Genomic DNA, 500,000 nt, shown 5'->3' with positions numbered 1-500,000 from the left:
GTGGAGAAAGATCTTGCGCACCCAGGGTGCCATGGCGTCGTGCGTCGAGGAGGAACGGTGGTGGATGTTGATGGCGAAGACGGTTACCATGATGGACAGAGTCACGAAAATCATGGTGAACACCAGGTACTCTCCGATCAGGGGGATCACTTTGGACGACGAGGGTATGATCTCCTCGATCACCAGCAGGAAGACAGTCAGAGAGACCAGGACTGACGTGCAGAGGCAGATCTTCTCGCCCTCGTTGGAGGGGAGGTAGAAGACGAGCACCGTTAAAAACGAGAGCCCGATGCAGGGTATGATGAGGAACAAGGTGTAGAAGAGAGGCAGACGCTTGATCACAAACGAGTACGTGACGTACGGGTACCAGCAGGCGCTGTCCGTCCTGTTCCCTCTGCTCCCGGTGGCGCTGACAATCTCCCATTCTCCGTTGTCGAAAAAGTCTCTCTTGTCCACGTCTTGGTCCTCCAAGATGATATCGACCTGTGATCCGTCGTAAGTCCAGGAACCAAACTTCATGGAGCAGTTTTGGACGTCAAATGGGAAAAACGTGACATCTATGGTACAGGAGCTCTTGTAGTTCGCGGGGGGCGTCCAGGTGACCTTGCCGTCGTACCTGACCACCGCTTTCGTGCTGGTCCCTTCAAAACGGCCGTCGGCACTGAAATAAACACACGCACGTGACAGCACAGAGACTGGGGAACCCTGGCAGGCCCGTCACCGGCTGGGGGGCGGGGAGCCCGGCCAATGAGATGCTCTGTAAGTTGTGATGCAGGAGATACACCCGCTGCACGTAGGGGACCCTGTCCCACGGCCGTCTTCCCTAAATAGACAACCCTCCTAGACCTGGACTCCTTCCACATGGACCCCACGACTGATGATCACATTTGTACTTCACAGGACCATGAGATTTTAGAGCCCGAAAGATTTCCCTTTACTCACAAAACATAATTCGGCTATTTGAACAATAGGATAGCAGCCAGCTGCTGAGTCCACGTGCCTCGATGCCCCACACGGCGCTATTCCCCTCCAGCAAATACTGGGTGCTTGCTGCCTGGGCAGGGAAGAGCATCAGTGCTCAGCCGTGCCTCTAAGCCCCGTTGCCCTGCGAACTCATGTTCTGGAGAAGTCTACCCACACAAGATTTCTTTGAAATATTGTTTATCCTAAAACTCATGTGGCTTTTGCTAGACTCACGTTCATGTAAAAATGTCTTCAGGGGCCTGGAATAAGGTGATGCTCTGGGAAACTATGTCCTGCTACCTTACAGCCTCTTGCCTCTTACCATACGAAGAAGCGTGCAGGGAAACGGTATTTAGAGATGAATATTTCTACACAGCATTTGCTCTGTCTTCATGCCAAGTGCGTTCTTGCAAATACTCCAAAGTGCTTTAGGGTAAGCACAAATTCCCAGATTTGCTCTGGGGTGATCCTAGAAAAACTGAAACTTGATCCCAGAATTATCTGTTCCCCAAGTTAAAAACCATCCTGAAAATAGACATGGGTAGGACACCTATAAAGATGAGTGCACACCCCCCGTCACGGGATAATTACAATACGGTATTTAAGCAAAATTAGAAGCACATTTAAACATAAGTGTGACCTCAACTATTTTTTTAAATATCCCCAAATCTGGAGGGTAATCTGCCCAATATTTGGTCTGTTAAGTAGGAGGCTGAACAGAGATGCCAGGCTGCCCGTGTAAACCCCACCCCGCCACATGCAACTGTGTGATCTTGGACAAGGGCACAACACCCTCCCTCTCCTGTTCCTCGTCTGTCAAAAACATTATTTTCACAATAGCAATGGGAATCCAATAAAGCACACGGCCAGGAACTGGGATGGGGTGACAACCCCAAGGGCTGGGATAACGGGACTGATTAGGGGTGACACCCCCCAACTTCCAGACACTGTTCTGCACTTTCCAGATGGTTCACATGTTTTAAAAATCAAAGGACAAAAGAACACCTCAAAAGGGGGGTGAGGATCCACAGACCCTATTTGCAGTTTCGCAAAACACATAAGATCAAGTCATTTGATCTTACAGTTGGACGGTTTTCGAAAGGAAGAATCACTAGTGCCTAATAAAAATACAGTTTTCTTCTAAAAGCATAAAGCGGAATTTGGAATATGACTTACTTATCAAACAAAACGATGTCTGGGGTCCAGAGGGAGTCGGAAGGGACGCGTATCACTTTTATTCCTCCATAGTCACCAGGGCGCCATCTCAGTTTCACGTCCGTCCACTCCTTCAGAACAAACATGACAGCCTCAGTCGCCAATTGCGATGACATCGACTGTGAAGCATAGTAGAAACTATGCTTTTTGCCAAATACAGAAATTCCAGACATAAAAGCATCTCTACTCGCCCTAGAGAAAACTCAGCTCTGTGTCTTTGTTGAGTGTGGGAGCACAGCCCCCCACCAGTGTCTGCAGCCTTGGTGCCGGGAGACACAGATGAGGACCGTTGGGGGGGTGGTTGGGGGGTGCTCACAGCCGTGTCACCTGCTCCCCTCCCCCCGAGGACACACCCGGGGCTCCGGCCTGGCCACAGAAGAGCTGGCTGCACTGTCCTTGGCTGGACGGGTCCATGCCAGGGGAACAGGACTCATCACACCCTCCACAGAGGTGAACACCTGTGCAGCCTCCACACAGGGACATTCTGTGATCATGCGAAGACGCAGCCCCACAAAAGGGGGTGTGCCTTTTGGGAGTTAGGGTCAGGGAACCAGTAGTGGGTATTAAATTAGGGCTGATAAAGGAAGAGCAAAGGGAAGGACACAGCAGCACCTGAGTACAGAGGTCCAATGGCCCAGAGGAAAAAGGAGCCCTTCCTACAAAAGGGGCTACGTGCGTAAGAATAATTGATCGCCTGTTTCCGTCTCACTCCAAGTAAGCGTCACAATCCTGGCAGCGGCCCAGGTGCTTGCTAAACCAGGGCCCTCCCCCTGCTTCTCTGACCTCCCCACGGTTCACTCACCTCTCCCCACACTGGCCTGCTTGCTCCTCCTTCGACACACCAGGCACACGGCAGCCGCAGGGCCTTTGCACTTGCTGGCCCCTCTCTGCCTGGATTGCTTCTCCCTGAGATACTCGCATGGCTCATTCTTCTCCTTGCTCAGACATTACCTTCCGAGTGATGCTCTCCCCAACTGTGCTGGTTAAAAGTACATCCCTGACACTACGTCGCCCTCGCTCCCAGTGAGCTTTCCTCCAAGCTTGTCAGCGTTAAGGTACAACACAGCCTCCTAGCTCCTTTCCCCCAAGAGACAGACATTCCCGGGGGCCAGGACTTCTGCCTGGGAAACAGCGCCTGCAGGACAGCAGCCACCCCAGGACTCCCTGGTCGGATACGAGAGCCTCTGGCGTCCTGTCCATCCACCAGACCACCTGCTCGTGTTTCTGAAAACCCTACAGTCGCAGCACCAATGACCTTTTGAATTTTATACACACCTGCTTCAACCAGACGTTCGTTGTCATTAACTGATTTTTCTCATCCTGTAAAACAAAAATTTAAATAAGGCTGATTTCAAGTACAGAATTTTCAGTTTCCTGCACATACCTCCGTCCATACCGTACCTACATCCTGCTCATCAATGCAGGTCTCTGGAAAAGCAGCATCACTTTTCCAGCCTAATTTCACATTATTCCTTTCAACATGCTCCGTATTTCAGATAAACTGCCCTGCAGGACACTGCTGGCATCTTGGATGGAACGTTCAGGGACTCAGCTACTCTACGTCCTCAAACCCGAGACACGGTCTAAGGAACAAGCACAGTGTCACCGTGCACTTGGCACTCGAAGGAAGAAGCGGACAGCGAGCTGTGAATCGCCGTGAACCAAGACACACGCAGTGATTGCAGAAGAGCCGAAACGGGGGGAAGGGGCCGGAGTCACACCCATTCCCACATGTCCTCAAGCTGGAACCCGGTGGTGTTCTGTGCCCCGCCGAGCACAGGGCCGCATTGCTGACCTCGGCTGAGCTGAGGTCACTGCCCTGCACTTGCACGGCCACTTTCCTGGCGAGCTGGGGTCTCGGCCACTTGCTGCTCACACCTCCCGGATGGAGCTTTGCTGAGACCGGCTTGTCACTGAGCTTTCGAGGCCTAATTAAAGTGACATCACTTCCATCATTTTCCCTGAAATACCACGGAGCCAGCGGGACCAGTACAAGACCAGATGATTGCCGGGTGCCAACCACAGACACCCACTGGCAGGACGGAATGCCGGGTGGGGACACGCACAGCAGTGGGCACAACCCATAGGCTGGGAGGGAGGTCAGGGCTTCAGACGGCCCAGGGCCTGGCGGGCCACCTTCCACAGCAGGTGGGCGGCCCAGGAGAGGAGCGGGCAGAGGACAGAGGCCCTGAAGTCCGACTCAGGAACAATCTGGGGAATACAGCGTGGGCGTCACTCTTTCACCTGGGTTCCAAAGGTCACCTGTCCTTGGAGAGGACCTGGGGGGACCCCTGGGGTGGCTCAGCGGTGGAACATCTGCGTCCGGCTCAGGGCGTGACCCCGGGGTCCCAGGATCAAGTCCGCATTGGGCTCCTGGAGGGGAGCCTGCGTCTCCCTCTGCCCGTGTCTCTGCCTCTCTGTGTGTGTCTCTCATGAATGGATAAATAAAATCTTGAAGAAAAATTGTTTTAATTAAAAATAAAAGGAAACGACCTGGAGATTTTATCTAGTGCAGTTCCTTCATCCCGCAGATAGAGGAACCAGCCCAGCGGGGGAATGTGCGGAACCGCCCCGGCTGGCGGGAACCGTTTAGAATGGCAAGCTCCTGAGCTTAAGCCCGACAGCGGCCCTACTGTCCGCTCCAAAGTCACACAGCATCAGAGTGAGTGCCGACTGCGCAGCGTACCCCTGGGGCTAAAGCCCTAAATGCAGCCATGAATGACGGGGAAAGTTCTGGTAAACCTCTTACCCGTGATGCCACAAGGCAGCAGGTCAGCTTTGAGAATCTAATGAAAACGATAGACCTTTTCCCCAGAAAAATGTGAACACACACGAATTGTGCACCAAAGGCTAGGACCCAGTTGGCACCCGCGTCCTCCACGGGAACACAGATAAAGGAGCGACACCTAAGTTCACAACTGGCCCCAAATGTGGGGCACAGCCCGACGCGAGGAGACCTCAGGTCCCAAGCATCTGTTACGTGTCAGCACCATGTACGATGGGACACAACCCAGAAGGACAAACGCAGGGCTGTCCCCAGGACACGGCGCCGTCGGCAGAGAAGCCACTGACTGGGTGAAGGGGGGAGTGGGGGGGCGCAGGGCAATGGTTTTGTGACCTGACGGTAAAGTCAGCAGCCACCAAATTCAGGCATTTGTCATTAATAATACAAATACAGTCGTCATTTATAAAAGGAAATAATGGGAACTAACTTCTGCCAACAATAGAATATTTAAATAAGTCATAAACGGAACGTCGGATAGACATTAAAATTATATTTATGTATGAAGATTATGGAACGAGGCAGGCAATGCTCTTAATGTGACGAGAGGAGAGAAATGGGTGCTGGGTGGTGCAAGGAGGTGTCGGCCACTAGACCGGGCACCTGAGGCCAATAGGACACCGCGTGCCCACAGTGGAATTAAGACTGTTTTTAAAATTGTAAGGGAACAAAAAACAAGAGGGGAAAAAAGGCTTCATTGTGTCAAAATTAATATCCCAATTTGAAAAGTTACACACAAACAACTGGCAAGAAATACAGCAAAATGTCACCACGGGTCACCTCCAGGGGGTGGAAACACAGTCTTTTTTCCCTTATTTGTAGTCGTTTGTACTTTCTGAGCTCTCTACAAGCATCCTCACTGCTTCTCTAATTAGGAAATAAAGGCTCGTCTCTAACCGTCGCTGTCACCGTGGGCTCTGGGGACGCAGCAGGGAAAGGGCTAGTGACTGCCGTGATCAGAACAAGGAGAAACTAATGTCGACGTTGGCACGAGCTCTGGGTTCGAGGAGAAGGGTATCAAGACGGCGAGAACTCGTCGCGAGGGAACCCACGCTCCCTGGTGGGCGCCACGCGGCAGAGCCTCAGACATGTCTGAGGCGTGAGACTGAAACGCTGACGGGCTGAGACGCTTTTTGGTCCTAACAATATACAACTCTACTCTTGGACTCTTTCCTCTTTAAAATGTTGACTTTTGGGGATCCCTGGGTGGCGCAGTGGTTTGGCGCCTGCCTTTGGCCCAGGGTGCGATCCTGGGGACCCGGGATCGAATCCCACTCGGGCTCCCAGTGCATGGAGCCTGCTTCTCCCTCTGCCTGTGTCTCTGCCTCTCTCTCTCTCTGTCTGTGACTATAATAAATAAATAAATAAATAAATAAATAATATAATAATAATAATAATAATAAAATAAAATGTTGACTTTTTAAAATCATATTTTTTAAAAAATGTAATGAGAAGCTTCCATATAAAATGTTTCCTATCTTTGACCTTATTCAAAATAAACCTACAATAATTACCAGATCAGTGATTTATTTGTAAACTCCTCAATGTCATGCAAACAGTGCATCCCGGTGCCCACAGCAACCACTCCTCCCTGCCCGGGCCCCCTGGAAACCCTCGCTGCCCCCCACCCCCGGGCCCATGGCGCCCCCGGAACCTCTGAAATGCAGCATGTGATGTCTGGCACACTTACCACATCCACTAGCTGAGATAGTGCAAGGCCAAACTTTATTTTTATTTTGTCATTCAGGTGTTCCACGGGACGAACCCATCTTTCGTAGTCTTGAAACAAATCCTTAAACAAACTGTCTTCATGTTTTGCCACCAAGGATGGTTCAGCCAATCCTGCATAAAGATTTTTCAAAGTTAGTGTATTAGGTTCTCGCCCACTAAATACCTATGCTTTAGAAAATGTTCGGCTTTATAGGAACCAACCTATTACTTAGGCTATTTTTTTAAGATTTTATTTTTATTTATTTATCCATGAGAGACACAGAGAGATGCACAAAGAGAGGCAGAGACCCAGGCAGAGGGAGAAGCAGGCTCCATGCAGGGAGCCCGACGCGGGACTCGATCCCGGGACCCCAGGATCACACCCTGGGCCGAAGGTGGCACTAAACCACTGAGCCACCCAGGCTGCCCATATTTAGGCTATTAATAGAGCCTTTACAATAAAATATTGATACAAATGTTTATGATCAATAAGGGACACTGTGGCTTGGATATATCTCTTAGTAAAATCCGATTACTCATATGGAAATACTCTATGTTCCTTAGGAAACAGTACTTTATACAGAATATTCTAACAAAAGCTTTTAAGCTTTTAAATAAGTTGCCAGGGCTCGAGGGGTTGCTTGGGGAAAAATTCCAAACCTAGAAAACAGAGACTTTGAGGTGCATTTACATCAACTGTAAATGTAAAATTAACAAACTTTCATTTACATGACTGTGCTATACAAACATATAAGCACTGGATGAATTATCCAGATGTCATACCTTTGTTGGCTATATGTTTGCAGACAGTTACCTTAGGGCCTGACACTTAAGAGAGAGAGAGAAACAGGATTTTTTATATTCTAGATGCCATAGCCGCGGAGTGGTTAGATTCCCAGGTCACTGTTATGTTTGTTCTTCTGCCAAGTTGGATTAAGCCTCTGAACAAACGAGAGTTTTCAGTGTTACGTGCTCCGAGTCCCTGTCAAGGGTCTGAAATGAGTGAAAGTCAAGCCTGACGTTTACCAGGACTCCCGATTTTACAAAGAAAAAGCATCCACTTGAACCAAAACATCGCTGGCTTATTTATGATGAGGGACGCACGCAGGACTCTGCAGGCACGAGGGGCCTTCTCCAACGTGACAGAAAACCAGCGCTTTCCCAAGACCTCGTGTCCTTATTAGACCGTGTTCCAGTGGGAGGAAGCCCGCCCCGGCGCCCCTGCCCCGTCCACCCGTCAGGAGTGCAGCACACTCCTCTCTGGCTCCCCCGGCGAGTTAGGAAACTCGATTTAATCAGTAAATACCATAGACCTTGCACCTGCTTCCCATAAAAGACTCCTTATGTGAAAATGCACAGCGTTGGAGAGATTCCAATTCAACTGGAATGTTATGCACTGGAGAGTCATTCGTTTTATTTATTTATTTTTTTGAGTCATTTGTTTTAATGTTTAAGAGCCGTTAATTCAATAGCATTACTCTCTCCTCTCCTAATCCTGCTTAAAATTTTTATAGCCTCTGAAACACCAAAAGTTTGAGGTTGTTTGAAAGATAAAAATGACAAATAAAATGCATTTTAATAGCATCTAAGAACCTTTTGCCTTAGGGAAAAAGATGATAGCTTGATTCGCCACCTCGAATCCTGTTTGAAAGAAAGTAGGTGGGGTATAAATACATTGACAAATTAATTCTAACATTCCCTCTAACGACAATCCTTAAGATGCAGCCTTAAAAATATCTTCCTAGTATATCCAATATTAGAAATACTATTTCCCCAACACAATTTTATGGAAACAGTGGGTGCTAATGTCAGTGATGTTTTAGCACAAAACCTTAATCATGCAAATTCTAGGTAGAGGATTTTTAGCCGGTTCTAAATCTTTTTAAGTTTATGCTGCTCATAAGCCTCAGAATGCTTAAAGGAGAGGAGGATACGTGATGGGAGATGCCATACTACAGGGCTGGTTAGTGGCAGAGCTCTGAAGGGCCCCCAGGGCTCCGCTCCACCTCTTACACCTCTCATGTGAACATTTTCCATCCTGAGTCTTTATCAAAGTGCTTAATTAGTGTCACACTCCCTGACAGCTCCAGCCCATACTAATTTTTGCTCACTCATTCAACAAATGTTTCTTGGACAAGTGCCTCGTACTAGGCACTGCGCCCAGTACCGGGCACACAGGGATAAACACAGTCCAGCAGGAAAGATCGACACAGTGCACGTGGTGCTACTAAGTTCGATAGAAACTGAATTCAAACTTGAATATCCTTTTCAAAAAGTTGTTCTGCACAGTTAACATTTGCTCATTTATTTCCACTCAAAATAAATAATTTAAATCAATTACTTTCAACCTCAGTTCCTTGAAATCCCAGGGCATTTATTTTTCATACTATTTTTCACCAAGATCGTATATTATTTGACATATACTGCTCTGTGTTCTTTTCCAGTTATGTCACGTAAGTCTTGGGTCTCCAAAGAAATCAATGCCCTAAAAGGTAGAAATCATTTCTATACTTTGGCACCTCTACAGTCCTAAGTATAATGCTGATCACAACAGTCACTTTAATACATTTTAGTTTTCTGTCCTGACTTAAAAAGAGGGACCTGGGAGAAAATATTTGTAGATCATTTATCTGATAAGGGGTGTGTACCTAGACTACATAAAAAACTATTACAAATCAATGATAAAAAGATACAACAACCCAATTTTCAAATATGTTACTGATCTGAACAGACCTTTCTCCAAAGAACAGCCAGTAAGTGTCTGAAAAGATATTCAACCCCTTTACCCATTCAGAAAAATGCCGATCAAAGCTATAATGAGGGGTGCCTGGCCGGCTCAGTCGATGGAGCGGTGACTCTTGATCTCGGGGTCATGAGTTCAAGCCCCGCACTGGGTGTAGAAACAGTAAATAAATAAATTAATTAATTTTAAAAAAAGCCCTACAATGAGTTATCGTTTCACACCCAATACAATGGTTATTGAAAACAGAGATAACAAGTGTTGAGAAGGATGTGGAGAAATTGGGACCCTTGTACACTCCTGGTAGGAGTGTAACATGGTGTGATTGCTTTGGAAAACATTTAATAGTCCCTTAAAAAGTTAACTATAGGGTTACGATAGACCTAGCAATTCTACTCTCGGTACATACCCAAGAGAAATGAAAACAGCTGTCCACCCAAAACTTGCACATGAACATTTCCAGTGGTATTTTTCATAATAGCTAAAAGGTGGAAACAACCCAGATGCCTATTAAATGATAAATGGATAGATGAAATGTGGAATACCCAATGGAATATTATTTTGTCATTAAAATGAATTAATGAGGGGATCCCTGGGTGGCTCAGCGGTTTAGCGCCTGCCTTTAGCCCAGGGCCTGATCCTGGGGTCCCGGGATCGAGTCCCATGTCAGGCTCCCTGCATGGGGTCCTTCTCCCTCTGCCTGTGTCTCTGCCTCTCTCTCTCTCTCTATGTCTCTCATGAATAAATAAATAAAATCTTAAAAAATAAATAAAATAAAATGAATTAATGACGCATGCTAGGACATGGATGTACCTTTTAAATATTATGCTAAGTAAAAGAAGCCAGTCACAAAGACTGTAAATTATGATTCCACCTACATGAACTATCCAGAAGAGGCAAATCTAGAGATGCAGAAAAGTAGTTTGGTGGTTGCCTGGTAGGGGTTGGGGGGGCATTGCAGATAATGTTCAAACATCAATTTTGGTGACAGTCACAGTAGCCCAAATATACTAAAAATCACTGGATCATGTACTTTAAATAGGTGAGTTGTCTGGTGCATAAATGACATCTTGATAATCTGTGACCAAAAGGAGGACGTCTTCACAACTGAGCTAAGGCGAGCAGGTACATTGGACAACACAGCGCTGATCAGAGCTGAGAAAACGTGACAAACATGTGGATATGACCTTCAGAAAAATTATATCTGAATAGTCACACCACAACTTTTCCTTGGAAAATAACAAAGATAAAAAACTATGTGTGCAATGCCAGTGCATTTATTTTCCTTATTTCTTTGTAATGTTTTATACCTTTCCTAGTAATGGTCCATTTTTTAAATTAAGACCTCATTCCTCTCGTGGGTGCCTGGGTGGCTCAGTCACTGAAGTGCCTGCCTTCTGCTCAGGCCGTGATCTCGAGGTCCTGGGATTGGGTACAGCATTGGGCTCCCTGCTCAGCAGTGAGTCTGCTTCTCCCTCTGTCTCAAGTAAATAAATAAAATCTTAAAAAAAAGAAAAAAAAAAGACTTAATTCCTTTCCAAAAAAAGAAAAATACTGATGAATTCTATCAAACATTCAAAGAAGAATTAATATCAATCCTTCTCAATTCTTCCAAAATATAGAGGAGGAAAAAACACGTTCAAACTCATTCTACGAGGCCGGCATTACCCTGAAACCAAAACCACACAAGGATGCCACAGAAAAGAGAATTACGGGCCACTATCCCTGATCAACACAGATGCAATAATCCTCAACTATATACTAGCAAACCAAATCAACACACCAAAAGGGTCATTCAACGCGATCGAGGGGGATTTCTCCCAGGGACACAAGGATGCTTTAAAATCCACAAACCAGGGGATCCCTGGGTGGCGCAGCGGTTTGGCGCCTGCCTTTGGCCCAGGGCGCGATCCTGGAGACCCGGGATCGAATCCCACATCGGGCTCCCGGTGCATGGAGCCTGCTTCTCCCTCCGCCTGTGTCTCTGCCTCTCTCTCTCTCTCTGTGACTATCATAAATAAATAAAAAATTAAAAAAAAAATAATAAAATCCACAAACCAGTCTGTGTGATACACCAATTAACAAAATGAAGGATAAAAATCATAGGATCCTCGCAATAGATGCAGAAAAGCACTTGACCAACTTCAATATCCACTGATGATAAAGCCTTGTAACAAAGTGGACACCGAGGAAATCTGCCTCAGCGTAGTAAAGGCCGTACGGCCCACGGCTAAGAGCACAATCAGCGGTGAGAAGCTGAGAGCCGTTCCTCAGGCCAGGGACAGACAGGGATGCCCACTCTCACCACTTTTATCCAACACAGACCGGAGTCGTGGCCAGAGCAGTGAAGCAAGAATAAGAAATAAGAGGTATCTGGGTGGCTCAGTCGGTTAAGCGTCTGACTCTCGGTTTTGGCTCAAGTCATAATCTCAGGGACCTGCAAGCAAGCCCCAGTCACCAGGACCCCGAGGGAATTGTACCAAAGGAAATAAGTCAAAGATGGATGGCGTACAATGTCACTTAAATGGAATATCTATTTTAAAAAGCTCACAAATGCCGAGAACAGATTGGTGGTTGACAGAGGCAAGGGGGTGATGGGTGGACAAAGTGGGTAAAGGGGATCAAGAGGTACAAAGTTTAGTCATAAAATGAATGTCACAGTGACGTAATACACAGCCTGGTGACAATACCGTGTTGCATATTTGAAGGTTGCTAAGAAAGTGGACCTCGAGGGCAGCCCGGGTGGCTCAGCCCAGGCCAAAACCCCGGGGTCCTGGGATCGAGTCCCACGTCGGGCTCCCTGCACGGGGTCTGCTCCTCCCTCTGCCTGAGTCTCTGCCCCCCTCTCTCTCTCTCATGAATGAATAAAATCTTAAAAAAAAAAAAAAAAAAGGAAGTTGACCCTGAAAGTTCTCATCGGAAGGAAAAAAATGTTTTTAAAAGAAGAAAAACTGAGCATGTATGGTAAAGGATGTTAACGAGACCTATTGTGATCATAAAAAATAATTTAAAAACTGCTTCTCAGAGATTATCTTCCAGAGCAGTTCAAGGTTCATGGCAAGTTTGGGGGGAAGGTAAAGAGATTTCCGTGTCTGCCCTGCACGTGAGGACATCCCCCAGCAGAGTGGGGGACACCTGGGGCAGCTGATGAGCCTACACCGTCGCATCGTTGCTACCCGAAGCCCAGAGCCTGCACTCCCCCTGCGTCACCCCTGGCGTCACAGGCTCCCCGGGTGTGTGGGAGCGTGTGTCACACGCCCGGCCCATTCATCCCTCCACGCCCAGCACACCCCTGGCAGCTGCTCACCCCCTTCCCCTCCCCCTAGTTTTGCATTAGGCAGCCTGCTTTCGAGAACTATTGTAATAAATAGAAAATGACACGTGTCATAGTGTGGATGTCTGTGTCCCCCTAGAGTTCAAGTTGAAGCCCAAGCCCCCAAGGCCTGGAGTGGTGCCCGAGGCACGGGGCAGAGCGGGGCGAGGGCCAGTGGTGCGGGGGGGGGGGCAGCGTCCATGCGGGGGCGGGGGGGGGCCCTTGCCAGTGACCGTAGCCTCCTCCCTGGGTCACAGCCGCAGGGCCACCTGTCTGCTGCATTTTGCTACATCAGCCCGAAGGGCCGGGGCAGCACAGGAGGGCTAAAGGTCACGGCACATTTTTGCGACCTCGACAGCAAACATGCGGATGTCTTTCATAAGGGAAGAGGCTACAGTCTGAAAGGCTGTCATCTGACCACCGGGGGCTGACCTGTCATCAGGTCTGAAGACAGAAGAGTCGTCAAACCTGTGTTTTTCTGCATCAACTGATTCCGCCTTTTGGGGGAAGTACCAGTTAGCAGAACCTGCCATCCAGGCCAGTCCTCTCTCCTCTCACTCAGGAGGTCTGAGGTCCTAGCGAGTGAAAGGAGACGACTCTGCAGGTGCTTAAATCCTGACTTGTCCAGGCGCTCAGCAGTTTAGCGCCGCCTTCGGCCCAGGGCGTGACCCCGGGTCCTGGGATCGAGTCCCGCATTGGGCTCCCTGCATGGAGCCTGCTTCTCCCTCTGCCTGGGTCTCTGCCTCTCTCTCTCTCTATCATGAATAAATCAATAAATAAATCTTAAAAAAATAAAATAAATAAAATGGCCAACAAGCATGTGAGAAGATCATCGTCACTGATCATGAGACAAATGCAAATCAAAATCACAAAGTGTCACCCACACCCGTTAGGACAGCTACTGTCACTTAACAAAACAAAACAAAACAAATGTGTTGGAGAGAATGGGGAGGCTGGACCCCTCGCGCCCTGTTTGTGGGAAGGTGAAATGACGCAGGATTGTGGAAAACAGTGTGGAGGTTTCTCAAAACATTAAAGACAGAGTTACGGGATCGTCCGCAAATTCCCCTTCCGGGCATATCTTCCAAAGAACTGAAAGCAGGGTGCTGAGGAGCCGTATTTGCACAGCCGTGTGCGCAGCAGCATCATGCACAAGAGCCAAGGGACAGAAGCAACCCAATGTCCACCTGCAGGTGGAGGGGCCAGTGTGGGCCACACACCCCCTGACCGTCACTCGGCACCCTCTACAGAGTCTGGAGGCTGTGGTCACGCTCCGTGAAACGCGTGAGTCAACGAAGGGCAAACACTGCTTGATTCTGCGAACACGAGGCGTCTAAAGTCACAGACGCGGAAAGCAGCGTGTGGCGACGGGGACAGGGACAGGGAGGGCAGACGTGGGACAGTTTGTTTATCTGAGGGAGTGAGCGAGCGTGAGCAGGGGGAGGGCACAGGCCGGGGGAGAGGCAGGCTCCACGCAGGGAGCCCGACGTGGGGCTCGATCCCGGGACCTCGGAGTCACGGCCTGGGCCGAAGGCGGCGCTGAATCGCTGGGTCACCCGGGCTGCCCAAGTTTTCTCTTTATTCAAGAAAATAACCGCTTCACCAGGAGGCCAACTGTCTTCGGAAAACAAGTGCTTTCGGGGCTGCCGTCCCTGGGTGGAGTCTCACGGTGGAATAAGCCCGGGCCACGGGGAGCAGATCACGGGCCGGGTGAAATCCAATTGCCAGAGACCCATGGTTTCGCCATCCTTCCTGGGCGTAGGTGTGACATCCCCATATCTGGAGACGGATTTACCCGCCACGTGCAGACCTCAATCCGTACGCGCACCACACTTAGAGCAAAATTCTGAGTTGGACTTCGCTGTTTATTTTCACTATCTCAGCCACAGATCTTTTCTGTAAAGTGGGGTGTAAGCAACACAACAGTAACCAAAAAAGTAAAATAAGCCAATGTCGGTAATAACCCTCAAGTTCCGTGAAGGCTGGCTGCATGCCACACCGTTAACGCGTTAGCTAAGACGGCGAGTTCGTTACACACACTTCCCTTCGGAAGACAAATGTTAGGAACCCAATGGGGAAAAACCTAACTGATCTTACATTTCAAGTTTGCAAATAGTCACAAAACACTATGACTCCAGTGCTGGCCACCTGGCAGGCCTCAGAGACCCCAATCTCACAGATCAGCTTTCGGCATCCGCTGCACGCACACTGCCAACCCCTGCTTCCCCATCGGAAGGGGACATTTTCCATCGGAAGGGACCCAACAATGCTTCTGGAAAAGCTGCAGGAGGCCTGTAGGACTGCGCTCCGTGGCAGAGATCCTAGAACCCGGCTCTGGTTCTCCATGTCTCGAGCAGAGACCCCCCAGGGTCCCTCCCAAGGGCCCTGAGCCGGGGTAGGCCACAGACCCCGCTGCTGGGAGCCGAGTGTGCAACACGGAGCCTTCGGCCCACGGGGGCCCCATCCCGTCTCCTGGGGCTGGGTGGTGAGACCACACGGGGGTCAAAGAGCCGTGGCCTGGCTCCTGGGTGTTAGGAGGGTGAAGCTGAAGGCTCACCTGAGCCCGCAAGCTCTGGGGGCCACAGTCCTCTGACCTCGGACACAGGCCTCGCCAGGGGCCACAGCTCACAGGAAAACCCAACCACGACCCCCATTGTGGCCCCGAAGTGCCCGGGGGTGAGGGGGTGCGGCCGGCGACGCGTGGGCTACCCAGGATCACCCCTCACCTGCCGGGCCCTCACCTGCCGGCCCACCAGCGTCCAGGGAGCTCCCGCGTCCGTGCAGCCCCGGCGCCCGCACCTGCTCCGCGATTCCGCAGGGTTAGCAGCCCCCGCCCCGGCCCTCCCCGCCCCGGCTCCCTGCGGCCCCGGGTCACCTCTCCCGCCACGGTCTCCTGGGGCCCCCGTGGACACCTTCCGCCCACAGCCCGGCTTCGGCGGGCCCACCCTGCCAGCTCCATGGTGCCCGCCCCATCCAGCCGCTTCGTCTGGGTGGCCCTCCCTCCATCCTCTGCCCTCGGCGCCAGCCCTGCTCACAGGACAGCTTCTCGAACCCATGGCGGTCCCTGGCACGGGGGCTCCCCCTCGCTGCCCCCCCCGCCCAGCCTGGGATCCCGGCCAGGCTCAGGTGCTCAGGGCTCCCACTGCCCCAGGTGTGCCCTGGGTGCTCCCGCCTGCTGAGCCGGCACAGCCTGGGGGGTGAGGCCCATGTCCGTCTCCCCAGCACCCAGCACCACCCCCCAGCACCACCACCCAGCAGACTCGGGCAGCGGCCTATGAGGCTCGGAGCGCAGCGCCTGGCAGCAGGGCGGCCGTGAGTGCCCAGCCAGCACCCGCCCGCCCCACTCACCCTGGCAGTGAAGCAGCTGCCACAGAGCTACACAAACCTGCTCAGAGGGACTAAAGTCACTAGAAACAGCTCCTCAAATCACCGCCCGCGGAGCCACCGACTTCTCCCCACGGCCTCCGCGATCTCCCGGGGGGTCCCTCTCCCTGCATGTGGCCGTGGCCGTGGGCGCTTGCCAGGGCTGCCGCTCAGCACAAGGCCTGCAGGTAGACGCCCCCCTCAGCACCGCGCCCCCGGAGCTGATACTAATAATCAGGGGATCAGCCTGGCTAGCTCGGGCCTGCGAGGGACCAAGGGAGCCGCGCGGCTCTAGCAACAGGGCAGACCACCACCAACGGGCGACCCTTCCGAAGCAAAGATACAATTAATTAGCGAGGGGAAAACAAAACCCAACACCCACAAGGTACGAATAGAGGTAATGCCATTAACATTTGGAAGGATTTAGGGGATCCCGGGGTGGCTCAGCAGTTTGGCGCCTGCCTTTGGCCCAGGGCACCGTCTTGGAGTCTCGGGATCGAGTCCCGTGTCGGGCTCCCTGCGTGGAGCCTGTTTCTCCCTCTGCCTGTGTCTCTGCCTCTCTCTCTATCATAAATAAATAAATAAATCTTAAAAAAAAAAAACCCATACACTATTTTACTACGTCAGGCGGTGCCAACGGCTGTTGGAGATGCCTTTTAAGGGGCACTTGGCTGGCTCAGGCCATTGGGCATGTAAGTCTAGATCATGGGACTGTGAGTTCAAGCCCCATGCTGGACGTGGGATTGTTTAAAGATAAATAAAAATTCTAAGAAATTTAAAAAATAGATGAAACGTTTTTAAAAGTCTTCTCTGCTAAAGTCAGTACATAGCCAAAAAGATAGCTAAGGATTTTGAAGACCAATTCTAGGAAAAATAAGACACAGGAGTGTCCTTTCTTGGCATTCTTTCATGAAGAATCATGATTTCCTTTCCAAAAAGCATTGGAAAAAGTGAACCACGATGTTCTAAAGCTAAATATGAGTATTAGCAGTCTTGTAGTCAATCCTCAGCTAAAGACAAATTAACAGACAACATCTGCTATGATTTTAAGTGTCTTCCAGAAAAATTTTTTTTAAGATTTTATTTATTTATTTGAAAGAGAGAGCATGAGAGGGAGATCATGAGCAGGAGCAGAGGGAGAGCGAGAAGCAGAGGGAGGAGCTGACTCCCCACAGAGCTCGGTCCCAGGACCTGGATCCTGACCTCGCTGACCCCCAGGCACCCTCCTTGTAAGTTCTTAGGTTTTGGGCATCTGCCCCAACCTGGGACCGTCAGAGCCCCGTGGGGCCTACGCAGTCCTTCACTCGCTCAACAACGTGAGTGGCCGTTGCTTGCGCCGGCCTCTGCGCTAACAGTGGCGCCTGCTTCCTGGGGACACGTCGCATACTTCTTCCTCATTAGACCCTAATCGTTCAGTGTCCCGGTCGGTGTGCAGAGGAGACCTTGCACTGTGCTCAGCGGCGCCGGATGCTGCGAGATGCATATCCGAGCCTGGCAGCAGCCCCGCAGTCGGACCGGGGAGTTCCTGGCAGCACCGCCGACATTTGGGGTAAGTCACTGCTGTGGGGGCGCCGATGGGGTCGGCGGCCTCCCTGGCCTCTACCCGCTACACACTCCCTCCCCACAGTGTAACACCCGGAAATGCCTCCAGCTGTTGCAAAGGTCCTGGGGCCTGGGAGCTGAGAGGGGGCTGAGTGGGGAAGGGTGTTGCAAAACTACCCGGGTTGAGAACCACTGGTCCAACCTAAGTAGCACAGGTAGAGCTAGGACCCAGGTTCACTTCTGCTTTTTCTCAAAATAAAACTTTAATTACAAAGTAACTAAGTACTACATGAGCATTGCCAAGATTCAATCCGGAAGCACATATCGAGTAGCATCTGTCCTCCTCCTGCCTCCCTTCCTGCAAGGGTAACCACTGTGAGGTGTCACGTGCAGACACTTTTACACACACACGCACAAGGAGCAAACGTTTTGCTCTTCTCAAGCTCTGGGGCCTCTGTTTTCATCCCAGAGTACACGTCAGTCTGAGCCTCTCCGTCCCCACTCCTCCTCCACGATCTGCAGAACAGGCTGCGTTCTGAGTCTATCGTGATTTAAGCTTTTCCCCATCGATGGGCATTCACACAGTCTTCAATTCTGGGTTATTTCTAACCGTGCTACAATGAGGAAAATGCCGTGTTAGCATCCTTATACATCTACTTTCCCACACTTATATAAGGATTCCCGTGGCACTGACTTCTTAGAACTGCTGAGTCAAAGGTATACACGTTTTAAATTTTGCTGGGTACTGCCAATAGCCCCCCTCCTCCTTCACTGGCTGCCACAAGAAGGAAATAAGGGAATGCCCGCCCCTAAAGAGGCTAGTACAAGTACATACAATGTATTACATGCCCCAGTGCACGGTTTAAGGCATTACTGGGGCAGTTAATTCACTTTTCTAAGTCTCCTTGTTTTATTTTACAAAAAAAAAAAAAAAAAAAAAATGACTTCTATTCCTTTTTTTAAAAAAAAAAACAATCTTCTTTGCAGGAATTCTAGGTTGGTTAGTTTAAGCAATAGCAAGATCAAGCACTGAACATAATCAATTCTTTTGCAAATGAGGAGAAATGTGTTCTGTATCCAACTGCCGCAACACGACAGATAAGTAGCTTACCAGTCATTATTTTAAGAATTAAGGATGAAATGCAGAGGATTTTTTTTCACTTCGGGATTTTCATCATACCTTCTATTGATTCTTACAACAGCATTATGGGATAAAGCTTCTCTGTAACTGATACGCTTTAATAAACCTGACTTAACGTATTTCCCGGACTCTCGGAACACCTGCAGTAAGCCAATGACCTTAGACAGTGTTAAATTTAGGTCCGGTCAATAGTTCTCAAGGAGAGGAGACATCAGACACGGAGGAGACAGGGTGAGCATCAGCCCAGGTTCGCCCAGGGCCCGCCGTCTGAGTAGGCCGCACAGCCCACGGCAGCTGGTACGTCGATAGCACCCTAGGTCAGGACGCCCGGTGGCACGTGCCGTTGCCACCCTTCGCTATGGTCTGGGTGACCGTGGTGAGGCTGTTGCACACCCCCCCTTGGAGTTGTCCAAGTGAGCACGGAGGGCTGGAAGGACGGCAGCGGACACAAGAAGCTGCGACATGTGAGGAGGGAGGACAGAGCTCATTTTCTTAGTTTCCACTGGTCTTACATCGATGGGCTACAGTTCACTCAAATTCACTATTTCCATAATCATTGCCATTGGATTCTCCCAAAAATCTGCCCAGTTGATATGAATGGGAAGACGTCTACAGGTGTGCTGGTCATGTGGAGCTCTGGCCAGCAGCACCCGCGTCCCCTGAGCACCTTAGGGGTGCTCGGCCCTGCCTCCAGCCCGTGGAACCAGCGTCTGGGGCCTCGCCACCCCCTGCAGGTTGCAGCCCACGCCGCCTGGAAGCCGTAGTCTGCAAGACTTACCGCAGTGACTCTCCAGGGGCAGGGGTGAGACCAATTCTGTCCCTTAAGGCCCATCAGACTGTATCTGGAGACATTTTTTTGGTGGGTGCCACGGGCATCGTGGCTAGAGGCCAGACATGCTGCCAAACAATTTACAACATGCAGGAAGCTTCACGTAACAAGAATTTTCCAGCTCCAATATCAGGGATTGAGAGACCCTGACTTAGAGGAAAAAAAGCTTTGCCTGATTCTATATATATGCTGTTGATCATAAAGTAAAAAAAAAAAAAAATCCAAAGTCCATACCGTGAGGTTCAGGTTCAAGACAGTGATGTACGTAGGAGCTCCTGACTCACCTCCTCCCGCAGAAACACCGGGTCTATAACCACACACGGGACAAGCTCCTCCTAAGTAACCCGGACGGCTGCTGAGTGTGAGTACACATCAGACACTGGGGAGACCACCACCTCAAAGCAGGCAGGATGGCCATAAGCCGCACCCTGCAGGGCAACCCGTAACCAAGAGAAAACTCAAAACCCAGGCCCGCCCCCCAAGGAGCAAGGGATTCAAAACCCACACCGCTGGGCACCTTAACGTTTAAGACCTGCAAGTGAGAAATGAGCCCTAACATCCAACTTTGAGGACCAAGAGGGCTCACGTCCCGGGCCCGAGAGGCCATGAGAAACTGGAAGATGGCTCTCAGGCCCGCAACTCACCAGCCGGCCAAAGTGAAGGGGTGTCTCCAGATGTAGGCTTTGGCCTGAGTCCCCCACACATGGAGGCCACGGCCACAGCCCCGGGACGGGCACCGCTCAGGTTACCTCTGTGGCCATCAGAGCACCAGTACTCGCACCTGCATGTGGATCTGGTCCCCTGACTTCCATGGTGCCTGGCAGGGGATGCTCCTTGACGGCCTGACTCCTGGTCCCATGGGACTGCAACAATTGGTGCCACCCAAAAAGGGGCTCGCACCCCCGTCTGTCGCCCTGACATCCACAGCCGCTGACAAGGGACATCTCTTCACCACCGGGCACTGGCGGCCAGTGGGGCCTGTGCTGGTGGGTCCCACAGGACCGTGTGCGCTGGAGAAAGAGCTTGCAAACAGCCTCCATCCCCAGGGCACGGCAAGGGGCAAGGCACCAGGAGCTCGGTCTCTGTGGAGGAGGCCTACTAGCTAACCATCGTGGCTCCGGCCTGATGGGCACATTTCTTTTTTTTTTTTTTTTTAGAAATACCCTACATTACTCTTTCTCAAAGTTGTGTGGGTTTTGTTTTGTTTTGTTTTGTTTTTATTTATGATAGTCATACAGAGAGAGAGAGAGAGGCAGAGACATAGGCAGAGGGAGAAACAGGCTCCATGCACCGGGAGCCTGACGTGGGATTCGATCCCGGGCCTCCAGGATCATGCCCTGGGCCAAAGGCAGGCACCAAACCACTGCACCACCCAGGGATCCCCTGATGGGCACATTTCTAATTAAACTCTCATCCAGGGGCTGACTGTGAACTTTTCCAGACCCTCAGAGAGCAGGCACTGCTTGCTCTCTGCCTGTCACGCTCTGGAGGACCAGGGTCTCCTGGAAGGAGGCTTTACAAGTGACTAGTGCCCTGTGTTTTACATCTGGTGTCCGTGTCTGCAGCTGCTGCCCAAAGGATGCCCCTTGACCGTATGGCTCAGGAGGTGGCTGGGGGAGGGGTAGAGGGTGCTGCTCTCCTGGGTCCCCTGGGACTGGCAATTGAAGAGCCAGTTCCTGGAGGGCACCACCCCCAGGCATGGCCCAGACAGATGCACACCCCCAGCTGGTCTTTCTGTGAAGGCGGCTCTCTAACTCCCCTGGATCTTTGCCCTCAAGGGCAGGCTTCAGGGTTAGAATAAATCCAGTGGACTCTGGGGGGTCCCAGGCAACACAAGCTGTGGACACCACCTTGGTGCTCTCCTCCTGCCTTGCTCCAACTGCCAGCATCGCTCAGGAAAGGCCTCATATACTTGTCCGGAGCTTAGGCTTTACAGCTGTCCCCCAGTGGATAACTGCCAGGTCACCTGGCCACTAGGGCTTGCTCTTGCGGTCCCACGCGACTCTACATATTAGCATGCTTTTATTCTTTTTTTTTTTTTTTTAAGATTTATTTATTTTAGAGAGTGAGCAGGAGCGAGAGAGGGACAGAGGAAGAGGAAGAGAGACTCTCAAGCAGATTCCCTGCCAAGCCTAGAGCCCAATGCAGGGCCCAATCTCATGATGCCAAGATCACGACCTGAGTTGAAAGCAAGAGTCAGATAGATGCTCAACGGACTACACCACCCAGGGGCCCCTATGTTAGCAGGCTTTTAAAAGCTGCCACCTGGGGGCACCTGGCTGGCTCAATCAGTAGACTGTGTGACTCTTGACCTGTGGTTGTGAGTTCCAGCCCCATGCTGGGCATAGAGCTGACTTTAAATGAATGAGTGAATGAATAAAGCTGCTACCTGAGGGTCTAGCTACCAAACACCCTGAATCCAGGTACTAATATCCTCCCTTAGGTAGACTGACAGGTCTTGGAACATCTTCACCTACTGGAAGCTATTAAAAATATAACAGGCTGCTTGGACATGCACAAAGGTTTGAAAGCCAACAAAGAACTGGGCATGGTTGAATGACAAGGTTCACCTTCTACACAGGTCCCTCCTTCAAGACTAGGACAGGTGTTTGTTCAACTACAGACACCATCACGGAGAGTCAAGCTAGGGCTCCCTGCATGGAGCCTGCTTCTCCCTCTGCCTGTGTTTCTACCCCTGTCTCTGTGCCTCGAATGAATGAATGAATGAATGATCTATAAAAAAGAGAGTCAAGCTAAATGAAGAAAGAGAGAAATGTGTTCCAACTGAAAGAACAAGATAAAAACCTCAGGAACAACCTTCATGACATGAAGATAATTTACCTGATAAAGAGTTCAAAGTCATGGTTGTAAAGATGCTCACTAGACTGGGGAGAAGAATGAATGAACACGGCAAGAACTTCAACAAAGATTTAGAAAATACATGAAGGTACCAAACAGAAGTCACAGAGTGAAGAATACAACAACTGAACTGAAAGATACAGTTAGGAGTTCAACACTGATTAGAGGAAGGAGAAGGGAGGATCAGTTAACTTGAAGACAAGACAATGGAACTCACCCAAACAGAGCAGCAAAAAGAAAAAAGAATTTTTAAAAGTGAAGATACGTAAGAGGCCTACGGGACAACATCAAATGGACTAACACTCACATCACAGGGATCCCAGGAAAAGCAGAGAAAGAGAGAGAGTCAGAGGGGTGCCTGGGTGGCTCAGTCAGCTAAGCATCTGACTTCAGTTCAAGTCACGATCTTGGGTCCTAGGATCTCTCTCTCGAATAAATAAAAAGATCTTTAAATAAATAAATAAGGTGGAAAATTTCCCTAACCTGGGGAAGGAAGCAGATATCCTGACCCAGGAATCCCAGAGAGTCCCAAATAGGACTCAAAGAGATCCACACCAAGATACATTATAATTCAAATGTCAGAAGTTAAAAATAAGGAGAAAATATTGAAAGCAGCAAGAGAAAACAACCTATATACAAGTGAACCCCATAAGGCTATCAGCAGATTTTTCAGCAGAAATTTTTACAGGTCAGAAGGCAGTGGTAGGATATATCCAAAGTGCTGAAAGGGAAAAATTTCCAACCAAGAATACTCCACCCAGGAGAGTTATCATTCAGAACTGAAAGAGAAATAAATGGTTTTCCTGAGAAGCAAAAGAGTTCATGACCACAATACTAGCCTTACAAAAAAATACTAAAGGGATTTCTTTAAGCTGAAAAGAAAGAGCACTAATTAATAACAAGAAAATATATGAAAGAATAAATCTCATTGGAAAGGAAAATATATATAATTCCTTACAAAGCTAGTATGAAAGCTAAAAGACCAAAGTAGTAAAAAAATAACTATGTTTATAGTAATTAGTTAAGGAATACCAAAGATTTTTAAAATGCAGAATGTGACATCAAAAACATAAAACATGGGCCAGAGAAAGAGTAAAACTGTTGAATTTTTGAATGGGATCAAACTTAAGTTGTTATCAATTTAAAATAGACTGTTAAAGACATAAATTGCTATATGTAAGCCTCATGGTAACCACAAAGCAAAAACCTTTTATAAATACAAAAAAGATAAAGAGAAAGGAATATAAATATACCACTAAAGAAAATCACCAAACCACAAAGGAGGAGAACAAGAAAAGAGAGGAAGGACAAAAACAATTAGTAAGCAACTAACAACATGGCAATTAGCACATACCTATCAATGACTACTTTAAATATAAATGGATTAAATTCTCTAATCAAAAGACTGAGTGGGGGATCCCTGGGTGGCTCAGTGGTTTAACGCCTGCCTTTGGCCCAGGGCGCGATCCTGGAGTCCCCGGATCGAGTCCCACGTCGGGCTCCCTGCATGGAGCCTGCTTCTCCCTCCTCCTGTGTCTCTGCCTCTCTCTTTCTCTCTCTGTCTATCATAAATAAATAAATAAATCTTAAAAAAAAAAAAAGACTGAGTGGCTGAATGGATTATAAAAAAAAAGACCCATCTATATGTTGCTTATGAGAGACTCACTTTAGATGTAAGGACCTACAGACTGAAAGTAAAGGGATGGAAAAGACACCATGGAAATGGAAGCCAAGAAAACTTGGAGCAGGGCAGCCCTGGTGGCTCAGTGGTTTAGCACCACCTTTGGTCCAGGACGTGATCCCGGAGACCCGGAATCGAGTCCCGCATTGGGCTCCCTGCATGGAGCCTGCTTCTCCCTCTGCCTGTGTCTCTGCCTCTCTCTGTGTGTCTCTCATGAATGAATAAAATCTCAAAAAAAAGAAACCCACCTTGGAGCACCTATATTTTTATCAGCCCGAAACAAAGACTGTAGGGGTGCCTGGCTGGCTCTGTGGGTGGAGCACGCAGCTATTGATCTTGGGGTTTTGAGTTTGAGCCCCAGATTGGGCATACAATATACTTTAAAAAGTAAATGAAATTTTTAATAAAGACAAATATGGCTGTTACATAATGATAAACGGGACAATCTAAAAAAGGGATGCAATATTTGTTAATATTTATTCATTATTAAACTTGGGAGGACCTACATATATAAAGCAAATATTAACAGATCTAAAAAGAGAAATAGATAGCAATGCAATGAGAGTAAGGGATTTTAACACCTCATTTACATAAATGGATAGATCATCTAGACAGAAAATCAACAAGGAAATGTCAGTATTAAAGGACACGTTAGAAAAAAAAAATTAAAAAAAAAAATAAAGGACACGTTAGGGGATCCCTGGGTGGCTCAGCAGTTTGGCGCCTGCCTATGGCCCAGGGCGCGATCCTGGAGTCCCTGGATCGAGTCCCGCGTCGGGCTCCCTGCATGAAGCCTGCTTCTCCCTCTGCCTGTGTCTCTGCTTCTCTCTCTCTCTCTTTCATGAATAAATAAATAAAATCTTTAAAAAAAAATAAAGGACACATTAAACCAGATAGACCTACGTATGTATAGAACATGCCATCTAAAGCAACAGAATATGTATTTTTTTCAAATGCACATGGAACAGTTTCCAGGATAGATCACATGGTAGGCCACAAATGAAGTTTTAATAAATTTAAGAGGATTAAAATCATGTCAAGTATATTTTCTGATCACAACAGCATGAAACTCGAAATTAACCAATGAGTAAAACTGAAAAATTCACAAATATGTGGAGTTTAAACAGCATACTACCAAACAGCTAATGGGTTGAAGAAGCAATCAAAAGAGAAATTTTTAAAATGCCCCAAGAGAAATGAAAATGGAAATATAAATACTAAAATTTGTGGGATGCAGCAAAAACAGAGGGAAGTTCATAGCTATAAATGCCCACCTCAAGAAACAAGTCTCAAATAAACAATCTCAAGGAACCAGGAAAAGATGAACAAAGCCTAAAGTTAGAGGGTAGGAGATAATGAAGATTAAAGAAATAAATGAAATAGAGACTAAAAAATGAAATAAAGATCAATGAAACTAAGAGCTGATTTTCTAAAAGATAAATAAAATTGACACTCTTTAGCTAGAGTCATCAAAAAAAAAAAGAGAGAGAGAGAGAGAGAGAGAGAGGACCCAAAGAAAATCAGAAATGAAACAGGAAATGTTACAAATGATACCACAGAAATAGAAAGGACCATAAACGACTCCTGCAAATAGTTATATGCCAACAAACTGGACAACCTAGAACACTCTACCGAGACTGAATCATGGTGAAACAGAAAAGCTGAACAGACTGATAACTAGTAAGGAGATTGAATCAGAAATTAAAAATTTCACAGAAAAGAAAAATCCAGATGGCTTCACTGGTGAATTCTACTGAACATTCAAAGAATTAATATCAATTCATCTCAAACTCTCAAGTTCTGACAAAAAAATAGAAGAGGAAGAAACACGTTCAAACTCATTCTACGAGGCCGGCATTACCCTGAAACCAAAACCACACAAGGATGCCACAGAAAAGAGAATTACGGGCCACTATCCCTGATCAACACAGATGCAATAATCCTCAACTATATACTAGCAAACCAAATCAACACACCAAAAGGGTCATTCAACGCGATCGAGGGGGATTTCTCCCAGGGACACAAGGATGCTTTAAAATCCACAAACCAGTCTGTGTAATACACCAATTAACAAAATGAAGGATAAAAATCATAGGATCCTCGCAATAGATGCAGAAAAGCACTTGACCAACTTCAATATCCACTGACGATAAAGCCTTGTAACAAAGTGGACACCGAGGAAATCTGCCTCAGCGTAGTAAAGGCCGTACGGCCCACGGCTAAGAGCACAATCAGCGGTGAGAAGCTGAGAGCCGTTCCTCAGGCCAGGGACAGACAGGGATGCCCACTCTCACCACTTTTATCCAACACAGACCGGAGTCGTGGCCAGAGCAGTGAAGCAAGAATAAGAAATAAGAGGTATCTACATTGGTAAAGAAGTAAAAATGTCACTACTTCCAGATGACATGATGCTACATATAGAAACTTGAAACACTCCACCAAAAAAATTGTAAGAATAAACAAAATCAGTAAAGCCGCAGGATACCAAATCAACACACAAAAAACTTCCTGCATTTCTATATACTAATAGTAAACCATCGGGAAGAGAAGGTTTTTAAAAAGCCCCATTTACAATTGCATTGAAATAAATACCTAAGAATGAATTTGACCAAGGGGATGAAACACCTGTATATCGAGAACTCCAAGACATTAAAGAAATTGGGACGCCCGGGGGGCTCAGTGGTTGAGCATCTCCCTTCGGCCCAGGGTGTGATCCTGGGGTCCCGGGATCGAGTCCCGCATCGGGCTCCCTGCATGGAGCCTGCTTCTCCCTCTGCCTGTGTCTCTGCCTCTCTCTCTCTCATGAATACATTTTTTTTAAAAAGTTAAAAAAAAAAAGAAATTGAAAATAAGAGATATAAATAGAAAGATGCTCAGGATTGAAAGAATATCGTTAAAAAGTCCATACTACCCCCAAATATTCTGCAGATTCAATGCAATCCCTATCAATATCCCAATGTTATTTTTCAAGAAAACAGAACAAATAATCCTAAACTTTGTTCAGAACCATAAAAACTCAGAAGAGCCAACACAACCTTGAGAAAGAAGAACTAAGCTGGAGGTTATCCTGCTCCCTGGTTCCAAACCGTGTCGCAAATCTATAGTCACTAAAACAGTACAGTCCTGGCACGAAACCAGCCCCATGGATCCCGGACCAGAGTAAAGAGCTTAGAAATAAACCCATGCTTCTACAGTCAGCGAATTGATGACAAAGGAGCCAAGAATACCCAAGGAGGAAAGGACAGGCTCTTTAATAAATGGTGTCAGGAAAACGGACAGCCACAGGCAGAAGAATGAAACCACGCCACTTTCTCATGCCACGCACAAAAATAAACTCAAAATGGTTTAAAGACTTGAACATAAGATCCAAAACCATGTAACTCGTGGAAGAAACATTGGTGGTAAGCTCCCTGACACGGGTCTTGGCCATAATTTTCTGAATTTGACACTACTAGAAAGCCTGTACGTAGCAAAGGAGCAGACACGCAGACAGAAAACTCTGGACGCAGTAACATCCCATGGTTAGCGTGGCAGCCGGCACTCACACGTACTGCTGTAGGAGTGTGCGTGTTCCTCTTTCTTCCTTTTTTTTTTGCATTAAACACCCGCTAGCAGAAGAATATCCTTTTCAAAAGGGAAAAACGAGAGGTAATAGTATGGAAGTAGCAATGCAGAGCGTGCGTACCCACACTCCAGGCTCCACGGTCCGTGAAAGTGGGCACATAAGCAGCCCCGGCAGGACTACAGGGCACCGCGTCTCCATGAGCGAGAACCACGGCTCTCAGGCCCACAGGTGGAGGGAATGTTTGGTAGAAAACTGAGCACACTTTCCTCTGTGACTGTTATGCCTGGCAGTTTTCTAATTAAAGCCCCTATCACACTTCGGTGCAGATATTTATGTGATTGTCAAAGCATATTACATTACACGCCTCAAAAAAAAAAAGTTTCATGCTGTCCTTTTTGTCAGATTCAAATATTCATATTTAATTGCTCTTTTTACTAGTAAAAGGCTTTACTTCATAAATCTACTTAAGAAGAAAGCATAAAGTTTCTGAATTAAACTCAGTTAGTAGAAACAATATCCTGCTTCCCCAAAATGGAAACAGACCATTTAGATTAAATTTTGGCAGAAAGGGATCATTGAAATAATCTCTTCTATCCTCCTGTCATTATAAAACTATACCTCTGGTGTTCTGGAGAGTCTGTTTAGACTTCTAAACAAACAAGTCATAAACTTTTATCAAAAACTATCCCAATATTTGCTAACTCATACTGTCAAGACATGCTTATTTAATATTAAACTTAAAATTACATCTGAAAAAATTAATTCCAATTCTTAAGGGAGAAGAATAATAGTATTAGAAGAAAAATGTTCTGTACTGAAATTACTGTACTAAAAATTCATATCCTAATTACAAAAAATTACTTGCTAGATCTAATTTGTAGATTATAGGTTGAAAAAAAAAACCCTATTCTGACAAATAAATGACTGGGAACCTTTCGAAGTGCCATTGATAGTCTACATTAAGTCAGGTGCATCAGGAAATGCACCCAAGAACCCTACCTGCCAGGTGCTCACAGCCTAGCTCATAGAGCATATTTAGTATTTGCAAGGAAACCAAAATAATGTTCCATTTCAAATAATGTGAGAGGTTTGCCTGAGGAACTGAGGCACCTAGAGACTCTTCTCAATGTCATCACAAAAGCAGAGATGACAGCCACCATGAGGGTATTCCTGTTAGCTTCTACAAATGTGAATGAAAATGAAAATAATTAAAGGTGAAGAGAAAAAAATCTTTCACAGCTCTCACTTTCCATAAATAGCTATTTTAGTTCCCTTTTAATGATAGATCTATTACTATAAATACTAAAAATAAAGTTTCAACCACTTAAAATGTCACATAGCTAAGAAATATAACTGAGTGATGACTGATTTCCATAAATCACTGTCCCAGTCATGGTCAGGTTGGTTAAAAAGGCTTGTATTATCTTAATGTACTAATTATTCTTTTTTTTTTTTTTTTAGTTCTTACTTAATTTTTAGTAATCTCTACACCCCAACTGTGGGGCTCGAACTCATGACCCTGAGATCAATAATCACATGCTCTCCTGGCTGAGCCAGCCCAGTGCCCCACTAATTCAATACAGACAAAATTGCCTCTTGAGCCACTTTTCAAATTCTGCAATTTTCCTTCAAATTCTTCAATTTTCCATCACCCATGAACGTACGGCTGTTGGCAGACTAGACTTTTGGTTTCCTGAGGATTGGTTCACAGAAAATCGTAAGAAACAGTGATTATGGGGCAGCCCGGGTGGCTCAGTGGTTTGGTGCCGCCTTCAGTCCAGGGTGTGGTCCTGGGGACCTGGGATCGAGTCCCACCTCAGGTTCCCTGGAGGTCCCCTCTGCCTGGGTCTCTGCCTCTCTGTGTGTGTGTGTCTCTCATGAATGAATAAATAAAATATTTTTAAAAATTAAAAAAAAAGAAACAGTGATTATTGAAATTCTAAGGTAAATATGAAAATAGCAAAATGTAGATTTTGGCTGATGGGACCTAAGCATCTACTGTCACCCTCTCATTTTAAAGAAGGAGAAATAAAAAAAAAAAAAAAAAAAAAAAAGAAGGAGAAATAAAGCGAGGTCAAGCTAATGCCCAAGGAAATGGCAAGTTAGTGGCAGGTCTCCAGACAGTAAGCCACCCCACAAATCCCATGACCATTTAGGAGCAAGTGTGCAATTCCATCATCCATTTAACATCACTTTGTTCTCCAAACAATCACTAAGAGCACACAGACTCTTGGAAGTTTTAGAGCTGGGGTGGGGAGCCATTAACGAACCCTCATTTTACAGATGAGCAAAGTAATGTACAGAGAGAGCTATTGCCCAGTCCATCCCTCCGCAACATCTACGGGGCTCCTCGCTATACTGAAAATAAAATTGAAAAAAAAAAATCCCAGTTCTTAAGGAGCTCGCCTGGGACAAAGAGAAAACATAAACGTAATAGAACGTGATGTTTTTGAGAGGTACTTGCTAAGTAGGGTGGGTCAGAAAGGAGATGGAGGGATCCCTGGGTGGCTCAGTGGTTTGGCTCCTGCCTTTGGCCCAGGGCATGATCCTGGAGACCCGGGATCGAATCCCATGTGGGGCTCCCGGTGCATGGAGCCTGCTTCTCCCTCTGCCTGTGTCTCTGCCTCTCTCTCTCTCTGACTATCATAAATAAAAATTTAAAAAAAAAAAAGAAAGAAAGGAGATGGATCGGCCCTGCCTGGACAGTGCCCAGCACCACGCGGGGACGTAGGCTGCGGACCCCATTCACAGCTTGAGTACAGTGTTCTGTATTAAAACAGGAGAAAAGCTCCACTTTCAGCAAAAGGTGCAGGAAACGATGGCTCTCTAGACTGTCCGGCTGGGCACCTGGCATTTCACTACCTAATTCTGGAGAGGACTCAGGTAACCCCAGTGCTGCAAAGGAAGCCGACCAACACACTTGTCCAGGTGAAGATGACGCCCCGGAGTCCCCCGGGGGGCCCGAGCATCAGTCCTTTCCTCTGGTTATGACCAGGACATGCTCAGCACAGGACTTTCTCTAAATGTCCAAGTCACCTCTCTGTGATTTCCCTCGGGGCTCCTTCCGCAGTGCGCCCCGCAATAAAGAACTCTAGTGTCAAGATCATCGCTTCTGGAGTCAGAAATCATTGTTGACAAAGCTTACGGGGAGGTGGGGGAGATTATTCCCACACCTGAACAGTCTCCTCTCTAGGAAACTTCACCCACGGAGGCTGAACTTCTGCTGGGAACTCCGGCTCTCACCTTCACCTGTCACAGCTGCTCCAGAAATGGTAGCATTTCTCCCCAAGACGCTGAGGGGAGCGACTCTGACATTTCCTAAAGCCCTGGGAAGTGAGGCCCACTGAGCATTTTCTTCTGTTCCTTCTATTCCTGCGCCCGCCTGGAGGCTGAAAGGCCAGCGGCGTCCTGCGGAGGGGGGAGCTGGGGATGCAGGGCGCTCCCCACGCGGCCCGAGGCTCCCCAAGGTCCCCACGCGCAGCCTCAGCCCCGCAGGTCCTGCGCCCGCACGGGGCCGCCCCGCTGGGTGCCTGCGCCCGGGACCCCGGAGCTGCGGCGGCGTCCACGCGGCCTCCCCGCGGGTCCCAGGGCGGCGGGGCCGCAGCAGTGACCCCCGTGGCCACGAACTCACGGCCGCAACCTCGCTCCGCCCCGACCGCGGACTGAACCGCTGCCTCTGCGCCCCGCGTTCCCTGCCTCCGCGCCCCCTGACCTGTCCGCCCCCGCCCCCGTGATCCCGCTCCCTGACCCGCCCACGACCCCGGCCGACCGCGGCCGCCCCGCGCCCCCTGACCTGTCTGCACCCGCCCTCGCCCCCCTGATCCCGCTCCCCGACCCGCCCGCGACCCCGCCCGCCCCGCACCCCCTGACCTCTCTGCGCCCCCTGCGCCCCTCCCCCGCCCCGCTCCCCGCCCCGCCTGCGCCCCCCCCCCCGCCACTCCGCGCCCCCTGATCTCTCTGCGCCCCCTGCGCCCCACCCCCACCCGCTCCCGGCAGCCCGCACCCCCTGACCTCTTTGCGGCCACCCCACCCGCCTGCGACCCGGCCGCCCTGCACTCCCCGATCTGTCTGCACCGCCCCCAGCTCCCTGACCCGTCTGCGTCCCCCGCGCCCCCACCCAGTACTCCGAGGGCGAACGCAGGGGCTGCCTCCCCCCGCCCAGCCTCACCTCCAGGCGCGCCCCCCGCTCCGGCCGGACCCCAGCGCCCCGCGACCAGCCGGAGGAGGAGGAGGAGGCGCAGCGGGCGGGGCCCGAGGCCGAGGACCCCCGGCCGGGACCCCCGCGCCGACATCGCCCGGCCCCGCGCGGGAAGGCAGGCGGCTCCACACGGACGGGGCCGGGACGGGGGAGCCCACGCGGGACGGACGCTGCTGCGGGCTGCTGGGGGTGCTGCGGGCTGCGGGGTGCTGCGGGGTGCTGCGGGCGCTACCACCTCGGCCCACACGGCTCCCACGGCTCTGGGCGCGAGGGGAGGCTCGCGCCGGGCCCCGCCCCCGCCCAGGCCCCGCCCCGCCGGCGCGTAGCCCCGCCTCCGCCTTCCCGCCCGCCTCGGGCCTCGCCGTTTAGAAGCGACCTTAGCGCTCGAGCCCCTTTACCCCGCCCCCGAGCGGCCCCGCCCCCGGCCCCAGCCCCGACGGCCAATCCCCGCAGCACGAGGCCCGGCGGCCTTGCTGGCCTCCCGCTGCCTGGGCGGGTCCCCGTCCGCCCTGACCGCCGTCCCTGTGAACATCCGCGCCGCGCCCAGCGCCGGGGGCGCGGACGGACGGGAGGAGGTTATTCCGCGTCCGCACGAGAACCGCCCCCCAAGAACGTGGCAGGGGGCTCGCCTCCCGCCCGCTCCCCGTCCCTGAAGCCGCGCGGGGGAGCTGGGGGTGCAGCCCGGACCCCCTTCCGGAGCCCGACGGAGGACGTGCAGCGGCCTCGGCACCGACCCACAGCCGCCCCGCCGTGTGCCCCCCGTGTGCCCCGTGACCTCCGTAAGGAGCGGCCCCCCGCCCCGGGCCGACCGCGTCACGGCCTCTGTTCCTCGTTAGGAGGAAGTTCCGTGGCCCCAGGAGCACAGCGGGTCAGCTGGGAGCGCGGGCAGAGCGGCAGGCTCGTCCGCAGCCCCCCTGCAGGGCGCGCAGCCCCGCCTCCCCGCCCCGAAGCCGCTGCGGACTCGAGGCGCGGCCGTCCGCGGGCAGCGGGGCAGGGACGGGGCTGCAGGGGCGCGGGCTGGCGGCTGCTTGACGTGCGCGGCTCCCGGGCCTCGGGGCTGCGTCCCCCCCTCCCCGTCCCCTCCGCCCCCACCAGCAGGACGGTGGCTCCTGCACCCGCGCCCCGGGCGCCCCCGAGGACAGCGGCGCAGCGGGGGCAGGGCCGCCGGGGCCGCTTGCGGGGGCACCTACAATCCAGGCCAACACCCCAGGGACCTCAGTGCGGCCCGTGGGCGGTGGACACTCGCGGGGCCCGCGGCGGCACCGCCAGCAGGTGCCCCGAAGCGCAGGGCGGCCGCGCCCCCCGGGCCCCAGCCGTGGCCACCCCGCGCCCTCGGGCACTCCGGGGGCTCGTGGCCTCCCTGCCCCTCAGCGGCCTCCCGGGCTTCCCGACACCTCCGGGCCCGCCCCCTGCCCGGGGTCCTGCAGGTGACGCGCGGCCCCGCCCCTCCCGTCACTGCTTCCAGGGACCGAGCAGCCCGTGTCCGCAGCCCGGGTCCGCGCGGGCACCTGGCCCTGCCCCCAGCAAGGCGCGTCTGTAACCACCCCTGCGGCCCACAGCCTCCCCCCCAGCGCGGGCTCCCGGCTCCCGGCTCCCGGCTCCCGGCTCCCGGCTCCCGAGGGGGCGGCCGCGCCTGCGCTCCTCACCTGGGCGCGCTGCGCGGTCACGGCAGATGCTCGGAGGGCTCCCGGGAGGAGGAAGCGAGCGCCGGGCAGGCGCGGGCCGCCGACGTCCCGAGCTGGCGAGCGGGCAGGGGTCCGGGCCCACCACTCATCTTGTCCTTTCCTAATTTAAAATCATATAATTAACATCTAGTGCATTGTTAGTTGAGTGGTCAGCTGCACAGGACGCCCCGCGCCCCTCCCATCACGGCCCTCCTCCATGCCCACCCCACTCGCCGTCCCACCCCCCTGCGGCAGCCTGTTCCTTCCCCAGAGTTAAGAGTCTCCTCCTCTGATTTCGTCTTATTTAAGTGCGGCCTTAAAACCCGGAGGCAGAGGAGGAAGGCCGCGTAGCGTAGGCTCGGCCACAGGGCGGGTGGTAGGTGGCAGCCTTCCCCTTTAGGGGGCGATTGTTCTCCCACCTGCTCCCCGCGGGACCCTCCAGCGAGGGCAGCTGGTGCCTGTCCTCCGCGCCGACTGGCCGAATGAATCGAATGAATCGTTGTTCACTTCCTTTCTCATAATGGGGTCAACTGAGCTAAATGCAGAGCCAGGCGGATTCTCGAATCTCCCATTCAGCATTTCCATTGTAGTTTGGTGATAAATTCTGCTGTGAGCCTTTAAGAGGAAAGCCAAACTGAAAAGTTAATTAAAGATAAAAATGGATGCTGTCAATTTTCACTGCTGAAATTAAATGCATTTTCACAGATTAAAGCAAAAAAAAAAAAAGCAAGTATTGATAGGGTATTAAAATTCAGTCCTTCAAAAGAAATAGTATAAGAATAAAAGGTCCCTTTTAAGGGGCTATTTCAATGACTGTAATCAAAATGTAAAAGGGCAGACATATTTTAATGTACAGAGCTTTAAGAAAGAAAATTAATTGGCCATATTTTACTAGATTGTAATAGCTAAGTAGTAGTGCATAAAATCACATATCACAAAAATATAAACCATATGTATAAGTGAGCTGTCTCACTGGACTTTAATAATAGCATATATATACCACAAGGTCACAGACCCAATTACCAAGAGAAAAAACACAAGTGAACAAGGAAATGGCAATTTGCTACAGAGCAAGTTATCACGTATCCTGGACAAATATCAGCTCTGGTTACAAATAAAGATACCGTTTTTCCACTTAAAAGTGCAGTGCAATGACCCATGCCCCTAAATGTCCAAAGATTTTACACCTGGGAGTGATGAATCCTTGTGAAAGAGTTTTTCTGTTAAAACAAATAATTCAAAAGGAGAGATCTTATTTAAATCTTAATGCACACAGTGGTAGTTACATAGAGGTTCTATGTATGTTAATTAGCTTGACTGTAGTGATGTCACAACGTGCACATGTATTAAACATCAAGTTGTGCATCTTAGACACTATTTTTATATGTCAGTGCTATCTCAGTAAAGCTGCTAAAACGGGAATTTCTACAGTAAAAAAAAGACATATGGATTTTTTCAGATTTGCAATTACTTAATATGTAAAAGCTCAACATTTGTACTAAGTGAACACAACAATATTTATATATAAATATTTATTGCATTAAGTGACCTCTTCTTCATAGATGGTGCACTAGTATAAATTCACAAAAGAAATTTATGCCTGTGTTTTAATATCTGCAAGGCATTAAATTGTAAATGTTCTGTGCAAAAGGTATAATTTAAGTATTCTTATCAAACATAAAACCAGCACGTCACTTACTTTCTATTCTGGAACTGAGAGATATTTATAGATACTGCTGCATACATCAAAAGTAAGTTCAAAGGACAGATTATCCTGCAGGTACAGACCACAGATGCTCCAGAAATATGTGGCTGCACACCAAGCAGAACTGCCATCTTAGAATTTGATTAAATGATTGCCAATTTAATTGTTCCACATTATTCCCACTACAATCAAAGGATATGATGAAATTCTTAAACTCAAAAGCATACAAAAAATTCAAAATTAAGTATATTTCACTTCCATTTGTAATTTGTACACTGGCATATAAAGCTTCTAAGGAAGGGAGGGCTAAATGGAACCAAACTGGGGCTGTTTCTTTCAAACGTTTGGGAATCTGCTCTAATTATCCAGTCTAATTGATTTAGCAAGGGTTCTCATCCAGCTTCAGTTCCTGTGCAGTACTAATTGATGTCGAGTGTTTTATATGGACAAGGAGCAAGACCAGATGAGATCTTCCAGCAATACAAAAAAGCTCCCTCTGAGGGTTAGAGTAATATATGGCATTGATTGTCCAGAAAATTGATTATCTTAAACCTAATCTAGGCCACCTGATCCAAGTCTCTGAAAATCGGAAATCATTTGGTAACGTCCAGTTCCACATCTGTCTCACCTGAGATGCACTCTTTCCTTGCTCTTCTAGAACGCGCCTGAAGAATTGCAGGTGTTTTCAGGTTTTTGAAAGCTAAAGAATGCACGAGGCCACCTGCGTGCCAAAGGAGATCTTGGTCCTTGATTCCATGTGACCTTCTTGCCATCGGTGAACCAGAGCTGAACTTGCCTGCTGGCGTGGGATGCACAGCTGAGCCCCCTGCCCCCCCAGCATCCCCCTCCCGTGCTCTGGGGGGTAACAGCGATGGCGGCACAGAGGGAAGCTCCTAGCCTTTGGTCTTGGATGTCAAGTAAACATGAGTTCGATTCTCGCTGTCCCTTCCGGCCACAGGCCCAGTTCTCGGAGGGGGAAGGTGACAAGACAGAAATGTCCCTGCTTTCAGGGAACTCACTGCGAGGGAGGAAGGTACAAAATAAACAAGGTAGTTTCAGAATTTGCTAGGAATTCTTGGGGAGGGAAGTCGGAAGTGATGGGGGGCTGAGCTAGGAGGCGGAGAGAGCTTGGTGAGGAAGGCAGAGGGGCCGCAACCCACACTCTGTAAGGTCGCCGCGAGAGGCCGCAAGCGGAGAAGCCCACGCCGTCTGCTCCACAGGCGATGGTTTCCACTCTGTCCTGGGGACAGAGGGCTTTCTATGGCTTCAGGATATTTTTGGAAAACGAGGAGAAAATGTAACATTAGTTTCTTCTTTAAAACTTTTTAAACAGATGGCTTGTGACGCACCCAATCCGCGCAGAGCCCTCCTCGGCATGGGGGGGGGGGGGTCCCCGGCGGCAGACTCGGGGCAAGATCGCGAGCGATGTTTATTTACCCTGTTGTGTATTTTCCAAAGTAAGCACACGCTGCTTCATCATCAGAAAAAGGAAGTTACTGGATTGCTCAGGACTCAGGAGACAATTTCCCCTGGAGTCTCCCACTCTGTAGGATTCAGAGTTTTCAGAGAATGTTCTTACATAAGACTCTGGATGCAGAATCAAAGGCGTGGCCTGGCCTCCCAGGGTTAGCAGCAAGGCGCCATGAAGGGAATCAAAAGTCCCGTCCAACCAGGAGACCTGCTTCAGCGGTAACGCCCAAGTCCACGTGCCCTCAGGAGTCAGTCCCGGTTCCACTTATGCTGGGCTCTTAGGAGAACACGGGAGAGTAGAGTCTGATACGGACGTCTGGCACAAAGGTGGATTAGAAATAAACCAAGTTAGGACCCAGCGATTCCACGGGCACACACCCAAGGGAAGTGAGAGCCTGAGTCCACGCAGTACGGGACACATAGCAGCGCCGCTCACAACAGCCCCCAACGGAAACCACCCTTGTGCCACCAACCCGTGAGCGACCGGTGCTCTCTGAACACAACGCGGCGTTACTCAGCAACCAAAGGCTTCCTGGCGCTTTCTGATCCAGGAGGCCGTGGGCTGCCAGCACGCACTAGGGTGACGGGTGACGCCAGGCTGCGGGCGCAGGCACTGCAGCGCCCCACGTGTCCTCAGGGGCAAACCCGCAGGACAGGGAGCCCTCGAGGCTGGGAGGCTTGGGGCGGGCGAAGGGGCGCAGTGTTGGTTTGGGTGATGGCAATGCTCTGAAGCCAGGGTGTTGGCTGCGCAGCCGCGTGAGCAAACCACAACCGCCGAACCTTGTGCTCTGAACGGGCGCACTGCATGGTACATAATCATGTATTGGCAAAGCGGTCACTAAAATAAGGAAGTAACGACTTCATTTTATCTAATTCTGAATTCATTCAAGAAAACTAGTCTGAAAAACAGAATTAAAGTCCCATTAATTTAAATACTTTAAAAAATACATGCCAAGCATATTATTTTTATATTTTTTCCAGTGGCATTACATTCAGTGTGATTCACGTCCCTACGCCACCCGGTGCTTGGCAGGGCAGGTGCCCTCCTTCCTCCCCGTCACCTGCTCCGTCACCTGTTCCCCCCACGTCACCTCCTCCCTGGTGACCAGGACGGTGTTCTCTGCGTTCAGTCTGTTTCTCGGGTTCTCAGTTTTGCTTATTTTGTATCTTGAATTCCACATACGAGTGAAACCATGTGGCATCTGTCTTTTTCCGACTTACCTCACTCGGCATAATACTCCCCAGCTCCCTCCCTGCCATTTCAAGGGAAAGATGTCCTTATTTTTGACGGCTGAGTAACACCCCATCGTGTATACAAATCACAGCTTTATTGGGCTGCTTCCAGTTTGGCTATTGTTGAAAATGCTGCTATAAATATCACAGTGCGCAGATCCTTTCAAGCTAGGGTCTTTGTATAGGAAGTTTATGTACTTCGGTGTGGGGAGTATCTCGGTATGTGTGATGCTGACACGAAGAGGCTTGGACACGGGTGCCAAGGACTCCTACGTGGCTGCTCTAAGTGCGGTCGCAGGAAGCTGGGCAAGGAGATGGGCAGACAGAGAACGGATGCAGATGAAGACCATCTGGAAGGAAAAGGGGAACACACGGTCTGACGTGGGTCCCCTCCCGGGGGGCGCACACTCTACGGGGCTCTTCCCACCAGCACAGAACGGAGGGTAGCAGACGTCATGCCGACCTGGGTGGAGGCCCTCGTCCTGCTCTCCTGCTCCTTCCTCCTTCCTCCCATCGCTGCAGCCCCCACCTGGCTCGTCCCACCTGCTCCAGCTCCTGGACTTGTTTCTCTCATTCACTCAGACCTGGGGCGCCTGGGGGTCTCTAGATCTTGGCTCAGGTCATGGCCTCAGGGCCATGGGATCGAGTCTCGCGTGGGGCTCCACACTCAGCAGGGAGTCTGCTTCTCCCTCCATCCCTTCCCCTGCTCGTGCTTGCTATCAAAATCTTTAAAAGAAAAAAAAAAAAAAACCCTCCATGTCTTCTGCACTGCACAGGGCAGAGACCACAGACCTGCGAAGTGGCCGGGCCACCCCGTGTATACTCCCCCGCTCACAGCACTGGCCCTCGGCCCTGCCAAGCTGTGCCCCGACCCAGGCTCAGGCGGCCGGCCATGGCCACAGCCATGGCCACGGCGGGCACAGCGCATGCACGTCAGCAAGGAGCTGACGACAGTCCTCCCACCTGCACAGCTGCACGTTAACCTGAAGACAGGTCTTACACCTAAAATTACCAGGAACGTGGTAAAAAGGAACAGAAATCAATCTACTTTGATATTTTTTCAGAACGTGGAATATTTTTGCAGTTAGCACAAGTGCTTCCACTGACCTTTCAAAGTGCTAGACTGGAGAAATTCGAGTCTTGCTTATTTTCTGATGAAGAAAGTCTGGAGTAAATCATACACCGGAACACAGGATTTGTCCCCCACGGTTCAGTTTTTAAAACTCCCCCCAAATGACATCAACTCAAGGTTTAAAGCCGTGCGCCCTCCATCCCCATGCTCTTGCCACGCCCGGCGCTGGAGGAAGGGCCGTGTCCTACATCCAGGCCACCGAGCAGGTGAGCAGGTGGCCTGGGGCGGAGATCGAGGCCGTCGGTCAGAGCTCACCTGGGCCCTCGCCGCCAGGAGGAACCAGGTAGAGGGGCCCCCACCCCTCACTTTTCCCATAGCGTGAAGTCATTTCAGTAAAAGGGTGAGCAGGACCCACTGGCTTAGTGGACTGCATGATGCTTATCTGGGGCGGTGGGGGGGGAGTTCAAGGCCCCCGTGGGGTGGAGAGCTGACTTAAAAATAATGTCTTAGGGCATCTGGGCAGCTCAGGGGGTTAAGTGTCTGCCTTCAGCTCAGGCCACAATCTCGGGGTCCCGGGATCCAGTCCCGTGTCGGGCTCCCTGCTCGGCAGTGAGTCTGCTTCTCCCTCCCCCTCTGAGGCTCCCCCCGTGTGCTCTCTCTTAAATAAATACATTAAAAATCTTTTTAAAAAATGAATAAATCTTTCAGAAAAAGATATGTTGAGATTTTTCCATCATTAGGGGGAATCTGAATACTTGCTCCAGAGGTGCTTAAAATGCACGAGGCTCTCATCCCCCCACAGCCCCTACGGTTGTTGTAACTTCAGGAAAATGCTGACGGGGCGGCAGGGGGGGGGCGGGGGGGGGTCGGAATATAGGAAACCCACTGACCTGGGAGGAAAGGGGGTACCTGAGGTCGTGGCTCCAGCAGACCAGGGCCATTCACTCGCTCCTCAGTACGTGAAGCCTGGGGCAGGCCTGTTTCCGTTGCATCAGTCCCCAGATCGGGGCTCCAGTCCCTGCCCTGGAAGCCTGTGCCCAGTGGTGTAGACGGAGGGTAAGCGTGCATGCGGTGGGGAGGGCGGCTTGGAGGAGGAGCCACAGGGTAGAGACCAGGAAAGGGCTGTCAAGGCAGGGGGATGGGAGGCGGGCTGTGAGAAGGAACAAGCCATCCTCCCTCCCTCGGCGTGCAGGCGGCCAGGGCCGGGCCTAGGAGGCCAGTATGGGGGGAGTGGCATCCACAGAACAGGGCGCCGGCAGGGCCGGCCCCCCTGGGGTCCTCCCTCTGGCTGCTGTGCTGCGGGTGGACTGAGGGGAGACCCGGCGTGAGACCGCGCTGGCCTATGGCGGGGCCAGCAAGGCCTATTGATGTACCAGCTCCCTTCTCCGTCTCCCTCCTGCACCTGCAGGCTGGCTGGTCACCCACATCCACGCCCGCGGACGGCGCCCTCGTGGTCACGGTGGACGCGCAGACGCAGCCGTGACACCCGAGCCGCCTGGGGAGCTGCCTGCTTCAGCTCCTTTTCTCGGCCTGTTTGTGCCAGTTTGTCACATCTCTGTGCTTTGCTGACCCTGCTGCCACGGTCCACGAGGGCAAGGCCGTGCTACCCGATGGGGGGGGAGGGGGGGACACCGAGTGCTGGACAAGCTGGTGCATCCAGGGTCGGCCATGAGATTAATGGATCAACATCCATCACACAAGACACAGAACACAGAACAGGTCACGTACGGACTGGGCGATCCGAGCCCGCTCACAGGCACTACCGAGGCCGACCTGGTCCCCCTGCCGAGAGCTGTGCAGCACCTGCCCGTTCCTGGGGATGACACAGTCCCCGGGGCCGCCACGGCCAGCTGCCCACAGTGACGGGGTCCTCGGATTTAGAAAGCGTACGTCAGAGGGACTGGAGAACACCGAGGCAGGACCGGCAGCCGCGGGGGAGCCGCCCCGGATGTCTCAAGAGCTCCGCGTGGTCCTCGTGTGTCCGCAGGGCTGACAAGCACCCGGGGGGCTGCACAGCACCCATGACCAGGCTGCGGGGCGCAGGGGCCTCCCCGGCACGGGTCAGGGCACCCGGTGGTGGACGGCATGCGAGCAGTGAGTGCCCTCTCGTCACAGCTCCTCTGCTGTCCTCCCTGGTTCTGGTTCCACTCTTCCTCCGGCCTGGCCCTTGCCCCCCCCAACCAGTCTCTGCAGATAGAGCCGCCCGGGGCCCCCACAGCCTGAGGAGGGGCCCCTGAGCACGGAGCGGGGGTCTCGGCCTGACCACCCCATGAGCTCACCTGAGCGGAGGGGTGGAACCCAGGGGACAGGCCGTGCACACAGATGTGACAGGGACGCATGGGGTCAGGGCGCGGCCTTGGATGCTGGCTGGTGGGCACACGGGGTTTCCCGTAGTCGCCTTGCACTCTGCCAACGACTCACAGACGTGCTCACGTCCGGTACGAACCCCGTGGCTGCCACCGGCCGGCAGCACCAGGACAGGGAGGATCCTGCGTCCCTGGACTTGACCCAGTGGGGCCCCCCGTGAGCAGGGCCCCCTCACGACAGTCACGGCTCCTGCCCCAGACGCCCCCCTTCACCACGGCCGTTCTTTCCAAGTTTTATTACCGACACAGGGAGGGACGAGCACGTCCACAACGACCGAGCGTCACTACAAGACTCAACCGGACAGAGATGGCAGGCCCGCGCTGGTGCCTGCCCCAGTCTGCCCACCGGGCGAGGGCGGCCGGGCAGCGGGCACACGGCCCCGGAGCCGCCAGAGCCCAGGATTCTATTTCTCCTTCTCTTTCTGCTCTTTTTCTTTCTTCTCCCGCTCCGCTTTCGCTTCTTCCTCCTCATGGTTCTTGATCAGCTGCTCCACTTCCTTCTGCTTCAGGACCCTGATGACCGTCTTCCCGTTCTCTCTCGTCAGGGTGGCGATCTCCACTGCAAGTGAGCGTGCGCCTGCATTATGGGCGGGCACCTCGCCAACGGCTCCCCAGCCCAGGCGCCCACTGCCAGCTGTGCTGCTGCTCCCGGGGACACGTTTGGGGCGGGGGGGGAGGCTCGCACACGTACGCTCAGGCATACTCTTGCACAGGTACTCCTGTCAGCTCTCACGCGTCCTGACAGCGACAGAGCACCTTCCATCCTGGGACGTTCCTGTCAACTCTCCTAAGTGTCCTCCTCACCCCCCGCAACCTTCCCACTCGCCCTCTGCCACTGTCACCAACCACTGGCTCTAGCTGGCCGGCCATTAGCTGTGATGACCAGAAGGCACCTCCACGTCCCTGTTGGAGCCCCTGGAGGTGCAGTCAGAGTCGCTAACCCGTAATCACATTCATTGTTCACGGACCATTGAAAACTCTTCAAAACATAGGTATAAAAAGGTCTTTCCAGGACCAAAGGCAAGAAAAGTAAACTGATACCAAAGGAGGGATTTTTGAGCAGGAGAAACCACAGAGGGCAGTCTGCAAGTAAACTGCATTTTCTAAGGACACCAGGAGCTTAATTATGCTAAACTGAATCAATCTATTAATTTACCACAATTTTTGAAAAATCCTTATTTAGAAATACTGTTTTATATGATCACATGACTTACGCTAAATAAAGTATTTAAAACTGCAAATATGGGATAACATAAGAGACCAGTGGATTCAAAAGAACAGAGGACATCACGACTCCTGCAAAGTCGTCCCTGGATGAAGTACACCATCACCACCGTATGCAAACACACACACCCACCAGGCAGCCGAGGAGCTGGTCAGTTAGATACGAAAAGTATCTGCCTCAAACAGGTCTGTGAGCACCGAGAAGACTCAGGCCTAAGTCCTTGCGCTCAGAGGGTAGTGTGGGCTTACGGTCAGGCCCAGGACCCCACAAGCCCGCGCATCCTCCCTCAGGAACAGGTTAAGGCCACTCAATCGCTCTCTCACTCAAGTGAGCCAAAGGGAAGAGTGGACACCAATTACCTTTTTCAGCCGAGAGTTTACTCACATCCATGGTCTTGTTTAGGACTTTGATAGCTAAAGCAAGTGCGGACTTCAGAGTCATTTCTCCTTCTTTGTAGTCTTGTTTTAACATCGACACCGCTGCCTATGAAACATAAAGGAGAATCAAAAAAAGAGTTTCCTTTAAATTTCTGGAACATGGATGGGTCAGAATAATAATGGCTGAACCACCGTGGGCACTGTAACCAATACCCACACTTCTAAGGGCAGGGAGGGCAGATGGGGTGACAAGGCGGTTGTCGCTCTATGAATGGGGTCTGTAACCTGACCTCCCCAGGCCTGCAAGGGGCCCATCACATAAGTCAAGGGGTCTGAGAACTAGGATGTAAAAAATAATTACATCCCATTTCCAAAACTTCCCACTGAAAATCAGCACTTCCTTTAATTATAAATGTAGGCAGTAAGTCCCAGTAGTATTAGCAGTGCCTGTGACTTCGTTACCAACAGAAATCCAATGTTTTCGCATCACAGTAAGGGTGCGGCAGCTATTCTAGAACAGTTTATACTCATGGCTACTTCAAAATTATGGGGGTTACTAGATCTTTTGGCAGATTTTATAGCAACCCCCAAAATACTCACAGCACTATTGTTTCCGATGCACGTGGCTTTCCATCCTCCATAATTCCCACTAGGGTCACTCTGATAGAGCTGAAAGCCATAGTGCTTGTCCCAGCCGATGTAAAGCAACGAAACACCAAAGGGACGTTTTCCTTTAACAGCAATGACAAACAACGTATCAGCCATCTGAATCTCGTATCACTATGGTTACCTGACCCCACGAGCAGGACCAAAGCGTCCTCTGTGAAGTTAAGCATTCATAAACTGCTTTGTTTTCTGAACACCACAGCTAAGCTCCAGCCAAAATTCCACTTTTGTCTCTAGGATTTGGACACAGCCAAGAAAAAGAATAGAGACACAGAGGACCAGTGCTGAATTTCATTATTATGTAAAATGCAATTTGTTTCCAGATTTGAAAATGGCATTATGGCCTTCCAGCATCTATTAATAAAACATAGGACAATCTACATAGTGGAAGCCAGTAAATTGGTGAAGCAGGGATTTATGCAAAGTATTTTCTCATTTCGTTTTCAATTTCTTTTTATTATCTCAAAAAGGTTATGATTCATAAAATGGTTTAACTTTTTGGAATACAATGTTCAAAAAATTCAGTACCTCCAAACTGTGTATAGGCTTGTTTGATATCACACAGTGCTGTGACCAACTGCTCACAAGGGATTGGTTCCTGATACTGTAATAAATACCTACAATAAAGAAATTGGCATTTTAATAGACTTTTCTCTAAAACATAGACACGCCCTAAGCAAAATACCCTCTGAAAGAGATCTGTGCCACAGGGACAACCCCACCGTCATCTGTAATTTGAAGAGGTGGGGAGAGCGTAGCCACAGCCTAATACCCTTAAGGTTTTACAGCTTTGGTTTAAAAAAACTTTAATTTTCAATGAACAGACTTTTTAAATGATTTAGCTCTTCACAGGAGTTCTCCTCAGAAACATGGAAACTCATTCATTTATGTATGTTGCTATTTACGACCATACCTTTGAGCAATGAGCCTCAGTTCATTCGTGAGAACGTTAGCATCAGAAGTTATGCCCGCCACGCTGCAAGCCATGTCCCTGGAGGAGAGGACAGACGTTATCGGTAAGCAGGGAGAGGTCTGCCACAGGCGTTCAGCACTAAGGTACAAGTTGTCACAAATGCACCACGATGCTCCACAGGAGCTGCACGATGAAAGACTTTCAACTTGATGTCATTCCACATGAAAAATAAAGGCTCCCATAAATTCTTCAACAGATGTATTTCTCATTACCACCCTGGGCACAGGCAACAGACAAGCACTAAAGCAGCTAAAGTGAGCCCAAGACTTGTTGACAGACGGAAAAACAGGCTGCTCCACGTCCTCCGGTATCTGAGCCCGGCGTGATGGGGGTGAAGGGGAGGGACCTGCAGGAAGGGTGTTCTATGAGTCTGCCCAGCAGCCAGGACGAGGCCGGGACTGGGGATCCCAAGGGGTCACCCCAGCGAGCCAGCAGACAGTGGTGCTATGCACAGACAGCATCCCTTGGGATGAGCCTCCCAGGAATGCCCCATGCCAGCTGCAAGGTCCTGCACTGCCGACTGTTAACAAACGTCCCCGGGTGTACGGGGCTGGCTACACTGTTCCCCGACCTTGGGGAGGCCTGGCGTTTGGGAAGAGTCAGCAGAACTCCACAGAATTCCTGAGTACCCATTCTGAACAAGGCTCTGAGGGCCTGCTACAGGCCACTGGTGAGTTTATATTCATTATGGTTCACTGAACTACCATGACTACTCTAGCTGAGACCCAGAGAAGTTAAACAAGCAGCGTAGGGTCACACAGCTTCTAAATCAACCCAGATCTGAGTGACGACCAGCCTGGGCTTCTGTCACTTCACGATGTGGGGCCTCCACTGAGTGCTTCGTTCTATACTTAAAAAGAGAAACATGTGGTTCCTGGGCCCCAAAGAGGTTTTAACAATAAATTAAAAGCAAAATCCCGGGATCCCTGGGTGGCGCAGCGGTTTGGCGCCTGCCTTTGGCCCAGGGCGCGATCCTGGAGACCCAGGATCGAATCCCACGTCGGGCTCCCGGTGCATGGAGCCTGTTTCTCCCTCTGCCTGTGTCTCTGCCTCTCTCTCTCTCTGACTATCATAAATAAATAAAAAAACAAAACAAAAAAACCTTTAAAAAAAAAAAGCAAAATCCCCAGAGATAAACACAAACTGTTCAATTGTACCATGTCAAGGGATAGCCCTCCCGAAATACGTATAACGGCACTTATGTGAGAAAGTGAGACATTTTACACTCCCTTCCCTCAGATCTCACTTACTCATTCAGTTTATAAATTTTTTCAGAAAAAAAGACTTCATCAAGAAGCTTGTGGATGTTGCGTCTTTCTGCTGCAAGCAGAACACCATCGTTTGCTAGGATTCCCAAGCAGGTGCCTGCATGTCCAATGGCTTCCATGGCATACTCAACTTGGTACAAGCGACCTACAAGACACAAGCAGTGAGTCACCAAGCAGCAGCGCTCCTAAGGGAAGCAGTGCCAACACCGGCAGGCCACGGACAGGAGTCCCGCTTTCACCCTTCTAGGAAGCATGTGACCAACCTGGTGACCGCAATTAGTCCAAAGTACAAGAAGAACGAACAACTTAGCAAGGATTTAAAAGGAAAGTTTGTAGGCAGGGGCGCTTGGCTGGCTCAGTGAAGCACATGATTCCTGATCTCAGGGTCACGGCCTTATGCGGACTGTAGAGATTACTTAATAAAATTTTTGATAAAGTCTATAGATTACCCGCCCACCCCGGTCAAATTCTAAAGAAATCTTTTTATTTGAAATATCTTAAACAACTTCCATTTTACCTTCTGGAGAAAATATGGTGGTCCTGGAGTCATATCTTCGAGACTGCAAAGGAAAAATATGGAAGTGATTCCTATCCACCAGAAGTAGGCTCCCGCAAGTCCACTAACCACCTCATAAAACAACCTGGCAGGCAAAGCTCAGTGTGTGGGAGGAAACGCTTAAGCAAGAGGACACCATCCCAGCCCCTTTCCCTTCCATTCCAATTTTCTCATGCACATCTACAGGTACAAACAATAGGATTTATCAGGCAACAGCTTACTGGCATGTGCATCACTCACCATGTTTTCTGAGCTTTACAGGATTCCTGTAAAAAGAGAGTAAGATCATTATTAAAATGAAATTTACAATTAAGGAGCATTTTCTGACTTAAAAAAACAAACAAACCCATTTTGTTCACTGCCTTCACTCTAACATTTATGCTGCAGCAGACGCTAGGATACCAACACAGGGAATCCGGATCCCCTTCCCGCAGAGCTTCCTGCTGAACACCCTCTGGTATTCAGGTGAGGGAGCCAGACAGACAATTATACAGCAATGTGGAAACAGAGGTGCTAGGGGTACAGTGGAAGAGGGATGGGGAAAAATCAAGAAGGCGGAGGCGCCTGGGCAGCATAGTGGGTTGGGCGTCTGACTTGGATTCAGGTCATGATCGCAGGGTCCTGGGATCCAGCCCCTCAGTCAGGCTCCAACTAGGCGTGGAGTCTGCTTGGAACTCTCTCTCTTCCTCTGCCCCTCCTCCACACTCGTGCATGCATGCTCTCCCTAATAAATAAATAAATCTTAAAAAAAAAAAAAAAAAAAAAAAAACAAAACTAAGGGGTGCCTGGGTGGCTCTGTGGTTGAGTGTCTGCCTTTGGCTCAGGTTGTGATCCTGGGGTCCTGGGATCGAGTCCTGTGTTGGGCTCTCCATAGGGAGCCTGCTTCTCCCTCTCACTGTGTCTCTCATGAATAAGAGAAATAAGTAAAGTAAAATCTTTAAAAAAAAAAAAAAAAAAAGAGTCAAGAAAGTATATTTTGAGAAATACAAAAAAAATGAGCTCAAATTAGAGATGGGCGAGGCTGAGAACCATTAGGCCTTAAGAAGAAGAGCAGGGAAGGGAGAAGCAGGGTGCAGCCCGGGCAGGGGAGAAAGCCTGCTCACAGGGTACCGAGACAGGACAGCTCAGCAGGCCAGAGACAAAATGCTAAAAAAGGCCAAAGAAGCTGGGGAGCTAGGCAAGGGTACAGATGCCCCCAGAGCCCTGAATGCCACGTAAATGGGCTGAGGCTTTCCTGGAGTGATGGGGTCCCAACCTAGAGGTAAGGGCGGCTGTGTTAGGGTCATTACTGCTCCTGCTAAAGAAACGCTGCGGCTGGGGATCCCTGGGTGGCACAGCGGTTTGCGCCTGCCTTTGGCCCAGGGCGCGATCCTGGAGACCCGGGATCAAATCCCACGTCAGGCTCCCGGTGCATGGAGCCTGCTTCTCCCTCTGCCTGTGTCTCTGCCTCTCTCTCTCTCTCTCTCTGTGACTATCATAAATAAAAATTAAAAAAAAAAAATTTAAAAAAAGAAACGCTGCGGCTGGGCTCAGCGTGATTTAGCAGAGATGCCAACTGCGGACTGCAAAGCTCATTTTCCTAAAAATCCCACAATGTCAGAAATGAAGACTGGAGACATCAGCTGGCGATCCAAGCCCAGACCCCAACCCCGGGGGGCCGGCGGGCGCAGGTCAGACCGCGAATCTTCTGTCTCGAGCACCGGGGCCCCACAGGAAGACCGTGGGCCCGAGAGCCACAGGGGCCGGTGGGCACTGACATCACCTGCAGCCGCAGAGACTGCAGGTGAGCGGTCAGGGAGCAGCTGCAACAGGCAGGGGGAAGGTCGGCGCGCCGGGGCACCTGCTGGGTGCGGGTCCCCCCACGTGAGCCCCAGCCCACCTGCCGACCACCACCCGGCCCCGGCCCGGCCCCGCCCCCTGACCCCGGCACCAAGCCCCGCCCCATGACCCCGGCCCCGCCCCCTCCCCGACCCCAGGGCGGCCCGCCTGCCGCTGCAGAGTCACGCACCCCGGGCGCCCTGGCGGCGTCTGCAGGCCGAGCCGGCTCTGCCGCGACGCTCATGACCTGCCCGGAGGGAGGGTGGCCAAGCTCCCGCGGGCGCCCAGGGGCAGGGGCTCACCTGCGGGACACACGGAAGAGGACAGACCGACGCCGACACGCTCCTCGCGGAAGAAACCTCGCCGGCGCTCCCGAGGCCGAGCGGCCGCTGCCAATATGGCGCCCGCGCGTGCGCAGAACACGGGGCGGGGGCGGGGCCGGCGCGGACCCGGAAGTCGGGCGGCGGGGGCGGGGCCGGGGCGGGGCGGGGCTCCCCAGCGCGCGGACCCCCGGCCTCCGCCTGTGCCGCAGTCGCGGGGCTGGGCAACCGTCCACGTGCCGTGCCCCGCCGCCCACGCCGCCCCCTCCGCGAGCCGCCCGCCGCTCCTGCCTCGCGGGTCCCTGGGCGGCAGCGCGGCCTGTGGTCCTGGGCGGCGAGGCTGGGGCCCGGCGCGGGCGCTGAACGTCCTCCCTCCTGGGGGACCTCGGAGGCGGTGCGGACGCCCTGCCTGCCCCCCGCCCTCGGCCCCCGCCCCCCGCGCGCTCGGGGTGAGCCCGGAACACGGCCCAGGACCCGCCCCGGGTCACGGCGTGAGGGCCCCCACCCCCGCGGGTCACACCCCCAGGCTCCACCCCCGCGGGTCACACCCCCAGGCTCCACCCCCGCGGGTCACCCCTCGAGGCCCCCATCCCCCGCGGTCACACCCCCGAGCCCCCACCCCCACGGGTCACACCCCCAGGGCCCCATCCCCGCGGGTCACCCCTCGAGGCCCCCATCCCCCGCTGGTCACACCCCCGAGCCCCCACCCCCGCGGGTCACCCCTCGAGGCCCCCATCCCCCGCGGGTCACACCCCCGAGCCCCCACCCCCGCGGGTCACCCCTCGAGGCCCCCATTCCCCGCGGTCACACCCCCGAGCCCCCACCCCCACGGGTCACACCCCCAGGGCCCCATCCCCGCGGGTCACCCCTCGAGGCCCCCATCCCCCGCGGGTCACACCCCCGAGCCCCCACCCCCGCGGGTCACCCCTCGAGGCCCCCATCCCCCGCGGTCACACCCCCGAGCCCCCACCCCCACGGGTCACACCCCCAGGGCCCCATCCCCACGGGTCACCCCTCGAGGCCCCCATCCCCCGCGGTCACACCCCCGAGCCCCCACCCCCGCGGGTCACCCCTCGAGGCCCCATCCCCCGCGGTCACACCCCCGAGCCCCCACCCCCGCGGGTCACCCCTCGAGGCCCTCATCCCCCGCGGTCACACCCCGAGCCCCCACCCCCGCGGGTCACCCCTGAGGCCCCCATCCCCGCGGTCACACCCCCGAGCCCCCACCCCAGTGGGTCACACCCCCAGGGCCCCACCCCCGCGGGTCACCCCTCAGGCCCCCATCCCCCGCGGGTCACACCCCGAGGTCCCCACCCCACGGGTCACCCCTCGGCCCCCCCCGCGCGTCACACCCGGGGTCACACCCCCAGGGCCCCCATCCCCCAGGTCACACCCCCAAGCCCCCCACCCCGCGCCCCCCCACCCCCGCGGGTCACCCCTCGAGGCCCTCATCCCCCGCGGTCACACCCCCGAGCCCCCACCCCCGCGGGTCACCCCTCGAGGCCCTCATCCCCCGCGGTCACACCCCCCGAGCCCCCACCCCCGCGGGTCACCCCTTGAGGCCCCCATCCCCCGCGGGTCACCCCCCCCCCCCCCCGAGCCCCCACCCCCGTGGGTCACACCCCCGAGCCCCCACCCCCGCGGGTCACACCCCTCCAGGCCCCCCATCCCCCGCGGGTCACACCCCGCAGGTCCCCACCGCCACGGGTCACCCCCCCCCCCCCGCGGGTCACACACCGTGGGTCACACCCCCCAGGCCCCCATCCCCCGCAGGTCACCACCCCCAAGCCCCCACCCCCGAGGGCGTTCTCAGGCCCAAGGGTGACTTCCGAGTCTCCGGGAATCCCGCACCCTGAGTCCCTGTGCAAGCTGAGGGAGCCGAGCAGGAGGGGACAGGAGGGTCACGGAGGGACACGGGGAGGGCCAGGGGAGCAGCAGCCAGCGCCGGGGAGAGTGAAGGGCGGGAAGGAAGGATGGAGGGAAGCATTTGGGGGCCCCTCTACCAAGTGTTCCTTTTCCTGCAGGTTCCAGGGTGTGAAGGCACCCGAGGCTGATCCTCTCCCATCCCAGGGTCCCCCTCCTGGCGGGAGGCCCCGCCCCAAGTCGGGCTGCACCTATGACCGCAGAAGTGACCTCCTAAGGCTTCCAGCGGTCAGTCAGAGAGAACACATTTCTGTCTTGTGCCCTTGGGACGGCGGTTCCTAGAACAGGGGCAGGTGTCCTGCCACCTGCCCAACGAGGCCCCAGCATCACCTGCCAGGCCCGGGTGTGACCATGGTGCCGGGCAGTCCAGTCGCAGTCAGCGCATCTCCCAGCCACCCACTGTCCACTGTCCCTTCATGTGTCTTCCCAGCAGAGGCCCGGGCCCTCGTGCCCTCGTGGGGGGAGACCAGCGGGCCCAGTGCTGCCTGCCAACCTGCAGGATCCCGGAGACCGTAATGATTGAGGCTTCGGCCACCAAGGTTCAGGTTATCCCCCCCCCCCCCCCCCCCCCCCGCGATCCCCGTAGCTCGAGCTCAAGTGTGTACCTGCTCCTAAGAGGACGAGGTAAGAGCAGCAGGAAGGGAGGCTCTGTAGTGTGGAGGGAGGGGCGCCTGCACAGAAAGGGACCCTTGCAAGAGCAGAGGCCGCTGGGCGCTCGGTACCGATCCCCAAATCTGGAAGTGGGTTTTCTCCTCTATGGTGGGAAGGACATTGCTGGGCACTTGTGCAAACGCATTCAATCCAGCAGTGTCCTGAGGGTGTGCAAGCGGCCGGCGTGGAAACAGGTCCTGAAGACAGCGGGAGGTACGTAGTATTCAATTTATGACACCAAAGAGGTATTTTTTTCTAATTTGTTTTTAGTAGTTTCTACACCCAACGTGGGGCTCCAGCTCACAACCCCAAGATCAGGAATCCCAGGCCCTACCACTAAGATGGCCAGGTGCCCCTGTGCCCCCAGAGTCTAAAACTACGTGGAACCAACAGCCTGGAGATAAGGACAAACACGGGGTTAAATATCAATGCAAGGCCGTGGGTGTTTAAACATCAAGATAGTGGCCCCCCAATGTCTGCGTTAGGAATTCAGGGAGGGAGAACCCATGATAGCGGGAGCAAGTGAGAAGGGAATCTGTCAAGTTTCACGGTGTAAGAGAAAGAATGATAGTCTAGGAGTGGAATCCAAGATTCGGGTCATTTTTCTGGTCCCCAATTTCCTGAATGGTCAAACTAGATAAAAAAAAAAACAGTGTGGGGTGCCCAGCTGGCTCAGTCAGTTTGATCTTGGGGTAAAGAGTTTAAGCCTCATGTTTAAGAGATTACTTTTCAAAAAATGATAAAATAAAATCTTTAAAATATATACCACACCTTAAATTTCAGAAGCATAAGTCATCTCATTTGATCCTAACAGAGATGTGCTCACACCTGCATGCGTGGTGTGTGGGAAGGAGAGGATTGGACCCTGGCTCTCTTTAAGCAAATTCCTCATCTGAAAATGGGGATTAATCACAGCGCTACTTTTCTCATGGGTTTGTTGTGGAGGCTAAATGACGTAACGCATGTAAAAGGGGATCCCTGGGGGGCTCAGCAGTTTGGCGCCTGCCTTCGGCCCAGGGCGCCGTCCTGGAGTCCTGGGATCGAGTCCCACGTTGGGCTCCCTGCATGGAGCCTGCTTCTCCCTCTGCCTGTCTCTGCCTCTCCCTCTCTCTCTCTCTCTATGTCTATCGTGAATGAATGAATGAATGAATGAATGAATAAATAAATTTTAAAAAAATAAAAAAGTAATGCATGTAAAATACTGTAAATACATAAGATACTATTCTTTAGTAAGATACTATAATATAATAAGAAATACAGATTTGGTCTTCATCCTGGTTCTGGCACAAAGCCTCTAAAACTCCTGTAATCTCCCAAATGGTGGGGGAGAGAGGAGTGTCTTTTGTTTTTCACAATAAACCCCTATCAACTACACCTGAATTTCTTCTGAGGCGACTCCAGAGACAGAGAAGCAGTGGCTATTCATAAATAGCGAAAGCGAGGGGATCCCTGCTTTCAGGGAGGGCTCAGCGGTTGAGCGCCTGTCTTTGGCCCAGGGCGTGACCCTGGGGTCCCGGGATCGAGTCAGGCTCCCCGCAGGGAGCCTGCTTCTTCCTCTGCCTAGGTCTCTGTGTCTCTCATGAACAAATAAAATCTTTTTCTTTAAATATTTTATTTATTTATTCATGAGAGAGAGAGAGAGGGGTAGAGACACAGGCAGAGGGAGAAGCAGGCTCCATGCAGGGAGCCCGATGTGGGACTCGATCCCGGGTCTCCAGGATCACGCCCTGGGCCAAAGGCAGGCACCAAACTACGGAGCCACCCAGGGATTCCCCAACAAATAAAATCTTTTTTTTTTTTTTTTTTTTTATTTATGATAGTCACACACAGAGAGAGAGAGAGAGAGGCAGACACAGGCAGAAAGAGAAGCAGGCTCCATGCACCGGGAGCCCGACGTGGGACTCGATCCCGGGTCTCCAGGATCGCGCCCTGGACCAAAGGCAGGTGCTAAACCGCTGCGCCACCCAGGGATCCCTACAAATAAAATCTTAAAAAAAAAATTGGGAAAGAGACAATGGCCAGGGTTGTAGACCTGAGACGTCTTAGGGAACAGATAAACCCACACAAGTGAGTAAACAGCCCTTTAATAAATCACAGTAAGGAGGCATGACGAGAACTCCGTGAAGGAAACCGTGGTATGATTCACGTCTGGTATACGGTGAGCTATAGGTCATCACATATTCATATGAAAAGAGCCATAAATGAGAGCAAATTTTAAGTGATCTGCTTAGACACTTTCTTAGTATCACTATGAAAACCTCAGGAGCTGGTGGCCTTGCCAGATGTCTTCCATGGCTCCCTAGCAGGCCCAGAATCTTCCAGCCTCCATCCCTAGCGTTCCAGCCTCAACTGCCCACTCAAGCAAGTTAGAACTTTTTCTTAGCAGCAGTGTGTCTGCTTCCTCCTAAGACATCTTAGTCTGTGCCTTGTCTTCACATGCCTTTCTTTTAGCGTACATTAATTTGCAATTATGCGTGCAAAATATCTTTTTGAGGCCATGAGGAAAGCGGTAAATCGGGTGTTAAAAAACAAAAAAGAGACAGAACTAGTCTCTGCCCTCAGATAGCCTTAGGCTACAGTCATAATCCATGAAGATGGAGTACTGTGGGGTCCTAGAAAAACGGAGCAATGGGAGAAGGCTCCACGAGAGTGGAGATGTGTTAATGGGTGTGTGTGTTACGCCCAATTATTTAAAATATGCGAATTTATCTAAACATATGTATTCCTTTCAGAGCTTAAAACAGTCATTGATCCCAGGGCTGGAATAGACCTTGAGAGCTTATCTGAGTGCAAGCCTCACTCTGCGTATTTTGTCCACAAGGCCAGCAGGACCCCCAGAAAGACAGGCTTGCTCAGGCGGTCCTTTCTTAAATCTGAAGAGTGGTCATGAGAGTGCTTGATGTCCTTGGTGGTTTCCTGTGCACCGGTCACCTCCATCAGGTCGTCTTTACGTGCAGGGAAGTGCTTCGTAGGACCAGATGTGGTCCCTGCTGTGCAATTCCAGTCACATGGAGAGCCCGGAGGTGTAGGACCTGGCAGTTTCAAACCAGATTTCCTCTACAGCTCTCTGGCCCAGGTCAAACAACTGCTGCAAGTGCTTCCACCCAGTTTTTGCAGTAATCATGAGATACTCTTCGTTCTCTGGGTGTAGCTGGCAAGAGTACGCTGCCATGACCAGGGACTGGCAAAAGCGACTGCACACGAGTAGAAACAAAGCTCCCCTCTCCACAGGCGTCAGCGGGATGACACTCTCAAACCCCGCCAGGACGTGACCTCCCACGTGCATGGGACTCTTGCTCTCAATCATCATGTACATGATGGTAATGGCCGCTTCAAACACGTAGTAGCCGTAGCTCATGTCATCGAAGTCTAAAATCCCAGACACTTGATACGCAGCATCTCCACAGGCTGACTTACTGGCCTCCACTAGGATGTTATGGTCATTAAGATCCCCATGATTGAGACCTAAAAGGAGAAAAACCAAGCCATGTGAAAGCATTGAATTCCCCACTTCCTTGTCTTCCCATTTCCTGTTTCTTGGGCCCAGCCACTCCGTTGTGATGAGCAGTCAGAGGTAGAACCAAACCCTATTTGTCCTGCAATAAAATAATTTTCTCCGAAAGGGAAAAAAGAAGTTAATTTCAGTGGTTGTGTTTGCTTTTGTTTCTAATCAGTACAAGGCCATTCAACTGAGGTTGTAGTTGTTGCAAACACCTGGTTCTGACCGCTAACAGAGTGAAGGGCAAGGCGGAACTGCCCCGATCCAGAAATGTTTAAAAAGAATATACATATGTTCATATTGTTATAAGAAACAAAGAGTCCTAAGGGGCACCCGTCTGGCTCAGTCAGTGAAGCATGCGACTCTTGATCTTGGGGTTGTGAGTTCGAGCCCTGTGCTGGATGTAGAGATTACATAAAATAAAATAAAAAAATCTTTAAAAAGAAAAAAAAAAAAAAAAAGAGCCAAGAGTCCTAGAAGGAGCCAGATATGTCTTTATTTTAATCTGGATTTCCAAAAAAAAAAAAAAAATCTGATGATAAAGTAATTCTGATTTTTATCAGTCTCTTGATTGCTAGAATAGATGCTGGAATCTCAAGTGAGTACTACACAAAGTGGGGGTCTGTGGTCAGTGCTGTTCCATAAATGCTTACTAGTCTGTATGAGATAAAAACAGAAATTGAGGGTTTTAGAAAATTTTACAGCAAGTTGTCATCTAAGAGTGTGATCAGTGGACACATCTCATTAACAGAGTACAGGCCAGTTTGGTGTTACCGAATTCACACAGGAAGTCGTGAACTGGTCATGAACAGTAGACTCATGCAGCAGACTGTCGTGGGTTGGGGAAAAAACCATACTTGTCCTCCATCGGGTACAGTCTGATACATTCTGATTTAAAACCCTAATTAAGGATTAGGAAGAGACAAGGGTGTCCGAGAGCATGGAGCATGCACTTTATGATAAGTGTGTGATAGGGAGTGCAAAACACTCACCTGAGCGTAATGCCGATTTCTTCTGTGTGACTTGGGATTGCGTAAAGCGTGCTTACGTGATTTAGCACATGTAGAAACGAACATTATTGTAAACCACAGATCCTAAACTACACATTTGTGAAATTGGGATGCATTATACGACGGATGCCGTGTCACCATTTTCCTGGCAATGTTTTTCCTTCCTTAGAGATAAAGTAATGGTCCATCTTGTGCAATCGCTTGGGATTTTAGAATCCATGAAATACGTTACTTCGTGAATGTAATCTGTATGTATGCAAGCATCTTATCGCTTCTATTCTCACGCCCAGTGGCCCATCAAGAAATGACAGTGTGATTTAAGGCCTGGGAAAAACATGACAAACGTTGGATTTGAGAAAGAAAGCGAAGGCATTCGGATCAAGAGGGCTGAGTGAATTCATTCTTTGATAACCCTTCTGTGTACAACATAGTAGAGATGGAAAGAAAAAGCGAAAGTAAAGGTACAGCCAGCCTCAAAAGCCAGATCCATATACTAAGAAACAATAAAAAAGCCAAGCAGTGAGCAAGAATGCAGCCTCGGGCCTGCCTCCTGCGCTCCAGAGCCACGGTGCTTCACCTCCCCCTGGGAGGATGGGTGCTGGACGTGCTACCTGCCGCTGGGTGCTGGGTGCAGGAGAGGCCTCACCACCTGAATCGGAGCGGCAGTGGGCAGACCTTCCAAACTCGTTAAAGGATGACCAGTCTACTACCAACCCACAGAGGCAGAAGGACCAAAGCAGAGCCTTGAACCTAACTGCAACCCCAGGCAGCTGTGCGATATGTTTATGTCAAGTCACTGTAGTTACCAAAGTCTTTGATTCAGTTTTGAGTTAGTTTTTTTTTTTTTAAGAAAAATTTTTTAAAGTAATCTCTACGCCCAACATGGGGCTTGAACTGACAACCCCAAGACCAAGAGTCACAGGCTCTACCAACTGAGCCAGCCTGGAGCCCCACAAGTTAGTTTCTTTTGGCTCTTGCTCATGGTACCTGATTATACGGTAAGTTCTCTGGACACAGGGCAATGACTCCGGAAGAATTACCGGAAGAACTATGCATCAGGTGACAGGGACTAAAGGGTGCATTTATGGAGATGAGCACAGAGTACTACATGGAAGGGCGGGTCCCTAGAGTGTGGACCTGAAGCACTGCATGTTAACTATACTGAAGTTAAAACAAAAAAATAATTTAAAATTTCTTTAATTAGAAAAGTACTTCTAGGGCAGCCCCGGTGGCGCAGCGGTTTGGCGCCGCCTGCAACCTGGGGTGTGATCCTGGGGACCCGGGATCGAGTCCCACATTGGGCTCCCTGCATGGAGCCTGCTTCTCCCTCTGCCTGTGTCTCTGCCTCTCTCTCTCTCTGTGTCTATGAATAAATAAATAAAATCTTAAAAAAAAAAAAGTACTTCTAAAGCTGGAAAATATAATGAAAGAAATTAAGAATGCAGTGAATGGGTATAACAGATTAGACATAAAAAAATAATAAACTAGAGGTCGCATTAGAGAATTACCTAAAATGGAGCATGGGCACAGAATAAAATCTGCACACACAGATGGGAAGACCCAGAAGATTCAGTGAGAAGACCAAACATGAGCTTAACTGGAGCCCAAAAGAAGAAAAGAGAATGGGGCTAGGCAAGAATTTCCCATAACTGATGAAAGACAATTCCTCACACAGACTTGAGAAAGCATATTAAGAAAAAAAAATCAAGAAGAAGAGAACATCCTATGCGAGAACCGCAAAGGGAAAAATGCAGGTGGTCTGGAGAGGAGCCGCAGACCTCAGCTGACCTCTTAGCAGGGATGGAGAAGCTAGGAGACAGTCTGAAAACCCGGAAACCCGAAGTCCTATTGGGTGTGAAAATACCCTTCTAGAATGAGGGGAAAAGTAAAAACTTTTTCAGACAAAATCAGAGAGCGTTCACCATCAGAGAACTGCGTTACGGAGATTCTAAGAATGTATTTCAGGCAGGAAAAAAATGATGCTGGGCTGAAAGTCCGAGGTGCCGGAAGATATGAAACCGATATACGAGTAAATCTAAACGTGGCTGTGAAACAAAAATAATAATGTCTTTTGGAGAATAAAAATACAGATTTAAAGTTTACTAAAACAACAGCTTCTAAGCCAGAACAGCGATAAATGTACTTAAAGTATCTTTAGGTCCTTGTGTTGTCTTGGGTAACATTACACTTTGATAAGTTAGGGCCACACATGAGAATCTCTAGGGTAACCACCCTCAGAGTAGAAATACAGCATATAGTTTCCAAACTTCTGGACAGAAAAAAAATACAATCATGGAAAAAGTCACCTCGAAAACAAGGCAAAAGAAGAGGGGAAAAAGAAAAGAAAGAATTGTAACAGACAAAAAAAAATGAAGAGTACAAAATAAGATGGTGTAGCTATATAGCATCAGATGGAGTAGATATTTAAGGCAAAAAAAATAGAAGAAATACAGAGCAATACTGTATCAACAGAGCTTCAGTGTGCTAGTAAGGTAACCCGTCTAATGTTAGTGCACATTGCCTGAAAGTGTACAAAGCCCAATTTGACACAAATACACGTATAAACAATCCACAATGATAGTGAGAGATTTAAAATACACTTTCCTCAATAATTGTTAGAATAAGCAGGCAAAAAAATAGTGGTTTACGGAATTTAAGCAACATGATAACAAACCCCACCTACTTACCTATAAATAACTTGGCACCCAACGATACCAGGGTAAACTTTCTTTTTCATCAAACACGGACCACTTTTTAAATTTACCAAATGCTGCATTATCAAGTAAATCTCAACAAATTTGGAGGTACTGAAATCATATAAAGCAGCTCAGGGGACACCTGCAGGGCTCAGTGGTTGGGCGTTGGCCTACAGCTCAGGCCGTGACCCCAGGGTCCCGGGATCCAGTCCCGCCTCAGGCTCCCTGCAGGGAGCCCGCTTCTCCCTCTGCCTGTCTCTCTGCCTCTCTGTCTCTTATGAATAAACAAATAAATAAAATCTTAAAAAAAAAAAAAGCGGCTTGGTCCGATATCGTAACCACTAACCATATGTTGCCACTTAAATTCATTAAGATTAAATAAGATTGAAAATCCAGATCCTTCATTGCACTAGTCGCACTTTAAGTGCTCAGTAGTCCCAGAGAAGCCCCTACTGGACCATTCTGCGAGGCAGCACTGACACGACGTCTCTCCCAGTCTCTCCCATTACCGCAGAGATCAACAATAAAAAGGCAACTAGGGCAGCCCCCCGGGGGGAGGGGAGGCAGCGGTTTAGCGCCGCCTTCAGCCCAAGGCGTGATCCTGGAGTCCCGGATCGAATCCCACGTCGGGCTCCCTGCATGGAGCCTGCTTCTCCCTCTGCCTGCCTCTCTCTCCCTCTCTCTCTCCCTCTCTCTCTCTCTTTCTGTGTCTTTCATGGATAAATAAATATTAAAAAAAAAAGACTTAAAAAGAAAAGGTGACTAAAAATGCCATCACCAGCATCTACAGATCTGTATAACTAGACGAATGTTCGTGGATTAGAGTACTAAATCTTTGAAGTATAACATAAATATACTACACTACCCATGTTCCAAATTTATATATAGATTGAATCCAAATCTAATCAAAATCTCAACAAAATTCTTTAAAAATGTGACATGCTGACTCCAAAATTGACATGTAATCAAAATGTAAAGGACAAAAACCAGTCAAGACCCTCTTAGAAGAGAATAAAAAGGTGGGAGGACATATTCTATCAGCTATGAAACCGTAAAAGTCAAAAAATTAAGACAGCACGGTAATCTTTGGAGGTGACCACAAACATTCCGGATGTGCTCCTTCCAGGAACATGCTGGGTTGCACTTCCCTGTTCCTGAAAAAGCTGCATATGGCCATGTTTTTTGGCCCTCGACGTATGAACAGAAGTGACATCACTTTAGGGCAGAGATTTAAGAGCCAGCGTACAGTGCCGCACGTTCTCTTTCTCCATACGACAGCAATACTCTAGTTGGTGAAAGTTCCATCCGTGTGGATCCCACAGTGAGAGAATGCACAGAACAGAACCCTGGCCAGTCCACGGTAGACGCGCAGCTTGAGCTGGAACTAAGTCTCTGCCACTGCAGTCCCGGGAGCTACTTGTTACCGCAGCATTACCTGGCCGAGGGGATCCGCAGGGCGGTACGGGAGCAGAGAGAGGCAAACAGAACAGGGGGATGGAATAGAGAGCCCCAGGGCATTTGATTGATAGCAGAGGTGGTTCTGCAAAGCAAAGGGAGAAAAGAGAGCCTTTTAAATTTTTTTTAATTTTTTATTTATTTATGATAGTCACAGAGAGATAGAGAGAGGCAGAGACACAGGCAGAGGGAGAAGCAGGCTCCATGCACCGGGAGCCCGATGTGGGATTCGATCCCGGGTCTCCAGGATCGCGCCCTGGGCCAAAGGCAGGCACCAAACCGCTGCACCACCCAGGGATCCCAAGAGAGCCTTTTAATACGCGTTGGGGAAAAAGTTACTGGCCACTGGAAAAATTCCCACCGTACGTAAATTCCAGATGGTTTATAGACCTATAATGAAAGGCAGAAACGATAACGCTGTAGTGAGATAACACAGGAGAATGTCTTCGTGACCCCGAGGTAGGGAAAATTTCCTACACAAGCCATGAAACACGAACCATGGAACAGAAAATTGATATATTTGAAGCCAAGAAATGGAGGCTTGTTTGTCAAAATGCATCATAAAGAGAGCGAGAAGGCAAGCCACAGAATGGGGGAAAGTATCTGCAACGCACCGAACCAAAGAAGGATTTGTATACGGAAAATACTCTGAACTTCTAAAATCAATGAGAAAAAAAATCCCAGTAGAAAAACTGACTCGAGTGGCCCCTTCGCCTAAGCCTATGCAAGCGGCATTTCCCGGATAGGGACATCATGGTAGAGCCGCCGCAAGAGATCGCTCGGTCTGTCAGGTTGGCGGGAGTCCCCACACCCTCTGGGGCGAAGCCTGAGGCTCCCCGCATTCTGGGAGCTGCCCGACGTCCTCGGGTCGAGCTGCGTGCGGCGTGTCCTGGGCCCCGCGGTCCTGCTGCAGGCCTCACGCCATCCAGGGCCAGCAGCCCAGAGGGGGCACCGGGTGGTAACGGTGCGGGTCACAAGTTAAAGGCAGGGCGCACCTGCAAGGAGAGCTGGAAGCATCTGAGCCCCTGAAGACCCCGGGGCCGCGACCTCCCAGGCTGGCCGGGTCCATGCACAGGCGGCCGACAGCACGGGGTCGGAGTGCTCGCGGGCGGGGTGCTGTGGCCTTGCAGCATGCTTACACCCCGGGGCGCTGTGCACCGACCCCCGCCCCAAGCCCCCGCATTGGGAGCTGGGCCTACCGGAGGGAACGGGTCGGGGTGAGCCCGAGCGTGGGGCCCAAGAAGAGACTCCGGAGGGACGAGGTGGCTGCAGCCAGGGAAGGAAGGCCGTCCCCGGCACCTCGACCTCCCGTGTGCAGCGTCCAGAAGCGTGAGACGGACGCGTGCTGCGTGAGCCCCGCGGGCCGTGTGCAGCCGAGGAGCATGCAGCCCATGTGGCCTGCCGGGTACCGGCCCTCGTGTCCTTGGACAGGCCTGCTGCCCGCGGAAGGCTGCCTACACCCCGAGAGTGCCGGCTGGGTCCCTAGGGAGCCAGGCGCTCCCTGGAACACCGGGAAGCGAGGACCAACCTAAATTCTATTTACATAAGTGACCAAAAAGGTCCAGTACGTTCAAGTCAGGTGTGGTGCACACGCGCTCTGCAGTAGTTAGTATTCGGCAGTTACGGGCGTCTGCCGGGGTCCTGGGATCGAGGCCACATCAGGCTCCCTGCTTGACGGGGAGTCTCCCTCCCCCTCTGCCCCTCCCCCTGCTCTCTCAAATAGATTCTTAAAATCTTAAAAAAAAAAAATAAGCTAAGCGAACTGGAACTACCATATATTAAATGGATCAATCTGGAAAACATGCACGCACATAACCTATGAACATAAATCACAGTGATATTAGAACATGTGCAAATTCAGTAGGGAGGGAGGAGGTGACCGAGTAAAGGTCAGAGAGGACCTCGAGTGCAGCAATTGTAAGGGAAGCACAAATACTGTTCTTTAAAAAGCAGCAGGAGCAACATGACAAAATCTTAAGATGTGGTAAAGCTACGTTGTCCTTCCACACTTTTCTGATGCTCTGACAGTTGACAATTTAAATTGTCAAGAAAAACACTCGATCAGGAGAAGACTCACATTCTCGAAAATGCTTCAGTTTGGTCAGGACTTCATCCTTGAAGAGCTGAATGACCCGGACGACAAGCTCGCGGTTTCGGCCCTGGCCCAAGGCGTCCACATGTTTCTCCAGAAGAGGAACATTTCTCAGATTCCAGATAAAGTTCTCCCGACGAAGGCAACTTAACTTTGGGTGATGGAATTTCTAAATCAAAGACAAGGAACGCTTAGCCTCTGCCGGTTGGAGCGACCACGCAGAGAGCCCGTGGAGTCCGTGGGCACGGCCCCATGTCACCTGGCCCCCAAGGCAGGGGCTGGCCGGTCAGCAAGAGCTGCGTTCTCCCCACGTGACCCACGCGGGCCCTCGGCCCCTCTCCGACTCAGCCTCCCCTACTCCTGCTTCGTCACCTCCAGCCACCCGGGCCTCCCCGCAGAAGGAGCACGTGCCAGCGCACCCCCACCTCTCCGTCCCTGCACCTGCTGCTCACCCCCCACCTCATGGCCCCTGCACCTGCTGCCCCCCCGCACCTCACAGCCCCTGCACCTGCCACTCCTCCGCCCCCACCTCTCCATCCCTGCACCTGCTGCTCCCCCACCCACCCACCTCACGGCCCCTGCACCTGCTACTGCCCCCCAACCTCATGGTGTCTGCACTTGCCGCCCCCCCCATCTCGTGGCCCCTGCACCTGCTGCTCCCCGTCCTGGGATGCTCCTGCCCACGCCGCAGGCCAGGCCTTGGTTTCTGCCAGCTGTGCTGTGGGTGGGCTCCCGGAGGTCCAGGGGAGCCCTCTGTCCCACACAGTACACCCCCAGAGCTCACCCTCCCGTCTACCACTAGCAGCAAGGTTCGCGAGGCTGGGGCGTGTCCGCTGTCCGTGCCCTACCGTGTCCCCGCGCCCCCGCCAGTGCCCGGTACACAAAACATGCTGCTCAAGCAATATTTGCTGAATAAATGAGAGTTCTGGGAAAAGCCTAGAACGTCGAGGGCCTGGAGACTTTGACCGCTCGCTGTTTGTGGAGGCCGAAATGGCTCGAAAGGGAGATGAGGTCAGGGCAGGACGGGTGCAGACACGGAGGCACTGGGCGGCCCCGGGAGGAGGCTCCAGCGCGGCGGGCGCCCAGTGAGCTCGGGGGAGAAGGGCCCGCTTGGTGGCAACGCGGGGCTCGTGGGCGGCCGCGCATGACGGATTCCGGAGCTTTGTATTTTGTTCCCTTTCCTTAAACGTGTTCCTCTCGTTGACTTTGACATCAGTGCACAGCCCTGGAGTCTGACCCTCCCCCCACGGCCTTGCTCCGAGGACCTCGGCAGGGGGCTCACGGCCCAAGCGGGGACCTGGGGGGCCTGGGCAGCAGCAGGGCGTCCCCCCCAGCAGCACGCCGGCCCCCGCATCCCCCTGCAGAGGCGCCTCCTGGCCAGGCCTCCACATCTGTCACAGCCCTCCGTGGCCGCTCGGGTTGAGGCTGGGGAGGCCGCGAGAGCAGTGCGCATGCCGGACGCCGGCCCTCAGAATAGGACGGGCAAGAAGTGGTCACTGGGCCCTGGCGGGGCCTCCGAAGGCTTTGCCACGCGTGTCTCTTACTTCCGTTTGGCGAGAAAGTAGAATCTAACACCTGCGTCCGGCTCCCGACGGAGCTGCGGCCCCCAGGGAGGTTCTGGGCCCGCGCCCGCAGCAGGGGGCTGGGCTTGGGGCGGAGAGCAGGCCCGGGCTCTCAGCGCTACCGGGGCAGCTCGCTCGGCTTCCCCAGCGGCCGCACACGGGGCCGCAGCAGCCCCCAGGCCCGCCATGAACTAGGACGCGGGAACAGCAGAGGCCTGCGGCCCCGGGGAGCCCGGGGAGGGCGCAGGACGGAAGGCCCGGCCCCCTGCCCTCAGCCCTGCAGCTTCCTCGATGCTCCCGGGACAGACGTCCCCAACGAGGGGCACAGCCCGTCACCCGCAGGAACCCGCAGAGCACCCAGAAGTAGCAAGAGGAGCACGGGATGGTCCACGGACAGCGGGGGAGAGAAGGGGTCGGGGCGGGTCACAGGCCGGGCGACGCCGGAGCCACGGGCCACACAGTGAACGCGGAGGGTACCGGGGCCTTGGGCAGCAGCAGGTGTGCGGACGCCGGAGACAGGGCGGCCCATCAGGGCAGGGATGGGAATGGGCAGGGTAAGGGCCGGTGGGCAGCCAGGAGCACCGGCAGGTTCCGCGGTCGTCTGTGGACCCCATGAGGAGCGGACGCGGGGCGTGGGGGTGCAGTGGACGTGGGACAGTCGAGGCGGGCCGTCGGCAGCCGCCCAGTGGCCCGGGAACCCCAGGACCGCGCAGACACCGGGTCAGCTGAGACAGGTGGGGCCCCAGCGGCACCGGCCTGAGCCCCTTCCCGACACCCCACGGGAGGGCCTGGTCTGAGCCCGGGTTTACCGGTCACGGGGGACGGATGCACCCCAAGCACAGCCACGCCCTAGTACAGGAGCCGAGACCCCGTCCTACCTCCAGCGTCTCATCCAGGTTGGCGGCCAGCCTTCCAATCTCGTACAGGAGCGGGGGGCCGACGGGGACCTCAGCCACCGGGCTCCCCGGGAGGTAGGTCAGCAGCCTCACCACGTAGCTGGTGACGCGGGAGCTGCCATCTGGGTGGTGCAAGGACATGCTGTCAACCGCGGTCGGGATGGCGACGGGCCACTCGGCCTTAGTCCTTGTGCCCGCCGAGCGCAGCAGGGGCCGCAGACCGGGGGTGCCCCCGCGGGAAGGTGGCAGGGCTGAGTGGGGCGGGGGCTGGCCGCACGCACAGGCACACCCAGCGCCCGCACACCTGCACACCTGCACGCCCGACACCCACAGCCGCATGCCCACCGCCTGCCCTGGGAGGGGGCACGACCGCCCCCCCCCCCCCCCCCCCCCCCCCCCCCCCGTCAGCTCAGCCTCAAGGACTGTGAGGCGAGGGCCGCGGGCCTGGAGGCTCCCCCGGGGCCCCGGGGAGGCGCCCACACAGCACGAGACCCTCAGCCGCTGGCAGGGAGCATGGACCCCGGGACAGCGAGGCCTTGAGCTGCTCCAGGACGCCCCGCACTGCTCCCCGGCCGCCAAATTCATCTCGGAGCCTCAGCACTTACATGAAAGGCCCATGTCGGTCGCGCAGACGAGGACTCGCAGCGGCAGGGACGTCAGGTGCTGTGCCCCACGTCCCCTGCGCAGGAAGGACAGAGCCTCGTCCGACCCCCTGCTTCTTGACTCTGGCTTTCTTCTACCCCACGGCCCCAAATACACAGCCGGCCCCGCGAAGAAAAGGACTTAATTTTATATTTGAAAACGAGTTTCCCTAAGCCCAGGTGCTTTTAGTGATTATTCAAGTCCTTTCTTTTTCTTTTGACGTTGATTTACTAGAGAGAGGAAGCAACAGAGCCCAGAAGCTGGAGGGGCAGAGGGGGAGGCGCAGACGCCCTGCCAGGCGTGCAGCCCACTTGCGGCTCCATCTCAGGACCCGGGACCCCGGCCTGGGTCAAAGGCGACCCCCCAAGGCCGTCCTCAGGGAAGCGACACGAGATCGGGCTCCAGGCACTTGGGGATGGGAGCCCGCTGTCCGGGTTGGTGGCCTGGCTGCCCTCGCCAGGGGAGCAGGGCCCAGGCCGCACCTGCGGTTCCCTACCTGTTCCAGGTGCTTTTCTCAGGGGAGCCCGAATGCGGCGGGGAGCAAGGCCAGCGGCACAAGGCGGGGTGTCTTACCTGCGGACACGAGGGAGGTGAGGCCACCCCCCTTCGAGCGGCACACGGAGGCTGTGGGAAGGCCCGCGGCTCTCAGGAACAGCAGGGCGTGCGTCTGCACCTGCAGCAGCTCTGGCGTCCGGCTGGCTTCCGCGTTGCTGATCTTGAGGACGTACTCGCTGGGGCCGCCCGGGCCGCCTTTGGCTCCCACCACGCACACGTGGAAGTTCTGGTCGTCGTAGCTAGGGAGCGGCCGGATCTGGAAAACCTTGAGGCCAAACACCGACTCCACGAGCGCGGAGGCTTGCAGGTCGCTGAAGGCGGGCTTGGCGAGGGCCCGGGCTGGCTGAGCGGAGTCCCCGCGCGACATGCTGTCTCTGCGGAACAGACCCGAAGGGGCGCGGATGTCACCATTTCCCTAGATGTGCGCTTCCTTAAGACCAACAATGTTGCTCCACACGGACCCCTTGCTTCTTACTGATTTTCACTCATAAAGTTGAACAAGTCGAATCAGCAAAGGAGATAAAGAAGTGGGGGTCTGGGCAGGTGAGCCCCTCGTAGCAGGAGCCATCTCTACGCTCGCCTCGAGGCCGAAGGGCTGATTCCAGGGCCCCCCCCCCGCCGCCCCGCACAGACAACCGGTCGGAGCACTGGGCACCGCCTCGCCCCTGCTCCACCCCCCCGCCCCCAGGACGCGTCACAGGAGAGGAGCCGCAGGGACACACCAAGTTACAGGAAGGACGGGCTCTCGAGGTCCAAACGGGAGGTCACGGGAGGCTCCCCTTGGACCGCGCAACCCTCGGTTTGGGGCTAAAATAGAAATTCACATGCGTTGGCCGTCCTCCCCCAGCCACGAGTCCTGCTGAAAACCTCACCAGCCAGCTCATGGGGCGCGCTTCCAGGGTTAAAGTGTGGCTGGCACGCAGACGGCGGGTTGCACTTAGGGCACGACGCAGACAGCTGCTCAAGGGACGCAGCGGGACACAGAATCTCAACAACGGTCAGCTCCTCCACAAGCAGGGCCGCCACTGCTTCGGGCAGGGAGGGGGCAGGATGGAACTTCCCGGAGGAAAACGTCTGTATCTTGACTACACTTTGCTTACACGGACCTATACATGGGTCAGAACTTAAAACCTGGGGCACCTGGGTGGCTTGGCCCTTTGGGTGCCTGCCTGCCTTTGGCTCAGGCCATGATCGCAGGGTCCTGGGCTCCTGCTCAGCAAGGAGGTCCGCTTCTCCCTCTCCTGCTCCCCCTGCTGCTGCTCTCTCTCGCTGTCACATAAATACATAAAATCTTAAAAAAAAAAAACAACTTAAAACTTAAGCATAGGATCTGTGAATCTCACTGCACGTAAATTTTACCTTAAAAAAAAAAAAAAAGTCCGCTGTGAGACACTGGCAAGGACAAGGAGTTGCGGGTGGGGTCTTAGGGCCGTCTCGGAGCTCCCCTAATCACCTGTGCCCATTAATGCCTCATCACCTCGGATCTCGCCTCCCTCCAGTGAGGAGAGGGGGATACAGTTCAGGGGGGTGCACTGGGGCTCCCCCAAAGGACGCCCTTCCCACCCCAGCCCCAAGACCATGGCCTGGGGCCTCCAGACCGGAGAAGAAACTCAGCCTAAAATGCCCCTCCCCTCCCCCACTTGCCCCCCAGCCTGCCTGCAGCCCGCCCCCCACCCCGTGGCTCCAGCACCCGTGGCAGGTGCTGCCTTCCTGCCACTCACGTCTCACGTTCACTTGCTGTGCAGAGTATTTGCTTTCCTGTTTTATTCACTAAGGACATGACAAAGCTGAATGGGGTCACCCCTGCACCTGACACTTCTGGGAACCAGAGTATCCTATCACACTGTACTCGGCCTCAAGACTTGGCACGAAAATTTAACATTCCTTCTGGAGATTTACAAGCTGATGTGAGGCCAGGATTCAGAATGCTTTAAATTCAAAATACTTGAGAGCTTTAAATCCAAGATGAAGTGTACTCGCAGTTTTTCGAATCCTAACGTGTTAAGGATGTCAGGATAATTGTGAGTCTGGTATCAGTTATAAATCCTTAAAGAAAAACAAAGATAAATCCTTAAAGACAGAGGGAACCTCAGGCCAGTGTGAAGCCAGTCTTCCTTCCAGGCTAGACAACGCTCCCAGGCCCTCCTTGAACGGGGCTTGCGGAGGCCTCGGAAGAAGTGGTGGCTCGAGCCGTTGAGACAGGCTCGTACGATAAAAACTAGTGGTGCTGGTTAAGCGGATTTTACTGCAATAAGGAAAAAAAAATCGGAAGGCCAAAAAGTAGCTGTGCTGGCAGAACGGAAGCACCTTTCAGTCCCGACTCCCCTACATGGTGGGAACCCGGGCGGCCTGCGCTCGGACTAGATCAGCCCCGAAACTTTCTGGGCTTCCACAGTTTCTCTTTCTGAGCTTAAAATTGCTTTTTTTCTTTGACTACAAGGCCTCAAATCATGAAACAATGGCACAGATCAAGTCAGCTCCTGAAGGTAAATGAAAGATGCGTTTGTCTGCGAGGTTCCCGTCAGCCAAACGCCTGGTGCGTGAGCAGGGACAGCAGGAGGATTCAAATCCTGCCGTAGCTGGTCTACACTTGCGGCCAACAGCGCCTTCCTGAGCTGCTCTGAGACCCCCAGGGAGCAGTGGGTTCCGCCCACAGCCGGGCCTGAATCCCACAACCTTTGTCCCAACCCGGGGGGCTGGACCTTACACTTTGTGCTCTGTGCCAGGTGTCCCGGGCGGACTCGGGCCGTCCCCTGGCTTCCCCTCCCTGCCAGATGTGCCAGGGGCTGGGCGGCCTCCGCCTCGGGGCGTCCTGCTCAAGGCCCCCTGCCCTGGGCCATACTCTGGGCCCCACAGGGCACGGGGGGAGGGGGGGCTCAGAGTCCTCCCGCTGGGGCAAGGGGCTGGTGGGGTGCACAGGGCTGCGGAGGGGCTGGAGACCCAGGAGGCAGGAAAAGGAGGAGGGTGCAGGGGGGAGGGGGTGCTGCAGACCGGGACCCCTCCCCACCCCAGGGTCCCCAGGGAAAGTGGGAGGCGGGTGCACGGGGGGGTGGGGGGAGCTGCAGCCCGGGACCCTTCCCTCCCCCTCGGGGTCGCCAGGGAGAGTGGGAGGCGGGTGCACGGGGGGGGGTGCTGCGGCCCGGGACCCCTCCCTACCCCGGGGTCCCCAGGAAGTGGGAGGCGGGGTGCAGGGGGGCTGCAGCCCGGGACCCCCCCGGCACCCCCAGCGCTGTCGCGCGCCCCGCTCCCCGCCCGCTCACCCGCAGGGAGTCGCGCCCTCCGAGGACACGGCTGTCAGCCGCCCGCGATCCTGCCGCGGCCCCGCAGCCCGACCCCGCGAGCCCCGACTCCTGATTGGCCGCTCGCGGTCCCCCGCCGCCAATCAGCGCTCAGTGCTGAGGGGCGAGGCTGGCCCGCGGACGCCCCGCCCCTGCCGGGGGGCTCCGGCCTCTGATTGGCCTTCCGCAGCCCGGCCCCGCCTCCCCACTCGGAATCCGGGTACCTCGCACGTAATCGGACCTCTTGCTTCTGATTGGCTCCCCGAGGCCCCGCCCCCCTACGGGCAGCCACTCGGCAGGCGCCCCGCTCTGAGTGGCACCTGCGGCGGGTCGGTCCCTCCCCCACCCCGACCCCGGCCGCCCGGTGTCCCGGGAATGCGCGGGGCTTGCGGCTCCCGGAGCGGCCCTCCCAGCGCCGCGGGCCCACGCGCTCCTCCGACCCGCGGGCACAGCGCACGGGGGCGGGCGGGCGGGAGGCGGGGCCGGAGCCCGAGCCCCTCCCCCTGGAAGCCGCGGCGCCCCCGCCCCGCCCCCCGAGGGTACCCCCCCAGCAGGTGCAGCACACACCTGCAGGTACCCCCCCCCCGCCCCCGCAGGTGCCACCCCCCTGCAGGTGCAGCATCCCTGCTCAGTGGGTACCACCCCCCAGGGTACCGCATCCACCCCCCCTGCAGGTACAGCACCCTGCCCTCGGGTACCCCCCCCCGCAGGTGCCACCCCCCTGCAGGTGCAGCATCCCTCCTCAGTGGGTACCACCCCCCAGGGTACCGCATCCACCCCCCCTGCAGGTACAGCACCCTGCCCTCGGGTACCCCCCCCCACAGGTATCGCACCCACCCCTGCAGGTGCAGCACCCGTCCCCCGGGGGGTCACTACGCCCGCCCTGGCCCCCGGGAGGTTCCCGAGCCTCTGCCTTCCCACCTGCTTCCCCATTAGTGCCTCCTCTCTGCTCTCACCTCCAAGGAGCAGGGCCGTGTTTTGGCGGCCGCGGTAGACCCTCTTCTCTGGAAATCCCTTCAGGGTGTCAGGCGGGCCTTGACCAGCGCGGTTCAGGGGACCCACAACCCAAATCTGACTCCCGGCCCAGGGCGCTCAGCTTGCTGGTCCCCGCCCAGCTCCTCACCGCGGCCTGACCTCAGTGGCGGGTCTGCTTCTCCACTTTCTGCTCTTCTGGGGTCAGGACATGGGGACAGAGGCCCCTTTCCACCCACGCCACCGCTTTTAGAAAGACTATTTGGTAACCTGCCCTTTCATGTTCTTTTTAAATCATCTCTACACCCAACGGGGGGTGTAAACTCAGGACCCCGAGATCAAGAGCACCAGGCCCCACCCCCTGAGGGCCCCCCACCCCTACATCTACCAAATTTTAATAAACTCTCATTGCTTATTTTGGGTGCCATGAAAGTGGTACAAAGGGCAGGTATTTTTAGATTACACACTGCTCCAGGGTGGAGGCCCGGGCCCTGGCAGCTGTGCTTCGGGGAGGGAGTCCCTGCGAGCCCGCGGAGCCGGGGCGCAGATGTGAAAACCCCGCATCTCCAGCCTGCCTCCTCAGGAAAGAGCCACCCCCGTGTAACACAGCCGAGTGCGCCAGACCAGTTCCGTCCGAGCTGTCATCCGGATCACAAACCCTCCACGATGGGGTCCGCAGCAGGTCACGCAGCTGGTCCGGCTCCTCCTGAATCTGCAAGGTGTGCCAGCGCGCCAGGTGCTTGAGGACGCCGGGGAGACCGGAACCGGGGCTGTTGCAGGGAGGCGACTGTAGTTAGTATTTCCAGCGTGGTGTGAAGTCTGTCAGACCATCAGACCTCAGCTGAGGGGAGGGGGCTGCTCAGACCGCAGACACCGCCCACCTCACCGCTGCTCACGGAACGCTGCCCGCTGGCTCTGCCCCGTGCAAGGGGTCCCGCCCTGGGGACAGGACAGTCTTTTCAACTGTCGCAATGGGATTCCACGGACCCGAGAACCCCCTGGAACAACGCTTGCATGGAGCGGACTCCCCTGTTCCCACAAGGCCACCCCACATGGGGTGAGCGCTCGGGCCTCAGCCTGGGCCAGCAAGAGGGACACGGCTCGCGTCCCGGCGGTGAGGTCGGGAATCAGGTGGGGAATCAGTGCCGAGCATGTTCCCTCCGAACATCGCCAAAGAGGAATTTCTGGAGGCCGTCCTAGTTCTCTTTAAGTTCTGGGGTCTTATTTTCAATCACCACAAAATATCTTCTAGCAAGAGATGTGTGATAATACAATTTTCTTTATTAAAAATAATTTACAGCATCAATAACATATACACAATTGTCATCAACTGAACTCTGCCTCCGATATATTTTTATACAATACTTGACATTATTGAACTTAAAACTGTTACACTGTTTTGTTGGCTTTAAATAATAGACAATGATTTATAGTTACTTGAGATACATGGTTTCATAGTCATATATTATATGTAAAATTGATAGAAACATCGGCACTATCACACAGGAGGGGAGGAAGCCTAACAGAGCCTCCCTGTTCCCCCTCCATCACCCCAAGTCAAACTAAGGTCAACACCCAGTGTCTGAGCACCTTCCCCTACACCCACAGGCAGAGACTGTGGTCTTCATACAACCACAGAGAAACGTCAGGCCGGCGGGCTGTCCTCCTGCCAGCCCCCCAGGAGGCACCGACGGCGGCGGCGCGGCTCCCTCATCCCGGGGTCAGTGGGAGCAGCAACACTGAGGCAGGAAACGTGGCAACGGCAGGTGGCTTCGTTTTCTTGGGATGAAAAGCTGCTGCTGTGCTAACGCCTCTGACGTCAGCCTCCAGGTCACACCCTCGTGTGCTTCTCACGTGCCTAGTATGCTCCCTTCCTACAATACTGTGCATTTTTTGAAACACCAAATTACCCAGATGTAGCCAACAAAGGAGGTAAATAAAACAGTAAAAGCAAGAGATGACCCCTCTCTGCCAACAGAGCGTGTGGCCGGGGCAGGGCTGTGGGGCTGCGGGCACAGCGGGTGGGCACACGAGACAGTGACATGCACCTGCGCATCCGCCCGCAGCCACGCAACACAGGGCAGCCTGAGATGGCACGACGCGTCCCCATGAGGCGCCCGGAGCCACCTCCTCCTGTCCGGGGACACTTGGGACTCGTCCACTCACCCCACCCAATTCATGTTTTCATGTAAATTAAACACACGCACGGACAGATACACGCTGTAACAACGTATCAAGAACACAACAGAAGGTACCACAGAAGTTGTTACAGAAAATTTAAATAAAGAAGGGAAATCGTGTCCTCAGACCGCAGTCCCCGTGATTGTCTAAACACACACGCGCAGACTATGCCCAACGGGCACGTGGGAGTGCGAGCGTGCCAAGCTCTCAGTGGTCTGCAGCCACTGCTCTGCTAGTTGCAGCTGAAATTCAGCGAACAGTCCTTCTGGGCCACGCGGGCGACTGGGTCAGAGGAAGATCTCCAAGTGAAAACAAAACAAAACAAAACAAAACAACTCTACAATTTACCTTTTGGCTGCTAAGTTTAAGTTCTTAATTAAAAAAAAAAAAAGGTATAGGACTTTCTGGAATTAATTATCCAACCTTTTTCTTAAAAGTCACCAAACGTCTTATAGACTGAACACTTGCTGCGGTGAAGGGACATGCAGATGGAGAAAGCGGAGTCTCCAGGCGGCAACAATTTAAGTGTTTTATCCTGATAGTCAGCTTTGGTTAAAACAAAAACATAACTAATAGAATCATGCATCCCAGGTAAAATATGGATTCAGAATGACAAGAAATCAATTTTAAATAATTAAGAAATAATGTTTAAAAAATGCTTAGAGTTGAGCATCAAGCATATAATTTAGGGTGGATAATTTAAGAGCCTAGAGGAAATCATTTTAGCATTTACTGATCGAGCTCTCTTTAGCAACTATAAGGGAGTGTGGAATTTTGGTTAATGACACCTAAAATAATAGGTCGTAGGAAGTAACAGTGTCACATAACGTGAGCAACATGATCTGACCCAACTGATGTCCTGATGTCACACCATCTGAGGCTGGCGAGCACGTCACAGCAGCAAATCATGTAACAACATGAGCACGGGGCACCACCCGGGCCGCTCCACGTCCACACGAGGGGGCCGTGGCCAGACGGCACAGGGTGTCGGGCCGCGTCGTGCCCCCGTCAGACCGACTCTAGGGTAAGCCTGGCTGGATCACAAACAATGGACGCCAACCATGTCCCGCTCAAGTCTGACAGAGGATGAAAGTATCGGAAAGTTCACGTGCGAATCAGAGTCCAGCGTCCACAGTCTGGGGTCTCACCTGGCTTCTGACTTCCCAACTGCTGGTCTGAACCAACAAACAGTAGCGCACAGTTTTACAGGCGCGGACCTAAACGACCTCAGGAAGGTTATTCGTGTAAGAATCTTCAACACGAGTTCAAATTCTGCCTTTATTTACAAAATGGCCCGATAAAATACCCCGGGACTTAACGCCTCTCCCACAGCACACCTCACACGTTGATTTTAGCAATGTTAATAGCACCATTCGTTTATTATTTAAAATCAGGAAGATTTCATTTCAGTCACTATGATGATTCATTATCATTTACACCCACGGTGAGACCGCCGAGCGCGCGGGACGTCTGCAGCTCCAGAGCAAAGATCCCTGGTCCAGCCTGAAAGGCTTCCCTGCGGTTAGCAGTTCTGACAGGTATCCGCGTGGAGTAGATACTATGAAAATTTTCGTGCCACAAAGTTTAATAATCCTCCGTGTCTGTACAACGTCACTTCCACGTCATTTTCGAAAGCAGCAATCACGCTGAATACTTTGCCAGTGCTTGTCTTCAAACAAACAGAAACAGCCCCCATGAGTGGTGAAATCCTCCCAGCGTCCCCAGCGTGCACACCACCGGTCTTCAATTTCCACGACCACACCTGCCACACGCTCGGAAACCCTCGTCCTGCCTGGAAGTCCTGCCACAGCTAAGTACACAACGGGGGTTCTCATCCCCGTGTCTCAGACTCAAGCTCACGACCCCAAGATCAAGACCCAAGTGGACGTCGGGGGTCGCCGCTGGACCGCCTGCCCGGCCCGGGCGCCCCTCTGTCCCCCTTTCTCAATGACAAGTCCCACATCACGTAGAAGAGCAACTCACACGACGGAGACCTTGGCCTCCAAGTGAGGGGAGTCGCACCGCTCCTGCTCCTCTCGGTCCCTTATCTAACGCCCGCCACTCCGCCCTGTCCCGCAGCGAAGTCTGCGTCCCTGCAGCCAGCACCTTCCTGTGTTCTGGACTAAGGACCTGTGCTCCCTATGTTCCCTCAGAGGCCAGCTACGTCAGCATGGGTTCACCGCGTTACGCTACGACTGACGTCAGCGTGCAATTCACGACCATCCCTTCTATTCCATCTGCAACCCTCTCGCTGATGTGCACGACGCCGTCACAGACTTAGTCTCACAGATACCTTTATACTTAACGTTAGTCCAGGAGACAGCTCTTCAGGAAACGTTAAGGAAAATGTTTCTCTGCCGGAGAGGCCCAAGGACTCTGCGTTTTCTCCCGGAAGGAACTGAAGTGGAACTATGCCGATTCCAATCAAATGATCTTTGTGAATCTTTTCATAACTTTCAGCCAAAACAGCTTTCACGCCCTGTAACAAATGTGCATTTTACTTCTTCCAACCATTTCTTGAAAGTGGCTTTTTTGGGCCATTTTTAAGGGAAAAAATTCTACTTGTGGCCTTTCGATAAAGCTTCTTAACCTCACAGCACACGCTAGAGGTCAGTGCTGCATCAGAGCATGCACAGATCACTCTTCTGTATTTGCAGGTGGCTTCCTGACTTCTGCCCACCCCAGGCTCGGGGCGGGGGGGGCGGGGGGGGTGCCCCGGTGCTCGCTCACTCTCTCTCGCTCTCAGACTACCACTAAATACAGAAATAAAGGAGGACGCCCCACGGCAGCAGAGGAAATAGGAGGTATGGATTCTACAAATACTTAGAGGATGAGGGACCTTAAGCAGACAACGTCCAACTACAGAAACCACAGACTCCATCTACAGCCCGACACGAGTGAGGCTTGGGTCAGTTTGTGACGATAAGATCCTATTCTCTGCAGAAAACCAGCCAGAGGCTCTGGGCCCAGCTTCTCCACTTTCCTACCATTCTCCTAAGGAGCTCTTGGACCTTCTCCAGCCACATCTTCCTCCTTGCTGCCACCCTAAAATTTCAATGCCACAAACACGTACTGTGTGTCTATTTCAGTATTACGTGTACACCTGTCCTTTATCCATAAAAACAGTATGATTCTTTTAATGCCCAGGAATCAGTTCTCACCCCAGTGAGCACCATCACCTGACGCGAATGGATGCCCTAGACCGCCGGGCCCCGGGCCCCATGTGGGCAGGGAATCGGGCAAGACGTGAGAGTGTACACCTGCACATACTGACCCACGGGGCTCGCCCAGTGAAGCAGGCAGGTGGTCGTCCAGCCATCCACGGTAAGGCCCATCACCCGACAAAACCCAGGCAACACCCCCGGCTTATGAGCAGCGCTCAATGTCTAACCAAACAGACAGCCTAGGGTCAAATACAGGCAAAGCCTCCAACATTAAAAACAGAAAAAACATCAGAAAAAAACGGAACCTGAATCTGTAACTAATGTTCACAATAGTGATAATATCTCAGCAAGATGAGAGAAACTGGCTTATTGCTACAACTCCTTCGAGTATTTACATCTTTAGGGGGGGAGACAAAAGATTCAAGAATGACGCGCAGGGATCCCCGGGTAGTTCAGCTGTTTAGCACCACCTTCAGCTCAGGGCGTGATCCTAGGGTCCCAGGATAGAGTCCCGCATCGAGCTCCCTGCATGGAGCCTGCTTCTCCCTCTGCCTGTGTCTCTCTCTGTCTCTCTCATGAATAAATAAAATCTTAAAAAAAAAAAAAAAAAAAAAAAAGAATGACGTGTGCACAATTACGTGATCTGACTGCCTGGCGTGGCTGCCTCTTTCCAGCCACGGCTGCTCTGAGGGGCGTGAGTGAGCCTGGGAGGAGAGCAGGAGAGCCCTAGTCCTGAGGATGTCTCCAGGCCCACCCCCCCGCCCCCTGCACTTCAGCAAAGGCACGGGTGCACGAGAAATGCCCTCCCTGCAGGCGGCCAGGCTCTGTCATCTCCTGGGGAAGCCTGGCCCCTCAGCCCACCTGGGACTCTGTGAACCCCCGACTGGGGAGCAAGTACAACTCTCAGTGGACCTGAATGATCAGCATTACAGAGCGTCAGTTCCAGACTGGCCTCCTTTCCCTGCACCGTGCTGACATCCTCAAGAAAGACTGATGTAGAGTCAACCTGACTCACCAATCGAGTTCCAAATAAGCATAAAAAAATCCAAATGAGCAAAACAAACTCTGAAAAGATGTTACTCACAAAAGAGAACATTTAAACTCAAGTTTAAGAAGATAAAAGCGAACCATCAGTACCAGCAGATATGGTCCTTTGGCAGCCCAGTCTCTGGAGTTCCCGGAACCGTATTTTTTTCCTGCTAAAATGATCAGCGGGACACCATCCTTCTGGTACAGCTCCGCAGCCTCAAACACATCTAGCTGTGGATGGAAGACAAACACAAGCACCTTCAGTTTGCTCTGGGGTCCAGGTGGCCACTGCCTAAATGCTCGTGTGCAAACTTACCGTCTGTCCTGATGGGAAATGAATTGTTTTGGGAGCTGGTTTCCCAAGGAACTTATTAAACAGCTTGATGTTCGCAAACGTGCCTCTGGTCATCACGGCATCGTTGCCTCTGCGGGCCCCATAGGAGTTGAACTCACGAGGAGTAAGGCTGCAAGGAAGTCGTGAAGCCAGTTTCATTTCAGATGGAAAAACCATCACGCATTATTGGATCATAAAACTTACTCAGAAACACTTTTTATTGCAGAAAATTTCAAGCATATACAAACGTGGAGAAAACACAACAGCCAACACCTGGCTGCCTGTCATCATTGAGCTGTGGCCGTGGAATCCTGTTTCTTTTATAATTATACCCTAGCAGGTGATTTTGAAGCAAACTCAGATAACATATTTTAACCGTACAAATCTCTATTTCTCTAAAATATATGAAGTCTTAAAAATACTATCTTGATACCACTCCCCCGCCCCCAAAAAAACCCACAATTTCTTCCTATCACGTGGCCAGTCAATATTTCAAATGCCTCCCAATCTGAAATCAGTCATTTCTCCACCTCTGGTTGCTCAAGCAGCTTTCCTGCTGCCTGAGAACAGACACTCCCAGGAAACACCTCCCAAGTCAAAATGCCATAAAGGCAATATTATCCACCCCTTTCCAGAAATTCACCTTGTGCTATTTGGCTTTTACTAAAAACCCACACACTAGGATGGTAATAGCTTTTCTTTGGAAAAGTAAGACTCTCTTTAGATCGTTCAGTCAGTGCAAACAGTACGAATGCAGGTCTTTCTTTTTAAAAATGCCATGTAAGGGCCCCCCAGGGGCTCAGGGGTTGAGCGCCTGCCTTCAGCTCAGGGCGTGATCCTGGAGTCCTGGGATCGAATCCCGTGTTGGGCTCCCTGCAGGGACCCTGCTTCTACTTCTCCCTCTGCCTGTGTCTCTCGTGAATAAATAAAATCTTTTTAAAAAGTTTTAAAAAAACAAAAACAAAAAAGAACCCATCCAGTAGTCACATATTTGAGAAAAGCAGGGACTTTTTTTGGTGGATGTTATGTCATAATTATGACCAAGATAGAAATCATAACCAAAAAATATTTAAAAACCTATTTCTCAATACTACAAATAAAAGCCATGCATGTAACAGATTCATTTTTATCAAGTTCTATCAAATGGAATTGCTATTTGCAACTTCTACCAAAAAGTGTTTAATTCATACCAAGCTACAGTTAACCAGAGGAAAAAATTCAAACACAAACTTCACAATAGCACTGACGAGACTGTAAGCAGAGCCACAGGCACGAGGATGTGTGCGACCACGTTACGGGGTACAGATTTTTTACACGATATTTTGATGAAAAGTCATCACTCGAACAGCTCTAGCATCTAAGGCAGCAGTGCAGAAAATTCTGCTCTTTGCAAAAAACTTTGTCTTGATAACAGAGCAACTCCACATCGTCAATCGTGTAGAAATGAGATAAAATCTTCCTAGGTTTACACTTCCATCTCCCACTACAATGTCGTTTACGTCCTCTTCTATTATTCTTGTAAAACTTTAAGCTCAATGGGCAGAAACTCATGGTCTTCTGATTTGATACAGATGAAGCCCAGGCTCATGTACACGTATTACAGTCCACAAAACACACATTTAAATTTTGGACTCCAAGGATGGGGGAGCCGTTAGGCTTCATCTGGGGTCAAACAAAGCTGACTGTTCAATAAAGTAGTATTAAAAAAAAAAAATCTCACTTCCAATCAATTGTTCAGTCTGCTGCAAGGGCTCAATCTAAAGGAGCAAATTCAATTTCTAAAGTTATAAGGAAATGCAGCTACGACGGGAACCCCAGTTAGCGTTCAGGTCAAAGAGTGGTAATCAGACACCCGTGACGGTGGCCTACGCAGCAGAACCCCAAACTACACGGGCGCGCGGGCGCCAACCCCACACACAGTCGAACATCTGCATGTGAGTTTCCACTCCCAAACACTTACTACCCTCCTGTTGACCAGACTACCCTTACCTATGACACCTCTTCCGGGTCACACGTTTTGACCTCTGTTCCTACAAGTCAGCAGAGAATGAAAATGCACAAGGAACAAACAGACTTACAGTCCTGGACTACGTGTATCAAAACCGACCTGAGTCTGCGCGGGTCCACACGGTTCCGACTCACACGGGCCCGGAGCTGCACACCTACCCTCTGTTTGTCAAGTACTTGGCAGCAGCACTGCTCCTGGCGATGCTCCCTGCAGGCGATATGTGGTCGGTGGTGACCGAGTCTCCCAGGTACAGCAGGACGTGGGCATTCTCAATAGGCTGCAGGGCAACTGGCTCTTTGGTCTAAAAGGTAAAAACAGTTAAAGGCATTTACTCCTGAGGGTTTTTTAGTTCATAACAACCTTGAAAAGATCAACGCGTAAAACTATACTTACAAGCTTATCAAAAAACGAAGGACATCTGATATAAGTGGACTTTAAGTCCCATGGAAACAAAACTGAATCCGGTGCTTCTAAGGAATTCCACCGCTTATTTCCCATCTGTGAATTTGATTTTGGTTGGTGAACAAAACGAAAAGATAAAATGGAGTCAGAAAACAGAGGCTCACAAAAATGTTGCAGGGAATTAAAAAGGCCTTACTCACTGGGAAAGGAAGCTAAGATCTAGATGTAATGTTCTAGAACATTACAGCATTTTGGGCAGAATGAATGAAGATTTACTCATCAAATTCCAACACAGTGGATTTTCACAAATACCCCAAGATTAAGTTTTAATATAAAACTTTAAAGAATCCAAAACAAGGGTCAAGGGTTTAAAAAGAGCTACCCATGCAGCTAAGAACAGACTGCGTGGTCGCACGTGCGGTGATCTTTAGGAACACGGCTAAGGGATAACCCTCTGCTTCTTTCAACACGCGTGTCCCCCACACGGCATCGGTCCTGCCTGCAAACCACACGGGGTCTCACCACTGCCCCGCACCGCCACCACGACCAGCAGCCTCCCCGCACGCTGGGCAACCCACCTGCCCAGCTCTGGGTCTGTCCTCCTGTTTATTTAAGTTAAAGTAGGCTCCGCACCCGAGGTGGGGCTTGAACTCACCACCCTGAGAAAACGAGTCCCACGCACCCCTGCTTCTGTCCAGCCCCCTCCCGCCACATCCTCCACAGGACCGAGCAGTCCTGACGCACGCTCCTCTGTCCGCAACTCGCAGAGGCTTCCGTCACTTCCTCAAGGACTCCATGTAACCAACGGCCCAACGCCTGGTCTGTAACCTCGTCCTCAGCACCTCCTGCCAGGCCCCTAATTTCCTGTGCGCTTGCCGCCCCGGCGCTCTCATCAGGGCTCCCTGAGGCCTTTCCCGGTGGCTCTGCACTTGGCCCAGGCACACGGAAACGCCTCCTCCAAAGTCCTGCTCAAGACACGTCCTGCTGCCGACCACCTACGACCACCTGCGATCTACGGCTCAGATTTTGGTCAATCTGCACGTTTCCACAGCACCTCTCACTTCTTAACATATTGGGAAATTTTCCTAATAATCTGTTTACAGTTCACTGCCTGCCTCTCTGGGTGAGAATTCTGTGCCGTGCTCCTGGATATATTCAAAACATCCAGAAGGGTGCCTGGCATATAGTAGGGGCCCAATAGTGTCTGCTCGGTGAATACCTCTTCTACTCTCAGGGCTCTGTCAGTGTGAACACATGCATTTGCGTGTAGGTGCACACAACCTCTCTGGGACGATGTGTGAGCAAGTGACGCCTGCCTGCCTCTGAGGGGCGGGAGGGACACTCCACTGCTTCCTCTCGCATCTTTTGAACCTGAACCATCTGAATGGCAAGAGAGACGGGCAGCTCCTGTGAATCCCGCCCGTATCCACTTCTAAAAAGCAAAGATCAGTGCTAACACTCTAAGCTGTTCTCCCAGATACTAGGTTCCAAATACAAAATGATTATCACTTATTAAAAACCATGTTCAAAATAATGTGATTTCAATTTTTATTAAATTCAAAAAGACACAAGAAAGAAACACCTCCGTTTATTAAACTACTTAAGAAACAAGTGAGCTGGGGATCCCTGGGTGGCTCAGTGGTTTAGCGCCTGCCTTTGGCCCGGGGCGCGATCCTGGGGTCCCGGGATCGAGTCCCACGTCTGGCTCCCGGCATGGAGCCTGCTTCTCCCTCCTCCTGTGTCTCTGACTCTCTCTCTCTATCATAAATAAATAAATCTTAAAAAAAAAAAAATTAAAAAAAAAAAAAGAAACAAGTGAGCCTCTAACCTCCATCTTCTCTTTCAGAGCTTTAAACATGGACAGTACAACCCGCTCTTCCTCCATCTGATGGACCTCCTCTCGGCTGGGCCAGATGTCCTGCAGGTAAATGCTCCTGCCAGTAGGGTCTGTGCCTGGAGAGAACACGGGAACATCAACGTTAGTATAAAAAATAATTCTCTGGGGGCGCCTGGCTAGCTCAGTCGGTTGAGTGTCTGCCTTTGGCCCAGGGCATGATCTCGCAGTTGGGGGATCAAGCTCGACGTCGGGCTACCAGCTCAGCAGGGGGTCTGCTCTCTAAAATAAATAAATCTTAAAAACAAAAAATAGTAATTCCTTCAAGCTGTTCAGATATTTTCAGAGACCTATCCCAGAAACCAAGTAAATCACTCAACACAGGAGTGCTTCAGACATAAGCAGCTAAAAAAACTAAGTAGTTGTGCATTTTATACTCTTCCTCTGAATACAGAGATGAGTGACTGCATGATAGGATTTCCTGAAATACTTAACAGAGTACATGGTCTTGGAAGTGTCCCAGTTTGCAAAAAGTGTGTGCAGTTATGTCTGTATACGTGCAAAGGAAGAGATACCTAGAGGCTCCGTCTGGAAGTCTATATTCACCGTGCCCGCTATGGCGTACGCTACCACCAAGGGTGGAGAGGCAAGATAATTGGCACGAACACAATCACAAAGCCGGCCTTCAAAATTTTTGTTTCCAGATAAAACTCCACAAGTAACCAAATCGCCCTGAAAAATATACACAAATATATATATTCAATTCAAGAGATGGTGCAAATTCAGGTAATCATACACGTGCAATCTCAAATATTACATGTCTGAGACCAAGATAACTGAAAAAGCACATAACCAATTATTAGGCAGAGAACTATCAAAGCCTCTAAATACTAATTTGCTACCTCATTAAAGGGTTATTTCAAGGATCTAAAAATGATTCTTTCAATTATTTTAAGATCCAGTCTTCCCAACAGGTGCAAGGACTACAGGACTATAAATAACATCAGTACATACTTTCTATAATGTAACAACAGAACATGGTGAAGGAAACCCCTTCAGATGCATCACTGATCCACACATTTTTACCTGTTTTACTGCACTTAAAACGGCTTCTGGCAAGGGTGCTGTATTCCCCACACATGTTGAGCATCCATAGCCGACAATTTCGAATCTGTATTTGAAAAAACAAACCTGAGTGAACGGAAGGCCGTAACAGCTGTAAAGGAAGGGCATCCTCCCGTCCCGGTCATGAGACTACCGGACACGCAGATTAACCCTTGTCAGTAGGTCTGGCTATCAGGCTGGCTGTCTCTCCTGGGCGCAAGAATGCAGACACTTAGAGCATCCCCAAGGTAGATGTGCTTGTCTAACCACGACACGAAACCCACACGACGCACAGGGCACTGGCCAAACATGACTCGCGGGGGCTCTAAGACGCCCACTGGAACACCAATACCGCTGCTTGCAGGGGGCGTAAGCTGGCTGGACAGTGCAGCGAGGCCTCGGCAGGGACCCTGTAGCCAGGAACGCCGAAGCGAGGAAATCTCTTAATTCTTGACCAACCAAAACACAAAAATACCTGCTAAAAAATGCCAGGCGTAACCGTCAAAAAAAGCTGCTCTTCTAAAAGCAAAAAAAATGTTTTAATTTGCCAATCTTGCAAAAGAACTGATGATTTGTGTAAAGTAAAACAGTTTTCAAAACACACAGCCAACATCAATTATTTTTTCTGAGTCTGTGAGAAACAGGAAAGTTATTTTCTACAAAGTTCAGGGATAACTTAACTCAAGCTTGACAGACCCGGTAACCTCCCAAAACATCAATTAAGACAATTCTCTCCATTAATGACGCTGCCTGGAACATGTCACTCTTTCTGAAAACTGGCCTCCACAAACCCAAGATAACGTACTCCCTGTGCCGCCCCGCGGCCGCGTCTGTCTTTACATCCGGGTCCTAGAGACCAGCCCTGCGGCGCCTCCTCGAATCTGCCCCCCCCACCTGCCCCGTCTGCTGAGGGAGGGGCCTCGGACTGCGTGGTAAGCGCAAGGTACCAAAGCCTATTTTTCCCGACTTCTCTTTGCCCATGAAAGGCTCTGACAGCGGCTTCGATCACTGCGGGATCTGCAGGTCCACATGCACAGCAGCGACCCAGCAGTGACTGCCACTCACCCGAGCTTACTGAGATACGGTAACACTCCGCTGGAACTGAGGTAATGTGTAACCATCCCGCTGCCTGGAGATAGACTTGTTCTTATGTACGGTTTCACATGCAGCCCAGCATCCACGGCTTTTTTAGCCAGAAGACCTGCAGGGTAAACAATGATGCGTTAGGGCAGTGCCCGGCAGGTCAGTCTGCAACTCATTAAGGGTCGAAGTCCAAACGCATGAATTTGCTGTTGTTACTGTGTCCATTTTACTCTATAAATTGGTTTCATTTAAAATAAAAAACTATACTGATATACCAGCCTTTACACTGTGAATTCAAGTACAGCCCGAAGCCACAGCATCATGAACACATGGGAAAAAAAAGATATATAATAATATTACGCACACACAACACGTATCACTAACTGAGCCACCAGGCCATCATAATAAACAGCACTCGCTACACAAGACTATATACAATTATCGACTGTGCTATGTACATACAACACACTGTGTTCTTTTACAACCCTTGTCAACAATCTTTTACTTCCTTCTGTTCTCAGTGGACTGTCCCGCACGGCTGTGATCACCCAACAAGACACCTGCTAATTAACTCTGCTCTAGCTTAACAGAAACAGCAATAATGACCTAAAACTAACAGACATGTAAATTATAATAAAAAGAACTTACCTTCTGTGTGATAAAAACACAAGAACATAAAATCAAACCTCAAGCTCCGTTAGACCCGATTAGAACCTCAGGAAATCTCCGATATCAAACACGATCCCAATACCCATGGGTAATCTAGGAAGGGGACTTTGGAAAGGGACAGCCTACCTGCGGCGAGCATGACAGACGGGTTACAGTTATTGGTACAGCTGGTGACCGCGGCCAGGACCACAGACCCGTGAGACAGCGTGTACTCGCTTCCTTCGTAACGAATAGAGACGTAATCCTTCTGCTTCTCAGCGGCAATCTGGAACCCTTTAAATCCCACCTACGCAAACGTACACAGAAACACAAATAGTCTGGGTACGAATAGAAAAACACACCAGCAGAAAGTACAGCAGACCCAACAGGTGGTTTCACACTTGGAGCGCGGACTCAGATGATGGGGAAGGCGTGAGACACCTGCAGCCAGACCTCCGCTGGAGCCGGACTCCGGGCCGTCGCAACAGGAGCCTGTGGCGGGCCTAACTACCGGGATCCGTCTCACGCTCTGCAGCTCCCCGTGCCTTCCTACTACCCATTCTCGGTACTCGGCACGGACACGGCCCTGACGGCTGTATTTACAGGATGCTCGGGCGGAGTGCGTGCAGAACACGTGACAGAGACCGGCCGGGAGCCGGGAACTGCGACGCCCACCATCCTACGTCACACTGCACAGCTGTGATATGCTCCACACTAGCACAGCAGCGGCACCAACAAAAATTAAGAAATTATAAAAAGGTAGGCTCCAGAAAGAGCACCAGATACAAGTTCTCAGAACAGGCAGTGTCAGCAATTCTCAGAAGTACAGACGCTGAAAGTCAGATGCCACATGCTATCCAGGTACAGTCACCAGACCTCATGGGAGCGAGAACCCAGTGTAGTGCGTTTCACCCAAGGGGCCACGGACTCCAAGAACAGTGCTTCGCGTGACGATGCACACCGCACTGTGCAGGCCATCCCCCACAGGAGCGCCACTGCCATACACACCACTGAGCACCAACATCAGGACTGTGCGATGGACACGTGTCACATCTGACCCTCACCGTGGGTGCGGGCACAAGTTCACCAATGACTGACCAACTGCAGACAGGAAGGCACCGGCAGCTGCTGGTGTGCGCTCACACGTGTGAATACAGCAGCAGCCTGAGTGCAGGCCCCCCTGCGGGTCTCCACCACTCGGCAAAGAAGCACCTGGGCCCTCGCCACTCCGCACAAGAAGCACCTGGGCCCTGGCCACTTGGCACGAGGAATACTGACAAAGGTGGCGGCGCAGCAACCTGCCTTTTCATTCAAGCAAGCTTGGAAGTCACGCTTCATGTCCGTCACAGCAACTCTATCCTGAGGTCTCTTTGGACCACTGACAGATGGAACTATTGAATTCAGATGAATCCGGATCACCTAGGAAACAAGAAGAAAGAGACAAAGAATCAGAATTTGTCAGGTAGAGACAGCAATTTAGCGCTACTTCCTGAAGCCGAGTACAGCCACATTTGTTGTAATGGGGATATACACACACCCCCAGAAATAAAGATTTTAAAACAATCTTGATTAATTTATGAAACAGAACATACAAACATTTGCTAAAAGGGCAGATCAGTGTGCGCACCGCCCCACACCAACCACACTGCCCACACAGAATACTCTGTTGCTCCGATTTCTCTTCCCTGTCGTCACAGATGCCCGACAACACAGCAGATGCCTGTGCCAGCTATCAGCCTTCTGCCCCTGGGCTCCAAATTCACCCTTCCCTGCTTTGTGACAACGGAGGGGGCCTGCATGGCGCGTAGTCTGGTCAACACAGGGTGCTGGAAGGACAGAGGACTTTTCTCTTCCTGGTTCCAGAGTGTCTAGTTGGCCAGGCTCCAGCAAGACCTTACTTTCATTCCTTGGCTAAAAAAATGTTATGTTCTTAAAACCCAACCTCCCAACTAGGTTTCTGTGCATTCCTTCTGACATTTCTACCATTTTCCTGTGTCCGTTTTATGTATAATCAGTTCAAATCAAGTTTCTATCCACTGTGGCCTTCACCAATATTTAACAGCGCCATCCACCCTGACCGATTGTAACTGCCACACCTGCTGTGCATGTGCTTTCACTTCATGGATCCAGGTGATCCCTGTCTTTACGTATTTAAAATGAGACTGTCTTGAAATCAATATCCTAATGGGTTTTAGTTTTCTTAAATCTTGTCAGATCCTTAAGAAACAAGTTTCTTTCTTTTTATTATACAATGCAAGATTTTTCCTTTTTCTTATTCTTTCCCTTTATGTCTTTTAAAAAAAAAAAATGGACAAAGCACTAAAATAAACAGAGCTGAAAGGGATCAGAAAACAATGAGTAAAGCTAGGAGATCTGCCCAGAGTTCACACAAATTCAGTTCCAGTGGGTGCTACACTGGCCTTCACTACGCCTAGGTGGACCCGTTGATCCACCTAACACATCTGCAACGTGCCGGCCACTGCTCTCGGGGCTGGAGGTGCAGAACTAAACACAGGGACAAAGCTCCTCTCCTGTGCACCTTGCTTGCATTCTGATGGGGGGAAGAGGCAAACACGTATAGAAATTAACAGATTTCAGGCAGGGACACATGCTATGAAGAAAAATAAAGCTGGGTGAAAAAATGGATTTCTACCCAAGAAAATAGCTTAACAGTTAACCAGACCTACAACACCACCAAATGTGTTTTAGATGCTTATCATAACTCTTAGAAGAAAAGGAATGTCATTAAAATTCAAACTTCCCTGAAAATGAATTTTACTTCAGTATAAATACCCAACAGATGGGAAACACTGGCCAGGTTATAAAATACCTTTAATATTTAAGGTCACAAAACTGTAAATCCCTTTCATAATGATTTTTTTTTTTTAAGATTTCATTTATTCATTCATGAGACACACAAAGAGAGAGAGAAAGAGAGAGAGAGAAAGAGAGAGAGAGAGAGAGGCAGAGACCCAGGCAGAGTTCTCAGAGAAGCAGGCTCCATGCAGGGAGCCCGACGCGGGACTCGATCCCGGGTCTCCAGGCTCACACCCCAGGCTGCAGGCGGCGCTAAACTGCTGTGCCACCGGGGCTGCCCTTTCATAATGATTTTGACAGCATGCAGACGCTAACCAGAGGCAGACGTTACCAGAATGGACAGGTACAGAGCACATCATGGTGTTCTTATCATAAAGCAGAAAAAGATTAGAGTGAGAGACTAAAAGTCAAGTTTGTATTTTAAATATTAAAAATTTAGATTAATAAAATTTTGTAAAATTCACTAACAGAAATCTATGTAAACTTAATGAGTAAAATCTAAGCAGAGTCACAAATAATATTAATTGGCTAAATACTAACGACGGTGGAGATTTATTGAGCAGTTTCTGGGTGCCTGAAACCATTCTAACACATCTATCTAACGTATTTAACCCATTCAGAACAGCCTCTCGTTTCAGAGCCGAGCAAATGGAGGCAGAGAGGCTCAAGTGGCCACGGCTGCACAGCTGCCGGCATCCAGACCCAGGTGGTTGGGTGACCAGGGGGCTGCTCCTCACGTACCTGGGAGTACGCGGGTTCTCCTGAATTATCCTGGTCATGTCGAAACAATTTCACAGCTTTAAGGTATGTTTCCACTGACTTGAGTTTGGCTTTGTCAAAACCTAAAAAGAAGATTAATAACAAAAACACAGTAAGAAATTTTGAACTCCTGGGGGTGAGGGTGCTGAATTCCAATGAGCAAGACACAGACACTGCACATTACTAAGTACTCAGAATAGCTTTATAAATTACTACTTGATATTGCTCAAGAGTAGTAAGTTTTACCCTTCATGACACCTGATCAAATACATACTAGCCCCCCCCCTTAGAAGTTACGCAATGACAAGATGAAGAATGCTGAGCCAGTTCTATAAAACTCACAAAACTCACTTATCTTCTGCTAGTTTGCAGAAGATAAATCAATAAGCTCGCATACGATAAATTATCACCCATCGTAAAGGACATTCATTACTTTTTAATATCAATATAATAACCAAAATGAAACTTAGGGGTAGTTTCATGAGCAGAAAGGGGTGGACGAGATCTTCCAGAAGGTAAAAGAACCTACGTGTTAACTACGGGTAGTTCTCTGCAAGCCTCAAGGAAGCACGTGGTGGCGGCTGACTGTATTTCCCAGGCACTGACCCTGAGCTGCGTGTTCTTCTGACAACGTGACAATGCCATCCCTCAGTCAAGAGGCACAATCAACCCCTCGGACCCGAGCAATGTAATTCCTGGCTGGCTGGCGCTCTGTCTCCCAGGTCACCCGCCCTGAAAGTCCACGTGGGAGTTGGGATGGACAGTCCCAGCGAGGCACCTGCTGAGGGGTGAGCGACCCTCGGGACCCGGGCTTCACGGAGCAGAGACCAGCTGTGCTAGCTGTGCCACCTCCACTACTGCCCGTGGAAACCATGTCATAATGATCATTGCTGTTTTAAGTTTTAGGGTAATTTGTTACAGAGCAATAGATCATCAAGACACAAGTCATATTAACACGTAAGGGAGAAGGCACCTCCGCCACTTCTCTCAGATGTCCTACCGGCCCAATCCCCTTTATAAAAAGCTCTGCGTTCAAGGAGAACCATTCCCTCCAATGTTCCGAAAGACCATTGTCCATTTTGCCATTTGACCTATTAACTTATAAAAGCTGCTGCCCCAGTGAAGAGTATAGAACACACCCCCTGAATGTACTTATGATCAGAGATTAGCTCAGCAATGGTCTCTTACAAAAGGCAAGTGGGTCGCATGAGGAGGAGGCAGGGACACATTGTGGTCTTACAGGTACTGGCTACATTAAGTCGTCCATACAAGGGGGTCAAACCTCCTGTGAATCAGGCCACAAAAAAGATCTGGAACCTGTAATCCTACGCTGCTCTTTGGAAAATTATGTTACTCTCTAGACAGAGCACCGGTCCCCAGCCTCTCGTGTCAGATGGCTCCTCTACTCCTGTTACGGGGACAGCCGTGAGGACACGCGAGCCCACCTCCCATGAAACTGCAGCCCCAATCGCTACGGTGTGGCAGTCATCCATCCTGGAAGAAGTGAGGCCAAGCCCAGCAGCTGCACTAATTCCTTCAAATCACTATAAATGGGTCACACGGGAGGGATGAGGTTTAAAGGGCACAACACTCTAAAGACACCTGAGGCAGTTCATGTGAGAGCCACTGTTTCAAAATAAGATAACTTCCTGAACATTGAATACCATGCACGAGGTAGTTGTTTATTCAGACAGACACACTGGACGTGTAACACAGTTACCCTAATGATCTTTCGTCTTCTTACCTGTATGTTCTAAATGTTTTAAAGTCACATTGTCAACAGGGAAAAAGCTGAGGATAGCACCATATTCTGGACACATGTTTGCTATTGTGGTCCGATCCACTATAGATAACTGTGAAACTCCACTTCCAAAAAACTCAACAAACTTTCCAGCCACTCCTACTTGCCTGAGGTGCTATAATAAAGGGATACACAGAAACGCACACAAAATTAGTAAGATTGGCATGGAATCTCTGAAAAGAACAAACTCTAATTTTTAACCCCTAACAGTGACAACGGATGAAAGAGGTTCCCTGTGGTTCTTATCACACACATCAACTCACTCTGGGTTTGCAGGTATTTTAAGACAAACAGTCCACAGAAGACTGGCCCCATGTCACCGTCAGGCAGGGCGGAGACGGCTTACGAGTGAAAATGGCTAGATCCACACGTGAACGTCTCTGACGTCGAGGTGGACCTCAGACTGGACACTGCGTGTTAGCTGGCAGCCTTTCTTCTTTCTTAGCAGACATGAACCAGGGCTGCTTCTAACCACTGAGGGCATCTTAAGATTTAATGAAATACTAACATACTCATGAAACTGTGCATTTAATTTAAAAAAGATGTACTGGCTATAAAAACTCTTCAAATTCCAACCCCAGTCCACATATTTACAGCATCACTCCCTCTTGGTTAATGTCATTTAGACAAGATTTCACGTGTCCTTGGAAAGTCACATTTCTGAGTTATTACCAGGTAACCACAACGGCGGCTCGGCAAACCAGAGCTACCCACCCCCCCCCCCCCCAGCACGGCCTCCGCCTGGGGCAAGAGAAGCCTAGGGAGGTCACTGTACAAGACTACCCTGAACCCGCAAGGAACACCCAGCCCCAACAGTGCAGAGGCGCTACCGGCCATTTGATCCATTCTTTTGTAAAAGGCTAAGTTGCTTCTTTATACCCAGTTACAGTTCCGAGGATCAGAACAACATTTTTAGACTAAAGTTAAGGCTGTTTCAACAAATCCATGAGGTGCCACAATATACGTTTTGAAAACTGATACAGGATTAATCCGTAAAGATCATGAATAGGACAGAACCCCAGGAGGAAAAACATTTATTAAATGTAAACTTCATGATAGATTTAATGTTTGTACCAATATGCCACATTTTTTAAATAGACCTGTGATCTTGTTATAAAAAATTATAGCCGGGGGCCTAAAAAGTTGCACTAATTTTCAGGTCATCCAAAGGAAGCACAGAGTTCTCTGAAAACATACTTCTTTCCTTTAGAACAACCCTGCAATTCTCAATTTAACTTCTGAATCTTCCAGCACCATACACGGGATCAGTCACTTCTGCAAGGCGTCAGTATGTTCTCAATTAGGGAAGAGGGTCCGTGGGTCCGTACTAAATGCTGACCGGGCGGCTGGACCATTTCTTTCTCTGCAGAGAATCTGGAGAGTCTTTGGATCAATAATCTAACCAAGGTAGAGACTCCAGAATCCAAGCTGGAGGTGCAGGTGGGATATTTCCCACTCTCGTTTATTTAACAAAATGGACTTACTCCTATTCAAAGAGTTCGTGAAAACCAGAAATTTAGGAGAGTTACAAATTACTGTTCACTAGGAAACTCTAGCATACGTGTATTAAATGTATACAACCAATGTTTTAAAAATTCAGAAAAGTTTTTATATAATCCGTTAAAGTGTTAAAACAGCGAAACAGAAAATCTTGACACTTCCACATTTCTAACAGTCCATTATTCTCCAGTGAATGGCTTTTAGAGGGCAAACGATTAAAGGAGACGCACTTTTCCTAAACATGATTCTCTAATCACACGGTCAACAGGCGTAAGGGCCGGGAGCCCAGGCTCGTCCTGGTGCACCCCCAGTGCTCAGCCAGGTGACCCTCAGCCAAGGCATAGAGCCTGACGGTGCCTGTTTTCTTGGAACTGAAATGGGGGTGGTCACAGGAGCACTCTTCCAGGCTTGTACTGAGGACTGAACGAGTTAACAGGTCAAGGGACCACCACCCACAGGCGTGTCTGTACTTACGCTAGTAAGTAACCCCCAGGGAGGGTTCTGCGTGTGCGGCCGCTCCTGTGATGGTCACTACGAGGCCACGGCCAAGAAGGCGAGAGCACAGAGCACGCAGCGCGGACCCGAACCTCGCCCTCGAGGGGCCCTGTACGATTGGCACAATTACCTTTGTAATGCCAAGCACGACATCTATGGATGTGACAAAAGGGTTTGACGAGCCGCTCAACTCACATCCAACCACCTCCGGGAGTGTGAGAGAAACTGGCAGACCAAGCATTACTGCTTCGGTTTCAATGCCGCCAACCCCTGGAGGGACAAAGACAGACGGTGAGCACAGCACATTTAAAGGTAACGTAGGTTCTCTTGAAACATCAAAATCCCCAAACGCTCCATGAGCCTGTCTTACTGACAAAGACCCCACAGAGCCGCCACACTGCCGCTGTTACTGTGGACAGGGACCCAAGGCTCCTCAGAAGAAGGGCTCCACTCACGGGGTTGAGAAAAACCTGGCGTTTACCTTTCCATTATTTTATTTTATTTTTTTTATCTTTTTATTTTTTAAATTTTATTTATTTATGATAGGCACACAGTGAGAGAGAGAGAGAGAGGCAGAGACACAGGCAGAGGGAGAAGCAGGCTCCATGCACCGGGAGCCCAACGTGGGACTCGATCCCAGGTCTCCAGGATCGCGCCCTGGGCCAAAGGCAGGCGCCAAACTGCTGTGCCACCCAGGGATCCCCTACCTTTCCATTAAATTCAATGAACGTTTAGTATTTATTACACCGAGTACTGTACTGTGCTCAACACACAGATGTGAACAGACCCCAGAACCTGTGAACCTCAAGCAGTTGAGTCTAACAATGAAGACAAGACGGTCAACAACCCGTAAAGAGTATGCGTGTTCCGCTGGAGGGAACAGCCTGGACCAAGCCAGGGGACCTAACAACACAGCCCACTGGGGAAGCCCCGGACTCTGAGACAAGTGTGCGTGAACAGCCAGAGGCCGTGGGCCGTCAAGGGCCTTGGCCTGGAATGCAAGGGGTGTGGAGTCCTGACGAATGTGGACTCGAGCACGGGAGGAACCACGTCAACTACAGTCACTCTGTGAACACCCGGGGCATCTTGTTGCTGCTTTTCTAGAGGAAGAAACCGCTACGAAGACCTGCTACTTATGTTCCTTTAGAACGTTCCTGATGCCAGGTCCCCCCAAAGGGAAGTACATTTAGTGGTTTACTTACCCCACCCCAGAATCCCCAAACCATTCACCATGGTTATATGAGAATCTGTGCCAACCACACTGTCTGGGAAGAGGAGGTCGTCTTCTTCAAAAACCATTCTCGACAAATACTCCAAGTTTACTTGATGAGCCATTCCAGTTCCAGGAGGGATTACAGCCACGTTCTTAAAAACTCTTGAACTCCACTATATTATGTTTAAATTCAAGAAATCCAAGCATTACTATATCAATGTGGGCTCACAATAAAAATACAAATATTGACACTAAAAATATTTTACTGATGTTCCAAATGATCAAACTTGACAGTATACACAGAGACAAGCATTGAGACTAACTCTAAACATACTCATTTTGCAGATTATTAAGGCAAAATTAAGTCAGAGAGAATTGTTCCAATAGTCCAGATAAGTGGTAGTTTTCAACTGTGCCCTAAGGCCTGGTGGACAGGAAGGGGGACCCAGGCACAGGCCTTCCCAGCAACCTTGAATGGCAGCCACTGAGTCTCATTCTGTTTTATATACTGGGGTTTCCAACAAGACTTTATTTTATAATTTTTTTTTCCAACAAGATTTTATTTTTTTTTTATTTTTTATTTTTAAACATTTTATTTATTTATTCATGAGAAACACACACACCCACAGAGGGGCAGAGACACAGGCAGAGGGAGAAGCAGACTCCATGCAGGGAGCCCCATGTGGGACTCGATCCCGGGTCTCCAGGATCACGCCCTGGGCTGAAGGCGGCGCTAAACCGCTAAGCCACCCAGGCTGCCCTCCAACAAGATTTTATCTGAAGGAAGAAAACGTTCTACTACCACAAAGCATTTAAAAACTACTAATTTAAAGGGTATAAAAAGTATACTTATCAATATTGTGTGAATTTCAGTGTAAAAATTTCCTCCAGATCATTTGTACCTTGAAAAATTGAAGCCTCTCTCGATTTCTGCCAAATTCTACTTCTTGGTTTTTTAACACTGTTTCAGGTCTAAAAGGAAGAAGGGCCGGCATTAAACGTACGCATCACAGAAAAGACTTATTTCTAAGTATTCATTCTGACGCACACACAAGCACATTGTAAAAATTCCCGGAATGGCAGTTTACTAGACAGACTTCTCAGAATCCTGTTTTCTTCCCACAAGGAAGTTCTGCTTTCAACAGCATGGTAGGCAGCTCTCTCCAGAGCTCCTCCATCCCCAGGCCCCACACTGCACTAACACACGGCGCAAGCGAGCCGACTGAAGCTATCAGGAACACTGCAACCCCCATCAAGGTACCCCCATCAACGTCCCCCGCCAGAAGAGGGCAGAGTGTGCACGTCAACATGCACATGCGCTGCCTCCCGCCTGCGCCGGTGCCAGTTCAGCGGGGCGCCGGGCACGGACAGAGCACGGGGCCAATGGTGCAACGTCACTTCATGTCTAGAAAGCTTTGGGCAAAATGCTTGTAGTGGAAAGCACTATTTTACGTATAAGGAGTTTACTTCGTATAGATTATAGGCACATTTTATGTGCATTACCTAGACTAAGGTAAAAACAATCCACCTCAAAACAGTCAGCACTTGTGCCACTTTTAGGAAGATCTAATGGACATTTAAAAAATGGTTTTAGGCTGTTTATTTCACCTGCCAGCTGGTAATCAAGTGCTGACTAGGATGTCAGTATGACTAAAATTATACTGTGTCCTCCAGGGTCCAGTTACAGCTGTTTACATGTCAACTTAAAAAAAAAAAAAAAACCCACAAAGATTACTAGACTAATTCATTGCTGAGTGATCCCCTGAAGCCACAGCGTTATCTCGAGGAGATTTTCCTCAGGACTCTGGGAGCACGGCTATCCGGAGCCAGCGCGATTACTGTGCCTCTCCACGGCGAGGACCGTAGAGTGCCCCTCATTTGCTAGCTCAGAACCCCACTTCCAATTGGGCATCAATTTCAAGGGCCAAACGTATACTCTCAACCTCCCACCTTGCCATTTCCTGTTGGGTCCGTAATGGATACGGACGCGCCAAAGCACACAGGAGAGGGCCACTATTTTCCTATAGGCGGGGACCACAGTCCAACTCATCCAAATTCTGTGTGATTTGGAGTCAAAACTGAGGGGAAATGTTGCATCAGATTGCATTTTTAATTAAAAATAAATCCACGGTATCTGAATCAGTAAGTCTTCCTTTTCGGGAAATTGATTTGTGTGTAAGAAGAGATGTCCATCTTGAACGTGAACAGGTACCCTAACAACTGGCACAAGTAGCTGTACCAACTCCTCAGAACAGAATTCTTTCTTGAGCAGATTCACTGCTTCCCAGAGCAGCATCTAGGCAATTGCTTACCTAAGAGGGCTTTTTAGATTATAATATTCTTAACACCAAGCTCCTCATGAAATTGGAAAAAACAAGAAACCTAGTAAGAGAAAAGCTAAAGCTATAAATAAATAGAGAATTCACAAAAGAAATGTGAATGAATAAAGAGCATGTGAAAGGTACAGATTCACTAAAATAAAAAATTCAGAGTTTAAGATAAAATCCCATCTTTCTGTATTAGTCCAAAAATTAAATATACTTCTAGAAAAATCTTAAGGTTTTCTTCCTAAGGAAATGAAACAGCGGGATTCAGACTTTGTTTAGGATGAAGTCTTAACTGACTTCGTTCAGGAAAGTAGGACACACACGTCTGCAGGTGTGAAGAAGCTACGTCCATCATACGGAGCAGGAGCGGACAGAGGACAAATGGGGTTTTTCTAACTGAAAAATAACCTGGCAATGATAAGTATTTTTTAAAAATCCCATACTCAGGCACTGGTTGCAAATGAAAAGGACAGAGAATGGGCGTGTTCTCAATCTGTGAAGACAATTTCCCTGAGTTTCGGCCCGGCTCTCCAGAGTCGCAGGATCCACGGCAGGTAGTCTGGCCTCTGCAGGGAAGCTTCTTAGGCTGCACTCTGAGTGGAGAGAGTTTTCCTGCTTTCTGCAGGTCACCACCTCCAGGATTCGGAGCATTCTGTATTGCACTAGCACGCCAAAAAAGGAAACAGAATAAAGCCATTTAAAAATGACAGAAATTTAGCTTTTCAAAAAGCACACACTTGGCAATGTTATCTGGAACTAGCTAAATGTTGCTCACACGATAATACAGCATTTAACTCAGGTTTCAAAAGCAAAACTCAGATTACAAAAGAACAAATAGGTAATTTAAACTTATGGAGATGAAAACACAATTCTACGTGCCCAAGGAAATCATTTTCATATACTTCTATGACAATTTAAATAACTTATCAAGCACCTAAATGTTTTTTTTTCCCCAGGTAGTAACTTAAAAGCTGCACAGAACCACAGTGCTAATCTAGAGGGTGAAAGCACCCGTGTGCTGGCACAACTGTGTCTAGGTCCATGCGAAAGAGCACAAGAGAATTTAGGTCTTATCTAGTTTAACCCCAGTCACAGGGACCTTTTAAACAGAAGAAATGTATTTCAACATAAGGAAAAATAGAATTTTTTTAAAGTAAGCATTATGATTTTTTTTTAAAGACCGTATCTATTTATCCATGAGCGACAGAGAGAGAAACAGAGACACAGGCAGAGGGAAAAGCAGGCTCCATGCGGGGAGCCCGACACGGGACTTGATCCCGGGACCCTGGGGTCACACCCTGGGCTGCAGGCAGATGCTCAAACGCGACGCCTCCAAGGCGCCCGAGAAAGCACTATGATTTTAATCCCCAATTAAAGACATTCATCGCTCCCGTCTTTAGATTCTCTCTCGAAGGCAAGTAGGTTAAAAAATAAAAGATACTGAAGATGAACTTGCTCCACGGAACAGGTTCTAGGCTCATACATTTCTATCCAAAATGGCAGCAGAGATTAACAAACATGAATACCATTTTAAATTCAGACTCTGTTAAAAAAATTCATCAATACGTGAATTCCACCAGGTCTTTTTATAGATCAGTGGATCCTAAATGTGGCAGCCTTCACCCAGGCAGGAACTGTCTCTACTCCCTTTGCCCCACCCAGTTGTTGCTGGCTCCTCGCTGCTGCCTTCACAAATATCTCTATCCTATTAATGTACCATTTACTGAAGTCAATCTGTAAAGAATGGTCAACTGTGAGATCTGTCGGACGGGCAGGGTGGACTCTCCTAGGGTCACCTCCAAGAATCTTCACTGCCTCCCTCATAGCAGCAAAATCCACCATTGCTGGTATTCCACTAAAAAGTAAAAAATGATGAAATTATGGTTTGAATTGTTCCTTACACTCAAGTAATTAATATACTTATTCACTCTCATATCTAAAAATATCCCTTTCTAGTTTGCACTCATGTTAGATTATGCACCTGTTTTCCAGAGTTCGATGTCTCCTGGTTTAATGAGAATTAGCCTTGTTACCTGAGAACCTGTGTGCTCAGGGACAGATGTGCCACAAACACCACAACAGACAACTTTTAGAGGCATGAGAAAACTTCAAGAACTATCTACAGAATTCTCTCCCTGTCTTAAATTTTATGATACCCGCTCCCTCCCAGTGCGTTCAACGACCCCAAGCTCTCGACTAGACGAACATGCCTCCAGACACCATGGGACAGGCTGGTAAGAGACAGGAGTTTGCAGGGAAGACGTAGTCGCGACCACAGAACAGCATCCTACGTACTGCAGCAGCAGCGTGCACAGGGCATAAGCAACAGTGGCATACAAACCAGATTTTGGTGGGTGGGTGAGGGGGATGCTCTATTTATCTAGCTAACTCTCCTACAGCCCCTTCAAAACTCAGTTAAAGGTTAACTCTCCCCACGGTCCATTCCTAGACATTCAGATCAGGCTACGTGGTTCAGGCTATGGTTTGGATTTTATTCTAAGTGTGATGGATGCTCCCCTGGCGTACAGGGGAACGGCAAGGCTCTGGCTGACAGTCTGAATTAAGTCACGTGATCTGCTGTGAAAAGACAACTACAGATGGTCAGTGTGCAAGCAGGGGAACCAGCTAGAGACTCTAACAGCGGCAGTCGAGCGGGGAGAGCACAGGACCAGCACCAGGGTGGCGGTGCAGATGGTAAGAGGTGCCTGGGCTCAGGACACGTGTCAAGGTCAAGTCCTCAGAGCTTGCCGACAGACTGGATGAGGTGGGAAGGAAAGAAGGGAGTCACGAGTCACGACTAATCCTCACGTTCCCGCCGTACGCTGGAGGCTACGGGGCATGTCCTGTGACGGCACAGATGAGGACAGGGACGGCAGTGGGGCAGTTAGGCTTTGCACGAGCTACGTCTGAGAGGCCCGCTCACGGAGACGGCAAGCAGGCCGACTCCAACAACAGCGGGTTTTCAGTAGAGAGGGTAAGAAACGAGTGCCTAATTTTTAATGAACTGCTTTAAGTTTAGAAAGGACAATTCTTTACACTTACAAACTCATCTTCAGAATTAAAAAGAGCCAAGTATCAGGCAGTCTGAATTTTCAGAAGGAAATACTCTATTACTCACGTAAAATCTTGAAGTAGGACACGGGCAGGGAAAAAGGGCACTTCGACACTGCTTTGTTTGGTCTTCCAGTCTAAAATGTTCATGACGTCCTCCTTTTTCATCAGGAAGCCATCACAGTTCCGCACAGCAGCTTCCAACAGGACCCGTATCGAGTAAGGCAGAGCACCTGAGCCAGAGAGTATCACGGTTAGTGACGTACGAGTCTCAGGGACACACTGAAGATCCGCAACAGCAAGAAGTTAGACACTGATGCACTTTTCTCAGTAGAAAAAAAACGTTCACCCTCCATGAACACGGAGGAAAACCCAGCTTACGGTTAACACGGGCCTGCTATCGCTTTGGCTTTCCCATACTGTAAGCTGAGGCTCCGAGAAAGCAGAGTAAACCTTCGTTAAAGAGCTGCCTGGCACCGAACATTCAGGGAAGACACAGGAAAATCAGAATTAAACACAGTAACAAAAACATCCCTAGATTGTGCAGTAATTTTAAAGACTTTCAAGATTTCCATCAAGAGCGGTTGGTTTAGGGTGCTTATGAGCCAAATTCGTTTCATGCACACGGCTCCTGAGCCTCGAGTCCCCAGGTAAGCACACTGCAGAGGGAACTTCAGCACCTCGAGGTCTCAGGCACACGCCAGTCCCACAGCAGGTGTTCCCACGTGAAAGTGTGTCCTCAGAGCTTAAAGGGAAGATGAGCGTGTGGGGCTGGCTGAGCAGGCCAGCAGCCCACCCCACAGAGTGCCACGCAGCTGTCCACAGGAATGATGATGCCTACGGTAAGGAGTGACCTCCAGAACGTGAGATTCCAAGAAAAAGCAGTGCAAGACCATGTTTACAGCACCCTGCCATTTCAGTAAGAAAAGCCATTAAAAAAGGTGTAAGGATTCATGTTTCCAGATGTCAAATATAAAAATTTAAAGTCATACATTAAATATATTTAAATATATTAAGTATTTTAAAAAAATAATAAAACTATATTACATAAAAAACAGCATGTACTTTTTTCCCCCAGAAAGAACGAAAGGACAAACAGGAAAGTTAGCATCTATTCCCACAGTATTTTGGCTGTATCTCCCTAGCGGGTCACGTAATACAGACCAAAAAATCCACAAAGAAAGCCAACTGCGTTCAGGTATTACTACCGACAGGCAACCTGAGGTCGTCGTGTATGTAACGAGAGGAAAACTAAAAGCAGTTTTGTTACACGGCTGGAAACCAAGAGAAAAGTAATGATAAAGAAATATAAAATCAGAGTGGCTAACTTAAAAAAAATTCCAATTTGAATCATAGGTACAAACTCATTATTTTTCTCTTTCCAAAAAATATGTTTCCAGCTGTGTTCCGTGAAAATGGCCCAAACATGACAGTGCACACGCAGTGTCCCCGGCCCCTGGCCTGCGGCTACGTTAATGACCATCCTCCTGGGAGGAAGGAACCACCAGCAGGACATGGGCCGCGACACCCTCTGGGGTCAGAAAGCATCATGTCACTGCTGATGGGGCAGTGAGAGCGTCGAAATGAAAAATGACAGAAACTCACTGAAATGTATTTAACACAAAGATGGCCCTTAGTTCCCAATGACTCTTTGAAAAGACCTTCATTGACGGCCAATGCGAGCTCTTGGAGCAGCTCAGGACCCTGAAAACTCACAAAGGGGGGAAAAAATCAGTCAAATAATCTGGTCCTAATTTCAAGGAACAAATGGTGCAGAGCAAGCTCCTATTCACAGAACTGAAGCCGATGCGAAGAGAAGGGGAACGAGGTCATTGGAAACATGTCCCATGTGCAGGCACCTGACGAGAGGATGCGGACATCACTAGACTATCCGGTGGGAGCAAACGTGGACTCAGAACAGGTGCGGCCTCGCGGAATCGGGGCAGGAGAGATACCGTGTGCCTCCCGCAGAGACGGCAGGCCAGCCCCCGCCAGAGCAGCCCCAGCCGCGGGGTCCTTGCGAACACAGCACGTCCACGCAGCAGCCCCCACGGGCACGGGAGGACGCCACGGAGCCACCAGCCAAACCTGCACAGCGCGACACACACGGCTTCCTCAACATCAAGACGGCGGAAGAGGGAAGAGGACGAAGGTCACAGACGGACGGGGACTCGGGAGATGGGATGAGCCAATGCTGCGTGGCCCTCTTGGGATGCTGGGTTCTAGATCATTATGGAATCACCGTTAATTTTCTCAGGTAAACAAAGGCAGTGAGACTTACTTTTTAAGGGCCCTTCACACATCAGAGATGTATGCTCAAGTGTATTTATAGGTCATGGAAACCGTGAAATATTTTAAACAAAAGGTCGGCAAATGTTGATAACTGGCTGACAAATGTACAGTGGGTTATGATTGTGTCCCTAATCTTATGATTGAAATTTTAACTCACACCAGTTAAAGATGAGGGAGTGTTAAGTGAAGAGACACAGCACTGCACACCCAGAATCACCAGCTGGAGCCCGGACCTGCGCTGGCGCCAAGTCTGACCCCACGAGGGCTACGGGAGGGCCACAGGGCGCACGGGAGCGCCCGACCCGTAAACCCTCCAGCCATGACAGCAGGTGCCTCCTGAGTACCAGCTTTCATCCTACCTCCATCAAAACACAAGGAAGTCCGCCAAACCTCGAGGAACTGCAGGGGAGACATTTTTTTTTTAAAGATTTTATTTATTTATTCATAGACACAGAGAGAGAGGCAGAGACACAGGCAAGGAAGAGAAGCAGGCTCCATGCAGGGAGCCCGATGCAGGACTCGATTCTGGGACTCCAGGATCACACCCCAGGCTGCAGGTGACGCCAAACTGCTGCACCACCAGGGCTGCCCAGGAGACATTTTTTTATAAACACTTGGAAATACTGAGGGAAACATGATCACAGAACCAAGTATGCAGACCAGTTTTCTATATGGTTAATTGTTCTGGAAAACCGGCGTCAGGAATATTTTTTGTTTAAAGATCTTCACAGAGGTGCCCCGGGGGGCTCAGGGGTTGAGCATCTGCCTCCGGCCCAGAGCATGACCCCGAGGACCCAGATGAGCCCCACATCCGGCTCCCTGCATGGAGCCTGCTTCTCCCTCTGCCTGTGCCTCTGCCTCTGCCTCTTTCTGTGTCTCTCATGAATAAATAAATAGAATCATTAAAAAAAAAATAAAGAGATTTCAGGTGAAATCTGTTTCCAGCCTAGAGACCTCCATGCACAGGCCACCGTCCATCGCACAAGGCCACAAACCCCGTACTTCCCGGAAGCTACGGGAGGAGGCGCCCGACGACCCCAGGTCAGTGGAGAACAGGAAAGCACGCGGGCCAGGATGCTGTCCGTCTCCGTGGGGCGCACTGGGACGTCCGGGGGGACGCTGCCAAGAGAAGGGCGAGGCCGTAACTAACAGACTACCTGATTCTACCAGGAGCTCAGTTTTTCTGGAGAGTTTGGGGAGGAATTACTGATAAAGATACCGAAACTTAGCAGACAAAAAGAGACAAGGATTACTCCCAGGAAAAAAAACAAAGCTGTATGAGGAACGAGACGCAGCCGTTTACCCCACAGCCATAATAACATCAACACGGGATACTGACGACCCAAACCCACGGCCGCGATGTCTAAGAGATCGGGAGACGGAGCAGGGAGGGGCCACCTGCTGGCTCTGCACAGTGGAGGGGCCGCGACGCTGAACATGGAAAACCACTAATGGGGATGCCAGTGACGCTCCTCAGTAACCTGCAGAGCTGCGTGAACATGGGGAACTACCTGCAGGGAGGTGCAGAGGCGCATCTGCCACCCCTCGGGCCTCCTGGCAGTTCTGCGCTCCTCCCCGCCCTGCATCCGCCCACAGCCCAGGGATGGCGGGGCGACAGGGCCTCTGAGCCCAGGTGCAAGGCCCAGCATCAGCCTTCCCCTCCTGGACTGCTCCCTCTGGGCTGAGCCAACAGCGCAGCGCGCTGGGGGCCCAGGCGCCAGCTGTGGGTGGGCAGGGCGGCCTGACAGCACATGCTCCAGCCCCAGCCATGCCTTCGGGTGGCCGCGCGTCCGGCCAGCACCTGGCCACCCTCCTGGGAACCCCTGCCAGGACGGCTGCAGCCACTCTCCAGACCCAAGGAAGCTGGGAGACATACACGTTTACTGTTGCCTTAGGGCACAAAGCTTTTCCTCAGTTACGCAGTAATGACTCACACGATATTCTTTCTCAACTATCTTTTTCTTTTAAGATTTTATTTCTTTATGAGAGAGCGAGCACACACACAAGCAGAGGGAGGAGCAGAGGGCAAGGGGAGGCAGAAGCAGGCTCCTTACTGGGCAGGGAGCCCAATGCGGGACTCGATCCCAGGACCCCGGGGTCACGCCCCGAGCCCAAGGCAGACGCTGAGCCCCCAGACGCCCCATCTGCCCCCAGACACCCCATCTGCCTCAACTACTCTAACAGCGACACCTGCAGGTACTGGTTCAGGCCCGGCGAGGAGAGGCTGAGGCGCTCACCTACATAGGGCACCTGACCCCTGACGGTGACCCAGAGACAGGTATCCCCGAGCCGTAACCAGAGGGTGCAGGGAGCAACAGGCGTCCCACACGGATGCGCACTCACGGGGCGCCGCTCCCTCACTGGCCCTCTGCTCTTCCATCCCTGGCCTGTCTCAGTCTGAGCCCCACAGCACGTTCCTAACAGCTCCCTGCTGGGAGCCGGACGCTAGCAAGGTGTTGCCTCCCAGGAGTCTGCCTCCTGCCCCACCGCCCTTTCCTCTCCGCTGCACGGAACACCCCCCCACCCCCCACCCCCGGCTGCCGGTATCTCTACAGCTCCGCCGCCTCCGGCGAGTTCCGTTCCCAGGAAGCACACAGGGGGTCCCTCAGCCGTGTCTGGTGCTTGCCCAGGCACGCTCCTCAGTGCGTCCGCGCTGCCCGCACATCGGGCCCGAGCCCTGCTCCCGCTGAACAGAACCCACTGTGTGGACCTGCGCACCCAGCGAAGGGCATGGACACAGTCTCCAGCTATGGTGATAATGCTGCTCGGCTCTCGTGCGCAGACCTCTGTGGGGATCGGTGTTACTTCTCTTGGGCGGATTCCTAAGGGGGAATTCCTGGGGCACATGGTGAACGTACGTTTAGCATTTAAGAAACTGTCCGACGGTCTTCTAAAGTGGCTGCATCATCTTACATTCCCACCAGCAACGTAGCAGGTTCTCTGTGCATTTTTCATGTAATACCTGTTCTAGCAGGTGTGAAATAGCCCACTCTGGTTTAACGCCAGTGTCGCAGAGGAGGGACAGCCCTGCAGCACCCAGAGGGCTGGGCGCCAGCTGAGCACGTGACTGCAAGGTCCTCTGTGCTCCTGGCGTCCCCCCAACGAGGCCGGGCCACTCCCACCTCCAGCACCTCCCGCCTGAGCCCAGCTGCCCCTGGGGCTCCTCGTCTGTGCGGGAGATAGTGTGGGGCGGCCCAGGAGGCGCTCTCCCCTCTGGGGGTTCCTGTGGGCACACGGCAGGCCCCCGAGTCACCCATCCCCCTCTCCCGCGTTGGCCACTCAGGCCCCTGGACTCGCCCACCCCGTGGCTGTGAGCCCCTGGCCCACACACAGCAGCCATGTGCTCTCCTTCCAACCTCCACGAGGTTTGCCCAAGGCCCACTTTTCTAAGCCTCGTTCTCTGTTCTGCCCACACCGATGTGATCTCCAGCCTAACCCTCGCCAACGTCCAGCAGGGCCAACCAGGGCGCCCGTCGGGACCTTCCCGCCCGCAGAGCCTGCACAGGCTGCGGGAAGGCCGCATTCTGGTCTCCTGCCTCGCAGCTCAGCACGCCTCGCACAGACAGCAGCTGCCCTTGCCCCGGGATGTTTTTTAAACAGTGTTAACACAGCAAGTAGACTTGGAAGATCAGGGCAGCGGCTCCTGGGGCAGAAGGCAGGCGTGCCCCTGTCCTGTCTGGGCTCCTTCCTGTGGCACACCCGCCACTGCGATCTGCCCCTCTTCGAGATCACCCGCTGAGACAGAAGCCTGGGAAGCCGAGAGAAATGCTGGCACCTGTGCCGTGGGTACTGACCCGCCCACGGCCTCTGCCTGCACCTGAGACCACGTCGGGTAACTCGTCCACTGGCAGGAGAGTAAGAGCCTCGATCCTCTACGAACCTTAACACGCCTGGCAGCCCTGCCTCGGTTTCCTGGCCAGCCTCTACATCTGTGCCTATTCTTTATTTTTTACTACTTTTTAAAGAAGCTCTACGCCCAGCGTGGGGCCTGAGCTCACAACCCTCAGATCCAGGGTCACAGGTCGGCCCACGGAGCCCCCAGGCCTCTGCCCCGCCCCCCGTGCTCACCCCGATCTTCAGACGTTGGCATCGCTCAGCGTTCACGTCTAACTCCCCTCTCGCCCCGTTCTCTCTTCCCTCAAGAGCTTTCATCGCTCCTATGGCTTCACCAGACTCTGCACCCAGTCTCAGAATGTGCCTCTGCAGCCAGAGGCCTGGTCACCTCGTGAACACCTCTCCCTGAATGCTGCGATGTTCCCAATCTCCGCAGCACCTGGACCAAACCCTGCGCCACCACCCGCCCACCCACACCACCACGTCCTCGTGTCCCCTTGTGCAGCAGCCTCAGCAGCAGCACCCACCCGGAGCACACGCCCGAGCTAGCCATCATCCTGGACGCCTCTCACACATCCTTCGAACCTGTCTCCTCCTATCACCACCTCCAGATCCAGCCCAAGGCACCACCACATCACGTGTCACCCAGACCCCCTAGCTTGCCTTCCACCTCCACGCTCACCCTGTGCCAGTGGTCCCTGGACTCCTGAAGGCCCCTAAGATTCTCTCAGGAATCTGCAAGGTCAGCTCAGACATGACTTGCTTTGTCACCGCTTAGACACAGGCGCCGATGGTGTGAAAACAATGGTGCGCAAACCACTGGTGTCACAGCAGAGCTCAAGGCGGAGGTAGCACACAGTGCTCATGCTCATCCCACTGTTCGTTCTCACACAAAATACCAGCTTCACTGACGAATGTCCTTGATGAAGCAGAAAAGTGTTACTTTTATTAAATCTCAACTGCTGAGATGACAAGACTGACAGTGTGTAGACAGCACTTCTGCTCAACACCAAAGTGTGACTGCTCGGGGGAACTCTCGCGTCATCGTTTGAACTGCAAGCTAAACCAGATACTTCTTGCAAAGAACACCATTTTCACCAGAAAGAACAGATGGACGACGGTTATTCAAACGTAGGTACCTGACAGATATTTTCTTAAGAATGAAGGAAGCCCGTCCATTCATGACCGAGGTCCCCCCACTGTCTAGACGCTCCGCACATCACACGGAGACAGAAAGGTTCCCGAAGTTACACACATCTTCCAGCGTGGACACACTTTATGATGTGCCGTGTAAGAGGTACCCACACACGCACGCCAGCCCGCCCGCTCCGCAGCCAGAGCATCTGCGAGGCCAGCTGCACACTCCCAAGGGCGTCTGCCTGTGCCGCTACGTGGACCAAGTCACTCCAGTCCTGCCAGCTTCTGGGCCTCCTCCGCAAGCCCCCGCGTGGCCCAGGCACCTGCCACCTCCGTCTCAATGCCCGTTCTCAGTGTGCATCCCTGTGCCGCAGCCGCCAGCCACCTAAGTGGCTGCCCCAGGCGGTGCCTGCCACCTGCCCAGCAACCCCAGGCCAGCTCCAGCACCGCCACACCAGTGATCCTGCTGCTACCTGGGGGCTGAGCCACACCTAGTCCAAGGGGATCTGCACCCCGTTCGCGTGGGCCCCTCCCTGAGTGCTCTCGAGCAGCCCTACGGGACCCTAAGGTCTCCTGTATCTTACAACTACTCTGCCATCACAGATCAAGAGGATTTATGTTACGCTCCTCCGTCCTACCTGAGTGGACCCAGGCTGCTGGGACTGACCAAAGACTGTGCTTAAGGGCTTTGCACTTAGTCTTTGTTACTAAACCGTGTGCTTTCTCTCTCCAGCACAAAGATGCTCTCCCAGCCGTCTTACACTCACCAGAGACAGGTGAGTATCCAACAGATGTCATCCGAATGAATTAAACAGTGTTGACGCATCTGTGCACAAAGTAGAAGAGCAGACTAGGTTGATTCTTCCTCTTCTAACCAGAAATTTCTAGAATTCCATGAACCCAGAAAGCTAATCCTCTAAGGATAGGTTATCAAAAAGACATGTGGGAACCAGGACAAACTGGTAACTGAAACTGGGAAAGTATGATAATTCGTGTTATCACGCTTCTGAAATGAGCTGATAACAACTGATATCCTTTTGATCAATTACTTAGTGGAAGATCCAACAGGTGGCTCAGGCTCTGAAAGAGGATGCTGAGGGCTACTCTGAGGCCAGCGGGCAGCTGAGGGAAGGCACAGCCTGGCCTCCGGGACTGCAGAGCCTCCTGCTCAAGGCTGAATGGCTGCTGCCACCTCCTAGCGTGGGGGCCAGACTGCTGGCCTGCAGACCCACTGTGCGTGTTCCACAGAGCCCAACACCTTACATTTAAATTTCCAACACGGAAAAAACAGAATTTTTTCACATGTGAATCCAAAGTTCTGGCTTCTTAAAAATAAAACATAAATCAGAAAATGTTACGATAGCAACCTCACCTTTCTGCTGGCAACGAGCAGCACCTGCCCCTGTACACCGGGCACCTGCTCTTCTCTCAGCCCCCCACCCCCCGGGCCACCCACTTGCTGAGGTGGCCTCTGTGGTCCTTGTACGCATGAGCACACAACAGTTTTACAAGTACAGGCTTCAAAATCAAGGCTGTGAGTTCAAAATGGTCCTCCACCACCAATACAGTAACGGTATCAGGAGCGGGACCTTGGTCAAGTGGTGACAACACGACTTACAGGACAGAATGGCAAGGGCAAACAATCCCTGCTGGTGCTTCCGTCACTACTGTGATTGAGCTGGGAAACAGAACAGTATGAAACCGGGAAATCAGAAGATACGAGACCACATCTCTTCCCTTACAAGATAACGTGACCTCAGGCAAATCACCTAGACTTTTAGCCTCATTTCTCTCATGTGTATAAAGTGGAAACAGAACTATGTTTCCTGCCCACCACAAAGCAATGTAGTGAAGACGTGCAGACCACACAACAGGGTTCTGTTAATGTCTCACAAGCGACAACTCCAGGTTTAAACAGCAGGTGCAGACATCACCCACAGGCAATTCCAGTACAACTGGCTAACAAGCAGGCCTTAGAGAAACTAAACAGGATGGACAATAACACAGGCGGAAGGGGGGAGAGTGAAAAACACTCCAGGCTTGCCTAAAGCCCCGAAGAAGGGAGTTTGGAGTCTAGACTACGACCGGGCCAGGCAGTGGGCAAGAACCTGCGGAGCAGCTACAGGGCGAGCCTAAAACCCTGGTCAAGGCCGGGGGCTCGAGAAAAGATGAAGAAACTGTTCCAGGTCTCGTAACCCCTCAGATCTGGCAACAGGATTAACTCAGGCCTGTGTCTGATCAGAGTCCAGGTTTCATTTCTGTGTCCAACTAGTAGCAGGTCAGATAGGATAGATTTCCAGTAAAGACCTGACCTGTTTTAAAAAAATATATACTGCCACGAAAAGAGTCTGAGAAAGCAGAAAAAGAAAAGATTCCTGCTTCTTTTTAGTTTTTCCCCCACTCACTGACAAAGGTGGAGAAAATAAGAAAAGTAGCACCAATTATTGACGAAGTGAAGCACCCAGTGTGCCCATTGTCCCGAGCACGTCACCTGGCGCTAGCCGCTAACACAACAGATGCACCTGTGGCACCTGCTCACACTGCCTCCGGGGAACCGACAGGCCTGCGTCCTGCTACCTCCCTGGCTATGGCACCGAGGCAGGAGCCAATCCTCGGCAGGTCGATGACCAACAGTCTCGTGAGAAAAAAACACACAGAACAATTAGATTTCTCTCCCAAGAATCTGCAACGAGGACACAGACTGAGCGAACTGGAAGGGTGTTCAGAGCCGCCACGTGGGGGCAGAGGCTGGGCTGCAGTGAGCAGGGGGCGCAGAAATCTGAAGCCCTGAGAGAACACACACGAGCTTCCTCCAGTGTGGCCCAGGCCCATCTTCCTGAGGTAGGGCCACGCTTCCCCAGCCCGGGAGCTCAGTACTTTGACAATCTTTCTTCACCTGTGGTGGGGGGTGTCTATCTCGGCACCCAAAGGGCCAAAATCTAGAAGAGAAAACGTCAACAAAAGCAGAGTTAACATCAACAGAGCCGGGGACAACATGTGGAGGGTGGGTGGGTCCATGGTCGTCGCTGGAATAGCAGAGTCATGTTAGGTCAAAGGGATCCTTGGAGGTACACACTGCATGTCCACTCCGCAAGCACGTCATGTCATCGCTAACCCCTCACAGCCCTGCCCAGAGTCCAGTGCAGAGACACGATTAGCAAACACGGACTTGTGTCCCTTCCAACAAGGTAACTGCCCCAGTGACAGACATGTGTCAGCCCAGCCAAACTAGGTTAAAGCGACAGGCAATAGATAAGGTCAGCTACGGGTACAACCGGTCTTAACTAGCCGGTAGGACAATGGCAACATCGTGGCCAGCAGTGGCTACACTGGGCATTGCACAAGAGGAGTACGTGGGCCGCAGAGACAGGCGATGGAGGGTGGCTACTCAAACAGAAAAGGGGATAAAGAAACCGCGCAGCCTTCACGTGACAAAAAGAACAGCCTCTGGTTTAGAAATCCTCGTCCCCACGAGCACGGACTGTGCTTCCTCCCTGCACCTTGGAGGTCTGGAAATTGTAACACCTTTCCACGAATTCCTGCTCCTTACGTCAAGTCTGAAGCCTGAACACGAAGTATACAGTAAGAGTAGGAAAGAAAAACGCCGACGAGGCTTCCGATCCACTAACACCGTAAAATGACAAGCTCACATCAGAACCGAAACATAACACATACAGAGCAGCTGCGTGTGAACGTCGAAGAGCTGGCGACAGCCTCCGCAGCCCACAGCTGCTCACCAGCCCGCGGCGCGCATGCCGGCCTGCGCAGCCATCCCAGGCTGTCGAAGAGCACAGGTAACCCCTGCGACCTTGACTTCACTCCCGGACTGAGAAACCAAACCCAATCAGATAGCACGGGACGCTCGTCTTCCAGGACGTGGAAAGATGTTCACGATACAGCAAGTAAACAAATAAACAAAGGTCACACTACAACGTTCACCACATTTCTGTTAAAAGTGGCCCGTTTAGGGATCCCTGGGTGGCGCAGCGGTTTAGCGCCTGCCTTTGGCCCAGAGCGCGATCCTGGAGACCCGGGATCGAATCCCACATCGGGGTCCCGGTGCATGGATCCTGCTTCTCCCTCTGCCTGTGTCTCTGCCTCTCTCTCTCTCTCTCTGTGACTATCATAAATAAATTTTAAAAATTTAAAAAATTAAAAAAAAAAAGTAGCCCTATATTTACATTTACACGACGCGCCTGCTACTGCACCACCTGTAATGCTTTTTGTGATTCTCAACCACAATCTAATTTCTTATCAAAAAAAACTCTCCTAAAAACTTAAACAGACTTTTTCGGAGGGGAGGCTGCAGGTCAGGATTTAGCGAACCATGCCTTGGCTCTACTGCAGGCCAGTGGTTAGAGACCCATGGGGTCAGGGAGGTCACAGACAGGGTGGTGGGCGGAAGGACAGGAGGGCCCACTGCTGGGGAACAGCTACCCTCCCCCAGCCTTCCCGCAGCCCGCCCCTCCACACACACACCTTCCCCTCCGCTTGGCCTAAGGCCTGCCCTGGGCCCAACTCCCCGAGGACGGACTGTCCTCTATGACCGCTCTGTTCAACATCATCTCAAGTCCTCATTCCTTCAGGAAGCAGCCTCTGACTATTCTGGAGAACCACGGCAACAGTGCCTCGACATCTCCAAGGCTGTAGTTGGGGCGCCGGAGGGCCACACAGGCAGCTCTGTGTCGCTAAAAAGGTGATTTGCCAGAAGTGAAATTACAGAAGACCCAAATGGAATCCAAACGCACAATGTGTCCAGTTCCACAGATACCAGGAGTATACACCTGGGGAGCAGAAAGATCCAACAGCAGTCAAAGAGCAGAAACCAAATGATTTGTGTCGTGCCCTATGGGAAGACAGACGGAGGGAGGGAAGATACAGCCGTGAGGAGGAATCCAGGCTGGTTTGTGCCCCCACCACTCCAGCACTTCCACCCCGCACGTCCCCGTAAAAGCTGGGATGCTATCGCCTCTGCCCACCAGCTTCCTGGAAGGGGAGGGCAGCAGTGACGGGCCAAGGCAGGGGCTTCCCTCCCTTCCAGCCACCTAGAACACAAGCACTGCCCAGAGGTGCAGCAACTATTTATCTGCCACCAAAAGAACGAAAGCAAAACAGAAAAAAAGCCTGGGTCCTGGGTCCTGGAGGACAGCTCCCCCCCAGGGTCCCCCCCCCCAGGTGCGCTACAGTCCCCGTCTGCCAAATCCGGATTCTTGCTTCGTGAGAAAGATAAACCTCCATTTGTTAAAGTCACTGTACAGGCTGCAGGCCTTCCCGAGCTCCTGAGGCCTGCCGTCCCTCCTCCCCTGGCCAGCAGCGAGCTCTCCCCGCCGGCTCGCTCCAGGCCCCGGGCCCCGCCGACTGTCCACGCAGGTCCCTGAGCACAGCGAGCACGGCCACTCAACCTGCTCTCCAAAGGGCAACACAAGCTTCCTGCTCTGACGATAAACAAGCAAAACAACCTTCTACTCCAGTTACTTCTGTCTCTCCAAGTCCATTCTTCTTTCAAATTTTATTCCCTCAAGTAATTACTAAGAAATTGCTTTAGTAATTATTAATAAGCTTTTCATAATAACCACTCTATGAATAAAACAAGGATTTAATCCCATGTAATTAAAGTCAAATTTCTGTTTTGAAGGCATTTATATTTACAGATGTCATTATTGTCTTTATCACGGTTATAAAAACCCTGAGTACTCTGAAACTCACTTACCTCCAGATGCCCATAAAAACTTATTTTACAGACAAAATTTAGCTTTTACATCATTAAGCATTCTCTTTCAACGCATCTTATTTTTGATAGTTTCCTACAGATTTTCCGCATTTTGCAAATACAGGCCATCTTCAAGTGGGCACATTTCCACAAATTATCACAGGAAGAACTTATGCCCAACTTTTAAAATATCCTCACGTGTGTTCTTTTATTTATTAAACTATAAAATACGGGTTAAGAAACTTGCAGGCCTCAATCACTAAATATTAGAAAAAAATAAAAGTAAATAAAAGATCTTTTTTACATTAAGCAATTTAGGTGCTCCCTTCTCAAAACTAATACAAACTCATCATTGGTGAAAGTGTAAGATAGATGCGAATTAAAGACACGTGGCACCTACCAAACTACATACTTCTCTTAATATAAACCACTGTACTCAACCATAAAAGGTAAAGGATTCTGTTCTCATTCTGGAGAACCTTTTATTTTTTAAGGCAACCTAATTCTAAGACAGGTTTCTTCTCCAAAATATTAAAATCTTCTCATGATGTAAAAAAAAAAAAACCCTGCTATTGGCAGTCTAGGATATTTAAATACATCAAAATCTACAGATTGACTAACGTCAAGACTTCCATCCAATACCCTAGGGTTGTGCCGAGCTCACTCTTCTGAGATGTCAGTGAGAGGTCTGGCCCTGATCGGGCACCTGCGAGGGTCCGCCAAGAGCGCTGGCGCATAGGCCAAGGCAAAGCACGGCCTGTACTGGAGCACAAGTCGCAGCAGTGGGGCCTGGCCACGGCCGCTCTCCAGGTAGGACAGGTGAAGGACTGTGGACACTGTTCACTTGAGAAAGTAAAGCGTGCACGTTACACGCGGAGATTATCATCAGACTTTTTTGCTGTTTTTAAATTGCATTAGTTTCCCTGCAGGAGAAAAAAAAAATTCCTAAATGTACTTACGTTTTTAAATGAGAAGTAAAGGTATACGCTTACACCCTCCTCGAAACAATTTGCCCCAAAGAGGAGCCTTTAAAATGTTAGAGGTATGTGTAGGTTTACCTGCTACAACATGGTGGGAGTACATTTAAAATTCCTTCAGCTCGACTTAACAAATGTATTTTTATTATTACAAACTAAACACCCTCCCCCCCCAAATTCCAGCGACATTACCATACTTGGTGCCTCCAAGTCTAGGTACATTGTAGAACTTCTTACATGAACTGTCATTCAATGTTTCAATAAGGTACTCAAAGGGGTGTCCTGGAAAAAAAAATTTACAGTTTTATTAAAATACAGCTATGGAATACCTTAATCTGAAATGAAAATATTAGAAACTCCCTTTGTCCAACAGAATTTTCTGCAGCAACGCAAATGTTCTCTGTTTGTACTGTCCAGTGAGCAGCCACTCGTGGCTACAGCCACAGAGGAACTGAATCTTAAAATTCAATTTTTGTTAACTTAAAGTCAAACGATCCCGCATGGCCAGGGTCTGCGGTATTGGTCAAATAAAAACAGGTAAAAAAATTAACTCCTGAAAGGTGGTAACACAGAACATGGGGAAGGGAGGAACAAGAATGATTTGAGTTTGCACAGGCGTCTGGGGAAGACACAACAATCTGAGGACGCAGCAATCACGCTGGGGAGCTGCCTTTTAAAAAAAATAATGGGACAGATTCTCACGGAGCATTCAGGACAGAATGCAGACCCCAGCCAAACACCACATAGCACCCAAGGCATGCTGGGTGGTGAGGCTGAACATAGAAACAAATGATGGAACATCTGGTAAATCAGCAGATTCCTTGTGATGGAACATGAACTGGGGGCCCAGGTCAGGGACCTGGGGTCTCATCACTGGGGCGCCCCCCGGCTTGAAGCGTCCAGGCAGCGGGCCCTTGGGTATTTTGTGCAAACTCATCCTGGGGGCAGGCCCCTGGGCCCCGTGGACAAGGCAGGGGCGCAGCCCCCTGGAGGGAGAGCCTGAGCTTCTCTCTGGCTGTTGTGCAGGGCAGTGGGGGATAGTTGGGAGGGGGGTGGGGGAGGGTAGGGAGGAGGGAAGGGGGTAGGGGAGGGAGAGGAGGGAAGAGGGTGGGGGAGGGTAGGGAGGAGGGAAGGGGGTAGGGGAGGGAGAGGAGGGAAGAGGGTGGGGGAGGGAAGGCCTGGGGGAGGGGTGGGGGAGGGTAGGGAGGAGGGAAGGGGGTAGGGGAGAGAGAGGAGAGAAGAGGGTGGGGGAGGGAAGGGGTGGGGGAGTGGTGGGGGAGGGAAGGGGTGGGGGAGGGGAGGGAGGAGGGAAGGGGTGGGGGAAGGGAGGGAGGAGGGAAGACAGGGGGTAAGGGAGAGTAGGGGGAGGGGAGGGGGAGAATAGGGAGGAGTGGGGGAAGGAGGATGGGGGAGGAGGAGGGCGGGGAGGGGGGAGGCGTAGGGGGAGTGGAGGGAGGGCGGGGGTCCGGGAGAGGAGGGGCGGGGGGGAGGGGAGCCGGGGACCCAGGGCAGGAGGCTTGGGGAGCGCCGGCGCCGCAGCGTCCGCCCCCGCCCCCCCACCCCCGCCTCGAGCGCCGCCGCCCTCCCCGCCCCGCCGCGCCCCTGCCCCCCGCCCCGCCCCGCCCCCGCCGCGGCCAGGACGCCGCCGCCCCCCGCCCCAGGGCCGCCGGCCGACGGGGGCAGCGCAGGCCGGGCGCGGGCGGCGGGCCCGGGGGGCGCGGGGGAGCGGGGGGCGGCGGGGGGCGCGGCCACGCACCTGCACCTGCACCTGCACCTGGGGCGTCCATGGCCGGCGACCATAGTACCCCGGGGGGCGGCGGGGAGGGCGGCCGCAGGCGGGAGGCGGGCGCGGGCCGGCGGGGAGCGGCGGGGGCAGAGTCTCGCGCAAACACCGCGAGAGCCGCAGCGCCGGCGCCCGTGCTCGCGGGACTTGGCGCCCGGCTGTCGCGAGATCTCCGGACGCGAAACAAAGGGAGGCGCGGGGCGGCGCTCCCGGGGGCGGGGGGGGGGCGGGGCGGGGCGGCCGTGACCGAGTCCCGGGCGGCTGCTTCTCTTCCTGCCCTGACGTCGGGCTGCGGCAGAGCCCAGGTCCGCGCCCCCGCGGCTCCCGCGCTGGCCCGTCTCGCAGGTTCCTTTGGCTGCAGTTAGTTCCCTGCGGATGCTTCCTGGTCCACCTGCACCCCCGCAGCTCCCCCAGGTCCACCTGCACCCCCGCAGCTCCCCCCCAGGTCCACCTGCACCCCCGCAGCTCCCCCCCAGGTCCACCTGCACCCCCGCAGCTCCCCCCAGGTCCACCTGCACCCCCGCAGCTCCCCCCCAGGTCCACCTGCTCCCCAGAGCTCCCCCACCAGGGTCCACCTGCAGCCCCCGCAGCTCACCCCCAGGTCCACCCGCACCCCAGAGCTCCCCCACCAGGGTCCACCTGCACCCCCAGCAGCTCCCCCCCAGGGTCCACATGCACCCCCACCAGCTCCCCGCCAGGGTCTACCTGCACCCCAGAGCTCGCCACCAGGGTCCACCTGCACCCCCAGCAGCTCCCCCACCAGGGTCCACCTGCACCCCAGCAGCTCCCCGCCAGGGTCCACCCGCACCGCAGAGCTCCCCCACCAGGGTCCACCTGCACCCCCGCAGCTCCCCCCCAGGGTCCATCTGCACCCCAGAGCTCATTTCCCTACCCTATATTCCAGGTAATGTGCTTGTTACTTGACTGTACTTGCTCATTTCCCGTACGTCCCGTGTTTCAGTGAGGTTCTTTCAGCCGCACGCAAGTACCCGGTGGCGGGGGCCTAAGGGACCCAGACCCGGAATCATTGACAGTCGTGTCCCCGAGTCCGCAGCAGGCAGTTCCCCGGCTGGGCAGCACATCAGTCGCACTGCCAAAGCCTCTTCCGTATTTAGGCCTCACACTCCAGCATTTTGGTTTTGCTCACACCTGTCACCTCATGGTGGTGAGATGACCGCATCCTACACAAACATGCCGTCCTGGAACTCGCCGACCCAGGAGGGGAGATGGTGCAGATCATCTCTCTCTCTCTCTTTTTTTAAGATTTTTAATTATTCACGAGAGACACAGAGACAGAGAGAGGCAGAGACACAGGCAGAGGGAGAAGCAGGCTCCACACAGGGAGCCCGACGCGGGACTCGATCGTGGGACCCCGGGGTCACGACCTGGGCTGAAGGCAGGTGCTAAACCGCAGACTCCCTGGGCTGCCCCCCCCCCCACGCCCTATTACCAGTTTGTATGTAGGCGCCTCGGCCAAGTGGGGCGTGAGCTCAGGACCTCCAGACCAAGAGTGCAAGCCCCAGGCCTGGGCCAGCGGAGCGCCCCAGGGCGTGCATGTGTCTCTATCAAAGGGCGCACTTTCCTGAAGATCCTCGGGGGACCTCTGACCAGATGGCGGCTCTCCACCCACTCAGACCCAACACTCCCTTTCAAGGCACGTGACTTTGTAGTGTCCCCCTTTACCATCCTGGCGTGAAATCCACAGATAATAGAACTTACACAAAACAATAAAATAATCTACATGGTGCCTAACTGTAACAGAAGGGGAAAGGAAAGGAAAAAGTAAGTAACTTATCAGAAAATATTATTGCAATACAGACACACAGCATGTCCCTGCTACATTACATAGTGATGTGATCGGATGCTTGCATCGAATTATAATAGTTTCACAGAATTTAAACGTTTTTTCATCTACATTTGATGTTCCAGAATAAGGAATAAATATATTGTGCATATATATGAAGATACGTGTATGATAAGCGCACATACGTTACATGTATGTCGTGACCAGAGACTAACAAAAATGTGTTGATGACTCAAATATTGGAAGCATTTTCACTGTTGATGTTTTGAAATAGTGAACAGTTCTCGGTAAAGTGCCAAAGTAAAACAGTCTTTCCTCTTTTTGTGCAATATTTGCACACCTGGGAAATTCAGTGTACATTAAAACCATACCCGGATTACTCATATTTTGTAAATGGGGCTACGTTTTGGGTTCAAATAATCATAAACAAATCTGTTGTTACTGTTTTCCTGTTTGTGTGTGACCGACCTGAACATCTGGCAGAGCGTTCGCGTTCGGTGGGGGAGGTTGTGTGACTCTTGTGCAATTGTGCGCTGTGCAGTGCGGGCAATCTCACACCCATCAACCGCCAGAAGTGCTCCCCCACCACGGTCACAACCCAAACCACCCTCCCGTTCTCTGAATGTCTTGTTTCCACTGAGAAGCACTAACTTAGATCAATCACCGAGTGTCCTGTGGCTGGACTCGTTGCCTTTAAAAACAACAACAACACAAGTTTATTAATATTTAACTCATCTGTTTTAAGACCTTTCTATTTTATGATAATTGCAGATTTAAATGCAGGGGTAGGGGATCCCTGGGTGGCTCAGCGGTTTAGCGCCTGCCTTTGGCCCAGGGCGTGATCCTGGAATCCCGGGATCAAGTCCCACATCGGGCTCCCTGCATGGAGCCTGCTTCTCTCTCCTCCTGTGTCTCTGCCTCTCTCTCTCTCTATCATATATAAGTAAATAATCTTTAAAAAATAAAAAAATAATAAAAATAAATAAAAATAAATAAATAAATGCAGGGGTAAGAGGTAATAAAGAGTCTGCGTACACTTCACCTAGACTTCCCTGGCGTGACAGCACGGTGGCACAGTAAGGACACTGAGCTGGGTACAGTCCTTGACTCCATTCAGATTCGAGCAGTTTTACACCTGCTCCTTTGCCAGGGTGTGTGTGTGTGTGTGTGTGTGTGTGTGTGTGTAATTCTATGTGATTTTATCACTCACATGACTGTAGCCACGTAAGATACTGACCGTTTCCAAGGCTCCCTTTTGTTGCTCTTTCATAATCACACCCGCCTCCCTTGTACACTGACCCCTGGTCAACCACCAATCTGTTCTCCATTTCTGTAATTTCTTTTTCTTTTTTAAAATTCATTTATTTATTTATTAGAGAGAGACAGAGAGAGAGAGGCAGAGACAGGCAGAGGGAGAAGCAGGCTCCATGCAGGGAGCCCAATGTGGGACTCGATCTCAGGACCCCGGGATTATGACCTCAGCTGAAGGCAGACGCTCAACTGCTGAGCCCCCCAGGCGCCCCTCCATTTCTGTAATTTCAACATTTCAACGGTGTTATACGAATGGAACCACGCTCTGTCTAACCTTTGGAGACCGGGTGTTTTTCAGTCAATGTCATTCCCAAGAGGTCATCAAGATTGTTATCATTACTTGGTTCCTTTTTATTGCTAAGTAGCACCCGTCATGTGGATGCACCACGATTTGTCAACCATCCCTCACTGAGAAACATTTGGGCTATCTCCCATTTGGGGCTCCTAAGGATAAGGTCGCTAAGGGCACTCATGTACAGGTGTTTGTGTAAACATAAATTTCCATCTCCCTGTAATAAATGCCCAAGAGCACGGCTGTTGAGTTGTATAGTAATTACATATTTAGTGTTAAAGAAACTACCAAACTGGGTGGCTCAGTGGTTCAGCACCTGCCTTTGGCCCAGGGTGTGATCCTGGAGTCTCAGGATCAAGTCCAGTGTCGGGCTCCGGGTGTGGAGCCTGCTTCTCCCTCTGCCGGTCTCTCTCTCTCTCTCTCTCTCTATCTATCTATCTTGAATAGATAAATAAAATCTTAAAAAAAAAAGAAAAGAAACTACCAAACTGTTTCCTGAAGGGACTGTATTGCTTACATTCGTACCAACGACGTGAGTGATCCAGCTCTACACCCTTGCCAGCACTCGGGGACGTCACTATTTTCTACTTTAGCATTCTGAGAGGTGTGAAGTGATACCTCATGCAGCTTTACTTAGCGTTTCCCTAAAGGCTGATGAATCTGAACACCTTTCCATGTGCCGATTTGCCATCTCTATATGCTCTTTGGTTAAATGCCTGTTCATGTCTTTTGCCCATCTTCTAGGTGGAGTGCTGTTTTTTTTTTTTTTTTTTTTTTTTTTTTTTTTTTTTCCCCTACTGAGTTTTGAGAATTCTTTACACATTCTAGATGTAAAGTCAAAATGTGGTCTCCTTGTCAGAGATGCAGTTTGAAAATATTTTCTCTCAATCTGTAGCGCAAGTTACTTTTTCTCCCTCACAAAATGCTTTTTGGACAAAATCAGAGCTTTTATTAGCAAGGAAGAAGAGAAAACTACCGTAAGGCTGGAAACCCCCAGTGTCTGCCACGTTTCACCCTCTGCGAGGGCCTGTGGTGCCATGTCCAGCACCTAAGACAGTGCCTGGTACTGACGAGGCACAACGCAAATGTCCGTCCAATGAATGGAATGACTTGCTTGAGGTTGTATAGCTGTTAAGGCCAAATTAAAAAGAAAGGCTAACACTTTGGTTCTCCTTTGAACATTTAGAAAATATGTCCTGAGTTTTTATTTAGAAGAGAGAGGAAGAACTTCGCCGGGGCAGAGCAGAGGAGGCGGACCTTCCGTGCGGGGCGACACACTGACCGTAACTGTCCGCAGTTCACCCCTGGGAGCTTTGTCTCCCTACAGGAGCCCCAGCGTTTCTTCCAACCACATCAGTATTCTTCAATGAGAAGTTTTCCTGATACATTTTTTTCAAGGTACCGTCCTGCGGAGACTTTGAGCTACTTCAGTTCCCCTTACACCTGTGTCCTGCCGAGGCCCATCTCTTTTTCTTTAATTAAATTTTTTATTTTGGAAAAAAAAATTCAAGGATACAGAAATGGTGAGAAGATTATGATAAACTTTCTCACACACATCACCTAGATTTATCACCACCTCTCTTCCTGGGCCGCTGGCTGCTGTACAGGCCTCACCTCCTGGGACACTCGCAGATGTAGAGGCCTCACCTCCTGGGACACTCGCAGATGTAGAGGCCTCACCTCCTGGGACACTGGCCGCCGCCCCAAGGCCACCAGGTAAGGTGCTGCCAGCTGCAGGACACATGCGGCCCAGCTGGGCTACAAATGCGAGCTGGCCCGCATGTCCCCTGAAGTCCTGTGTTGTCTCAGAATCGGCTCCCCCGCGGCCCCCCTGCAGCGTCCAAGGCAGCGGGAGCCGGGGTGGCTTCTCGAGGGCCCGGACACCAGGAGCAAGGCCGGAGCCGGACTTCTGTTACTCCGGCAGGACACAGGCTGCCCGGTGCGCGTGCAAGGAGCCGGAGGGCCGAGTGACTGGAGGCAGCGCTGCATGCACGCAGAAACTCTGTGCTCGGGATATTTCCCAGCAGCGTGTGCGCGCCTGGTTCCCGTTTTCCAAAGGACCATGGTTGCCCCTCGGGCGACACGCCCCGTCCCCCTCTGCAGGTGCAGGTGCCGCTGGACTCCGGACGCGGCTCAGGAGCCGGAGCTTAATGTAGTCGGAGGCGACGAAACACCAGGACTTCTGCTGAGGAAAGGAAGCTTCCAGGCTCCTCCAGAAGTCGGGGAGTGAGGTGGTGACATCTGGAGCCACTGCAGCCATTTCACCACCACGGCGGGGAGTCCAGCACTGTGGGTTTGCCTGTGGGGACTCTGAGGGTGAATCCAAGAGGGGAAAAGATGATGCAGAGGAAGCCTGGGTCCCCGGTGCCAGCCCTTAGCCTGCGGGGCAGCCTCTTGATCTCCACAGGAACTTCCCCTAAAGCTGTTTTCTGTTCTGGGATCCCATAAACCCCTTTGTAGGGTGAGCCGACCTGTGCTTCTGTTTGTGGTAACTGCTGACTTGCATCAAAACATCTGACTGTGGGGAGGGGGGAGGGCGGGGCGGGGGGGCTGTGGGGAAGGCGGGGGGGGGGGGGGGGGGGGGAGGCGGGGGGGGGCGGGGGGGAGGCGGGGGGGGGCTGTGGGGAGGGCTGCCACCTGGGGGGCAGTGCCAGGTGTCCACACCCCCGAGAATGCCGGCCGCCCCTGGTCTCCGAGCCCGCAGACGTTTGGGGGGACGTTTGGGGCCACCGGGGGGAGGGCGGGGGGCATGGCCCGCAGCGGGGGTTGGGGGGGGTGTCAGGGAATCAGGGGTAGGGCCACAGGGTGCACTTCGGGTGCAGCCAGGAGCTGCAGGCAAACTGGGCTGTATCCTGTGAAGACAGCACCTGGCCCCGAGCAGCGACCCTTCTCTCAGGCCCCAGGACTGGCTCAGCTCAGGGCCTGTGCCCACCGTGGACGCTGCTCCCGAGGTTGACAGGGGCGCGCCCAGGGCCCAGCCCTGCTCCCATGGACTCGCGCTCTCAGCTCCTCCTGCATCAAGGGCACCCCTGGCCCCCTGCACCCCGTGCACCCCCTGTGCCCTGCACACCCTCCCCGCAGGGCGTCTCTGTCTCCCTCCCCCCCATCTCTTTCTCTCTCTCTAATGAGTAACTGAAAGCTTCAACTTGAGCATCTCAGCTGGAGAGGACCTTCCCGGCTGCGCTTGGCAGCTGTGGCATGGGGAGCCCGGGTCACAGCCCCCCGCTATGGGCCACACCTCTGCTGGGAGAACGGGTGCGGGTGCGGGCGACCAGCAGGGTCAGGGACAAGGGACACGCGGCCCCCAGCTGCGTCCGGTCCCCCCTCCCCCCCCCCCCCCCCCCCCCCCGCCCTCGCTGCTCCGTGCCCAATCTCCCCCAGCCAGGGCTCCCCACTGCCTCCTGAGTGAGGGTGGGGCGAGTTGGCTTCCACTGCGGGGCTGTGAGCGCTTAGGGCTGACTCCACGGGCAACTGCACTTGGGTCCCAAAATGGCCATTAAAAAAAAAAAAAAAGATTTGATTTATTCATTTGAGAGAGAGCGAGAGAACGAGCAGGGGGAGGGGCAGAGGGAGAAGCAGGCTCCCCGCTGGGCAGGGAGCCCCACGCGGGGGACTCATCCCTGCCCAGCAACCAGAGCCCCCAGGCCCTTCTGCGGTGCCGGCAGTGAGGGGGAGGGCGGGCAGGCCAGAGAGGAGGCGGGGAGGGGCCGCGGCACAGGGAGGCCACAGGGGAGGAGCAGTCCCACGGTCTGCATGGGGTGCGGGCGGGGGCTCCCGCGGGGGAGCTGCAGGCCTCTGCAGGGCCACTGGAGGTGGGGGTTTGGGTAAAGGATGGGCACCGGGGAGCAGGAGCGTGGGCTGGGGACTCTGCGAGCTGCTCCCGACGCCCCCACCCTGGCCAGGGGACAAGGGCAGTGGCTGCCGGGCGGGGCGGGGGGTGGGGGTGGGGAACGGCGGGCCCGGGGCACGGGGCGGGGGGGGGGGGGCGGGGGGGGGGCACTCAGTCCTTCGAGCGTGGACTCTGGGTTCCGGCTCGGGTCCTGATCCCGGGTCCTGGACCCAGCCCTGCTTGGGGCTCCGTGCTCTGAGGGGAGCCTGCCCTTCCCTCCCCTCCCCTCCACCCCACTCCATGCTCTGTCTCTGTCTCTAAAATAGAAAAATTACGAAATAAGAGAAAGAGCCTGGCGCTGTGTCCGTCAGCAAGTCAGGGGGAACCAGGGCAACAGGGCCTCGGACAAGCAGCATGTGGGAGGGCCCGGGCAGCAGCCAGCGAAGGGGAGAAGGGGGATGAGTGTCAGGTGCGGGGTTAAGGGGACGCAGGGATGGGGGCCGAGCTGAGGCCAGCAGCGTCCCCGGGGTGAGGAGTGAGGATAAGGACCCGGGGTTGCTCCTGCCCCGGGGCCGCAGGAGGCCGAGGGGCCCGTCCCGGGCACATGGGCACCACGGTGCCCCCCTCCCCTCCCGCCAGGCGCCCGCTGTACTGGCTCCACACTCAGGACAGACACGTCCCGGCGCCTCCCGGAGCAGCTCCCGCGGTGCCGCTGCATCACCCCAGGGTGCTCGCAGGGCTGAGGGGCGCCTGGCAGGTGCCAGGCGTGGACTGCCCCCCCCCCCCGCCTCGGTCTCCCCCAGCAGGTGGAGGGGCGGCCCCTCTGCGGGTGCCGTGAACACAGAGCTCCAGCCCCACAAACTCCTGTCTTAGAGGCCCGGGGACACAGGGCAGGACCTGGCCGCACCCCGGCTCTGCTGTCCCGGCCCCATGACATGTCGCAAGCCTGACCCATGTGTGTGTGACACGGCGGGGGGGGTGCGGAACGTGGGGCCTGCGTGTGCGCCTGATGCCCTCATGCGCACCACATGCCAGCCCACAGCTGGCTCCGAAGCCCGTTTTGGGGGCGCCCCTGCCCCAGGCATGAGCTCAGCCCCTCCCGAGCCTGTGCCCCGCCTCTCCGCCAGCAGGACCCAGCAGGACAGCTCCGGGGCCGCGGGGCCAAGGCCCTATCACGCTCATGGTTCCTTGGAAGCCGGAGCACCGTGCGGGGTGTCCCTGGCGCCCTCCCCGCCTGGCCCCTGGCCCCCAAGCCTGGGCCGCCCGTGGCGCCCCGAGTGACCCTCGTCCCCCGGCCTGTCCGCCTGTGATCCTGCCCTCGCTGTCACAGCGCAGCGCCCCCGTCCTCCCGCAGCCTCCTGCCCCCATCCCAGGGCTGCAGAGCCTCCCCCTCCCGTCTGCAGCCAGGAGGCCCCCCCGGGGAACCTGGGGCACGGACACCCGACCACGTGGCCCCCCTGGGGGTGGGCCCCGGGCCTGACGCACAGACGGCGGGGTCAGGGCCTCTGCCCAGCATCACGGCGCGGTAAATATTTGCTCGTGGGTGGCGAGGACAGTACTCAGGGCTCCTCAGTGACGCTGGACAAAGCCTGTTGTACGCGTCAGCCCAGCTTATCTGGATGCGCAGCCGAGGATCGGATCCTGTGAAGCGGCCTGGAGGCGGGCCTGCACCCTGGGGTCCTGGGGCAGGGCTGTGGGGACGCGCCCGGCTCATGGACGCAGGCCCACTCGGCTCAGCCCCAACCTAAACACCGTTATTCTGTAAAGTGGTTTTTTTCCTTGACATTTCATTTATTAGAGAGGGGGAGGAGGAGGGATGGGGAGGGAGGAAGGGGAAGGGAGGGGGCAGGGGGAGAGATGGAGGGGGGAGGGACAGGGAGAGGGGGAGGGAGGGGGAGATGGGGAGGAAAGGGGAGAGTGGGAGAGGAAGGGGGAGTGAGGGAGGAGGGAGAGAGGGGGAGAAGGGTTGGAAGGGGGAGAGAAGGAGGGGGGAGGGAGGGAGAGGGAGGGGGGAGGGAAGGGAGCGCTGAGTGCGGAGCCCACCTCAGGCCTGGATCCCAGGACCCCAGACGACTGAGCCGCCCTGGTGCCCCAGGGTCACGTTCTTAAAAAGCCAGAGGGGACCCCACAGGTTGCGTGGTGAGGCCTCGAGGGAGAGGCGGGGGACGCTTGGGCCTGCCGGAGCCCAGTGCGCAGGGGCAGGCGCAGGCCGGGGCTCGCAGCAGGTCGTGGGGACCCACCTGAGTTGACGCCAACACCCATCGCTCTGTGCATTGCAGCTTCGTGGCACATGCAGGGGGGCAAAGAATTCCCTGTAAGTTCTGGGCACCGGGCCCCACCCAGACGGCCTGCTCTGCAGTTGGGGATGGGTCAGGGATGAGACAGGGATGGGATGGGGATGGGATGGGGATGGGGACGGGGACAGGATGGGGACTGGATAGGGATGGGGACGGGACAGGACAAAGATGGGATGGGGACAGGACTGGATAGAGATGGGACGGGATGGGGTCGGGCCCATCGGCTGCCGGTTGTGCGGGGCTTTGACAGAGGTGGTGAAGCTGGGGTCCAACCCCCCGCCTGGGCCCGGAGAGCACACAAGAGGCACTCCACTGGGGGGCCGGGGGTGGCCCAGGGGACAGACTCTGTGACCCCGGTCCCGCAGCTGGTGCACCCTGTGACCCCGCTCTGCACCTGTCCTGTCTGTGCGTCGGGGTCGCGACCCCTCCCAACTGAGGGAGTGCAAGGATCAGATGAGGTCACCAAGCACCCCCACCCCCCACCCCCCCCCACCCCGTCCCGGAGCCACAGACTCACAAGGGGGGGGGCTGCTGACCTGCTGCGCAGGCGAGGAGCCCGGGAGCAGGTGCGGGGGATGTGCAGCTAGTGCAGGGGCACAGCTGCCGGCACCGAGTCCACATGGGCCGGGTCCATGGAGCCCAGAGGCAGCCACCAGGAGCTGAGCACAGACAGAGCAGGGAGGCCCCTGGGTCCCCGACCTCCAAGTCAGGGAAGAAACAGGAGGGATGCAGACGCAGCGCCCACCCGAGAGGCACGGCCTCGTGCTCTGAGGCCCGAGGTGGCTCCATCGCGGTGCAGCAACGAGCACAGGCCACGGCCTCACCGACTGTTGCCAGCGCGAGTCTGCTCCCGACCATGGGGCGCAGGCGAGCGCCGTCTCAGGAGGGCTGAGCCCCTCAGGTCCCCGGGACCGTGTGTGCCCCCCACCCTGCAGGCCCCGAGTGCGGCGGGCCCTCGGCTGCACCCTGGCCGGGGCTGGGTGTGGGTCGCCCGCCACCGGGAGTGTCAGCCCCGCTCCTGGCGACTGCGGCAGTGAGGTCAGCGCGGCCGAGCCACCTGCTCTCCGCAACGTACAGGAAAACCGTGTTTTTATTTTTTTAATTTTATTTATTTATTTTTTTTTTAAATTTTTTTTTAATTTATTTATGATAGAGAGAGAGGCAGAGACACAGGCAGAGGGAGAAGCAGGCTCCATGCACCGGGAGCCTGACGTGGGATTCGATCCCGGGTCTCCAGGATCGCGCCCTGGGCCAAAGGCAGGCGCCAAACCGCTGCGCCACCCAGGGATCCCCTTTATTTTATTTTTTAATAAATTAATTTTTATTGGAGTTCAATTTACCAACATACAGAATAACACCCAGTGCTCATCCCGTCAAGTGCCCCCCTCAGTGCCCGTCACCCAGTCACCCCCACCCCCCACCCTCCTCCCCTTCCACCACCCCTAGTTCGTTTCCCAGAGTTAGGAGTCTTTATGTTCTGTCTCCCTCCCTGATAAAGGAAGGGAGAAGAAATGCGTGGGAAATATCAGAAAACTGTGTTTTTAAATGAGTAAAAGACCAGCAGTGGGGTTCGTGAAGTGTTTTTATTTCGGCTGCATCTGGACCTTGACGTTCTGTGTCCGGCATGGAGCAGGGCCACGCTCTTCTGAGCGCCGGGCGGGGACGGCGCAGGAGGGGACGGCGCGGGTGCTCCCACGTCCCCGTCCCCATCCTGGGTGCATCGGCCCCTCGTCTGCACGCTGACTCGCGAGCCCGAGCGCCTGGGGCTGACCCCCCCCCCCCGCCCCCGCCTGCCCCAGCCCCGCTCCAGCAGACAGCTGTCCAGGCTTAGCAGTGACCCAATAAATAAGAGACGCCGCGGTGCAGGACAGTGAAGGGGCAGGCCGGGCCTCCCCTGGACGGTGTTCTCCCTGCCAGCTCTCGGCCACGTCGGCTCCCGACGCCGCAGGCAGTTCCCGTGGTGCCGGTGCCCGGGACGGGCGGTGACTGGAGGTGTCCGCAGGCCGGTGGGCACAGGCGCGCGCTCAGCCGGGCTGCCCGGGGGAGGCAGGCAGGGACGGGCTCACACGGCCGACAGGAACGGGAAGAAGAAGAAGTCGAAGGCGAACTTGACGGCGCCGTGCACGGTGCTGCGCCAGTCATGCTCGATCTTCACGTGGCGCCGGGCGGGGGACAGCTGCGCCATGCAGTTGAGGCAGCGGATGGCCTTGAGCTCGAAGACGGGCCACTTGCTGCCCAGGCGGCCCTCGAGGACGGTGCTGAACTCGATGAGGCTGCCGTGGCGCAGGCCGAGCAGCACGTCCTTGAACTCGCCGCTGGCCCGCAGCACGATGTCCTTGGTGACGTCGTCCTCCTCTGGGCCACGGGAGCCGTTGGCGCCGCTGTAGGGCATGCCCACCGTGATCTCGAACTTGTAGCGGTCGAACTTGCGGATGTGGCAGGGGTGCTTGGCCAGGAGCTTCAGGCGGCACAGCTCCTCCGCGGCCGTGGAGGCGTTGCCGGGGCTGCAGGACGGGTAGGCCTCGCCGTACAGGCAGCGCATCCAGTCGCCCACGAAGAGCGGGAGCATGTTGATGGCCGCCTCGGCGCTGTTGTCGATCTCCGTCACCCGCACGTACTTGAAGCGGCCCGTCCACGTGACCCTGTGGCCCTCCAGGTGGCTGCACAGGATCTGGGTGCGGGCCATGTTGGTCTCCTTCCAGGCCCGGGGCCCGCACAGGAAGCCGTACTGCTGCCAGGTGAGCGTGGAGTTGTAGACCTTCATGCCCTCCGAGCGGTACACGTACAGCCAGCAGAAGAGCACGATGGCCGTGATCCACACCAGGATGAGCTTGACGACGGAGCTCCGCGTCAGGGACTTGACCATGGCCACCGGCGAGAAGCTGGCCTTGCTCCACCAGCGGAACAGCAGGGGGACGCTGCACAGCAGCGCGGTGACGGCCACCTTGGTGAGCTCCAGCGACAGGAACCAGCGGGCAAGCTGCAGCACGCCCACGAGCACCAGGCCGGCCACCAGGACGGGGAGCGCGAACAGGAAGAGGAAGTAGCCCACGGTGGCTCGGGCGAGCCCCAGGCCGGTGGACTCGAGCAGGATGACCACGGACAGCTCACACCACATGAAGCAGACCAGGTAGGGCACCAGGTAGCAGTAGGTGCCCTTGAAGCCCCGCAGCTGCGCCATGCGGAAGAAGAGGTACAGGAGGTACATGTACAGCAGGCAGGGGACGCTGACGTTCAGGACGACCAAGTGGCCCAGGGGCACGGTGACGAAGGTCTGGCCCAGGAGCTTCAGGTGCTGCCAGCCGCAGGGCAGGGTGGGCAGGAGGGACAGCAGGCCGGCGGCCACCTCGGTCACCAGGGCCCTCCGGGTGTAGGGCTCGGCGGACGAGCTCAGGCTCACATAGCTGGTGGCAGTGAAGAAGATGGACACGACAGCCAGCTCGGAGCAGGGGATGCAGTCCTTGCTGGCGATGGGGAAGGAGAAGATGACGAAGAAGACGGATAGCAGGAAGTGCACGTAGGGCTCCAGGTGGTTCCAGCCGAAGTTGACCTCGGCCTGCTCCACGTCCAGGTTGGGCTCGAAGCGCAGGAGCAGGCCCGTGAGGGTGCGGAAGCTCTCCCACGCCCTGCTGTCCTGGAACACCTTGAGGGTGCAGATCACCATGGAGACGAACGACAGGTAGAAGACGACCAGCGGGATGAAGAAGGCGAAGAAGTCAATGGTCAGGTTGCTGATGATGAAGAAGAAGATGAGGGCGTTGATGTGCTGGGTGGGCACGATGCTGGACAGCCAGTGCATGCCCGCCCGCGAGGCCACGTCGATCAGGTACTCCTTGATCTCCATGACAGCGTGCAATGGGTACTTGACCATCTGCAGGCGTGGACATGGACACCAGCTGTGACCCACACCGACTGGAGCCCCGCCGCCCTCCACACTCCGCCGACCGTGGGAGCCCGCCGCCCCCGGGCCCCTGGTCCCCTGGTCCCGGCGGGTCCCTGCGCTCTGGTCCACTCGGCCCGTCCCCCAGCTGCACCAGGGCCGCAGGTCCTGCCGCCCATCCTTGGCCCCCCTCCCGTCCCAACCTGCCAGGTGTGCAGACTCCTGAGAGCCAGCGTCCCCTGGAGACCTCAGCACCCGCAGGCACGTCGGGCAGGCCCCCCGCAGCAAGGGTGCCCCAAGCCTTGGCCCCCGGCCCCCCTGTCGGCTAAAGGCAGAGGAGCCCATGGAGGGCTCTGCGCCGTCCCCGGGCAGGCAGCGGGTGTGGGGAGCCAGGATGGGGAGCCAGGAGGAGGGCTCAGCCAGCGTGACCTGCGGGGGACGGGGTTCATCCCTGAGGGCAGGGGAGTCACGCAGGCTAGTGGGCTAGCGGGCTAGTGGCCGGGACCCTGAGGACCCGTGGCCTGGCCGCCACCCACCCCAGAACCCAGAGGACCCGCGGCCTGGCCGCCACCTGCACGCAGCCATGCTGCCCCACGCTCAGCCCTGACAGCCACTGCCACAACCTGCACCCGGTGCGAAAGGCAGGGGTGACCCTCAGACCTCTGCGCAGCACAGAACGAAGGGGGATGGGGGGTGGCGAGGGGGGCCGTCCAGGGCAGGGGGCAGGGACGTTCCGACACCCGGGCCGGGCTCCAGCACTGTGCACAATTCTGAGGGGTGTCGCCCTGCTGGGCTCGGGGAAGCGAGTCAGGGGCACAGGTGCTGGCCCTCCATGGGGTCTGCAGGGGCGGCAGCGGGTCCCCAAGGGCACAGCACCACCCATGGGGGGCAGGGGAGCCTGGACGGTGCCCAGAGCCTCCTCAGGGGCCACGTGATGGCTCCTGCCACAGCCTGGAGAACCTGGGGGGTCCTGGGTGGGCACGACCACATGACTGTACCAGCGCAGGGTGTCACGTGTCAGCCTGAGAGGACGACACCTGGGAGGAACCGGAGTGCGCTCTGCAGAGGCAGGGAGCCGGGCGCACACGGGGGCCTGACACACTAGAGAACATGTGCACCCACCCCACCGCCACCCCTGGCCGATGACCCCGCACGACCCAGCTGACGACCACACCCCCCCGCCCGCCCGGAGCAGCCTCCACCTCACAGGTGACCAGTGCGCACCTGTGCCGCCTGCCAGACCAGACGGAGGCATGGCCAGGCAGGCGGCCGGCGGGGGTCCCTGAGCGCCAGCCGCGCAGACTGCAGCTCCTGGGCCGCCGTGGCCCCCGGGCCCTCTGTGCAGGCGCCCGGACGCCCGGACACGCGTGCAGCCCTGCACAGGAACCGGGGCTCCCTGTCAGCGTGTCAACCACCCGCGCTGCTCTGCGGGGAGCCTGCTGCCCCTGCCGCTCCCCGCCACTCCCCCTGCTTCTGCAAGCGCGGTCTGTCAAACAGAGGAGTGAGACGTCTAAAAAATGACCGTGAGGCTTGTGCAACGCCGTGTCCTGCCTGCGTCTGCGCAGCGAGGTGCCGGGGCCACTGGGCCCAACTCTGTCCCGGGAGCTTCCGTCCAAGCCCTACTCTTGGGGCCCCAACTGGGAAACTGAGAACCGTCCTGTGGACGAGGTCCAGCAAGTTACAACGGCTGTTCCCTGAGCACGAAAGATGTTTTTAAAAGGAGCAGGAGCCAGCCGCAGGGCAGGACGGCGCCCCGGCCTCGGAGCCCAGGCTCACGGGGCCCGTCCAGGAGAGCACGGCCCGTCCTCCCGCAGAGGCGCGGGGAAGCGTCTGAGGGACAATGTGGGGACGGTCCTTACAAGCCGAGGGCCCCAGAGGAGGGCGGGCCCAGGCGCGGGGGGAGGCCGGGTGGGTGGGTGCTGACAGCCCCTGGCCCCACTCACCTTCAGACGCAGGGGCAGGTCCTCGGGGCCCTTGCCCGCCAGCTCGTCATCGTCGTCGTCCTGCAGGAACAGGTTGGCGGGGATGATGCCCTTGGCATACTTCTTGGTGATCTCCACGAAGTCGTCCGGCGCTATGTGGCTCTTGGCTGGGCACAAGACAGAGGGCACAGGGTCTGCCCACCCTGCGAGCGCCTGGCCACCCCACGCGGGCGGGTGGCCAACCAGGGAGCGCAGGCTGGGGCCCTGCGGAGGACGAAGCCCGGCAAGCTCTGTCCTGGCAGACAGATGGTGGGCGAGGACGGGCGGACGGGAGGAGAGGGGCAGCCGAGACGGCCTCCAGCCACGCCCTCCGCCTGCTGCCACGCTGACCCCACGCCCCTGCCCCGGCCCTCAAGTCCAGGGTCTGCCCCGGGCCCTGCGCCACCCTCACCACCAGCACCTCCTGCCGCCTCGTCCCAGCCCCGGCCTCACGGCCCTGCTGACCCTCCACTCAGCACGCGCCCGACAGCCTACTGCACGCCAGAAGCTGGGAAGTGTGAGCCCAGCCTGTGCCCGTCCAGGCTCCTGGCCTAGTTGACCGCCAGACCCCCAGACCCCACACAGGGCGCAGGGGCAGGTGGACGGTAAGGCTTGAGATGCCTCGAGGTGACCAGTGGGAGGACGGGATCCAGGGGCCCGTCCGGGCTGCGCATCTGGTGTCTGGTGGCCGCCGAGACACGGGGCCCGAGGACGAGTCAGCAGAGCCTGGGACAGAGCCATGCTGGTGGGATGGCGAGGGCAGGGCCCAGACAGGAGAGGAGCCGGGGGCGAGGGGAGTGGCCAAGGGGAGTGCAGGACCGGGTGGGTTGCTATGGGAATGGGGGGGGCGGTCTCCTCCTTGTGGTTCTGGGAGGAGAGGTGTAAGCACACGGCTGGGCCGCTGGGAGGGCAGACACCTGCACCAGAGGGGAGCTGGCCTGCTGGCGGCACGGAGCACCCCGCCGCAGACACCTGCAGGGGCCACACGGCCTCCGACCCTGACCGTCTGGCTCCAGGGGCTGGGGGAAGTGGAGGGGTGGCCGAGAGGGCGGAGCTGGGCTCCTTTGGGGGCACCACCCCATGGGCTTGTGGGCAAGGGCTTCCGCCCCGAGAGCAGCTGGGCTCCTGGCACCCCGGCCTGACGACCGCCCAGAATGGTCCGGTGCGCTGGCTTCCGTCGCTGTCCGGCATCCCACAGCGCTTTGCCTCCCCGAACAGAGCAGGGAGGCGAGTCCGTGCTGCCCACGGCCCAACGCCCCGGGGAGGCCACATGACATGGGATGGGCACCCTGCTGAGCAGCCAGGTGGGGGGGGGGGGGCCCTCTGCGCGGCCCGTGCGCCCCAGGAGCTCTCGGGGCTGCGGCTTGGCTCCCTACTCCCACCATCACCATGGGCTCAGCACCAGAAGGAAGCCAGGCCTGCCTGAGCGCATGGGCAGGAGCCGGGCAGCCCCACGTCCCTCCTGTCTGGTCCCCTCCGGGACAGGTGCCGGACTCCGAGAGCTGTGCGCCCACACGGCTGGGCCGCTGCTCCTGGGGCACGTGAGGTCGTCTCCGGCCTGGACGCCCCCCGCCCCTGCGGGTGCCCCCACGCCCTCCCCGACCCTCCGGGGCCGACTGGCTCCTTATCCTTGCTGACCTGCTCAGCGCCCCTGGCGCCCACATTCCGCCCTGTCCCGCTGTCCTGCACGGACTGTCCTGCGGCCCTGCTGGGACCGGGTGCCTCCGCTGGGCAGGGGCCAGGTCCCACCGCCCAGAACACCCACGGCCCCCACCGGGCCGGACCCGTCAGGCCTCCCAGACCCCAGGTCTGGACCCTGCAGCGGGAGTGGACGTGGTGCCCGGGGGCACGGGCCTAGGTGCCTGGCCAGAGGGGTCACGGGTGCGGGCCCGGAGGCCGTACTCACATTCGCTGCTGACCAAGCGCTCCAGCACCCGCCTCTGCTTCTGGAGGGACTTGGGGACGGGGCCCGGCTGTGCCGCTCCCTCTGCAAGTGACGCACATATGGACGACCTAAGCAGGTAAGTCCTCTCAGGGCAGCTGTGGGTCTGGGGACCCCGGGGCCTCTGTGAGTCCTCCATGGGCCGGTCGGGGCCACCTCCCTGGCAGCCAGCTCCGACCCTGCAGCCCCAACATGCAGGGGTGCCCTGGTCAGCATGACTCATCCCCAGACACCTCTGCTGGCCGCGTCCCCTGGCACGCTTGTCCCCTGGAGTACAGTGGGCTCCCACCAGGCCTGTCCCTGTCCCCCCAGCCCTGGCGCCCGCATTGGGCAGCTGAGTGCTGAGCCCGGACCAGAGGATCCTCTCCTCGCGTCGCAGCCGCCACCTGCCACAGCCCGGGCCTGGCAAGCCCTGGTTCTCCTGATGCTGGGCACCACGGGGCCTTTGAGGCCTGGCTCGGGCGGGAGGCGCGTGAGCGAGAGAGGCCAAGGACCACGGAAACGGTCTGGCGCGCGGGCAGCAGGGGCCCAAGCTGGCACCGCAGGCTCCAGGACCCCACAGTGGCAGCCCCAACCTCGCCCCATCAGGCACGCCTCTGCAGGGTGCTGCCCCCCAAGCCCCGGCCTCCAGGGCCCCTGCGCTCGCCCCAGCAGTGTCCCCGACCCTGGCCCGGGAGCAGGACAGTCCTCGGCGGGTCTAGCTGGGCGGGGTCCTGCCTGGAGACCCCGGGGTGGGGGGCAAAGGCTTCCCCAGCAGCCACCCCTGTTGCTGTGCTGTTGGCAGGGGGCAGCCCTGGGGGGCCAGAGAGGGCTGCGCGGGGCCCTGGGCACAAATCCCTCCTCAACGGCTGCAGGCGGATGCTCCCCCAAGGACGCAGAGGCAGTCGGGTCAGACCCCGGGAAACGGGGTGGCCACTCCCGGCCGGGCGCCCGCTGCCCTGCGCTCCTGGCCTCCTGTCCTCCTGCCTGGCTGCTGGTGTGGAGTCTGGGGGAGGCCTGCCTCAGGGAGGCCATCAAGCCACAGTGGGCTCAGCGCCCCACAAGCCCAGGCATCCGGGGACCCGCTCCCCACCACACCTCTTACTGCGCCCCGTCCCCACCGGAGGAGCAGGACACCCCGAGAAGGACCAGCTTCATGGCTCTGCCCGTGGACTGCACCGGAGCTCAAGCAGGGCTCGGGAAGGCCACTCCCAGGACAGGACGACACCCAGAGGGGCTTGCCTGGGCCTTAGAGGGGACTCGGGGGTCTCTGCCCAGGACCCCACATAGGCTCCCAGGGGAGCCCCCCGTGTCCAGCAGAGAAGCCCAGAGGTCCCCGCAGGAGGCCCGGCCCCGTAAGGCTCACGTACCCTGCTCGTTGACCTGACCCACGTTCTCCAGCAGCTCGGACACGGCCACCTGCTTCTTCTTCTTGGGATTGAGCTTCCAGTACATGACCAAGGCCGCCTTGCGCACCGCCCGCTCCAGGTCGGTCTCGGAGGAGAGCTGCTTCACCTCCTGCTCGTTCTCAAAAGTGATGCCTATGACACAGGAGGCATCACAGGCCTCGTCCCGGTGCTTTCCAGGCTCTGTCCCCCCAGGGCGGCTGGGAAATCCGGGTCCCGCACAGCCGGCCCTTCCCGAGGAGACCGCTTGCCGCGGAGGGAGATGGGCCCGGGTCCCGCGGGCGCTGGAGCTGCCTCTCCCCCCCCCACTGTCAGGGCCGTTGGCGCTCCCCCCCCCCAAGGGCAGTGAGGCCGGAGATGGGGACAGGGCTTTCCGTCCTTCCAAACATCTTCCAAGTTGTCCCCTCGAGCGCACATTTCTTTCCAGGCCGGGAAGCACATGGTATGACAAAGGGGGGGTGTGAGGGGCACGTGGGGCCCCGGCTGGCCCCCTGCAGGACGTGCGCTCCGCCGGGCCTCACGGGCTCCCTCCTGGCCTCGGGGAACCGCCAGCTGCAGCCGCGGGGGCCGCACGGACTGGCTCGGGCCAGCGGCAGCGCGAAGCCCCTGCTCCTGCCCAGGACAGGAGCCCACGGAGACCCGCCATCCCGCGCTCTCAAAGGCATCCGCCCCACTTCCAAAGAGCGGAGATTCTGCATGATAACGTGGCTCTTAAACACACGATACAAACCAGGAGAAAATATTGCAAACTCAGAGCATTTCTGTCTGCGTTTCAAGATCACGGCTCATTTGTGTCCTGTTTTCTTTATATTCCAAGTTTTATACAAAAAACACAAAGCAGTTTCCTGGCCTGGGAAAAAGTCGTTTAAAAAAACCCTTCGTGACACAAGCTCTCGTCTCCCCGAGGCTGAAGCTCCCGGAGCAGAAGGGCCCCCGTGCCTCAGGCCCCCGCCCGCTCCCGAGGAGCTGGTGGTCCAGGGGCTCTGCTGCGGCGCCTCCTCGGGGGGCTGAGGACACCAACACGCGCCAGGGGACAGCCCACAGCGCGCACCGCCAACCGCGGCGAAATGGGATCCGCACCTCTTGCCCAGCAGCGGCATCAGCACGGACTTCCCCAGGACTTCCCCGCCGTCACCTGACGGGCAAGCCCCGCCCCCGGGGCCAGGCACCTGAGCCACTTCCCGCGAACCCACCTTTCCTGTCGGTCAGGCACCGGCGCAAGAGCTTTACAGCCTCCCGCCGGCCCTGCTTGGCGGCGAGGATGAGCCAGTCGACGGCTGTGCAGTTGTTCAGCTCCTCGTCCCCGGCGCCCGCCAGGAGCAGGTAGTGCTTCCCCACCTGCGGCGAGAACCCGCTGAAGCCTTGCCCCGAGGCGCCCCGCGTGTGCCCAGGCCAGGGAGCCCTGTGGCATCTGTGCCTACTGGCCCGTGAGGGACCCCAGGGATGGTGTGGACCCCATCCTGGCGGCAGGAGGGGCATGGAGGGCTTCCTGGAGGAGGAGGGGGAGCCCCAGGCGGGCTGGGAGGAACCCCCAGAGGGGCCCCCGGCTCCCAGGGCTGGACCCTGGCACGCTGGCTCACCTCCGTCTGCGCCTTGGCGTCCCCCGCCTTGGCCCTCTCCAGCACGTCTCCAAAGGGCGCCTCCACATCTGCCTTCACAGGCCCTTGAGTAACACAAGACAAGAGCACATCAGCCGCGGGCCACGGCCGACCCGGGCCATCACTGATGTCAGGCGGATGTGGACGGAATATGCTGGAACGCGGCCTTCGGGCGACACAGGCACCCTGGAGCGCAGTAGCCAAACCTCGGTGGCAGCTCCGAGCGGCAGGAAGGGCCCACGCTTACCCCGGGCGCAGGCCTGCTCGCGTGGGGCTCCAGAAAGATCCCGGCTCCGGGGTGGAAGCCCGGACCTACGGGGCACCTGAGCCCCGGTGAACACTGGCGCGTGCCCCCCGGACAGCGCCGGCGTCCCGTGGCTCTGGGAGGTCAGCGTCGGTGCTCGCACTCAGACGCACGCTCACACGGGCCCCACGCTGGACGGTAACCGGGGCGCCCGCAGCACCCCCAGGGCTCAGGAGGCCGGTCACCCCCCACGCCCCCCAGTCTCCTCCCACGGTGCCACCAACCCTTGCGCGTTTTCCTTGGGGCTGTTCTCCCGCAGGTCCGGCTGCGCTCCCCGAAGGGTCCCGGCACGCAGGGCACGCTGCAGTCTGCCTCCCAAGGCGGCCTCTGACTTGCAGGGCCCCAGGAGCCTGGCCCCACAGCCTTAGGGGCCATGGCAGCCTCGGGCAGGAAACGCAACGGCTGTGTCCCGTCCAAGTCCGGACCCACGGCCCTCCTCAGCGGGTGGCAGGTCCAGGGCGCCCCAGGTACCCATGGGACGCACAGGCTCACCTCACTGCGGGGCTCCCGCTCAGGAGGGACGCACCCCTCACCCCCGGGAGTCTGTGCTGCCCCCCAAGGGCCGGCTTCCTGTGGGCTCCCCCGGGCCTCTCACCAGGGCCCCCAGCCCCGCGTCTGGGGCCTGCGTCTCCCTGGGGCCTGCAGGGGCGCAGCCAGAACACAGCGGGCGCCCTGTGCCCTGGGACTGCGTGCTGCCTGCCCTGCCCAGCGTGGCCTAGGCGCGTCGCCCTTCCCTCGTGCCCGGGGCCTCGGGGCTTGGTTGGCGGTCAGCACCCATAGACCGGGGGTGGGGGGGGCAGGACGGGCGCCGGGCCCTCGGTCCCCGTGCAACCGTGAGGCAGTGTGTGGCTCAGAGAGGGGAGCACACCTGACCCGTGGGCACGACCTGCTGAATTCAGACAGCAGTGCCAGCTCAGCTTCGGCCCCCCCTGCACCTCACCACCCCCCTGCACTTGCCTGCACCCGCCCTGACCCTGGCCCCGCCCAGGACAGCCTCCATGGGGAGAGGGAGGCTGTAGAAAGGCTTGGGGGGCGGGGATGGTGCTGTAGGAAAGGGCCGGGTGGAACCCAGCCAGGTAACATCGTGTGTGCTCATCCTGGTGGGTCCCTGCACCAGGGGGTCCCTCAGGGGGGTGGGGGGTCCTGTCCACAGAGAGCTGGGTCCCTGCACCTCGAGGTCCACACAGGGGTAGGGGGTCCTGTCCACAGAGAACCGGGTCCCTGCATCAGGGGGTCTACACGGGGAGTGGGGGGTCCTGTCCACAGAGAGCTAGGTCCCTGCACCTCGTGGGTTTCACCCCCTTTGTGGTTTTGGACTCTGGTTTTCATGAACAACGGGGTGACTATTTGCAGCCCCCAGCCCCCCCCCCACCCGTCCAGGGCCAGCTGAGCTCAGGCCGGGGGTCTCAGCAGGTCATCACTCCCCTGACTCCCTGGGGAAGGGGGTTTGGCCCCAGCTCCTCGTCACACACCCAACCAGACGGATGGACGTGCCCGGAGGGGGCCAGTCCCCCAGGTACCAGGAGCGGGAAGGCCTGTGACATCTCTCAGTGCTGGCTGGGGGCGGAGTCATCAATGTTGCTAGGTTGGGGGGGGGCGGGCGGCTTCCTGGAGGAAGCGATGACTGAGGCTGGGAACGCAAGGACAGGGTTCAAGGTAAGCGAGGAGGGCGCGCCGCCAAGTCTCTCAAGGTCTCAGGAAAGCACCGCACCCAAAAGAGCCTCGTCTGAGCTGCCATCTGTGCTGTGACAGGACATCCTCCAGCGAGGGGGCCACGGCCCGGCACAGGAACCAGGGGAGCAGGGCTCGCACCAGCGTCGTAGGAAGTCCCTCGGGTGCCCCTGGCCTGCGTGACCAGAGCGGAGAACCAAGCCGCGACTTGTCCGCTGCCAGCAGGTGCCGTCAGCAGGTGCCTGACCCGGGGCCTCCACGCTCTGCGCCTTAGGACCCCACAGCGGCAGGGCGCTGGCCGCCCAGCGCTGAGCCCCCCACCCCGGCCCCCACCTGTGGCTCCCGCCGGACACCTGGAGGCCCGCCTGGCTTCCTGCGGCCCCTCTCCACCGGCCCCAGCCACGGGCCAGCACAGCCACAGGGCCCTCGTGTGGAATTTCTAAGGCTCCCCAACACCCTCTCCGTATCATGAGCCCTGAAGCACGGCCGCCCTGACCGGCACCCTGACCCCTGCCCTGGGGCCTCCCTCTTGGAGCCCCTGGCGCCCAGAGCACATGCAGGGGCCCCCGGAGTGCAGGGCCCACCTGCCATACCGTCTCCGCCCCCGCTGCGCTGGTCCCCAGCAGCACTGGGGGGAGCATCCTGGCAGCTCAGCATCCCTGCCCTGGGCCTGCACCGGGGTCCCTGGGGAGAGGCCCCGCAGCCCTCTGACGAGCACCATCCCGGCGTGTGCGCCCATCTCGAGCTCCCGGCTCCCCGGCCAGGGCCTTGGGCACCCAGCTCTCGCCGTCCCCCGGGTTTGTCTGACTGAGTTAGAGAAGTGGGGGGCTAACGCAGGGGGCCCAGCTGGGCGGCAGTGCTGCCTCACTCCCGCTCCCCGGGACCTGGAGGTGCCTACCTGGGTCTCCCTGCCCGTGCAGACATGCAGGTGAGGAAGGAGCGGGGGCATGTGCTCTCGGGCTGTGCAGGGCTGGCAGAGACACAGAGGACGCGGAGTGGGACCCCACCCCGCAGGACCGCCGGGCCAGCGTCTCTCCCGCTCCTGGGGGCAGGGGGCCAACAGGCCACCGCTGTTTCCTCTTACGTGAAACCTGCAGTCCTGACTGCCGTCCCGGGACGCTTGCACATTCAGATCGAAACCAAGTGTGTTTCCAGCCCTGGCTTTTGTGCTCGGCAGCCGCGAGGCGTGTGTGGCCGAGAGCCCGGGGTCAGAACCCCTCAGCGGCCCGGAGGCCTCGGAAACAGCGGAGAACACGGTGACCTTTCAAGGAGATGCAGGGATCAGGAGCGCCCGAGGACAGGCCGCGTTTCTGGAATAAACCAGGCCGTGGCCCCGCGTGACCTGCGCAGGGGAGCTCCAGGCCCGCGGCAACCGGGCTCCATCTCCGCCGGCTCGGCCACCCTTAACCTGGAGCCTCGGGTCACTCAGCGTTGGCCACTGGGGCACGTCTGTGCCTCCGCGTCCTCGTCTCTACGTGGGGCCACACAGAGCTTCCTGCACCGGCCGCCATGAGGGGGTGTGACGGGGCCCAGGGACAGGGCCGGCCACGGGGTACACACAGACGCCCACAGCAGGTGCTCGTCGGGGGCTTGGGCTGCAAGGGCCGCACTGCTGAGCTGGCGGCGGTCGTTTTGAGCAGTGGCCTCTAGAGGAAGGAGAAAGGGCAGCGCAGGTGTGGCCTGGGGCAGTGGGCGCTGGACTGTGTCAACCGTGCGGGCCATCTGGGGGAGCAAGGCCTCCTGCCAAGCCCGGGGATACGGGGGTCCCCGCGTCCTGGGCGCCCGCGGGGACAGAGCACGTGGCAAAAGCAGCCGCACCCGGCTCCTGAACACGTGCTCACAGCTGGGCTGTAGCCAACAAGGCTCTCCCGGGAGACGTGTGCACACACGGGCGCTGGACACACACGGCCCCAAGCTCACAGGAACACCAGTCACCGAACAGGAGTTCAGGAAGGGGGGCCCCAGGAGGTCTGAACCGGGGCCAGGCGGCCTGGGGACGTTCAGGAAGCATATCAGCGCCCGCGGGGTGGGGGCCCGACTCAGCACCCGCCTGCACGCGTGGGGGCCTGAGGAATGTCACCCGATGCGCACGGTCCTGGCACTGGCACGACCCCCGCACGACTCCTCACGGCTGCGGTGCTCTCGCCCTTCACAGATGCACACGCGGGCATCTGCAGCCTCCTGACTCCCCAAGGGCACGCGCGGCCCAAGGGTCCCACCACGGCTGTCGCCGGCCCTTCCCGGCCCATCCCAGGGCCCGACGACCTGTGAGTCGCGGTGCATGGGGACAGACACGAGCTCCGGGGGGGCCCGGCTGGGAGAGGCTCAGGGAGAGCTGGCCCTGGAGCCAGATGGCGGGCAGCGCCGCACGCAGCATGGGCTCTACACCCTGAGGTGCCCACACCGCAGACCACAGCCCACTTCCCTGCCTGCATAAGGCACGGGCCCCTGCACAGAAGGGCCCGACGCCCGGTCGGCTGGCAGCATGCACGGCAAGGAGAGCGGAGCTCGGGACATTTCTGCTCCCACCGAGAGTCTGCATGTGTGGGTGCCGGGCCCTAGCACCCCAGGAGTGGCAGCAGGACCAGAGCTCCGGGTGGGCCAGCAAGAGCCCCACGTGGGAACTGGAGCCTGCGGGCACCTGGCGGGCGGGGCGACAAGAAGACGCAGGGAAATCGTGGGGTGAGGCACCCCAAGGCGTGTGGTACCAGCCCGTCTCCCCACGAGCCTCAGGCCTGGAGTGCCCAGTGAGGCCCAAGCGCTGCCTCCTGCGGCCCCTAGAGCAGGAGCAGTGTCAGCGGCGGCCAGGCAACGGCTCCTCCCAGCGGCTGTCTCCATCACAGGCCTGACGCAGCCCCATTATCCCCCTGAGCCCCCCCACCTGGACTGGGGGCCCAGGGCTCATGGGCCCCGCCATACCCCACCCTGGACCGGGGGGCGCCCCTTCCTGCCAGCCCCCCCCACTCACTCACTCGGGCCTCCCCTGTTCCCACACAGCGGGGTCCCGCCACCCAGCCCCGGGGCCCAGAGCACAAGCCCTCCCAGCCCTAGGCTTCCCTCTGCGGCAACCCCGACTGTGCCCGGCTGGGGTCGGGGCACACCTGACTCACCTGTGCCGCCCGTGGCCACTGAGGGCTGCGCTGGGGAGCAGGAGGTGGATGGAGGCCTGACCAAGCTCTGGTGCCCTGCCCAGATTCAGGGAGGGGCCCCATGACCCAGCCCTAGCACCCTGCCCAGATTCACCAAGGGGCCCCATGACCCAGCCCTAGCACCCTGCCCAGATTCACCAAGGGGCCCCATGACCCAGCCCTAGCCCCTGCCCAGATTCACCAAGGGGCCCCATGACCCAGCCCTAGCACCCTGCCCAGATTCACCAAGGGGCCCCATGACCCAGCCCTAGCACCCTGCCCAGATTCACCAAGGGGCCCCATGACCCAGCCCTAGCACCCTGCCCAGATTCACCAAGGGGCCCCATGACCCAGCCCTAGCACCCTGCCCAGATTCGTCGAGGGGCCCCATGACCAAGCCCTAGCACCCTGCCCAGATTCACCAAGGGGCCCCATGACCCAGCCCTAGCACCCTGCCCAGATTCACCGAGGGGCCCCATGACCCAGCCCTAGCACCCTGCCCAGATTCACCGAGGGGCCCCATGACCAAGCCCTAGCACCCTGCCCAGATTCGTCAAGGGGCCCCATGACCCAGCCCTAGCACCCTGCCCAGATTCACCGAGGGGCCCCATGACCCAGCCCTAGCACCCTGCCCAGATTCGTCGAGGGGCCCCATGACCAAGCCCTCGCACCCTGCCCAGATTCACCGAGGGGCCCCATGACCCAGCCCTAGCACCCTGCCCAGATTCGTCGAGGGGCCCCATGACCCAGCCCTAGCACCCTGCCCAGATTCGTCGAGGGGTCCCGTGAACCCTCTGTCCCACTCCGGTCCTCACACCACCTCACCCCTGCCCCTGGAAGGTCCCTAAGGGAGCAGAGACCTGGGTTGGGGTTGCTCCAAGCAACCCGGCCTGAGGATGGAGACAGTGATCCACAGGGCACTGGGGACCTGGGCCCAGGCGACTCCAGGTGGCAGCTGGTCCCAGAGGGAAGTGTCTCTGCCGCTCCCGGACCAAGGGGACTGCCTGGCCCAACGGCCCTGAGAGGCGGCCACAATGGGCAGGGGGACATGGGCTTCCCCGTGCTGGGTGGGACCCGCATGGAGGGGCTGCCCTCCTGCCCCCCCGTGGTCCTGGTGGGGACCGCCCGCTGGCCCAGGGCGTGCGCAGGTCGGCGCTGAGCCGTCACGTCATAGATAAGACGGGACCATGACACCTGCTAGGCCCCAGGCCGTTCATCGCCGGGAGGGCCCGAGGGACCTGCCCCGCAGGAGGCCACCTGCCGGACTCGCCGCTCGCCTGGCTTCACGCAGCGCTGGTGGCGCTGAGGACGGTCAGCTTGCAGCCCCAGCCCCTTACCTGCTCTGTCCGCCCTTTCCTGGCTCCGAGCATTCAGGGCCCGGACCGCAGCGGGGGCAGCCGCGTTGGCCGCATCTGGTCCCGGAGCACGGGGCGCCCCCCTCTCGTCCTGTTCCACCGAGGCAGTGGCATTGAGCCGCGAGCGAGCTTGGGGCTGCGGTGGCGGAGGCTGTGGGCCAGAGGGGCTCGCAGGGGGGCTGCTGGCGTCCATCCTGCCCGAGAGAAAAGCCGAGGGTCAGACATAGGGCGCCAGGCCCAGCCGGAGAGGGGACAGGAAAGGGATGGGTGGGGGCTGCCTCCTGGTCTATGAGGGATCTCCCTCAACCTCACGATAGTCACCTAGACCTTCCCACTTTAACAGATGAGGAAACCGAGGGAAGAAATTCCCTCGAGGCCTCTGGCTCTACAGGCCCCACAGCAGTCATGAGCTCGGGCCCTCCATCCTGAGGCCTGGAGTCCAGCCTCACCGGGCATGCGCCATGTGACCCCAGTGTCTTTGTCTGAGTGGCAGGAACGGTGCAACCTTGTGAGGTTCCAGTGAGATGCTCCACACGGAGCTGAGCACGGTGCCTGGCTCGGGGCGGAGGTGCATGGCTCGGTGCACGGTTTGCATGCCTGCACGTCATATGTCCACCCCCGTCCATGAAAGTGACCCTATTTGCAGGTGTGATTAAGGATCTTGGGATGAGATCACCCTGGTTGTGGGTGGGCCTGATCCCATGACCAGTGTCCTGACAAGAGGAGGTAGGAAACAGGGACACAGAGAGAGCACCACGTGAAGATGGCGCTGGGGACAGGAAACACAGCTGCAACCACGGGCCACCCAGGGTCAAGAGCCTTCACCAGAAGCCCGGGGGGAGGCCGGGAAGGATGACCTTGGAGCCCCCAGAGGGAACCAACCACAGAGAAAAAGTTCATAAATGTGAGAAGGTTAAGTGGAAGGGAGGAAGGGAAGGTGAGGAGGGGAGGGGTGGGGGGGAGGAGGGGAGGGCTGGGGGGCTTGGAGGGGGGAGGGGTACAGGGAGATGTGGAGGAGGGGTGGGGAGGTGGGGAGGAGGGGTGAGGGTAGGGAGGAGGGGGAGGTGGGGAGGGGTTAGGGTGGGGGGAGGTGGGGAGGAGGGGTGGGGGAGGCGGGGAGGAGGTCCCGCCGACGGCTTGGGCAGGTGAGTGGTGCACAGCCTGGTGCGGGTGGAGGCCCAGGAACAGGGAATGAGGGTTCTTCGGCCCTCGGGGACCCGGGCGGGACTCAGTCAGGGGACCCCACGGCCCGCGGCAGAATGGCAGGAAGTACCAGGGCCACAGAGCCGGCTGGAAGCTCGGGGAGGAGCCACATGGGCGGGCGGACCCGGGGCCAAGCGCCCCTGAGCCTTTGGGCGAAACGTGTGCCTGGGCCCGGGGTGGCCCGTCAGACTCCGAGAAGACACCGCGAGCCGCCCCGGATCAAGGCCACGGCCGCCCTCGTCGCCCAGCCGGGAGCATGAGCGCGGAGCAGGGAGAGGCTGCCCTGCATCCCCGGCAGGCCACGTAGGCGGGACAAGCGTCCCAGTGCGGGGCCGCGAGGACCAGACAACACTGGACGCGGTGGGCGGCACCCGGGCCCGGCTCCATCACCGCTGCCACGCAGGAAGGGGCAGGGGCCCAGGCACCACGTGGCCCTGCCCGCCCTGTCCCCCAGCCACCATGGGTACCCAACACGGGATCTGCATCCACCAAACAACCCCACAAACTTCAGTCTGAGCATTCCCGCCCCCGAGGGATAGCGTCCGTGTCCTGCGACATCCCAGGGCACGGTGGGGACACGGGCAGCCCCAGGAGCCCCCTGCCATCAGCTTGCTGCTCCCAGCTGCTCCCCGGCCGCAGGCCTTAGGGACCAAACACAGAGGCGACTCCCGTGAACCCCGTGCTTCGGCCGCACACGCGGAGCGGAGGGCTCCTGGAGCCAGTGCAGGTGGGGCCACGCAGGTCACCCCCTACGCAAGGCGGCAAGCGCGTCTGCTCTATAGGCCCCACGGGGCCAGTCTCAGCCCCAGCCCCCAGGCCAAGCACCACCCCCTTGGCCTTGGGGACGCCCACTTGTGCCAGGCCCCCACGTCATGAATAGCAGCAGGGATGGGCACGTGTCTGGGGGCTCCCGGGGCGTCCCACACGGCCCGGGGTACAGGCACCACTGCCGGCCAGTGTGCCTGATGGGCGGGCGGCTTAAGCTTCAATCCAACCTCGGCCTGTTTCATGGATGAGGAAACGCGGGTGGAGAAGGTAGAGCTGTGCTGGCGGCCTCAGGCTTGTGGAGCCGGAATCCCACGCAGAGCCTGTATCCGGGTGGGGGCTGTTGTGTTCCAGCCCCAGCCGCCTCCCGCCCGCTCCATCCACCCCGCACGCCAGCCCCTCTTCCCACGCCGGCTGAGCCGAGGGCCCTGGGCCTCCCTCCTGGAAGGTCCCCTGCCGCGGGCGGGAGGGACGGCGTGGGCCAACGGGACACGAGTCCCACTGTGCCCGGGCGCAGGGCCACTCAGCCTCTGTGCGCCTCGGCCTCCCGGTCTGCACGAGGGGGTAACTCCCCCGTGTTGGGCCGGGGACTGAGGGTGTGAGGGCGAGGACGTGGTCCGCAGACCCTAAAACATTAAAGCACCCAGCGCCCCCGACCCAGGCTGGATCTCCTGGGGCTGAACCAGGGCACGTGCGTAGAAACCTGTCCTCTGGGACACAGGGCACGCGCGGGCTGCCTGTGGGCTGGGGTCCCACGTCGCTTGCAGTCAAGCGACCAGTTCGAGTAAACTCTTGGTGAGTAGGAAGGCATGAAGGTTCTCTGAGTTGGTCAGAAGAGCCTCTCACGTGCAGGTCAACAAGGCGAGTCGCTGCATGGCGGGGTCACGGGCACGGTCACACGCTGTTCCCCCCCCCCCCCCCCCCCCCCCCCCCCCCCCCGCACACTCGCTGTGTCTGGCCTTTCCTGCCGTAACAAGCTCTCTCCCCGGTGATCCTGGGTGCCCTGAGGGCAGGGGCGCCCACCTTTACCTAGAACACCGGCTGCCCTGCCCGCACCGGGGACGGCAAGAGCCTCGGCTGGGTGACATGGGGCCCTGCATGTGACGGAGCAGCACCCCCAGGCCCCAGACCACGGCTGCAAGACAAGTGCATCTTCCCGTAGATCCCCGCAGCCCGGGCGGAGGGGTGCAGCCCACCCCCTGCCACCTGAGGCCAGAGCGGCGTCGCTCAGAGCCTGTCACTGTGCAAGATCCAGAGAAGCAAAGTGCTGGCATTCTTTCCCCGTGAGCACCAAGGCATATTTTTATCCCAACAAAACACAAACTACCGACACCACGGAGCTCGGCTGAGGAGCTGCCGCCCGCACGTCTCCGGACACACGCAGCACAGTGACCACGCATGGCCTTCTGCCCCAAAGGCTCTAACCCGTGTGCAGCAAGGCCCCGCTCCGCTGCCCTGGTGGGGGAGGGGGCAGTCCACCTCTGAGGCACCCCCCACGGGAAGCTGTAAGGTCGCTGAGCGCCTTCTGGCCAGAGCCTCGCACCAGAAGCCCGGCCCAGGGGAGTAGGCAGGGACACTCTCAGGCATTCGGGGCAAACCGGCACCATCCAGAGGGGCACCCCTGCCCCTTACAGCCCCTCCGCCCACAGCGACCTCCACAGACCGTCACCGCAACCTGTATACAAATAAACGTTCCAGGCACAGCTGGCTGTTGGTACAACACTGTTAAACGGGATTTAAAGCAGCCTGAGGATTATCCTCCGGTGTCTTGAGAATGAAAGGAAAAAGCTCCCTGCAGAAAAGAGGAAAGAAGGTGCCCCCTGGCCTGTTAGGACTGGCTCTCTCTGGGTGCATGGATGATTCGCGGCTTTGGTCTATTCTTTTCCTAAACGTATTTCCCTAATTTTCTCTAACAGCTGTATATGGCTTTGGAAATTAAAACAAAGTCGGGGGCCCCCGGGAGCTCAGCGGGTGAGCATCTGCCTCTGGCTCAGGCCTGGGATTGAGTCCCGTGTTGGGCTCCCCGCAGGGAGCCTGCTTCTCCCTCTGCCTGTGTCTCTGCCTCTCTCTGTGTCTCTCATGAATAAATAAATAAAATCTTAAAAAAAAAAAAAAAAAGGGAAATTAAAACAAACTAGATTTTAAAACGCATCTGTGCCGGAGCCCTGAGGGAAAGGGCTGGGGGTTCCCAAGGTCTGGGAGGTCTGCTCCAGTGTGGCCCAGCCCAGCCCCGGGCACAGGGCTGCTCCTCAAGACAAGGGCACAGAGCCCTTGGAGGCTCCCAGATACCTATTTTTGCCCCAGAGTATTAAGGGCCCAAGCAAGGAACATTCCAACTCCACTCAATGTGCCAAGTTCACAGAAAGTGGGAGGCAGGAGGGAATGCCCAACCCTTGGTCAAGGACAGCCATGCACGATGCCCAGGGGCCGAGCCCGCACTGCATGCCCAGCCCCTGCTCTGCGCCCGGCCCCGGCGGGTCAGCACACCTGGACTGCGGGACGACCCCTTGCTACGCACTGTGCAGGGCCTCCCTGCCCCAGAGCGCTTCTGTAGGGCTGGCCTCTGAGCAGCTCACCCCCGGGGGGAGGACACCTAAACAGGCGGCTACAAAGACTGAGCAGCATTTGGGTGCAGGCACCCCAAGGGGGGTTCTCACTCAGCTTTGGGAAGCAAGGTAGGGACAGTGGAAGGAGGCCCTGACTCAGCCTTCAGGACAAGCAGGCGTGAGGCAGGCGAGGATGGCAGGAAGGAGGAACGGAGGAGTGTGGGCACCCCAACAGGGAACTGCCCAGAAGAAAAGGCAGCGGAGGGAGAGTGACCTGCGACGTGGCCAGGAAGGGGCGGGAGGCTGGGAAGTGACCCCCGGGAGTGTGGGCAGCTAGGGCAGGAGCCTCGGGCCTGAATGGGCACTGGGCCTCGGAGCCAGAGTGCAGCGTGGGGCCAGGAGTGCAGGAGGACGGTGCCCAGAGGGAAGTGACAGTTACAGAACCACTGGGGTGTGTGGGGACAGGGCGGGGACACCAGGGAAGGGGCTGGTGACCCTCCGGGGGAAGCTAAGGAGGCTGGTCCAGGGCAGGCATCTGCCTGTGGTTCTGGGCCCAGGAGAGAGAAGAGTGTCGGCAACTGAACGTGGCGCGGGGGGGGGGGGGGGGGGGGGGGGGGGGGGGGGGGGCGAGGAGGCCTGGCTTGTGGCTGGGGCCACGGCAGCGGTGCCACGGTCTGTGCTGGGGACGTGGGAGAGGGCAGGAGCCATTTAAAGCTCCCTCCCTCCTAGGATCCTTAGCATCATCGTCCTGGCCCTGGTTTGGTGTCTGTCCCAGAGCTGGGGTACCTCTGGGCCAGGGGTGAGCCGGGGACCCCTCTGTCGCCAGCCCCCGGGGCCTGTCCAGCTCTGGCGCGGGAGGGGCTGGAAGGCGAGAGCAAGGAGCCCTCCACGCAGTCTTCGCCTGGGAAGGCGGGTGTGGGTCTCCCAGCATCCCTCCCTCCTTCCAGGTCCTTCCAGGTCCGGCTGGGCTGCGTGGGGGCGGCGCCCTACGGAGCAGGGATATGAGGAGCCCTCCTCCAAGTCTCAGCTCAGACACCTGGGGCTGCCCTGAGACGCAGCCCCTGGGGACGCGGGGCCGGGCCCGGACAGCGGGGAGCCTGCCCCGGGGCTTCTGCGGGCGAGGCTCCCCGGCGGGCAGCAGAGAGGGTGCCCGGACCCGCAAGTGACCGACCCGCAGCAGGGAGAGCCCTCGGGAGCAGGCCGGGGCCAGGGGTCGCCATGCAAGGTGACGGGCGGGGCCGGCCTCCTCGTCCAGCTCCTCCGGGCCGGGCCCGCCTCCCCGCCCCCGCTGACCCCAGCCCCCGGGGCTCTGATTCCTGCTCCCTGACACTGCACCGGCCCGCACCGAGGCTGGGCGATTCGCTCCCGCGTCCCCAGGGCTGGGCGACATCCCTGACCCTCGGCGGGCTGTGCGGGCGGGACCCCCTCCCCTCCCCCCCCTCCCCTCCCCCTCCCTCGCCCCCCCACCCCCCCGGGCGCCCTGGGTCCCCCCGCCCCGCCGCCTCCCGGTGCTCGGAGCCGCGGGGCCCCGCGAGGCCCGAGGGCGCCCCCCGCGGCAGGCCCCGCCCCCGCCTCCCGGGACCCGCTGGGGCCGCTGCGCAGGTGGAGAAACTGAGGGCGGCGGCGGGCGGCGCCTCCCGGCTGCCCTCCCAGCGCCCGCCGCCCGCCGCGGGGTACTCACCGGCCGCGAGTGGGCCGCGCGACGCCCTCGGGCTCCGGGCCTGCCGCGGCGCTGCTCGCGAGAGCCGGACGCCCCGGGGCGGAGCGGACGGGCCTGCGGAGCCGGCGACGCGAGCGGCGGGGAGCGCCTGCGAGCGCGGCCCCCACGGGGCGGGGCGGGGCCAGCGCGGGGCGGGGCCAGCGCGGGGCGGGGCCTCGGGCCGACCTCCACTCCCGACGCGGCTCGGAAGACGCGGCGCCGGCTCGGCCCGCGGAGCGGCCGGCGCGCCTGCCAATCACCGCACGCCTCCGCCAATCACGGGGCCCCTCGCCTGGCCGCCGCCGGCCGCCCCCTGGCGGGTCCGACCCGCCCACAGCGAAAGTTTCCGAACCGAGTCGGCCCCGGCTCCGCCCCGCCTGGCTGCAGCCACGCCCCACCCAGCGAGGGCCCGCCCCGGCCCCGCCCCCGCCAGCGAGGCCCCGCCCCCTCCCAGGGCGGCAGGCTCAGATCTAGGCCTCTTGGCCTCTCTATCTGTTAACAGGTGGCTGGCCCTTGCACAAGACTCAGGCCACCTTTCACCCACCTCTCTGGCCCCAACGTCCCCAACTTCAGGTCCATGATCATTTCTTTTCTTTTTTTTTTAAGATTTTATTTATTTATTCATAAGAGACACAGAGAGAGAGATAGAGGCAGAGACACAGAGGGAGAAGCAGGCTCCATGCCGGAAGCCCCATGTGGGACTCATCCCGGGACCCTGGGGTCACGCCCTGGGCCGAAGCCGGCAGCAAATAGCTGAGCCCCCCAGGGATGCCCCTCATGATCATTTCTATGGCCACATTAACAGGGCCTGCTGGGCACCTCACCGCTTAGCTCCAGCCCTGCCAGAGACCCAGGGGGCTCCCCTCATTTAGCAGCAGGGATAGAGAAAATGGCCCGTTTAAATGTGTGCAAGTCACCAAGTGCAGCTTTTTTCTTTTCTTTTTTTTTCCAAATGCAGCTTTAAATGCACGGAGTTAGATGCACGCTTTTTACAAGGTAATTACGAGATTCGTTTAACACATCAGCCCCGGGGATGGTGCAAGGCTCAGGCAGTTTGGAAACCCTCCTCTTTCAGTGGTGCCCTAGGTCTGAGAAGGTGTAGTTTGCAGGTCGGGGTGAGGGTCTATCCCCGAGTCAGGCTCTCCTGGCTGGTGCCCACCCCCACCCTGGGGGGGAGGGCTGCATCTGCTCTGCGTCTGGTCGTTGTAGCCAAGCTTGATGCCTGTCCTGGGTCATCATTACAGAACCCGTTTCAGAGTGACTGCCAGAGATATGTCACCAACAGGTGGGGAGCCAAAACATCCCAGATGGTTTTGAGGGTGGATTGTATACACAGAACACACAGCCCCGAGGGCTTTCATCAGAGCTGCGTGGTTCCTAACAGTCACCTCATCTGATGCTCCAGCTGTCCCCCCTTCTCATCCAAGGCTCTGAGGCCCACAGGGGAAGGAAGGAAATGGGCACCGAGCAGCACCTCCTCTGCCCCAGGTTCTCAGTTTGGGGGCCTTTCACGCATTGAGGGTTTTCACTGCATCCTTAATGAGTGTGGCATTGAGACAAGTGGCATGGGGCTCATTTTCATCGATCAGAAAATTGAGGTTCAGGCATAGAAGGTTATTTGCCCAGTGCCACATAGAAATCTTCCCCCTCTTATAATGTACTGATGACAGAAAATTTGGAGAATTGCAAAAGGTAGAAAGAAGAAAGAAATCACTCAAGAACTACGTTTTGGGATCGATGCATATTGAAGAAGGGGTTTCCAAAGGTCCCTGCGGTGACACCACACATGTGCACACATGCCTGCTTCAGTAGGGCAAAGTCCAGGAAACAGAAGCTCTGATCCTGATAGGCTTTATCAGGTCTCTAGGTACATTTTTACCAAAACCCATCTCTCACTACTGTCTCCGGCACACCGCTGAGGGGTGCACACTGGCACGGGGAGCTACCTGGTTTACCCTTTTCCCACTACAGTAAGTGACAAATGGTCTCCTTGCTTTTGCCGTATGCATTCCCATGGAAACTAGTGAGGCTAGACTTCTCAGGTTTTTTTAATTTTGAAAAGCATCTGCTCTCTCACTCGTCTATTGGGCTCCTTAGGCTCCTTGAAAACCCACGGGATGAGCTCTTTTATTACCCGTCTACCGTCTTTCTCGCCTGTCATCCCCTTCAGCCTGCAGGATGGGGGCCCACCCAGAAAGCTCAGGCAGCCCAGGCTTGGGGGCCGGCAGGCCTCCTCACACCCGGGAGGCTGGGGCAGACGGCCTTCCTCTGGGGACTTGGGAGTGCCTCGCCGACTCTTTCTTGGTGTCTACAGGAACATAAATGGCTCCTCCTCCACCCCGGGGGTGGGGGGGACCACCATGCCCGGTCCCTATGGGCCTCACACAGCCCAGAGAAGCCAAGACCCTCCCCTCTGAGGGGTCTCATAAGCAGAGGAAGGGTAAGGGCCGAGCAGCCCAGGCCAAGCCTGAAGGCACTTAACCTGGTGCTTGGAGAGAAAGGCCTTGAACGTCACAGGCAGGTTCAGAAGAACAGCCCTCGAGGCAAGGAAAATGAGCAAACGGGTTGATGACGTGGAGCAAATACCTTCCGAGATGGAGGAAAAGCATGTGGAGATCCTCCAGGGGAAAGTGAGGGGCTGCAGGCAGTCCCAGGAGGCGTAGCCGCACGGCTGGGAGTGTGAGAAAGGCTGGAGTCGCACGTCTGGGGCTGAAGCTCTACCGTCCCAGAAAGGGAGGGAGTCCTGCAGAGTTCCAGAAAGAACCAGTGACATCGAGAGTCAGCGTGGTGCTAGCTCCTGGGGGACTTGAGAACAACTTCCAGGGACTCCGTTTATGTGATCAACAAGCCTCCCCCCCCACCCCCCCACCCCCCACACACACGCTATGATGAATTCCTCTGCTGGGGAACAAGATGGAAAATATCCCCACGGCAAGACCAAGACGCACAGAGGGTCCCCGCGGGAGGTCCCGTCACGAAGTCAACTACAGTGGAGATGGTGAAAGAGAGAGCAGAGCCGAGAACAGGAAATGGTGGTGAGCTGTGAGCCTTGCAGAATACTCAGGTTTATCTAAATATGCTTGGGGTTTTGTACCATAATCGCTAAGTAAGGATTCTTGAAATCTGTGCCACGTACTCTCAGGGAAACCCACACGCGACTCGGAGAAAACACAGAAGCGATCTCGGCTGCCCCTGGGGTCGGAGGAGCAGGGGCAGTGGAGCCCTTCCCTTGCATCTGCTGCTGGGCGAGGGTGGGCGCCGGGGCAGGGGACCGGGTGGGACAGGGGAGGCTCCGGGGCTGTGGCCACCGCGCCTGTTCCTGCGATCACGGGGAGAAGCGGAGTGATTATAAATATGAGGAACTGGGAGAGGCAAGTCCTGGAAAAAAAGCAGAATGGAACTTCTGCATTCAGGGAGGGGGGTGGCCGGCAGTGTAGAGAGCGAGCAGGAAAGCGAAATTAAGGAAGGAGGAAATGACAGCGGTAACAAAGTTCAGTCCAAGTAAATACAAAGGGAAGCAAAATAAAACCATGCATGTCGGCTTTCGTTTTTTTTTTGTTGTTGTTGTTGTTTTTTTAAAGGGAACGGGCTGAACTTCCCATCAAAAGCCTGTAAGGTTGGGGTAAAACTAAAAATCCAATAAAGTGCTGTTTACAGTAAATGCTCCCCAACTGATGAGAAGTAGAGGTCAAAGGGCACGACATCTGAAAATTGAAATTCAAAAATGACAAGAATGGCCAATCAGTGGCCTCCAGGGAGGAATTCAAGACCGAAAGCGTTCACGGGGACGAACAGGGATATTAGGCAACGGTGCAAGGGGCAGTCCACGGAGGCCCAACATCGTGGATCTGAACGTACCAGGAGCACAGCAGCCGTGACGTGCTGCGTGCTGTGCGAGGCGCTGCGTTTCTGTGTCGCAGTGGCCGGGCCGTGGTACCCAGCTCTGTCATATGGCAGCCTAGACGTTGCCCCGAAGATACCTTTTAGGTGAAAGTAATGTCCGAATCAGTAAACTTTTGAGTAAAACCGATCACTGCTTGCAGTGTGGGTGGGCCACACCTAATCAGTTGAAGTCCTTAGGAAAGAAAGATGAGGAGAGCATTCTGCGGGCAGAGGATGGCCTTTGGGTCTCCGCCACAGCCTCGACTCCCCCCTGCGCCTCCAGCCCGCCATCGCCCTGCAAACCGCACTTGCAGCCCCTGCGCTCACCTGTGCCAGCTGCTTATCTGCGTCCCCCTGTGTTTATGATGTAGGTGGGCGCGCGAGAGCAGGGCAGGAGGCCTGTCCCCTCCCCCGCAGAGCCAAGCCCTGGGCTGTGCTGTTGAGGACAGGAAGGACCAGCAAGTCACCGAGTGTGAGGACCGCACGAGGAGCTCCTCGGCATCGGGACAGTGTCCAGGCTCCTCAACGTGGCACTGAACACGCCTGCCGCTCTGGGTCCTGCTGTCCCGCCAGCCGCCCTCGGATTTTTTCCGCCCACTTCCAGAGTCCGCACTCGCGCGTGGGTCCCGCTTCCTTCCCTGCTGCTGCCGCTCCAGCCGTCCCAACCTTGCCCACAGATGTTTGCCACCCTCGAGTCAGCTCCAAGCACTGGGCTGCCTGCCAGGCCCACGGGGAAAGCAAGGGAAGAGGCCGCTGAGTCCTGTACTGCAGGGGAGCCAGGTCGGGGCCTCTGCGGGCCGTCGGGGCCCCAGACCCCAACATACGGGCCCTGCCCCCCGGAGCCCCAGCGGGCCGTGGTGTATTTGGGAAAAGGCGGTTGCAGGTGGGCTGGGGCTGCGTGCACTGTGCTTGCCCGTGATGGGGCACTTGTCCGTGCCCCGGGCGGCAGCCAGATGCCATCACACGGAGGCGAGGGGGGGCACCCCCAGAGCGGGCAGCGTGGAGAGGGGCCGAGGCGCGCAGGGATGCCCCGACCATGGGAGGGATGCGGCCAAAAGCCAAAGCCTGCCGCCACCGGGAACTAAAGGGGACAGACGGGTGCTCCTGGGGGTTGGCCGGACCTCGGGCCTCTGCACTGTGACAAATGCAGCCCTGCTGGGTGAGCTTCTGGGGTGGTTCGCATTCGTCACAGCAGGAACCTTCCATAGGCGATCACGCGTCAGACCACGGGGCCTCTATCACCCGCCAAGGAGCTGGTGTGGGGCCTGGCAGGTCCACCTGTCGGCAAGCGGGCTTGGGGTCCACGTATCAGAGGGCGGGCCCCCCCCACCGAGTGGTTTGTGGCTTCTGTGACAGGGCAGCGGGCACCGGCCCCCTTTGCCTGGACGGGCGGCCCCCTCACATGTCCTGAGTCACCCCGTGATCTGTGCAGGTACTACAGCCCACGGGGCGCCCACGCAGGCTCATGCTCCGGGCCTGCCGGGCCAGCAAAGCAGAGGTCTGGGGCCTGCGAGGACACTGGGGACGCAGCGAGAGGGGAGCCACACCAGGGGTCGGCAAGGCCCAGGCGCCCTAACAGGCTCCCTTCCCACCCCCCACCCCCGCTGGACGCGGTCCCGCCCACCCTTGGCCACATCTGGGACAGGAGGCTCCTGCCCTCCCGGCTCAGTGTGCTCAGTGGATCCTCTCGGTGCCATGACGGACCAGGGGGCTCCTTCCCATTTCAGGGGAGCAGGAGGCTCCCAGGCTCAGGCACCAGCAGGAGCACTCCCAGCTCCCAAGCCTCTGCTCCCCCCCCCACACACGCATGCGCGTCCTGCCAGCAGCTCCCTGGTGGAGGGTTTGGTGCTGCTCACACGGCCCCGTGTCACTGGGTCTGGGGGGATGTCAGGCTCTGCAGCCCTGCGCACCTGCCCCTGCCTGCACCTCCACCCCGTGGGCGCCCACACCTCGCCTGGGGGACCGAGCCGCCCACGGGTCTGAGTCGTGATTACTCACCTCTGAAGGCAGACAGTTAATGCCACTTAATGGCCGGTAGTGAGTCACCAAGCACATTGCGAAGTGTCACGTGGGATTAAAGAACACCAACGACCCGGAGGTAACTGGATGCAGAAGAAGGACAAATGCTCTGCAAGAAGAGAAGTGCCTTCCAACACAGCCACTCCGTCTCTCACGCCACCCACACCAGCCCTCATCACTGCTCATTGGTCAGCCTCGTCCGGGGACAGATCCACGATGACAAGTACAGACACGTACGCACAGGACTTGCTCACGGGCTTGCAGAGGCCGAGAAGTCCCACAAGGCGCCGGCCGCACTCCGGGGACCCATGGTACACTTGGGGTCCACATCCAAAGGCCGGAGGACCAGGAGTGCAGATGTTGGGGGCAGGGATGTCCAGGAGCGAGGGATGTCCAGGGGCAGGGATGTCCAGGGGCAAGGGATGTCCAGGGGCAGGGATGTCCAGGGGCGAGGGATGTCCAGGGGCAGGGATGTCCAGGGGCGAGGGATGCCCGGGGGGAGGGGTACCCGGGGGGAGGGATGTCCAGGGACAGGGATGCCCAGGGACAGGGATGTCCAGGGAGGAGGGATGCCCAGGGGGGAGGGGTACCAGGGAGGAGGGATGTCCAGGGACAGGGATGTCCGGGGGGCAAGGATGTCCAGGAGGCAGGGATGCCCAGGGCGGAGGGGATACCCTGGGGGGAAGGATGTTCAGGGACAGTGATACCCAAGGGGCAGGGATGTCCAGGGAAGGGATGTCCTGCCCCAACATACGTGGGTTCTTCGCCACCGATGACGTCCGGCACCATAATTGCTCTAATGGCTCGTGTGTCACAACCGATGTACCTACGTCAACTCATGAGTCACTGGGTCTTGAGGGCACCACACGGTCACCCTGGATCCTGTACATTCTCTGCGGTTTAACAGAGTGGGACGACACGCACTTTCCTGTAGCTCCCTGCGCCGTGGTCCCGCTGCCCCAAGACCCCTGGGACCTGCCCTCTAGGCCCAGCAAGCACCCATCCTCACTACCTCCATAGGCTGCCTTCTGCAGAATGTCACATACCTGGAACTTTCTGGAATGTCTTGTAGCGTGCAGCCTTTCCAATTGTGCATCGAGCCCCATTTACTCCTTTTCAGGGCTCAAAAGCTCGTGCCGCTGAGTGCTGAGCAACACTCTGTGCGTGGATGGAGCGTCACCTGCTGAAGCACCCGAGCGGGGCTGCTTCTCCGTCACAGGACCGAGCACCAGGGTCACGAGGCAAGCGTGCTGAGGGGGACCTGTCTGGAGGTCACCGCATGCCCCTGTGCCCGGGGTCATTGGGACGGCCCACGAGTTGGCCTGCGGGTGAGTGGCCGGCACAGCGCCAGCGCCAGGGCCCTCCCCGCGCACCAGACACCATCACCACCGCTTGTGCACCTGTTGGCCCGTGGCGTCCAGGCGGTGACTCTGCAGGGCAGGTATCACCACAGGCTACAGACGGGGGACGCAGAGGCTGAGACACCTGTGTGACCGCATCGACCCCAGTCCCTGCTGGGATGCCACCTCCCCCCGCCCAGACCCCATGTCTGAGACCCAGCGAATCCGCGTGTGGCGGCGTCATGCAGCGTGTGTCACAAGACCCCCAGCAAGCCTCCCAGCAAGCCCCCAGCATGCCCCCCAGCAAGACCCCAGCAAGCCCCCAGCAAGCCTCCAGCAAGACCCCAGCAAGCCCCCAGCAAGCCTCCCAGAAAGACCCCCAGCATGCCCCCCAGCAAGCCCCCAGCAAGTGCCCAGCAGGCCTCCAGCAAGCCCCCAGCAAGCCCCCCAGGAAGCCTCCAGCAAGACCCCAGCAAGCCCCCAGCAAGCCTCCAGCAAGACCCCAGCAAGCCCCCAGCAAGCCCCCAGCAAGCCTCCCAGAAAGACCCCCAGCATGCCCCCCAGCAAGCCCCCAGCAAGCGCCCAGCAGGCCTCCAGCAAGCCCCCAGCAAGCCCCCAGCAAGCCCCCCAGCAAGCCTCCAGCAAGCCTCCCAGAAAGACCCCCAGCATGCCCCCCAGCAAGCCCCCAGCAAGCGCCCAGCAGGCCTCCAGCAAGCCTCCAGCAAGCCCCCAGCAAGCCCCCAGCAAGCCTCCCAGAAAGACCCCCAGCATGCCCCCCAGCAAGCCCCCAGCAAGCGCCCAGCAGGCCTCCAGCAAGCCTCCAGCAAGCCCCCAGCAAGCCCCCCAGCAAGCCTCCAGCAAGCCCCCCAAGACCCCAGCAAACCCCTGAACAAGACCCCCCAGCAAGCCCCCAGCAAGCCTCTGGCAAGCCCCCCCAATAAGCTCCCCCCAGCAAGCCGCCAGCAAGCCTCCCAGCAAGTCCCCCAGCAAGCCTCCAGCAACCCCTCCCAATAAGCCCCCCCAGCAAGCCCCCCAGCAAGCCCTCAGCAAGCCCCCAGCAAGCCCCCCAGCAAGCCTCCAGCAAGCCCCCCAGCAAGCCCCCCCAAGACCCCAGCAAGACCCTTGAGCAAGACCCCCCAGCAAGCCCCCAGCAAGCCTCCAGCAAGCCCCCCAGCAAGCCCCCTCAGTAAGCACCCCCAGCAAGCTGCCAGCAAGCCGCCAGCAAGCCCCCAGCAAGAGCGGCCCAGGGAGCCGAGCTCGTTCACAGCACCGAACTCCCGCGGCCGCGCCAGGGATTCCTCACCGGGCTCCGCTGCCCTCCAGCGCACGGACATTGAATAGCAGTCCTGGGGACGCCGAGGGGTAAGGGACCTGCCCGTCCTCCCTGAGCACCCGGTCCAGGTGGGTCTCAGACCTTCACACGTCCACCTATCACCCTGGATTCGGTGAGGATGCAGAGCTGGCTCCGTACATTCGGGGTGGGATTCCCACCGAACACCCCGGAAAGCCAGGCTCCCCCACCCGTGGGACGTGTTAAGGGGCCCCACGGACGGCACACCACGGTTTACACGGAGCTTCCCACCCGCGTAATCATCATCGCCGGTGTAATTGGCGGGGCTGGGTGGAAAACCTAAAAATGTACCTGAAAAGCTATGGGAGACGTGCAGTCGACGGCATGAATGATGATGATTTTCCCTTTAAAAGGTCGTGTTACGCACCCGCTGTGGTAGCAGCAACAGCGACGCGTGGGTAACAACGTAACCTTGCAAATCTCAGAGCCTATATTTCGGTATCACAGTCCATATAATAATACCTTACTAAAGGGAGAGCTTGATAATAAGGTTTTCCTGATTTGCTTTTCTGCGGATCCCTTCGTAGGTCACGGAAACGTGTACTTCCAGCAACTCACTCCCAGTCCACGCAGCGGGAAGTGACATCCGCTGCTCTTGGCAGGTTCAAGGTTGCAGATCGTTCCTGATGATTTTTTATCTTGATCTTTCTGCCGATGCAAGCGTTACTGGGGCCGCTGAGCACTTTGCAGGCTGTGATGACACTGGGATCAATTTCAGACCAGTTATCGATTTGAAATACGGATTTTAGTCTGTGTAGAGCCGCCGAGTGTTGCAGAGCCTTGTTTCTAAAAAAGACTGAACTCTTTTCAGTAAGTCAGTTCCATGTAAGTCTGAATTTAGTGTTAAATGTAAATTCATACATTCTAGGGTCTGGTGTCTGACGTTCTCTGTAACCCGGCAGGTCTTACAAGAAGCCACAGTGGCTTCACGACTCGCAGGTAGTTCAACGTCCTGCTCAAGCACTCTGTCGTCGTATCTTTTATTTTTTTTTTATAAAATTTTATTTATTTATTCATGAGAGACAGAGAGAGAGAGGCAGAGACACAGGCAGAGGGAGAAGCAGGCTCCATGTGGGGAGCCCAAGGTAGGACTCAATCCCGGGACCCGGGACCCTGCAACCACGACCGAGCTGGAACCCAGACTCGGCTGCCCAACCAACTGAACCCAGGCGCCCCCCCAAAATTGTCTTCCTTTTTAATAACCGGTTCATCAGACTTTATATGGAAATAGAATTCTTTTCCACCAAATGTCACCATCTCTACATTACTTCCAGTTTGAGACCTTCGGATATTTGCTTTACAACTTTGTGATCGTTTTGACAGCCGGATGCCCTGCACCGGTTGGCGAGTGCTGGTAAGTGGCACGCTTTGTTGCAACGCCCACGTGCACACTTCTGCTCCGTGACGACTTGCAGGCCAGGTGTCCCGCCTGAGCCCACATGGGCACTCGGGTGGGGAAGGTGCGGGCACGGGCACCAGACGGGGCCCTGGCCTCTCCAGGGTGGCCCTGCTACACCACCACCAGCACCGGGCCTGCGCCCCAGCCCGAGGCCCCACGGGTGTCAGCCAGCGGCCAGGCCAAGGGCTCGGTGCCCACGCTACCCACCAGGCCCGTGCCACAGCCTCCCCTCTACCCACGTCAAGTGTCACTTGGAAAACGCGGGTTCAGGGACAAACTTCCGGAGGTTCTCAAGAGGACAACAGCAGACCGCCAACCCACGAGCTGCGGGGCCTCTGTGTGGCTCCGGGCTGCCCGGCTGTGAAACCGGCCCTGAACTTGTCATGGCCAATACTTCCTGAGCTCAGCACGTGCCAGGCCCTGGCTCCTGTGGCCGTGACATCCCCACGGCAGCCCACGGGGGCCCTCCCAGCCCCGCTTTACAGATGGGGAAGCCCAGCGGGCGCAGGTGCAGTAACTGGCCGGGTGGCGCAGCGGCAAGCGGCAGCCTGAGCCCCGGCCAGGCGGGCAGGTCCTCCTCCCATGGCCAGACCGGGAGCTGTCACCCGCTCCACCCCTGCAGGGAGCAGGGCCTGCCTCCAACGCAAACAGAGGGCGGATGCCAGGCCCGGACCTCCCACCTGCCCAGCCAGAGAGGCCCGTCACCAGGACAGGTGTCCCGCCGTCTGGGGATGGATCCTGGCAGAGCTGTGTCAGTGACCATGCCAACAGCCGCTGGCCCGGTGTAGAGATGCTGCACCGCTGTCGCTGTCACGGTGGCTCCCAGCGACCGTCCTGCTGGGCAGGTGCCTACCACGTGGAGAGGACAGGGCTCCGGACCTGCCCGGCGTTCCAACTCGGTGACAAGCCCTGGCCGGTCTAGCTCCCGTGCAGGACGAGGGGATGTGCCCCAGGTCGCCCATCAGAGGCAGCGCTGAGCCCGCAATCAAGGCCACATCCCCGCGGGCTGGCGGGTACACACCACCAGCCAGGAAGCAGTGAACACCTCCTGACCCCAGGGGCCCCTTCCCACCTGGGAGGGCCCAGCCTCACGCCCGGAGCCTGCGACCTGGGCTGGAGGCCCCGGCTCCCCGCTGCTCCACCTGCGCTCGGCTTCTGGGGCTCAGTTTCCTCCGAGGCCTGGGTGCCCCGAAAACCCACGCGGCAGCGCAGGCCACCCCTGACTCCCAGGTGTGGACAGGAGCGGACGCGGGGAAGAAGGAAAGGCGTCGGCCCTTCTGACTGTAGGAAACGGCCAGGCCCGGCCTCGGCCAGGGGCACGGGAGGCTGGCCTGAGCCCCGGCTCTGCCGCAGTGGCCTTCCCGGGCAGCCGCACCGGCTTGCAGGGTGGACAGCCGCGGCTCCCGCGGGCGGGTGTTCCTGGAGAAGCCCACGAACAGCATCTTTAGGAGGGAAACCGTGATCTGCTCCCCGTGGACCCTAGGCCGAGGCTGCAGGACGCACCCTCCTCGGTGCTGATGTCCACTCGCGGGGCCCCGCCCCGCCCCCGCCAGGGCAGGCCCCGCCCCCGCCAGGCCCCGCCCACCCCCGCTCGCCCCGCCCTCCCGCCAGGGCAGGCCCCGCCCCCGCCAGGCCCCGCCCACGACGCTCGCCGCTGCTCACCCCACCACAGCCCTCACCCTGCCAGGCTGCCAGGCCCTGCCCACCCCCTGGCCCCCGCCCTCCCGCCAGGGCAGGCCCCACCCACCCCGCCCTCCCGCCAGGCCCTGCTGACCCTGCTCACTCCATCAGGCCCCGCCCACCCCCGCCCTCCCAACAGGCCCCGCCCACCCGGCAGGCCCTCCCACCCCACCCGGCCCCGCCCACCCCGGCAGGCCCTCCCACCCTGCCGGGCCCCGCCCACCGCCAGGACCCGTCCACCCCGGCAGGCCCCGCCCACCCCGGCAGGCTAGGGCAGGTGCGGGCCCCACAGGGCGTCGGGAGGCAGGGCACACAGCAGGTACGTACCCACAGGACCGGGCGTGGGCACGGCAGACCGTGGTGCCCGGCACACAGCGATCCGGCTCCTCCTGGCTCTCCTGTGGTCCTTGTTCTAGGACCCCTGGGCACCTCGAAGCGCTGGGCACCTCGAAGGCCCCGGTAGGTGTGGCCGCGGTGTCCGTGGCGTCCTAAGTGGGCTCAGCAGCCGACATCTACGCCTCAGGAGCGTGGACTGTGGTCGTTAGCCCTGATCCCTGACCCCGGTGAAGGAGGCAGGATGGCAATGAGGGAGCGGGGCTGGGGTGTGGCCTCGCTGGGGTCTGTTAGGTGCAGCCCCACGTGCTTTCTCCTTCCCACGCACACGTGCGGGCCGCGTGCACGCGGGGAACCAGGGCACAGGGAAGCAGAGGCAGGGAGGGCTGAGGGAAGTCTCGAACTCAGGTCTCCTGGCTGCCAGCTCAGCGCCCAGTGCCCCCACCCCGTCCCAGCGGTGGCTCCCCATACTGAGGGGAAGGTCACACCTCTCCGGGTGCATCCCTGCGTGTGACCCCATTAGTGCCCCGTCTTAGTTAACCAGCCAGGAAGCAGTGAACACTCCCGGCCAGACTGTGCCGGGCGCCACCTCATCTGAGAGCGAGGAAAGGCCAGATGGAACCCCAACTTCCTCTGGGCTCCAAGGAAGAGGAATTGTGGCCAATACCGATGACCTAACCCAGAGTTCCAGAACTTTCCTGGCCTCATTTCTGCACCCACATGGCCAGGCCTTGTAACCCATTCACTGTTCTGCTTTGTTTTGCAGATGGGATTTGCGGGTCGTCATTCACGGTATGGCCTAGAATCCAAGGGAGAAGCTGCAGGGTAATGCAAGCCAGCGCTAGCCCACAAGCCTCCCCCTGCAGCACTGGGCCCTCCCTGGGGGCCACCAGTGTCGGGGGCACGTCACACACCCTCCTGGAGCTGGTCTGCGCACGAACACACACTTCGCCCCCCTGCACCGCAGCAAAGTGGTCGCACCGAACTTAACTGGCTTCTTTTGTTGACTGTGTTTCGAAACTCCTCCCTCTGGCCATCTGGAGCTGCCACATTTGCGCGGAGGCCTGCATCATGTTTGCAGTGTAGACGAGCACTGTGCAGCTCCTAGTGGCAGACGCAGGTTACCCCCGGTCTCTGCGCACATGGCATTGCATGCATGTGGAGGGCTCTCTAGCAACTGGGTTGCTGGGTCAAAGGGCATGTGTATGTGTAGTCCCAACAGAGCCTGGCTGGCACATTCCCTCCTGTGAGGATAGACCCGTTCCACGCCCGGGTTCTCCTCCCAGAGATCCCTGCCTCTGGGCCCCGAGAGGACAGTCCCATCACCTCTCTCTGTGCTCACACTCCTCTAGGGCTCCCTTGACTTTGGCATGAAGTCCAGGCCCCCCGCCTGGCAGTTGAGGCTCCAGAGGGCTGAGCCCTCAGGCTGCTCCAGCCCTACACTCGTCCAGTGACGTAAGGACAGACAGGTGTAGTCAGCACGGATGCTCAACAGAGCCTTTGTGCGTAGTATCCTGTTTAATCCTTGGCATGACTCATCACCGTGGTGACACCCCAGGTGGGGAAGGCATTTCTGGGGGATCAGTGACTTTCCTCAATGTCTGCAGCAGAGTAGGGGCAGACGGGACTCTGCAATTCGGGCCGCCTCCCCTTTCCACCTCCCCACCCAGCAGGCCAACAAACAAACCCTCTCCCACCCAGTACAGCCCGACTTCAGACGCCCTCACCCTGCTGGGCCCAGCCCCACGTCTCCCCTGCCTTGGCCCATTTCCAAAGGTCCAGCACAGAGGGCAACACGGACGAGCCCCTTTGGGAGTCAGCCCGAGGACGACGTAGTCATTCAGGGGCCGGACAGGCTGCCAGGCCCCAGCAGAGGCTGCGGAGAGAGCAGTGGACGACCGCACAGATGGCACAGTCTTAGTTAACACTGAGGCCTAGGTCCCCGCAGGACAAGAGCTGTGGGATTGCTCTCATTTTGGTTAGAAGCCCGGGAAGCTTGGGCCTGCTCTATGACATCCTAAAGATCTCTGGTCCCGAGACCGGCTGGAGCCCTGGCTCCCACTGGCTGCCTGGTGCAGTGGTCACAGCCCTCGGTCAGCTAGACTGGCTGCAGGGCCACCTGCCAGCCACAACGTGGCTCAGTCCCTGTTTCCCTACCTGTGAGATGCAACTTTGCAGACAGAAGGGCCTGCAGAAGGGGTTGAGGCCCCTGATGCAGGCCCGGCCCCCAGGAAGCAGGCGACAGCCAAGGTGCTCTCAGGGGGACCTCCAAGGCTGCCGTGAACAGGAGCAAACCTTTGGCTGGCGCGTTCCACCTCCGGCCTGCAGGGCCGTGAGACACCTAAGCCGGGAGCAAACGGGGCCATTTCCCACGCAATTGTCCTATGAGGCCAGGGAGCAGGATTGTCTGCGAGATGGAGGGCCCTGGACAGAGCCCGGCCGCCCGGTCAACACCTGTGCGCTTGACAAGAGGCTCCGCACCCCCGGAACCGGGCTCGATCCTGGTTGCTGCCCTCGATGACCCGCAGGGCGGAGTGAGACAGCGCCCGGCCCCGGCCCCTGTGGACCATGCAGGGCCCCCCCCAGCACCACGGGGGTCCACACCGCGAGCGCCCGGGGCCCCGGGACGACCCCCGCGCTCCGGGGCAGCTGGGTGCGCGACTGGGGGGGGGGGGAGTTCAGTCACGGACCCGCAGCCTGGACGCCGTTCGGGGCATGTCGTCCGCGCTCCCGGGTCCCTGCCCCGCGCCGCAGCTAAGGCTCGGTGCCCCCGGTGGCTCTGCTCGCCGCCGCGGGGGCCGGGGTCTGGGCTCCGGCCGCCGGAGTCCCAGCCGCGCAGGGTGTCCGGGCTCCGGGGTTTGCGGGCAGCCAGGGCGGGCGTGGCCAGGAGGGGGCGGGGCGGGAGACGCCAGGAGGCGGGGCCAGGAGGCGGTTTGGGGGCGGGGCCAAGAGGAGGGCGGGGCGGGAGACGCCAGGAGGCGGGGCCAGGAGGCGGTTTGGGGGCGGGGCCAAGAGGAGGGCGGGGCGGGAGACGCCAGGAGGCGGGGCCAGGAGGCGGCTAGGGGGCGGGGCCAAGAGGAGGGGCGGGGCGGGAGACGCCAGGAGAAGGGGGACGAAGTGGGGCCTTGAGGAGAGGACGGGGCAGGGCCAGGAGGGGGCGGGACGGGGCCAGGAGGGGGGACGGGGCTGGGCGGGGCCAGGAGGGGCGGGGCCAGGAGGAGGGACGGGGCGGAGCCAGGAGGGGCGGGGCGGGGCCAGGAGGAGGGACGGGGCTGGGCGGGGCCAGGAGGGGGCGGGGCGGGCCAGGAGGGGCGGGGCCAGGAGGGGGCCGTGCCGGGCCAGGAGGGGGCCAGGCCGGGCCAGGAGGGGCGGGGCCAGGGGCGGGGTCCCGGGGGTGAGCCTGTCCGGCGCCCGGGGCCCCGCCCCGCCCCGCCCCGCCCCGTGTCGGAGTCAGGCTCGCGAACGTTCCCGAGTCCCCGCAGAGCACGTACCGCCTCATCTCTGTGGCGAAATCGGGAGAGCCAGAGCCGCCGCCCCCGGCACCGCCTCGAAGCCCGCCGCGCCTCCCTGGGGCGGGCACCGTCGTTTCTCCAAGCACCAAAGATGATCGTGAGCGGTCGACGGCCGCGCGCTCCGCTCCCCGCTCCCCGCTCCCCCTGTGCCCTCCGGCCGCGGCGGGTGGGGTGGCGGGGCTGCCTGCAGGCGGGCTGGGCGGCCTCGGCTCCGGCTCCGCGTCCCTAGGCCTCAAGCGCTTCACGGGTCCGGGGGCACCATGCTGGGGCGGCTCAGGCTCGGGGTCGGGGCACGGGGCGGGCGGTCACCGCGTCTGCACGTGGCGGGCTGAGGCGCCGTCCTCCGCGGACACGAGTTTGGGTCGTTCCACTCCCGAGGCTCCGCGCTCCATCCCGTGTTTTCGTTTCAGCCGAGGACTCGCCGGGGAGCGCTCGGCCGGGAGTAGCTCGCGGGCGGGGCGGGGATGCCCGGGGGCGCCAGACCCGGGGTCACGCCCTCGCGCTCGGAACCACCCCCCCCGAAAATAGCGACGGCGCCGCGGCGCCCCCCGGAGCCCAGAAGGAGCAAGTGCGGGCTGGCGGGCCGCCAGGTCCTGCCCCGGGACGGACCCCTGTTAGCCAAATTGAATTTAAGAACAAAACAAAACAAAACAAAAAAACCAAATTGAATTTAAATTTTAAAAAATCATTTAAAAAGAGGCACATGCGAATGGTCGGTGGCGAGCGGCGTCTTCAGTCCAGGCGTGTGACTTCGGACCATGTAGGAGCCCGTTCAGGAGGAATGAGACGGCCAGGGATGCTGCGGCCAGGGATGCTGCGGCCAGGGATGCTGCGGCACGGCCAGGGATGCTGCGGCACGGCCGAGGACGGGGGCAGCACCGGGCTGTGGGGGCGCAGGGCTGGCGGCACAGGGCGCGAGCCTGCGGGCGCCGCAGGCCGGCTCTCGGTGCGCAGCCCGCACCTGCACCTGCACCTTTCCTACACCTGCACCCGCACCTGCACCTGCACCCGTACCTGCACCCGCACCTCACCCACACCCACACCTGCACCCATACCTGCACCCACACCCACACTCGCACCCGCACCCGAAGCTCCTACACGCATGTTCACAGCAGCTTTATTTGTAATGGCCCCAAAGGGCCATTAACAGGTAACCAGATAAATGAACCGTGGTCCCCCCATGAGATGGGGGTGCTGCCGAGCAGTAGGGCCGTACTCCTGGCACACGCGGTAACCAGGACACGAGCCTCAACGTGACTGTGCCCTAGTGACACGAGTCCAGGAAAGCTGTCGGGGCGAGGGGGGGATGTGGGGGCAGGAAGGGACAGGGGGTTTGCAAAGGGGCTCTGGGAACCTTCCGGGGCACAGTTGCCTTCGTCCTCTTGACTACGTCGATGGGCAAGGGGGCAAATAGACATGTCAAAGCTTCTCTGCCTCCCAGATACACGCCGTTCATTCTGGACTGATTTTACCTCAATGAAGTCACAAAAATAGGGTCGACGAAGCAAAAGTAATTGCACTGCACTCGTGAGTTTGTAAGAAACACAGATGTAATATAGCCCTCCCCATAGCACAGAGGAAAGGCCGCAGGAGGGAGTCTGTGTTGTTTGAGTGAGGCCACGACAAAGATGCACATGGTAAAGTCTAGAACAACCAGCAAAAAAAAGAAAATAGTGGGAGAGCTGTCAACAGAAGACATGAGACGGGGTCCCAAAACAAGTGAACTCAAAACAAAGGGACAGAAGAAAAACGGACAAGGAGCAGGCAAGGAGGAGCAAGTGCTAAGGCAGAGGCGCCAGCCTGACACTGTGAGCGCCTGCAGCCTCGGGGGGACTTGGCGCCGTGGAGACAAGGGAGGCAGCCACGGCCCACAGAGGGGCTGGGGTGCTGGGGGGCCGGGGCCGTGTCAGGGCGAAGGGGGAGAGGCTGGCGGTGGGCACAGGGGGCGGGGGGAGCAGGAGCCAGGGACACAGGCGACACTGACCTCGCAGCCCGGGATGTCACCGGGGATGTGTCACGGGGCACAGGCCTGATGCACGAAGAAGCCACGGCAACCTTGACTGCGAACATCTGTGTTTGTGACGCCCCAAAATGCAGGATCTACACCGACAGCGCCAAAAGGACGGACAGACAGATGATTCGTGATCCTAGTTGCAGATTTCTTGACATCACTCCCTCTCTCAGCGGACGGCAGAGAAAGAGGGTGGAAGTGAGGAGCTGTGTAAGATCTGGAAAGCCCCCTCAAGGACCTGGCCTGGTTGACGTGAGCATCCTCTGCCCAGTAATAGCAGAAATTGCAGCTTTTCACGTGCGAATGAAAAATTCACCAGGATAGACCACGTGCTGGTCCACCAAACACGCCTCAAATCGAAAGGAAGCAAAACCATACAGAGCCCTGTTCTCTGATGACCCAAGTCACAATGTAGGAACAGTGAGATGTGCACAAAAAAACCCAAATAGGACGAAATTAAGCAACACATTTCTGATTAATACATCAAAGAAGAAATCCAGGGATTGACTGGAGACCAAATATTTAAACCTGCAGAAGAATACGAATAGTGTCTGTAAAATGGACGATGCTCACACCCCAGAAGCTGGAACTCTAACACCAGACAAACTCCTCGTGACCCGGAGAAAGGTGACAGAGGGCAAAGCACATATTATTTGAGGTGATGGCTGAGACTTCTCTCTTTTCTTTAAGATCTTATTTATTTTAGAGCGAGGAGGAAAGTGCACGTGCGAGCGAGGGACGGGAGGGACAGACACAATCCCAGGCGGCCTGTCCGTGGAGCGGAGCCCAACCACCGAGACCCCGAGCCGGGCCTGAGCCAAAGCCAGCGTGGCTGGCGGATCTCGAGGAGGCCGTGGGGCAGCACGAGGAAGGTCGCTGGCAGGTGTCAGGCCACCGGGAAGGGGCCGCGCTGTAGGGCACAGGTGCTTCGTAAAACAACGGCAGAGCCCCAAGGACAAGGGGACGGACCCGCACCTCTGGGGCCTCTTTCCAACACCTCATGGTTGTGACAAAACATGCGTGGCGTCGAGTCTGCCGTCGTCACCACGTAATGGAGGGATTGGGCGCGAGGCACGTGTGCTGTTGTGCCCCCATCGACACCATGCGTCTCCAGAACCTTCCTCCCAAGCGGAGACCCCCCATCTCCCACGGCCCCGGCCCCTGGTCCCACCCAGCACCCTGGCCCGTCCTCTCGGGGGGGCGGCGTGTCACCCATGGGGAGATGAGCCGGGCTTTCCCTCTTTGCTATGGGTGAACAGTGTTCCTCCGTGAGTGTGAGTGCGTGTGCGCCGCGTGCGGCCAACCGCTCATCTGCCGATGGGCCGCGGGCCACCTGCAGAACGGGCGGTGACGCTGCTGAGGATGGGAGCCTGTGATGGTCCCTTCCTGCGCCCGCTCCTCGGGCTGCTCTCCCAAGTCAGTGCCGCGTCCCATGGGAGCGCTGTGTGGCTTTGTGAGGAATCCTCACACCGGTCCATGTCCCCGCCGAGGGTGCACACGGGGCAGGGGCTCTCCACACTCCTGCCCACACCGGCCGGGCTGTGGCGCGGCCGCCCGGGGAGCGTGGAGAGTCCGCACACCTCCTCCTCGTCAGCAGGACAAACCACAAATGCAGCAGCAGCAGCAGCAGCAAGGTTGGGGCAGGTGGGGGACTCGAGCACGACTCGGGCCTCACCTGGTGAGCTCGGGCACTCTAACCGCGGTCGCCTGGGTCACCTGGGGGACAGTGGCGGTTTCCGTGAGGACACCGCTTACGGCGGCGAAGCAAAATGACAAATATCTCTGTTGACAAAAAAAAAAAAAAAAAAAAAGGATGCCCGGGTGGCTCAGCAGTTGGGTGTCTGCATCATCTGGCCCAGGGCATGACCCCGGGGTCCCAGGATCGAGTCCCATGTCGGGCTCCCTGCAGGGACCCTGCTTCTCCCTCTGCCTGTGTCTCTGCCTCTCTCTCTCTCTGTGTCTCTCATGAATAAATAAATAAAATTAAAAAAAAAAAAAAAGATGAGACTTCTGTCCGATGATCTTCACCCCCCGGGGAATGGTGTTCACTGAGCAGGACCCGCGTGAGGGGGATCTAGCAGGGGAGGACCCGCCACCACAGCCCCCACACTACCTGATTTCATGCGGTTCCGAGCAGGAATCCAAAGGTTCTCTGCAAAACTCGCTTTTCGGATTGCGAAGTGTATGATGCAGGGGTGTGTGTGGGGGGTGCAGACGTGCGTGGGGAGAGTGGGTGGGGGACGGACCTGCTGAGCCACCAACAGCGAGGCCCACCGTGGCACGACACAGCCACACAGGGACGTGGGGACCGGGCACAGAGTCATCCCAAGACCGGGCCCCGGGTTCCAGGGAAGCCGGGCCTGAGCATGCTGCTCCCGGGGGAAAGGCACACGGGCCTCCTGCCATCTCCGGGGTCGCCCAGCCCCTGGGCCGCGGTCCCAACCCTGGACAGTAAGGCTTGTGAGCGCCCAGATGGGGATCCGACAGGATGGTTTTGTAAGGACTCTAGAAAGGGAAAAATTTCTTAAAACACAAGAAGGCGCCAGTCGTAAAGGAAAAATACTAAAAAATGCCAGTTGCACTAAAACTGATATTTCTGTTCACCGACCCACTGCCCGGTGCATACGGACACATCTGTGAAAACACGTAGCACTACCGTGCGTGTTTGCACGTATGATTTAAATGACATCGTATTTCGCTGATACGGCTTGGACTGTCGCCTCTGGATGTTATGCTTCGGGGAGTCGCTGGGGGGACGCGAGGAGCCCTCACCCACTCACTTCACGGGTGGGAAGCACGCACTTCGGGTGGGTGAATTACCAGGATCTTGCTGACTGCGGACTCCGGGGGAAGGTGTGCGGCTGCGGGGGTCCAGGCCTGGCCGGGGCGCCCTGGGGGCACCAGGTCATGGGCACCGTCGGCTTGTCCAGGCCCTTGCTGCTGGGCTCTCCACTTGTTGCCTTGTTTTATTTTCCCATTACACACATTCTTACAGGGAACACCCTGTGCATGGCCCCTGGCACCCCTGGGGGCGTCCTCGAGCTTATATCCACGGGGCGGCCACTGCTGGGCCATCGGGCCTCACATGTGTGTGCACATCTGTATGCGTGTGTGAGTGTGCGCGTATGTGCACGTACGAGTGTGTGCATGCGTGCACAGGGTCGTGTCGGTACACGGACTTAGCTTTGGCCCCCCGCAAGGGCTCGCATCCTGCACACCCCCGGCCTCATCACTGATCCTGACTAGCCTCCGTGTTGGGCTTCTTGTCTGCGACTCGCGAACCTCGAACCCAGAGGCCCGTCCTCTCAGACCCCGCACCTGCGCCCCAGCCCTCGCCGCCCTCCCCTGGCCACACCTGTCTGTTCCAGGGTTTATGCGGCTGTTGCTTTAGGGCCTCCACACTAGTGGAACCCGGCCAACTGCCCCACGCAGCGCCCCACCCCGGGCCGCCCAGGTAGTTGCATGGCCGGCCCGCCTCCTCTTGTGGCGGCTCGGAAGCGCCCGTCACGCGTGTCTATTCACCCCGCTTCCCCCACTCGCCTCTCAGCAGCCCCGCGGCCTCCATGGCCTGGCTGCTGGGATCGGTGCTGCGGTCAACTGGGGCGCGTATGTCTCCCCGAAGGGGGCGGTGTGTTTTGATAGAAACCCAGACGGGGAATTGCTGGACGGGTGGCAGTTCTATTTTTACCTTTTCCAGGAAATTCCACATGGCCCTCCATGGGCCTCCCCCAACCCACACCCTCCCAGCGGCGAGTGCAAGGTCCCTTTTCTCCACGGCCCGCCCGACTTCCACAGGGTCGCCAACGTGCTCTCCACGTGGGCCGTTTTCATGGACTCTCCTGTTAGCAGCTCGGAACAGTTCCTCTCGTGCCACACCCTTGCTCTACCGAGTATTGTCGGTGTGGGGTTGTGGGGTTCTTATTCATATATTTTTTAAACATTTTATTTATTTATTCATGAGAGAGGCAGAGACACGGGCAGAGGGAGAAGCAGGCTCCATGCAGGGAGCCGGCGCGGGACTCGAACCCAGGACCCCGGGGTCACGCCCTGGGCCGAAGGCGGCGCCAAACCACTAAGCCACCCAGAAATCCCCTTATTCATATTTTTATTGGATATTTGACTTCCTTGGCCCTTTTTCTGATGTTGCCCGGTAGGTCCAATGTCAGTGCATAACTCAGAAATACAATTTCCCTCACTTCACCAAAACACAACTTGGCTTCAGTTTCAAGCTTGTAGTTTGCCAGCCTGGTGGAGAATTAATCTTCGTCAGTTCGGGGTCCTCTTACCACTTCGTCCCCCTGAGATTCAGTCGAAGTCCCAACAGGGTTGTGCAGTGACAAGTGGTGAGGGCGTAGGGCCTAGATCCCTCCTCCCTATGTGGTCACCCAGACGTCCCTCACTCCTGCTAAGCTGCCCCCCCACCCCCACCCTCATCCCCCCCCCCCCACCCCCTGCCCCCTGGGCTTGGCTTTGACTACAGTGGGAGCATCTGCCCTTCTTGCCACACAGGGTGAGGAAGCGTCTACAAGATTCTCTAAAGACCCAGGACGTATGTGTTCCACCAATTCCCTCCTGGAGCTTTGTGGACTCTGCGGGGTGGGGCAAGCAGGCTGCCCACCCAACAACCAGCCTCTGGGGCCAGGAATGCGCTCTTCTCTCTCCTCTCTCGCCTCTCCACTCTCTCGTTTTCTTTCCAGCCCTGAGGGACTCCTTTCTTGTCTTGGGGATGGGGTGGGGAGCCGCGTGCCCTGGGGACGTCCTCTCCCATCCTGTCTCCTGGGCCAGTCTTCACGCCCCCCCCCCCCCCCCGGGGTGTAGGCTTCTGGGAATCAAAGTCAGGAACCCTCCTTTGGTTCTTATTTCAGCTGGTTACATCCTTTCCCTGCAGCAAAGGGAGAAGAAAGACCCCGCTGCTTGAATGGCCGGGGCCGGGCAGGAAGGGGGGGCGGTTTTGGCCTCGTGAGATGTTGCAGCCAATCTGCAAGAACAGTCTGGCAGTTTCTCAGAGGTTAAACCCAGAGTTACCGCAGGGGCCGGCATCCTACCCCCGTGCCTGTGCCTACGAGGACTGAAAATACATGCAAACAGAAAATCAAATGTTCGCGGCGCCACTAGTCACCCTATAGCCCAAAGGGAAAAGCAGCCAAAGGTCCCTCAGCTGATGAATAGATAACTAAGATGCTCCCATCTGTACCATGGACTATTATTATTTGGCGATAAAAACGAAAGGCCCGTGGGCACATGTTATAGCGCGGATAAATCCTGGAAGCATTATGTGACGCGAAAAGAAGCTTGACACATAAACCCGCATGTTGTGTGATTCTGTTTATAAGAACATCCAGAAGAGGCAAAGCTATAGAGACATAAAGTAAATTAGTGGTGATCTAGGTTTGGGCGGGGAGGGGGGGGGCGGGGAGGGCTTGAGGAGTAATGAGGAGTGACGGCTGGTGGGTATGAGGTTTCTTTTTGGGGTGATGAGTGTTCTAAAATTGTGGTATCGGTTGCACAACTCTGACTATACCAAAAACCATTGGACTGTATGCTTTAAAAGGGTGGATTGTACGGTATGTGATTTATAACCAATAAAATGGCTCAAAAAAAAAAAAAAGTGAGCCAATTGAAAAGAAACACTGGTTACTCCCACCACACTACTTTTCAACTATACACACACGTCGTATATATTGCGGATATTTTAAACATTGGAAGCAGACCCTATATACAGGTCATCCTGCTTTCCCTCCTAAATATGTATTAGACGCCTACTTTGATCAGAGTACCACGGTAGATACTGTGGAAATGCGAAGATGGATAAGGCACGTCCCCTCCTTCGAGAAGCTCGCGGTATGATTGTTTCCATCCGCTGGCCGTCTAGCCTCTGCGGCCTGCAGGTGGTATCAATTATTCTTCTCACGTGCCCAAATTAACATCACAAACCACAGTGAGTTGAGAGCAGCAGTTAAAATAATCAAGAGAGTAGAAGGACGCTGGGAGGAGTCATCCTAAGAAGGGTCCAACTTCGCAGTCAGTAAAGAACAGGTGTGGAGAAGGGCTAGGTCGGCCCGAAATGGAACGTACGCTTGAAATCTAGGAACTCTCCACTCTTGATGCAACCCTTTACCGGGGTTGCATCCTAGGCTTATTAAGCCAGATGCTGGGGGTGAGATGCCGGCAGAGGCTGGTCTTTGAAACGTCTCACTTGATTCCATGTGCAGGTTGGAGCTCCTGGCTCGGATGCTTGAACCAGGTAGCTTGTTGTGAATAAGGGAACGTGCTACTTTGTAAAGGGAAGGAGCAGTGACCTCGGGGGTGCGGGACCTCCCAAAGAGTGTGTCTGGAAGGTTGAGCCATACTCAGTGTGACTTGTCTGGGTGAGGTGGCTGTGTCAATACAGAAGGTGACTCCCAGCATCCTCTTTGTGATTTTATTTATTTATTATTTATTTATTTATTTTATTATTATTATTTTTAAAGATTTTATTTATTTATTCATGAGAGTCACAGAAAGAGAGAGGGGCAGAGACACAGGCAGAGGGAGAAGCAGGCTCCATGCAGGGAGCCCGACGTGGGACTCGATCCCGGGACTCCAGGGTCATGCCCTGAGCCAAAGGCAGGTGCCCAACCGCTGAGCCACCCAGGTATCCCTTGTTTGTGATTTTAAAAACCGTTGGAGGGACGTGGAAGGCATTTCCAAACCAAGAAACGGAACCTTGGGTTAGAATCCAGAGGTGGTCATCCACTCATTAAACTGGACACGTCAAGAAAAAAAAATGTGTTGAAGGAAGTCCAAAGGGGGAGGAAGTAAGAGAAGCGGGAAGTTCAGGGGCTAACTCCTTGGGTGCTGGGTGAGGACTGTGTAACACGGATCCGTCTGTCTGGCTGGGTTCAAGGCGGTAGTGTTACATGCTTTGCATTAGGCTTCTGAGGCCCCGCAAGCTGTAATCAAGAGGAACTAGAGATATTTGGGGTCCGTCGATACCTTTGGGGCTTGACATCATGAAGGGCGATTATACTGTTCCTCAAAATATTCATTAGTCTCCACTCTTAAAAGCAAAATATTGGGTTGGATGGATTTCCCTCTGGTTTGGCTCAGTGGTTCCAACGTCTGAATGTCTTACATTTATTTTTTCCCCTTTTCTGGGGATTCATTTGTCCAGAATGAGTAGAGAATTGTGACTGGAAGTCTTTGTCCCCCATATGCTCGGAACGGGGACAAAGGTTTCTGTGTTTGCTCAAGGCTCTACGCCGAACAGGATGCCCTTTAGATATCGCGGTGTTTGGCGAAGCATTACCCCATTAGTAGCACTGGAATTAAACGCAGAATGTCAAACTGCACACGACCGTGGTCTTGGCATTGGAGTCACAGTGTCGGTGCTAGGAGCTATTTCCTGGTACAGGAACCTGGAGGAACTGCCTTCCTGTTATGTTTCGACTGTCCGATTCGACTATCTTCTCTCCCAGGGTGTCCAGATGCAGGCCAGCTCTGTGCGGGGGAAACCCCACCCAGGCTTTTAGGACCGATAGGCACAGTTTCCCGTGGCAGAGAGGCTGTCTGCAAAGCAGGGGCAGAGCACGCGTTGTAAGGGGACGGCGGGAGGTCAGATCAGTGCTTTGGAGGACCCTGGCTTTTGGGTTCGGCAGCCCGAAGGGGATTTGGTGTAGGATCAAGCCAGAATTTCCTCAGTATCTTTGAAATAAACCTAAACTGAATACTGAATAGGAGAAGAGGCCTCGAGGTTGGGTGGGGAGTGAGGGAAAGGGGAAGGGGGGGCCAGAGGGGGCTTGTGGTTCACTTCCTTCTTTGATTACACTTGAAAGTATGTTTTTTACCCAAATTCTAATTGCTCATAGGATTTAGCCCTGGAACTTTGAAAGAGTGACTATTTGAGATTTGAAAACCCATGTGCTGGGAAAGATAAGGAGTCCTAGAATTTTAGTTCTGTTAATGCTGTCACAAAACTGATGGTAGTTTTTGCAAAATAAAATGGGCTTTTGGTTGGTTTTATTGTATTTTGATAGAACGGATCGATTGTTGATATTAAAGTTGGAGAAATGGGTGAGATTTTTGACGGAAGGGATAATGAACTGGTATTATCTGTTTTAATATCTCTATTTGGCTACTGGTCAAATATTTGAATTGGAAAACACAGAATTGTTAAAGACTGGAATTGTCTCGATTTGGGTTTTGCTTTTGTACGTTGACACCGTTTGATTAAAGCCTTTACACATTCAGTTTATTTTCTTAAAGTTTGTTATAGGAGCAACCAAAGTTCTGCAGATTTGTAAATAAATTATATCTCACTGTACATAACCTGGGTTACATTCTTGGGTGAATCATATCAACATTGGCAGAGCGTTTAAATAAACATTCGGGAGAAGGTTAAACAAAGGTTAAACAGTTAATGCTCCCCTTCATACCGAGCTCCTCAGGCATTTCGATCTTAAAGTTTCTATTTTACTCAACAAAGATTTCAAGAACAAAAATTTTCATGATCAATCTCAATAAAAATATTCATATTCCTTAATAGGAAAGTCTATTCAACTTTTGGTAATCACTCACTTAATCTAAAGAGATCTTTAAAAAAAAAAAAAAAAACAATCACCACTCCCAATGTCACAAGATAAAAAATGTTTGCTAATGAGATTTTCTCACTATAACATAACAGGAGTTTCAACTTTTAACAAAGCTTCTGGGTGGAGCAGCCATTGGGGTAAAGGGGTATAAATAAATGAGTTAGAATGTTGGAGTTTGGGGATCCTTGGGTGGCTCAGCGGTTTGGCGCCTGCCTTTGGCCCGGGGCGTGAGTCCCAGGATCGAGTCCCACGTCGGGCTCCCTGCATGGAGCCTGCTTCTCCCTCCTCCTGTGTCTCTGGCCCCCTCTCTCTCTTTCTATGTCTATCATGACTAAATAAATAAAATCTTAGAAAAAAAAAAAAAAGAACGTTGGAATTCCCTTGTTTTCTAGTAAGGCCCCAAACCCCTCGCTCCTTTCTCTAGCTGACTATCCCTTTGAACCCGGATCGACACATGGCTCAAGCTGGACACTGTCCTCTTGGCCTCAGAGGTTGATCCAGGATAGACAAGTGATCCAAGATGACCTGGGTTGTCCTTCCTTGGAATATTTCAGCCTGAAGTTGGAAGTCAACAGTCCTTTTTCATTCCTCATCAGGGAGATGTTGGGATGGGAGTCCATCACCATAGGCCATCATATTCCTCTTTGCATGGAGAATGAACTTTTGGAGAAAGAAAGACCAACAGGCAAGTGAAAGTAAAGGGAAACAGAGATGGATAGAGTCTTGGGGGAATCGTGAAAAAGGGAAGATACTAGAATTACTCCAGTCCGAATAGTCTCTTGGTAGTAGTGTCAGGACTGACAGAAAACGCTGTTTATTATTTGAATGCTATTGACGACACTCATCCATTAATTCACTCGGTGTATTCTTCGTAGAGGAATACATTGCCCAGTCTTCCTGTTTCCTTAGGCAGAGAGATCCGTCGTGCCTCACTCGTGGCCCCTCTTGCCGATTCCTACTCCTCCCCATGGCAAGAGGAGTCCATTAGTTGGTTTAGTTGAAATGGTTTAGTCGGTTATGTGGGAGAAGGAATTGGACGTGTTCAGCGAATCTCGTCCCTCTCTCCTCTCTGTAGAGCCCTGCCGGCCACCAAAGGGCCTGTGTTCTGTTCTGGTTTCATGACTTGCATCCGGGAAGTACTTGAGGGGGAGAAACAAGGTGGATTCATGGACAGATGGCATGGATAGATGCGTAACTATAGGGTAAAGCAAGAGTGATAAAATGTTATACAGAATTTAGGTAGTGATCTAAGGGTATTAATTATAAAACTTTCAATTCTGCTGTATGGTTGAAGTTCTTCATAATAAAATGTCAGAAAAAAACCAGTCTGCATTATGATGGTTGAGCTTTTGACATAAGGCGTTTCGATATACGTTGGGAAGCAGACAGAGATTATATTCCCTCAAAAGAGCCTGATATCGGGTATTGAGTTTTGCAGATCACGTAGGTATTACAACCAAGCGTCAATCTAGCTGTACAGCTTCAAAAAGTGGCCAAACAGGTCATACTGGTAATGCCTCCGAGGAGCAATTCTTCCTCACAGGTGAAAGCTTTTGCTCTATTCACTGGCCGGAATTTTGAAATGCTACTCTCCTTACCAGAAAGCAAAGTAATGGAAACTGGATATTTCAATAGTTGATGGGATGTGGAGAAGTAGGTTAGGGGAAAGACATTTTGTAACTTAACTGAGATAATGCTTGTAAAAGGCTTACTGTGTTGGCTGAATAAGTTCTCAATAAATGTTAGCTATGATTATGATTATAATTCGCTTATTTTTTAAAGGTTTTATTTTTTAAAAAATTTTATTTATTTATTCGCAAAAGATAAAGAGATGCACACACACAGGCAGAGGGAGAAGCAGGCTCCATGCAGGGAGCCCGACGTGGGACTCGATCCCGGGGCTCTCGGATCATGCCTGGAGCCAAAGGCAGACGCTCAACCACTGAGCCACCTGGGCATCCCAATTAGCTTCTTATTTTAAAAAACATCATATATTAGGTGTCACGTATTAGTGGGTTGAATTGTGTCCTCCAAAAAGATGTGTGCAAATCCTACCCCCAGGACCTTGAATGTGACCTTCTTTGGAAATAGGCTCTTTGCAGATGCGGCTAAGTTGTGGATGCTATCCAAGAGGTGAGAAAGCGTACTGGATTGAGGTAGGTCCTCAATCCAGTGACAGGTGTCCACAGAAGAGAAAGAAGAAAAAGATACAGAAAAGAAAGGTATTTGAAGATGGAGGCAGAGATTGGGTTGTGCCATCACCAGGCCAGGAACCCCAGGAGCTTTTGGAAAGGAAGCCACAAGGGAGGATTTTCCCTTAAACCATCAAATGGAATGTATCGCTCCTGATACCTTGATTTTGGCTTCCAGAATCATGAAAGAAAAAGTTTGTTATTTTAAGGCCCCACATTTGTGGTGATTTGTTACAGCAACCCTAGAAAACCAATACAAGTGGTAAATGGAGATAAAGGACGTAACATGGTACTATGTGGTCTGGTACAACTGAATAGCATGGATTGGAGTGGGAGTGTTTGGGGGGAAATATTTTAGAATCACCCGCAGGAGGTGTGAAGTCTCAAGCACGTCTTTTGCAGGGAGGAGGGCACTAGATGGGGAACAGGTTCTGCTTTAAAATCACTACCTCGTTTTTGGGGCCCTCAACTGGGCTGGATCTGAATAAAAGTAGGAGAACCAGCGGTATAGACGATAATTGTGGTATACCAGATGGAGAGCAGATGAGTATCAGAGACATGCCACTCTAGGCTTGGTTGCCTAGGCAACACAGGCAAAGGGAAGTGCATTATCTATATTTAAGCCGTTTACATGAGATTTGAAATGTTAAGATATTGGCTCTAGTATTAATTCTCAAGGCTCTTGGTACCGGCTGAGAGAAATAGCTCAGTCATTTTTTACAGTTACGTTATTTACTGGAATGTCGAAAAAGCACCTCTTTGATGTGCAAGGCATAACAAATATCTCTGAGCTTATGATCTGCATCCTAAATGCCCATCCATTTCTCACTCTTATCGTTCAAGTATGGTCACGGTAGGTTTCAGCCAGCCTCAGCTAATTTCCTTTTTTAAAAATAAGATTGAGAAAATAGTAACACAAGCAATCCATGTCCATCGTAAAGTAATTAGGAAATACAGGGAAATGAGATGGAGGGGCGCCTGGGTGACTCAGGGGGTTAAGTGTCCCACCCTTGATTCAGCTCAGGTCCTAATCTCAGGGTCATGATCTCAGGACCAAGCGGGGCTCCGCGCTCATCACGGAGTCTGCTTGGTGTCCCCTTCCCACTACCCTGGATAACCTTGGTATCCCTGCCGCTGCTCCCGCTTGTGGACACACGTGTGCGTGCTCTCTCACTCTCGAAATAAATCTTAAAAAAAAAAAAAAAAAGAAAATACAGAGTAGTCAGATGGAAACAAAATTTAAATTATTCATGATCATATCGATCAAATATTGCCATTGTTAACACACCGGAGAACATCCCTACAAAAGTTTTCCATGCAAGTATGTGTTTATAAGAATTTGATTAATATAAAAAAAAGAATTTGATTAATATATATACACTATTTGGAAACTTGTTTTTCTCCCCTTTCATTATATATTAGAAGCATACTATGTTAGGGAGCCTGGAACTACCTCGATGATTTTTAATGGCTATATATTGCACCATTTTAATACTATTTTATGATTTACCCCTTATTGAGGGATCTGTTGCTGTGATTACACTATTGCAACACTCAAATGAACGCTCCTTACATATATTAAGTTGCTTGTCCAGTGATTTCCTTAGAATTGGTATATGGTTCCAGAATGTCCTCACGATCGTTTGTATTGGCTTGTTCTCCTGCCAGTGGTGTTGGTGAGGGCCTGTTCCCCTACAATCGTACAGACTGGTGATTATCAACCTATTTCATGCTTATCAATCTGCTAGGCAAAATAAGTGGAATTTTGCTATGACCTACCTGTGTATCTCTGATTATTAATGATTTCCAAAAGATGATAGGATACTCGTTCCACAATTTAGGAGTGCAAAAGGCACTGTTTCTTTATTTTTCTGTGCTCAGCCTCTTTTCTCATCCTCCGAGTCCTCATTCCACCGGAAGGATGGAAACAATCTCCATTCCACACACTTTTCCCCCCGGGATCGCGGCCAAATTCCAGGGTAGTAAGTGCGAAGGGTGTGAGAATTGGAGTGTGTTTTGGGGGATCCTGCTGATTGGCCAAGTCACTCCTCCCACCCTAGGACTGGCTGGAGTATCCATTGGGTTCTTGGTTGTCTGTCTGTCTCTGGAGGATAAGGGACCACAAGGTGTCGGGTGTCTGGGAGAGCGCTCGGCTCTGCCATCCCTGCGGCAGCCCACCCTCGGGGGGTTGGGGGGTTGCAGGCCATCACAGGCTCACAGGTGCAGGCCGGCCACCCCTCCCGAGGGCACTCAGTACCAAACCCGGAGCTGTCGCAAGGCAGAGAGGGAAGGGCAAAGGGAGAAAGCAAATACCCGGTTAAAAACATCTGCCAATATTTCAGAGTATTATCTTACACTATTATTAGCCAATTGTACTAATCCTTCTGTGAGACGCCCGCTCTTGCTCTTTGCTCGTGCCAGCTGCTTTCAGTTTTCTCCAAAAACTGCATTTGCACTTGTAAATGTCTGTGCGTGCTTTTTCTTCTGGTTAACTCCTGCTTCAATTATCTGTGTAATCCTAGTTCTAGTTCCCTCTAAATGAACACTTATCAGGCTACACTTAATTGTAGAGTTATTTGTTTGTGGGCGGTGTAGACCATGAACTCTGCCGACACAATTATCCTTCTCACTGAAATACCACATTCCTTGAACAAAAGCATCGTGTGGGACTTCTTCCCTTTCTGAACATGTCCTAAAGCAGATTTAGAAATATGGAAATAGTTTAAGCTCTTACTGAATATACTTCACGAAAGTGGAGATGCATAAGCAGAAGTGGTTTATTTTTTTTAATAATAAATTTATTTTTTATTGGTGTTCAATTTGCCAACATAACAGAATAACACCCAGTGAAGCAGAAGTGGTTTAATGTGGAACCTCTAGAATCAGAAAGCACTGAGCGAAGCTGGAATTTGTTATTTATCAGCTGTATAACTTATTGATCCTCTTAAACCTCAGTGTTCTTGTCTGCAAAATGGGAAGCATGATCGGGACTGGATATGGAATTGCTTTAAAGCACGGTGCCTGCCACTTAGTAAGCAAACAGCAAATACAGGTGACTACTATTATTTTTTTAAAAGATTTATTTATTTTTATTTATTTATGATAGACATAGAGAGAGAGAGAGAGAGGCAGAGACACAGGCAGAGGGAGAAGCAGGCTCCATGCAGGGAGCCCGACGTGGGACTCGATCCCGGGACTCCGGGATGGTGCCCTGGGCCAAAGGCAGGCGCCAAACCGCTGAGCCACCCAGGGATCCCCAGGTGATTAGTATTAATGAATATTCTTAGGTGAAGAACGGAAAGGCCGACATGCTCACAGTCTTCAACTTTGCTGGTACCCGACGGCCGGCCCTGCAAGTTGTTTAGATCAAGTGAAGGGTGCTGGAGACTTAGCGCTAGAGAAGCAAACAGAAGTAATTAATTTTATTGATGATTCCCTTATTCCTAAGGGAATAGGACTGATTAGCCTGCGGGGCTGGTGGACACACTGTTCCGTGAGCTGGAACACGACTGAGTCGTGAGTTTGTGAGTCACTTTTAGGTAGCGAGCGTTACATGGATCGAGGCCGAGATTGTGAAGGCAAGTGCCGCAGAGGCCCCGCAGCTTCTGCTCCCGAATGAGGGCCAACGGGAGAGGATGCGGCGCCGCGGCGACTGCAGCACACAGCAGAGCCGCGCTGCTGGGGACAGCGGCTGCAAGCCCTGGCCTGGGGGCGCAGGATGCAGAGCCGGTCGCCTCTTTCAAGTTGTCAAGAGAAGTCAGAAATCTAGAATTTTTTTCTTTTCCTTCCCCACGAAGTTTCTGAATTTCTAGAAGTGGTGATCAATTCAAGCATTGCTTTAAAACACTGCGCAGGTCCCAACCCTGTCTGCGGGCCGGAGCTGGTTCACGCTCAGCCGCTTGCGACCTTCGATCTGAAATATCATCAGCGTTTCCAAGAAGCCCAGGGAAACGGGCAATCAGAGCGTAAAGGGCTCATAACACATTCCACGGCCTCTGTTCTATTTTTCATATCCTGTCTCAGCCCCTTTGCGTTCCACGGAGGTTGATTCCGAAAAGCAGCGGCCCAGAGCCGCCGGGCCGGGGTTCTGAGTGCCCCGTCCTTCCCCTGCTTGTGCGGGTCGCGGCCTCCTGGGGACACGGCCCGGCTCGCAGGCAGAGGGCAGCGAGGAACCCACTGGAACTTCTGCGAGGCCCAGGTTTCACAGCGACCGGGAGGCCAGCAGGATGCAGCCCCGCAGCAGCTGGCTTCGGGGCCTGGGGCCTGCGTGGCCCTAACCCTAACCCCAACCCCGGGCTCTGCCTCGCACTCCCGACCGGGGGACAGCGACAGCGCGCTCAGGGACAAGTCAGAGCCCGACTCTCAGGGCCCCAAGGCAGCGAAAGCCTCTGCTGGCTGAAGGCCCGGAGGCATTAACCCGCTTTAGCGTCCCCACGCCCAGGACTGTGTTCTTTGCCAGAGGAGCCCTCGGCGAGCAGAAGTCACTGCTTTAATCTTATTTTACTCTAAGGAATTCACAACTCAAACAGATTTAATTTTTCTGTCAATGTGGGGTTTTTTTTTTCTTTAGGAATCAAGTTTATCAATAATATGTATTTGGTCTAAACTTCCCAGCGTTCAACAGGGGAGGAGTAAGTGAGTCTGGAGAGTGGCTGCTTCTCTGAGTTAGGGAGCAGAGCGGGATCCTTTCATCGTGGGTCTGTCTCTCACCTGGGGGCCGGTTAACCTGGAAGCCAAGGACTTTTTTTTAAAAAAAGATTTTATTCATTTATTCATGAGAGACACAGAGAGAGAGGCAGAGACACAGGCAGAGGGAGAAGCAGGCTGCCTGTGGGGAGCCCAACGCGGGACTCGATCCCAGGACCCCGGGGTCACGCCCAGGGCCGAAGGCGGCTGGGGCCACCGGGCTGCCCTGGACACAGGTATTTCCGAGGTGAGGGTAAGGGAAGGCCGACCTAGGGACACCTTGGTCATGGGTGTAGTGGGATATGTACGTGGGTCACAGTGGGTGTATAGGGTATTTTGCTGCCAGTTGTCGTGGAGTAGGAGTAACTTCTAGTACTGTCCCTGCGGCCCGCTACGCTAATCCACAGGGTGTCAGGTCCGGGATGCCTCGGAGCCAGTTCAGAGGCTGAATGGAGACGCGGGTATATGTCCTGCGGTGCCGGCGCCTGGGATGCGGGTGTGCGGGAGAAACAAACCCAGGTGCGGCCAGGCTCTAGCCTGTGGACGATGCTTTCCGTCATCAGACTGGGGAAGTTATAAATGGGGGACCTGGCTTCTCGATGGGTCCTAGAAAAACTGAAGTTCCAGCCTATGAGAAGTAGGCTTAATAAAGCAGCGTAGACGACGGTAAACATGCCGCACATTTCCCATGGGCACCGTGTGATTGAGAGCTCGTCAGAATGCCTGTAAGTTCCCATCTGAATGACCACGAAGCACTGACGACGAAGGTAACATGGAGCTCCATACGTAACCGCGCAGGGACAGTGATGGCAAGGTGGCCAGTGAGAACTGCTGATCCAAAGAGCAATTAAGATGGGTCATTACTGGGCACCTGGGTTGAGCATCTCCCTTCGGCTCAGGGCGTGACCCTGGGGTCCCGGGATCGAGTCCCCCATCGGGCTCCCTGCATGGAGCCTGCTTCTCCCTCTGCCTGGGTCTCTGCCTCTCTCTCTGGGTCTCTCATGAATAAATAAATAAAATCTTAAAAAAAAAATCATCTGCTGGTCTAAGTTCAAAACGATCACTGCTGTTGCTATTGAGGTTTCACAACATAATAGATGTACTATTATTAGTTTAAATTAGTTTAAGTTAGTCCATCTTATGTTAGCTCTTCTTTAATAAGCATTATGGACGACATTGGAGTCATGTTTGACAAACTCCCACGTATCCAGGGCACCCCAGACACGCATCGACGCAGGTAGGTGTTATTTTGAGAGTAAATTAATAAAAGTTCAGAATTATTCCAATTTACTTCAAGCTTTACTTCGGTGTGGCCCTGGCCCCTGTGATAATACACACTCCGCATGTAAAACCGTAGCTTCTAATCCACAATAATAGCAGGACGATTGTAAATATGAGGACATAGAACTTGAGTTACTGCAATGCTGTTCTTCTTAGTGAAAATCAGCCTCTGGACTTTGCAGAGTTTACTTTTTGGAATCAATTTTTCATGTGTTTTCCCCCCCATTTTAGAGAATATAGTAATGTAACTAAAAATATTAATCTATTACTTTTTTCTTGTCTTTTCTGTAATGTGTTTTGTGATTTTACTATTTTATTTATTCCTATCATGAGTTTTAAAGTCTAATAAAGGAAAATTTCGGTGAAAAAAGCCAAACCAAATGTGAATTTACCATGTAGGACACAAGGCTGCATAGTCTCTCTTCTCTCTCCAGAAAGTGATCATAGAAAACATCATATGAAGAGGTAATTAAAGAGGTTACAACCCAAAAAAGGTAGGAAAAAAAACTTTACAGACATGTGTCAGGCAAGCAATCAACAAAAATAATTTTATTTTTCTGGATTTTGTCATGGTTCTAGTATTGGATAGCCTCTCAAAATTTATAATTTATTTCCTTTATCATTCTATCATCATAAATATATTCATGTTTAAACCCAATTTTGTATTCATAATTTGTAGAAGCTTGAGGTCCAGTAAAATCTAGATCTACCCTTGTTCTCGTTCCCCCATAACAGTAAAGTCAGGTTTCTTTTTTTTTTAAAGATTATATTTATTTACTCCTGAGAGACACAGAGAAAGAGGCAGAGACACAGGCGGAGGGAGAGGCAGGCTCCCTGTGGGCAGCCCGACGTGGGACTCAAAAGGACCCCGGATCATGACCTGAACCAAAGATGGACGCTCATCCACGGAGCCACCCAGGTGTCCCGCAAAGTCAGTTTTTTGAGAAGAATTTAGAGACTAAAATGCACAGATCTTAAATATACAGATTATTAATTTTTAACCTATTTATATATAAATAGGTATAACCAGCATCCATGAAGATGCAAAACATTTCCATCACCTCAAAAAAATTAAAATTTCTAAGATATTCAGGTTTAAGAAGTCAATATATTCGTAAAATAAGAATATTTTGCTGAGAAAAAGCAATACTCAACACAAGAAAACTCTTAGTGATAAACTTAGAGTTCCTAAACTTAAAAATTCAACAGAAAGATTAGAAACTAAGGTTGAGGAAGTTGCCCAGAACGTCAAGCAGAAAGACAAAGACATAGAAAATCTGAGAAAAAAATGAGACATGGGGAACTGGTCAGAGGAACAGCTCCACCAGAGAAGTCCCAGAAGAAAGAAAATGGAAGGGAGGAAACTTTGAAAGAAAAAAACATTTTTATTTATTTATTTGTTTGTTTGTTTGTTTATTTTATTTTTATTTTTTTTGAAAAAAACATTTTAAGACTTGAGGAATGACATGACTTTTCAGACTTTAAGGAGTTTCTCACGACCCAGATCGATAGTTCAGAAGTATTTTTACTTGCATTTTCTTACAAAATCTTCTTAAAATTTTGTGAAAAAAATGCAGCTGAAAAATTAAAAAGATAAAAAATGAGGATGTTAGAAGTGTAGTTGACTTTCACTATCGATTGGCTCACCCTATTTGTTCTAGGTCCCATGTGGCCATGGTCATTCATTCAGTCACTCATCCATCCGTCCATCCCACCCATCTGTCCATCCATCCATCCATCCATCCATCCATCCATCCACCCGTCCACCCATCCACCCATCCAGCAGTGCTAAGCCATGGCGGTGCTAATCTCAAAGGAAAGGGCTGATCCCTACTATACATCCAACCGCAGTACAGTGTTATGCGTGCTATGGTGGAGGTATAAAGGAGCAGCGATCGCAGTATTTCTCATTGTCATTAACTAATGTCTCTTTTAAATATATGTAATATGTTTTTCAGGATTCATTATGCTTCCTGAATCTAATAATTCATGCATTTCATTAATTCTAAAAAAAATTCTACCCATTATCTTTTGAAATACCACCTCTCCTCATTTTCTCCATTCTCTTCTATAATTCCTAGTAACTATTTTGTGGGGAATTTGTATTTTCTTAACCATTCGTTAGTACTTTTTCTTATTTTCCTCTGCTTCATTCCATATAATTTCCAGAGATCAATATTCCAGTTCACAAATGTTCTCTTCACCTGTGTCTAACCTACACTTTAACCCGTCCTTTGTGTTTTAAACTTACGACTACAGTTTTCTAGTTGTTCTTCTTGTACTCGTTCATGTCGCTGTGTCCTTTTTTCTGTGTCTTGTTATTTTCTTCTGTTTGGATTCATTATTCTATGTTTTCAATCCCCTGAAACTTTATTTTGATCGCTGTATTAAATGAATTTCTGGGAAAGCTAATTGGGTTCTTTGTTGTGGCTCTTGAATTTTGTTTAGGTTACATGGTTTTTGCATGTACTTAGTACTTTTAAATCGAAAGCTCATCTCCATTAGGGTTTATCTGTGAGAGTCCCATGAGATTTAGATGGAAAGAATGTCTTCCAAAGGGACTTTACATTTGCTTCTTCTAGAGGCCCAAGAAGTCCTATATCAAGTTGTAAATTAATCTCAGCTTGAGGGGCCTTGGATCATGTACATGTTGTCTATAAAGAGGATTAAGCTTTTGTTTACATACCCTCAAGGAAGGTTCCCCAATATCCCCCCAACCCAGAGTAGAGGTGAAGACAAAGGAACGTCCTTATTGTCTCCCTATGTGGTGGTCAAGTATTTTCTGGTCTAGTCTCTCTTTGTGGGATTAGTGTGCGTGTGCGTGTGCGTGCGCACGTGTGCATTGCTGCTCAGGTGCATTCTCCACATGGCTCAAGCACAAGGCCTCAACTTCCAGTACTACAGCTCTAACCCAAGGTTTCTGAGTCTAGCAGCTACTGTGCACTGTCGTTCCATGGGACAGTCAAGGGTGAAATCACATATTCACCCCTCTAGTTTTATCTTCCCTTTCCATTTTGCCTCCTGGGGGAATCTGTTAATTTCTTTTGAGCTCCACTCTTCATGTAAGGAATATTTTATTTATTTTGTGTGGCATTTACAGGAATTTTGTAGCAGGAAAGTTAGTCAGTCATAGTCTGGGTAATTGAAATTGTTATTCATCTTCTTCAGTGGCTTTAAAAATCAGAGCAATGATGAATTGAGAGTATTTTTCAAAGCCCTCCTTAAAGATTCTCACACCTACTTTGCTGTGTTGAGCACCCCCATAATATGGGAACATATTAAGAGGTGACTAATTCTGAGGGAGTTGCTAGAATGGTGACATTTACGTCAGACTTCAGAGCATGAGAAATTTAGTACACTTATCTACCGCCAACCATTAGTCTCCAAACTATTCTACACAGTGAAATTTAGAGTTAATCTTGGTCCAGTTGAGTTAGCTTGTTTTATATATTAATAAGCATACATATTTCAACACACGATATCTCAAAGTCATTATTATCCGTTGATTTCTAAGTGGCAGGCAAGGAAGCAGATGCTTTATCCGTAAAACTGAGGACCCAGAAAGGCCAAAGAGCATTTTCACTCCTGTAACATAATGAGCGATGGGGCTGGATTCGAACCCGAGTGTGGCGGCTGTAAAGTGCGCCCTTCCGGGAGCTTATCTGACCAATGGCCCAGCTGCTGTGCTCGGAAGTCCTTTGCACGTTGGCACAGAGCCCCACCTTCCTCGGGCTGCTCCTAGCCAGCCACCGACCGCCGCAGGGACAGGGAGGCAGGCTCCACTCCTGGGGCAGAGCGGCTCATGGCCTCCCACCAGCCCTGCCTCGACTGCGAGCAGCCCAGGCTGACCCTGCCTGACCTCCTCACCCCCCATCCTTTTTTAAAATAAATTTATTTTTTATTGGTGTTCAATTTGCCAACATATAGAATAATACCCAGTGCTCATCCCATCAAGTGCCACCTCAGCGCACTTGCGTTGTGCTCTGACTGCTTGCCCAGCATCTTCTCTCAAAGTCACTTCCCTAACCAAATCCTTGCACCTCTGACTCCACCGTGGTGTCCGCTTCTCAGAAGACCCAGACTATCACATCCAGTCTGTGTGACCTCAAAACCCACGCTTTTGTAAAAAATAGCTAAAAATGGGCCAAAGATCAAAATGTAAGAGTCATAACTATACAATTGTTAGAAGCAGCGTGGGCATAAATCTCCATGCCCCTGGATTAGGCATAACACCCAAAGCACAAGCAGCAAAAGGAAAAAATCGATACCTTAGACTCATCAAAATCAAAAACTTTTCTGCTTCAAAGGACAGCATCAAAAAAGTGAAAAGTCAACGCACAGGATGGAAGAAAACATTTGCAAATTATAGATCTGATAAGGGACTCCTAGCTAGAATATGCAAAGAATTCGTACAGCTCAATGATAAAAAGAGAAATGACTCAATTAAAAAAAGTGAACAAAGATATGAATAGACATTTCTCCCAAGAAGATGTGCAAACGGCCGATGGTACGTGAAAAGATGCTCAACATCATTAGGCACCAGAGAAATACAAGTTTAAAACGCAAGGAGAGACCACGTCACGTCCACTAAGAGAGCTATAGTCAAAAAAAATCAGAAAATAGCAAGTGTTGACCAGGAGGTAGGTGTTGACTGTTCGCCGGCGGGAACGTCAGAATGATGCGGTCATTTTGGAGAACGGGCCTGGTAGGTCACCAGGTTAAACATGGAACCATCATGGGACCCAGTGATTCCACTCGGCACTCACCTACACAAATGAAAACGTGGGTCCAAACACTTGCACATGAATAGGTTACTGCAGGAATATTCACAATCACCGAAAAGTGAAAAGAACCCGAATGTCTATCAGCTGATGAACAGATACACAAAATGTGGCACGCCCAAACAACGGGCTATTATTTGCCCATAAAAAGGAATAAAGTATGTGCAGCCGCTTGGATGAACCTTGAAAACATTATGCCGAGTGAGAGAAGTGATACTCAAAGGACCACATGTTGTATGATCCATTTCTGTGAAACGCCCCGAAGAGGCAAATTTATAAAGGCAGGAAGTAGATTAGGGCTCATGGGCCTGGGGAGTTTGGGGAGGTGACAGCTAAAGACTATGGGGTGTCTTGTTTTTTTAATTTTTTATGATAGGCACACAGTGAGAGAGAGAGGCAGAGACACAGGCAGAGGGAGAAGCAGGCTCCATGCACTGGGAGCACGACGTGGGACTCAATCCCGGGTCTCCAGGATCACGCCCTGGGCTGAAGGCAGGCGCTAAACCTGTGCGCCACCCAGGGATCCCAGCGCCACCCAGGGATCCCTGGGGTGTCTTTTTGGTGAAACCAAAATGTTCCAAAATTAGCTGCGGTGATTGTTGCCCCAGCGAATATACTAGAAAACAGCATGTGAATGAAATCTCAATAAATCTCACTAAAAAAAATCCACGGTCTTTGAATACACTATCCCCTTCATTTGGCATTTATCACAGAGAACCTCATCTTACGGTTATTTATTTTTTTTCTTCAACCAAAATGTTGCTCCATACCTTCCAAGGAGTGATGACCTTTGAATTGTGAATTTGGTGTCTTCATCACCGTTTTCGAATTTTCACCGTTTTCAAATTTTCTCCTGTGGGTGTATATTACTTTTATATCTGAAAACTACATCATACAGAGGTGAAAGTGTTGTTTCAGGAACGAAATGATTAGCTCCTAAAGGAAAAAGCCTGTGTCCCCCTGTGATTTCCTCCGATGTTAGCACAGTCTCATACACAGTAGCTGCTTAACGATGATTTGAAGCTGTCCTTGGTGACAGCGCTAGGTTTGAACTCCACGGCGGTCCTCGGTCTTTGGTAATCCGGGCGAATTTCTTATTGGCCAGAGAGTTCGGGAAAAGTAGGGGTTATATTGTGATTATGAACCTTAAAAAAAAAAAATGTTAAAAGACTTGAGAAGTGTTTTCATTGAAAGAAAAACGTGTTTTAGTTTGAATGCTATTTCGACAGCGGGTATTTTACAGATATGATGCATTTCACCTTAATGAATTCATTTTTTGGGCCCCTGGGGGCTCAGTGGTTGGGCGCCTGCCTTCGGCTCAGGCCGTGACCCTGGGGTCCTGGGATCGAGTCTCGCATCGGGCTCCCTGTGTGGAGCCTGCTTCTCCCTCCTCCTGTGGCTCTGCCTCTCTCTCTCTTTCTCTCTCTCTCTCTGTCTCATGAATAAATAAAATCTCAAAAAAGAAATCACTTTCAAACAGATTCCGCTATGGCATTTGCGTCGCTGGCTGTGCCTTGCACTTGCTCCCTGCCGGGGAAGCGGCCTCTCCCGTTGGCCTGCTGGAGTCTGCTTGTGAATTATTCACTTGGGCGTGTTTCTCTGTGGAGCCAAGGTCGTCCTCTGACAATATATTTTATTAGCCCCTTTCCTCAGCTTGTCTTCCTTCCTCCTCTTTATAATTTGTCCCTTCCGTCCCTTCTGGAAGGCGGGAGGGAAGGGGTGCTTGCAGACACTGGGCACTGTGTGCCAGCCCCGGCGGTGGCCCTTGCACATTCAGAAAGCCTGCTCCCTTCTCACAGTCATTCTGCCGGACAGTTGCCATTTCAACCTCACTGCAGTGAGGAAACTGAGGCACACATTGTCAGCAGCAGGGGCCAGCCCGGGGCAGCCAGGAGCGTGGTGTGTGCTTAAGGGCCTACCTGGCGCTGGGCTGTCTGGGCTGAATCCGAGCTTCGGTGCTCACCAGCTGTGGGGACCCCCCTTCTCCTAGTTCCCTGCAGGGCGGATAATGGTCTAGGTGACCGGGTTGGAAGAGGGAAAGAGCTAGCCGATTGTTTGTTATGCACTTAGACCGGCACCAAGCACGACGCAAGTGCCATCTGAGTGTTTTAAGAGTAAATAAACTGAAAGCTGTCTGACTCCACAGCCCTTCGTGGTGGAATTTCAGGCCTGCTTTTTGTTTTTTTCCCCTGTTAAAGCTGCAGAATTGGGACTAAACTAAGCTACACTTGGACCCTGAACAGGGTCTTCCCTGCCTGGAGCAGGAAGGTGTTCCCTTCCTGCTCCGGGCAGCCCCTCCTGCCATCAGCTAGGCTAAGAGGTGAACCCACTTGCTTTAAGTTGGCTTATACTACTGTGCTCACCAGGGGATGCCCATGCTGTAAGTCCCTGCCAGCCAGGCCTGGCCCCCTTCCCCGCCCGGGCCTGGCCTAGCCCGAGGCCTCTCTAGGGTCCTGTTCCCTCCTCACCCCGGCCCAGTCTGCAGGCCCGCCCTGGCTTCCTCGGCCCCCACCAGGCTCATTCCTATCTCAAGGCCTTTGCACGCACCCGGAATTATCTCCCCTGATTGTTGCACGATTAACACCTTTCCCGCCGCCCGTCACCTCCTCAGTTCACCTTATCAGAAAGGCCTGTGACCGTCAGATTGTGCTCCCTAGCAAAACAGGCGGCGGGCCCAATTTATCAGGACAGCGTTTGGGGAGGTGGGTGGGGGCACAGTAAGGTGGGGAGGCCTTCAGCAGCACCTGGCCTGGGAGCCGGGCTGGCCCAAGAGGTGACCCGGGGCCTCTGAGAACCAAGGACAGGCCCCAGCCGGAGCTGTAGGCCCGGGGGCTGCAGGGGACCGCAGGCCAGGGTGTAGGGCCGCACAAACACCCTGCTCCCCTCTCCTCCTTCCCCCCTGACCTCCTGCCCTCGGCCGGGTCACGGTTTATCTTAACGCAAGGGTCTCCACAATGACCTTCCTTTCTTTCTTTTTTTTTTTTTTTAAGATCTTTAAAGATTTATTTAGTCCTGAGACACCCAGAGAAGGGCAAAGACCCAGCCCAGGGAGGAGCAGGCCCGCGGGGAGCCCGGGGGGGCTCGACCCCGGGACCGGGGCACGGCCTGGGCGCGACCCCGCCTGCCCCCGCCTGCCCCCGCCCGCCCCCGAGTCCCTGGTTCCTCTCGGTCCCCAGCGCAGCCCCGGGCCCGGCGCCCTCACCGGGCTCAGGGGTCAGCAGGGCGCTCCCCGCAGCAGGGTGGGCTGGGGCAGCTCCTCCCGCGGGGGGCACGGGGGGGCGGCAGGTGCGCGGGGCGGCGGGCGGGGACCCCACACACAGCCCCGCCGGTAGCCGGCAGCCTCCCCAGCGGGGGCCGAGCGGCCGGAGGAGGTGGGGCCGGGGGCGGGGCGCGGAGGCCGGGCGGCGGGCACAGCGGCGGGGTCCGGGGCCTGCGCCGGGCGGGGCGAGGGCTGGAGGGGGCGGGGCCGGGGCGTGGCGACGGCGGGGGCGGGGCCGGGGCGAGTCCGGGGGCGGGGCTACGGGCGGGTGGGCGGGGCCGGGGCGCCTGGGACAGGCCTCGGTGCGGGGCGCCACGTGGGACGGGCGGGAGGGGGCGGGGCCAGGGGCGGGGCGCCAGGCGGGAGGGGCGGGCCGGGGGCGGGGCGCCTGGGACAGGCCTGGGGCGCGGAGGCCGGGCGGCGGGGGCACGGCTGCGGCGCTGGGCGGGGCGAGGGCAGGAGGGGCGGGTCCGGGGGCGGGGCCCCGGGCGGGCGGGGGCGGGGCGCGCTCCTGCGGCGGCGGCGGCGGCGGCGGCGGCCGTGCTCATCCCGGCGGCCCAGCGCTCGAGTGCACGCGGCTTCGCAAATGGCTTGTCCGGCCCTGGGGCTGGAAGCCCTTCAGCCTCTGCAGCCGGAGCCGCTCCCCGAGCCCGCTTTCTGCGAGGCGCAGAAGTGGATCGAGGTAGGTGCCCCCGGCTGGCGGGAGGCCTTGCAGGGGCGCCCGAGGCCCGACCCGCGCACACGCACCGCGCCCGGCAGGTCCAGCCGCCCGCTGCCCCCGCTCCCCCCGCTCCCCCCGCTCCCTCCCGGTTCCTTCGCCGGCGGCCCCGAGCCATCCTCCCGGCGGGCGAGAGCGAGGGGCGCCGCGGCCGGGCGGTGCGCGGGGGCAGGGCGCCTCCCTCCCTCCCTCCCTCCCTCCTTCCCTCCCTCCCTCCCTCCGTCCCCGCGCCCCGCGCCCTCGGGGTCCTGCCCGCGTCCTGCCCGCCGCGCCCCCGGGCCGGGTCCTGCGGGTCAGGTGCGAGGCCGGGCCCGAGCCCGCAGCACCCACCTGCCCGCCCCACCGCGCGCCCCGGGCGTCCCCGCCGCGCACTGCGCTCCTCGGGTGACCGGGTGGCGCCGGGGACCCCTGGAGCTCGGGGCCGACGCTCGGCGTCTCGGTCGGTGCAGCCCGCTGGTCCGGCGCCGCCCGGATGCCGTGTGCGCGGGGGTCTGGCCTCGGAGGGCGCGAGGGGCAAGGTGACCCCCTGGGATCCTGGGCGGCCTTGCGGGAGGCCCGGCAAGGCGAATGTGACCCTCCGGTCGGTGACAGCCCTGCTCGCGGACAGTGGGGGGAGGAGGTGCGGCTGCCAAGCCTGCGAGGACCCAGGCCGCCGCTCCGTGACACCCCTGCAGCCCAGCAGCTCCCCAGAGCCGGGGGTGGGTGCAGATGGGACCCTGCCAGCGGCCTGCACCCCCCCTGCCGCTCTCGGCCCCCGCAGGAGCCCTGCCCCCCGGAGGGTCACCTGCTTCAAGCATGAGCCTTAGGCACAGCTTGGAAGCATGCATTTAAAAATAGGGTCAAAGAGACGACTGAACGTGCGGCTCCGTTGACCAAAGCCCCAGTCATACACGTCTCCTACTTCGTTGGCACATGAGGAGATGAGGGAAAGACCCAGGCTTTTAAATTTCAATATGCGGCTGGAAGGGGGTGGGGTGTGACAGGTGCTGTCTGTGCTGAATCCTTGGGCTCACGGGACACACAGGACACGTTTGTAGTCACTGGCTTAGTTGGGAGTTGGAGGGCTGTATTTTGTGTGTGTGTGTGTGTGTGTGTGTGTGTGTTCTGGACCTTTAAAATATTAAAGTTTTAAAATATTAAAAATATCCTCAGGAGACATTTTGGACGTGGTGGGAGGTGAGGGGAGGGTAGCAGAGCAGAGCAATCTTGCAGGTCTTGAAGGCGAGTAGTTTACTTACCCTCAATATCCCGCACCATAACTTGTAATTGTACAAATTGCAATTGGTAGAGTCTACCTAGAAGACGGCTGGTCGGCGTATAAATTCCACGCAGGAAAGTGCACACGTCTTCAGTGCACACGTCCCCGAACGCCCTCATGTCTGGACGGTTACAGCCCCACCTAGATCAGGGCCTGCGGCGCGGCCTTCAGCCCGGGGTGGGGGGACCACGGTCTGTTTTGGAGGGGTGGCACGTGGCAGGCCAGACATGCGCGGCACAGGAGAGCAGCTTTTGTCCTGGTTCCACTGGTTTCCAGCAGAAGAAGGGCTTCCCCCGGAAGGCCGAGCCCCGCTGGGCCCCGCGGACGCCCGGCGTTGCTGGCGGGCCCGCCGTGGGCCGTGGGCTCGGACAGGCAGTCTGGGCTCCGCTGGGCTCCGCTGGGCTCCACTGGGCGCGTGCATTATTGAAGCGGCCTATCTCCTTTCAGTTGCGGAGTTCGGTTTCTGGGAAAGGAGAGCTTCCCCTCCTGGGCAGGTAGAAAGGTATTTGCTCCAGGGACAGATAGCGACCTCCCTTCTTCCTTCCCGGACGTTCCTCTTGAGATGTAAATGCCGCGTTTGCAGAGTGGGGATCCCGGAGCCGTAACAGATGGTTCTGGGCGCACTGGCCAGCGAACAAAGATTCCTGGGCTCCTGGGGCGATAACGTGGTACTCGGAGGAGCCGAAAGCCTCGGTGGATTGTTATCTCGAGACAATTGCATCTCCTTTAGGGGCCCCATTGTCTTCGGCAACATCCTCATTGGAAGGGCTTTGTTTTCCACTTTTGTTGGGTCGGTGATTAAGTTTCCCACACGCTCCCCTCCCCTCCAGGCCCCCCACACCCTCCCCCTCCCTTTGAGTAGTCAGGAATTTCACCCTTTCAGAAAAATGTTCCCTTGGGTGCAGCAGGTTAATAAACAAACTTTGCAGCTTGTCTTTCCCCGCAGCCCTTGGTCTTCCTTGAGTCATGGGTTGGCGAGAAGAGACTCATTCTTAATAGAGGCTCAAGGGAAAAGCTCCCCGAGCTCACTCGTTAGTGAGGAATTTCTCGGCCTTGGCTCTGGGCGGGCGGCGTGACTGGCAGGAAGCGGTGGCCTGGGAACTGCTGCTTCCACCTCAGCTGGCAGAGGGGAGAGCCGGAATTGGGGTCAACCCCATAACACGGTGCCTTTTTTCCCCTTACGGCTGCAGAAGCAGGCTGCATGTCTTTTTTTTTTTTTTTTTTTTAAGATTTTATTTATTTATTCATGATAGACACAGAGAGAGGCAGAGGGACAGGCCGAGGGAGAAGCAGGCTCCCTGCAGGGACCCCGACGCGGGACTCGATCCCGTAACTTGGGGATCACTCCTTGAGCCAAAGGCAGACGCTCAACCACTGAGCCACCCAGGTGTCCCAAGGCTGCATGTCTTAATGTGGGTTTAGGGGCAGGCTTCCAGTATTGATTGTGGCCACCAGCAGGCGGGGGCCTGACTTCCTTCCACACTCCTTTTCTAGAAGAGCCTTGCTCAACAAAGGGGCAGTTAGGACAGCGTAGGGATTGGGAGGTCCGACTCTGGAGCTGGGCAGCCTGGATCTGGATCCCGGGGCTGTGGCCCACTAGCTGTGTGCCCTCGGCCACGCTGCGTTTCCTCTCCTTTTGGTTCTGAATCATTTTCTTTGAAAGCCGGCTTGAGCGCTTAACAGCAGCAAAAATCCCAAAGATGTCGTTGGAAGCGTCTGTGAAACGGAGGCGCCTCGTAGGAACAGCGTACCCACCCCTGGGACTGCTGTGAGAGTTAAAGAAGTTAACATTCTAAGCGGGTGGGAGAGTACCCGTGGGACGGTTGGTGGTAGGACCCTTAATGGGTTCTTTGGCTGTTTCTTCCCACCATCACTACCATCATCACCAACACCCCTGTGACCGCCGTTGTTGCTGTCTTTCCTACTGCTGTTTTGGAAGAAAATCTTCAGGACCCTAAGTTTCTTACTGTAAAGAAATACAACTCGATTTACACACCGGCCTCATTCCATTCTCTTACCCGACAGGCTCCCGATACCCGGCCTAGAAGTTAAGTAGATGCTCGGACACCTCTCATTCAGAGCGATTTAGGGGATCCGAGCACAACCAGTCATATCTACTCCTGAAATGATCCCGGTGGTCCAGGGAGGCTTAGAAAATAGATCCCTCAACCTCGTGTCGAGTATCTGCGCTTAAGGCCGAGGCTCGTCCCGCAACTCCAAGCAGAGGCTCAGCGCCTGTCCTCCTGCGCACGACCCAGTCATTGTACAAAGAGGGACTGAGTGTGAATAGTCCCCTCCCCGGTTGCAGGGTCTTGTTGGCTCAAGTTGCATCTGCTCCTGGTAGGAAAAAAAGAACCCCTGCCCTCTATTTCCCTTCCTTCCTTCCTTTCTTTTTTTTTTTTTTCTTTTTCTCTTGAGGATACTCATTTTCTTGGTAACCACCGCCCGCCCCCCCCCCCCCCACCGCCGCCGGCCCCGCCCGGCCTTTGCCTCTCTGCCCACAGCAGTATTTATCGGTTCTAATCTGTAGCTCTGCTCTGCGGTGCCAAACCCTTTCTGGAGAGACAGATGTCCCTTCAGCTTGGTTTCAGTTGTGATTTGGAACAGGTTGCCAGGCCTTTGGGGAGGGGCTGCGAATTAACGCGGCTCAGGAGTGTCTGGGCTCCCGCAGCTCTCGTCACAGCCTGCCCGTGGGGCCCGGTGCTGAATGCGATCTGATCTGTGACCCAGTGCGTGAGCCCCGGAGGGATCGGATCATCGCTTTGGGTCATCCCCACCCCCCGCCAGCCCATGTAGAATCGTTCTCCAACTCGCTGGGATCTGACGTTGAAGGTGAAAGGCACCAGGGTCCCTGAGCCCCCCAGGCTGAGAGGGGTGTATTGTTTGGCCGCGGGGAGCCTTCAGGCATAGCCTTTGAGAGAGCCTCGCGTTTAGCGGCCGGTAACACGTGACGTTCGCGGTGTAGTGACGAGTGAACACGTGCCCTGAGTTCTCTGCTGATTCAAGTTCCCCACCTCCGTGGGGACGTGCTGAGTCTTCTCGCTGCTGCAGTGGAGCTGTGGCTTGGCAGGTGCCTGTGGGGCCCGGGAGCTGAGGAAGACCCAGGAAACCTCTTCTGCTAGGTCAGGAGAGGAGGAGGGTCTGAATACATATGTAAATTAAGGCGGGCAGCATCTTTCTCCCAAGGACGCGGGAATAATCTGCCTGTTTGTAGACCAGCGGCTCGGGCACAATGCCGTCACGTGGTAGGGGAACAGTGCGGTCCCACACATTTGGGGAAAGGCGATTGGAATAGGAGGTGGGGCTGGAGCTTCTTGCCCGGGCATCTCCCTGGAAACCGAGTTTGCATTCGGGCCGGGCGAGCTCCACATGCAAGATTGAGCTCTGGCCACCAAGGGGGGGTAGGGCAGGGCTTGTGTTCCCAGCCACTGGGTCTCTTGGCCTCCCCACTCCGCCGGTGGGTGACAATGGAGCCGTGATGTGGACATCTGGCTGTGATCCCATGGGTGGCAGTCCGTGCTTGGTGGGGCCAGGCAGCGCCTGCCACTTGGCCTGGCCGCTTCTCTCTTTGCTCTGGACCCTTCTGCAATTGAAGGGTGTTGCAGTTAGGGTACCGGGGTGACCATGGTGCGAAGCTGATGCCTGCGAGGATAAAAGCTGGTGTCTGCTGAGTGCCTACTATGTGCCGGGCACCGGGCTGCGGCGTCTACGTCTCCATGAATCCCTTCTAAGTGAGTACTACTGTTACCCCTATTTACAGGCGAGAAAATTGAGGCCCTGAGATTAAGTATCTTGCCCAAACCTTCAAGTAATTGGCGGAAGTAGGACTTAATTAAAGCACCCTTCCTTCCTTCCTTCCCTCCTTCTTTCCTTCCTCTCTCTTGCCTTCTTTTTCTTTCTTATTTTATTTATTTATTCCTGAGAGACAGAGACAAAGGCAGAGACCCAGGCAGAGGGAGAAGCAGGCTCCCTGCGGGGAGCCCAAGGCAGGACTCGATCCCAGGACCCCGGGGTCATGCCCTGAGCCCAAGGCAGACGCCCAACCACTGAACCACCCGGGTGCCCTAAGCCACCATTTAACTTTTCTGAACATATGCATTGTTAGAGACCCAAAATCTATAGTTGAGGAAATCGGGGCTTTCGGGAATGGGGAACCCCATCCAGAGTCAGCTAGTCAGTGAGTCCTGATTGGAGTCGGGATTGAAATCCAGGCCGTCTGACTTTGCAGCCCTTGTTATCTGATCCCTTCTGTTGCCTCTCACGTCAGGACCAGGTGTCACAAACTCCTGTAAGGACGGAGCTTCCTGTTTCTCTGGCCACGGAGGCCTCCCAGTCCTCCACCCCGCGCCCGTCTGTAGACTTCGGAAGCTGTGGGTCCCCGTGGCTCGTCTCTTTCCCATAGAGCACGAAGGGATGTCCTTTCTCCAGGCTCACGTGTAGAAGTGCATGTGTCTGCGGCCTTGACCACTGCTCTCTCGCCCTCACCTGGGAGTGCTCCCGCCTGGCCAAGATCTCACCTGCGAACAGTTGTGTTGTTGGGCTCAGCCCGGAGGCAGGTCCTTCCAGGAGAGGAGATTGGCAGCCCCGTCCCATCCCCCGGAGCTGAAGGCCCAGAACAAAGCAGCTCTGTGACCTCTGGGGATCCTGCGTGCATCTTCCAGTCTCACCGTAATCCTTCTGGCCTTCATTTTCATGGTTGAGGACTGAATCGGTTAATACTGGTTGCTCTTTAAACTAGTCTCACCGGAACTAGATTTTTTCTCTTTTATCATTTTTTTTAATTAAAAAAAATTTCTTTTAAAGATTTTATTTATTCATGAGCGACAGAGAGAGAGAGAGAGAGAGAGAGAGAGAGGCAGAGACACAGGCAGAGGGAGAAGCAGGCTCCACGCAGGGAGCCCGACGTGGGACTCGATCCCGGGTCTACAGGATCACGCCCTGGGTTGAAGGCAGCCCTAACTGCTGAGCCACCCCGGCTGCCCTCTTTCTCTTTTTTTTTTTTTTTTTTTAAAGATTGATTGATTGATTTATGAGAGAGAGAGGGAGAGACTGAACAGAGTCCCTGCTGGGCATACAGCCTGCTATGGGGCTCCGTCTGACGACCACGAGATCATGACTTGACCCCGAGCCAAGAACCGGGGCGCTTAACTGACTGAGCCACCCAGCCGCCCCTGATTTTTCTTTTTAATCCCAGTTTACTCCTCTGTAGTTCAGAACAAGGTGCAAAACAATTTTATAATATTTCCTCTCACTCGTTCCTAAGGATGTGTGTGTGTGTTTACATGTGAAGCAAAAGAAAGGTATCAGATACGATCTTTTTGGGGCGGAAGGTTGGGTGAGAAAACGCTGACTTCAGTGCAGCCCAATGAGGAAAAGGGAAGGATGAAATAACTTTGTTTTTAAGTGAGTATAAAAATAGTCCAAATTGGAGGGTTACTGGATGCTACAGGAAAAAAAGAATAGTCCTCTAAAAAAAAAAAAGAAGAAAGACTGACAAGGTATGGGAAAGATGCCTGCCTGGACGCGAGGGGCTGTGCTGTCGGTGTCCCGAGGAAGAAGGACGTCGTGGAGCTGGGCTGTGCCGAGAACGACCTCGGGAGACGCGTCCTTGTGGCACTGACCCCATGGGGTGGCTGCTGTAGCCCGGGGAGTTGTCTTCAGTGAGGGGACGGCGGGGCCGGGACCCGGCGTGTCGTGCCGGGTACGTCTTCCCGCTGGCCTTACACTCCCGGCAGAGGCCGCGTCCTTCCACCCGTGGCGGGACCCCAGGGACCGAATGCGGGTCACGCTGAGGAAGCTCCATGCCTCACTGCCCACGTCCTGCCCATGACCGGCGTGGCCACTGGGCCCGCCGAGGACTGTCCAGCTGCACCCCGCCCGTGCGTCCCTAAATAGCCATCGGGAGGCCGTGTAAGGAGAGACAAGGAGAAACCTGCACTTGTTTCTCTTAAGTAAATGTCAAGGGCAAGGCCTTGTGGCGTTTTTACTTCCTTGACCCAAGGCTGTCATAAAAAAAATCCTCAGCCTTATTTATTTATTTATTTTTTTAATTTTTTTTTTAGCCTTATTTTTCTTACCAAGGGGTCGAAGTCTTATGTATTGCGCGGAGCACACAGCTCTCTTTTCCTCCCCCGGATAAACATTTGCAAAGAATGCTATTCCCACAATTATCTTCTTCTAGTGGGAAAGTGAAGGGTAAGGCTACGGTAGGCTCGGCCAGACTGTTTAAAATATGAAAATAATTATTTGGGGCACCAGGCTATCAGTCATCTGTAAGTTCCCTCCAGTGCAGACGCTAAAAATAAGCATATGGTGAAAGTAAACATCAATGTGTGAAAGTATTTTAAACAAATTTTAAACCTCGTTTCCTGGAAAGTAGCTGCTGGAGCCGCCGGGGCGAGCGGGGCCTTGGCCGGCGAGGCCTAAGCCTGGCTCCTGTCCATGTGGGGCACATGGCCTCGCGCGCTGGGGGCTCGAGCTGGGGCACAAGCACGACTCGGGACACGTGGAGTGAGGACAGGAGATGGGGCTGGAGGGAAGGGGTCCTTGAGGCAGACGAGGGCCCGGGAAGCGTCGGGTTCACACGCAACCCTTGACGGGTTGGGCAGGTGGGGCGTGAGGCGATGCACGTGTAACGTGTGCTTGGGCTGCGGTGACGCACTAAGGAAAGGGGGCAGAGCCAGGTGCAGGACCCCCAGGTGCCCTGAAGGCGGGGTGGGGGGTGTCCGACGTGCCGAGTATTCGGGTGGCCCGTTGGCCGGGTGCTCCCCGCGCCTCTCAGGACCCGGCCCACCTGTCCTCCTGGGAGGGACCTGCCCCGCGGAGGGGAGAGGCCTGGAGAAGGCTGCCGGCGCCCCGTGAACGAGCCGAGCGCCTTGGCCCAGGCCCCTGGGTGACAAGCGCGTGTCCTCTCGTCGGGGAACCTGCCCCAGGCTTGTCTACGAGAAGGTGCTTTTTGAGCACAAGTCCCCAAGTCTGCAGGTGCGGGGCTGGTTTAACAACTGGACACCCCCCCCCCCCGCCCCTGGCGTCTCGTGGTTCCACGCGGCTGCTGCACACTCATCATCAAGTCATCTGTCCAGAGAGAAGGACGGAGGACTAGGCAATGAAGAGCACATCCTTCTAGAAAAGTCCTCCCGACACTTCCGCTCATGTTCATCGCCCAGATGTTCAGTGACATGGCCACTGCTGGTCACAGGGAGGCTTCAGGGTCCTTAGGCCGTACGCCGGGTTCTGTTCGTCTGAGGAAAGGGGAGCCTGGGGGTGTCCTTTCTCCACTTCCTGGGGGGCAGATCCTTGCCAGACCGAGCTCAGATACGTTGGCCTCCGAAGCTGACTCCCCGATTCCTCCCAGCCCGTCAGTCCGTCCTGTCCGTGTGCCCCCGGCGCCGAGTGTCCCCCTCTGTCCGAAGCGTTGCCGTAGGTCAGTGGGCCGAGCGTGTGCCCAGTTAGACGGCCTCCTCTGGGGAGCCCCGGAGGTCTTGCGGCCCGGCCTGCACCTTCCTGTTGCTTCGTTGAAGATTTTATGTATTTATTCCCGGAAGGCCAGAGAGAGGCGGAGACACAGGCTTCCCGCGGGGCCCGATGCGGGACTCGATCCCGGGACCCCGGGCCCGGCCGGGTCTGCGTCACGTGGCCGCTCCTGCTCAGTGTGCTCCCCGCGCCCAGGGTTCCCGGGAGCCTGGGCCCAGCGCACAGGCCCCCTCGTGGCACAGAAAACAGACTGACAGGAAGCAAGGTTGCTGGGATTTTTTTTAAGACTGATTATAAAAAGCAGTTTGCCGGGGGTGGCCCGGAGACAGCGCTGATTGGATGGACCCCAGGACCGTGATGTCACCGCTGGCTGCAGGCAGGTGCTATCAGTTGGAGGAGTGACTTGGGTGGCCAGCTTCCCCTCGGGTGGACCGCCTTGGGCGGCCCCCCTGTTCTTTAAACACATGCCCCCGGCGATCTCGCCTGGGACCCTCCCCTCTCCCTCCTCCCTCGTCCCTCCTCCCTCCAAGCCACCAGCTGCCCCTCTTCCCTGTTGAGGCATTAGGTAATTCCCACCTCTTAGTATGAAAGAAAGACCGGAGCACGTCTGCTTACAGGATATCCCCCCCAAAAAAGCCCTGAGGCATTTCTAAAAAATTTTTTCTTATTTTTAAGAATTTTTGAAAAAAATTTTGTTTTATTTTTTTCAGTGAAATACAGTATTTTTATTCTATAAATAATTGTCCAACATCCCTGTACGTGTTATACTATGAAAAATATACAATTGGGAATACATAGGTGATTTCTTTAATTTTTTTTAACTGTTTGATTGTATTTCTTTCTTATTAATTAATTATTTTTTTCAAAGATTATTTATTTATGATAGACAGAGAGAGAGAGAGAGAGAGAGAGAGAGAGGCAGAGACACAGGAGGAGGGAAAAGCAGGCTCCATGCCAGGAGCCCGACATGGGACTTGATCCCGGGACCCCAGGATCATGTCCTGGGCCGACAGCAGGCGCTAAACTGCTGAGCCACCCGGGGATCCCCTTTATTTTTAATTTAAATTCAGTTAACATGTAGTGTCTGGTTAGCTTCAAGGGCAGAGGTCCGCGATCCATCAGTCCTCTACGACACCCAGAGCTCATCCCATCACGTGCCCTCCTCTGTGCCCATCACCCGGTTACCCCGTTCCTCACCGCCCTCCCCCGCCCCATGACCTTCAGTTCGTTTCCTGTGATTAAGAGTCTCTTATGGGTTGTTTTGTTTTATTTCCCCTCTCATCCTCTGTTTTGTTTCTTAAATTCCACATACGAGTGACGTCGTATGACGATCGCCTTTCTTGGATTGACTTATTTTGCTTAGCGTAACCCCCTCTAGTCCATCCCCCTGTAGTCCATCCATGTCATTGCAAATGGGAAGGTGTCATTCTTTTGGACGCCTGGGTATGTATAGACCGCAGCTTCTTATCCATCATCCGCCTGGGGCCCCGAGGCTCCTCCCGCAGCCTGGGTGTTGGGGACGCTGCTGCTGTGAACACTGGGGTGTAGCTGCCCCTCCAGATCGCTGTCTCCGTCCCTTTGGGGTAAATCCACAGCAGCGCACCTGCTGGCCGCAGGGCAGCTCTGCCTGGAACTTCCTGAGGAACCTGCCTGCTGCCCCGTCCCGGAGCCGCTGCACCAGCTGCGTCCCCCCACAGCACAGCAGGTTCTTCCCCTTCCCCTGCCTCCTCCCAACCTCTCATGTTTCCTGAGTTTTTTTTTTTTTTAGCTTTTGTCTTTTTTTTTTAATATTAAATTTATTTTTTATTTGTGTTCAATTTGCCAACATACAGATTAACACCCAGTGCTCATCCCGTCAAGTGCCCCCCTCAGTGCCCGTCACCCATTCACCCCACCCCCTGCCCTCCTCCCCTTCCACCACCCCTAGTTCATTTCCCAGAGTTAGGAGTCTTTATGTTCTGTCTCCCTTCCTGATATTTCCCACACATTTCTTCTCCCTTCCCTTATATTCCCTTTCGCTATTATTTATATTCCCCAAATGAATGAGAACATACAATGTTTTTAACTGGGGGATCCCTGGGTGGCGCAGCGGTTTGGCGCCTGGCCTTTGGCCCAGGGCGCGGTCCTGGAGACCCGGGATTGAATCCCACGTCGGGCTCCCTGCATGGAGCCTGCTTCTCCCTCTGCCTGTGTCTCTGCCTCTCTCTCTCTCTCTCTCTCTCTCTCTGTGACTATTATAAATAAATAAAAATTAAAAAAATCTTTAAAAAAAAAAGAACAATGTTTTTAACTGTAGCCACTCTGCCAGGTGTGAGGTGGCACCTCGTTGTGGTTTTGGTGTGCATTTCCTGGAGGAGGAGTGATGCGGAGCATCCTGCGGTGCATCTGTTGGCCACCTGGATGTCTTCTTTGGAGAAATACCCGGTTGTGTCTTCTGCTCAGTTCTTGATCAGATGATTTGTTCTCTGGGTGTTGAGTCTGTTGAGTTCTTTATAGATGTTGGTTATCTGAGGAGACATTTGCAGATATCCTCCCCCGTTCTGCTGGTTGTCTTCTGGTTCTGTGGATTGTTTCCCTCGCTGCGCAGAAGCTTTTTACCTCGCTACGTCCCCGTAGTTCATTTTTGCCTTCGTTTCCCTTACCTTTGGAGACGTGTCCACCAAGAAGTTGCTGTGGCTGAGGTCACAGGGGTCGCTGCCTGTGTTCTCCTCTAGGATTTTGATGGGATCTTGTCTCACATTTAGATCTTTCATCCATTTTGAGTGTATCTTTGCGTCTGGCGTAAGAGAAGGGTCTAGTTTTATTCTTCTGCCCAGTTTTCCCAGCACCATTTGGTGAAGAGACAGTCTTTTTTTTTTTTTTTTTTCCATTAGATGTTCTTTCCTGCTTTGTCAGAGATTAGTTGCCCAGAGTTGAGTTGAACCCATTTCTGGATTCTCTGTTCTGTTCCTCGATCTGTGTCTGTTTTTCTGCCAGGACCACACTGCCTGGGTGATCACGGCTTTGTAAGTACAGCTTGACGTCCAGAATCATGATGCCTCCAGCGTTGGTTTTCTTTTTCAACGCTGCTTTGGCTATTTGGGGTCTTTTTTGGTTCCATACAAATTTTGGGATTATTTGTTCCAGCTCTGTGAAAAAAGTTGATGGTATTTTGATAGAAATTGCATCGGATGCATAGATTGCTCTGGGTAGCATAGACATTTTAACAAAATTTGTTCTTCCAATCCATGAGTGTGGAACATTTTTGCATTTCTTTGTGTCTTCCTCGATTTCTTTCATGAGTGTTTCATAGTTTTCTGAGTACAGATCCCTTGCCTCTTTGGTGAGGTTTATTCCCAGGTATCTTATGGTTTTTGGTGAGAGGAAAACTTCTAATATGGTGATAACCTGTGTGATTATTACTAGGTAGGTATTTTTTTTTTTTAAGAGGAGAATATCCCATAAAAGCTAATGGCCAGTAACTGGAATAAATAAATGACCACAGCTATGAACATCATTGTCATGACCCAATGGAAACACTGAGAAATAGCATCCTCCCTGCCTTTCCTGCAGAAAACTTACAAAGGCTCTTTTGGAGCTGAATGTTGTCATCAACCAACAGATGTGGTTGCCGCCTATTTCCGCAGAGACCTTGTAAGATGTAATAAATAGGAGGGCCGGGTGACAAGTGGCGTCTGATTCATCGTGTTATGAGAGAGTTGGCAAAATGTGACAACACAGAGTGATAAAGCGGCTAGTTCAGTGCCAAATTGTGCCTGTGCCAGTCTAGTCCCTTGTTTGAGTTAATGGGAAGTCATATCTGTGTATCACACCTGGCCCGGTGCCTGGCACAAAGGTAAGTGCTGTTTTATGCCCATTTTACAGATGAGAAAGCTGGAATACAGTTAGCTGATTTGCCCGGTGTCATGTAGCTAATAAGTGGCAGGGCTGGAATTTGTACCCGGGAGGTCCTGTTTCAGAGTTGGAGCTTCAGCTGGTGACTGATGTAAAAGCAAAACTCTTAAAAATCATGGTCTGGATTAACTCTCTAACCAACCCCTCCGCTCCCCCTCCTCTTTCCCGTAATAGCCGTTTATTGAGCACTTTCTTTGTGCGTGGTGCCATCAGTTGCTAGGAGACCGCTCTCTCTGTGCTAGTCACTTCCAGGGTTCTTACTGCTTTTGTCAGTGTTCGGTTATGAAATTGAATGGGGCTTGAGCCTTCTGCCTGAAACCTATATTTTCCATAAGCCCTGTTATTTTTTTTTAGGTTGTGCTTTTGCAAAACACAAGGTTGTTGGTTATTTGTCTTCCTTTGGGACAGTGTCCATTCATTTTCAGGGGCGTGTGTATTCTTTTAGAGTAGACATGCTTGGATCTCCGTGTTTTGTGCAGACTTTACCGTCTTTCACTCACGGGCTCAGACATACAGCTGTAATCAGGAAATCTGAGGTCTTGGGTTATAAAGCGACTTTTTAGGGAACTTCACATTTCCTGTCTACTGTCAGAAGACCTCGCGGGGTTACATTCCACCGTGAAAGATGGACCCTGAACACAGAGCTCCATGCACGATACGTGTTCAGAAAGGGGAGAGCAGGGTGTGTGGACGGTGGAGAGGCTGGGACCACCCTTGGTCTATGGGGCCTGGGTCAGGCCTCCAAGGAAGTGCTGTTTAAGCAGAGACCCAGAGGGTGAGCAGGGACTGGCCAGGCAAAAAGGAGCAGGATGTGGGAACCCTATGAAGGAGTCCAGTAAAGCAGGAGTGTTGGGAGTCAGAGGTGCAGGTGCAGGATGTAGCTGCCATAGGTGGAGGGGGAACTGCTCAACCCTCAGGTAGAATATAGGGGTCCTCAGTGCTGCTGGCCTGGGCCGGAGGGCCATGCATGGCTGTCAAGGAGGTATGGTCTTCTCCCAAACTCCCTCAAATTACCATAGCCCGTGACAATAGTTTCTGAGGGCTGGTAACCCCGTCGGCCCCGTTCTAAGCACTTCACTTCTCACCCACCCTGTGAGGCAGGCTCGAACTCTTTTTATTTCCACTTTAAGGAGAAATAAGTAAAGCCACATAGTCATTAGATGGTGAAGCGGACCTTCAGACCCAGGCAGCCCGCCTGCTTCACCTGTGCTGGTCACCCCCGTGCTATGGGGTGTGATATGGGCTCCTCACCAGGGGCACCCTTGAGGAAGAGTGGCAGGGGCAGCATAGCGAGGAGTGCAGGTGGGGCTGGGGCTGCCTAAGGATGCAGGAGGCCATTGTTAGCCCTAGACATGCTTTCAGTATTTTCAAAGAAAACCCCCCAAAATGAATGTCTTCACTCAATACCCTGCTGGATAGTTGCCACTCGGGAAGGAGAGGAATCTTATCCAAACGAGGCTCTGGGCACGTCCCCAACCCCACATTCTAATGCATAAGGGAACCCCGGGCTCCAGGTGGCCCGATGAACCCTGGTGGTGTTCTGATATGGTGGGTCACTGACTTTTAACTACCACCAAGAGTCATGAATTGTATGATGCCAAAAATTTTTTTTTCCGTTCATTTGGTTTTATATGAGCGTGTGTTGCATAGTTTTTCATTCACGTTTTTTGGGTACGTGTTTCAGTTAGTATCCTGATGGTTGCAACCAAGAGAAATCCAACCCAAACTGGCTTGGATAGGAGGGCGGTTTACTGGCTCGTTGGCAGTCTGGCGGTAGATCCCTATTTCAGAGGAAGCTGACTCAGCAGCAGAATGTTATCAGTGAGGACAAGGGTTCTCTCCTCCATCCCTGAGCTGTGCATCGCGGGACTGTATGCTTAGGAATTACGCAGCACATCCGCACCTGTCCTGCGAGCCCCAGAAAGTCTAGGCTCCTCCAGCTGAAGGCTGACGGGGCAAGAACGGTTCCAGTCCCCGCGTTCTCCTTTTGCCTTCTAGGCAGGAAGGGGACACATCCCCCTCTTGGTCACCAGGGGAATGGATGAGTTGACTAGCTTAAGCCAAACTGGCTCCACCCTGGTGTATCTCTAACGAAGATCGCGGCTGCTACCCTGTAATGAAGCGCTGGGCTCCCGAGAGCAAAATCTGGGAAGTAGACCCAAGGAGGCCACCAACAAAGTTACCAACGTTTTAATTAAAATGTGACAGTATGAGACACTCTTAATCATAGGAAACATACTGAGGGTCATTAGAGGGGCAGGGGTGGAGGGGACGGGGTAACTGGGCGATGGGCATGAAGGAGGACACGGGATGGGATGAGCACTGGGGTTTGTATAAGACTGATGGATCACTGACCTTTGCCTCTGATACTAATAATACATTATATGTTAATTTATTGAATTTAAATAAAATTAAAAAAAGAATAATAAAGATAGCATATAGGAATTCACACACATGGGTGGCAAGACTTGAGAAAAGCAAGGAAATAATTAAAATAAAAAACTCAGAACAGTGGCTACGTCTTGGAAGTGAGTTTGAGGGATTGACAAAAAAAAAAGGCATTCATCAATTGTTTTATTCCAATTTTTAAAAAGATTTATTTATTTATTTATGATAGACAGAGAGAGAGAGAGAGAGGCCGAGACACAGAAGGAGGGAGAAGCAGGCTCCATGCAGGGAGCCCGACGTGGGACTCGATCCCGGGTCTCCAGGATTGCACCCTGGGCCAAAGGCAGACGCCAAACCGCTGAGCCACCCAGGGATCCCTTATTCCGATTTTTATAAGACTAGAAGAGGGTCGGTTTTAAAGATGTCATTAAATGCAAAGTGCTCAATCCAGCACCTAATTGGTTCTATTAGGTATAAAAATGCGATTGAATGATTCAGAAGTGTTGATTAACAGGTAATATAGCTCACACGAGTCAATAGCAAAAATCCCAAATAATCCAATTTAAAAATAGGGAGAGGAATTGAATAGAGATTTTTTTCAAAAAGGACCTGCCAATGGCCCACAGGTGCCTGAAGAGGTGCTCCATCAACATCACTCATCCGCAGGGAAATGCAACTCAGAACCGCAGTGAGACATCACGTCACACCCGTTGGGATGGCGATGGCACCGCCCCGGAGAGCGGAAGCAGCCTTGGTGAGGAGGTAGAGGGACGAGGGCCCTGGCGCCCTGGGGATGCAAATTGGTGCGTCCACTGTGAGAACAGTATGGAGGCGGCTCAAAAATTAAAAGCAGAATTATCAGGGGCACGTAGGTGGCTTAGTCCTTTAAGCCTCCAGCTCTCAATCTCAGCTCAGATCTCCATCGCAGGGCGAGAGCTCAAGCCCCACGTTAATTAATTAATTAATTGCGAGAATTACGATATGACCCAGCAGCTCCACTCCTGGGTGCAATACATCCAAAGGGAATGAGAACAAGATACCAGGGGAGCCTGGGGGACCCCGTGGGTGGAGCGTCTGCCTTCTGCTCGGGTCATGATCCCGGGGTCCTGGGATCCAGTCCCACGTGGGGCTCCCCACTCAGCTGGGGGCCTGCTTCTCCCTCTGCCCCTCCCCCACTCCGTCTTGCAAATAAATAAATAAATAAGTAAGTAAGTAAGTAAGTAAATAAATAAATAAATAAAATCTTAAGAAACAACCAAAACCCAAGATACCAAAGAGGCATGTGCACTCTCACGTCTCGTGCAGCACTGTCCACGCTGGAGGAGATACGGGAACAATCCAGCTGCCCCCCCCCAATGGATAAAGAGGTGAGGCGTGGTGGGTCCCACACAGATGCACGCGGCGTGGACATGTCTGTAGTGTCCACACCCGCACGTATCGCATGGTCGGGTGCCGCCAGAGAAAGAGGGAATCCTGCCATTTGTGGCAACGTGGGTGGCCGTGAGGGCACGACTGGGTGAGGCGCCCACCCCGGGGGGGGACACGGGGGGAGCTGGTGAAAGGGCCCAGGCCTTCGCGGGGAGAGGAACAGGGGCTGGGGCTCTGACTGTGTTGCAGCAGCGAGCTCTGCTGCGAGCAGAACTGAAACGTCCTCAGGTGTCCTTGAGCATCTTCTCACGTCTACACGTGTCCATGTACTTGTGTGACACGCGAGGTGGCGCGTCGTAGTGGCTGGGCGAGCGGGAGCCTTTCTCAAGGTCACACGTCAGGTTACCACCTGTGCAGCTTTGAGTGCCTTACAAGTTTTGTCAGTTTGCCTCCGTAAAGTGAGGGAGAGAGTCGAGGAAGGTGCACCTGGGCCTCAGTTTCCCTTTCTGCTCATGAACGGACTTTAGTGCCGCGTCTTCAAACAGCAGCTTGGGAAAAACATTCGACTTGAAAATCCTCGGCACCGGGATCTGCTTGGTGTCCCCACTGAGTTCCTATTCCTCACCTGAGGGTGTCCTTTGGGGGGACCTGCGGGCTGCAGGGAGGACTCCGTGGGTTGGGGGGAGGACCCTGCGGGCTGGAGGGAAGATCCCGCGGGCTCGGGGGAGGACCCCACAGGCTGGAGGACCCCGTGGGCTGGAGGGAGGATCTCGCAGGATGGAGGACTCTGCAGGCTGGAGGGAGGATCCCGCGGGCTGGAGGGAGGATCCCGCGGGCTTGGGGGAGGACCCCACAGGCTGGAGGACCCCGTGGGCTGGAGGGAGGATCTTGCAGGATGGAGGACTCTGTGGGCTGGAGGGAGGATCTGCGGGCTGGAGGGAGGATCCCGCGGGCTCGGGGGAGGACCCCACAGGCTGGAGGACCCCGTGGGCTGGAGGGAGGACTCTGCAGGCTAGAGGACCCTGTGGGCTAGAGGGAGGACCTCGCAGGATGGAGGACCCCACGGGCTGGAGGGAGAACCCCGTGGGCTGGAGGGAGGACCCGTGGGCTGGGGGGAGGACCTTGCAGGATGGACGACCCTACGGGCTGGAGGGAGGACCCCGTGGGCTGGAGGGAGGACCTGCGGGCTGGAGGGAGGATCCCGCGGGCTGGGGGAGGACCCCACAGGCTGGAGGACCCTGTAGGCTGGAGGGAGGACCTTGCAGGCTGGAGGGAGGATCTCACCGGATGGACGACCCCATGGGCTGGAGGGAGGACCCCGCAGGCTGGAGGGAGGAGCCCGCAGGCTGAGGGGAGGACCCCGCAGGCTGGAGGATCCCACAAGCTGCAGGACCCCGCGGGTTGGGGGCCACTGGCTGTGCCCGGCGGCGGTCGCCCCCATCCTCTGGCCCAGGGCCCCGGATCGGCCGGGTGCAGCAGGTCTCCTGCGAAGCTGGTGCACGAAGGAGGAGGGTAAAAATAAAAACCAGTAGGCAGCCTGCCTCGGGTCAGGACCCCTGAAGCTCAGTGGCTGCTGGTCCTTGGTGGGATTTTCCATTCCCTGCGGTTGTTGACGGGGTCGTGGTGGTTCCGGTGATGGTTTGCAGGTTACTGGGATCCGGCTCAGCAGTTGCCCGGCCGGCGGGGCACCTGCCTCACTGGAGAGGGTGCTTGGAGTTTACGACCCTTGCCCTTGACACGAGCTTCTTATTTGCCTCATTACTTACCATACAGCCTTCAATCAACTGTTTTTCCAAAGGCACCTCTTCTACGGAGTTACTCCTCCACCGAAGACGCTCCCCTCCCCGCCGCTCCTTTTTTTTTTTTGGTTAATACATTGAAATGAGCATGTCATTATAGAATCTTTAAAAAATATGGTTTTCTTTGTAATATGAAAAAAAAAAGAGTAGCGGTGTTTCAGTATTGTATCAATGATCCAAGCGGAGCAGTTTTTCAATCTTGCCGTTCTTTGGGGTTTTGACCTTTGTGTTTTTTTTATTCATTTTTTTTATTTTTATTTTTTTGATCTTTGTGTTTTTAAAGTGGCATTTGCTGGTTTTTAAAGCTCTGGTCCCTATTATTAGAAATACTGAGATTTTATTTTTGGCATTTGACTAAGTTTTTTTTTTTCTTTTGGTGCTAATGCAGATTCCATATCCTATTTTCCTCAGTTTACAGGTAGCTTTGAGCTATGTGGGATTTTTTTTCTTCCCTCCTCTTGTAGGCTTTGTGGCTCTTAAGGTAGGCATCTCTCTGTGATCTGTAGAACGAGGTCAAATCCCCCAATGGCATTTGCTTGGCAGTGGCAATTGTAAAGAATATGAAACATTTATATTTAAAATATGTGAGAAAAAAATAAAATATATGAGAAATATAGGTATAAGTTATTTAAAAGAAGTAAAATGACTTTGAAATACCTAACAGAAACGTTTCTGAATTTTTTTTTCCTGCAATGTTTATATTATCCTGCTAGCGTGGAATAAGAGTTCTTCTAAGAACTTTCTTACGTATTCATTCATTAAGTCATGCATTTACAGACATCTTCAAAGAGACTGCTAATGGCCCCGGGTTTCCTTCTGGGGCGGTGGAAGTATTCTTGAATTAAGGAGCGGTCATGGTTGCCCAGTCATCTATAGTATTTAGTGAAAATACTAAAAAATTCTGATATATGCACTTTGAAAGGCTGAGCTTCTGTTATAGGAGTTGTATCTCAACAGTGTTAGGGTTCTTACTGTTCTAACCACTATGCTTAGCCTTCAAGACACGGAAATAAGGCTTTCGGGTACGGGGAAGTCAGCTCTAGGTACGATGGTGCAACGATCCACCCCCAACACCCGGTGGGAGACAGTGATGGTTTGCTCTTTTCTGGCCACAGATCAAGGATGGTCCTGCCTCTGGCTCTGGGTTGGCCGCAGTCCGCTCAAGGCCGTGGGTCGGGTTCAGGTCGGCTCCGTGTCTGCGTCCTCTTCAACCAGAAGCAAGTGGAGGGGACGTCTTAACGGCAAATGAACGGCAGGTGCAGCAGAGCCCGTCAAGCCGTAAATGGGCTCCCAGTCTCCACTTGCTTCACGTTGGTTCATGTTGCAGTGTCAGAGCATGAAATGTGGCCGCGTCCAGAGTCTGGGGTGGGCGGGGGCAAGGGGAGGACAGTCTAAGTCACGGTGGGAGGGGAGCGCATGCATGTTTTTCAAATCCTATTCCGACTGCCGCAGTGTTGGGAAACGGGTCTGTGCCAGTTTCCTTGGGGCCACATGGGAGGAAGTGAACATTTCTTCCCTGGTAGGGGTTGGCACCCTCGAGGAGACGGGTGCTGGCTGGAGGCCTGAGCGGTGAGCAAGTATCGGCGTCTGGATGTGGAAGGTAGGGGCGAGAAGGGGGAAGAACGGGCTGGAGACGAGCCTTCTAGACTTGGGCAGAGGCGTGGGGGTGTGTGGGGCCGGGCGCGTGTGGACAGCTGCAGGGCTGGGGCAGGGCATGGTGCGAGAGGGCGCTGGGTTACGTCGGGGAGGGCCTGGTACTCCTCGCATTCGGGCTTGGTGCTGAACCCTACTGGCGGCTCCAGCGTCAGCGGCCTCGCTTAGGACCTTTGTGAGCAGCTTGCTTGGTCTCTGTGGGGCTTGGTTCATCGTCTGTGAAACGGCGAGGGTACTCCCAGTGTCTGCCGCGGGGATTGTGCCTCAATGGAAGCGTTTGACACGTGGTCAGGGGCTCAATAGGCGTTACCTGCTGTTAATACCTTAACATGGCGTGGGGGTTGTACCCGTAGGCAGTGCGGGGTAACTGCACGGTACGGACGGGATAATTGTAGGATCTTCCGGGAGGGTGACCTCGGGATGATGGTAGCGGCCAGTCCTGAAGCAGAGCGGCCGCAGGGTTGCTGCAGGGAGAGAGGTCAGAGGTGGTGACGTAAGAGCAGTGGACGTGAGTGTTCAAGGTGCCAACTCGATGAGACCTAGTGACTGAATGAACGTGGGAGATGCATGGCAAAATGGAGAAATCGAGGAAACGTCCCAAATGTACTGCTTGGTCGCGGCGGGGGGGGGGGGCTTGGATCATTTCCTGAGATGGGGAACCTCAGGGAGGAGTGGGGTGAGGGGATGGGGTGGGTCAGGCCTGCACGTCGAGGATCCCGTGAGATGTTTTAAGGAGCAGGCCTGCGGCTGCAAGAGGTCAGGGGACAGGGCGAGCTGCCTTGTGACTGCGGGAGTGGCTGGAGGCCCGGGGGAGGTGTGGAAACGGGTCCGTTGTGGTCCTCGCCAGCGGAGGAGGAGAGCGGTGAAGAGCCGCAAGAGAGGAGCTGATCGCAGCTGGGGTCGCTTGCTTCTGTGTTTGAGGGGGACAGACGAGGACACAGTGGGGGCCTGCCGAGAGGGGAGGGGGACACACGTTATAGGACAGAGAAGGCAGGACGGGCACATCCAGATCCCGGAGACATGCGGGGAGGGCGTCGAGGTCATGTGATAGCAGAAGGGACACTGCGGGGTGTTTGCCAAGGGAGCATAACATTTTGTGTTGGTGTGTTACCGACGTTTGCTGCGTAACGAGTTAGCCCGAGGCATGGCATCGTAAACCAACAAATATTGATCACGTTGTGGTTTCTGTGGGTCAGAGACTTGGGATCAGTGGGCAGTTCTGAGGTTGCAGCCAAGGTGCTGGATGGGGTTGCAGTGGCCTGAGGGCCGGGCGACGGGCCTTTGGTGGCGGTTGACCAGAGGTCTTAGGACCTCACCACCCAGGCCTCTCCACGGGGCCGTGTGTGTGTCCTTGTAACACACGCTGACCTTCCCCGTCACCCCGACTGAGTCAGAGGGCAAGGAGGACACAAGCCCTCTGAAGGATCGGCCATAGACCTCACAGGCTTCCCTCCCAGCTGCACCCTGTTCCTGGAAATGGGTCCCTAACAGAGTCCCCATCAAGCAGGATGGGGTTCAGGCTTCAGGGAGAGGGAGGAACCTCGAGGAACTTGTGGCCCTACTTGAAAACCACCACGGGGGCTGTGACACCAGCATGTGACGTGTTTTATGTACAAGGGAGTCGACATTAGAGATGCTTACGCAGAGTCGTTAGGCCGACGCTCGTCTGTGTGGGTAAACAGTAAGTTTAAGAAGTTCTCTCCAGGTATCTCTCCCAAAGTGAATCTAGTCGTTTGCATTGTGGGGTCATAAGCGCCTGGGCGGCTTGGTTGGTGAAGCGTCGTGATCCCGGGGTCCTGGGATCCGAGCCCTGCCTCAGGCTCCCTGCCTGGGGTGGGGGTGGGGAGCCCGTATCTCCCTCTCCCTCTGCCCCCACACACATGCGTGCTCTCTCTCTCTTTCTCAAATAAATAAACATCTATTAAAAAATCAATAAATTAAATTTTTATTTAATAAATTGATTTTTTATTTAATAAGTTAATCTATTAATAAACATCTCAATAAAAAAATTAACTGTAAGATTATTAGCAACCGCAAACGATAGAGGAGTCAAGAGCTTCGAGCCCGAGTCTCACCCAGTACAGGCCATCGCTGCTAATATGCGCCATTTGCACCTAAATCCATGTCGCTCGGGATTTTGCTTCATTCTGGAGCCTTTCGTTCAAATACAGTCGTATAGAAATCCAGGGTTTTCTCAAATTCTAGGTTTTAGGCTAAGCATTCGGTGATGATTGCTGCTGCCCCGCGCGTGCGGCGCCTGAGCACAGCGGTTCTGGGCTCGGGCGGCACAGTTCGGTCCCTGGTCCCTGGGGAGCTTTTGGTTGCAAACGATCTGGAGCAGCGCCTGGGCCTTGTTGGGTGTCGCCATTTCCCCAAGCGATTCCAGGTGCAGCGGGGCAGAGACCCCAGATCGCAGGACCAGCAGGTGCCGTAGGGCGGTATCCACGGCGGTGGAATTTAAGGCAGATTCTAATGGTCATTTCTGTGGGGGCGTCGGAAGGGATGTGCACCGGGGCCCAGGGTCGTTTCTGCCAACATCGTCCCTGGCTCTTGTGATGGAGGAAATGGTGTGTCGCGGCGGCCTGCAGAGAACGGCACAGAATCCCGAATATCTGAGCTAATCTGACCACGGTTCCTTTAGGGGAAGCTCTGTGTTCCCTGCATCACGTCCCGGGTGTCCTGGGTGTCCCGGGTGTCCCGGGGTGTGTGCCCACGTCCCCGTCGCTGTCCCTGGCCTGGATGCCCTCATTTACCTGGCGGGCAGTCCTTGGGCCGCTGTCGTGTGTTGGGGGCTGTGCAGGCAAAGTGGAACGTGGATTGCTGCCCCCCGAGGGCAGCTCCGCAGCCAGCGAAGGCGAGGGGCAGGAAGGGGCCAGGGTGCCCGCACCCTAAGGACCATTTTGTGAGACTTTTTAGCATTTAAATTCAATTTGCTAACCCAGAGTATGGCTCATGGTGCTCCCCCCACCACGTGCCTCTGTTCCCTCATTAAGCACCTACTCTGTGTCTGTGCTTTCTGGAAGCTTCTGGTCTAGTGGGGATTGATAAACAGGCAATCACAGTACATGTTGTGACGAGAGAAGTAAAAGAGGGTTTTGGGGGATCCCCGGGGGGCTCAACGGTTTAGCACCACCTTCAGCCCAGGGTGTGACCCTGGAGTCCCGGGATTGAGTCCCGCATCAGGCTCCCTGCATGGGGCCTGCTTCTCCCTCCCTCTCTCTCTCTCTCTGTCTGTTTCTCATGAATAGATAAATAAAATCTAAAATAAATAAATAAATAAATAAATAAATAAATAAATAAAATCTTAAATAAATAAATAGATAAATATGTAAAATTTAAAAAATAAAAAATAAATGAATAAAATCTTAAAAAAAAACAAAATAAAAATAAAAGAGGGTGTGGGGTCATATCGGAGAGACAGTCTGGGGCAGAGGGTCCCAGTGAAGGCTCCCTGGAAGAATGAAATGGCAAAGAGGTAGGGTATGTTGTAGGAGGAACTAAGGCCAGGCAACTGTGGTTTTTCTGACCGTGGATCGAAGGAAAACATTCATATTTGGGGAACAAACTTGAGCATAGCTAGAGATGACACAAACAGACACATCTCCAAAGAAGGCCCACTCACGGCCAACAGGTGCATGAATAAATGCTCCACCTTGCTTGGCACCAGGGAACTACAGATCAACACCACGGTGGGATCCCACCCCATATCGGCCGGAATGGCTCAAATGAACAACAGATGTGGGCGAGGATGTGGAGAAAGGGGAAGAGCCCTGGTACACTGCCAGTGGGGACGCAGGCTGGTGCAGCCGCTGTGGGGAGCAGCGTGGAGGGTCCTCAAGCTGGAAATCGAGCTGCCCTGTGACCCAGCAAGTGCGCCGCTAGGTATTTATCCAGAAGCTGCAAACACAATGACCCCAAGGGGCACCTGTACCCCCAGCGTCCACAGCAGCAGTGTCCACAAGAGCCAAAGTTTATTTATTTTTTTTAAGATTTTATTTATTTACTCATGAGACACACAGAGCAAGAGGCAGAGGCACAGGCAGAGGGAGAAGCAGGCTCCATGCAGGGAGCCCGATGCGGGACTCGATCCCAGGACCCCGGGGTCACACCCTGGGCTGAAGGCGGCGCTCAACCGCCGAGCCCCCCAGGGATCCCAAGAGCCAAAGTTTGGAAAGAGTCCAGATGTCCATGGACAGATGAATGGATACAGAAGACGTGGTTCATGTGTGCGTGCGTATCGCTGGAGGGAGGTGCACGTATGTACAACTGGAATAGTACTCGGCCATCAAGAGGAATGAAATTCTCCCATTTGCGACATCATTGCTGGAACTAGAGGGTATTTTTTCTTTTTTAATTTTTATTTTTTGGAACTAGAGGGTATTATGCGGAGTGGAGTAAGTCAATCAGGGAAAGACAAATACCGTATGATCTCACTCGTATGTGGAATTTAAGAAACAAAAGAGATGGACATAGGGGGAGGGACGGAAAATAAAATGAAAATTGAGACAGAGGCAGATCATAAGAGACACTTAATCATAGGAAGCAAACTGAGGGTTGCTGGAGCAGAGGGGGTGAGGGACAGGGTAACCGGGTCATGGGCATGAAGGAGGACACGTGATGTAGCGAGCACAGTGTGTTATATGCAACTGATGAATCGCTAAATTCTACCTCTGAAACCAATTAAAAAAAAGAAATCAAGCGTAGTTTGACCGTGAAGGGCCCTCATGGGTTGGGAAAAATCACTTTGATTGATTTTCAATTTTGGCTGCACGTCATAACCACCTTATGGAGCTCTTAATAACACAGATATCTGAATCCCACTCCAAACCTATGGAACCACCGTTAGCGGAGCGTGTGGCCTGTCTACATAGGTGCAGGTCCCTGTCCACACACGTGCGGCGTCTGGGTGTGTATTTTTTTTTTTTTTTTTGGGTGTGTATTTTAAAGCAGGTGGTTCTGGTGCGTGGCCAGGATTAAGACCCCGGGGCCTGCGGCACAGAGGAAGGAGTGGAGGGAAGGGGCCAGCTCCGAGTCGGGGAGACTAGGGGGCGGAGAGTTATCTGGGCCGCTGAGGACGGTGGCCCAAACCGGAGTCTTCGAGGGGATTGGGGCAAATGTGCGCACTTAGAGACTTAGGGGTTAAAATCAATGGAGCGTGAGGTTGATTGCCTGCAGGGAGACAGAGGGGTGTGGTTTGCAGGTGACACCCAACGTGACCACAGAGCGGGAGGTAGTACTTCTCACTCGTCTAGGACGTGTCATAGGAGGAGCAAGTGTTGTGAGGAAGGGAAGGCTTTGGGTTTTAGCTCAGTCAGTGGAAGCTTCTCATAGGATTGTCCACCAGGTAATTCTAATAGTCGTGAGAAGCTGGAGCTTGGAGGTAAAGGAGTGTAGGTCGTCGCTGTGCACCTGGCACTTGAGCCCGTGACGATGGGTGGGACCTGCCAGGGAACAGGCAAGCAGTAAGCAACGCCAAGGGCCACGTCATTCGGAGGGTGAGTGGGAGGCGGACCTGCCGAGGAGCCGGGGTACAGACGTCGGACATCTCGATGGACGGCCGGGAGGGTGGAGTCTCAGAAGCTCCTGGAAGACAAGTTCTCAAGGGGGAAGGGGAGCACACGATTGTCACATGCTGCCATGGAGACAAAGAACGAGCTGGAAGCAGCCAGTGGACTCGGGTCCTGAAGGCGGTTGGAGATCTTGGATGCAGGGTGTCGTGGTGGGGACGACGCTCGGCTGCGGGTGGAAGGAGAGAAAAGGCCTCCGGCCGCAGGTGCTCCCCACCGGGATCTGCCTTGTGGTCACCGAGAGTCCTCGGCGCTCACCGTGCAAGTCAGGGCAGGTGTGGGTGGCGGGAGAGGAAGGGGGCAAAGGGGACGAGCAGTTCGGCCTGATGTCTGGGCCCGGGGCCGCGGCATCCTCTGCAATTTGCAGTGAAGCAGGAGGAGGAGACGGGGTGTGGTGTTGAGGCAGGCAGGGGCACGCCTGTGTGTTGGGGCCGACACCCTCCTTCCGGCCGGCCGTGCTCTGCGTGCTGTCCTCCAGGCCCGTTCTAAGTACAGCCGGGGGTTGCTTGCGGTCGACCAGAACTCCCTGAGCCTCGACTTCATGAGCTTGGGAACAGGATGGAACTCGCATGAAGAACCGGCTCATACAGCAATTTGGTAGCGTGGCAGGATACAAAATCAATGCCCAGAAATCAATGGCATTTCTATACACTAACAGTGAGACTGAAGAAAGAGAAATTAAGGAGTCAATCCCATTTACAATTGCACCCAAAAGCATAAGATACCTAGGAATAAACCTAATCAAAGAGGTAAAGGATCTATACCCTTAAAACTATAGAACACTTCTGAAAGAGATAGAGGAAGACACAAAGAGATGGAAAAATATTCCATGCTCATGGATTGGCAGAATTAATATTGTGAAAATGTCCATGTTACCCAGGGCAATTTACACGTTTAATGCAATCCCTATCAAAATACCATGGACTTTCTTCAGAGAGTTGGAACAAATTATTTTAAGATTTGTGTGGAATCAGAAAAGACCCCAAATAGCCAGGGGAATTTTAAAAAAGAAAACCATAGCTGGGGGCATCACAAAGCCAGATTTCAGGTTGTACTACAAAGCTGTGGTCATCAAGACAGTGTGGTCCTGGCACAAAAACAGACACACAGATCAATGGAACAGAATAGAGAACCCAGAAGTGGACCCTGAAATGTACGGTCATCTAATATTCGATAAAGGAGGAAAGACTATCCACTGGAAGAAAGACAGTCTCTTCAATAAATGGTGCTGGGAAAATTGGACATCCACATGCAGAAGAATGAAACTGGACCACTCTCTTGCACCAGACACAAAGATAAACTCAAAATGGATGAAAGATCTAAATGTGAGACAGGATTCCATCAAAATCCTAGAGGAGAACACAGGCAACACCCTTTTTGAACTCGGCCACAGTAACTTCTTGCAAAAGACATCTATGAAGGCAAGAGAAACAAAAGCAAACATGAACTATTGGGACTTCATCAAGATCAAAAGCTTCTGCACAGCGAAGGAAACAGGTCAACAAACTACAAGACAACCTACAGAATGGGAGAAGATAGTTGCAAACGACATATCAGATAAAGGGCTAGTTTCTGAGATGTATAAAGAACTTATTAAACTCAACAGCAAAGAACCAAACAATCCAATCATGAATTGGGCAAAAGACATGAAGAGAAATCTCACAGAGGAAGACATGGACATGGCCAACATGCATATGAGTAAATGCTCCTCATCACTTGCCATCAGGGAAATACAAATCAAAACCACAATGAGATACCACCTCACTCCAGTGATAATGGGGAAAATTAACAAGGCAGGAAACAACAAATGTTGGAGAGGATGCGGAGAAAGGGGAACCCTCCTGCACTGTTGGTGGGAATGTGAACTGGTGCAGCCACTCTGGAAAACTGAGTGGAGGTTCCTCAAAGAGTTACAAATAGACCTGCCCTACGACCCAGCAATTGCACTGCTGGGGATTTACCCCAAAGATTCAGATGCAGTGAAACGCCGGGACACCTGCACCCCGATGTTTCTAGCAGCAATGTCCACAATAGCCAAACTGTGGAAGGAGCCTCGGTGTCCATCGAAAGATGATGGATAAAGAAGATGTGGTTTATGTGTACAATGGAATATTCCTCAGCCATTAGAAACGACAAATACCCACCATTTGCTTCAACGTGGATGGAACTGGAGGGTATTATGCTGAGTGAAGTAAGTCAATTGGAGAAGGACAAACATTATGTGTTCTCATTCATTTGGGGAATATAAATAATAGTGAAAGGGAATATAAAGGAAGGAAGAAGAAATGTTGGGAAATATCAGAAAGGGAGACAGAACATAAAGACTCCTAACTCTGGGAAACGAACTAGGGGTGGTGGAAGGGGAGGAGGGCGGGGGGTGGGGGTGAGTGGGTGACGGGCACTGAGGAGGACACTTGACGGGATGAGCACTGGGTGTTATTCTGTATGTTGGTAAATTGAACAATAAAAAATTAATTTATTAAAAAAAAAAAGAATCGGCGAGAAATTTAAGAAAAAAAGGGAACGAAGCAGCTCACTTCTGGGTGTAAATGGACTAGAGCTGATGGAAGGGGCACAGTCTCCTTCGGATGAGCCAGTTGGGCCGGCTCATCCATTCTCAGACCTTGTATTTGGCTTTTTCAGTGCATTTTACTTTCGTCCTTTTGAAATCGGGAAAATTCAGTTAAAGTCGGGGCCAGTGGGTACCTGGGACCTGGCCGTGTTCCAGCAGGGCGAGTTCCGCTTCCTTAATGAACGGACTTCCTCATCTGTCAGCGATAAGCAGGCAAGTGAAGAATTGTTATCTGCGTGCACGGATTGCACATCTCTTTCTGTTCCACTTCAGACGTCCCTGCTAAGAAACTAATGCAGATAAGTGAGTCCCCTCGTGTGTGAAGCCATTTGGGATTGTGAGTATTTATTACCCGAGCACCTTATAGGGATAAAATTGATAATTCAGAGATTTTTCTCCCCCCCACCCCTTGATGTTTTGAGTCGTGCAGAAATCACTGTCATGCTTCTCCTTGTCTGCTGTGACAAATTTTTTGAAAATGTAATTTTTGTGGATGGTAACTGCCAAATGTCTCCTGTGGGATAATTCGGAGTCGTTGGGAGTGCTGTCAGATATTTTATTCTGTATATAAAAAATGTTCCAGAAAGGAGAGCAAAAAAAAAAAAAAAAAAAAAAGAAAGAAAAAAGAAAAAAAAACAACACCATGGAAACTTGATAGAATGCTCATATTTGTTCCTCTGGAAGTGGAATTCTGAAACGAGGCAATGACGAGTGCAAGAGCAATGGAGAGCCTGCGGCTGGCTTCCTGGAAGTAAGCTCAAGAAAGAATGAGTTTGGTGCCCTGTGGGGGGCAATGCCATTTAGTGAAGAAAGGTCACGAAAAATGTGCAGCAAATAGCCTGATGAATTTTTCTTTGCAATACAACCTTTTATTTATTTTAAAGATTTTATTTATTTATCCACAAGAGACCCAGAGAGAGAGGCAGAGACACAGGCAGAGGGAGAAGCAGGCTCCATGCAGGGAGCCCGACGCGGGACTCGATTCTGGGACCCCGGGGTCACGGCCTGGGCCCAAGGCAGACGCTCCACCCCTGAGCCCCCCGGGCGTCCCTGCAATGCAGCCTTTTAGAAGTCACCTGCAAGTATCAGGGCCAAGGGAGGGGCAAGAGCTGCTGGGGCTGGTGGGAGAAGTTCCTCAAGATGCCAGAATGACCCAACCTGTGTACTTAACAGAATCATATCAGAAATTAAAAAAAAAAAAAAAAGAGTCCTGGGCCCAAAGCCCGTCCTTGACGTTCTTGCTTTCGGTGTTCTTCTGGGCGGTTGTCATGGCTAGTTGGGTCTGAAAGCTGTTGCGTGGCTCTGGAGCACGAGCTCTCTAAATACAAGGACGTGGGTGGTTGTGATGTTGGATGTCCCCCTTTTTTAAAATTTTTATATTATTTTATTTTATTTTTGTTTTTTTGGATGCCCCCTTTCCTTCCGGTCCATGTGAGTAGGTGCCTGGCCCCCCTTAGAGCCCCGCGGCCGGCCCTGCCTTCTTGCTTCTTGTACTCAAAGCTACACGTGGTTTCTTTACATCGCCCTGGAGAACTGACCCACCCAGGAGCATCAGCACCACGGATTTTTTTCTTTTTTTTTTTTTTAGCTTAAAGACAGAAAAGTAGCATCAGCCATGGAGCAAACAGTGTCCGTGTTCGCCCTCGGCCTGTGACCTCTGCACCCTGCCGCCGCGGGCCTCTCTCCCCGCTGCGTCCCAGAGCTCGATGACCCCACGCCTTCTCGCCGCCCCGCTTCCCTCCCCGGACAGTCCTCGGTCTGGACTGCCCCCGACTCCCTGGAATCCTGGGGAATAGAGTGTCCCTCAGTCTGTTGCCCGGCCGCTGCGTGTGCCTGTCGCCGTGGCTGAGTCCTGCCTGGTCCCCTCCGGCCACACGCGCTGTGTGCGGGAATGTGCTCTGTCCGGGTGACTGGCTGGCGGCGAGGTACCTCTGCTCTGTGGTTGGACTCGGGCTGCCCGGCTCAGCAAATAAAAACACAAGGTGTCTGTTGGATCCGAGTTTCAAGTAAATAACAAGATTTTTAGTATCAGTCCGTTCTTTTATCCGAAATTCAAACCTAACTTTATTTCTGGCATTTTATTAGGCAACCCTACACTTTATTTTTTTTAAAGATTTTATTTATTTATTCATGAGAGACCCAAAGAGAGAGGCAGAGACCCAGGTAGAGGGAGAAGCAGGCTCCATGCGGGCAGCCTGACCCAAGACTTGATCCCGGGACCCTGGGGTCACGACCTGGGCGAATGGCGGCGCTAAACCGCTGAGCCACCCGGGCTGCCCGACCCTACACTTTCCATCAGACGTGGCTTCACCCTTGGCTTCTCCACTTGGCTACTTAGAAATTCTGTAGGTTCTTTATTATTATTTTTTTTTAAAGATTTTTTATTTATTTACTAGAGATACAGAGAGAGAGAGAAAGAGAGAGAGAGAGAAGCAGGCTCCATGCAGGGAGCCTGACATGGGACTCGATCCCAGGTCTCCAGGATCACACCCTGGGCTGAAGGCGGTGCTAAATCGCTGAGCCACTGGGTCTGCCCTATTATTATTTTTTAAAGGTTTTATTTATTCTCTGTAGGTTCTTTAACATCCCTGAACCGTGGATTCTTTATCCGAAGTTTAGGGTCCGTGTGGCCTGCAGGTGCGGGCTCCCGTCCTCAGTGGACTTGGGCCTACGGGGCAGTACTAGCCCTAGCGCTGAGGCAGAACTCCCGCTCACATTTGGTGTCCGGGGTTCAGGCACAGCGCACGGTGCTCTGAGGGCCCTTGCACTGGGTCTTTATTCTGAGCCATTGGTCTACGTCGAGGATTCCGTTATAAAGGAAAAACTTGGGGACAATTAACAGCCTTGGCCACACGTTTTTGTTTCCTTTCTAAAGCCCGTTAAATAAATGCCACTGAGGAAACACAATTGATGGAACAAATGGTATCGCCCAGTTGCAACAATCAAGAAATTGGGTCGTTGCCAAAGATGCAGAGTTAGGCGACCCTAACTCTGGGGGGATTATTCTTGGGTTCGATTCACTTGCTGTTTTATTCTGCTCTGTTGGGGAAATATTTTAATCTTCCGGCCTCTACTTTTTCCGTTTCTGTGACCACGCTCGGCCTACTCGACCCCCCCCCCCGCCCCCCCGCCCCGCCCCCCGGTCCACAGAAATAATCCTAATACGTGGCTGATGGTTGATTGCGTTTCTGGGACAAGCCGCCTACACTTCGTAGGCCTCACCTTGCCTTGGCGAACAGTTGAAAGCGGAGCTGCGTTTTTGTAGGAATTAGATCCCGAGAGTCAGCACGCGATGCAAACGTGGGTAAAAGCGCCCTGGGTGTGGGCTGCTAGTGACTCACACAGGACACGTGGGACGTGGACGGGGAGAGACGGTGCCCCGGCCTCACCTACCACTCCAGCCCGCGGAAAGCCAGGGACTCCTGAAGGGCCGTCCGTGATGGGGGGGGAGTACGCAGGCGGGTGACCGAACGGACGGTGGGAGTAAACTGCTTGAGTTCATGGTCTCGTACTGACGGTCACTTCTTACTGTTGGTAAAGACGCCATCACTAGATAAGATGTTAATATTAGAGAAAGCTGGGTGGAGGATGTGCAAGAGCTCTCTTCACAGCTCTTATAAAATCTGAAGTTTTTTATTTTTTTTATTTTTTATTTTTTTTATTTTTTATTTTTTTTAAATCTGAAGTTTTTTAAAAAAAGATTTCATTCATTCATTCATTCATTCATTCATTCATTTATTCATTTGTGAGAGACCCAGAGAGAGGCAGAGACCCAGGCAGAGGGAGAAGCAGGGTCCATGCAGGGAGCCCGACGCAGGACTCGATCCCAGGACCCCGGGGTCACGCCCTGGGCTGAAGGTGAGCCACCCAGGTGCCCCCAGGTCTGCTTTTCTTCCAGCATCAGAGCAGGTCACTGCCTTACCAGTGGATGTTTACACGTGAATTTCCCCGACCCTGGGGATACAGCAGTGGACACCAGGGTCAAGGAAGAAAGCCTCTGCCTTCACAGAGCTTGTATTCTTGTAGCAGAAGATGACAAACAAGATAAAAAAGCAACCTGTGTAGTGCACGTAGTTTTCAGTGCTGTGGGGAACTGTAAAGCAGGACGGAGAAATAAAATGTCGGAGGACTGATGGAGCCCAGCTTGGAGGCTCCCAGAGGACCTGATGGAGAAGACACGAAGACCGAGGGATGTGGTGCCTGGAGACCGTGGACATGTTTTGGCTAAAAGCCTCTCGGACGGAGGAGATTGCATGTGCAAAGGCCCTGAGGCATTGCCCACTGTGGGTTTTCCCCACAGAGGACAGAACTGCGGCTGTGTTCGGAGCCTTAGTACCTTGCAACGAAGCTGCTGAGGGCTTCAGCCGACGTCTCCGCCTGTAAACCAGCAGCCCCTGCCTTGAGCCTCCGGATGGACGCCTGTGAACGTAAACCGTAACATGGGAAAGACTTGAAGATACTTGTACCGGAAGACGTGAACCTCCTTGTCCTCGGAAGGCTTGTCTTGGGCCAGCCAGACGGCCTCGCTTTCGGGAGATGGATAAAACGTGACCCTTTCAACTGCATTACCTCCAGAACGATTTTTTACTGTGTCGTCAGGAAAAATGACGATGGTTTGGGAATAACATAAAACATCCCCGAGCCCGAAATCTACGGGCTTAAGTAGGAAGTTGACACAAGAGGGCGGCTTTTTGTCCTGGCTTTCGGGGCGGAATTCTTTGTCTACATAAACCTAGTCCCTGCAAGTCCAAAGTAACTACGTGAGGTTTTCCCTCTGATTCCAATGTGTTCTAGGGCCAAGATTGGTCCTGTTTTAGGTCGTATTGGTGGTCTGCGATTGGACCCACCAGCGTCGCCGGGGTGGGCACGTCGCTGGGCCCCGTGCTGTGCGTGCGAGGGAACGAACGCTTCCAAGAGACCCTGGTTGTGGCGTCCCGGTGGAATCAGACGTTGGACTCTTAGGCTTCACTCAAACTTCCCAATGAAAAGGACTTTTTTATTATACTATGAAACGAGAATGAAATATTCGTTTGCGTGGAGCCTGTTAAATTCTTAAATTTCATATAGGAGCTGCAGAATAAAGACCTATTGTAGGCTGACCCTAATCTGAAAATCTCTGTCATGCTTCTCTGCAGGCTGGAGAAGCCGTGCACTTGTGCCCTGGGTCCCGGGATTTAAAACCTTAGGATTTCCTGAGATTGGTAGCGGAAGGGAGCATGGAGGTGAGAATGCCAACAAAGCGCCTGCCCATCTTGATCTGGGATTGCGCGGGCCCCTGTGGCCTCTAGTCCAAGATGCCTTCGGGTTCCCTGGCATCCGAGTGTCAGTAGCCAGGTAGGACCGGGTGGCCGATGCACGGGCCTTGGTGGCTGCAGGAACCTGAGCGCCTGGAGACCCCGCAGCAGGTCACGGCCTTTCCGTGCTGTGCTCAGGGTGGGGGCACTGCCTGGATCCGGGGTGGAAAAGAAACTACGGAGTCGGCCCGAGTCGCTCCTCTGAGAATCCGCGTAGACAGAATCATTAAACCTAACTTCACGGCTTCACTTCTTTCTCTGGACAAAAGCAGAAGCATGCTGCTGGCTGTCAGGGAAACCGAGCTGCAGATGCATTTAGAGATGTTACTGATGCGCTGTCAGTGTAAGGCAGGAGGTACTAGGACTGCGCTCCCGACAGGCCCAGCGCCTCTGCCGTCCTAAACTAGTTTCTTATTTAAAAAAAAAAAAAAAAAGGGAGACGAGGGAAGAGAAAAAGTTTGCCTGCATTTTGTGATTGTCGGGCATCGAGTATGAATTTTAACAAAATACTTTTAATTGAACACCAATAAAAAACAAATTTATTATTTAAAAAATAATAATTTTATGCGATTCCTCTTGCGCTTACCTTGTACAAATAACTCGATACACTATGTTTTTAAAATGGATTTTCTTTATTAGCTGGATCAGTGGAAATGAATATGCCCAGTGGCGGTGTGATTATTTTCACATTTGACTTTAAGAAAGAAAGGAAACGGGATCCCTGGGTGGCTCAGGGGTTGAGCGTCTGCCTTCGGCCCAGGGCGTGACCCCGGGGTCCCGGGATCGAGTCCCATGTCGGGCTCCCTGCATGGAGCCTGCTTCTCCCTCTGCGTGGGTCTCTGCCTCTCTCTCTCTCAGGAATAAATAAAATCTAAAAAAAAAAAAAAAAAAAAAAAAAAAGGAAAGCCTACTGCTTGATGAAACTACTTCCTCGTGGTTAAGTCTTGGTCTCCTTCTCTTAGGCTGTGGTGTCCTTTCGGGGAATACCTAACGGCTTGGGTGTATTTTTTTCCTGCTATGGTTTCCTGTTCTCTCCACTCTTCCATGCAGCGAATATTTATTGAGCACCTATTACGTGTCAGATGCTTTTCTAGCTCTTGGGGATCCCTGTCTTCAGGGGACTTTTGCTCTAGGGGGTGGAGTCTTGAAAAAAAAAAAAGAAAGAGAAATACCTGTGTCAGATAGCTGCAGAGAAACAGGAAGCAGGGCCGTTGAGATAGGGGACTTTCGGGGTGGGGATACACTCTGCATTAGATGGTCTCACTGAGAGGGTGACATCTGGGCAGAGACCCGACGGGGACGGAGTGGAGGGCGGGGGAGGCACTGAGAGGTCATGGGACCAGATTGGGAGGGTCTCCCCGGCCAAGGAAAGACTTGGGGTTTGGTGCTGTGTGCGGGCATCCTCAGGGACCGCGGCGTCCCTTCTGCTCGCCCTCCACTGTGCTCCTCTGCTGTCCCTGGTCGTGTCACCAGGCAGGCGCGTTCACGTTTAGCAAAAACGAAACATAACGACAAACAAACAAAAACACAACCCAAAGAACAAAGTGCTGAATGCAACGGTTGAAGCCCAGGTGTCTGTTTCTACGACAGCCCCCGTCTGGCTGCAGGCGCCGCGCTGGGGAGAGCAGCACTGGCCACGGGCCTGTTCGCCTGTGCCGCGCGCAGGGCCCTCCCCAGTCGGATGCACTGGGCCCCCGGCCGTGACAGGAGCTTGGTGCGTAGTTTCGGGTCTGGCTTTGATGTTCACCTGCAGCAGGGCGTTTGCAGAAAGCAAGCCCGGGAAGGCAGGTGTGTTCTCCGTATGCTGCTTGGCGTGGTTGACTCGGTGACACGCGGGCCGCCCTGTGCCACCCTGCTCATCTGGGGGCTCCCTGAGGCGCGTCTTTCCTACGCAGCCAGCTGTGGCGGCGTTCCTTTGTTCCTTGCCAGGGATTGTCGCAGCACGGACGCGGCCAAAGTCGGGGAGACTTCCCGGAAGTGTTTCTTTGCTTCTAAGAAAGACACAGGAGGTTGTCTCTCAGCCTCTGGTCTGCCTGTCTGCGATCCTGGAGCAGCTGCAGGCTTCTTGCTGCGCCCGCCCCCGGCCCCCGACCATGATGTCAGGACCTGCTGAGCTATGGGGCCATCCGACGCTGGAGCCCACCCGCTTTGGGCTTTTCATGGTATGAGGTGACACAGATTCATACTGACCGAGGCAGGTTGGTGGGTTTGTTTAGTTTACAGCCGAAAGTGTCCCAACGGACCAAGGTCTGTGAATTCTCTTCCCGCCGCCCTTTTCACAGACGTCCTATGGATTCACACTTAGTGTTTTCCAGAGGCACTTGGCTTCCTGGACCCTCAAGTTACTGAAATAATTTAGAAGATTAAAATGGAAGCACGGATACACTAAATTGCCTTCGTATAATATCTGGAGTTTTGTATATGTGCATTTATGTCATTTTGGAGGGGAAATATGATAACTTTGGGTATTTAAAAAGCTGAAAGGACTCTTTAGATAATGTTGGTTTATTCCAATGATCATTGCTCTTTAAATTGAACCCTTTAAAATAAATATTCTTTTTTTTAAAGATTTATTTATTTATTTATGATAGACATAGAGAGAGAGAGAGAGAGAGGCAGAGACACAGGAGGAGGGAGAAGCAGGATCCATGCAGGGAGCCCAACGCAGGACTCGATTCCGGGACTCCAGGGTCATGCCCTGGGCCAAAGGCAGGCGCCAAACCGCTAAGCCACCCAGGGATCCCCCTAAAATAAATAAATAAATAAATAAATTGAACCCTTTAAACATCTGAACTGACAATGGAACAAGCATAAAGGTAACTTTTAAGACAAACGTAGCCCATATACCAGATTCTTTGGGAGCTATTCTCACATAAACCCATATATTTTAAGAACCTGAAAAGATACCATCCGAGAGCTTTGGATTCCTGCCTTTATCCCATTCATCGACTAAGGCTGTTCATGAGCACAAGTGATACTGGCAACTCGGGACCCGAGTAGGCAAGGATTTTAAGGCGGCCAGGACGGAAGTCCCACCAGTTCCTTTACTTTTCCATCATCTGACTGAGTTCGGTGGGTTAGCAACATCATTGCTTTATTTATCTTGAAACCATATTTTTGGTATTTTGTCCAAGCTCCTCATGTATCTCTTTAGTAGTTATAAAGGCTCAGGGAGGAACCTCGCTTCTCCAACGGGCTGTGAGCAGGTAGAAGGAAAAGTTTGGCCGTGACCCTGGGAAAATGCTAACAGCGAGTGTCTTTTCTGTATCTGAACTGAAATCTGAGAGGTTCCGAGTTTCTGCACAAGGTAGCTTTGTGCATATTTCTCTGATTGCCAAGTCTGGAGTGGGCTGCCTGGCAGGCTTCTGATAGTCAATTCCAAAAGATCGGAATTCTCTTTCTCTTTCGAAATCTTGCAGGAAAAGATGAACAACAAAAAATGCGTGAGTAAGAACTCCCTGCCCACGTGTCCCCATCCCAAGCACAGCACGGCTGTGGGATACCGAAAAGACCTAAGAATACTCCTTGCTCCCACCTTCCTCACCCCTGGATGCACCAGCCAGCCAACAGCTCCAAACGCCTCACAGGGAGACAGCTCCTTTTTGATCCTGGCGGAAACCCGGAGCTCCTTGTGCATCGGGGTCTGCAGACATAAAAGGAGAGTCCCGCAAAACGATTTCAGCCAGTTAACATCTCCAGGGGACCCGTCGCCCTGCCGCCGTGTGATGCGTTATTTAAGCTTTGCAGAGATACGTTAAAATTTGCCTTTTGTCTCCTTGCCTGCTCAGGGGGGAAGCGGGCATGGGAGGTGCCGTCACAGAATCAGGTCAGTTTGCGTGTGAGGCTTAACGCACGGGGCCTTGTTGCTTTGTCTCATTGTTTCCGCTGACAAACATGGTGTTTTTATACGACACAGACTCCGTTATTTATTTGCTTGGACACGGAGACGGCTCAGTGGAATAAATAAGTGAGGACCCCCCCCCCCGATACACACACACGAATAGGCTGAACGGGTGCGGGTGCAGGGGGCATGTAGAAAGAGCAGAAAGAGCGTGATCCGTGTCAGCGTGGCTGGGGGTGGGGGCGTGGGGTAAGCAGAGGTGCATTAGCTAAAACAAAAGAGGGCAAGTGTCGGAGCCCGCGGGCGGCCCTGGTCCTAGCAGAGGGACGTTGAGGAGGTCTTTCGAGGTCAGCTTACAGGACAGAAGGCTGAGGCCCGGGCGTGTCCCAGGAACCCTCCCAGCCCCGTGCTTCCGCTCTCCTTAGGGCGCGGGGTGCACAGCCCCCTAGTTTCCGCAGCGCCTCCCTGGAGTGTAGGGCACAGGCCGGCTTTACCTGGGACCCTGCAGGGGCAATGGCTGGAGATGCCGTGAGCTGCGGGGACAGAAGCTGGGGTGCCGTGTCCCCGCCCCCTCGTGCCCTCCGCCCAGCAGGGGTGCAGCGCCAACAGCGACCAGCATCGTTACTGGGCTGCGAGCTGCCCCGGGCTCTGGGGTACAGTTTGGGTCTCATTGTTGTTTTCTAGGTAGACCTCAAACGGGCATAAGGAGGAAACCAACGGGGAGGTACGGAGCACCGGGCCTGGAGAGTCAACTTTAGGACACGTTTTGGTGACAACGTGAGCGATTAGCCATGGATCACACTTTGCACCTTGAAATTTGCAACAGGAATTTCAAAGCTAAATACATTCAAGTGTCCTTGGAGCCTGCTTTTTTGTTTTATTAAAAAAAAAAAAGATCTATCCAAATACTCAGAGTGAAACGAGCAGGAGTTAGGCAAGGACGAAATACTTCATGGTGATGGTTTTGTGTCCTTATCGTGCCCCGTTTCCCAAATCCAAAAACTAAAGGACCCTCGTGAATCAAATCTAAGATAATAGACTGAATGCTGCAAAAATGCCTCAACTGTCTATCAGACGTTTTGTGACTAAATTTTCTCGTGGACAAAGGGCGGCAGATGGAATTTCCTCCTTGATTTATAACATGAAATTCAAGATGTAAAGAACCGCAGCGTTGCCCCGTGTTAAGGGACCCACCGTTTCCCGATAGCAACCCTGCAGTCCGCTAACGCCTGCGTCGATCCTGTGTATTTTCCAGCCGGTCTGTTTCGGTAGGCCTGCTTGTGTGTGGGATTCCCGTGGCAGGATTCGCTAATCTCCTTAATTCCATGGCCTTGTCCGCTGCTGGGACGAAGAATTGGAACGGCAGGGGATTCCATTGGATGAAAGGATGGGATGGTGGGAGCCCCCTTTCTTTCCTGCCTTCCCTCCCTCCTTCCCTTCTCTGCCTCCCTTTTTCCGTCCACATTTGTTTTATTTTTTTATTTTTATTTTTTAAAGATTTATTTATTTATTTATGAGAGACACAGAGAGAGAGAGAGGCAGAGACACAGGCAGAAGGAGAAGCAGGCTCCCTGCGGAGAGCCGGATGCGGGACTCGATCCCGGGACTGGATCCCGGGACTCCAGGATCGTGCCCTGGGTCAAAGGCAGGCACCAAACCGCTGCGCCACCCAGGGATCCCCCACATTTGTTCTAAAGGAGGATCATCAAAACACTCACTTGGATCTTTGGAGATTTCCTGTATTGGGCCACACTCAGGAGCGTTCCCGCCTCCCCTCGGGAAGCTGCAGGCTCCGTCCAGGTTGGGGCGGGCGCGGTGCCGGCCCCCCGGGCCCCGGGCTGCCCCCCGACAGAGTCTTCTTTTTTAAAGATTCGGAGCATTTCGACAAACGGACGTTGCAGGCGGAGGCGGTGGCCACAGAAGTGATCCCAGGGCGTGTTTGTCCGTTCATTCTTTTCTTCATTCCTTCGTTCCTTTATCCCTTCGGTAAATATTTGTTGACCTATCGTATATCAAGAACATAATGGAAGCCTTGATTTATTTGTTTTCTTGATTTTATTTTACTTGTGGACTCTTTGCTGTTTGTTTCTTTAACTCATTTTTACGGCCTTATCGATTTCTCGCGTGTGTGTTTCTTTTGAGTCCGTTATTCTTTAGCTTCCTTGGGGCATGAACCGGACCCGTTTTCTTTACCGCGCTGTCCTCCTGCGGTTCTTACTACGTATTTGATGACCAAGCAGTGAGCAAACTGTATCCTTGGTGGTATGTTTTTCTCAGTATTTCCATGAAGCAGTTTCAATTAAAACGCAAAACGAAACGATGATTTATTAAACATTTCAATTAATATCTTAAAGTTTTATTGGTAACGTGATTTTCCCCTTGCTGGTTTACCTGTAGGGTCACATGACTATTATGCGTCATTCGGGTCACCCGAGAAAACCTCTGAATAATAAGTAAAGTTATTCTAGAGGAGTGGTCCCGTGGGGGGCACAGAGGGGTGGGGGGGCGTGGGGCGCGGGCTCAGGTATGGGGCACCGCGGCCTGCTGGGGGGTCCCCGGGCTCGAGGGAGCACGTCTCCCCACTGTGCTGTACAAAAGGAATGGTTGTGAAATTAAAACCCCCGCCCCCCACCTCCCCACTCCCTGACCACCACCCCACTACCATCCTCCCACCCCCACCCCACCCCCATCACCACCCCCACCCCTACCCCCTCACCTCCCCACCCCCACCGCATCCCACCACCATCACCCCCCCACCCCAACCCCCATCCCACCACCATCACCACCCCTACCCCCCACTTCCCCACCCCCATCCCATCCCACCATCACCACCCCCCCCCACCGCCCCCACTACCATCCCCCCACCCCCACCCCTATCCCCCCACTTCCCCACCCTACCGCATCCCACCACCATCACCATCACCACCCCCACCCCACCCCCCCACTGTCCCCATTACCATCCCTACCCCATCACCCCCCACCCCAACCCCCACCCCACCTCCCCACCCCCACCCCACCCCCATCACCACCTCCCACCCCAAACCCCACCCCACCACCTCCCCACCCTTTATTCTGATGTAACAAAGTCTCCCTCAATCACTTCAACGTTCTTTTTACTGACTTCATTCTCCTGAAGTAAGTCCTTCTGGGACCAGGTCCAGTGTCTCTGCCTTGGAGAAACCTCGTTATGGGGAGCGCTAAACGCCCTCGTAGGCCTGCTCCGACCGCAGGCGAAGAGCACTACCTGGTTTATGGTTTCTGGGAAGTCTGCTTTCGGAATGACTGGGTTTTACAGTCGCTCTTTTAGTTGATTACTTGGACTTTTATTTGGAAATTATCCACGCGGCCGTGTGATGCTGTCGGGAACTTGACTGTGACTCGACTGCTCCGGAGGCCGCGGCCAGGAGGGCGTCCGTGCGCGGCGGGTCGCGGGCGAAGTCGCCGTCATTCCTTCGTGGAAGCTAAGGGTTTGGACGGTATTGAAGAGAGTATTGAAACGCCGAGGATTTTGTTTTGTGACTTGGAGTCTCTGAAGACTCTGCAAGAGGCTGGATTGCAGGGTCATGTTCTGAGGACGCTGGCAAGGTGTTTGGCATTAACGTTTTTAAAAATTGCAACAAAAATTTTGCTTTTGTTGATCAAAAATGATCAAATGATCAAAGCTTCCTTTGGTGTGTGTGGTAGTGATTTCATTGCTCTGAGCTCGGGCAGGGTGGATTCTCCGCTAGGAAAGATCCCGGCGAGGATACAACGTTAGGTTTCGACGAGAAGATTCCCAGAGTCACTGTGCTTCCGGAAGCGTGGTGAAGAGTTGGTGACATTAGCTCCCGGCTTTGGTGGCTTGGGAGCGTGGGCACGTCTGCTTGCAGGCATGTGCGACTGTGGCTCCGGGTGTTCCGGGATGTTCTTGGGGTCCCCTGTATCAGCTCCAGTTGCTGTGCCTTGTGGCTTTGGGATCCTTTCGTGGAGCCCAGCACTTTCATGGTAATGGGTCCCTCCGCTTTCTCATAAAGGTCTTCTGTTGGTCCTTGTGTCGGTTCTTGGGATTTGGGTAGAAGAGAGAAACTCCCTCGTGAGCCCAGACTCCCCACTGGGTGCTGTGTGGTCTCCATCCTCCACATGCAGAGCCCGGGGGTGGGGGGCAGTCCGCGTCCCCGGGTGGGTGATGTCACGGTTGCCATTTGGCCTACCCATGCCCTCTGGGAAGGCGCCAGGCTAAGAAAAGCAAAATAAGACGAAACCAAAGGGCCCAGGTCTAGACTTGAATATTTGAGTATTGAAGCCGTTATAGCCAACTGCCGCTCCTCTTCCAGATTCTTAAACTCTAGGTGGGCGGTGTTGTGATTATTTCACTTTGTCATTCAGCAGAGCTGCTACGTACATATGCTGGCCTTTTGGGGGAGCGTTATAATGTTCCTGGAAACAATACAAACAAAAAGTATTTGTAAAGTTATTTTTTTTAAAGATTTTATTTATTTATTCATGAAAGGCATACAGAGAGAGAGAGAGAGAGGCAGAGACACAGGCAGAGGGAGAAGCAGGCTCCATGCAGGGAGCCCGACGCGGGACCCGATCCCTTGACCCTGGGATCAGGCCCTGAGCCACCCAGGCGTCCCTACTTGTAAACTTATTGCCTGGCCTCATTTCATACCTCCTCTTGCTCAGAGTCTTGTCCATAACTGGCGCTCAAAATATCGGGTTGAGCAGATGAGGGACGCGTACTCGGCAGATTTAGCAATAGAGGAAGTGAAGCAGCCACGGGGCAAGCGTGCACGGGTGGGGAGTCCAGCCTGGGCATGCTTTAAGGAGTCAGAAAATCAGTCAATCAATCAATCAATCAATCAATCAATCTCTGGGTTGATGAAGTCCGAGAAGGTTGAACAGAGGTGGCTGGACAGGGGAAAAATGGTTTTCTTGAAGCTATTATTCTGTGACATGTTCTCTGAAAGGCTCATGGGAAGGATGGGGTTTGGAATGAGACACAACTGGGCTCACACTTAGGGGCTGCGTGACCTTGACAGCCTGCGTGGGGTCTTGAGAGTGAACAATCCACATAGAAGCGGCCGCCAGCAGTCCGTGTGCGTGTGTTTAGGTGTGTCTATCACGTTTCCTTTCACGACTTGCCAGGTGCTCTCAGGGCCCCTTTCCAAGTACCTACTCATTTAATCCTCCCGGCAGGACGTTCAGTTGCTCTCATTTTCCTGGTATTTTTTGCAGATGAGGGTGTTTGGGCATTGGCCGGTCACATAACATGCTCACAGGTGCACGGCTAGTGTGTGGCGGAGCTGGACTGTGACCCCAGACGGGCCCTCCAGAGGGCCCGTCCCTTGGGTGCTTACGCCCACAGCGACGCCTTTAATTTGAGCTCCTTCCGTGGATGTCGGCGCTGGGTAGACACTACATGGAAAATCACTTAGGCTGTCACGGTTGCTTTCACTCTGCTCAAGTTGCCACGCTCCAACCCCCCCCCCCCCCAGCCCTTTAAAAAAAAAAAAGAAAAAGGAAAAATCTTGAGGCTTGTAGTTTTAGCATCTACTGGTTGTATCGCTCTGTTAGTCACCTAGCACCCCAGCCTTGACTTCCTCGTGGGTGCAGTGGGAGCATTTTACGTACCTAAGCCGACCGCCGGAACAGGTACCCGAGAAAACGTGTTTGGGAACAGGAAAGTGTAAGGCCGCGAAAGCTGGAGGGCACCGTCCCAGGACTCGTGCTCTAGCCTCCACCCATCCAGCGCGTCTTTAGCTTCCTTTTTTTTTTTTTTTTTTTTTGCGTCTTTAGCTTCCTAGTGACAGCGTGCAAAGAGTGGCATCGGCTACTCTGAGGCCTCCGTGGCGTCCTTAAGCATCTATGTTTTAAATTCACTTCCAAGTCTCATCTTGCACAGGGAGTAGGATTTAAACTTAAAAGGCAGGTCCCGAGGGTGAAAAGTGAATGCAGTCACGGTTGTCCCTAAAATACCTCAACGTCCACCCTTCTCGGCTGACTTAGTGTTACCTCCACGGCCTCTGCTGCCCTTGTTCACCGCAGCATCACCAAGGGCCTAGGGGAGCAATCGGCACATATTTGTTGAATGAATTAATAGCTGACTTGCAGCGAGGAGCCAATTTCGTGAAAAAGCGAGACCTTTTCATGCCAGCATCCCGTTTAGTGCAGTAGAGGGTCCATCTTAAGTCCACATGGGGACCCCCTCCGTGGCACCCGTGTAGTTGGCATTTCTGTCACCGAATGTAAACATAATACGACTCTGCGGTGTGTGTTTCTGTGATTACAACAAGCTGCACAACGTATGTTATTATTTCACTTCAGAAATGAGGAAATCAAGACTTTGTAGAGGCAAGAAACACAGCCAGAGCCTCCCTGCTGGCCCTCGAAACACATTCTCATGTTAAAAATATTGGATTTTCCAATCTTCCTCCTGCCACCGTAGAGTGTCTGTGTGCCGCGGGCTGAAGTAGGGAGTGGGTGAGAAATAGGACTAAGGAGGGTCGTTTCTTGTGTGACACTGAGACCAGAGGGCAGCAGGTGCTGTTTCCACCTGAAATAAAATCTTCATTTTGTTTAGCTCTTTCTTTCTTTTTTTTAAAATTTATTTTTATTTATTTATGATAGACATAGAGAGAGAGGCAGAGACACAAAAGACTGGAGAAGCAGGCTTCAGGCAGGGAGCCCGACGTGGGATTCGATCCCGGGTCTCCAGGATAGCGCCCTGGGCCAATGGCAGGCGCCAAACCACTGCACCACCCGGGCATCCCCTGTTTAGCTCTTTCTTAAGCGTCTGTGATGGTTTAAGGTTTTGGGAGTTACTTCGATTGTACTGAAGGGTAAACTTCCCAGATTGGGGCGATTATTGGCCCCAAGAACTATTGTCATGGAATCTTCTAGCACTTAGATCAGTCTTGCTGTTTCTTTTTTTTTCTTTTTTTTTTTCCCCTTTTTAAAAGTCTTGCTGTTTCTCATAAATGCCAAGGTGCTCAGCAGTTTGGTCTTGGAATCAAGGCTTTTCACTTCGGCTGCGGGAACCAATGGCCTCCGACACTGCCTGCATCGGCGTCTTGATTGGAGGTGGTTTATGAGGGGCACCTGGGCGGCTCAGTTGGTTAAGCGGCTCTTGATTGGGGCGACCTGGGGTCCTGGGGAGTCTGTGTCAGGCTCTGCACCCAGTGGGGAGTCCACTTGAGGATTTTCTCTACTCCCTCTACTGCTCACCCTGCTCACAGGTGCTCTCTCTCTCTCTCTCTCTCCCTCTCAAATAAATAAATCTTAAAATTTTTTTTTCAAAATTTTAAAAGTGTTTTATGAAATTTACCTCCCATGACTCGGCCAGCACGTGGATTGTGTGTGGATCCCTGTGCGAGAGGTGCTTGCTTCATTTCGGGGACTTTCTCTTCCATGACTTACATAAGGACTTTCTTACTTGACTTGAATTCCATGGTATGACTTCTTGTTCCTGAATTGATGCCAGGACTTGGCTTATTCCTTGTGCCAAATTAAAAAAAAAAATTACTTGTAAGGAATCACATTTGACTCACTATTACTCATGAGCACCTGAAGTCAACGGCTTGAATTTTAAAGTCGGTTCATCAGGAAATATTCAGCAGACGTTTTCTGGGGGCCTCACGGGGCCTAGAGTGTCAAGGGGGTCAGTGTAGCTAGTAGGCTGTTTCCGTGATGACATTTCAGATTTGAAGGATTCTCCTCCACAGAGGTGAGTCGGGAAATGTTGTCCAGTGATAACTGGTCAGAGCTTGATATTGGGCAAATATTGACTGATTTGATTAGTCTTTACAGTTTTGGATGTTCTCCCTGTGGTCCAGGAAGCCGTCATGCGCACCCGAGTGGGGAAGGGTGGTGCTTGGCCCCGCTGAAAGCTGGCGGAGCCTTTTTTTCAGAAATCATATTGAAATGAACGTGGGGGCGTGCGGGCGGTTCCTATAAATGATGTCATGATACAGTAACACTGTATTAATCTTTTAGAAGTCTGTTCTTGGCTCATTTACCCAAATAATGTTGCCAGATATTACAGCTGCAGTGTAATTTGAAACAATGTGAAAATTGCCCTGTTTACTCATTGCAAGCGAGAAGGCCAATGCTAAATTAGTTTTCATGTTAAAAGTTGATTGAATTGAGTAATAACCAGCTTTATTCACTCTTCTCTGGTCCTTTTAATGAAAGTCTTTTCCCCCAGTGCAGTCCTTTTTGATTTAAACTCTTTGAAAACAAAAGAGAAAAAAAATCCTAAAAAAGTTACTCCTTTCTCTCTTTTCTGCCTCAGAAGAGCTGAGGACGGGCACTGGGTTAGGAGTTGCCCCAGATGAAGTCCTAAAGGGCTTTGTAGCTCATGCTACCAGAATCCTTTTACGTAAACTGGAAAAACAAACAAAAACTAACGTATCAGAATCTGAATGAAAGCACCGGGGGAGGGGGGGAGGACCATGTGTAGAGGACGCGGCGCCCCGAACCCGGAGGCGAGGCCCTGGCCGGCCGGTACCGCGCACCTTCCTAGGAAGCAGCCTGAGGTTCCGGGGCCTCCGGATCACCGCATCCCACCCGGCGCTGCGTCTCGGGCTCGTGTCGGGCTCGTGTCGGGCAGCCCGGGCTCGGCCTCCAGCGGAGCTCTGCCCCCGCCTCTGCCCCAGGAATGATTGCCTCCTGTCCCATCCCCGGCGTCCTAGCAGCTGTCCTTTGCTTTCCCAGGAGGAACCTGCCCTCCAGGTACTTACACCTGTCCCTGGATGTTTGGGGTCAAATCCTCTGCTTGGGGTCAGATATGGAGCTTTGTGCATCCCCCGCCGGACCGTCCCCTTCCCTGAGGTGTCCGTCACCGCCAGCAGTGCCCAACCTGAGCCGTGCATTCAGTGACAAGTCCTTGGGCCCCACACGTTTTGGGGTTGTTGGGCGCTTCTGTTTCTTTTTTTTTTTTTTTTTTTTTTTTAATTTTTATTTATTTATGATAGTCACAGAGAGATAGAGAGAGAGGCAGAGACACAGGCAGAGGGAGAAGCAGGCTCCACGCACCGGGAGCCCGACGTGGGATTCGATCCCGGGTCTCCAGGATCGCGCCCTGGGCCAAAGGCAGGTGCCAAACCGCTGCGCCACCCAGGGATCCCGGCGCTTCTGTTTCTGCTACGTAATTGGCCCGTTTGCCATCTTAGGGCGTCAGCTCATCCTTGAGTTAGTGAAATGTTCCTCCGGTTTTTCTCTATACTTGTTGCAAAACCCCAAAGAGTTACTCTCACCCTTTTGTTGGGTCACAGGCACTTTGTCTATGACTGCAGGTGGCTTGTCTCTGCCCTTCAGGGACCCTCTTAGGGCCAAGGGCCCTTAATGTCTTTCATGCCCTGGACCGCTTTGTTTGCTGGAGCCTGTGGACAGAATAATTTTTAAATGTATCAAATAATATACCTGCGGCCGCAAAGGAAGCCAGTTATGCTGGAATAAATCATGAAAATGTTAAATTTACATGGAGCTATATGTATGTGCTTTTTTTTTTCCCTTAAAGATTTTATGTATTTATTTATTAGAGAGAGAGAGAGAGAGAGAACACGAGCAGGGGAAGGGGTGGAGGGAGAGGGAGAGAGAATCCCAAGCAGACGGCCCTGAGCACGAAGCCTGACATGGGGCTCGATCCCGGGATCCTGGGATCCTGACCTGAGCTGAAATCAAGAGTCAGATGCTTCACTGACTGAGCCCCCAGGCTGCCCTCTACAGATGTGCTTTTTATTTGTTTTTAAAAAAGATTTTATTTATTTATTCATAGAGACAGAGACAAAGAGAGAGGCAGAAACACAGGCAGAGGGAGAAGCAGGCTCCCTGCAGGGAGCTCGACACAGGACTCGATCCCGGGACCCCGGGGTCACACCCTGAGCTGAAGGCAGACGCTCAACCGCTGAGCCCCCCGGGTGCCCCTCCATATGTGCTTTTTTTTAAAAAGCTAATTCAATGACAAGATTTAGTGGTGGATCAAAAACCTACCATAATTCCAGGGTAACCGTGACAGTAAAATATGTTTCCGGGATCTAAAATTGTAATGTCATGAACAAAAAAAATCTTTGCTCAGAGATTCTTTTTTGGTGACCAAGTCCCAGATTCTGCTAAGTGGTCCTACGAGTCTACTGTGGTTTATTAGTGGGAGGGAAGGGTAAATTGCAGTTAGACTTAGTGAAGTTAAGATGTAATTTTTCTTCTTCCAAATTCATGGACACGTTCAGCGTGGTCCATAGACGCTGCCTGTCTATGGGTGATGCCCACTCACCTACTGTGAGTGACTTTCCTGGGCCGCAGCCCCTATCTGCTCGGGACGAGATACCACCTGCTGTTTCCATTTCACCCGCTGGTCCTTGCTCTTCCTTGGCCTGACTCTGCGCTGACCTGACCCTGGGGGCAGGCCAGCTAACCCCATTCTGCAGTCTTGCCTGTTGTGTTTCTAGATGTTTACAAAGTCCAAGAAATGGGGGGATCCCTGGGTGGCGCAGCGGTTTGGCGCCTGCCTTTGGCCCAGGGCGCGATCCTGGAGACCCGGGATCGAATCCCATGTCAGGCTCCCTGCATGGAGCCTGCTTCTCCCTCTGCCTGTGTCTCTGCCTCTCTCTCTCTCTCTCTGTGTGTGACTATCATAAAAAAAAAAAAAAAAAGTCCAAGAAATGATGCACCTTCATCGGGTTACTTTCCCCCCTTCTGTTAGCCTCCACTGAAGACTCTCAGTCTTCTCAAATTCAACCCGTAATAGTTGCATTTGTAAAGCATTTTTACGGTGTGTGTTTTCACCTTGACGTCTTACTCCATCTTACGAGGAAAGAGAGGTAGACATTATTATCCCTTCCCTCCGTCGCTGCATCCCTCCAGTACTTGCTGAGCGTCTATACACCAGGTATCTGTACGTGAGATCTAGGCACCGGGGACATCGTGGAGAAATGCTATGTGACTGCACGGCATGGAGACCTAGTCTGACCTCGGACAGGGGAGGGCCGGAGGTTGAAAGACTTCAACTGAGATCTACAAGATCTGGTGGAGAGAGTTGGGGAGCATGTGGCAGCCGGGGGCGGGGAGAGGCAGGACACGGAGGGAGTGTCACAGAGAGAAGAAGCAGCAGGCAGTCTCCTACAGATGAGAAAGGAAGCTGTTCCTCAAGGTTAAATGACTTGTCAAAGCCACCCATCATGGACCTGGGAGTCCTTATGGCTTGTCTTTGTGCTGTCCCAGGGTTAGAAGTGACTTCCTCCTCTGTCGTTCATGGCTCCGCGTGGAAGTAACCATTCTGACATGTCTCTTTCCCTTCCAAGTTGGATATTCATTGAGGAAATCTGTGTGTGTGTGTGTGTGTGTGTGTGTGTATGTGTAAACTCTAATGGAAGTTAAAATTCTGTGAACTTGATCGGCACCCAGAGAAGATCTAGCGTCACCCAATGATGATGATGATGATGATGGGAGGTGACAATAGGTCACGTTACCAGGGTACCAGGCACGCTTCCATATATGTGACACGTGCTCATTCACTTGCTAGTCCTCAGAACATCCTCTGAGATGGTGTCACTGGAGGACACAGGCGTGGAGTGGCTGAGTTTACAGACATGTCAGGAACACAGGCTGGGATTGAAGGCAGGTAGTCTGGCTCCAGAGCCTAAGTTGTTAAGTCACTAAGCTTCACACTTGGGATGATAGAGAAGAACCTGCACAAGGGATGCCCGGGAGGCTCAGGCATTTGAAGTGTCTGCTTTTAGCTCAGGTCACGATCTTGGGGGTCATGGGGTCGAGCCCCACATCGGGCTCCCTGCCCAGTGGAGAGTCTGCTTCTCCCTCCCCCAGCTCCCTGCTCTCTCTCTCACTTTCTCAAATTAAATAAATAAATAAATAAATAAATAAATAAATAAACTTAAAAAAAAACTTACACAAAACCCTGTATTATATTATTATATATTATTTATAACCTGTTCCTTTGTTTGAGGTGCTCTAATTCATCATGGCCACAGTCATCATTAGTAGCCATCAGCCAAAAATTACTATGTCGTTGTTTTGCATTTTCTCAGTGAGCTTCCTTGAAGATTTTTTTTAACAACTTTTTTTTTTTTTTTTTTAAGATTTTATTTATTCATGAGAGACACACAGAGAGAGGCAGAGACACAGTCAGAGGGAGAAGCAGGCTCCATGCAGGGAGCCCGACGTGGGACTCGATCCCAGGACCCCGGGGTCACACCCTGGGCTGAAGGCAAAGGCTCAACCGATGAGCAACCCAGGTGTCCCCCCTTGAAGGCTTTTAAAGAGACCTTCAAACCTCGCCTTTTCCTCTCTCTCTGGTTTGGCCACAGTCCGGTTCATGGCCTGGTTGACACTTTTACCACCCATTCCTGTGCCCTGCGCCTGCCCATGAACTCAACTTGCAAAGAAAGAAAACCTAGCCCTGACACAGGTTGAAAATTCTTGTTTAAAACAGATTGCAAAAAACCCCCCAAAGCCCCCAAAAAACCAGATTGCAGTTGGGCAGCCTGGGTGGCTCAGTGGTTTAGCGCCGCCTTCAGCCCAGGGCGTGATCCTGGAGTCCTGGGATTGAGTCCCACGTCGGGCTCCCTGCATGGAGCCTGCTTCTCCCTCTGCCTGTGTCTCTGCCTCTCTCTGTGTCTCTCAGGAATAAATAAAATCTTAAAACAAAACAAAACATAAACAGATTGCAGGGAAGGTATAGTTTTAAAAGCCAACTCCATTGGCAGAGGTTATTAGCTAGATCCAACTTAAATCAAGTTCTTTTTAAAAAATGTTTCCTCCCTGTCCTTTGAGCCTGAGACCCACAGCTCCCATCCTCAGAGTTACACACGGGAGTTGGTGCCGCCGAGCAGCGATTTTTTTGGTCCTTATTGAAGATTTCACGTGGAGCTTGGTTTTCCTCTTGTGTCATGGAGCCAAATATTTTCAAATGTGTCTAAGAAGGAGTCCAGTTGAGAATGAGAGGTTGTGAATAAATGAAATTACGTACCGAAGATATCCGACAGTTGTTGTTCTCAGTGCCGAACTGCTTATTTCCACCCATATGTTTTCTTCACTCTTCAGGTTTGAAGACTTGTAGGTAATTCCGTTGTCGGTAGAGGTTAGTCAAGGATACTAAGTGACTTGAGGTTTTGCAGTTGTAGGGGGAAATAGAGGTCAGATGGGAAACTCTACAATACTAATATTTAGGGCAGTATTTAAAAAAAGTATGGTAATTGGGTCAGTGATATATGTGTGCGTGTGTTTTAGAAAGATGCATGAATGGGAAAAGGGAAAAGGGAAGAATTTTTTTTTTTTTGCATTACATTTGAACACTGTCACGTATTAGAATGGCGCCTTACCGATGGAGAGATCAGCCTTTGAGGGCTCAGAGGAGTTGACCAAGAGGCTGTGGGGTAGTTAGGACAGAGCCAGGATCGAAACATATCCTCTGCCTTCAAATATGCTTGACTTGTGCCTTCTGGGTAAACAGATTTCCAGCTTTGCAACCTGTGTAAGCAACAGGTCCTAGGCCAGGAGGATGGAGACCCTCATGCCTGACCTAAAGGCTCGGGGGGCCGGGATGAACTTACTTACTTTCATCTCTGAGGTCAATTGAAATCATAAATGTGGAAGTATCTGGTACCTGATAAATGTGAAATTTGTTTCTCCTTTACATATGGATCTGTAGATTGTTCAGACTTTTCCAGTGACATTACTTATTTTCCACCAAGTCCCCTTTGTCTTATAAAACCATAAAAAGAACCATCTTACTATATAGAGCATGTAGGCTGAGTAAGCTAAAAAAAAAAAAAAAAAAAAAGCAGAGCTCTTGTATGCCATAAGGTAACTTCCAAGAGGTTATCATCCAGCCAAAGGGTTCAAAGTCTCATGGAGCCACTGAAGATTCCAGCTACGGTTTAACTTTTAAGAAAACAGCAGAGATGGAACGTAAACACCAAGAGAGAGGACGAGATGCTAACCTCTGTACCATTTGCACTCGTGGCTGCTGTGGTTTTGCTTGTGGGGTGGTTAATGTCCAGATCAGTTCCACATAATGGAAAACTGACCTCAAACAGAAGGAGGATAAATTGGATAAAAGGAGGAAAAAAAAAAAGACTAGAAGAGGTTGCTGTGGTTTCTAAGAAGGAAGTGGCTAGAGGGGAGATTGACGGCGGAGGATGACAGGTTGGACGCTGGTGTGGGGCTCTGAGGTTGACCTTGGGGTAAGGGGCGGGGGCCGTGCCTCCCTCCTTCCTGGTAGAATGGGAAATATCATCGGAGGGTAATAAATATATTTAGTTTAAACTTCAGTTCTGTATGTTTATATGAGAAGAGATTAGATTACAGATTTATTATAACTCATTCCCCAGAATATCTGGGAAGGAGTAAAAAACCAAATAATCCGCAGTTACTCATCTTAACAGGACAGGGGAGGCAGGAAGCGGGCGTGTGTGGACGACACAGAACAATGAATAATAGGAAAACCACTGAGGGCCGAGGGACTCCCACGGAATCTTCTCCTCCGTCCTCTGCCTCACGTCATTGGCTGGACGACACCGGCCACAGCCGCATCCTCCGCGAGAGGAAGGGGAAGTGTTGGAAGACACAAGTCACCCGCCAGTGACAGTGGATGACCTTAAACTTTCGGAAGACGTTACCCCGGCGTCACCCCTCGGAGTCTGTGTTCCTCCCAACCACTGCCCTCACAGCAGCACTCACAGGCCTCTGGTGCCCGCCTTGACCCTCGCGTCGTGATGAGAGTCAGATGTTTAGACACACGCGGCTAACGTGCCTCGACTTGGCCGCAGCTTGGACCATGACTCCATATGACAGATCCTGGGCAATTGCCGTTTTTGTCGTGAACATGACTGATGCTGGGCCTGGAGCCCGACGAGACGTGATGCATGGTGTTGCTGCATCGACTGACCGTCGCGGAAGCCTTTGTCTGAAGTTGGTCCTGGTCGTCTGATTTCGGGAGCATAGAGCGCAGTCAGGGTGCCAGTTTCGAATTCAAATGTCAGCCAGCTGTGATGATTAGGTTCTATGAATTTGTGCTTTAAAGGAACTTACATCTTGCAGGTGGTTCTCTCTATATAAAGAGTAAAATTGTTCAGGGCGCCTGGGTGGCTCGGCCTTTGGCTCATGTCGTGATCCTGGGGTCCAGGGATCGAGCCTCATGTTGAGCTCCCTGCTCCACGGGGAGCCTGTTCTCCTGCTCCCTCTGTCCCTCCCCCTGCGTGTGCTCTCACTGTCTCTCTCAAATAAATAGAATAAATAAATCTTTTTAAAAAAGAGGAAAATTGTTCAGTGTTTTAATTTCTTTTTAAATTTTTATTTATTTGACAGAGAGCGAGTGAGGATGTGCAGGGGGAAGGACAGAAGGAGAGGGAGAAGCAGGCTCCCCACTGAGTGGAGAGCCGGACACGGGGTTCGATCCCAGGACCCCGAGGTCATGACCTGAGCTGCAGGCAGAGGCTTCACTGATTGAGCACCCCAGGCTCCCCCGTTTATGTTTTTAAAGTGTATTGTGCACGTATTACATTCACAATATTTAAAAAGTTTGTTATGGATTAAAAGGAAAGTACACGTAACACAATGGTCAGGAATGTGAGATTTGAAATTGAATCTTAGTTTAGGACTTAATCTTCTCGTTTAGTAGTTAATGCCCCTCAAGCTCGTTTCCCCCATACATACAATAGGGAGAGAGCATCCTGGTTTCGTGGAAATATTGTGTTGATTTATTGAGATGATGCTTTTAAAAAAATTTTTTTTTAAAGATTTTATTTATTTATTCATGAGAGACACAGAGAGAGAGGTAGAGACACAGGCAGAGGGAGAAGCAGGCTCCATGCAGGGAGCCCGACGTGGGACTTGATCCCGGAACCCCAGGGTCACGCCCTGAGCCGAAGGCAGATGCTCAACTGCTGAGCCACCCATGTGTCCCATGATTTTTTTTTTCCTTAAACATCCAGTTAAAGTGAAATGTTCCTTAAGCTTTTCATCCCCTCTGTTATTCCCTCCTCAGAGAGAAATTTGGTGGCAGTAGCCTGGCTATGGTATCTTTGCAGGCCTCCGTGAGCTAGGTTCTCTGAGTTTATGAGATAACGTGGTGCGGGAGAAGCAGACCAGGGCCAGAAGCAGGGGGGTGGGGGGGGGAGGCCCATCCTTGTGCGTGCATCTGGGCTCAGCTCTGGAGGACAGCTTCTGGAAACCTCCCCGGCTCTCGGAGGCCTCTGTGCTTCCGCCGTGCATCACCTCCTTTGTCCGCATGTCTGGGGCTGCTCCTCATGCACGTGCCTCCCGTCATGCTTGGAACACCATACAGTTACTAAAAAACAAAAGTAGCTGCCTACCCGCTAGCCTGGAGGTCCTCTGAGGGCCTTGTCCGCATCTTCATATTCCTGGTGCCCAGCACGGGGCCTGGCAGTGAGCACTGATGTCGTAAAGGCGGTTGCACGAGTACGTGGCCAGGGTGGAGGCAGGACTTGCTGGGTGGTCTTAAGCAACTTACTCCGTGTTTTGAACCCTGAACGTCCTTGCCTCTCCGTTGAGCCTCGCACCTTGATTTGTCTCCTGCAAAGCATCGATGTCAACCCAAGTGGACAGATGTGAATATTTTTTTTTTCTGTAAATTTTCGGATGCTGGGCAATAGAAGGTAATATGAAAGAAGTCGTCATATTGGAATGTAAGCTACGATCTTTATCGCGGAGCTGTTTGTAACAGTGAAGCTGGAAACGACTGCGACTTCTAACACGAGGGCGTTGCTGGAGGGCCGACGCCAGGTACACACCGTGTAATACTGTGCAGCCGATGGTCATGAGAGTCACTGAATCTTACATGATGCGCCAAGTCCTGTTCTGCAGGTCTAACAAATATCTCCTTTAATCCTTGTGACACCCCCCCCTCCCGTCAGGCTGGCAGCATTCTCGATTTACAGATGGAGGAGAACTAAGTATGCGCGTAGCTTAGGAAGAGGTGCAGACGGATTTGGATGTGGATAAAGAGCAAGTGGAAGGTGAGCGTGGACAGTGCCGTCGGCATATCGTGAGCGGAGAAGAGCAAGCCCCGGGTAGGTCATCTGCCAAAGAATCATCAGCAGTTGCCTCTAGGGACTGAATCTGTGGGGGAGCTTTTGCTTTCCGTAGGGCACTTTTCGATTTGATTGGAAACATCTTTTTTTTTTTTTTTTTACAATGAACATATTTTTTTTTTTTTTTTTTTTTTTTTTTTTTTACAATGAACATATTTTATAGTTAACGAAATGAAGCGGCGGATGATGGCTGTCACCAAAAGAAACTTCTGGTTTCTTATGCAAAACAAGAAATACCCAAGATTCCTTCTTTATTTCTCTCCCTCCTCGCTATTTTCGTGTTTCCTGGGTCTCGGGAATCCACTAGACTTCAAATTCGCAGTACCGGTGAGGGGCGCACAGATTTGGCCAGTACGCAGGGAGCGTGACACCTCGGTGACTCTGGGACTAGAGCTTGCAAGCCAGCGAGTGCCTCTTTCCGTCAGCAAACAAAACCTCTACCTTTCACAAATCTAATGAACCCAGTGACTATCCTACATTCTACGGAAGCTGTAAAACTTAAACCTGCCTGGGCCGCCCACCAGTGTGCCAGAAGGTTCTGCGCGGGGTGAGCTGCTGTTCAGCAGCTGGCACAGGAATCCGCAGCCACCCGCGCACGGGGGGAGACTACGCAGCTGTGCAGCTTCGCCTCGGTGCCCGTCACCGGGCGCGGCGGTGCCACGAAGCCGCCAGGCTCCCGGGAGCGACCCCAGGCGGTGAGGCCTGGTTGCTGGGCCTCCTGGTGGCACCGGCGCCTTGTTGCCCCTGGGCTTGCAGCCCTCACTGTTGCTTCAGAAACTTTTGTTACTGCAGAACTTTCTCACACTCGCTGGCCCAGATGTTTGCTGGATTCCGGGGCTGGTGCGTGTGGTCAGGCTGCCAAATTCCAATTTTAGATGCTGCTTGTGACCGTGCAACTCTGTTAACTCAGGCTTTACAGGGCTGACAGGGTGTGTGCTGTGTGGTGTGCTGCTGGGGAAGGGAGAGCAGTGAAGAGCAATCAATAAGCAACTACCAACCGGGAAATAAACCTATATTTCAAGAGGTTTTGAATGTTACCAGTGATAAAGGTCTCTGAAAGGTGCAATGGCTCTGGGATTGAAAATCACCCACATTTCACAAAGAATCAGGCTAACATTTTTTTTTCCCCAAAAAGATTAGGCCACTCATTTTACTTCTGAATTTCCAGTTATTTCACAACTTTCTTTCGTTTTTTAAAATATTTTATTTTAGGGCAGCCCCAGTGGTGCAGTGGTTTAGTGCCACCTGCGGCCTAGGGGCGTGATCCTGGGGACCCTGGATCGAGTCCCATGTTGGGCTCTCTGCATGGTGCCTGCTTCTTTCTCTGCCTGTGTCTGCGCCTCTCTCTCTCTCTCTCTCTGTCTTTATGAATAAATAAATAAAGTCTTTAAAAAATATTTTATTTTATTTTGTTTTATTTATTCATGAGAGACACAGAGAGAGGCAGAGACACAGGCAGAGGGAGAAGCAGGCTCCATGCAGGGAGCCCGACGTGGGACTCGATCCCGGGTCTCCAGGATCACGCCCTGGGCCGAAGGCAGGTGCTAAACCGCTGAGCCACCCGGGCTGCCCACAACTTTCTTTCGTTTATGTGCCTCAGAATGTGACATCATTTCTAAGTCACAAAGTTCCTTCTAATGCATAAAATAAACCTTTCTCCTAATGGAGAAATTTATAGAGGCATCTGCATTTCCTCCCTCCCCCCCCTCCCTCCCTCCGTCCCCCCTCCCTCCCTCCCCCCTTCCTTCCTTCCTTCCTCTCATACTTAAGTGCCTATTCTTTGCCAGCTCTTGTGACTGCCATTGAGTTCATTGTCACTGAACTTTGAACCAGGCAGACAAGTTCGTTTGCTCTCAGAAACTGACATTCTGCTGGAGACAGACACTAAATAAATACAGGATTTCAGATAAGATCAGGTGCTGTGGATAAAACTCAACAAGATGACGTGATGGGGGTCTGAGAAGTGAGAAGGAGGGGACTTGTTGCCTTCCGCTGGCCGGCTGACCTTTCAGCTGAGACCTGAGTGATGAGAAATTAGGGGGACACTGTTGGCCAGACATGGGGGCCTCAGCTTTCCCGTGTGTAAAGGTGGGGCAGGATGAGGATACCTGCCTCACAGGTGGTTGGGATTAACTGGGCTAACATGCGAGACTGGCCAGGATAGCGCTTTGATGGATAATAGCCATTATAAATTATATTATTATATATATTATTATTATATTATATATAATATAATTATATATTATTTTATATATCATATATTATATATTTATATATTATAATTATATATTATATATTATTATATTATATATATTATAGTATTATATATATTATAAATTAAATAGTAGGGCTTTAAAAAATGTTTCTCTCCACCACAGTTTTGCAAGTCTGTTAGTTGAAGTCGTCACCATATCATCTGTATAAAAATCCATTGGCAGTAGAGGCCAGAGTAAAGACCTACTGGAGCCATGGTTTGGATTTAGGGTGTAGGACCAAACAAGATGATTCCAGAATCTAGCCTGGGGCCTCTTGAGATTACCAGAGGGCTAATTGCGTTCCATTATATGCCAACTTTATTTCAAGAGTTGGCTAGAACTTAGTTATTTGATAGATGAGTTGGACAAAAGACTTCAGAATACGAACCACGCCTTGGGTTTACTTAACTCAGTTCCTCCTCCCCAAGGAGGTGAGTTTCTGGAAGCCCTGAAGGCAGGGCCAACACACTAGCCTCAGGAGGCTCCTGAGATGTGTTCACATCTTGGCAGGTCGTCCGCTGAAATTCCCTAGCTCCATAGTGCAGAGCGTGGAAGAGATGGCTTTGGCTTGGGAAGGTTTGACAGCAGGTGTTACCCTGTGGCTGCCAAGAGCTGGATGATAGAGATTCCTCATTGCAAAGAATGTTGGAGAAAGCACATTTTATTGTATGTGGGCCAATTTGAATTTATTCTTACCAGTCGTGGTTGTTGTAGACCTTATTCCGAGTGCCGTATGCCAGGTTTCCTGAAGGGACAGCACGATGACTAACACTCACATGGCATAGCACATAGACCTTGGCCTGGATCTTCGGGCCTTACAACCACCGCAGTGGTTCTCACCATTTGACGGTGTCCATGAGGACTGTCAGTGCCACGATGCTAAACGTCTGAGCGTTGAATCTAGTCCTACCACGACCTGTGAGACCCCGACCCGTGAGACCCGGAGTGACTTATTTAACTGTTCTGTGGTTTGGTTCCTTGTCGTGAAGTGGGGCTCCCAGGAGTCACCTCAGAGGACTGCCGTGCAGAGGAGGCCCACGTGGGTAAGCCCCTCGGAGGAGCGCCTGGGCCAGAACCAAGACTACGTGGGGGTGACCCAGACGCCGGGGGCCACACGACTGGCTTGCCCAAGCAGATTCGCAGAGCTGCACCCCACGTGAGTCTCCTGATTCTAAGTCTGGAGAGCTTTCTGCTCTGCCTTGTGTTGAACGGTTGTTTTTGATCTTAAAACAGGACTCCAGAAAGGAGTATATTAAGACATTTACGCTTATAACAATAAGCTAGCACATTATTAGTAGCTGTTAGCCCTGCTTTACATATGGGGAAACTGAGGTTCAGAGTAGTTTTTTTTTTTTTTAAAGATTTTATTTATTTATCCATGATAGACACAGAGAGAGAGACAGAGACACAGGCAGAGGGAGAAGCAGGCTCCATGCAGGGAGCCCGACGTGGGACTCGATCCCGGGTCTCCAGGATCACGACCTGAGCCAAAGGCAGACGCTAAACTGCTAAGCCACCCGGGGATCCCCTTCTGTTTGCTTTTTAAGTGAACTCTGCACCAGACCTGGGGCTTGAGCTCATGACCCTGAGGTCAGGACGTGCACAGCCTACGGACTGAGCCAGCCGGGCGCCCCTCATAGTAGCTATTTTGAAATGACCTCTGATGTTACTTTTGTTGATGGTTTTAGAATTGCCCCTGGTCCTCTTCTGTCTGCTTGCTGATGTCATAATGAGCGTGGAAAGCATAAGACGGGAAATGGCATTTCTAATGAAACGGTCAATTGGACTTTCCTTGAAGGCAGAACTATACAAAGGACGCGATTCTCAAAATGAACAGAGATGCGTGGATCACAGCGGGTGCTTTGTCTTCTGTGGTGAGCTCTGGCGGTCACTCCCCAGATAGTCTCCCTTTCTTTGGAAATTACCTGAACGATTAGCATTACCTTATTTTATTTTATTTTTTAAGATTTTATTTATTTATTCATGAGAGACACACACAGAGAGAGAGAGAGAGAGAGAGAGAGAGAGAGGTAGAGACCCAGGCAGAGGGAGAGGCAGGCCCCACGCAGGGAGCCCGACGCAGGACTCGATCCTGGGTCTCCAGGGTCACACCCGGGGCCAAAGGCAGGTGCCAAACCGCTGAGCCACCCAGGGATCCCCTAGCATTACCTTATTTCAAATAAAATTTTTAAGGTGAATATTTAAATCTGAAAGTGTATACAAGGACACAGGAGAAACAAGAAGAAAGAGAATCCCTAGTTTCTTCAGACACAGAAAGTGACCCCTGCAGTAGACCAGGGAAACAGTGGGGGGCTCGTTGGCTGTGTTGCGGAGCCACCGGCCCGGCCAGGTTGTGACTTCGTGTGGCTTGGGCAATAGAAGGTGGCTGTGTCTTCACCCGCGGCGGCCAGCGTGGGAACCAGTAGCGCCTGCTGCGTGGGTGCCCGCGCCCTGGGCCTCGGCGGGCAGGATGGCCAGAGGGTTGCCCCTCGGGCGCAGGCTCCGAGTGGAGCCAGGACTTTCCTCTCCAAGGCGGCGGCCGAAGGGACAGCCCTGGCCCTGGGTCCACCACACCGGGCGCTTGGGGGTGATGCGGGCGGGGCCCCGAGGGGAGCACCGGGCGGGGTGGCCCGGGCTTCCCCAGCTCCCGAGGCCACAGCAAGTGGTGGGTCGTGGGTCCCGTGAGTGTCCCTGACTTGGGGTGACCTTGCGGCCACGCATCGGAGGTGGCCACGGATCGGCCTCCATCCGGGCTTGGGTGCCGAGGCGGGATGGGGCCTCGGGGGCTGTCACCAGACGGGACCTGGCCGTTCTCCGACGACACCTATCCGGACGTCCCCGGCCCCATCTCGTGGCCCAGCGCGTGTGAGATTTGCATGCGTGGCCAGGGCACCCGTGGGGCTGAGCTTCCACAGCGCGCTCGTGTTTCAGATCGAGTCGGAGGCAGTCATGGTCGCGAACACGCGTGACTGTGTTTGGAGATGCAGTGGGAGGTGATTTCAGTGGCGCCGGAGCGGAGAGCAGCTGGTGTCGTCCAGGCGGCGGGCGGGTGGCCCCGGTGACGCCGACCCCCGTGACTGAGAGCCTGCCCGGGACCTGTCCCATGGGGAGAGACAATCCCTGACCAGGGAAGGAAACGAGCGTCCCATTGTCTCCAGACGGCAGCCCTGGCTGGGTGGGCGGAGGAGGGACGGCTCCGTGGCCTCGGGTCAATGCTGCGTCCGCCGGGTCTCCTCGCGGGATCACCCACGGCTTCCGTATCGCTGGGTTTCTGCAAGACTTAAGCAACGTGGCCACAGGGGCCCCGGCAGGGGGAGGGCAGGCGCGGGTCTGGCGTCAGCGGTAGTCCCCGGCCCCTATTTGCATTGGGACGTGGCCAGAGTCCCGTTCTTGCAGCCTCGTGTGTGTGGGACCGTGGGCCCGAAGTGCCCCCCTCTGGCCGCGGAAGTCCACGCTGCTCCCACTGCACGTGGCCCTGCCCGACCACAGCTTGCACGGGGCGGCCCGGCCTCGGCTGCGGGACCCGAGCGCCGCGCTTACAAGGGGCCGCCTGTCACCGCTTACCCGCCGGCCCAGGTGCGTGTCTCAGACTTCCCGGCAGCGTGGAGTAGCTGCACCGGGCACGGACCCATGGCCACCCCTTGAGCTCTGGGGCCGAGGGCGTCTCGCGTTCCAGGGATTTCCACATTATCTCCAGGCTGCAGACTGTGCCGTGCGTGGCACCCCGAGTAGCGGCCCCTGCTGCGCAAACACATGGACTCTTTGTCCTTGTAATGGCGGGAATGGTCACGTTGCATAAATGCAGAGAATACACAGCTTCGGGCAAATTCAGGTCAGATTTTGTCACAAACTGAGCCTTGAGCAAACCTACGCACTCGGTGTCTCGGGCCTTTGGGCCTCGGGGATTGTGCGCTGGGAGCTGGGGGCCACGGCTCGCAGCTCTTCTGGCGTCCGTGGCTGCCACCGGCTGCGGCCTTCGGACGTGGATTCCTCGGGGTTGGAGTGGCCGTTGGTACCGTTTGTCTTGTTTCCCGGAGGAAATCTGTGTTCCTTTTCTTTTCTTTCTTTTTTTTTGGAGGCGTGTCTGCGTCTCCAGAAGACAGGAGGTCTCCCGCTGTGGTTGTCCATCCGGGCGCCCCTGTCGCATCCCCAGTGGCCGTGACCTTGGCTGTCGAAGTGTTTGCCCACAGCCACGAGCTTCCCGCTCGCCCTCGTGGTCCCTCCCGCCCTTTACCGCGACCCCGAGCAGCCTGGCTTTGGCCCTGGAGCTGAGAGGCCTGTAAATCCAGAGGAGCCCAGTCCGTTCTTGTGCGGACCCCTAGGAAGGTTTGGGACACGAGGCAGGTGGACTTCAGAGGCCACGGCTTCGGATCGGCATGGGCCGGAGCACCCGGGAGCGGTTCTGGCCTCGGCTCTTGCTCTTACCCCTCTTCCCACGGATGCACGTTCCCCCCGGGGCCCTTCCCGGCGCTCAGCGGCTCTTTCCTGCCACTGTCGCTAGTCCTGTCACCTGCTGCCCCTGTTTCCTGCAACTTGTTGGACTCGCCATCCTCTTCCCCAACACAATGGTGTCAGTGGGCGCTGCTCCCCAGCCCCCGTCCCGGCCCGGCCCGTCCCGTCCCCCCAGGGCTGCCCTGGGCTCCCGCTCACGCGCGGGCCCTCGGACTCGTGGCTTCGTGGCTGTTGGGGGAAGCGGGGCCTCCGGGCGGCCGGGCGCCGGGGGCAAGACGTGCCGCGGCCCCTCGGGCCCTTCGTGCGCACGTGGCCACTTCTGGTCTGAAAGTGGGGCTGACGGCGGAACCGAGGGTGCCCGCGGGGCCCACAGAAGTGCAGGTGGCTCTTAGGCCTCGTCACGTCCGCGCGCAGGGGCGTGGGCAGCGGATGTCTGCGTTCCTGCTCGTGACCGCTGGAGGCTGGCTCCGTATGCGTGTCCCGTAGGGGACTAACGTGAGATCTGCGGGTCACCACCGGATCGCGGCGACCCTAGAGATGTCACGGGCCCCAGCAGCGCCGGTCCGAGCCTTCCTCCTGGAGGGTGTCGCCGCGGCCCCGCCTTCCGTGCCTGGGATGAGATTTGGAAAAGCTGATTCCCCAGGTGTAAAGAATCTGACCTGTGCCCCGGCTGTTTGCACACAGCACTGCCGTGTCCTACCAGGGACTCCCCCCACCCCGTTAGGCTTGGGGTTGGCGAGGAACGCCTGGGGCTCAGAAGAGCCCCCCCCCCCCCCCCCCCCCCCCCCGCGCGCAGCTTGACAGCCCGGGGCGGCCCTCCTGGGCCTCGCTGGGACCACGCACCCGTGCGGGCTTGCATGCTTAGCACCCACGGCCTTCGAGCAGCGGTCGGTTTCACTCTCAGGAGAAGCGATCATTACGGGAGGGACAGTGGGTAAAATACCTTCACTTCTCTTGCCACGTAAAAACACACCTGCCTGATGCTTTTGTTGAAATCGTAGGGAGCCCGCCCGCCTCTGAGGCCGCCGATGGAGCAGGGGTGCTACAGTCTACACCGGCGGGTCTCACGGCTCCTGGGCCCGGACGCATGCCCATGCATCAAGCCGATCAATGATCGATCGACCTTTGGCCCCTCCCAGTTCCAGCAGCTGATGATCAGGGAATGGATGGATCAGGGACTTTTTTTTAAATTTATTTTTTATTTTTTATTTTTTTGGATCGGGGGTGTTAAACTGAATTTTATTTTATTTTATTTATTTATTTATTTATTTATTTATTTATTTATTTATTTATTTTTATTAAACTGCGTTTAAACAGTTCTTGGGAAGTTTGCGGAGGGAGACATTTTGAGGCTGAAATCTGAAGTTTTGGAGAACGTCCACTGCTCTTACTGTCCCTTCCCTCTTTCTGCCGTGGGGTGCCTGGGGTCTGTTTCTTCCGACTCAGAGGATGGCCTCGTCACGCACACCCCAAGTACCCCGTAAAGATTGCCTTCGAGGTGAAGCTGCTCTTGCCACGCTCGCAGAAGGTGGGTTTTATTTTCTGTCTGCCCGAGGGTCAAGAGAATGGGCAGTTTTGTATTTATCAGTCTGCATGGCCATTTCCTCCTTCCTACCCTACTGCCCTCTCCACGTCTTATGCAAGAATACGGTGTGGTCCCGTGTAGTGACCTCCACTGGGTCAAACACAATTCTGGAAGCCTTTGTGTGGTCATTTCCTTAAATAAATGGAAGGTAAAATATTTGAGTGCAGGGCAGCTCTGGGATGTTCCAAAACATCGCTGTTGATTGTTTGTTTTTCTGGATCTTAACAAAGGAGCTTTAGCCAGGAGACCTTTGCACTCCTGCTCATACCCCCAAACTACAAAAATACATAACAAAAATAAAACAGAAGCCAGACTTAAGGTTATCTTACCAAAACAGGGCTCCTTCCTTCTTCAGATTGAACAAACACACGAGTTCCCCGGTTAGGTTCCAATCAATCATCCCCGATGAATTCAGCGCAAGTTTATCTTTATCTTTTTTTTTTTTAATTTTTTATTTATTTATGATAGTCACAGAGAGAGAGAGAGAGGCAGAGACACAGGCGGAGGGAGAAGCAGGCTCCATGCACCGGGAGCCTGATGTGGGATCGATCCCGGGTCTCCAGGATCGCGCCCTGGGCCAAAGGCAGGCGCCAAACCGCTGCGCCACCCAGGGATCCCAGTTTAGCTTTATCTTTAACTCGTACCACATTGTCTAGTCCTCGGGGCTTAGCTCAGTTTCCTCACCTTGTTTACACACCAAATGGTCAGTCCGTGTGGGAAAAAAAAAGAATAGTTTACTGATTTCTTTTCCCCTCCATGTGTTCTGCCTTTAGAACAAAAAGGCTCCAGAATGTGTGCAAGGGAAAAATAAGCAGTTTTCCTTGGGTGGTCTTAACAGCCCAATGGCTAGATTACTCTGAAAGTCGTATTTTTCAAAGGTGACCTCTCGATGAGGCAGGGGGAGCGTTGACTTTCTGATCTTCGGGAAGGAAGGGGATGCAGCAACGGAGCGGCGGACGGTGCTAAAAAACCCAACTCCGAGCCCAGTCTACGTGGTCTTCTGCTGCTGGCGGTGGACTGAGCGCAAGTCACTTAATTGCTCTGCGTCTCATCTGCATAATGAGGATAATAATAGTACTCCCCCCCCCATCATGGTGATAAAATAAATTAATACTTCTTTAAAAAACTTTTTTTTAAAAGATTTATTTTTATGATAGATAGAGAGAGAGGCAGAGACACAGGCAGAGGAATAAGCAGGCTTCATGCAGGGAGCCTGATGCAAGATTCGATCCCGGGACTCCAGGATCGCACCCTGGGCCAAAGGCAGGTGCTAAACCGCTGAGCCACCCAGGGATCCCCCTAAAAAACTTTTTCAAAAAATATTTTGTTACCGAGTAATCTCTGTACCCAACATGCTTGAGCTCACAGCCCCAAGATCGAGAATTGCATCCTTTACCAGCTGAGCCAGCCGGGTGCCCCTAAATAAGTCAATATTTCTAAGGCGCTTAGAACAATGCCCAGCGCGTAGTAACTGCTCTATAAGCTTGTGTTAACATGAACTAAAAAGAGGTAGAGATGGGGAAATGCCAGGAGAGGTTGATTGATGTCAAGATCCCTTAGGGTTGATTGAAAGTGAAAAGAGCTACTTAACGGGGAGAAAATAAAAGTGGTAGAGAGAGCAAGTAGGTCGACAGTCTGAAGGTAAACAAGGAGTCGGTCCTTGTTGATGGTTTGCAGAGCCCGAGCGGCTTACAGCTATTCAGGTGTGTGACCTTAAGCGAGTCATTCAACCTTCCCATCTGTACAAGGTGCCAGTCAGCTGGCTAGATGTTCCTGTAGGTTCGTCCCAACTCTGGAAGTCAATGGGTCTGGCTTGTTTTTAATGAAACGCTTGGAGCAACAGCTAGACCGTGGTTTCAGGTACTATGGAGGAGAGATTACAGAGTCCACACCTGGGATCTGTCATTATCTGGGTGCGAATGGAAAAGGAGGGCAACAAAGATACAGATGCAGTGAAACGCGGGGACACCTGCACCCCGATGTTCATAGCAGCAATGTCCACAATAGCCACACTGTGGAAGGAGCCGCGGTGTCCATCGAAAGATGATGGATAAAGAAGATGTGGTCTATGTATACAGTGGAATATTCCTCAGCCATTAGAAACGACAAATACCCACCATTTTCTTCGAGGTGGATGGACCTGGAGGGTATGATGCTGAGTGAAATAAGTCAATCGGAGAAGGACAAACATTATATGGTCTCATTCATTTGGGGAATATAAAAAATAGTGAAAGGGAATAAAGGGGAAAGGAGAAAAAATGAGTGGGAAATGTCAGAAAGGGAGACAGAACATGAGAGACTCCTAACTGGGAAATGAACTAAGGGTGGTGGAAGGGGAGGAGGGTGGGGGATGGGGGTGACTGGGTGACGGGCACTGAGGGGGGCACTTGACGGGATGAGCACTGGGTGTTATTCTGTATGTTGGCAAATTGAACACCAATAAAAAATAGATTTATAAAAAAAAAAAAGGAAAAAAGAGGGCAAGGCTGAGGCTGGGAGGCAGGAGTTGAGTTGCTTCATGAAGGTGGTTATTCACCGCTGCCTTAGGGACCTTCATGGGTTTCCTACATGTGTTCCCTCTCAAACGTTTGGCTGTGTTTCTTTCTTGATTCTTGATTTCCTTCCATCCATCCATCCATCCATCCATCCATCCTTTCCCTTTCTAAGTTGCACATGAAGGGGCCTCATCATTCATGACCCACTGGGGAAGGGAGGCAGTGGTGTGCCTAGGATGCTAGCAGCAGCGTAAGGAGCAGGTGCGAGTGCTCCAGGTGTGTCCCAGCAAAGGTCGGGCTCATGTGGCTGCAGAGTTCTTTCTGCCTAACTGCACAGCACATTTTTGGTATTACGGCCCGTCGGTGAACCGTTTTCTTCCATGTATGGTGTGTGTGCACGTGGGGGTGGGTGTTGCTTTATCCTTCTCATTTTCCCCTTGGGCTCCTTAAATGCTCTTGTTCTATAAAGCAGCATTTGGTTTCTGCTTCCAGTGCTCTGACTTCTTGGTCAGATATTATTATTATTAAATATACTATTTAATAATAATTTATTTAAATATAATTTAAATAATAATTTAAATTAAAAATTTGTGTATTTATTAATTAAATTTATTTATTAAATTAAAAATTTAATAATTTAAATAATTCATTTAAATATAATATTTAATGTGTTATTAAATATATTATTAAATATAAATTTACGGTGTTCGGTCATCGAGTGAAGGGTACTCGTTTCTGAGGAACAAACCTGTTATTCTGGCATAAAAGATGGGAACAGGCTGTTCTCTACAGACCTTAGTGTCCTAGTGAGGTGGTGCTGACGGCAGGGGCATTCGGCAGCAGGATGCTGACTCCATTTAAACCAGTAGTCGGCTTGGTTGTAGTAGTGCTCGTGTCGGGCTGGGGTAAGGGCACTATTCTCAGGTTTGCACTTGTAGGGGATTATGAAAAAAGAACCACGGTTTCAGTGGCAGTGGTCATTCCACCTATCATCTTCAGGTTTTCCTTTCTTGAGTTTTCTTCATTGAAAAGTTTCACTTAGAATTTGTTTTTTAATCACCTGGAGTGTGCTAGGTCATGCCGCAGTAACACACAACGCTCCTATCTCAGTTATTATTTTTTTTTTAACTTTTATTTATTTATGATAGTCACAGAGAGAGAGAGAGAGAGGCAGAGACACAGGCAGAGGGAGAAGCAGGCTCCATGCACCGGGAGCCTGATGTGGGATTCGATCCCGGGTCTCCAGGATCGCGCCCTGGGCCAAAGGCAGGCGCCAAACCGCTGCGCCACCCAGGGATCCCTCCTATCTCAGTTATTAAGAGAATAAGGTTTTCGGGACTCCTGGGTGGCTTGGTGGTTGAGCGTCTGCCTTTGGCTCAGGTCGTGATCCATGAATTTATTTATTTATTTTTAATTTTATTTATTTATTCGTAGAGACACACAGAGAGAGGCAGAGATACAGGCAGAGGGAGAAGCGGGCTCCATGCAGGGAGCCCGACGTGGAACTCGATCCGGGGTCTCCAGGGTCATGCCCCAGGCTGCAGACGGTGCTAAAATGCTGCGCCACTGGGGCTGCCCATAAAAATGAATTTAAAAAGAGAATCAAGTTTTCATTATTGTTTATGGTACGTGTCTGTGGAGGGCTGGTGTAGGGTGAAGCTCAGTCCTGGATGGCTGTTGGGGGGGCCCTCCCCATCTGGACTGCTGTCAGTCACCACGTGAAGGGAAGGACACGAAACATGGTGACTCACGTACGGCATCTTAAGGGATTTGTCCTAGAAGTGATATTACTTGCACTCACGTTTCAGTGGCCAGTTGATAAAAGGCGAGCCAAGGCGTGTCAGCGGCCATGCCTACGTCCAGCAGGCAGGAAGGCATGATCTTCTCATGTTCTTGGAGGGAGAGAAATCAGAAATATTTGGTGAACAGCACTAAATGCTTACCACAGACTTTCCCCACGGCGGATACCATAATGCACGCTTGGAACACAGAAATGAGTAGGGTGGACCCTAGTCCTAGAGAAATTAAGTTTAGTGGAAACAGCTTTATGTAGGAATTTCAAAGATGTAACAATGAGGCAAAAACGGTTAAAAATGATCTCTATATTAAAAAAGATCAGGAAGGTCTCCTTTGTTATCCCATTTTTCTAGTTTTTGTAATTATTTTCCAAAAGTCACCAGATAGCTACAACGTGATCCTCAGGACGTAAATCTGTTTAAGGAAAATTGGCTTTCCCTGATTTTACACCAGTTTTGGGTCCTCCTTAGAATCTTTCTGAAACACAGAGTTTCTGTGTGTTTGCCATGCGTTAGCAGTCTAAAAATTGAATGCGCCCAAGGAGAATAACTTCTTTATTACATGCTGGCTGAAAACTCAGCCAAAATTCCATTGAAAGCCAACTGGTTCTCTCTTTTTTTTCCTCTATGTGACCTTCAGTGCTGAAACTGGAAATAAACCAGCAGTGTGAGCCCCCGGTTGAGAGTGTGGCAGTTCAGCACAATACACAAGCAAATTTGTCCTTTAAAGTCCCGGACATCTGTCCGAAGTTGGTGCTGACCTTCTAAACCGCGACTGAATGTCCAGATTGTTGTTTCTCCGTCCTCCTCAGAGGCATTTTCAGGGCCGGGTTCACAGCCCCATGCTTCTTGTCTGCTTCCTAGTGGGTTATGGGTTGTTTCCTAGAGTCTAGACATGAAATGAAAAATGCTTGTGTAATTCATTTCCTGTTCATCTCTGCAGAATTCGGAGGAAGGTCTCCAAGCTCTGGGACGCACCGCGTCCTCTACTTGGTAGGAGAGGAAGGCCTTCTGGCCATCCAGACACGCGTGGAAGCCTGGGCCGGCCTCTTGCTACCTGTAGAACCTCGGGCAAGTTGCATAATCCCTTTAGGTCTCAGTTTCTTCACGGTGAAACCAGGAACTTAAGAACCGTTTCAAAGGGTTGAGTATATGGTTTCTAGAAAACGCCAATCCCGTCTGACATGTAACAAGCACCCAATAAATATTCTCTACTAGCACTGTGCTTACTGGTTTTCAGAGGATTTCACTGCATTTTATCTCCTGGGAATGCATCAAGGAGATGGAAGGCGTATAGTTGGATCGGTTTTCCATTTACTTGCAAAAAAAAATTTTTTTTTGAATTCTCTTGGAGTAACAACCATAGTTGACTTAGCAAAGATCTTATTTAATCACGTGTATCTCTTCTCTCCTCTGTTTACATTCTCCCTCACTCATCATCTTGTTAGATTCCGTGTAGACTGAGTCCCGTTAACTCCCTTTCTGAGCTTATAACTCTCTTCTCATGTTCTTTCGAATTTTGAGCGATTATTTTCGTGAGCAGTGAGGGCTAGTGGTAAGAAGAGCGTAAAGTTGGAAACCAGAAAAACCAACAAGCCCTGCCTTCCTGTCTGAACCACTCTCATTTTTTCCACACCCCTGACCACTTTCCTGCTAAGTAAATCTAGGGGGTCCTCTGTCCTTGTTCGGACCTGATGGCACTTGACCATGGCCTTGCATTCCTAAGGGAAGTGTTACAGGGCTGGGTGACAGCTAATGGATCCGGATTTCTGCTGTGAATTCTGAGGCTTACTAGGCTGGATGCCGTCTTAAATGGTAGTGATCTTTCATGACTTCAAACCTGGGGGCAGCCTGGGGGGGGGGGGTGCTCAGTGGTTTAGGGCCGCCTTCAGCCCAGGGCGTGATCCTGGGGTCCTGGGATAGAGTCCCACATCGAGCTCCCTGCATGGAGCCTGCTTCTCCCTCTGCCTGTGTCTCTGCCTCTCTCTCTCTCTCATGAATAAATAAATAAAATATTTTTTTAAAAAAATAAATAAAACGTGGTTGCTCAAATACAGGACATTTTGGAGACCCTAAAAGGAGCACATACCTATAGAGGTTTTTTAAGCAGGCAGTGGAAGTGGGTGCGTGATTTTCTGATCTAGTTTCATGGTTCTTTTGATCAGCCACAAATAAAACTGAATAAGACAGCATCGCCCAAAGGGTTAATACCCTGGAATTTCACACTTAACAATTGGCATTATGTCCTCTGCATTCTTGAGGAATTTTCTCACTGATGTCAAAAGACTTTTGGTTTGTTATGCAAGACAGTGGTCCAGTGACTTTGCATATCACATTCTCTTACAGGGGGGCAGGGAGCCCTCGCACGCCATTTGGGGAGGAACACAGGAGTGTCAGTCGTTCTTTGGCTACAGCCGAGTTAAACGAGCAAGTGCATTTAGTGAGAAAATAAAGCACAACCGAACCAGGTGTGCGGCGTTCTGTGGAGATGCGCGCCTGCCACATCTTGGTCGTTTTGTGTCTTTTTGCCGTGTCACTAGGATGTATTTATATAATTTGTTTTTCTATTTGTTTCTTTTTCCTCCTGACTGCTTTTGTTCTCTATTCCTGGGCAGGAAACCAAACTTAGTGGCTTAAAATAACAACAATGTATTATTTCTCAGGATTTCCCTGCGTTGAGCAGCTCAGCGGGGCAGTTCTGTGCCTCGTGGTGTTAGCGGGTCGTCCTCCGCGGCTGTCAGGGCCGGGCTGGAAGGTCCAGAAAGCCTTCCCCAACGTGCCTGGTGCCCCAGGACCTCGCCTGGTGGACGGGGGGCGGGGGCGGGGGAGCTTGCCTTGTGTGTTCCCACCAACAGAGACCACCCACGTTGTAGTTTGAGCTGTCTCACGGCACTGTGGTCTCGAGGTTCTCGTACCCAGATAGCTAGCGGGCTTTCACGAGACCGAAGGCGGAGGTTCCAGTCCAGGTAAGGCTCGGCATGCAAGTTCCAGAACATTCCTTGTGCCGTATCTTCTCGGTCAAGGGAGTTAATGGGGTCAGGCCCAGACTCAAGGGCAGGGAGTTGGGAGGAGTAGATCCCACCTCCTAATGGATGGAAAGACATATGCCCAGAAGGAGGAGAGGAACCCATGACCCAAATCAGACGGGTCGAGGGGAGTCTGAGAGCAGAGGGCCTCATGCCTAAGGCGGAGGTGAGTTTTGTGCCACTTCCTTTCTAGGGTTCTGGGCAGAGGCTGGTGCATGGAGCAGCTCCATGCAAGCTGAAGAGTGCAGAGCGAGAGGACAACCAATGAGGTCAGATGGGGGAGGTCTCACAGGCACTTGCGGTTCTCTCTTAGCTCCTCGGTGGTGGCAGAGGAAGCGAGAAGTTCCTGAATTTAGGAGAAAGGCTCCGAGGATGGCTGAGTTAAGAGGTGATGGGCTTAGGCCGGGAGCTGGGGGTCCATGAGGTCACAAGCTGGCTGTAGCATCCGAAGGGGCCTCCCCAGGCCTTGACCACCAGCGTGGATGTCAGCAACTGAGACCCAGGGTTGAGGGTTTAGCTAGTCTCACGACCACAATCCCCAGGCCAGGCCGCAGCGCCGACCAGCCCTTTGCAGGAGGGGCCAGCCGGGATCCAGAGGACTCCGTTCCATTTGCCATTGCCACCTCCTGGGCCAGCGCCCCTGTCCTCGTCTAGTTACTGTTTTGGAGCTAAGCAGGAGGAGGGCGGTCATGATGGCTAAAGCGACTGGGTCTGGAGTAGCTGTTCAGTCCATCGCCTTGGCCCACCTTCACCTGGTCGCCTTCCCTCTGGTAGTCTCAATAATGCCCCCCCCCCCCCCCCCCGCCCCGGTACATTCATGCTTGCGTCCTTGGGGCCTCTCAATATGTTGTCTTATGTGGTGAAAGAGACTTTGTGGATGGGATCGAGCTCAGGATCTTGAGTTGGGGAGGTTTTCCTAGGTCATTGGAGTCGGCCCCGTGGAATCACAAGGTCTCCTTGTAAGAGGAATCCAGGACATCAGAGGCAGGAGAAAGAGATAGGATGACGGAACCAGACATGGTTGGAGGGATACGTGTTGAGGGCAGAGGAAGGAGCTGTGAGCTCAGGGATGTGGGTGGGCGATTCAGCTAGAAAACACAAGGCAGGCTCCCAGGAAGCCTGGAGCGGGAATGTAGCCCTATCTTCTGACATTGTTAGGAGAATATTTGTATTGTTGTAGACCACCAAGCTTCATGTAGCTCCTCCTAGGAGACGACTCTGTCCCTCCCACGTCCAGCCAAAGTCACTTAAACTAAAATTCCTTTCTTGGTGTGAGAGCAGCATAGAGCCCCCCCCCCCCCTTCCTTCTCCTCGTGAGATACTAGTTCTGTTTGATAAATAACAATATTGAGGGGCGGGGAGTGAACTTGAGTAACTTTGTCCAGATTGAGTGGTCAGGATTAGAACTCAGTCCCTTTAGAGCCACAGATGGAGCTCTCTGGGGACATCCCACAAGAGCATGGTCTTGTGTCCAAGTATATCAAGTAGAAATCTATATAATGAGCAAGATTTCAGGGTCTCAAAAATCCGGTCTTAAAAGTCTTACGCGTAGAACTCACAGATGTGATGCTTCATAGAAATAATACCAAGGCAGGTGGCTCTGCATGACCCCGTGGCCCCCTCATCCTTAAGGAATAGCCGGGATACCATATGCTCTACCTTTAGTGCTGCAGCCAGTCTCCAGTGCGTGCGCTTACAGATTTTTATGAAGTTCAGTTGTTCCAACTTCTCTGGGTGGGAGAGTTTAGGGAGCCGCAGAAAAATCTCTCAGATTTTATTTTTCTATTTAAAAAAAAAAAAAAAGAGAAAGCAAAGCAATGACCACAGCTACATTCTGACGTTTGAATGAGGATGCCAGGAAGCCCTGTTTCATCTTCGGGGGTGACGTGGATGGTGGTGACTTGAGCCTCTTGTTTCCTCACCCGGATCCAGGGACGCAGACACGGGGACCTCCCGCCGTGCACACTCTCCACCTGGCACGTGGGTGGGCACACCTCCAGGCCTCTTCTCCTTGGGCTCTTCCAGCGGAAGGAAGGTGGGCCGTCGTCCCCGCAGGCGCATTGGGGTGGTGGGCTCGCTCCGGGCCTGCTCGTGGGTCTGGGTCACTCAGAAGTGATATCCGGACGTCGGTGACAGCTTGCGTTGAGCATACTCTTTGTGACCCAGTTAATACTCAGAGAGATTTTTTTCCTGACATTGTCACCATGCTATTTGCAGCACAAGTTGCAGCAAAACAGCTTTTGCGTGCTGTCGCCAGGACTGTAGGGGCGGCGTGGGAAGCAGCTGAATAATAGCCGGTGTATGTGAAGCTGCGGGCAGGACGGGGAGGGGGACTCACCCGCGGGGAGCTGTGCTGTGCATTCAGAGGTAGGGAAACAGATTTAGTCAGTGTGCGGCCATGCATCGGGAGGGCGGCCCGAAGACAACAAATCCACTAAGGGCATGCATCACGAAGTGGAAAATTCGGGTAAAAATACCTGGTTTGGTGGCAGCCCAGGTGGCTAAGTGGTTTAGTGCCGCCTTCAGCCCAGGTGTGATCCTGGAGACCCGGGTTTGAGTCCTGCGTCGGGCTCCCTGCATGGAGCCTGCTTCTCCCTCTGCCTGTGTCTCTGCCTCTCTCTCTCTCTCTGTCTCTCAATAATAAATAAATAAAATCTTAAAAATAAAATACCTGCTTTGGGCTGGTCTTCCACACTTCCTATCTATAAAGTGAATTCCTTTAATGTGGAAATGAAGGCCACCCCAGAGCTCCCCCGGCAACATGTCCAATACCCCCATGGTGCTCGGATCCCTTTCGATCCCTTTCGTTATGCTCTTTGTCCTGTGGAACCTGAGCCCAACACAGAAGTCTTCTCTAAGGAGGATTTCCAGAACGGCCAGTGTAGCTGCGTGCCTGCTTTAGGATAAAAGTAAATCTGTGTGTGTCTCACTGTTTATTTTTTATTATTTTTTTTTAAATTTTTTTTTTTTTTATTTTTATTTATGGCAGTCACACACACAGAGAGAGAAAGAGGCAGAGACACAGGCAGAGGGAGAAGCAGGCTCCATACCGGGAGCCCGACGTGGGACTCGATCCCGTGACTCCAGGATCGCGCCCTGGGCCAAAGGCAGGCACTAAACCGCTGCGCCACCCAGGGTTCCCTGTCTCACTGTTTAAAAAAAAAAAAACTCCTCCCAAAACAAAACAAAACCCCCCCCCACAAAACCTAGTTTGTGTCCATGAAAAATAGCTTTGCATGTCTAGACGGTCGTGCCGAGCATAAGGAAAAGGTACAGAAAAGTCATTATTCTCTGCAGAAATCTTGTAAGGTCCCGCGTGACCCGAGCGACCTCTTGCTCAGCTAGTGTAATGGGAGCCAGAAGTGTGCGAGGGGCCTGAGCTCGGGGACCAAGGCCGTAAACCAGTCCTGGCTTTAGGGGCTTTCCTGCCTTGGGCTGTGTGCCCTGGAGGACGCCTGGGGACTCCGCCGCAGACTGAGCGTGGGGGACGGATTCCTGAGCAGTGCGCGCCGTGTGCGCCTCGTCCTGCGGGGTCCCCACCGCGGGGGTCACAGCGCAGAGGAAGCTCCGACACGAGGTCGTTAACTGGCACGAGGGAAGGAAGGATCGAAGCACGCTTTTCCCAGCACAAATCACGTGCAGGGCCGGAAAGGGGATGCTCCTTTGCCAGGTGCTGCCCCGGGGGTGCAGCAGGTGCCTTTACAGTACTGGGCAGGGGGGTTGCAGGGTTGGTTTTCATTCACGGATAGGCCAGAACGACGTCGGCGTGCTTGTGCAAACGGGCCTGCATGTTGCCCCCCCTTCCACATAGATTGCACTTCGTCTTCCAGCTCCCCTCCACGGCTCCTGTGTTTATGGCCATGAGTTGTGCGCTGCCCCGGGAGCCGTGGGTCGGTCTCCAGCTGCTGTTGGACGCGGTTGAGAGGCCCAATCGTCCCATGTGGTGGGGCCCGAACCCACAGCCACCACGGGGTCATTGTGGCCACATCCAGTCCCTCGTGGGTGGGATTTGCTGCCCAAACCCTTCCCTCCTGGGGAGGTGCTGGGCGCCCGCATGTGACCTCGGGGTGCGGACACACTGCCGCTCTTGCCCGTCTCGCCCGGCGCCGAGGAAGCGGCCGGCAGGGTGCAGAGGCTCGGAGGGCTGCTCGGGCCACAAGTCAGGGCCCGGCGGGATCGGCCTGCCCGCGCTTCGTGTCGCAGGCCCCTTCGAGCTTTTGTGGCCCAGGTACCCCTTCGGTTCCCTGCATTTGGGCTGCGCTGTGCTGCGGCCTGTGGTGTGGCCCTGGGGCGGCACCGAGTGCACATGGCCTGCCCCGTGCCCCATGCCCCATGTCCTGTGCCCTGTGCACGGTGCCTGCCACTAGGCCACCACTAGGCACTCACCCCTGTTGGTGCGCTGGGGCCTGGGTGACGTCAGGTGGCTGTGGGTACATCTGGAGGTTTGTCTCCGGCGCTGGCAGTCGTGACGTCACGGGTTGGCAGTGCTGGGGTGGCAGCCCGGCCCTTGCAGGGGGCAGACGGGTGTGGGGCAGCCGGGTGCTGAGCAATGAGGAGGGGGCCTTGGGCATCAGGTGGCGGGCTTGGTGCTCGGGCCACTCTGGGGGCCCCGTCACGCTCCTGCCACACGCAGGGCACCGCTGTGCCATTCTCTGCACTGGGTCATCTCCAGAACCCACGACAAGCCCTGGGGGGGCGGGAGGACAGATTTGAAAGGACGAGGGCAGAGAGCAAGCATCCCTGCAGGTGCTCCCTCCGCATCCATCTCACTTGGCGGCCGCTGGGCTCCTGCGCCGGCCCGACCCATCCTCGGTGGGGGGCCCGTCCCGTCCTAAGCATGCGGGGCCCATCCCGTCCTCAGTGGGGGCCCCATCCCGTCCTTTGGGGAGGGCCTGTCCCATCCTTGGCACACAGGGCCCCGTCCTGTCCTAAGCACGCAGGGCCCGTCCCGTCCTCAGTGGGGGCCCCATCCTGTCTTTCGGGGAGGGCCCGTCCCATCCTTGGCACACGGGGCCTGTCCCGTCCTCACTTGGGGCCGGCGCCAAGGAGGGTGCCTGTGCCTCGTGGCTCATTTTGCTGCCAGAGGAGGAAGGAAGGAAACCTGAAAAATACCACTGAATAAACATCAGTGTCAATTTTGTTATTAGTTGCTCTTCTCTAAGTGACAATTTTAAGGACATCTTTAAGGCTGGATTACAGCCCAGGTGCTGAGACCTGGCAGTGGGAGCAGTGTATGTTTGAGGGTATGTGCCGGGGAAGTAGCATCTAATTAGAACAGTGTTTCTATGGCAAAGTCACTTCTTGCTGGAATATTTTTGACTTTAACGCTTTCCTCGGGAATAAAACCTGTCGCACGGAAGTGCGAGAACTGCCTGCACTTAGCAGGGTAACTTGTCCCGGGAGCCAGTCCCGGGTAAGTGGCGCAGTACGGTACCATTTGGGCTTCTGGGGTCTACAAGATAAAGGAACGACGCCCAGTCTGTCTCGGGCGGTTTGGGTGGACCCAATTCGATGCGACGGAGCATAAAAAACATGAGGGACATCCCGATATCAGTGACATTGCGGCGAGGCCGGCCACGAAGGCGCCGACGGTACACCTGGTCCCAAGTCTCTGACTCTGTTCACTGACCCTTTTCCGGCAGATGCGCTTCCGTGCCACTGTTTGGACGCCCGTCCCTTGGGGCGCTGCCCACGGAGGGGCACCGGCCTCGATCCCCCCCCCCACCCCCACCCCTTTGTCCTGGAAGGTCAAGGATGACGCGGATTGCTGTGGGTTGACTGTTTAGCTGATCTTCCGAATTCAAATGAATTCATGGGGAGAAAATATGGAAATGCATTTCTAAATCATTACGGGGATCAATGAATAATGAAATTTGCCTCTGCTTTAAATGAAAATGGAGACTTGAGCGGCTTTTTTTGCAAATAAAATCTATCCATAAAATCTTAAGTAAAGATCTAATTTTTTTTTTCAAAATACGTATGTCTGTTTTAGATTCCTTGGCTCAGCCTTCTTTCTGGCTTTCTCTGTTGATCAGTTTCTGTAGAGAAAGACTTGAAAACCTAAGGTGTGCAGTCTCTCAAATCCGCGATTTTCGCCCCCTCTTTGGTAAAGGCATTATTGCTCCTCGGTTTTAATATGAAAGAAAATGAAGACAGGGTGGAATTTGTATGAAATATTTGGAGTTTTTCTTCCTCCCCACCCTCAGCATCTAAAATATGCATGGGATTTGGAAAACAAATTAGGAACAAGATCTTTCACAGATACTCAAAAAATGCATTTTTAAATGGTGACAAGTTTGGATTTCTGAACAGTGCATTTCGTTTAGGAATTTTGATTGCTAAATTGTATGTAGGTCCTTAGTTTTCTTTTCCTTGGTTTTTTTTTTGTTGTTGTTGTTGGATTTCCTAAAGAATGAAAGAACTCATAAAAAAATTAATACCAAGTAACCACTTTGCTAATAACCTAAACTCATTTGCTAGAATAAACTAATAATAGTAAAAGCTAAAAATATATTAGTTTTACAGGTTTTTTTGGTGGGACCTGTGGTGAGGAAATATAATTAGAATCCCAAATAGTTTTGCTCCTTTGTCTCTCTGTGTCCCTAAACTCTTAGGTTAAGTGGGAACATGGAGACTGTGAGTGAAACAGATATGATTCCTTCTCCAGGCATTTAGTTTATTTATTTATTTTTAATTTTTTAGGAAATATTTATTTATTTGGAGAGAGAGGAAGGGCAGAGGAAGAGGGAGAGAAGTTCTTAAGTAGAATCCACACTGAGTGTGGAACCCACAGTGGGATTCTCATGACCTTGAGATCACCATTGAAGCCGATAAAAGAATATTAAAATAAAAAAAGACCACCACTTAGGGTCAGTATTTATTTTTTCTCAGTATTGTGTGCATGCTTGGCATGTTCCCTGGCACCTCCGAAGCTCCACATGTATGTGTGGAGCAAAAGCATGAAGGAAGAAATTGGGTATGTGACGAACCAATGGATTGAGTGATTTCGGTGGTAGTTTACAACTTCACTTGTGTGGGTCACCGTTACGGGTGCAATTACCTGCGTTTTCCAGACAAACTTTCTCTGTATTCATTTTCTCTGTACCCTGTGTTGATGAGGAAAGAGACTCTCCACCACCCAGAAGCCTAAATATAGCTTCTCACAAAAAAGCTCATGTTACCGTGATGCAAATGGAAAATAATAACAGACTGAGTTATTTTTTATTTTTTATTTTTTAAAATTTTTTAACAGACTGAGTTTTAATCACGTAAGGGGCGCAGGTCTGCTTTCCCTCCTCACTCCATTTAATCACAGATCATTACAGTATTAGGCATCTGTGGTTTAACCAAGATAGGTAATAGTTGCTGGAAAACTGAAAAAACTTTTTTTTTTTTTAATTTGAAGACAGGAATGGCTAAGTAAACTCAAGGGAGACATGCCTACGTGCCGTGTTCGGTGACCCTTTTTGTAGGACTGTTTAGCAATTCAGGACGTGACTTAAATTTCGCCTGCCAATGTTTGATGCTAGATTTTTATCAGAGGAAGGGTCATCTCGTTTTTCTGTGTGTTTAGAGATTTGTTGAAATGGAAACATTAGTAAGTGACAGTCTCACCTTTGGGGGGAACGCGTTCCCTCGTGAAAGCTTTGTGTCCCAGGCTCCGGTGTAAAGAGAAAAACGTCCTATGGAATGCCCTTCTCGTTCTGCTCTGGGGAGTGCATCACACACAACAAACACAGTGAGTTCAGACCACCTGGGAGACTCCAGATTGCTCTTCCTGAATCTATGTTGAACTTAAAAAGCAGCATTTGATTATGGTGTTTAAAGCAAATCACGGAATATTCAGATGACTCGGTGGATAAACACATTTAATAGTATGGACCTTGCTCTTCCTGCAGATAGATTACCATCCGGTGAAACCATTCTTCTTTCATGCTGTAAAGCTTTCCAGATTTCAGGAAGCCAAGGCAGCTGTATTTTTCAAAACCATCGTATGGGATCCAAAAGCAGCATTTCCTAGGAGAAATGAAGATCTGTTAATGCACGGTTTTTGTTAAGCAATGCCTAAACTTTTTCTGAAGACATCAGAGACACACCTGGTGAAGGAAAGCCCTCATGCCAGATAAAGTGGGATGTTCTCCGTGAACCAAGGGAGCAGTTTGGGCGCAAGGGAGCAACGCTGCAGGTGCTGCTGGACCTCTCTTGCAGCCTGTGACGGGTGCGAGGAGATTTGCTTGGCCTCAAGGTGATTGATAATCGAGAACCAGCAATACAAGTGACTCAGCAACCTACGCCCCCTTACTTGTTTGTCTTGCAGGACGTGCCACATCAGACTCATGGACTCAAGGCCCCGCAGGCTGCCGAGGCCCAGCCGAAACTATGATTGATAAAAAGAAAAGGCTGCCCGAGAAAACCCTGCAATCAGACAGATAGGGCAGATGTTTCTGTCCGGATTGCAATTGTCAACGGGGTCAGAAGGGAGTTGAAATGTGTGCAGATGACTCAGAGACCCAAGACCTCTTCCAGTTGGTAGGAGTCCCAACACTTCCCCAAATTAGGCACTCATTTAGTTTAAGCTCTAGCAGATTTTCTTTGTGCACAATTTTATTCTCGATCCTCCTAAGCAGCCACTTGGTGACCATTCGGTCATATTTCATACGTATTTCTCTCTGCTGTTCGGGGCACAGTGCGGGTTTATTTTTGTAGCATCATTAAGAAACGGTAAGGATGATGCACAATGACAGAGTTTTAGGGAAAGTCAATATTAATACATAAGCTTGACCTTAAAGGTAAGTCCACTGGTCCTGGGAATATTTGGTTGGTGTCGGGCCAGCGCAAACTTGGACTCGTGGTGGTTCTTCATTGCTCAACACGATGGCGTCTTTGCCTGGCAAGCTCTACCTCTCATTAAGGAGTCAACATGTCACAGCAGCACTTCCCTCCCCAAATAACCCTGGGAACAGAGGAGCTAACACAACCGTTAACCTTTGCTAAGGACAACAACGTGAGGTTCCATCTGCCCTAAGGAGGGGCATCCTTAGGAAGGTCGGGGCCTCAGAGGCTGGCCGTCAGAGCCATGGGATTTGATTTTTAGCCTTGCTCAACATTGGGGATTTGAGTATCTCTTTGGATAATCTTCCTTTCCCTAGTGGTTAGGCATATGGTTCTCATAAAAGAAATCTTGTGGACTGTATTTTGCTCAAGTCTGCGCATCCACAGTCTCTGATGTGATAACCAGACCACCAGACTGAGGTTAACATGCTAGACGATTCACTGGCGATGTCGCCAACTTCTTCTGGCTCTGGTGGTCTTGCTCAATAACCACTGCGTGCTTTTGTAGGTGCAGATCAAAGGGCCCTCCACCATGTCCCCACTCTTTATTAACTTGTAGGAAGCATATTTAGACCTCAAGCCTCTGACTGATGATCAGTTGATTGACCATGAAACGTAGGGCTTCATCCCATCCCAAGTTTGCCAGCACTAGTCTAGGGTGAAGGTGATGGCTCTCTTCTGAGATGGGAGCCCCTGTAAGGCAACCAGAAAGCCTAAAGAATTGAAGGCGTTTGTGGAATTTTTGTCCTCAAACGTTTTGGCAATAAAAATTGTAACTGGAAGCACTCTTAATATTTTCAAGAAAAACAGTAGAAGCGAATTGTTATAATTAGCTTCCCCAATTAGATATTCAAGGAAAACATGAAAGTATGTGAAGGTTTCCTTATCTATTTACCTGCCAACTTGTATCTTTCCACAATACTTTTCTTTTCCTTTTATTCTTTTTTTTTTTTGAAGATTTACTTATTTATTTATGATAGAGAGAGAGGCAGAGACACAGGAGGGGGGAGAAGCAGGCTCCATGCCGGGAGCCAGACGCGGGACTTGATCCCGGGACTCCAAGATCGCACCCTGGGCCAAAGGCAGGGGCTAAACCCCTGAGCCACCCAGGGATCCCCTATTCTTTTTTTTTTTTTAGAGAGAGAGAGAGAGAGAGAGAGAGAATGATGAGAGCATGTGTGAGTGGTGGAGGGTGCGGGCAGGAGGAGAGAGAGAGGGAATCTTTTTCTTTTTTAATTTCCTTCCTTCCTTCCTTCCTTTGTTTATTTATTTAATTTATTTTGCAAATTTATTTTTTATTGGTGTTCAGTTTGCCAACATACAGATTAACACCCAGTGCTCATCCCATCAAGTGCTCCCTTCAGTGCCTGTCACCCAGTCACCCCCACCCCCTGCCCAGAGACAGGGAAACTTAAGCAGGTTCCATGCTCAGCGAGGAGCTCGACGTGGGGGCAATGACGTGAACCAACATCCAGAGTCAGATGCTTGACCCGCTGAGCCACACAGGTGCCCCATCCACAATACTTTTCAAATGGCACTTATTTAGCCTAAAAATAGAAATTAATTTTGCACCAATGACTTGAGAGGGGAGTTCCTGTGCATTCTGGAGATGGGTAGGCTACTGACCTTTACATCTTGGTTTATTGTCTGTTGGTCTTGGCAGTAACCTTTCTCTTCCAGGATGCATTCCCAGAATGGCTCAGTGAAACAAATGCAATCTTTGGAAGACTTCAGCTCTTTGTGGCTGAGATAAATACATAGCAACTTGGAGTGGGTTTTATTTCCCCGTATGAAGAATTCCCAGAGAATTACAATTGTGGGAAGAATTAAAGGTTCAGATATAATAGAAGGAAGTTTCCCTAAAGGATTATGGTTTGAAGCCTCCGTACATTGAGTAATTGTTCTAAAGTAGGTCTTTCTTGTCAGAGGGTTGGAGGGTTTTTGCCAATCCATTTTCCAAACAGGAGATGAGGGGAGTGTTCTCAGCCGCAGGTACAACGGGAACGTAGCAGTGTAATAAGCTTGGCTTGTTTGAAGCCCGACAAGACGTAGAAGATGGGGATGGTGTGGGCGGGGGGCTGGGGGTGCGGCCGGGCGCAGGGAATTTAGGCCCGCGTTTCCTAGTCCCGTTGTACTTTTGAAGCCTCTGAGTGTCCTAATACCCTGTACACGTGTGTGTGAAAACGGGTGGAAGACTAGATCCCTAACCAATACGGAAGGGAAGATCATCCCGAGGTTTGCCAACACAGATAATCCGTGAAACCATGACCCTTAGAAGTCATTGTGTGGGGAACCACGTGGGAGGAGCTGGAGTGAAGTGAGTTTTGAACGTCGGTTGCTTTCTTTCCATACTAGCTAACGAGTTAATGTGCCACACATCCTCTACCCGTTCTGGAATGGTGAACAAATGGAGAGATGTGCTGAGTAAGTACTGGAAGGCAACACGAGCCCTCGGGCAATTAGCTGGAATTTAAAGGACTAGCCCATGCGTTTATGATTAAACCAGGGAAAGCCCGCACGCACGTAAATCCAGTCCGTGACACTTTACATAACGACAAGCGATAAAATCCCTAATGTTCTTGATCTTTCGAAGTCTCTTTAAAATGGAAAGTGAGCATTGAATACAGCAGAAGGCGGGTGCTGCTGTGCCAGCTGTGGACCTGCAACCACGACGTGTGGCTTGTCCATCCTGGATTCCTCTTCGGAGGTGGCCTCGGGCTCGGCGGCACCAGGGGTCCCGTCACAAAGCAGTGCACGTCCGATGCGGAGTAGCTACAGCTTTCGAGGCCCGTGTTGTGAACGCTGCCCTGTCCCTGCAGCATCAGCGGCCGCTCACCTGGCTGGCCCCCAGGCCCTGGGCGCGTGGGTCCCCTCCTGCGTTGCTGCGCTCCTCGGCCGCCTCTGGACCTGGAGGCGATGTTCTAGATGTGGAAGGAGGGACGACTCATTCAGTCTTTCTTTTAACTCTTGTTTGATAACAGCTCTGCGGACACCTAATCTACATCCCATACCCTACTGGCCACCCGCTTAAAGTTTGCAAATTCTGGCTCTTAGGGTTTTCATAGAGCCGTGCAGAGCTTCACCACCATCAATTTTAGATATTGCCGCCGTCTCTGAAGGGAAACGGTGTGGCCGTCAGCCAGCCTTGTCCTCCAGTCCTTCTGGCCTTGGGCTGACAGGGCCCTCGAGGGAAAAGATTAACTTTCACCTCCGGGCTGACTCCGCGGTTTTCTCCAGGTCACTTCCCTCTTTAGAAAAAACTTTTGAGTGGGGACCCCCGGGGGGGTCCGGGGTGGAGCGTTGGCCTTGGGTCAGGCCGTGACCCCGGGGTCCTGGGATCGAGTCCTGTGTGGGGCTCCCCGCCGGGAGCCTGCTTCTCCCTCTGCCTGGGTCTCTGCCCCTCTCTCTGTCTCTGTGTCTCATGATGAAATAAATAACATTATCTTTAGGAGCCAGTCTTCGAGTACGAACTCCCAAGGGGGCTGCAGAGACGCGCGGCTACGAGGGGCATAGGTCATGGCGTGGACGTGCGACGGGCCAGTCAAGCGGGTGCTGGAGGTGCCGTCGAGGCAGGAGAGCTGCGGGGCCAGCACATCCTGGCAGCGTGGTCGGGGCTCGGCTGAGCCCTTGGCCCCTCTTCTTTTTTTTTTTTTTTTTCCTTGGCCCCTCTTCTGTCCTCCAGGACTCCTGCCTCCATTCCGGGAGCCCGGGGAGCCTTGCCAGAGGCCAGAGGTCCTGCTCCCCTCGTCTCCCCACGGCCCCCTTCCCGAGGAGGCCAAACGCTTTACCTCCACCAGTTCTCTGGGATGGCTGAGTGCGGTTAGTGGCCCGGCCTCCGCATTCCCGGACCTCCCGCGCCTGTTCTCCTGGCTCCTTTACTTATTTATTTGAGAGCAGCAGCAGGTGGAGGGGCAGAGGCAGAGGGAGAAGCAGGCTCCCCGCTGAGCAGGGACTCGATCCCAGGGCCCCGGGGTCGTGGTGGGGACGCAAGGCCAACGCTCAGCCAGTGGAGCCTCCCAGCCGCCCCTCCACTTGGTTTCTTAGAATTGATTCCTAAAGCAGTGACACCGCTTTTTATCATAGTTAAAAATTTTCTCCCGGGATAACAGACTGGGATCCGATCGTGGAGGTGCCTGAATGTCCGACTGAAGCGATCCTGAGCACCCGGCGTGTGTCTGGGGTGGGCGCCTGCTGGGAACGCGCGAGATCAGTGCTGTGCCGCGTGTTCCACGGACACGTTCCTTCCCGGCGCACGTCCCATGAGCACCTGCAGCGGGCGTTTGCTGAAGAACCACAGAGTGGAATAGTGAGCAGAAAATCTGATTTTGGGATGTAAAGGTTGTAGGAGGTGTTGCTGGATAATCTGGGGACACTTACATATTTAAATTACTCTAAAATTGTCCTTTATCAGGACAGACCAAGTTTTTAGTCCCCAGCCCACTCTGTGTGCACGGCTCGTCCTAGAGGAGATGTGGGAGCCGAGATGCCGTTATGAGAAGCTTGCGTAAAATACACTCATTACTACAGTCCCCCATTCCTCGTCGGGTGATTGAAAATTATTTATACTTCTTGGGAAGAGTCAGAAATGCCCTCAAAAGGGCAATTATGAGAGACTCCTCACTCTGGGAAACGAACAAGGGGTGGTGGAAAGGGAGGTGGGTGGGGGGATGGGGTGACTGGGTGACGGGCACTGAGGGGGGCACTTGATGGGATGAGCGCTCGGTGTTATGCTATATGTTGGCAAATTGAACTCCAATTAAATATATTTATATAAAAGAGCAATTATTTTAAAGCATTTATTTTTATGGTCAGAAGAAAACTGGAGTCTGCCTCCCGCCATCCCCTGACGCATCTCCAGCCCCTGGACTCCTCGATTCTGCTGAATGGGGCTTGGGAGGGGGCGAGGACGGGCCTTGGGCATCAGCACTCAACACGTCGTCCCCTGTCCTATAGACGAACGCAGAAATATTTTAAGTTCCAAAAGCACGGGGATGTTCTGCAGCTTGCAGGTCGCGGCTCCAGTCGCACACGGTGGCTTCGACGTTGGCACCTTTGCTCCTTAGTCACGGGCCTGGTCGGGACTTCCGCCTTTGGGGCGGCACCGCACGTTCCACTATTGTGTGGTTTCCTCTTCTTTCTCCTTTTTGTTCTGCGTGAAAATCCACGTCTCCAGTGAAGCTCCCACCTGCCCGTCCTCTTCCCTTTGAGGCTGACTGTGCTGCCGTGAGCCTCGCTTCCCCGCAAGCCGAGGACGGGCTTCCTGGGTGTACATCGTCCTTCTTGGAATCGAACAGCCCAGCCCCAGTTAGGCCCTTTCTCTCGGCTCCAGCTCTTGTCCTCAGAGCCTGACCCCACCGCCGCCCCCACCCCTGCCAACCCCACAGAGAAAGAACTGGAAAACGGCAAAGCCGGCTTTTGCTGCCAAGGCAACCACTGCCTGCTTACTTATTAGCTCATTTTGAAGTTATTTCCTAGTTGGGAAGGTTAATTTGCATGACATTGTCCAACAGTGGGACCCGATGCTGCTAACTGTTCCCGATCCTCATTAGGAGGGTCTTGTCCTGCTTCCTTTGTTGTAGCTCCTGGGTGCCTGGGTTTCTCTGCTGCAGATCCTGGAGTGTTTGCCCCGCTGATGGCAGCATTGTCTCTAGAGCTTCCAGGCCCTCGTGTATGGGGGGGGGGGCGTCGGCTTGTTATGCACTCTCAGTGTGAAAACATCTTTGGGCCGGCCTGCGATCCACTGGAAATCCAGAGTAGGGTGATTGTTTCCAAAGTGTGGACTTAAGAACGCACGACGTAGCTCACGTTGGGCCATTGCGAGAGCAACAACCCGTCGTGGCTCCTGACAACGGTCTCCTTACAGACAGGGGCTACTCTAGTTGCTACCATTAGCGAGGATGAAGACGTCCAGAAGACGGTGGGAAGACAGACTTGGGTGCAGGCAGTGACGGGGAGCACGTGGAGGGCTTCCAACCATGATGAGGATGGAGGTCGCTTCTTTTAGATGGTCATTGAAGCAAAAATCCTGAAGTCTGTAAGCTCGTAGGATTCCCGAGTCCCTTTTATGGCTTTTGCACCCAGTAGGTTTCTTGCTCCACTGTCGATATGTTCAAGGTCTGGAAAGTCACTCTTTTTAATTTTTTTAATTTTAATTTTTTTTAAAACTTTTTAAGATCCTGTTCCAGCTCTTCCTTAGCACTTTCTTACTGAAGCTGCCTTTCTAAGATCCGTCGTCGTGTCGGCTGATTACAGGGTTTTCCAGCCGTTGAAATTCCCCAGGCAGTGTGCAAGCGTTGGTGTGTGTCGTCGAGCAGCCAGGAGAGACCGTAGAAAGAAATGATATGTCCATGCAAAGCCACGGAAGGCAAACGTCCGGTTAATGCTCAGAGGAAGTGTCGATGCGTCAACTCACTCATCGGACTTTGGGGACTAGAACTAGATGTTGGGCATAGTTCTAGACCACGGAGACCTGGGGGTCATCAGTGTTGTCATGGCTTCGAGAGCCTCTGGTCTATCCATGGAAGAGAGTGAATGCGATGCGTGCTTGAAGCCTACTCATGCCCCCACCCCCAGTTCCATTCTCTTTCCCCATCTGGCCACTCATCTGATTTTGGTTTTTATCATTTCCACGCATGTTTTGATATTTTTTCCACTGATATGAGTGTATCCGTAAACTAGGTATGATATCGTTCTGCGCGTTTATAGAAACAACCACACACCGCTAGTGTCATTCTGTGACTTACCCTCTTCGCCTTTGCCATTTATCCATGTAATTCCTCTTTGTGATGTTTGTCGTTGAGTCTTACTGCGTGAATAAGACGTTACTCCTTCATGCCGTCGGTTGATAAACTCTTAAGGTGTCTCGACTTTCCACCGTTGCCGGCCCTGGTGGGTTGCACGGCTCTGCGCGTGTCCTGGCACAGGAGTCTCGCAGGTGTATTTGTGTGATTGTGGAGTCAGATGATCTGTGTGTCCTCAGCCTTTCTAGATTCTGGTCCGTGAGTTGCTCCTGGCAGTGATTATACCAACTTACTCCTCCACCACTGAGACATCTGAGTGTCAGTTCCCTGCATTCTCTCTAACGCTGTTTTTTTTTTTTTGTTTGTTTTTTTGTTTTGTTTTGTTTTTGATATTTGCCTTTGTGGTGTCCTTAGGGCTCCCGGCACCTCTGGCCTCTCATCCTACTTGATGAATGTCCTTTCCGACCCGTAGACTCTAATAGGCAGGGACGAACCAGCTCCTTCGTCCTCCTCCTATACCACAAGGCCGATTTCCAGTGCCGTACCTTCCACAAAGCCTTTGTCGATCACTCAAAATCAGACGGCTTTTGCGTATTGAGGGGCAGACAGGAGGCACTCTATTTGTACCACTTTCTCACTCACCAGAGCCTGCCCTATCTTTTTTTTTTTTAAGATTTTATTTATTTATTCATGAGAGACACAGAGACAGAGGCAGAGACACAGGCAGAGGGAGAAGCAGGCTCCATGCGGGGAGCCCGAAATGGAACCAGATCCCGAGACCCGGATCACGACCTGAGCCAGAGGCAGATGCTCCACCGCGGAGCCCCCCGGGTGCCCAAGCCTGCCCTGTGTTATATCTAGACATATATTTTCCTGTTGCCCCTCAGGTGGCTCGTCCTGAAGGCCAGGGAGCACTTAGCGACCCTTGCAGTGCCCGTACTCTGTGGGCTTCAGGTGCTTGGTAGGTGTGCATGCAAACCCTCCACCGCCGGGTATGTTCTAGACCATTCACACCCTTGTTACTTCATGATACGCAGTGGAGTTGCCAACAAAAGACGGGCACTTACTGCAGCTGATGCCCTAGAAGGGCCTGAGGGACAGGAGGCCTTCCCGCCCCACTTCCGCCCCATGCGGGCATTGCCAGTCTTCGTCTGTCAGTAGGAGAGGGAGGAATGGCATCTCTGTGCTTTGATTGACGTCAAACATTAGCTGGGATGGACGTCCTGTCAATGTCAGCTAGCTCATAGGTACGTGCACATACATGCAACACACACACGATCTCCTTTACTAAGACTTCCGTGCATATTCTTTGTTCTTTTTCTCTTTTAGGGTGTTCATCTTGTTGTTCGTATGGCCTTTTCCTACATTAAGAATTTTAACACTCTTGCGTGTTGCCAGTTTATGAATCCTATAAAGCTTGTTTCCTCGAATGAATTGCCTGCCTGAGTGCCTCCGCTCCTACGGTTTCTCTGGAAAACCATTCCTTCCTTTTCCACCTTTCTCTTTCTCCTCCACCCTCCTCTCCTTGTTGCACTTCCTCGAACGCTCTTAACCTGGTCAACTCCTGCTCATCCTTCGTAGCTTAGTTTCGATACTACTGCTTAGGATTGGCCTCGAGTCCTGGCCCCTCTCCCCACGATTCTCTGCCATAACGGCCTTCGTGCTACCTGGTGGGGCCCCGACCATTTGCGATTATATGCACGTTTAATGTTTTAGCCACCACCACAGAAGAAACCCCTTCAAGGGCTGGGGATAGAATCTGTTTGGTTTATTTATTTATTTATTTTTTTAAATTTTTTTAATTTTTTATTTATTTATGATAGTCACAGAGAGAGAGAGAGGCAGAGACACAGGCAGAGGGAGAATCAGGCTCCATGCAGGGAGCCCGACGTGGGATTCGATCCCAGGTCTCCAGGATCGCGCCCTGGGGCAAAGGCAGGCGCCAAACCGCTGCGCCACCCAGGGATCCCTATCTGTTTGGTTTAAAATAAGGGAGTGAACGAATGCAACAGCCAGGTGGTTCTCTTGGATCAGTAGTTGATGAAGTCACACCACAGTCTCGTTTCTGTTTCGCCAGGTGGTAAAGCCCTGTCTAAAGACTTACACTCAGAAAAACGTACGTGTTTGCTGAATGACAATGGAAATGAGAGTTTTGTCAAATGGGTGGATGAGCGAGAGGGTTAATGTGCATCTGAAGGCGCGTCTTGGGGAGTAGGTGCGCTGAGCTGTTCTAGGGTGCTGCCTCCGCCGGCTCTGGGGCTCTGCGTGCCGTTCACGCGGCCCCTGAGGGGCTCACGGCGCCGTGTCCAGGGGCAGCACATCTTACAGCTCTCTCTAAAAGATGAAGGCGGGGCTGAGCTATGCGAGGCGCGTCCACATTCACAGCAGGCTGATTTCTGCAGGGCTCTGATCTGATTACCGGGTATTTTCGCACGTGGTAGGTGCATGTTAAGGGCGGTCACATGCTCGGTGGTGAGAAAGTGGGAAACTGAAATCCCGACCTTCTGTGATTCTGCCTCAAGTGCTCTCGTAGTACAGAAGGTGTATCTTTGGTGTTTTACATGTGGGTGTAGGCGCACACGAGCGTGTGGGTACATGTGTGCGGCCAGATGCGACCCGGGGCTTCTTCGGCTGGTTAGCCGGGCTGTGGGCGCGACCGCTCTGCCCACGGCCGTGGGACCTGCTGTGCTTCTCTGCCAGCTTGACCGCTGTAAATACTTCTGTGTAGTTTCTTTTCTGGAATACGGTTTTCCCAGATCAGGAGGAACACCAAAGCTGAAGAACAGCGGGGCTGCTATCAATTACAGTGTTTGCAACTGTGGCTCCAGATGAAAGGATGACTAGTGGTTTAATGTATCAGACACTATGGTGAGCAAGTTCTGGTGGACCACATCTGGGTGTGTTCCCCTGGCCCCGATGGAGGGTGAGCCAGGAGTGACGGGGCTGTGAGCATCCTCGGGGTGGGGCTGGATCCCACGGTGCGGGGTGGGGGGGTTGTCGGGGAGGACGCTGCTGTAGGCGGGCTGTGCGCAGGGCCCGCGGCACCTGATCTGTAGCTGCTCCAAATTGGCCTCCTGGAATGTGGCTTGAACGCAGCTCTTTTGGGGTGGCTGGCATCTTCAGCTTGGTCCTCTTTTACGTGTATTTCATACACCACCTCAAATGATTTTTTTTTTAAGATTTTACTTATTTATTCATGAGAGACACAGAGAGTGAGGCAGAGACACAGGCCGAGGGAGAAGCAGGCTCCATGCAGGGAGCCCGATGCAGGACTCGATCCCGGAACCTTGGGGTCACGGCCTGGGCCAAAGGCAGACGCTCAACCATTGAGCCACCCAGGCATCCCCCCACCCTCCCCAACCGCAGATGATCTTTAAAAAACGACCAGCCGTACCGCAGACCTGCTGATGAGGCCCTCTGCATCTGGTTGCTTTGACTCAGCACACGGATAAATTTAATGCTGAGCTCGGGGAATTATTCTGGTCCTGAATCGTTGCTGCTGCGGCTGGTCCCTCGCAGCAAGAGTTTGTTGATCATCCCGGCTGTACTCACTACACGGGCGCTGGAGATGGACGAGCTGCGGACGGGAGCCCTGGGGTACTTCCCCCAGACTTGATCCTAAGCACATAGAAATGGCTTATTTCTTTACAATAACTGGAGTAATTGCTTCCTTAGCTAGTGAAGATCTCAACATTCCTTTGGTTCTAATTCTGTGTATTTCCTGCATCAGAGACACTTTTTTTTACCTGTATGGGTTCTTATGGTATCAGTGACCCAGTTAGATCAATACCTTTTATCACAGTAGTGATTTTGTCAATGAGAATATTTGGTCCATTGACGTTTACAAAACTTGAGAGTCAGGAGCAGCGTGAGCATCATCGACTAGTATTTGGAAGGTGGCTAAGCTTGTCTTCCTCACACAGCTTGTTACCAGCTGCCGTTTGAGGGTTCACAGCGCGTCCTTTTGTTAACAGAGGAGATGAAGGACCCAGCCTGCTTCTCTGCTCTCACAGTCGTTAGGTATCTGGACCATCTTCGATACATTTTTTTCTAATTTCTCAGGTTATTTGGTCTTTGGGGGTGATGTTTTCTTGCTGAAAAAAGCAACCACAGGTTTCCTGGGTGCAGTCGGTGATCTGCCTGGCGTCAAGCAATGCATTAAACACACGGTCTGTAATGATTCGTCATTTTAATGATTTAAGCTAAAATTAGCTTTATTTTATTTTTTTTAAAGATTTACTTATTTATTTATGATAGACACAGAGAGAGAGGCAGAGACACAGAGGGAGGAGCAGGATCCATGCAGGGAGCCCGACGCAGGACTCGATCCCGGGACCCGGGATCACGCCCTGGGCCGAAGGTGGCTCTGAACCGCTGTGCAATCTGGGCCACCCCCCAGGGAATTGGTTTAAGAGCCAAGAGGCAAAACGGGAGTGGACGGCGGCGGAGAGCCAGGGACCCCGGGGCTGGGGGGTGGGGGGACCGCCGCCGGAGCTGCACACCTGGAGCAGGAGTCAGGAGGGCCTGGAGGCCCGGAGACATAGAGCAGGGCGGGCCGCAGGCGGTGGAGCCACGAGGGCAGCCGGGACGGTCGGAGTCATGCTTGGCTCTGCGGTGGCCCTGGCCGCACACGGCTGTTTAAATTAAATGTCAAATTCGGCTCCTCAGCTGCAGCGGCTGCGTTTCGAGTGTTTAGGGGCACGTGGGGTTCCCTCGCCGCTGAGAGTTGCTGGGCCGCGCTGCTCCGTCCACCGGCGTGAGGGTGGTGGGCTGACCATGCGGGGACCAGTAGGCGCAGAGACGTAGGGGGAGTGGACGGCTCTTGGCTGGGGCGGGAGCACGGAGAAGACGGAGGCTTGTCCCCGTGGCCGACCCGCTGGTGCTCCGGGAGCGAGGGGGGCAGCCTGCGGGAGGCCTGTGTTGGAGGTGGGGAGCCCAGGCTTCCATGGGGCCGTGGGGTCGAGGCTGCAGCAGCTCCGGGCTGGCAGCTGTGCACCTGTTAGGGGTCGGGCTGGACACGGGCACGCAGGGCTGTCCGCACAGAAGTGACTGTTGGACGTTCGGGAGGAGGGCTGCCCGCTTAGGGCTGGGACCCGGCCAGGCACAGGTGCATGGGGAGCCCACCCGCGGCCCGCGCCCTGGCCAGTTGGGATGGCGACTCCCTCCGAAGCCGCCACGCATGCGGCCCAGCTGCCTGGGAAAGTCATTGACGGCGGAACACCAGGGGCGACCACAGGACAGTGGGCTGGTTGGAGGTCCTGACGGAAGCGAAAGGCCAATCGTGTAGGTAGGAAGTGGTGTCAAGAGCCCTAGGGACGGCGGGAAGTGGGTGCCGCTGGAGGAGACCGGGTCATTCGGGAGATGCTGCACCGGGTGGGCGCAGACGAGGCTTCAGGCGACAAGGACACGGGATGGAGGGGCCAGAGGGGTGACCCCGGGGAGGAGCCCCAGGGCACCGGGGGCGGGGGCTCAGTCCGTTAAGGGACCCTCGACGTCGGGTCTCAGGGTCCCAGGGTCGCGAGATGGAGCCTGCTCTGGGCTCCACCCCGGGTGTGGAGTCTGCTTGACACTCCCCCCGCCCCTGCTCTCACTCGCACCCCGAGAAGGAAAAGTCCCACTGGAGGTTGACGCGGCTGCGGATCCGTCCAGTACATCAACACCCATGGGCACTTACGGTGTGCGCGGCCGTAGGTCCTGGGGGTGACTGTTGGGGACAGCCCGTCCCTTCCAGGGAGGTGCCAGCGGGAGTGGGGATCTGCAGGGGTGAGCCGCGGGGCGTGGGGGGTGAGCCACTTGTGGCTGCCCAGCAGAGGCCGCGGGCGGGAGGCGAGGGGGCAGCGGGAACGGGGGGCCGACTGTGGTTCCGAGGGGGCCATGGCTCACCCAAGGCCAGACCCCGAGGACGGTTGAAAGAAGGTGGGGGACCGGGGCCGGGCCTAGAGTCACAGACGGCAGGAGGGGATGCCGAGGAGGCAGGTGTCGCTTTAGGAGAAGCTTGGGGACGAGCCGTTCCCAAAATCTTGTGAACCTGTTTTCTACCTGTAACCTTCGAGCTAGTGCTTCATAGAATCGGACTTGAGGGGTCTTGGTCATGGCGTTCCAGATGTGACGTGGTTGGTGCTCTTGACAGCCGGGGGGCCTGCCGTGAGGGGGCAGCCGGGGAGCCCCCTCAGAGGACAGCAGGGGAGCCCCCAGGGGGCAGCAGGGGAGCCTCCCCAGGGGGCAGCGGGGACCTCCCCCGAGGGGACAGCTGGGGAGCCCCCAGGGGACAGCAGGGGAGTCCCAAGGGGACAGCAGGGCGTCTTCCAAAAGCCAGCACCTCCTGAGCACCTATGAACGCACCAAATCCTTGCATAAATGTGAGGACGGGGACGAGGAGACCCCTCCTGTCCCCTGCTTCACCGACGAAGAAACTGAGGCAGCACGTGCTGCAGTGGAAGTTGCCCGCGGCCAGGATGTGGGGAAACTGGTCTCAACCCCGCACTGCTCCGGCGCCCGTGGCCACGGCCCTCCCATTCGAGGCCTAAAGGCCGCCTGGCTTGTGGGCGTGCGTTTCCTTGACGGTGGACCAAGGACATTTTGCCTCCCTTGATGCACAGTTGTATCGGGAGTTGCACAACTTTTATTGTCTTTTGCTGGAAACAAAACAAAACAAAACAAAACAAACCCCAAAACCACACACACAAAAAAAACATAAAAGAAAATTACACGTGTTGTTTCTGAGAAGCTGAGGCTCCGTGGTCGCCTTTCACTGTGTGGATCCCTAACCCCCGACTCAAATCACGAGTATAGTCTTTGCTTATTGTGACCCCCCCATCTCCCCCTCCCGCCCACTGGGACGTGCGTGTGTCGTGACCTTAGCACAAAAATGGCAGAAAAGGCCTTATTACTGAGGTTGCCTTTGGGGCCGGTGCCTGATTTCTGTTAGGTTTGTGAAAGCTTGGCAATGTCTTACAGGCTGGGGGGCCTTCCACATAATCTGGATTTTTTTGGGGGGGGTCAGCAAAGCAACAGCCCTAGTGGCATTTCCCCTTCACATCCTGTCCCTTTCCTTTGCATGGAAATGATTACTTTAGTTGAAAAGCATAAAGGAGAAAAGCCCCGAGACCTAAGTAAGATCCTGATGAAGCGAACATGTGCAGTGCACCGCCGCTCGTCGATCCGGGCCGTGATTGATGGTTCCGCGGGCGGGTCTAAATCAGTAGCATGTTTTTGGGGCAGCTCGCGGAAAACCCACCTATTTAGCATCCTGGCCGGCGTCAGCAAGGGCGCTGCTGCTTCGGGTCTGTGCGGTGCTTCGTGTGACAAATAGTAAATAATAATAAATAATAATAAATAATACATAATAATAAATAAAGGGAACCGTCGAGTTGAGCATCTGGCTGATGGAAAGACTGACTTGAAAGCACGCTGAACTCTGGGTGGATCCAGCCCCAACATCTGGTGCAGGGACTTGATGGATTGGGGAGGGGGGCAGGATGCTTGGCATGTGCACATTTGGCCCTAGAATGTTCCTTTCAAGTTGTTTGTTCTGGTCCCAGTGGACTTGTATTCTTTAGGAAATAAAAAGACAACTGCAAAAAGGATTAATTAGATTCCATTTCCCTGCAGAGGGGGCGGAAAAAAAGATCTTTATGGGTAGCTCGATGTTTAGGAGGAGAGTTTTCATTGGAAATGTGACGTCCCACGGGGTTGACTTCCGCCTTGAGTAGCTGTAATCCAGGAGATGGCTCAAGAAGAAAAAAAAAGTTGTAACGTCGTAAAGGCAAAGAAGATAACAGAAGACGAGAGACCAAGAATCCCATGGGAAGCATGAGAGCGTTTGGTGTAGAGGAGCACAAGTAGTTCAAACATGAACTAAAAAAACCAAAAAACGAAAACAAAAAAGAATTCTTTGAATCACCTAGAAAAGCATAAGTAAAAAAAAGTAAAAAAAAAAAAAAAAGTAAAAAAAAGTAAAAAAAAAAAAAAGTAAAAAAAAAAAAAAGAAAAGCATAAGTAAGTCCTTGGTTTGTGCTGGGTACATCTTGAGATTTTTGAACTTTTGTACATTACATAAACTAAAAAGAGCACGAGTTTTAGACCAGTGACCCAAAACCACGAAGTAATTTACTTTTATTAGCATTGGAGTAAATACCAGTGTTTTCTGGCTTGTGGCTTGGATATGAAACATAAAAGAGGAAAAAAAGTCTGTTTGGCTTTTTTTCCCCCCCAAAACTAAGACAGCTGGCAAAAGCCAACATTTTGCCTTACTTATAATGGCCCGGAAATTTAAAATAGACCTTTTGCTGTTTCGGAGTTTATATTGGAATTCCAGCCCTCCATGGAGTCCGGGTGCAGGTTTCACAGCGCACGTGGGCCCCTGCAGCCTGCAGCCCGTGAGAGGCCGGGGCGCCCGCGGGTGGGGCGGCCGTTCACCCCGGCGAGGTGACGGGTTGACGAATTTTTTTCCTTTTTTTAAGTTTTTTTTTTTTTTTTTTTTTTTTACTGTGAAGCTCTGTGCGACACCTTGAAGGCCCGCTGGCCAGCAGGGGAGCAGGGTGCCAGCTGTTTAAGACCTGGACACCGTCCACTTCCTGGGGGTCATCTCTTCTTTTGATGATAAACCTGTGTTTTATGTCATCGGTGACCGTCCAACACGAGACTTCCTTACCTGTTTTTAGGGCTCTGGCCAGGAGAAAGCAAGAGGCGCTCTGGGGTCTTCCCTTTGCCCGGGCACTGTGACACGTGTCTAGGCCCCTAAAGGGTTGGTGTGGACGTGGCCGACAGGCTCACCGCGGCGGCTTCCTGGGTGGGTGTCTCCGTGGGGCCCTCACCCGGGCCTGCTCCCCTGCAGGGTCTTCCTCAGGCGCGTCTGGCCTGTCGCCCCTTGTCTCGCTCTGCTCAGGGTCACTCCGCGGCTCCCGCAGCTCCTGGGCTCGCCTGGCGTCTGGCGTGCCTGCGGGACCTTGGGGCCCTCGGGAACCGGGTGCGGGTGGGGTCCCGGGTGCAGGTGGGGTCTCAGGTGCCGGCTGGGGTCCTGGGTCGGCTCTGCTCACCCGGCTCCCACGGCCACCGAAGGAGCACTCTCCCCCCAGCGGCCGTGTCCCCGACCGGGGCTATGGGGGGAACCTGGGCTGTCTGGCCCCGCCCCGCCCAAACTGCCCCACTTCTCTCCTGCCCGCATCCCCGGCAGCGTAGCACGGAGGCCCTGACTGCTACGGCCCTTGGCGCCTGTTGCCCTGTTCACAGGCTCCGCCGGGTCCCGAGGTTGCTCCTCATGCGGCCCACATCGCCTGCCTTTTGGACCGCTCGGATCTGTGACCCCCCCTCCCGGGGCTCCCACCTGCTCCCACCTGCCCCCACCTGATCCTACCTGGGCGGTCGGCCCAACGAAGTTCCAGACCCACAGTGCCTCGGGTGATGCTCCCGGGCCGCTGCCACCTGCGGTGGGGGGGTCCTCGGTGTTCTCGGCCACATGACCCGTCCAAGGTGCCGCTTCCCTCAACTTCGGGACTCCAGGCCTTGAGTTAGGGCCCCGTCTAGAGGGACGCGGTGGGAGGGGTTGCTCAGTGATGGAGCATCTGCCTTCGGCCCAGGCCGTGACCCTGGGGTCCCGGGATCGAGTCCCACGTCAGGCTCCCCGCAGGGGGCCTGCTTCTCCCTCTGCCTGTGTCTCTGCCTCTCTGTGTCTCTCATGAATAAATAAAATCTTAAAAAAGAAATTCCCCTTCCAAAGCCCAAGTAATAGTTTGTTTTTATCTATGTAGAAAATCCGAAGCCTTCTTTCCCATAGAGCAGAGATCAGCACACTGCGGCCCACCGCCTGGTTTTATAACTAAAGGTCTATGGGAAAAAATAAAAATAAAAATAAATAAAGGTCTATGGAAACCTCGCCCACTCGTGGACGTTGGTGCAGGGCCGTTTCCACACTACAAGGGTCGGGTTGAGCGGCGACACGGTCCGCAGGGCTCCCGAAGCTGAAGGGGCAGGCCTGTCCGCCTGAAACCTTGGCGTCCCCCAGGCCAGGGGAGCCGTACTTTGGTGATGAAGGCAAATAACCCGAATCTGCCACATAGCCCTATGAGGTGGGCTGGTGGTCTTACGCCCCGCACTGTGTGGACCCCGCACAGCAGTGTCCGTCCCTCACCCCTGCGCTTCGTCCCCACCCAGGACAGCTGCCTGGGCTCCGCGTGGCACCGGCCTTCCCGTGACCGGCTGCTGTCTGCGGCGCCCCCGCCCTCAAGCCTCAGTGGGTCCCCTGGATGCCTGTCGCGGGTCCTGCACCCGTCCCCCGCTGGCTGGTCCTGCGGTGGCTTCTGTCCTTCCGCTATTGCCAGGGAGGCGGCTGTGCGCTGAGGCCCGAGAGTCCCTGCCAGTCTGTCGCATCCCTTTCTGACCCGACATCGCGGATCCCGCCTGTGGCGGATTCGGGCCTGGCTGTGGCCCCCATCCTCACGTTGCACGTAATGTTCCCGGAGTAATGTTCCCGGAGCTCGGGGGCACCGGCGTTGTGCATCGTGCGGCTTGGGTGGAAAACAGGGTCTCGGCCTCGTGTCCACAGGGGCCCCTGGGCCCAGAGGCCAAGCGCCGCTCGGCCTGCGCTCAGCAGCATCGGGGCGCCGTTCCCGCCGGGCCGGAGCCTACTCCACCGGGCGCCTGCTGATGTGCAGCGGTGGCCTGTCCTCCTGTCCTCCTCCTGTTCTTCACGTCGTAAAAGTGCAAGCTCTCTGGGGGTCTGCGCGTTCAGGATAGCAGATTTACGGGGTGAAGTTTGCATGTTTGCTTTTATTTTATTTTATTATTTTTTTGAAGATTTTAAAATTTATTTATTCGTGAGAGACACACAGAGAGAGGCAGAGACACAGGCAGAGGGAGAAGCAGGCTCCATGCCGGGAGCCCGATGCAGGACTCCATCCCCGGTCCCCAGGATCAGGCCCTGGGCTGAAGGTGGTGCTAAACCGCTAAGCTCCCTGGGCTGCCTGTTTCCTTTTATTTTTATAGGTCCACAGTCACTTGAACACAATTACAAAACCTAAAGAAGTAGAGGCATTCTTTTTAATTTTAGTTTTTCAAAATTTGAGGCTTTTTCCTTCTTCCTCCCTCCCTCTCCCCTCCAAACCCTCCCCTCCCTTCCCTTCCTCCTTCCTCCCTCCCTCCCTCCTTCCTTCCTCCCTTTTTCCTCCCTCCCTCCCTCCCTCCCTCCTTCCTTCTTTCTTTCCTCCCTTCTTCCTTCCTCCTCCCTTATTTCCTTGCTTCCTTCCTTCCTCCCTTCCATAATTTATTTAGTGGCAAAACTCTAACCTCATCCTAAATGACTCCAGGCTGTTCATTATCTTTATTTACTCCATTTAACGTGAACATTCCGATTCTTTGCCACAAAAACACTGTGTTTGGTTACAGGGCACTCAGCCAGACCTCTTGGAGATGTTACGTAACAGACCGTACCTACATTAAATGACCTTCCAAAAATCGAAGAAACGGTAAACCACCTTCAGGAGCGTGGGGTATGGCTTCAGCCCTGCGTTATCTAGGGTCTGTTTTGCTCTCATTCAGATGAGATCAAAGGTGGTGATGACGTTCTAGGTCCCTTTAGCCGCTCTTGCTGTCTCGTCTTCGGCCACCGCAGCACGGGAGTAGCTGCACAGCTTTCAAACCCGGGCTTGGATCTGCCAGGAATATGCAGGAAGCTCGTTTGTTGAGAGATTCTTATTTTTAAGGAGCCACAAAGCTGTCGCATTACCCAGAAAACCCAGGCACGGTGTTTATCTTAGTGCTTATCACACCCTTCTTCCCAGGAGACTCCGCGGAGAATCTGTCATCAGGGCTCCACTTAAACATGGTCAGATGGGCAGCTTTCACCGTATTGTAAGGTTGTCACAGGGTCATCCTGTGAATCGACGGGGCTGTAGACCGCGGTGGCCTCCCGGGAGGTGCAAGGTCAGTCAGCTGTGCCTCTGGGTACTTGAGCCCTGGGGGATTTAAACCACCACAGGGGCAGCCTGGGGGGCTCGGTGGTTTAGCACCTGCCTTCAGCCCAGGGCCTGACCCCAGGGTCCCGGGATTGAGTCCTGCCTCGGGCTTCCTGCATGGAGCCTGCTTCTCCCTCTGCCTGGGTCTCTGCCTCTCTCTGTGTCTCTCATGAATAAATATATAAAATCTTAAAAAAACAAAACAAAACAAAACACCGCAACAATGGAGGGGCACCTGGGTGGCTCAGTCTGTTAAGTGTCCGACTCCTGATTTTAGCTCAGGTCCCGATCCCTGGGGTCGCAAGATCGAGTCTTGGGTCGTTGGGCTCCGCACTTGGCAGGTAATTTGCTTGAGATTCTCTTTCACCCTCTCCCTCGGCCCTCCCCCCTAAATCTTTAAAACCATATAAAAAAAAAAATAAACCACTGCCACAGTTGAAATGAATCCGACCACATCTGAGTGACGGACCCTCTTCCACCATTGTTGATCTCGCTTCTTTTTTTGGGGAAAAATAGGATCCTTTATGTCGCTCCAGGGTACGGAAGCGTGGTCACAACTCAAAACTCGTACCATGCTGGTTGATTTTCTGCCTCCTTCTTTATTTTTATTTTTTTAAAAATATTTTATTTATTTATTTATTTATTTATTTATTTATTTATTTATTCATTCATTCATTCATTCATGAAAGAGAGAGAGAGGCAGAGACACAGGCAGAGGGAGAAGCAGGCCCCATGCAGGGAGCCTGACGCAGGACCAGATCCCAGGTCTCCGGGATCACGCCCCGGGCCAAAGGCAGGCGCCAAACCGCTGAGCCACCCAGGGATCCCTGCCTCCTTCTTTAATTCAGGGATAGATTTCCCACATTTTTGCGAGTTGCCTCTCTGGGATGTCCCATCCATCAGTGACTCCCATGTCTCGTCAAAGTGAGAAATGGAGGGAACCCTGAACGTGGGCTGAGGACCACGCTTGCATCCTGGGCATTTCCATGGTGTCTGACGTGTGGCCGGCTACACACGGTCCAGAAAAACTTTCCTTTTAGTTCTAACACCCCATCTTTCAGGACGATATCATTGCTGCCGGTTTTGAAAGACTTGTAAATATTCTTCTGGCTTTGAGTTTCTTCTGGCTTTCAAGTTTAGAGTTCCTCAAAGAAACAAGCCGCAGGATCTCGGGCTCGTGGACGACAGCTGCAAAGCTAGAGGGGTTCTTGAGCCAGAGCCCCAGGAGGGGATGAGGGAGGGATGGGCCCTCAGACGGCGGCTTTTCCTTCCTTTATCTACCCCAGGCTGTGTGGATACTCACCATACCCTGGCAATCGCTCACGTCAACGTCCCCTGTGCCCGTCATTGCCCAGATCCAACAGGTAACGCCCCGCTCTCACTTCGCACAACTCCTCGGCACCGGTGGACCGCCAACCACGCCTTCCCTCTTCAAACATTTTTCATCCTCCCCTTAGAATTGGCCTCCTGGCACATGAGCTGTTCCCTCCGGTTCTCCTTTGCTGGGCTCTTCTCTTTTTCCTGACTTTCGATGGTTGGCGGGCCCCAGGGCTCAGCCGTTGGACCTCTTCTCTTGCTCATGGACGGTTTATGGCTGATTTTATCTCGTGGTCTACGTCGAAGCGCGTACCTCTAGCACCTTGCTCCGAGCTCGACTGTATCTCTTTCCCCGGTGTCTCCACTGGGGTATCACACGGTCGTCTCAGTCTTGATAGGAATAAAATGCTGCTCTCTTTCCGGAGCTGCTCCTCTCCAAGCCCTCCCTGTCTGAGTGGCTTGTACCACCTTGCATCCTGTTGTTCACAACGTACAGATATTCTCGAAACTTCTCCTTTGCTGATATCTCTGGCTTGGTTAGTCCAGCAGCAAACCTCTTAGCTTCTATCTTCAAAATAAGCCTGGGATCTGACCACTTCTCAATGCCCCCTTGGCTACCGCCTAGGCCAAATTACCGTTTTTCTCACCCGGCCTATGCGGTACTGTCCTCAGTGTCTTCCTAGCATCAATCTTGCTCATGTGTCTCGCCGTATCAATTCTCCATCCAACGGCCAGAGTAATTTTTTAAAATGTTACTCATGGGATTCCCTGGGTGGCTCAGCGGTTTGGCACCTGCCTTTGGCCCAGGGCGCGATCCTGGAGTCCCGGGGTCAAGTTCTGAGTCAGCTTCTCCCTCTGCCTGTGTCTCTGCCTCTCTCTCTGTATCTCTCATGAATAAATAAATAAAATATTAAAAAAATAAAATGTTAATCAAATCACATCACTTCTCCGCTTAAAACTGTTTCCAGTGGCTTTGAACAGAATAAGTCACGAGGTCCTTGTCATTGTCTGTAAGGCTATTAGCCGCCTCTCTGCCCGCGTCTCGTTGGCCTGCTACCCTCACTGGCTCCGTTTCTGCCATCCTTGCTTCTTCTTCACCAGGAATACCGTGTGTCCATCCACCTGTGGGCCTGGAGCTTGCATTTCTCAGCCTGTAATGCCTTGCCCTTGGCAATGAGCGGTGCTTACTACCTCCTTCGTTGTCTGATTACGGGTCACTTCTTTGGTGAAGCCTTTTTAATGTAAACTATCTCCAGCAGCCAACCATTCTTTCCACTTTTTATCCCCTTGTTTTGCTCTATTTCTCTTCATAGCTCTTATCATGACCCTATATCACGTCGTTTATTATCTGTGTTGTCTACTAGACGGTGCTGTTGATTCAGAGACTGCATCTCCAGGGTCTAGAATAGCATCAGAATACGTGCTCTGTAAATAAGTGTTGAATTCCTTAATCTACTCAGGAACCCGGGGACAAAACACACAGGTTCTAATGGCCGTTCTGGGTAGATTACACCAACAGTTCTCACGTGCTCTCATATGCATCATCTCATTTAATCCTTACTTAAGATCAGTGCTATCAAAAAAAAAAAAAAAAAAAGATCAGTGCTATCATCTTCCCCGTGTTAGAGGTGAGGAAAGAGCTTCATACAGATGTACGTCATCACATAGAGAATTAGTGGTGGGCGCAGGATTTAAGCCCAGATCTTTTGATCATAAATCCTATTTCACAGATGAGAGACAATAAGTGCTTTGGGAGTTGGAGAGAAATATGGGTTACCAGGAAATATAGGCCCTCGTGGGTGCTTTGTGGAAATCTTAAGAGTATTAGTATCTGGAGATCTGCACGTGGGACGGGGCATGTGCGAAGGGTGAAGGCATTCTGAATGCTGTGAACGGCCGAGCAAAGGCAAAGAAACAGGGGTGTGTGGGGGGAATTCACAGGAAGAGGAGACTCCTGTAGCGGGTTCCTTGACCAGCAGTTTGCAGTTAGGGCTTGAGCTCCAGGCAGTAGGAGACATTTGGAAATATTTGAATCAAGACTGCCACAAGCAGACAGGTACTGCAGAGACCTCCTGGCTTGGTCATCAGCGCAAAGACGAGGGGGCAGAGGGGAGCAGAGTGGGACAAGCAGGAGCAAGGGCCTGGGTTGGAAGGATTTGCTCTGAAAGCAAGAGAGGCAATTCATAGAGGTAGAAAAAAAAAAGGTGCTGATGGTGGAGGAGACTCCAAGATTTTGGAGAACAATTTTCTTTGTGTCTGAGAACGCCGTCCTTATTAAAGCAAGGCATGCTTTTGAGAATATAGGCGGGAGAGTAATCAAATCTGAGGTTGAAAAAAAATAATAAAAAGAACAACAAATCTGGGGTTGAGATTTTGAGTTGTTAGTAGAAATCTGGAAAAGAGTCGTCATGTGAAAAATAACAAGTTACAGGACATGCACAGTTGGGTCTTAATTCAGGCAGAGAACCACGTTCTGAGCTCCTGTCCTGTGTTGGTTCTAACTTCTTAATAAGAAAATATTTTTTGTGTTTTTTGTTTGTTTGTTTGTTTGTTTGTTTTGCTTTTTAGACCGTGCTCATCGTGTTGTGGTGAAGTTAAACTACTATGCGTCGTGACTTTAGGCGAGGTGAAGCTTTATTTTAGAAGCTGACTCACTTTGAACTGGTTTTTAATAAATGTTCTAGGATGGTAGAAAGATCTGGGTGGAACAGTGCTTAATAGTTCAAAGCGAGCACTTGAAAATCTATTTCTGCTTCTTGGTAATAGGATCTCTGAAGTTCCAGAATCATTTTCGAACTGGTTCACTGGTTCTTGGAGGCCCTGCTATCCCAGGTCGGTGGAACTGGAGAGGATTCTGAGGTGATTGCTTTTGCACCTGGCATTCGATGGAAATTGTTTGGGGGAATTACTTAGTCGGATATCTAAGAAATATCTAGTGTTTATCCTCTCAGAGACTGGATTTAATGGCCAAATGGCTTGATTTGACCCCATGCATGGCTCCGAGCTACTTGATTATTAAAATTCCTGACTGCTGAGTTCCCCGGTTAAATTGCAAATTTAAATTAAACGTGTGTGTGTGTTTTGTATCTCTATTTTGAAGCAGCCTGTGATCTATCTTTATGACTTACTGAGTCCAGCCCTGTGCTCGTGTTCTGGGAGCGTCCTTTCCCCCTGCCCATCTGAGCTCATCCCCACTTTTCGGAAGACCTCTTTAACATCCCCTTCTCACTGGCCTTGTTTTGCTTCTCCGAACCTTCATACGCAAGTGCACTTGTCATGTTTCTTTCCTTAAGTTCACCCAGTTTGGGTTTTTTTAAAAAATTATTTTATGGCTTAAAAGCTTTTGCACAGAGAAAGCAAGTCTGTGGGCACGATATGCTCCATGAGTCCACCTCTTTTTTTTTTCCTTCTTTCAAGAGAAGCATAAAAACCCTTGATTGTTTAAACACTAGCACTTCTGATTTTTAAATTTGGCAGCTTATTCACATTTTTTAAAAACCCGGCGACTAGGTGACGCAGTACGGCGAAGGCCAGACGACACGTGTGAGGGCCTGGTGGGTGCCCCGGCCGGGAGTCAGCCAGCTCTGAAGAAAGCCAGAGTTTCCTCTGGTTCCACCCACCAGGGACTTTTCTCCAAAAGAGGTCTCGGTCAGACGGTTGGGGAAGTGCTATGTCATCTCCCGCTGGAGGATGTCTGTGCACCCTGGCCCGTTACGAGTTCTGAGAAGCTCAAAGTCGGAAAAACAACAACAAGAAAAACCCATACATATTTTAAAAACACAGCATTCCCCAAAGTTACTTGACCGTGGAGCCTTCTTTCCACATCATATGGCTTGTATCCTGCGGAGCGAGGGTTCTGCGGGGCCCCGGAGGTGCTTCTCCAACGATTCCTCTCTCGGGCAGGACGTGAAGGCCGGTCCCCACGAACTAGTACCAGACGCCCCCAAAGACGTGATGTGAAGAGCCAGTATTGTCCGGGCATTTTCACCCCACCCAGGGCCATAGACTGCCAACCCACTAAGCTCTGGTGAATGGGTTTTGGAGGTACCTGCCGGTGCCAGGAGTGGGGATGAGGAAGCGTGTGCCATTCGCGGTCCGCTGTCTGAGGGGCCGGGTCTGCCCCTTTGTCTTTCGGCAGGTCTGTCGCCGCCGTGGGTCCCGCCAGCACGCTGCATAATGGATGAGGCCAAAGGGACGGGGCAGCAGGTGTTCTAGCAATTAAAATAAAGGAAGGAGGAGAAAGAACAGAGCTGCTGATTGTTGGAAACAGCATCCGTCCTCCCTCCTTCCTTCCCTGAACAGCAGCTCTTTGTGTCCCTCGGCGAGAGGCAGCAACTGCTCGGCCTGCGAGTTCCGATTACCTCCGAGCAGGGCCGTCAAGGCTGTCGCTTGGGTAGCCTGTGTCCTTATGTCTGAGGGGAAGTGCATATTCCCCTCGTCCCGGGTAAATGCCCCCAAACTTACTTAGTTAAAAATCTCATTGCTGGGCAGCCCGGGTGGCTCAGCGGTTTAGCGCCGCCTTCAGCCCAGGGCATGACCCTGGGGACCCGAGATCGAGTCCCGCGTTGGGCTCCCTGAATGGAGCCTGCTTCTCCCTCTGCCTGTGTCTGGGCCTCTCTTTCTCTTTCTCTCATGAATAAATAAATAAAATATTTTTTTAAAAAAAATCTCATTGCTGTGGGCACCTGGGCGGCTCAGTCGTCTGAGGGCTCTGGCTTCAGTGAGGGTCGTGGGCTCCAGGTCCTGGGATCGAGCCCTGCGTCGGGCTCCCTGCTTGGTGGGGAGTCTGCTTCTCTCTCTGCTGCTTCCCCCACAGTCCTGCTTGCTCTCTTTCTTTCCCTCAAATAAAGATATCAATAAATAAGTAAAAAATAAAATAAAATAAATAAATAAATAAATAAATAAATAAATAAATAAGTAAAATCTTTAAAATATATATACATTTTTAATGCTGTTTGTTAGAATGCATCTGGGAACAATGACTAGCTTCGCTCTAATTCTTGGCTCTCCTCTAAAAGGAAGAGGAAGAAAGACGTCTGCAAATTTAGGCTGAGAGACTGTACAAACTCTCAAGGACCTGAGCTATATTGCACAGCTCGGAAACATTGACTTCCGGAGAACAAAAGTAAAAAAAACAAACAAAAAAAACCCCCCAACTTTATATTTGAGTTTGACTGCTTGCAAAAGGCCTATTCTTTGGATGATTGTTATTGCTCCAGTTGTCAAGAATTCAGTAGAGACCTTTTGCATTGCTTAACCTGTAGCCAGAAAGTTGGAAACGGCGATTGGAAAGGATACTAGATCCCCATCATCGCAATAGTTGCGTGTTCTCTAAGAGGTTGAGTATTTACACACAGGAGCGTGTGCGAGTTTAGGAGCATTGACGTTGCTATACGGTCCTGTGCTGTGTTTCCAATTATTATTTGATAGATTCCCAATATCATGGATATTTGGAAATTGTAATGCATTTAAAATACCGTATTTACCTGTTGGCCTCACCGTGTCTATGTAACTCGGATTGCAAGGTCGTGGTGACATTTTGCCGGAGAGAGGATTCTGTGACGCGCTGACATCAGGTTGAGCTTGCCCTGGGCGGTGGCGGGAACCCACACGGCGGAGGCAGCAAGTGCTGGACATCAGGGCTCCCCGGTCCCCTCGGGAAAACCCACCGCCAGACGTGCAGCAGAACGCGCCTTGGCTCTAGGCCTTCTCTGAGGATGCCTTGATCATAAAAGGTCTTTAAAATATAATGCAGGACCTCGTAGAGCACAGCACTAGTGCTGACGACAACAGGGTCACCTCTTAAAACTTTTCTCCTTTCTCCTTCTCCCCGGGGTTTTGGTTAATGTTGGTTCAAGATGATGCGTGGGCAGCAGCGCCCAACGCTCAGTCGGTCTTGTTTTTGGTTAAGCGCAGCCCTCGCCTGTTGGGTTCACAGTCTTCTCGTTTTTTCCTTAATTGCCCCGCAGTTGTCCTGCATTACACGGGTTTTCTCACAGTCTTTTGCATCACCCTGAGGCCAGGGCTCCCTCTTGCTGATGTGGATCCTAGTCGTGCAGGAAGGGCGAGGAGAGCTGAAGACCCGGAGCAACGCTCTCTGCCCTGGGGCCGAGGTGGCAGCTGCTCCCTCCGTCTGGGCCGCTCATGGCGCCGCGGGGTCGTGAGGCCCAGTGACGGGCGGCATGTTGGCGGGGGACGAGCACCTGCTGTCTTCACCACCAACCAGCCAACAGAGCAGATTTTCTGCCATAACACATTATTTGTGAGTTTAAAGAACCAGAGGACGATAGATAGGGAGGGATTTTTAAAAATTTTTTAAAAAATTTATTTTTTTATTGGTGTTCAATTTGCCAACATATAGAATATATTCTATATGCTATATAACATATAGCATAACACCCAGTGCTCATCCCATCAAGTGCTCCCCTCGGTGCCTGTCACCCAGTCACCCCCATGCCCTGCCCACCTCCCCTTCCACCACTTTTTTTTTTAATTTATAAATTTATTTTTTATTGGTGGAGAGGGAGGGATTTTATTGCGGAAATGCCTAACGGTCTTAGACAAGACGTCTTGCCTTCCTTCCTCCTCCTCCCCTCCATTCCCCGTCAATAGGCATTTATTTATTTTTCATTCCATAGGGGGTCACGTTGTATATAGGATTATTTCAGTTTGGATTCTTTGGATATTTCTGATGATTCTTTGCATACAGAGATAAAAATATAGCATATCACGGGTTGTTATTATTTTACCCCCGCGGCATTGAGCCAAGTGATAACAAACGTGTGGCCGTTTTGACGTTTTTCTGGGTTTGGGGATTTATTTCCTATTGCACGCCATAAGGAAAAGGCACACTTGAAGAGAGGAGAAGGTGACACGACAGTGGGAAGTCAGAGCCTTATTTTTTTTATTTTTTTTTTTAAATATTTTTTTAAATTTTTATTTATTTATGATAGTCACAGAGAGATAGAGAGAGGCAGAGACACAGGCAGAGGGAGAAGCAGGCTCCATGCACTGGGAGCCTGACGTGGGATTCGATCCCGGGTCTCCAGGATCGCGCCCTGGGCCAAAGGCAGGCGCCAAACCACTGCGCCACCCAGGGATCCCCAAGTCAGAGCCTTATTGACAACTCAGCTGATAATAGGGGAGAAATCACAGGGACACGGATATTTAGGAGTGATTTTGTGTGAACTCAAAAAGACCTCTCGGAGGGGACCGTGTGAGCTTGGGCACGCACTGTGGCTTTGTGTGAATTAGGAAAGCATGACTCTTCCTTTGGAAGCGTCGGTAGGGTCTGGCCAAGAGAGCCCACGCTGGCGCTTAGCCTCAACTTGATCAAGGAGCCAGCGGGACCCCCTCGTCCGAGGCACAACCTGTGTCATCAGCCATGACAACCCGACTACGCCCTGGGAAGCTGAGGCATCCATGAGTCAGTTGTGGTTTGGCAAAAGATGCTGTTATTATTGTCATCAGAATTGCAAGGTGGGAGGCTGGGGTGGAGGAGGGCTCAGAAAGCCTGTAGAGTTGCATGGTGCTGTCTTCCAGAAGGGAAGGGATTTGCCAGAAGTGGTTGGTTATTGGCAGGACTACGGCCAGCACCCGTTGTCCTAACTTCTGGCCTCCTACCAGTGCTGAGGAGGTGTCGCCAGACAACTGTGTGACTCACACAAAAGTACCATTGATGGAAGATGAGGGTGAGGGCGCTGTGGCCACTCCTCGCACCCAGCGCCTGCCGAGAGCCATTCACATGGCAAACTCACAGATGATGCGTCTTCTTCTTCTTTTTCTTTTTCTTTTTTTTTTAAATGATGCGTCTTTTCAAAGCCAGACAGTACATTGGCTCTTTTGTCCGATATCCACGTATTTGTTTTAAAATATACTATGCAGAGGACATGCATAGATCCCAGCCACTGTTTTAACAGTGGGCTTGAGGAGTATTATTATATGGAGGTGTCCTTCTGTTAACTGGAGTGAAAACCCTTTGAAAAGTGAAAGATGATGGATAAAGAAGCTGTGGTTTATGTATACGTGGAATATTCCTCAGCCATTAGAAACGACAAATACCCACCATGTGCTTCGACGTGGATGGAACTGGAGGGTATTATGCTGAGTGAAATAAGTCAATCGGAGAAGGACAAACATCATATGGTCTCATTGATTTGGGGAATATAAATAATAGTGAAAGGGAATAGAGGGGAAAGGAGAAAAAATGGGTAGGAAATATCAGAAAGGGAGACAGAACATGAGAGACATCCAACTCTGGGAAACGAACTAGGGGTGGTGGAAGAAGAGGTGGGTGGGGGGTGGGGGTGACTGGGTGACGGGCACTGAGGGGGGCACTTGACGGGATGAGCACTGGGTGTTATTCTGTATGTTGGCAAATTGAACACCAATAAAGTACAAATTTATAAAAAAAAAAAAAAAAAGAAAAGTGGTCTCTTCCCACTCTGAGCTCTTTTGAGTAAAACCAAATGGAAAATGGCTTTACTCACTAACGAGAAAAAAGAAAATAAGGTTGAGTGAGTCACGACGGAGGTCAGCCTATGTATTCCCAGTCCTCCCTCTAAAAATCTTCAGGATTATAAAATATAACACAATTCTAGAAACCGCGTGAAACCGACACAGAGCTCAGTTAATTACTGAAGGGGGACGGTCTTGGAAACACCGTGTCCTTGATCCAAACCAAGGAATAGAATTTGCCCCCTTGGAGACCCTTCCTCGCCTCCTCCCAAGGAGACGTCCTTCCCTCGTTGGAAGAGTCACTCTGCTCATCTTATATTGACCATTTCCTTGGGTTTTTTTCATACTTGTGTTGCCCAAGTCATGGCAACTTTTTATTTTATTTTTATTTATTTATTTATTTTTTTCATGGCAACTTTTTAAGGCATAAGCTATTTAAAATGTCATCCTAATATCTACATATAATGAGCACTTTATCATTTTTTAAAAAGATTTTATTTATTTATTCATGAGAGAGAGAGTGGCAGAAACCCAGGCAGAGGGAGAAACAGGCTCCATGCAGGGAGCCTGACGCGGGACTCAATCCCAGGTCCCCAGGATCATGCCCTGGGCCGAAGGCAGGCGCCAAACCGCTGAGCCACCCGGGCTGCCCCATTTTATAATTTTTTAAAGCATAATTAGCCTATATTAGTTCCAAACGTACAACATATCGATTTGACATTTTTAGAAACGACTCAAGTGTGCTCATTGTGACGTGCGGTCGCGCTCGGTCTCCGTACGACCGTTGACCCTACTGCCAATGCTGGGCTTTGCGTCACCGTGCCTTATTTCTTTTATAACCAGGAGTTCGTACCTCTTAGTCCCCTTTATTTTTATTTTATTATTTTTTTTATTAGTCCCCTTTATTTATTTCACCCGTCCCCCCTGCCCTGTTCCCCGCTGGTGACCACCGATTTGTTCCCCATATTTAAGAGTCTGGGTTTTTCTTTTTCTGGGTTTGTTTGTGGTTCGCTTATTATTATTACTTTTTTATATTCCACATATAAGTGCCGTCATCTGTGTTTGTCTTTCTCTGGCTGATTCCTTCCACCGAGCACGATGCCCTCTGGGCCCATCCATGTCGTCACAAACGGCAAGGTCTCCTTCTCTTCCGCCGTGTTTTATTTTCGCTTGGTTATCTAATAACTTGTTCGGGTGAAGCCTAGTAGTGTCCTAATTTGACTTGGATGCCTTCTTAGATGCCAAATCCTGGTGAAAGACAACAGTTTTGCAGTTACTTGGGATTCTCGGCGGAGGATTCTTCGGTTATTAGACCATCAAGTGGCGAAATGGATCGTTCCTCACACGGCCCTGCCGCAGTGACTGCATGTACCTGGCAGCGTCCAGTCCCAGAGCTTTGCCCCGAGTCAGGAAGCTGAGGGGCTTGACCCTTCTTTCCTTGCCATCCTCGGTGCTCACATCACGTCGGTTGGGTGGCTGGCGAGTGCCGTTTGCGTGCAGGGAGCAGGTGAGAGGGTGGGTGCATATAAATGAAACGCCCAGTAGCACACTGGCAAGTGAGTGATAGTGACTGTCGTCGGTGGGAACAGGTAAGAGAAGGGGAGAAGGGGCCCTAGGAACGCGACCGAGTGAGGAGAAGGCGCGGGCTGGGCTGCGCACCTGTGCGCTCTGAGGGCTGAGCCGCTTGGTGACTTTGCAGTCCTAGCCCCAGACACCGGTTTGCTACGAACATCTTGGAACATTGAAAGAAAGAAGGAAAGAAGGAAAGGAAGGAAGGAAAGAAGGAGGAGGGGGGAGGGAGGAGGGAAGGGAGGTAGATCAGTTCAGAGAAACCCACGTAAACCCCACCTGGTTTCAATAATTGCAAACATTTTCTGCATTTCTCTCTCTCACACGCTCTCACATGTACCCCAAGTATTTTTTCAACCATTCCAGAATAAATCACAGGCATCCGACCTCCTTCCCTCTAAATACTTGAGCATGCAGCTCCAAGTCCTCCTACGCAGCCACAGGCCGCTGCCGGTCTTCGTCAAGTGGGTGATGCCCTTGTCGTAGCAAATGGCCGGAATGTTTCAGGTTTCCGCGCTGGTGCCCAGAAGGCCCTCATTGAAGTTTCGTTGGAAACCGGGGTTTTCTTTCTTTTCTTTTTTTTTTTTTTTTAAGATTTTATTTATTTATTCATGATAGAGAGAGAGAGAGAGGCAGAGACACAGGCAGAGGGAGAAGCAGGCTCCATGCAGGGAGCCCGACGCGGGATTCGATCCCGGGACTCCAGGATCGCGCCCTGGGCCGAAGGCAAGTGCTGAACTGCTGAGCCACCCGAGGATCCCTGGAAACCGGGGTTTTCTTAGAGAGCAGGCAAAGCATTTGAACGATTGTCTCCCAAGCCTCTCCCCTCCTCTCTTCTTGGGGACGGTGGCATGTTGAAGGGCAGTCTTCCTACAAGACGTGTCGTATCCTGGGTTTGCACAACTGTTTCCCCGTGGTCTCGTTTTGCCCAGACGCTGCGTGGAGGCGGCTGGCACGCCGGCTGCCTGTGTGCTTTTATATCCGGCACCTGCAGGCCCAGCTCCATCTGTCGAGTGGCCCCAACCGTACCCTTTTTCCTGAGCTTTATTTCTGAAAATTGCAACCACCTGATTTAGACACTGAAGTCGTGAATTTCTTTCTTTTTTTCTCTTTTTTGTCTCCTTAGATATAAAGCTTGGGGTAGGGGGGGGGGTGAGGAGGAAGTAAGAACTTCCAAGCAGGATGAAATATCCTACTAGATGGTTTCTACGTGTGATTTGTAAACTCCAAGTGCCCCAAAGAACAGGCTCCTGCGACTGTGTCTCGGGGCCCCGGGAGCGGGCTCAGACCTGAAGCCACTTGCTCAGGGTCACGCAGCTCCTGAGTGTCAGACCTGAAAGCTGGGCCCGGACCTGCCTCATTCCAAGATTTTTCTGCGTTAATGTGCCGAGGGGTGGGTGACGGTCATGTACACTGAGCTGCCAAAATTAGCCCGGACTGACGTATTTATTTAAGGACCAGACCATGCCACCAGGTAAGAATGACGGCGGAGCCAGAGTGTGTCCGCTGGACGCCGGCCTCCCGGGCCCCCTGGTCGGCTTTACTCCCCGCAACGCACGGACGCTTTGTGTCGTGTGGGGGCTCAGTGTGTGCTGCTGGGTCCCGTCCCCTGGGAGGCGAGTGCACCCTGAGGCTGCGCACCCGCCACGGCCCACGGCGCCCCACGCAGGATCCGAAGCTCCCGGGTGCTTCTGAGCGTGGCCTGCGTTCTTCATCAGGTCCGGCGGTTTCAAACTAGAGTCTGTCAATCTGCGGCTGCAAAAGGTGCCTCTGGCTTTCTGGTGACAGATGGCATTTCGCTATCCTGCAGGCTAAGGGCCTCCGCCTGGGGCTAGGGAGGATCACGGTCCTGACACTGATTAAAGCACTGCAGGCCTCACGTCCGTTCCTTGGCTACGCGGAGCGCAGGGCACGCAGGCAGCTGTCGTGCGGAGAGTGTGGCAGCGCAAGGGTGGCGGGAAGGGGCCTGGCCGGCCGCATCCTCGCCGAGAGCCACCGTGGGACCACAGCGAGTCGCTCCACGGCACCTGTGACATGCAGGGCTGTGCCGATGACCCGGGCGGACATCAGTGCGGTGCGAAGGGACGCCGGGCCGGCCGTGGGGGCTCCTCGGCGCTGCGCGCGGCCGCGGTCATGTCGAGCGGGCGGGACAGGCTCGAAGGCCGCTTGGAGGGAGCACCCGGCCCTCCTCGCTGCTCCTGGGTCAGGGACGTGTCTCACACTTCGGACCCCCTTCAACGTGAAACGGTCAGTAGGTGACCGGGGGGACGTGTTGGGGAAGACGCTGGGCGTCGGATGCTCGAGCGTGGGGAGGAGGCTCGGTGCCACATTGGAAAATGCGAGCTCACGTGCCCTAGTTAAGGAGATGTGAAGGTGGGGTGCTTCTAGAAAGGCTGAGTTATGGTACGAGACGCATTCACAGGCGGGGCCTGCCCAGCGGGGGACCGTGCGGCTGGCGAGGGGCAAGGGCCGAGCGAAGGAAGCACGGGAACCTGTCGTACCCGCAGGGAGCGAGTGCCTGCCGCGGCCGTGGCCGTGGGCCGCCCGGTGCTGGGGGGCTGCCTGCCGAGTGGGGGTCGAGGGGCAGCGGGGCTGTCCCACCCGGGGGGGCCTGTACGACGCCCGTGGTCCGAGGAGCCGGGAGTGGCCGCTGTCACGCTGCTGAGACCTGGATCCACTGAGGACACATCAGGGGGCGGATCCGGGATGTCCCAGGAGGACCGGGGAGGCATGGGCTGCTGAACACCAGAGAGGAGGACCTGCGCCCAGTATGGAAGAGAGAAAGTAGTAACGGGCTCTAACTTTAGTGCTGTTGTCCATGTGACAGTGACAGTCACCGTCCGGCCATGCCCAGGCGCCATGGTGGGATTGGCGTGCGCCCGCCGCGCAGGCCCCTGGAGGAGGGGCAGGCACCCTCCCTCTGGGTGGGGGGAGCTGATGGCGGCTGCGGGTTCGTGGCTCTGCTGAGCGCGCTCCTGCTCCTGTAGCCCGGGCCCAGCCCACGGGTCTCCACTCAACTTGAGGCCTTGTCCGCGGATTGAGAGTGGCCGGGCCGGCTCGTAGGCCTGCGGGCGACGGGGAGAAGGTGGCGGACACTGCACGCTCACGCGGGGAGCTTGGACCCTGGAAGGCGGGGAAAAGGGGCACCCGGGGGCTCAGGTGGCGAAGCATCAGGTCATCATTCTGGGGGCCTGGGACCGAGCCCCGTGTGAGGTTCCCTGTTGGGGGAGCCTGTGCCTCCCCTCCCTCTGCCTGCCACGTCCCCTGCCTGTGTGCTCGTTTTCGGTGTCAGATAAATCAATAAATCTCTTAAAAAAAAAAAAAAAAAAGGAAGGAGATGAACCGGATATGGTTGGAGGGGCCAAATTCGGGTCTTTAAGGGAAGAGGGAACGCGCGCTCCCAGCTGGGGGATGAAGACTACTGTGGGCCGAGGGGCAGGTAGGCGCCCGGCGATGGGATGGCTCCTGGAGATGGGACGGGATGGCACCTGGGGAGGCGACGGTGCCTGGGGAGGGGACGGGACGGCACCCGGGGAGGGGACGGCACCCGGGGATGGGATGGGATGGGACAGCAGGGGATGAGAGGGGACAGGACAGGATGGCACCCGGGGATGGGAGGGAATGGCACCCGGGGATGGGAGGGGACGGTGCCCGGGGACGGGACGAGATGGGTAAAGTGTAGTTCTTCCTTCGGAGGAAGGGCTGAAAAGAGAGGGGCAGAAAGCACCTGTAGAGGAACGTGGGCTGGGGTAGCTGAAGGAGGCCTGGGCAGCCAGTGTGCACCCACCCAGCCTTGACGTCCACCAATAGGGCTGGGCAGGTGCGCGAGGCCCTACGGACGGCATCCAGCACAATCTCACCTCGGGGGGCCCTTGAGGCGTGAGCGGTGGGGGCACCGGGAGAACGATGGCCAAGGAGCTCCTCCCCATCCCGCCTCGCTTCCCATCAGGGTCAGCCCGGGGCTGTGGCGCCCAGACCTTTGACGTGGGGGCCGTGCCCACGCTGGCGCCTCGGGACCCAGCACCCCTCCCGTGGCCTCCCGGCTGCGCTGGGCCCTTGGACCCCCCTGGGCTCAGGGAAGCTTTGCGGGGCCTGGGGTCTGCGTGGACGCCCTCCTCTGGCTCCTTCCATTGGGGCCTGTTGAGGAGCAGGTCCGCAGGGGCCGTCCTGGCCTGTCGCGGGCAGAGCCATTCATTCCTCTGCTCGCCGCTGCCCCAATCATGCTGGGGGCCGAGGACCCTACAGTCCTACCACCCGGGGCTCAGTCCTTGGTCGCATTGCTTGACCTCTGGGTTTCCTTGGTCTCGCAGTGGAACCAATGACCATCACAGGAGCCACCTCACTGGGTGCTTATGGGGTCATATGACATCATCCCTGGCGGCATTTGGACCCGAGAGCACGTCCGGCGGGGCTGGTGGATCTGAAGGCGCCCAGGACTCGGCTGTGCCTTCGGGGCTGCACCCTTGTCTGCTGCTCCCGCTGCGCCCTCGTAGGCCGCGTCCGTGCTCCCCCTCCGTTGCCCACCCTGCGGTGTGATCCTTGCCCCTGGGTTGTGGGTTCTTGCTGGGCGGCCTACAGATTGCACTATTTCGGTCTCACAGGCACCCCTGGTACATCGTCTGGCACGACACGGGTACTCGGTGGATGATTGACTGGCCGATTGCTAATTCTAGTTCAGGGGAGTATGACTTATGGTTGTTTATGAAGAGTTTCCATAGAAACTTGATTGGATTTTTCTAGCAACCCCACGAAGGAGACAGAAATAGCAGTGGATTTATTTCTCAGTAAATGTGAAAAATAAGAGCAATTCTGTTCTGCTTTATGTTACAGTTGAAGTGTGAAAATATGCAGAGATGTCCTTTTATTAAATAAGTCAGATGTGATCAGGAGAGAAGGGCGTGTAAGGAGCCGCACATGATCTTCTCCCGTGAATTTCAAAGGCGTATTATTTTTCATTTTACTGTTTAGAGGAGGAGATCACAACCTTGTGAAAGCGTACCTTTTTTTTAATTATCATTATTTCAACAAATATTTATTGAGTATCTACTGCGAGCCGAGGACTTCTCTAGGCTCGGGGTACGCAGCACGGAGGGACAAGTAAAATCTCCCACTCTCACCTTACGAGGTGGACTTGGGAAATAAAAAAAATAAAACGTGGGATGAAGCGTGCCTGTTTTTGCACAACTTAGAAAATATCCATGTCTTTCAAAAAGTCAAAATATATTAAATTCTGTATTTTTTTCAGTTGCCTGAATCCAGGGACCATCGTTTTGTCAGGCAATGGACTCTCCTCTTAGGGCCATGTTAATAGGGTTTCCAACGTTTATTTAAAATCCTCTTCAGGCGTGCAGTTTATTAGGGGACTGCAGTTTGTCCACCAGATTGCTTTAAAAAACAACAACTGGGGGATTCCTGGGGGGCTCAGCGGTTTGGCGCCTGCCTTTGGCCCAGGGCGTGACCCTGGAGTCCCGGGATTGAGTCCCGCGTCGGGCTCCCTGCATGGAGCCTGCTTCTCCCTCTGCCTGGGTCTCTGCCTCTCTCTCTCTCTCTGTGTGTGTGTGTCTATGATGAATAAATAAATAAATTCTTAAAAACAAACAAACAAACAAACAACTGAAGATTAATGAAAATATTTCTGAAATATAGTTCGTATAAATGATAATGAGCAAGAGGCTGGCTCTTGGGAGTCTTTAACTCTTCCTGGCAATTAATAATAGTGTAACAAGGTAGTTAGCAAAGTGTATCATTTTGATATATAATGTGTTACATTAGAAACACATAAAAATGTTACCATCCAGTTGTGTGGTTGTGTTAGTAGACTTTTTTTTTTAAGCACTCCATATTTCAGTGATTTGAATGGTTGAGAGCTGCGCCACCGACATGCACAGACTCAGAAATATAAAATTACCTTTTAGTTCAATGAGAAGGAAATCAAATACAGATGAGTTTACTTAATAATTCCTTGTGTAAAATAGTGGGATAACACAACTGTGGTGGCTTCCTCTGCTTTTGGTTTAATTTCTCGGGTAGATGGAAGCATTTCTTTTCCTCCAAAATCACCAGTGTTCTGTTAAGCTATCCATTTATTATTTTTTAAAAAAGATGTTGTTTATTCATGAGAGACACACAGAGAGAGAAGCAGAGACCCAGGCAGAGGGAGAGGCAGGCTCCCTGCGGGGAGCCCGACGCGGGACTCTATCCCAGGACCCCGGGGTCATGCCCTGGGCCGAAGGCAGATGCTCAACCCCTGAGCCCCCCAGGCGTCCCCATTTATTATTTTAATCTGACATTTGCCACATGTCCCTCCATTGCTGTAAATCACCACTATTTTGGATAGTGATAAAAATGAATTAATCCTGAAGCATAAAGCAGGGAAAGAAATCTGGTCTTAGGCTTTCCCGAAAGGCGCGCAGGGCACAGTTGGTGACATAGGTGCCAGCGTAAGTGCTTCTTGGATCTCTCCGAATGAGGACGTGCGCACAAGGTCATTAGAGCCACTCACGGTGGCGTCCAGTGGTTTGGTCCGCGGTTTGTATTCGTTTTTTTATTTGTTTCTTGCTTGTTTCTCTGGTGAAGGCCTTGAGGGAACAGTAGGAACTTTGGCCCTTAGTGTGAGTGAGATGGGGAGATATTGAGGGATTTTAAGTGCAATAGTGGCATGATCTAACGTCACGAGGTTACCCAGGCTTGCTCCGTTGAGAGTAGAGGGAAGGGAGGCAAGGGTGGGAGCAGGAAGGCCAGTGAAGAGACTTATCTGGGCTCGGAGTAGGTGGTAGAGTGGAGGCAGTGAGAAGCCGTTGAGTCCTGGCTAAGTTCCGAAGGGAAAACCAACGGAATTTGTTGGTGGGTGTGATGGGGTGTGACGGGGTGTGAGGGAGAGGGGTCAAGCATGGCAAAGCTGAACAGCTGCCAGGATGGAGCTGCAAGGACTAATGGTCAGATAGGCGAGGGTCAGCAGGGAGTGGAGAGCAGGATCTGGGGGAAATGATAAGGCGTCCTTGACATTTCAAGCTGCCTTTCCACTGCTAGCCCTGGGATGCTCCTGAACTCGGGCGCTCTCCCCACCACTCCTCTCTGTCCCCACCTCAGGCTCTCCGTAGTAAGAGTTTTCCTGGGTCTTCCCCATCCTGCTCAGCGTCCTTGGAGAGTCATCGGGAGCTCATGGCTTGGCCAGTGCCTTGTCTGGAAGGTTAATGAGAGGCCTTAGTTGGGATCCAGGGGGGAAGGTTAGTGAAGCTTTTGGGGGATGATTGTTCACTTCCGCTGCTCCTGGACCGTGGGTGCCGGTGGTTGATTCTTGACAGTCCTATTTTTTATAGCAATGGTTTAATGCTGTCAAGAAAGGAACAGTAATTAACGGTCTTTAGCGTCAAAATACACAATGTGTGACGTTGTAAACACAACAGAAAGATGTTGCTGAGAGGGGTTGTTGAGACAGGACGTCCGAAATCCTGATTCCAGTGGAAGGTCGTCCTTTTCTGATGCTGAGCTGTTGGCTCACGTTCATAGGCGAGGTCAGGGCTTTGTAAAATTTCCTGTGCGTGTGAGTCACATGGGGGGGGTCTTTTTTGGGATGTTGGTTCTGATTAAGTAGATCTCGTAGAGGGAAAGGAGGGCTGGACTGTATTTCTGACATTGATTCCAGGGGAAGATGCTGCTGCTGCTGGTCTCAGGACCTGCCTCTTCAGTGCATGGTCCTTGTTGAATCTCTGGAGTCTATTCAACTGTTGACCTTCTTAACCAAGATCTAGACCCGTCTATACTGAATGACTTGGGCTCGGAAGAAAGGATGGCATTAGGGTCCGCAGAGAGCAGTGAGAAGGCTGTGGCCTGATGGACACAGGAGCAGGGAAGGAAGAGAGGAAGAACAGAGGCAGAAATGACCTTCCTCCAGATGCACGGGGCCCCGTTCCCACCTCTAGCGTTGGCAGTCGGGAAATTGAATTTAATGCGGCTACACCCTGGAGGATGTTAATTAGCAGACTGGCTGTTAAATCAAGTCTCCTTGACGTGTCTTCCGAGCCATGCATCACATACAACATAATTTTAAATAGTACATGAGAATTTTGAGTAATCCATGGACCACCAATGTTTTCTTATAATCTAAATAGTCCTGTTACCTTCTATTTAGGATATGAGTTTTAGGTATCCACTTTCCTCTCTGAGCGTTTCACATGCAGTGTCCATGTCTGATTGTGTTTCTGATGACCCTGCCCATTATCATGGCTCATTAAATGGAGAGGGACCTGGGTTATCTTGGCCAGAGATTCTGTAATAGATATAGGTAAACCCTCTGGGTTCCCACTGTTAGCACCCCAAATTATAATAAAAATGTAAAGAATTGGGGAAAATGTTTTCAGAACCTTCTAATCACTTCTTGGTGAATAAAGGTTACTTTTTTTATATATAAATTTATTTTTTATTGGTATTCAGTTTGCCAACATATAGAATAACACCCAGTGCTCATCCCATCAAGTGCTCCCAAAAAGGTTACTTTTACAGATCATGTTAGTGGTGTTTTAAGAATATAAATTAGAACTAATAGAGTCAGGAAAGAAAATGCTAAATTTTTTAAAGTCTGTGTTTAAAAATCTTAGCTTTTTAAAAGAGATATTTCGTAATTTCTTTATTTTAGGAAGAGAGCTAGATATTTGCAAACTGTAACTACAAGCTACTTTTTATCCATTTTCTCACATTCCCTTAAGTAAAAATGAGAAGTTATTAACAAAGGACTATTTTTCTTTTTTTTCTTTCTTTCTTTCTTTCTTTCTTTCTTTCTTTCTTTCTTTCTTTCTTGAAAGTTCTAGGAAAGTAGGGAAAATTTAAAAAAGAGAACAAAAATCACACCTGCTTCCCACCACGAAGAGACAACATGTTGGCATATTTTCTGTGTGTGTGCATGCGTGTGTGCATGTTTTAATATTTTTGCCTGATTTTGGAATCAGGGTAATCCTGACCTAATAGAATAAGTTGGGAAGTATGCTTTCCTCTTCAGTTGTCTGGAATAGTTTATGTAGAATTGCATTACTTCTTCCTTACACATTTGTTGTAATTTACCAGATAAACCTTCTGGGACTGACATTTTCTTTGGGGAAAGTTACCTGTTTCTTTATTGAACGAACTTGGGTTGTTTGTGTCAAGAAATTTATCCAGTGCATCTAAGTTGGTAAATATATTGAAATAAATTCATGTATAAAATTCACTGTTATCTGTTTAATGCCTGTAAAATCTGTAATGATGTCATCTCTATCATTCCTGATGTTAGTAATTTGTGTCTTTCTCTTCTGGCTAAAACCCAAAGATTTTTTGTTCTATTAGCTAAAGATTTATCAACCTGGCTGGATGTTTCCCAATTTTATTGGTCTCAAGTAAATTGCTTTTGATTTCATTGATTTTTCTTTATTGCTTTGTGGTTTTCTATTTGATTTGATTGCAACTGATATGGTTCCCCCCTTTTTTTCTACTTAATTTGGACTTAATTAATGTAGAAAGAAACAAAATTCATTAATTTAAGGTCTTCTTTTCTGTTACAGGTGTTTTGTGCTATATATTTCCCCAAAATACTGCTTTAGTGTCTTTCCATACATTTTTATGTTGCCATATTCTTTCACTACAAAGTATATTCTAATTTCTTTTTATTTCTTCTTTCATCAGTGGGCTAACATGGCATTACTTAGTCTAAAATTATTTGGATTTTTTTCCTAGAGATATTTCTGTTAATTTCTGTTAATATTCTGTTAATTTCTAAGTTAATTCCATTGTAGTCAGATGACATGCTTTTTTTATGGGTTGAGTTATTTTAAGTGTGTGGAGACTTGTTTACTGACCCAGAAGTTGGTCTATCTCAATACATGTTCATTGTGAACTAAAGGAGAAAAACATGTATTCTGCTATTGTAGGGTGAAGTGTTGTTGAAATGTCAAGTAAGTCAATTTGGTTGACAGTGTTGTTCAAGTCTTCTATATCCTTACTCATTTTTTGTTTGCTTATTCTATCACTTGTGGGAGAGAGATAATATATTTCTAATTTTAGTTGTGAATTTGTTTATTTCTCCTTGAAGATATATGTTTTGGCTTATGTATTTTGAAGTTTTTATTAGATGCAAAACTGTTTAGGATTTTTTTTTTTTGTCTTCCTAATTAGCTAAACTCTTTGTCATTATGAAATGACTTTGTCTGTCTTTCATATTACTCTTCTAAAAGTTTCTTTGTCTGATATTAATATCCAGCTTTTCAAAATTAGCATTAGCATGTTATTATTTTTATTCCATTCTTCTATTTTTAACCTACTGCTATATTTATATTTATTTTTTTTTAATTAATTAATTTATTTATTTATGGTAGTCACACACACACAGAGAGAGAGAGGCAGAGACACAGGCAGAGGGAGAAGCAGGCTCCATGCACTGGGAGCCTGACGTGGGATTCGATCCCGGGTCTCTAGGATCGTGCCCTGGGCCAAAGGCAGGCGCCAAACCGCTGCGCCACCCAGGGATCCCTATATTTATATTTAAACTGCATTTTTCCTAGGCAGCACATTGTTTGCTCTTGCTTTTTTTCCCAATATGATAATCTCTGTCTTTCAATTGGAGATGTTTAGGCCATTTGTATTTAATGCACTTATTGATATGGTTAGGTGTAAGTCTACAGTATTGTCACTTAATTTTATTTTTTTATCTGTTCTGTATTCTCTTTTCCTCTTTTTTCTTTTTGCCTTTTTTAATTATTAGGAGTATTTTTTATGGTTCTAGTTTATCTCCTTTCCAAGCTTATTAACTATACTGTGTTTATTTTGCTACTTTAGAAGTTGCTTTAGGGTTTATAGTATGCATATTTATCAGGCACACTGTAGATACTCAATATTCTTATATTTGACAGTGAGTGCCCCAGTGCCTAGGTCGAACGGCTGCTGAGAGCCAGAGGCATCAAGAATCAGTCCTGGGCTGTTACTCATTCTTTTCCAGATTTTATTTTCCTCTTTCACCCCAAATTATTATGGGTATTGGCTCTCATATTCCTGTCTTGATGTTTGTCTCTTGAGGTTAAGTGTCTGTATCCTCCCCTCCTCTGCCCCTTTAATGTTTTAACAAATAGAGACTTTATCCTTAGGTGGTGCTTTCTGCAGACTTTTTTGAAAGTGTGTGGGTTGAGGCCGTGGCCTTGACTTATTATGGCCAAGCCCCAAAAGTAATATCCTTATCAGGAAGAACAGACATTTTTTTTTTTAAGGTATTGGGTAGGAAAAAGCTTCAAAATAATGGTCTAAATTTAAGATTAGCTGATCTCAGCAAAGCTACACATGGAAAGGAAATTCAGACCTAACAGATTTTCCCCATTCTTGGAAATGTCACCAGTTATTTGAAGCCTCTTAAATATTAAAAAAAAAAAAAAATCATTGAGCTTCCTGATTGAAAAAGAAAAATTTATGCTCTCTCTCTCTCTCTCTCTCTCTTTTTCCAGCAAGTAACCGGCAGAAGTTTTGGTGACAGAGATTTTCGGACAGGGTTAGAAAATGGAATCCTCCTCTGCGAGTAAGTATAGTCTATTATTCAGTCTGTTTTTGTTAAGAAAAATCATTAGTGCTATTCAGTTCATCTGAAAACTTTGTATTTTATTTTGAATTTATTCATAGTTTGATTCTGAAATTTTAAAAAAATCACTGGGTCAGGCAGTAAATATAAGTAAGTGAGGGAGTTTGAGTGTACGAAAGGGAGTGATGGGGACTTTCTAATTAGGTAAGAAGTATCTGGTAGCTGCTTTAGCTCCAACCATCATTTACTATGTAGGAATCTGGGCCCAAGTAATTGAAAGGATGCAGACCCAATTGTAGTAAAAGTAGCAGCTTTTCTCCCCATCGTCCTTTCTTTTTTTTTTTTATTAACTCTCATTTACTTTATTTATTTATTTTTGGATATGCAAAAATTCTTTTTATTATTATTAAAATATGACCTTTATTTTATTTTTTTTTATAAATTTATTTTTTATTGGTGTTCAATTTGCCAATGTATAGAATAACACCCAGTGCTCATCCCATGAACTGGAGGGTATTATGCTGAGTGAAATAAGTCAATAGTCCTTTTTTCTTCAAGGAGAAATGCGCATGCCCTGCTTGCTGTTTCCAAGCATTCCTTCCTGCAGGGCCTCTTCGCTCCTCTCATACTTTTACTTCCTTCACTGCCTCTTTTCCCTTTATTTTTTTATTTTTATTTTTATTTTTTATTTTTTTTAGAAGGAGAAGCAGCCTCACTGCTAAGCAAGCAGCCCAATGTGGGGTTCGATCTCAGGACCCTGGATCATGACCTGAACGGAAGGCAGACGCTTAACTGGCTGAGCCACCCAGGCGCCCCCCTTTTCCCTTTATTAAACCTCAATCAGAGCTCATCTCTTAGATGAACCATAAGTAGTTTAGCATCTCAGTGGAGACAAAGGCAGGCAGACCACAGACACCTCCCTTGTGTTCCAATACCTGCTTCTCCGATGGTTCTGGGCTTAGCTTTCTCCTGATGTGGATGGACTGAATCTGGTCTGGTTTATGTACGTTGTGGTCTCTTAACTCTGTTGAAGTGGGTCTTTGGTACCAAGTTTTATTTAACTGACATTCGCTCCAAAGGTTCCTGTAGGTGTCCACCTCCCCACGACGCTCCCTTGAGTAAATCTGCCAGGGTTCAGTATTGCCTCCCAGACTTTGGACTGGGCAGGTTCATCTGCAGACAAGGCTCTGGGTCTGGACACTTTTGCATGAATAGAACTTGTTTCTCGGCGCACCTGGTGGCCCAGTGCTTTAAGCGACTACCTTCAGCTCAGGTCAGGATCCCAGCATCCCGGCTCCCCGCTTTTCCCTCTCCCTCTGCCCCTCCCCACGTCTTGTGTGCGTGCGCTCTCACTCTCTCTCAAATAAGCAAATAAAATCTCTAAAAAGAAAAAAAAATAGAAGAAGAAAGAAGAAAATAAGTTGCTTCTTCCCTCGATGAAAAGGTTAAGTTAGAGGATGGATTCAGTCCTGTGAGCAGCGGCGCTCTCCGTGGGCCTTTCCCAAACACGTTGATGAGTGTTGGGGCTGTTTAGGGGTGGAGGGATGGGGTTTGGGCCCAGGCCAGGTTAGGAAACACTATGGTTAGACAAGGTGGAGGCACAGAATGTAGCCAGGGGCCTCTTTAGATAAATAGAGGGTTTGGACTGCGGACAGCCAGGGGCAGGCGGAGGGAGCTGGCCGACTTGAGCCTGCACAAGGGTCACTGAGCGGTACTAGGCCAGGCTCAAGAGAAGTGTGCTACTGTCTAAGCCTCCTACCCGCCGAGGATGGGAGTCCCTGGGGTACTTGCAGGAGTCGGAGGACTGGGGCGAGTCCTGGCTTCCCTGTGGGACCCACAGAGAGGGTGCTAAGGCGCATGCACCGGATGTAGCCCGTCTCCACCTGGGCCATTGGGACAGAGCTGGGGCCACGGCTGGAGAAAGCAGAACCAGATGAGAGCCTCAGTGCAGGACCCCCGGGGCTGACCGCGCCGAAGGTTGGGCAGTACAGGAGGAAGAGATCCCCTCCTTTCTGGGCAGAGCAGGGCCAGGCTGAGATCAGCAGCAGTGACTCCTGGGCCTTGGGTCCCGGGAGCGTGTGGCGAGGCCTTGTGCCGTCGCTGGGGTTGCTGGCTCACCGCGAGGACCAGACGGCAGGGACGGAGGGTCTGAGCACAGCGTGAGCTCCCTGACGGTGGGTCCTGGGTCTGACAGCAGATGGGGGTGTGCAAGGCCGTGCCGCTCTCTAGGACCAGAGGGCACCTCCTGGGTGCTGGTGACTAAGGGGTTCTGGCTTGGAACCCTCCACCAATGGGGTGACACGCAACACTGTACGAAGAACTCCCTGTAATTTCAGATTTCAAAAACTAGCAATTCAGCTCCTCAGAGACTGAGGCTTTCATAACATGCAGCCCTCTTTTTATTTTATTTTTTTAAAAGATTTTATTTATTTGTTCATGAGAGACACACACACACAGAGGCAGGGACCCAGGCAGAAGGAGAAGCAGGCTCCATGCAGGGAGCCCAACACGGGACTCGAACCCGGGACCCTGAGGTCACACCCTGGGCTGAAGGCTGGTGGTAAACCGCTGAGCCACTGAGCTGCCCGAGCCCTCTTTTTAAAGATTGTTGGATAAATAAAATCTTTATTTTTTTAAAGATTTATTTATTTATTCATGATAGACATGGAGAGAGAGAGAGAGAGGCAGAGACACAGGCAGAGGGAGAAGCAGGCTCCACGCAGGGAGCCCGACGCGGGACTCGATTCTGGGACTCCAGGATCATGCCCTGGGCCAAAGGCAGGCGCTAAACCGCTGAGCCACCCAGGGATCCCCTAAATAAAATCTTAAAAAAATAATAAAATAAAAATTTTTGGAGCTTTTCAAGTTCGTATTATTCAGAACAGAAGCCCAGCTGGTGTCCTGTAATAGTGTTGTGACCCCAGCGGAGGAACACACGAACAGCGTCAGTGAATGACTCCTTTTGTTCGACAGACTCTCCTCCCTTTGTCTGGGTTGGATTGGCCCTAAATGCCGGTCCAGCCAGGGAGACGTCATGCTCCTTGTTCACTAAACATTTCCTGAGCTGTTGATGGGTCTGAAGAAATTCATAGTTCTCATCAAACAGAGGGCTTCCTTCTGGGTCTGGGGTCTGGGGTCTGGTTTTTTGCTTCTTGCCAAACTTCCGTGTGGCCTGTGAGGACTGTCCTCATACCCGCTGCACGGAAGCGATCAGTGGAGGCTCGGGGGATTAACTAACCTGCCTGAGGCTGTATGGACGAGAAATACATCCAGGGCCTGGTTTCTTAGCTTTTGCTCTTAAAGACTGTCCTGAGCCTACAGTTGGGATGTTAAAGGGAGAGAGAAGCAAGAGGCCCGGGGCTGGTGCAGAAAAGGCTGAGTGTGGAGGGAGGAGAGGGCAGGGGGTGATGTGAAGGACAGCAGGTGGTCTTGGGGTGTAGGCACCCCGCGGGTGCTTGGGGTGGTCTGGTCTTTCCTTTTCTTCTACGATTATGTATTTTGGAGAGAACGCACACGTGCGTGCGTGCACATGAGCACAGGAGGGGCAGGGAGGGGAGAGAATCTCCCTCAGACTCCCTGCCGAGCGTGGAGCCCAGTGCAGGTTTGATCCTGGGACCTGAGATTAGGACCCGAAACGAGCCCTGGGTGCCCGGGGGCCTCCCGAAGAGGGGGAGCGGGTGCAGGGGAGTGGTCGGGGGTGCGGCTTGGGCCTTCTCAGGTGGAGCCTGGGGACAGGGATGCCCAGGGGCACCTGGGGCTCCGGGGCAAGAGGGAGCTCCAGGCAGGGAGGGAGCAGCACCAGGGAGCCCTGCGGACGGCGGGCTGCGTGTGCCAAGGCCGGGGACAGCCGACGCGCTTTAGCTGTGACCGTTCATCGCCCCAAACGTACCCTGGACGTGTGGGGGTTAGATGCTCACGTGACGGGACGGCCTGTGAAACACGTGTGGTCCAAGCAGGGCCGGGCTGCAGTGGCGACAGGGTCACGCCATAGAGGCAGGGACCAGCTGCTGCAGGTGGCCCCGAGCACTGGAGGGCCTCGGAGGGAGGCGGCGAGCAGCAGCCCCTATGGGGGCGCCCCCGGGCCCTGCTTCCCAGCACCCGGCTCGCCCTGCTCTGAGAGAATTCCAGAAAGGAGCCTTCTGAGTGGTTTCCGTGACGCGGACTGTACCATTTAGCGGGAGCTCGAGGACCTGCCGTGCAGCTCGAGGACCTGCCGTGCAGCTCAGGGTGCAGCGGTGGCCTGCGTGTCCCGGCTAGGGGGCCATGGTGACGGTCCTCCCGTTTCCGGGGGGCTGCGGGTCGCGAGGCCGGGCGGACATGGCCCACGGGCACAGGCTGCTCACGGAGAGCGCTGGCCGTGGGCGCCGTGCCGCGTTTCAGGTGGGACCGTCCCCCTCCTAGACTCAGGTCCTTGGGCTCAGGCAGCACCAGAATGCTACTTAGGAGACTAAGACAGCTTTTCAGGAAAGGTTTTCCCAGGACTTTTTTATAAATCTTCCTCCCGCGCCGCCCATCCAACTATTTTAAAAAATTTTAGACTTAAAGGAAAGTGACAGGAATCCCGTAGGGGTGATGCACGCACCCGCGTCTAGAAGCAGATGATTCAGGAAAAGAGTCGTGTGCGGAGACACATGAAGTAAGGAGGCAAAAGGGGAGGCCGCCGACCCTCCAACAGCGAGGTTGGACGCGCGCCTCCACTTCCCTGTGGGCCTTTTGGATCAACACAGGCCAGGACGGCACGTGTGTTTTCTCTTCCTTATGATGTTCCTTTCTTTTTAAAGATTTTATTTATTCCTGAGAGACAGAGAGAGAGAGAGAGAGAGAGAGAGAGAGAGGCAGAGACACAGGCAGAGGGAGAAGCAGGCTCCCTGCGGGGAGCCTGGTGCGGGACTTGAACCCGGGACCCCGGGGTCACGGCCTGGGCCGGGGCAGACGCTCACCGCTGAGCCCGGGGCGCCCCTTCCTTATGACTCTCCTAGGATGCTCTTCCCCTTCCTTCGCCGTGGGAATGCCACACAGAACGCATGTCGCACACCACATGCACGGGAACGGGCCGCCGGCTACCGGCAAGGACTCGGGGTGGCAGGAATAGGCAAGAGGCGGGGTCACGGGGGCGTCCGCGGCCGCAGGGGCACCTGTCACAGGGCGCGGGCTCTGCTGCTCGGCCGTGACTTCCCACCCTCCCTCTGTCGCCCTCTTTACTCTCCGTTCCGCCTCCATCCCGCAACGTCCACTCAACCGAAGCCAGTCCCCGTGCTTTCATGAGCAAGCGCAGTGCCCTGTGGAGGCCTGAGTTCGAATCCTATCGAACTGTGCGAAATAGACTGTAACGGGTCAGAAAACACCGTGTCACACGCGTCCCCGCGCCGTTCCCGCGGCCTCCGGAGCCCGGTTCCCGTAGCCGAACAAGCGGCATGACTGGAGCAAAAACAGGGCCGATGGGAGGCCCGGGTGAGCTGATAATGCGGATAAATGAACGTCTCTGTGGAGCGCTTGGAGCATTGCGGGCGCTGAACTGTTCGCTGTGTCCCTTCATCTGCGAAATGGGGGGGCTCGCTCGCTCACGAGGCCCCAGACCCGAGGGCGGGAGGGCCGCGGCGCTCGGCAGGGCCCGGGGTTGGCGCTCCGGACCACCAGCCGTTGTCACCACTGGAAACAGGCCCGAGGTTATCACGGATACGGCACAGTCAGTGCCATTCTGTGTCACCGGGCGCCCAGCAGCTCTTTCTCTGGGGTGGCTGCCAGCCGAGGGGTGAAGAGCTGGGCCCTGCTCCGCAGCTTGTCCTGCGTCGCCTGTGATCAAACGCTGGGCAGGGAGGTCCAGGCCCTTTACAGACCCGATCATCTGTGAATAACGAGCCTCGGCTGCCGGAGCTGGGGGCCTAGACCGACTGTGTGGGCCACCGCGACCTTGCCCTCACGGCGATGTCATTTCCTCCCACCCCGTCCAGCCTCCTGCGGTCTCGTGCTCTGGAAAGCTGTTCCGGAACCGTCCAGGCGGCGTTAGCAGGTTCCCGTCTGGCTTCCAAGCGGCCGTAGCCTGTATCACAGCTGGCCCGGCCCGGAGGGAGAGCTCTTCTGTTTGTCGTCGGGTCTGCTCCACTGGACCCTGGTCCCACCCGACGCCTGTGTCACAGGCACCTGTTGCCCCCGGGTACCGATCGTCAGCGACCTTTACTTTCTCCCCGTCCTAGCGGTGCTGTCGGGGTTGTCCTGTCTCTTCCCCTCCACTCCGCTGCCCTCCTCTTCCTCTCCTTCTCCCCCTTCCCTCCACTCCCCTCCCGTCCCTTCACACACACACACCCATACGCTCTCACATGAGGAACAGCCCCATCCTTGAAGGCTAAAGCCCGCAGCATAGAAACATCTAGTTTCTTTTTTATTATTATTTTTTATTCATTTTTATTTTTTATTTTTTATTTTTTTGAAACATCTATTTTCTTTAAGATTCTCCGTTACAGCTCCATCCGCCTCGGGGTTAATAGAGGTTGCACTTAACGGGTTTCATTCTGCAGATGCGTTTTCATGGAACGCAAAGCCTGAGGGTGTCCGTCTGCAAACGGGGAACCCCTCGACCACGTCTCAGTGGATTTTTGTCTCAGTTCTTAAGTCGGCGAAATAATTTTCTGAAGATAAGAAATCTGTCGGCAAACAGTTGTTTATATCGTTACTGATGAATGAGCTGCTTCTTCTGAGAAGAAAGGCTTGCCTTGGATTGCTGTCCCCGTTCCAGCGTGAGATGTGGCGTGCCACAGACGTGTCCTGGCCCTTCTCGGACGGGGTGGCTTTGCATGGAGACATTTTGCCATATGGAGGATTTGTTAGATAGTGACCGTGTTCTGCGCAGTCTCAGACTAGGAACGGAGGGGTCATAAAAAGGGAACGGGAGGCCCGATCCGGATCTTTGAGAGTTTTATGATGCGTTTGGGGCCCCGAACACATGCATGGAAACAGTTAAGTAGCCGCGGAGGCCAGCATGTGAGTAAATGAGACCGACTAAGTTTTAATTGCCAGGATTTAATAAGAAGCCAAACAAAGGGAGATTGTTACAGCTTGGGAGACGGTTACTGGGGAGATGCTACATCAACAGAATTTTACCGAAGACGAGAATAGGCTGAGGGGAGAGAAGGGCATCCCGGATGGAGGCAGGAGCAGAAGGCGAGGTCTGAAGTCAGGGAGCAGTGTGCTGTGCGTGGCTTCCCCGGGAGGGACGTGCCTGACAGTGTGGAGGGGGGGGGGGCATCCCTTCCTTCATTCAACCAACCTTTGTAGGAACCCACTTACCAGCAAGTTACTGGAAGGCCTAGGACACGATGCAATAAAACCACGTAGTAGGGCCGCCCCGCTCAGATCTGGACTCTAGATCCTGACTCCCTCGGGATGTAAACCTCAGCTTCTCTTGTGGAAGAGACATGAAGGTAGAGACCTGAATGAAGAGTAGAGATTAGCCAGGAGAGAGGGAAGTAGGGAGGAGCCTAGAGTGGCAGCCTAACGCGTCTGAATTCCCTAAGATAGAAGCTCGTGCATTGGAGGAATCGCAAGGAGACTCATTTGACCAAAATGTAGGACGCGGGGTGGGGCGGGCGGCTGGGGATGATGGTGTGAGATGAGGGTAGGTGGAGAGGAGGACGAGGCAGGGCAAAATTGAGGGCCTTGAAGCCACGGGAAAATTTTTGAGTTCGACCTCCACCAGAGCAATAGAAATAAGAAGAGTCCTGAAGAAATCAGTAGGACTTGGTAGGGTAGAGGAGTCAGATAAATGAAAGAAAAGGCTCAAAAATAACCGCGGTGTTTCAGTTAATGGGCCAGCAGACTAGGGCCGCTGGCGCTCACTGAAGATGACCCTGTTTGTTGGAAGACGTTGTAATTTCAGGTGAGTTTGGGAAATAGCCCGTCCAGGGGGCGGCTTTGTAGACCACTGGGGACAAGGGCCTGGAGCTTAGGGGTGAGGCCATGGATTTCGCTTTTTCAAGTATGATTTGTTAGACTTATCAAGGCCCAACGGTGATGACACCAAAGTCTGAGTCTGACACCAAAGATCACGTTAAGAAAGAGCAGCAGCAGTTTGAGGAGGCCTGCCCCCGGGTCAGGGGTGAGAGACGGAGAAGCTCGCCATGGGGCATCAGAGAGGTGAGAGGGGCCCCCGGGAAGCGTGGTGCCCTGGACGCCAAGGGAGCTAAGAAGACGTAAGAAGTGGCAGTCACCCATAGTCCATGGTCCCGGCGACGTCAGCTTGCCCGAGGCCTCGGAACAGGCCTGCCTCCTGGCTAGAGGGTAGAGGCGGCCCTGCAGACTCTGAGCCAGTGGCCATCTCTGGCAACTGCCGGACCCGCGGATCATGATTTTACCAGATTGATCCGAGTCTGGCTCATTCTGTTGCCTCATTCCAACAGGCTCTTGGTAGAGACTCCATCTAGTATCAACAACACCTGCGGTATTTTCCTCAACTATTCAAAAAAAAAAAAATAAAAATAAAAAAGGAAAAGAAGAGGGGTCTGGCCCCACTGACCGTATCGCCGAACTGACGACATTCAGGCGAGACGGTTTTGAGGGTGAAATTGGGGGCGTTAACCAGCCGAGATGCTGGAATAACCAATGAAACCGGAGACCGTCCCCGGCAAATGGGGGTATGTGGTCGCCCCGGTTGTGGGCAACCCCAGACTGATGCCTTCTAGTCCCCGCTGCTTTGTTCATCGTTGGCATAACCCATCCCCTTCCTGATCCTCAGGGCGGCCCCGGTAGGTGAACGACCGGGTCAGCCCTTCTCGCCTCCCTTTGTCGTGATGAGGCGGAGACCCAGGGTGGTTAGAGCGCAGTGTGTCTTCCAGCTCTTTGTCTGGGTTTCTTTCTCTAACCCAGATGCTCACTCGAATCTCAGCAAACTTGGGCCCTATGGCCCTCGCTGATTTGGGGCTTAGCGGCCGGTAAGAATTTGATAGGCCTTCTGTGTAGGCTTCTCCTTTGTCCCTCGGCCATATCACAGTTGGCTTCACAGACTTGGCCAGGCTCCCGCTCTTTGGCACCAAGGCTCATTAAGCTTTCAAGTTCAAGTAAGGACATTTCAACCCACTCTTTTTTTTTTTTAAAGTTCTCCACTGAAAAGCTGCTTTTTTCTCTTTGATGATTGGCCTGGCTTAGGTGGGGGCTTAGGCGAGAACTGAGTATCACAACAGCCTTCTGTCAGGAGGGATGGATACAGATGAAGAACATAGGAGATCTTGTAGGACTCGTGATGAGCAGAACGGACTCTCAGTGTTGCCTTTTTTTCCTTCTTGAATCTCATCAAATAAGCATGATTTCTACTCAAAGGGGGGCTCAGCACAGTGCGTGCAGGGTGCTACTATCCCCATTCAAACTGAGTCTTAGCATCAATTACAGGCAGCTCCTGGGGGAGTGACGGGCACTTGTGTGCGTTGAAACGTTCTCAAGCTTATCCATCTTTGCAACTGTTTGTCCATGAAAAATTATATAATCCTGGTCACAACTTCTTTCTCCTTTCCTTTCTTTCTTTTTTTTTTTTTTTTTGGAAGATTTTATTTATTTATTTGAGAGAGAGCAAGAGCATGAGCACAAGGAGGGGCAGAGGGAGAAACAAGACTCCCTGCCGAACAGGGAGCGCCCCATTCGGGGCTTGATCCCAGGACTCTGGGATCATGACTTGAACTGAAGGCAGATGTTTAACCATCTGAGCCACCCGGTGCCCCAGCTTCTTTTTTCCTAATATGCAGATTTGCATGACTGAGACTCAGTAGGGCAATTATAGAGCTTGTATTGATGCTTCTAAAAAATGTGTTTGAAACTTAATTTAGCATAATTATCTTCCGGGAAACACTCCCTTCAAGATGCAGTGACTTCTTTCACCCTATCAATCTGTGCCTTAAAAAAAAAAAAAATTAAGATTCCTTCACTTAAATCACAGGCTTCATCTCTTTACCCCTGAATAAATTTATTACGCATTTACTGGAATGATCAATTGATTAAAAAAATACATAAATAAGGGTTTTAAATATGGCCTGCTTGTGTGGTAGAGGAAACACTGGTCTAGGTCATTGCCTGCCTGTGGGGTTCCATGCTGGATTAGGCTTTGCTTGCATTTGAGAGGATTTAGTAGCTCCCTAATTGCATTTCCTTAATAATCCATTTTTTTGGATTGTCTCTACCAGGCTGTCAGGCTGGGTGGGCTGACTTCCCACAATGAACTGTGCAAAATTCCCGCCTCGAGGCTGCCATTCTAAACGTTTCCTTTGGTAACCCACAGAAGAGGACCTAAATAGCCCACCAAGGACCCGGGTTAGAAATAGTTTATTTTTAAAGTCAACTATGCAGACGTAGACGTCCCCCTTTATATTAAGGAGAAGAAAGAGTGAATGACAAGACAGGGAGAATGGCTGAGTGATTTTGCTCCAGGGCCTGCCCTTCCTTCCACCACTGTGGACTTTGCCATGGGGCTAACATTTCCCAACTGGGCTGCATCACCCCTGATGCCCTTCCTGCAAAACAGGACATGATTCAAGTTCCTGAGCCCAGAACCTGGTGTCCCTCACTACGTAGGTGCAGCGTTTCCCTTTGGCTTATCTCTACTGTCCCTTTGATCACGGAGAGTGATCCTCGTATCTCTGACTTCCTTTTTCCTAGGGCGCTCACTCCCTGTCCGTTTCCATCCCCCTAAGTCCTAAACCCATCCGTCGGGTACCTTTTCCTTCACTAAAATATCCTCCTCAGGACAGCCTGAGTTCAGTGCTTCCCTACTCCTCTCCACGCCCACGGTGGTGACAACCATGCATCCTGGGTCGGAGACGGCAACCGTGATTTCAAGTGCTCTCTTTCTCGTTTCTGGTTTGAAAAGTATTTTGACGGTGCCTAGGGCAAGTAATTCGTCTTCCATAGGGCACTACTCACGAGATTGTACGTTTTGACTTTCTGTTTATGAGTTCTTGGTGTAGTGCTGCGACTCACCATCTTTCTGGGCCTAATGATGCCTACATGTGGCAGGGGTGTAATATAGCATTTTGGAGGAAGAATGAGAAGGGGGAAGATTAGTCCAAAATTCACATTTTTCAAATGGTTGATGTGTGTAGAACTAATGAATAAATGTATATAAAACCATGCTTGGGACATCTGGGTGGCACAGCTGGTAAAGTCTCCAACTTGTAATTTCGGCTCAGGTCATGATCAGGGTCGTGAGATTAAGCCCCGCACAGGGCTCCATGCTCAGCGTGGCGTCTGCTTGAGATTCTCTCTCTACCTCTCCCTCTGCCCCATCCCTCCCCGTGCGCCTGTGTGCTTTCTCTTTTTCTTCCTCTCTAAAAATAAATAAATTTTTAAAAATACAAACAACCCAACCATGCTGTATCAGCTGAGAATGAACCATGGACCTAAATGTAAGAACTGAATCTATAAAATTTTTAGAATAAAACACGAGAGTGTATCTTTGTGACCTTGGATTAGGCAGCCGTTTCCTGCGTGCAATATCAAAAGTACAAGGGGCAAGAGAAAAGATAGATAAAAAAATAAATTTGTAATAATAAAAAAAATAAAATTAAGAAAAAATAGATAAATTGGACTACATTCAAAGTTAAGATGATACCATCTTAACTTGCAATGATACCATCTTAACTGCAAATGATACCATCACCAACCCACAGAATGGGAGAAGATATGATGAAATGTGTAAATCCTATGTGTGAGAAGGAACTTGTGTCTAGAATATACAAAGAACTCTTGTAACTCAACAACAAAAGAATAAACGATCTATTAAAAAATAGGCAAAGGTATCTGAATAGATATTTCTCAAAAGGAGATATAAAAATGGCCATTAGGCACAGGGACAGATGTTGAGCATCACTAATCTTTTGGGAAATACAGTTGGGCTCCTGGCATGGAGCCTGCTTCTCCCTCCTCGTGTGTCTCTGCCTCTCTCTCTCTCTCTCTCTCTCTCTCTCTATATATATATATATATATATATATATATGTGTGTGTGTGTGTGTCTATCATAAATAAAACTATACAAAAAAAAAAAAAAACCACCGCACACCCACTGGGATGGCCAAATAAAAGAGGAAGGTTATAAGTGTGTGTGAGGGGTGTGGGCGATCTGGAACCTTCACGTTCTGCTGGAGGAATGCGAGACGGGATGGCCACTTTGGTAAACAACCTGTTAGTTCCTCAAAGGGCTACACGTTGGGTTATCATAACCCAGCACTTACATATCCAAGAGAAATGGAAGTGTGTATCCTAACAAAAACTTGTTCACAAATGTCTGTGACAACATGATTCACAATGGGCAAATGTCGGGAACAACCCAGCGTCCATCACCCAATGAGCAGCGAGGTAAACACGGCATGTTCATGTAATGTGAAATGATTCGGCCGTAAGAAGGAATCAACTACCGAAGCGTAGGACAGCGTGGATGCACCCAAGCTGTTATGCCAAGTGAACGAAGCCAGTCACAGAAGACCACATTTGACGCGGTCCTGTTGCAATTACCCAGAATAAGCAAATCTGTAGACAGAAAGTACCATGCTGGTTGCCTGGGCTCGGGAGTCACGTGTGGGTGGATGGGAGTCAAGGGACCATGTCTGCGGCTTCTCTCAGAGGGGAGCAAAGTCAGAATTAGTTCGCGGAGATGGTTGCACGATCCTGCGAATGTACCAGAAAAATCGGATTCATTTAGTGCCTTTGTAGATGTATAATATTGTGGTGTAACGTGCTGCTATTCCAGAACTTCCTTGAAGAGACGGCCCTGTAGACAGGTCATATTAATATTCTACTTCCAAAAAGATACAAAGAAAATTTCAAAACAAAAACTAAAACTCATTGATTAATCACGCATACTAACATGAGCACTGGGTGTTATTCTGTATGTTGGCAAATTGAACACCAATAAAAAATAAATTTATTATTTAAAAAAAATCAGGCATCATGATCTTAGACACAGAAAGGCCATGGAAATGAGGAAAGTTTGTTGCTTAAATACTGCCCGCAGAGTCGGCCCCAACGCATGGAATCCCGAGGCAAGACCTTCTAAGGCTCTTACGGTCTCTTCTTTGTGCCCGTTCCAGGCAGGGGCTCAACCAGCCCGATGCTCCAACGCCCTGGAGGATGTGTAGTGCCCCTCAAACGTTTGGAAGGCGTCCGTGATGGCGATTTACACTCCATCGCTAGCTTTTTGTTCGTACAAAATTCTTGTTTGGCTCGGGTTTCACCTTTCCCTACATTCTGGTGAATTTTTCTTGACCTCGGGAGGCGGATTAACATTAGTCCCTTTGCTGAGAGGCAAGTCTAGAAAGACGTCTTTAAAGATGACATCTGTAACAGGCTTACGGTCCCGGTTAGATGGATCGCGGGCTTGGGTTCGGAGAGAGTTGCCACGTTAAAGGAAAGTGCATGCACCTTCGTTCAGGGTACGGGGTCAAACCCAGAAAGTGATCAAGGAAACCACATGGAACCGAATTAGAAGGGATGCAACGTAGGTAATTTTGTGGTCTTCGCCGCCTGTTGCAGCTGTACAAGCCCAGCCAACGAGACTGTGATGTGACCTCTTGTTGCCCAGAATCGAGGGATTTCCCGTGAGATTCAGCATGACCTTCCCAACCCCGTGCTCAAGGTCTAGCTATCTCCTCCGCTCTCCCCCAAACACTCTCTTGGATCATTGTTAGACTCTGAATTGATGAACTGAGTGACTCGTAGAGCGAGCTGAATTTTGCGATCCTTGTAAAATTTTGCCTTTGACGTTCACGCTGCCGTCCAATAACAGACTTCTCACTGGTTTGATTCCTAACGTCTGGACGGTCTCGGGACTTATCCTTGGTGACCATGTTCTCCGTGTCCTGCCCCTTGCAGGGCTATTAGATTGGCTTCTGGAAGAATCAGAACGAACTGGAAACTCCTGGAAACTCTCCATCCCAGCCTCGAGATTTGAGATTTTTCTTTTTAATCGCAGGTAGACACAGATTTCTTCAGTGAGTTTGTTGTGACCTTTGCACGTGGATGAGAGGTCACCACAGGCTGGATATCGGATGTCACGAAGAGCGGCAGCCTGCACATCCTTCCTTGGTGTCCCGGCAATGGGTTCTTTAAGGAATCTCATCTTTAATCTTCTAAGAATCATCCTAATCTTCTAAGAATTCTGTTCTTTTTTTTTTTTTTTTTGATGGCAAAGTCCATTTGCATGGTTTATTTAAAAAGAGACAGCTGTAAAGTAGAAATGCAGATGTTTTCCTGTTATAAAGACAGCAGTTACAAAAGAGAAGTAATAAATATGACGCTAGGAATTATTTTTTAAAAATACAAACCCCCTGGCATTTGAGAGCAATCCCAAGAGCACACAACGCATAAAAATTTGCATTGGAGGTAGGAACAGTTTCATCTTGACATCTTGGGAACAAAAGTTGGAAACTGGCCAGATGAGGATGGTCATGACTTTGGGGATTTTGAAAAGCTCTGGAATTGTCACTTGGGAGTGTAGGGGTCTGCTGTAATATAATTTGCATAGTCAGAATTAACAGGGATTCTTCTACGCATTAATAGCACTTCTGATAATTCTCTTTTTCTTTCAGGTAAATAGCATAATATTTAAGAGTAGGAGGAAAGGGTGAAATGAAAACACACGAATGGAGGGGGGATGAGGAGGGTGGGTCGTGGGAGACTGCTAGGAGGACAGGAGAAAGGTGATAGGAAGGAACAGAATGTTCTATTTTTCTACTATTTTGTCATCTCAGCAGTGTGCCACTCCTCCTGTTGAAGAGAGGACAGGCAGTGGTCCAGCCTGGCTTGCCTTAAACCTTACCATCAAAAAAGGACAAAAGACGCAAAAGCAATGGGCAGAATCAGGCTCAGAAGGAAAATAGGGGGGGATCCCTGGGTGGCGCAGTGGTTTGGCGCCTGCCTTTGGCCCAGGGCGCGATCCTGGAGGCCCGGGATCGAATCCCACGTCGGGCTCCCAGTGCATGGAGCCTGCTTCTCCCTCTGCCTGTGTCTCTGCCTCTCTCTCTCTCTGTGTGATGATCATAAATAAATAAAAAAATTAAAAAAAAAAAGAAGAAGGAAAATAGGGAAGTCGGATGGCAAAAAAAGAGGAGGGGGACCCAGAGAGGAGAGGGCCAGAGAATTACCCAAGAAAACAGGCCACGTTAACATCAGAGCCCTCCAGGGGGCTCTATGCCGAGCGCGTCTTTAATTTGTCTTCTCGGAGACTCAAGATGGTCCCCGCATCAGGTGGTGTGACAATGAACCACATATGTGCACGGCTCTGGTCCTCCTGTGGGTTTTAAGTCTTCAGTGAGCGCACCCGTGAGGGAGCAGCCTGGGGCCCGTGTCGTCTCCCCTTGTTCTGCCACACCAGCTTCGGGCCAGAACAGCACGCGTGCTCCATGGGCATTTGTCATGTATGTGAAGGAACATATGGATGAGCCTTCCTTGAAATAGGTCGCAGTGTGTTTTGGATTGAGAATATGAGTTTAATAGAGACCATTTAATTTCTATCCCATAAGACACATGTATCTTCGCTTGCCTTTAATGTCATTAGCTCTTTCATAATTGAGGCTTATCCCAGACCGTGACTTGCCTTCCTGTGTCTAGTCATCTCTCAGTACACGTACATCAGGCGGGCTGTACATATGTGTTGACTTGATTCATTAATATGAAATGTTGGTCCAAAGGTGGCCAAAAAAATAATAATAATAAAGAAAACTTATCATCTTCGGCAGCTGCCAATGGAAAGATTGAAACTAAAATGGCCTGAGTTTATTTAGCAAAAAAGGGGTGTGCTTGGTATATACCACGTGGGTCTCCACGCACGGATTTCCACTTACCAAGTGAGCACCACACATTGTCCCATTGGCTCCTCACCACAGTCCTGGTTGGTGGAAGGTGAGGTTATTAAAATCTCCATTTTGGGAATCCCCATTAAGGGGAAACTGAGGTTACTCAAGTGACTCCCCGGTGGCCCACAGCTAATGAGTGTTGAGTTCAGCTTTTTTTTTTTTTCAAGATTTTATTTATTTATCCGTGAGAGATCCAGAGAGAGAGGCAGAGACACAGGAGAAGCAGGCTCCATGCAGGGAGCCCGATGCGGGACTCGATCCTGGGACCCCGGGGTCACGCCCTGGGCCGAGGGCAGATGCTCGACCACTGAGCCCCCCGGGTGCCCCAAGTTTAGCTCTTAAAACCTAGACCACTTATTCCTAATCCACTACACCTTCCTTTTCATTAAGTGTTAAAGGTCTGTTTTCTGGGTGCGTGGGTTTTGAGTCGTGCTTTGACAGCACAGGCTCAAGCTGGACTTTCCAAAGCTCTAAGTTTCTGTATAAAATGATGGGCCTACGACGTGAAGGCTGTCCTGGCGTCCTGCAGGCCAGTGCGCGTGCCTCTGGGGGAGCTCTTCGCGTCTGTCCGGGGCTGTCTTTTCTCCTGCAAAAACGGTGGGATGAATACATGACTCGTCTTTATAGGACAGGGTACTTGGAGACGCTGCATCTCGCAAGGTTCGTGAATATAAAATATGTTCATCACTTTAGAGCATGTCATCAATAAGCATTTACGGAAAATATTTATATTTTAATTTACATAGGAAGACAATGGTTTGTTTTTTTTTTCAATAGGGTTTTTAGTAAAATTGCAAGTGGATATCCTTGGCTCTCACTCATAGCCGTATTTTTAAACTTCTCACCTGTCTCCTAACACATGGACAAGAAAGGTCCTCAGTTTAACACAAAATACAGTTAAAAAAAAATACAAGCAGGTGCTGGGCATGCCTGCAACGTCAATTCAGTGTAATCTTTTGTTGTTGTGTACTATAAACTGGGTTCGGGACTGAAGCAGTGTTTATACAAAAAAAAAAAAAAAAATACAGCTACCTTAGTCTTGAAAGCATTCCAGTTGTTTCAGGACACTTTGGCTTTTTATTTTATAATTTGTGGTTAAACATTTTGACTGATAAAGTGTTTTGTTGCACTTTTAACTGAGGTCCAGCATCATGGCTGTTTTTAATTTTTATTTTTAAAAATATTTTATTTATTTAATTCATGAGAGACACAGAGAGAGAAAGAGGCAGAGACACAGGCAGAGGGAGAAGCAGGGTCTGTGCAGGGAGCCCAACGCGGAACTCGATCCCGGGCCCCCAGGGTCACGGCCTGGGCCAGAGGCAGACGCTCAACCCCTGAGCCCCCCAGGGGTCCCCATAGTTGTTTTTTAACAACATCATGCGACAGGAAGTATTTCTGCCACACAATTGTACAAGGGGTGAATACGCTGAAGTATTTAACAGCGTTTAAAGATCTAAACGTGGATAGGAGAGGAATTGGGGCGCATCGCCACTGAGCGTACTCATACGAGGAGCCCCTGTAAAAGAGGAGTTTTAGTTGATTAATTCTTTAACAGGGTCTTTGTTGTTCTCTCTGCTGGGCTAATTCACAACGAAGCTCGGGGAGACTCTGGTAGCCGTGGCGTTTTATTTCATCGGGAAAACGAGAAGTATTCGAGAGAGCGGTTGATCTAAAATGCTATGCGTGGGGCAGCCCGGGGGGCTCAGCGGTTTAGCGCCAGCCTTCAGCCCAGGGCGTGACCCTGGGGTCCCGGGATCAAGTCCCACGTCGGGCTCCCTGCAGGGAGCCTGGGTCTCTGCTCCCTCTCCCTGTGTCTCTCATTGATGAATAAATAAAAAATCTTTAAAAAAATAAAATGCTATGCGTTGAAATAGTAGAGGATAAACGCCGACCGACCGAAGCCGAGGAGCCCGGTGAGAGCATGTTGAGCTCCAGGCCCCACGCTGGCCTGTTGGCCGTGTCACAGCTGAGCCTCGCAGCCGGAGCCGCGTCCCCGCCGAGGCTGCAGCTGATGGGCTCGCCCTAAGGAGGCCCCGGGAGCGGCGGGGCTGGCCTGGGAGTCAGCAGCTCGGACTCCGGGGCCAGTGCCCCGGCCCCTGCCAGCTCTGTACAGTCGGCAGTGCAGGCTGTTGGGGAGGACGTCGGTTCCCATGTGTGGAGCAGGGACATGTTCAGCCTCTGCGGGATGGCGGTGAGTGGCCAAACGACAGGCAAGACGGCATTTCCCATATGCCACATGTGTCCTTTTGAAAAAATCTTCTGTATCTCGATGCGTTTTCTGGGCAAGGTCTTTAAGGTCAACTTCAGGGGACAGTCCGGGGCTCTGAGGGACGGGGATACCAGTGAGACTTTTGAGTTATCGATACTGTGCACAGATATGATTTTAAAATCCGGTTAAAAACGATGGTGAATAACTAGTGGGGAAAAGTAACCTGTCCTAAACATTCACAGATTGAAAACCTTTACTTTGGAGACATCATCTCTCTGTTTTCAGGCATAAGATACGGGACGTTAACACCGCCCCAGAGAGCAGCTGGTCCAGGCACCTCGTGCTGGGCCTGGTTACACCACCGATCAGGCCTGGGCAGCTTCCTCACGTGTCATCAGCAGGCCCAACCTTCTAAGCTATAGAATGAGGAGAGGACAAGTTGTCTTCCGACTTGAAAAACTAGTGATTCCGAAATAAGTCATAAAGAAGCACTTAAAAAAAAATAATACTAGCCCTTTATCTGATGTGTCATTTGCAAATATCTTCTCCCATCTGTAGGTTGTCTTCTAGTTCTGTTGACTGTTCCTTTGGCTGTGCAGGAGCTTTTTATCTTGATGAAGTCCTAAGAGTTCGTTTTTGCTTTTGTTCCCCTCGCCTTCATAGATGGATCTTGCAAGAAGCCGCTGTGGCCAAGTTCAAAAAAGGGTGTTGCCTGTATGTTGGCAAATCCGACTCCACTAAAAACATTTACATATAAAAAAAGTAAACTTAAAAATTTTAAAAAGGAAGAAAAATAAATAATAAAAATAAAATAGAAAAATACTAAGTCCATGGTTAAAACTAATAAGCGATTAAAAAGATGTAAAAAAAAAAAAAAAAAGAAAAAGAAATGACAAATACCCACCATTTGCTTCGACGTGGATGGAACTGGAGGGTATTATGCTGAGTGAAATAAGTCAATCGGAGAAGGACAAACATTATATGGTCTCATTTATGTGGGGAATATGACAAATAGTGAAAGGGAATAAAGACGAAAGGAGTGAAAATATCAGTGAGGGAGACAGAACATGAGAGACTCCTAACTCTGGGAAATGAACAAGGGACGGTAGAAAGGGTGGGGGGTTGGGGTGACTGGGTGACAGGCACTGAGGGGGGCACTTGACAGAATAAGCACTGTTTTTTATGCTATATGTTGGAAAATTGAACTCCATAAAAGATATACCAAAAAATTCTTATGTTTTAATAAAATTATTTTGTGATTCAAAAAAAAAAAAAGAAAAAAAACTAGTAAGCGAGTTCATGAAAAGACTGCCGTCCTGGCTCTCTGTGGGCAAGACGCACGTGTGTCCTCTCAGGGGCACCTGCTGGGGGCAGCGGGTTGGACTCGCAGCAGAAGTCACGCAGAACAGGCGCTCGGTCGCTGCCTGGTGCGGAACCAGTGTCCTGGCCATCACAGCCCTGGAGCAATGGTTCTCTCCATTCAGGGAAACAGGATGTGTCAGAGTCAAATGCAAGCCGAATCCAAGACTAATCACTAGACTATGTCAGAGGATCTTTTGTTACTGATTTGTGGAGATCTATCAGGCATAGGTTCTTCAGAATTTTCTATGATCTTGGACTCCATGGATGATAACGTAAGTTGGCAAACTTACTCTTGTAAAGAGCCAAATAGTGAAAACCATATGCTTTGCGGGCCATATGTTCTCTGTCACAGTAACTCAAGTCCGCTGTCCCCAAACCAGCAGTAGATAGTACGGAAATGAGTGTGTGTGGCTGGGCTCCAGTAAAGCTTTATTTACGAAAGCAGGCCCTGGACCATATTTGGCCCAGGGGTCGTAGTTCGCTGAACTCCAAGTTCTAATAAACTCCCGCCCTAGGTTTGTCCCTGCCCTGCATCCTCTCCTCTCTAACTCCTGAATGTGGGAGCGCATGCTTCCAGGCTGCAGCCCCTCGACCTTTGATCGTCCCTTTCTGAATAACTTCGTTTGCAAGCGGAACACCACATGGTCCCGACGCCAAACCTATTTTCCTTTTACTGATTGCCTTCCTTGTTTCTCTTCACTGAACCATTTCCTGAAGACAAGTAGCTAGTGTTGTTTCTTTTGCATTCCTTTGCTTATATTACCATTTTTACGTGATTTCAACCTCCACCAAAATGTTTTGCTCACATATCTTCTCTACCAAGGGAGTTGTGGGGAGCCTTATTTAGGATCCCGAAGACATGATTGGTTAACCTCTCGCTAACCGCAGTCTTCCCTCTCTTAAGTGAAGATCACCCACATTTAACAAGCCACTCTCAACGAGCAAAAGGGTCTGGAGGTAGAATTAGTCTTGGCAAATTATTTGCAAAGGCAGATGTTGATCTCTGAACTGACTGCATTCCTGGAGAGACCCCTGCCTTGGCCGCGAGAATTGGGAACAGGCCTCGCCTGTGGTAATAGCTGGCTCCGGTCCTACACGGTTCCCTCCCGACCGCGACCCGGCTCGCAGCCGTGTCCTGTCCCTTGACGCACCTCCCCGTCTCCATCTCTCCTCTCCCGACACTTCGAAGTTCTCAAACTTCACCTGCTACGGGCAGACCTGACGCTGGCACTGCCCTCCACTTGGACGCATGAAGGCTCATAGGTTATTGAGATTTACTACGTGCTTTAAATTCACTGCTTTTCCTATTCAGCAGTTTAGCCGTAGCCCCGGATAAAGGTGATTTGTGTGATCCATCTTGCTTTATGTCTCACTTGACATTCTTTCTGCCTCTTTCATGACAGGTTGCTGAATGCTATAAAGCCAGGACTTGTTAAAAAGATCAATAGATTGCCTACCCCCATTGCGGGATTGGTGAGTATCCAGAATTGAGATTTATTTTCCAATATTCCTTTGCTCTAACCTAAGGGTCATGACAGTGCCATTTATTACGGCTCTCCCCTGCAATATATATTCCACTTGAATGAGGAGGCATTGAATGCATTAGACTGAGAGGTCACTTAAAAATGAAAGATCGCAGTTATGCCTAAATGGCATCTTAATCTTTGTTTGTATCCTTCCCAGGAGTGATAAGGACCTTCATCCTTAAAAGAGGTGAATTTGTTTTGGGGTGAGAGGCTGATAATTAGGTTGACCCCAGGGGAGGAATGTGATTGTAATTATGGTTTCCTCATTTCAGTTTTTCCACTGCACTCCCCTGGGAGGAAGAGGAGGGGAGGGGAGGCGGAGGAAGAGCATATGTCATGATTTACAAGCAGCGTTTCCATCATAAATTGCTGTTTTGAACCTCAAAATCTACTTGTGTTTAAATACCACATTTGTAGACCAACTCTTCTAAAGACCCGATGGACACTCAGGTGATCCTTCGGAGAATTGTTGGAGGAGAGCCCTTGACCTTTCTGGACCCAACCATTGAAACAGACAAGACTCACGTGTTCCTGTGTGGTCAGAAGCAGGATCTTTTAATGCAGTGCTGTGTTTCATAATTCTTGGCAACCAATGATTATTTTAGTTGATGTTGCCTTTTATGTAAAAAGGCGGGGGGAGTTGGAAGATCAACGAGACAAACATACCTTAGTTCTGGAAGGAACGTGCATACATACACACGTGCACAAAAAGCTGAGGATGGCTGTCGCCTAAAGACTGTTTCCATCGTGGCCTCCTTCTCTGCGTGTGGTTTTGCAGAAAACAATTAGAAAAATGTCAAGAATTTAGACAGGCTCCTGCATAGACCTTACTGAGTGTTGTCAAAAAGGTTCTTAGCCCTGTCAGGATGACTAATTGAAATTAGAGGTACCTTCCCCCCCTCGAAAAAAATCATGTTTGAGAACTGTCAGGGTCATGGGAGTAAGGTACATGGTTTCAGCAAGTTGAACAAAGTAGGTTTGTTTTTAATTGTACGAACTGATATTTCTGTGGACCCATTTATTTCCCATACTACTTAGTAGTGAGCTGGTAATTACTTAGTAAAAATCCTTCTAATTTTGTGAGCCAGGTAAGATAATAGGTGGATAGATAGATGGGTTTGGAAGGAATAGATTTGAATGATTTTATAAAACAAATAATCTCTGTATCTGTATTATATATTATGTATAGTAATGGGTATGTATATTATTTACATTTTTTATTAAGCTTGTTTCTTCCAAATGTTAGAATCATAGTCTTAATGATGTTACACATATCCGTTTGGCCTCGAGTCTGTGGCATCTCCTGACCTTGGAACTGTGGGATTTCATCCGTGTAACAGAAGCAAGTAGCCCGGAGTCCAGAAAGTTAAGGAGAAAAGGGTTTTGTGATTTTGATTCAAATGTGAATTATAAATAATTTTAGAAAAATTACAGATTTAAGACATAGGCATTGATCTTTACAGTATTTCTTATCATGATCCAAGTGTTATTCTTTACGTAGTGCAGAAATTTGATTCAAGAAAACAAGGGGCCCTGGTTGCTTTCCTCCCATTTATATCCTTGACTTTTATTTTTCCTCTTGCCCTTTTCATTTGAATTCCCTTTCCACTTTGTCCTTTCTGTGATTTTTCCTCTTTCTTGCCTTTTTCCAAGTGACACGTCCTCGCTTACCTTTGTTCCTTATCACTTATATCTTCTTTACCAGTTTGTTATTGTGATACTGTCATTTGTAATAAGAAAAGTATATTTGGTCTTGTCCCTTTGTAGCACAAAGCTCCTAAAGCCCTTGGAATTTCCTAAGCATTAGGAGCCACAGGAACATCTTTGTAATAATACTTGGTCTCTTATCACTGGTTCCTGAAATAGCTTGGGTTCAGGGAAGTTTGAAGGGGTGTCTTGTTATTCATTACAAGCCCTTTTCAACTACACCTGGCTTTATGTTAATGAGGTAACCACCTCATTATTGGGGCTTGGGAAGCCCCAGGGTGGGGGGTGTTGGTTGTCAAGGGAACCAACCAGGTGATCAGAGGGTTGGAACTTCCAGCTCCACCCCCAAACTTCAGGGAAGGGAGAGGGCTAGAAATGGAGTTCAGTCACCAGTGGCCAATGAAGCCTCCATAAAAACCCAAAAAAGGGGGTTCTGGAGGGCTTCCAGGATGGTGAACCCACGGAGATTTGGGGAGAGTGGCAGTCCCAGAACGTATGGAGGTTCTCTGCCCTTTCCCACATACCTTGTCCTGCGTATTTTTTCACGTGGCGATTCACCCGTGTCCTTTATTGTAAACTGGTAAATATAAGTCCACGTTCCTCTGAGTTCTGCAAGCCAATCTGACAAATTAATCAAGCCCAAGTAGGGGGTCACGGGAGCCTCGGATTTCCAGCCCACTGATGAGAAGCACAGCTGACAACCTGGCTTTGGGATTCCGACCTGAAGTCAGGAAGGGAGCAAGTCTCATGGGACTGAGCCCTTAACCTGCGGGATCCAACACTATCTTCAGGTATACGGGGTCAGAATTGAGTTAATTGCGTGACGGTGTTGAAAACACACACGATAGAGTTATCCTGAGTCCCCCTGCAAAGACTTACTGAAGGGTAGTTAATTGCTACCCGTTTGTTAATGATTCCTGAACCTGCACATCTCGTCAAATGCTTTTCCTCTCCTACAATCACCTTCAAAACGACGTTGCCAAAACCGAGTACAGTAGTCGGGGACCTGGCAAGAAACCAAGCTGTCACCCTCTCTCCTGCATCCCCTCGTCCTGTTGCTGTCCTTCTAGATTCTCTCTTCCTCCGCTCATGTTCTTGTCTGACTCCGTGACTCCAGCTCTTCATAGCCCTGACCCAAATCATCATCCCTCACCACATTTTTTTCTCCTGAACTCTGACCTCTTGTTCTGTTTATTGGACAGCTCCACCTCGGTGTCCTACCAGCACCACAACTTAACATTCAAATTAGACCTAAATGACCACTTGCACCCACCAATTTCCCAGTGCCAGTAAAGGCCTCATGGACATGCAGTCGCCCCCGTTCAGCCCTCAGAGGATTTGGCAGCTTTCCCCAGTCTGCTCGTCTGCATCTGCTTGGCCACTAGCCAAGGCCTTGAGGAGGCTTCATCCCTTTCCTGCATTATTACCGTCAACCCACAGTTCCTCCAACAGTATTCACTCTAACGCACAGTGCCTTTGCTCAAGACACGTCTTGTGAATATGACGCTTTCCCCCTGGATTCTCAACACAATCCTATTTGTTTATCAAGACCTAGTGGAAACCCACTTCCTTTGTAAAGCCTTTAGCATTTACGGTGCCTGTGACCTTTTATTGTAGAACACAGTTAGCATTACTTAGTTTAGGAAAAATGGCCAAATACAGTAGAGAGGTAAAAGACAGCCCTGTTGAAGTATGCTTCGGGGAGTAAGATTTTGAATAACTGTTGGTAGCAGTTTGAAATAGAAGGTGGGCCCACGGTTTAGTATTCATGTTAAGACATTGTAGCTTTAGTTAATCGGCATGATCAGAGTCACCAACATGCATAATGGGTACAAACAACGTAAAATACTGTGTCCTAGTGATGCACTAAGAAGTCACAGCATCACCTGGATAGAAAGTCTGCCAAAGTATTTGGCCCGAATCCAACTCTGAGGAACAATCGATTAGACAAGCCCAATATGAGGGGACATACCGTGAAGACACCTCCTCTTCTCAAAAGGCTAGAAAAATGGTCACAGATGAAAGATGACCTAGGAGCCAGGCCAAAGGACATGTGATCCTTGGTTGAGAAGCAGCTATGATAGACATTATTGGGACAATTGGAGGATTTTGAGTGTAGATTGAATATTAGATAAGATATTCTCTCCGTCTTGAACTTCCTGCATGTGGTAACTCTATTGTCAGAGACAGTCATGCACGCAGGGGAGCACTCTGGATGTTAGGAGGCGCTTAGGCTGACGTATTCAGGGATGAAGTGTCGTAATGTGTATGCTAGTCTTCAAATTGTTCAGCAAGAAGAAATTTGTGTATATACTGTATAATTTTATATACACAAATAGTGGAGAAGAGAGAGCGAGAGAGAGAGTGAAAGGGAGGGAAGTTGGGAAATGTGGCAAAATGTTGGCTCTGGAGAAAGGAGATAGAGTTTTCATGGTACCCTTCTTGCAGTTGCAAGAAGGGCTTGGAGGGCTTGAAAACTTGCAATATAAAGAGTTGGGGATGAAAAGACATTAGTTCTCTTGTCTCTTCCTGAGGGGTCGGGTGGGAACCACGCGTAAGCAGTGGACTTGGAGATGGCGAGGCCCCCGCGGGTTGCAGAGCCGCAGTCTCCTATGCGCGTGTGTCCGCCGCATGGCATCTTCTTCCTCTCTCGTTGTGACGTCAGGAAAGGGCAGACCGAGCACCCGCGCGAACCTACACACTTGCAGGCTGGTTCGAACTCGGTCGCGGGGGCTGACAGCTCACTGACCACCGAGGGCTCCAGAAGTCCTCAGTGGCCGGGCCCGCGGAGACCCGGGAAGTGTGGCCGGAGGGGTTTTGAGGCCTGGAGCCATGCCTCGGTGTCTTAATGGCCTGGTGTTGAGAAGAATCCATTAAGGTGGCCCAGCTGCTCGACTTGAAGATATATGGAGAAGTGTGTTTTCACATAGCAATCCCAAATTACAAACACGTGCACATTCACAGAGGCATGGATAGGTGTGTTCTAGCCTCCGAGTGGAGCTGTGGTTACCAAGCATTCAGGGGTGAAGGTGTTAAAACAAAGTAGTTGAAAATGATTTCCTGGCAGGAATGCAGCGACCCTGGATCCGGGTCTGGGTTTCTTCGGTAACGATTGCTGACATATGAAGCCGAGGGGTGACCGCCTGCAGATGCTTGCATTCTTTTTTAGGTGTTAGTGATACTGCTGGCTCTTGCCAATGAGAAAGATCTCGAATTTAGGGCTTGGCATACCAGAGACTTCTAAAAATGCTGCCCTTTAGTCTGCCAGCTTGTCAGGATTGCACAACGAGCCACATCCTGAAATGCAATTTAATGGTCATTAGAGATTGTGCTAAATTCTCTTTCATCCCAGAAATAGACGTTGTGTGAGAGACACAAATGTACGAAATCCTCGCTAACAATAGGAATTTGTGGATTAAGCCTTCTCTTGCCCAGATTTTAATTGTAACTGCCATTGTGTGTGCGCGTGCGTGTCCGGACATGCACGCGCACACGTGTGAAGTATAACTGGCAGGAGATGATATTTGGGGATTCAGCCCTCGGGTGCCGAGCCTTTCTAGAGCCGTCGTGACATACTTGCTTGATCTTGCACGTGAATCCATGAGGATGAAAGTGATCCGAGAAATAGAGAATTTTACAGCTGGAGGAGGGGCGTCTTGGGGATATTTGTTTTACAGACGAGGACACGCGGGTCTATAGAGGGGAGCTCTCTGCCCCAGGTCACACAAAGAATAAATGCTGAGATGGGGGCAGGGCTCGGGCCACCCTCCTCCTCGGTTGTGTCACTCATCAATGCTTCCGGTTGGAAATGGGACACGTGTAAATGACAGGTTATTTTCCCTCTTACTGAAAAGAGGGGAAAGCAAAGACTTGCTTTTTAGGTTCATTTCTGTCCCCATCTCCACCCCTGTTCTGGGCCACTCTACCTTCAAAATCTCTTCCCAAGCTCTGAAGGGCTTCACTTCGTGGAGCGTCTCTTTGCCTGATGGATGCTAGAAATTTGCCGGTGGCGGGAGCTCAGTACGAGATAGCAGGAATGAGGCCAGTAGAATTATCCCGCGCCCACCCGGACAACCCACTCACCCTTATTCTTTTGAAAGAGGATGTATTCTCCTTTAGTCAAAAGATAAATATTTCAGATACAGCTGGAGCTGAGCTTCCTGAAGTGGATAAAAATGCGAGTTTCCATAAACCCTGTGGACTTTAGGAAGCTTTCAAAGCGTATCTGCTTTATTTTATGAGACTGATACCGGGACAGTTGGCGTTTCATCACTCGAGGGAGGTCAGAGCAGGGGAAGAGATGAAAGAAGCCAGTAGAGATCTCCGCATTACGAGAAGATTAAAAATTTTGCTCTGGACAAAAGGTAAACATAAGAAGCTGTTGAAAACCGAGTAGCAGTCGTGAAAAGCCCTTATGCAGACTTCGTGATTTCAGCAAGATGACGACACCGTAAATTTGAGTCGCAGGCGTGTTGGGTGTCTGCCTGCCAAGGCCTGGTTCCCTGCAGATCCTACCTGGAGCCTGACTCTTGTGGGCCGTAGCTCATCCCCCGCGGCGTCTGATGTTTCGGCCTTATATCCTACGGTTCCTTTAGAACTTCTCGAGCATTCCCCTTCCCTTCACAGGTTGGCTTACAGGGGTCCTCGGAAGAAGCCGGTCCACGTTCTGTTCTCTGCCTCTGTTTCTCTTCCAGTTGAAGTTAACATTTTAGGCCAGGACGGAGGCAGAGCAGACCAAGCAGGAGGCCAGAGGTGTAAGGGATGTAGTGATACCACCCCACGGGGAGTACCTGCATGACAGGTACAGTGGCAGGTTCTCCTTAGTCTCGACGATTGCCCTGCAATATAGTCATTGCCGTATCTTTAAATATCCCAGGAAATAAAGGTGCAACGTTACCAGTAAGTTACCAGCTTTCCAGTAAATAAGAGACAGAGTTGAGATTTGTGCCCTGGTTTGCCCCAACTGGAGACCATGCCTTTTCTACTGGGTTGCACTGTGTCCTTTAGGCCTTGCCCCATGTCACTGAACCCCAACACCCCTGAGTCGCTGTTTTTGGACACGTCTATGGCTAAGGAGATCTCATGTGTTGCATCCTTCTCACTGAAGATTTACTGACTTTGCCAGGTTGTGGCGGTGGCCCGTTCCAAATATGGCTCTTCTAGTGTCAATCCCATGAAGTCAAGCTCCTGGAGGGGCGGAGGGGGGGGGGCACACCTCAAGTCTCATAGTCAGTGAAGCGCCAGTTCAGCAAATGATGAAATAATAGACTAGAAATCTTTCCTGAAGTCTTTTGGAAGAATGTCATAGAGTGATTCCATTTATATCGTGCGGCAGAACTTTCTAGAATGCCCTCCTCTCTTTCCCTCTGGTTTCCCCTCTTTACCGTGGGCAGGAGGTATTTTCATGGAGAGAAATGAATAGACATTGTGAGGAATCTCAGCCAGGATGGAGTTTCATGACACCCTTTCCTTTATCCTCATCCCTGGCATGTCGGTCATGTTCTCCCACCACACGCAGAAGGAATGCGCAGTTTGCTGCTTTTGCCGAGCCGAAGTAGGGATGGTGGTTAGCATTTTAGCAGGTTTGGGCACAACGGAGCACAGGCTGCAGGGGAAAACAACAACAAAACACGCACGGCCTCTGGTACCCAACCCTGCCTTCGGTCAAGTGGTAGAAGGTGAACCTAGGGGGTGCTTGGTTTATTTGACGGCCCCCAAGTCAGTGTGGCTTGTGCGCTGCTGGTTGTAGCAGCCTCCACAGGTAGCTTCTAAAAGTACAGATTGTTTCGTGCCCCTTATCTTCGCAAATAACTTTCTACGGCCGCCCATTGCATATGGGACGTAATCCAAATCCCTCAGAAGGGCGTTTGCAGCTTTCCCTGAGCTAAGGTGGCATTCCAGGTTTATTTTCCATTGAATACATCACTCTGACGAACCAGGATGACAGCTCACGGGTGACCTGAACCAAGAGACTTGGCCATGTAGTGAATACCAGGTGACAGTGTGACCATTGATGAGAGCCATTCTTCAGTGAGTTGGACAGAATGAAAGGGAAATTGGATGCCTACTGACGTGCTTGGATCAGACCAATGGGTTAGTCCCCATGTACACCTATTTTGAGTCCTTGGGAAGACCTAATAGTAGCTTTTTTTGGTTCTTCCCATCCATCCTATGATTATCCACTTTCTGATTTTCTTATTTGGTGAGTGTGCTAAATACCCATTACTGGGTGACAAGTTCCCCCCCAAGACTTAGTGACTTAAAACATTCATTGTCTCATACTTCCTGTGGGTCAAGACTCTGGGCGTGGCTTAGGTCAGACCCTGGTTCAGCACCTCTCAGAAGGCTACACTCAAGGAGTTGGCCAATGTCATGCCAAGACTTGACTAGGGAAGGTTCTGCTTCCAAGCTCACTTACGCGGATATTGGCAGGATTCAGTTCCTTGCAGGGTGTTGGCCAAAGCCATCTTCAGTTCCTTGCCTTGTGGGCCTGCTCACATAAAACAGCTCACAAAGTGGCAGCTCGTTTCATCAGAGGGAACAAGCAAGAAGAACCAAAGAGAGAGAGAGAACAAACAAGATGGAAGTCACGGTCCTTTGTAACCAAATCTCAGAAGTGACATTTCATCACTTCTACCATAGTCTATTCATTGAAAGCAAATCACACACACACACACACACACACACACACACACACACACACAAACAAGATAAACTAAAAGCAAGTCGCTAGCGCAGCGCACGCTCAGGGTAGATCACACAAGGACGCATTCACAGGAGGAAGGGTCGCTGGGCGCTATTCAGATGCTGCCTCCGCAGTGAGTGAGATGGTTACGTTAATCTATTGAGAAATCGGGGCATAGATTAACGGTTTTCCTGATAATGCATCTCCTATAGGACTTTAAAGATAACACAGTTTCCCTCGGACCCCCCTCTTGCCTGCCATTTAAGGCCTGTCTTCCGGTTTTCCTTTGCACGTATGCGCCAAAGAGCGATGGTTTGCTCTCTTTCGCTTTCCAACTGAAAATCTACTCGCGACTCAAGACGTAATTCCTGCCTGTCAGGAGCTCACCTCCTGGGAGACAGACGCACAAACAAGGTCTAATAAAGGTAGGGGGTGCGACGTTAATGAAATAGAACATGCGAGGACGAACAAGGGGAAAAATATCTGAGATGAAGAGCTTTGGGAGTTGTGGGATCTGAGCTGGGAGTGAGGAGCACCAGAGTTGGAGGAAGGACATTCTCGCCTCTGGGGTTGGAACGAGAAAGGTTCGGGGCCACGAGAGCCTGGGTCTTGTCTGGGGGTGGCTGGTATTTGCACGTGGCCATGGCTGGGCCCTCGGGTCTCTGGGAGACATCAGTGCTGTGGAAAGTGGACGAGGACTAGTAGTAGGTTGAGACCAGAGAGGCCACCTGGAGGCGCTGGGACATGTTTCTGTGCATCAGAGCCACTGATCACAAAGGAGTCCCGTGTTCCGGGCAACTGTGCTGGCGACGTGAGGAGCAGGCTGTGGAGAGAGGCAGCGGCGGGGTCGGGGTGGATGACGGGATGGCGAGCACCTAAATCTTGGTAGAGGCGGCGGGAGTGGCGGGGAGGAGGCAGGATTTATGTTTCTGTGTTTCTCCCTGAGTGCAATGTCCTCAATTAGAAGACATTTTGTGCAGGATGACTGATTGGAGAAAAGCTACCAGGTGAGTTACGGCACCGCGCGGGGACGGCGGCGAGGGAAGATGCGTCTTTATCTCGGAGGTTAGAAAAAAAAACGTGGCTTGTAGAGCTGATGAAATACGGTAAGCGATCTGGGGAGCACAGCATCGGCGTCTGGGACGCAGACGACCTGGAGGATAATGATGCCGTTGATGCGAGTCGCAGGGGCCGTGGCTGGGAGGTGGGTTCCGGGAGCCCGGATGATCCGCTCCTGGCCATCCCTAGTCGGCTGTGTCTAGGAGGCCCACACTCCGTGCAGATGGCTGGCACACAGCTGGAAATAGCAGGATTGGAACTCGAGAAAGTCATAAAACATTGCTCGGGGTTGGTGCGCGGCTGGTTGTGAGGTTGGGTCCTGATGCTCAAGCGCATACGAAGACGAATCACGGCTTTCTCCGAAGCTGCGAGCTGTGAGGCCTTCCCCCCCGCGGTGGAGCCTCCCCCTGGAGCATGGGCCGTGTGCGGGGACGCGGGAGGAGCAGATGCGGCAGTTGGCTTGCGACCACGGGCCCGCACGCGGCGCTTGGACGATCGGCGGCTGGGCCAGCCCCACATCCTGCCCCCTGGACCCCAGGATGAGGAGGGCGGCCGCGCCCATCAGCACGGCAGGAGGTGCGTGCCCAGGAGGCCAGGGCCCCGCGGTGGTGGGTGGTGGGCGCCCTGCCGTCTGCCCTGCTCCTCGCAGCTCCCCGGGCCGGGGCTACCGTCCACCATGGGCGCAGGCACGGCCGCTTCTGAGCCCTGGGGTCCTGACCTCTGTGCAGCGGGAGGCCCTGCTCAGCCCATGCCGTGGGAGGCTGGCCGGGCGCTTGCGATCCCGTCTCGGGTGTCCTGGGTGCCTCGGCCTGCCCGCCAAAGCCTCCTGTGCACCACAGGCTATTTTTCCAAGCTGGTTTCCAGGATTATTTGGTGTCCGTGCCGAGGTAGAAGGTTATATATAGCACGGCTGTAGGGCTTTTTTGCTAGTTTTTGGTTTCTTTAAATTTTTTTTTTTTTGCCTTCCTGTCCCTGAACAAAAAAAAAACCAAAAAAAAAAAAAAAAAACCACCACCACCAAAAACCCATTCTTTAAAGAAAGAAACCACTTGTTTTCCCTTATCTTTCGTTGGACAGCGTTTGGGAATTTGTGACATTACATCAGTTCCTCACTTTTGTCCCCCTCAGGAACAGACCTTCAATTAGGAACAGTGAGGAAAGCATATATAATAGCAGGAAATACTTATTCCAGCCTGAATTTTACTTCTTTTATTTTTTATTTTTTTTTCCCTTCATGGTCCTAGCTTAACTCAAGAAGAAATTTGGGAGGAGCCAAGTTCTGGCTCCCACTCCAGACCGGGGGCCGTAGGGATTTTGTTGTTTAGCGGCAGGAGAAAGTGCCCCCGGGCTCTGGAGCGTCGCGTGGCTCGGTGAGGCTGTTCGAGGCTCACCCAGGACTTCTCCCCAAAACGAGCCGTAATCTGAGGTTGTTTTTGTAGGAAGTTTGCCTTGGCAAGCGTTTCAAAAGAACCCGCTAGACACCTCTCTGGTAATTAGCTGGCTTCCTGCTGGGCTCCGAGGTCTCCCCTCATCCCGGTGGGTCTGAAAATTAGCCTCGAAGCCGGTCATTCTCGTCCCAGGAGAGAGCCTCGTATTTCCGAGTCGGTTGATATTTAATTCATCATCGGTGGATAATTTGTTGATTTTTTTTACATAACTTTTTTTTTCTTTTTTTATTTATGATAGTCATGCACACACAGAGAGAGAGAGGCAGAGACACAGGCAGAGGGAGAAGCAGGCTCCATGCACCGGGAGCCCGACGCGGGACTTGATCCCGGGTCTCCAGCATCGCGCCCTGGGCCAAAGGCAGGTGCCAAACCGCTGCGCCACCCAGGGATCCCAATTTGTTGATTTTTTTAATCGTTGGTATTCAACTCTGCTTAGCTTCAAGTCTTGATTTGCATATTTTCCACGTTTATTTAAAAAAAATGAGAAGATGGCTAATCGGGTATTACGAGGGTGATGCTTCGGCTCCGTGATCCTCCTCCTTAAAACCTATTGCCCCCGTCTGACCACGAGGGAAATATCAGACAAACCCAAAACGCCGCGCCAAAGCCCCGACGGGAGCTCCTCCTAACCGTCAGGCCATCGACGTGAGGAACGGCCAAGACGCAAGGCAAGTCCACAGGTAGTTAAGGAGACAGGACAACTAAACACCATGTGGTGCCCTGGATGGGATCTTGGAACGGAGAAAATACACGAGGGAACAACTGACGGAATCCAAATAAAACACTGCGTTTAGCTAAAAGTCGGATCCCAGCGTTTTTGTTCATTAACTGTGATAAATGTGCAGCACATTTATCACAGCAGCGTCAGAGGTACCGTGTGGGTCGTGCTGGAACTGTCTGTGCTGTCTTTGCAGTTCTCTGTGAACCTAAAAACCATCCTGAAATAAAAAGTTTACTTAAAAAAAAAAACAGAATGGAGATAAAGACCAAATAGAGCACGATACACAGAAACTACAAAAACAGGCAAAGCAGCACAGGAGTTATTAACAAATACTGGATGTCAGCCTAACATTTGATGTATGGGCCTCAATAAACGGCCCTATAGCAGGGAGCCCGTTGGCCCATCAATCGAACAAACTTTTATAAATGATGAATTGGTTGTAAACACTGTGTTTTACGGCATTTGAAAACTCCAAAACGGTAAATCCATACACGTGAGGTTTCCGCTCACACATTTCAGGATCCCCGTTTTTAGAATCTGCACAAAGACACAGTTCATGTCCTTTAGGGAGGTTTCATAAAAAAAAAAAAAAACAACAGGTGGGAAATGGGTTCTGCAGTAGCACGAACAGTCATCACCATAAATACTCGGGCCTCGGAACGCTACCAGCGGAGGGCTGTAAACACATCAATCACCGGCCGCGCAGAAATTCCCTTCTCAGCTGTCATCTCAGTTTCAGCCGCAAAGATTAAACGCCTGCATTTGAATTCAAAGCACCGCACGGATAGGATCCACGGAGTGAGTTCACCGGCTTCCTTATCTGTCAGACGGGGTTGGTGAATCTCGCCCGAGCTTTGCGGGACTGCTGCGCCGACGTCTGTGTGACACGCGTCCCTGAGGTGGCGGGTGGCACGCCTGGGTTTCCGGCGTCTGTGCTTATGGCTGAGGCTCGTGGCTATCACGACGCTTTTAGGGTTTCAGAAACAGACTCAGAGAGGCAGGGCCTGCCTGGGGTGGTGCAGCTCCTGTGTGCCAGGGCCAGGCCGCGGCCTCCTGCCCGGGGTCCTGCGGGCGCCCGCCCAGTGGCCAAGTGCCCCGCGGAGCTGGCGCTGGAGCATCTCCACCTCCTGGGGAGTCTGTTCCCGTCCTCCGGTCCTCCGAGGGAGCGGAATTCTCCGCCTCCCTCCCCCACTAGGTGTGGCAATCACGCTCCCTTCCAGTAAGTTCCCTTTCCCTGCATCAGCACTTGGGCCGCTGCAGCCTGCCGGGCACAGCTGGCCGGGCGGCGGGGAGAGGGGGCGGGAGGGCACGGCCGGCTGCGTGCAGTCGCCGGGGAGCCGGACACATGCCCGGGCCATGTCCCCACGCAGGCAGGCGGGAGGACCCCAGGGGTAAGTCGGAGCCCCAGGGACTCAGGATTACGGGGTTGGTCGGGGGTGCGGGGGGAGGAAAGGTGCTCGTTCGTGACCACTCGGTTAAAAAAAAAAAAGTTCCTTTTGATACAGTCAGCGGAGCAGCTGCGGCAGCAGCAGGGCTCCGTCCCCCGAGCTCTCCGTGTGCCCGGCTCTCCTCCTGCCTGGCGCTTTGCAGGAAGGCTTTTTTTTTTTTTTTTTTTTTAATATTCTAAGGAAAGCACTGTTTTATCTTTGGGGAGGGGCTGTGGAGGACGCACAGACACTGAGTTCAGTCCTAAGAAAAGAGGGTTTTTTTCAAGAGTTTTGTGAACTCGCGAGTCTGCTGCACCTGAGAGCCTGCCCCGGCGCCCGGCATGCGTGACCGCGTGTGGGCAGCGCTCCCCGGGGCCCCCAGGCATGCTCTTTCTCTGTCACCTGCACCTTTGCTTTCTAAAAATTTCTGTTTCTTGAAATGGGAGAGGGGGAAGGACCGAGAAAAGAGGGGGCGGGTGTTTAAGGGGGCAGGTCGGGTCCAGGGGCCGCCCCCACCCGGCCCTCCTGCCACCTGTGGCTCAGGGCCATGGGGTCACCACAGCAGCTGGCTGTATGACCCGATGACAGCGGGTCAGGCCTGCGTGGCCGCCGCCGCCTGGGGCCCCGGAGAGGACGCTTCCCCCGCCAGGGTCGTGAGGCCGCGGCGAGAAGCTCGCAGCGACAGCCGGCGAGTCCCTGCGGCCCAAGGATTCCTCCTGCAGCGCTGGAAAGTCTATTTTTATCACTTCTCTTCAGCCAGCTCCCCGTCTGTTCCGTGGCTGAGCGGCGGCGCCTCTCCTGGGGGGCCCGCGGCCTGGTGGGGGGACGGCCTGCCCCGTTGGCCCCCACGTGTGCAGGCTGGGCCCAGCGGCTCGCTCGGAGGCCTGCCCGGGGCCGGGGGTGGGGGGTCGGGCCTCCTGCCTTGCAGGGCAGGTGCGTGCGGGGCAGTGTGAGCTGCAAGGTCGGCGCCCCTTCACCCCTCTGCCCCCCGCTTGCCTTTTGGACCCCGAAGCAGGACGTGGAGAGGCTGCCAAGGGGTCCGAGACACCCGTGTCCGTGCCCATGGTCGTGCTCGCACGTCTGTGCCGCCCCGGCTGCGGCCCAGGGCCGCCTGCTCCGTCTTGCTGGAGCTCGAGTTGCGGGGAGAGGACTGTTTCCGGGGGGCCTTTGAAAGCTAGAGAGCGAGGAAAGAGGGATTGTTCCTGAATTTCCTGGTCTAGCGGACTCGGCATGCTCGGCGTCGGAGTGATGAGGCAAACGGGACAGGAAAGCAACAGGAGCACTGACTGTGACCCACCAACAGCCCTCCTGGCCGTTGGGGGTGTTCTCGGCGTCTAGCATACAGTAGGTGCTCAGTAAAGGCTTTAAGGATCGGGATGGCCAGGCCCAGCTGTTTCCTGGGGGGCCGCGGACACGGTCAGGTGCGCAGCCTCGCGGCATCTTGGGTTTGCAGCCCAGCCGGGGGCTCTTTGGCAGGTTCGTGACATCATTTGAGGCCTCTGTCTGCTTGTCTGCGAAATGGGAGCAATACAATCACTCCCTTGTATGCTCCTCCTGAATCAGGTGAGTTAATAGGTAAAGAGCCTAGAGTTGTTCCTGGGATGTGGCTCCAGGTATGAAGAGGAGGAAAAGCTGGAGAAGGAGGCGGAGGGGAAAGAGGGTTGGTTATTGGGACGAATTTGGGGACCTCTGGGGTTTTGGCCCTCCCTTTGGGTTCAGCAATTAATTCCCTTAAGCCACGATTTTGGTGATTTACAAATCCGCCTCTGTTTGGTACAGAAAATAACTTGAGAATAGAATAACAGAGTTTAAGGGGGAAAAGAGATTACTTCTAAGCTATGGACAAGTGGCTGTTGAGCTTCTGCCGTGTGCCAGGTACTGACCTCAGCGTTGGCTGCCCCGCGTTGAAACAAGCCCGGTTGTGGGGCCGGGCCAAGCTGCAGGGCGTGGAGGCCTCAAGGGCTCAGGGGGCTCAGCGGCTGCGCTCCATGGCCCCATCACCATGGGTGAGGCGTCGGTGGGCAGGGGGACCCGATGGCCTGTGGCGTCGGGAGCGAGGATGGTCGTCTGTGCCGCAGTGAGGAACACGGGCGGGGAGTGAGGGACTGAGAGCACATGGTAGAGACACCCTCCCAGCGAGGCCCGGGTTCCCCCCTGCGTGACCCTGAAGGTGGGGGTGGCGGGGGTCCTCCTGCCCTTGCGGCCCCTGGGCCCTCACGTCTCCTGGAACACGTGAGCAGCTTGTCTCTGTCGGCCTCGCCAGGCCGCAGGTCGGTCTCTTGCTCTAACTTGGAGAAGTGCCCTTTGCCTTGCGGCTTTGGGGAACCCCAGTGGCGTCTGTCCCGGGCCCCATAACCGCAGCGGTGTGTCCCGGCCCCATAACCACTCGCTGCCTTGGCCAGATCCGATACTGCGCGACCACTTTGTCCCCAGGGGCCCCTGGTGTGCACGGGTGGGATGGCCCAGGAGCTTCGCCGGGCTCTCCCCCTGCGCCTGCCTTGCTCCCCGCACTCCGTTTCTCCCACAGCGGCCGCATCGAGCAGGGGACACGCTCCGCAGGGCTCTGCTTGGGCCTCTGGGCTTGGTTCCGTGGGGGCGGCGGTGTCCACGGGGGCTCTGCGGGCAGTGCTGGCGAGCGAGGCTTCTTAGCAGAGGACATGGCTGCAGTGTCCCGGAGGTCCCCCGTCCCCCCTGAGCCGACCCCAGCACCGACGACGTGGGACATCCCGGGCTGGGGACGGCCCACAGAGAATGCTCCACCCCAGGGGGGCGGGGGCTCCGCTGACTCAGTTTCCCTTTCCCCCTCTGCAGGTCCTAGGATCCCCACCCGGCCCTGAGTCCGCTGCAGCCTTTTCTCAGATGCTCACATTGCGTCTTCCTCCTTTCTGCTTGAATTCTCACTCCCAGAATAACTAACCAGCCTCGGCAGTGGCCAACGTATTGATTTTATCCAGATCTACTGTTGCTGCATTTTGCTTTTAGAAACATGGAGAAGCCTAGGAAATTCTCAGATATACACAGATCTCTCTTGTCTCTCTCTCTCTCTCTATATATATATATCTATTTCCAGAAGCTGACCTATTTTCCCCGTTTCTCTCTTGTTCCTTTCCTGTAAAACAAATATTCGTAAAGTTCCTTGCCACATGGATGTTTCCGTTGTCTCCAGAAATCCATCTGTTTTGCTTATATGCATGAACTCCAATACAGGGGACAGAAGGACAAAAAAAAAAAAAATCAAAATCTTAATGGAGTCTCACACGACTGCTAAAGAATTAATCCATTTTGAGGTCGGCAAAGCCGACCACCAAATATGACGCTCCAGGGATCAGCTGAGATTCAAGAAATAATTAGCGGTCTTATCTTTGGCGCCATTGATATATTTTTTGGTGCATGACATGTTGAGCTGATGAAAGCTAAAAGCTGTCGCATGAGAGGGAGAAAGGAGCCTGTGGAACTGGGTCCAAGGGACGCAAGTGTTAATTCTGCTGGATCCAGCCCTTCCTTCCCCAGTGAAGGAGCATTTGTTCCTAAGACGCCTGACGTCCTTCAAGCACAAAATGTCTAACCAGGCTAAAGATATTTAGATTTTTACTAGAATATACCTGCTATATATTTTCATGTATTTTATTTATTTATTTATTTATTTATTTATTTATTTATTTATTTATTTTCACGTATTTTAATAGAAATATTTTAACTTATGTTTAAAGATTTAGATAGGGGATCCCTGGGTGGCTCAGCGGTTTAGCACCGCCTTCGGCCCAGGGCGTGACCGGGATCCAGTTCCACATCGGGCTCCCTGCATGGAGCCTGCTTCTCCCTCTGCCTGTGTCTCTGCCTCCTTCTCTCTCTTTCTTTATGTCTATCATGAATAAATAAATAAAATCTTTAAATAAATAAATAAATAAATAAATAAATAAATATTTAAATATAAAAACCGTAGAACACACGGAATAGGTTTAGTATGACATTAGGGACGTTTCTGAGGTACCGCATTGACTGACTGTGCCTTGCCGCTAAGACAACTTGGATTTTAAAAAGTTGGACTTTTCATGAAATCCATTCAAACGAAACAGCACAGCAGGTTTGATGGATGACGGTTAACCTTTGGGTCCGTCGGACCCAGATGGGAGCTTCCCGCCTTCCCTTTGCGCACAGGGCTCGAGGCCAGCACAGCGTCCAGGAGGCTGCGGGGTGTCCTTGTCATCATTCTGTCTGCATTACGGGCAGGATTAGCGGGACAGCAGATGAAGGGATGTTGTCACCATCTCATGTTCCCACCCATGTCTGCGTCTGCCCCCGCAGGCCCCAGAGCCCCAGAGGAGTGCCTGGCTCCGGGGGCCCCATGTCTTGGCCAGCTTTCTGATGAAAACACAAAGGCATCTCTGTGTCGTGCTTTTATGGAGCGCATATGGTGTGTATTTATTTTGTGATAGGTTTTTATCACTTGGTAGGAAGATGTTCCTGCGTCTGAAGTCCGCGATCACTCTCCCCATCCTTTCACAGATCCTAGTGGTTTCCTCAACATGGGTGACAAAGTTAGGGGGCATGCAGTGGGAACACTTCCTCTCTAGACGATTATTTCTATCTTCGTGTCTGAAATTCAGCCCTTGTGGCCGCAGACGTGCTTTCTGGGCGCAGATAGCGTGGTGGACTCTGGGTCTTGTGTCTCCCACTCCCCCGCCCAGCCCCAAGCCATGATTACGCTGGATGCTCTCTGTGTTATGCTTTGGCTGCTAACGGGCCAGCCGAAAGATAAACTGCTCTTAAATAAACCTATGACCCTTTGAAAACAAATAGAGCTGTTGAGTTTAAGAAAAAAAAAAAAGAAAAGAAAAGAAAAGAAAGAGTTTAAGAACATAGTGTGACTCCTTGAAAGATGGTCAACATTCTTGAACCCTTTGACTGAAAATGGATTTTCTTCCGTGTGTGTGTGTGTGTGTGTGTGTGTATACTTGAAATTTATTAAAAAAAAAAAAAAAAAGGACCTCAGAACCTCAGTAGCAAGATATCTGGAGCCTTTTGTGTTCTTAACCTTGCAGTGTTTTTCTTGGCAGGACTTGAAGAAGACTTGGCTGCCGTCTGTTTTCTGCTCCTGTTGAGGGGAGCGGCTGGAGGGGGAGACGGGGGTGGCAGGGACAAGCCTGCAGAGGAGCACGAGCTGCAGGTGCCACCGGAGCCAGATGCTTTCCTACTTATTCTGTTGCCTTTGCCCTGCTCCCCAAGGCTGGGTCTTTCTTCCCTTGTTATGTTTCCTCGTGGGTCTCCACCGCCGTGGGGCTGTAGTCCGCCCGGGACCACACACACCCTCCATAGCCACCAGTTTCCTTTGTGGACCCAAGACCTGCCTATGCCACTGGGGTGGCTGCACGTCCTTAGGAGCCGCATTGCTGGGTGCTGAGACAGCTGGCTGGAAGTGCATGGGCCTTGCCTCCGTGGGTTTAGCTCTCTGTGGGACTCCCCACATGGCCTGACTCACCCCTTGGGTTTTTGGTCTAAACCCCGGCTGCCAGGTAACAAGGATGCAGTAATCTGAACTTGTCTGTCTTCCCTCTTCTGTCTTGTTTCCATCCTGAGAACAGCTGCTCCCAGCTGGCCCAGGCCTGCGGGGACGTTGGCATCGTGACACAGGATGCTCTACTCCTCTGTGCAGCCTCAGGGTTAGCACCAGTCTAGGGGTGGGGAACCAGGTTTGGTTCATCATCCCAAGTCGTAGCACGTCGTGTGTTGCAATGCTGGGAGCGACTCGGAGGTATTTTTAGCCAGATGAAATATTTTGATGCATATCCGTCACCTGAAATTTTTCCCAGATCTGCTATTTGTACCTTCTTAGCAACTTCACAAAGGGGTATTGTATTTGAGTCGGAAGAGAAAAATATTTTTATTTCCTGCCCTTGAGGTTGAGTGGAATTGATAAAAAGCATCAAGGCTCTTTGAGTTCTGGATCTACCCCCCCCACACACACATACACACAAAAACATTATGTAAGAAAGAACTTGAGTGGCTTTTTTTTTTTTTTCCTGTTTGTCAGTATAAGGAGGGGAGTCACCGCGGAACGTGGTAGGCGGATCCTTGGCAGGAACGGAAAACAGAGAGCTTTGCTAGGAAAATCATAGCAGGAGCGATTGGACGGCTCTGCCGGCCAAGTCACAGCGACCTTGACTGATGGCTTCCAGTTTTCCCTCCGCGGGTTGATTCAAAGGCTCATCGACTCGCGTGTATTCCCAGACGCTGCGTCCTATAAAATGGTTATTTGACCAACAGATGAGTGAGTGATAGTGTCTTTTGGTTGATCAGAAAATGTCCATGAAAGAAGTCACAGGTTTGCCTTTTCAAAAAGTGAAGTAAACACAGAGCTTATGTACTTACGGGGTTGGAAGACGGGGTGATGCGCTTGGTTGGGACTATCCATTTCATCTCATAACTTACTTGGCATTTTAATTCTGGGAGCCACGGTTTCGGTGGCCCAGCTGTTCTGTTGGTTAAATTTGCCAGCATGAAGTACTAACCACGGACTTTACAAAAAAATAAATCATCCCTGCTTGGCCTACCTGCTTATTCATTCACCAAGACTTTCCAGACTTTGCCAGTAGATCTGTAAACAGACGTCTGGTGACATTGTTGTCGATGCGTAGAAGCCCACCTCCTCTGCAGAGTAGAAGGAAGCCCTTGCTTTTCTCTACTTTTTTTTTCGTTTTTTAATAAAAACGAAAAAAAATTTTAAAAAAATTAAAATAATAAAAACGATCCCAGGAGACATTGTCTGTGTTGTTCTGTTACGATCGTGTGTCCATGGAATGAGACCCAGCTGTTGATTGTCTTTATTTCTTACCTTTCTCCAAGCTTAGGTCCCTTTTAACACCCTTCATTCAATTTCTTTGCTCTGGGCTCTTTCGGGCACTTTCTCACAGCCTTTCCTTGCCCGGTTTCACATTCCACTGGCACAGCACTCCAGACAATCAACAGGTTGCTTCCTATCACGGCGCTTAAACAATAGTGAGCTTTGGTGCAGTTGGAGCAAAACTCGTTCTCCAGGGTCGACTCCGTTCTTCCTCAACTCAACCCCATGTTCTGTTAGCCACAGAAAGGCCAAGTGTTTCCGCCCACCCCACCCCACGGCATTCCTCTGGATCGTCACCGTAGGTGTACCTCTCTGTCAACGTGGGTCTTTAATACAGAGATAGAGCTTTGCAAATGGACTTTTTCTTCGTCCTTCTTCCTAGTATTATCATCATTTATTTTATTTTTTTATTTTATTTTTTAAATTTTATTTAAGTATATTTGCCATGTAATGTTGTATTAATTTCAGGTGGACAATGTAATGATGCATGACGTGTGTATATTATGAGTCAGCACCGCAATAATCCTGGTTACCTACCATCTGTTATCACACAGAGTTTATAGTATTTTTTTTTCCCGGGATGGGAAATTTTAAGATCTGCCCCCTTAGCAACTTCCAAATATGCAATAGAGCATCGTTAGCAGTAGTCACCATGCTGTCCATTGTATCTCTGGGACTTATTTATCTTATAACTGGAAGATTAGATCTTTTGATTCCCTTCACCCATCTTGCCCACTCCCCACCCCTGCCTCTGACAACCACCAATCTTGTTGTTATTACTTTTAAAAGATTTATTTATTTATTTTAGAGATATGGGGTGGGGGCCGAAGGGGAGAGAAAGAGAGACAGAGAGAGTCTTGAGCAGACTCAGTGCGGTGCATAGAGCCTGATACACGGCTGATCTCACAACCTTGAGATCAGGACCTGAGCCGAAACCAAGAGTTGGACACTTACCGACTAAGCCACCCAGGTGCCCCCAATCCGATTATTCTTAAAGATGTTAACTGTAGAGGCCCAGATTTATCTCCTGGGTTAACTTCTTCCTGGGTAGGTGACCTTAGGCCAGTTATTTAATCTTCTTCTAATAAACCTCAGCATTCTCATTTGTAAAATGAGGAACAACCCTAGTGCCAACCTCTTAAGACTATTGTAAGGGGTCAGTGAGCTAATGTAGGTAAAACTAGCATGTTTACCTGGTGCATAATACGTGCTCTAAAAAGGTCGTGATGATATTGGTGCTGAAACAGGTGGTCGTCACTCCCATCCTTCCTGAAACCTCTATTTTCTCATCTGTAAGATGGCATAGTAATAGTGCCTAACCCACTGATTGGTGAGGAATAAAGATACACGGGTCGACGTAGTGTGTTGTCTGGCATCATACGCGCTCTCCGTGGTGGTGGAGACTCTCGCGCTGATGTAGATTCATGATCCTTCTCCTGTTTGTCTCTACTCTTACTTTAGTTTCAGGGCCTCATGGATCAGCTCATGGCTCAAAGTGTCAGCTGTAGGCAGAGTGACTTAGAGCAAGGCACCGGCTCTTCCTGTTCCGATGACTCATTGTAAAATGACAGTGTTGAACTCAGTGCCCCAACGCGTCTCTTCCTCCTAAGTATTTTAACAATGATCATTCCATCAGTCAACGCAGTTTTGAAAATAACCTCTTAATGAGAAACTCATCCAAAAGAACTTCTTTGCCCTCTGCCACCAAAGACCTTACTAAATTAGTCTCCTTTAGCTCTTAGCAAATTTTCTCTTATTTTAAAAAATCGGGCTGTTTTGTTTGTATCAGTTGGCCCTATCCAGACGTGTAGCCGATCTGTCTAGATTTTCCAAAGCCATTGTTACTTCTCATGCTTATATTTTTAATCTATAAACTCTTGGCCAGTTCTACCAAAAATTAAAACCTGATGCCTTTGCGATATATCCGTTTTGAGGAACAGTATTCAATTTTGTCTGTTTGCCAATGGCTGCTCTCGCATTGTTCTACCCCCCAAATCCCCAGCCAGTTTTTTCTCTTTGGAGAATAGACATGAGAAGCTGGTTTCCATTACGATCTCATCACCCTTGAGGTAGGAAGACTAAGTATGCAGTATGGTTTGAGTCCAAGAACATTGAACTGGAATCCCAAAGACCTGGGTTGCAGTCCAGGCCCGGCCCCCAGGGCTGTGAGGCTATGGATAGTACACGTACTGTTGGCTTTATCCTCACTTTTCCCATCTGTCAAATGAAAGGACAGAATGATCCCTTAGATTTATCTACCTGTGAAGCCTATCCCTATCCCTTCCCATTTTTATCTCGCACTCTTTTGTTTCCTGTGGCTTGTTTTTATTTTTATTGCAATCGAGGCATAGTTGACACACAGTATTCTATCAGGTATATAACACAGTGATTCCTGATTTGCTTATATTACAAATGATCTCCACGGGATCATGCAGTAAGTCCAGTTAACATCTGTCACCATGCTTAGTTATAGAATTTTGTTCAAAAAAAAAAAAAGAAGAAGAATTTTTTTCTTACAATGAGAACTTTTACAATTCACTTTCTTAGCAACCTTTTTGCTTAGAGAGGGGGAGGGGGAGGGGAGGAGCAGAGGGAGAGAGAGAATCTTAAGCAGGCTCCACACCCGGGATGGAGCCCAATATGAGGCTCAATCTCACAACCCTGAGATCAGGACCTAAGCCAAAAATCAAGAGTCGGATGCTTAACCAACTGAGCCACCACCCAGGTGCCCCTTAGCAACTTTCAAATATGCAATATGATATTATTAACTATAGTCTCCATGCTGTATATTACATCCCATATAACTGGGAGTTTGTACCTTTTGACTCCCTTTACCCATTTTGTTCACCCCTACCTCTGGCAACCACCAATCTGTTCTCTATGAGCTTCGTTGGTTGTTTATTTTTAATTTCACACATAAGGGAGATCATAGGGTTTTTATCTCGCTGTCTGGCTTATTTCACTTAACATAACGTCCTTGAAGTCCACCCATGTGATCACAAATGGCAAGATTTTATTCTTTTTCATGGCTGAATAATATTCCAATAGATGGATCAATCTCATGATTTCTTTATCCCTTTGTCTGTCAGCGGACACTTAGGCTGCTTCCATATCATGTCCATTATAAATAATGATGCAGTGAACATGGGTGTGCATGTATCTTTTCAAAGTTAATATTTTTGTTTTCTTTGGATAAATACCCAGAAGTGGAATTGGTACTACTGGATCATGTGGTAGTTCTAGTCTTAATTTTTGAAGACCCTCCATGCTGTTGCCCATAGTGGCTTCCTCAGTTTATATTTTGACCAACAGTGCATAAGCGTTCCCTTCATTCTACATCTATGCCAACCCTTGTGATTTTTTTGTCCTTTTTTTTTATTTTTTTATTTTTTTGTCCTTTTGATAATGGCCCTTCTAACTAGTGTGAGGCAACATCTCATCATGGTTTTGGTTTGCATTTCCCTGATGATCAGTGATGTTGAGCATCTTTTCCATACTGTCAATTTTTACTAGCAGTTATTTAGTACCTATAAATGCCAGACATTATTCTAATAAGTTAACATTAATTGAGTGCTCGTTGTATGCTAAACCACTTTACATGTATTATTTACTCCCCATAGTAACCCAACAAGGTAGATGCAACTAGTATCCTCCTTTCATTGATGAGGAAACCAAGACAGAGGGATGCTAGGTATATGCTCAAGGTGAATAAAGGAGCCAGTGAATGAGTGATGGCGCTGGAATTTGAATCCAGAGTCTGACGCCATACCCTTGCCCTTAATCATTTTGTTATACATCATTCCTTAAGCACTTCCCTTTTTCTCCTTTTCCTTCCTGCAACAACACTAGGAAGGATGTAATAGTGCCCTCGTTTTATAGATGAAGAAACTAAGCACGGGAAGGTCAAACGTTTGGCCGTGGTAACCCAACGAGTGTTTGACACAGCTGGGGTTCAAACTCAAGCCTGGCTCTTACCCAGAACATTCCATGGCCTCAGTGGATTTCTCACTACTTTCACAGGTACCTTTGGGATTAGTGAAAAGCTAAGTGATGGCACATTTTCGTTTGGGTATTTTATTTTTTTTAAGCATGTAAGACAAACTTTTATTTATTTTTAAATATTTTTTATTTTATTGAAAGAGACAGAGCGAGAGCATGGAGCAGTAGGGAGTGAGGGGGGTCAGATGGAAAAGGAGAAACAGACTCCCCGCTGAGCAGGATGCTTGACGTGGGCTCAATCCCAGGACCCCGGGATCATGATCTGAGCCGAAGGCAGATGCTTAACCAACTGAGCCACCTAGGGGCCCCAAGTAGAAGCTTTTAAGTGATAAGACTTTTTTAAGCACGTAAGAGACCAGATTTACTCAAAGAGCCGGGTATAAATCACCTTGTAGTCAACATATTATTTATTTGCAAAGAGATTCTTTTTATTTAGTAAGATGTTACAGTTGAATCTAATTCCTGTCTGATTTTCTTAGATTCCAAATAATGCTCTTTGAATTAATAAGACTTCATTGTGAGACCAAACTGCAGGAGATGACAGGTTTCACCCCCAACATCCTTAGTGGAGCTCTAATTATGTACGTCCTTAATTATTCACTCTGCCATTTAAAAAATCTATTTTCTGTTTACAGGAAGATGAGACCCAAAACTTGATACAGAATCCAATTAGTTAATTTTTATTGTAGGTCTGACAAGCAGTAGATGCTTAATTAATGCCTGCTGGCTGAATCAATAAGGAAAATTAATCTGATACCCTTACTTCATTTTACTCTCCAAGGCATTAAAAGAATGAGTCTTCTACTTTCTAAATGATATGGAGTAAATGACTCCAGGCCATCCCATCTCCCCGTCTCCGGGTGCATCAAGTTGGAATCAATCACGTACCACTTGGCCTGAAATTTTAACTTAGAGTTGACAGGAAGTGGGCAGGAGTTGTTATTTTACTTTTTGTTGTTTGTATAAATATTAAGTGTCATGGCAACAAAAAACTAACAGCCAGATGAAGAACAGAAACATATGGAGAAATGGAAGGCAATCTTGAAAAAGGATATTTGAAAGAAATGCTTCATTTGGGTTGTCTTGAAATAAATGTATTGCTACCATGGTTACATGGTTTATTCTGTTCCTGAGGAAAAATAAAGATATTGAGGCAAAAATAAATAAATAAAAGCTTTGAGCATTTGAAAATATCAGTATAGCCAAAGGATAAATATTTTTATTTGATTTCTATAACTGAGGCACAGACTTGACTCTGAGTTTTCTGGCAGCCACAACACAAAGGAAAACGTGATTAATTATATGATTAATTATAAACGTCTTCACTTCCATGAGACATGGTCATATTAATTGATTTTGAGGGACAAGGCTATCCTTATTATCTAGGTCTCAAGAATTTTGAAATTCAAAGAGTTTAAAGAAATTCCTTTTATAAATCTTTCTATAAGGGACTCTGATTCTAAAAACGCAGAATGAAAAAAACAACAAACAAACAAAAAATGCAGAATGTTTCTTTTACCTTTCTACTTCCATGATAGGAAATCGACACCGTTCATGGGAAGCAAATTTTAAAAATCATTGTCAGAAAATAAATAAATTAATTAATAATAAAAAAAATCATTGTCAGGGGAGTTGTACAGTTACATAAACATACAACTGGCCTATGGGGGGAAATGGTGTCTTTCATCCCTCAAGCACTGTCCTAAGGGTTCATGAGTGTAGCTGAACTTTCATAATCATGGATACTAATAACAGCCTTACTTTATATTGTCAAGCTCACTAAAGGCCACAAAAATAAGCACCTGATAGGATGAGCACCAGGTGTTATGCTATATGTTGGCAAATTGAACTCCAATAAAAAAATAAATAAATAAGCGCCCGACCCTTAAAATTTTCTGAGGGTGTTGTGCGGGACAAGATAACTCGGGTGAGTTCTAACTTTTCCTTGTGCAGCTGTGTTGTAAAATTACAAGTTGCTCTTATCATATCAAAATGGTCACTCCTGAGCATCTTCCGGGGGCCGTCTTTTTTTTTTTTTAATCCTTGGAATTATTATTATTATTATTTTTTTAATAATAAATTTATTTTTATTGGTGTTCAATTTGTCAACACACAGAATAACACCCAGTGCTCATCCTATCAAGTGCCCCCCTCAGTGTCCGTCACCCATTCACCCCAACCCCCCGCCCTCCTCCCCTTCCACCACCTCTAGTTCATTTCCCAGAGTTAGGAGTCTTCATGTTCTGTCTCCCTTTCTGATATTTCCTACCCATTTCTTCTCCCTTCCCTTCTATTCCCTTTCACAATTATTTATATTCCCCAAATGAATGAGAACATATAATGTTTGTCCTTCTCCGATTGACTTATTTCACTCAGCATCATACCCTCCAGTTCCATCCACGTCGAAGCAAATGGTGGGTATTTGTCATTTTAATGGCTGAGTCGTTTTTGCAAGCATTGGGCAGTGGGAAGACACAACTGTGAGATGTCATTAGAGTCCTCATGTAGACAAGGGGGCTGGAGCTTTGGCCCACGGGCCAGAACTAGCCTGCCGCCTTTTTTCATGGCCTACAAGCTAAGCGTGGCTTTTGTGTCTCTAAATGGCTAAAAATTAGATACATAATAATTAAATTAATAATTAAATTAATAATAAATTAATAAAATAAATTATTAGTAAATTATAAATTATATAATAAATAAAATAAATAATAATTAATAATAAATTAATAAATTATTAATTAAATTAATAAATGAAATTAAAGAAGAATATTTGGGGACACATGAAAATTAGTTTTGATTTTAGTGTCTGTAAATAGAGTTGTCTCTGAATATGGCTGTCCTCATTCACTTACGTGCCGTCTATGGCTACACATGACCACAAAGCCTAAAATGTGTACCGTTAAAGAAAAATTTGCTGACTCGTGTCGCAGTGCGGAGAGCACTTTCCGTGCCTTCCTGTGCTATGCAGAGATCTGCACAAAGAAGAGCTATTTTCTCTGAGGGGCAGGGACCTCCCTAAGCCTGAGGGGCCTCTGTACACGGGGCTCATCTCCTATATCCTCAGGTACTGACCTTTAGAGCGTGACGTCTGCTAAGCCTGCATCAGGATCCATCTGAGAGGAAGAATGTTCCAGAAGGCTGGAATCATGAGCCCAAGGCCCGTTATATTTATAAACACTGTCCCCTCGCTCTTGAAGCCTTTCCTTACCGGCTCACGTTCTCCTGGAATCAGTACCTTTCCTTTGTTCCTTGCTTCTTGTCGTCCTGGTCTGCTTCTCACTAATCTATAAAAATGATAACCATGAATATTTTAAGAGTCTTGTGCCACCAAATATCCATTATGTTCCACTTCTACCTCCCCTGGACACTCAGCCTGTTACTTATTACTCCTGCTCCTTTCCTCGGGAACTTGAAAATTAGCTTTTATAAATATTTTTTTCTGAATATTTTCTAAATATTTGGTTGGGTCTATGTGGCTTGTAGGCCCAATTTCGACCATTTGCCTTCTTGGATTCGGCGGGGCTGGCGGGGTGGGGGACTAGGGGCCAGCCTTGCCGTCTTCCATTCGTTTTTGGTTTAATAAATATCTCTAGAGTACCTACTCTGTGCTAGATCCTGTGCTATTGTCTGAATGCGTAGGATGGAAGAACAAAACGGATAAGGTTCCTGAGCTAAGTGACCCGAGTCAAGGCTCTCCGATATCAAGCCAGGCCTTTTGGCCGAGGTCAGGTGAAGCCAGGGCAGTGCAGGTCCAGCAGCTTCGACCAGCCTGTGATTGCTCACGGATCTGGAATGGTCAGCCTGGTATCTTCTGAGTTGGCCAGGCCCTCTCCGGTGCCAGGGGGTGACCTGGTGTCAGCCGGGCTGGTAGGGCTGAACCAGGGCCGTCCACTTGTCTGTCTTGCTCTGGTTGGCCGCCCTGCTCATGTTCTCGTGCCTCCCAGTTTCTTCTACTGTACCTCTGAGACTTAGTTCCTGGACTACTCCCCATCAGGTCAGAACGGTGCACCCAGACCTGGTTAGCTCTCCGCCAGGTGTCGTTGGACCCCCTAAAAATGCAAAGGAACCATTTTTTTATCCTTATCCTCTGGACACTTTTGCTCTGTTAAGTGTTAATTTGGGCTCAGATGGCATTAGCTTATTTAGCACATGAATTGCACAGTTGGCCCTCGTCTCATGTCGGGCTTGAGAAAAACAAAACCTCTCAGATCTCCTTCCATATATACGGCTGCCAACGCTCATTCATCCAGTTGGCCGCAATCTTTATCTAGTTCTTCAACTGTGTCAACTGGGTTTCCTAAAGGGTCTTTGAAATATGTATTAAAGGAGCTGGATTTGCTCACCCATTCAGTACATACTTGTCCGGGGCCTGGTAGGTGCTGGGCGCTCTTCGAGGGTCAAGGTATCGACGTCGCCCTTGCTCGTAGGGAATTTGTGCTGTAACTGCAGCAGGGTAGGCCGGATGCTGAAGACTCAGCAGTCAGGACTAAAAGGCGTTATCAACCCTGTAGTATCTTTTTTTTTTTTTTTTTTTTTGCTTTGGGAGCCTCTCTGTTCTATTCGAGCACTCCTGTAGTTGATTAAAATTCCAGTCATTGCCTTTTGATTGATAATTTGGTGAGATGTTGACACATCTGCTCGAACAAGGCATGAATAAGTCTGCGGATATGGAAACTGTTCACAAATTTCAAAAAAGCAGGTTTCTGTTGAACATTACGAGCTTGACCGACATCGCGCTCACAGCGATGTTGATCTAGCCGGAGTCTCCTACCGTTTTCGTGGAAAGTTCAGACGCCTTCTCCTGGATGGGCATAATGTGTGAGGGATCTTGGGCAAGGGAGCATGTGGTGAACACATAAGCCTATCTCCGAAAAGCTCCCCATGTCACTCAGAGCTTGGTATGTCCACGCGAGGGCCACTTGAGTGCGTCCTGATGGTCCTGGGCGCCCAGTTAGCAGCGCCGTCCGTCCCACGCGGAGCCTGGAGCTGACAGGTGAGCACCGTGGGGAAGCATTACCCCCCTTTGAGCGACCCAGCGTTCAGATACAGAACCAGCATAGGCACACTTCTTCTTTCATCCATTCAGCAAATATCAAGAGCTCACCAAGCGCTGGACATGCACCAGTAGGCGACACCCGCAGGACTCCTGCCCTTGCAGAGCTGATGTTCTAATGGGACAAGAGGTTGTGATACAATAGGTGAGAAAACAGGAGAGCGTGTTTGGTGACCACGTTGGGAAGAACAGCTGTGGATTGTCCTGGTGGAGAACTGAAATGTCAGGGCCGGCCACCTTGAGAACATAGTATTTTGGTCCAGAATCTGACAAAAAGTCAAAAAGTGAGCCGTGCAGCCACCAGGAAGGATCACGGACAGGATCCAAGCCCCGGGTCCCACGTTTCCGCCGACCAAGAATCCTGGCCTCCGCTGCTCGGCACATCTGGCCAGGCCTTGGCTGCCTCACAGCCGTAGCCCGGAGGGAGGCTGTAGTGTCGATCCCCATCAGCAGCTGAGGAAACCGAGACTCAGATACATTCAGAAGTCTCGTCGGAAGCGTCAGTGGAGACGGGATTTGGATCCGTCCGGCTTCGAGCACGTGGGCCCCACCGCAGGCACAGGCCACGTCCCCCGTCCCCGTCCTTTCCCGGCCGCCACCTGGCAGCCCTGGGGCGCGAGGGCTTTGCTCCTCCGGGAGACAGTGCCCCGGGGTGCGGGGTCTGGCCGGCCGTCCCCGCCCCCGGTGACCGTGCTAATGCCACCGGGCAGAGCCGACGCCTCCCCATACGATCTCAGGGCAAGCAAGGCTCCTTCCTTGGTTCAAAATTCTTGAATTTCAGCCCACGTGTCCACAAACGTGTCTTTGCCGTGCACAATTATGATAAATATTTGGTTTACTAATACAGAAATTTAGGTTTGTTGAACATGCGCGGATTTCTGGGCTGCTTTGTTTGCTCTGTATCACCCAAAAAGTCCCCATCTTTGTAGCTAAAGAAAAGTAAATCTTTGGTCCAGTTTCGGAGGTTCCTGTGGCGGGACGGGCTTGCACGGCGAGGCTTTCACATTTTGGCTTTTAAACCCGGTCTTCTTAAGAACAGTAGATTTGGGGCGCCCGGGGGCCCTGTCGGTGAAGCATCTGCCTTCGGCCCGGGTCCTGACCCCAGGGTCCTGGGATCAAGTCCCGCGTCGAGCTCCCTGCTCAGCGGGGCGTCTGCTTCTCCCTCTGCCCTGCCCCCAACTCTGCGCACATGCTCTCTTGCTCTCTCTCAAGTAAAAAAAAAATCTTTAAAACAATAAAATCACTTCTAAACAAATACGAATAAAAGATGTTTAAATAAAATACTCTTGTTACCGTTGCCATTAAAACGCGATAAGAATAAACGAGCCGAGCTCCGAACAGTCTTCTGGAAACCCCGTCCACTCCCTTTCTCTCTGGTTCAGATGTTCTTTGCAGCCCGTGTCTTGTCCTCCTTCCCCCAGTCCCGTCTTGGTCCTGCTTTCTTCTAGAATCTTCCAGAACCTGGGCTCCACCGCTCTAGCCCATCTCTCTCACGTCCCCCCCCAGCTCCGCCCTCTGAGCCCAGCGACCCGCTCAGCCCCTTCTTACCTCTCCCTCCCCCTTCCCGAGCTGGGCTGCTTCCCCCGACTTCCATCTGCCTGCCGGCTTCTGCAGGGACAGACTTGCCCGTTTATGTCGATCGTTGTCTCAGCAGCTCCTCACATCTCCCACCACCGGGTCCAACCTATCCCCCGAATCACTGGAGGTCACTAACTACCTCCCGTAGGATTGCTCTCGTTGATGCATCCCTACTGGAGGTCACGTCTCCGGCTTCCCTCCGTGGGCCTGTCGCCGCCTTGACGGTCCTGCTTACTCTCTTCGCCCCGCGCAGGTGAGTCAGGGACGCCCAGGCCTGCGTCGGCAGTCCCGTCCTCTCTCCAGGACGCTCTTCCCTCATTTCCCGTGTTCCTGGCGGTGCCTCAGTTTCATTCTGTGGGACACACGGTTCGTGTCACAAGCCGTTCCTATGTCACATGCTTCATTCCCTGTAACAACCGACTTCCCTTGACGGCAGCACCGTCTTTCCGGCCACCGTGCTTGAAGGCATCTCCAGGACTCCTTCCCACCCCCCGACGTCCAGTTCTCTCTCAGGCCCTCCCTCACGCGTCCGTCTCCTCCTTCCTCGCCCACCGGCCTCTGTCGAAGCTCCGGTCCCATGGTGGGGATTAAGTTCCTTCCCGGCCCTTCCAGTACAGCACTGGAGGGCCCCAGGCCCTTTGCACTGCCTGCAAGGCTACGCGAGCCTGGCTAACTCACTTCACAGGATCACCAGGCCGCAGTAGGAGGCAGCCCCCTATTCGCCGTACAGGTCGGGGCCTCTGAGGCTCACGCACAGCTGACCAGGGCCGCCCTCCTCCTTGCCCCGGGCCCTAGTTTCTCTGTTCTGAGCTGCATTCCCCAGATGCTCCCCAATCTGTGGTCTCTCCTGGATTTGGGCACAGGATGCTTCCGACTCGTCGCCCCCCGGGCACCTGGGGCCCATGAGCAGACCAAGGGCTGAACGAGTCTGCAGAGGTTGCCAGGCTCTCCAGGCCCTGGGGCTGCAGCCAACCTACACGTGAAGGGGAAGCACAATGCTGCCCTTGCCCACGTTTAAACCCTTTGCAAATAACTCTCCCTTCCCACCTCTCTCCCTTTGGTTTAGAAATGCCATACTTAAGTTTAGTTTCACCCCTTGGCTATATATATATATATATATATATATATATTTATTTATTTATTTATTTATTTATTTATTTTATAAATTATTATTTATATTATTTTATATAATATATTTTTATAATATATTATATACATTATAATATAATAAGTATATAAATATTTATATGAAATAATATATAAATAAACATATAAATAAATAAAATAAATATATAAATATTTATATAAATAATATATTTAAGTAAACATATATAAATAAATAAAATATACAAGTATGTATTTTAATAAAATATATTTTATTTTATTAAATAAATATTAAATATTTATTTTATTTAAATATAAATATGTTTATTTATATTTATAAATATATAAATTATTTAAATTAAATTAAATTAATATTTTTAATTTAAATAAATTAAATTATTTAATTTAATTAATAAATATGTATTTTTATTTTTTATTTTATTATTTTATTATTTTATTATTATTTTTATTTTATTTTTATTTATTTTTGCCCCTAGCACCGCATGGATTTTTCTGTAGCTGTTAGGAAATCTAGATTCCAGTTAACTTTGCCACTGATTGCTTTATAAATCTTGGTGAGTCAGGGCCTGTTCGTGAATGGCGATGAACGTCTTAAAGTTCTTTGAGTGGGGCGGCGCGTGAGCGGCATGCAGATAAACTAATTAGAGTGTATGGTCGCCGCACTTGGCATGTGGGGTTTGGAGAAGGAGGCTGTAAATAAATATGGAGCTTTCGAGTCGTGTCGACGGTTTTCAAGGGGGAATTGGTGTGCTTTATCCTGTATGACAAACCAGTCCATAAAATGCTCTAAATCTCTCCTAATCTAAAATTCATATTCGTGGGCATTAAAATACGGTCCAAACACCGTGGAGGGGGAAAAAAAAAAGAAATGGATAGTTTTCAAAAATTCTACTGGCGCTGAATAACTGAACGACCAGGGATCTGATAAACAAGAGAACCAAAGGCAAAGCAAGATAAGAAAAGGACCCAAGCATGTATTCTTTGTACCTCCTAATTATACGGTGGAGAAATAGGAATGTCGCAAGGACACGCACGCCAGTAAACATTTGCCTGGAAACAGTATTTAATGATCCTCAGAAATCTCCCCGAAGACCTCTAAAAATCCTTCGGTCTGGAGGGAATTGGGGTGAGAAAACATCTTCTGTGCGTCTCGCCCTTATATGGGCAGCATCACGGTCGCCTGTGGGCTCGGGCTTCTGGGGGAGCCTGTGCGCGGCCTTGGGAGGTGTGCAGAACCTCACGCGGGTGCTACGGGCCGGGGCCGGGCGGCCCCACAGTCCTCGGCCGCGTCTCCACTGAGCCTGGTGGGTAACAAGCCGCTTCCTCACCTCTTAGCCAGAACTTTCCACAAGCTCTTTGCCTCCTTCCAACATGTACGGATTTTTTTATCCCACAAACAGGTTGAGCGGCGCGGGTGGATGGGGAGGTTCTCTCCCTTCGGCGTGGTCAGGGCGACTCCGGCTTTCCGAGGTGTTATTTGTAGCTCTCCTTAGTCCCCAGTAGCCTTCCAAGAAGTTGCAGAGAATGTCAATTAGCCAAGTTTCTATCCAAAAGTGAAAGGGAAAAAGGGGACATGTCAACAAGCCTGGCAGTAGGAGAACAGTCTTGGTGAGATGTTTAAATGAAAAGGGAGTGTTTTTTGACCCGTCGTGAAAATTAGCGTGGGACCAGTCATCCTGTCCCAAAAGAGATTAATTTAGGGACCGCTTCGTGGGTCAGCGGGTGAGCATTTGCCTCTGGCTCAGGCCTGGGATTGAGTCCTGCGTTGGGCTCCCTGCATGGAGCCTGCATCTCCCTCTGCCTGGGTCTCTGCCTCTCTCTGTGTGTGTCTCATGAATGAATCAGTAAATAAAATCTAAAAAAAAAAAAAAAAAGAAATTAATTTAGACTTTAAATAAATTGTGCAGTCAGATAGCAAAATCTGCAGCTAACCCAAAGATTGTCCTCACCCCCATACACTGGGGAGCTTCCTACCCTTTCTGCCGCGGCCGTTGTTATTGGTGCAGGGACGTTTAAACGGTAAAGTCTAGGCTTTTTCTGGCGCTAAGGGTCCAGACAGCTTTTCCTTGGTATCAGAAGGGTATTTGACCGTCTGCACCAGGGAGAGGAGAGTGTGCCCCTGGGGCCACCACAGGACGTGGGCCTCTAGCTTTCCCTGTCGCCAGAACTGCTAGGCCTCGGATGGGAGGATCCTCGGGAGGCCTGGGAGTAAGACCCCACTGCAGTGCATGGTGAACACACGGCCCCCGGGTTGCAGCACGCACCACTGTGTCAAACTGAACAGCAGCATTTCCGGTAAAGGTGGGCCTTTTCCTCTCCAAGTGGCAGGCCGGACAGGACGGCCTGTCCGCTCCAAACTGCGTGCTTCGCTGGGGAGCTTCTTACCTCGAGTCGTTGGAGGGTTACAGCACGAGCTACAGACTGTAGCCCTGAGTTCGAATCTCACTTGTGCCACTCAACACCGCAACCCTCGGTGTCTGGCCTGTGACCTTAGTGGTGATAGACTCAAGGGCGAGCACTCCGTCCCCTGCTGTCCATCCTGCTGCAGATGTTATTCCGTTCCAGGAAAGATCCGGGGCGTGGATAAGCAGAGCCCCGCCAAGAGCTGGGGAGGCAGACGTGCTGCCCACGACACTGCAGCAACGTGGTGTCCCCCGAAGAGCTTGTCAAAGGAGGAGAGTGCGTTTCAAATCCAGGGCACTTGGACCCTTGCAGATGGATTCTTGCATTTTCCCTGTAGGGAAGGGCAGAGTTAGGTCACTCATAGCGACAGATACAAAAAAGAGGGCAAATTTCTTTTCTTCCTGGTTCTTTTTTTTAAAGATTTTATTTATTCATGAGAGACCCAGAGAGAGAGAGGCAGAGACCCAGGCAGAGGGAGAAACAGGCTCCATGCAGGGAGCCCGACGTGGGACTCGATCCCGGGTCCCCAGGATCACGCCCTGGGCTGAAGGCGGCACCAAACTGCTGAGCCACCCGGGCTGCCCAAGAACTGATGTTTTTACGACTCCCTCCCTCTCATCCAGCGATCAGAAACTTCTCCATCAGGGGCCTCCTGCCACTTCCCTGGAGGTCACGGGGGCTGGACTTCTTAGCAGCCTCCCTGGCTCTGTGCTGGCGTGGGAGGACCCTTGGATCCATAGCTACCCTCTTCCCGCAGCTAGGTGACTTACCCAGGCCCTGGGACGAGCCAGTAGTGCGATGGCGGACGTTGTACTGGGTGCTCATTTGTAGGCCAAAAGCTCTCCTTAAGCATTTTGTGTCTTATTTCAATTACTTCTCCTAAGAAGCCTGAGAGGCGTCCACGATACTACCATCCCCACTGTATGAAGGGGGCAGAGAGCACAGAGACGTTTGAGCAGACTCCTCAAGTTGGTAGACCTGAGATTAGAACTCAGATGCCTGGTTCTAGAGGCTTCTCTCACCCATTTGCTCCACCAGCAGAACGGGGAAGAGGACTCAGATGAAGCTGTTTCCAATTTCCAACTTTCTGTAGAGAGGACTCCTGGGCCTTACATCAGCTCTGTTGCTCAAGGTCCTTATGGCGAAAGACAAAGACCTACTTTCCTGCAATTCGGGAACATTTATCCAGAAATGATTTATTGGGTACATAATATGGCGAAGGGTCTGTGCCGGGTTCTGGGGTGGAGGGGCGTGAAACTCAAAGAGAGAAATGATGCCAGCTTTGTCCTCAAAGAAGATTTGTTCTATTCCTGCAACTTCACAGCGGCTTCAATCATGTTAACATGACTGATCGCTTTGTACCATGGGCCCTGTTTAGTCTTTAGGAAATCTGGATTACTTGAAGGATAAATAATAGGTCCTGTTAAAGCAAATAAGAGAAGAGAATAATGTCTGAATAAAGAACCCCCAAATTAGGCTTCGGGTAGATGGTGGGAACAGCTTGACAGCGGTGTGTTGACAGCGCCTAAGAGCTTGAGCGAGTTTGCAATGATTTTTCTCTTCCGAGTTGTCACCGTCCCGTTCCAAGCGAGGATCAGCCATTGGAGCCAAGATTTCCTTGGTTTTTGCATTTGGGTTTTGTTGCTCTCCATCAGAGGTTGGCGTCTTTGCAAAGAAGGTCAGAAAAAAAAAAAAAAAAGAAGGTCAGAAGTAACTTAACTTCCGGGGGGTTAGGGATTTAGCTGCTTCTGTCCCTTTTTTTCCAGCTTGGCATTCCTCGCTGATCCTAACAGTCCTGTGGTTTTCAGAATCTCCCATCTCATAGTAAAATCTATCATGTGGTTTTAATATCTTTCGCTAAAAAGAGTTCCGCTACGTCTGCCAAAATCCATGTATCCGCTCCCCTCGGTACGCTTGGAGTGACACACGGGCACGTAGGTAAGTCTCCAAAGCACAGGTGAGTCATGTCGAGAAGGGGACACGCGGGTGTCCTGGCTCTCGTCTCGGGACATGGTGGTGACGTGCGTGGCGCACGCTTAAGACTCAGAGTGACCGCCCAGCTCTTCCTGTGCTGTCCTGGCGCTGGATCAGAGTGGGGGTCTCGTTCCTACTTGGGACCCCACAGTCTCACAACATCCCAGGCGATGACGGCAGCAACTATCGGCAACTGACATCTGGGGACATGTATTGTGTACCGGGCGTGGCACTGGGTTCTTGGGAGCTTCTTACAGGGTCTTGGAGGTTTCTTAATCCCCGTCAGTTACCATATACGTATTCTCATTCCTGTTTGGCAGATGAGGAAACCTGCCTGAAGTCGCAGAATTAGGGACACAGAGCTGGTGTTTGAACCAATGTCCACCTCGCTCCATCCCCTAACGGTTGAGCACCAGTGTAGAGTCCCCGGTGGAGAGGACAGCGAGGGCCGCACCATGTGGATGGAGCAACTGGGAGGCTTTGAGTGTGGGGAGGAGAAGCCAGAGGAAGACGTGAGGGAGCTGCACAGTGTTGAAGGGCATGTGGGGGGGCAGCCTGAGCATGACGCGGGGCGGGCAGTTCCGTGGATCAGAATCAGAACCAACGAGGAGAAACCACTGGGAACAGCGTGTTGGCGGGATATACGGGAGACTTTTATGTCACATTCAGAGTTCTCCAAAAATGAACCGAAGTGCCTCAGAAATGGGTCACCGCCTCCTCAGTGAAGCTTTTCAGCCTCAGGCTGGACGTCAACCTGGCGAAGACTCCAACCACTGTCAGTCCTTCGCTTCTTTGATTCCAACCCCGAATGCTCTTATCAGTCAGTGCCCCAAAGTGCCCATCAGAAAGGCTGCAAAACCATCCACCTTCTCAGGCTTCTCTGTTCCTGAAGCCGTTCTTCCTTTCACCAAGTTTCGGGAATGTCCAAGCACTCGGCCAGACGGCCCATCGTGGCCCAAGAGAGAGAACATTCAGGTTAAGGGTTGGTGTGCCAGGGTTTGCACCCTGGCTTAGCCACTTACTGCGTGTGCCTGACGAAGGTACTAAACCTTTCTGTGCACAGGTTCCTAATACGCTGTGAATAGGGTATTACACTGTAAATAGGGTAATATTAAACTATTTAAAATTAAAATATTAATGTTAAATATTAAAATAGATCAGTGAGTCAATACATTTAAGGCCTCAGAACAGTGCCTGGCATGTTCTGGGCACTCAGTGTTCATGTTAGCGCCACACCATGGTGTGCTTTTGACCTTATTTCAGCCAATTTATTCAATGGTAGCCATGACAAGCTCAACAGCAGCAGCAATAGTAGTTAATAAGTTATAGTCATAAGCCAGAATTAAATTCCAGAGTCCACACTTTTAACTACCTACTTGGAGTCGGGTACAGAGTTACGTGCCGTGCCTCTGTGATCTCATTTATTTCTTGGGGAAACCTGGTAGGCATATTTTCTCACATTTGATAAGTGAGGAACCTGGGTCTCAAAGGGATTATGCAGCTCGCCCAGGTTTCCCAGGGAGTAGGAAAGCATGACTAGAACCCGGGTCTTTCTGGGTTTCTCTTTGGACATGTATCTACCCCCTGTGCAGTAATAATACAGCCTTTTTTGAGACAACTCCATAAATAAAGTGGCATCAGAAATGATTACGGGTTTGTTTCACTTCATAGACGATGTTCTTGGGGGTGATCCTGGAGACCCGGGATCGAGTCCCGCATCGGGCTCCCTACATGGAGCCTGCTTCTCCCTCTGCCTGTGTCTCTGCCTCTCTCTCTCTCTCTCTCTCTCTGTGTCTATGAATAAATAAATAAAATCTTTTTAAAAAAAGATTTAAGATTTGCAGCTCAGACCTTTACTTAACATGGGCAGTCAGACGGCATTTGAGAATAAATGGCCAGTGGGATCCAGTATGTGCAGCTAGAAGCGGCCACGAAATTCCAGCCTCGCCACAAAGAAAGCTTTCCTTATCACTCTACGGTAAGGCATGTGATCTGAAAATAGTTTTCGTAAAAAAAGATCATTGACACCCAGCCTTGGGCTCTGCTATTGTTATACACTATTTGAAACACCGGATTTACGGGACGAGAATGTCACGGTCCCTTGGAAAGGGGTGTCATGGAATTTGACCCATGCAATCACCGGGTTCGTGTGTTTGAAAGTGTGGTGACATGATGTTCTACTTATTTTTGGTAAATATCTTCAAACACCAGGGTTAGGAAACTCCTCTAAAATGGCCTGTTTCTTCTGGCTTTCCTTCAGAAAGGCTGTGTAAGAAGAACATGACATTGCTAAAATGAGCCCAAACATTGATGAAATGTCTATGGGTGTTCAACCAGCTGTAAATTGTCTTCTTTGTCATAAAATAGAGCCAGGCTACAAGTGTAGGTGTTGGCATTTCCTGTGAATAGTAAGGAACTGTTCAAAGACCATGCCTGACTCTGAAGTTGCTCGCAAGAACAGACATTCACAAGTACTTTACCAAAGTCTAGGTCTTTGAGACGTGTTTTTGACTTTCTATTCAGGTTACCCTGCCTGTCTTGACTCGTTGGCAATCTCGCTAAATTTTCCTTTTTTTTTTTTTTTGGTCAGTTTGCGTTCATATCGCCAGTTTTTCATCCTCTTGACCTTCCGAGTATCGGTGTTACAAAAATGCACACTGAATGAAATAGAGAAATTGTTCTAAGTAATAAGAAAACACCGTTGGGCTTCTTGACATGATAGTAAAAAAGGAATTCTCTGCCAGAGGAAATAGAAAAGAGCTGACTGTAAAAATAGCCCAAACCAGCGTAGATACTGTGATAATTTGTTTTGTTTCTCATTATAATAACGCAATCACCTGTCTCCCCGCTCGAAAGATGTGGAAGTTGACAGAAAAAGATCAAAATGCTCACTTCTTACTGGTAAGAACTAGGTTGGAGGCCGTGACTTTGGTCTGGCAGGGTTGCTTGCTCCTGGTGCAGCCCCAGCTCAGTGGGGCCCAGCCAGCCCGCGGACGCCCCGCCAAGCAGGCCTCTGCTGCAGGAGCTGGAGGGAAAGCCCGGCCCTCGCCAGCAGCGGCAGGAAGAGCCTGGGCTGGAAGTGCGGTCTCTTCTCCTTTTCTCAGCCCTCAGATGACTTGGGGGCAGGCGGCCGAGAACGCTTGGGAGGGTTACCCTGCTGGGGCCCCGCCACCCAGAAACATGAAGCAAAGGAATAACAGGCCCGCCGTCCGTGGGAAACTATAGGGTGCAGCTGAAATCTAGGCCTTTTACAAACCCGAACCCGCTAACCCAGTACGTGGTGCTTACTTACCGGGTGGCGCGATTAACTTACCCTACGAATGCAGATCAGTTGCGATGGCTGGTCAAGGCGGTGAGGTCCAGAGCCGCGTTCAGTACTGGGGACGGCTTCAAAGGTGATGATACAGAGTAAGGACTCCAACAAGGTCACTTCCGGCTGTGCATCAGGTGCACCACCGAAGAACAACCCATAGCTTTCTCGTCATCAGGAAGGAGTTTACGCATAGAAGCCCCTACACTATTTAATCAACGTGGCGTTTCTCTTGCTGTTATGACTGAACTTTTCTTCAAGGAGGAAAGGAGAAAACAGGCGGTCACCGTAGCATCCCGGGTGGGAGCGCAGCCGAGGGCCGCACAGTGTTAACCGTGTGTTTGCAGGATGGTGTTGTCGCATCAGGTCCCCAGGAGATGCGCTGCATCAGCCTGATGGAAGACGGTAAGCCTGCCTGACCCCTGGAATTCTGTAGCCCCTCCAGCCCCCGTGGCTTAACCTGTAGTCCTAAAGCAAAGCTCTTACCCGAGCATTCTGGTTATAACTCAAAAACAGCCTTGTCTCCCATGAGGTTCAAGTAAATCATCAAAACGTGGTCACCGGCCCGATCCCGGTGGACATTCTGTGGTTCCAGCGGGAGCTGTAACGTCTGACTTTCGGGCCTCGCTCTTGTTCCATTCAGCCCTCTTTTCTTTACATGACGTGGTCGCCTTAGCGTTGCAGGGGAGTAGTTATAAGCTCGTGTTTACTTCCGTTTGCATGCGTACACCAAGGCAGAAGCATTAATTCTGTAGATGCAATGAATCATGATGTCGGGCTTAAACACCGAGGAAAGGAGGAAATGGTCACTCAGCACCATCTGTAACAGTGACCGTTCTCGGGACATCGTGGAACATGAAAGATGTCCTGCAGGCAGCTCTGGGAAGTCTTGAAGGATTCAAGAATTGTGAATGTTTCGGCAATGGTTAGAACCACAGGGATGAATCGCAGGGCCCAAGAGCAGACTGAGAAGAGAAATCAGCCACGGGGCGTGGCGGGGGGGGAATATCAGTGATGGAATAGGGAGAAGGAGGGACTCGGGAAGAGGACTGAGAAACGAGGGTGAGGACTGTTGGAGAGGGCCACATTATCGCGTCAGTAGGAGGGAGAATGTCTTGAGGAAGAGAAAGCTAGTGAACTCCGTCACACGCGGGCAGAGAGCCCAGTGTAAGAACCGGAAAGTCTCCCTTGATTATTGACCTTAAGATCATTTGTACCAGGTGGTGAGACCTGGACTCAAGTTGTCACGGGTTCCAAAGCTGGGAGAGAAATAAAGACTGTTCCTGGCAACACCACACATGGGCATGACAGCTGAGGGAGAGGCGGGGAGAGTGGGCATAGGCTGAGCGAGACACAGTCCGCGGAGGATTTTTCTATAGGGTAGGAACTGTTTTATCTTGTCTGTAGGACAAAGAGAAGACCAGAGAGGAAAAGGAGAAAAGGAGAGAAGGGAGAGGGTAAAGTAGATGGAAGAGAGGGTAAAGTCTTCGGACATAGGAAGGGATGACCTCGACAAAGAAGGAGAGGCATCTTGTGCCCTCAGTCCAGAGGAGCAGAGGGGAACACAATGTGTGTAAATAGGGAACAGAGTGTTGATGGTGCCCTCTCGAGGGCCTCGATTTTTCAGGGCAGTGACAGACAAGGATAGGTAAAAATAAGCAGGGGCAGTGTGGCACAAAGCACACACAGAGGAGTGAGAGGTTGCATTTGCTGCCGAGGGGGACTAGGAAGGTGCTCTCAGCAGGGACCCCACTGAGTTCAGAAATCATGAATTTATAATGGAGCCAGCATGCTCTGTTGAGTGATCAAGAGGTTAGAACTCGGTTATGAGGTCTAAACTAATGCATTTTGCAGGTGAGAGATCGATAGATAGATGTATTTGGCCATGTGAAGGGGAGCTGGATTTTCCAAGCTATCACTATAGGTAAGGGTCCCGGGGGGCCTCCAGGGTGGAGCCTGGCCTAACAGGAGGGTGACGCAGGAGGCTTCCATGGGGTTTAAGGTCAGGGATGCTGAAATGCCATCCTCACTGCAGAAAGTCACCTCTGCTCCAAGTAGCTATTTACAGCCTAAAATTCCTATCTTGGGTGTTGTACACGTCCTTGCCTTTGTCGTAAACTGGAATAGAACTGGCACGGGTAATATTTTCATCTGTGATGACTCCTAGCTAAGCATGAATGAAAGGTGAAAGGGGCAGTTCCCAGAAATATTTTATTGCTTGGTGTGTCGACAGCGGTAGGAGCGTGTGGAGAGAGTGTGTGTGAACTCCGACCACAGGCAAAGAGAGAAAACTCCAGCTGCTGAACTGAATTCACTCACTGTCAGCAAACTTGTCCACATGCAGCTCCTTCTGGAAATGTGACTCACAGCATCGTCTCCAATTCATAACAAAGTGGTCTTGCAAATGCCTCGCTTGGATTACTGTGAATAATATGGAGATGCTCACCGTTTGGGGATTTAGGATCACAGATAAATCACTGGATTTAGGTAGATGACCATAAGAAGGGGTTGTGTACTCCATCTCGGTGCCTAAGAAGGCATGTTCCATTATTTTATTTTACTTTATTTTATTTTATTTTATTTTATTTTTTATTTTATTTTATTTATTGATTTATTGATTTTATTGATTTTATTGATTTTATTTTGTTGTTTACTTAGGGAAAGAAAACAGGAGACATCTTAACTCCTGGAGGAAAATTAAGAGTGGAATTCGAGTGAGAAGGAATTCAGCGGGGAAGTAAATGAATAAAAGGGTCCACGAGACAAGACATTCTGGCAAAAGAAACCAAGGCTTTTCATAGCATATTTTAAGTGATCATAGTGAAGGACGATAATGTGAAACAGGCTGTTTTGTAAGCAAGGGAGAAAGGATGCCAACAGGGACAACACAAAGACAGGCCAGAATGAACTGGGTTAGTGTCTGTGAAGGTGGATTGCCAGGACGTTGCCTCACGGATTCGGGGTTTCGATTCCAGGATCTTGACGGTTAGAACTTTGGCTTGAAAGTAGGAAAGAGCCTAGTTAGCAAGTCTTTGGTTGGTTAGGGACACCCCAGTTCCGAGGCGTCGAGACATTGAAGGCAGAGAGAGATGAGGGCACTCACCTAGGAGGAGGCAGAGGCTTCCCAGGGGCTGTGGCCCCGCGTCGACATCATGGGAATTCCTAGTTTAAGGGGTTTTTATTGCCTTAGACCAAGATACGGTAATGAAGCAATTTCTGCAGCAGGGGTTACATGGATAAGGGAAATCTCTAAGTAACTTTAGCCACTTTGGAATTCCAAATTTTGGCCAAACAGACGCATGGCAATAGGTCTGTCCTACCAAAAAAGATGGCTTTGGGTTTCACCCTCTCACTCCACCTTTCGACACCAGTGATAATACCTATAAGCTATGAATCGGTCAGAGGCCAGAAGGTGAAAGAGAAACAGTCCTGGCCGACTGAGCTGGCTGGAACCAGAGACGGCTCATGGCTCAGAGGGGTCAACAGCATCTACAACCAATTTAAAAAATCTTTAAAAAAAAAGACCTAGTGACAACTTTTCTGGATTTAACTGTAATATGTAATCATAAATCCACATTTATGTTTAAACATAACAATCAAAAAAATATAAGGAAGGGCAAATAAAGTCATGCATATAGTGCAGTCCGGTGGTTTGCATCCTGGATTACGGTCTTCCTCGTTCTTCTCCGTGTGCGTGTGATTTACAAAGGACGTGGTTGAGGTATCTGCTGCGTATCAGCTTCTAGCTCTCATTTTCCCTTGTCCTTGATGTGGAGGATTTTTCTGTGTTGTTTCCAGTCGTAAACAACATTTTGATGCGTATATCAATTACCTCATGAGGACATTCAATAAATTATTATATTTTGTAAAGATTTAAATTATTTTATTCATGAAGACACACACACAACACACAGAGAGAGGCAAGACACAGGCGAGGGAGAAGCAGGCTTCCATGCAATAACGCAATCACCTGTCTCCCCGCTCGAAAGATGTGGAAGTTGACAGAAAAGATCAAAATGCTCACTTCTTACTGGTAAGAACTAGGTTGGAGGCCGTGACTTTGGTCTGGCAGGGTTGCTTGCTCCTGGTGCAGCCCCAGCTCAGTGGGGCCCAGCCAGCCCGCGGACGCCCCGCCAAGCAGGCCTCTGCTGCAGGAGCTGGAGGGAAAGCCCGGCCCTCGCCAGCAGCGGCAGGAAGAGCCTGGGCTGGAAGTGCGGTCTCTTCTCCTTTTCTCAGCCCTCAGATGACTTGGGGGCAGGCGGCCGAGAACGCTTGGGAGGGTTACCCTGCTGGGGCCCCGCCACCCGGAAACATGAAGCAAAGGAATAACAGGCCCGCCGTCCGTGGGAAACTATAGGGTGCAGCTGAAATCTAGGCCTTTTACAAACCCGAACCCGCTAACCCAGTACGTGGTGCTTACTTACCGGGTGGCGCGATTAACTTACCCTACGAATGCAGATCAGTTGCGATGGCTGGTCAAGGCGGTGAGGTCCAGAGCCGCGTTCAGTACTGGGGACGGCTTCAAAGGTGATGATACAGAGTAAGGACTCCAACAAGGTCACTTCCGGCTGTGCATCAGGTGCACCACCGAAGAACAACCCATAGCTTTCTCGTCATCAGGAAGGAGTTTACGCATAGAAGCCCCTACACTATTTAATCAACGTGGCGTTTCTCTTGCTGTTATGACTGAACTTTTCTTCAAGGAGGAAAGGAGAAAACAGGCGGTCACCGTAGCATCCCGGGTGGGAGCGCAGCCGAGGGCCGCACAGTGTTAACCGTGTGTTTGCAGGATGGTGTTGTCGCATCAGGTCCCCAGGAGATGCGCTGCATCAGCCTGATGGAAGACGGTAAGCCTGCCTGACCCCTGGAATTCTGTAGCCCCTCCAGCCCCCGTGGCTTAACCTGTAGTCCTAAAGCAAAGCTCTTACCCGAGCATTCTGGTTATAACTCAAAAACAGCCTTGTCTCCCATGAGGTTCAAGTAAATCATCAAAACGTGGTCACCGGCCCGATCCCGGTGGACATTCTGTGGTTCCAGCGGGAGCTGTAACGTCTGACTTTCGGGCCTCGCTCTTGTTCCATTCAGCCCTCTTTTCTTTACATGACGTGGTCGCCTTAGCGTTGCAGGGGAGTAGTTATAAGCTCGTGTTTACTTCCGTTTGCATGCGTACACCAAGGCAGAAGCATTAATTCTGTAGATGCAATGAATCATGATGTCGGGCTTAAACACCGAGGAAAGGAGGAAATGGTCACTCAGCACCATCTGTAACAGTGACCGTTCTCGGGACATCGTGGAACATGAAAGATGTCCTGCAGGCAGCTCTGGGAAGTCTTGAAGGATTCAAGAATTGTGAATGTTTCGGCAATGGTTAGAACCACAGGGATGAATCGCAGGGCCCAAGAGCAGACTGAGAAGAGAAATCAGCCACGGGGCGTGGCGGGGGGGGAATATCAGTGATGGAATAGGGAGAAGGAGGGACTCGGGAAGAGGACTGAGAAACGAGGGTGAGGACTGTTGGAGAGGGCCACATTATCGCGTCAGTAGGAGGGAGAATGTCTTGAGGAAGAGAAAGCTAGTGAACTCCGTCACACGCGGGCAGAGAGCCCAGTGTAAGAACCGGAAAGTCTCCCTTGATTATTGACCTTAAGATCATTTGTACCAGGTGGTGAGACCTGGACTCAAGTTGTCACGGGTTCCAAAGCTGGGAGAGAAATAAAGACTGTTCCTGGCAACACCACACATGGGCATGACAGCTGAGGGAGAGGCGGGGAGAGTGGGCATAGGCTGAGCGAGACACAGTCCGCGGAGGATTTTTCTATAGGGTAGGAACTGTTTTATCTTGTCTGTAGGACAAAGAGAAGACCAGAGAGGAAAAGGAGAAAAGGAGAGAAGGGAGAGGGTAAAGTAGATGGAAGAGAGGGTAAAGTCTTCGGACATAGGAAGGGATGACCTCGACAAAGAAGGAGAGGCATCTTGTGCCCTCAGTCCAGAGGAGCAGAGGGGAACACAATGTGTGTAAATAGGGAACAGAGTGTTGATGGTGCCCTCTCGAGGGCCTCGATTTTTCAGGGCAGTGACAGACAAGGATAGGTAAAAATAAGCAGGGGCAGTGTGGCACAAAGCACACACAGAGGAGTGAGAGGTTGCATTTGCTGCCGAGGGGGACTAGGAAGGTGCTCTCAGCAGGGACCCCACTGAGTTCAGAAATCATGAATTTATAATGGAGCCAGCATGCTCTGTTGAGTGATCAAGAGGTTAGAACTCGGTTATGAGGTCTAAACTAATGCATTTTGCAGGTGAGAGATCGATAGATAGATGTATTTGGCCATGTGAAGGGGAGCTGGATTTTCCAAGCTATCACTATAGGTAAGGGTCCCGGGGGGCCTCCAGGGTGGAGCCTGGCCTAACAGGAGGGTGACGCAGGAGGCTTCCATGGGGTTTAAGGTCAGGGATGCTGAAATGCCATCCTCACTGCAGAAAGTCACCTCTGCTCCAAGTAGCTATTTACAGCCTAAAATTCCTATCTTGGGTGTTGTACACGTCCTTGCCTTTGTCGTAAACTGGAATAGAACTGGCACGGGTAATATTTTCATCTGTGATGACTCCTAGCTAAGCATGAATGAAAGGTGAAAGGGGCAGTTCCCAGAAATATTTTATTGCTTGGTGTGTCGACAGCGGTAGGAGCGTGTGGAGAGAGTGTGTGTGAACTCCGACCACAGGCAAAGAGAGAAAACTCCAGCTGCTGAACTGAATTCACTCACTGTCAGCAAACTTGTCCACATGCAGCTCCTTCTGGAAATGTGACTCACAGCATCGTCTCCAATTCATAACAAAGTGGTCTTGCAAATGCCTCGCTTGGATTACTGTGAATAATATGGAGATGCTCACCGTTTGGGGATTTAGGATCACAGATAAATCACTGGATTTAGGTAGATGACCATAAGAAGGGGTTGTGTACTCCATCTCGGTGCCTAAGAAGGCATGTTCCATTATTTTATTTTACTTTATTTTATTTTATTTTATTTTATTTTATTTTATTTTATTTTATTTTATTTATTGATTTTATTGATTTTATTGATTTTATTTTGTTGTTTACTTAGGGAAAGAAAACAGGAGACATCTTAACTCCTGGAGGAAAATTAAGAGTGGAATTCGAGTGAGAAGGAATTCAGCGGGGAAGTAAATGAATAAAAGGGTCCACGAGACAAGACATTCTGGCAAAAGAAACCAAGGCTTTTCATAGCATATTTTAAGTGATCATAGTGAAGGACGATAATGTGAAACAGGCTGTTTTGTAAGCAAGGGAGAAAGGATGCCAACAGGGACAACACAAAGACAGGCCAGAATGAACTGGGTTAGTGTCTGTGAAGGTGGATTGCCAGGACGTTGCCTCACGGATTCGGGGTTTCGATTCCAGGATCTTGACGGTTAGAACTTTGGCTTGAAAGTAGGAAAGAGCCTAGTTAGCAAGTCTTTGGTTGGTTAGGGACACCCCAGTTCCGAGGCGTCGAGACATTGAAGGCAGAGAGAGATGAGGGCACTCACCTAGGAGGAGGCAGAGGCTTCCCAGGGGCTGTGGCCCCGCGTCGACATCATGGGAATTCCTAGTTTAAGGGGTTTTTATTGCCTTAGACCAAGATACGGTAATGAAGCAATTTCTGCAGCAGGGGTTACATGGATAAGGGAAATCTCTAAGTAACTTTAGCCACTTTGGAATTCCAAATTTTGGCCAAACAGACGCATGGCAATAGGTCTGTCCTACCAAAAAAGATGGCTTTGGGTTTCACCCTCTCACTCCACCTTTCGACACCAGTGATAATACCTATAAGCTATGAATCGGTCAGAGGCCAGAAGGTGAAAGAGAAACAGTCCTGGCCGACTGAGCTGGCTGGAACCAGAGACGGCTCATGGCTCAGAGGGTCAACAGCATCTACAACCAATTTAAAAAATCTTTAAAAAAAAAGACCTATGTGTCATCTTTTTCTGGATTTAACTGTAATATGTAATCATAACATCCACATTTATGTTTAAACATAAAAATCAAAAAAAATATATGGAAGGGCAAATAAAGTCATGCATATAGTGCAGTCAGGTGGTTGGCATCCTGGATTACGGTCTTCTCGTTGCTTCTCCGTGTGCGTGTGTTTACAAAGGACGTGGTTGAGGTTCTGCTGCGTATCAGCTTTCTAGCTCTCATTTTCCCTTGTCCTTGATGAGGAGGATTTTTCTGTGTTGTTTCCTTCGTAAACATCATTTTGATGGCGTATATCATTTTACCCCATGTGGACATTCAATAAATTATTATTATTTTTTAAAGATTTTATTTATTTATTCATGAGAGACACACACACACACACAGAGAGAGGCAGAGACACAGGCAGAGGGAGAAGCAGGCTCCATGCAGGGAGCCCGACGTGGGACTCCATCCCGGGACTCCAGGATCATGCCCTGGGCCGAAGGCGGCGCCAAACCGCTGAGCCACCCGGGGATCCCCTGTCGTTGAGTATTTATGTTGTTTTCAGTTTTTCATTTTAACGATATTGCAAAAAATAAAAAATAAATAAACTATATTGCAGTCGACACTTTTACAAATATCTTTGTGAATCGCTTCACGTTTGTCTTTAGAGCATAATCTCAAGAGGGAAATTGCCACAGCCAAGGAACATAAAGTCCTAAAGCTTTGGCACTTCTTTCTTTCTTTTTCTTTTTTTCTCCCTTTCTTTCCAAGTTTCTATTTAAATCGCACATGGTTAACACACGGCGTGATACCAGTTTCGGGTGTAGAATTTAGTGACTCACCACTTTCCTTCGACGCCCAGTGCTCCTCGCAGCAGCGGGCACGTGTTTCTGAATCAGCCCCTGAAGGGCAGGGCAGCTGATTTACACTCTTGCTCGCTCAGCAGCGGCACGGCCCACCCCCCATAGCTTCCCCTGTGCCGGGCCTCGGCATTTGTGCTCGTCGTGGCCAGTCTGACACTAAAGCTGTTTTACGCCGCGGTCTTAATTTGCATTGAATTTGGTTCGATAGGTTAAAATTTCCCCCTTATCCTTATTGGCCGTTCGTACATCCGATGAGTAAAAGCTAGCAGAAGAAAAATAAACAGATTCCCAGCGGGACAGGCGCCTTAGAAGAAGTTCTGGGAGGATGAGATCGCGTGTGTCTGCTTATTCACGTATTTATTTTTGCCTGTGCAAACATTCAGAGGAAAAGCTTTGACAAATGTCAAATCTAAAGTGGTCGCGTCCGTCTGCGGGCCAGCTGCTGCGCTATCCCCGACTGTGCCTCTCAGCGTCGGGGCCGCTCGCCCCGTCCGGTTGCCTGTCCTCAGAAGCTGGCCCCGCAAATCCGTCACCACTTCTGACGCGGACGACGGCGGCGTTGACACAGGAAGAAGAGGTCGTAAAAGTTCACTGTAGCTTGTGGGGTGATTGGACTAGCAGCGCCACGTCAGACCCTTAGACGTGGGGGGGGGGGTCACGTGCACTAGGATGCTTTGACCTTAATCTGCTTTCCGAATGGTGCTGAGTCAGATGTCTTGCCGGGGTCGCTGTCCATCTGGCGCGCAGACGGGCGTCGGTAATCCCGCAGTTATCCGCATCGTGTGTACGTGTCCAGACATCAAACAAATCAAACTCCTTTGATGTCCTTCTCCGTCAGCCCCGAGTTGCAGAACCGCTCTGCAGGATGCAGACTGGAGCAGCGAACCCGCCCTGGGAGCCCTCCTTGGCGCCCCTGCTTCCGCGCACCCACTCGGTGTTTCCAGGGCATTGAAGCACTTCAGTGCTTTGGGCACCCCGGGCCTGGGACGGCTGCCTCTGGGCTGCGTGTGACACACGTGCTGTGCCGTGTCCATGCCTCCACCCTGGGTGGTCCCAGCGCCCGGCCCATGCGGCTCCACGTGGAGGCTTCCCTGCTCCCGCCGGGGCTGCGGGGAGCTGCTGCCGAAGGGCAGCGTCTCAACGGCTGCCTGGGACTTTCAGGAGGGCGCCGCACTCAGTGGGCACCCAGGCTTCGCTCCTCCTCTCGCTGGTAACGTCGGGAGGCCAGTAGGACCAAGCACCGGAGGCCCGGCCCTACACAGGGAAGACGCAAATCTCATGCTTTGCCTCATCACGTCATACGAGGTGTCCTGTAGAACAACGGTGAGGTGACCTCACGTCCTGCCGACCTGGCAAAGATAACATTCGGCAGATAAAAATAGGCAGGTGGACGTCCCCAGTCGTCCAACACTGCTGCCCTTCCCCTGAATCGCATACTGACCCCCAGAGAACGCCTCACCCCTCGGCGACGGGACAGAGACTTCACAGGACCCCCGGGTCCCGAGATTGAGTCCCGCATCGGGCTCCGCGCAGGGAGTCTGCTTCTCCCTCTGCCTGTGTCTCTGCCTCTCTCTCTGTGTTTCTCATAAACAAATAAAAACAAATTTCTCATAAATAAATAAAATCTTTTTTAAAAGATACTATATGTTAATTATGCTGGCATTTATTTTTTATTGTTTATATGCTGGCATTTAAAATTCAAAAAATAAAATAAAAATAAAACCACAAATGGATAAATAATCCCAAAGCTGGCCCTTTGAAAAGACCCATAAAATAGATAAACCCCTTGCAAGCCCAATTCAGGATAAAGCAGGGAAGCAAGAGAATGCAAAACAAAGATTTGAGAAAAAGAAAAGAAATGGCCAAGCAACAGATACAAGAAAAATTAAAATCATTTTGAGACTTGTATAAACAAACCTGGGGCAAAGGGGTCGAAAACCGGCAGAAAAGGACGATTTCTTAGCAAAATGTAAATGATTGAAATTGTCCCCAGGAACAACCAAAACCCTGAAGATACTGAAATTACCATCGAAGGGACTGGAAAGGTAGAGTCAGGGCTGACGGCGGCTCACGGGCCGGCTGGTTGCAGAGCTCGCCTTTCAGGAACAGATAACAGTCATATTATTTGAACTATTCCGGGTGAACGAAGAAAAATGAGGACAAATACCGGCCCTGGTGCTAACCCTGGGCACACACGTGGGCGTGGGGCTGTGGTGGGAGCTGAGGGCACGGTGGGAATGCGGGCGAGGCCCTGTGGGCTCCACTTCCTCCCCCGGAAGGTCGGGCCGACGCCGAGGTCCCCTGGCGGGGCCGTCCCGAGCCCCCGGCGTCCAAAGGCACACGAGTGTGGCACACAGCGCGGGCGCCAGAAGCGGGTGACGGGGGTGCCGGGCCGTGGAGCGCCGGACTCTTGGTGTCGCTCGGGCCACCATCTCACGCTTGTGGGCCCGAACGGCTCCTCCCCGCAGGCAGGTGCCGCGGAGTCTGCTTGAGCGTCTCGCTCCCTCTCCCTCTGCACCACCCCCTCGTGCACACGCGCTCGCTCCCTTTCTCAAAATAAATAAATAATCTTTAAAAAAAAAAGAAGCAGAGGGTCGGGAGGATAAGGATGGAGTGAGGACGAGGTCGACGATGCCCTCATCATCAGCGCCTTTACCGTTATATCTGAGAGACTCAGGGAAAGCCTGGGGGCTCTGGGGCCCCGCCGTGTGCCCCTAGTGTTGTCGTGGACACACAGCGTGACCTTGGGAAGCTACGGGAGTGACCTTTCTTTCTTCTTTTTGTTTTATTCTTCTGGTAAAACATACGCAACTTAAACTTGACCGTCGTAACCGTCTTAGGTGGCGGCTCCGTGGCACCGAGTTGCTGCCGCCGTTGTGCCCCGTCACCGCCGTTCGTCCCCCGCGCTGGGTCAGAACCCGACTGGCCTCCGTGCTGGGAGACCCTGGCTCCTCCCGCGGGTGTGGCTGCGTCTCTAGAATCAGGTGCACGGGGAACCGCCCTCGGGGTCCCGGCCCTAGGCAGCCGCCCCGGGGCCTCCCACGTTCCCACCCTCACCCTCCCCGGTCGGTGGGCCCTGCTGGTTCCTCTCCTCCGGTATCTTGTTTTGTGAACACGAACAGCATGTGCAACGTGTTAGCTCCCGTCCGAGGCCAAGAATGTGCTAGGTGCTGTTTGTGAGCGATAACTTGCCCATTAGATTTATTGTATAAATTAGGCCAAATGCTGACTTGGAAAGAGGAAGCCAGTATCCATGGAAAATTTATTATTTTTGAACATACCTTTTTTTTAAATGTTTCTTGAAGATGAAATGTGGTTTCCACTTGTGCATGATTACAAAGCCGAGAATCTAGAGTCATTTGAAGGTAATCTTTCCGCCCGCACCTTTTTTGAATTACATAGGAACAACAACAAAAAAAAGGAACAGTTAAGGGGGGGCCCCCAACTTGGGTTAAGAACCTGATAAACTTGAAAAAGAATACAAAGAATGGCAGTGATGTTTTCACCAGATTTCTCTCTCTTTTTTTTTTTTTTTGCTTCGGATTCCTACTCCGCATACCTCTCCTTCCTTCTCACATGTGTCTGAGTATCAGCAGAACGTTTGCAGCAAGCTTTTTCCCAGCCAAAAATGTTAAATACTGCAATTTCTCTGGGCCGTGGTGTACGGCGACGACTGCAAAGGTGGATTCTGGTGTTTTACTTTGTGGAATTTCCTTTCTGGCTGGCTTTTCTGGCCTTCTCAGTAGAGAGGTGGTGACCCCTAAATACGATAGGGGTAATGGTGTTTGGGTCCATCAACGTGGCTCCTGCTTTCCGTACTCCTTCGCCTGTTTTTTTTTCTAATGTCCTCCACATGTCTGACCCGGCCCCTGAGCGCTTTGTTCCTGGGGTCACTCTTTTTTTTTTTTTAATTTATTTTTTATTGGTGTTCAATTTGCCAACATACAGAATAACACCCAGTGCTCATCCCATCAGGTGCCCCCCTCAGTGCCCATCACCCAGTCACCCCCACCCCCCGCCCTCCTCCCCTTCCACCGACCCTAGTTCATTTCCCAGACTTAGGAGTCTCTCATGTTCTGTCTCCCTTTCTGATATTTCCCACTCATTTTTTCTCCTTTCCCCTTTATTCCCTTTCACTATTTTTTATATTCTCCTGGGGTCACTCGGACTAGTAAGTCGTTGGCTTCGCTTGCAGCCCCGTGAAGGCAGCTGTGCAATGTATCCTCCTTGTGGGGCTTGAGGGGGGCAGAGATAACCGGGTCCTGGCTGCTGGACTTCTGCTAGCCCGGCGTGCCACGGGCCTCGGCATTGCCTGCACAGGAACTGGTGAGGGCGCCTAGCAAAGGTTGACCGTTGTAGACGAGGAGCCACAGCCCAAGTGTGACGACTGTTGCCCTGTCCTCTGTGTTGAGTGTGAAAGTGTGAACCGTGTGTCCACGTCCATGGGGCAATCAACATTTCTTTATGTCTCGTGCGATAGCAAGCGGTGGACATGGTGGCAGGAAGGGTCCTGACGTCCAGTAAGCTTGGGAAATGCCAAGTGCAAAGTGAAGACCTGGAAATAAACAGGGTAGAGGGAATTTCTCAGAACGGTCTGTCCTAAGCCTTATGAACTCCAAGGGTGGGGCAAGCACTTGGCAGCGTTTTATCTGACCTGGGACTCTGCCTGTGTCTCTGCCTCTCTCTCTCTCTCTCTCTGTCTCTCATGAATAAATAAATAAAAATCTTTAAAGAAAAAAAAATTTCCTTCCTTTTAAAGGCTAAATAATATCCATTGTATGTATGTATCACATTTTGTTTATCCAGTCATTGGTTGATGGGCAGGTGGTTTGGCTTCTTTTCACCTTTTGGCTCCTGTGAATATGAACATTGATGTACAAGTACCTGTTTGAGTCCCTGCTTCCAACCCTTTTGGGTACATACCTAGTAGTGGAATTGCTGGATCATATTGGAACTCTTTGTTTGACTTTTTAAGGAACCGCCAAACTATCTTCCACAGAGGCTGTGCCATTTTATGTTCCCCCCAGCAACGCGCGAGGATTCCAATTTCTCCACGTCCTTGCCAACTCTTGTTATTTTCCTTGTATTTTTTAAAAGATTTTATTTATTTATTCATGAGAGACCAGACACACAGGTAGAGGGAGAAGCAGGCTCCATACAGGGAGCCCTATGTGGGACTCGATCCCAGGACCCCAGGGTCACGTCCTGGCCGGAAGCAGATGCTCCACCCCTGAGCCCCCCAGGTGCCCCTTCCTTGTATTTTTTATTTTTATTTTTTTAAGATTTATTTATTTATTTATTAGAGAGAGAGAGAGAGAGAGAGACACGGAGACAGAGGCAGAGGGAGAAGCAGGCTTCATGCAGGGAGCCCGACCTGGGACTTGATGCAGGGTCTCCAGGATCATGCCCTGGGCTGAAGGTGGCGCTCAACCACTGGCCACCCGGGCGTCGCTACCAGTTTGCCTTTTTTTTTTTTCACCAGTTTTTATTTATTTATTTATTTATTTATTTATTTATTTATTTATTTATGAGAGACAGAGAGTGAGACAGAGAGACAGAGACACAGGCAGGGGGAGAAGCAGGCTCCATGCAGAGAGCCTGATCCCTTGTATTTTTTTTTTCACTGATTTTTTTCTTTTTAAGATTTATTTATTTATTTATTCATCATAGACAGAGAGAGAGAGGCAGAGACACAGGAGGAATGAGAAGCAGGCTCCATGCCAGGAGCCCGATGCAGGACGTGATCCCGGGACTCCAGGATCGCGCCCTGGGCCAAAGGCAGGCGCCAAACCGCTGAGCCACCCAGGGATCCCCCCTTGTATTTTTTTAAATAGCCATTCTGCTGGGTATCAAATGGCATCTCATTGGATTTTGATTTGCATTTTGTTGTCATTTATTTAATTTCTAACCTAGTTAGGACTGATAGGTGACTTGACTACCATTAACTAACCATTCACATAGTATGTAGGCTGGAGAAGCATCCAGAATGGTGTTTACCTTGTTCAGTGAGATGTGCCTATTGATCGCATACTTAAATGTGTATAGACTGCCAAATTATTATAAAAGTTTCTAAAAACTTATTTTTGGTTCTGCATTTGCCTCACCATGGGTGAGAAGTCCAAACAGGCAACCATCCATGGACCCCAGTTTGACTATCACTGCCCTGAGAAATGCTGAAGTCATATATTACATGTCAAATATATGAGTATTGTTTAATGAGGTATGATAGCTTCAGCAGCTTTATTTAGTATTCTAACATAATGCAAAGCTATTTTTCATTAAATTCCCAAGTACAATGAGTGAATTATGCTGGAAAACAATCTGGCAACATGACGGTAACACTTACACTGTGTTTTAGGGTTAGTCCGAGTAGTTTGGGGAATAGTTTGGTCATTTTTTGGAGAGAGAGAGAGATGCTTTGGAATCTAGACAGCTTTTCTGATAGGCTGGAATCCCAGTTCTCCTGAGATAGTGCTATGGCACCGACCCTCCAGTAGGCTCGAATGTCAAGTCCAGGAGAGGAGAAGCTGCTGCTCTGTGGATGGTCATGAGTCTGGAATCCAGAGAGAGAGAAAAAAATCAAGGTGCCTGAGCCTTTGGGATCGGGAGCTCTATTTTCCTAAATGTCCCAAAGGAAGAGGAGCTAGTCTCCCATCACCGTGAACCAGGAATCGTGCTCGAAAGCTCTTCCAACAGAGTTAGTTCAGTCGTCGTGCTTGTTTCGCTCGGGGGTTGGTGGTCTTTGGCAACTAAGCCTGTGAAGTTTGGGAAGATGAGGCAACATTACAACTTAGTCTGTAGGCTCTTTGAAAAGAACATCTAAAGGACAACTAAATGTGATCAGTCATATATAGAAACACTAAAAAAAAAAAAAAAAAAAAAATGGTAGTAGCAGCTCTGTAGACTACTCCATGAGAACTTTGAGAGAAAAATCCGTACCTGGGCCACTCTTGTGAAGATGGCCAGCATGGCTAGCTTTGGCTGCCAGGGTCCCCTTTCTAGGGAATCATCCTCCCTCTTTTGGAAACTCTTGTGCCCCCCTACCTGGACCCCGACCATCGATTAAAACAATCCCTTGTCTCTTTTATGGCATCCCATTGCGCGCTGTAGGAGGGAACCTCACCCTAGGCAGGCCACTAAGGGTCTTTTCCTTCTCCCAGGATTTTTTTTTTTTTTTGAACTGCAAGTGAAGAAGAAAATTAGTCCTCTTGTGGGGTGACAGCCATGAAGCTCGGGAACTAGGAATCCACGTGGATGAAAACTGTCTGCGAGGAAAGCAAATAAGCCAGCTTGCAGAATGAGCAGACAAGAGATGAAGCAGCTCCAGCTTCAAACACGCAAGGCCCTGGTTTCCAGTCGTTTCCAAGGATCAGCTGCCTCCCCAGTCCCCTGTGGCTGGGAGGTACTGGGCTCTGGAATCCAGTATATGTCTATTTGCGTCCAGGGTTCTCTCACTTGAGATTAGGGTCCCGGCTCTCACTGGGACCCCTTCCTGCCCAAAGCACCTAGCACATTACACCATCTTTCACGCAATAAGAATTCAATTCATACAGTTGAATTGCATACCATTTCATGCAATAGATATCTTTTTTTAAAAAATATTTTATTTATTTATTTATTTATGAGAGACACAGGGAGAGAGAGAGAGAAGCAGAGACCCAGGCAGAGGGAGAAGCAGGCTCCATGCAGGGAGCCCGACATGGGACTCAATCCTGGGACTCCAGGGTCACGCCCTGGGCCGAAGGTGGCCTAAACCCGCTGAGCCCCCCAGGCTGCCCAATAAATACCTTTGAACACATTTTAAAAAATAAACTAAAATTAAGATGGCCACAACCACTGGCTGTTGGCTGTTCACTCTAACACAGACTTACATTTTGCCCCCGTTGCTGAAAAAACGTTAACTGACTGCTTGCAAATGCCTTACAGTATCCAACTTTCTATTCCTTTTTTGAAAAGCTTTTATATACACAACCTGGGATTAGTGGGGTGAAGGGATTGAACTCTTTGGGGCTAATGATGTCTATCTGTGGATGGAGAAGATGGAGGCATGGTCGAGAGATGTTAGAAAGCAGAAGGGGCGTGTAAAAACCTCAGCAAGGGGCAGCCCGGGTGGCTCATTGGTTTAGCACCACCTTCAACCCAGGGTGTGACCCCGGGGTCCCGGGATCGAGTCCCACGTCGGGCTCCCTGCGTGGAGCCTGCTTCTCCCTCTGCCTGTGTCTCTCATGAATAAATTAATAAAATCTTAAAAAATAAAATCTCAGCAAGGAATGAGAGCGCAGCTGAGCAGGGACACCCAGAAGGCTTACCACATGGATCCAAGGGGCCCAGGGAGGTGGGCGCTTGTAAATTTATTGCAGCTCCAGACAAAGTAACGGCACCATTATTTCCAGTAGCACCAGGAGAAGATTGTTAGGGATTTAGGGTGATCAGCAAATAATATTCCTCCCTTCCCCTCCCTGCTGAGGTATAAACGCAGGAGGCAGATGGAGACCAAATATCAACTTTACTTCCCATGAAATAAATAGGAGAGCGGGGGTTTAGAGCAGCAGCCAGGAGGGTTTGCTAATCCTCACTCCTGAATTAAACAAATTGATGCACCCGCTCCTGGCACAGCTGGACAACCACGGGCCTCCCCCGCGGAGAGAGGCCTCCCACCACGTGGCAGAGGCAGACAGGACACGTGTCTTATAGACAGGCTGACTTCCACGGAGGGAGGTCCAACCTGGCTGAGCTGAGCATGCCCCGTTCCTCCGTCTGTGCAACCAAGCGGAGGAGAGTGAGGGGCTGGAAGTGTCGTCCCTCGGCGTAGAGACAGGAGGGGTGGGCGTACCCGATGCCCCTTCGAGTAGAGGCCACACGTGGTTGGGCTGGTTGGCCGCCAGGCTCGCATCTAAGGCTCACGGTTCCACCTGCACCATCTCCTTTCCTGCTCTTCACTCCCTAAGAGAAAGACAGAAAGTGGGGACATTGAAGATACAGCAAGTGGGGCAGCGGAATAGTCTCGCTGGTCTGGACTGGGCCACGAGGGACGCCAGGCACCAAGGGGGTGAGGGAGATGGACTGAGAGAGCAGGGCAGCATCTGGAGATGGAAGAGGGGGCGTTAGGGGAGAGAAGGAGCCAGAAGCCTGGAGGAAGGGGGGCTAGACCAGGGCAGGGTGTTGGAGTCTCAAATCCCACTGGCTGGTATAGGTGATGACTAGGATGACTAGGATCCTAAAATGCAGCATGTGAGTAAACGCTGTTGGAATCGAAGGCGTCCGAGAACCGTCAAATAAGCTGCCCACAGGGAACGTGACATCACCCAGAACGGCGACTGTGTTGAGGAGCGAGCCTGGCGCCAGGGTCCCCGTGATTGTGACAGAGGTAGTGAGTGGGACGGAAGACCGCGTGGTGAAGGGCTGATGGCCCGAACCTCGGACGAGACGAGCGCGAGCCCAGCACGGTGGCCTGGGGCGGCCAGGCTGGGACCCGCGTTTCTCCAGGCCCGTGGCTTGCCTAGAGGGGACAAGCGCCAACGTCTCTGGACCCCCTGCGCCTTATCCCATAATCTCTTCTCCGCTAAACTTCCCAAAGGTGCCTCCGTGCGTCTCCCCCATTGTTTGGGTTCTACGCCGACTCTGAACGTTCCCACAGTCTGACTTTCACCGTAGTGTCGCGCCGAAGGTCTCCCCAAAGTCAGGATTGTCCTTTGGGTCAGAAAGTCCGTTCATTGATGACTTCACGGTTTTCACTCTGGTGGAAGCAAGTGCCGTCGGTGGGAAGCATGCATCGTGTCTGCCGTTGCTTACTGAACCCCCATGGGGCCCCTGTGATATTAGGGGCATCCCTGTTTTTATGGCCGTTCGCCCCTTCCACGCGTGTTTGTTGGGTGTGTACCTGCTACGAGCCAGACGCCGTTTTAGGTAACACATAGGTAAGAAAATGCGCATGCGGAGGCCCTGGCCGGGCTGGTCCCAGGCCAGTGAGGGGCTGTGTCCAGCTGCAGGGAGAGGAAGGGCGGGAGGGACGAGGCCGGATGGGCAGGGCAGCCGCTCGAGGGCTTTGGAGGCCACCGTGAGCATTTGTGCTTTCAGAAAGGGAGACTGAGGCAGGAACCAGGTAAGCAACCTGGCCCTGGTACTTGGCTGATCGGGGGCAGTGCTGGGATCTGGATGTAAGGCTGCGGCATCTGGCACGGGGCCCGAGGGGCTCCCTGAGCAGTGCTCCCCCCGGCCCCGCTGGTGTTCCAGCTTCCCTTCCACTCGCCTGGGCTACCCCGCAGTCCTAACGGGCCCCCTGTCCTCGAACGGCCCCCCGGTACCGGCGTTCCGGGTGGCCTTGCGTCAGGCTCTCCCGCTCCCTCTCAACTCCTGGCCGGGTGGCCGGGTGGCCAGGTGGCCGGGTGGCTGGGTGGGCGCGCCCTGGTTGTCCCCAGACCTGCGTGGCTGTCGGGCTTCACCTCGGGGCTCCAGACCCGAATGCAAGCTCCCCAAGGACTGTGGCTCTTTCACTGGATAGTGATCCAGACTTCATTTACCATTTCTGACTCTCAGGTCTCCCCTCGTCTGTCCCTTGGTGAGCCCCCTGCCTCCCCTTCTCTTCCCTCGAGTGCACTCAGCCGCCAAGCAGCAGGTGCTCACGGCGGCCTCCCCTCGGTTCTTCCTGCTTCCACGTGAGCTCGGCTCCCCCCCGCCCCCCGACTTGCTGGGACCCTCCTGGAGCGGGCCTACACTCACCCGGTGGCTGTCCCCACTGCCACCCACTGCCACCCACTGCCACCGGACGGACGCAGCCTCTGTGTTTTCTTTATAACGATGCTATTTATTTATTCCTGAGAGACCCAGAGAGAGAGAGAGGCAGAGACCCAGGCAGAGGGAGAAGCAGGCTCCATGCAGGGAGCCCAACGTGGGACTCGATCCTGGGACCCCGGGGTCACGGCCTGGGCCAGAGGCAGACGCTCACCCCTGAGCCCCCGGCGCCCCCACATTCTGGACTCGGTGGGCGTCTCCGCCTCTGGGAGCCGCCGTGCGAAGATGGTTTCTGTGAGAGGCTGAGGAATGAAGTGCGGGGCCCTGTGCGGGGCCTGGGGCGCCCCCGGGGGTGAAGCTGAGGCCCCCGGTCGGCGTCCATGGTCCACGGCGGTGACGACACAACAACAGCAACTACCTTTTAAATTCTTCTTTCTTTTTCTTATTTTCACCACTTCCTCCGTCACTGGCAAGGGCTGCGCACGCCCCCCGCCTGTGTTCCATGGTTGGACCAACGGTCCCTCCTTCCACCTTCCACGGGCTTTTCTTGTCCGGAGTGGACAGGAAGGTGACGACGACTTCCGCGTGCCGAGTGCCCGGCTCTTCTGTGATTCAGGCGTCTGGTAAGGGGGAACTGCATCCTCCGGCCTCCAGATTCAGAACCCGAGGCTCAGAAAGGCGAGGCCGTGAGGCCGAGGCCCCAGAGCCAACAGACAGACGAGGCTGGAGTTCTCACCGGAGACCCCCCGACTCCGAGGCTGTTTCGCCGTGTCCCTGGAGATACCCGTTGGCGGGCTTCACCCTCAGCACAGAGCCCACTGCAGGGCCCGATCTCGTGACCCCGAGTCACCCAGACGCCCTTCATTTCCACTGTCGGATTGGAGGGCCGACCTCGGTTTGGGGATTTCTTGAACAAATCCAGCTGTTTAACGTGTCGTGGACGCGAACCCAGAAGAGAAGCTATTTTTCATTCTCATGAGTCCCCAGAACCCAGTACTTCATTCACGTTAGATCTTTAGCGCGTGCCTCCTGTATCCCGGGGATGGTGCCACGCTCCACAGGTAGAGACCACCCCGGGCTTTCCCTCGTCCTGCCGTTGAAACAAGAGAAGAGGGTGAGCAAAGTACAAGGAGCTTTTTCAGAGAAGAGGCCCTGGGCAGGGTGGAAAGCTCAGGCCTCCACCCCAGGGTTGCAGGGAGTGTTTTCACGCACGGTGCAGCCCAGAAATTAATGAAATGAGAGACCACCAGCCCAAGAGCAATGGACACGTGGATGCACATTGGCCGAGCACAGAGTGGACTCTTTGAGGGACTCGACGTCGAGCATCTGTGTTGAATTGAGACTCACGTTGCAGCACTTCCCAGCTCGCCACAAACGGTGGCCCTTCCATCAGCGCCACTTGAGCGTCTTCTTTGGTGGCCTTGCAGGAGTCGCCTCTGACGCAACCGCTATTTCCTCCTTGAGTTTGACAGGACTGGTCCTGCCAGCCAAGTCGTGTAGTTGGATGCGCTTCTACAAAGATTCTTTTATTTTTATTTTTTTAATTTTTTCTTTTAAAGATTCATTTATTTATTCATGAGAGACACAGGGAGAGACAGAAGCAGACAGAGAAGCAGGCTCCATGCAGGGAGCCTGATGTGGGATTTGATCCCGGGTACCCAGGGTCATGCCCTGGGCCAAAGGCAGCACTAAACCGCAGAGCCACCCGGGGATCCCCCAAAGATTCTTTAAAAGACTGTATTTATTGATTGATTGATTGATTGATTGATTGATTTTAAAGAGAAGCAGAGGTGGGGGGAGAGGTTGGCTGAGCACGGAGCCCCACGCGGGGCTCGATCCCAGGATGCCGAGGTCACGACCTGAGCCAAAACCAGGGGTCGGATGCCGAAGGGACTGAGCCACTCCGGAGCCTCATGTGTCTACAAATTTCAAGACGTTTCCTTCAAACTTTTTAGGAAAACTTCCGAAGGTCAGAGAAGTTGGAAGAAGGCCGAGGTGAATACCTTCGTATCCCTCCGTGGAGTAGGACCGAGGGCTGCACAGCCCGTGTCCTAATCCAGCCCCGGGCCTGGTTTTGTGAAAAAAATGTCGGAATATGCAGGCTCGCATTCATTTCTGAATCGTCCGGCTCGGAGGACAGAATCAAGTCATTTTGGCAGAGATATTTAGAGGCCCACAAAGGCCCAGGCTTTTACAGAGAAACCTTCCCAATCTCTAATTCTTAGATTCACCGGTTGTTAATATTTTGCCATATTTGCTTTATCCCTTTCTCCGCGACAGGCAAACATTCTCTATCTCTCCTATAGGCGCACACCCATGTTTTTTTTTTTCTGACCCTTTGAAATTACGTCACAGACATTATGATAAATTGTCCCTGAACCGTTTCTATATTTGCTTAAAAATAAAAGCACTCTGGAGATTCCCCCAAGAGATTAAAAATAAAAATAGCATATGACCCAATAATTCCACTACTGGGTATTTACCAAAAGAAAATAAAAGCGTCAATTCAGAAAGAAAAAAATAAAAATAAAAACACTTTCCTCTGCAGCCGTAATAACCTCATCATCCCCCCCTTAAGAAAATCAATATTCATTCAATAACGTCATTCAACACACAGTCCATATTTAAATTAGGTGTTTATAGCCCTTTTTTTCCTTTTTGGATATAGGATCCCAGCAAGGTCGTAAGTTCCACCTGGTCATCACGTCTCCTTCATGTCCAGTTCTTGTTTTTTAATGACATTGAATTTTTGGAAGAGTCCCTTAAAACCTTTTTCTGAAGCCTCACCAAGTTTTAATGGGTGCGTAATGCTGCGATAGTGAGAGCTGATGTAATGCTCAGGGCCACCCATCAGTGACTTCTGCTTCCCTCCTGTGGGCCCGAGACACTGCTGTAACGCTCGGCGTCTGCAGCAAAGGCACGGAGACGTGAGTTTTGCTTGGAATTGTACGTGTGGAAAAAGCTCAGCGTGAAGAGCAAGGCAGATGGCAATTTGCAGGATGCGTTTTACGTAATTAAAGGCCCAGTCCTTTTTACCCACTCTGGTGCCCCTGTTAGCTCTTGGCCACGGAGCCCTTTCTTCTGGCTTTTCTCCTGCCCGGGCCTGGCTCCCCTCCAGCATCATCAGGCTGCAGCGAGGAGCTGGAGGGAGACCCGGAGTCATTAAGTCTCCCGGCCCCAATCGTTCAGCCCGGCTGGCAGCACAGCACTGTTGGGTTAGCCGTCTGTGTGATGAAGGTGGCGTGGCACTCAGGGCCATGGCTGGGGATGCCTACGGGAGGCGCGCCTCCTTGCCTTTCTTAAGAAACGGAGGTGCCACAGTCATGTGCTTCTTAGGGGCCTCCGTGCTGCTCACCGTTGGTCCTTGTACTGCGATCCCGAAGGAGTCCTACGGAGCCCCAGTACTACGATCCCGAAGGACTCCTACAGAGCTCCAGGACCCATCCTTTCTTTTCCCCCCAGGGAGAAGCCCTCAGGGCTCAGAGACCAAGCAAGAAGATGGTTGCATGCCATAGAAAAGACTCACATGAACATCTAGTCGAAGTCTGGAGGTGGGGGGTGAAGGGGATGGAGAAACCTCGAAAAGAAATTGGATGAATTTTTAAAAATATTTTATTTATTTATTCACAAGAGACACACACAGAGAGGCAGAGACCCAGGCAGAGGGAGAAGCAGGCTCCCTGTAGGGAGCCCAATGCAGGACTTGATCCCGGGACCCTGGGGTCACGCAGTGGGCTGAAGGTGGCGCTAAACCCCTGAGCCATCCGGGTGCCCCGAAATTAGATAATTTTAAAACATGCCAAGTGACCGAAGGAGAGACGGACGGGGGATGGCTAACTTCAGACTGTGACCGGCTCATTGTCACTCATGAAGGACACAGTCTTGTGCAAATGCAAGGACACAGGCCAAACAAAGGAAAGATATTCTAGGAGGGGTCGCCCTCCATGCCGGAGGAGGGGGGAGGGCTGAGATTGTGGTATCTCCTCGGTTTCCCCGCCTCCTGTCTTACTCCCCTGAAGTCCTTCACACCCCGCACCTTCCCTGCACCTGTCCCCCGGCCATCTCCCTCTGCAGCCAATCTGGGCACTGTTTCTCAGATTACAGCCTACCTTCCAGGGCCGCCACAACCCCCTGTGACCTCCAGAGCATCATCTTCCTTTGGCACCACCTCAGATTTGATGCCTGAGCTTGTTTTGTATGCCATGTGTTTGCACGTCCACCCCTTGCTGCGCGGCCTCGGGCCAGGTGCTTGGTGGTTCTGTGCTGCAGGCTGCTCATCTGTAAACGGGGATGATGGTAATACCTGCTGTTGGCACCTACGGGGTCCCTAGTAAGGTAAGCTGGGAGTACCTACTAGGGCGGCGCAGGGGCTACATGAGTTAGCGTGTAGGAAGCTCCTGGGGGGAGTACTGGGCCTAGAAGGGCCGTGCACAGCCAGCCGTTCGTTGCTGTTGCTCTTTTGGTTGTGCGCCCGGGTAGATTAACTTTTGGTCGCTGCATTAAAAATTACTATACACTTAGAGTCTTAGGTCAGCACCCACTTCTTTTCTTAGTTTCCGTAGATCAGAAGTGTGGACGTGGGGTGACCTCTGCTCAGGGTCCCACGGGGCTGAAGCCAAGGTGTGTGCGGGAGCTGAGTCCCACCTGAGCTTCCAGGCCTTGCCCCAGCTTCTGTGGTCATTGACGGGGTTCAGCTCCTTGCAGCCATTGAACCCTGGGCCACCAAGAACTCTGCTCACTTTCCTTTAGATCCTCCCGGGGTTACATGAGGCCCAGTCAGATAATCTTCCTTGGGATTAACGCAGAGCCAGCTGGTTAGGAAGAGAACCGCAGGGGGATGTCCAGCACACTCACGGGCCTTGCCCTCCCAGGGAGGCGACTGTGCAGGGTGTGCACAGGGAGCAGCGCTCCCGGGAGTCACCTTGGCCTCTTGCCTACAGACTGGGTAACTGGGAAATCCTCCGCCGCGTGCCTGCTTTCTTGAACTGCGTCTGCGTGAGTATATGATTCGATGACCACCGCCCCCATCGTTTCAGATTTTCTAGCAACTTTCTTGGGGCATTCGGATGGATTCACGGCACTCTGGCCTCTGGAACCAAGCCTACTATTCCTCTCCTGTAGTTCTCTCTAACTGGTGGGACCCGGTAGCCCGTCAGAAGTCTTCTAGGAAGAGGACAATGAGGGACCCGTAACTGTGGAGCCGGCTGCTGATACCCTGGGATTGCAAACGGGTGGCCCCTGGTTGCAGTCTTTTCCAGAGTCTTCTGCATATTCTTGACTCCCGGAGATGAAGGGCCGAACCTTTAATTGTCTGATGTGCCTGATATGTACCTGCTAGAGGAAAGGTTCCCTTCAAAAAAGGCCTTGTGCGTCATTTTCAAAAGCTTTCCTCTCTCCTCTTCCTTCCCTTCACAGTTAAGTCTATATTTTTTCCCCACTTAGCACAATTTATGGTCCACAAAGCAGTATTATCAGTCAAAACCTGCTGATAAAGAATGCATGTTAGAAGATCAATTTAAAAGAAAAGCCTGTTGCTGACATTTGGGTGGTAAAACTAACTTTTAAAAGAATCTATCCAGTTTGAACAAACTCTAGCAATAAGACATGGGCAAAACCTTGAAGTTCTAAGGGTTACTTGGCTCCTAGGAAGATGGTTGGTTCTGCTTTTCAATGATATTTTACTTGCTGTTTTATATAAATGTGTTAAGGTAAAGGGGAAAAAATGCACCTGGCATACTCTAATAAAGTAAGATTTTATTATCCAATGAGCCATAATTTAGATCCGACTCTTGCCGTCTTAACAACTGGCGTTCCTCTGGTAATCTGGACTATTAAAGAGGAGGGGCTGGTCCATAAAGGTAATACAAGGTAATATAGACCGGGATTTCTTTTTTTCCTTTCAGGACAATATCATCTTATTCTTGAGAGGTTGTAAAGAGCTTGGCCTGAGGGAATCTCAACTTTTTGACCCTAGTGACCTACAGGATACATCCAACAGAGTGACCGTCAAGTAAGTAACACAAGATTTACGTGTAAGGAAAACTTAACTTATGGTTTGATTCGCAGCTTTGTGGTGATGTTGTAAGTAAGGTCTAAGAGGCCACATACTGGACGTGTCTCATGAAATAAAAATGGGAAGGTAAAAATTAAGCTTTCAAAACAAGACATGTTGGCCTTGTGACTACGTAGCTTTCATTCTGGTCAAATGTGATTTCTTTGAAATGCAAAAATCACGCAGAGAGAGTTAGAATGCCAAAGAGGAGAAAAACGTTAAGTGAGACTTACTGGAGGGAGAAGCAAGAGAGAAATATGCTCAGAAACCCCCTGTGTTAGACTGAAAGCCTTCATTGGCTCCAGTTGGGCATTTGAATAGGCTCTCGGGAGGGTACAAACTTGGTAAACAGATCCGGACTCTGATTATTATGCAAAGAGGGCAAGAGATTATGGAGAAATCGCTTCCTCATTTACATGGGTAACTGTTTTCTCATGTGTCAGTGATCAGGTTCTTTGAAGATGGATTATTGGCCATTTGACTGTAGTTGACTGTGTCTACTCACTGAGCCAGTTTTGCGGCCAAAGAATTTTTGGGAAAGAATGGCACAGTAAGGGAAAAGGCAGTGTGTTTCTCGGGAAAGAAATAGCTGGTGGGAAAAAAAAATAGCTGGTGAGCAGGGTGATGAGAAGAAAGCAGCTCATGGGGCGGTAGCGATGACGTTCCTGTAGTTTAGAAGTTCTTCCCACCCTATGGAGTTCACACAGAACACTTGCCACTGCAGTCAGACAATATTTGGCATGATATTGCCAGATATCTGAGGGTCTGTGGGCTGGCTACGCTTCTTTTGATTACTTTTGGGTCATTTTTATCACGGATGTGCAGAAAAAGGGAGAGAAGCCAAAATTCAGAGCTGGTAATTTCATACTCTTTGCCAATAATGATTATCAGGAAGAAAAATGGGAGCTACTGAATGAAATCAAGTTAGTTTATATTGGATTTTATGATTCATGACGGGAAATAAGGGAGAGCCAGCCATGATTGATCATATAAAATCACACTTCTCCATTGTCCACGCGCCTCTCTTTAATATTTCTCATGGAAAAATTTTACTTGAAGGCAAAAATAGAATACAAATTATGGTATCTGGATATGGAAAACCACCGTTTTCATCATTTAAAGATATGTCTGTATGTGAGAGAGAAGGAGAGAGGGCACAAGCAGGAGGAAGGGCAGAGGGAGAAGGAGAAGCAGCCTCCCCGCTGAGCAGGGAGCCTGACGCAGGGCTCGTCCCAAGACCCTGAGATCATGGCCCGAGCTGAAGTCAGATGCGTAACTGGCTGAGCCACCCAGGCGCCCCTGCCTCATTTTAGACATCACGTGCTCCGTGCACTACTGCACCTAAATCTGGCCTCTATAAATTGTTCACTTTAGGAAATGCTTTCTGACTCCTCTGACATTTATAGTTTCACCTGAGTGGCAAGCGACCAGAAACAACTCCATGACATCATAACGGCTGGCGCCACACACGTCGCTTTGATAGTACAGGAAGGTTTGTTTGGACGGTGTTGGCAGCTGCACTGTTTGCTTTTTGGAGCTGCCCCAAACCCATATGTCCCTGAACCAGGAGAATTCTGAGACGGTTTTGGTTTCAGAAATTCAGAGTTTATATCGCCATTGTTGCTTCTCCACAAAAGACTGGGCATGAGGAAGTTGAGGGCTGGCCCTGATCTGCTACTCCCAGGTCTGGAAGGGTCTTGCCTTCAGCAGGGCTCTGTGTCTCCGCTGTGAGACGGGGCTGGGCAGGAGGTCCTCACAGAAAGACGCTAGCTAGGGCTTGCTCAGATCTGCGACAATCAGATCGGCCCAATCAACGCCGAAAGAAAAAGGCAAGAGGACAACGTAAGGAGGAAGAGTCGCTTAGCCCAGTGGCACAGACGCGGTCACGTCCCAGTTGCTGTGCCATCTGCACCTTCTTCCCCTCCCCCGTTCCCATCATTGTTCATCTTTCCAGCTGCTTCTGGTCTCCACCTCTTCTTCCTCCCTGTGCTTCCCTTCCTTTCTTTATCTCGTCTTTCCATCTCTCTCCCCTTTTGCAACTTCTTCCTCTCATTCTCTTCCCTTTTCTGTTCTTCCTTTACTTGCACATTATTATTTTCTCTAAGCGGTGCTTTCCCGTCACCGTCTCCTCCGACTGTAGCATCTTTCATTCACTCAGTGGCTAACGGCCGAGCAGCTGCTATGCGTCCGATACTTTGCAGTCATCAGGCAACTGGAACGAACGAGAAAAAGCCAACACTCCTGGGTCCGTGCGATTTACACGCAGTGTCAGGAAATGAGAAATAAATGGGTAAAATCAGAGCGATCGCGGCAGGAGTGACAAGTGCTGAGAAGGAAGGAGATGACATGAGAGACTCGCCGTGGCGCGTCGCACGACCTTACGGTGTGGCCCGCCAGTGACAGCCGAGTAGGACTGGAGGAGGGAGCGAGCGGTGGGCGCCGTTGGGCACAGCCCGCAGGAGGCCGCCGAGCAGACGAGCGGGAGGCAGCGCGAGCGGCCTGGGGCTTCAGGGCAGGGGTCCAACCCGAGAGGTGGCACGAGGAGCCCGCAGAACCACCGTGGCGTGACGCGAAGCCGGAGCACCAGGGGGAAGAACTTGAATTTCGCCATCCGAGCATCTGGAAGGACATGCAGAATTCCACGTCAGAGTCACACCGTGAGCTCCTTTGTGGGCCGTGGAGAGTCACTTCCAATTGGGGTGGCAGGTGGAGCGTGGGATGAGCTCTGCTCCCCACTATTCCAGAAATGAGGCGCGTTTCACCTGGCGTGGCCCGGGGCAGCTGTCCCGCGTGGATTTTCTAGCCACGCAGGTTGAAGCAGGACCGGAGTTCCCCCACTTTGTCCTCCGAGGCCTGAGCAGAAGGTCGGCCAGACGCAGGACGGGCACTGGCACCACAGCCCACGAGCGCGCAGCAGGGCCTCGGGGTTCGGCCCGCGGAACAGACTGTGGGGCGTCCCTGACACTGGTTTCGAAAGAATGCTCTTCAGTTTGGCTTGTGTTGTAGGTAGTTTTTCTTACCTCATTGTTTTTTTGTTGTTGTTGTTTTGTTTTGTTTTGTTTTGGTTTTTTTTGAGAAGTTACTTGAGTAGACGGAAGAAAGAAAAAGAAAGGTGGGGGGGCAGGGTGGAGGCTGCAAATGGCTAGTGCGTGTGTGACCCTGTGAGCCGCACCTTGACGGATGCGGGCCTCCTGCAGGGCCTGCAGCGCCTGCTAGTCCAGGGAACTGAAGCAACTGCATGAAAATGAGGAAAGACTTCGGTTTGCTCCTGAATGCACCTCTTGAAAAATCTGGAAGCATTTTCACATAATCGGTTGATAGGTAGAAGCCATCCAACAAATATTTTGTGAGCTCCTGCTGTGTGCCAAACATGAGGTTTTTAATTTTTTATTTATTTTTATTTTTATTTTTTTACGAGTTTTTTTTAGAACCAGGTTTCAGTCTTTAGTCAATGAAGTTTTATTGTCAATGCAGAAAACATTTTATGTTCCCTGTTCTTAGTGTTCATTAAAATTTCAAATCTTACATAGGTTTTTTTTGTGTGTGTGTTTCCATCTGGGATTTTTTGTAAGTCAAAAAAAAAAATCTTGGGAAACCTCTAAGCAGATTATATATATATATTTTTTTTAATTAAAAGTGAGAAACTTGAAAGCTTTCTGTTAATCAAATCCAAATTAGACCAAGGTGTCCTTCAGTCCAAGTCCCTGCCGCTGGGTTCATCTGCTTAGTATATACTTACTAGTTGTTTTCTCTTCCCCAAAATCCCAATTGACTTAAAATCATACACCTGTTCATTCATACATCCTTTGGGTGGAATTTGCAGCAACGAAGTAACCGGTGTCTCAATACGCAACACAATTCCTGAGTGGTTTATAATTTATAGAATTACAATCCCTGCCCCCTGCTCCCCACCCCAGCTGAGGTTACTAAGGGAAAAGGACATGCTTGTTTTGGTTTTCCTAGCATTTATTCATTGACATGTTAAGAAAACTTCAAATTAGCTTTGTAGAAACTTTTATATTTCGCTGTATGAATATTACAAAAGTACCATCAACTAGCTTTTTTTTGTTTGTTTTTGGTTTATGACTTAAGAGTGAACATTCATATATTTACTTCTAAGGATGCACATGAGTGCGTTTGAACCTAGCACACGTATCTTCCTGCCCATGGCTAATTCCCAATGCTGATTTACATCTTTTTTTTTTTTTTGCTAATTTACATCTTTAGCGGACAAGAACAACCACCTGGGTGGCTTTGCCTCTTCTGCATGTATTTTCAGGTCTGCTTAATGAAGGGAGGTTGTAGACCTTTGTTAAAAGTACCAGTCGTACGAGGGTTTGGGAAGCCTAGCGGGGTTTCAGTTCGACAGTGGCCCGTGGTCAAGGCATAGATTTCACTTTAACAGTCGAGCTTCGAGGACACAAGCATCAAGCATCCCAGTTTTAGATGGAATCCTTCATTTTCCAGCTGTTACAACACATTCGTCTTTTCATGGTGCACTTTGCAAGTCGGATATCGTCCCGTCCTTCCGCACTTAGGACGGGCACTTCCGTGCCCACATTTAGGAAATAGTCATTTCCTAAATGACTTTCCTCCAGTACCTGAAACCGCTAAGCACGGGCGTTAGAAAAAATAACGTATTCTACTGATTTCATCCTATTTGCTGGCTTCAGGTACATCTTAGAGGTGTTTAAGGGAAGCAACTGCCGTTCTGACCAGATTTTTCTTTTTCTTTTTCTTAATCAGGAGCCTCGATTACAGTAGGAAACTGAAAAATGTAAGTGTTTTCAGTTCACTTTCAAAACGTTTTTCCTTCTAACTTTGATGATGGCTCGGGTGTAAAATGTGCTTCTAGGTTGGGTGACTCTCATACGCCTGCTAGACGGTGTCCATAGCAAACAAGTTTAGGTGTCCCTGACGCGCAAGAGCCAATTGCTGCGACAGAAACACAAATTATCGATGGGGGGGGGGGGGGGGGAGTCTGTGTAATCACTAAGGGCTCGCCCTAGAAGTCAATGAACGAAAGCTTGCACCGTTTTTAATTCCATTTCTTGAGCACAGGATGACCTGTCTCAGCCCCACTATCCGTTCCTTTCTGCCAGTAGGCACAGATGGGAGATGATGAAATGAGGCAGTTGGGCACATATTTTTAGGGAAAAGATCCACATGATATAAATCGTGCTGCCTGTCATGGACCTGCCCTTTTTCTATGTTTCTTATTAATCTTTTGCATTTTTATTGGTATTCCCCCAAATCAACTTTTTGGAGCTGGATCTCGTCTTCAAAGAGCAAGTATGTGAGTGCTCTTTTAAGTTTCAATTGAGAAATGTAAAATATGACCTTCTGTATATAAATCCAAAACCGGCTGCAACCAAGCCCTCCTTTTTTTAATTTCCAGGATGCTATTACTTTCGCTCGGCATTTTCATTCCCGTCTTCCTTTTTTGTCCTCTATAAAACTAGGGATAAACGCCATTTTTCATCATGCATTTTTTAAACAAATCAGAAAACCCGTAATCTAAAACACAACACAGTCCTATCTTTCTCCTATTACACCTTCCAAAATAGCCTCGTACCCTTAGCCCACGTTACTTATTTTATGGTCCTAGTTAACATCCTGACTTGGAACTGTCTGCTCTCTGGGAATTTATTTGTAAGCAATCAGTATTAAAAAAAAAAAAAAAAAAAAAAAGACTTTCTGGAAGTTTTGAAGGGGTCCTGAAGTGCAGATTTCCCACAGAGGTAGAAAACCGAATCCCATCGTAGCGTTGATACACATTAACCGTATTTTGGGCCTGTTGCCATCTGGAGCCGTGTTCACAGATCTTGCCTGGCCTAGCAAGGGGAGGGAGGTGGAGGAAGTACTTCTCGCCCGATAGAAGCAATAAGACCAAATGTGAAAATAAATTAATAGCTTTTCCGTGAGCTTCAGATCCAAATAATTCCGTTTTAAGGTGCTCATCTTCGGCCTTCTGGGCTTTATGGAAAAACCAAGGTCAAGAACCTTTGCTTTTGTGGACAGTTTCTATGGAAAGACAGAAAGGATGAGCTTAGGGCCGTAGCTTCAGGCTGCCGAATATGCACGGGCACGAAGTAACCCCTTGTATGAGCATCCAAGGTCATTCAATTGGCAGTGATTTTTGTCCAGGCTAAAAATGTCCCATCTCGGATTAATGGGACTCTAACTCTACCCCCACACCAGGCACCCGAAGAGCATATGCTTCATCACATTGCGTTCTTGTGATTAGTTAGATGTGTGGTGTTGCTCTTGTGCTGGGAAACACCGACTAACCCGTATCTCTGCTGAGAGTTGGCCGCGGGCCTTAGCGGGGCCTCGTGCCCACAGGTAGGACTCGCCAGGCTGTAAAAGCACCTGTCCCTTGAAAGGAATTGACCTGTGTCATGCTCACCAGGGTAAAGACCCCAGAGTCTCCGACCACTTGACGACTTTCACTTTCTGATTTTGAGACCTTTATGACATAAAAATGATTTGGGGGCATTTACTTTTCCTTCTGGCTGCCTCAGAGACCATTCTCCCCCAACCAACCGTTCCCTAAGGCTGGAGCTCTGTTTTAACTATTTTAACTACCGAATCGTGTTTGTGTTGACTGATAGAGCATTGGGTTCCTATTAACATGATTTTCCATTTAATGGATCCCTCATGGGTGGTGGGCGCCGTAAATCAGCGTTGCACATTCCCTCCTTCCTGCTCTCCCGTTGGCGGAGCATCATTGGTTCCTTGGTTTGAAAGTGATTCTTGAGGGAAAACTCCCCCGCTCTCGTGCCCGGTTTTGTTTCGCAGGTATTAGTTACCATTTACTGGCTGGGAAAAGCAGCAAATAGCTCCGCGTCCTACAGCGGAACGACGCTGAACCTGAAGGAGTTCGAAGGCTTGCTGGCTCAGATGAGAAAGGTAACTGGACTTTTCTTCTTTATCCCAAGAGGCTGGCACACAATGGCAAGCGGCACACGGGTTAAGGTCCCTGCGGTTCAGCGCGGTGAGCTTGCCCTGCCCCCGGGAAGACGCGGGCTCCCCCCAGTGAGGCCTGCGCCCCGTGTGCCCCGTGCGCCCCGTGCACCCCGTGCACCCCGTGCCTGCCTGAGCCTGCAGAGCCTTCAGGGAACGGCAGGTCTCAGTTGTCCCCAGCTTGCACCCCCGAAGACCACGTCCAGCCCGACGGCACGTGGCCTGTGTGCCGGAGAGCGCAGCCCCTGCTTCCGTGCGGGGGAGTGGCCTGAACTGAACAATACGGTATTGTTCAGAGACAAGGCTTGCTCTGCCTTTGTCCTAAAGGTCACTTTGCTTCCCCGTCAGGGCCTTGGTGTGGGCGAGGTCACTTTCCTGCCTGGCCCACCCTGGCCAAGCGCCACCAAACCAGGGGCAGCTACCCCCAACGTGTGTGTTTTACGACCCTTGTACTTGGGTGACCAGGAAATGTGGGAAACCTTTTTTTTTCTTTTTTGATAAAATAAACGTTTATTTGACGATGGGGAGGCTGAGCTAAGGTAGGAGCGTGTCAGGGAAGCCGTGGTCCGAGGCCCGAGGCTGTGGTTCCGCCTGGGGACCCCACCGCCCAGCCCGGGAGTGGAGGGGGCGCACGGTTGCGGTCGCATCGGCGGGTTTGGATGAGGTCCCTGCGGTTGCACGGAGGTAAGGCCGTGCCCTCCTGCACCCGTCTAGCGCACACACAAAAGGCACTAATGAGACCCCCCCTTGAGGGACCGTCCACGCTTTCCAAACTTTCTTTTCATACTGAAACACAAGAACGTGCTCCAGCTTTCTAACGATTTATCCTCCTTTCCTTAAATTGAAGATAATAGTCCTGACAATTCTTCCCATTTGGCCCGAGCCGGTCTGGCTCATGTATCTTATAAATGGACAAAGCTTCCATATTGGTCGTTACACATATAGACAAAGACCTTTTAGCTAAATGCCTTTAAAAATAAACTGAACAAAATTAATAAAATAAAGTAAAATTAAAAAAATAAAATAATAAAATAAAATAAAATAACTGAACACACCCAGTGACGCCTTGTTTCTTACTTTTTACTCTTGTGCGTCCTTTACTGTTTCCTGCAAGTCTGTGTTAGAGAAAGGACACAGGTAAGGTCCCGTCTGCTTTGTGAAACTCGAATGCATGTTTTTTTTAATATTCTTTTTTTTTAATATTTTATTTATTTATTCATGAGAATACACAGGAGAGAGAGAGAGAGAGAGAGGCAGAGACACAGGCAGAGGGAGAAGCAGGCTCCACGCAGGGAGCCCAATGTGGGACTCGATCCCGGGCCTCCAGGATCATGCCCTGGGCTGAAGGCGGCGCTAAACCACTGAGCCACCCGGTCTGCCCTTTTTTTAATATTCAATTCAGATTTGAATAATGACACACGGGCCATCTCTCTTTTTTCTAAAGATTTTATTTATTTATTTGAGAGAGAGAGGGCAAGTGAAGGGAAAAGCAGACTCTGCGCCGAGTGGGAAGCCTGACGTGGGGCTCCATCATGACCTGAGCCGAAAGCAAGAGTCGGAGGCTCAACCGACTGAGCCGCCTGTGGGTCATCTGGGTACGACTGCGTAAAAGCCCCTGCCTCACAGTCCCTTTCTTTGCTTGGAATCTGATTTGTTCTTGTGTCTCCACGAACCCAGCTTGTCTACACTCTGCGCAGCTATGATTTCTTCAACTCCCTTCTGTCGACCCTTGTTACACCAGCTGCCTTGAGACGACCTTTCGTGGCCAACGGCCGTTCCCCTTTCTTAGTGAACGTAGCACGACATCACAGGCCACGAGGGAGGCCTCGGTGTCACTGGACACAGCACGGCTTTGCTGGCACGGCCCCCACGGAGCCCCCGAACCTCTGAACACAGCAAAGCGTATTGACCTGAGCTTCACGGATAGATACCAACACCTGCAGAAGCTAGCTTACCTGGAGTAGATCCTATTTCATTTTATTGCTTAAAATTGGGTTTTGTGGGAAATGCAGAAAAGCCTAAATGTGGTTTAAATATGATAGAATCGGGAGCCCGGGTGGCTCAGCCATTGAGCGCCGCCTTCGGCCCAGGGCGTGACCCCGGGGTCCCGGGATTGAGTCCCTGCACGGAGCCTGCTTCTCCCTCTGCCTGTGTCTCTGCCTCTCTCAATCTGGTCTCTTATGAATAAATAAATAAAATATTTAAAAATAAATACGATAGAATCTTATTTCGAACTCACAGAAAAGAGGTCTGAACGTGAGCAGTGGGCAGGTGATCATCAGGGACCCAGGGCCCTCAGGTCCTTTGCTCCGACATCCTCGGTCCCCGGGCTCCTGCCTTCTGATCCGACCCAGCTGTCCCGGAGTAGCCCCCGCATCCTCACCCGAGTTGGGAGGGGAGGGGGCTGAGGGGGAGGAGGACCCGTGCCTGCCACCCGACGGCATGTCTGCTAAGTCGTGCGTGCCTCCCCCGCTCGCTCCTGTAGATGTGAGCGTGCTCACACGTCCGTACCTACCTGCCGGGGGGACCCGGGAAAGGTAGACTGTGTTTCAGTCAAGAACCGGGTGTTTTCACTGGAGAAGGAACGGGGAGCGGATACCGAGGCGACAGCGACCACAGCTTCTGCACAGACACAGGCTGACACACACCTGGAACCACGACGTCTTCTTTCACGAAGGACACTAGAGATTTTTTTATATTCGTTTTTCAAGTGGGAGAAATGTTCCCGAAAAGTACCTATCGGCAAGGTAACGGGGGCAGAGCCCTGAGCGTAAGCGCCGACCAGTCGCCGCTGCCCTGTAGCAACAACGCGTCTCTGAAAGCGTGGTGACCGCGGCCTTTCAGTGAGCCCGGATCTGTCACCGGGGGTCTCCAAGCGGAGGGGACATGAGGGGGCGGAGGGGCATCACCATGACAGCGTTGGGGTTGAAGCAAGACCTCGGGACCTACGGTGGCCTCAGAATCGCGCAGGCAGGGCTGGGCGTGAGCAGTCGGGTTCTTCCCTTTGTCCCTCACCTCCTCCTGCCTGTCCTGACACGTCCCACATCAGGGATCGGGGCCAGCAGCGCCCCCAGGACCACCGGCCTCTGGCCCCTCCCCAGACAGCGGGGAGTCTTCCTGGGAGGCCCAGCTGCTCGAGCCCCAGGGCTGTGGGCCCGGCGAGGGTCCTATTCCCGAGCCAGGCTCTGTGGCCACTGCCCCTGGCCGATGCACTGGCGTTCCGGGGACACGGACGGGGCGGCCGGCCTCAACCTCGCTCCCCTTCACCTGCCTGGTCTGCGCGTGTCGCTCGCCCCCCACCTTGTGTTCGCGTGTGCGTCTCTCTGTCTTCCTGCCGGAGCGCAAGCCAGCGGGGACAGGTATGTATGGACTCCGTGGAGAGCCGCGCTTGGGCTCCTGGAGGATGCCGGGAAGCATCCAAGGGGTGAACAGCCCCCAGCCGGCGCGTCGTAGGTGCAGGTGGGTCATCGAGCTGGAGAAGCAGAGCCTCAACCGCCCCAGAGTGCGGCTCGGCCACTTTATAAGTCACAGAGGAAGCGGACAACGCTGAGTGGGAACACGGAGGCATCTGGGCTTCCTCAGACGCCGCCAGCCGCCCGGCAGCCTTAGTGGCTCTCGTTTCCACTGAGGAGGACGGGGCAAGGACGGAGAGTGAGAGCGTCCGGAAACACCGCAGAGGCCTCGGCCCCCACGCAGGCGTCGCGCCCATTGCTGGAGCAGCGGGTACGGCGGGCGGCTTGGCGTCCAGTCTCCGCCACTGAAGTGCTCCCCGTAGAAGTGGAAATGCTCCTGGGGTCCTGGCTGGAAACACGGATGCCTCGACACGGGCCCCGGAAGGACAGTGCAGGCCGTCTGGCTTTGTGTTGGGCTTTCAGCTTTCGCTGTCCCCAGCAGCTTAACCTCGGACGACCTGATGGAAAATCCGGGAACTCGCTCCCGCAGCTGAGGCCACGTCTTTATTTCTGGCTGAAGTACCAGCTTCTTGCTTCACCCTGAGGGTGCAAGGGACCAGGTTGGCCAAGGGTGACCACGCACGGGTGGCCCGTTTTTCACTTTTCCAACCGGCTGTGCCTTTCAGCGTCCGGCTCTTGCTGGTATCACTGGCCCATTCAACAGGTGGGGAAGCTGAGATCGGGGGAGCAGCTTGCCCCAGGCGCCCCACGACCAGGCGCAGAGCCGGGATTCAAGCCCCGCACCCGAGCCTCGCGCCCCACTCTCCACGCCCCTAGACGGCCTCTGTTTTGCTGTGTCCATGGCTCGGGGCCGGGGCCCCAGCAGCCCTTAGCAGGGGGCATCGCCCACAGAGGGAGGAGCGGCGCCCGTGGGGAAGGGGCCGCGCCGTCCGTGACACATGACCCCCCCCCCCCCCCGGGCGCGGCAGCCAGAGCTGGGGCCGGGCGTGGGGATCCCAGGTTTGCTGCTTCCCGTGTGACCTCACGGGTCTCGTGGCCTCTCTGGTGTCACTGTTCTCTTCGGTGGAACGAGGACAACGCTGCCCGCGTCGCCGAGGGGCCGCGAGGGTCAAGCGCAGCTCAGAAAGCGCCAGGCTCTGGCCGTTTGGCCCGTCCTCAGGGACACCTGGCCCCGGGTCAGCACCTACGTTTCCAGAGGAATCGAGTACAAGACTGGATCCGGGTCAGACGAGCGCTCTCGGCGCCGCTGCGGGCTCCCCCGGGGCAGCCGCTCGCCTGCTGTGGGCACGGCCCGGCCACTTGCCACCTGCGAGGCAGCGGCTTCGGCCCGCCACGGGGTGGAGGGCACGGCCACTCATGCTCACACTTGCCCTCGCGCTCACACTCATGCTCACACTCACGCTCACCCTCATGCTCACCCTCACCCTCACCCTCATGCTCACACCCACCCTCACACTCATGCTCACCCTCATGCTCACCCTCATGCTCACACCCACCCTCACTCTCATGCTCACCCTCACTTTCACACTCACTCTCATGCTCATCCTCACACTCACACTTATGCTCACTCTCATGCTCACCCTTATGTTCACGCTCACCCTCACCCTCACTTTCACACTCACCCTCACCCTCATGCTCACCCTCATGCTCCCGCTCACCCTTGTGCTCACGCTCACGCTCACGCCCACCCTCACCCTCGCACTCATGCTCATGCTCGCCTAGGCCACATGACACCCTATTTTCCTGGGGCTGAGCCGGCCGTGTGGGTGGAGGCTGAGGCTATTCTCTCCATCCTGCCCTCCCTTCTCCCCCTCCCTTCTTTTCTGGGGGGAGGGGGGATTTTTTTTTTACATTATTTAATTTAAATTCAACTTGCCAGCACGCGGCGTAGCACCCAGTGCCCGTCTGCAGGCCGAGCCCTGGACGCCTGTGGGCGCAGCCACCATCCCGTCCAGAGGCTCCTGCTGCCGAGTGTGGTGGGGGTGCCGGGCTGCTGGCGGGGATGCCGCCCACCGAGGCATTGGCTCCAGGGCAGACCCGCCGGCATAGACACTTTCCAGAACTGCGTGGGGCAGGTGCAGGCAGTAGCGCCCCGGGGCGGCCACGGGGTGGGCTCCGTCGCTGCGGGTGAGGGCAGGCCCCTGCCAGCGTCGGCGCTGTCCAGGTTTTAGGCGCGGCTGGAGGGGATGAAACTGAGGTTTACCTTCGGCAACCGCGGAGTTGCATTTGTCGCCATCAGCCCGGACTGATGTAACCAAGGCGAAGACAGCAGCAGGGACAAGGCTTTCATTATGGTGCAAGGCCGCAGTTGACTCTGGTGACCTTTGTCCCCGGGGCCTGGCGTCGGGTGTGCCACGGGCACTGGCTGGCCTCCGTCTGTGGGGCGCGAATTGTTGGCGGCCGTCCCGGCCCCCAGTGCCCCGCCGGCCGCCTGGATTCTTCGGAGGCACCACGAAAAGAAAAGCAGTTTGCATATTTTTCATTGCTGCTTTTTTTTTTCCTTCCTAACTTTCCACCTCAGAAAGACAGGTCCCTCTCAGAGCCGGCAGCTCCCCCGGGGCGGCAGGATGGACGCGCGCTGCTCGGGGACACACGCAAGTGCTGCGCGGGGCCAGGGGCGGGGTGGGGGGGCTGATGGGTGCCCCAGGGCCCGGCAAGGTCACGGCGTGCGGTTCCCCGGCGGCTCTGCTCTGTCGCTGTCCTCCTGTGAATCCAAACATCATGATTTTTTTTATTCTTCTTTCCTTCGACCTTTAAAGACAAACCATGGTGGCACGTGCGTCACTCAGGTCTTTCTGTTTGTTATTTGAATTGTGTGCGGTTTCCGATCGGGAAGGTGTGGCCGGGGTCCGGGAACGAGATGCCGGCCTGGCGGCGGCCCTCCATGACTTTTCCACCCGATGCCACGCGCGGGGCCCTCGCTGCGGCGCCCGAGCCGGGTTCCCTCTCCGTCCGTGGCCGGGGAGCCTGAAGTCCTTCCGTTTTGTTTTTGGACAGGAGACTGATGACATCGAGAGCCCTAAGCGCAGTATCCGGGACAGCGGCTACATAGACTGCTGGGACTCTGAGCGCAGCGACTCACTGTCCCCGCCTCGCCACGGCCGAGATGATTCCTTCGACAGCCTGGACTCCTTCGGGTCCCGATCGCGGCAGACGCCCTCGCCGGATGTCGTCCTCCGGGGAAGCAGCGACGGTAGGTGGCGGCCGTGGGCCCCTGCACCCTCGCGGTCGCGCGTGCACAGGGGCGGCCGTGGCACCGTGGGCACCTTGCTGGGACCAGTAACTCCGAACTGGGAGGAGAAAAGTGCTTGAATGTTGTTTTCCGGGGCCCCCCCAGTTGGGGTCGGCTCCATGAGCAAGGGGAAAGCAGGTCGCTTCCCTCCCCGCCGGTTCAGGGACCCAGGCACTGTGCAGCCGTGAGCTCGGACCGTGTGCCCAAGCTTTTATGCTCTGGGTGCAAGGAAGGGAAGCGTGTCGTCACCGCAGTGTAGACGTGAAGACGAACCCACTCCCAGACTGGAGCCGTGCCACATGCTCAGGGACGGGCTGAAGCCCAGGAGGCTTTAACGGGGGCTTCGGGCAACCTGCTTGGAGCCCCTGGCGCCTGCGCGCTGGCTGTGGCCCTCACGGTACACGGCCCAGCCTGCCGGGCTGCTCCGAGTCCGGCTTCGAGTTAAACCCCGTGGATTTCGTATCACCTGCAAGGAATGGCCTCTTCTCTAGGAATCTGGGGTCGTGCAACCTGATGTGCATCTGACGCGTCACCTTCCGGAAGCTGTTGCCGTCACTTACCGCGCACCTCTGCACCTCCGTACTTTCAGGGCGGAGGGTGGCTCGCTCCTGTCCCCATGAACCTGCAGAAGGGGGCTAAGGCTGGCGCGGTGTTTTTTTTTTTTTAATCTGTTTCTACTTTTTCTATGCATTGCTTGATGTTGACATTTCTAGAGACTTAAGGGCTCCTCTCGGGGATGAGAATTGCCCCTTAGGGCTGAAAGATCCCTTTCCGCCGTAAAAGCCTAAGATACTTGGAGGTTTCTCGCGCCCGGGTCCTCAATGGGTGACCTGGCACCTGGCATGCGGGGCAGCACAGGTTTCCAGCCATGTGGCTTCTTGCTCAGCCCTCCTGGGGCCGCGGGACGTTGTGCATCTGCGTTTTATGGATGAACCCGACAGAGGGTCAGGAACTGTGAGCCCGAAACTTAGACCCTTAAAGGGATGGTGCCCACACTTCTATTTACCCAATAGATCTTTGGGATTCTAGAACGACTGGGCTGATGCTTTCGTTTTTCAGCTTTGCAACAAATGGAGCAGCCTCGGGGCCGCGTAGTATGTGACCCCGAAAGAATTCTATGGCGCATTGTGAGCGGCCTGGAAAACATCCCTAAAATGTGGAGTGCGTGTGCAGTGCCGCCCACGGACTAGAAGCTGCAGCGCCAGCCCGTGACCGGCCGCCCGGCCCACCCGATTACCGAGCACGTCTGCACCGAACTATGTCGTGTTACCGACTGTTTTTTTTTTTTTAGAGACCTACCATTTTCTTCACCTTGGAGCTTCACAAGTGGTGACGGATCCTTCATTCTGTCAACCTCGGGGGGGGGGGTTCAGAGTTTGTGACGAGCCCCATCCTGAAGGCATCCGAGGTGGTAATCGCTGATATCCCGCTAACGTGCGCTGAGGCACAATGTAGTTTGCAACAGTTAGGATGGATGCGCTCAAGTCCTTTGATTTATTTTCTTTATAAGGATTTTATCCATTTATTCATGGGAGACACAGAGAGAGAGGCAGAGACACAGGCAGAGGGAGAGGCAGCCTCCATGCAGGACCCCTATGCAGGACTCGATCCCAGGACCTCGGGGTCATGCCCTGACCTGAGGGCACAGGCTAAACCGCCGAGCCACCCAGGGATCCCCTGCTCAAGTCCTTTTATAAATATTTTTTCTGCATAAAGAATAATATGAAACTGAGCCTCACAAAACACCGTTTGGGAAAGAGGACCCTACACACCGATCTCGCCAAGCAGCCACATATCTGCAGGCTTATGTTCTTGCAAACTGATCGAGACCTAATGAGGTTTAAAAACACACTTAAAAAAAAGCACTTTTTTAAAAAATCTGCCTTTAAAAATAGCATGATTTTATTCAAATACATGTTGTAGTTTATCAGCGTTTACGGTATTTTTTTTAATGATGTCGATCAAGAAGACTGCTAATCCTAAAACCCACTTTTAAATCTAGAAGAACATTTTTTTTTAAGTCTTGAAAATTCATTTCCTAAGGACTCATAATCAGGGAAAATCCTAGCATAAATTTCTCGGGTTCCATGTTGGGTCCGTATTTCCATACCCTTGAGGCCCGCTGACCTATTCAGGGAGGACGGGCAAGAGCCACGCTCGTGAGGGTCGTGCAGGAGGCCTGCTGGCTCCCGGCGCCCGTGAAGCCAGCCCGTCCTGCTGCCTCGGTGCCGGTTCCTCCTCCCGAGGCCACTCGATGGACCTCACGGAAGAGGAAATACAAAGCCTTCCACTCGATTGCCTTTAAAGTTAAGAATAAAAAATAAATAAATAAATAAATAAAGTTAAGAACATAGTTTATAAATATGATGTGTTTTGTTAAATGAACAGTGTTTTATAAAAGGGTGAGTTGAGGAAGAGAAATAAGGAACGAGAGAAATTTAAGTGTAAAAGGAAGATGAGAAAGCTGGGGATGCCTGGGTGGCTCCGCCATTGAGCGTCTGCCTTCGGCCCAGGGCGTGACCCCAGGGTCCCGGGATTGAGTCCTGCATCGGGCTCCCTACATGGAGCCTGCTTCTCCCTCTGCCTGTGTCTCTGCCTCTCTCTGTGTCTCATGAATGATAAATAAAATCTTTTAAAAAAAAAGAAAAAAGAAAGCCAAGGGTTGGGGTGCATATGGTCAAAATACAGGAAAAAAGAAAGCCCCCTGGTTAGCAGAAAGGAGAGAAACGTAGCCCCCTGGAGAGGCAGGCTCGGACTCGGACAAAGCGGCATCTCCCCCATCGTGTGCTGCGCTGTTGTTGCCTGACGTCAGCATCAAGATCGAGGCCACCCCAGTGTGTGTGTTCGGGGTGAAGTCAAGCTCTTTTGAAGTCCTGCCTTTGATGAGGATCCCGCCCGACTCACGGAGGGGAGGCCGCAGCAGCCACTCTCTGGGTGCTCGTGCTGTCTCCTGGGCCCCCGCCACCTGTTACCGTCTGCAGGCTTCCAGGAGGCCCCTGAGGTCTGTGTGCAGCAATGCAGGGGACAGACTGGAATTACGGCCCGGCCTCTGAGTCCGGAAAGCTGCCCTGTGTTCAGCTGGGTCCCTCCCTGGGCCTCGGAGCATCGGCACATGAGCTCCTCTTCAACTGTTTGACAAAGACTTTTACCAAAAAGCGTGGGAGAGAAAAGGTGATCGCGCACGTGCTAAGCTACTGCCCTGAGACTGGCACTAGGGTTCGTCAGGACAGGATGTCCTCAGCTACTGCACCCAAGGAAGCCTCGCGGATTATAGGATTTCAGCAGTTTGAGACGCCGCCGATTCCTGGGCCGGCCTAGCTGATCCCAGAATCGTTTCCCTTCGTTCGTTCGGGAAAGGGTAGCGCTTCTCTAGTCGGGGCGCCGCACGCACACGGGGAGGACCCTTCTCTGCGAGGAGTGAACCCAGGGGAAGGAGGAGCTTCGGTCCAGGGTCTGGAGAAGAGAAAGCGGGGGCCCAGCTGCTGAGTCCCGGCCCCGGCCGCAGAGGGGGTTCTTTGGGTGTCTCCGAGCCTCCACGTCCGCCCGGGTCTGCGAAACAGGGATCGTATCAGATCAGGATTCAGATCCGAGCACCCGGCAAGGTCAGAAAACGTCAGGGTCTGTTCATGAGGCCTCTCGGGGGGGGGGGGGGCAAGGGGGGCGGGGGGCCTGTGACCACATCCCCAGGCAGGCGGACACACTGACGACGGCCTCGGGGTGGGAGAGTGCGGAGCGACGCGTCAGAAGCCAGCGAGGACTGACACGGACGACTTGGGAAGGGAGGCGAAGCCATGAGGGATTCGCACCCAGGCGCTCTGTCAGCAACAAGGAATGACTCGTTTACGGCCTGTGCTTCTGACTTTTAAGGCCTTTTAGAAGCTGTCGAGTCATTTAATCTGCAGGCGCATCATTTCGTTCCTGTTGTTACCGCCAAGGACCGGCAGGTGTGTTGGAGCCGGCCTGGGAGCCCGCAGTGAACGCCAGGACCACCCAGGACGGCGAAAGAGAGCGGCCCGCGCTCGCCGAGGGCTCACCTTGCGGCCGCTCACACGGACCCGGTCCTCCCAGAAGCCCCGCCAACCAGGTGGCATCCTTACCCTCCCTTTGCAGATTGGGGAAACTGAGGCATGACCTAATGACTGCAAAGCTAGTGAGTGGCCGAGCTCAAAGCGAGGTGGATCAGTCCTAAGGCCCTGTCCGCTGTCCTCTCTGCCTCGGCCGCCCCTTCTCTTGACTCCGTCGTGGGTCTCCTCCCAAGTGTACAAGAGTCCCCTCTTCCTGATGCTCGCCGTGCTGAAGGGTTTCCGCCTGAGCCCCCCTCACTGGGCACCACTGAATTCCTTTGCGTCGCCCACAGCGCTAAGCCAGAACCGATTCGTGTGCCCGTCAGATGATCTGAGGCTGCCCGCCGGGTGCAGAGACGCCAGCTGAACCCTGCAAATCCCTGTCCTCCAAGCGTGAGGTCAGCGGGGTCACGCACCTGCAGGGCAGGGTGGATGGGGCCCCGGGGTCTGCAGGAGGAAAGGAGGGCTACAGCGAAGGCCGCAGGCAGGGCTCCGGCTTGGGGGTACGCGTGCATCACACCTCACAGCGCCTCCTGGGAGGCAGCCCTGGGCCTTGCAGGACTCGGCCGCCCGTGTGAGCCCCGCTCTTGTCCTCCGTGTTTCCCCCTTGGCGATGGCCGATGCCCCCCGGGCTTCCGTAATCTGGCTCTGCTTGTCCCGCGGACATGAGGCCCTGTGGCCTCCTGCACAGCCGGGCTCACCTCTGCACCCCTACTTTGACTTTCTCCCCCTGATCTGAGTTTGGAGCTTGCCCCAGCGTAGCTCTGCCGGACGGATGCTTGGCGCTCGGTCAGTGGACGGTCCGGGGTAGGGGATCCCAGAGCCCCGGGGAGGCCCGGGCCGGCCCCGCGCACCGGTTCAGCGCCCGTGTCTCCTCTCCAGGGAGGGGAAGCGACTCTGAGTCTGACCTGCCGCACCGCAAGCTGCCGGACGTGAAGAAGGATGACATGTCTGCGAGGCGGACGTCCCACGGCGAGCCCAAGTCGGCGGTGCCGTTCAACCAGTACCTCCCGAACAAAAGCAACCAGACGGCCTATGTGCCGGCACCTCTGAGGAGGAGGAAGGCTGAGCGGGAGGAGTACCGGAAGAGCTGGAGCACCGCCACCTCGCCCCTGGGCGGGGACCGGCCCTGTAGGTGAGGCCCGGGGGGGCTCTGGTGGAGGGGGCAGTGCGGGGGGACGGGCATCCCATCTGCGGGTCCCTGCCGAGCCCGTGGATGGTGGAGACCGGGTCTGCTGCCAGGTCGCTAGGGGCACAGCGGCCGCCCGGTTCCTTTGCGGAGGCCGCCTGCCTCCCCCTCCCGTCAGTTGGGTGCACAGAGCCTTGCCTTGGTGCAAGAAGAGTTTTCCTGGGCCTAGAGACGTGCTCACCTGGATGCGAGCTCGGGGGTGCGAGGGTGCGCGGGATGTGTCCCCAACCCCCGCGTGGGGTGCACCGAGGCCAGGGGGTGCACTGGGACATCGGCGGGCATCTCCCTGGCACCCGGTTAGGTCCTCGTAGTGCGCATCCACTTACTCAGCAGGTATTTACAGGCCCCTTCAGGCCCCAGGGACCCAGTGGGAAATAAGACGAGCCCCCGCCTTCAAGGGACTCCCGGGCCAGTCCGGTCCTTTGAGCAGAACCATCCTGTCCCTTGCACCCTTATTTCCCACGGTCCGCCTTTACTGTCCGTGACTTTCATCGAACAAACACGCTGTTAAAAGTCTTGATTGTTGAGCAAGACGTGATTTCCACGTTCCCAGCCGAAAAGGCCCTTCGCCTCTCACTAGCCCCCGTGAAATAGCTCTTGGCGTTGGGATGACGCTGCCCCGTAGCTAACAGCCACGTTCACCTTTCTTCACGTTGCCAGGACTGTATTGCACGTCATGACTTTTTTTTTTTTAAGTGAAAAGTAAGATGAGAGTGGCCACGAGGTGACACGTGGCTGCCCCCCGCCCCCCGGGCTGTTAGTTTGGTAAACCGTGTTGTCCACTCACATAGCTATCCTGAAACGATAGAGGAAGAGGGAAGTGAAGTGGGGTCTCCTTGTGACGAGGACCCCGCCGGCCAAGCGCAGCCCGGTGGGAAGCCTTGCGGCGGGGGCTCAGGACGGCCCGCCGGCCGCGGGACGGAGCAGCCTCCTCCGGGGGGGCCCACGGCAGCACCGGCTCCCCAGTCCGAAGACAGAGATGCCGTCGAAGTCCAGAAGCGCCGACGGCTGGAGCAAGCTGGGATCAGAGTGAGGCCAGCGGCGCAGCGCTTTGCCAGGTTAGGCCGAGGGCGGCCTGCGGCACGGGGGGGCCGCCCTGCTTCCACTGCCCGCTTTGCCCTTTGCAGCGCTGTGCCCCTGCACCCCGAAGGGGCTGCGAGTCCTGGCCCCGGGCACGGCTCCGTCAAGAACCTGGTTGTTCTAAACGGAGGCGAACGGTGAGCTTCTTGCTGCTTCATTAGACTCGTCCTGTTCAGGGGGGCCGCAGATCCCCCATGCGAGAATGTTGTTTCCCGATAGCCCGCCACGTGTTGGTCGCCCCACTGCTCCTAAATGGCTCTTAACCCTGTCTGCGCTCACTGGAGACGAATTCCTTGGAAATGGGGGGCTCCCTTTTTAGAAAGCATAGCTGGCCCCCGCCGACCCACCCCCTCTTCGTCCCGCAGGAGTGGTAAGGAGGCGCCCGTCGGCCTGCCCTCCCAAGGCTCGCTGATTCCAAAACAAAAGAGGGCGCGATGCCTTCCTTGGTTGTACCGAAGGCACCAGCCTGTCTCCGTGGGACGGGGCGAGGGGAGCCGTGGGCAGCCCCAGCTCCACAGTCAGGGGCAGCGCTTGGAGAAGCTGCTTCATTTCCCCCCTATAATAGCCGCAGAGATCCCAACAAACCGTCACAACACCAAACCTTGACACGTTAAAATCCCTAACACACATTTTGACGGTTGAATTTCCATTTAACTGGAAGCAATGGGTGACATACCCATTTTCAGGAAGGGTAAACTGAGGGCCGGTGACAGTCGACGACTCGCCGGCCCGAGCGCTGGTGACCGCCCGCCTGGAGGCCAGATCCTAATGTTCCGACCACAGAACCGCATCTGTGCTTGAGCAGAACGTTTGCCATTTTTCCATACGACTCCAAATGTGGTTAGTGCTACACGGTCTGGTTCTTAAACTGGAAGTTCCAGCCCTGAACCTATATGGACTTAATCGTGGAGCACCTTTGTATTGATTTGAGAGGAGAAAATACCACCCCGTGTGTGGTATCCCACTTAAGTGTGTCCTAAACACACACTTGCTTCTAGAAGACTCTACCGTAAAAGTGCGTTACAAGCAGCTCTCTGGATTTCTGAAATAAGAGTGATGTTGTAGAATCGTAAAAAAAAATCCAGATATTCTATAAATTTTGGTGGAAAGACCTCATTGGAGACTTATTTTTTCAACACCATTTTACATTACTTGCTGAGAATACAAAGATGAGTAATGTCCCCTAACCAGGTATCGGCTTTCAGGCCCAGGGGGAGTAGTAGGTAACACAGGTAAGACTGTGAAGTCACCAAGAATATCCTTGACACACATACCTTCATTTTGATGACATCTGGGAAGTCTTTAAGGCAAAATTTCCCGAAGACACCGTGATATTTTTCCCCCCGTTTTATTATCACTTTCAAAAATTACTACTCTGCTCGGCTAAAATCTTTAAAAAAATGGATTCTTCTATAATTACCAGTCTGGTTGAGGGTAATTTGCATTGGCTGTTCGAGTTTCTTCTTCCATAATCCTTGGCCACTTTCTCCCCATTAAAAAAAAATATTCATTTTATTAGAACACTGAGCATGAGATCTCCCTTCTGAACAAATCTTTTTCTTTTTTCTGAACAAATCTTTAATTGTCCGATACAGCGTTGTTGACTGTAGGTAGTGTCACTGTTGAGCTCTAGAATTCATTCGTCCTTCCTAAGGGGTGCTTTATGCCCATTGATCAGCAACTCCCCGTTTCGGTGGTGAAATAAGTATTTGACTAAAGTATTTGACTAAGTATTTTGACTCCTAGATCTGACATTTCAGAGGAATCGTGCAGCATTTTTCCTTCTGTGACTGGCCTGTTTCAGCCTAATAGCCTCAAGGTTCATCCATAGTGTCACGTAGTGGAGAACTTTCTTCTATTTAAAAACTGAGCGATACTCCACTAAACATAAATATCACATTTTCTTCCATTCATCCATCAGTGGACACTTAGGTCGTTGCCACAATCTGGGCCACTGGGACTAGTACGGCAGTGAACACGGGAGCCTCTTACGGGTCCTGACTTCGATTCTTTGGGTTGAATAACCAGAAGTGGGGTTGCCAGGTCAGGGGGTAGCTCCATTTTTAGTTTCTCAAGGACTCTCTCTGTCGTCTTTAGAGTATCCAAAAGGGCAATAAGAGATGAGTGCGGAGCTTCACGAAGCTAAGTCAGCACACCCAGGAGCCATGGTGATGGAGAAAAAAGAAGAGATTGGACGAGGCTGGGAATTCCCTGGGTGACCTGTGTCAGTGACCGTGAGGTTTATTTCGTGATGACGTATTGAAATCTTTTATGGTGGCTCCCATTCTGTGCACGAACCCAGAATCTTGGCTCGTTTACATATGTAACTCTGACGGATGAATATTACTTATGTGGTTGTCCTTGGTGCCATCCACGTTTCCCGTTACCTGGCTCAGTTGTTCACATATTAGCGGCGTGAGGCCGAGATCCCCAGGTCTGTAAATATCATCACACCTGAGATCTTCCGACTCGGCATTTAAAACTGGGTTCAGGAAAACGATGCATATTCCCAGAGAATGTCCCCAACAGCGGTGTGACGCAGCTGCTCCAAACGCCTGGAATTCTTCTGTCGGCAGATTGTTCAGCCGCGAGCTCTCCCATAAAGGTCGTACACATACCGCGTCCCTGGCCTGCCTGCGTCCCTGTCACTCACGTTCCGCAGCCTTTACTGGAATTGAGAGTCACGCTAAGTTTATCCACATTTGGAGTCCTGCATTTAATGTGGCAGAAAGTAGCTTAACGGGAATGAAACACATAAAGATGAAAAGGCGTCTTGGGATCTGGAAAATAAGGATAGGAAATATGTAACACATTGAACCTCCACTTCCCGTCCTTGCCATCCGGATGGCTTCTGGCTGCCACATCCCTGAACCCAGCAAGAGGCCCCACATCTGCTCCTTGGCCCATTTCGTAGCTGGGAAAGTCTGTGTCTGTAGACATGGGTCATGACATAAAGTCCCGGGCAAGGGATGGAGGTGCACAAACACCAAGGCTTTATTTCTGTACTATTGTCCTGCGTTTTCCCCCAGTATTCTCAGACACCTCCTGTAGCCTTTCTAATATGGCATGAAAAGGAGCAAGAGTGCTCTGTATTCTGTTTTCGTAGGAGATTAGAAGCCCAGAAGCCCCGGGCTTCCTGCCTAACCATCTATTAGGAGGTATCTTAGCATCGAGGGAGAGAAAGTAGGACTTTGTAATGAAGGTGTGGAGTTTAGTGTGTTTTAGAGTCACCACCGAAATAAGAAGTATACTAACTACTTTCTCTTCTATTTTAGTTTGTGATTAAGTCAGCTTAATTACCCCCAAACATGAGACTGTGCCACAAAAGCCAAGATTTCTGTTTTTAAGAGGATAAAATAGGAACCAACATTCACTTCCCCTGAATTAAAATGCCAGGGAGATTTGAGCTCCCTTACCTGCTGTTTCCTATTGGAGAACTGACGTGTCTTTTGGGGGTTTTTTTGTTTTGTTTTGTTTTGTTTTTCAAGCTGAATTATAGGTTTCACGTGATTGCACTTCTCTTCTAATTGTTTTCATATGTTCCTGCACTCAGTCTTTTCTGCTGGTCTGTGGATCTTCTCAACCACATAGTAATTAATTACAGAGGGCAAAAAAAAAAATCTCTCCGAGGAACAATAGGCATTTTTGAGATCTTTAGAGGAAGAGTGGATGCAGCTAAGTGCCAGCCCCCTCTGCTCAGCGGAGCCTGTGGCAGTGGCCATGGCTGAGCAGGTCCTGGGGGAGCGGGGCAGGCGCACAGGGAGCTTGCAGGGGCCTCTGGGACACTGGACGAGAGCCCAGGGTGGACCAGGGTGAGCGTGGAGGTTTCTGGCGTTGCCCCCGACGTTCCCGGGGGGCCTCACGGGCCCTTCTGGAGAGCCTGGTCTCTTTCAATAGAACAAACCGGCTGCCAGTCTGAGCTGGTTGCTGTGTGTCACCAAGGGGAAAGGAGGGAAAGCAAATGCCAGCTCCTCCTTAGTTCAATCACTCTCTCGGTCAGTCTGAAATCTCTAACTTGGAGGCAGGAGCGCTTTCTTCCCCTCACCCGCCTCGAGCCCATGGTCTGCCCTGCAGAGGCAGCTTTCCCTGCTGCCGGTGAGACTGGACAGGGTTGCCAGGCTGGGGACAGGGCTAGGGTTCCTCGTGTCACGGGTGAAGCAGAGCCGCCCCTTCTTCCCAAAGTGACTCCTCTCCGAACGACTGGAAAAAATAAAGAGTCCAGGCTCCCCTGTGAACATGGAGCCAGATGCCCCGAGCCTGCCCCTGCAAGTCACTTCATTGCCCTAAATTCGGATAACTGGAGCTCGAAGCCTCAGGGTTCTCCTCCAGAAAGTAGACGTGATAACCGCCGCCGCCCCCCCCCCCCCCCGCCCCGTCTCCCAGAGTTTTCATGAATCTGAGATGCACAGGCTGTTCCGGGTGCCGTGAGGATCAAAACCCGAGGAGGGACGGCTGAGGCTTTAGGCAGACCGGCCTTCTGCTCTTTCAAGGGAGAAAGAAATGCCCGATACAAAGAGTCACTTAAAAGCTAGTCACGAGGCATCTACCGCTTATGCATCAGGGGTTCCCACGTGGCCAGAGGTACCGCCCGGATTTTGTGTTTTTATTTTATTTTTCTCCTCTTTCTCTGAGTCTGCCTTCAAACCCTGAATTTACAGGATTCAAGCAAGTAGTAGCGGAAAATCAGTCATTGTGCCCGTTGTTTTTCAAGGGGGCAGGGAGCGGCTTTCGGTGGCCAACGACACAGGGAGCTTTCTTCGCCGTCGTTTTGTGTTGTAAGTCCACACAGCTAGATTGAGGTCCCTTGAGGCACGTCCTGCCACACTGGGCGTTTAGCCTAAAAAGAAACACCCCAGGGAGCTGGCAGGCTGGCCTGGGCTCCTGTGATAGAGGGAACACCAGATTCCCCCGCTCAAGTTGGCCGCACGGGTTGGCGGGGGCATTTGCATAAACACATACATTTTGCTCTAAAGATTTCTGCCTGAGTTGGGGGGAGATCGGAACCGGTGATCCCCGGTCAAAGCATGAAAAGCGTGCTGCCTTTGAACCTTAAGAGGTTCCAGCTAGGGGCCCGCTCCCCCGCCCCCAAACGTAGAGTCCGATCAGCTGAAATGAGAAAATGAGCTTGAAAACGCTTTGTGAGCGTGCGGTGCCCCGCGAGCACTGTGAGGTGGGATCCCTTAGCTTCTGCTCCTTCATCCCAGCTGAACCCTGCGGTCCGTCATCAGCAACGCCAGTCACGGCTGCAATCCAAGCATCACCCTCGGGGTCCCTTGAGTTAGTAACCAGAATCCTTCTCTTTCTCCTGCGTCCGTAGTGGGGATAATGCCCTATTTTTACATCACGTCCTGCTCTCAGCGCTGCTCCCGGCCGGCCACGTGCAGTGCAGTGGCCACAACAGAGCCCCTGGAGCCAGGCTGCCTGGGTTTGGATTTTAACGTAAGCGCTGGCGCTTTGACCTTGGGCAGATTTCTTAAGCTAGAACCTACTTTCCCCTCTCTCGAAATGGCAACGCTGGTAACACAGACATCGCAGGGTTAGGGGACTAACGCGTAGGCGGCCTTCTATCCCAGAGTGTGTGCTCAGTGGCTGTTGGCCGCTTCCTCTGTCATCAAGGTTGTGCTTTTCAAGTAGTGCCTTTTTGAGGAGATTGAGTCAATGGCCCGTGATTTCCTTTGGCCATTCTTTGCGACCGTAGTCAACCCACGCCGGGCGGTACTTGCCAGGCACACTGGCCAAGGAGGCGGGGAGGAGCAGGAGCGCTGTCCAGAGGTGGCCAGGCAGGACACGGAGACTCAGGCATACAGCTCCAGGGGCAGGGTCTCATATTTTAAGAAATTTATTCGGGAAGCAAAGCACTGCCGACCACTTACAAACTCTGTGCTTTAAATTTTTATTGAGAACCATGTCAGTTGGGGTGTCCGGGTGGCTCAGTCGGTGAAGCGTCTGCCTTCGGCTCAGGTCATGATCGCGGGGTCCTGGGATCGAGCTCCACATCTGGCTCCCTGCTCAACGGGGCGTCTGCTTCTCTCTCTGCCCCTCACCCCGCTCGTGCTCTCTCTCACTTTTTCTCTCTCTCTTAAATAAATCAGTAAAATATTTAAAAGAAAAGGAAATGTCAGCAGTAAGGAGAAGGAATTTTCTGGGTCTGATGAGTGAAGATTTGATTTTCTAAAAGTCAGATGAAGCGAGGGCCTGCTGTAGCCGTCAGATGCGTCCCCCTCGGGAGCCGTATGGAGCAAGAGCACGGGCCACCTGGTTGACCAGGTACATGGTCTCATTGCTCATTTTCCTCCCAGCTCAGCTAATTCCTCCTTCTTCATTTCTGAGATGAGTTGTCCTCTGAGGATGAAGAATTTACTCTTCATTCTCTCTTAGAAAGTGGAAACAAAGTAGGTAGGCTTTACAAGTCCAGATCTTTCCTTCACTTATCTTTATGAAATGAAAAGATAAATGACTTTAAAGATCTTCACATTTTCTTATTGCTTAGAATAATAATTGCTTAGAAGCAAGGCTGATCTTAGGAGTAGGGGGAGGGGAGTTTGTGTTCACACCAGATGGACACACTTGCCCCTATTCCGAACCCACATGCCTCCAACGAAGACAAAAACAAAACTGAGTGAAAAGTCCTGATAGTCCACCATTAAACTATGTTCAGGAATTTAAGGTTTGAGGTCTTCAGTTATCTCTTTGAAAATGGAAATGGCGCCAAGCGATCGGTTTTTAGCCATTTTTGGCAAGATGGTTCACCACAATTTAGTTGACATTTAGCATACAACGAAAAAGAGCTGAGGGGTGGCCAGTCGTGGGGGTAGAAGATTGAAGACAGAGCCGCTCTTGGGAGGGTGCAGGGCAAGGGAGGCATTTACGCTTCGGGTCCATCCTGTGAATGGTCCTAAACGCTTCCAAATGTTTCATGTTAGCTCGGCTCTGCTGAAAGACCCTCCTCACACTTTGCAATCTGGCCCATGGTCGAGGCTGGCTGTCACATGGCTGCAAGCATTAGCTTCTCCCCATGTCAGTTCCTTGGTGGCTCCAGTTGTTGCCCTGTCGCTCAAAACCACATTGAGTCCCCATTGGGTGCATTGCTAATGTGCTAACAAAAAAAAACAAAAAAACAACCAAAAAAAAGCTTTCAGTTCTTCCCAATTTCATGAGACGGCTTTGGATGGTCCCTCTCAGAGCCATTTAGGACCTTGCATTGCTGATGCTGATGGGGCTCTGTCTGTTAAATGGATTTAGAGCATTGCTAATGGCTGGCTAAACTCAAGGTTTTAAGACTCACCCCGACTGTGCTACAACTCTGGCCTGAAAGAGTGGGCAGACGTCATCTAAACTAACGATACTGAGAAGACTTTTCACTAACAGCACCGTTGTGTGTCTGGAGATGGGGGCTTAAAAATAAACATTGGGTCTGATCACACGGGGAGTTGTATTTAACTCTGCTCTACCAGTCACAAGCCATCCAGTAGCGGGGAGGAAGCCGTTCAGGACACCGTCCTTCGCAAAGATAACCCTTCCCCGACCCACCTGCGAGGCAAAGGTTTAGAGTCAGGAGACGACGTCGCGCGTCGACGGCCCGACCCCGAGAAAGATGACTTTGCTGTGAGGAGAGCGAGGATGAACCAGACCAAGCCAAGGGTGCCGTTGAATCAGCTCCTCTATGGGCCGTACCCGAAGAGAGAGGCGGAAAAATCAGACGGCAGAGAAGAGTGCTCGAAGGGAATTTCAGAAAAGAACAGGCTAGAAGATAAAAGGTGTGCACTGTGTGTGTGTGTGTGTGTGTGTGTGTGTGCGTGCGCGCGCGCGCGCGCGCGCGCGCAAGGGAGGGGGGGAACATCGCGAAGAGAGGGGTCTCGGGTCTTAGCCCCGCTTCCTTTCTTTCCTGCCCCAGTTACAGGTAGTTGGTCGTGGTGGTTTATCCAGATATCCAGTGCCCCCGTCCATTCAGAGGAAGCAGAAAACACTTGTTCCTTGGCTGTAGCCTCTTCTCTCTTATTGGCGCCTTTTAGATATTGCAAGGCGGGGAGAGCGAGCCCTGCTCTTTCTTCCCACGTACCAACAAAATTGCTTTGGCGTTTAATGATGGATAACCTCGCATTTAAAACAAAACAACAACAACAAAAAACAAATCCAGAGTGCCTGGGCCGCTCAGTCAGTTGAGCACCAGACTCTTGATCTCAGTTCAGGTCATGATCTCAGGGTCATGAGTTCAAGGCCACACACACTGGGCTCCACGGTGGGCAGCGAGCCAGAAATGGAACAAAACAACCTTCTCAAAAACACAATACACCTCGATTTTCCTATTTGTCCTGTTATGGAAACTTTCTGAGTTGAGTTTCCTTCTCCCAGCGTTTTTCCCACCCTCTTAGTTTGGCAAAGGAAAATGGTCACGGGATGGGTTTTGGCCAGCGATTTTTTTTTATTTTAAATCTTAGGAGATGCATGGTTTTATTTAAGGCTAAATTTCATCGTACAGAGTTGATCATTGTTGTATTTTTTTCCTTGTGCCAAAATCCGCGATTTGCATCGTCCCAATTTGCCAACTCTTTGCCCATCATTTTAAGAGGTCTGTGGATTCTGTTGAATGAAGACTATAAGCATCTTGACTGTGTTTTACACGATCTGATCTGGATGGTTCTTTGGGCGGAGTCGCTGAGCCCAGGGGAGTAGTCCGTCCGTGGTGGTGGTGGTGGTGGTTCTGGGACGTGACAGGAACTAAATACCTGGAAGCTCCCCCAAAGCGGAGCAGGGATTAGCACACAGAAGCCAGCATGATGTCTTTCATGGGGCGCACTAGAGCTTCGGGAGCGTCTCACCCGTGCTGCTCCTGTCAGCATGCCTTGTAAGCCCGCGTTTTGCAGGGGATCCGTTGGTGCATGTGAAACAGAGACTTCCGGACAACGTGGACTAACATCGCGTTACGTTGATGAGGACCCGCAACTTGAGTCAGGAGAAGGAGGAGCTTTTGTGTCTCCTTTTTCCCCTTTCTCCTGCATGCAATTTTAATTCCTGCTGTTTCCAGCCTCGTTTGTGTGTTGTCACCTGACCCCAGGCTCTGGGCCTGGGATGGCCCGTGACCTCTCTGGAGAGCATCAGAGAACGGATGAAAGAAGAGAAGGCCCTCATGGCTCTCGCCTCCGCCCTTCCTTCCTCCCCTTTCCCAAACTAAAGGTAAAGAGAAAATTCTGTAGCCCTGCTGCGTGTCTAGGCTCTGCAAACGCAGCACATCATCCATGTAACAAGAGAATGCCGCTTGGTTTTCTGGCTTGGGTGATGGTGATGCCTTTTTAAAAAAAAAAAAAAACAAATCGCCCTATTATGTAGATTATTGAGATTTTCTCTCCTAGGAAGCATGCTTGGCTAGAATCTGGCTTTTAATGCTATGGATGTTTATGCACATGGACGCCACAGCTTTGGTGCAAACGGCACCTGGCAGCATGAAGCTGTCTAACGTCCACGTCTTAGCAGAACAGTTGAGAACATCATTTTAGAAAAAATTAAAAAAAAAAAAGACATCATTTTAGCATCAGCAAAGGGGACGGATTATTAACACAAGAACAAACGGGTGAGCACTGGGTGTTATTCTGAATGTTGGCAAATTGAACACCAATAAAAAAATAAATTTATTATAAAAAAAAAGAAGAAGAAAGAAACAAACGGGTGTTGGCTCTGTAGACCCAGGTAAAGGGGATACGGGTCTGTTTGGTTTTCAAGTCGACGTTCCCTGAACCCAGCCGGTGCCATCAGGAGGCAGAGACGGACCAGGAAGGTCGAGCCCTTCTGTCCTGGACCCGACCTACGTGTCCTCTCCGGCAGTCGCGAGAGTTTGTGGCTGAGAGATTTAGCATGTGAGCCGCGTGCCAGCCGGCTCCAAAGTAATCCTAGAATTTGGATCGTGCAGGGCTCGTTCCTGACATTTTACTGCTGCAGTAAAAGACATTCCGGGCGGGCTCGGGGATTCCATCAGGAGAACGAATTCATTATCGTAACTTGAATAGTGTGGGAATCAGGCTTCGTTACCGGCAACCCGAAATCTCATTACCATTCCTAGTGGTCTTCCAGCCAAGCCCCGGCTTCCCTTCCTCAAAGCAGAGAGCGCCGTTGGGTGCAAAAACCCCGTCCCGTGACAGGCTCAGAAGGGTAGCTCAGGCGAAAGGCGGTTCCCTATTTTTTTTTTTTTTTTGAGAAAGGGAAAGGTGCTGCTATCCTGTCCACTTGGCCCCTGGAATTCCTCGATTGATGCTCTGTCTGTCTGTCTGTCTGCCCCCCTCCCTCGAACCTGCTTTTGTCCCAAGGATGTGGGGGCCTGGATAAAAACGACGGATGCCAGGGCTGCTCGCACTCGGGACAGCCGCCTGCAGAAGGGGCGCGAGGACGGCCCCAGTCTTCACCCAGCGGACACTCGGGGCCGGCCCGCCGCCCGCATCACGGAAGCTGACTCGGACGCATGGAGAGGCTCAGGGTGTGTGGCCTTTGCCCCGGTTCTCCTCGGGCCACGGCATCTTTGCACGTCAGCGGAATCAAACGCCACCCCTGTACCTCTGTGTACTCACAAGGCCAGAGAAAAACACACCTGTTAAGACACGGGGTCAAGACCCGGGATATATCGGGCATGAGCTGAGTTAGGAGCCGCTGGATGGAAAGCGTCCTCCTTCCCTGAACCGACTGTCCGAGGGGCACTTGGCGGCTTGTTTAACCGGAGGAACTTACACTTGGATCATGCGGCTGCCCCGCCACCTCCACGGCGTCGCGTCCAAAGGCCGTGGCCGCCCAAGGCCCTGCTCACCCGGCAAGACACGGACCCTTTCCTCGTTGGCTCGGCGGCTGGAAAAGCAGTTCTGCGGGAGCCATAGACACAGGTCTCATAGCTCGAATTCAAGGAAATAAAAATAACTAAAACCTCCCGCTAATCTGCACTCGCCTGCGCCCCCGAGTCTCCACCGGGAACCGAGGCAGAAACCGGCCGCGGCGGTGATCCCAGCGATGACGTGCAGCCCGCGACACGGGTCCCTGCGCTTCAGGCTCGCGATGGAGCTCACGCCGCACCCAGGGAGGCGGCCCGGCTCCGGGCGCCCAGTCCCACCTCCGCGTCCTGCTGCTGGTTGCGCTCTGTGGCGGCTCCGAGTCAGCGGCACGAGGGTCGTGGCAGGCGTCGCCCGAGTCGCCGCCCGGGATTGCCGCAATCTCGGCAAGTGACCCTTTCTCCCTCAGCTCCATCAGGCGCGATTTTATGGGTCGGAGACATTGAAGGAACTCGATGGAAGGTTCTGAGGATCCCCTTGTGTTTCCTCTAAGGACGTGCTGATAAAAGTCAGGCTCACCTACCGCCTCCCTGTCTCCACTCCCACGGAGGGAGGAAAAAAGTGATCGACATCAGGAGCTCACACGTGGACGTTGACACGGACAAGGCGAGAGTGAAGGTCTCCCCCACACACACTTAAAAAAGTGTAATAAGTCACTAATGGAAAAAGAGGCCTCGCTGGGGGTTCCTGAGGACCCAGAGTCCCCTGGGCTGAGCCGCCACCGAGCGGGCGGGGGCCTGGGTCATCCTGGGCCACCAGCTGGTGTTTCGGAGGCTGATGGGGACCCGGTGGGTGCCAAGGAGCAGAGGCGGCGGCCACCGGAGCACTCGCCTGCGCTGCTGCAGCTGTCGGGCCCTGGGACGCAGCTCGAGCAGCGTGTGCACCCCGGGGCCCTGACGGCAGTCCCCGTGGCCAGGGTGGCGCTCCCCGGGCCAAGCAGCCGGCCTTTGCATGCAGCCAAGGCCCATAGCCCAGCCCAGGGGGGCCCGTCCCCGCGAAGCGCCCGCTGCACGCCGGCGTCCCCATCCAGGTGGTGGCTGGGACGGTGCGACCAACAACAGCTGGGGCACACGGCGGCCTTGACCAGCAGACCCGTGTGCTGCCCTAGTCTATGTCCCCTGGCCTCCGAGCACAAGGTTAGGGGACAGAAGAGCACTCGGAGGGGACGGCGGCGCCACCTGGAGGGGCAGTGACCCAAGCAGACAAGGGGACCGGCACGGTTCACAACACACGACAGGCCGCCCGCGCGGGGCAACCCGACGTCTGGCACGCATGTCACATCCAAGGTGAACCAGTTCCCTCCAGTTCCATTTGCAAGACACCGGGCTGCACAGGAACCTGCCAAGGCCCCGATGACAGATAAGACGTCAGCAGCTTCTCCCAAGCCTTCGCCCCCGGGGGGCCTCGGGCACCTTGCGAACGACCATGGCGCCTCCATGTCGCAGCCTGCAGTTCTTGCCGACGTGGAATGATAAGAACGGGCCCCGCCTGCCCAGAATCTTTATTTCTTCCTTTCTTGGCCTATAAGCAGGTGTGCAAAGAAGGTGCAGTTGGGGTTTTCCCGCTAAGCACGCTTTTCTGGCTCGTCCTGTGGGCAGCGTGAAGGCAGGAGCTCAGAGCTCCTCTCCCACCTGCTGCTTCCACTTGGACCCCAGGACGCTCTCAGCTCCGGGAGGACGTGGACCACTTGCCCGTCGGCGCCTTCACTTCGTTTGAACGTCCGAGAACAGCCAGCGGCGCTGTCCGGAGGCCCGCTTGGGTCGGGCGGTGGCTCGATGTGCAGGGAGGAGTAAGGACGGGATCAAGGGCTCCTGGCTGAAGTCCTAGTGCCGAAGCCCCTCTGCTGTTTAGTAGGGGAGCCGCGTCTTTGTTGGGAGGGTCGCCCGACACATCTGAGCAGAATGAAGGGGGTTTTGCATAACTATGGAGTGTTTTGCATAATTACGGGGTGTTTTGCATAATTACAGGATCCACCGTGAAACAGGAAGTGATAGTTCCGCTTGTCCCAGGACCTGAAAGGACCAGGACAGAGGGTGGGATGGGAGCAGCGAAGACCTTAAGCGACACCCAAGGTTTAGAATCCACGTCCAGCCGCGTCTCTCGGCTCTGGCTCTGAGGTGGCCGTTGCCTGAGCCACACGGGCTCCCAGAGGGGCCTCTGGAGCCGGCGTCCTCGGTGCCCGGCTTCACCCTCCAGAGCCCTGTAGGGCTTGCCCGGGGCCCGTGCCTCACACAGGCGAGCGGGTCTCTGCGGGTCCCGGCTGGTCTGGGCCGCTCAGGGACCGAAGGGCCACCGCATGCAGCTACCAGGTGCCCGGACCCAGCAGGGCCCCGTGTCCCTGACCCCATAAAGCAAGTCAGCACGGAGCGGAGGGAGGTGGCCGCCCGGGGCCTACTCAGCACTCGCGGTGCTTGCCCCTGCTCAGGCCCCACATGGCCTTTGAGAGGCCAGGTCTTTGCCTGCACTCGGCGGGGAGGAAGCGGGGGCTGGCACCCCCCAGCTCGTGATGACCGCATCCCACAGAAGACCCATCGGAGCGGGGGGGGGATGAGCACCCGCCCCACTGCACAGGGGACCTAGGGGACCTGGAGGCTACAGGGGCTGATGCATTCCCTGCCTCCGGCTCAGACAGGGTCCTCTTTACCCCATGGGGATGGACGGCTCCTGGGGCACCGAGCAGGTGAGCGCCTCGGGGACCTGCGTCTCCTTCCCTGAGTGCGTGCTGAGGGGTGAAGGCTGGACCACAGCGGGGCTGGGGCTCAGGGGCCGGGGCTGAGGGCGGGACGGCAGGGAGCATGGGCGGCCACTCCCGTCCCGTGACGCCAGCTCCAGGGTGCTGGCGTGTAGGCTGCTGGGCAGCGATGCCCGGGTGCCCCCGGGGGGCACGGGTCAGGAGGTGTGCAGAGTGGGCCCCGACCTTCCTAAACGTCCTGGCCTCACCACTGGCCTCTACTCAGAGCCGTTCTTTCTCCTCTCTCCCTCCCTTCCTTCCTCCTTCCTGCCATCCTCCCTCCCTCCCTTCCATCCTCCCTTCTTCCCGTCCTCCCTTCCATCCTTCCTTCCTCCCTTCCTCTCTGCCATCCTTCTTTCTGCTGGGACGCTCATACCGACTGTGCTTTGCCCAATCTTGTACCTACTGACCCACCCACTTTGCGCTCCTTAAAAAGTCCCTTTATCAGTGGTTCCCCGGCTTCCCATAGGACACCCGAGAGAAAGCCATCCGGAGCCCGAGCTCTAATCACCTGCTCCCTATAACAGCCAGGCCGTTCTGCTCACAGCGATGCCCTCTCGAAGCTCATGAGTGAGTCAGAGAGGAAGTCCCCTAAGTCAGTCTAGGCCTCCCAAAGGGGTGAACGAAGGGCATCCTCAGAGACTGCGCTATTCTTTGGTCCCTAAGTGCCCGACACCTGCTTCCCGAGGGCCTCGTCCGCTCCGTCCTCAGGGAGCCCAGAGGGGCACCCCCGCCCTCTTGGAGCTTGTGCTGTGGTGAGCCCGCGTCTGTCGGCAGAGACCTCCACGAATGCCGTTAAGGATTCTCGGGTACGGGCAGCCCGGGGGGGCTCAGCAGTTTAGCGCTGCCTTCGGCCCAGGGTGTACTCCTGGAGTTCCGGGATCGAGTCCCACCTCGGGCTCCCTGCATGGAGCCTGCTTCTCCCTCTGCCTGTGTCTCTGCCTCTCTCTCTCTCTCTCTCTCTGTATTCTCATGAATAAAAAAATAAAATCTTAAAAAAAAAAAAAAGGGATTCTCGGGTAGAAGCAGTGGGGATTCGAATCCGTCCTACGCGCAACGTGTAGCTCAGTCTCCTCGACAAAAACGTGCTAACGGAGCCGAACCCAGAGGAACGCGTACTGCGTGGTTCTGTGCCCACGGCACGACACGGTCGACACTAACCCCCGCACGTGTGTGGCCTGTGCAGCTTCGCTGGGAAGTGTGTGTGGCGGGTGCACCTGCTGCGTACACTTTAAAGCTCCATAAAACACTCACAAAGATCCCCAGGTAGAGACGCAAAAACACGAGCTATTAGTTGGTCGTCTGTAGGTTAACCAGGCATGACCTCCCTGCTCTCTTCCCTGGAGAATCTAGAAAACTGGATTTGAATACGCCCATTGCAACAGCCCGTTAACCGGCAGACGTGGGAGTTGGGGGCTCACACGCTGTCCCCTGACCTGGGGGAGGTCGTCCACTCCAGTGTTGTACGGTCCCGGGACAATCGAGGGTTTTCAGACTTTAGCCCCTCCTGGAACTGTCCCCTGGAGGAGGGGCAGGAGGCGGGCCTTGCTGCTAGGAGAGAGAGACCCACAAACCCTCTGGTCGTTCCCCCCCCCCCCCCCAGACCTTGGGTCGGGCCCTGGTCCGGTCGCCTTCACTGTGAACGAGGACAATGACCAATCAGTGTTCTAGAACGACGGGAGCAGGTAAGTCGGCGGGGGGGGGGGGGGGGGCGGTGTGCACTGAGCATTCCAGGGTGTTTTCCCCGAAGATGCAGGAACACGTCTTTAGAAATCACTCTTTTCCCCATAAACTGTTACAAAACTGAACACGAGACTAGGTAATTTTTGCTGAAAACCCCAAAATTCAACTTGCTGGGAACTGAAAGCAGAGCTTTTTTTTTTTTTCCCCCTTTACTCAAATAAGTCTTTGTCCACCATCAGAGTGAGAAATGAACAGCCTCTGAGAGCGGAGGTAAGAACCTTCTTTTAAAATTTCCCTTGGCTCAGGAGCTCAGGAGACAGTCCTTTGTGGAAGCGGCTTTTTAAAAAACGTGCTTTAAAATATGTCTTTTCAGTGCCCTCATTTCTCTCTCTTTTTTTTTCCAATTTAACCTTTTTCTTGGCTTTATCAGATACCTTAAAATGTAAAGTGTCTGTACTGCAGAAGGTACAGCTTCGTAGCTCTGAATTATCAGACTGTGAAAGATTGTAAAAAAAAAAAGATTCCAAAACTTCGGTTTTTCAAGTTATGGAATATTATCCAAGTCTGGTTTTGATTAGGGCCCTGCCAGTTTTCTAGGAATTGTGGTTTTTGTCAAATGCATGCGGAAGGCACTGATTGGGGCTCTGGTTGGAGTTCTGGTTTGCTTTCAGAAAACTGCAGAAACGCTCCCTGATGGCACTTGTGCAAACGCATGAGCGCGGCAGGGCGGAGTCAGGAGCGTGCGCCCCACTCCGGGTGCCCCTGGAGCCCGCCGCCCGCCCGCCACCGACGTAAGGGCATGAGCAATTTAACCGTTTGTGACCGACCGTAATTCAGGTTTGGCTTCTCTTCTTCCTCCTCTGATACTGCCTCCTGCACACATCGTGGGCTGCACCTAAGCCGCCTTGTGTTTGGACTGAGCAGATTTTTTTTTTTTTTTGTGGGCAGCACGGAGGCCTATTTTCACTTCTTCTCAGTGTTTTAATACACGTTTTGCATTCCTTAGAAATGTCGGGACTCCGCTCTCAGTCTCAGCAGCTAACGACGCTTCTCTTCCAGTGTGATGGGCAGCGACGGCCCGGCCGCAGACACGTCGCGGGCGATGTCTGCTGCCGGCCCGGTTCCGGAGCTGACCGTCTGTCTCGCCCCCTCCTCTAATTTTGTATTTGGTCTTGTAGATACGGGCCGAGGACTCCTGTGTCTGATGACGCAGAGTAAGTTGCCTTGCGTTTGTAGGAACCCGGTAATAATAACTGGCCCAAGCTGCATGCCCGCAGGACTCCCCACTAATGGGAATGCCATGGAGGCAGCAGCGAAGCAAGCGGCTGGCCTGCCTCACGCGGCCCCGGCAGCGCTCGAAGCGGAGTGCAGGACGTAGGCTCCTGCAGGGACGCGGGCGCGAGGGTGCCCCAAGCATGACTCTGAGGCACAGCTGCTGCTTAAACCCTAACATTTGCTTTCCACGGGCGTGGCATGGCGGGGCTGCTCATAGGGCCTGGCTGTTGGTGCCCCTTGTGAACCACAGAATCGTTCTGCGTTTTGCTCTTAATTCTTGATATGTGAGGACTTGGCCTTAACAATGAAGCAAGTCATTCTCACGGCCTTGGTTTTTTTTTTTTTTGTTTTTTGTTTTTTGTTTTTTTTGAGCTAAGAAAATAAATCCTAAACCACTAATGATAGCTTCAGAAGCCCAAGTTCCTCCCAGGTTGGAGTAATGTAAACTGTGGGGTGCTCAAGACCAGACCCTTGGGGTTGCGTTCGAATTCTGTGGCATAGCAAGGGGTCAGGATGTCCAACACGAGGTGGGCTTTCCGCTCCCGGCTCCTTAGCTTCCGCTGCTCTCGGAGGGTCATTCCCTGCCTCTGCCTCACATCTCAGTGTGAGAAGCCAGCCCTCCCCACCCGTGACCGCAGTGACTCTGTCTCAGAAACGGGTTCCCCATCTGCAGAGCATCCTGAAGCAGAAATCCTCCAAGGCAAAAGTCCCCTTTGCAGATTCCTAGTTTTCGCAGATCTGGGTAAATTTTTGTATTTTAAGAAACTTAATTCATATCTAATTCTCAGGGAGTGGCGCACCAGCCACCCCGTGTGAAGCGCTGTGCGTGCTGGTGCAGCCCGGGCCGTCCGACCGGCAGTGCTTGGCCTGAGATGCGGACGGCACCAAGGGGTCAAGGTGTGAAGACTCAGAAATGCCTGCCGCCCACAGCAATGCGATTAGGCCCCCAGCTCGCTGCCCCGGGACCGCGTCCCTGTTGGCGTTCAGGTGTCCGCTTGCTTTGTGCTCCTTGCGCTAAGGCGTCCGCCTCGGGTGCCAGGGCGTGTTCCGGTGTGCAGCCAGCAACTGCCTGGTGGCCCGGCGTGCAGGACGGTCACGTCACAGCCCTGAGGTCTCCCCAAGCTGAACGGGCTGCGTGGCGCCGAGGCGTCTGCGGGGTTGAGCCCTGCTTCTCGCTTGCAGGGTCTGTGGTGGCGACAGAGCCCCCCCGGGAGGGACACAGGCAGGACGGGCTGGCCGCCAACATGCTGGTGGGCTGGACTTGCTGTCTGCCGGTGCAGAGCCCGATGGAGGTGCAAATCCCGGGAGCTGGGGGCAGGAGGCCGCGGCCGAGTCTTGCTGCGCCTGAACGCGAGACCTCACCCACAGGAAACGTCCATGGATTTTGTTTTTCCTTAAGGAGGTGCCAGTGGGTCTCCCCGCTCCGCTCCAAATTCACAAAAAGCAGCCTCGTGGGCAAAGAGGAAGCGGAGCTGCCGTCCAGGGGTCTTACCTGGAGCATCCAGGGGCCCGCGGGTGTCTCTCGGGAGCGGACACGCCTCCCCGAAACCGCGAGGGGCGCAGAGTGCAAGGTCGTGTCGGGAGATTGTTTCTCAAGTAGAAGCGTTAGTGACCCAGTTCATTCCCCACTCTCTCCCGCTTTGGAGACCTTTCAGGGGCCACGACTGGCCGGGCTCTCTACTCAGGAGCGGCACGTTCTCAGGACAGCCCCAGTCGAACAAAAATGTGCCCTTTAAGGAAAACGCAGGTCGGGGTGGGGGTCAGGGTGGGGGGCAGAGGTCTCCACCTCCCGGGCATGCCCGTGCATCTAGTTTCACCCCCTTGCCCTGCTCTTCAGGTGCACACCCCTCGAGCCTGCGCCCCCCCCCCCCCCGCCCGGGGACCCTGTCCCAGCAGCACATGACACAGGCTCGGAGCAGATGCTCCATGCAAGTCACATCAACATCCTGCAACCTGGGCTCCTCCACGGCCACCACCTGCCCCCAGACACGCGCCCCTTTGTGCTGGAGGCCGAGTCCCACCTCTGAGGTCCGAACATTTTCCCAATGGTGACTCAGCCCATGTTCTAGCTAGTATTATCAATTCTCCACTTGCTTAGTTCCTTGTTTTTTTTTTTTTGGCCAGTTTGCTGGTATTTCTTAACCCAGAACAAAACACAAAAACCCCTATCGGGGAAAATAGTCCTTCCTGGTATCCGGGAGGGCAAACGAGAGTTTCTCTTTTTATTCTGCCCACACTTGGGCTGCGGTAATTACAACTTCACGGTGGGGCGGAGACAGGAACCCAGGGCAGAAGAGGGCACTTCCCAGGGCCTTGCTCCTGTCCTCTTCCGAGTGACCAAACCAAATCCCAAATCTTGGACAAGACCATTTTTTCCCTGGGGTTCCAGAGGGAGACCCGGCTCCAGGAATGTGATGAATGTCAGTCTCCCTCCGGAAAGCCTACTTAAGTGAGTTTTCATGCACGATGTTAAAAAAAAAAAAAAAAACCAACCAGGTTAGACTTTTCTACCTACCTCTGCAAACTCCCCAAACCTTCTTAAACGACATTAATAAATAGTAAAAAATAAATGAAAAGCCACAGCCCCTTGCCCCTTGGAGGGCTGCGCTTTATCCTTCTGGAAGGCTTGGCGGCCGTGGGCAGCACTACCTACGGAGCGTGCAGAGGCGGCTCCACGTGCTGGCTTGTCCCATCTGTGCCGTAGAAGCCGCAGGTAAAAGTCCTTCCATGCAGTCTGTGCAGTCAAGGTATCAGAATGCTCTTGGGAAAGACCGGTTACAAGCACAGTCTCCCACGCTGGCTCTCTTAGGTCAGACTTAAATAATCCAATGTGTAGATAGAAGGGGGAGGCCCCCCAATGGATTGAACCTGGACGCACCGCCATGCAGGTGGGCAACCACTGCCCTGAGCGTCGGTCTTCCCTTCCCAGAGAGCTGGGCGCTAAGGACCCACCGGCATCCAGCGCTGCTGCTGCTGCTGCTCGTCATCTGGCCGTGGGGATGACTATTTTGCACGTCACCCCGATGTCTAGAATTAATCGGTGTCTAAGTGCATGGCTTTTCTTTTCTTTTCTTTTTTTTTTTTTGCATTAAGCTGGCTTCGAAAATGGACTCTCCTCATCTTGCGTTCTTGGAGTTTAACAGCAGACCTGCATTTTTTTGATTTTGGACCATGTGACCCACTTGGTCCCAGAACTCATTTCTTTGAGAGAAGAAAAAAAAAAAAGAGGGAGGGGGAGGATTTTGCTTTAGTTTGTATTTCTGTTTTCATCTTGCTGCTTCAGCTTTTGCCGTAACAAAGGCCGTGTGAGCACCATGGAATAGTCCCTGTGGTCTTGCCCAAAGTGTAATGCGCTCCTACAGAATGTTATCAGTAATACGTGTAGCCTAAGGGTCTAAAAAACTGCTCGCCCTCCCAAAGAGTAAATTTAGAAGCCAAAGTAAGGTAAAATGCTCGTGAGACTATTAGGATACGCTGGTTTCTATGTTTTACTCCTGCGTCTTTACAATAAAACACCTTTTATCATTGATTGCAAGGCGCTATCGACTGCACTACCAGTGTAGACATTCTTACAGGAACCAGAAATAACCACATCAGATCTATGAGTCAATCAAGCCTAGGGCTGGATGCAGCCGCAGCTCAGAAGACGCAGCTGGGTGCGTGAGCCTGGAGGCCGGGTGATGCCTGGAGGGTACAGAGGTCGCCTTAGTGTGCAGAGCGTGTAAGGCAGCTCTTGACGCACGAGCGCCCACCTAGGGGCAAGTTCTGCTTTGCGGAATGCCAGCCTCCTTGCCCACAGCCTCCCGCCTGCACCTTCTGTCTTCACTCCGCTTTCTGACACATTTGCCAATGAGAAAAGCCCAGAGCTTCCCAGTACCTTCCCTGCTCTTCCAAACACATCCGGCACCTGCACCTTCAGTCCCATGGGCCGCGTCGCTGGCTGCGGCCGCCCTGCAGGCCGAGTGGCTGCGGGAGAGGGTGGGGGTCCCCCTGGGGCGGAGCGTGCCGAGCAGCAGGACCCGGCCCATGGCTGCCCCCCGTGTCCCCCAGGAGCTCCAGCCTGCTGGACATGCGGTGTGAGGAGGAGGCCGCGGTGCAGCCACACAGCAGGGCCCGCCAGGAGCAGCTGCAGCTCATAAACAGCCATCTGCGCGAGGAGGACGACAAGTGGCAGGACGTGAGTGCCGTGGGCTGCGGGCCGGGCTGCGCCTGCACGGGGGGGGGGGGGGGGGGGGGCCTGCGAGCTGAGAGGCCCTGTCGTAGCCGGAGTGCCAGGACCCGGGGCCGGGGCAGGGAGGGCCAGGACAGTGACCAGACCGGGCGTGGCCCTTCGCGGCCCTCACAGAGCCCCCAAGCAGCCCGTGGGGACCCTACCATCCCTGAAGAGCTGAAGCCTGTAACACCAACAGTAGAGCTGGCACCCCGTAGGCACCCCACCTTGTGACCCCGGGCAGGCTGGCAGGAGTCCACGTCACTGCCACCCTCACCTTAGACATCAGGGAATCGAGGCACAGATAGGCTGTTAAACGTGCCAAGATCCCAAAGCAGGGAGGACCCGCTCGGCTGCACCCCCACCCACCCGACCCCATAGGAACAATGACCTCTGCCTTCTGCGGGGTCTGTGCCTGATCCCAACCACTCCATCGTCAGTGAGCGCATTCGCAATGTGCGGGACATAGATGGGAAGAAATGAGGTTTCCCAGGGGCCCCGGGAGGCAGCACCTTAAACCCCGGCAGCTGGCTATGAGTGAGCTATGATGCTAGCTCATATTACCATGGTTACACGGACGCACTGCCCTGGCCCAGGGAACGGGCTCCATCCGGATGTCTCCTGCCTTCGAGGCGTCCCTGTTCCCACCAGACTTCCGCTGGGTTGAGTGGGGGCGGCTCGCCAAGCGCTGGGCCCACGAAGGGGGACCCAGGCTCACCTGCGCATCCGCATCCGTAGCAGCATCTCATGTCTCCCCTACACCCCCCCACGCCCCCAGGACCTGGCTCGTTGGAAGAGCCGTAGAAGAAGTGCTTCCCAGGACTTAATCAAGAAAGAGGAAGAGAGGAAGAAAATGGAGAAGTTACTGGCTGGAGAGGATGGGACGAGTGAACGAAGGAAAAGCATCAAAACCTACAGAGAAATCGTTCAAGAAAAGTGAGTCATTTCTGTTGTTGTTTTAAACGTGCAGTAGTATCGAGATGTGCTTCGTTCTAAGACGGTGGTTATCACGAAGGCTCGGACACCCACGTGGCCCGGGGTGTCCCCCTTTCAGCTCAGCCTTGGCTCCTACCAAGGTCTTTGTGATTATGACTGTTGACTGTGTCGTTGCTTCCCTTGCTGTGTCCATCCTGTAGGGAGCGGAGAGAGAGGGAGCTGCACGAGGCCTATAAGAACGCGCGGTCCCAGGAGGAGGCAGAGGGGATCCTTCAGCAGTACATCGAGAGGTTCACCATCAGCGAGGCTGTCCTCGAACGCTTGGAGATGCCAAAAATTCTGGAAAGAAGCCATTCAACGGAGCCAAACTTAACCCCCTTCCTGAACGACCCTAACCCCATGAAGTACCTGCGGCGACAGTCACTGCCTCCACCCAAATTCACTGCCACCGTGGAGACCACCATCGCCCGGACCAGTGTTCTGGATACCGGCGTGTCAGCAGGCGGCGGGTCTCCAAGCAAGACTGTCCCTCCCAAAGCAGTGCCTATGCTGACACCCAAGCCTTACTCCCAGCCCAAAAACTCTCAAGACGTTCTGAAGACCTTTAAGGTAGGACACACTCCCTAAGAATCCCAGGTAATCGATCCACAAAAAGAAGCATCTTGCCCCCAAGAAGATGCAATTATTTTTTATCAAGCAAAAGCAGAATGGTTTAGCGTTCCCCATTGTGAAGGTTGGGTCTCGGGGGATTTGGTTAAAGTCTCCAAATAGGAGCAGGGTTTAGTTCCAGTCCCATATAACTGGTCTCTCTACCCTTGATTTAGTAAAACCCTGGGGCTCTCCAGCCATGTGGAGGTCTAGCAAACTCCCCCGAAAAAAAATCGTAATTGCCTTTGGTTTCGATAGAGGCGTATGCAGCCACCCCTTCTTTTTTAAAGAATTTGGCATCATGTCCGAAAAGATGCTAGAGTCGCACAGAAGGAACGACGCAAGGAGCCCATAGGAACGCGGGATGTCCTTGATTCTCAGATGAGACGGGTTTCAAAAAACTTTTTTTTTTTAAGGGGAAAAAAACTAGGTTGTTTCCTGCCGATGAGTAGGTAATGTTCCAGAACCAAAGAACCTCCTGTGTCAACCAAGCATCTTCTCGCTTCCTCAGATTCCAGTGTTTTCCCTCACGTCACGAGGAAGCAGGCCGTTCTTTGGCTTACGCTCTTTTGACTACAAAGAAAAACTAGTTTTCGTTGTCCCTGCACAGCACGTGGGTTCTTAATGGGTCACAGAGGCGGGATTCATGAGCAGGAGACACGGGCACGTGGCCGTAAGGAAAGTCTGCTTGGCTACTGCCCGTTGACGATGTGACGTCACGGATCTTCCCGTCGAATTTCAGAGGGAACCAAACTTGGCTTAACTGACCCGGGATGGATCTTAACCATCCTTGCCTTAGGCTTTGATGGAACAGAAGGAGGGTGTCCTGGATGTCCTATCTGGGCCGAGTCAAGATGTGGGTCCCTCGCGGGGCTGGGGCTGTGTCTTCCCAGCTCTGTCCCGGGAGCCTGGGCTAGGTGCCCGGCACGTAGTGGGCGCTCAGGAAGTTCTTAGTGAATAAATACATGGATTTTCCCCCTGAGAAGCTGAGCTGCTCATCATGCACGCTCACACAGGGACGAGCGTGTCCCCGTCGCGCTCACGTCCCACCTATGCTGCGGCAGCTCTCCGTCTCGGGCTCATGACCCAGCGCGGTCCGTGATGGTTTACAAAGGAACATGCGATGCGGAGGTGGCCCAGCGCGGGGATGGGAATACTTGACTTGGTACCCGAGCATCTGCTGGGATAAGCCAGCTGTCCACTGCCCGTCCTCTATGTGAGTAGTACAAGGTGGTCATGTAAACTGAGGAACCAGGATAGATGACTTGAAGGCAGGACTTTGACCCTGAGGGAACCTTGCCTCCCACTGTTGTGGCAAAACCGCGTAAGAGGGCCTCAGGAGGAACACGCGTGGGGTGGGGGGAGCAGAGCTTCAGCTGAGATCTTTTTAGAGCTGGGGTTTGCTCTTGACCACCCACGAGCCGTGGACGCGTCACTGGCATTGGGGGCTATTGCCCCATACGCAGCCCACCATTGACCAGCCATGGCCACATGCAAAGGGTAAGGCCAGCTCGGAAGCTAAGGGGGATGTGCGTGTTCCTGTGGGGAGGGCAGGGGGCGGCGGGGACAGACAGTATGGGCTCAGGTTCCCAGGACGATACAAGTAAGGGTAAAGGATGATCAAGTGAGGAGTTAAAGGCAGCGTTTATCACAGTGACAGTTGCTACCTGTCGCCAGGTTGTGAAATCCACTTAGTAGCTTGGTATCAGCATTTTTTAAAAATAAAGCAAAATTAAAAAATAAAAAATAAAAAAAAAACAACCTCTAGTGCACCACACAGAATACAAGTAAATAGCGTTTCTGCAAAAGTCCTTTTTCAGCTGTATTTATGGGGGGGAGCTCAGCTGTGATTTAAGTTTCTTTCTTATGGATCACAGGCAACAGATTACGTGAGCCACTGGCTCATGGTGAATGAGCGACACCTAACACCTGGCCTTCCCTGGATTCCTTGTGGAGGATCTTAGGGCGCCTCGTAATTATAATAGCTAATGTTTACACGCACGGAATGTGCCTGACACCGTGTAAACTCCGTACGTGAGTCAGTCCGTGAGATCCCCTCCACGGTGCTCTCCAGGAGAGGCAGGTGTTAGGGAGTTGCTGGGTGGGGAGCCCGAGCACACAGAGGGAAACACCTGAAGATCATGTGGTTTGGGACCCGAGGGGGGCCGACTGCAGAGCTCCTTGCGTGACCGCTGTGTACTCACCTCGGACCCCAAGACGGGGCGTTCTGGGTGCCTTTCAATAAGCCAGACCTAGCTGACCCCCCCTCTCGACTCCTCCTTTCTTGCCTTTCCCACCTTCCCTAGACATGGGTGCAAAACAAAGATATTTTAATGTGTATGGCCTTCCGTTCTTGAAAAAATCGGGATTGTAAAATTACCTGGAAATAGGGCTTTACTGCGATGTAGCATAGCATCGGGCCAGGGGCCCTCCGTGTTAGCTTGCGAAAATGTACCCGTTGCCCCCTTACCGCAGGGTAACCTGTAAAAGATTCCTGATCTGATGCGGGTTCCACCTCATTCATAGAAAAAAAAAATCTCAAAGTCGTGGAATAGCATTCAGAATTTAAATGGAGAAGTAGCGCAATCCAAGTAGGTGATGTGCATCCATACTTAAGATTCCTTGATTTTTTTCTACACTTAATTTTTTTTGTATTTTTTATATTTATATATTTTTATATATTTATATATTTTTATAAATATATTTTTATATATTTATATTTTATTTTATTTGAAATCAATTAACATGGTGTGCTAATTAACATAGTGTATTATTCATTTCAGAGTCTACGTTTTAAAATAAGAGCCCACCCCAAGTAAGGTGAGCATGAAATTTAATCCAAAGTGAAGTGGCCTGAGATTTATGACCTTTTATTTTTTTTTTCCTTCAAAGCCTAAATATTTATTTTTTTATTTATTTTTAAATTTTTTTATTGGAGTTCAATTTGCCAACATATAGCATAACATCCAGTGCTCATCCCGTCAAGTGCCCCCCTCACCTAGTCATATGGTCTCATTCATTTGGGGATTTATGACCTTTTAAAGAGGCCATCAGAAAGGTCATTTATGGGAGGCCCGATTTCCAGAACGGATGGGGGCATATGAAAGACCTCATTTCTTTGCTGGACTAAGATTAATAAATGATAATGTCTTCCAATGACCCTAAATGTGTTATCTCGTTGGGAAATAGCATGGTTTTTGTGCATTGTGTGTCTTACAGGTAGATGGGAAAGTCAGCATGAATGGAGAAGCAGTTCATGGTGACAAGGAGAAGGAGAGAGAATGTCCCACGGTGGCACCTGCCCCCTCATTAACCAAACCCCAGATGTTTGAAGGTGTGGCCAGAGTGCACGGGTCCCCAGTGGAGCTCAAACAGGACAACAATAGCATTGAGATCAACATAAAGAAGCCCAGTTCCGTTCCCCAAGAACTGAGAGTAAGAATGAACTTTTCTTTTCCTTTTTTTGGGGTGATTCCATGGTGAAAGAGTCTACTTTTAAAAATAAGTCGGTCTTGAATAGCCACCGTTTCTTCCCTCCGTGTGGGTATGTCATCTTGCTGAGGCTGCCGTAGCAAAGTGCCATACGTTGAGTGGGTTAGGAATCAGAAACGACCTGCGTCATAGTCGTGCTGGCCGGGAGCCCAAAGTGAGGGTCTTGCGGGATGGCCCCTTCCGCGGGCTGTGAGGGAGACTCTGCTCGGTGCCGCCCTGCTGGTTTCGGGGGTTTGCTAGCCCATCTCTGGCTGTCGTTGGCTTGTAGAAGCGCCGCCCTGCTCTCTGCCTTCATCTTCACCTGCAATCCTACCCGTTCCCTGCCCGTGCCCAAGCCTCCCCTTTCTGTAAGGACACGCGTTAATCCTGGATGAGGGACCCACTCTGCTCCGGTCCTAGAGGTCGGGGTTAGGACCACACCTAACGTGACTCGTTATATCTGCAATGAGGTTACCTCCCAGGAAGGCCTCGCCTTCCCAGGAGTGCGAGGAGGTAGGACTTCAACACACGAATTTGGGGTGCTGTGGGGAGACACAATTCAACCGAACCGTGGGGTGTTACAGAAGTTGTATTATAGCTTATGAATAACAGAGACTTTTCCTTGTCTTCACATTCTTGGTTATCGAGTGTTACAGAAAAATAAATCCATCTCTAAAGGACCTTTTCCCTCCCTCTTTGTTCCCCATCAGACTTGTGAATACGTGTGAAAATGACTGGTGCCCTAAGGACCTGGCTTTCCATCCTTGACAAATGTATGAAAGGGTATCTATCTTATTAGCTAAATAAATAAATAAATAAATAAATAAATAAATAAATAATAAATAATAAATAAAACTACAAAAAGATTAAAAAGAAACCAAAAGATTAAAAGCAATAAAATGTTTTATTAGTTTAGCCCCTTAAATTCAGAGCAACTGGACCCAACTATTGAGTGGCCAAGCTGAAAAACATAGGGTGGTTCAAGAACAGCAGAAGAGAAAACTCAAAATCCTATTATATTTGCTGGTTCAGAATGTAAAATACAGCCAGGAAGAGCTCGCTTTCCAGGGCTCTCAGGACGGGTCCTGCTGGTTTTGTGGCTCAGACCCAAACTTTCTCGACCACGGACACAGCCCAGCTTTTAGGACGCAGGCTGGACTCTGCACAGTCTTGTTCATTCTCACCAGACGCTGATTTCTGCAGTCTTCGTCGCTGGAGTTTGGGTCGGAATCGCAGAGGATGGGGGAGACCTGCACATTTTAATGCCCCAGAGCCTGGAAAGGTCCGACCCAGAGGGAAACTTGTCTTCCGAGGCTGAGTCAGAAGACCCAGCGAGCTAAACTCCCCTTGGGCTGGACCTTATTTTTCTGATCTCCGGAGATATCCTCTTATCTCTTACCCTCGTTTAAGTGCAGTGTACCTGGCGTACCACGTCCTCTTCATTTCTAGGGCACGTCAGAGCGACCCGATAGCCTTCCACATTGCGAGCGGCCCCGCAGTGAGTCCGGGTACCGCCATCGCCGTGCGGAGTCGTCACAATACTACGGACTGTAGTCCCTATCTGTACGCCGTCTCCCCGTGACCTGCTGTAGAACCAGGAGCTTATTTATCTATTTTTAATTCTTTGAGGAACCTCCACACCGTTTCCCACAGTGGCTGCACCGTTTGCATTTCCCCCAAGAGTGTACAAGGTTCCCTTTTCTCTGCCTCCTTGCCAGCTCTTATTCTTTGTCTTCTTGGTGTAGCCAACGGGAAAGGAGTGAGACGGTATCTCGTTGTGGTTTTTTGTTTTTTGGGTTGTTTTTTTTTTTTTTTTTTGGTTGTGGTTTTTATTTGCATTCTCCTTGAGGACGAGCGACGTGGAGCATCTTCCCGTGTGCCTCTTGGCCAGCTGGGTGTCGTCTTTGGAAAAACAGCTCAAGTCCTCTGCCTTTTTTTTTTTTTTTTTTTTTTTAATTTTTATTTATTTATGATAGTCACACAGAGAGAGAGAGAGAGAGGCAGAGACACGGGCAGAGGGAGAAGCAGGCTCCATGCACCGGGAGCCCGATGTGGGATTCGATCCCGGGTCTCCAGGATCGCGCCCTGGGCCAAAGGCAGGCGCTAAACCGCTGTGCCACCCAGGGATCCCCCTCTGCCTTTTTTTTTAAATCACTTTGTTTTTTGATATCAAGAGGTGTAACTTCTTTACATATTTCGGGTGTTAATCCCGTTATCGGACGGGTGACTTACAAACATCTTCTCCCTTTCCGTAGGTTGCCTTTTCGTTTTGTTGATGGTTTCCCTGGCCGTGCAGGAGCTTTTTAGTTTGATATAATCCAGTTTTTCCAGGGTTAGCTTCTGTTAGCCCAGCCTGAGGAGACTGGTCCAAACGAATACTACTGAGACAAACGTCAAAGAACCTATGATTTCCTCTAAGTATTTTATGGTTTTAGGTATCACAGTTAATATGTTGATCCATTTTGGATTTATTTGTAGACGGTAAGATAATGGCCGGGTTTCATTCTGGGGTTTGTCTTTTGAAGAATAAAATGTGTTTTCTCAGAGGAGCTGGAGGACATAGGTCTTCCCCATGGTGCCCAAGTCCTGTGGAGGAGTTTCAAACTGGAATAAACCTAAATAATTTCCTCACCATGGTAACATATTCACTGGCCTCCAGGAGCAAAGTTTTGAGATCCACGCATATGCTGAGTCTCTCATTGTGGAATTTAATCTCACTTTTCATTTGCATAAATGTTATCATCTCTGAAGAATTCTTAACAAATTATCCTAAGATGAAATGTTGAGTTTCGCTGCTAGAGTGGGAACTTCACTGGTAGAGTCAACACACGCTCTTAATTTTTTTATTTTTTTTATTTTTTATTTTTTTAAATTTTTCTTTATTTATGATAGTCACATACACACACAGAGAGAGAGAGAGAGAGAGAGAGAGAGAGAGAGAGAGGCAGAGACACAGGCAGAGGGAGAAGCAGGCTCCATGCACCGGGAGCCCGACGTGGGATTCGATCCCGGGTCTCCAGGATCGCGCCCTGGGCCAAAGGCAGGCGCCAAACCGCTGCGCCACCCAGGGATCCCCACGCTCTTAATTTTAAATTAGAAGTGCCTGTAATTAACTCGACATCGCAGTGGTAGGATTGCTTTTCTGGGACACTCAGGAATTCTGTTCTTATTTGTCTTTTGCCACAGTTATTGATACGCATTTCTTCAGTTCCCTCCATAAGGACTTTCCATGACTCGGTTTGATGACTCTGTCAGGCCACAGGCCCTTTGCACATACTCTCCAGCACAGCTCTTTCTCATTCTCCTTGGGAAAAGCAATGTTCTGGTGCCATGCTTGTCCCGTGACACCTGCCATGTAATAGAGGGACACAGGGCTGACTCGGGCACAGCCGACTGAGTATGAGAACAAACCCTGAGGGCTCTGCTATCGGGCACATGTCTGCTTTCTACCTCTTAACCAGTTCTGCCCTCTGACCATTTTGTTGTTTGAGTTTGGGGGAAACCCTGCCCTTGGATGAATAGATTTTATTCCCAACAGAAGTTAAAGCGACGAGGTTACGGTATGAAGCCCAAACTTGCTCTAAGTCTTTAACCCTTTAGAAGAAAAAACAGCTTTTTCTGTGGCATTAAGCAGCAGACTCCTAAGAAAGAGCAAGGGGTTTGTTGGTTTGTAGAGAAGCATAGCCTCCCTTTAAAAAATATACTCATTCTTGATGATTAGTAATTCTCTCATTTTTACAGGGAGCAAAATTCTCCAAAAAGCAATGTCTTCTCTTTTTAGGGGCAGGCATTTTCCACTTTAAATTTTTTTTTAAATTTATTTATGATAGTCACAGAGAGAGAGAGGGGGGCAGAGACATAGGCAGAGGGAGAAGCAGGCTCCAGGCACTGGGAGCCCGACATGGGATTCGATCCCGGGTCTCCAGGATCGCGCCCTGGGCCAAAGGCAGGCGCTAGACCAGTGCGCCACCCAGTGATCCCGCATTTTCCACTTTAAAAGTCGTTAAGCACCCGGAGGTCAAAGCGAAGAGGGACCAAAATATTTCACACTTGTTGCATTGTCCCCTGAAGTGTCTTGTTTGAGGAGGAGCAAAATCAGATGATCTGAAAGGAATCAGGTTACTTCAGAAATTCATACAGTATAACCAGGAGAGCTCTGATCCGAAGGTGTCCTGCTGGGCTTCCTTCCCCTGAGCCACTGATCCAGGCGGGATCAAGGTGTGGGTCCAAACTCATGGAAAAGCCTGGGAGGCTCTTCCTGTATATGCCCCTTACTTGAAAAAACTGCCTAGTTTAGGGGCGCCCGGTGGGGCAGTCGGTCAAGCATCCGGCTCCTGGTTTCGTCTCAGGTCCTGATCTCAGGGTCGTGGGATGGAGCCTCGTGTCTGGGTCTGCACTCGGTGCAGAGTCTGTGGGGGTTCTCTCTCCCGCTCCCTCTGCCCCTCCCATGTGTGCTCTCTCTCTAAAATAAAGACCTCTTTTAAAGAAGAAGAAAGGAGGAGGAGGAGGAGGAGGAGGAGGAGGAGGAGAAGAAGAAGAAGAAGAAGAAGAAGAAGAAGAAGAAGAAGAAGAAGAAGAAAAGAAGAAAGAAGAAGAAGAAGAAGAAGAAGAAGAAGAAGAAGAAGAAGAAGAAGAAAAGAAGAAGAAGAAGGGGAAAAGGAAGAAGGAAGAAGAAAGGGGCACCTGTGGGCTCAGAGGTTGAGCGTCTGCCTTCAGCCCAGGGCCTGATCCTGGAGACCCAGGATCGAGTCCCACGTCGGGCTCCCGGTGCATGGAGCCTGCTTCTCCCTCTGCCTGTGTCTCTGCCTCTCTGTGTGTGTCCCATGAATAAATAAAATCTTAAAAAAAAAAAAAAAAGGAAGGAAGAAAGAAACGAGAAAAGAAAAGAGAAAAGGAAGGGAGGGAGGGAGGGAGGGAGGAAGGAAGGAAGGAAGGAAGGAAGGAAGGAAGGAAGGAAGGAAGGAAGGAAGGAAGGAGTGTCTGGTTCAGAGTAATTTCTGGCTCAAGAAGCCCTGGTGGTTTCGAGGAGGAAGCATTCATTGCGCTGCCTCTGGGCCTCGATGCCCTTGGTCAACCGATGCGGGGCCGTGGCAGTATTTAATGGGGAGGTGGCTCCGCGTGTGCCTGCTAGACAACGAAATGTCGGTGCATCATTATAACGTCTCCATACTCACAGTCCCTGACTCCAGAAGTTTTCCATTCCCAATGTGTTATCTCCAGCGTCATTTTAAAGGACTCTCTTCTCTAGTAAACCTACTCCCCATTTTACTTCCTCCACCACACGCCAAGAAAAGCACTTCTCACTGCGTGACAGCCGGTGTATCCCTGGGGAAGGGGTGGGCCTGACTGGTCAGGGCAGGGTATGGCGACCAGCTTGAAACAGGGGCCTCCTGGGGCCTGATACCAGCTTGGACTCGGTTCCGTTTTCTAATTCATTGGCCCCACAGAGTGGGGAGTCAAAGGAATAGTGTTCTCTTTAAATGGTGTCTTTCTTCCAAAAATTGCATTCCCAACAGATGCACTCTCTACAGAGGAGTAGCCTCACCCACCACGAAAATGTCACAGTTGTCCAGGGCGAGCTGGAGCTGTCCCAAGGGCACAGCAGCCGTGGGCAGGAGCACTCCTTCAGACCGTGGGGTGCCGCCGCAGAGAGGGGCGACTGCCGGGCTCCAGTGGGAGGGGATGGGGTGAGGTTGGAGGCTCAGCCTGTGAGGTCAGCGCCACCACTGTCGTGTGATTCACGCTATGTCATCTCTTTGGTTGCTTCCTGCCTCACCTTTGTCCCTGAAAACCCTTGGGACCGTTGCTCTCTAACTTTAGAAATGGATCTGAAATTAAACTAGGCCTGTTAGGGGTCCTGGGGGGCTCAGTGGTTCAGCATCTGCCTTTGCTTAAGGCGTGATCTCAGGTCCCAGGATCAAGTGCCGCATCGGGCTCCCTGCAGGGAGCCTGCTTCTCCCTCTGCCTGTGTCTCTGCCTCTCTCTGTGTCTCTCAGGAATAAATAAATAAAATCTTTTTTCTAAAAAGTGCTGGATCAACAGGGTCAGAAGACTAGAGGGATGTAAGATTGCAAAGAACAGGTAAGACCGTCATAGGTTGGGGTTATGGGAAGGGTTTTGTGTGGGATAGAGATTTTGAAATTTGGCCTTAGATGTGGGATTCCCATTGGTATGGAGCATGTCGGGAATAGTGGGAGCAAAGGCATGGACGATGAGGAACGGTGATAAGGAATCCACGAGACGATCCCAAGAGGGAGTCACAAGGTGAAGAGGCGACGAGGGTGACTGGGATACTACACGCTACAAGCAGGGGGATCCTGCCTCCCACGGCTTCATCTGATTATCCCTGAGATATTTCCCAGCAGAAGCCTAACACTTTTTTTTTTTAATTAAGCATTTAAAAATATTGGCTCCTGTAAGAAAATCATGTCATAGCATAAATCCAGACTCTTGGAATCCCAGGTTAGAAAATAAGTTGTAAGTTCTTCTCTGATGGTGAATTTATCCTGTTCAATAACCTGCAGAAAGATGTTTCTGTCTCCCCCAAATCTAGACCCACTGCGAGTTGTATTTATATTTGAACCTCTTCCTCTGTGGTACCAAAAATGACCATTTTCCTAAAATACCAAGAGTAGTATACTACTCTGTGCAGTAGGTCAGAGATCTAACCCCACCTGAGCCTCAGTTTATATGAAAGACAAAGACAATGCGAGCACGTCATCCGATGGTTGGTGTGAGGATTCATGTACAGAGAGCACTTGGCGGACGTCAAGGCGGCTCAAGGACAGAGGTGCCCTTACAGTATATGTAATAATGGTTGTACAACAGATGGGAGACAGTCATGGTATATTTTTCAGTAATGTTTCTTAGCTTAAACCAAGATCATCAAAATGACCATTGTGCTCAGGTGCGAATTTCAGACAAATGGGATGAATTTCTTGTCACCGTCCAGCTCGGCTTGTCGGTCCTTCCGGCTGGAATTCACTAAGAAACGTGCAGATGGGAGTAGCTCCTTCCAGAAGATGATTGCCCTTGCAGGTGCTCCTGTGGTGCTTCCCCCGTGCTCCTGGCCCCCCATCACCCCCCTCTTGCCCAGTTCTGGCTTCCCTCTGCCATCTAGACCCTGCTGATCAGCTCCCACTCACCAGCAGGTCCCCGGGGGTGTCATGCAAGCCCCCCTGCTGGCCAGCACCTTCCTATCCAATTTGTGGCAATTCTTGCCCATTGACCCAGGACCAAACCTCACTAGTCACTGTTTGGACTGTTTGGCCTGCTTTTCTCAAGCCAAGTAATTAGGTAGGTGAATTTTTTTCAACCTTGATAATATCAGCCTTAAGCCTTCGTCTTGAAAATTCAGTACTTTACTAACATGGCCTGACCCAGGAAAAGAGACAATTAGATCTTGCTTAGAACATTTCACTTTGCAGTGAGAGCGGGGGGAAGGCATTTGAGTAGGTGCTGTTTTCCTTACGACTGAAACCAACTGCAAATTCCTTTCAGATGTCAAATGCCAACAGGCATTTCTTTAGAAACTTTTTCTCTGTCGAGAAGTAACTGTAAGAGTGTGTGATTAAAAGCCGTTAAAACTGTTGAGGTTCAGAAGCATTCACAGACTTCAAAAAAAGTATACATCCGAGACGATTTCTTAAAAAATCCAAACTAGCCCATCTTACCTGGACCGGAGCCTCACATCGTTGGTTCAAAAAAACTTAAGCAAAAAAGAAAAAGTCTAAGGAATGGGGAGTCTGGTTCTCCATGTAGATCCTCTTTCATCCAGTGAAAATAGATACTCGGAGGTATAAAAGTGGGTGGGGAAACACATGCATGGCATATGTGATACCTGGGTCATGGTGCCAAGACATAAATAGACTGATTTTCCAGGCTTCTGTCCAGATAAGTTATTCGAGACCGAAGCCAGGAAATCACTTAGTCACAGAAGAGAAGCTCAGGGAAGAAAGCACTTTGGGTATCACCTCTTCCAACCCGTAGAGGTCAAACCATCAATCCAGCTCCATCCTGGAAACGGGACCACCCAAGCTCTGGGTCTCAGGACGTTCCTGCTCTCCGGCTTCGTATTTCTAGTTCCTCCTCCCGTGTGGCGGTCTAGGTCAACCCAGCGGGCAGATCCTGGTTAGACCTAGCAGCCAGACGCCAGGGGAGCCTGTGGCCACACCAGGTTCCTCTGCGGCCAGGAAGCTGCCACCACCCACCCGTGGGCCCGAGGCTGTCTGGCACCAGAGCCAGCCTGCATCTTGGTTCTCCGTCCGGGAGAGGCCAACTGGGGGCCGAGGCCCCGTCACCTTTCTGTATTCTTATTTACTCGGGTCCAGGGCTCTGTTCTTATTTACTTGTTTTCATTCTTGAGGCAGTGTTACCGGGTGGAGAAGGGAAGGCTTTGCTCCCGGTAGCTGGAACCAAAGGAACGTACAGATCAGAAAGTGCCATTTCCAGCAAGTCTGGTCTGTCCCAGGCCAGTTTCCCAGCCCATCGGGACTGCTTGGAACTGCCAATTTTGATCTCATTTCCTTTGAAGTAGTAATGTGAGGACAAAGATAACAAACTTTCAAGATGCAATAGCCAGACACAAGTTAATCAAACTGTTTTGGGGGATTTCCCTTGATTACATCCTCCGTTGACTCTTGAACAACACACTTCGAACGTGGGTCCACTTAGGTGTGGATTTGTTTCTATATATACTATATGTATTTACTCTTCCTTATGGTTTTCTTAGTGACATTTCCTCACTTTATTTTAAGAATATGTATGGGGGGCGCCTGGGTGGCTCAGTTGGTTAAGCGTTTGCCTTTGTTGGCTCAGGTCATGATCCCGGGGTCTTGGGGTCGAGCCCCATGTGGCAGGAAGTCTGCTTCTCCCTTTCCGTCTCCCCCTGCCTCTCCCTTCTCTCTCTCTCTCTCTCTCTCTAATGAATAAATAAAAAATCTTTTAAAAACATACATATGGAATATATATAACAAACACTGTATTAATCGACTATGTTATCGGTAAGGCTTCTGGCCATCAATAGGCTATTAGCATAGTTTTTGAGGAGTCAAAAGTTACACATGAATTTTTGACTGTGCAGAGGGGTCAGCGCCCCCAACCCCACCTTTGTTCAAGATTCATCCATAGTCTAAGCATATTGCAAAACACAGAACAGTATAAAGGAAATAAAACTGCATATGGCTCCAGCCATATGGAAATGGATCCTAAGATTTCTTTTTAAATGTGTGTCCTCTTCTTTCTCTCCGTGCATATAAAATATTTATTAAATGGGCTCATGTTATTCAAATGTGTCATAGCTTGTTTTTTCTCTTCATTTACCCTGAATATTTTGCTAGCTAATAACCTGACTTGGGTGACTACTGTGTGTTTAAAGTAAGCTTGAGAGTGTGAATTCCATAAATAATGCACAGAATATTTGCTCACCTGACCCGGATTACATATCTGCTCGGTGCCAGGTGCTGTGCTGCGTGCTCCCCCGACCCCGCAGAACCTGGCCTGGGTGGAGGGCCCCAAGATGGGGTGGTGGCTAGGGGCAGTCAGGTCTCGAGCTGCCCTCGGAAGTGGAGTCTTGGCCAGATTGCCTCCTGTTCTGAGAGATTCCAGGGAGTTCTCATCTTCTGCAGAACAAACAGATGAGAAGAAGAATGGATGACAAGGGAAGGGAATGGAAAGGGCAGTTTGAATCATTTCAGCAATAAACTTGGGGATTCTCAGGTTCTTATATTTCGTCTTAACAACCAAAACCTTTACACACCTGGGGACGATACAGAGGTGGGCGTGAGTCTGAGCCCAGACGATGGAGCCCTGAGGTTGCCAGCACTGGGCCCAAGGTTCCCACCGCCTCTGCCTATTAGCACTGACCCTACATAAGCCACATAGCCCCTTGGGCCTCAGTTTCCTCACCTGTATTAAGAGAATCCTATTGATACCTACGTTCCAAGCTGCTGTGAGCATCAAGTGAGATAAGCCCTGTCAGGTGCTCCGACAGCACTGACACGTGGTAAACGCAGTATCAAAGGTAATGACGGGACATAACGTCTAAAGCATCGTGTTTAAGGGAAGGTAAATAGGGTCGTCTGGGAGCTCAGTGTTTGAGCGGTAAGCCAGAGAGAAATGAATTCTGAAATCTGAGAGTTCTTGGAAATGGAAATGCTCCATTAGTCATGCATAAGTAAACTCGTACTGGAATGTGATGTGCGAGGAAAATAATCCTCAGTGAAGGAGTGCTGGAGGATTTTGTCTCCTGCGCATTATAAATTATGTCTAAAGGGCTTCATGAATTATTTCCTGGATTCCAAGTGGCACACTTTCCGCATTTGAAGGTCTCTAAATCGCTCTGTATCTTACCGCCGGCAGCGCATCACGAGAAGGAGCGTATATACCCTTTCTAGGTCGTACCCAGAGGAACACGACTTAGACTTGGCATCCGAGATGTGATAACTGTGCCCATGTCTTTGTTCATTTTTGGAGCAGGAAGGCTTGGCCCGGTTTTTATAGTTCTTTCTTTTGTTCCTAGTGATCGGAAACACTAGTATTCTCAAAAGCATTCTTCACCAATATTTAAATCTGTAAATTTGTCTTCCAACGTCAGATAGTTTTCTATAATGAATTTGGGGGCACAGGCTAAAAATCAGTATTTCTGATAGTAGTTTATATATGGACATCATAAAAATACTACTACCACATATTCATATTTCTCTGTGTGGTGCGGGAGTGTGTTAAATTATAAAATCTAACTTATTCTTTTGTCATGCGAGGCTGGTCGATCTTCAAATACTGCTTTTCTATCAGCCATTTATGTAAGAATGCAAACACGTGTACCACGTGCGTATCACATATGATAAAAGAGACTTTAACTATTTCCAGTCATTAAGTCTCTTTGAAGGGATTCAACTCAGGCTTGGTAATATATTAAAAAGTTACAGAATTGATCAAATAATACAAATATGGTGCTTATTCCGTTTTTAAAAGTATATTTTAATTTAATATTATGTTCTTCCAGAATTGATACATAATAATCCATCATGAGAAAATGTGCATCAGGGCGCCTGGGGGGCTCAGTCAGTTGAGCGTCTGCCTTCAGCTCAGGTCGTGATCCCAGGGTCCTGAGATCAAGTCCCGCGTCGGGCTCCCAGCTCAGTGAGGCGTCTACTTCTCCTTCTCCCTCTCCCCTGCTCATTCTCAGTCTCACACTCACTCTCTGTCTCAAATAAATAAAATCTTTTAAAAAAGAAAGAAAATGCCCATCTAATTATGAGTTCAAAATCACCCCATCCTCCAAAAGAGGATGCTATTTTTGCCACTAGATGCTATTGTAAAATCTTTTAGAAGCTCAAAAGTCTTGTTGCCTAAAGTTTCTTAGTGCTTTTTTTAAAAGCTTAGAAAATTTGCAAATAATTTTTATTTATTTTTTACAGCGTTTTTTTTTTCAATTTTTTTTATTGAAGCAAATTTTTTTATTCCAATTTATGTATCGTGGCAACACATAACATAAAATTTACTATCGTACCCATTTTTACGTGTGCTCTTCAGTGGTATCAAGTACTTTCATAATGTGCAACTGTCACCACCATCATCTCCAGAATTCTTTTCATCTTGCAAAACCAAAACTCGTCACCCATTAAACAATAACTCCCCACGATCCCCTCCCCCAGACCCTACTTTCTGTCCCCTTTCCCCCCGCACCCCAGCCTGTGGTAACTGGGCTCCATATATAACTGAGATCATGCAATATTTGTCTTTCTATGTCAGCTTATTTCATTTAGCCTAAGACTCTCCAGGTTCATCCATGTTGTAAATAGCAGAATTTCCTTCTTTCTCATGGCTCAGTAATATCCCGCTGTGTCTGTATATGTGTGTGTGTATAGTTAGATAAGAGATAGGTGTTTATTCGTATATAGATACAAATTATACATGCACGAATGATATATTTGTATATAATATTAATATTTATATATCACCACACTTATGTATTTCATTATACATGTAATATAATAGTTAAACATCACATTTTCTTTATCTTTTCATCCATCAACCTTAGGTTGGCTATTATGAACTATGTTGCAGTGAACGTGGAGGGCAGATAGCTCCTCAAGACCCTGATTTCATTTTCTTTGGATATGTACCCAGAAGTGAAATTGCTAGATCATACGATAGTTCTGTTTTTTATTTTTTTATTCTTGATTGTTCAAGGAGCTGTTTTCCACAATGGCTATAGCAACTTACATTCCCACCATGAGTGTACAGGAATTCACTTTTCTGCACCTTTGATGACACTTGTTACCTTTGACTTTTTAATAACAGTCATTCTTAATTCTTAAGTCATTCTTAATAACAGTATGAGGCGATATCTCATTGTGGTAGTTTTGATTTCCCTGATGATTAGAGATGTTGAGCATCTTTTCATATACTATTTAACTATTTTAATTGGATTATTTGTGCCTTTTTTTTTTTTTTTTTTTGCTATGGTGTTGTAAGATGCCTGTGTATTTTTGGATATGAATTCCTTATTGGATATATGATTTGCAAATATCTTTCCCATTGTATAGGTTACCCTTTCATCCTGTTGTTTCCTTTTCTCTGAAGAACCTTTTTAGTTTGTGGTAATCCCACTGGTTTATTTTTGCTTTTATTGCCTGTGCTTTCGGTGTCAAATCATTGCTGAAACCAATACCAAGGAGCTTTTCTCCTGCTTTCTTCTAGGAGTTTTGCAGTTTTAAGTCTTTATCCCATTTAGACATTGATTTTTGTGTATGGTATCAGGTAAGAATCAAATTTCATTCTTTCACATGTAGAGATCCAGTTTCCCAACACCATTTGTGGAAAAAATCCATTATACATTCTGTGTTCTTGGTGCTCTGGTCAAAAATTAGTTGACCATAAAAAAATAAAATAGTTGACCATAAAAGTGTAGGTTGATTTCTGGGCTCTCTGTTCTATTCCATTGATCTATGTACCTGCTTGTATGACAGTGCTTCAATTGTCTGTAGCTTTTCAATTACTGTAGCTTTTGCTAATATAGTTTGAAATCAGGAAGTATGATGTCTCCAGCGTTACTCTTCTTGCTCGAGATTGCTTTAGCCATTTAGGATCTTCTGTAGTTCCATATGAATTTTAGGGGTTTTTAAAACTTTCTGCGAATATGCCATTGGAATTTTGTTAGGGACTGCACTGAATCTGTAGATTTCTTTGGGTAGTATGGACATTTTAATAATCCATGAACATAAGCTATAAGTGTCTTCTTCAATTCCTTCAGCCATGTTTTAGTTCTCAGTATACAAATCTCTCACCTTTGTTAAATTTATTTCTAAGTATCTTATTCTTTTCAATGCTGTTGTAATCAGGATTGTTTTCTTCTTTTTTTATGTTGTATATTGATTTTGTATCCTGCATCTTTATTGAATTCATTTATTAGTTTTAACAGTTTTTTGGTGGAGTCTTTACCGTTTTCTGTATATATAAGAGCATATCATCTACAAACAGAAATAATTTTGCCTCATCCTTTCCTATTTGGATGCCTTTTATTTCTTTTTCTTGCCTAATTGCTCTGGCTAGGACTTCCACTACTATACTGAATAGAAGCAGGAAGATTGGGCACCCTTGTCTTGTTCCTGATCCTAGAGGAAAGGCTTTGAGCTTTCACCAGTAAATACTATGTTAGTTATGAACTTGTCAAATATGGCCCCTATTATGTTTAAGTAGATTCTTCTGTACCTAATTTGTTGAGCACTTCTATCATGAATAAGTGTTGAATTTTGTCAAATGTTCTTTCTGCATCTATTGAGATGAGCATATTATTTTTATCCTTCACTTCATTAATATGGTATATCGCATTTTATGATTTACATAGTTGAACCATTCTTGCATTCTTTCATAAAGTTTTTTTTTGTTTTTAAAGAATTCAATAACAATTTCCACCAATGCATTAACTATTAAGAGCTTTCATTTTGGTTGGGTGAAAGGCAAATCGATTTAGGAGTAAAATATATATACTTGTATATATGTACTTATAAGATGTCAATAAATGCATTGCTTTTTGAGAACCCATGCAGATATTTTATAAAGTACTTAATAATGCCTTTTCTGAAACCAATTTTAATATTTATCTTAAAACCTTTTAAAATGTATTATTTCATACATATTTTAAAAATTCAAATTCAGCCCTTTACAATAAGACACTATGACTAAAAAACATAATAGTTATTAATTTGTTTTCTTTGATTGTTCAAGTATATTTTAGCCAGTATTTAGTCATCCTTTGAATTACTTTTATCAAGCAACTACTATAATATCAGTGGGAGAATTTTGAAATCTCCCTGGAATCAATTGGCTCCCAAGTAAAGATAATGTAAAATTACATTGGTTTTGTTTTCTGAATCAGAAGCAATACATATAGTCATTGGAGAATATTTTAGAATATAGGAAATATATTTATAAAGAAGAAAAAGTCATCCAAAATAATCACTATTAACATTTTAGTATATTTCCTTACTGTCTTTTATATAAAAAGACATTTTTATATATTTTTAGCAGGTATATTTGTGTGTATAAATATAGCATGTGTAAAATCTTATATCTGTAGGCATCATACTGGATATGCAGTTTATATTTTTTGGCTCAACATTAGATAATAAGTATTTTCCCATATCATTAACTATTATTCAATACCATTTTTAATGGCTGCATAGTATTTCCTTCTATGGACATGCTGTAATTCATTCAGCCATCTCCAATTGTTGGACATTTAGGTCATTCAAATTTTTTTTAATGTTATAAATTTTATGAAGCATAAAACAGATAAATTGAAGTACTCCTGAAAGAAAGGAACACAGGCATAAAAGTGATTAACTGAGGTACTACTGAAAGAGATGAACATCATGGTGATGTGCCAGGTGGATTAGACACCAAGAGTCAGAGAGACCCCTTAGTGGAAGAGCATGGGAGTCAAGGATATACTTAGGCCCTAGCTTATAGAAACAGAAAGGAAGGGATGCATATGAAAACTATTGTGTTAGAACCTTGGCAAGACTTGGCAAATGACGGGCACGCGTGAGATACGAGTCAGGAAGCACTTCCGAGTTTAATTTGTGTACTAGGGAGAACTAATATCGTAAACAGAAATTGTGAGTTTGGGGGAGGGCTTACTTGAAGGTAACTTTTAGCACGTTGAGCGTGAGTCATTTACCATGACACCGATGTGCCAGACTGAAGCTCTGATGGGTGCTTGGGCTGGAGATGAAAGTACGACTCATAAATGGGTGGAGAACATAATGGTGAGTTCATGAGAACAGCTGATCCACTTGAGGGCGATTCAGCACAGGTGATGGAAAATAGTTGAAGTTTAGTATAGAGAGAGAATGAGAAATCAGGCAATAGTTCTTGAGAGCCCAGAAAGAGAACATCAAGGCCAAAACCCACAGTGCTAAGAGTCATAGGCATCTGTGCTGAAGACGAGCTAATTATAACTTTAAAAGATTTCTTTTCACTGGTGATATGACCCTAAGCCAACACTAAAGACATTTGGGAGCAAGTGTGCGGTGACTGTGACTTTGAAAATTCAGTGGTGATGGGAAAGGAGAAGTGAGATGTGCATCTGGGGTGGCCAGAGGAGGTGGGGAGGTGGTGGGTGCCTGTGAACTCCTATTGCCCCCTTCACCTTCACGACTATCTCTTTCCAAGCAATCCAGCCTTTCCTAGTAAGGCTACCCGGGAAATGGAAAAGCAATGAACTCATAAAGGCAATTTACCTCATTGGCCTAAAACTTACTATTCAAAAGAAAGAAAGGAAGAAATCTTTTACCCTTTAGAACTTTCAAAGAGATCATTTATTCAAAGGGGGAAAAATTATTTTTTTCAGGCAACCACTGAGGAAACTGAACCCAACAGTCAAGAGGATGAGAATGATGGTGGAAAAACACAGAAAGGAAATACAGAACTCGCCCCATCAGGTTTGTTCGCTAACAAACTAGTTTTAAGGTAGATGGTAGATGTCCTAACTCTTAAGATACAATGAAAATAGTCAAGGATTTCTCCCGCTGAGCCTGAGAAACGTAGTCGGTGAAGGCGCTGGCACTGGTGTGGTCCTGCTGCCACCTGCAGGCTGCCTGGGGGAATCCCGGGATGTGACTGGTCTTTGCTGTAGCAACCGGAGCCCACACATACTTTTTTGCTCCTGTGGTGTTTTTTTGTTATTTTGAAAGTGTATCTCCATCACCAGAAGGATTATATTTCCCCAAATAAACGATGCTTAAGAACTGCGGGTCCTATTTTAGTACACGGCACATCACTAAATAAGATATAAACCAAAAATATATCACAAAAACAGATGCTCAAATGAAAACCGCTGGGGAATAGTTTAAAAGAATAAAGAAAAGGAAAAAAAAAAGAATAAAGTAAAATGAATGAATGAATGAATGAATGAATGAAGTAAATGCTACTCGTGTGGACAGTGAGTATGAACGTTCCCTAAGGTAATGTTCCTCAGTACTTTTAACATGTTTCGTCTTTTGGCAGATGTAAAAACCTCTTACCCTCCTCTAAATCCCAAATTATTTTAAAATGTATTTAAAAAATAAATGTTTTAAAATATGCTAAGAATTTCAGCATATGTTTTTTCAAACTAGATAGCACTTCCACCTTTTGATACGGCCCTCGCTCTAGACTGTACCTGAGTCTAGACTATCCCTGAGTCTCCTTTATATAATCAGAGAACACTTTGTTTTCATTGCATTCTATATACCACGCAACCCTTAACACATTCCAGTTATGAAAATGTTCTGTTCAAAAGGAGCATTGGAATATGAAAGAAAAGAAAAGAAAAGAAAAGAAAAAAGGAATATGAAAGAAAAGACTCAGGCTGCGACTCAGTCGTTTGGGTAGAAACTCTTTAAATGTTCTCCCAACCAGCCCGCCTGCCATAATATTTTGCACCAGCGTTCTGCTCCGTGTAGTGTCATTCACATGGAGACTGCGACTCTTATTAACAACTTATATTTTCCATAGTGGGGTTCTTTGATGTATTTAATGTTGTGTGATTTTTTTTTTTAATATCTTGAAAGAGCCTAGAAAACTCTGGCATCTGAGGCTCTTTAACACCTCTCATCACACTACAGTCCAACTTCCTATCGCCCAGGGGGGATATGGACTGGTGTGTTTTGCGGCATCACGGGATAAATGGTCCTTGATGTGGTTTCCCTCTTCTGTTTCATGTCTCTGAATGTCACTCCATTTCAGAGCCACAGCATTTCACGACAACTGTGACTCGGTCCAGCCCGACTGTGCCCTTTGTAGAGTTTCCCTCCAGCCCCCAGCGGAGGAACGATGTGCCGCCAGAAGAAGACCAGAAGAAACTGGGAAATGAAATGAGTGGGAAGGTGGAGTTGGTGCTGTCCCAAAAGGTGAAGTGCATATCCCAAATGAGCGCGGCTTCATGTTGCAACCGGCTTCTGAAGTGAACTGATTGATAAAGTGGCACTTTTCAGAATGAAGATGTCTTTTCTCTCTGAATCTATTCCTATCTTTAATGGGTATTTTTTTTTTCTAACTACAAATGTGCTACATGTTCCATGTTTTAACAAACAAACAAAAAAAGTTAAATGCATATAGAAAAGTGTGTGCATTAGGCCATCGGGGTGCTAGAGCAGACTCCCACGGACTGGGTGGCTTGTAAACAACAGACATTTATTCCTTGCGGTTCTGGAAGCTGCAAGCCCGAGGTCAAGGTGTCTGATGAGAACCTGCTTCCCAGTTCCCCGATCGCTGTCCTCACTTGGCGGCCGGGATGAGGGAGCTGCCTTGAGTCTCTTTTATAAGGACACGAATCACCTACGTGTCAACATAGGAACCTTGGGAGGCTCCATTCAGTCTGTAGCTATATGTTCTTCTTAACTTGTATTTATAGCGATGTACATACACAGGTAACAGATTTATCAAGAGATAATATGTAAACATATAAAAAATAATACATAAACCTTAAAAAATAGAACATAGAGAAAAGGTCACTGAAATCTGCCTCTATTAGTAAAAATTGACATATATTGGTCTGTATATATTCACTCAATATCTTTTAAATTTTATTTTACATAATTTTTTAATTATGAAGAATTACATACATTTAAAAGAAAATGTAATACAAGCTCTAAAGCTTTGGGGTTAGGTGTTCGTTTGCTGTGCATGAGCTTGCATATTTGCAGCTTACTAAATATTCTCTTTCCAATATTTACCTGCTTTATAACAGCGGTACTTCTGATGCCTCTGGACTTGCACAGCAAGAAAACTAGAAAATTATCATTCTGATATAATGAGTTTTAATGTATTGTTTTTATTAAATTTCTTCCTTGCTTGGAGTCTCATCTCATTCATATTAATTTGGTCTGTTTTCAGCCACTGTCTAAAAGTCTTTATCTTTAAAAAAAATAAATAAAAAATAAAAGTCTTCATCTTTTATACCAGTCGCTCTCATCCTTGGCTACCCTTTAGAATTTAAAAATTCCAGGCATGCCCCATATCAAATAGATGAGACTCCCTGGGGGCAGGGCCCAGGCATCTGTGTTTGTGAAAGGGCCCCAGGTGATTCCAGTAGGCCACCAAGTAGAGAGCCCGGGACTTGAACACTGGCTTACTCTAGGTGGTGATGTTCCAACTTTAAAAATTAACCCTAAGTTTGGATATAGCTTTAGAATGAAAAATTTACCACCTCTAGTTCCACTCCATCCATCGTTTACTCTATTGACTGTGCCCCTACTAGAAGCCAGGCACTGTGCTAGACAGTGGGTGTTCCACAGCAAACAGCACGCAGCCCATGGTCCGAGTTGCTGATAGCGCTGTGTCCTCGGAGCCTCAGAAATGCCCACTGCCTTAATGCTTTGGGGGGATTTCAACCTCTAGTTATAAATAGGGGATTAAAGAGTGGTCCAGAATTCTGAACGGAGGAACTAACCTGTAAGAAAACACTGGGGGCAGGCATGATTTCCCACCTTTGCAGATCTTGCCTTATCCACATTACACTTGTAGCTATTATTTATTTATTCTTCTTCCAAGTAGGCTTCCCCGCCTCCCCACTTAAGTCTAAACTGGAAAGAGAACCGTGTCGTTTTTAAAAATGAAACAAAATAAACACGAAAACTAAAAAGTGTTTATCTGCATGTCTCATCTGTGTGACCCATCTTTGGGCCGCCAGTGTCATGTCTACCGTATACTACGGAAAAAATTGTTTTCAGGGGTTCTTAATTGTGTGTGTGTGTGTGTGTGTGTGTGTGTGTGTGTGGATCCTTTGGTAAACAGTATTCTCAAGATACTATGGTGAAAGCATAAAACACACGTATTTTACCACGTTTTCCTTGGTATCAAGTGATACCAAGTATACCCACCCCCTAAATTCTGTTCTGTGGACTCCAGGTTAAGAATCTCTACTAGTGGTCTAGCAAATGGAATAATGGTCTTAGAACCCAGTGCTTTTCTTGCACCGTATGAATCCCTTCCGTCCCTTCTCCCTACTGTGGAGATACCTCTTAGAAAAAGAAAGCAGGTCACCGTTGCCACAGCTTTTGTTTCCTGACTTCACTTGAGAGTGTCACCTTTATGAAAGAAAGTGCCCATGCACACAGGCTGACCTTTTTGCCACCTCTTAAGGTGGTCTTGAGCATTTCTGCTAGGAGCATTCATTTACAACTGAGCATTACCGAGGCATTTTTGTCAGACTCCACCATGGAGGAAGTGGTATGGGGTTAAGATTCGGGGGTTATCAACTTTATAGTAAATCTAAGCCTTGGCTTTGGCTGCGTGTTTAACATCGAAGTTCACATGGACATCTGGTTGACCTCTGTAATGCAGAATGAAGTGATTATCTCTATTTTCTTCAGGATTCCATTAGGGTTGAATGTATTATTCATAAAGAAAAATTAAATTTTACCAAGAAGAAATTATAGGTATTAAATCATCCTGAGAACCAAATCACAGATCAGCTTATGATGAAACAATGCTCTTCAGCCTCAATTGCCCTGTTGGCTTTCAAATTAGTCTATTGGGAGCACAACCACCAGCCAGAGTAAATCTGAGAAAGCCCTATAAAAGCAGCCAAAAGGACATGAACTGATACAGCCATGCCCCTCCTTGAGATCTTTGCTCAGAATCTACTGACTCTTATTTCAGACATGTGTTTGCTAATCTGGTCTTTCAGCAATCAGTTGATTGGAAGCAACAAATCCAAAGGACGGTGCTTCTACCAAAGGCCATTCAGGGTGGGGAAAAACAAATTAAAAACAGCAATGACAAGAAAAAATCTATTTCATTTAGAAAGCAAACATAATCTTTAAAGCCTGTCGTTTTGGAACTATTTACCCTAAGGACAAGTGGTGTAACATGGCTCAAAGACCTCCTGATGGCCCCATTGCTATGACACTAGTTGATAATAGTTATAATAATACTTCCTTGTCAACATGGGAAATCCATCGCCTTCAATGTGCTTTGTGTAAGTTTATGGGAAGGCTCTATAATTTCTCAAGAATAATGTCCATTAGAAGGTGATATTTTATTTATTTATTTTTATTTATTTATTTATTTTTATTTTATTTTTATTTTAATTTTCAGCACTTACAGAGTGAGATTTTCTTTTATCTTATTGTGGAACATCCCACTTCCTGACATTACAAAATCAGTATTATGTAGTCAGTATTATGTAGAGAATATGTGATGGATCTATCAGAAAATGGGACAGAGTGATATACAATCCCAAAAATTGAATATTATCTTCTGGGTTTGGAGAAAAGTGATCGTATTTTTATGCTCCAGTTTGATTTCCCTAAAAAAAAAATTGGCCTCTGTATCAATGTAGAAAGTACAAAAGGGTTTGGGGAAAGGGTAAGCATCTCCATTTAAAGGTTACATATTTGGTTTATTGACTTACGTATTTGCCATGAGTCATTAAATTTTATTTCACCTGTGCATTTTTTAATGGACACTGCTTATAATGTTTCTGTCTGTTGCCCATGATCCAGGTGGTAAAGCCAAAATCACCAGAACCTGAAGCAACCCTGACGTATCCATTTCTGGAAAAAATATCTGAAACCAACCAATTACATTTGCCAAATCTCATTTCTCAAGGTAAAAGAAATGCTTTATTTTAGCTCTACGTGTTTTGCTGGGCCCAACTATAGTAAAATGGTCTTTTTTATTTTATTTTATTTTATTTTATTCAATGAATTAACATAATCTTTGGTTTGTTGACTTACGTATTATTAGTTTCAGAGGTAGAGTTTAGTGAGTCTTTCACTCATATGCGGAAATTAAGAAACAAAACAGAGGATCATAGGGGAAAGGAGGGAAAAGTGAAATAAGATAAAATCAACGAGGGAGTCAAACCATAAGAGGCTGTTAACTAAAATACTTTTTTTTTATACTCTTTATTTTAAAGGAAGATTACTTCCTTTATGTTAAATCCCATTAGCCGTAGTGTTTGCAAGCGTCCATGGTGGCTGAATTAAATGACTTCCGAACAGAAATCTGAGGTTACATTCTCTATTTGGCCCGGCCAGGAAACCAGCTGCCAAAACCATTTTGTCGGCATAAGGGAGCCTACATAAGTATTTGATACCTTAAAATAATGTTATTGGCTCCAAAATGTAAAAAAAAAAAAAAAAAAAAACAACAACAAAATAAAAAATAACTTTAATAAAAAGTTTATCTTTCCTAGTATGATGTCAACTTCATTAATTGTTAATTATCTCATCTTTATAAAATATTCATTTAATCTGACAATCTGATTTTTCAGAAGAAAATCAGATTTTATCGTTTCATAGTAATTCCAGGGTGTGCATGATGATGGCTGAGAAATCATTCCCACCCACGGATCCAGCGCATGCTGCAGACTCCCCAGGAGCCCCCCAGGCCATGCATAGTTGTGAACGCATCGCTTTGCTCTTTAGGAGCGCTCTTGGGGTACCTTCCTCCCCGTGAGCACCCAGGTGCCCCCAAACAGCAGAAAGGGAGCCGAGTGCGAGAGTGTTCTTCAGAACAGACTTCCGGCCTTGCTGGTGTGAGTGCTTGTCCAGGGGCAGAAGCAGGCAGAGTTTAGGAGGCAAGACTGTCAGGTTTTGTTTGTCTTTTTTTTGACCTACTCTTCCCGGTACATTTTATAGATTTATCAGGTCAGGCAAAGAGAAGATGGTCCAGGGCCGTTGTGGCTGGGGATTTATTTTTCCTTTTTCTTTTCCGGGGATGAGCAGCCTTCTCCAGCCGCTCCTGGCAGCCCCTGGGTCGGCTTTCATCCCCTTAGTAGCGGGCTGGGAGAGGCGGTGGCTGTCACTGGGTAGCAGGACGTCCCGGGGGGGGGAGTGGCCGCGGTGCCTGGTCTCTGAACATGGAAGCGGGTTCAGTACTGTCTTCAAAGCGTTCGTCTTAAATTTGTCAGCCCTCCTGTCCTGAAGGGAATCGACAGAAACAAAGTCTCGTAACTGGGTCGGCAATGGACCGTATTTAGACAGATCTTGAGCCTGCCCCATTTTTTTTTTTACCACTTTTTAATTGCGCGGATCAGTAATACGGAGGGGAAGTAGCTATTTTAAGCCACCTTAATTAGTTTTGTTGTCTCACATGTTTTGACAGCCCGTTACCTGTGGTAGGGCATTCCGATTTTATAAAACGTGCTGTTCACTAAGGGACTTCACGTCACGTGTTACCGAAATCGAGTGATTTAAAAAAAAAAATGAAGCTTAGTAGCACTAGAGCATTTCAAACATGAGTCTTTAAGATAGAATCGTATCTGGTGCACACCTGTTCTGTGCGCTCGTCCGGTTCACGGAAGCTGGAGTGGCCGTTGCGGGCTCTGGAAACAGAAAGCCCGGGTTCGAATCCTCGCTCGTCTCCCCCCCACCAAGAGCTCTTAATCTCTCATTGTCACCTGCCAGCTGTAAAGTGGAAGTAAAAATACCGCCGACTTCATAGGGGTATTGGAAGAATTAATGAAATGAGATCGACCCCACAAAAGTGTTTATTTAGCTCAAGACCTGGCCCAGAATAAGCACCAATAATATAATCTAGTCGTTTCAGAACAGCGGCAGCGGGAGTGTTAGTACAAAGCAAGATGCCAGGTGGCAATGAGCTATTCTAAATGTTCTTCTTAAGCTTGGGGTGTATGTTGTAGACTCACAGCTTAACGCGGCAATTTTGGAGCGTGCGTAAGAGCCGGGGTTCCGCGCCAGCTGGTGAAGATGCGGGCGTCTGGGCTGCGGCCTGCAGCGCCTGGGTGGGTCTGGGCCGGGGCCGGGGGGTTCGCATTTCTGACAAGTTCCCAAAGGCGGTGCCGAGGCTGCAGATCCAGGGGCCACACTCGGAAAACCCCTGGGAGGCATAGGATTTTGCCCAGAAAAAAAACTCAGTGGGAGTGGGAGGAGCAGGGTTCCAGGGGCAGAACGGGTAAGTGAGGGGGGGAAAAGGCACGGCTCCACGTGTCTGCCCCCATGCTCCGGCCCGGGCCCTGCACCTGGGGCTGGGGCCACCTCTCTGTGCTTCGATGACAGGGGTCCACGGGTCTGTGGTCGCGCGGAGTCCGAGGAAGCTGCACGGCTAGGACCCTGGCGCCTCCTGTCCCCTCCCCTGGGCCATGATGACTTCCCCGTTTTTATAGACTCACCTGTCCAGAGACTGGCTGTCGGGGCTGCTGGAGATCCGGCCGCGAGCCCCAAAACCGCACAGATTCCCCTTAAACACACACACGTCTTCCAATACCCTGAAAACATCAAGTACACCTGGAGGTGACGGTCCTCTGCCCCCCGGTGTCCCGGCGGCTCGGTGCTGGCGTGGCGCAAAGACAGGTGCTCGCTCTGGAAGTCCGTGTCCTGATCCACCCTGAGGACGGGCTTTCTTTCTTTCTTTCTTTTTTTTTTTTTTTAAGATTTTCTTTATTTATTCCTGAGAGACCCAGGCAGAGGGAGACGCAAGCTCCGTGCAGGGAGCCCGATGCGGGACTCAATCCCGGGACCCGGGGTCACGGCCTGGGCCGAGGCAGGTGCTCCACCGCTGAGCCCCCTGGGCACCCCTGGCCTGTCCCATTTCTGTTGGTTTTCGCCCACGTCTTCAGGTTTCATGTGTTTTATTGAGATATTTTGTATTTTAGATCCACTCCTCGGTGCCTGCAGCCACTACAGCCAGACCTCCTTCGGGACTGGGGAGCTCGGTCCTCCTGGCTCCTCACCCCCGTTCTCACGGTTTTCTGTCTGTTCTGTTGTGCCATCTGCTCCAGGGTCGCCTGGCGCTGCCAGCTTCCCGCTCAGAGTTCAGAACTCTTGGCGGCGCTCCCAGTTTTTCTCGCAGTCAGGTAAAATGCGTCCTGGGTAGCTTTATCTCCTTTGTGCAAAAATCCCTGTCGGGGCTGCCAGTAATGTCTGGTCGTCTTCTTCATTTCTGATTTCGGGGGGAAAAATGCTCATTTCCGACACACAGTTAGCAGAGAGCGAGTTCTTTGATGCCAGTACCACGTAGACTGAAATTGGAAGGAAATTCGTAGTTTTCTTTGATTTTGAAAATCTGAAGAAATAATATTCGACTTTCTTTAAAAAAAAAAAAAACAAAAACAAAAAACAAAAAAACAAAATATAAGCGTTCAAACTCGTTTTTTGTCCTTTTTTTTTAGCCAAGGATAGAAGCATTTACCAGGAACTGGTAATGGTTCTCTTGTTAACTGTGTCCCTCTGTCTACTTCCCGGATGTCTGGCCTCCCTCTGTGTGATGATTCTCCACGTCAGACAGTGAGGGAACCGGGCGAGCCAGCCGCAACGCAGGGGCCTTCAACACTACCACCTGTCGTTTTTGCTCCTAGAGTCTAGTACCTGGTGCTGATGGATGGGCTCGGTCATACTACGCTGGTCCTATAACTCCTTTTGGTGATGGATTCAAATTGCTTCAAGGGTGTGCTTCATTAATGATTTTCTAATGCTCTCGGCTTACCAAAAAAATTGATCGGAGGCTCACCTAGCAACTGCGCTCCACCCCGAGGACCAAAGCAAGATACTGTTAGAAGCTGCTCACGTCGTGATCTTTTCTTTCTTTCTTTCTTTCCTTACAGTGGATTCTCCAGGCAGTGAAAAGTCGCCTGTAACTACTCCTGTAAGTAGCTCATCTTAAGGAATAAGATCTTGCATATAGTGTAATTTTTTTCTTATTTTTTATTTTTTAATTTTTTTTAGTAAATTTATTTTTTATTGGTGTTCAATTTGCCAACATATAGAATGACACCCAGTGCTCATGCCCTCAAGTGCCCCCCTCAGTGCCCGTATTTATTTATTCATGAGAGACACGGAGAGAGAGAGGCACAGACACAGGCAGAGGGAGAAGCAGGCTCCATGCAGGGAGCCCGACGTGGGACTCGATTCCGGGACTCCAGGGTCACACCCTGGACCAAAGGCGGCGCTAAACCGCTGAGCCACCCAGGGATCCCCTGTAGTGTGATTTTAATGTATAAAGCATTCGTTTTGCTTAAAGAGGATTCGATCAAAAATGGGCTCTAAATGATCGTAAAAGAACAATGAAAAAGTCACATGTAATGCTGTCGGGTGAAATTTGAATACAGACGTGGATGATCACTATGCAGAGTCGTGATCACGCCCAGAAACAAGATGGTGAGTCAGGAAAGTAAAATTCCATGAAGGTGATGATAGGAATTAGTAGTAGAACCTGCAACTTCTATAAGCGCTCAAGATCTTTTTTTTTTTTTTTTTTAACCGAGGACAATACTTGTCCACGGGCGGACAGTTCCCACCCGGAACTCTCTGGGCAACCCAAGCTGTCCTTGTTGCGCTCCTTCCCACAATCAATGTCTTGGATAGTGTTTACTGTACCTTTAGCTTTCAATTTTTTATTCCGATGGTACCTAAAAAAAAGCATTTGCAGAAAGTCAACCTGAAGACACATGATGCTGTAGAAACCGCTGGTGGCCGAATTGCATGTGCACACTCTGTGCAGACCTGACTCCTCCCTGGACTGAGTGCTCCCGGCGCTGGGCCCGTCGCCGTCGCCGGGCTCACCCTCTGAAATTCCCGCCGGATTCGGAGACTTCCTCTGCACAGCTGCCTGTAGCGCTCCCGGGAGCCCCCGGGCGAAGCGGCATCCTCACGGAGGTGCCCCCGGATTCCAGCATTTCCTAGCATGTGATCCTGCAGATGTTACGTGACCTTTTTGAGCCTTACGTTCCTTGATTGTGCAAAGAAGAGGTCATCCCTCCCTTAAGGGTGCTGTGAGCTTTCGCGGGCGTGATGACATGAAGCCTCGAGGACAGTGCCTGACCCGGAATGAATCCTCCTCAGTGGCGAAGGCCCCCCAGAGCCAAGAGCAGCTCTCGTCTACAGGTGACATGTCTCCCTTTGGGAATTCCTGAGTGTCCTTGCAGGACGGGGAAGGGTCTCAGGACCCTCAGTATTTCCAGCCACCTGCGGCCAGGACGGGGAACCTGCAGCTGAGTGCACCACGGTGGGTGGGAGCCCCCAGAAGGACCCCACAGCTGGCCCCCACAGCACGGGCGTGAGATCTGCAGACAAGCTCCAAGAGGGAGGAAGCACTTGACCGCGGGGGACTGGGACCCCGTTCAACGCCCGAGGCTCTGGGGCCCGAGCCTATGACGGGGGAGGAAGCGTGCGCAGCATGAAGTGGCTCCATCCCGGATTCAGCGTCACCGCAGGCCCCAGCGGGGCCCCAGCAGGGGGCGGGGATGCGATGTGTAGACATACAGACTCTAGGACCAAGTGCGCTAAGCGCGCCCGGTCTTCTCTAGCACCTTTCGCGTTTCTTCTCCAGCAGCTGCGGCAGCGTCCCCAGCGTCAGGGCCCCACACCCACCGCCCACTGCACACTCAGGTGTGAGCTCCACGGGGCCTGGGCCGCAGGTACCCCACCTGGCCCCCGACAGGGCTCAGCCGGGAGTCACCTGTGGAAGGGGCGGGATCACCTTTCCTCTGCATCTGACCCTGAAAACTCTCAGGGTTTCCCCGTCTTCCCCAGACGTCCCAGCCCTGCGCCCAGTGTCCCTCCCTCACCTCCCGGCTGCCTGCCCTGCCTGCGTGCCCCTCACCTCTGCTTGCAGTTCCCGCCTGGAGAAGCTGGAAAATGAGAGCATTCTTCATCGAAGCTCTATCTTCCCACCGGACTCCTTCTGGCTTTATTCACGTGACCGCATCCTTTGTCCTCAAAACACAAAGAAGGGCCTCCCTTGAGGGAGGTTCTTGGACCGTTCTGCAGCTCCTGAGGGTCCCCCCGCTCAGGTTTAGGAAATGCCAAGTGAAGCCAACCTCTAACCCACTAAGTCCAGGTCTCTTCCCTGGAATCCCATTTGGGTGACATTTTACGGCCCTGCGAGGAGACTTGGGCAATCTCGGATATCATTAAGTAGCTTTTCTCCTACACGACGCGTTAGAGCCTTTGGCTTGGCATGAATCCCGCACGCGGCATCCAGGAAATGTGTTTCCCCGCCTTGTTTGCCCACCCTTCCTTGACCTTCTGTGGGCATCATCCTGAGCAGGTGCAGGCACCCTGGCAAGAGCCTCAGCGGGGGCTCGTAAGCGGAACTACATGAAGGTCACCACATTGATATTGTAAGGAGCCAGGCAACCCCCCGCGGGACCTCCGTTCCCAGCCTGGAGACTTCCCTGGGCCAGTACACCCCCCGGGGGCAGGGCAGGGTGGGAGGAGGGCTGGCCCAGGCACCCCGATCAGAATGGGGTGGGGGGTAAGGTGCCTGGCTCCTGGGGCACATGCTGGCCTTGGCAAGTCCTCCGGGTGTCGGGAGGGCCAGGCTCAGTGCCGCAGGCCGCAGCCCATAAGCAGGTTGCCCAGAGCCCGGCCGTGACTCCTCTTGCCCTGTGGCAAGAACCTGCTCAGCCGCACAGGTTCTGTGACCTGGGTGCCCACTTCGCTCCATGCTCCTTCTCTCATTATTCCCGCTCATTCATTTGGTGCCAAACCCACAAACACCTTTAAAAAAAAAAAAAAAAAAGAAGAAAGCTTGGGTCTGAGGTTGGCTGCGCGGGCGCCAGGCAGAGGCTCCGTGTCACCTGGGTCCCCGGGGTGCCGGAGGACACCTGCGACCTCAGCCGCGGGAGGAGCGAGAACAGCTCTCCGTGCAGCAGGCACCGCTCTGCAGAGTGCCCCACCTGTGGCCCCGGACCCAGATGCACAACAAGCACCTCTCGCCCAGGAGCGTGAACCCAGATGCACAACGAGCATCTCTGCCCAGAAGCGTGAATCCGTGCAAGGGACCACTTCTGCAAGAAATGAAGCAAAAGCCTCCTGTGCCGGGGGCTAATCGCCTCCACGTTTTCCTTAGCCCCAGCGATGTTCAGAGTCCTGCCAGCCTCTTGGAAGTCAGCCAAGGAGGGGTTAAGATTACAAAGTGGTTTCCGTCAACCAAAGAGGGTGTTTGTGTGCAGGGGGCTCCTGCTTGGGCGTGTCCGTCGGGCGCCGGGCTGTAGGCCGCTGCGTCCCCCACCCCGGGCCACCCAGGAGGACACAGCTTAGTTCTGATCACGATTTTATTGTCTACGCAGTTCAAGTTCTGGGCGTGGGACCCAGAAGAGGAGCGCCGGCGACAGGAAAAGTGGCAACAGGAGCAGGAACGTTTACTCCAGGTACGACTGGGCTCACGGCTTCCTTTTCTCCGTTAGGCAATGCTCTTTTAGTGACCCTTGTATTAAATGGATTCTCAGCACCGCAGATGCACGGAACTAGGTCTCCTCGGGAGCTGGTGAGTCTACATCGCTCACCTTGTGCCCGTGCAACACGGTGCCCTATGTCTGGTTCCTCTCGCCAGGGAGGCGACGCTGATGAGCACAGTGAAAAAGCATTTCATTAAAACAAGCAAACAAACAAAACACCCAAGGGGGCGCCTGACTGGCTCAGTCGGTGGAGCACGTGACTATTGATCTTGGGGTTGTGAGTTCAAACCCCACTTTGGGTGCGGAGATGACTTAAAAATCTTCCCAAAAAATAAAAATGCAGGTATTGGGGGCCAACCTGTCCATGTGTCACCTCCCTAATTGCCAACCAGACTCCAGTCCAAGGAGCAGTGGGGATGAGTTACCGAAAAGCTATTTGATGGTATACACGTGAAATAAAAATTTGGCCTTGGGAAAAAAAAAAAATTGGCCTCGGTTTTGTTCCTTAAGTGGAAATGTTTGTTCCATCTTTTAGTCAAGGCTGCTATTTTTAATTCTAGGAAAGCCCTGGGAGCGTCTCCCACTCCCTGCGCCGTGCCCGTCCATCGCCTTGGGGAGGGGAGCACGTGATGTGAGCTTCTAGAGCCAGTAAACCTCAGCTGTGCTGGTGCTTCAGCTTGCGTTAAGGTTTAGAGCCTGTTTTCCTCTATCCGGAAGGGCTCCTGAGGTCCCTCTCAGAGACTCTGTAAGGTCTGATCTTGATAACAAAACAGAGTTAAAAGCCGGCCACGGGGTGACCAACAGTGGTTTCTCCCGAGCATCATAAAAACATCAGGCTGCAGACAATCCCAATAAAGCCCTTTTGCTCCCAAGATAATGACGCCCCTGGGGATGCCTGGAGGAAGCCTCACTGCCTTCCCCAAGGGGATAAAGGATAAAAAGGATAAAGGACTCCTGTTGGCCCCAGAGAGAGAGCGGACCATAGTCAGGCTGGGACCTCTGGCCGCATGGGGTTCACCAGGGATGCCTCCATCTCGGCCGCGTCGGGGGCACCATCCCCGAGGCGTCCAGGGGTGTTTGCTCTCATCGTGACCGTTAGAATCTTAATCTCCATGTCTTCATTTCTTCTGGTCACCTCTCCGGGGGACCCCAGTCACATTTTCAAAGCCACCCTTACTCAGCTGATCATCATCTTGTCTACTGTGGCCCTTTCTGCACCATGGGTCTCGTAAACCTACAAGGTTCTGTTTGGTTGTTTGGTTCGTTGGTTGGTTGTTATCTTGCCTTTTATCCAACTCTCTCAATACCAACGTATTTCTGTCCGCGAAATAACAGAACTTACCCCTCGAGGGCCCAGTCGACCCAAACTGTAGGCTTAGCTCACCTCCTGGGACAAAAGCCAAGCTAAGGAAGACCTTAGGGTCTTTTTGGTCTGTCTTTTCTCTGCATAAGCCAGCGTCCACGCAGGTACCTGGAGAACGCCAAGCACAGAAGACCCCGTCCCGGTCAGGGCTCCCATACCCTAGCCCGTTGGGGTGCCCCAAGGTGGCATTGCCCTTGCGCAGCGTGAGAGAGTCCGACGCAGACTGCTGCCGCACGAAGTTGGTCCTGCGATGTCTTGTGTTTGGGGGGGTGGTCCCAGTGGTCTGTGCAACGTCTGTTCACGAGCCTTCTGGAAATTCTGTAACAGGAGAGATACCAGAAGGAACAGAACAAGCTGAAGGAAGAGTGGGAAAAGGCCCAGAAGGAGGTAGAGGAAGAGGAACGCAGATACTACGAGGAGGTAGGGGGTCCCAGGAAGGAATTTGACCCGTGGCTCTGATGCCTCAGTTTCCCGGTGGCATCAGCAGCGTCTCACTGTCCTTCTTGCATCCCGGCCCCGTGGGCTTCCTCCAAGAGTCCAGTCCTGGGGCTCGGGGAGACCACAGGCCCCAGGTCTGGAGGGTGGGAAGGGCATTCAGGTCACGGGCGGGGATGCCAGGCGGGCCTTCGGGTCTCCATTAGAGGCAGGGTCCTCATTTGCCTTGGGGAGGCGGCCTGGGAGCCCGTGGGTTTGCTCAGGAAGCCAAGTTTGCTGGGAGTGAATTGAATTTCGAGACGATGATTTTGACATTGAGGCTAAGTGAGTCCTTAACCATCGAGTTCACGATAGGGTACTAAAGAGATCTGGAGGGAGGAGAATTTGGTTTTGTTTGTCTCATCTTTTTTTTTTTTTTTTTAAGATGAACACACCAGACCACAGTAGAGAGTTGGAAGGGAGCTCTATTTAATGTGTATTAACTAAAATTTGTTCATGACTAATTTTGTTGTGAATTTATCTTCAGTAGTTTTTGTGCATAATCTGATCCCTGAAAGCATTTCTAATTAGGCCTCTTGAATCGGACTAAGTAATTTGCAAAAGACTTTGGTTTTTCCAAATTAAATGCTAATTTCTAAATTATTGCCCATAGAAAGTGTTATCTGATATACAGGCTTTTAGAAAATAAGACACACACACCCTTTTTTTAAATGCCCTGCTTGTTTGCACATAATCCAATGGGTTTTTTTGGAGGTTTTGTTTTTGTGGGTTTTTTTTTTTTAGTTCCTTAATGCAATTTTCCTCTTGACAAATGTCAAGAGATTTTATTTTATTTTATTTATTTTTTATTTTATTTTATTTTATTATTTTATTTTATTTATTTTATTTATTTTTATTTATTTTATTTTATTTTATTATTTTATTTTATTTATTTATTATTTTAATTTATTTTATTTATTTTTATTTTATTTTATTTAATTATTTTATTTATTTATTTTATCTTATTTTATTTATTTATTATTTCTATTTTATTTTATTTTATTTTATTTTATTTTATTTTATTATTTTATTTTTCCCCTTTCACCCCGGGTGATCCCTGGGTGGCGCAGCGGTTTGGCGCCTGCCTTTGGCCCAGGGCGCGATCCTGGAGACCCGGGATCGAATCCCACGTCGGGCGCCCTGCATGGAGCCTGCTTCTCCCTCTGCCTGTGTCTCTGCCTCTCTCTCTCTCTCTCTCTCTCTCTGTGACTATCATAAATAAAAAAATCAAAAAAAATTAAAAAAAAAAAAAACTACTATCACCAACTACTATCCTTCCCTTTAGGAGCGCAAAATAATTGAAGACACTGTGGTTCCATTTACTCTTTCTTCAAGTTCTGCAGACCAGCTGTCTACGTCCTCCTCTGTGACCGAGGGCACCGGGACAGTGGTGAGACCTTAGATTAAAATCAATCTGTGAAATAAATAAACCTAAAGAGAAGTACATAACAACAAGACAACTTTCCCATCAGTTTGAGTCCGGGACTAGGCTATTCCCCTAGAGTCAGCTGCTGTGTGGCCCTTGGACCAAGCGCTGTCACTGCCATGGCCAGGCTCCGAGTCATTTCCCTGGGAGCAGGGAAATCATTACGGGGGCCCGATCTGCTCCCATGGCCTGGCCACCGAAGTCTCTGCACTGGCTGGAAACATCCTGGTTAGTGGAACCCTGTGCTGCAACGTCCCCCTGACCGCCCATCATTCACTCATTCAACAGACGTGTGTCCCTGTCGGCCACACCGTGTGTTCCTTTGCACCAGATGATAGCAGCGGGGGGCCAGCATCATACCCCCACCAGCTCCGCGCAAGCTGCCTCCAGCCCACTCTTAAAATCCCACATGAAATTTATATGCATCTTCACGGGCTGCGAGGAGCGCAGAAAGGGTGGTCCACCTCCATCTCCCCCAAGTCGGGTTGTGAAGATACCGAACAAAAGTCACACGGAGACTAGAACAGTCTGTAATCTGCATTAAAAAAAAAAAAAAAAAAAAAAAAAAGGGCACTCGAAAGCCATTGCTCCTAAATGAATACTCCGATGGCTTCGTTTTATTTTGAAGGGTGGTTTTCTAACCAGCTCTCTTCCATGATGACTTTCAAGAGAGATCCAGATTATACATTTATTTCAGATCATTGGAAATCCGTTACTCTTCAGTTAGTCTGGAAGGTTGTGCTTTACGTTGTAGGCACTGTGATTGGAAAAAAGTGTTTCAAATATCCCACGGCCAGAGAATAGTGTTTTCCAGTGTGTTTAAAAATTATATTCAGGGACGCCGGGGTGGAATTATATTGTAATTATATATTATATTATAATTATATATATATATTATAATTATATGAATTATATTCAGAGTCCTCCGACTCTTGGTTTCGGCTCAGGTCGCGATTTCGCGGGTCGTGGGATTGAGCCCCGTGTTGGGCTCCAGGCTGAGCAGGGAGTCTCCTTGAGGTTCTCTCCCTCCCCTGTCCCTCCCGTAGCATGCACCTGTGTGCGCAGGCGCGTTCCTTCTCTCTGTCCCAAATAGATAAATCATGTCCAATATTATCTTTGTTTTCTCAATTAGAGTAAGATGGACTTGGAAAATTGTCGGGAGGAAGAACAGGAGACAAAACAGAAGAAGCCACTCCGGGGGGACGACAGTGATTTAATGCCTAAGGCTAGGGAAGATCACCCCCTGGAGGGAAAGGGCAGGTATGGACTGTCCTCGTAACTGTGCGCGGCCAGGCCTGTCTGCTCCCCAGAAAGGGGACCCGTTCCTAACGCGCATCACATTCAGCTTCAAAACTATCATTCCTGTGCCACGTTGTGTGTTGCCCCCAACACATTCTGAGATCTCTGAAGTCAGTCTTTATGATACGAATCATCTTATGTTTAAATAGGTGAGATCTTTTTCAAGTTAGGGGAGATCGTATAGACCATCAAAGGAGCACGTTGTCGCTTGAAAGCCCCAGATCTAAGTATCGTTCACCTGAAACGGCGAACGTGTCCCGAGGGACAGAAGTTGCAATGAGGCCCTGGGGTCCTACCCACCGTGGGTTGACTGTGGGCCTGGCTTCTGCCGTCAGTGTCCTCTGCGCTGTGAGAAGCCACATTTACTCTGAGTGACAATATAAAGGATAACTAACAAATGGATCGGTTGTAGATCCATCACCATCACCCCACCCCGCGGGTTCCCGCATGTTCCTCGGGAGAGCCAAACAGGTACCTAGAAGCCTCTGGATCGTTCAGAGCTCGCTCAAACTGGAGCGGGAATCTGGTTGTGGCTCTGGCGTATGGTGGACTTACCGATGCCACCCTGTGCCTAACCTGCGAGGGACCCACAGAACCCCAAGCAGCTGCCAGTACCCTGCCTCCCTTATGAGTTCTTTAGGAGACAGTTCTTTACGAAGCAGATGTTTGCTTCCGGGGCTCTGAGACGCCCGACAGATGTTGGCAAGTGTGCAAACAAACATATGCACACCTGCACGTCCACCAGTCTGCATGCCTACACACGTGTGTGCACACAGCATCCTCAGAGAGACCCAAAGACACGAAGGGCCGGCCAAGTGCCATTTTTCCAAGGCTGTCCAATTTGAAAGTTTGGCTGGAGGCTGAGCTCTTCTAGTGGGATCTGCTCTGAGAATCCTCCTGCATCCATCAGCTGGAGGACCGGGTGAGTGGTGACCCTAGGAGCCCCGAGTCCATGTCCAGAGTCTGCAGAGCCTTTGCAATAAATAGCACATCTGTTTCCAGTTGGCACTATCGAAAGAAACTTCCCAGTTTCATGAAACAAAAGCCGCTAGTCAGGAATGTTTGAATGGAGCTGCTAAGCCTTGTATGTGACGTTTTGCTGCCCTTCCAGACAGTCCCTGTTATCTCCAGAAACTTTGTTTTTCCCAAAAACTTTTTGAACCTCCTCCTCCTCCTCCCTTTACACACAGAAGCTCCTGCAAGGCCAGGGAATTCGCATGGGCTCCCCAAATCCTGCGTGGCCCAAGTGGTCTCTACAATGAGTCCCTCTTTTGTGAAAATCCGGGAGATCCCGGTTAGCCCCGACATCCCTTGAAATGATCAGAATGAAGAGCTGTCTGGACAGGGAGACGGAGAAGACATCAGAAATGATGGTCTCTCAAGCTGATTAAATTGATGGATAGTGGAAAATGTGTATGACTTTCCAGGACTTTAAATCTGGTTTAAAATGAAAAGAATAAATACACATGCAGTTAGTCCCATTTGTTTTTCAAATTGTATCTGGAATTTCCAGGCCTGAAGGGATAGGGTGAGCTTACCACCCAGTTCAGTTGTTTCCATCTGTGTTCTGAAATATGCTTGTTTATCCTAACAGCCTAACTCAAGGGGCCTTGGCTCCTTCTAAGAATCCTGGATCGAAAGGAGTCCATCAGGACCATCAGCTGGATGCAGAAACGGGGGCCCTCTGCTGCAGGATGAACTCCCAGCTAGCTCAGGGTAAGAATGGGTGTTTAAACCCAATAATTAAATTATTATAATTCCCCCCAAACACGGTTCAGACACGTATGACCTCTACCGGCTGCAAGCTTCTCTTGTAGCTGATGCTGCACAGTACAGGGAGTAGAGTCCCACCAGCGTGGGCCCACAGAGTGCACGAACCCACCACGAGACCACAGCAGGCATTAGTGCTTTCAAGAAAGATGATATACAGGGCCGCTGGGGGGCTCAGGAGTGAGCATCTGCCTTCTGCTCAGGCCGTGACCCCAGGGTCCCGGGATTGAGTCCCGTGTCAGGCTCCCTGCAGGGAGCCTGCTTCTCCCTCTGCCTGTGTCTCTGCCCCTCTCTATCTCTGTGTGTCACTCATGAATGGATAAGTAAAATATTTTAATCTAAAAAAGATGACATACAAAGCACTAGGGTGATGTCACTGAACACTGAGTTTGTGTTCTTTATTCTTTACTTGGCCTTAGATCCACCCCAGAATCCGCAGGTATCAAACCCACCAATGCACGTTTTAGAAGATGTAAAGCCAAAAACGCTCCCTTTGGATAAAAGCATTAACCATCAGATCGAGTCGCCGAGTGAGAGACGGAAGTGAGTAGCCAATAAGATGCATGTGGAATTCCTTCGTTTGTGTGTTTTTAATTTATTGACTAAGAATGGGAAGAAAGAGTGTGAGATGGCGAGACGGCAGCAGTCTTTTTGTGCTTCTCTCCGTTGACTCCATGTGATCGGATGATAAGTGTTTATGGGTGTTCAAGACAGTCTTCCTGGCAACTAAGCATGCACACTGATTTTTATCAGTTTGCAAGAGCAAAGTAATGTTTTTAACCTTCAGATCTGAACATTTGGGAGGAATGTGCAGGTCTGTTGTATTAGCGATTTATTGAAGTGAGTTAAATTGTCTGAGCCTGTTGACAAATGTTCTTTGAAAAAACAGAGAAAAATGAGAAAATAAATGAGAAAAAAATGTTTTTCTCTCATTTACATGCTCTCCCATTAAGCAATACCTCCAGGCTGTATTCTTATTTTGTAAAAAACTGTATTATTTTACAATAAGCATAGTTCTTACCATTTTTGAGGCATTTCAATATGTAATAGGCACTGTGTCAAAGGGTTTACATATCTCTCCCCTTTTTTATAGACATTAATTCACTGAACTCTTCCAATAACTTAACTGGGTTGTTGTTTCCATTTAGAGATGAGAACATTGAGGCTCAAGGAAATTAAATAACTTATCCAAAGTACTTGACTGCCTAAGTGGTAGAGGAAGTCAAAATGAACCCATCGTTCCATGATAAGATCATATTTGGGCCAGAGGTCTTGTAATCAGTTTTTAACATATATAATAACATCCATGACAGTCATGATACATTGACCAATCATTCAATGTAGAGCTAGACCACCTGGCTTCAAGCTTTGACTCTGCCACTTGCCTACATTGTATTCTAAGCAAGTTACTTGATCTTCCTCTGTCTCAGTTTCCTCATGTATAAAGTGAGAATAATCTTAGTACCCTCCTAGGGTTTTGTGCATGGCAAATGATAGTTGCTATATAGTGTAGGTGGTAGTGGTGAGAATGCAAGTAGTGGTGCTGCTGCTGCTGATGGTGCTGGTGATGATGCTGGTGATGATGACGGTGATGGTGTTGGTGATGATGGTGCTGGTGATGCTGGTGATGATGCTGGTGATGGTGATGGTGGTGATGCTGGTGATGGTGATGATGCTGGTGATGGTGATGGTGATGGTGGTGATGCTGGTGATGGTGATGGTGATGATGCTGGTGATGGTGCTGGTGGTGATGGTGATGGTGATGGTGATGATGCTGCTGATGGTGATGGTGATGGTGGTGATGCTGGTGATGGTGATGATGATGGTGCTGCTGCTGCTGATGGTGATGGTGGTGATGGTGATGGTGATGATGCTGGTGATGGTGCTGGTGATGATGCTGGTGATGATGACGGTGATGGTGATGATGCTGGTGATGGTAATGGTGGTGATGGTGCTGGTGATGGTTCTGGTGATGCTGGTGATGGTGATGGTGATGGTGATGGTGGTGATGATGCTGGTGCTGGTGCTGGTGATGATGGTGCTGCTGCTGCTGGTGGTGATGGTGCTGGTGGTGCTGGTGATGGTGGTGGGAGGGGGATGGTGATGATGGTGACAATGATGGTAATGGTATAATGATGATGGTGATGGCGGTGATGACTTGTTTTATGAGTTCATCTTTCTACCTTATTTAGTTACACTTTTTTTCTCAATTTAGTATTTGAACCATTTCCCCTTATCGCTTATGTCCATCCTATTTTATTACCATATGTCCCGATGACACTCAAAATCAATAGAAGGTAAAATCACATAGAAGTAATCATTATTATCTTGATTACTGCTCTGATTTTCAGCCTTTTCAAAGGCAATGTACTTACCCTCTATATGAGTACATTGGTACGTGAGTACCTCCGGGTATATAGTCTGATCCCCTGGAGGAGACAGGCTCTGCCTGAGGAGGGAGATTAGAGCGGGAGGGGCCTCAGGGAGTCGTTCTGAAGGCAGTTCAAGGACCGACGCACTCGTGCCCTGTTCACTTCTGTGTTGGCATTTCTCTTTTCCTCCTTCTTTTCTGTGTTCTGTCCCTTTCTTCATAAATGAAGTTAACTCCTAAAAGCAAGAGCCCAGAGCAGGCTCACATCCACCACGAGCAGGGCTTAGGCGCAGGCACAGCCCAGGTACCCCCACAGAGCACCTGTAAAACCCTTGTGACGCCTTCTGGCTGGGGGCCGTTCTGCGGTGTGGATGTTCATGACATAGCAATCACTGAATGTTTTGAACATGACCCCTAATCAGAGGTACCCGTGATGGTAGGGGTCGAAGCCACCTGGTGGCAACAATACCTCCTTTAAGATCTGCCCTTTAGCTCTGGGCTCCTTTAAAGAGCATCTTCCTGTATCCCTCTTCATCTCTCCCCACCCACCCAGTCCCTAAGTTTTATATCTAACCCAGCATGAAAAGGTAACTAGCAAAGGACCTTGCAAAAGAAATAAATAATAAAGATTAGAAAGGTATTTGATCTTTTCTCTCCAGCTGTGCTGTGCCAGCCTGGCTTTGATATTGTACAGCCAGTGCATGTACAGTTTTTGCTAGGTGGAATGGCTGGTGTTTTTTTTTGTTTGTTTGTTTGTTTTTCATAAAAAATTACCACTAGGACGTTCCATTGTTTTTTGTTTGGTCACCAAGGGAGTGGGGTTTTTTTGTTCTGTGTGGTTTTGATCCAAAATGTTTTTTCTTGTGGGATGGGCTTCTCTTGACTCCTCCTAATGTTTGGCTCCTTTACCGTGTTACAGGAAAAGCCCTCGAGAGAATTTCCAGGCCGGGCACTTGTCCCCCTGCTCTCCCACCCCTCCTGGCCAATCACCAAACAGGTACAAGAGCGTAGAGAGCCTTTCTGAGGCTGCGTGGTTTCGCCTGGAGGCTGCTGAGCGTGGTTTTGGCCAAATTCGTGCTTGCCAGATGATTTTGAGTGAATCGTTGCGCTCCCTCTCTTCCTAGTCCCGCACACGGGCCGAAGGAAGGGACACGTCCCCCCATCCGCCTGCAGATTTGCACAGCCCGTGATAGAAAAAGCCCAGTGCATGATGTTGGCACGGCTGTGGCCATGGGGCTTTAATTACATTGTGCAGAATCTGCAATCTAATAATAAAACCCACTAGACAATTGCCGGGCTCCTCCGCCGGCGCCTTTCCCTCCAAGTTTGCCCAGTCCTTCTGGGCAGGGTCTGCTGATGGCTCTTACAGTGGCCCGGGGGGGCTGGCCACAAAACTCCATCCTTCCCTTACCCCACTCAGGCTCGGCCGTGATGGCTTCTGGACATTAATTGGGCCCCATGATATTCTTAAAAGCTGCCTGAGTTCCCATTCACTGGAGAGACAAAGTATTGGCTACTCAGAGGTTTTCTTTGATTTGGAAATTTCATTTTACTACCGGATAAGAGGGAAATCCTAAGACGCAGAGTTTGCTCAGAGCAACCCTTCCCCTTTTCTCTTGTCTTACTTTCTGTTTCTTCGGTTCCTCTGTACCCTGTCGGCTTTTGGATGAAATTGCATATTTTTAAACGGCCTGTGTAATTCTGAGAGCTTTCCAGACAGTCCGGCATCGTGACGATGTGCCCTTAGCTGTGGGAAAGCTGCCTTGGAGGCTGGCGGTCAGTCCGCGGGGCCGGGTTCTAGTCCAGTGTAGGCCCCGTCGTGGGGGCTGGAGGGGGCCAGAGGGGGGGGGCGACGCTGCCGTGCCCTCCAGGTGCTGACGGCTCAGAGAGGCAGCAGGTGCCCAGATCATGGAGTCACCGGGCGGTCGCACTACAAGAGGTGGTGGGTAGGGACCCAACTAATTCAATCCCCTCATTTTAACAGTAAAAGGAAAAACCCGGAGCGGGTTCCTCCCACCAGATCCTAGACCTTGATGACAGCAGGGAGTGGCCCCATGTCTGCCTGGCACCTACTGGGCTACGTCACAGTTGCCTCTCTATGTTTCAACCACGACTTTTCTCTTAATACGTAAAAAGAAACGCCCTAGCGGGCCAGTGAACCGATTATAGAAAATTTCAAAGCAACGTCGAAACCTTAGGAATGCTAAAGCTGATTACCTTTTAGGACTTAAGAAAACATATGATAAATGCATTGAATCATTGTCAAGGCGTTTAAGTGCTGTGGTTGGAGAGACGCAACGTAGGCTTCTTAGAACACATGACAGAGAGACAGACCGACCCCGCAAATCCCATCCATGCCACAGCGGACGCCTGTTGCATCGGGTCGTGCATCTCGTTCGCGACTTGTCCCTGATGCCTGATTCCTGCCCGTTACCAGCTCCACTCGGGATGTAAACGTTCGTCAAATCCACGCTCTGGTTTGTTTTTCTGCGTGAGGTCACGCGTTAGTGCGTTAGTGCGCTAGACCGACTATACTCTAAATGGACGTTTTCTCTGCCGAACCTATAGGTCGATCAGCGGGAAGAAGCTGTGCTCGTCCTGTGGGCTCCCCCTGGGGAGGGGAGCAGCCATGATCATCGAGACGCTGCAGCTCTACTTCCACATCCAGTGCTTTCGGGTATGTGCGCGCCGCTGGCCTTGGGACCTCGCCTCCTGGAAACCCTGCGGCCTTCGTGAGGCCCAGGCGGCGCGGGTGCCTGCAGAGCCCGCCCTTCGAGACGAAGCCCCCTCCCCCGCGTCCATCTGGGGTGTCAGGGGACAAGGGGCCAAGGGCGCGCCGGGCCTGGTCGCCGCCGAGCCTGGGAAGGCCGCGTGCATTTATGTGGAACGCCATGACCTTGTGGCTTCTGACACTCCTGTGCCGTCGCATCAGAGTTTTTTGTCTTTGACCTAATGGAAAACTTCCTGCCAACTAAGAGGTTGATGGCCCGTTGCAGAATTGTAGGCGTCCGGCGAACACGTGCGCAACCACGATTGGGTGTCCCCGTCGCCCGGACCAGCTCAGTGGCCCATGTGACGGTCCTTACTGAGCCTTTCGTGGTCCTTTATCGCTCGCTTGCTTGTCTAATTATCATCTCCTCGAATAAACCGCCACCTCCGTAAGGGCAGAGGCCACATCCGTCCAGCTCACCGCCATTCCCTCCGATCCCCGCAGAGATCGTGTCAGTAGTTTTTGGTGAATGAAATAATCAATAAACTGAAAATGGGGAGTCCTAGACCCTAGTCCCACATCTCCTGCTAATAAGGAGGTGAACTAACAATCTCTAGCTCATTTCTTTTCTTTTTTTTTCCTCTAGCTCATTTCTTATAGAATTTACAAGCTGGACTGTTGGCGTCTCTTTTTTTTGTCTCACCCGTGGACACAATTCAAGTTGTTAATACCTAATTCTGAAGCTAAACCTTGAATTCTGGATAAGAGTCACTTTTTTCTAACGTGCTTTCTTTCCCCCCACCCCCCTCTCTAATTTCGTTGTGTTTCTTTGTTGGTAGCTTTTTCAGCTATAAACTAAACTTGCGTGGGTGAAAAATAAGCCCCACTTTACCTATAAACCCACAGAAAGTGAGCAAAGTCCTAAAATTATTAATTTAAAGGTATCCGTGATGACTGGAAAGCAAGACTCATCATGGGCAAAACACAACCCGGGTACTTAATCAGACTCAATTTATCGATATTCTCATTGTGAAATGAAGCTGGACAGTGTGTGTCCCTAAATTGTGTGGAGGTGTCTTAAGGCTCAAACTATGTGCTTCTTAGACATTTCCTGGCAATGCCAAGATTCCGTGTCCCAATACCACAGTTTGTTCTTAGAGACCCTCCCTGGACTTGAGATAATGCGGATGGCAGAGAGTCTTTGCCGTTTCTCACGGGATTCGGAGACTTGCCTCCTTGGCTGTCGAGGCCTTTGTTCGCTCCCGATTCCTGTCCTGGAGCTGATGCGACGCGTTAAGGCACATCGCCTCCCAGATTGAGCCCTTGCCCCAGTGAGGTCAGTGGAGCCTAGAACCCGGAGGAGGCCTCCCCGGGCCGCTGCTGACCTCGCAACGAGAGGCTGGGGCTGGTTCTCCTCCCCTGAGCGGGGTCCCAAGCCCCCCCAGAGGCTGGCCTCTGCCACCTGCCCTGCTGCCATCAGGCCTCCTCCTGCACCCGGGCAGACTTTGCTGAGGTCTCTTCTGTTCCCAGTGGATTTGTCGCTCCGGGTGTCCCTGCTTTTGATGCGGAAGCGGAGGACGGAGTAGCTGACCCGGTGGGACTGGGCAGCATTTCTGGGAAGCGTTTAAGGGTGGCCCACAGACGGGTTTCAGCAGATCATCACTGGCCAAGCGTTTACTTAAAACCACTAGAGTGTCTCTGTTTGAAGTAGTTGTTCCGCGTTGGCTGAGCCATCCCCATCCTGTCTTGACCCGGGCTCGGCCTGGGGACCACCGACCAGAGCCTGCGATCCAGTGTCCTTGTCTGTGAGATGCAGGGAGCAGGGGTGAAACGGCGCGAGTGAGCGTGTTGTGGCCGTCGGGGGCTCTCAGTGCGAGACCTGCCCCTGACCATGCACGCAGTGGAGGTGGTGGCTGTGCCCTGGTGTGGAGCGCGCTCGGCCATCTAACTTCTGTCCCTCCCGCCCCGCAGTGTGGACTCTGCAAAGGACAGCTTGGGGACGCGGTGAGCGGGACAGACGTCAGGATCCGCAGCGGCCTGCTCAATTGTAACGACTGCTACCTGCGATCCAGAAGTAAGCACGGCACTGGGCTCGGGGCCCTGGGTGGTGGCGGCGGCCCGCGCAGGACGGGAGCGACTCCTCACTGACCGGCCCCCCGGGGCAGGAGGGCCTGCGTCCAGAAGCCCTTGCCTTGCGGGAAAAGAAACCAGGAAATGAGCCCTATTTACTGCCTGTCCCTTACTGAAGTGACCGCACGGTGAGGCCAAATGCTTTTTATCCAGAAAAATCCCTTGTGCCCACCGCCACGGAGGTGAACACCATAGACCAAGCCCGAGACCTCGCCCAAGCTCACTGCAGAGATTTGGGGGAGCTAGGTGGGGGGTGCAGGTCCGCAGCACGCGGCTCCCCGGGGTCCCAGGAGGAAGGGCTCCCCGTGCCGCCCAACCCAGCCCCCCCCCAGCGTCTGTCCGTGTGCCCGGCCACCCCGGGAGCCTCGCGACACGGCCAGAGCCGAGCAAGGGCCCGCTTCCCCGCGGGCTGCCCCCGGCCCCGAGGCCTCCACGGCGGGCCCTGGCGCGCCCCGGCTCTCCAGCCACGGGAGGCCCGTGCTGGCGTCGGGGGCCCCGGGGTGCTGCTGCCCGCTTCGGCCGAGGCTCTCCCCGGAATCCCGCTCACTGGCCGCGGGGGGAGGACTCCCCTGGCGGGCACCCCCCAGCTGGGCCGCCAGCAAATTCAGAGTTAGAATTTCTTCCTTTAAAAACCGTGGGAGTGAAGAGAGTGAGTTTGAAATTCAGGAATCTTTTTTTTTTTTCTCAAAGTAAGTGAAGGGACGTCTTTACAGTCTTTTTTACGTGGGTCTCTAAATCTGCAAGCCTGAGGATTGGAGAGTGAAATTGAAGTTGTCTTATTGCTGTGGATTTAGTAAATGCAGAGAAGTATATGCCCACTTTAATAAAATAATGGGAAATAAGAATTAGATCACGGCAGCCCGGGTGGCTCAGCGGTTGAGCACCACCTTTGGCCCAGGGCGTGATCCTGGGGTCCTGGGATCAAGTCCCGCGTTGGGCTCCCTGCATGGAGCCTGCTTCTCCCTCTGAATGGGTCTCTGCCTCTCTCTCTGTGTGTCTCTCATGAATAAATAAATAAAATCTTTAAAAAAAAAAGAGATCAAACACAGGTGGTTCTAATCCATAACAAACATTGGACTTAAAGTCAAAACAGTTCCGACTTTGAGCTGCTGCCCTCCAGCTGAGTTATTTGTACCACATACTATATATACATACACTATATTGATTTTGTATATCATTTATGATATCTATTGACATAATATGTAATATTGATATTAATTTTATACTATGTATTTTATATATATAATAGGGTATAAATAGTAAAAAAAAACCCTAAACTCCATAAAATGACCAGCAAAAAATAGTTTATTCTGTTTAATCCATAAGTATGTAAGTATACACTATACATATATAGTGTATAGTAATAAAATATATTTATTTATATTTATTTAAACTGGATATTTATTTTTTGGTTTTGTTTTTATACATTACAATGGAAAATTAAGCCCTTTTCTCCCATATGCCAAAGTGCTTTTAACTATCATCTTCTACAAACTATACTTTATCTCCATGAACCAGATGAATGTGAATCATGGAACCAGAAGAGGGCACTGTTAGGTTGAAGGACTGTTACGCCAGATTGGAAAACTACTGTAAATCTGAATTTCTCTCACAATTTAAAGTGTTTGGAGGATGCCAGCAGAGAATAAACCTGAACCCACCTCTGAGTGACAGTGACCTGTTTTCATCCAGATTTTTATTTTATTTTTTATTTTTATGTAAATATTTTTTAATTTAAATTTTATTATTTTAATTTTATTTTATTAAATATGTAAATTTTATTTATTTAGTATTTTAATTTTGTGTTTATTAAATATATTTTGTTTTTATATTTTATTTAGATTTACTATAGTAAATACTTATATTTACATATTATTATGAAATATATAGTATTAAAATAAAATCTATTTTATTACTTTAATTTTATTTAAAGATTTTTATCTATTTGAGAGAGTGAGAGAGCGCATGAGCAGGGGGCAGAAGGAGAGGGAGAAGCAGACTCCCACTGAGCAGAGAAGAACCCGACCTGGGGCTCCATCCCAGGACCCCGGGATCATGACCTGAGCCTAAAGGCAGATGCTTCACCGACTGAGCCACCTAGGCGCTCCCACATTTTTATTTTTAATTGAGAGATTGAGTGATTTATTGTCATTTCTTTTGGAAACTAGCTTTTTGGATCTAGGCCAGTAATTTATCTCCTGTGCATACAAATAAAAAAGGCCTTAACTGCTTCTAATTCCAAATCTAAAGACAAGAACCATGGAGTTACATTCATCCATAAGAGGTTATAAGTTATAATAGTCCCCTAGATAAAAAATAAGAAAGTGATTGGGAGGTAAACTAAAACGATTTTTTTGTTTGTTTTATATTTTATATGAAATATTTTACTAGGATTTTTTTTGGATACTAAGAAGAAAGCAAGAAGGCTCATTCCTCCTCTGCCTATAGATATTCAAAGGAATAAATAAATGCAACTATGAATGGTATAAAGTTAGAATGGTGGGTTGTTTAGAAAGATACCAAATTAAAGATTTTATTTATTTATTCATGAGAGACCCAGGCAGAGGGAGATGCAGGCTCCATGCAGGGAGCCCGATGCGGGACTCGATCCCAGGACCCCGGGGTCACGCCCTGAGCCCGAGGCAGACAGACGCTCCACCGCTATTCACTTTTGGAGCCACCGAGGGGCCACAGAAAGACACCAAATTAAAAATGAAAGTCTCCAGAATTAACCGCTGTAATCACTTTCTAACTATTTCTTAGAGAGAGAGGCAGAGTGTACATTGGTATACGCGTACACATACCCACGTGCGCGTGTGTGATGCGTCTGCCTACGTGTGTGCTGGGTATAGGGTTCTGTAGGGTTCTGTACTCTTTGTTGCTCTTGCTTTTAACTTAATATGATATATTATGGCCATTTTTTTCATGTAACATACTCTTTCTCCTCATTCTTCCGAATGGCTTTCTAATGCCCGAGTACAATGCCATTGTGTGGACTTTTACCATGATTTAAAACTAATTTCTGTGCAGGGGCACTTTGGTTGTTTCCAGCTTTTTTGGTAGGTCTTCTTAAAGGCTCCCAGGACCGTCCACAGACATCGGTCTTCGTGAACGGTTGAAAGCTTTTCCGTAGGGCAGATTCGGAGCAGGGGGACCGCTGAGTCAACAGTCATGTGCTTTTAAAATTTTTTCAGACAATTTGTCTAGTTATTTTCCAGAAAAGTGCAGAAGAGGGCCCTGTTCTCACTCCACGCCTGTGTCAGCTCTGGAGAGCATCAGACTGTAAATGTCCACTGTCGCGTGGGCGAGAGAAGATCCCATTGCTTTGATCTGTGTGTCTTTAAGTGAGCTTGAATATCTTTTCACGTGTTTATTGATCGTTTCTATTTCTTTTTTGCTATAAAATATTTATCTTTCTTCTCTATCCTTTGCCCGTTGTTTTGTTGATACTTGATTTGTAGTTCTTTGTAAATTAGAGACATTTCCCCTTGATTTTATATTTGCTGCTTACTGCAGTTGTCATTGGTCTTTCTGCATGTGAACTTTTTTTGATGGAAAAGATTTTCATTTAAGGTGATTAAACATACCTTTCCCCCCCCTTTTTTTGGATTCCAAATTTTGTGTCCTGCTTAGAAAAACTTTCACTACTCCGAGGATTTATCTTAGATTTCTCCTAGAATTGTTCTTTATTTTCTTTTTCACATGTAAATATGTGATCGTCAGGAATATATTTTGGGATAAGAAATGACATCGATGTCCAGCCTTATTTTATTTTATCTTTTTGTCAATTAGCAGCTGTGCAAATATAACTTAATAATCCCTTTCTTTCTCATTAATTTGAAATGCCAGCTTTCTCATAAACTAAGTTCCCATAAATATTTAGGTCTATTTCTGGATGTTTTATTATGCCTTATTAACCTACTTATTCTCTAGTATTGAATCGTTTTAATTATTATAGCTTCATAATATGTTTTAATATTGAGTAGTAATGACTACTTTCTTGCCAACTATTTTTTTTCAATTTTTTCTTAACTCTTCTCTCATGCTTATTTTTCCAGCTAAATATTAATATTATGTTGGGCTAAACTGTACTTAACACATGACAGGTACAATGATAAGCATATCTGAGACTAGTGCACATTTCTTTTTTGGTGCCAGAAGAAAAAAATATAGCTTAAGAATGAATCAGTGGGAAAAAAAAAAAGAGTGAATCAGTGGAGGGAATAAATAATTGGCTTAAGAAGTAAGCCACTGAGCCAACCTGAATTGGTTGAGTATATCCCAGCTACAATAATAAAAAAGAAGTCAGAATGGAAAGAAATGGCTAAAAACCATTTTTCTTTCTTTTTTATTTGATTTGGATCTGAGCTGAGAAGAGGGGAGCAGGGTAGATGGGCGGGGGGGTGGTTTACATCATAGGCATTCTAAGTGAAACGAAATAATTTCATTGTGTGGAATAATAAAGCCTGAATATATAATCCCATTTTCTTCAAGTAACTAGTCACATTTAAATGAAATTTTTCTCTTGGAGGGGAAAAATAGCATAACGGCATATTAAAATGCAATTCCTAAAAGCAATGTAAACGGTTTTTAAGTTCATATGTAAATGGGAATGGAAGTGCAAAACAAATCACCTGCCACAAGTGAAGCCGTCACGTGGCTAGCCTGTGCCATTTGCGCTTGGGTGTTGGATGGCTGTGTCTCTGTGTCTGTTCCATCACTCATTCTGGTGACACGCATTTAACGTAAAATCCCCAGGGTCTCTTCCAGTGTTGTGATTGCCTCATTACAACTCTTGTGCCTCCCACGGAAGGAGAAACTTTGCGAAGGTTCAGCAGGAAATACGGAACCCAAACCATCCTTCTAGATGGAGTCGCCAGATAAAATACAAGATGCTCCATTAAAATATTTTTGTCCTGGGATGCCTGGGTGGCTCAGTGGTTGAGCGCCTGCCTTCGGCTCAGGGTGTGACCCCGGGGTCCTGGGATCGAGTCCCACATCGGGCTTCCCCGCAGGGAGCCTGCTTCTCCCTCTGCCCGTGTCTCTGCCTCTCTCTCTGGGTCTCTCATGAATATAATTTTAAGAACTTATATTTAAATTTTTTTTTTAATTTCAAAAGAAATAAATTTTTTTAAAAATTAAAATAAAAAATTTTTAAATAAAATTAAATATAAATATAAATAAAATTTTTGGAAGAAATAAAATTTTTAAAAAGTTAAAAAAATAATAGTAAAATATTTTTGCCCTATTAAATGTGAATTTCAGAGAAACAATGATCTTTTTTTAGTATGTGTGTTCCAAATATTGCATGGTCAGGATTTAGCACAATCTCAAATACCCCTACGGGATATACTAGGAAAAAAAACCCTTTTTTAATTTGTTGTTTACCTGAAATTCAAATTTTATTGGGTGCTATGTATTTTCATTTCCTACGTCTAGCAGTCCGACTTGCATGGGTTCATAGGTGGATCACAGGATCACCGGATCCTCCTGTAGCGATGTACGTATTCTCAGAGAAACCAAAACCTAAAGAACCAGAGAAGAGAGATGATTTTCTTGCGTATTTGCCCCAGAAGACAAGTAGGACACTTGATGAAGACCGTTTGGTTTAGGGTGAACCCCAGATTTCACACGAATCCCCGGGGGCTCCCGGTTCAGCTCCGGGGGGGACCCGAGACCGATTCTGACGAGCGCAGGTGACGCGGGCACTGCCGGCCCTGAGGGAAGGGACGCAGGTGGGTCGCCCCCACCCCCCGCGTGCCCTGTCCCGGGCAGGCAGCGCCGGCCTCTAACCAGATGTTGCTGTGTTCTTCGTCGTAGGTGCCGGCCAGCCCACCACCCTGTGACGTGGCTTCAGGCTTCCCGCTCACCCGTCGCTCTGTTGAGGGGGCGTCCCCTGCGACCGTTTAACACCACCCCATGTGCAGGGCCTTCTGGGCGGCGATCCCATTTCTGAAAAGCTGGTATCTGTTCTTCTGTAGCACAGTGTTTGTGTTCTTCCCCGGTTTTGTTTCGGGTTTGACTTTTGTTTTGTTTTGGGTTTGCATTCGCAAAGTACATCCAAAAGAGTCCTGAGCTGTAGGGGGCCCGTGGGTCCCCAGGATGGCTCGGGGTCCCTGGGCGGCCTCCCCTGAGAACCGGCCAGATGCGGGATGCAAGGCCGCTGGGAGTGGGCAGGGGTCCCACGTGTCAGTTTGCGGAGGGCAGCTGCGGGGCTGCGGCTCAGGCCGTGTGAGCGTGGCCTCCTCGGGCCGAAGCTGCGGTTCAGCGGGCAGGACTGGGGTGGGGGGTCCCCACTGGCCCCGAGCCACACCTGAGCTGCAGTGCCACACCCGCAGCACCTGTCACCCCCGGGACACAGAGGCCATGCCAGTGGCGGCTGTGCCTCGGGGGTTGTGGCGTGCTGGCAGCGGGCCCGTCGGAGCCCGCACCTGGTGAGCCCCCCCGACACCCCCACCCTGGGCCCTGCCGGGGGGTGGACCCCACAGGGAGAGGTTTGGGGCATCGTTTCCGAAGCTGTGACCGAACCCCGCGAGGAGGCTGCCTGTTGGATGGGCGCTGGGCAAGACCCCAGCCTGGCGACAGGTGCACACAGGGGCCCCGGGACCTGCTGCCCTGAGTGACTGCGGTGCCATCGCGGGGACCAGAGCCCACGTTGTGCCCTGCCTGCTGCAGCAGGTGCGCCCCATCCATCCTCCTGCGTCCCGCGTCACCCACTGCTCGGGGGAGGCCGCCAGGGGACCGCGGGGCTGGCCGTGCCAGGAGCTGGCTGCCAACGGAGGCTCCGGGTCCCCGGCGCGACTGCCTCCGTGTCCAGGCTGTTTTCTTCAAGACCGGGCCGCGGGGCCTATTTATCCTGCCTTAAAAAGACGGCAAATAAGTGAAGATGACATTTTGTGAATGTAGACTCTGGGTAGACTCCTAATAGGTTAGCGTAGTCATGAGGAGGAGCTCGAGTAGATGTCCGTCCCGTTTATGTAAGCAATAATTCTTTTCTGTGTCTTATTGAGTATGGCTAGCAATTATTTATTTACAGGCTAGACTGTCCTCTGCATGCGGGTTCCATGTAAGTGCAGAAATTTCCTCAGCCACCGGAGGTATTTTGACCATTTTGCCATTTGGATGAGCTGTCGTTAGATTGAAATTTACACATCATTTCATTAAAAAAAAAAAAATCGTGCCTTAGAAAATGCGAAGCTGTTGCACATAGTCCGTGATGAATTATGGATGCAGTACCTTGGAGAGAGAGGAAGTCACTTCCAAGTCACCAAGACTTCGCATGGAAGTGTTTGCTGTTTTACGGGGAGAAAAAAAAAATTCAAAAAAAAAAAAAGAAAAATAGAAAAAAAATCAAAAAGTTTTGAAAATGTACGGATTAAGTTCAATATTTTGATTAACCACCTGCATGTTTTATTAAATATTTTGATAATGTGGATGTTTACACTTTGCATGATATTAGCGGAGTATCTTACCACAAATAATGCACAGAACATGTACAATATGATCATTCATAACCGATTTTTATAGGATACTTTTTACATGTGGAACTCCATCTGTTATGTAAGGATTATATGAATATTGCACATTCTCCTCTGGTTTCACAAACCCATTTATACATATTTCTTAGACTCATTGTACATGTATTGAAGCCTGAATCGAGTCAAGAAAAATAAAGCCCCATTCTCTGCCTGCGAAATGTGCTTTCCCGTAATGAACAATAGTCACCAGCACAGAATAATCTCCAACATTTTCTAAATTCTAATTGCCAACTGTTTCTATTTATATTTGATTTATATTTCATTTGGAGTCTGTTACATGGCAGCTCGGACGGACTAGATCTTGTTTTTTCCAATGCAGCATAAGGAGTATGATCTATTTCTTTTCAAATAATCTTTGAAATCCCAGGAAAAAGAAAAAGAAAAAAAAAAAAGATGCTCTACTCCGTGGAGCTACGAGGTAAATGCGTTTGTTTAAAAAACAGATGAGGCAAGTGAGTGATTTATCGTTCCTGAGGAAATATATCTGATTTTTCTCCCCCTCATACTGCAGAAGCTAGTCCTTTCTTAAGAAAAAAAAGAAAAGAAATGGGTAACTCTTTGTTTTCTCACTAGCACACTTTCATGTTATTTCCTCATCCTTTCCGTGTAGTGTTACTAATGCGGCGCCTATTGTAGTTCTCTGTACGCCGTGTAGGATTAACAGACTGAGACGATCCACCTCCTGTGTGGGTCCATCCAAGAGATGTTACTGTTCTGGGTGGGTGGGCCAGTGTTCCGTATCAGTTATACTAACCTTCATTTAAGATATTTATTCTAAAATGCCTCTGACAAGTAGTTAAAAAAAAATTAAAGTTGTCTAAAATGCAACAGCTTTTATAGTAAATGTACATTTATAAATAAAATACTCGAGTCAACTCTGTATTCCGTTAATTGGGGGGCGTGGAGGAGCAGCTTTCTCGGGGTGGCGGGGGGTGGGGAGGCTCACACAGTGTCCCTGGGGAGCCCATGCGTGGCCCAGGGTCCCGGTCACGGGGTAGCAGGGAGGCGCCTTGATGCCCTTCGGCGGCGGGTGTTGCAGGCGATCACACTGAGCAGCTGGTGGCAGGAGTCGCCAAGGAAGCGCCTTCCCTGGAGGGTTGGGACCCCCGGAGGGGCTGTAACTGGAGGGAGCCGTGGGGCCAGGCCAGTTGTCCCCGAGCTGCTGGGCCTCCCGCCAGGAAATGTGCCAAACAGAGGCTTCCTGCTGATGCCGGGAACTTTCCAGAGTAGAAGGCACCTGGGCTGGCCCTGCCGCAGGTGTGGGAGCAGGGTGAGGGAGGCAGGTCCTGGGACGCTCCCCCGCCCGGGCGCGTCCTGATCTCAGCAGGTGGTTGGGCCCTGGGAGCGGCTGCGCCTCTGGGGTCGCTGACCTGTCACCCTCAGGCAGCTGCAGTAGCCATCAGGCCGCCGCCCATGCCCATCGTTCCTTAAGGAGAGTCGGGCCTCCGTGAGATCTTTGACACCAAGAGGAGGTGTCCCCACAACCTGCACTCCCCGCAGGGCCCGTCCCAGGTCCCCATCGCAGGGCCCCATTCCAGGGTCCCACCTCAGGTCCCCATCCCAGGGCCCCAACCACAGGTCCCCATCCCAGATCCCCATCCAGGTCTCCATCCCAGGGCCCCATCCCAGGTTCCCATCACAGGAACACATCCCAGGTGCCCACCGCAGGGCTCCATCCCAGGGCCCCATCGCAGGGCCCCATGCCAGGTCCCCATCCCAGGAGCCCATCGCAGGGCCCCATCCCAGGTCCCCATCCCAGGAGCCCATCGCAGGGCCCCACCCCAGGTCCCCATCCCAGAGGCCCATCGCAGGGACCCACCCCAGGTCCCCATCACAGGGCCCCATCCCAGGACCCCACTGCAGGGCCCCATTCTGCTTGGGTCTGCACCGCCTGCCGCCCACTGATTTTCTTCAAGACCCAAGGACTTCTTCTCAGGGTCCTGTTTAGAGCACAAGGGACCCTTGCCCATCCTCGGGGTTCTCTAAGTCAAGCGGCCCAACTCAGGCACCCGGAGGGACTGGTCATGCCCCGGAGGAGGAGCAAGGGTGGCCAATCCGGAGGGCGTGGACTACAGCCACCTGCCACATGGCCACGTCTGTCCTTCTGAAGAGAGGTGCCTCCGTGACTCTGGGCAGTTGTCTCCAGATGGAATCGTGGGCCTTTAAATGTTGAGGAGGAGCGCTGAGAGCATTCCCGACTTGAGCCTGCAAGTGATTGCCCCCCCTTCCCAGCTGCTCTCTGCCCGCTTCTGCAGCCTGCAGCCAAGCCCCAGTGCCCACCTCCCTCCCGCAGCGCCCTCACCCTCGGCCAGGCCCGCGTTTGTTGAAGCCTCTTGAGCATTGTTGCACCAAGGGTAGCTTTGCCCACGTTCTATGCATCACAAAGCACGTTGGGGGGGGGGCGGTTTATCCGCCCCCCATTCTGCAGGTGGCAAATGGAGGTGTGAGAGCAAGTGAGGCTTGTCCCGGGCGGGCGAGTGAGAGTGTCCATGACTGTGTATCCGCCACCGTCGCCAGCCGGGGTGGCCATACTCCCCTCCCGCACAGCGGGGCCTGGCCCTGCTTGGTCTTCGCCAGCCCACCCCGGAGGAGCCTGAGCCACCAACTGCCTGGAAGTTGGCAAGATTTAATCTACACCCAAATGGAGAGCGGAGCCGTCTTCTTAGGGTAAATTGACACTCACAAAATCCTCAAGTGGACTTAGGATTCCCACTTTACCCCTTAGGGTTTGATGTCTTTCCCTGAGAAGAGAGAAGAGAGCTGGCCCTTGTGACGTGACTTTGGGCATCTTAGTGTTTGCCAGCGTGGTCGCTAACGAGTCTCTCAGGCCAACCTCACACCTGGCTGGAGCCCAGCGACCCCTACCCTGACCCACAACACTTCCAAAGCCTCTCCACCTTCCCGGAATCTGGTCCCCAGAGCTGGGAAAAAGTAGCCTTCCTGATAACACGTTTGTCCAGCCCATCTCCAACTCAACAGCACAGGCCTCTGATGGGGAGACGGCCCGGAGGGCACAGCCCACAGATTCCTTTAGCACAATAGCACAATCTCACTGCCAACATTAAATCAAGGCATTTCATCTTTCCCGCAGGAACAATGACATTATCCATGAAAAACCTGTTTACTGGCCACCAAGGAGCCAGAGAACTAGTTCAGCTGCGCTGTTAGTCTAGAAAATACTGTGGCTGGAAAGTGACCGAAGTATAAATCTACAAAGCCCCAGCCAACATCTCAAGCACCACACTCCTTCTCTGGGGCAGCATTACTTACTATCCCAAGCTCCGACCCTGAAGCATTCAGCAGTTCCTCCTGAAAACATGAAAAGTTCTGATAATATTTCCTGTTCTCTAATATTTTGAAGACTGAGAAGCTACACCTTTTTTATACGATAACACTCCGCGAAACAAGTGGAGTATCTGATTCGCTAACTGCAGATGCCTATTCTGAGATGAACCAAGAAAGTTTGGAGAGAAGAAAAAAAGAAATTTGCCGTACCAACCGGAAAACTTACTATAAAGATAACAATAAACAAGTACATATCTTGGGCAAAAATTAATAAACTAATTATAATTAATGGAGCAAAGTATATGGCCCAGAAAGAGACCCAAATAAATATACAACTTATAGTGTATGATAATAATAATAATGGTATCAGAAATCAGTGGATAAAGGAGGAACAGTTAATTAATGTCACCCTTTCACAATAAAATTAATTCCAGATTAATTAAAGTTTTAAGTGCAAAAAAAATGATAGGTTTACATACGTTTACATAATAAAGGGAATTTTCGGCAAAATTTACAAGTGATGAAAAACTGGGGGAAATATTCCCAACAAATAAGCCAAAAGGTTAATGTCCTCAATATCTGAAGTCCTTTGCAAATCAATGGAAAGTGGGCACAAGGACATTAAAAAAGCAGGACAGAAAAGGAATATAAATGACCAGTAAACATGAGAAAAATGTTCAGCTGACTGGTGATCAAAGAAATGTACATTAAAACAACAGTAAGATAAGACTCTCCCTACACCCCCCAGAATAGGAAGTCAATCGATTATATTAAGAACTAAAAACTTCCATATCACAAAAATAAAGGTTTTAAAAGGTTACAAACCAAGAGAAGTTTTGTCACACGTCCAACCAACAAAAGATTAGTATCCAAACTGAATAAGGAAATTCAAAATATCAATAAGAAAAATACAAACAGGCAACTGGGTGGCTCAGTTGGTTAAGTGTCTGCCTCTGTCTCAGGTCGTGATCTCGGAGTCCTGGGGTCAAGCCTGGAGTCGGGTTCCCCACTCTGCAGGGAATCTGCTTCTCCCTCTCCCTCTGCTCATCCTCACCTTTTTGTGCTCTTTTTCACTCTTTCTCTCTCTCTCAAATAAATAAATACAATCTTTTTTAAAAAGGAAGAAAAATATAAACAGGTCAATTGGAAAAATGGACCGGGCAGCCCTGGTGGCGCAGTGGTTTAGTGCCGCCTGCAGCCCAGGGCCTGATCCTAGAGACCTGGGATCGAGTCCCATGTCAGGCTTCCTGCATGGAGCCTGCTTTTCCCTCTGCCTCTCTCTCTCTCTTTGAATAAATAAATAAATCTTTAAAAAATAAATAAATAAATAAATAAATAAATAAATAAATAAATAAACCAAAAACATGAAAGTGATATAGGAAACATGAACAGAAAAAAAAAGGCAAAAATACATTCAATTTCATTAGGAAGATGATGCAAATTAAAACCATTATGAAATGTCATTTATACCCATCCAATTGATAAAAATTTAAAGCTTTGGGATCCGTGGGTGACTCAGTGCTTTAGAGCTGCTTCAGTCCAGGGCATGATCCCAGCCGGGATCGAGTCCCACATCGGGCTCCCCACAGGGAGTCTGCTTCTCCCTCTGCCTGTGTCTCTGCCTCTCTCTCTGTGTCCCTCATGAATAAATAAATAAAAATTTTTTTAAAAAATTTAAAGCTTTGATGACATTAAGTAAAGATATGGAGCAATGGGAATTCAAACACTACTTATAAAAAAATGTATATTGATAAAAAGTTAATATCCAAAATACATAAAGAACTTACACAACACCAAAAAGCAAAACAAACAACTAACTTGATTTGAAAATGAGTGGAGGACCTGAATAAACATTTTTCAAAAAAAGACATGCAGACGGCCAACAGACACATGAAAAGATGCTCAACATCACTCACCACTAAGAAAATGCAAGTGAAAACCACAATGAAGCATCAACTCACACCTGTCAGAATGGTGAAAATAGAAAACACTTAGAAACAAGTGTTGGCGAGGATGTGGAGAAAAGGAAATCCTCACGCACTGTTGGTGGGAACGCAAATCGGTACGGCCACTGTGGGGAAAAGTTGGAAATTCCTCAAAGAAACAAAAATAGAACTACCTTATGATCCAGTAATTCCATTACTGGATATTTATCTCAATCAATCAATCAATCAATCAATCAACCAATCATCAATCACTAAATCACAAAAGTACAGTCCCCCCGGGGTTCATTGCAGTGTTGTTTATACAGAAGCGGCCCGAGCGTCCACGGCAGGTAAGTGGATAAAGGTGCACGTGGAACACACACGGCGGAGTACGAGCCACAAAGATGCTCCACACGTTGCCACTTGCAACATCGCCGGCCCTAAAGTGAAATAAATCAGCCAGAGGAAGACGATTAGCATATCCATATTAGCATATGGATTCCCCTGTAGGTGGAACTTAAGAGACAAAATAAATGAACAGAAAAAGGAAAAAAGAGACAAAAACAGCCACCCCGTTCTTAAACACAGATAACAAGCTGGTGGTTGCCAGACAGGTGGGGGGCGTAGTTCACAGGTGAAGGAGGTTTTTTTGTCTTGAAGAGTAAATGCTGGTACATGATTCTGCATCAGCTTGGTGAAGCTCACGAAGCTCACACCCCGGAATGTAGGAATTTCCTTCCAAAATGTAAATCCCAGAGCCTCACCTGGAGAGAAGCTCAGAACTCGGTCACCAGTCCCCCACGGGCACGTTCTAGAACAAACTACCAAGTGCGCACATGTAACAGGACACCACCTGTGACCTGCACGGAGACACCACCGCCCTGAAAGTCAAAGACAATTGAAAATTAACCATTATGGTCTCCTGGGCGGTGCGTGATAGTGAGAAGAGTGAAGCAAAGCTCAGGATTCGAGGTGGCGGCGGGAGAGGGGGGATGCCTCAAGGAGCGCACACGGGGAGTAAGGGCTTTATTGCCTTTTCATTTTTTATCCTTCATAAGTTCTGTTTGGAGTACCTTCAGCCTCATAGATATTATCAAATTGCTTTTTTTTTTTTTTTAGTTTTTTTTTTCTTTTAGAGAGAGAGCATGCAGGCGATGGCAGGGAGGGCGGAGGGAGAGGGAATCCGACAGCAGACCCCACGCCGGGGGATCGGCCCCGGCCCCAGGACCCTGACACCTGACCTGAGCTGAAACCAGGAGTCGGAGGCTCAACCCACTGAGCCGCCCAGGTGTCCCACCAAAAATGCTTTTTATTTTTTATTTCTTTTTTTTTAAATTTTATCTATTTATCCATGAGACACACAGAGAGAGAGGCAGAGCCACAGGCAGAGGGAGAAGCAGACTCCCTGTGGGGAGCCTGATGTGGGACTCGATCCTGGGACCCCAGGGTCACGGCCTGAGCTGAAGGCCAACGCTCACCCCTGAGCCCCCCCGGGTGTCCCCCAAGACTGCTTTTTAAAGTGATTCTAATAGTGTGATGAGTACGTGTGGACGACCCAGTCCCGCATCATCCCCAAAACTTGCTGTCGGGCTTTGTAGTGCTGGGCCTGCCTGGCGGGAGGAAAGTGGGGCTCCCCCTTTGGTCAGTGCCCCCTGGCACTGGTGGCACCGAGCGTGTCCTCACACTTCCTTGTTGGTCCGGTTTCACTTCTGGGGATCACGGTCCCTTCCTTTGGCCAGTTCTCCTACTTAGTTGCTTTTCTTTGTGTTGTTACCTTTTAGGGATTCAGGGAAGTTCTGGAGCCTATGCCCCTATCGGCCACAGGTGCCCCAATTCTTTCAGCCTGTGGCTCATCTTGGGAATTTTGTCATGCCTGTTTGTAACCGGGCGTAACAGACCCGGACCCTTGTGCACGTTGGGGCCCCCGGAGTCCCACCCAGGCCCTCGCTGCCCCGATTATGTGGACATCTTGTGCTCCCCACTCTTAACAGTCCTTAAAGTTTGGAATCTCACATCTGGATCAAGAAAACTGGAGTCTCATGTTTTTCCCTCTGGACCATCTATTTTCCCAGAACCACTTCTTAAATAGCTCATCCTTGGGGATCCCTGGGTGGCGCAGCAGTTTAGCGCCTGCCTTTGGCCCAGAGCGCGATCCTGGAGACCCGGGATTGAATCCCACGTCGGGCTCCCGGTGCATGGAGCCTGCTTCTCCCTCTGCCTGTGTCTCTGCTTCTCTCTCTCTCTGTGACTGTCATAAATAAATAAAAATTTAAAAAAAAAACTATCTTTGTTAAAAAAAAAATAGCTCATCCTTGGTCCTGCTGATTTGGGGACGTTTTTCCGTTCCACTCGGGCTATTTGTCTGCCCCCTGCACCCGCATCGTGCTCCTTAGTCACTGCATTTTCAGGTCGTGCCTTGATAGACGGAAGGAGAGATTTCCTTTCTTTCTCGAAATTGTCTCTGCCGTTTTTGGCCTTGACTCCTCCAGACGAGTTTTAGAATAAACCGTGAATTTCTCCAAATTGCCTCTTGGAATTGTGATCAAAATCGAACTTGACAATAATTTTCTAATTGGCCTCGTTAGTATCCAAAAATACCTTTTTAAACGTTACTCCGGGGCCATCAACTCCGTGAGACTCTTATTAGTCGTAACAGGTTATCATTTCTCCGGCATCTTCTATGAAGTCAATCATCATCTACCAAAAACATAGATATATATTATTTTGTCTCCTTCCAATCACATCTTCGTTTCTTCGTGTGTCATTTTATTGTTAAGATGACTAGTAAACGGCAAGGATGAGATTCTTTGTCTCACCACGTTGTCATATTCTAGGTTATTTCGTTTTTTAATTCATTTCTTTCCAATACTTACTCAGGGAGCAGGGTGCACACACAACGCCACATCTGCTCAGGCGGGCAGCGTGGCGATGTGACGATTTGGGGCGTCATTCGGGGCGTCCCACGGTAAGTGCGGTCACCACCCGTCTCCGTGTGATGTCACTACAACATTATCAGCTACCGTCTCTGGGATTTTGTACTTTGGTAGTGAAATCACGGTGTTCTTTACATTGGCAGGATGCTCAGAAAACATCCCAGACGCCCAGCGACAGGGAAGTAGTGGCAAAGACTGCGGTCCGTCCCTGTAATTGCATTCTACTGTTGAAGAATTGCATGTTCAAAAATATCTCATTTGAATTGTCAAAATACTGACCCTCAAAGGGCACCTGGGCGGCTCAGCCGGTTAAGCATCCCCCGGACGATTTCAGCTCAGGTCACTATCTCAGGGTCGTGGGATGGAGCCCCCGTCGGGCTTTGTCCTCAGTGGGGCGTCTTCTTGAGGTCCTCTCTCCCCCTCTGCGCCTCCACCTGCTTGTGCTCTCTCTCTCTCTAAAATAACAATAAATAAAAAAATAAAAAATAAAAAATAAATAAAATAAAATAACAATAAATAATAAAATAAAATAAAATAAAATAACAATAAACAAAATAAATAAATAAATAAAATAAAATAACAATAAACAAACCCTTAAAAATATACTAAAATACTACAGTGAAAAGCCATGATATCAAGCGATACATATAATGATTCCAGTTTTATAAGTAAATTATACATCATATGTTCTGCCCTCTGTATGGACCCCAGGAGTCCCCATCCATCCAGACTTACGGGACTGAGGTTCCGCATAGCACCCGAATATAGACGCGTGCCCCGGCGGACAGGCCTTACGGTCTGGTCCTCACTGCAGTTATTTGCGATGATCTTCAGCTCGTCCTGGCTGCGGGTTTTCCACCCTCCGGGCCTGGCTGCCGCCTCCTGCTGCTCTTCGGCCCTTTCGCCTGTTCCCATCCTTCTGGCGCTTAAACCCCGAGTGTGGACCCGGCCAGTCGCGTCTTTGCTCTCCAGGGAGCTGAGCGGCTCTGTGGCTGCAGCAGCTCCCGCAGTGCGGCTTAGGGCCCTGAGCCCAGTACTAGGCCGGAGAGCGGAACCCCAGACCACGGTGCACCTGGTGCACCTATCGTGCCTCTTAGAGTCTGTTAGGTGC

General features: G+C 51.8%; 6 protein-coding genes and 1 long non-coding RNA gene across 31 annotated transcripts; 1 reads left to right on the top strand and 6 right to left on the bottom strand.

The window, feature by feature from the left end:
* Window positions 1–6: 6 nt before the first annotated feature.
* On the bottom strand, window positions 7–32,257 carry CHRNA5 (cholinergic receptor nicotinic alpha 5 subunit; the record flags this gene model as incomplete). Its single annotated transcript, XM_041742393.1, has 5 exons — window positions 31,872–32,257; window positions 6,651–6,802; window positions 3,454–3,498; window positions 2,140–2,249; window positions 7–661 (listed from the first exon to the last, which is right to left on the bottom strand). Coding segments are annotated over exons 1-5 (1,086 nt in total), but the record flags the coding sequence as incomplete, so codon positions are not given.
* Window positions 32,258–41,632: 9,375 nt separating this feature from the next.
* Window positions 41,633–48,709, bottom strand: PSMA4 (proteasome 20S subunit alpha 4). The gene is made up of 9 exons (XM_041742394.1): window positions 48,597–48,709; window positions 46,717–46,742; window positions 46,438–46,480; window positions 45,903–46,065; window positions 44,593–44,670; window positions 44,208–44,296; window positions 43,614–43,744; window positions 42,996–43,119; window positions 41,633–41,970 (listed from the first exon to the last, which is right to left on the bottom strand). Exons 2-9 carry the CDS (start codon window positions 46,717–46,719, stop codon window positions 41,816–41,818), a joined length of 786 nt encoding a protein of 261 aa, XP_041598328.1. The 5' UTR covers window positions 46,720–46,742; window positions 48,597–48,709; the 3' UTR covers window positions 41,633–41,815.
* A 4,547-nt stretch (window positions 48,710–53,256) lies between these two features.
* HYKK (hydroxylysine kinase) lies at window positions 53,257–68,991 on the bottom strand. 5 transcript variants are annotated; one of them, XM_041742390.1, is made up of 6 exons: window positions 68,856–68,979; window positions 66,318–66,402; window positions 65,614–65,969; window positions 64,381–64,520; window positions 61,926–62,109; window positions 53,257–54,653 (listed from the first exon to the last, which is right to left on the bottom strand). In XM_041742390.1, the coding sequence occupies exons 3-6, from the start codon at window positions 65,960–65,962 to the stop codon at window positions 54,193–54,195; spliced, it is 1,134 nt and encodes a 377-aa protein (XP_041598324.1). In that variant the 5' UTR covers window positions 65,963–65,969; window positions 66,318–66,402; window positions 68,856–68,979; the 3' UTR covers window positions 53,257–54,192. The 5 variants fall into 5 exon arrangements, 4 of the variants coding, with proteins under 4 accessions (XP_041598324.1, XP_041598325.1, XP_041598323.1 ...); XM_041742391.1 differs by lacking the exon at window positions 66,318–66,402 and having other exon boundaries at window positions 68,856–68,991; XR_005985891.1 differs by lacking the exons at window positions 64,381–64,520; window positions 65,614–65,969; window positions 66,318–66,402; window positions 68,856–68,979 and adding exons at window positions 59,829–59,933; window positions 62,591–64,374 and having other exon boundaries at window positions 54,522–54,653.
* A 2,115-nt stretch (window positions 68,992–71,106) lies between these two features.
* Window positions 71,107–113,456, bottom strand: IREB2 (iron responsive element binding protein 2). 2 transcript variants are annotated; one of them, XM_041742413.1, is made up of 22 exons: window positions 113,302–113,456; window positions 111,738–111,827; window positions 97,663–97,828; window positions 96,262–96,399; window positions 94,988–95,206; window positions 93,120–93,189; window positions 92,207–92,390; window positions 91,135–91,274; window positions 88,953–89,124; window positions 87,191–87,291; window positions 84,935–85,051; window positions 83,780–83,939; window positions 82,967–83,102; window positions 81,884–81,968; window positions 81,373–81,529; window positions 80,792–80,916; window positions 78,955–79,059; window positions 78,720–78,862; window positions 76,536–76,683; window positions 76,328–76,450; window positions 74,320–74,505; window positions 71,107–73,695 (listed from the first exon to the last, which is right to left on the bottom strand). In XM_041742413.1, exons 1-22 carry the CDS (start codon window positions 113,330–113,332, stop codon window positions 73,585–73,587), a joined length of 2,907 nt encoding a protein of 968 aa, XP_041598347.1. In that variant the 5' UTR covers window positions 113,333–113,456; the 3' UTR covers window positions 71,107–73,584. The 2 variants fall into 2 exon arrangements, with proteins under 2 accessions (XP_041598347.1, XP_041598348.1); XM_041742414.1 differs by having other exon boundaries at window positions 113,308–113,316.
* Window positions 113,457–124,425: 10,969 nt separating this feature from the next.
* Window positions 124,426–146,433, bottom strand: WFS1 (wolframin ER transmembrane glycoprotein). Of its 5 annotated transcripts, XM_041742417.1 has the most exons (11): window positions 140,068–140,231; window positions 136,687–136,863; window positions 136,501–136,572; window positions 136,187–136,286; window positions 135,643–135,777; window positions 133,610–133,692; window positions 133,223–133,367; window positions 131,994–132,164; window positions 130,609–130,689; window positions 128,685–128,830; window positions 124,426–126,732 (listed from the first exon to the last, which is right to left on the bottom strand). In XM_041742417.1, the coding sequence occupies exons 1-11, from the start codon at window positions 140,098–140,100 to the stop codon at window positions 124,924–124,926; spliced, it is 2,952 nt and encodes a 983-aa protein (XP_041598351.1). In that variant the 5' UTR covers window positions 140,101–140,231; the 3' UTR covers window positions 124,426–124,923. The 5 variants fall into 5 exon arrangements, with proteins under 5 accessions (XP_041598351.1, XP_041598349.1, XP_041598350.1 ...); XM_041742415.1 differs by having other exon boundaries at window positions 136,501–136,863; XM_041742416.1 differs by having other exon boundaries at window positions 136,196–136,286; window positions 136,501–136,863.
* Window positions 146,434–189,078: 42,645 nt separating this feature from the next.
* On the top strand, window positions 189,079–491,621 carry LIMCH1 (LIM and calponin homology domains 1). 16 transcript variants are annotated; one of them, XM_041742399.1, is made up of 30 exons: window positions 189,079–189,276; window positions 309,402–309,472; window positions 330,271–330,340; window positions 395,178–395,284; window positions 400,073–400,103; window positions 402,128–402,238; window positions 408,703–408,898; window positions 413,884–414,136; window positions 414,982–415,248; window positions 422,725–423,027; window positions 431,668–431,703; window positions 435,815–435,941; window positions 436,753–436,910; window positions 437,111–437,519; window positions 440,778–440,993; window positions 456,889–456,979; window positions 458,265–458,428; window positions 462,026–462,131; window positions 465,268–465,342; window positions 466,090–466,130; window positions 469,558–469,638; window positions 471,356–471,448; window positions 472,788–472,892; window positions 474,061–474,188; window positions 475,822–475,943; window positions 476,417–476,540; window positions 479,288–479,365; window positions 480,937–481,045; window positions 483,050–483,152; window positions 489,029–491,621. In XM_041742399.1, the coding sequence occupies exons 1-30, from the start codon at window positions 189,181–189,183 to the stop codon at window positions 489,052–489,054; spliced, it is 3,897 nt and encodes a 1,298-aa protein (XP_041598333.1). In that variant the 5' UTR covers window positions 189,079–189,180; the 3' UTR covers window positions 489,055–491,621. The 16 variants fall into 16 exon arrangements, with proteins under 16 accessions (XP_041598333.1, XP_041598330.1, XP_041598334.1 ...); XM_041742396.1 differs by having other exon boundaries at window positions 465,142–465,342; XM_041742407.1 differs by lacking the exon at window positions 189,079–189,276 and adding an exon at window positions 234,103–234,124 and having other exon boundaries at window positions 465,142–465,342.
* Window positions 362,850–367,532, bottom strand: LOC121483901. Its single transcript, XR_005985892.1, has 3 exons — window positions 365,210–367,532; window positions 364,422–364,770; window positions 362,850–363,891 (listed from the first exon to the last, which is right to left on the bottom strand). It is a non-coding gene; the product is annotated as an uncharacterized LOC121483901 (long non-coding RNA).
* Window positions 491,622–500,000: the final 8,379 nt, after the last annotated feature.

The sequence above is a fragment of the Vulpes lagopus genome, unplaced genomic scaffold (genome assembly GCF_018345385.1).
Source record: "Vulpes lagopus strain Blue_001 unplaced genomic scaffold, ASM1834538v1 ctg48, whole genome shotgun sequence".
Taxonomy (NCBI): domain Eukaryota; kingdom Metazoa; phylum Chordata; class Mammalia; order Carnivora; family Canidae; genus Vulpes; species Vulpes lagopus.
The sequence above is the reverse complement of the archived record's forward strand: the minus strand, read 5'-3'. Positions and strand labels throughout refer to the sequence as shown.

Coding starts and splice junctions, on each gene's coding strand:
- PSMA4 (XM_041742394.1), bottom strand. Junction 44,297..44,592: donor CTGAGGCTCATTGCTCAAAG/GTATGGTCGTAA, acceptor TCTTTATTGTAG/GTATTTATTACAGTATCAGG. Junction 43,745..44,207: donor AGCCTATACACAGTTTGGAG/GTACTGAATTTT, acceptor TTGCTGTTAAAG/GAAAACGTCCCTTTGGTGTT.
- HYKK (XM_041742389.1), bottom strand. CDS start 63,331: ATGTGGAGGCCTGGCCAGGAGGCGCCTCTGCAGGGGGATGCGGGGGCC. Junction 62,110..62,590: donor CCCAGGACGGGGAGCAGCAG/GTGCAGGGGCCA, acceptor TCTTTGATTTAG/AAATTCCATCACCCAAAGTT. Junction 54,654..61,925: donor ACTGAAGCATTTTCGAGAAT/GTGAGTCTTCTC, acceptor TTCTCCTTTTAG/GTCTCAATCATGGGGATCTT.
- IREB2 (XM_041742413.1), bottom strand. CDS start 113,332: ATGGACGCCCCAGGTGCAGGTGCAGGTGCAG. Junction 92,391..93,119: donor AGAGGCTTCAATTTTTCAAG/GTACAAATGATC, acceptor AACATAATATAG/TGGAGTTCAAGAGTTTTTAA. Junction 73,696..74,319: donor GACTAACGTTAAGTATAAAG/GTATCTGTGAGA, acceptor GTTTGTTTGAAG/ACAAGCACTGGCAAAGTATT.
- WFS1 (XM_041742415.1), bottom strand. CDS start 140,100: ATGCTCGGAGCCAGGAAAGGGCGGACAGAGCAG. Junction 135,778..136,186: donor GGGCGGAGACGGTATGGCAG/GTGGGCCCTGCA, acceptor CTGGTCACGCAG/GCCAGGGGCACCCGAGGGAC. Junction 132,165..133,222: donor GTGCCTGACCGACAGGAAAG/GTGGGTTCGCGG, acceptor CCTGTGTCATAG/GCATCACTTTTGAGAACGAG.
- LIMCH1 (XM_041742396.1), top strand. CDS start 189,181: ATGGCTTGTCCGGCCCTGGGGCTGGAAGCCCTTCAGCCTCTGCAGCCG. Junction 423,028..431,667: donor AACAGGCTAGAAGATAAAAG/GTGTGCACTGTG, acceptor TTGGTCTTGTAG/ATACGGGCCGAGGACTCCTG. Junction 431,704..435,814: donor CCTGTGTCTGATGACGCAGA/GTAAGTTGCCTT, acceptor CGTGTCCCCCAG/GAGCTCCAGCCTGCTGGACA.